We start from the raw sequence: 573,720 nt of genomic DNA on the forward strand, positions 1-573,720 counted from the left end.
TACACAATTCTGGACACCATGGCTCGAAACTTTGCACAATTCTGTCTGTATTCAAATTTCTACCGTTTAGACACAGCTGTTGTTGTTTATGATAGAACCAAGACCCTGCTGATTGACCAAGTGGTCATCCAGGGAATCAAAAGGGAAGTAGAAGCCTTCCTGGAAATGAATGAAGATGGCAATACAGCCCATCACTCACAGGATACAGCGGAAGCTGTGTGAAGAGGGAAGTCTACAGCAATTAGTGACTATGTCAAGAAACTGGAAAGATATCCACTAAATGATCTAAGAAATCATCTACAAGGCCTAGAAAAACAAGAACAACAAATTCAAAATTAGTACAAGGAAAGCAGTAATTTAAATAAAAAAATATGAAAGTGAAACCAACAATAGAGAAAGTTAAGTGAGATTCTGAAGAGCTGTTTTTTGAAAAAATCAACAAAATCAATAAACCACTGGTTCAACTAACCAAAAAAGGGGGCAAGGACAAGACTCAAATTAATAAAAAATCAGAGATGAAAAAGGAGATGTTACATCAGATAACACAGAAATCCAAAGAATCACTAGGTCATACTACAAACAACTCTATGTCAAATAATTTGAAAATCAAAATGCATAGATCTGGATACATACCAGCTACCAACATTGAGTCATCGAGCCACAGGAAACCTCAATAGACCAATAATGAAGTGTATTGTATTATATCAGCCTGTTTGTATCAGCATATCCATCTACCTTTTCAAAATACTCAACTTGATTCAAATTGTGGGAACTAAGGCAAAGTTAACATGTTTAACTCAGTTAAATTTCTTACTGGTATGGGTAAAGTGTGACTATGGTCTTACATTCTGGTCATTCCTCAGATTTTGTGATAAGGAGTGGATTCCCGAGACTTTTATTGGAAAAACTCTGGTGAATTATTGTGAACAATGTGGGAAAATGGAGCGTGTCTGGACATCCAGGAAGCACCATTGGCTGAGGCTTTGGGATCAAGTCCAGACACAGATCTTCCCAGGGTTCCCGCCTGGCTGAGACCAGTGCTGCTCAGACCATGCCCTGCACAGGAGGCCCTGGGATGTTCTCTGTGTGGATTCTGATTCAGGACCAAGGACAGGGCCTTGGAGTCTGCGTTTCTAGAATCTTGCACAGGAGATCCACGTGCATCAGGTAACACAACAACATTCACAGACATTTTGTAACTGGAAAGCAAAATGAATTGGACAAAACCCAAAACAGACGCCCGTGACCGATGTAAGGAAGGGGTTAAGGAGCAATGCAGATTCCATGCATGCAGCCTACAGAGGTGACAGCCACAAGCCTGCTGTGGGCCTCTTTCCAGGAGGCAGAGCCCAGGTGATGCTCACAGGCACCAAAGCTCATCCCGCCCCTGCCTCGCCCTGACTCTACCCACCTTCCACTGCTTCTGCTCCAGGCTCTCCCAATGTGCAGACCAGTGAACCTGTGCCTCCTCGACGACTCTATACCCAGCCTCCTCCCCAGTCCTGAGTCTCCCCCTCCCTCCTCACCTCTGTCTCCTCTATGACCTCTTGGTCACTGCCAAGGTCCTCAGAGTGGCCTGTGACCTTTCATCAGGGTTTGCTAGGAGTCACTGCTCATCCTCCCTGCCCCCATCCTTGGAACTGTCATCCACTCATTCTCAAAGATTCTAAGTTTCTACTCTCACTCCTTTGTTTCAATCTCACTGGGACTGTCCCCTTGTCTATCCTAGGGCTCTCTGCATTTTCCTGTAGTCCGGTGAATCCTACAAGCGAGTGAGTTTCTTCTCCCAAATCCTCCCTACACTACCCCTGTGTGCTGCTCTGCAAGGATTCAGTCGGGGAGAGGGAGCCTTCTGTGGAGCGGGTTCTCAGCTCAACATTCACTGTTCTCCATCTCTTTCACCTTGGCTGATTCCTGTCTCTGCTGGTTGACTGTGTTACAGGGCATGTGTGAGGCCACTGTTTCCTAAGGGACCTAATCCAGTGGGGAGAACCCTGTGTGCTGTGCACCCTGAGGAAGCCCAAACAGAACACGAAAGAGTGAGAGCAGGTGGGAGGCTGCCCTGTGTAGGGGCTCGCAATGACTTTGGGCAGGAGTTGGCTGCAGGGTGGGGGAGGCTGCCAGGACACCTGCCACCTGTCACAGCCACTGTGGATCTGGCCCTGGCCAGCAGGGGTGCTGTGGGCCTGCTGCTGAGGGGTCTGGTGGGCTCTCAGTTGGGCAGCCAGACACCTGCATCCTGGTCTGTGGTCAGTGCTCACTGAAGCAGAAGTGAAGTCTCCTGTGTGCCCAGAGAGCCCCAGGGGCTGTCCTGAGGTCACGGACTGACCTCGCCCAGGCCTTCAACTGAGAAATGACTTACAGATCTTGGGCTCTCTCAAAAGCCTGGGTACTGCGTGGTTGGCCAGAGGAAGTGGGTTGAATTTGCATGAAGTTCCCCCACCCTCCAAGGCTCCATAGAGTGCATAAAACAGCATCCTGGCTGCGGCTCAATAGGTTAATCCTCTGCCTTTTGGCGCCGGCACCCCAGGTTCTAGTCCCAGTTGGGGCGCCGGATGCTGTCCCGGTTGCCCCTCTTCCAGGCCAGCTCTCTGCTGTGGCCTGGGAGTGCAGTAGAGGATGGCCCAAGTCCTTGGGCCCTGCACTCACATGGGAGACCAGGAGAAGCACCTGGCTCCTGGCTTCAGATCAGCGTGGTGCGCCGGCCACAGCGCTCTGCCCACAGCAGCCACTGGGGGGTGACCAACAGAAAATGAAGACTTCTCTCTCTCTCTCTCTCTCTCTCTCTCTCTCTCACTGTCCACTCTGCCTGTCAAAAAAAAAATTTAAAAAAAGGGCATGGCTGTGTGTCAGCCTGAGCAGAGCCCAGGGCAGCAGCACCATGGCCTGGAGCCCGCTCTTCCTCCCCCTCCTCCTCCTCCACTGCACAGGTCAGGATGGTGCTCGGCATCTTACTCCTCATCCGCCTGACACCGCCTCCAACCGTTTTACAAATGTGCCCCCCGTGCTTCCTCCAGGGTAATGGGTGTTTGTGTTTTCAGGGTCCCTGTCCCAGCCTGTGCTGGCTCAGTCGCCCTCTGCGTCTGCCGCCCTGGGAGCCTCGGCCAAACTCACCTGCACTCTGAGCAGTGCCCACAGCACCTACACCATTGACTGGTATCAGCAGAAGCCAGGGACTGCTCCTCGGTACCTGATGCAGCTTAAGAGTGATGGAAGCTACACCAAGGGGACCGGGGTCCCTGATCGCTTCTCGGGCTCCAGCTCTGGGACTGACTGCTATTGATCATCTCCAGCGTCCAGGCTGATGACGAAGCCAAGTACATTTGTGGTACAGACTATAGCAGTGGTGAATCCTATGGTTAAACACAGTGACCCAGATGAATGGGGAAGTGGGACCAAAACCTAGTTCTCTGTTCTGTTACCAAGACTGCCTGTGGCCCTTGAGCATCATCCAGGTTTCCCATCACACTAATATACGGATCCTCTGTAAAGCTTTGCAAGAAGAGAACCAGCGCCTCTCCCTTCCCACGATCTCCCTGGGAGCCACACGGCCAGGCCAGGCTCCTAGAGAGTGCGCACATCTGTAGGATGCTGCAGACCTCACAGAAACCTTGCTGTCCCCTGCTCTCTGGTACGTCCCCCACATCCTGTGGAGAGACCTCATGAGGAACCATGCATGGGTACTCTAGGTTCTGCGTCTGCACCAGAGAACATTCTGTCAGAGAGGGCTGGAGAAGAGCTCAGGTGAGAGGTCAGAGGTCGTGGGTTCCACTCATGACCTTGTTTTTACCTGGACGGCGCAAGGGGAATGCCAGCCGGAAGCATTAGGATCCTGTGTGCCTGCTCCACGCTGTTTATTATAACAGTATGCACGTGAACTAAATGCGAGTTAAAAGCACAAATCCAGTGACATCATAGTAGACGAATGCATTGTCGAGAGTGCAAGATGAGCACAGACAAGGCACGTGTTTCAAATTCCAGCCCAAGAGCAGGTGTGAGGATTGTGCCTCTCCCCCTGACCACAGATGCAAGTGCCAGGCAGTGAGAAACCAAAGTCCTCACACGCAGAGGGCGGGAACCCCATTCTCCAGGTCCAGGAGGGAGAGTCCTAACAGTGTGGACCCTTGTCAGTAAGGGAGACTCACGTGATCAGTGCCTTTGCATATCAGGTTCTGTGCACCCAGGTGGCCAACGGGATGAGCTGGAGCACTGCAGCCTGCAGGGATTAAAGCCTCTAAGATTCCCTATTTTGTTACCTGAGGAAGTGGTGATGTCACACAAACAGAAAAGGAATGGTATTTGAACTTCTTTCACGGAGACAGGAAAACCACTTCCAGTTTAGGAATCAGTGTTCTGTCTGGATTCAGTAGACTGTATCGTGTTTCTCCAAACAACAAAAGAAGGTTCCATCCCCACCTTCCATTCACTTAAGAGAGCTTTGTGCAGAACATGCATGAATGACAGTCACACCTGCAGTTCCTGGGCTGATCTCACAGGTGCCTGAGCACACAGGTCACCACTGGACGCACAACTCTCTCCTCTGGATTCGAAGCACAATTCACAGAATTCCCTGGGGGCCTCTTCCCAGCACCAGCTCTCAGGGGCAGGTCCACAAGTAGGTGAGAAAGAGCTCACACAGCCAAGTGCAGAGGAGCAGGTTTGCAAGAAGAGCCCAGCTCTCCCCAGGAGAGGAAGAAACTCAGGAGAAGTAGGTCTTTCATCCTCCACTAGGGGGCGTCAGGGAGCAGCGCTCACAGGTGCATCCCCACAGCCCCTCCTCCTCTCACCTGCTCCCCACTCTCTTCTCTCCAGAGCTCAGCTGGTGCAGACTCAGAGCTGCTGGAGAGACCTGCACAGCCCAGGGTGTCCCCTGGAGGCAGGTCCCCAACTCATCTCTGCTGGCTCCTACACTGCAGGAGAGTGTGTGTCCACGTGTCCAGGGTGGGATATGAGAACCGCAGGCCTCAGCCTTCAGAGGGGGAAGAATTGCCTCCCAGTGCAACAGGATGGGAGGAGAATGAGGAGTCAGAAGTGGCCCCAAGCCTCTGCGCTCCTCTCTGCCAACACCACCCAGTGTGCACATCACGTGGAGTTGATGCCTGGGATTAAATGTTGATTTTTAAGAGTTTTTCTCTATTTCTATTATTTATCTCTTTTGGCCAAGAAAGAGACCCAAGCATGAGGGTCAGGTCCTGTGGGTCTGTGAGAGGTCCCAGGCTGCCCAGGGAAGATGGGAGACAGAGGGGCTCCTGGAGACCCCCAGGGAGGTGTCGGCTCTGTCTCCCCTCAGCTTCCCACTCTGCTGCACCCAGGGCAGCTCCACCAGGGAGGCCGAGAGCGCAGGTGTGTCCTGTGAGCAGCCTGAGAGCTGGGCAGAAGTCAAGTGTGGGAGGCTGTGTCTGTGTCTGAGACGAAGGTGTGGTGTGGCCTGCACAGCCCAGCGAGAGTGGACAAGGGCATGCACAGGGGACAGGAACCCAGACTGGACTGTGTATGTGACTCAGCCAACAGAGCGCACTCTGGCATTTCACTGATGCATCTCAGCTGGAAACCACCCACTGGCCATAGTCTGCTGCCCCTGCTCAGGCTCCCTGGGGCACAGACACTGTGTCCTCAATGACCCTAGAACCACAGACAGTCAAAAATCCCCAGCTGTGGCACCGGGGACAATATTTGAATGGTGAATGAGTTCAGGGTGTAGACCAGGCTGGGACAGTGAGGAGGAGGGGTCTATTTGCATGAAGGGCCCTGCCCTCAGCTCAAGGTGCTGCAGGGGATAAGAGGGAAGAGAGGAGCCCAGGACCAGCTGAGGGTCCTCAGGACAGAGCTGCAGGAGGGTCTCACCATGGCCTGGGCTCCTCTGCTCATCCTTCTCACTCTCTGCACAGGTGCCTGGTGCGGGGAAAGGAACTGTGGGAGCCTCTGTGTGTCCTCGTGCACTGAGTGCCTCTCTCATCCCGAATCTCTTCTCATGTTCAGGGTCTTGGGCCAAGGCTGCCCTGACTCAGCCAGCTGCTGTGTCGGGGGCTGTGGGGAAGGCGGTCACCATCACCTGCACTGGAGGCACAGGCAACGTGGGGCGTGGACATCCAGACTGGTACCTGCAGCTGCCCGGCAGGCCCCCCACCGTGCTCATCCATGATGGCAGTATGCGGCCCTCAGGGGTGCCGGACAGGTTCACAGTTTCCGTGTCTGGGAACACGGCCTCCCTCACCATCGCTGGGCTGCAGCCTGAGGATGAGGCTGATTACTACTGTGCCGCATGGGACAGCAGCCTGCATGCTGACACAGTGCTGTGGTTCAGGGGGGAAGTGAGACAGAAACCCAGGGGTTCCTGGCCTCCCCAGCACAGGATGACTGCACAGAGCCCTGGTTCACTGCCACACACAAGGACAGGGCTGAGCTGTGAGACTTGTGTGTGCTCTTGAGGATGATTAAAAATAAGGGCCTGGGTTAACATGATGGAGCCTGCGTTACCCCCAACACATATATAGTGGCCACCCCTGGGGACGTGACTGTGACTGCAGAGTCTCTCATCTGGACACACACACTGCTGGCTGGTGCAACTGCTAAGGAAGCCTTCATTTTCCATGTTTTGTTTTCTATTCTGCTGGGACTGGTGGATGCAGAGGGTCCCCACTCTGGCCCTGGGAGGCTGCTCAGCCAGGTCCTCAGAGCCTCACTCTGCCCTCTTCCCCTTTTCTGTCTGCTTTTGGGTTCTGCCCTGCACCTGCCCTGATGTCTCATGATGTGCCACAGGGATTACTGAATCTCTCTGTAGATCCAGGTCCATCAGTCACTGTTTATCGAGTGCAATACTTTCTGTGAATTCGCTGGAGGAACTCACAGGTTTGTAAGACTCATCACAGGGAACCTGCATCTAGAAATTTAGAATCAGAGCAGCTCAGAGTCCTCCTTACTAACATTGTGGCTGAGAGGGCAGATCATTGCTTTGAGGTATTGTTTCCCTCTGGGTTCATATACCTTTGCCATGTGTCACCAAGGAGAGGAGAGTCTATGGCTTCGGTATTTGTTAGATTTATTTATCTATTTAATTGAAAGAGTGTGTGTGTGTGTGTGTGTGTGTGAGTGAGAGAGAGAGAGGGAGAGAGAGAGAGAGAGAGAGAGAGAGAGAGAGAGAGAATATCTTCCATGTGCTGGTTCACTCCCCAAGTGGCCACAACCACTGCAGGAGCCCAGACTCCATCCGTGTCTCCTACATGGGAGGCAAGGCAGGGGCATAAATTGCTGGGACATCTTCTGCCACTTCCCAGGCACATGGGCAGGAAGCTGGATTGGAATTGGTACAGTCAGTACTCGAACCCCCACCCTTTGGAATGTTGTCATCACAGACGGTGGCTTAACCTGCTGTGCTACTCTGGCAGCCCTCACACACAGTGGTTTAACCCTCTGGACCACAATGTAGCCTGCCGTGAGGTTTTTAAAATTTTATTTACTTACTTAAAAGGCAACGTGACAGAGAAGATGACTGAGGGTTTTTCCACCCACTGATTCTTTTCCCAAATGCCCACATTACCAGGGCTGGGCCATGCTGAAGATGGGGACCAGAAACTCCATCTGGAGCTCCTGCATGACTGGCCAGGAACCAAGTGCCCCAGGAGCCATCATCCTCTGCCTTGCTGTGTGCAGGTAGCAGGAAGCTGGAACAGAAGGGGGAGCCAGGACTCTACCCCAGCCAATTCAATGGGTTATGGGCATCCAAGCGGTGTTTAAAACAATGCTCCCTAGCCCTTGTGTTGGACTTTACAATACCTTTTATACAGATGCTGGCATAGTTTCCTCGGTAAATGAATGAAAATTTTCCCATCATACATCAGTTTCAATGACTTTCTGTACCCCATGGGCCATGAAGGCCCCCACGGGCACATTTTCGTTCCTTACCTCATCACAGGCCCACAGGAGGACAGCACATCCCATTGCCAGTGGGCTGCAGAGTTTCCCTTCCATCTACCTCATTCCTGCCACCTCGCTCTCCAGAATAGAAACACCGGCTCTCAGGGCAGAGTTTGTGTAAGATCTCTAGGGGAACAGCAGTGATGTGCAGCAGGTGCACACACCACAGCTTCCAGCCTACATCAACTCCATTTTCCCACATTTGCCAGGAGATCCAATTGTGCACATTCTAATCCCATATTGTTTTCAAGTTCATTGGATTAGAGACTCAACAGTCTTCCACCATGGAACTGAGTACTTTATTTAATCAAAGGGTTTTGACCACATAGATTATCAGGTCCAAGCTTCTACATCAGGCCGTGGGTGGGTGAATGGACACAGTGACTGGAGAGCTGCAGGATTTCTGTGGTCCTCAGGTCTCTGGGTCATGGGGAAGTGTATGCATCACCACCAGCAGGGGGCGCTGTGGGACTGCCGTGTGGACCCTGTGCTCACTGATGGGGATGCAGCCCCTGTGCCCTCTGTGACGTGACAGAGTCCCCTGAGCAAGGACCGTTGTCTTGTCTCAGAGGTGCTTCCTCTCCCCCAAGGCGTCACCAAGGATGATAACAAACTCTCACCCTCCTCAGTCTGCAGTGGGAGCAGAGCCCAGCGCCAGAGCTCAGGCAGGGGCTCTTCCTTCTGTTGGTTCACTCCCCAAATGGCAGTAGTCAGGAGTGGGAACCAGGCTCCCAGGGTGAGCGTGGTCAGGGCTCAGCCAGGAGGACCTGTCTCCAGGACTCTGTTTCCTGAGTGTTTCCCCCGCTGGGCTCCAAGCTCCTTGAGAGCAGGGAGCTTCTCTCCTGTGGTTGTTCCTGCTGCATCCACAGAGCCCAGACACTGCCCGGCTCAGGGGAAAACCAACATCCCAGGTCACTGAATGTGTGAATTCAAATAAATTGGAATCCCAGTTCCCACACAGAACTAAAGCCAGATAGTGATCCCTTCTATTGCACATTGTGAGTCTGGGATTCTGAATGACTGAGGAGCAGATTTTGAATCATAAATCTGTTGCTAGCACTGAGAACAAAAGAGGAGCATGGATTCAGCCAATGGGAAGCAGACCACTAGGCTGTATTAAGCAGGAAGTCAGGAATTTAGCATCTGTGTGTGTGAGATGGACCCGAACAGCAGCATCTATGTGGAATATCCAGAAACCCAGCATCTTGCACTGCAAAATCCTGCTCACACCCCGGTAAGAGTCCAGGTGTTCCCAGTCCTGCCCACAGGGAAAGCTCTTAGGAGAATTCTCTCTTCAGGTCCAAATGGGTTCCCTGACCTGAATACATGGGGTTTTAAAACCTTCACAGACACCCTAAGGGAAACCCATCTACTCTGCCCGGTGCCAGCAAATCTGGGGAGGAATTTGCTAATTTCCACCCAACAAACCCTTCCTCCAGGCCTCTCCATCCTTTGTCCTAGAGGAGAGGGGGAGGTGGGTACACAGACTCCCTTAAAAACCAGGAATTAAACAGACTGTGTGCTCAGCTCTCTGCTCTCTGCTGAGCCACCCGCCTGGCCTGCCCAGGTGAATTCTCTCCATATAACCTCGCTCTCCCCCAGCCTGAGTGACTGGGCGCTCTCTGTCTGTCCCGTCCATTCTGAAATACACCCTATCCCCAATAAAACCTTATCACTTCACTCTCTGTCTCATGGTAGAATTCTTTCTTGCATAAAGACAAGAACCCCATGGTTCCACAGCCTTTTCTCTGGTGACATTTCTGGTGACCACAGAGGTCCCCACGCACAAAGGATCCACCAGGAAATCCAGGAGGAAATTCACAGAGGGGTCAGAAAGGGATTGAAAGAAAAGTCCATCCAGGTCTGTGTACCCACCCTCAGGGATCTCATGGGTTCCTGAGAAAGGAGACAGAAAGTGCAGAACTGCAAAAACCAGCTGGGCTCTAGGGCTTCCTGACCACGGGAAATTTTGTGCCTTTCCGCCACCAGGGGGCGCTGTGGGACAAACTTCGGATTCCTACACAGCTGCTCCTTCCTTCACCACCATTCATGCAAAGGTGCCCTGGCTTGGGGGTTGGGCAACGTTCTCACTGATGGGGCCTCAGCATCTGTGTCCCCCCAGGCCTGGCAGAGTCCCTGGGCAAAGGTCCTTTGTCTTATGTCACAGGTGTTTCCTCTCAAGGCCCCCAGGGAATGAAGGAAATGTTGACTTTACTCTGTCTGCAATAGGAGCAGAGCCAGGCACCAGGGCTCAGGGAGGGGCGGGCAGGCACTGGGTGGGGCCTCATTTGCATGTGCAGCCCCTCCTCTGGCACAGGCTGGGGAAGAAAAGGAGGCCTGGGGCAGCACAGCCCACTGTGGGCGTCAGGGCTGTGACCACCATGGCCTGGGTTCCTCTGCTCCTGCTGCTCCTCTCTCACTGCGCAGGTAGGGACGGCCCTGGGGACCAGGTCCCAGCCTGGCTCAGACCCCTTGCTCAGAGCCCTGAGGGACGTGAGCCTGACCTCTGCCCCCTCCCTGTGTGTCTGTGTCTGCAGGTTCCCTCTCCCAGCCTGTGCTGACTCAGCCGCCCTCCCTGTCTGCGTCTCTGGACACAACAGCCAGACTCACCTGCACCCTCAGCACTGGCTACAGTGTTGGCAGTTATGGAATTGGCTGGTACCAACAGGTGCCAGGGAGGCCTCCCAGGTATCTCCTGACCTACCACACAGAAGAAATTAAACACCAGGGCTCCGGGGTGCACAGCCGCTTCTCTGGATCCAAGGATGACTCGGCCAATGCAGGCGTCCTGAGCATCTCTGGGCTGCAGCCCGAGGACGAGGCCGACTATTACTGTGCTACAGCTCATGGTAGTGGGAGCAGCGTTGGTTTTCACAGTGCTGCAGATGACGAGGAACTGAGACAAAAACCTCCCTCTCAGGACACCACGCGTCCATGGCCCAAGCCCCACTGACTCACCCTGATGTCAGCCCTCAAACCCTCCCTCCTCCCCCCTGCATCTCCACAACTCCTGATCTCCCCCGTGGGGACTCAGGTCACAGCCACCCCCACGCTGTGTTCAGACAGACGGAGCAGCTGTGCTGCAGGCTGCACTCTTCCTGGCCTCCACCTCCAGCCCAGAGACGAGCACGGCAGCCTCCACCCTGCACTGTTGGCCCCTCCCTGCCTGCTCCCCTCCTCCCACCCCTCAGTCTCCAACACGACACAGGAACTGATTCTGCACCACTCACTCAACATACTTGTCTCTCACACATTAGATGTTACAATTGACTTTTCTTCCACATGGGTTGCACATTTGAATGGAAAATCACAGTGGAACTCACAACTCGCCTTTGGAGTCGTCCATGAGCTGTGGGGCATGGACAGGACACTGCCAACAGCAGCCCAGAATGCACAGTGTCCACCCACTCTGCCCCTCCAGAAGACTCCACTGTGCTGAGTACAGGATCATCTTCCATCCCCTGCCCAGCAGAAGCAGGAGGAACCCCCAGTGTCCAGTGGCCTCTGGTCAGTGGGGACCAGTGTGCACCTGAGACCCTTCCTCACCGGGAATCAGCAGGCCTGAGCACAGAGTGCAGTCGGGGACAGTGAGAGCCCCAGTTCCTTCCCCTCGCCTTTCATAGGCTGGGCCCTGTGGGGATCTGAGCTGCACCTCAGCAGTGAGACTGGGTCAGCGGACAAGCTGAGCGAGGCTGCCCTGCAGGAGACTCCAGTGGTGTCTGTGGGGCCCGGGGAGGAGCTGAGCCCGGGTCTGCCCTGGGATAAAGCAGTGCTGGGTGGGGAAGGGGAGGAGAGCAGGCAGTGGTGGACTTGAATTTGGGTGACGAATCCCACAGTGCAGCCTCGCACTCCAATCCTGGGGCTCAGCTTAGGATCCTGATTCCTGCTAATATGCACCACGGAGACACCAACAGCTTATGATTCCTGTACTCGGGGCCTTCCTCCCATGGGGTAGACTGGTGTTGAACTCTGAGTTCCTCGCTTTGGCCATCTCTAGTTTAGAAAAATCAAGCAATGAGAACACTACCAGATGTGGGGGAGTGGACAGAGGAGACACCAACTCATTTGTCCAGTCCACTAACTGCTGCAGGGTGGCACGTTAAGCCACACGGAGAGGTGAATTCCACGTCCACCTCATAGCAGCAAATCCACCCCACGCAGCCCTGGGCTTCTCTCTCCTGATGGCCGTGGAGCCCTGTGGGGAGCGAACCCAACTGCGCCCCCTAGCGCTGCAGTCAGGGAGCATCACTGCTCCAGGCTCCACCACAGAAACCGTTCTGCACCACATAGCACAGCACCACACGATGTCCACACTTCTGCTGCACAACGGAGAGGTCCCCTTAGCTCATCAGGACCTCGGGAAGCTGGGACTGGAATGAGAAATGAAAAATGCAAACCACGGACTCCAATGCTGAGACGATGTTGATGTTCAAGTCGTGACAGTGATCTTCCAACAGCCGTTCTATGTTCTTTTAAAGAAACTTTAAAGTGTTTTTGAAACAAAAGGGAATGATGTTAAATAAGGAAAAATTTTATAAATGGAAACAAGTTGATATTATGAAAGTGTAAATAGTAAAAAGTGACATGAAAAGAAAAGTTCCCGTAGAAACTAAAAACACACTTAATCACTATGTAAAATGCAGACACTGGGGAGATTTAATGGCACATCATGACAGGAAATAAAGGACGTACAGATTCCAAGTAACAACAGCAAAACACAAATACTAATCTGATTGAAGCTGGAGGAGGTGAAATGGAAAAGAAAACTCCATATTTGCTGGAAGGAAAAAGCGCTGCTGGACCTTATGGAGAATTCGGTCATTCCCATTCTGTGGTTCATGTCACCAGGGGGCGCTGTGGACCCATCCAGGAGTGAGCAGTGTCTGAAGCCGATTCAAACTGTTCCTGGTTATAGCGCCGTGGACACAAGTAATATGGGGCATTGGAGGAGCCATAGCAGGTGCTTCCTCCCCAGGGACCCAGGCAGCACTCGCTGATAACTCACAGCTCCCTGGCCGTGGACTCAGAATTGGCTGCTGGTGGGGACGGAGGGGGAGGGGAGGTCTTAGGCAGTGTGACCCTGGCTGCTCCTCTCCCTCTACTCTGACCTCACTGAATCTCCCACTTCCCATGCCTGGGCTGCTCCTCACTTCCCAGTGAATCCAGGGTGCCCCTCCCAGGGTGGATCATTCTCCCAGCGCTCCCCACCCTGTTCCCTTGGGCTAAGCTGTGAGGGGCTCAGGAGGACGAGGGCAGCCTGGCGTCCTCAGCCACCAGCAGGTGTGCTCAGGGCCCACTGGCACGGTGGTCAGCTGTGATCACATCTGCTCCTGTGTGTGTTCACTGTGGGTGCACTGGGTGTCTGAGACCGCGTTCCACAAGGACGCCCTGTCAAGTGGGCAGAGTCACCTGCTGCTCCCACTGAGGAGGCAAAGAGAACATGGAAGTGAGAGTCCAGGTGGGGGCTGCCCCTGAGAAGGAGCCCAGGATGCCCCCAAAGAACCGCCAGATACAGGGGCTGCACACGGGTCACAGCAGGGCCAGGCTGCTCAGAGCAAGAGGAGCAGATTTGCATGAAGGACGTCTCAGGTTCCTCAGGGACCAGGTTGGGGATAAGAGCCCTGCAGAGAGTCAGCCTCGGCTGAGCCCTGGGGAGTCTGCACCATGGCCTGCACCCCGCTCCTCCTCCTCCTCACCCTCCTCCAGAGCACAGGTCAGGAGGGGCCTCACATCAAGACAGCTGGGTCACCTAACTCCCCCACCTCCTGGGAGCAATGCCCCCACCCTGTGCTTCCTCCAGGGTAACGGTGTCTGTGCTTTCAGGGTCCCTGTCCCAGCCTGTGCTGACTCAGTTGCCCTCTGTGTCTGCCGCCCTGGGAGCCTCGGCCAAGCTCACCTGCACTCTGAGCTCTGAGCACAGCGACTACACCATTGACTGGTATCAGCAGCAGCCAGGGAAGGCCCTTCAGTACCTGCAGTATCTTGAGAGTGATGGAAACCATAAACAGGGGACCGGGGTCCCTGATCGCTTCTCAGGCTCCAGCTCTGAGGCTGACCACGACTTGATCATCTCCAACATCCAGGCTGAGGATGAAGCCGACTACATCTGTGGTGTAGTTTCTCTCATTGATGGCTTGCATAGTTAAACACAGTGACCCAGATGAATGGAGAAGTGGGACACAAACTTGTTTCTCTGTTACCAAGACTGCCGAATAGCTCTTGAAAAGTTGTCTCATCCCATCCCTCACTTTCCTTTGTGTACAATCCTCCCAGGAGGGAACCAGATACATTGTACTCCCCATGGTTCTGCCCTGGGATCCCTGGGAACCACATGCTGATCCCAGTTCCTACAGAGTGTACCCATCTGCAGCCATGATGCAAACATAATGAAATCTTCTCACCCCCTTCTCATTGGCTGAGGGATCACTCCATGTAGGTGGAAGAACATGACATAACTGTGCCTCCTCCATGTTTATTTGACTGACCACTCCTGCAAAATACCTGTGGTGGCTTCACCTACTGCTCCCTGGCAGAGTTCTCAGTCATCTCTCTCTTCACTCTGATCGCTCTGGTACTTCTCCCACCACCTGCAATGTAGCTTCAACCAGATCCTCCTGGGACAACACACACTGCTGAGTGCTGGTTGTGCCTGGTTCTACACACACTGCACAACAGCCTGAGTACAGCTGGGGACAGCATTGAAATATTCAAAAGTGGTAATGTAGTGTTCTATGTTTTTACAAATACAAAGCCATGTAATAAAAATAAATGTTTGCCCATCTCAGGGTAGTCAGCATGTGTTTGGTTCTAAGTGGTGATGGACAGTGATGGGGCCGGGAGATCAGAATGATTTAGAGAGGAATGTCCTGACCCTTGGTTCTGTATCCTCCTTGCCTGTAGCATCTGCTTCTGCCTTTGTCCCAGCACAGGAGGGACAGGTAAGGCAGGAACTGGGAACAAACAGTGGTGACCCCAGAAAATCCCCGTGTGAGATACTTGAGTGATTTTTTTCAGTTTGTTAGAGATAGAATTGAAGGGAGATTTCCATGCAAGAAGAATCCTTATCAGATGCAGGTATTTGAACTATCACTCAGAGCCTGGTTTAAGGAGTGAAGGATCATGGGGTTCATGGTAGGCAAATCCCCCAGGAGGCTTCCTAGCCCCGGTGAACTGTGAAGGACACGGGCACCAGGATTAGGTCAGGGGCGGCAGACTGGGGGATGCTTGGACAAAGCTTGGAGAAGTGTGGTGTCTGTGTCTCATGGGAGACGAGCAGCTCCCAGTAGTCAGGAGCGGGAACCAGGCCCCAGGGTGAGCGTGGTCAGGGCTCAGCCACAGGAGGACCTGTCTCCAGGACTCTGTTTCCTAAGTGTTTCCCCCGCTGTGCTCCAAGCTCCTAGAGAGCAGGGAGCTTCTCTTCTGTGGTTGTTCCTGCTGCATCCACAGAGCCCAGACACTGCCCGGCTCAGGGGAAAACCAACAGCCAAGATCACTGAATGTGTGAATTCAAATAAATTGGCATCCCAGTTCCAACAACAGATCTAAGGCCTGTAATTACCCTTTCTATTGGACATTATACTTTGGGATTCTGGATTCACTGATGAGTAGATTTTGAATATAAATCTGTTGCTAAACTGAGAACAATAGAGAAGCAATACATTATATCAGGGATGGGAACCAATAGGCTGGGCTGGATTCATGGGTCCCTGTGAATTGAGACAGAAAGCTGGGAACTTCAGAAACCAGCTGGGCTCTAGGGCTTCCTGACCATGGGGATGATTGTACCCTTCTGCCAGCAGGGGGCACTGTGTGACTAACTTCGGATTCCTCCACAGCTGCTCCTCCAGGACCATTCATGCAAAAGTGCCTGGTTGGGTGTTGGGCTAGGTTTTCACTGATGGGGCCTCTGTGTCTCCTCAGGTCAGGCAGAATCACTTGGCAGAGGTCGTTTGTCTTAAGCCGCAGATGCTTCCTCTCAAGGCTCCAGGGAATGAAGCAAACTTTGAATCTATTCCCCCACTAGGAGCAGAGCCCAGCAACAGAACTCAGTCAGGAGCGGGGCAGGCATTGGGCAGGGTCTTATTTGCAATAAAATGGTCCCCATCGTACATGAGTTTCAATGACTTTAGTACCCCATGGCCATGAAGGCCCCCACGGGCACATTTTAGTTCCTTACCTCATCCCAGGCCCACAGGAGGACAGCACGTCCCATTCCCAGTGGGCTGCAGAGTTTCCCTTCCATCCACCTCATTCCTGCCACCTCGCTCTCCAGAATAGAAACACCGGCTCTCAGGGCAGAGTTTGTGTAAGATTTCTAGGGGGACAGCAGTGATGTGCAGCAGGTGCACACTTGGCAGCTTCCAGCCTACATCAACTCTGTTTTCCCATATTTGCCAGGAGATCCAGTCGTGCACATTGTAATCCCATATTATTTTCAGATTCATTGGATCAGTGCCTCAACAGTCTACCACCATGAAACTGAGTACTTTATTTAATCAATGGGTTTTGACTACATTGACCTTTATTTATACAGTGCCCCCCCACTTCCTCCAGAGCCTGCTGCTCTCTGTGTCTTCTGTTGGTGACGTCTGCTCTCAGCCCAGGCTTCCTCCATGTTCCTGCTGGGCCTCCTTTCCTCTCCAATCTCAGAGAATCTCACCAGGTGCTTCATTCTGCCAAAAAAATAGGTCCCTCATTTCTGTCTCCTTCCAAACAGAGCTCATTCTCTCTGGGATGTTAATTCAATCCAACAACAATAATTGAGACAAAAGGTCTTAACCAGATGAGTGGTGCTTAGCACATTTGATTAGACAGGAAGACTTAAATTCAACGTGAGCATGAGATGGGGAACAGAGACCTCCTGGGCACTGATTAGAGTTCTGACAGGTGCTGGTGGGGGAGGGAGGAGCCCTGATCACCAGCACCTAGGCAGCATGTAAGTGTCTCCTGCATCCACCAGAGGGTGCTGTGGTCCAGGCACCTGCTCAGGGTCCCACAGCTCCTCCGGTGATTTCCTACCAATTGTAGGAGTTTCTGTTCCGTCCACACGGTGGAGCCCTTTCCCCCTTATAGGGTCTTTCCAATTCTCAAGCAGATTGCAGGCTGAAGTTGAGGGAGGGGCTTCGCAGCCTCCAGAGTGAGAAACATTTGCATGGAGACCTCCCACTCTGAGGACTAGAAGAACAGATAAGAAGGGAGGCCGGGCTCAGCCCTCACTGTGGGCTCAGGAAGCAGGGACTTGGGCATCTCAGCCATGGCCTGGGCTCCACTGCTCCTCACAGTCGTGGCTCACTGCACAGGTGGCTGCCTGCAGGGCATTCTGGGAGTGCACCTGGGTGGCACCTTGGATGCTGCCAGCTTCCCCTAACTTGGGGGTCGTGCTGACCTGTCCTCACTAATGTGTGTGTGTCTTCTCTCCTGCAGGGTCCTGGGCCCAGTTTGTGCTGACTCAGCCCCAGTCTGTGTCGGGATCCCTGGGGCAGACAGTCTCCATATCCTGCTAACGCGACAGTGGCAACATCAGGAGTAACCAAGTGCACTGGTACCAGCAGGACCCAGGCAGGGCCCCCACCACGGTCATCTACAGTGATGATCAGAGACCCTCGGGGGTTCCTGATTGGTTCTGTGGCTCCATCAACAGCGCCTCCAACTCTGCCTCCCTGACCATCGCTGGGCTGCTGACTGAGGACGAGGCTGACTACTTCTGTCAGTCTTTTGATAGCAGTGCTATTCCCACAGTGATGCAGACTCATGGGGAAGTGAGACAGAAACTCCCCCAGGGTCCCCGCCCAGCTGTGCCCCAGCCTGTGCCCAGCAGGAGGTTGCTCTTTGCTCTGTGTTCTGCTGGAGGCCTGGGGTTGGAATCCATGCACATGGATCCTCTCCGTTCTTCCCAGCGTGGAGATGTGCTGTTCCCCACACGTTCATGGATGCCTCCTGCTCCCTTCTCAGTCACTCAGGGAACAGCTGTGGTGCACAACATTCTGTAAGGTGGACTCTGAACATCTTTATTCTGATTGTTCATGTTCCAGGATTCACTGTGCATGGCCTTGTCAGCCTATCTAATCCTCTACCACATTCAGAGACAGTTTGGGACACTTGTCTCATTCTGTCAGAAACTCAATGTCTGTATGATTTTCAAATACTGGAAACGTGCTGGTAACGTGAGTTGGTCTCTCAAAGGTCTCATGGGAGTAACTAAGGTATGTTTTTGGACAACAGCGGGTATATACTCATCAGAGGGTAGTTCATGTTGTGAGGAATGGGCACATCCCTGCTTGTGAATGTTTTCACAGGTATTTTGTCCATCAAGGTGAAGACATTGTGGAACCAACTCCCCCAGAGCCAGCTCTGAGGTTGACCAACCGTCTGCACACACCTGCTCTCTCACCCCATCACACAGCTCTCCCTGGAGCCCACTGGGTGCAGCCCGAAGACCCTGGGAGGACACTAAGAACACAGGTAGTGTCTTGTATGAGCAGTGCTATTCTGGTGTCAGCACCCCGACATCACAGAGTTCAGGGGCCCCCACAGGTCCAATGCTGATACGGGAAGCTCTCACATTAGGATTAGGATTTCCGTCTCAGTGAGAATTACATTGAAACTGTCCATTTGTTTTGCAAAACATCGATCATCATCAACTCCACCCAAAGCTTCAGTTGTCTACAGTTATCAGATACTGGCCACGGAGCGGCTCAGCCCTGGACTGTGCAGCCACTTGCATTGTGAACTGGCTAATGCAAGCACTCTCTCTCTCTCTCTCTCATTCTCCCTCTCTCTGGAACTCTGACTTTGAAGTCAATATATAAACCTTTAAAAATGATAGGCACCTGGGATTCCGGCCTCTCTAACCAGGGTGCCTGGGATCAAGTCCAGCTCGGCCTCTGACCTAGCTTCCTGCGCATGGATGGGGGCAGCAGGTGCTGGCCAAAGACATGGGTACCTGTCACTCAGGTTGCAGACCTTGATGCAGTTGTGGGCTCCTGACTTCACCTGGCTTAGCCTTGTTTTGCACATTTAGAGTGAAACAGAGATTGGAGGATCTCTCTCTTTCTCTCTATCGCTCTTGCTCTCGCTCTCTCTCTCCCCCTCCATTGTATCTTTCAAATAAATAATTAAAGAAGTGGTGACAACTCACTGTGTGCCCTATATGTCAGGTCTGCTGCAGCTTTTAGAAATGACAGTAACTGCACAGATTATCAGGATGCCAGCTTCTAAAGTCAGGCCATGGGTGTATCCTTTTAATAAAAAAATGTCAAATGCTTAGAAACAAATGGAAATGTGAAAGTGAAACCATATAAGCTACACATGCAAAGCAGGTGTGAATTATGAAAGTGTATTTTTAAAAGTGACATAAAAAAGAAAAATTCCCATAGAAATAAAAACAGAGTTAATATTTGAAATGAAATTCCGACACTGGGGAGATTCAATGACACAGCAGGGCAGGAAGTGAAGGTCGCACAAATTTGAGATAGCAACAGCGAAACACAAACAATCCTCTGTCTGAGCTGGAGGACGTGCAATGGAAAATAAAATTCCATGTTTGTTCAAAGGGAAAAAGCACTGCTGAACATTCTGGGGAATTCTCCAGGTCATTTCCATTCAGTGGTTCATGTCACCAGGGGGCGCTGTGGATCCATGCAGCAGTGAGCAGGTTTGACTCAGATTCAAACTGGTGCTGCACTCTGATCTCAGAATCAACCCTTAAGGAATTCGTATCGGGCTAATTGGGGAGTGAGCCATCGAATGGAAGACCTCTCTCTCTTTCTCTGCCTCTCTTCTCTCTGTGTAACTCTGACTTTCAAATAAATAAATAAATCTTTAAAAAAACGTGTTGTATAAAAAATTAAAAAAAAAAAACTGTTGCTAGTTATAGCGTTCAGGGCACAAGTTCTATGGTGCAAGGGAGAAGCCATAGCAGGTGCTTCCTCCCCAGGGACCCAGGCAGCACTCACAGCCTCCCCAGCCTCACTGATAACTCACAGTACCCTGGCCGTGGACTCAGAATTGGCTGCTGGTGGGGACGGAGGAGGAGGGGTATCTTAGGGAGTGAGACCCTTGCTGCTCCTCTCCCTCTACTCTGACCTCACTGAATCTCCCCTTTTAGTCCCTATAAAGTGGGTGGAGCCACCTGCTGTCCCACTAAGGAGCAAAGAGAAGGTTGGAGCCTGGATGAGGAGGGGGCTGCCCCTAGGAGGGGTCACTGTGACCTTGGGTTGGGGGGCTGGTGTAGATGTGCAGGGGTTGGACTGGGGGTTCTCAGCCTGGTATTCAGACACTGCTTCCTGGGCCTGATGCAGGATGCTCTGGGGCCAGCAGCTGGGCCTTCCACGGGCCCCTGAGCAGCATTAGTACAGGATCAGCCTCAGCCTTCCTCTTTGCAAAAGCACACCCCGCCATGGTGACTGCACACGGGTCCCAGTGGGGCGTGGTTGATCAGAGCAAGAGGAGAGATTTGCATGAAGGCCTTCTCATGTTCCTCTGGGCCAGGGTGGGGATAAGAGCCTTGCAGAGTGTCAGCCTCGGTTGAGCCCTGGGGAGTCTGCACCATGGCCTGCACCCCGCTCCTCCTCCTCCTCACCCTCCTCCAGTGCACAGGTCAGGAGGGGCCTCACATTGAGACCCCCGGGTCACCTAACTCTCCCACCTCCTGGGAGCAATGCCCCCTCCCCGTGCTTCCTCCAGGGTAACGGTGTCTGTACTTTCAGGGTCCCTGTCCCAGCCTGTGCTGACTCAGTCGCCCTCTGCGTCTGCCGCCCTGGGAGCCTCGGCCAAGCTCACCTGCACTCTGAGCTCTGAGCACAGTGACTACACCATTGACTGGTAGCAGCAGCACCCAAGGAAGGCCCCTCGGTACCTGATGTATCTTGAGAGTGATGGAAACCATGAACGGGGACCGTGGTCCCTGATCGCTTCTCGGGCTCCAGCTCTGAGGCTGACCGCTACTTGATCATCTCCAGCATCCAGGCTGAGGATGAAGCTGACTACATCTGTGGTGTAGTTTCTCTCATTGATGGTTCGCATAGTTAAACACAGTGACCCAGATGAGCGGGGAAGTGGGACACAAACTTGTTTCTCTGTTACTAAGACTGCCGAATGGTTCTTGAAACATTGTCTGGTCTCCTCATCCCTCAAACACTTTGCCTTTGTGCACAATGCTCCCAGGAGTGAACCAGACGCATTGTACTCCCCCATGGTCCTGCTCTGGGATCCCTGGGAACCACATGCTGGGCCCAATTCCCACAGAGGGTACCCATCTGCAGCCATGGTGCAAAAATAACAGAACGCTTCTCGCCCCCTGTAGGTCGGCTGAGGTATCACACCATTGTGGGGGGTGTAAAGGACCTGACCTGACTCTGCCTCCTCCATGTTTATTAGACTGACCACTCCTGCAAAATTCCTGTGGCGGCCTCACCTGCTGCTCCCTGGCAGAGTGCTCAGTCATCTCACTCCTCACTCTGAGAGCTCTGGTGACTTCTCCCACCACCTGCAATGTAGCTTCAACCAGATCCTCCTGGGACAACACACACTGCTGAGTGCTGGTTGTGCCTGGTTCTACACACACTGCACAACAGCCTGAGTACAGCTGGGGACAGCATTGAAATATTCAAAAGTGGTAATGTAGTATTCTATGTTTTTACAACAATAAAAACCAAAGTATAAAAATAAACGTTTGCAATTCTCAGGGTGGTGGTCAGTGGTGTGTGTTTGGTTCTAAGTGGTGATGGACAGTGATGGGGCTGGGAGATCAGAATGACTTAGAGAGGAATGTCCTGTCCCTTAGTTCCGTATCCTCCTTGCCTGTAGCATCTGCTTCTGCCTTTGTCCCAGCACAGGAGGGACAGGTAAGGAAGGAACTGGGATTCCCAGAGAAACCCTGTGTGAGATATTTGAGAGATTTATTTCATCTTGTTGGAGATAGAATTTATTTATTTATTTATTTATTTGACAGGCAGAGTGGACAGTGAGAGAGAGAGACAGAGAGAAAGGTCTTCCTTTTGCCGTTGGTTCACCCTCCAATGGCTGCCGCGGCCGGTGCGCTGTGGCCCTCTCACTGTGCCGATCCGATGGCAGGAGCCAGGTACTTCTCCTGGTCTCCCATGGGGTGCAGGGCCCAAGTACTTGGGCCATCCTCCACTGCACTCCCTGGCCACAGCAGAGAGCTGGCCTCGAAGAGGGGCAACCGGGACAGAATCCGGTGCCCCGACCAGGACTAGAACCCGGTGTGCGGGGGCCACAAGGCAGAGGATTAGCCAAGTGATCTGTGGCGCCGGCCGGAGATAGAATTTAAGGGAGTTTTTCAAGCAGGAAGTATCCTTATCAGATGCATGTATTTGAACTATTACTCAGAGCATGGTTTAAGGAATGAAGGATCATGGGGTTCACAGTAGTAAAATCTCCCCAGGAGGCTTCCTAGCCCTGGTGAACTGTGATGGACACCGGCACCAGGATTAGGTCAGAGGGTGGCCAAGCTGGCGAGGCTCTGGACAGAGCCTGGGGGAGGGTGGTGTCTGGGTCTCATGGGAGACAAGCAGCTCCCAGTAGTCAGGAGTGGGAACCAGGCTCCCAGGGTGAGTGTGGTCAGGGCTCAGCCTGGAGGACCTGTCTCCAGGACTCTGTTTCCTGAGTGTTTCCCCCGCTGTGCTCCAAGCTCCCAGAGAGCAGGGAGCTTCTCTCCTGTGGTTGTTCCTGCTGCATCCACAGAGCCCAGACACTGCCCGGCTCAGGGGAAAAACCAACAGCCCAGGTCACTGAATGTGTGAATTCAAATAAATTGGAATCCCAGTTCCAACAAGATCTAAGGCCTGTAATAACCCTTTCTATTGGACATTATGCTTTGGGATTCTGGATTCACTGAAGAGCAGATTTTGAATCATAAATCTGTTGCTAAACTGAGAACAATAGAGAAGAAATACACTCTGCCAGGGGAAGGGGCCCAGTAGGCTGGGCTGAATTCGTGGGTCCCTGTGAATTGAGACAGAAACCAGGGAGCTGCAGAAACCAGCTGGGCTCTAGGGCTTCCTGACCATGGGGAGGCTTGTGCCCTTCTGCCAGCAGGGGGCGCAGTGTGACAAACTTCGGATTCCTCCACAGCTGCTCATCCGGGACAATTCATGCAAAGGTGCCAGGCTTGGGGGTTGGCAAAGGTTTTCACTGATGGGAACTCAGCATCTGTGTCCCCTCAGGCCCAGCAGAGTGCCTTAGCAAAGGTAATTTGTCTCATGTCGCAGGTGCTTCCTCTCAAGGCCCCAAGGAATGAAGCAAACATTGATTCTACTGTGTCTGCATTAGGAGCAGACCCAGCACCAGGGCTCAGGGACGGCAGGGCAGGTACTGGGCAGGACCTCATTTGCAATAAAATTGTCCCCATCACACACGAGTTTCAATGATTTTAGTACCCCATGTCCATGAAGGCCCCCACGAGCACATTTTAGATCCGTACCTCATTCCATGCCCACAGGAGGACAGCACGTCCCATTCCCAGTGGGATGCAGAGTTTCCCTTCCATCCACCTCATTCCTGCCACCTCGCTCTCCAGAATAGAAACACCGGCTCTCACGGAAGAGTTTATGTAAGATCTCTAGGGGGACAGCAGTGATGTGCAGCAGGTGCACACACCATAGCTTCAGCCTACATCAACTCCATTTTCCCACATTTTCCAGGAGATCCAGTCGTGCACATTCTAATCCCATATTGTTTTCAGATTCACTGGATCAGTGCCTCAACAGTCTACCACCATGAAACTGAGTACTTTATTTAATCAATGGGTGTTGACTATGCAGACCTTTGATTCATACAGTGCCCCCCCCCACTTCCTCCAGAGCATGCTGCTCTCTGTGTCTTCTGTCGGTGACGTCTGCTCTCAGCCCAGGCTTCCTCCGTGTTCCTGCTGGGCCTCCTTTCCACTCCAATCTCAGAGAATCTCACCAGGTGCTTCATCCTGCCAAAAAAATAGGTCCCTCATTTCTGTCTCCTTCCAAACAGAGCTCATTCTCTCTGGGATGTTAATTCAATCCAACAACAATAATTGAGACAAAATGTCTTAACCAGATGAGTGGTGCTTAGCACATTTGATTAGACAGGAAGACTTAAATTCAACGTGAGCATGAAATGGGGAACAGAGACCTCCTGGGCACTGATTAGAGTTCTGACAGGTGCTGGTGGGGGAGGGAGGAGCCCTGATCACCAGCACCTAGGCAGCATGTAAGTGTCTCCTTCATCCACCAGAGGGAGCTGTGGTCCAGGCACCTGCTCAGGGTTCCACAGCTCCTCAGCCGCTTGCATGCCACTTGGAGGAGTTCCTGTCCATCCACACGGCGGAGCCCTTTTTCCCTTATAGGGGCTTCCCAATTCTGAAGCAGAATGCAGGCTGAGGTTGAGGGAGGGGCTTCACAGCCTCCAGAGTGAGAAACATTTGCATGGAGACCTCCCACTCTGAGGGCCAGAAGAGCAGATAAGAAGGGAGGCTGGCTCAGCCCTCACTGTGGGCTCAGGAAGCAGGGACTTGGGCATCTCAGCCATGGCCTGGGCTCCACTGCTCCTCACAGTCCTGGTTCACTGCACAGGTGGCTGCCTGCAGGGCATTCTGGGAGTGCACCTGGGTGGCACCTTGGATGCTGCCAGCTTCCCCTAATTTGGGGGTCGTGCTCACCTGTCCTCGCATTTGTGTGTGTGTCTTCTCTCCTGCAGGGTCCTGGGCCCAGTTTGTGCTGACTCAGCCCCAGTCTGTGTCGGGATCCCTGGGGCAGACAGTCTCCATATCCTGCATACGTGACAGTGGTAACATCGGGAGTGACTATGTGCACTGGTACCAGCAGCACCCAGGCAATGCCCCCACCATGGTCATCTACAGTGATGATCAGAGACCGTCGGGGGTTCCTGATCGGTTCTCTGGCTCCATCGACAGCGCCTCCAACTCTGCCTCCCTGACCATCGCTGGGCTGCAGGCTGAGGACGAGGCTGACTACCACTGTCAGTCTTACAATAGCGATGCTAATCCCACAGTGCTCCAGACTCATGGGGAAGTGAGACAGAAACTCCCCCAGGGTCCCCGCCCAGCTGTGCCCAGCCTGTGCCCTGCAGGAGGTTGCTCTTTGCTCTGTGTTCTGCTGGAGGCCTGGGGTTGGAATCCATGCACATGGATCCTCTCTGTTCTTCTCATCGTGGAGATGTGCTGTTCCCCACCTTCATGGATGCCTCCTGCTCCCTTCTCAATCACTCATAGAACAGCTGTGGTGCACAACTGAGTTTCTGAGCCTGGGAGCTATGGACGTGATGGGCAGGTCCTTCCTTGTGGGGAGGGCCTTCGGTGCAGCGTAGGACATTGGGAGATGCAGTGGGCCCAGCCAGTGCAGAAGCCCATAGCCCTCTAATCACAGTCCAGACAAATGGAATGAACTCCAGGCATTTCAAATATTTCAGGGGCTCTGGAAACCAACTGGCCCCAGTGTGAGTTGGACTGGATTAGAGTCACCTGCTGTGAGCTCCAGGCAAGATTATGGCTTAAATCTCATTTGTGTCCTGCTACTGTCCACAGTTAAGAGGTTTTCTCTCTTTGATGTTGATTCCCTTTGACCACCCAAAGTATTCACAACAGATTTCAAATGATCATATGGGTATGTGATTAATGTCGTAAACCCATGAAGTCTCTCTCTATCTGTTACCCAATAATATGGAGTCTTCCCACAACCAATCTGTTAAGCATGAGTGTTGACCAAACACGTATGCAATTAACATTTCAAAAATGTTCACAATTCCCCTAAGAATAGAAAATGCATTCATCGTGGTGGCTTCTCTAACAGCGTCTACATCAAACATGGCATAAAGAAGGAGTAAGTTGTGTCAAGGTCTTGCAGTCTCTCAGTTTCCACTTCGGGGTGGATGCCATACACCCAGACAGGAGCAGCAACACAGCTGGGTGACAATGCTGTCAGGTCTTCTGCCCTGTGACTGGCTTCACATTGTATTCTCCACTACCTCGGTGCCATCGGAATTGTCCAGTCCAGTGCAGTCCCCATGAACTGTGTGTGAATGCTCATGCTTAAATTTCATTTCTTAAAATTCAGTAAAATTTAGAAATTATAGCAGTCACATTCATGGTGCTTCACCTGCGTAACAAATGCTTTTCCCTGTTTTCCTCACATTTCTACTACTCCCTCCAGAGTGAGCTCATTGCCTCTTCTCTTATCAAGAATCCCAGAAGACTGAGGGGGCGGAGCCAAGATGGCGGAATAGTGAGGGCGCGCACCGATAGTCCGGGAAAATTTAGTTTAATAAAAGTGGAGTTACGGTAGCCTCAGAAAAAGGATCAGGAAAGAATTGCAGAGGAAACTCTTCTGGATCTAGTGGCTGTGACTCGGAGGACCTACTGGGAGAACAAGGTCGCCCACCACGCGGAAGCCGAGCCGCGGGAGCCGCAGGGTCTGTGCGCCAGTGCAGGAAGGGGAGTGGATGTCACACAGACACCAGCGGGGAGAGTTGGGACGCCCAGGGCTCCGAGTCCACACATCGGCGCTGGAAGGGGAGGTGAGCTCAATAACCCGAGACATTAGCGGGGAAACGGTGGTCTTAATCTAGAGGGGAGCGGGAAATTGCACCAGACTGACTACAGGAGAGAAGGAAAAAAGGTGGGGGGGTACTGGTACAGACGAGTTTCTCTCTCCGACAACCTTGAAAAGGTTGCAAGGCTGCAAGGCTTGCAAGAGTTTGCAAGAGACAAAGAGCAGGCCCCCTCTCTGGATTTACATAACAACAGGGGAGAGCTAAGGAACTGAGTCACTACAATTCAGTAGCCTAGGCAACCCAGTGGGAGTCCAGAGGAGAAACAGAGCCTGCACAGACTCTTTGGGTAGAAGCCAGAGATTGGAAGCTAAATACCATCAATTCTGCACAGCCGTGCGGTGCGGTATTACTTACCTCCTGAGTAAAATAAATAAATAAATAAATAGAGAGAGATTTACCACGCATAACCTGAGGGTGTCACCTTTGCACACCCGTAACCCAGAAGAACCAAGCAGAGCTCTCAGGCCACACCCATCTCAAGCCTCCAAGGCTCCTCCAACAGCAGGCAGTCCACTTAACACAGACATAGTATAAAATTAAAAAAAATAAAAAAAAACGCACAGTGACGCAAGAAGAATTAACTATGCCAAGTAACAAACACAGAAATCGAGGGAACAAGATCAACGATGACACTATGATGCCTCCAAATAAACAAAACACCCCAAGCCAAGATTATGAAGATGATGAGATAGAAGAAATGCAAGATACGGATTTCAAAAAATTTATGATAAGAACATTTAGAAGTTTTCAAAAGCAAATCCTTGAACTACAGAAATCCTTATTGGACAGGATTGAAAATCTCTCTCGTGAAAATGAAATTTTAAGGAAGAATCAAAATGAAATGCAGAAACTAGTAGAACAGGAAAGGATGATAGTGAAGAGAAATCAAAATGAAATGAAGAGCTCAATAGATCAAATGACAAACACATTAGAGAGCCTTAAATACAGAATGGGTGAAGTAGAAGAGAGAATATCGGACTTAGAAGATAGAGCACAGGAAAACATACAGAAGAGGAAATTAGAAATCTAAAACATATTGTTGGGAATCTACAGGATACTATTAAAAACCCAACATTCAGGTTCTAGGAGTTCCTGAAGGCATGGAGAGAGAGAAAGGATTAGAAGGCCTTTTTAGTGAGATACTAGCAGAGAACTTTCCAGGTTTGGAGAAGGACAGAGACATCCTAGTACAGGAAGCTCATAGAACCCCCAATAAACATGACCAAAAGAGATCCTCACCATGACACGTGGTAATTAAACTTACCACAGTGAAACATAAAGAAAAGATCCTAAAATGTGCAAGAGAGAAACGTCAGATTACTCTCAGAGGATCTCCAATCAGACTCACAGCAGACTTCTCATCAGAAACACTACAGTCTAGGAGGGAATGGCGAGACATAGCACAGGTGCTAAGAGAGAAAAATTGCCAGCCCAGAATATTATATCCTGCTAAGCTCTCATTTGTGAATGAAGGTGAAATAAAGACCTTTCATGGCAAACAGAAATTGAAAGACTTTGTGGCCACTCGTCCGGCCCTGCAAAAGATGCTTAAAGATGTGCTACACTCAGAAACACAGAAACACGGCCATCAATATGAAAGAAGGGAAAGGAAGAACACCTACCAGTAAAAGAGCATGGGAAGCTCAAAGCATATAGTAGAAAATATTTCCGGGAAAATGGCAGGGCAAAGTCACTATGTATCAATAGTCACATTAAACATTAATGGTCTTAACTTTTCAGTTAAAAGACACCGATTGGCTGATTGGCTCAAGGAACACAACCCAACTATTTGTTGCCTACAAGAAACACATCTCTCTAACAAAGAGGCATGCAGACTGAAAGTGAAAGGTTGGAAAAAGATATTCCATGCCAACAGAAACCAAAAAAAAGCAGGTGTAGCCATATTAATATCAGATAAAATAAACTTTAATACAAAAACTGTTAAGAGAGACAAAGAGGGACACTATATAATGATTAAGGGTTCAATTCAACAGGAAGATGTAACTATTATAAATGTATATGCACCTAATTACAGGGCACCGGGCTATTTAAAAGATATGTTAAGGGACTTAAAGGGAGATTTAGATTCCAATACAATAGTACTGGGGGAAGTTTTAGCCAGAGCCATCAGACAAGAAAAAGAAATTAAAGGAATACAAATTGAGAAGGAAGAAGTCAAACTATCCCTCTTTGCAGATGATATGATTCTTTACTTAGAGGATCCAAAGAACTCTACTAAGAGACTATTGGTACTCATAGAAGTTTGGCAGAGTGGCAGGATATAAAATCAATGCACAAAAATCAACAGCCTTTGTGTACACAAGCAATGCCACGGCTGAGAAAGAACTGCTAAGATCAATCCCATTCACAATAGCTACAAAAACAATCAAATACCTTGGAATAAACTTAACCAAGGACGTTAAAGATCTCTACAATGAGAATTACAAAATCTTAAAGAAAGAAATAGAAGAGGATACCAACAAATGGAAAAATCTTCCATGCTCATGAATTGGAAGAATCAACATCATCAAAATGTCCATTTTCCCAAAAGCAATTTATAGATTCAATGCAATTCCAATCAGGATACCAAAGACATTCTTCGCAGATCTAGAAAAAATGATGCTGAAATTCATATGGAGGCACAGGAGACCTCGAATAGCTAAAGCAATCTTGTACAACAAAAACAAAGCCGGAGGCATCTCAATACCAGACTTCAGGACCTACTACAGGGCAGTTGTAATCAAAACAGCATGGTACTGGTACAGAAACAGATGGATAGACCAATGGAAGAGAATTGAAACACCAGAAATCAACCCAAACATCTACAGCCAACTTATATATATTTTTTTATCTTTTATTTAATGAATATAAATTTCCAAAGTACGACTCATGGGTTACAATGGCTTTCCCCCCCATACCGTCCCTCCCACCACCACCCTCCCCTTTCCCACTCCCTCTCCCCTTCCATTCACATCAAGATTCATTTTCGATTATCTTAATATACAGATCAGCTTAGTATACATTAAGTAAGGATTTCAACAGTTTGTTCCCACACAGAAACATAAAGTGAAAAATAATAGATGATTTTTTTTAAATGATGATGAAATCAGATCAGACCTATTGTCATGTTTAATCCCAGTGAGAGTCAAGTTGGGAATTGATAATTTCTTTTCTTTTTTTTTTTTACAGAAGATCAGTTTAGTGTACATTAAGTAAAGATTTCAATCGTTTGCACCCCCATAGAAACACAAAGTGAAATATACTGTTTGAGTACTCGTTACAGCATTAAGCCTCAGTGTACAGCACATTAAGGACAGAGATCCTACATGAGGAGTAAGTGCACAGTGACTCCTGTTGTTGACTTTACAAATTGACACTCCTGTTTATGGCATCAGTAATCTCCCTATGCACCAGTCATGAGTTTCCAAGGCTATGGAAGCCCCTTGAGTTCTCCGACTCTTATCTTGTTTAGACAAGGTCATAGTCAAAGTGGAGGTTCTCTCCTCCCTTCAGAGAAAGGCACCTCCCTCTTTGAAGACCTGTTCTTTCCACTGGGATCTCACTCACAGAGATCTTTTTGCCGGAGTGTCTTGGCTTTCCATGCCTGAAATACTCTCATGGGCTTTTCAGCCAGATCCGAGTGCCTTTAGGGCTGATTCTGAGGCCAGAGTGCTATTTAGGACATCCGCCATTCTATGAGTCTGCTGAGTATCTCACTTCCCATGTTGGATCACTCTCCCCTTTATTTATTCTATCGGTTAGTGTTAGCAGATACTAGACTTGTTTATGTGCTCCCTTTGACTCTTAGTCCTTTCATTATGATCAATTGTGAACTGAAATTGATCACTTGGAATAGTGAGATGGCATTGGCACATGCCACCTTGATGGGATTGAATTGGAGTCCCCTGGTATGTTTCCAACTCTACCACTTGGGGCAAGTCAGCCCGAGCATGCTCCAAATTATACATCTCTTCCCTCTCTTATTCCCACTCTTATGTTTAACAGGGATCACATTTCAGTTAATTTTCAACACTTAAGAATAACTGTGTGATAATTACAGAATTAAACCAGTCATATTAAGTAGAACAGACAAAAAAAAATACTATGAGGGATAATGTATTAAGTTGTCCATTAGCAGTCAGGGCTATGCTGATCAAGTCACCATTTCTCATAGTGTCCATTTCACTTCAGGAGGTTTCCTTTTTGGTGTTCAGTCAGTTGTCACCGATCAGGGAGAACATATGGTATTTGTCCCTTTGGGACTGGCTTACTTCACTCAGCATGATGTGTTCCAGATTCCTCCATTTTGTTGCAAATGACTGGATTTCGTTGTTTCTTACTGCGGTATAGTATTCTAAAGAATACATATCCCATAATTTCTTTATCCAGTCTACCGTTGATGGGCATTTAGGTTGGTTCCAGGTCTTGGCTATTGTGAATTGTGCTGCAATAAACATTAGGGTGCAGACCGCTTTTTTCTTTATCAATTTAAACTCCTTTGGGTAAATTCCAAGGAGTGGGATGGCTGGGTCGAACGGTAGGGTTATATTCAGGTTTCTGAGGAATCTCCAGACTGATTTCCATAGTGGCTTGACCAGTTTGCATTCCCACCAACAGTGGGTTAGTGTCCCTTTTTCCCCACATCCTCGCCAGCATCTGTTGTTGGTAGATTTCTGTATGTGAGCCATTCTAACCGTTGTGAGGTGAAACCTCATTGTGGTTTTGATTTGCATTTCCCTGATTGCTAGTGACCTTGAACATTTTTTCATGTGCCTGTTGGCCATTTGGATTTCCTCTTTTGAAAAATGTCTATTGAAGTCCTTGGCCCATCTCTTAAGTGGGTTGTTGGTTTTGTTTTTGTGGAGTTTCTTGATCTCTTTGTAGATTCTGGTTATTAACCCTTTATCTGTTGCATAGTTTGCAAATATTTTTTCCCATGCTGTCGGTTGTCTCTTCACTCTCCTGACTGTTTCTTTTGCAGTACAGAAACTTCTCAATTTGATGCAATCCCAATAGTTGATTTTGGCTTTGACTGCCTGTGCCCCCCCCCCGGGTCTTTTCCAGAAACTCTTTGCCTGTGCCAATATCTTGAAGGGTTTCTCCAATGTTCTCTAATAACTTAATGGTGTCAGGACGTAGATTTAGGTCTTTAATCCACGTTGAGTGGATTTTTGTGTAAGATGTAAGGTAGGGGTCTTGCTTCATGCTTCTGCACGTGGAAATCCCGTTTTCCCAGCACCATTTATTGAATAGACTGTCCTTGCTCCAGGAATTAGTTTTAGATCCTTGATCAAATATAAGTTGGCTGTAGATGTTTGGGTTGATTTCTGGTGTTTCAATTCTGTTCCATTGGTCTATCCATCTGTTTCTGTACCAGTACCATGCTGTTTTGATTACAACTGCCCTGTAGTAGGTCCTGAAGTCTGGTATTGTGATGCCTCCGGCTTTGTTTTTGTTGTACAAGATTGCTTTAGCTATTCGAGGTCTCTTGTGTCTCCATATGAATTTCAGCATCATTTTTTCTAGATCTGAGAAGAATCTCTTTGGTATCTTGATTGGGATTGCATTGAATCTATAAATTGCTTTTGGGAGAATGGACATTTTGATGATGTTGATTCTTCCAATCCATGAGCATGGAAGATTTTTCCATTTTTTGGTATCCTCTTCTATTTCTTTCTTTAAGGTTTTGTAATTTTCATCGTAGAGATCTTTAACGTCCTTGGTTAAGTTTATTCCAAGGTATTTGATTGTTTTTGTAGCTATTGTGAATGGGATTGATCTTAGCAGTTCTTTCTCAGTCATTGCATTACTTGTGTATACAAAGGCTGTTGATTTTTGTGCATTGATTTTATATCCTGCCACTTTGCCAAACTCCTCTATGAGTTCCAATAGTCTCTTAGTAGAGTTCTTTGGATCCTCTAAGTAAAGAATCATATCGTCTGCAAAGAGGGATAGTTTGACTTCTTCCTTCTTGATTTGTATTCCTTTAATTTCTTTTTCTTGTCTGATGGCTCTGGCTAAAACTTCCAGAACTATGTTAAATAGCAGTGGTGAGAGTGGGCATCCCTGCCTGGTGCCAGATTTCAGTGGAAATGCTTCCAACTTTTCCCCATTCAATAGGATGCTGGCTGTGGGTTTTTTATAAATTGCTTTGATTATATTGAGGAATGTTCCTTCTATACCCAATTTGCTTAGAGTTTTCATCATGAAAGGGTGTTGCCTTTTATCGAATGCTTTCTCTGCATCAATTGAGATAATCATATGGTTTTTCTTCTGCAGTCTGTTAATGTGGTGAATCACATTGATTGATTTGCGAATGTTGAACCATCCCTGCATACCAGGGATGAATCCCACTTGGTCTGGGTGGATGATTTTCCTGATGTGTTGTTGTATTCTATTGGCCAGAATTTTATTGAGGATTTTTGCTTCTATGTTCATCAGGGATATTGGTCTGTAATTTTCTTTCAGTGCTGCATCTTTCTCTGGCTTAGGGATTAAGGTGATGCTGGCTTCATAGAAAGAATTTGGGAGGATTCCCTCTTCTTCGATTGTTCTGAATAGTTTGAGAAGAAATGGGATTAGTTCTTTAAATGTCTGGTAGAATTCAGCAGTGAATCCATCTGGTCCTGGGCTTTTCTTTGTTGGGAGGGCCTTTATTACTGTTTCAATTTCTGTTTCAGTTATGGGTCTATTTAGGTTTTCGATGTCTTCATGGTTCAATTTTGGTAGATTGCATGTGTCCAGGAATCTATCCATTTCTGATAGGTTTTCCTGTTTGCTGGCATACAGGTCCTTGTAGTAATTTCTGATGATTCTTTTTATTTCTGTGGTGTCTGTTGTTACGTTTCCTTTTTCATCTCTGATTTTATTGATTTGGGTCTTTTCTCTTCTTTTTTTAGTTAGTTGGGCCAATGGGGTGTCAATTTTGTTTATTTTTTCAAAAAACCAGCTTCTCGCTTGGCTGATTTTTTGTAGTGTTTTTTTGGATTCAATCCTGTTAATTTCTTCTCTGGTTTTCATTATTTCTCTTCTCCTACTAGATTTGGGTTTGGTTTGCTGCAGTTTTTCTAGGTCCTTGAGGTGCGCTGAAAGCTCATTTATTTGGTACCTTTCCAATTTCTTGATATAGGCACCTATTGCTATAAATTTGCCTCTCAATACTGCTTTTGCTGTATCCCATAAGTTTTGATATGTTGTGTTGTTGTCTTCATTTACTTCCAGAAAGTTTTTGATTTCTCTTTTGATTTCTTGAATGACCCAGTGTTCATTCAGGAGCATGTTGTTCAGTCTCCATGTGTTTGCATACTTTCTGGGGTTTCCTGAGTTGCTAATTTCCAGCTTCATCCCGCTGTGGTCTGAGAAGCTGCATGGTTTGATTCTAATTCTTTTAAATTTGCTGAGACTTGCTTTATGGCCTAGTATGTGATCAATCCTAGAGAAGGTTCCATGCGCTGCTGAGAAGAATGTGAAGTCTGTAGATGTAGGGTTGAAAGTTCTGTAGATATCTGTTAGATCCATTTGGGCAATAGTGTCAATTAAATCTGCTGTTTCCTTGTTGATCTTCTGTCCGGATGATCTGTCTATTTCTGAGAGTGGAGTATTGAAGTCCCCCAGTACTATTGTATTGGAATCTAAATCTCCCTTTAAATCCCTTAACATATCTTTTAAATAGACCGGTGCCCTGTAATTAGGTGCATATACATTTATAATAGTTACATCTTCCTGTTGAATTGAACTCTTAATCATTATATAGTGTCCCTCTTTGTCTCTCTTAACAGTTTTTGTATTAAAGTTTATTTTGTCTGATATTAATATGGCTACACCTGCTTTTTTTGGTTTCTGTTGGCATGGAATATCTTTTTCCAACCTTTCACTTTCAGTCTGCATGCCTCTTTGTTAGAGAGATGTGTTTCTTGTAGGCAACAAATAGTTGGGTTGTGTTCTGTGAGCCAGCCAGCCAAACGGTGTCTTTTAACTGAAGAATTCAGACCATTAATGTTCAATGTGACAATTGATACGTAGTGACTTTGCCCTGCCATTTTCCCGGAAATATTTTCTACTATATGCTTTGAGCTTCCCATGCTCTTTTACTGGTAGGTGTTCTTCCTTTCCCTTCTTTCATATTGATGGCCGTGTTTCTGTGTTTCTGAGTGTAGCACATCTTTAAGTATCTTTTGCAGGGCCGGATGAGTGGCCACAAAGTCTTTCAATTTCTGTTTGCTATGAAAGGTCTTTATTTCACCTTCATTCACAAATGAGAGCTTGGCAGGATATAATATTCTGGGCTGGCAATTTTTCTCTCTTAGCACCTGTGCTATGTCTCGCCATTCCCTCCTAGCTTGTAGGGTTTCTGATGAGAAGTCAGCTGTGAGTCTGATTGGAGATCCTCTGAGAGTAATCTGACGTTTCTCTCTTGCACATTTTAGGATCTTTTCTTTATGTTTCACTGTGGTAAGTTTAATTACCACGTGTCATGGTGAGGATCTCTTTTGGTCATGTTTATTGGGGGTTCTATGAGCTTCCTGTACTAGGATGTCTCTGTCCTTCTCCAAACCTGGAAAGTTCTCTGCTAGTATCTCACTAAAAAGGCCTTCCAATCCTTTCTCTCTCTCCATGCCTTCAGGAACTCCTAGAACTCGAATGTTGGTTTTTTTAATAGTATCCTGTAGATTCCCAACAATATTTTTTAGGTTTCTAATTTCCTCTTCTTTTCTTTGGTTTGACTGTATGTTTTCCTGTGCTCTATCTTCTAAGTCCGATATTCTCTCTTCTGCTTCACCCATTCTGTTTTTAAGGCTTTCTAATGTGTTTGTCATTTGATCTATTGAGCTCTTCATTTCATTTTGATTTCTCTTGACTATTACACTTTCCTGTTCTACTAGTTTCTGAGTTTCATTTTGACTCTTCCTTAAAATTTCATTTTCACGAGAAAGATTTTCAATCTTGTCCATTAAGGATTTCTGTAGTTCAAGGATTTGCTTTTGAAAACTTCTAAATGTTCTTATCATAAATTTTTTGAAATCCGTATCTTGCATTTCTTCTATCTCATCATCTTCATACTCTTGGCTTGGGGTGTTTTGCTTATTTGGAGGCATCATAGTGTCATCGTTGATCTTGCTCCCTCTATTTCTGTGTTTGTTACTTGGCATAGTTAATTCTTCTTGCGTCACTGTGCGCTTTTTTTTTTCTTTTTTTTTTTTTATACTGTGTCCGTGTTAAGTGGACTGCCTGCTGTTGGAGGAGCCTTGGAGGCTTGAGATGGGTGTGGCCTGAGAGCTCTGCCTGGTTCTTCCTGGTTAAGGGTGTGCAAAGGTGACACCCTCAGGTTATGCGTGGTAAATCTCTCTCTTTTTATTTATTTATTTATTTATTTATTTATTTTATTTATTCAGGGGGTAAGTAACACCGCAGGGCAGGGCTGTGAAGAATTGATGGTATTTAGCTTCCAGTCTTTGGCTCCTCTGGACTCCCACTGGGTTGCCTAGGCTACTGAATTGTAGTGACTCAGTTCCTTAACTCTCACCCATTGATATGTAAATCCAAAGAGGAGGCCTGCTCTTTGTCTCTTGGGAATTCTTCAAGCCTTGCAGCCTTGTAACCTTTGCAAGGTTAGGGGGAAGAGAAACCCCGAAGCTTTTTTTTTCCCTTCTTTCCGGTAGTGAGTTTGCTGCACTTTCCGGCCCCCCTCTAGATTCTGACCCCCGTTTCCCCACCCATGTCTCGGGTTATTGAGCTCACCTCCCCTTCCAGCGCCGATGTGTGGACTCGGAGCCCTGAGCGTCCCAAGTCTCCCTGCTGTTTTCTGTGTGGCATGCACTCCCCTTGGAGCACTGTCGCGCAGACCCTGGGGCTTCTGCGGCTGGGTCCCGCGACTTGGCTTCCGCGTGGTGGGCGACCTTGTTCTCCCAGTAGGTCCTCCGATTCACGCCTGCTCCATCCAGAAGGGTTTCCCCTGCAATTTTTTGTTTGGTTCTATTTTCTGCGGCTACCGTAACTCCCCTTTTACTAAACTAAATTTTCCCGGACTATCGGTGCGCGCACTCACTATTCCGCCATCTTGGCTCCGCCTCAACGTATATTTGATCAAGGATCTAAAACCAAGGACAGTCTATTCAATAAATGGTGCTGGGAAAACTGGATTTCCACGTGCAGAAGCATGAAGCAAGACCCCTACCTTACACCTTACACAAAAATCCACTCAACGTGGATTAAAGACCTAAATCTACGACCTGACACCATCAAGTTATTAGAGAACATTGGAGAAACCCTTCAAGATATTGGCACAGGCAAAGAGTTTCTGGAAAAGACCCGGGGGGGGGGGCACAGGCAGTCAAAGCCAAAATCAACTATTGGGATTGCATCAAATTGAGAAGTTTCTGTACTGCAAAAGAAACAGTCAGGAGAGTGAAGAGACAACCGACAGCATGGGAAAAAATATTTGCAAACTATGCAACAGATAAAGGGTTAATAACCAGAATCTACAAAGAGATCAAGAAACTCCACAAAAACAAAACCAACAACCCACTTAAGAGATGGGCCAAGGACTTCAATAGACATTTTTCAAAAGAGGAAATCCAAATGGCCAACAGGCACATGAAAAAATGTTCAAGGTCACTAGCAATCAGGGAAATGCAAATCAAAACCACAATGAGGTTTCACCTCACAACGGTTAGAATGGCTCACATACAGAAATCTACCAACAACAGATGCTGGCGAGGATGTGGGGAAAAAGGGACACTAACCCACTGTTGGTGGGAATGCAAACTGGTCAAGCCACTATGGAAGTCAGTCTGGAGATTCCTCAGAAACCTGAAGATAACCCTACCGTTCGACCCAGCCATCCCACTCCTTGGAATTTACCCAAAGGAATTTAAATTGGCAAACAAAAAAGCGGTCTGCACCCTAATGTTTATTGCAGTTCAATTCACAATAGCCAAGACCTGGAACCAACCTAAATGCCCATCAACGGTAGACTGGATAAAGAAATTATGGGATATGTATTCTTTAGAATACTATACCGCAGTAAGAAACAACGAAATCCAGTCATTTGCAACAAAATGGAGGAATCTGGAACACATCATGCTGAGTGAAGTAAGCCAGTCCCAAAGGGACAAATACCATATGTTCTCCCTGATCGGTGACAACTGACTGAACACCAAAAAGGAAACCTCCTGAAGTGAAATGGACACTATGAGAAATGGTGACTTGATCAGCATAGCCCTGACTGTTAATGAACAACTTAATACATTATCCCTCTTAGTAGTTTTTTTGTCTGTTCTACTTAATATGACTGGTTTCATTCTGTAATTAATACACAGTTATTCTTAAGTGTTGAAATTTAACTGAAATGTGATCCCTGTTAAACATAAGAGTGGGAATAAGAGAGGGAAGAGATGTACAATTTGGGACATGCTCAAGCTGACTTGCCCCAAATGGTAGAGTTAGAAACATACCAGGGGACTCCAATTCAATCCCATCAAGGTGGCATGTACCAATGCCATCTCACTAGTCCAAGTGATCAATTTCAGTTCACAATTGATCATAATGAAAGGACTAAGAGTCAAAGGGAGCACATAAACAAGTCTAGTACCTGCTAATACTAACCGATAGAATAAATAAAGGGGAGAGTGATCCAACATGGGAAGCGAGATACTCAGCAGACTCATAGAATGGCAGATGTCCTAAACAGCACTCTGGCCTCAGAATCAGCCCTAAAGGCACTCGGATCTGGCTGAAAAGCCCATGAGAGTATTTCAGGCATGGAAAGCCAAGACACTCCGGCAAAAAACAAAACAAAAACAAAAACAAAACAAAAAAAAAACAACCACCACCACCACCACCTCAATGAAAGATCTCTGTGAGTGAGATCCCAGTGGAAAGAACAGATCTTCAAAGAAGGAGGTACCTTTCTCTGAAGGGAGGAGAGAACCTCCACTTTGACTATGACCTTGTCTAAACAAGATAAGAGTCGGAGAACTCAAGGGGCTTCCATAGTCTTGGAAACTCATGACTGGTGCATAGGGAGATTACTGATGCCATAAACAGGAGTGTCAATTTGTAAAGTCAACAACAGGAGTCACTGTGCACTTACTCCTCATGTAGGATCTCTGTCCTTAATGTGCTGTACATTGAGACTTAATGCTATAACAAGTACTCAAACAGTATATTTCACTTTGTGTTTCTATGGGGGTGCAAACTGTTGAAATCTTTACTTAATGTATACTAAACTGATCTTCCAAAAAAAAAAAAAGAAATTATCAATTCCCAACTTGACTCTCACTGGGATTAAACATGATAATAGGTCTGATCTGATTTCATCATCATTTAAAAAATCATCTATTATTTTTCACTTTATGTTTCTGTGTGGGAGCAAACTGTTGAAATCTTTACTTAATGTATACTAAGCTGATCTTCTGTATATTAAGAGAATCGAAAATGACTCTTGATGTGAATGGAAGGGGAGAGGGAGTGGGAACGGGGAGGGTTGCGGGTGGGAGGGACGTTATGGGGGGAAGCCATTGTAATCCATAAGCCGTACTTTGGAAATTTATATTCATTAAATAAAAGTTAAAAAAAAAAGAATTCCAGAAGACTTAGCCAAGAGTCTGAGTCCAGCCTTCAGCCGTCCATGGGACTTGATATAACTCTGGGTGTTTCTGAACACAGGATCCATGCTGTGCCCGTGAAGCAATGCTGTCAGGAAGGAGGACTCTGAACGTTGTTATTCTGAGTGTTCTCATGCCATGTTGCCTGTGGTCAGCCTTGTATTCCTATATATTCCTCTACTGCCTTCTAAGAAAGTATTGGGCACTTGTCTTATTCTAGCAGAAATGGACAATTCCTATATGATTTTTCAATCTTGGAAATGTACTGGTAAAGTTACTTGGTCTCTCAAACAGCTATTGTCAAGTAATTAATGTAGGTTTTGGACAACAGTAGGTATATACTCATCAGACAGTAGGTCATGTTATGAGGAATGGGCACATCACCAGTTGTGAACATTTTCATAGATCTTTTGTCCATGAAGGTCGAGACACTGTTGATCCAAGCCCTCCATAGCCAGCTCTGAGGTTGAGCAGCTGTCTGCACCCACCTGCTCTCTCACTACATCATACAGCTGTCCCTGGAGCCCACTGGGTCCACCCCCAAGAACCTGGTACCCCCAAGACACTAAGTACAAAAGGCAGTGTTTTGTGTGTCTAATGCTATGCCACTGTCAGTACCCAGAAAGCACAGTGGTCAGTGACCCCCATAGGTCCAACACTGATGCTTCATGCTCTCACATGAGGATTTCCGTCTTTTCAAAACATCGACACCTTCAACTCAACCCAAATCTTCAGTTTTCTTCTGTTATCAGATACCGGACATACAGTGGCTCAGCCTTGGCTTTTGCAGTCACTTGCAGAATTAACTGGTGAATGGAAGATCCATCTCTCTCCCCCTTCCTCCCTCCCTCCCTCTTTCTCCCTAACTCAAACTTTCAAATAAATAAATAGATCTTTGAAAATGGTACACATATGGAATTCCAGCATCTCAACCAGGGGGCCTGGGATCAAGTCCTGCTCTGCCCCTGACCCAGCTTCCTGCACATGGCCTGGGGGCCGCAGGTGCTGCCCAAACACTTGGGTTCCTGTCACTCATGTTGAAGCCCTGAGTGTAGCTGTGGGCTCCTGGCTTCAGCCTGGCTCAGCCCTGTTTTGGATATTTGGAGTGAACCACAGATCAGAGGATCTCTCTCTCTCTCTCTCTCTCTCTCTCTCTCTCTCTCTCTCTCTTCTCCCTTGCTCTCCCTCTCACTACTCTCTCTCCCTCCTTCCATTGCACTTTGCAATAAATAATTAAATACCTGCTGACAACTTACTTTGTGCCCTATGTGTAGGTCAGATACAGGGAGTTAGAAGCACAGTAGCTACACAGATTATCAGGTCCCAGCTTCTACAATCAGGCTGTGAGTGTGTGAATGGGCACAGTGACTGGTGAGCTGCAGAGTATCTGTGGTCCTCAGGTCTCTGGGTCATGGGGAAGTGTATGCACTGTCACCAGTAGGGGGCGCTGTGAGACTGTCCTGTGTTACCTTTGCTCACTCCTGGGGATGCAGCAGCTGTTCCCTTGAAACTTGGTAGAGTGTCCTGAGCAAGAACCTTTGTGCTGTCTCACAGGTGCTTCCTCTCCCTCAAGGCATCCCCAGGGAGGGCAACAAACCCTCATCCTCCTCAGTCAGCAGTGGGAGCTGAGCCCCAGCACCAGGGCTCAGGGAGGGGCGGGGCAGGCACTGGGCGGGGCCTCACTTGCATGTGCAGCCCTCCTCTGGCACAGGCTGGGGAAGAAAAGGAGGCCTGGGGCAGCACAGCCCACTGTGGGCATCAGGGGCTGTGACCACCATGGCCTGGGCTCCTCTGCTCCTGCTGCTCCTCTCCTACTGCACAGGTAGGGATGGCCCTGGGGACCAGGTCCCAGCCTGGCTCAGACCCCTTGCTCAGAGCCCTGAGGGACGTGAGCCTGACCTCTGCCCCCTCCCCGTGTGTCTGTGTCTGCAGGTTCCCTCTCCCAGCCTGTGCTGACTCAGCCGCCCTCCCTGTCTGCGTCTCTGGACACAACAGCCAGACTCACCTGCACCCTGAGCACTGGCTACAGTGTTGGCAGCTTTGGTGTACTTTGGCTCCAGCAGGTGCCAGGGAGGCCTCCCAGGTATCTGCTAGCCTACCACACAGATGATATGAAACACCAGGGCTCCGGGGTCCCCAGCCGCTTCTCTGGATCCAAGGACACATCAGAGAATTCGTTTGTCCTGAGCATCTCTGGGCTGCAGCCCGAGGACGAGGCCGACTATTACTGTGCTACAGCTCACAGTAGCGAGGGCAGCGCTACTTCCTCACAGTGCTGCAGACGACGAGGAAGTGAGACAGAAACCCTGCACCACAGACCTCGGCTCTGGGGCTCTTTACAGAGATCAGAGTCTGTGGAGACCCCTGAGGACACACTTCTCTGTAGAGCAGGCTCTGCTCAGGCAGGTGGAAAGGGACACACCCAGGTTATACCTACTGTGAGGCACACAGGGAAAGTCATCACAGTGTGGACCTTTGTCAGGAAAGAGACCCACGTGATCAGTGCATTGGGAATATCAGGTCTCGTGCACCTATGTGGCCAGCAGGGTGCGCTGCAGCATTAAGGCCTGCAGGGAGGAGGGACTCTGATTTCCGAATTGTGAACAGAGGACATGATGACGTCATACAAGCAGAAAGGGAATGTTAGTTGAGCACCTTTCATGAAGAGAAGAGAAAAACTTCTGGTTTACGAATGGATGTTGTCTGGATTAAGTAGGCTGTATCCTGTTTCTCCAAACAACTAAAGAAGGCTCTGTCCCCACCTTACCTTCACTCCAAAAAGCTTTGTGCAGAACATGCGTGGGTGACATCACACCTGCAGTTCCTGGGCTGATCTCACAGGTGCATGAGCACACAGGGCACCACTGGACTCACACCTCCTTCCTGTGGATGACAGTCATAATGGAAATTGAATTTTACAAATATTTTCATACGCAAAGCTGTAGTCCGATAGGTACAGCCTACATAGCACCCACTGAGACCCCTAACTGCAGGTCCCATGGCAGTTGGGTGGACAGAGACATGTGGCAGGACCTCAGCCCTGGAAGAGCATGGGACTTGGCACTGTCCCCTGAGAGTCCAGGGAGGGCCCCATGATGATCCTGGCCAGGGGCTCTGTCCAGGGCTCACTGTCCCAGCTGCTGTCCTCCTAGAGCCCCTGGGCTTGCCCATCACAGGATTCGCTGGGGGCCTCCTCCCAGCACCAGCTCTCAGGGGCAGGTCCACAATTAGGTGAGAAAGAGCTCACACAGCCAAGTGCAGAGGAGCAGGTTTGCAAGAAGGGCCCGGCTCTCCCCAGGAGAGGAGGAAACTCAGGAGAGGTGGGCCTTTGAGCCTCCTCTAGGGGGTGGCAGGGAGCAGCACTCACAGGTGCATCCCCACAGCCCCCTCCTCCTCTCACCTGCTCCCCATTCTCTTCTCTCCAGAGCTCAGCTGGTGCAGACTCAGAGCTGCTGGAGAGACCTGCACAGCCCAGGGCCTCCCTGGAGGCAGTGTCCCCAAACTCATCACTGCTGGCTCCTACACTGCAGGAGAGTGTGTGTCCACGTGTCCAGGGTGGGATATGAGAGCTGCAGGCCTCAAGCTTCAGAAGGGGAAATATCGCCTCCCAGTGCAACAGGAAGGAGGAGAATGAGGAGTCAGAAGTGGCCCCAAGCCTCTGCGCTCCACTCTCCCAACACCACTCTGTGTGCAAATCACTCTGGAATGGATGCCTGGGATTGACAATGTTGATTTTTGAGGGGTTTTTCTCTATTTCCACTATTTCTCTGTTTCTTCCAAGAAAGAGACCCTAGTATGAGGATCAGGTCCTGTGGGTTTGTGAGAGGCCCCAGGCTGTCCTAGGGATATGGGAGAGAGAGGCTCTCCTGGAGACCTTCAGGGAGGTGGCAGCTCTGTCTTCCCCTGGGCTCCCCGGGCCTCCCCAGCACAGGGTGACTGCACAGAGCCCTGTCTCGCTGCTACACACAAGGACAGGGCTGAGCTGTGAGTGAGCACTGTGTGTGCTCTTGAGGATGATTAAAAATAAGGGCCTGGGTTAACATGATGGAGCCTGCGTTACTACCAAACACGTATGTGGTGGCCACCCCTGGGGATGTGGCTGTGACTGCAGAATCTCTCATCTGGGACACACACACTGCTGGCTGGTGTAACTGCTAAGGAAGCCTTCATTTTCCATGTCTTTCATTTTCTATTTCGCTGGGACTGGTGGATGCAGACGGTCCCCGTTCTGGCCCTGGGAGGCTGCTCAGCCAGGTCCTCAGAGCCTCACTCTGCCCTCTTCCCCTTTTCTGTCTGCTTTTGGGTTCTGCCCTGCACCTGCCCTGACGTCTCATGATGTGTCACAGGGATCACTGAATCTCTCTGTAGATCCAGGTCCATCAGTCACTGTTTATCGAGTGCAATACTTTCTGGGAATTTGCTGGAGGAACTCACAGGTTTGTGAGACTCATCACAGGGAACCTGCATCTAGAAATTTAGAATCAGAGCAGCTCAGAGTCCTCCTTACTAACATCATAGCGGAGAGGACAGATCATTGCTTTGAGGTGTTGGTTCCCTCTGGGTTCATATACCTTTGTCATGTGTCACCAAGCAGGGGAGAGTCAATGTCTTTGGTATTTGTTAGATTTATTTATCTATTTAATTGAAAGAGTGAGAGAGAGGGAAATCAGAGAGAGACATAGAATATCTTCCATGTGCTGGTTCAATCCCCAAATGGCCACAACAACTGCAGGAGCCCAGACTCCATCCGTGTCTCCTACATGGGAAGCAAAGCAGGGGCATAAATTGCTGGGACATCTTCTGCCACTTCCCAGGCACATGGGCAGGAAGCTGGATTGGAATTGCTACAGTCAGTACTCGAACCCGCACCCTTTGGAATGTTGTCGTCACAGACGGTGGCTTAACCTGCTGTACTACTCTGGCAGCCCTCACACACAGTGGTTTAACCCTCTGGACCACAATGTAGCCTGCCGTGATGTCTTTTAAAATTTTATTTACTTACTTAAAAGGCAACGTGACAGAGAAGATGACTGAGGGTTTTTCCACCCACTGATTCTTTTCCCAAATGCCCACATTACCAGGGCTGGGCCATGCTGAAGATGGGGACCAGAAACTCCATCTGGAGCTCCTGCATGACTGGCCAGGAACCAAGTGCCCCAGGAGCCATCATCCTCTGCCTTGCTGTGTGCAGAGAGCAGGAAGCTGGAACAGAAGGGGGAGCCAGGACTCTACCCCAGCCAATTCAATGGGTTATGGGCATCCAAGTGGTGTTTAAAACAATGCTCCCTAGCCCTTGTGGAGGACTTTACAATACCTTTTATACAGATGCTGGCATAGTTTCCTCGGTAAATGAATGAAAATTTTCCCATCATACATCAGTTTCAATGACTTTCTGTACCCCATGGGCCATGAAGGCCCGCACGAGCCCATTTTAGTTCTGTACCTCATCCCAGGCCCACAGGAGGACAGCATGTCCCATTGCCAGTGGGCTGCAGAGTTTCCCTTCCATCTACCTCATTCCTGCCACCTCGCTCTCCAGAATAGAAACACCGGCTCTCAGGGCAGAGTTTGTGTAAGATCTCTAGGGGGACAGCAGTGATGTGCAGCAGGTGCACACACCACAGCTTCCAGTCTACATCAACTCCATTTTCCCACATTTGCCAGGGGACCCAGTTGTGTACATTCTCCCCAAATTTGTTTTCAAGTTCATTGGATCAGAGACTCAACAGTCTTCCACCATGGAACTGAGTACTTTATTTAATCAAAGGGTTTTGACCACATGGATTATCAGGTCCCAGCTTCTACATCAGGCCGTGGGTGAGTGAATGGACACAGTGACTGGGGAGCTGCAGAATTTCTGTTGTCCTCAGGTCTCTGGGTCATGGGGAAGTGTATGCATCACCACCAGCAGGGGGCGCTGTGAGTCTGCTGTGTGGACCCTGTGCTCACTGATGGGGATGCAGCCCCTGTGCCCTCTGTGACGTGACAGAGTCCCCTGAGCAAGGACCGTTGTCTTGTCTCACAGGTGCTTCGTCTCCCCCAAGGCGTCACCAAGGATGATAACAAACTCTCATCCCCCTCAGTCTGCAGTGGGAGCAGAGCCCAGCACCAGAGCTCAGGCAGGGGCTCTTCCTTCTGTTGGTTCACTCCCCAAATGGCAGTAGTCAGGAGTGGGAACCAGGCCCCACGGTGAGCGTGGTCAGGGCTCAGCCAGGAGGACCTGTCTCCAGGACTCTGTTTCCTGAGTGTTTCCCCCGCTGTGCTCCAAGCTCCTTGAGAGCAGGGAGCTTCTCTCCTGTGGTTGTTCCTGCTGCATCCACAGAGCCCAGACACTGCCCGGCTCAGGGGAAAACCAACAGCCCAGGTCACTGAACGTGTGAATTCAAATAAATTGGGATCCCAGTTCCCACACAGAACTAAAGCCAGATAGTGATCCCTTCTATTGCACATTGTGAGTCTGGGATTCTGAATGACTGAGGAGCAGATTTTGAATCATAAATCTGTTGCTAGCACTGAGAACAAAAGAGGAGCATGGATTCAGCCAATGGGAAGCAGACCACTAGGCTGTATTAAGCAGGAAGTCAGGAATCTAGCATCTGTGTGTGTGAGATGGACCCGAACAGCAGCATCTATGTGGAATATCCAGAAACCCAGCATCTTGCACTGCAAAATCCTGCTCACACCCCGGTAAGAGTCCAGGTGTTCCCAGTCCTGCCCACAGGGAAAGCTCTTAGGAGAATTCTCTCTTCAGGTCCAAATGGGTTCCCTGACCTGAATACAGGGGGGCAGTAAAACCTTCACGGACACCCTAAGGGAAACCCCTCTACTCTGCCCAGTGCCAGCAAATCTGGGGAGGAATTTGCTAATTTTCACCCAACAAACCCTTCCTCCAGGCCTCTCCATCCTTTGTCCTAGAGAAGGGGAGGTGGGTACACAGACTCCCTTCAAAACCAGGAATTAAACAGACTGTGTGCTCAGCTCTCTGCTCTCTGCTGAGCCACCCGCCTGGCCTGCCCAGGTGAATTCTCTCCATATAACCTCGCTCTCCCCCAGCCTGAGTGACTGGGCGCTCTCTGTCTGTCCCGTCCATTCTGAAATACACCCTATCCCCAATAAAACCTTATCACTTCACTCTCTGTCTCATGGTAGAATTCTTTCTTGCATGAAGACAAGAACCCAACGGTTCCACAGCCTTTTCTCTGGTGACATTTCTGGTGACCACAGAGGTCCCCACGCACAAAGGATCCACCAAGAAATCCAGGAGGAAATTCACAGAGGGGTCAGAAAGGGATTGAAAGAAAACTCCATCCAGGTCAGTATACCCACCCTCAGGGATCTCATGGGTTCCTGAGAATGGAGACAGAAAGTGCAGAGCTGCAAAAACCAGCTGGCTCTAGGACTTCCTGACCATGGGAACTTTTGTGCCTTTCTGCCACCAGGGGGCGCTGTGGGACAAACTTCGGATTCCTACACAGCTGCTCCTTCCTTCACCACCATTCACACAAAGGTGCCCTGATTTGGGGGTTGGGCAACGTCCTCACTGATGGGGCCTCAGCATCTGTGTCCCCTCAGGCCTGGCAGAGTCCCTGGGCAAAGGTCCTTTGTCTTATGTCACAGGTGCTTCCTCTCAAGGCCCCCAGGGAATGAAGGAAATGTTGACTTTACTCTGCCTGCAATAGGAGCAGAGCCAGGCACCAGGCCTCAGGGAGGGGCGGGGCAGGCACTGGGCGGGGCCTCATTTGCATGTGCAGCCCCTCCTCTGGCACAGACTGGGGAAGAAAAGGAGGCCTGGGGCAGAGCAGCCCACTGTGGGCGTCAGGGGCTGTGACCACCATGGCCTGGGCTCCTCTGCTCCTGCTGCTCCTCTCTCACTGCACAGGTAGGGACGGCCCTGGGGACCAGGTCCCAGCCTGGCTCAGACCCCTTGCTCAGAGCCCTGAGGGACGTGAGCCTGACCTCTGCCCCCTCCCCGTGTGTCTGTGTCTGCAGGTTCCCTCTCCCAGCCTGTGCTGACTCAGCCGCCCTCCCTGTCTGCGTCTCTGGACACAACGGCCAGACTCACCTGCACCCTGAGCACTGGCTACAGTGTTGGCAGCTTTGGTGTACTTTGGCTCCAGCAAGTGCCAGGGGGGCCTTCCAGGTATCTCCTGACCTACCGCACAGATGAAGAGAAACACCAGGGCTCTGGGGTCCCCACCCGCTTCTCTGGATCAAAAGACACCTCAGAGAATTCGTTTGTCCTGAGCATCTCTGGGCTGCAGCCCGAGGACGAGGCCGACTATTACTGTGCTACAGCTCATGGTAGTGAGAGCAGCCTCCATGCACACAGTGCTTCAGACGATGAGGAAGTGAGACAAAAACCCCGGTTCCTCAGTCATGGGCTCTGAGCATCTTTAGTGGTGAATATCTGTGGAGACCTTTGAGTGCAAGTTCAGTGCAGCAAGCTGTGCCCAGGACCAGGGGCCAGTGACACACACAGGTGCAGCCTGAACCTGAGCCACCTAGGGCATCTGGGGAAGGCAGAGACAGAGGAGGTCTCAGAGCCCAGGGCACAGCCCTGTGCATTCTGCAATAAGCTGGGACACGGATGAGATATGAAAATGCAAACCTCGGACTCCAGTGCTGAGACGATGTTCATGTTCAAGTTGTGTGACAGAGACCCCCCAAGAGCTGTCACTAAGTCCTTTTAATAGTGAACGTCTAATGCTATAGAAACAAATGGAAAAGATGTGCAAGTACAACATATAAGGCATACATGGAAACCAGGTGTAAATTATGAAAGTGCATTTTTTGAAAGTGACATAAAAAAGAAAAATTCTCATAGAAATAAAAACAAAGTTAATACTTAAAATGAAATTCAGACATGTGGAGATTCAATGACACAGCAGGGCAGGAAGTGAAGGTCGCACAAATTTGAGATAGCAACAGCAAAACACAATCTATCTCTGTCTGAGCTGGAGGAGGTGGAACGGAAAACAAAATTCCATGTTTGTTCAAAGGGAAAAAGAGCTGCTGAACATTCTGGGGGAATTCTCCAGGTCATTCCCATTCTGTGGTTCATTCACCAGGGGGCGCTGTGGATCCATGCAGCAGTGACAGTGTTTGATGCAGATTCAAACTGGTGCTGGATTCTGGCCTTAGAATCAGCCCTTAAGGCATTTGGATCTGGCTAAAAAGCCCATGAGAGCATTTCAGGCATGGGAAGCCAAGACACTGTGGCAAAAATGACCTCAATGAAAGATCTCTGTGAGCCAGATTATGGTAGAAAGAAGGGGCCATCAAAGAAGGAGGTACCTTTCTCTGAGAGGAGGAGAGAACTTCCACTCTGATTATGGCCTTGGCTAAATAAGATCCGAGTTTATGGACTCAAGAGTCTTCCATAGCCTTGGCAGCTCATGACAAGAGCCTCGGGTGATTACTGACGTCATAAATAAGAGTGTCAATTGTTAAATCAACAACAGAAGTCACTGTGCACTTGCTCCCCAAGTAGGACCTCTGTCCTTAATGTGTTGTGCTATGAGAATTAATGGTAAAACTAGTCTTCACATGGTACTTTATACTTTGTGTGTCTGTGTGGGTGCAAAATGTTGAATCTTTATTTAGTATCAGGTTGATCTTCTGTATAGAAAGATAATTAAAAATAAATCTTAATGAAGATTGGGATGGGAGAGGGAGTAGATGGGATGATTTGTGGGTGGGAGGGTGGTTATGGAGGAAAGAACCGCTATAATCCAAAAGTTGTTTTTTGAAATTTAGACTTATTCAATAAAAGTTTTCTTTAAAAAATTAAAAAAAAACTGTTGCTCGTTATAGGGTCCTGGACATAAGCTAAATGACAACAGGGAGAAGCCATAGCAGGTGCTTCCTCCCCAGAGATCCAGGCAGCACTCCCAGCCTCTCCAGCCTCACTGATAACTCACAGCTCCCTGGCTGTGGACTGAGAATTGGCTGCAGGTGGTGACGGAGGGGGAGGGGAGGTCTTAGGCAGTGTGACCCTGGCTGCTCCTCTCCCTCTACTCTGACCTCACTGAATCTCCTACTTCCTGTTCCTGGGTTGCTCCTCACTCCCAGTGAATCCAGGGCGCCCCTCCCAAGGGGGGTCATTCTTCCAGCGCTCCCAACCCTGTTCCCTGTGGGCTCAGCTGTGAGGGGCTTAGGATTACAAGGCAGCCTGGCATCCTCAGCCACCAGCAGGTGTGCTCAGGGCCGACTGGCACAGTGGCTGGCTATGATCATGTCTCCTCCTGTGTGTATTCACTGCGGGTGCGGTGGGTGTCTGAGACTGTGTTCCATGAGGATGCCCTGTCAAGTGGGTGGAGCCACATGCTGCTCCCACTGAGGAGGCAAAGAGAACACGGAGCCAGGGATGAGGTGGGGGCTACCCTGAGTAGTGGCCCGGGACTCCCCCAAAGGACACCCAGCCATGGGGGCTGCACATGGTGTCAAAATGGGGCATGGGTGCTCAGAGCAAGAGGAGCAGATTTGCATGAAGGACGTCTCAGGCTCCTCAGGGCCAGGGCGGGGATAAGAGCCCTGCAGAGCTTTGGCCTTGGCTGAGCCCTGGGGAGTCTGCACCATGGTCTGCACCCTGCTCCTCCTCTTCCTCACTCTCAGTGCACAGGTCAGGAGGGGCCTCACATCAAGACCCCCGGGTCACCTAACTCCCCCACCTCCTGGGAGCAATGCCCCCACCCCGTGCTTCCTCAGGGTAATGGTGTCTGTGCTTTCAGGGTCCCTGTCCCAGCCTGTGCTGACTCAGTCGCCCTCTGCGTCTGCTACCCTGGGAGCCTCGGCCAAGCTCACCTGCACCCTGAACAGTGTCCACAAGACCTACTATATTGAATGGCATCAGCGGCAGTCAGGGGAGTCCCCTCGGTACCTGATGTGGCTTAAGAGTGATGGAAGCGGCCGGCGCCACGGCTCCCTAGGCTAATCCTCCGCCTTGCGGCGCCGGCACACCGGGTTCTACTCCTGGTCGGGGCGCCGGATTCTGTCCCGGTTGCCCCTTTTCCAGGCCAGCTCTCTGCTGTGGCCAGGGAGTGCGGTGGAGGATGGCCCAAGTACTTGGGACCTGCACCCCATGGGAGACCAGGATAAGTACCTGGCTCCTGCCATCGCATCAGCGCTGTGCACTGGCCGCATTGCGCCGGCCGTGGCGGCCATTGGAGGGTGAACCAACAGCAAAGGAAGACCTTTCTCTCTGTCTCTCTCTCTCTCACTGTCCACTCCGCCTGTCAAAAAAAAAAAAGAAAGAAAGAAAAAAAAAAAGAGTGATGGAAGCTACACCAAGGGGACGGGGTCCCTGATCGTTTCTCGGGCTCCTGCTCTGGGGCTGACCACTGCTTGATCATCTCCAGCATCCAGGCTGAGGACGAAGCGGACTACATCTGTGGTGTACCTGTTAGCAATGTGTACACACAGTGACCCAGCTGAACGAGGAAGTGGGACAAAAACCCCCTTCTTTGTTCTCTGATCAAGGCTGTCGCATGGTCTCTGACTGCTGAGGTCCTGAACACTCAGAAATCATCATGTTTTCTTTCTTTCTTTCTTTCTTTCTTTCTTCCTTTCTTTCTTTCTTTCTCTCTTTCTCTCTTTCTCTCTCTCTTTCTCTCTTTCTCTCTTTCTTTCTCTCTCTCTTTCTCTCTCTCTCTCTCTCTCTCTCTTTCTCTCTTTCTCTCTTTCTCTCTCTCTTTCTTTCTTTCTTTGCTATTTGTACATTGCAAGGAGAGTGCAAGAAGGCTCATAATTGCTGTCCAGAGGTTTCTGGGAAGACTCAGAGCCAGACACCCACAGAGGGCACACAGCAGTCATGATAGTGAAGTCATGTAACAGATCCTGGCTCACGTGGGCGACCACACTGTTAGTCCGTGGGCATCAGATGAGTTTTCCAGGTGCTCCCACGTCCAGATGAGGCTCAGGGTGACCTTCACTGCTGCTTCCTCCAGATCCATTTCCATGGCCTCATCTAGAACAGCCTAAGGATGCTCTGACATAAGACACTAGAATACTACCAACAGGGTAGGAAGAACCCCTGCAACAATGGAGACAGAGCTCAGGAACAGGTGTGCTTATGGAGGCAACTCCTTCAAGCCTCTTCTGCTTTCCAAATTCTCACTGTCTTCTGTGCCTGATTTGGGTGCAAGGGGCAATAAGAGAAATTGTTTCCTTGCAGGAGGAACTTTATCCATGCAGGAGAAGATGGAAAATGACATGCAATACATTTTTCAGAAAATGGAAAGTGAAATAGAGGAGTCACCATAAAGTCAGCCCTGCAGTTCGCTTCCTGAAGAGTGGATCTTGTCGCTTCATTCATTCTGACGCTTCGTGTGTTTGTGTAGTGGAATATCACTCTGATTCAGTTTAGCATTGCTCAGATCCATGATGATAAATACATCTCTTTGTTTCACTCAAAACTGATTCTGAACCAGACCTGTTCATCCATCCACTGAATGTCTGCACCGCACGTTAGGGGCTTCTCTCTCTTTGTCATCATCTGAAAATTTCTTTTTTCTTCTTCTCATCCCTCATCTCGCCCAGAGACCCTGCAGCAGGGACACCTGGCAGGGATTCCAAAAGGGGGCGGGGTTTGGGCCAGCTCCACCCCCACAGGTCATGGATTGGATTCAGCCTCAGAATCTCTCTTTGCCAAGAGCTCCCAGGTGGGCCTTCAGCCATGGAATCTATTTTTTTAAACCACAATGCACTCAACAACTTATCTCTCAAACATTAGAGGTTACAGTTGAATTTGCTTCCATAGAGGTTGTACATTTGAATGGAAAAACAAGTGAAACCCACAACTCGCCTTTGGAGTCATTCATGAGCTGAGGGGCATGGACAGGACACTGTCAACAGCAGCCCAGAATGCACAGTGTCCACCTACTCTGCCCCTCCAGAAGACTCTGCTGTGTGGAGTACAGGATCATCTTCCATCCCCTGCCCAGCAGAAGCAGGAGTGGCCCAGTGCCCAGTGGTTTCATGTCAGTGGGGTCCAGTGTACACCTGAGCCCCGTCCTCACCAGGCATCAGCAGCCTGAGCACAGAGTGCAGTCGGGGACAGTGACAGCCCCAATTCCTTCCCCTCGCCTGTCACTGCTGTGCCCCGTGGGGATCTGAGCTGCAGCCTCCAGCCCTCAGCAATGAGGCTGGGTCAGGAGGAGAAGCTGAGCGAGGCTGCCCTGCAGGAGTGTCCATGGTGTCTGTTGGGCCTGGGGAGGAGCTGAGCCCGAGTCTGTCCTGGGATAAAGCAGTGCTGGGTGGGGAAGGGTGGGAGAGCATAGAGTGGTGGACTTGAACTTGGGTGACAATCCCATAGTGCAGCCTTGTACTCCAGTACATGACTCAGCTTAGGATCCTGATTCCTGCTAATATGCACCACGGAGACACCAACAGATTACAATCCCTGTACTCAGGGCCTTCCTCCTATGGGGTAGACTGGTGTTGAGTTCTGGGCTCCTGGCTTTGGCCTTGGCCAGCTCTGAGTGCTGGGGACCTTTGCATAGTGAGGCTGCAAATGGAGATCGTTTTCTGTCACTCTCTCTCTCTCTCTGTGTCTGTCTTTTATCTTTCACACTCTCATTCAGATAAGTAAAGCATTTAATACAGTACCGGTTATGGAGGAGTGGAAAGAGAAGACACCAGTTCATTAGTCCAGTCCCCTACCTGCTGCAGGGCAGCCACATTAACCACACAGGGAGGTGAATTCCACATCTGTTGCTGTGGATTCGTTCTGAGAGGAGAAGCTTGGTGGGGGCAAGAGGCGTGGAGTCAGGACAGAGACCCCAGGAGTGGGTTAAAGCAGGCCAGACGTGAGCAGCCCGCAGACTTATTTATTTCAATTGGTACAGCAGCTTATATAGTCGAGGCAGCCAATCCAGTCAAGGGGTGGTTTATGCCCTAACCAACCACAGCCTGTTGCCAGGGAGTCTCCTTTGCCATGTGGTTTCTATAGTCATCAACCACAGCCTGTTGCCAGGCAGGCTCCTTTGCCAGTGGCCATCTTGGCATGGCCTTCTCATTCCACCACATTTCCCCCTTTTCATTTATTTTTGAGCAATGGGAGGCATGATTCTTGGCCAAACCATTGTTAACTCCATTTCCATGTGGTCTCTGTATACAGCTGTGCCTGTCTTAGGTTGTCCCCCAGGGGATCTTACCCATCGTTGACTAACAAGTGCTCAAAACGGGAGACCACAGGAGTGCTTGCTCAGATGGGGGTAGGAATGAGGAACAATGGTAATCAGGAATGGCGTGACCGCACGCAGGCTGTGGGCCCTTTGGTTGACCAGAGCTAGTGGGGTATAAAACAGTGTCTATGCGGCTATGGGCAGTTCCTCAGGGCAGGATGATAGGGCATCAGCTTAACAATCGGTAGCAGGTGTGTCGAGTAACAAGGTGAACTCTCAGTCTTGTTCAGCTGGTTCCGGTTGGCTGTCAGTTGCACACTTGATGTTTCTGGCTGTACCCAAATGGGCTGTCCCACATTGTCTGGAAAGACACAAGCATATTCTTGGCCCTTGGTTAGCAGAAGCCTTTTATGGGCGTTGGAATCCATGGCCTGAATTTTGCATCCACTTCAAGATTAAAGGCAAACATGAGGGTGGCATGGGGTCTAGCAGCTGCTCTGAGAGCCTGGGGTGCCTGAGGACTGCCGCAAATGTAGGGATCCTCACTGGGTGCAGATGGGATGACCTCGCATGGGTTATTGCCTCAAGGTCGTCGAAGTTCATCCCACGGGTATATGGGGGGTGGCTGACTAGGCATTGCTGTGTTGTCTGCTGTCATGTCACTTTCACTGTCAGAGCTCTCTCTCCCTAAGTCATCAATTGTTGCCTGTGAGGCAGAGGCCTGGAGTGACAGGCTCTTATCACTCACAGATTCATTATTTTTGGTAATCTGTATGGGTTTCTGAGAGGGGGTATCTTTCCCATGTTTAAGCACTTCAGAGTGGCACGCCATGCCAACTCTAGCCAAAGGAAAGACATGCACAGCACTGCTGCCATAACTAAACAGATTCCTAGCACTTTAGTGGCTGATGGCATCATGCAGGGGTTTCCCTATATTAGAGAAACAGACAGTGGTGTATCTGATCGTAAGTATGTCCTGTGCTTAGTGGGGGGCTTCCTTGATTCGTTAGGTCAAGGTCATATGCCCACACGGTGTCTCCGGAGCATCACCTCTTTTGAGTGAGGAAAGATGACTTGGTTCTGAATCCTGGGATGATCAGTCCCTTATGTGGATCTGACAGGCAAACCGAAAGTAAAAGGGGAGCCGAGAAGTGGCGTTACGCTTCTGGGCGGTGTGTGACTAACCTGGGGTCACTTCGACCGAGGACAAGGACAAGGAAAAGGGTGTAGGAGGGGGTTCTGTGCTCACCCTCACAGAACCGAGCAGCACACAAAACACCCAAGAGCCTTCTTGCCGAAATCAAGGGGGAACTTCGCCAAGTCCGACACGCTGTCTCTCTCTCTCAGTCACATTGGGGATCAGATGCTACTGTGGATTCATTCTAAGAGGAGGAGTGTGGTAGGGCAAGAGGCATGGAGTCACCACACAGACCAAGGGAGTGGGGTGAGAGCAGGCCAAAGGGGAGCAGCCTGCAGACTCGTTAATTTCAGTTGGTACAGCAGCTTATACAGCCAAGGTAGGCAATCTGGTCAAGGGGAGGTTATGCCCTAATAAATTACTGCCTAAGCCAGGCAGGCTCCTTTGTCACGTGGTTTCCGAAGCCATCCAATCACAGCCTGTTGCCAGGCAGGCTCCATTGTGAGCGGCCATCTTGGCATGACCTTCTCTTTCCACCATACATATCCACCTCACAGCAGCAAAGCCGCCCCATGCAGCCCTGGGCTTTCTTGCTCCTGATGGCAGTGGAGCCCTGTGGGGAGCAAACCCAACAGTGCCGTCAGTGAGCATCCCTACTCCATGCTCCACCACAGAAACCATTCTGCACACATAGCACAACATCACACGGTGTCCACACTTCTACTGTACGAAGAGAAGTCCCCTGGGCTCATCAAGATGAGGGAAGCTGGTGCATGGACGAGAACTTAGAAAATCCAAACTACGGACTCCAATACTGAGATATGTTCATGTTCAAGTTGTCTGACAGAGATCTACTCTATAGCAGTCACTAAGTCCTTTCAATTAAAAAATTCAAATATTTTTGAAACAATGCGAATGATGTGAAAGTAAAGAAATAAAAGTTAAATATGGAAAGCCTGAAAGTGCAAATATTAAAAATGACATAAAAGGAAAAATGCCTATAGAAATTAAAAACACAGTTGATACTTAAAATGAAATTCAGACCCTAGGGAGATTCAATAGCACAGCACTCCAGGAACTAAAGGACGTAAAAATTCCAAATAACAACAATAAAACACAAACAATCTTCTGCTTCAAGCTCGAGGAGGTGAAACAGAAACAAAATTCCATGTTTGCTGGAAGGAAAAAGAGCTGTTGAACATTCTGGGGAATTCTCCAGGTCATTGCCATTCCGTGGTTCATGTCACCAGGGGGCGCTGTGCATCCATGCAGGAGTGAGCAACGTCTGAAGGAAATTCAAATTGTTCCTGTATATGGCATCCTGGACACAAGATAAATGACAAAAGGGAGAAGCCATAGCAGGTGCTTCCTCCCCAGGGACCCAGGCAGCACTCACAGCCTCCCCAGCCTCATTGGGGAGTGGCCAGAATTGGCTGCTGGTGGGGACAGAGGGGGAGGGGAGGACTCAGCAAGTGTGACCCTGGCTGCTCCTCTCCCTTCTGCTCGGACCTCAGTGAATCTCCAACTTCCCTGCCTGGGCTGCTCCTCACTTCCCAGTGAATCCAGGGCGCCACTCCTGGGGGGAATCATCCTCCCAGTGCTCCCGACCCCACTCCCTGTGGGCTTGACTGTGAGGGGCCCAGGAGGACGAGGGCAGCCTGCTGTCCTCAGCTACCAGCAGGTGTGCTCAGGGCTGACTGGCACGGTGGTCAGCTGTGATCATGTCTGCTCCTGTGTGTGTTCACTGCAGGTGCACTAGGTGTCAGACCCGCGTTCCCAGGAGGACGCCCTGTCAGGTGGGCCGAGCCACCTGCTGCTCCCATTGAGGAGGCAAAGTGAGTACATGAGTCAGGGACAAGATGGGAGCTGCCCCTGAGGAGGGGCCCTGGATGCCGCAAAAGACCCCCAGCTAGGGGGCTGCACACGGGTCGCAGTGGGATGTGGTTTCTAAGAGCAAGAGGAGCAGATTTGCATGAAGGATGTCCCAGTCTCCTCTGGGGCCAGGGCGAGGATAAGAGCCCTGCAGAGCTTTGGCCTCGGCTGAGCCCTGGGGAGTCTGCACCATGGCCTGCACCCCGCTCCTCCTCCTCCTCACCCTCCTCCAGAGCACAGGTCAGGAGGGGCCTCACATGAAGACCCCCGGGTCAGTTAGTTCCCCCACCTCCTGGGAGCAATGCCCCCACCCCGTGCTTCCTCCAGGGTAACGGTGTCTGTGCTTTCAGGGTCCCTGTCCCAGCCTGTGCTGACTCAGTCGCCCTCTGCATCTGCTGCCCTGGGAGCCTCGGCCAAGCTCACCTGCACCCTGAGCAGTGCCCACAGCACCTACTATATTGAATGGTATCAGCAGCAGCAAAGGGAGGCCCCTCGGTACCTGATGAAGCTTAAGAGTGATGGAAGCTACACCAAGGGGACCGGGGTCCCTGATCGCTTCTCGGGCTCCAGCTCTGGGGCTGACTGCTACTTGATCATCTCCAGCGTCCAGGCTGAGGACGAAGCTGACTACATCTGTGGTGTAACTGGTAGTAATGTTTATGCACAGTGGCCCAGCTGAACAAGGAAGTGGGACAAAAACCCTCTTCTTTGTTCTCTGATCGAGGCTCGCATTGTCTCAGACTGCTGAGGTCCTGGACACTCAGAAATCGTGTGGTGGGGGCAAGAGGCATGGAGTCACCACACAGACCAAGGGAGTTGGGTGAGAACAGGCCAAAGCGGTGCAGCTTGCAGACTCGCTAATTTCAGTTGGTACAGCAGCTTATACAGCCGAGGCAGCCAATCTGGTCAAGGGGCAGTTATGCCCTATAAATTACTACCTATTGCCAGGCAGGCTCCATTGTGAGCGGCCATCTTGGCATGACCTTCTCTTTCCACCATACATATCCACCTCACAGCAGCAAAGTCGCCCCATGCAGCCCTGTGCTTTCTTGCTCCTGATGGCAGTGGAGCCCTGTGGGGAGCAAACCCAACAGTGCCGCTTAGCAATGCAGTCAGTGAGCATCCCTACTCCATGCTCCACCACAGAAACCATTCTGCACACATAGCACAACATCACACGGTGTCCACACTTCTACTGTACGAAGAGAAGTCCCCTTGGCTCATCAAGAGCTAGGAAAGACGGGACTTGGATGATAAATGAGAAAATGCAAATATGGACTCCAGTGCTGAGATGGGGTTGATGTTCAATTTGTAACCAAGATCTTCCAACAGCAGTCACTAAATCCTTTTAAAGAAAGCCTTCAGATGTTTTGGAAACAAATGGAAATGTTGTGAAGAAAAGCAATATGCTATAAATGGAAACCTTGGATAGGAAAGGTTAAATATTAGAAAGTGACATGGAAAAGAACAGTTCCCACAGAAATTATAAACAGTTAAGCCCTGTGTAAAATTCAGACACTGGGGCGATTCAATCGCAAAGCAGACCAGGAAATGGAGGACTTACAAATTCCAGATATCAACATAAAAACACAAACAATCATCTGCTGAGAGCTGGAGGAGTTGGAATTTAGACAAAACTCCATGTTGGCTGTCAGAAAAAGCACTGCTGAACGTTCTGGGGAATTCTCCAAGTCATTCCCATTCTGTGGTTCATGCCACCAGGGGGCGCTGTGGACCCATCCAGGAGTGAGCAGTGTCTGAAGCAGATTCAATCTGTTCCTGTTTATAGCTCCCTGGAGAAAAGTGCTATGGTGCAAGGGAGAAGCCATAGCAGGTGCTTCCTCCCCAGGGACCCAGGCAGCACTCGCAGCCTCCCCAGCCTCACTGATAACTCACAGCTCCCTGGCCCTGGACTCAGAATTGGCTGCTGGTGGGGAGGAAGGGGGAGGGGAGGTCTTAGGCAGTGTGACCCTGGCTGCTCCTCTCCCTTCTGCTCTGACCTCAGTGAATCTCCTACTTCCCTCCCTGGGTTGCTCCTCACTTCCCAGTGACTCCAGGGTGCCACTCCCAGAGGGGGATCATTCTCCCAGCGTTCCCCACCCTGCTCCCTGTGGGCTCGGCTGTGAGGGGCCCAGGAGGACGAGGGCAGCCTGCTGTCCTCAGCCACCAGCAGGTGTGCTCAGGGCCCACTGGCACGGTGGTCAGCTGTGATCATGTCTGCTCCTGTGTGTGTTCATTGTGGGTGCACTGGGTGTCTGATACCGCGTTCCACAAGGACGCCCTGTCAAGTGGGCGGAGCCACCTGCTGCTCCCACTGAGGAGACAAAGAGAACACGGAAGTGAGAATCCAGGTGGGGGCTGCCCCTGAGGAGGGGCCCTGGACTCCCCCAAAGGACACCCAGCCATGGGGGCTGCACACGGGTCCCAGAGGTGCATGGGTGCTCAGACCAAGAGGAGCAGATTTGCATGAAGGACGTCTCAGGCTCCTCTGGGGCCAGGGCGGGGATAAGAGCCCTGCAGAGCATCGGCCTCGGCTGAGCCCTGGGGAGTCTGCACCATGGCCTGCACCCCGCTCCTCCTCCTCCTCACCCTCCTTCAGTGCACAGGTCAGGAGGGGCCTCACATCGAGACCCCCAGGTCACCTAACTCCTCCACCCTCTGGGAGCAATGCCCCCACCCCCTGCTTCCTCCTGGGTAATGGTGTCTTTGCTTTCAGGGTCCCTGTCCCAGCCTGTGCTGACTCAGTCGCCCTCTGCATCTGCCACCCTGGGATCCTCGGCCAAGCTCACCTGCACCCTGAGCAGTGCCCACAAGACCTACACCATTGCATGGTATCAGCAGCAGCAAGGGGAGGCCCCTTGGTACCTAATGATGCTTAAGAGTGATGGAAGCTACACCAAGGGGACCGGGGTCCCTGATCGCTTCTCAGGCTCCAGCTCTGGGGCTGACCGCTACTTGATCATCTCCAGCGTCCAGGCTGATGACGAAGCCGACTACTATTGTGGTGCAGATTATAGCGGTAGGTATGCACAGTGACCCAGATGAACGGGGAAGTGGGACAAAAACTTGTTTCTCTCTTACCAAGATTTCCAAATGGCTCTTGAAAGATTGTCTGCTTTCCTGATCCTCAAACACATACGTTTTATGTTCATCCACCCAGGAGTGAACAGGATGCATTGTGCTCCCCATGGTCTCCCCACCCCGATTCCCTGGGAACCACATGCCGGGGCCAGTTCCTACAGAGTGTGTACATCTGCAGATGTGATGCAAACAAAAGTACTCGTCGGGGCCAGCCCCCTGGCTCACTTGGTTAATCCTCCGCCTGCATCCCCAGCATCCCATATGGGCACTGGTTCTAGTCCTGGCTGCTCCTCTTCCAGTCCAGCTCTCTGCTGTGGCCTGGGAAGTTAGTGGAAGATGGCCCAAGGGCATGGACCCTAGCACCCGCATGGGATTCTGGGAGGAGGCATCTGGCTCTTGTCTTCATTGGCGCAGTTCTGTTCATGGTGGCCATTTGGGGAGTGAACCAACAGAAGGAAGACCTTACTATCTGTCTCTCTCTCACTCACTGTCTATAACTCTACCTGTCGAATAAAAAAGTACTCTTGTCGCCCCCTGCTCATCGACTGAGGGATCACTCCATGGAGGGGGGGGTGCAAGAACATGACAAGATTGTGCCTCCTCGACTTCATTGGACTGGCCATACCTGCAAAATACCTGTGGCAGCCTCACCTGCTGCTCCCTGGCAGAGTGCTCAGTCATCTCACTCCTCACTCTGAGTGCTCTGGCGAAATCTCCCACCACCTGCAACATCAGCTTCAACCAGATTCTCCTGTGACAACACACACTGCTGAGTGCTGGTTGTGCCTGGTTCTACACACACTGCACAACAGCCTGAGTACAGCTGGGGACAGCATTTACAGTATTCAAAACTAATGCAGGGCCAGCGCCGCGGCTCACTAGGCTAATCCTGCGCCTTGCGGCGCCGGCACACCGGGTTCTAGTCCCGGTCGGGTGCTGGATTCTGCCCCAGTTGCCCCTCTTCCAGGCCAGTTCTCTGCTGTGTCCCAGGAGTGCAGTGGAGGATGGCCCAAGTCCTTGGGCCCTGCACCCCATGAGAGACCAGGAGAAGCACCTGGCTCCTGCCATCGGATCAGCGCGGTGCCCGAGCCGCAGCACGCCAGCCGCAGTGGCCATTGGAGGGTAAACCAATGGCAAAGGAAGACCTTTCTCTCTGTCTTTCTCTCTCACTGTCCACTCTGCCTGTCAAAAAATAAAAATAAAAATAAATAAATAAATAAATAAAATTGGGTAATGTTTAAAAAAACTGGTAATGTAGTATTCTATGTTTTTACAACACTGAAAAGCAAAGTGATAAAAATATACACTTGCTATTCTCAGGGTGGGCAGTGGTGTGTGTTTGGTTCTAAGCTGTGATGGACAGTGATGGGACTGGGAGATCAGAATGACTTAGAGAGGAATGTCCTGACCCTTGGTTCCGTATCCTCCTGCCTGTAGCATCTGCTTCGGCCTTTGTCCCAGCACAGGAGGGACAGGTAATGCAAGAACTGGGAACAAACAGAGGCTGATCCCAGAGAATCCTTGTGTGAGATACTTGAGAGATTTATTTCATATTGTTGGAGATAGAATTTAAGGGAGATTTTCTTTTTTTTTTTATTTTTTTTATTTTTTTTATTTTTTTTATTTTTTGACAGGCAGAGTGGACAGTGAGAGAGAGAGACAGACAGAAAGGTCTTCCTTTGCCGTTGGTTCACCCTCCAATGGCCGCCGCGGCCGGCGCGCTGCAGCCGGCGCACCGCGCTGATCCGATGGCAGGAGCCAGGAGCCAGGTGCTTTTCCTGGTCTCCCATGGGGTGCAGGGCCCAAGCACCTGGGCCATCCTCCACTGCACTCCCGGGCCACAGCAGAGGGCTGGCCTGGAAGAGGGGCAACCGGGACAGAATCCGGCGCCCCAACCGGGACTAGAACCCGGTGTGCCGGCGCCGCTAGGCGGAGGATTAGCCTATTGAGCCGCGGCGCCGGCCTAAGGGAGATTTTCAAGCAAGAAGTATGTTTATCAGATGCAGGTATTTGAACTATTACTCAGAGCATGGTTTAAGGAATGAAGAATCATGGGATTCACAGTAGGCAAATCCCCCAGGAGGCTTCCTAGCCCTGGTGAACTGTGATGGACACGAGCACCAGGATTAGGTCAGAGGGCGGCAGACTGGGGGAGGCTCTGGACAGAGCTTGGGGGAGGGTGGTGTCTGTGTCTCCTGGGAGATGAGTAGCTCCCAGTAGTCAGGAGTGGGAACCAGGCTCCCAGGGTGAGCGTGGTCAGGGCTCAGCCAGGAGGACCTGTCTCCAGGACTCTGTTTCCTGAGTGTTTCCCCCGCTGTGCTCCAAGCTCCTTGAGAGCAGGGAGCTTCTCTCCTGTGGTTGTTCCTGCTGCATCCACAGAGCCCAGACACTGCCCGGCTCAGGGGAAAAAAACCAGCATCCCAGGTCACTGAATGTGTGAATTCAAATAAATTGGAATCCCAGTTCCAACAACAGATCTAGGGCCAGATAGTGATCCTTTCTATTGGACAATATGAGTGTGGGATTCTGAATTCATTGAAGAGCAGATTTTGAATTAAAAATATGTTGGTAATACAGAGAACACAGATGATAATGGACTTCAGTCGTGGGGATGGGGTCCAGTAGGCTGGGTGGATCTCATGGGTCCCTATGAATGGAGAGAGAAACTGGGGTGCCTCAGAAACCAGCTGGGCTCCAAGGCTTCCTGACCATGGGAGGATTGTGCTCTTTTGCCAGGAGGGGACGCTGTGGGACTAACTTCTTGATTCCTACACAGTTGCTCCTTCACCACCATTCATGCAAAGGTGCCTGGCTTGGGGGTTGAGCAAGGTTCTCACTGATGGGGCCTCAGCATCTGTGTCCCCTCAGGCCTGGCAGAGTCCCTGGGCAAAGGTCATTTTCATATGTTGCATGTGAATCCTCTCAAGGCCCCAGGGAAGGAAGCAAACCTTCATTCTTCTCTGCACTAGGAGCATAGCCCCAGCACCAGGGCTCAGGGAGGGGCGGGGCAGGCATGGGCGGGGCCTCATTTGAATGTGCAGCCCCTTCTCTGGCACAGACTGGGAAGAAAAGGAGGCCTGGGGCAGCGCAGCCCACTGTGGGCGTCAGGGGCTGTGACCACCATGGCCTGGGCTCCTCTGCTCCTGCTGCTCCTCTCTCACTGCACAGGTAGGGACGGCCCTGGGGACCAGGTCCCAGCCTGGCTCAGACCCCTTGCTCAGAGCCCTGAGGGACGTGAGCCTGACCTCTGCCCCCTCCCCGTGTGTCTGTGTCTGCAGGTTCCCTCTCCCAGCCTGTGCTGACTCAGCCGCCCTCCCTGTCTGCGTCTCTGGGCACAACAGCCAGACTCACCTGCACCCTCAGCACTGGCTACAGTGTAGGCAGTTACACCATATACTGCACCAGCAGGTGTCAGGGAGCCCTCCCCAGTTACTCCTGTACTACTACTCAAGTACATCACTGGGACCTGGGGTGACCAGCCGCTTCTCTGGATCCAAGGACACCTCAGCCAATGCAGGCGTCCTGAGCATCTCTGGGCTGCAGCCCGAGGACGAGGCTGACTATTACTGCAAAGTATGGGATAGCAGCTCAAAGAAACACAGAGTTCCTGACTTGTGAGGAAGTGAGAAAAAACTTCCCCTGGGTGCTCCTGACCTAGGGTCGTCCCTGATGCTGCTGCCTCTGACCCCGTCCAGCACAGGAGGTGACCTCAGCCCTCACCTCCTCAGCCATCACCAGATCGTCCTCAACTGCTTGATGTCAGATTACCATCTCCCTCTCTCCACCTCCAGATTGGCAGGGACCATTGCCCACGTGGCCCTCACAATGCTTCTACCCCCGGGGAGCCCCTGGTCAGAGGGCAAATCCCTCCGAGGGGGCTGCAGGGGAACCAGGGCTGGACTGTCATGCACAGCTCTGGTCTGTGAGTGACTCTGGGACACTTCCTGTCTGAGCATCATCAGGGCTCCAGGGCACAGACCCACCTGCTGATGGGAGCTGCCTTCTCCACACCACCAGGCACCCACACGCATGCATAGCCACAACCAATGCCTCTTACAGCAGCTGAAAAATAAAACACAGTTGAGAATAAATGTAACAGAATTTGAGGGTCTGGTTCAGTAAAAGCTATAAAATAAATAAAATATAAATCTGATAAAATGGGCAGATCCAGTAGTGCAGGGTCAAAACCCTCAAGGTGGTCAAGCAATTGGTTCTCTGAAGATTGATCAAGGCTCTGGATGCCACGGCCCTGGCTGAAATGCATTTGCCTTGGGGCGGTGATAGAAGAAATTCAGAATCTATAAACACCCACAGATGGGATTGCAGCCCTGGGAGGATGCATCGCTGGATCCGTATGCACTGGGCTGCACATGGAGACAGGCAATGCAGGCTGTCACTCTGCTGTTAGTTGGGGTAGCCCAATCAGGGGCAGTCAGAGAGCCCAGGGCTCATCAAGGAAGAGACCCCAACTGGCTACAGGAATCACAGTTGGAGGGGGCTGCTGGGCAGAGTGTGGGTGGAACACACCTGGGACCAGACCCCACTGTGCACTGAGACTGTGGGATCCCCAGAGTGTGACACCATGGCCTGGCTCCCCTCTCCCTCACAGCCTGGAGCAGGGTTGTGACCAAAAAAGAAAAATTCCCATAGAAATAAAAACAGAGTTAATATTTAAAATGAAATTCAGACAGTGAGGAGATTTATGGCACAGAAGGCCAGGAAATGAAGAATGTACTAATTCCAAATAACAACAGTATAACACAAAAAATCCTCTTTTGAGCTGGAGGAGGTGACATAGAAAACAAAATTCCATGTTTGTTCAAAGGAAAAAAGCACTGCTGAACATTCTGGGGAATTCTCCAGGTCATTACCATTCCGTGGTTCATGTCACCAGGGGTCGCTGTGCATCCATGCAGCAGTGAGCAGGGTTTGCTGCAGATTCAAACTGGTGCTGCACTCTGGTCTCAGAATCAGCCTTTAAGGCATTCAGATCTGGCTAAAAAGCCCATGAGAACCTTTCAGGCATGGAAAACCAAGACACTGTGGCAAAAATAACCTCAATAAAAGATCTCTGTGAATGAGATCCCGGTGGATAAAAGGAGACATCAAAGAAGGAGGTACCTTTCTCTGAAGGGAGGAGAGAACTTCCGCTTTGATCATGGCCTTGGCTAAATAAAGTCAGAGTTTGTGGACTCAAGAGTCTTCCATAGCCTTGGCAGTTCCTGACAAGAGCCTTGGGTGATTACTGATGTCATAAATAAGAGCGTCAATTGTTAATCAACAAGAGGAGTCACTGTGCACTTGCTCCTCATGTAGGACCTCTGTGCTTAATGTGTTGTACTATGAGAATGAGTGATAAAACTCGTCTTTAAACAGTACTTATACTATGTGTGTCTATATGGGTGTAAACTGTGAAATCGTACTTAGTATAGAGTCGATATTCTATATATAAAGATAATTAAAAAGGAATCTTAATGAACAATGGATGGGAGAGGGAGTAGGTGATAGGATGGTTTGTGGTGGGAGGGTGGTTATGGCTGGAAGAACTGCTATAATGCAAAAGTTGTACTTTTGAAATTTGTATTTATTAGATACATTTTTCTATTAAAAATTTTAAAAAACAACTGTTGCTGGTTATAGGGTCCTGGACACAAGTTATATGGGGCAAGGGAGAAGCCATAGCAGGTGCTTCCTCCCCAGGGACCCAGGCAGCACTCACAGCCTCCCCAGACTCACTGATAACTCACAGCTCCCTGGCCATGGACTCAGGATTGACTGCTGGTGGGGAGGGAGGGGGAGGGGAGGTTTTAGGCAGTGTGACCCTGGCTGCTCCTCTCCCTCTACTCTGACCTCACTGAATCTCCCCCTTTAGTCCCTATAAAGTGGGTGGAGCCACCTGCTGCTCCCACTGAGGAGGAAAGGGAAGGCTCGAGCCTGGACGAGGAGGGGGCTGCCTCTGAGCACGGGTCACTGTGACCTTGGGTTGGGGGAGCAGGCAGTGGTCGGAGCTGTAGGGTGCAGGAGCCTCACTTGGACTTCCTGTCACTGCTCAGACACCAGGCACATGGGCCTGGGCAGGAGGGGCTGCGGTGAGTGCATGGGGCAGGGGGTGGGGCTCTCAGCCTGGTATTCAGACACTGCTTCCTGGGCCTGATGCAGGATGCATGGGGCCAATAGCTGGGTCCACCACAGGCCACTGAGCTGCCTTAGTACAGGCTCAGCCTCTGCCCTCCTCTCCCACAAAGGACCCCTAGCAATATGGGCTGCATCGGGGAAGACTTGGACCTGGAGGAGCCCTGCCCAGCCCCCGGTCTCCCGCTGCAGGCAGAGCCCCCAGCCACATGAGTGCCATGTCTGCAACTTCTGGAGAGTGTGAGTCCCCTGTGCAGGGTGGGGTCCATGGGACACCGTCCTTTGACCCTGGGAAGGTGACAGTGACATCCCAGGGCTGACACAAAGTGAGGAGAAGTAGGAATCAGAAGTGGCCCCAGGCCTCTCCCGCCACACTCTCACCATGGCACTGTGTGTTCACATCACTCTAGAATGCACACTCGGGATGAGCAATGGAGAATTTTAACCACTGTTTCTGCAGCCTAGTCTGGGAGGGAAATGTCCACCCACACAGGGAAAGCCAGGGACCGGGGGACAAGTCCTGGAGTCTGTGCTGGGGCTCTGGGCTGTGATGGGAGGAGGAGGAGAGAGCTGTTCTGATGCCTTCAGAGAGGCGGCTGCTCTGCCTCCCACAGGGATTCCTGCTCTGCTGGGCCCGACAGATGGGGATCCACGGAGTGTCCTACAAGCAGCACAGCTGGCTGTTCAGGTGGGTCCCTTGGGTTGGGGGCTGTGGGCAGATGTAACACTAATGTGTGTTGTGTTTTCAATGCCCAGCTCCCTGTTTCATTGAGCAGTACCATGCACAGGGGACAGGAGAGGATGCCATGGCGCACCTGTGACTCAGGCAGCAGAGGGCACCCTGGGCTGTCCCCGAGGGCTCTGAGCTGAGCTCCCAGCTGGGAACCAGCAGCTGGCCCTGGCCCGTGCCCTGCTCAGCTCCCAGGGGCCGGCTTACAGCACCCTCCTAGGCCCTAGGGAGCTGTAGAAGCATCACCCAGTCTGAGTTCTGGCCCCTCCCCAGATGAAGTGAGAAGAGGAATGAGGTCAGGGTTCCCTTTGAGTTGGGACCGCCCAGGGGAGGGGTCTACTTTGCATGAAAGACCCCACCCACACCTCAGGATGCAGCAGGGGATAAGAGGGAAGAAAGGGCCTGGGACCAGCAGAGGGTCCTCAGGACAGAGCTGCAGGAGGGTCTCACCATGGCCTGGGCTCCTCTGCTTCTCCTTTTTCTCATTCACTGCACAGGTGCCTGGAGGCTGAGCAAGAGGGCAGGAAGGGATGGGGAGCCGTGGGTGTGTGTGCCTGTGAGTGAGCAGATTTCCTTACCAGAGTCTTTTCTGATGTTCAGGGTCCTGGGCCCAGGCTGCACTGACTCAGCCGTCTGCCTTTACCGAGGCTGAGGGGCGGACCATCATCATCCCCTGCACGGGGAGCAGCAGCAACGTGAGGAAGGGGTACACATCCTGGTACCAGCAACTCCCCGGCAGGCCCCCCACCATGCTCCTCTACAGCAGCAGTATTCGACCCTCAGGGGTGCCGGACAGGTTCACAGGTTACACGTCTGGGAACACGGCCTCCCTCACCATCGCTGGGCTGCAGCCCGAGGATGAGGCTGATTACTACTGTGCCACATGGGGCAGCAGCCTGGGTGCTGACACAGTGCTGTGGGCCAGGGGGGAAGTGAGACAGAAACCCAGGGGCTCCCAGCCTCCCCAGCACAGGGGGACTGCACAGAGCCCTGGTTCACAACCATACACAGGGAGAAGGGCTGAGCTGTGAGTGAGCACTGTGTGTGCTCTTAGGATGTTTAAAAATAAGGGCCTGGGTTAACATGATGGAGCCTGCATTACCCCTAAACACGTATGTAGTGGCCACCCCTGGGGATGTGGCTGTGACTGCAGAGTCTCTCCTCTGGGACACACACTCTGCTGGCTGGTGTAACTGCTAAGGAAGCCCTCATTTTCCATGCTTTTGTTTTCTATTTCGCTGGGACCGGTGGATGCAGAGGGTCCCTGCTCTGGCCCTGGGAGGCTGCTCAGCCAGGTCCTCAGAGCCTCACTCTGCCCTCTTCCCCTTTTCTGTCTGCTTTTGGGTTCTGCCCTGCACCTGCCCTGACGTCTCATTAGAGTCCCCTCCCCCTCTGCCTGTGTTACAGAGATCACTGAATCCCTCTGTAGATCCAGGTGCATCTGTCACACTTGCTCGAGTGCAATACTTCTGTGAGTTTGGTGGGGGAGCTCTCAGGTTTATAAGACTCATCACTCATAACCTGCGACTAGAACACTCAGAATCAGAGCAGCTCAGAGTCCTCCTTACTAACATCGTAGCGGAGAGGACAGATCATTGCTTTGAGGTGTTGGTTCCCTCTGGGTTCATATACCTTTGTCATCTGTCACCAAGCAGAGCCGAGTACACAGGGTTTTTTTTTGTAAGATTTATTTACTTATTTACTTGAGAGAGAATCTTCCGTCTGCTGGTCTCTCCCCAAATAGCCACAGCAATTGGTGTTGAGATATCAGGAGCCCAGAATTCCATCATGTCACCCACATGGCTGCAGGGACACAAATTCTTGGGCAATCTTCTGCACCTTCCAGGCACATAAGCAGGGAGCTGGAATGAAGTGGAACAGCCAGTCTCGAAACTGCACCCTTTTGGGTTGCTGGAGTCTCAAGTGGTGGTTTAAAATGCTGTGTCAGAATGCCAACCTCACACACAGTGGTTTAACCCAGTGCACCATAACGTAGACACCCATGATTTTTATTTATTAGCATATTTATTAATTTCAAAGGCAATGTGACAGGGAGAGAGAGAGAGCTGTGTCTCCATCCGTAAGTTTACTTCTAAAATACCTACAATTCCTGGGGCTGGGCCATGCTGAATTCAGGAGTCAGAAATTCCATGTGAGGGTCCCACATGGCTGCTGCTAACCAAGTGCCAAAGGAGCCATCATCCTCTGCCATGCTGGGTGCACCTTAGCAGGAAGTTGGACCAGAAAGGGAGGCAGGACACTATCCCAGTCAATAAAATAGGGAATGTGGGCATTCCCAGGGGTGTTTAAATCCAACATTTTACAACACTCACTATCCCTTGTGGAAGACTTTGAAATACATGTTTCACAAATGCTGGCATAATTACATCAGTAAATAAATGAAAATTGTCCGATCATACATGAGTTTCAATGACTTCTGTTCTCCCATGCACAGTGAAGGCCCCCACGGGCCCATTTTAGTTCCTTACCTCATCCCAGGCCCACAGGAGGACAGCACGTCCCATTGCCAGTGGGCTGCAGAGTTTCCCTTCCATCCACCTCATTCCTGCCACCTCGCTCTCCAGAATAGAAACACCGGCTCTCAGGGCAGAGTTTGTGTAAGATCTCTAGGGGGACAGCAGTGATGTGCAGCAGGTGCACACACCACAGCTTCCAGCCTACATCAACTCTATTTTCCCACATTTGGCAGGAGACCCAATTGTGCACATACTCACCCCATATTGCTTTCAAATTCCCTGAATCAGTGACTCAACAAACTACCTTCCTGGAACTTAGTACTTTATTTAATCAAAGGATTTTGATAGCATTGACCTTTGATTCATACCAGAGCATCTGGTGTCTAAAATGCCTTTACCCTGGTTTTCCCCACATTTCCACTCCTCCCTCCAGACTGGGGCTGAGGGCATCTTCTCTTATCAGAACTCCCAGAGGCCACAGCTGAGACACTCTAAGCCCAGCCTTCTACAGCCCAGGGGATTGAAATAACTCTGGGTGACACTGAACAGGGGACCCATGCAGTGCCCATGCACACAATGCTGTCAGTAAGGAGGACTCTGAACGTCTTTATTCTGAGTGTTCACATTCCAGGTTGCCTGTGGTTGGCCTTGTCAGCCTATCTAATCCTCTACCACATTCAGAGAGAGTATTGGACACCCGTCTCATTCTGTCAGGGATGGAAAATGCCTGTATGATTTTCAAATCCTGGAAATGTACTGGTAAAGGTAGTTGGTCTCTCAAACAGCTCATGAAGTAAGGTAGGTTTGGGACAACAATGGGTATATACTCATCAGAGAGTAGCTGATGTTATGAGGTACGGGCACATCACAGTTGTGAATGTTTTCGTAGGTCTTTTGTCCATTAAGATGGAGACAATGTTGACCCATGTCCCCCAGAGCTGGCTGTGAGGTTGACCAGATGTCTGGACATGCTTGTTCTCTCACCATATCACACAGCTGTTCCTAGAGACCACTGGTCCAACCAAGACCCTGGGATGACACTAAGTACCCAAGCCAGTGTCTTGTATGTCCAGTCCTATGCTGCTGTCAGTACCCACACAGCACAGTGGTCAGGGGCCCCCATAGGTCCAACACTGATGCCCATGCACGCAGATTAGGATCTCCATCTCAGTGGGAATTACATTGAAACTCTCAATTTCTTTTTCAAAACATCAATGATCATCCACTCTACCCAAAGCTCCAGTTGTCTTCTGTTATCAGATACCAGACACGCAGTGGCTCAGCCCTGGCCTTTGCAGTCACTTGCAGAATTAACTGGTGAATGGAAGATCCATCTCTCTCCCTCTCTCTCCTTCTTTCTCTCTAACTCAAACCTTCAAATAAATAAATAAATCTTCACTTGGTTAATCCTCCACCTGCGGTGCCGGCATCCCATATGGGCACTGGGTTCTAGTCCTAGTTGCTCCTCTTCCAATCCAGCTCTCTGCTGTGACCCGGGAAGGCAGTGGAGGATGGCCCAAGTCCTTGGGCTCTGCACCCTCATGGGAGACCAGGAAGAAGCACCTGGCTCCTGGCTTTGAATCGGTGTAGCCCAGGTGGTAGCGGCCATTTGGGAAGTGAACCAATGGAAGGAAGACATTTCTCTCTGTCTCTCTCTCTCACACTGTCTATCTGTCCAATTTAAAAAAAAGTACACATATGGAATTCCAGCATCTCAACCAGGGGGCCTGGGATCAAGTCCTGCTCTGCCCCTAACCCAGCTTCCTGCACATGGCCTGGGGGCCGCAGGTGCTGGCCAAATACTTGGGTTCCTGTCACTCAGGAAGCCCTGAGTGTAGCTGTGGGCTCCTGGCTTCAGCCTGGCTCAGCCCTGTTTTGGACATTTGGAGTGAACCACATCAGAGGATGTTTCTCTCTCTCTCTCTCTCTCATCTCTCTCCCACCCTCCCTCCCTCCCTTCCTCCCTCCCTCCCTCCATTGCACTTTCCAATAAATAAATAACTGCTGACAACTTACTTTGTGCCCTATATGTAGGTCAGATACAGGGAGTTAGAAGCACAGTAGCTACACAGATTATCAGGTCCCAGCTTCTACAATCAGGCTGTGAGTGTGTGAATGGGCACAGTGACTGGTGAGCTGCAGAGTATCTGTGGTCCTCAGGTCTCTGGGTCATGGGGAAGTGTATGCACTGTCACCAGTAGGGGGCGCTGTGAGACTGTCCTGTGTTACCTGTGCTCACTCCTGGGTGCAGCAGCTGTTCCCTTGAAACTTGGTAGTGTCCTGAGCAAGAACCTTTGTGTTGTCTCACAGGTGCTTCCTCTCCCTCAAGGCATCCCCAGGGAGGGCAACAAACCCTCATCCTCCTCAGTCTACAGTGGGAGCTGAGCCCCAGCACCAGGGCTCAGGGAGGGGCGGGGCAGGCACTGGGCAGGGCCTCATTTGCATGAGCAGCCCCTCCTCTGGCACAGGCTGGGGAAGAAAAGGAGGCCTGGGGCAGCGCAGCCCACTGTGGGCGTCAGGGGCTGTGACCACCATGGCCTGGGCTCCTCTGCTCCTGCTGCTCCTCTCTCACTGCACAGGTAGGGACGGCCCTGGGGACCAGGTCCCAGCCTGGCTCAGACCCCTTGCTCAGAGCCCTGAGGGACGTGAGCCTGACCTCTGCCCCCTCCCCGTGTGTCTGTGTCTGCAGGTTCCCTCTCCCAGCCTGTGCTGACTCAGCCGCCCTCCCTCTCTGCGTCTCTGGACACAACGGCCAGACTCACCTGCACCCTGAGCACTGGCTACAGTGTTGGCGAGTACCCTTTAGTGTGGCTCCAGCAGGTGCCAGGGAGGCCTCCCAGGTATCTCCTGACCTACCACACAGAAGAAATTAAACACCAGGGCTCCGGGGTGCACAGCCGCTTCTCTGGATCCAAGGATGACTCGGCCAATGCAGGCGTCCTGAGCATCTCTGGGCTGCAGCCCGAGGACGAGGCCGACTATTACTGTGCTACAGCTCACGGTAGTGGGAGCAGCTTCCATGCGCACAGTGCTTCAGACGATGAGGAAGTGAGACAAAAACCCCGGTTCCTCAGCCATGGGCTCTGAGCATCTTTAGTGGTGAATATCTGTGGAGACCTCTGAGTGCAAGTTCAGTGCAGCAGGCTGTGCCCAGGACCAAGGGCCAGTGACACACACAGGTGCAGCCTGACCCTGAGCCACCCAGGGCATCTGGGAAAGGCAGAGACAGAGGAGGTCTCAGAGCCCAGGGCACAGCCCTGTGCATTCTGCAATAAGCTGGGACACGGATGAGATATGAAAATGCAAACCTCGGACTCCAGTGCTGAGACGATGTTCATGTTCAAGTTGTGTGACAGAGACTCCCAAGAGCTGTCACTAAGTCCTTTTAATAGTGAACGTCTAATGCTTTAGAAACAAATGGAAAAGATGTGGAAGTATAACATATAAGGCATACATGGAAACCAGGTGTAAATTATGAAAGTGTGTTTTTTGAAAGTGACATAAAAAAGAAAAATTTTCATAGAAATAAAAACAAAGTTGGTACTTAAAATGAAATTCAGACATGTGGAGATTCAATAGCACAGCAGGCCAGGAAATGAAAAACCTACAGATTCCAAATAAAAACAGCAAAACACAAAAAAACAATCTGCTTGAGCTGGAGGAGGTGGAATGGAAAACAAAATTCCATGTTTGTTCAAAGGGAAAAAGAGCTGCTGAACATTCTGGGGCATTCTCCAGGTCATTCCCATTCTGTGGTTCCTGTCACCAGGGGGCGCTGTGCATCCATGCAGCAGTGAGCAGTGTTTGATGCAGATTGAAAGTGTTGCTGGACTCTGGCCTCAGAATCAGCCCTTAAGGCATTTGGATCTGGCTAAAAAGCCCATGAGAGCATTTCAGGCATGGGAAGCCAAGACACTGTGGCAAAAGTGACCTCAATGAAAGATCTCTGTGAGCCAGATTATGGTAGAAAGAAGGGGCCATCAAAGAAGGAGGCACCTTTCTCTGAGAGGAGGAGAGAACTTCCACTCTGATTATGGCCTTGGCTAAATAAGATCCGAATTTGTGGACTCAAGAGTCTTCCATAGCCTTGGCAGCTCATGACAAGAGCCTCGGGTGATCACTGACGTCATAAATAAGAGTGTCAATTGTTAAATCAACAACAGGAGTCACTGTGCACTTGCTCCCCAAGTAGGACCTCTGTCCTTAATGTGTTGTGCTATGAGAATTAACGGTAAAACTAGTCTTCACATGGTATTTTATACTTTGTGTGTCTGTGTGGGTGCAAAATGTTGAATCTTTATTTAGTATCAGGTTGATCTTCTGTATAGAAAGATAATTAAAAATAAATCTTAATGAAGATTGGGATGGGAGAGGGAGTAGGAGATGGGATGATTTGTGGGTGGGAGGGTGGTTATGGAGGAAAGAACCGCTATAATCCAAAAGTTGTTTTTTGAAATTTAGACTTATTCAATAAAAGTATTCTATAAAAAATTTAAAAGAAAACTGTTGCTCGTTATAGGGTCCTGGACATAAGCTAAATGGCAACAGGGGGAAGCCATAGCAGGTGCTTCCTCCCCAGAGACCCAGGCAGCACTCCCAGCCTCTCCAGCCTCACTGATAACTCACAGCTCCCTGGCCGTGGACTCAGAATTGGCTGCAGGTGGGGACGGAGGGGGAGGGGAGGTCTTAGGCAGTGTGACCCTGGCTGCTCCTCTCCCTCTACTCTGACCTCACTGAATCTCCCACTTGCTGTTCCTGGGTTGCTCCTCACTCCCAGTGAATCCAGGGCGCCCCTCCCAAGGGGGGTCATTCTTCCAGCGCTCCCAACCCTGTTCCCTGTGGGTTCAGCTGTGAGGGGCTCAGGAGGACGAGGGCAGCCTGCTGTCCTCAGCCACCAGCAGGTGTGCTCAGGGCCGACTGGCACAGTGGCTGGCTATGATCATGTCTCCTCCTGTGTGTATTCACTGCGGGTGCGGTGGGTGTCTGCGGTGGGTGTCCATGAGGATGCCCTGTCAAGTGGGCGGAGCCACATGCTGCTCCCACTGAGGAGGCAAAGAGAACACGGAAGCCAGGGATGAGGTGGGGGCTACCCTGAGTAGTGGCCCGGGACTCCCCCAAAGGACACCCAGCCATGGGGGCCGCACATGGTGTCAAAATGGGGCATGGTTGCTCAGAGCAAGAGGAGCAGATTTGCATGAAGGACGTCTCAGGCTCCTCAGGGCCAGGGCGGGGATAAGAGCCCTGCAGAGCTTTGGCCTTGGCTGAGCCCTGGGGAGTCTGCACCATGGTCTGCACCCTGCACCTCCTCTTCCTCACTCTCAGTGCACAGGTCAGGAGGGGCCTCACATCAAGACCCCCAGGTCACCTAACTCTCCCACCTCCTGGGAGCAATGCCCCCACCCCGTGCTTCCTCAGGGTAATGGTGTCTGTGCTTTCAGGGTCCCTGTCCCAGCCTGTGCTGACTCAGTCGCCCTCTGCATCTGCCACCCTGGGAGCCTCGGCCAAGCTCACCTGCACCCTGAGCAGTGTCCACAAGACCTACTATATTGAATGGTGTCAGCAGCAGTCAGGGGAGTCCCCTCAGTACCTGATGTGGCTTAAGAGTGATGGAAGCGGCCAGCGCCGCGGCTCCCTAGGCTAATCCTCCGCCTTGCGGCGCCGGCACACCGGGTTCTACTCCTGGTCGGGGCGCCGGATTCTGTCCCGGTTGCCCCTTTTCCAGGCCAGCTCTCTACTGTGGCCAGGGAGTGCAGTGGAGGATGGCCCAAGTACTTGGGACCTGCACCCCATGGGAGACCAGGATAAGTACCTGGCTCCTGCCATCGCATCAGCGCTGTGCACTGGCCGCATTGCGCCGGCCGTGGCGGCCATTGGAGGGTAAACCAACGGCAAAGGAAGACCTTTCTCTCTGTCTCTCTCTCTCTCACTGTCCACTCCGCCTGTCAAAAAAAAAAAAAAAAAAAAAAAAGAGTGATGGAAGCTACACAAGGGGACCGGGGTCCCTGATCATTTCTCGGGCTCCTGCTCTGCGGCTGACCGCTGCTTGATCATTCTCAGCATCCAGGCTGAGGACGAAGCAGACTACATCTGTGGTGTACCTGTTAGCAATGTGTACACACAGTGACCCAGCTGAATGAGGAAGTGGGACAAAAACCCCCTTCTTTGTTCTCTGATCAAGGCTGTCGCATGGTCTCTGACTGCTGAGGTCCTGAACACTCAGAAATCATCATGTTTTCTTTTTTCCTTTCTTTCTTTCTTTCTTTCTTTCTTTCTTTCTTTCTTTCTTTCTTTCTTTCTTTCTTTCTTTCTTTCTTTTTCTTTCTTTCTTTCTTTCTCTCTCTCTCTCTTTCTCTCTCTCTCTCTTTCTCTCTCTCTTTCCTTCCTATTTGTACATTGCAAGGAGAGTGCAAGAAGGCTCATGATTGCTGCCCAGAGGTTTCTGGGAAGACTCAGAGCCAGACACCCACAGAGGACACAGCAGTCATGATAGTGAAGTCGTGTTACAGGTCCTGGCTCACGTGGGCGACCACACTGTTAGTCCGTGGGCATCAGATAAGTTTTCCAGGTGCTCCCACGTCCAGATGGGGCTCAGGGTGACCTTCACTGCTGCCTCCTCCAGATCCATTTCCATGGCCTCATCTAGAACAGCCTAAGGATGCTCTGACATAAGACACTAGAATACTACCAACAGGGTAGGAAGAACCCCTGCAACAATGGAGACAGAGCTCAGGAACAGGTGTGCTTATGGAGGCAACTCCTTCAAGCCTCTTCTGCTTTCCAAATTCTCACTGTCTTCTGTGCCTGATTTGGGTGCAAGGGGCAATAAGAGAAATTGTTTCCTTGCAGGAGGAACTTTATCCATGCAGGAGAAGACGGAAAATGACATGCAATACATTTTTAAGAAAATGGATAGTGAAATAGAGGAGTCACCATAAAGTCAGCCCTGCAGTTCGCTTCCTGAAGAGTGGATCTTGTCGCTTCATTCATTCTGACGCTTCGTGTGTTTGTGTAGTGGAATATCACTCTGATTCAGTTTAGCATTGCTCAGATCCATGATGATAAATAGATCTCTTTGTTTCACTCAAAACTGATTCTGAACCAGACCTGTTCATCCATCCACTGAATGTCTGCACCACACGTTAGGGGCTTCTTTCTCTTCTCTTTGTCATCATCTGAATTTTTTTTCTTCTGCATCCCTCATCTCACCCAGAGACCCTGCAGCAGGGACACCTGGCAGGGATTCAAAAAGGGGGCGGGGTTTGGGCCAGCTCCACCCCTACAACTCATGGATTGGATTCAGCCTCAGAATCTCTCTTTGCCAAGAGCTCCCAGGTGGGCCTTCAGCCATGGAATCTATTTTTTTAAACCACAATGCACTCAAAAACTTATCTCTCAAACATTAGAGGTTACAGTTGAATTTGCTTCCATAGAGGTTGTACATTTGAATGGAAAAACAAGTGAAACCCACAACTCGCCTTTGCAGTCATCCATGAGCTGTGGGGCATGGACAGGACACTGTCAACAGCAGCCCAGAATGCACAGTGTCCACCCACTCTGCCCCTCCAGAAGACTCTGCTGTGCGGAGCACAGGATCATCTTCCATCCCCTGCCCAGCAGAAGCAGGAGTGGCCCAGTGCCCAGTGGTTTCATATCAGTGGGGTCCAGTGTACACCTGAGCCCCCATCCTCACCAGGCATCAGCAGGCCTGAGCACAGAGTGCAGTCGGGGACAGTGAGAGCCCCAATTCCTTCCCCTCGCCTGTCACTGCTGTGCCCCGTGGGGATCTGAGCTGCAGCCTCCAGCCCTCAGCAATGAGGCTGGGTCAGGAGGAGAAGCTGAGCGAGGCTGCCCTGCAGGAGTGTCCATGGTGTCTGTTGGGCCTGGGGAGGAGCTGAGCCCGAGTCTGTCCTGGGATAAAGCAGTGCTGGGTGGGGAAGGGTGGGAGAGCATAGAGTGGTGGACTTGAACTTGGGTGACAATCCCATAGTGCAGCCTTGTACTCCAGTACATGACTCAGCTTAGGCTCCTGATTCCTGCTAATATGCACCACGGAGACACCAACAGATTACAATCCCTGTACTCAGGGCCTTCCTCCTATGGGGTAGACTGGTGTTGAGTTCTGGGCTCCTGGCTTTGGCCTGGGCCAGCTCTGAGTGCTGGGGACCTTTGCATAGTGAGGCTGCAAATGGAGATCATTTTCTGTCACTCTCTCTCTGTCTGTCTTTTATCTTTCACACTGTCATTCAGATAAGTAAAGCATTTAATACAGTACCGGTTGTGGAGTTGTGGAAAGAGAAGACACCAGTTCATTAGTCCAGTCTCCTACCTGCTGCAGGGCAGCCACATTAACCACACAGGGAGGTGAATTCCACATCTGTTGCTGTGGATTCGTTCTGAGAGGAGAAGCTTGGTGGGGGCAAGAGGCGTGGAGTCAGGACAGAGACCCCAGGAGTGGGTTAAAGCAGGCCAGACGTGAGCAGCCCGCAGACTTATTTATTTCAATTGGTATAGCAGCTTATATAGTCGAGGCAGCCAATCCAGTCAAGGGGTGGTTTATGCCCTAACCAACCACAGCCTGTTGCCAGGCAGGCTCCTTTGCCATGTGGTTTCTATAGTCATCAACCACAGCCTGTTGCCAGGCAGGCTCCTTGGCCATCTTGGCATGGCCTTCTCATTCCACCACATTTCCCCCTTTTCATTTATTTTTGAGCAATGGGAGGCATGATTCTTGGCCATACCATTGTTGACTCCATTTCCATGTGGTCTCTGTATACAGCTGTGCCTGTCTTAGGTTGTCCCCCAGGGGATCTTACCCATCGTTGACTAACAAGTGCTCAAAACGGGAGACCACAGGAGTGCTTGCTCAGATGGGGGTAGGAATGAGGAACAATGGTAATCAGGAATGGCGTGACCGCACGCAGGCTGTGGGCCCTTTGGTTGACCAGAGCTAGTGGGGTATAAAACAGTGTCTATGCGGCTATGGGCAGTTCCTCAGGGCAGAATGATAGGGCATCAGCTTGACAATCGGTAGCAGGTGTGTCCAGTAACAAGGTGAACTCTCAGTCTTGTTCAGCTGGTTCCGGTTGGCTGTCAGTTGCACACTTGATGTTTCTGGCTGTACCCAAATGGGCTGTCCCACATTTTTTGGAAAGACACAAGCATATTTTTGGCCCTTGGTTAGCAGAAGCCTTTTATGGGCGTTGGAATCCAGGGCTTGAATTCTGCGTCTGCTCCTACATTAATGGCAAACATATGGTGGCATGGGGTCTAGCAGCTGCTCTGAGAGCCTGGGGTGCCTGAGGACTGCCACAAATGTAGGGATCCTCACTGGGTGCAGATGGGATGACCTCGCATGGGTTATTGCCTCGAGGTCGTCTAAGTTCATCCCACGGGTATATGGGGGGTGGCTGACTAGGCATTGCTGCATTGTCTGCTGTCATGTCACTTTCACTGTCAGAGCTCTCTCTCCCTAAGTCATCAGTTGTTGCCTGTGAGGCAGCAGCCTGGAGTGACAGGCTCTTATCACTCACAGATTCATTATTTTTGGTAATCTGTATGGGTTTCTGAGAGGGGGTATCTTTCCCATGTTTGAGCACTTCAGAGTGGCATGCCGTGCCAACTCTAGCCAAAGGAAAGACATACACAGCACTGCTGCCATAACTAAACAGATTCCTAGCACCTCAGTGGCTGATGGCATCATGCAGGGGTTTCCCTATATTAGAGAAACAGACAGTGGTGTATCCGATCGTAAGTATGTCCTGTACTTAGTGGGGGACTTCCTTGATTCGTTAGATCAAGGCCGTATGCCCACACGGTGTCTCCAGAGCATCACCTCTCCCGAGTGAGGAAAGATGACTTGGTTCTGAATCCTGGGATGATCAGTCCCTTATGTGGATCTGACAGGCAAACCGAAAGTAAAAGGGGAGCCGAGAAGTGGCGTTACGCTTCTGGGCGGTGTGTGACTAACCTGGGGTCACTTCGACCGAGGACAAGGACAAGGAAAAGGGTGTAGGAGGGGGTTCTGTGCTCACCCTCACAGAGCCGAGCAGCACACAAAACACCCAAGAGCCTTCTTGCCAAAATCAAGGGGGAACTTCGCCAAGTCCGACACACTGTCTCTCTCTCTCAGTCACATTGGGGATCAGATGCTGCTGTGGATTCATTCTAAGAAGAGGAGTGTGGTGGGGCAAGAGGCATGGAGTCAACACACAGACCAAGGGAGTTGGGTGAGAGCAAGCCAAAGGGGAGCAGCCTGCAGACTCGTTAATTTCAGTTGGTACAGCAGCTTATACAGCCGAGGCAGCCAATCTGGTCAAGGGGTGGTTATGCCCTAATAAATTACTGCCTATTGCCAGGCAGGCTCCTTTGTCATGTGGTTTCCGAAGCCATCCAATCACAGCCTGTTGCCAGGCAGGCTCCATTGTGAGTGGCCGTCTTGGCATGACCTTCTCTTTCCACCATACATATCCACCTCACAGCAGCAAAGCCGCCCCATGCAGCCCTGGGCTTTCTTGCTCCTGATGGCAGTGGAGCCCTGTGGGGAGCAAACCCAACAGTGCCGCTTAGCAATGCAGTCAGTGAGCATCCCTACTCTATGCTCCACCACAGAAACCATTCTGCACACATAGCACAACATCACACGGTGTCCACACTTCTACTGTACGAAGAGAAGTCCCCTGGGCTCATCAAGATGAGGGAAGCTGGTGCATGGACGAGAACTTAGAAAATCCAAACTACGGACTCCAATACTGAGATATGTTCATGTTCAAGTTGTCTGACAGAGATCTACTCTATAGCAGTCACTAAGTCCTTTCAATTAAAAAATTCAAATATTTTTGAAACAATGCAAATGATGTGAAAGTAAAGAAATAAAAGTCAAATATGGAAAGCCTGAAAGTGCAAATATTAAAAATGACATAAAAGGAAAAATACCTGTAGAAATTAAAAACACAGTTGATATTAAAATGAAATTCAGACACTAGGGAGATTCAATAGCACAGCACTCCAGGAACTAAAGGACGTAAAAATTCCAAATAACAACAATAAAACACAAACAATCTTCTGCTTCAAGCTCGAGGAGGTGAAACAGAAACAAAATTCCATGTTTGCTGGAAGGAAAAAGAGCTGTTGAACATTCTGGGGAATTCTCCAGGTCATTGCCATTCCGTGGTTCATGTCACCAGGGGGCGCTGTGGATCCATGCAGGAGTGAGCAACGTCTGAAGGAAATTCAAATCGTTCCTGTATATGGCATCCTGGACACAAGATAAATGACAAAAGGGAGAAGCCGGCCGGCGCCGCGGCTTACTAGGCTAATCCTCTGCCTAGCGGCGCCGGCATACCGGGTTCTAGTCCCGGTCGGGGCGCCGGATTCTGTCCCGGTTGCCCCTCTTCCAGGCCAGCCCTCTGCTGTGGGCAGGGAGTGCAGTGGAGGATGGCCCAGGTGCTTGGGCCCTGCACCCCATGGGAGACCAGGAAAAGCACCTGGCTCCTGGCTCCTGCCATCGGATCAGCGCGGTGCGCTGGCCGCAGTGCGCGGGCCGCGGCGGCCGTTGGAGGGTGAACCAACGGCAAAAGGAAGACCTTTCTCTCTGTCTCTCTCTCTCACTGTCCACTCTGCCTGTCAAAAAAAAAAAAAAAAAAAAAAAAAAAAAAAAAGGAGAAGCCATAGCAGGTGCTTCCTCCCCAGGGACCAGGCAGCACTCACAGCCTCCCCAGCCTCATTGGGGAGTGGCCAGAATTGGCTGCTGGTGGGGACAGAGGGGGAGGGGAGGACTCAGCAAGTGTGACCCTGGCTGCTCCTCTCCCTTCTGCTCTGACCTCAGTGAATCTCCAACTTCCCTGCCTGGGCTGCTCCTCACTTCCCAGTGAATCCAGGGTGCCACTCCCGGGGGGAATCATCCTCCCAGTGCTCCCGACCCCACTCCCTGTGGGCTTGGCTGTGAGGGGCCCAGAAGGACGAGGGCAGCCTGCTGTCCTCAGCTACCAGCAGGTGTGCTCAGGGCCGACTGGCACGGTGGTCAGCTGTGATCACGTCTGCTCCTGTGTGTGTTCACTGCAGGTGCACTAGGTGTCTGAGACCCGCGATCCCACGAGGATGCCCTGTCAGATGGGCCGAGCCACCTGCTGCTCCCATTGAGGAGGCAAAGTGAGTACATGAGCCAGGGACAAGATGGGAGCTGCCCCTGAGGAGGGGCCCTGGATGCCGCAAAAGACCCCCAGCTAGGGGGCTGCACACGGGTCGCAGTGGGATGTGGTTTCTAAGAGCAAGAGGAGCAGATTTGCATGAAGGATGTCCCAGTCTCCTCTGGGGCCAGGGCGAGGATAAGAGCCCTGCAGAGCGTCGGCCTTGGCTGAGCCCTGGGGAGTCTGCACCATGGCCTGCACCCCGCTCCTCCTCCTCCTCACCCTCCTCCAGAGCACAGGTCAGGAGGGGCCTCACATGAAGACCCCCGGGTCAGTTAGTTCCCTCACCTCCTGGGAGCAATGCCCCCCATGCTTCCTCCAGGGTAACGGTGTCTTTGCTTTCAGGGTCCCTGTCTCAGCCTGTGCTGACTCAGTCGCCCTCTGCATCTGCCACCCTGGGAGCCTCGGCCAAGCTCACCTGCACCCTGAGCAGTGCCCACAGCACCTACTATATTGAATGGTATCAGCAGCAGCAAGGGGAGGCCCCTCGGTACCTGATGCAGCTTAAGAGTGATGGAAGCTACACCAAGGGGACCGGGGTCCCTGATCGCTTCTCGGGCTCCAGCTCTGGGGCTGACCGCTACTTGATCATCTCCAGCGTCCAGGCTGAGGACGAAGCTGACTACATCTGTGGTGTAACTGGCAGTAATGTTTATGCACAGTGGCCCAGCTGAACGAGGAAGTGGGACAAAAACCCTCTTCTTTGTTCTCTGATCAAGGCTCGCATTGTCTCAGACTGCTGAGGTCCTGGACACTCAGAAATCATGTGGTTGGGGCAAAAGGCATGGAGTCACCACACAGACCAAGGGAGTGGGGTGAGAGCAGGCCAAAGCGGTGCAGCTTGCAGACTCGCTAATTTCAGTTGGTACAGCAGCTTATAAGCTGAGGCAGCCAATCTGGTCAAGGGGTGGTTATGCCCTAATAAATTACTGCCTATTGCCAGGCAGGCTCCATTGTGAGCGGCCATCTTGGCATGACCTTCTCTTTCCACCATACATATCCACCTCACAGCAGCAAAGCCGCCCCATGCAGCCCTGGGCTTTCTTGCTCCTGATGGCAGTGGAGCCCTGTGGGGAGCAAACCCAACAGTGCCGTCAGTGAGCATCCCTACTCCATGCTCCACCACAGAAACCATTCTGCACACATAGCACAACATCACACGGTGTCCACACTTCTACTGTACGAAGAGAAGTCCCCTTGGCTCATCAAGAGCTAGGAAAGACGGGACTTGGATGATAAGTGAGAAAATGCAAATATGGACTCCAGTGCTGAGATGGGGTTGATGTTCAATTTGTAACCAAGATCTTCCAACAGCAGTCACTAAATCCTTTTAAAGAAAGCCTTCAGATGTTTTGGAAACAAATGGAAATGTTGTGAAGAAAAGCAATATGCTATAAATGGAAACCTTGGATAGGAAAGGTTAAATATTAGAAAGTGACATGGAAAAGAACAGTTCCCACAGAAATTATAAACAGTTAAGCCCTGTGTAAAATTCAGACACTGGGGCGATTCAATCGCAAAGCAGACCAGGAAATGGAGGACTTACAGATTCCAGATATCAACATAAAAACACAAACAATCATCTGCTGAGAGCTGGAGGAGTTGGAATTTAGACAAAACTCCATGTTGGCTGTCAGGAAAAGCACTGCTGAACGTTCTGGGGAATTCTCCAAGTCATTCCCATTCTGTGGTTCATGCCACCAGGGGGCGCTGTGGACCCATCCAGGAGTGAGCAGTGTCTGAAGCAGATTCAATCTGTTCCTGTTTATAGCTCCCTGGAGAAAAGTTCTCTGGGGCAAGGGAGAAGCCATAGCAGGTGCTTCCTCCCCTGGGACCCAGGCAGCACTCGCAGCCTCCCCAGCCTCACTGATAACTCACAGCTCCCTGGCCCTGGACTCAGAATTGGCTGCTGCTGGGGACGGAGGGGGAGGGGAGGTCTTAGGCAGTGTGACCCTGGCTGCTCCTCTCCCTTCTGCTCTGACCTCAGTGAATCTCCTACTTCCCTCCCTGGGTTGCTCCTCACTTCCCAGTGACTCCAGGGTGCCACTCCCAGAGGGGGATCATTCTCCCAGCACTCCCCACCCTGCTCCCTGTGGGCTCGGCTGTGAGGGGCCCAGGAGGACGAGACAGCCTGGTGTCCTCAGCCACCAGCAGGTGTGCTCAGGGCCCACTGGCACTGTGGTCAGCTGTGATCACGTCTGCTCCTGTGTGTGTTCACTGTGGGTGCACTGGGTGTCTGAGACCGCGTTCCACAAGGACGCCCTGTCAAGTGGGCGGAGCCACATGCTGCTCCCACTGAGGAGGCAAAGAGAACACGGAAGTGAGAATCCAGGTGGGGGCTGCCCCTGAGGAGGGGCCCGGGACTCCCCCAAAGGACACCCAGCCATGGGGGCTGCACACGGGTCCCAGCGGTGCATGGGTGCTCAGACCAAGAGGAGCAGATTTGCATGAAGGACGTCTCAGGCTCCTCTGGGGCCAGGGCGGGGATAAGAGCCCTGCAGAGCATCGGCCTCGGCTGAGCCCTGGGGAGTCTGCACCATGGCCTGCACCCCGCTCCTCCTCCTCCTCACCCTCCTCCAGTGCACAGGTCAGGAGGGGCCTCACATCGAGACCCCCAGGTCACCTAACTCCTCCACCCTCTGGGAGCAATGCCCCCATCCCTGTGCTTCCTTCTGGGTAATGGTGTCTGTGCTTTCAGGGTCCCTGTCCCAGCCTGTGCTGGCTCAGTTGCCCTCTGCATCTGCTGCCCTGGGAGCCTCGGCCAAGCTCACCTGCACCCTGAGCAGTGCCCACAGCACCTACACCATTGCATGGTATCAGCAGCAGCAAGGGGAGGCCCCTCGGTACCTAATGAAGCTTAAGAGTGATGGAAGCTACACCAAGGGGACCGGGGTCCCTGATCGCTTCTCAGGCTCCAGCTCTGGGGCTGACCGCTACTTGATCATCTCCAGCGTCCAGGCTGATGACGAAGCCGACTACTATTGTGGTGCAGATTATAGCGGTGGGTATGCACAGTGACCCAGATGAACGGGGAAGTGGGACAAAAACTTGTTTCTCTCTTACCAAGATTTCCAAATGGCTCTTGAAAGATTGTCTGCTTTCCTGATCCTCAAACACATACGTTTTATGTTCATCCACCCAGGAGTGAACAGGATGCATTGTGCTCCCCATGGTCTCCCCACCCCAATTCCCTGGGAACCACATGCCGGGCCCAGTTCCTACAGAGTGTGCACATCTGCAGATGTGATGCAAACAAAAGCACTCATCGGGGCCGGCCCCCTGGCTCACTTGGTTAATCCTCCGCCTGCATCCCCAGCATCCCATATGGGCACTGGTTCTAGTCCTGGCTGCTCCTCTTCCAGTCCAGCTCTCTGCTGTGGCCTGGGAAGTTAGTGGAAGATGGCCCAAGGGCATGGACCCTAGCACCCGCATGGGATTCTGGGAGGAGGCATCTGGCTCTTGTCTTCATTGGCACAGTTCTGTTCATGGTGGCCATTTGGGGAGTGAACCAACAGAAGAAAGACCTTACTATCTGTCTCTCTCTCACTCACTGTCTATAACTCTACCTGTCGAATAAAAAGAAAGTACTCTTGTCGCCCCCTGCTCATCGACTGAGGGATCACTCCATGGGGCGGGGGGGTGCAAGGACATGACAAGATTGTGCCTCCTTGACTTCTTTGGACTGGCCATACCTGCAAAATACCTGTGGCAGCCTCACCTGCTGCTCCCTGGCAGAGTGCTCAGTCATCTCACTCCTCACTCTGAGTGCTCTGGCGAAATCTCCCACCACCTGTAACATCAGCTTCAACCAGATTCTCCTTGGACAACACACACTGCTGAGTGCTGGTTGTGCCTGGTTCTACACACACTGCACAACAGCCTGAGTACAGCTGGGGACAGCATTTACAGTATTCAAAACTGGTAATGTAGGGCCGGCGCCGCGGCTCACTAGGCTAATCCTCCGCCTTGCGGTGCCGGCACACCGGGTTCTAGTCCCGGTCGGGGTGCTGGATTCTGTCCCAGTTGCCCCTCTTCCAGGCCAGCTCTCTGCTGTGGCCCAGGAGTGCAGTGGAGGATGGCCCAAGTGCTTGGGCCCTGCACCCCATGAGAGACCAGGAGAAGTACCTGGCCCCTGCCATCGGATCAGCGCGGTGCCCAGGCCGCAGCATGCCAGCCGCAGCGGCCATTGGAGGGTGAACCAACGGCAAAGGAAGACATTTCTCTCTGTCTTTCTCTCTCACTGTCCACTCTGCCTGTCAAAAAATAAAAATAAATAAATAAATAAAATTGGGCAATGCTTAAAAAAAACTGGTAATGTAGTATTCTATGTTTTTACAACACTGAAAAGCAAAGTGATAAAAATATACACTTGCTATTCTCAGGGTGGGCAGTGGTGTGTGTTGGGTTCTAAGTGGTGATGGACAGTGATGGGACTGGGAGATCAGAATGACTTAGAGAGGAATGTCCTGACCCTTGGTTCCGTATCATCCTGCCTGTAGCATCTGCTTCTGCCTTTGTCCCAGCACAGGAGGGACAGGTAAGGCAGGAACTGGGAACAAACAGTGGTGAACCCAGAAAATCCTTGTGTGAGATACTTGAGAGATTTATTTCATAATGTTGAAGATAGAATTTACGGGAGATTTTCAAGCAAGAAGTATGTTTATCAGATGCAGGTATTTGAACTATCACTCAGAGCATGGTTTAAGGAGTGAAGAATCATGGGATTCACAGTAGGCAAATCCCCCAGGAGGCTTCCTAGCCCTGGTGAACTGTGATGGACACGAGCACCAGGATTAGGTCAGAGGGCGGCAGACTGGGGGAGGCTCTGGACAGAGCTTGGGGGAGGGTGGTGTCTGTGTCTCCTGGGAGATGAGTAGCTCTCAGTAGTCAGGAGTGGGAACCAGGCCCCACGGGGAGCGTGGTCAGGGCAGCTCAGCCACAGGAGGACCTGTCTCCAGGACTCTGTTTCCTGAGTGTTTCCCCCGCTGTGCTCCAAGCTCCTTGAGAGCAGGGAGCTTCTCTCCTGTGGTTCTTCCTGCTGCATCCACAGAGCCCAGACACTGCCCGGCTCAGGGGAAAAACCAACATCCCAGGTCACTGAATGTGTGAATTCAAATAAATTGGAATCCCAGTTCCAACAACAGATCTAGGGCCAGAGTGTGATCCTTTCTATTGGACAATATGAGTGTGGGATTCTGAATTCATTGAAGAGCAGATTTTGAATTAAAAATATGTTGGTAATACAGAGAACAACAGATGATAATGGACTTCAGTCGTGGGGATGGGGTCCAGTAGGCTGGGCTGGATCTCATGGGTCCCTGTGAATGGAGAGAGAAACTGGGGAGCCTCAGAAACCAGCTGGGCTCCAAGGCTTCCTGACCATGGGAGGACTGTGCTCTTCTGCCAGGAGGGGACGCTGTGGGACTAACTTCTTGATTCCTACACAGTTGCTCCTTCACCACCATTCATGCAAAGGTGCCCTGGCTTCTGGGTTGAGCAAGGTTCTCACTGATGGGGCCTCAGCATCTGTGTCCCCTCAGGCCTGGCAGAGTCCCTGGGCAAAGGTCATTTTCATATGTTGCATGTGAATCCTCTCAAGGCCCAGGGAAGGAAGCAAACCTTCATTCTTCTCTGCACTAGGAGCATAGCCCCAGCACCAGGGCTCAGGGAGGGGCGGGGCAGGCACTGGGCGGGGCCTCATTTGCATGAGCAGCCCTCCTCTGGCACAGACTGGGGAAGAAAAGGAGGCCTGGGGCAGCGCAGCCCACTGTGGGCGTCAGGGGCTGTGACCACCATGGCCTGGGCTCCTCTGCTCCTGCTGCTCCTCTCCCACTGCACAGGTAGGGACGGCCCTGGGGACCAGGTCCCAGCCTGGCTCAGACCCCTTGCTCAGAGCCCTGAGGGACGTGAGCCTGACCTCTGCCCCCTCCCCGTGTGTCTGTGTCTGCAGGTTCCCTCTCCCAGCCTGTGCTGACTCAGCCGCCCTCCCTGTCTGCATCTCTGGACACAACAGCCAGACTCACCTGCACCCTCAGCGCTGGCTACAGTGTTGCCAGTTACCAGATATCTTGGTATCAGCTGGTGCCAGGGAGCCATCCCTGGTTCCTGCTGCACTACCACACTGATTCAAGCTCAGGGTTAGGATCTGGGGTCCCCAGCCGCTTCTCTGGATCCAAGGATGACTCGGCCAATGCAGGCGTCCTGAGCATCTCTGGGCTGCAGCCCGAGGACGAGGCCGACTATTACTGTGCTACACCTCACGGTAGTGGGAGCAGCTTCCATGCACACTGTGCCTCAGACAATGAGGAAGTGAGACAAAAACCCCGGTTCCTCAGCCATGGGCTCTGAGCATCTTTAGTGGTGAATATCTGTGGAGACCTCTGAGTGCAAGTTCAGTGCAGCAGGCTGTGCCCAGGACCAGGGGCCAGTGACACACACAGGTGCAGCCTGACCCTGAGCCACCCAGGGCATCTGGGAAAGGCAGAGACAGAGGAGGTCTCAGAGCCCAGGGCACAGCCCTGTGCATTCTGCAATAAGCTGGGACATGGATGAGAAATGAAAATGCAAACCTCAGACTCCAGTGCTGAGACGATGTTGATGTTCAAGTTGTGTGACAGAGATCTCCCCACAGCTGTCACTAAGTCCTTTAAATAAAAAATGTCTAATGCTATAGAAACAAATGGAAATGATGTGAATGCAAAGACATATAAGGTATATATTAAAGCAGGTCTAAATTATGAAAGTGTATTTTTTAAAAAGTGACATAAAAAAGAAAAATTCAAATAGAAATAAAAACAGAGTTAATATTAAAATGAAAGTCAGACACTGGGGTGATTCAATGACACAGCAGGCAAGGAATTGAAGGACGCACAAAACCAGATAACAACAGCAAAACACAAACAATCCTATGTCTGAGCTAAAGGAGGCTGAGCAGAAAACAAAATTTGATGTTTGTTCAAAGGAAAAAGCTGCTGAACATTCTGGGGAATTCTCCAGGTCATTCCCATTCTGTGGTTCCTGTCACCAGGGGGCGCTTGGATCCATGCAGCAGTGAGCAGGGTTTGATGCAGATTCAAACTGGTGCTGCACTCTGGTCTCAGAGTCAGCCCTTAAGGCATTCAGATGCAGCAAAAAACCCATGAGAGCATTTCAGGCATGGAAAACCAAGACACTGTGGCAAAAAATAACCTAAATGAAAGAGCTCTGTGAGATCCCAGTGGAAAGAAGGGGCCATCAAATAAGGAGGTACATTTCTCTGAAGGGAGGAGAGATCTTCCACTTTGATCATGGCCTTGTCTAAATAAGGTCCGAGTCTGTGCACTCAAGAGGCTTCCATTCCCTTGGCAGCTCATGAGAAGAGCCTCAGGTGATCACTTATGCCATAAATAAGAGTGTTAATTGTTAAATCAACAACAGGAGTCACTGGGCACTTGCTCCCCATGTAGGACCTCTGTCCTTAATGTGTCGTATTATGAGAATCAACGGTAAAACAAGTCTTCACACAGTACTTTATTTTTTAACAGATTTTTAAATTATTTATTGGACAGGTAGTGTTACAGACAGTGAGAGAGACAGAGAGAGAGGTAAAGGTCTTCCTTCCATTGGTTCACTCCCAAAAGGTCACAATGGCCGGAACTGCACCAATCCCAAGCCAGGAGGCAAGGAGCTTCCTCTGGGTCTCCCATGTGGGTGCAGGGGCCCAAGCACTTGGGCCATCTTCTACTGCTTTCCCAGGCCACAGCAGAGAGCTGGACTGGAAGTGGAGCAACCAGGACTAGAACCGGTGCCCATATGGGATGCTGGCATTATAATAGGTGGAAGTTTAACCCAGTGCGCTACAGCGCTGGCCCCTCACATAGTACTTTATACTTTGTGTGTCTGTGTGGGTGCAAACTGTTGAAATATTTACTTAGTACAGAGTTGATCTTCTGTACATAAAGATAATTAAAAATGAATCTTAATGAAGAATAGGATGGGAGAGGGAATAGGAGATGGGATGGTTTGTGGGTGGGAGGGTGGGTATAGGTGGGGAAGCATAATAACCCAAAGGTTGTAATTTCAAAATTTATATTTATTAAATAAAAGTTTTCCGAAAAATTTAAAAACAACTGTTGCTGGTTATAGGGTCCTGGACACAAGTTCTCTGGGGCAAGAGCGAAGCCATAGCAGGTGCTTCCGCCCCAGGGACCCAGGCAGCACTCACAGCCTCCCAAGCCTCACTGATAACTCACAGCTCCCTGGCAATGGACTCAGAATTGGCTGCTGGTGAGGACGGAGGGGGTGCAGAGGTCTTAGGAAGTGTGACCCTGGCTGCTCCTCTCCCTTCTGCTCTGACCTCACTGAATCTCCCCCTTTAGTCCCTATAAAGTGGGCGGAGCCACCTGCTGCTCCCACTGAGGAGGAAAGGGAAGGCTGGAGCCTGGACGAGGAGGGGGCTGCCTCTGAGCACGGGTCACTGTGACCTTGGGTTGGGGGGAGCAGGCAGTGGTCGCAGCTGTAGGGTGCAGGAGCCTCACTTGGACTTCCTGTCTCTGCTCAGATACCAGGCACATGGGCCTGGGCAGGAGGGGCTGCGGTGAGTGCATGGGGCGGTGGGTGGGGCTCTCAGCCTGGTGTTCAGACACTGCTTCCTGGGCCTGATGCAGGATGCATGGGGCCAACAGCTGGGTCCACCTGAGCTGCTTAGTACAGGCTCAGTCTCTGCCCTCCTCTCCCCAACAGACACCCTGCTTCTGGGGCTGCACACGGGTCACAGCAGGCCGTGGTTGCTCAGAGCAAGAGGTGAGATTTACATGAGGGACGTCTCAGGCTCCTCTGGGCCAGGGCGGGGATAAGAGCCCTGCAGAGTGTCAGCCTCGGCTGAGCCCTGGGGAGTCTGCACCATGGCCTGCACCCCGCTCCTCCTCCTCCTCACCCTCCTCCAGTGCACAGGTCAGGAGGGGCCTCACATCGAGACCCCCAGGTCACCTAACTCCCCCACCTCCTGGGAGCAATGCCCCCACCCCGTGCTTCCTCCAGGGTAACGGTGTCTGTACTTTCAGGGTCCCTGTCCCAGCCTGTGCTGACTCAGTCGCCCTCTGCCTCTGCCGCCCTGGGAGCCTCGGCCAAGCTCACCTGCACTCTGAGCTCTGAGCACAGCGACTACACCATTGCATGGTATCAGCAGCAGCCAGGGGAGTCCCCTCGGTACCTGATGAAGCTTAAGAGTGATGGAAGCTACACCAAGGGGACCGTGGTCCCTGATCGCTTCTCGGGCTCCAGCTCTGGGGCTGACCGCTACTTGATCATCTCCAGTATCCAGGCTGAGGATGAAGCCGACTACATCTTCTGGGTACCTGTTAGCAATGTGTATACACAGTGACCCAGCTGAACGAGGAAGTGGGACAAAAACCCCCTTCTTTGTTCTCTAATCAGGGCTGTTGCGTGGTCTCAGACAGCTGAGGTCTGAACACTCAGAAACCGTCGCATTTTATTTTTTCTTTTTTTGCTATTTGTACATTTCAAGGAGAACTTGGATGCCTCATGATTGCTGCCCAGGGGTTTCTGGGAAGACTCCAAGCCAGGCAGCTGCAGAGGGCACACAGTAGTCATGATGCTGAAGTCGTGTTACAGGTCCCGGCTCACGTGGGCGACCACACTGTCAGTCCGTGGGCATGGGAAGAGTTTTCCAGGTGCTCCCACGTCCAGATGGGGCTCAGGGTGACCTTCACTGCTGCCTCCTCCAGATCCATTTCCATGGCCTCATCTAGAACAGCCTAAGGATGCTCTGACGTAAGACACTAGAATTCTATCTACAGGGTAGGAAGAACCCCTGCAACAATGGAGACAGAGATGAGGAACATGTGTGCAATGGAAGCAACTCCTTCAACCCTCATCTGCTTTCCAAATTCTCATTGTCTTTCTCTACCTGATTGGGTGCAAGGCCCAGGGAGGAGAAACTGAACCCATGCAGGAGGAACTTTATCCATGCAGGAGAAGATGGAAAATGACATGCAATACATTTTTAAGAAAATGGGGAGTGAAGAAGAGGAGTCACCATAAAGTCACCCCCACAGATCTCGGCCTGAGGAGTGGATCTTGTCGCTCCATTCATTCTGACACATTGTGTGTTTGTGTAGTGGAATATCACTCTGATTCAGTTTAGCATTGTTCAGATTCATGATGATAAATAGTTCCCTTTGTTTAACTCCCAACTACCGTTAAATGAATGGGTGAATTCTATCCCATTAGAATCCAGAGTAAGCACACCTGAGACAAAGACCTTGGTTTTGCTATTTGTGGTGATTATGAGTTGAGAGCTCTGGGTTCCTTGGAGAGCAGGTCTTAAGTGAACCCTTAGCCCTTGGGAAGGAGAGAAGGGGAAGCATGGTGTTCAGCAATGGGAAGGAGACCAGTGGGATGGGTGTGACCCCAGGGCACAGAGACCGTGGGGAAGGACATGAGCAGCTCCAGGTGCTGAGCAAGGAGCCCACAGGAGCAGGTGCACGTGAAGCCAATTCTGAGTCCAGAGTTCAACCTCCACCTGCAAGTGTAGTGCGGAGTCTGAGGTGGGTGTGTGATGGCTCCCATTTGATTCTCATCTTAATTTGAAAGTTTTATTTTATCTGAAAGAGAGACGATAAGAAAGACACATACAGAGAGACAGAAAGAAACATATCTTCCACCACTGGTTTATTTACTAAATCGCTGCAAAGACCAAGCGGAACGAGACAGAAAGCAGAAACCAGGAACTCCACCAACGACTCCCATGTGGGGAGTGGGGCTGAAAGGTTTATCCACAACCTGCTGCCCACCCCCGAGTTCACATGAACAGGAGCTCAGATCTGGAGCGGAGCCAAGAGAGAATTCCGGAAGTGCACTCTGATGTGATAACGCGGGCACCCTCAGCTGCGTCTTTTTAAAGATTTATTTTATTTATTTGAATGGCAGAGTTAAAGAGAGAGGTAGAGACAGAGAGAGAGGTTTTCCATCTGCTGGTTCACTCCCCTATGACCGCAGTGGACAAAACTGTGCTAATCCAAAGCCAGGAGCCAGGTGCTTCTTCCAGGTCTCCCATGTGGGTGCAGGGGCCCAAGGACTTGGGCCATCCTCCACTGCACTCCTGGGCCACAGCAGAGAGCTGGATCAGGAAAGGAGCAGATGAGAGTAGAACCGGCGCTCATGTGGGATGCCGGCACTTCATTCAAGGCTGCAGCCCGCTGTGCCACATCACAGGCCCCAAAGGTGTTTTTTTTTTTTTTTTTTTTTTTTTTTTTTTTAAGTGATGAGGTAAATCCTCTTTCTCCTAAGTCTGCAGTGGAAGCAGATCCCCAGCACCAGGGCTCAGGAAGGGGCGGGGCAGGTTCCTTAGTAGGCGCCTAAGCTCTGTGCTCCCTGGAGCACAGCTGAGTCATCCTCCCAAGTCCCTGGGGATTCTACATCAGAAGGATCACATTGCCCACAAATACAACTCCGAGGTTCAGTGACTGAATTGTGACTTGGCAAAAGACTGAGACAGTCAGAGAAGTGGGAAGTAATTTGATGGAAGGCACCTGCTTCCATCGCAGGGGAATCTTTGGGCATTTCCAAGTCACCAGTGGGAGCTAAGGAAACAGCTCTGGGACAGCTCCTCCTGGCCCAGCCCCACTCATTGTGGCCATTTGTGGAGTGAACCAGCAGATGGAAGACCTCTCTCTCTCCTTCCTCTCTCATTTTTAAATAGATAGATTGATAAGTAAATAAAAAAATAACAACAAAAAAAAAAAACACAAGAATATGGTGATCTGAAAATTTTAATAAAAATTAAGTGAGGCCGGCGCCGCGGCTCACTAGGCTAATCCTCCGCCTTGCACACCGGGTTCTAGTTCCAGTCGGGGCACCGGATTCTGTCCTGGCTGGCTCTCTTCCAGGTCAGCTCTCTGCTGTGGCCAGGGAGTGTAGTGGGGATGGCCCAAGTACTTGAGCCCTGCACCCCATGGGAGATCAGGATAAGTACCTGGCTCCTGCCATCGGATCAGCGTGGTATGCCGGCCGCTGCGCGCCAGCCGCGGCGGCCATTGGAGGGTGAACCAACGGCAAAGGAAGACCTTTCTCTCTGTCTCTCTCTCACTGTCCACTCTGCCTGTCAAAAAAAAAATTAAGTGAGATTCTTACTTTATCACTAAAAATAAAAATCCAGAGATATTAAAATCTTTTTCTAAAAATTAGTTTAAACATTTACTTATTTGAAAGGTGGAGTTACAGACAGAGAAGAGGAAAGAGAGAGAGAGAGAGAGAGAGCGAGAGATTGATCTTCCACTTGCTGGTTTACTCCCCAAATGGCCCAATGGCCATCTCAAAGGATGAGACTCTAAATTTGTTTAAGTAACAACTGTTTGAGTCAATTCAAATTGTGCAAAGTGTATTATGTTGTCAATTGAAGTAAGCCAGTACAGATTGGTTCAGAAAATTGGGTTAATGCAAACACCCTTCCGTTTACTTGGTTTGCTTGTTCAGTTTTACATGTCTTTAATATGCTTTAAACTTGTTTCTTTTACAGATCTGTTTTTGCAAAAACTGTAACGTCTCTTTTTAACAGTGTCTGCTTAATTGGTTACTCTGCCATTTCTAGAGTTAGGTCCTGTCAGCTCTTTTTGACTCTGTTAAACAGTTCTGAGTTATGTGATGATTTTGTGTGCTAACTCTTATGTTCAAGGTTTTTATTTCTGGTTTATTCGACAACAAGAGACCTCAAATTCATGTTCTGCCAAGGTAATCTATTGTGTACTCTACTGTCTCTGTTAAGTTTAGATTGAAAAAAAAATTAAGTCTTAAAAAGCTATGTTAAATATCATTATAATTAAATCTGGTCTAAAAGTGTTAAAATCGCCCTAATTAAATAAATGACTGTCATTTCAAAATGTTAAAAAATTCTATTCTAAACAAATACTCTAAGTTCTCTCGGCACCTTTAACAGACTTTCTAAAAAAATCAAAGTCTAAATTCTCTAAACTTTTGGTATCTCCAGAAGGGCCCCCGGAGATGTCAAAAGATATATCTCTCATCTTGCAGAGATAATAACCAGTCGGAATGTTTAAATTAAATTAAAAGTGCTGCCAAGATGTAAAATAATTCAACACTCTACTAAAATTCCTCACAACCCACAAGGGCAATCATCAAAAACCAAAATACCAACTTATAAAACAAAAAGGGGGAATCACACCCCCACAAGAGCAGCTATGAATGGCCATGCTCACCTTAAATATTTTAAATTTTCCAAAACATCAGCCCTTGTCAGCCTTTTACAAACCTTGGTCCCTCCAAGTACCCTTCCTTTCAGTTACGGTAAAATGGAAAAACCCAGTAAAGGGATGCTGGCAAGGACCAGACCCACTGGTAAGGGCTGGTAGAGGATTTGGATGGGTACCTGTGAGAAACCTTAAATATCCCCCCTTTTGCCAAAGAATGTCACCCAGGAGGACCCCCTCCTGAGGAGTGATTTTTCCTTTCTCTTACAGGGATAAAAAGACCATATTGAACTCTCTGCCTCTTTGTGACTGGATCATCATGGTACATCAGGGGTGCTGCTTTTATGCTAATTGGTCCAGCATCATCCAGGACAAGATCAAGACCCTCCAAGGAGACCTTGAAAAATGTTGTAATGAACCAAGCTCTAGTTACCTGTGGTCGGGCCTTGGGGGATGGCTTCCTTATCTCCTCCCCCTTGTGGGCCCCTTGGTCTTCCTTGTAAATATGTCTAAGATCGCATTGCTGCGGTCCAGTTAATGGTGGTCTGACAACAATATGCCACTGTTTAAGAACTGGGTTATTCTGCTCTTCAAGTGCCAGATTGGAAACCCTGTGCATCCACCCATGGCCACTGCCAAGATGTAGAAGTATAATACATAATACCCTGAGTTGCTGAGGTGGTGGCCAATGATGGGTAAGATCCCCTGGGGCAGCCCTGAACAGCTGGAGTAGTAGTCACAGACGGGTAAGATCCCCAGAAGGGGACAACCTAAGACAGACATGCTCCCTAAAGGGCTGATCCCAGTCAGAGGGACAACCTAAGAGAGGCAGTTCCGCTCAGTTCCTCTTTCTTTTTAATATAAAAAAAGGGGGGAATCTGTGGGGAAATTAGGTACACGAAGCAATTCAAAGATGGCACCCAAAGGAAGGAAGGTGGGCGGTATCCAAAGTAATTTACCACCAAAGCTGATTGGCCACACAGCATCAGGGGAGGTGATGACAACTGATGACGAGTGTACAGACATATGGCTGGTCCTATAAAAAGTCACCCTGTAAAATGACCTTTTAAGTAATTGGTTGGTCCTTATGCCCTGCCCCAGTAATCCTGCAGTCTTGTGCTTTAAAAGGCATTGCTATGCATGCAATAAATGAGTTCTTGCTAACTTGACTTGACTCCCCACTGTGTCTGACTGTCCCCGGGATCGGGGGGCTGGGGAATGGGCGAGTGGCACACTTACCTTTCTTCGGACCCAGTCCATCCTGGTTCGGGTGGACTAAGACCCTGCACTGGCCAGAGCAGCACCCTGCACCCATTGCAGGGCCTCCTCTCTTTCTCCTTCTGACCTGCCAGTACCCAGGGCAGGGAGACCCAGGAACCAACCGAGAACAACATCTCATTTGAATGCAGTGGCAACCACACCTCCATGAAGTTTGGGGGAGATACAAAACAGAGACTTCAGGAAGCTCCATTTTCAAAGGAGAGCTTTTATCGGGAGCACAGGCTGAGCCGGCGCCATAGCCTGGATCCCGCCCCTCCTCCCCGTCTGCACTCACTGTACACGTGAGTGTGGGCCTTACCTTGGAGACAGGAGCTCCAAACCCAGCTCTGCTCCAGGCCCCAGAGGCTGGATCAGTAAAACCTGGCCCTGTTCTCACCCTCCTCTCCACCCCTCTGATAGTCTCTGGGGCCCAGGCAGAGCTGAATCAACCAGCCTCCATGTCCAGGCGCTCAGGAGAGATTGTACCGGAGATGGCAACAATGTTGGCAATGATGGAGCATCTTGGCTTCAGCAGCACCCAGGCTGGACGCCCAGGCTCCTGACCCTCATGAGGGTCCCAGAGAGACTCTGCCACCAGGTCAGGCAGCTCAGCCTCCCTGACCACCTGTGGGCTCCAGCCTGAGGATGAGGCTGGTTATATTGCTCATCACAGGACAGCAGCCTTAGTACTTGCAGAGTGCAGTGGACCAGAGTGGCGGGGAGTGAGACAGAAACCCATGAGGCCTCAGCATCCCCAGCACAGGGGGACTGCACAGAGCCCTGGTTACACTGCCCCACACAAGGACAAGAATGCAAGCCATAGCACTGTGAGCAGGTCAGCATTCTTTTAAAAAAACTAGTGAGGGCCGGCGCCGCAGCTCAATAGGCTAATCCTCCGCCTTGCGGCACCGGCACACCGGGTTCTAGTCCCGGTCAGGGTGCCAGTTTCTGTCCCGGTTGCCCCTCTTCCAGGCCAGCTCTCTGCTGTGGCCAGGGAGTTCAGTGGAGGATGGCCCAAGTGCATGGGCCCTGCACCCCATGGGAGACCAGGATAAGTACCTGGCTCCTGCCATCAGATCAGCGCACCAGCTGCAGCGGCCATTGGAGGGTGAACCAATGGCAAAAGGGAGACCTTTCTCTCTGTCTCTCTCTCTCACTGTCCACTCTGCCTATCAAAAAAAACTTATGGGGTACAGCAAAAGCAGTGTTAAGAGGAAAATTTATAGCAATAGGTGCCTACATCAAGAAATTGGCAAGGCACCAAATAAATGAGCTTTCAATGCATCTCAAGGATCTAGAAAAACTGCAGCAAACCAGACCCAAATCTAGTAGGAGAAGAGAAATAATTAAAATCAGAGAAGAAATCAATAGGATTGAATCCAAAAAAAAATTACAAAAAATCAGCCAAACGAGAAGATGGTTTTTTGAAAAAATAAACAAAATTGACACGCCATTGGCCCAACTAACTAAAAAAAGAAAAGACCCAAATCAATAAAATCAGAGATGAAAAAGGAAACGTAACAACAGACACTACAGAAATAAAAAGAATCATTAGAAATTGCTACAAGAACTTGTATGCTAGCAAAGAGGGAAATCTACCAGAAATGGATAGATTCTTGGACACATACAACCTACCTGAATTGAAGCAGGAAGACAAAGAAAACCTAAACAGACCCACCTGAATTGAAGCAGGAAGACAAAGAAAACCTAAACAGACCCATAACTGAGTCAGAAATTGAAACAGTAATAAAGGCCCTCCCAACAAAGAAAAGCCCAGGACCAGATGGATTCACTGATGAATTCTACCAGATATTTAAAGAAGAACTAACTCCAATTCTTCTCAAACTATTCAGAACAATCGAAAAAGAGGGAATCCTCCCAAACTCTTTCTATGAAGCCACCATCGTCTTAATTCCTAAGCCGGAGAAAGACGCAGCATTGAAGGGAAATTACAGACCAATATCCCTGATGAACATAGATGCAAAAATCCTCAATAGAATTCTGGCCAATAGAATGCAACAACACATCAGAAAGATCATCCACCCAGACCAAGTGGGATTTATCCCTGGTATGCAGGGATGGTTCAATGTTCGCAAATCAATCAATGTGATACACCACATTAACAGACTGCAGAAGAAAAATCCATATGATTATCTCAATAGATGCAGAGAAAGCATTCGATAAACTACAACACCCGTTCATGATGAAAACCCTAAGCAAACTGGGTTTGGAAGGAACATTCCTTAATACAATCAAAGCAATCTATGAAAAACCCACAGCCAACATCCTATTGAATGGGGAAAAGTTAGAAGCATTTCCACTGAGATCTGGTACCAGACAGGGACACCCACTCTCACCACTGCTATTCAATATAGTTCTGGAAATTTTAGCTAGAGCTATTAGGCAAGAAAAAGAAATTAAAGGGATACAAATTGGGAAGGAAGAACTCAAACTATCCCTCTTTGCAGATGATATGATTCTCTACTCAGGGGAAAAACCAACAGCACAGGTCACTGAATGTGTGAATTCAAATAATTGCAATCCCGGTTCCAACAACAGATCTAAGGCCAGTAATGACCCTTTCTATTGGACATTATGCTTTGGGATTCTGGATTCACTGAAGAGCAGATTTTCAATCATAAATCTGTTGCTGGCACTGAGAACAACAGAGAAGAAAAACACTCTGCCAGGGGAAGGGGCCCCGTAGGCTGGGCTGCATCACAGGGGTCCTTGTGAATTAGACAGAAACTAGGAAGCTGCAGGAACCAGCAGGGCTCTAGGGCTTCCTGACCATGGGGAGGCTTGTGCCCTTCTGCCAGCAGGGGGCGCTGTGGATACTTCGGATTCCTACACAGCTGCTCCTCCAGGACCATTCATGCAAAGGGGGTGGCTTGGGGTTGGGCAAGGTTTTCACTGATGGGGACTCAATATCTGTGTCCCCTGAGGCCTGGCAGAGTCTCTTAGCAAAGATCATTTGTCTTATGTCGCAGGTGCTTCCTCTCAAGGCCCCAGGAAATGAAGCAAACATTGATTCTTCTCTGTCTGCTTAGGGGCAGAGCCCAACACCAGGGCTCAGGGAGGGGCGGGGCAGGTACTGGACAGGAACTCATTTGCAATAAAATTGCCCCCATCACACATGAGTTTCAATGACTTTAGTACCCCATGGCCATGAAGGACCCCACGAGCACATTTTAGTTCCTTACCTCATCCCAGGCCCACAGGAGGACAGCACGTCCCATTGCCAGTGGGCTGCAGAGTTTCCCTTCCATCTACCTCATTCCTGCCCCCTCACTCTCCAGAATAGAAACACCGCCTCTCAGGGAAGAGTTTGTGTAAGATCTCTAGGGGGACAGCAGTGATGTGCAGCAGGTGCACACACCACAGCTTCCAGCCTACATCAACTCCATCTTCCCACATTTGCCAGAAGATCCAGTCGTGCACATTCTAATCCCATATTGTTTTCAGATTCATTGGATCTACCACCATGGAACTGAGTACTTTATTTAATCAACGGGTGTTGACTACACTGATCTTTGATTCATACAGTGCCCCCCCCCACTTCCTTCAGAGCCTGCTGCTCTCTGTGTCTTCTGTCGGTGACGTCTGCTCTCAGCCCAGGCTTCCTCCGTGTTCCTGCTGGCCCAATTTCCATTCAAATCTCAGAGAATCTCACCAGGTGCTCCTTCCTGGAAAAAAATAGGTCCCTCATTTCTGTCTCATCCAAACAGAGCTCATTCTCTCTGGGATGGTAATTCAATCCAAAAACCATAATTGAGAAAAAATGTCTTAACCAGATGAGTGCTGCTTAGCACATTTGAATAGACAGGAAGACTTAAATACACCGTGACCATCATATGCTGAGCAGAGACCTCCTGGGCACTGATTAGAGTTCTGACAGGTGCTGGTGGGGGAGGGAGGAGCCCTGATCACCAACAGCTAGGCAGCATGTAAGTGTCTCCTTCATCCACCAGAGGGAGCTGTGGTCCAGGCACCTGCTCAGGGTTCCACAGCTCCTCAGCAGCTTACCTGCCTGTTGGTGGAGTTCCTGTTCCGTCCACACGGTGGAGCCCTTTCCCCCTTATAAGGTCTTTCCAATTCTCAAGCAGAATGCAGGCTGAGGTCAAGGGGGGGGGGGGGCTTGCACAGCCTCCAGAGTGAGAAACATTTGCATGGAGACCTCCCACTCTGAGGGCCAGAAGAGCAGATAAGAAGGGAGGCTGGGCGCAGCCCTCACTGTGGGCTCAGGAAGCAGGGACTTGGACATCTCAGCCATGGCCTGGGCTCCACTGCTCCTCACAGTCCTGGCTCACTGCACAGGTGGCTGCCTGCAGGGCATTCTGGGAGTGCACCTGGGTGGCACCTTGGATGCTGCCATCTTCCCCCTCCTAGGGGGCCGTGCTGACCTGTCCTCACGGATGTGTGTGTGTGTCTTCTCTCCTGCAGGGTCCTGGGCCCAGTTTGTGCTGACTCAGCCCCAGTCTGTGTCGGGATCCCTGGGGCAGACGGTCTCCTTATCCTGCAAACGTGACAGTGGCAACATCGGGAGTGACTATGTGCACTGGTACCAGCAGCACCCAGGCAAGGCCCCCACCATGGTCATCTATAAAGATGATCAGAGACCGTTCGGGGTTCCTGATGGGTTCTCTGGCTCCACCGACAGCACCTCCAACTCTGCCTCCCTGACCATCACTGGGCTGCTGGCTGAGGACGAGGCTGACTACTTCTGTCAGTCTTTTGATAGCGATGCTAATCCCACAGTGATCCAGACTCATGGGGAAGTGAGACAGAAACTCCCCCAGGGTCCCCGCCCAGCTGTGCCCCAGCCTGTGCCCAGCAGGAGGTTGCTCTTTGCCCTGTGTTCTGCTGGAGGCCTGGGGTTGGAATCCATGCACATGGATCCTCTCTGTTCTTCCCAGCGTGGAGATGTGCTGTTGCCCACACGTTTATGGATGGCCTCCTGCTCCCTTCTCAGTCACTCATGGAACAGCTGTGGTGCACAACTGGGTTTTTGAGCCTGGGAGCTGTGCATGTGATGGGCAGGTCCTTCTTTGTGGGGAGGGCTCTTCAGTGCAGAGCAGGACATTGGGAAACTAAGGTAGGTCCAGCCTGGGCAGATGCCTGTAGCCCTCTAATCCCAGTTCAGACAAATGGAATGATCTCCAGGCATCTTCAAACATTTTTGGTGCCATGGGCATGGAATGGTCCCAGTGTGATTTGGACTGGATCAGAGTCCCCTGTTGTGAGCTCCAGGCAAGATTATGGCTGAAATCTCATTTGTGTCCTGCAGCTGTCCACAGGCACAGGGAATTTGTCTCTGTGATGCTGATTCCCTTTGACCATCCAAAATATTCACACAGAGTCAAATGGTTTCACTGGTCCATGATTAGTATTCTAAGCACACGTGGTCAGTCTACTTGTTACCAAATAAGATGGAGTCTTCCCTCAACCAGAATGGTAAGCATGAGTGTTGACCAAACACGTATGCAGTTAATGCTTCCAAAACTAAGAATAGAAAATGCAAACATCATGGTGGCTTCTCTAAAGAGCATCTTCTATAAGCACGGCATAAAGAAGGAATAAGTAGTGTGAAGGTCTGCACTCTCTCTGTTTCCACTTTGGGGTGGACGTCAGACAAGCAGACAGGAGCAGCAACATAGCTGGGTGACAATGCTGTCAGGTCTTTTGCCCTGTGGACTGACTTCACATTATATCCTCCACTACCTCGGTGCTATCATAATTGTCCAGTCCAGTGCATTCCCCATGAACTGTGTGTGAATGCTCATGCTTAAATTTGCATTATTTAAAATTCAATAAAATTACAAGTTATGGCAGTCCCATTCATGGTGCTTCACCTGTGTGTCAAATGACTTTCCCTTGGTTATCCCCACGTTTGTGCCCCTCCCTCCAGACTGGCGCTTAGGGCATCTTCTGTTATCAGGACTCCCAGATGCCACAGCCAGGAGTCTGAGGCCAGCCTTCAGCAGACTATGGGATTTTGAAATCACTCTGGGTGTTGCTGAACAGGGGACCCATGCGGTGCCCATGAAGCAACGCTGTCAGTAAGGAGGACACTGAACATCTTTATTCTGATGGTTCATGTTCCAGGATTCCTGTGCTTGGCCTTATCAGCCCATCTAACCCTCTGCCACATTCAAAGAAAGTATTGGATCTTGTCTCATTCTGTCAGAAACAGCAATGCCTTGTGATTTTCAAATACTGGAAAGTTATTGGCAAAGTGAGTTGGTCTCTCAAACAGCTCATGTAAGTAACTAAGGTATGTTTTTGGACAACAGTGGGTATATACTCATCAGATTATAGTTCATGGTATGAGGAATGGGCCCATCCCTGCTTGTGAATGTTTTCATAGATCTTTTGTCCAGCAAGGTGCAGGCATTTTTGACCTAAGTCTCCCAGAGGCAGCACTGAGGTAAACCAGCTCTTTGCAAACACCTGCTCCCTCACCCCATCACACAGCTCTCCCTGGAGCACACTGGGCTCACCACCAAGACCCTGGGATGACCAGCAGCACACAGGCAGTGTTTTGTGTGTCCTGTCCTATGCTGCTGTCAGTACCCACACAGCACAGTGGTCAGTGCCCCCATAGGTGCAACAGTGATGCTCCATGCTCTCCCATCTCAGTGGGAATTACATTGAAAGTGTCGATTGGCTTTTCAAAACATCATCATCATCAACTCCACCCAAAGCTTCAGTTGTCTACCGTTATCAGACACTGGCCATGGTGTGGCTCAGGAATGGCCTTTGCAGCCCCTTGCAGAGTGAACTTGAAAATGGAGCATCTCTCTCTCTCTCTCTCTCTCTCTCTCTCTCCCCAGTTGAACATTAGAAATGAATAATTAAACTAATAATTGGTAACAACAAAATGTGTGTCCTATATGTCAGGTCTGCTGCAGGGGTTAGAAATGACAGTAACTACACAGGTCATCAGGTCCCAGCTTCTACAATCAGGCCGTGGGTGTGTGAGTGGACACAGTGACTGGGGAGCTGCAGGATTTCTGTGGTCCTCAGGTCTCTGGGTCATGGGAAAGTGTATGCATCACCACCAGCAGGGGGCGCTGTGGGTCTGCCTTGTGGACCCTGTGCTCACTGATGGGGATGGGGCAGCTGTGCCCTCTGAAACGTGAAAGGGTCCCCGGAGCAAGGACCGTTGTCTCGTCTCACAGGTGCTTCCTCTCCCTCAAGGCGTCCCAGGGAGGGTAACAAACCCTCTTCCTCGTCAGTCTGCAGTGGGAGCTGAGCCCCAGCACCAGGGCTCAGGGAGGGGCGGGGCAGGCACTGGGTGGGGCCTCATTTGCATGAGCAGCCCCTCCTCTGGCACAGGCTGGGGAAGAAAAGGAGGCCTGGGGCAGCACAGCCCACTGTGGGCGTCAGGGGCTGTGACCACCATGGCCTGGGCTCCTCTGCTCCTGCTGCTCCTCTCTCACTGCACAGGTAGGGACGGCCCTGGGGACCAGGTCCCAGCCTGGCTCAGACCCCTTGCTCAGAGCCCTGAGGGACGTGAGCCTGACCTCTGCCCCCTCCCCGTGTGTCTGTGTCTGCAGGGTCCCTCTCCCAGCCTGTGCTGACTCAGCCGCCCTCCCTGTCTGCGTCTCTGGACACAATGGCGAGATGAGAGGAAGTGAGACAAAAACCCTGCACCACAGTCCTGGGCTCTGTGGCTCTTTGCAGAGATCAGAGTCTGTAGAGCCCCCTTAGGACACACTTCTCTGCAGCAGGCTCTGCTTATGCAGAAGTGAGGGGAACTCACCCAGGTTACACCAGACCCTGAGCCACACAGGGCATCTGGGGGAGGCACAGACAGATGCAGACACCAGGCCGAGAGCACAGCCCTCAGATCTCGGTTAAGTGGACAGGAAGAAGTCCTGTGCTCAGCCCTGGAAGTGCTGACGTCAGAAACCCAATCATCCTCAGTTTCCCTTCTCACCCCACACAGTGGGCGCTGGGGTGAGCAGTGACCCCCAGCGTGGGCGTATGCATGCTGCCCCTGCACTAGACATGTGTGCTCTCTCTGCACCACGGCACACAGCATGGATGTGGCCTCCACTCACTCTCCCTGCCCACGGCCTCACCCCTCCCTCCTCACTCCCCTCTGCCCTGCACCCCTCAGGCCTCCTGCACCTCCCATGATTTTCTATTCCAGAAGGGACAGGAAGTGCGCTGAGATCTCAGGACCCAGCACAGACACTGATCTTGCAGAAACAGCAGCTCCAGTGAGGGCTGTGCCAGCTAAGACAAAGGGAAGAAACCTCCATGTGTGAACTCTTACAGTGATAGTATCAGGCTGTGTTTCCAGACAGTGCAAATGCTTCCGAGACCATAAAATGGTAAAACAATGTGACTGTTAGTGGGAAGGATTCTTCAAAACACATGTCATCTATTAGTCTTATCTTCCCAAGAAATTCTTTGAAATTTAACTTTCAGTACCTTAGAGTGCGTCGTCCTTGGAACCTAGGATCATTGCTATGAGAATTAGCTGAGCGGATGCCGTCATGGATTCGGTAGCCTTGTGACCCTGCAGAGCTGAGGAGACAGGGAGATACGAGGAGAATCAATGTGAAGAAGCAGAGAGATAGAGAGACCAGGCAGGGGCAGGCCAAGGCACCCCAGTGATTCTCCTGCAACCTCTTATGAAGATGCTGAGGTCGAGAGGATTCCCCCTGGGCTTCAGAGGAAGCATTTCTCTGTTCTGGGGCCAGGAACTTTCATCATTCAGATCTGGGCCTGCACAAGTTCTTGTGTCTGAGCTGCCCATTTTGTGAGTATTCATCATGAGACCTGTAGGAAACTAAAACAGTAAGAAACTAAATCGATGTAAGCATCTCTCAGGATCTACACAATTCTGGACACCATGGCTCAAAAACTTTGCACAATTCTGTCTGTATTCAAATTTCTACCGTTTAGACACAGCTGTTGTTGTTTATGACAGAACCAAGACCCTGCTGATTGACCAAGTGGTCATCCAGGGAATCAAAAGGGAAGTAGAAGCCTTCCTGGAAATGAATGAAGATGCCAGTACAGCCCATCACTCACAGGATACAGCGGAAGCTGTGTGAAGAGGGAAGTCTACAGCAATTAGTGACTATGTCAAGAAACTGGAAATATATCCACTAAATGATCTAAGAAATCATCTATAAGGCCTAGAAAAACAAGAAAAACAAATTCAAAATTAGTACAAGGAAAGCAGTAATTTAAATAAAAAAATATGAAAGTGAAACCAACAATAGAGAAAGTTAAGTGAGATTCTGAAGAGCTGTTTTTTGAAAAAATCAACAAAATCAACAAACCACTGGTTCCACTAACCAAAAAAGGGGGCAAGGACAAGACTCAAATTAATAAAAAATCAGAGATGAAAAAGGAGATGTTACATCAGATAACACAGAAATCCAAAGAATCACTAGGTCATACTACAAACAACTCTATGTCAAATAATTTGAAAATCAAAATGCATAGATCTGGATACATACCAGCTACCAACATTGAGTCATCGAGCCACAGGAAACCTAAATAGACCAATAATGAAGTGTATTGTATTATATCAGCCTGTTTGTATCAGCATATCCATCTACCTTTTCAAAATACTCAACTTGATTCAAATTGTGGGAACTAAGGCAAAGTTAACATGTTAACTCAGTTAAATTTCTTACTGGTATGGGTAAAGTGTGACTATGGTCTTACATTCTGGTCATTCCTCAGATTTTGTGATAAGGAGTGGATTCCCGAGACTTTTATTGGAAAAACTCTGGTGAATTATTGTGAACAATGTGGGAAAATGGAGCGTGTCTGGACATCCAGGAAGCACCATTGGCTGAGGCTTTGGGATCAAGTCCAGACACAGATCTTCCCAGGGTTCCCGCCTGGCTGAGACCAGTGCTGCTCAGACCATGCCCTGCACAGGAGGCCCTGGGATGTTCTCTGTGTGGATTCTGATTCAGGACCAAGGACAGGGCCTTGGAGTCTGCATTTCTAGAATCTTGCACAGGAGATCCACGTGCATCAGGTAACACAACAACATTCACAGACATTTTGTAACTGGAAATCAAAATGTATTGGACAAAACCCAAAACAGATGCCCGTGACCGATGTAAGGAAGGGGTTAAGGAGCAATGCAGATTCCATGCATGCAGCCTACAGAGGTGACAGCCGCAAGCCTGCTGTGGGGCCTCTTTCCAGGAGGCAGAGCGCAGGTGATGCTCACAGGCACCAAAGCTCATCCCGCCCCGGCCTCGCCCTGACTCTACCCACCTTCCACTGCTTCTGCTCCAGGCTTTCCCAATGTGCAGACCACCTGAACCTATGGCTGCTCATCGTCTCTGATCCCCGGCCTCCTCCTCAGTCCTGAGTCTCCCCCTCCCTCCTCACCTCTGTCTTCTCTATGACCTCTTGGTCACTGCCAAGGTCCTCAGAGTCGCCTGTGACCTTTCACCAGGGTTTGCTAGGAGTCACTGCTCATTCCCCACCCCCATCCTTGGAACTGTCATCCACTCATTCTCAAAGATTCTAAGTTTCTCACTCCCACTCCTTTGTTTCAATCTCACTGGGACTGTCCCCTTGTCTGTCCTAGGGCTCTCTGCATTTTCCTGTAGTCCCGTGAATCCTACAAGCGAGTGAGTTTCTTCTCCCAAATCCTCCCTACACTACCCCTGTGTGCTGCTCTGCAAGGATTCAGTCGGGGAGAGGGAGCCTTCTGTGGAGTTGGTTCTCAGCTCAACATTCACTGTTCTCTGTCTCTTTCACTTTGGCTGATTCCTGTCTCTGCTGGTTGACTGTGTTCTAGGGCATGTGTGAGGCCACTGTTTCCTAAGGGACCTAATCCGGTGGGGAGAACCCTGTGTGCTGTGCACCCTGAGGAAGCCCAAACAGAACACGAAAGAGTGAGAGCATGTGGGAGGCTGCTCTGAGTAGGGGCTCGCAATGACTTTGGGCAGGAGTGGGCTGCAGGCTGGGGGAGGCTGCCAGGACACCTGCCACCTGTCACAGCCACTGTGGATCTGGCCCTGGCCAGCAGGGGTGCTGTGGGCCTGCTGCTGAGGGGTCTGGTGGGCTCTCAGTTGGGCAGCCAGACACCTGCATCCTGGTCTGTGGTCAGTGCTCACTGAAGCAGAAGTGAAGTCTCCTGTGTGCCCAGAGAGCCTCAGGGGCTGTCCTGAGGTCACGGACTGACCTCGCCCAGGCCTTCAACTGAGAAATGACTCACAGATCTTGGGCTCTCTCAAAAGCCTGGGTACTGCGTGGTTGGCCAGAGGAAGTGGGTTGAATTTGCATGAAGTTCTCCCACCCTCCTAAGGCTCCATAGAGTGCATAAAAGTGCATGGCTGGCCAGCGCCGCGGCTCAATAGGTTAATCCTCTGCCTTGTGGCGCCGGCACCCCAGGTTCTAGTCCCAGTTGGGGCGCCGGATTGTGTCCTGGTTGCTCCTCTTCCAGTCCAGCTCTCTGCTGTGGCCTGGGAGTGCAGTAGAGGATGGCCCAAGTCCTTGGGCCCTGCACACATATGGGAGACCAGGAGAAGCACCTGGCTCCTGGCTTCAGATCTGTCGCTCCCCGTCTTCGTGGAGGAACGACACAGGACCCTGCGCTGTTCTTTCGTCTGCTCGGCCCTCCCCGGGTTTGCTGCTGGTTCTTCCCGGGTTGGCTACTGTCCCTTCCACCTCCGTGGAAGGGCGGTTCCCCCTGGCCACATTCCCCACTTCCGCAGGGGAGCGGCACTCCGCCGGCCGGCTCTCTGGGGGCTGCACAGGTGTTCCCCTTAGATGTTCCCCTTAGATGTTCCTGGTGCATGCCGTCTCTCTCCTCCTTTATAGTCCTCCTCCGCCAATCCTAACTCGGCTGCCCACACGCCGAGTACGCTGCTCTCCAATCAGGAGCAAGTCCTACAGTTTATTGGTTGAACTGGAGGCAGCTGTGCGGAAGCTGTTTACTTCTCTCGCAGCGCCATATTGTGGGAGAGCAGATGCATAGAATAAGTCTTAATTCCAGTAACTCAGTCCAGTCCGGATTGCTCCCCACAGATCCCCCTTTCTTTTTATTTTTGGCGTTGATACGCGCCTGTCTTCGGTGCCCCGTGGCACACACTCTGCTCTGCTTGCTAGAGTTGCCACAGGTTCTTACAAGTCCTATCAATCAGGCAAACCGAATCCGGGTCCTCTCTTCGCCATGTTGTGAGGAGGTTTTTAGACGCTGATGTGTGCCTGTATTCGGTGCCCTGCAGCGCATGCTCTGCTCTGCCTGCAGGGGCTTACAAGCCCTAACAATCAGGCAAACCGAATCCAAGCCTTCTCATTGCCGTATTGTGGGGGAGACTTATTAGTGTTGGTTCGTGCCTATCTTCGGTGACCTGTAGCTCATACTCTGGTCGAGCTGCTTGCTGGTGCTTACCGCCTTAATCAGGCAGACCGAATCCAAGCCTCCTAATTGCTGTATTGTGGGGAGGCCTTACTGATGTTAATTCGTGCCTGTCTTCGGTGACCTGCGGCGCATAAGCTGCTAGCCGCCCGCAGGTGCTCATCGCCTCACTTAATCAGGCAGACCGAATCCAAGCTTTCTCATTGCCATGTTGAGGGGAGGCCTTTCTATTTCTCTATTTCTCTATCTCCGGGCATTCCTATTTCTCCCATTTTACTTCTATCTTCCAGCATTCCTATTTCTCTCCTTTTACTTCTAAACTTCTGTTTCTCTTATCCCTGCGGCTTCCCGGCGGCGCTCGCCCCGAGGCTGCTTCTCGGCACCTCGCCCTGCGGCAGCTTCACGGCTCTGCGCGGCTTCATCCTCCCTAACATTTTTCTCTACCCGGTATGTTTCCTTAAGTTTTCTTCCAACAATATTCCTCTCATTTCTCCTGGCTACTCCCCACAGTCCGTATCCGAGTCCAAGCCTCCTCCAGGTTTCACTTTCGCTTTCAATCTCCTAGCTTCCCCGCCATAGTCTGCATCTGAGTCTATGAAAGCTTTCACTTTCGCTTTCAATCCTAACTTCTTTCCCACAGTCCATATCCGAGTCTATGCCTAGGCTTTCAATAGCTTCTTCCGGCACCTTTTCCGTCCAGCTTTTCCCTAGGCTGTTTGCTAGTCTCTCTCTCTGGTATTTTCCCATTTCTTTCCTCCTAAGTTTCCTATCCGTCCTAGGTTTCCTATCCGTCCTAGGTTTCCTATCCGAGTCACGGCACCATTATGTCACTCCCCGTCTTCGTGGAGGAACGACACAGGACCCTGCGCTGTTCTTTCGTCTGCTCGGCCCTCCCCGGGTTTGCTGCTGGTTCTTCCCGGGTTGGCTACTGTCCCTTCCACCTCCGTGGAAGGGCGGTTCCCCCTGGCCACATTCCCCACTTCCGCAGGGGAGCGGCACTCCGCCGGCCGGCTCTCTGGGGGCTGCACAGGTGTTCCCCTTAGATGTTCCCCTTAGATGTTCCTGGTGCATGCCGTCTCTCTCCTCCTTTATAGTCCTCCTCCGCCAATCCTAACTCGGCTGCCCACACGCCGAGTACGCTGCTCTCCAATCAGGAGCAAGTCCTACAGTTTATTGGTTGAACTGGAGGCAGCTGTGCGGAAGCTGTTTACTTCTCTCCCAGCGCCATATTGTGGGAGAGCAGATGCATAGAATAAGTCTTAATTCCAGTAACTCAGTCCAGTCCGGATTGCTCCCCACACAGATCAGCGTGGTGCGCCGGCCGCAGCGGCCTCTGGGGGTGAACCAACGGAAAAAGAAGACCTTTCTCTCTCTCTCTCTCTCTCTCTCTCTCACTGTCCACTCTGCCTGTCAAAATTTTTTTTAAAAAAGTGCATGGCTGTGCGTCAGCCTGAGCAGAGCCCAGGGCAGCAGCACCATGGCCTGGAGCCCACTCTTCCTCCCCCTCCCCCTCCTCCACTGCACAGGTCAGGATGGTGCTCGGCATCTTACCCCTCATCCGCCTGACACTGCCTCCAACCTTCTTACAGATGTGCCCCCCGTGCTTCCTCCAGGGTAATGGGTGTTTGTGTTTTCAGGGTCCCTGTCCCAGCCTGTGATGGCTCAGTCGCCCTCTGTGTCTGCCGCCCTGGGAGCCTCGGCCAAACTCACCTGCACTCTGAGCAGTGCCCACAGCACCTACACCATTGACTGGTATCAGCAGAAGCCAGGGACTGCTCCTCAGTACCTGATGTGGCTTAAGAGTGATGGAAGCTACACCAAGGGGACCGGGGTCCCTGATCACTTCTCAGGCTCCAGCTCTGGGACTGACTGCTACTTGATCATCTCCAGCGTCCAGGCTGATGACGAAGCCAAGTACATTTGTGGTACAGACTATAGCAGTGGTGAATCCTATGGTTAAACACAGTGACCCAGATGAATGGGGAAGTGGGACCAAAACCTAGTTCTCTGTTCTGTTACCAAGACTGCCTGTGGCCCTTGAGCATCATCCAGGTTTCCCATCACACTAATATACGGATCCTCTGTAAAGCTTTGCAAGAAGAGAACCAGTGCCTCTCCCTTCCCACGAGCTCCCTGGGAGCCACACGGCCAGGCCAGGCTCCCAGAGAGTGCGCACATCTGTAGGATGCTGCAGACCTCACAGAAACCTTGCTGTCCCCTGCTCTCTGCTACATCCCCACACATCCTGTGGAGAGACCTCATGAGGAACCATGCACGGTTCTCTAGGTTCTGCGTCTGCACCGGAGAACATTCTGTCAGAGAGGGCTGGAAGAAGAGCTCAGGTGAGAGGTCAGAGGTCGTGGGTTCCACTCATGACCTTGTTTTTACCTGGACGGCACAAGGGGAATGCCAGCCGGAAGCATTAGGATCCTGTGTGCCTGCTCCACGCTGTTTATTATAACAGTATGCACGTGAACTAAATGCGAGTTAAAAGCACAAATCCAGTGACATCATAGTAGACGAATGCATTGTCGAGAGTGCAAGATGAGCACAGACAAGGCACGTGTTTCAAATTCCAGCCCAAGAGCAGGTGTGACGATTGTGCCTCTCCCCCTGACCACAGATGCAAGTGCCAGGCAGTGAGAAACCAGTCCTCACACACAGTGGGCGGGAACCCCGGTCTCCAGGTCCAGGAGGGAGAGTCCTAACAGTGTGGTCCCTTGTCAGTAAGGGAGACTCACGTGATCAGTGCCTTTGGATATCAGGTTCTGTGCACCCAGGTGGCCAACGGGATGAGCTGGAGCACTGCAACCTGCAGGGATTAAAGCCTCTAAGATTCCCTATTTTGTTACCTGAGGAAGTGGTGATGTCACACAAACAGAAAAGGAATGGTATTTGAACTTCTTTCACGGAGACAGGAAAACCACTTCCAGTTTAGGAATCAGTGTTGTGTCTGGATTTAGTAGACTGTATCTTTTTTCTCCGAACAATAAAAGAAGGTTCCATCCCCACCTTCCCTTCACTTAAGAGAGCTTTGTGCAGAACATGCATGAATGACAGTCACACCTGCAGTTCCTGGGCTGATCTCACAGGTGCCTGAGCACACAGGTCACCACTGGACGCACAACTCTCTCCTCTGGATTCGAAGCACAATTCACAGGATTCCCTGGGGGCCTCTTCCCAGCACCAGCTCTCAGGGGCAGGTCCACAAGTAGGTGAGAAAGAGCTCACACAGCCAAGTGCAGAGGAGCAGGTTTGCAAGAAGAGCCCAGCTCTCCCCAGGAGAGGAAGAAACTCAGGAGAGGTGGGTCTTTCATCCTCCACTAGGGGGCGTCAGAGAGCAGCACTCACAGGTGCATCCCCACAGCCCCTCCCCCTCTCACCTGCTCCCCATTCTCTTCTCTCCAGAGCTCAGCTGGTGCAGACTCAGAGCTGCTGGAGAGACCTGCACAGCCCAGGGTGTCCCCTGGAGGCAGGTCCCCAACTCATCTCTGCTGGCTCCGACACTGCAGGAGAGTGTGTGTCCACGTGTCCAGGGTGGGATATGAGAGCCACAGGCCTCAGCCTTCAGAAGGGGAAGAATCGCCTCCCAGTGCAACAGGAAGGGAGGAGAATGAGGAGTCAGAAGTGGCCCCAAGCCTCTGCGCTCCTCTCTGCCAGCACCACTCAGTGTGCACATCACGTGGAGTTGATGCCTGGGATTAAATGTTGATTTTTAAGAGTTTTTCTCTATTTCTATTATTTATCTCTTTTGGCCAAGAAAGAGACCCAAGCATGAGGGTCAGGTCCTGTGGGTCTGTGAGAGGTCCCAGGCTGCCCAGGGAAGATGGGAGAGTGAGGGGCTCCTGGAGACCCCCAGGGAGGTGTCGGCTCTGTCTCCCCTCAGCTTCCCACTCTGCTGCACCCAGGGCAGCTCCACCAGGGAGGCCGAGAGCGCAGGTGTGTCCTGTGAGCAGCCTGAGAGCTGGGCAGAAGTCAAGTGTGGGAGGCTGTGTCTGTGTCTGAGACGAAGGTGTGGTGTGGCCTGCACAGCCCAGCGAGAGTGGACAAGGGCATGCACAGGGGACAGGAACCCAGACTGGACTGTGTATGTGACTCAGCCAACAGAGCGCACTCTGGCATTTCACTGATGCATCTCAGCTGGAAACCACCCACTGGCCATAGTCTGCTGCCCCTGCTCAGGCTCCCTGGGGCACAGACACTGTGTCCTCAATGACCCTAGAACCACAGACAGTCAAAAATCCCCAGCTGTGGCACCGGGGACAATATTTGAATGGTGAATGAGTTCAGGGTGTAGACCAGGCTGGGACAGTGAGGAGGAGGGGTCTATTTGCATGAAGGGCCCTGCCCTCAGCTCAAGGTGCTGCAGGGGATAAGAGGGAAGAGAGGAGCCCAGGACCAGCTGAGGGTCCTCAGGACAGAGCTGCAGGAGGGTCTCACCATGGCCTGGGCTCCTCTGCTCATCCTTCTCACTCTCTGCACAGGTGCCTGGTGCGGGGAAAGGAACTGTGGGAGCCTCTGTGTGTCCTCGTGCACTGAGTGCCTCTCTCATCCCGAATCTCTTCTCATGTTCAGGGTCTTGGGCCAAGGCTGCCCTGACTCAGCCAGCTGCTGTGTCGGGGGCTGTGGGGAAGGCGGTCACCATCACCTGCACTGGAGGCACAGGCAACGTGGGGCGTGGACATCCAGACTGGTACCTGCAGCTGCCCGGCAGGCCCCCCACCGTGCTCATCCATGATGGCAGTATGCGGCCCTCAGGGGTGCCGGACAGGTTCACAGTTTCCGTGTCTGGGAACACGGCCTCCCTCACCATCGCTGGGCTGCAGCCTGAGGATGAGGCTGATTACTACTGTGCCGCATGGGACAGCAGCCTGCATGCTGACACAGTGCTGTGGTTCAGGGGGGAAGTGAGACAGAAACCCAGGGGTTCCTGGCCTCCCCAGCACAGGATGACTGCACAGAGCCCTGGTTCACTGCCACACACAAGGACAGGGCTGAGCTGTGAGACTTGTGTGTGCTCTTGAGGATGATTAAAAATAAGGGCCTGGGTTAACATGATGGAGCCTGCGTTACCCCCAACACATATATAGTGGCCACCCCTGGGGACGTGACTGTGACTGCAGAGTCTCTCATCTGGACACACACACTGCTGGCTGGTGCAACTGCTAAGGAAGCCTTCATTTTCCATGTTTTGTTTTCTATTCTGCTGGGACTGGTGGATGCAGAGGGTCCCCACTCTGGCCCTGGGAGGCTGCTCAGCCAGGTCCTCAGAGCCTCACTCTGCCCTCTTCCCCTTTTCTGTCTGCTTTTGGGTTCTGCCCTGCACCTGCCCTGATGTCTCATGATGTGCCACAGGGATTACTGAATCTCTCTGTAGATCCAGGTCCATCAGTCACTGTTTATCGAGTGCAATACTTTCTGTGAATTCGCTGGAGGAACTCACAGGTTTGTAAGACTCATCACAGGGAACCTGCATCTAGAAATTTAGAATCAGAGCAGCTCAGAGTCCTCCTTACTAACATTGTGGCTGAGAGGGCAGATCATTGCTTTGAGGTATTGTTTCCCTCTGGGTTCATATACCTTTGCCATGTGTCACCAAGGAGAGGAGAGTCTATGGCTTCGGTATTTGTTAGATTTATTTATCTATTTAATTGAAAGAGTGTGTGTGTGTGTGTGTGTGTGTGAGTGAGAGAGAGAGAGGGAGAGAGAGAGAGAGAGAGAGAGAGAGAGAGAGAGAGAATATCTTCCATGTGCTGGTTCACTCCCCAAGTGGCCACAACAACTGCAGGAGCCCAGACTCCATCCGTGTCTCCTACATGGGAGGCAAGGCAGGGGCATAAATTGCTGGGACATCTTCTGCCACTTCCCAGGCACATGGGCAGGAAGCTGGATTGGAATTGGTACAGTCAGTACTCGAACCCCCACCCTTTGGAATGTTGTCATCACAGACGGTGGCTTAACCTGCTGTGCTACTCTGGCAGCCCTCACACACAGTGGTTTAACCCTCTGGACCACAATGTAGCCTGCTGTGATGTTTTTAAAATTTTATTTACTTACTTAAAAGGCAACGTGACAGAGAAGATGACTGAGGGTTTTTCCACCCACTGATTCTTTTCCCAAATGCCCACATTACCAGGGCTGGGCCATGCTGAAGATGGGGACCAGAAACTCCATCTGGAGCTCCTGCATGACTGGCCAGGAACCAAGTGCCCCAGGAGCCATCATCCTCTGCCTTGCTGTGTGCAGGTAGCAGGAAGCTGGAACAGAAGGGGGAGCCAGGACTCTACCCCAGCCAATTCAATGGGTTATGGGCATCCAAGCGGTGTTTAAAACAATGCTCCCTAGCCCTTGTGTTGGACTTTACAATACCTTTTATACAGATGCTGGCATAGTTTCCTCGGTAAATGAATGAAAATTTTCCCATCATACATCAGTTTCAATGACTTTCTGTACCCCATGGGCCATGAAGGCCCCCACGGGCACATTTTCGTTCCTTACCTCATCACAGGCCCACAGGAGGACAGCACATCCCATTGCCAGTGGGCTGCAGAGTTTCCCTTCCATCTACCTCATTCCTGCCACCTCGCTCTCCAGAATAGAAACACCGGCTCTCAGGGCAGAGTTTGTGTAAGATCTCTAGGGGAACAGCAGTGATGTGCAGCAGGTGCACACACCACAGCTTCCAGCCTACATCAACTCCATTTTCCCACATTTGCCAGGAGATCCAATTGTGCACATTCTAATCCCATATTGTTTTCAAGTTCATTGGATTAGAGACTCAACAGTCTTCCACCATGGAACTGAGTACTTTATTTAATCAAAGGGTTTTGACCACATAGATTATCAGGTCCAAGCTTCTACATCAGGCCGTGGGTGGGTGAATGGACACAGTGACTGGAGAGCTGCAGGATTTCTGTGGTCCTCAGGTCTCTGGGTCATGGGGAAGTGTATGCATCACCACCAGCAGGGGGCGCTGTGGGACTGCCGTGTGGACCCTGTGCTCACTGATGGGGATGCAGCCCCTGTGCCCTCTGTGACGTGACAGAGTCCCCTGAGCAAGGACCGTTGTCTTGTCTCAGAGGTGCTTCCTCTCCCCCAAGGCGTCACCAAGGATGATAACAAACTCTCACCCTCCTCAGTCTGCAGTGGGAGCAGAGCCCAGCGCCAGAGCTCAGGCAGGGGCTCTTCCTTCTGTTGGTTCACTCCCCAAATGGCAGTAGTCAGGAGTGGGAACCAGGCTCCCAGGGTGAGCGTGGTCAGGGCTCAGCCAGGAGGACCTGTCTCCAGGACTCTGTTTCCTGAGTGTTTCCCCCGCTGGGCTCCAAGCTCCTTGAGAGCAGGGAGCTTCTCTCCTGTGGTTGTTCCTGCTGCATCCACAGAGCCCAGACACTGCCCGGCTCAGGGGAAAACCAACATCCCAGGTCACTGAATGTGTGAATTCAAATAAATTGGAATCCCAGTTCCCACACAGAACTAAAGCCAGATAGTGATCCCTTCTATTGCACATTGTGAGTCTGGGATTCTGAATGACTGAGGAGCAGATTTTGAATCATAAATCTGTTGCTAGCACTGAGAACAAAAGAGGAGCATGGATTCAGCCAATGGGAAGCAGACCACTAGGCTGTATTAAGCAGGAAGTCAGGAATTTAGCATCTGTGTGTGTGAGATGGACCCGAACAGCAGCATCTATGTGGAATATCCAGAAACCCAGCATCTTGCACTGCAAAATCCTGCTCACACCCCGGTAAGAGTCCAGGTGTTCCCAGTCCTGCCCACAGGGAAAGCTCTTAGGAGAATTCTCTCTTCAGGTCCAAATGGGTTCCCTGACCTGAATACATGGGGTTTTAAAACCTTCACAGACACCCTAAGGGAAACCCATCTACTCTGCCCGGTGCCAGCAAATCTGGGGAGGAATTTGCTAATTTCCACCCAACAAACCCTTCCTCCAGGCCTCTCCATCCTTTGTCCTAGAGGAGAGGGGGAGGTGGGTACACAGACTCCCTTAAAAACCAGGAATTAAACAGACTGTGTGCTCAGCTCTCTGCTCTCTGCTGAGCCACCCGCCTGGCCTGCCCAGGTGAATTCTCTCCATATAACCTCGCTCTCCCCCAGCCTGAGTGACTGGGCGCTCTCTGTCTGTCCCGTCCATTCTGAAATACACCCTATCCCCAATAAAACCTTATCACTTCACTCTCTGTCTCATGGTAGAATTCTTTCTTGCATAAAGACAAGAACCCCATGGTTCCACAGCCTTTTCTCTGGTGACATTTCTGGTGACCACAGAGGTCCCCACGCACAAAGGATCCACCAGGAAATCCAGGAGGAAATTCACAGAGGGGTCAGAAAGGGATTGAAAGAAAAGTCCATCCAGGTCTGTGTACCCACCCTCAGGGATCTCATGGGTTCCTGAGAAAGGAGACAGAAAGTGCAGAACTGCAAAAACCAGCTGGGCTCTAGGGCTTCCTGACCACGGGAAATTTTGTGCCTTTCCGCCACCAGGGGGCGCTGTGGGACAAACTTCGGATTCCTACACAGCTGCTCCTTCCTTCACCACCATTCATGCAAAGGTGCCCTGGCTTGGGGGTTGGGCAACGTTCTCACTGATGGGGCCTCAGCATCTGTGTCCCCCCAGGCCTGGCAGAGTCCCTGGGCAAAGGTCCTTTGTCTTATGTCACAGGTGTTTCCTCTCAAGGCCCCCAGGGAATGAAGGAAATGTTGACTTTACTCTGTCTGCAATAGGAGCAGAGCCAGGCACCAGGGCTCAGGGAGGGGCGGGCAGGCACTGGGTGGGGCCTCATTTGCATGTGCAGCCCCTCCTCTGGCACAGGCTGGGGAAGAAAAGGAGGCCTGGGGCAGCACAGCCCACTGTGGGCGTCAGGGCTGTGACCACCATGGCCTGGGTTCCTCTGCTCCTGCTGCTCCTCTCTCACTGCGCAGGTAGGGACGGCCCTGGGGACCAGGTCCCAGCCTGGCTCAGACCCCTTGCTCAGAGCCCTGAGGGACGTGAGCCTGACCTCTGCCCCCTCCCTGTGTGTCTGTGTCTGCAGGTTCCCTCTCCCAGCCTGTGCTGACTCAGCCGCCCTCCCTGTCTGCGTCTCTGGACACAACAGCCAGACTCACCTGCACCCTCAGCACTGGCTACAGTGTTGGCAGTTATGGAATTGGCTGGTACCAACAGGTGCCAGGGAGGCCTCCCAGGTATCTCCTGACCTACCACACAGAAGAAATTAAACACCAGGGCTCCGGGGTGCACAGCCGCTTCTCTGGATCCAAGGATGACTCGGCCAATGCAGGCGTCCTGAGCATCTCTGGGCTGCAGCCCGAGGACGAGGCCGACTATTACTGTGCTACAGCTCATGGTAGTGGGAGCAGCGTTGGTTTTCACAGTGCTGCAGATGACGAGGAACTGAGACAAAAACCTCCCTCTCAGGACACCACGCGTCCATGGCCCAAGCCCCACTGACTCACCCTGATGTCAGCCCTCAAACCCTCCCTCCTCCCCCCTGCATCTCCACAACTCCTGATCTCCCCCGTGGGGACTCAGGTCACAGCCACCCCCACGCTGTGTTCAGACAGACGGAGCAGCTGTGCTGCAGGCTGCACTCTTCCTGGCCTCCACCTCCAGCCCAGAGACGAGCACGGCAGCCTCCACCCTGCACTGTTGGCCCCTCCCTGCCTGCTCCCCTCCTCCCACCCCTCAGTCTCCAACACGACACAGGAACTGATTCTGCACCACTCACTCAACATACTTGTCTCTCACACATTAGATGTTACAATTGACTTTTCTTCCACATGGGTTGCACATTTGAATGGAAAATCACAGTGGAACTCACAACTCGCCTTTGGAGTCGTCCATGAGCTGTGGGGCATGGACAGGACACTGCCAACAGCAGCCCAGAATGCACAGTGTCCACCCACTCTGCCCCTCCAGAAGACTCCACTGTGCTGAGTACAGGATCATCTTCCATCCCCTGCCCAGCAGAAGCAGGAGGAACCCCCAGTGTCCAGTGGCCTCTGGTCAGTGGGGACCAGTGTGCACCTGAGACCCTTCCTCACCGGGAATCAGCAGGCCTGAGCACAGAGTGCAGTCGGGGACAGTGAGAGCCCCAGTTCCTTCCCCTCGCCTTTCATAGGCTGGGCCCTGTGGGGATCTGAGCTGCACCTCAGCAGTGAGACTGGGTCAGCGGACAAGCTGAGCGAGGCTGCCCTGCAGGAGACTCCAGTGGTGTCTGTGGGGCCCGGGGAGGAGCTGAGCCCGGGTCTGCCCTGGGATAAAGCAGTGCTGGGTGGGGAAGGGGAGGAGAGCAGGCAGTGGTGGACTTGAATTTGGGTGACGAATCCCACAGTGCAGCCTCGCACTCCAATCCTGGGGCTCAGCTTAGGATCCTGATTCCTGCTAATATGCACCACGGAGACACCAACAGCTTATGATTCCTGTACTCGGGGCCTTCCTCCCATGGGGTAGACTGGTGTTGAACTCTGAGTTCCTCGCTTTGGCCATCTCTAGTTTAGAAAAATCAAGCAATGAGAACACTACCAGATGTGGGGGAGTGGACAGAGGAGACACCAACTCATTTGTCCAGTCCACTAACTGCTGCAGGGTGGCACGTTAAGCCACACGGAGAGGTGAATTCCACGTCCACCTCATAGCAGCAAATCCACCCCACGCAGCCCTGGGCTTCTCTCTCCTGATGGCCGTGGAGCCCTGTGGGGAGCGAACCCAACTGCGCCCCCTAGCGCTGCAGTCAGGGAGCATCACTGCTCCAGGCTCCACCACAGAAACCGTTCTGCACCACATAGCACAGCACCACACGATGTCCACACTTCTGCTGCACAACGGAGAGGTCCCCTTAGCTCATCAGGACCTCGGGAAGCTGGGACTGGAATGAGAAATGAAAAATGCAAACCACGGACTCCAATGCTGAGACGATGTTGATGTTCAAGTCGTGACAGTGATCTTCCAACAGCCGTTCTATGTTCTTTTAAAGAAACTTTAAAGTGTTTTTGAAACAAAAGGGAATGATGTTAAATAAGGAAAAATTTTATAAATGGAAACAAGTTGATATTATGAAAGTGTAAATAGTAAAAAGTGACATGAAAAGAAAAGTTCCCGTAGAAACTAAAAACACACTTAATCACTATGTAAAATGCAGACACTGGGGAGATTTAATGGCACATCATGACAGGAAATAAAGGACGTACAGATTCCAAGTAACAACAGCAAAACACAAATACTAATCTGATTGAAGCTGGAGGAGGTGAAATGGAAAAGAAAACTCCATATTTGCTGGAAGGAAAAAGCGCTGCTGGACCTTATGGAGAATTCGGTCATTCCCATTCTGTGGTTCATGTCACCAGGGGGCGCTGTGGACCCATCCAGGAGTGAGCAGTGTCTGAAGCCGATTCAAACTGTTCCTGGTTATAGCGCCGTGGACACAAGTAATATGGGGCATTGGAGGAGCCATAGCAGGTGCTTCCTCCCCAGGGACCCAGGCAGCACTCGCTGATAACTCACAGCTCCCTGGCCGTGGACTCAGAATTGGCTGCTGGTGGGGACGGAGGGGGAGGGGAGGTCTTAGGCAGTGTGACCCTGGCTGCTCCTCTCCCTCTACTCTGACCTCACTGAATCTCCCACTTCCCATGCCTGGGCTGCTCCTCACTTCCCAGTGAATCCAGGGTGCCCCTCCCAGGGTGGATCATTCTCCCAGCGCTCCCCACCCTGTTCCCTTGGGCTAAGCTGTGAGGGGCTCAGGAGGACGAGGGCAGCCTGGCGTCCTCAGCCACCAGCAGGTGTGCTCAGGGCCCACTGGCACGGTGGTCAGCTGTGATCACATCTGCTCCTGTGTGTGTTCACTGTGGGTGCACTGGGTGTCTGAGACCGCGTTCCACAAGGACGCCCTGTCAAGTGGGCAGAGTCACCTGCTGCTCCCACTGAGGAGGCAAAGAGAACATGGAAGTGAGAGTCCAGGTGGGGGCTGCCCCTGAGAAGGAGCCCAGGATGCCCCCAAAGAACCGCCAGATACAGGGGCTGCACACGGGTCACAGCAGGGCCAGGCTGCTCAGAGCAAGAGGAGCAGATTTGCATGAAGGACGTCTCAGGTTCCTCAGGGACCAGGTTGGGGATAAGAGCCCTGCAGAGAGTCAGCCTCGGCTGAGCCCTGGGGAGTCTGCACCATGGCCTGCACCCCGCTCCTCCTCCTCCTCACCCTCCTCCAGAGCACAGGTCAGGAGGGGCCTCACATCAAGACAGCTGGGTCACCTAACTCCCCCACCTCCTGGGAGCAATGCCCCCACCCTGTGCTTCCTCCAGGGTAACGGTGTCTGTGCTTTCAGGGTCCCTGTCCCAGCCTGTGCTGACTCAGTTGCCCTCTGTGTCTGCCGCCCTGGGAGCCTCGGCCAAGCTCACCTGCACTCTGAGCTCTGAGCACAGCGACTACACCATTGACTGGTATCAGCAGCAGCCAGGGAAGGCCCTTCAGTACCTGCAGTATCTTGAGAGTGATGGAAACCATAAACAGGGGACCGGGGTCCCTGATCGCTTCTCAGGCTCCAGCTCTGAGGCTGACCACGACTTGATCATCTCCAACATCCAGGCTGAGGATGAAGCCGACTACATCTGTGGTGTAGTTTCTCTCATTGATGGCTTGCATAGTTAAACACAGTGACCCAGATGAATGGAGAAGTGGGACACAAACTTGTTTCTCTGTTACCAAGACTGCCGAATAGCTCTTGAAAAGTTGTCTCATCCCATCCCTCACTTTCCTTTGTGTACAATCCTCCCAGGAGGGAACCAGATACATTGTACTCCCCATGGTTCTGCCCTGGGATCCCTGGGAACCACATGCTGATCCCAGTTCCTACAGAGTGTACCCATCTGCAGCCATGATGCAAACATAATGAAATCTTCTCACCCCCTTCTCATTGGCTGAGGGATCACTCCATGTAGGTGGAAGAACATGACATAACTGTGCCTCCTCCATGTTTATTTGACTGACCACTCCTGCAAAATACCTGTGGTGGCTTCACCTACTGCTCCCTGGCAGAGTTCTCAGTCATCTCTCTCTTCACTCTGATCGCTCTGGTACTTCTCCCACCACCTGCAATGTAGCTTCAACCAGATCCTCCTGGGACAACACACACTGCTGAGTGCTGGTTGTGCCTGGTTCTACACACACTGCACAACAGCCTGAGTACAGCTGGGGACAGCATTGAAATATTCAAAAGTGGTAATGTAGTGTTCTATGTTTTTACAAATACAAAGCCATGTAATAAAAATAAATGTTTGCCCATCTCAGGGTAGTCAGCATGTGTTTGGTTCTAAGTGGTGATGGACAGTGATGGGGCCGGGAGATCAGAATGATTTAGAGAGGAATGTCCTGACCCTTGGTTCTGTATCCTCCTTGCCTGTAGCATCTGCTTCTGCCTTTGTCCCAGCACAGGAGGGACAGGTAAGGCAGGAACTGGGAACAAACAGTGGTGACCCCAGAAAATCCCCGTGTGAGATACTTGAGTGATTTTTTTCAGTTTGTTAGAGATAGAATTGAAGGGAGATTTCCATGCAAGAAGAATCCTTATCAGATGCAGGTATTTGAACTATCACTCAGAGCCTGGTTTAAGGAGTGAAGGATCATGGGGTTCATGGTAGGCAAATCCCCCAGGAGGCTTCCTAGCCCCGGTGAACTGTGAAGGACACGGGCACCAGGATTAGGTCAGGGGCGGCAGACTGGGGGATGCTTGGACAAAGCTTGGAGAAGTGTGGTGTCTGTGTCTCATGGGAGACGAGCAGCTCCCAGTAGTCAGGAGCGGGAACCAGGCCCCAGGGTGAGCGTGGTCAGGGCTCAGCCACAGGAGGACCTGTCTCCAGGACTCTGTTTCCTAAGTGTTTCCCCCGCTGTGCTCCAAGCTCCTAGAGAGCAGGGAGCTTCTCTTCTGTGGTTGTTCCTGCTGCATCCACAGAGCCCAGACACTGCCCGGCTCAGGGGAAAACCAACAGCCAAGATCACTGAATGTGTGAATTCAAATAAATTGGCATCCCAGTTCCAACAACAGATCTAAGGCCTGTAATTACCCTTTCTATTGGACATTATACTTTGGGATTCTGGATTCACTGATGAGTAGATTTTGAATATAAATCTGTTGCTAAACTGAGAACAATAGAGAAGCAATACATTATATCAGGGATGGGAACCAATAGGCTGGGCTGGATTCATGGGTCCCTGTGAATTGAGACAGAAAGCTGGGAACTTCAGAAACCAGCTGGGCTCTAGGGCTTCCTGACCATGGGGATGATTGTACCCTTCTGCCAGCAGGGGGCACTGTGTGACTAACTTCGGATTCCTCCACAGCTGCTCCTCCAGGACCATTCATGCAAAAGTGCCTGGTTGGGTGTTGGGCTAGGTTTTCACTGATGGGGCCTCTGTGTCTCCTCAGGTCAGGCAGAATCACTTGGCAGAGGTCGTTTGTCTTAAGCCGCAGATGCTTCCTCTCAAGGCTCCAGGGAATGAAGCAAACTTTGAATCTATTCCCCCACTAGGAGCAGAGCCCAGCAACAGAACTCAGTCAGGAGCGGGGCAGGCATTGGGCAGGGTCTTATTTGCAATAAAATGGTCCCCATCGTACATGAGTTTCAATGACTTTAGTACCCCATGGCCATGAAGGCCCCCACGGGCACATTTTAGTTCCTTACCTCATCCCAGGCCCACAGGAGGACAGCACGTCCCATTCCCAGTGGGCTGCAGAGTTTCCCTTCCATCCACCTCATTCCTGCCACCTCGCTCTCCAGAATAGAAACACCGGCTCTCAGGGCAGAGTTTGTGTAAGATTTCTAGGGGGACAGCAGTGATGTGCAGCAGGTGCACACTTGGCAGCTTCCAGCCTACATCAACTCTGTTTTCCCATATTTGCCAGGAGATCCAGTCGTGCACATTGTAATCCCATATTATTTTCAGATTCATTGGATCAGTGCCTCAACAGTCTACCACCATGAAACTGAGTACTTTATTTAATCAATGGGTTTTGACTACATTGACCTTTATTTATACAGTGCCCCCCCACTTCCTCCAGAGCCTGCTGCTCTCTGTGTCTTCTGTTGGTGACGTCTGCTCTCAGCCCAGGCTTCCTCCATGTTCCTGCTGGGCCTCCTTTCCTCTCCAATCTCAGAGAATCTCACCAGGTGCTTCATTCTGCCAAAAAAATAGGTCCCTCATTTCTGTCTCCTTCCAAACAGAGCTCATTCTCTCTGGGATGTTAATTCAATCCAACAACAATAATTGAGACAAAAGGTCTTAACCAGATGAGTGGTGCTTAGCACATTTGATTAGACAGGAAGACTTAAATTCAACGTGAGCATGAGATGGGGAACAGAGACCTCCTGGGCACTGATTAGAGTTCTGACAGGTGCTGGTGGGGGAGGGAGGAGCCCTGATCACCAGCACCTAGGCAGCATGTAAGTGTCTCCTGCATCCACCAGAGGGTGCTGTGGTCCAGGCACCTGCTCAGGGTCCCACAGCTCCTCCGGTGATTTCCTACCAATTGTAGGAGTTTCTGTTCCGTCCACACGGTGGAGCCCTTTCCCCCTTATAGGGTCTTTCCAATTCTCAAGCAGATTGCAGGCTGAAGTTGAGGGAGGGGCTTCGCAGCCTCCAGAGTGAGAAACATTTGCATGGAGACCTCCCACTCTGAGGACTAGAAGAACAGATAAGAAGGGAGGCCGGGCTCAGCCCTCACTGTGGGCTCAGGAAGCAGGGACTTGGGCATCTCAGCCATGGCCTGGGCTCCACTGCTCCTCACAGTCGTGGCTCACTGCACAGGTGGCTGCCTGCAGGGCATTCTGGGAGTGCACCTGGGTGGCACCTTGGATGCTGCCAGCTTCCCCTAACTTGGGGGTCGTGCTGACCTGTCCTCACTAATGTGTGTGTGTCTTCTCTCCTGCAGGGTCCTGGGCCCAGTTTGTGCTGACTCAGCCCCAGTCTGTGTCGGGATCCCTGGGGCAGACAGTCTCCATATCCTGCTAACGCGACAGTGGCAACATCAGGAGTAACCAAGTGCACTGGTACCAGCAGGACCCAGGCAGGGCCCCCACCACGGTCATCTACAGTGATGATCAGAGACCCTCGGGGGTTCCTGATTGGTTCTGTGGCTCCATCAACAGCGCCTCCAACTCTGCCTCCCTGACCATCGCTGGGCTGCTGACTGAGGACGAGGCTGACTACTTCTGTCAGTCTTTTGATAGCAGTGCTATTCCCACAGTGATGCAGACTCATGGGGAAGTGAGACAGAAACTCCCCCAGGGTCCCCGCCCAGCTGTGCCCCAGCCTGTGCCCAGCAGGAGGTTGCTCTTTGCTCTGTGTTCTGCTGGAGGCCTGGGGTTGGAATCCATGCACATGGATCCTCTCCGTTCTTCCCAGCGTGGAGATGTGCTGTTCCCCACACGTTCATGGATGCCTCCTGCTCCCTTCTCAGTCACTCAGGGAACAGCTGTGGTGCACAACATTCTGTAAGGTGGACTCTGAACATCTTTATTCTGATTGTTCATGTTCCAGGATTCACTGTGCATGGCCTTGTCAGCCTATCTAATCCTCTACCACATTCAGAGACAGTTTGGGACACTTGTCTCATTCTGTCAGAAACTCAATGTCTGTATGATTTTCAAATACTGGAAACGTGCTGGTAACGTGAGTTGGTCTCTCAAAGGTCTCATGGGAGTAACTAAGGTATGTTTTTGGACAACAGCGGGTATATACTCATCAGAGGGTAGTTCATGTTGTGAGGAATGGGCACATCCCTGCTTGTGAATGTTTTCACAGGTATTTTGTCCATCAAGGTGAAGACATTGTGGAACCAACTCCCCCAGAGCCAGCTCTGAGGTTGACCAACCGTCTGCACACACCTGCTCTCTCACCCCATCACACAGCTCTCCCTGGAGCCCACTGGGTGCAGCCCGAAGACCCTGGGAGGACACTAAGAACACAGGTAGTGTCTTGTATGAGCAGTGCTATTCTGGTGTCAGCACCCCGACATCACAGAGTTCAGGGGCCCCCACAGGTCCAATGCTGATACGGGAAGCTCTCACATTAGGATTAGGATTTCCGTCTCAGTGAGAATTACATTGAAACTGTCCATTTGTTTTGCAAAACATCGATCATCATCAACTCCACCCAAAGCTTCAGTTGTCTACAGTTATCAGATACTGGCCACGGAGCGGCTCAGCCCTGGACTGTGCAGCCACTTGCATTGTGAACTGGCTAATGCAAGCACTCTCTCTCTCTCTCTCTCATTCTCCCTCTCTCTGGAACTCTGACTTTGAAGTCAATATATAAACCTTTAAAAATGATAGGCACCTGGGATTCCGGCCTCTCTAACCAGGGTGCCTGGGATCAAGTCCGGCTCGGCCTCTGACCTAGCTTCCTGCGCATGGATGGGGGCAGCAGGTGCTGGCCAAAGACATGGGTACCTGTCACTCAGGTTGCAGACCTTGATGCAGTTGTGGGCTCCTGACTTCACCTGGCTTAGCCTTGTTTTGCACATTTAGAGTGAAACAGAGATTGGAGGATCTCTCTCTTTCTCTCTATCGCTCTTGCTCTCGCTCTCTCTCTCCCCCTCCATTGTATCTTTCAAATAAATAATTAAAGAAGTGGTGACAACTCACTGTGTGCCCTATATGTCAGGTCTGCTGCAGCTTTTAGAAATGACAGTAACTGCACAGATTATCAGGATGCCAGCTTCTAAAGTCAGGCCATGGGTGTATCCTTTTAATAAAAAAATGTCAAATGCTTAGAAACAAATGGAAATGTGAAAGTGAAACCATATAAGCTATACATGCAAAGCAGGTGTGAATTATGTAAGTGTATTTTTAAAAGTGACATAAAAAAGAAAAATTCCCATAGAAATAAAAACAGAGTTAATATTTGAAATGAAATTCCGACACTGGGGAGATTCAATGACACAGCAGGGCAGGAAGTGAAGGTCGCACAAATTTGAGATAGCAACAGCGAAACACAAACAATCCTCTGTCTGAGCTGGAGGAGGTGCAATGGAAAACAAAATTCCATGTTTGTTCAAAGGGAAAAAGCACTGCTGAACATTCTGGGGAATTCTCCAGGTCATTCCCATTCAGTGGTTCATGTCACCAGGGGGCGCTGTGGATCCATGCAGCAGTGGGCAGGGTTTGACTCAGATTCAAACTGGTGCTGCACTCTGATCTCAGAATCAACCCTTAAGGCATTCGTATCGTGCTAATTGGGGAGTGAGCCATCGAATGGAAGACCTCTCTCTCTTTCTCTGCCTCTCTTCTCTCTGTGTAACTCTGACTTTCAAATAAATAAATAAATCTTTAAAAAAACGTGTTGTATAAAAAATTAAAAAAAAAAAACTGTTGCTAGTTATAGCGTTCAGGGCACAAGTTCTATGGTGCAAGGGAGAAGCCATAGCAGGTGCTTCCTCCCCAGGGACCCAGGCAGCACTCCCAGCCTCCCCAGCCTCACTGATAACTCACAGTACCCTGGCCGTGGACTCAGAATTGGCTGCTGGTGGGGACGGAGGAGGAGGGGTGTCTTAGGGAGTGAGACCCTGGCTGCTCCTCTCCCTCTACTCTGACCTCACTGAATCTCCCCCTTTAGTCCCTATAAAGTGGGTGGAGCCACCTGCTGTCCCACTGAGGAGCAAAGAGAAGGTTGGAGCCTGGATGAGGAGGGGGCTGCCCCTAGGAGGGGTCACTGTGACCTTGGGTTGGGGGGCTGGTGTAGATGTGCAGGGGTTGGACTGGGGGTTCTCAGCCTGGTATTCAGACACTGCTTCCTGGGCCTGATGCAGGATGCTCTGGGGCCAGCAGCTGGGTCTACCACGGGCCCCTGAGCAGCATTAGTACAGGATCAGCCTCAACCTTCCTCTTCGCAAAAGCACACCCCGCCATGGTGACTGCACACGGGTCCCAGTGGGACGAGGTTCATCAGAGCAAGAGCAAAGATTTGCATGAAGGCCTTCTCAGGCTCCTCTGGGCCAGGGCGGGGATAAGAGCCCTGCAGAGCTTTGGCCTTGGCTGAGCCCTGGGGAGTCTGCACCATGGCCTGCACCCCGCTCCTCCTCCTCCTCACCCTCCTCCAGGGCACAGGTCAGGAGGGGCCTCACATCAAGACCCCCGGGTCACCTAACTCTCCCACCTCCTGGGAGCAATGCCCCCACCCCGTGCTTCCTCCAGGGTAACGGTGTCTTTGCTTTCAGGGTCCCTGTCCCAGCCTGTGCTGACTCAGTCGCCCTCTGTGTCTTCCGCCCTGGGAGCCTCGGCCAAGCTCACCTGCACTCTGAGCTCTGAGCATAGCGACTACACCATTGACTGGTATCAGCAGCACCCAGGGAAGGCCCCTCGGTACCTGCTGTATCTTGAGAGTGATGGAAGCTATGAAAAGGGGACCGGGGTCCCTGATCGCTTCTCAGGCTCCAGCTCTGGGGCTGACCACAACTTGATCATCTCCAGCATCCAGGCTGAGAATGAAGCCGACTACATCTGTGGTGTAGTTTCTCTCATTGATGGATTGCATAGTTAAACACAGTGACCCAGATGAGCGGGGAAGTGGGACACAAACTTGTTTCTCTGTTACCAAGTCTTCAGAATGGTTCTTGAAACATTGTCTGGTCTCCTCATCCCTCAAACACTTTGCCTTTGTGCACAATGCTCCCAGGAGTGAACCAGATGCATTGTACTCCCCCATGGTCCCGCTCTGGGATCCCTGGGAACCACATGCTGGGCCCAATTCCCACAGAGGGTTGCCCATCTGCAGCCATGGTGCAAAAATAACAGAACGCTTGTCGCCCCCTGTAGGTCGGCTGAGGTATCACACCATTGTGGGGGGTGTAAAGGACGTGACCTGACTCTGCCTCCTCCATGTTTATTAGACTGACCACTCCTGCAAAATTCCTGTGGCGGCCTCACCTGCTGCTCCCTGGCAGAGTGCTCAGTCATCTCACTCCTCACTCTGACAGCTCTGGTGACTTCTCCCACCACCTGCAATGTAGCTTCAACAAGATCCTCCTGGGACAACACACACTGCTGAGTGCTGGTTGTGCCTGGTTCTACACACACTGCACAACAGCCTGAGTACAGCTGGGGACAGCACTGAAATATTCAAAAGTGGTAATGTAGTATTCTATGTTTTTACAACAATAAAAACCAAATTATAAAAATAAACGTTTGGAATTCTCAGGGTGGTCAGTGGTGTGTGTTGGGTTCTAAGTGGTGATTGACAGTGATGGGGCTGGGAGATCAGAATGACTTAGAGAGGAATGTCCTGTCCCTTAGTTCCGTATCCTCCTTGCCTGTAGCATCTGCTTCTGCCTTTGTCCCAGCACAGGAGGGACAGGTAAGGCAGGAACTGGGATTCCCAGAGAAACCCTGTGTGAGATATTTGAGAGATTTATTTCATCTTGTTGGAGATAGAATTTATTTATTTATTTATTTGACAGGCAGAGTGGACAGTGAGAGAGACAGAGAGAAAGGTCTTCCTTTTGCCGTTGGTTCACCCTCCAATGGCCGCCGCGGCCGGTGCGCTCGGCCCTCTCACTGTGCCGATCCGATGGCAGGAGCCAGGTACTTATCCTGGTCTCCCATGGGGTGCAGGGCCCAAGCACTTGGGCCATCCTCCACTGCACTCCCTGGCCACAAAAGAGAGCTGGCCTGGAAGAGGGGCAACCGGGATAGAATCCAGCACCCTGACCGGGACTAGAACCCGTGTGCGGGCGCCGCAAGGCAGAGGATTAGCCAAGTGAGCTGTGGTGCTGGCCGGAGATAGAATTTGAGGGAGTTTTTCAAGCAGGAAGTATCCTTATCAGATGCATGTATTTGAACTATTACTCAGAGCATGGTTTAAGGAGTGAAGGATCATGGGATTCACGGTAGTAAAATCCCCCCAGGAGGCTTCCTAGCCCTGGTGAACTGTGAAGGACATGGGCACCAGGATTAGGTCAGAGGGTGGCCAAGCTGGCGAGGCTCTGGACAGAGCCTGGGGGAGGGTGGTGTCTGGGTCTCATGGGAGACAAGCAGCTCCCAGGAGTCAGGAGTGGGAACCAGGCTCCCAGGGTGAGCGTGGTCAGGGCTCAGCCAGGAGGACCTGTCTCCAGGACTCTGTTTCCTGAGTGTTTCCCCCGCTGTGCTCCAAGCTCCTAGAGAGCAGGGAGCTTCTCTCCTGTGGTTCTTCCTGCTGCATCCACAGAGCCCAGACACTGCCCGGCTCAGGGGAAAAACCAACAGCCCAGGTCACTGAACGTGTGAATTCAAATAAATTGGAATCCCAGTTCCAACAACAGATCTAAGGCCAGTAATGACCCTTTCTATTGGACATTATGCTTTGGGATTCTGGATTCACTGAAGAGCAGATTTTGAGTCATAAATCTGTTGCTAAACTGAGAACAATAGAGAAGAAATACACTCTGCCAGGGGAAGGGGCCCAGTAGGCTGGGCTGGATTCATGGGTCCCTGTGAATTGAGACAGAAACCAGGGAGCTGCAGAAACCAGCTGGGCTCTAGGGCTTCCTGACCATGGGGAGGCTTGTGCCCTTCTGCCAGCAGGGGGCGCTGTGTGACAAACTTCGGATTCCTCCACAGCTGCTCATCCGGGACAATTCATGCAAAGGTGCCAGGCTTGGGGGTTGGCAAAGGTTTTCACTGATGGGAACTCAGCATCTGTGTCCCCTCAGGCCCGGCAGAGTCCCTTAGCAAAGGTAATTTGTCTCATGTCGCAGGTGCTTCCTCTCAAGGCCCCAAGGAATGAAGCAAACATTGATTCTACTCTGTCTGCATTAGGAGCAGAGCCCAGCACCAGGGCTCAGGGACGGCAGGGCAGGTACTGGGCAGGACCTCATTTGCAATAAAATTGTCCCCATCACACATGAGTTTCAATGATTTTAGTACCCCATGGGCATGAAGGCCTGCACGGGCACATTTTAGATCCGTACCTCATCCCAGGCCCACAGGAGGACAGCATGTTCCATTGAAAGTAGGATGCAGAGTTTCCCTTCCATCCACCTCATTCCTGCCACCTCGCTCTCCAGAATAGAAACACCGGCTCTCAGGGCAGAGTTTGTGTAAGATCTCTAGGGGGACAGTAGTGATGTGCAGCAGGTGCACACACCATAGCTTCCAGCCTACATCAACTCTATTTTCCCACATTTGCCAGGAGATTCAGTCGTGCACATTCTAATCCCATAGTGTTTTCAGATTCACTGGATCAGTGCCTCAACAGTCTACCACCATGGAACTGAGTACTTTATTTAATCAACGAGTGTTGACTACGCAGACCTTTGCTTCATACAGTGCCCCCCCCCCACTTCCTCCAGAGCCTGCTGCTCTCTGTGTCTTCTGTCAGTGACGTCTGCTCTCAGCCCAGGCTTCCTCCGTGTTCCTGCTGGGCCTCCTTTCCTCTCCAATCTCAGAGAATCTCACGAGGTGCTTCTTCCTGGCAAAAAAAATAGGTCCCTCATTTCTGTCTCCTTCCAAACAGAGCTCATTCTCTCTGGCATGTTAATTCAATCCAACAACAATAATTGAGATGAAATGTCTTAACCAGATGAGTGGTACTTAGCACATTTGATTAGACAGGAAGACTTAAATTCAACGTGAGCATGAAATGGGGATCAGAGACCTCCTGGGCACTGATTAGAGTTCTGACAGGTGCTGGTGGGGGAGGGAGGAGCCCTGATCACCAGCACCTAGGCAGCATGTAAGTGTCTCCTGCATCCACCAGAGGGAGCTGTGGTCCAGGCACCTGCTCAGGGTTCCACAGCTCCTCAGCTGCTTTCCTGCCTGTTGGTGGAGTTCCTGTTCCGTCCACATGAAGGAGCCCTTTCCCCCTTATAGGGTCTTCCCAATTCTGAAGCAGAATGCAGGCTGAGGTTGAGAGAGGGGCTTGCACAGCCTCCAGAGTGAGAAACATTTGCATGGAGACCTCCCACTCTGAGGACCAGAAGAGCAGATAAGAAGGGAGGCTGGGCTCAGCCCTCACTGTGGGCTCAGGAAGCAGGGACTTGGGCATCTCAGCCATGGCCTGGGCTCCACTGCTCCTCACAGTCCTGGTTCACTGCACAGGTGGCTGCCTGCAGGGCATTCTGGGAGTGCACCTGGGTGGCACCTTGGATGCTGCCAGCTTCCCCTAACTTGGGGGTCGTTCTGACCTGTCCTCACGGATGTGTGTGTGTCTTCTCTCCTGCAGGGTCCTGGGCCCAGTTTGTGCTGACTCAGCCCCAGTCTGTGTCGGGATCCCTGGGGCAGACGGTCTCCATATCCTGCAATCGCGACAGTGGCAACATTGAGGATTACTATGTGCACTGGTACCAGCAGCACCCAGGCAAGGCCCCCACCACGGTCATCTACAATGATGATCAGAGACCGTCGGGGGTTCCTGATCGGTTCTCTGGCTCCATCGACAGCACCTCCAACTCTGCCTCCCTGACCATCACTGGGCTGCTGGCTGAGGACGAGGCTGACTACTACTGTCTGTCTTCTGATAGCAGTGCTAATCCCACAGTGATCCAGAATCATGGGGAAGTGAGACAGAAACTCCCCAGGGTCCCCGCCCAGCTGTGCCCCAGCCTGTGCCCAGCAGGAGGTCGCTCTTTGCTCTGTGTTCTGCTGGAGACCTGGGGTTGGAATCCATGCACATGGATCCTCTCTGTTCTTCCCAGCGTGGAGATGTGCTGTTCCCCACACGTTCATGGATGGCCCCCTGCTCCCTTCTCAGTCACTTATGGAACAGCTGGGTGCACAAGTGGGTTTCTGAGTCTGGGTGCTGTGGATGTGCTGGGCAGATTCTTCCTTGTGGGGAGGGCTTCACTGCAGAGCAGGACATTGGGAGGTCCAGTAGTCCCTACTAGTCCCGACAAATGAAACAATCTCCAGGCATGTTCAAATATTCCTGGAGGCAATGGGCAAGTAATAGCCCCAGTGTGAGGTGGGCTGGATCAGAATCACCTCTGTCAGCTCCAGGCAAGATTATGGCTTAAATCTCATTTGTGTCCTGCTGCTGTCCACAGGCACAGGGAATTTGTCTCTGTGATGCTGATTCCCTTTGACCATCCAAAATATTCACACAGAGTCAAATGGTTTCATTGGTCCATGATCAGTGTCCCAAGCACATGTAGTCATTCAACCTATTACCCAATAAGATGGAGTCTTGACCCAGCCAATGTGTTAAACATGACTGTTGGCCAGACAAGTATCCAATTAACACTTCAAAAATTTTCACAATTCCCCTAAGAATAGAAAATGTATTTATCATGGTGGCTTCTCTAAGAGCGTCTTCATGAAACATGGCATAAAGAAGGAGTCGGTTTTGTCAAGGTCTTGCAGTCTCTCAGTTTCCACTTTGGGGTGGGGTCAAACAAGCAGACAGGAGCAGAAACATAGCTGGGTGACAATGCTGTCAGGTCTTTTGCCCTGTGGACTGGCTTCACATTATATCCTCCAATACCTCGGTGCCATCAGAATTGTCCAGTCCAGTGCAGTCCCCATGAACTGTGTGTGAATGCTAATGCTTAAATTTGCATTATTTAAAATTCAAGAAAATTACAAATTATGACAGTCACATTCATGGAGCTTCATCTGTAGTTTCCCCCCATCTACTCCTCCCATCAGACTGAGGCTGATGGCCACTTCTCTTATCAGGACTCCCAGATGCCACAGCCAAGAGAGTCTGAGAGCAGCCTCCTGATGCCCATGGGATTTGAAATAACTCTGGGTGATGCTGAACAGGGGACCCATGCTGTGCCCATGAAGCGATGCTGTCAGGAAGGAGGACTCTGAACGTCATTATTCTGAGTGCTCACATTCCAAGATTCCTGTGTTCAGCCTTGTCATTCTCTATTCCTCTACTGCATCCTAAGAAAGTACTGGATGCTTGTCTCATTCTGTCAGCAATGGACAATCCTGTATGATTGTCTAACAGAGAAATGTATGGGTAAAGTTACTTGGTCTCTCTAACACCTCATGTCAAGTTACTAAGGTATGTTTTTGGACAGCAATGGGTATATACTCTTCAGAGAGTAGTTCATGTTTTGAGGAATGGGCACATCACCAGTTGTGAATGTTTTCATAGATCTTTTGTCCATCAAGGTGAAGACACTGTTGACCTAAGTCTCCCAGAGCCAGCTCTGAGGTAGACAAGCTGTCTGCACACACTGCGCGCGCGCTCTCTCTCTCTCTCTCTCCACATCACACAGTTCTCCCTGGAGACCACGGGTCCACTGAAGACCATGGGATGACAGAAAGTACACAGGCAGTGTCTTGTGTGTACAGTGCTATGCTGCTCTCAGTACCCACACAGCACAGTGGTCAGAGCCCCCACTGGTCCAACAGTGAGCCTCCAGCTCTCACACTAGGATTTCCACCTCAGTGGGAATTACACTGAAACTCTCAACTTGCTTTTCAAAGCATCTGTCATCATCAACTCCACCCAAAGCTTCAGTTGTCTGATATCAGATACTGTCCATGGTGTGGCTCATCAGCCCTGGCCTCTGAAGCCACTTGCAGAGTGAGCTTGAAAATGGAGCATTTCTCTCTCTCTCTCTCTCTCTCTCTCTCTCCCGCTCTACCCCATCGCACCTTTGAAATGAATAATTAAATAAATAAGTGGTAACAACTTAATGTGTGTCCCATATGCTAGGTTTGCTGCAGGGGTGAGAAATGAGAGGAACTACACAGATTAATCGGGTGCCAGCATCTACAATCAGGCCGTGGGTGTGTGAGTGGACACAGTGACTGGGGAGCTGCAGAATTTCTGTGGTCCTCAGGTCTCTGGGTCATGGGGAAGTGTATGCATCACCACCAGCAGGGGGCGCTGTGGGACTGCCGTGTGGACCCTGTGCTCACTGATGGGGATGCAGCCCCTGTACCCTCTGCGACTTGACAGAGTCCCCTGAGCAAGGACCTTTGTCTGGTCTCACAGGTGCTTCCCTCCCCCAAGGCATCCCCAGGGAGGGCAACAAACCCTCTTCCTCTTCAGTCTGCGGTGCAAACAGAGCCCCAGCGCCAGGGCTCAGGGAGGGGCAGTGCTGGCACTGGGTGGGGCCTCATTTGCATGAGCAGCCCTCCTCTGGCACAGGCTGGGGAAGAAAAGGAGGCCTGGGGCAGCACAGCGCACTGTGGGCATCAGGGCTGTGACCACCATGGCCTGGGCTCCTCTGCTCCTGCTGCTCCTCTCTCACTGCACAGGTAGGGACGGCCCTGGGGACCAGGTCCCAGCCTGGCTCAGACCCCTTGCTCAGAGCCCTGAGGGACGTGAGCCTGACCTCTGCCCCCTCCCCGTGTGTCTGTGTCTGCAGGTTCCCTCTCCCAGCCTGTGCTGACTCAGCCGCCCTCCCTGTCTGCGTCTCTGGACACAACGGCCAGACTCACCTGCACCCTGAGCACTGGCTACAGTGATGGCAGTTACACCATATACTGCACCAGCAGGTGCCAGGGAGCCCTCCCCGGTTACTCCTGTACTACTACTCAAGTACATCACTGGGACCTGGGGTGACCAGCCGCTTCTATGGATCCAAGGACACCTCAGCCAATGCAGGCGTCCTGAGCATCTCTGGGCTGCAGATCGAGGACGAGGCTGACTATTACTGCAAAGTATGGGATAGCAGCTCAAAGAAACACAGTGTTCCTGACTTGTGAGGAAGTGAGAAAAAACTTCCCCTGGGTGCTCCTGACCTAGGGTCGTCCCTGATGCTGCTGCCTCTGACCCCATCCAGCATAGGAGGTGAACTCAGCCCTCACCTCCTCTGTCATCACCAGATTGTCCTCAGCTGCTTGATGTCAGATTACCATCTCCCTCTCTCCACCTCCAGATTGGCAGGGACCATTGCCCACATGGCCCTCACAATGCTTCTACCCCCGGGGAGCCCCTGGACAGAGGGCAAATCCCTCCGAGGGGGCTGCAGGGGAACCAGGGCTGGAATGTCATGCACAGCTCTGGTCTGTGAGTGACTCTGGGACACTTCCTGTCTGAGCATCATCAGGGCTCCAGGGCACAGACCCACCTGCTGATGGGAGCTGCCTTCTCCACACCACCAGGCACCCACACGCATGCATAGCCACAACCAATGCCTCTTACAGCAGCCGAAAAATAAAACACAGTTGAGAATAAATGTAACAGAATTTGAAGGTCTGGTTCAGTAAAAGCTATAAAATAAAATATAAATCTGATAAAATGGGCAGATCCAGTAGTGCAGGGTCAAAACCCTCAAGGTGGTCAAGCAATTGGTTCACTGAAGATTGAGCAAGGCTCTGGATGCCACGGCCCTGGCTGAAATGCATTTGCCTTGGGGCGGTGATAGAAGAAATTCAGAATCTATGAACACCCACAGATGGGATTCCAGCCCTGGGAGGATGCATCGCTGGATCCGTATGCACTGGGCTTCACATGGAGACAGGCAATGCAGGCTGTCACTCTGCTGTTAGTTGGGGTAGCCCAATCAGGGGCAGTCAGAGAACCCAGGGCTCATCAAGGAAGAGACCCCAACTGGCTACAGGAATCACAGTTGGGGGGGCTGCTGGGCAGAGTGTGGGTGGAACACGCCTGGGACCACACCCCACTGTGCACTGAGACTGTGGGATCCCCAGAGTGTGACACCATGGCCTGGCTCCCCTCTCCCTCACAGCCCGGAGCAGGGTTGTGACCAAACAAGAAAAATTCCCATAGAAATAAAAACAGAGTTAATATTTAAAATGAAATTCAGACAGTGAGGAGATTTATGGCACGGAAGGCCAGGAAATGAAGAACGTACTAATTCCAAATAACAACAGTATAACACAAACAATCCTCTTTTGAGCTGGAGGAGGTGGCATAGAAAACAAAATTCCATGTTTGTTCAAAGGTAAAAAGCACTGCTGAACATTCTGGGGAATTCTCCAGGTCATTTCCATTCTGTGGTTCATGTCACCAGGGGGTGCTGTGGATCCATGCAGCAGTGAGCAGGGTTTGCTGCAGATTCAAACTGGTGCTGCACTCTGGTCTCAGAATCAGCCTTTAAGGCATTCAGATCTGGCTAAAAAGCCCATGAGAACCTTTCAGGCATGGAACACCAAGACACTGTGGCAAAAATGACCTCAATGAAAGATCTCTGTGAATGAGATCCCGGTGGATAAAAGGGGACATCAAAGAAGGAGGTAACTTTCTCTGAAGGGAGGAGAGAACTTCCGCTTTGATCATGGCCTTGTCTAAATAAAGTCAGAGTTTGTAGACTCAAGAGTCTTCCATAGCCTTGGCAGTTCCTGACAAGAGCCTTGGGTGATTACTGACATCATAAATAAGAGTGTCAATTGATAAATCAACAAGAGGAGTCACTGTGCACTTGCTCCTCATGTAGGACCTCTGTGCTTAATGTGTTGTACTATGAGAATGAGTGATAAAACTCGTCTTTAAACAGTACTTATACTATGTGTGTCTATATGGGTGTAAACTGTGAAATCTTAGTATAGAGTCGATATTCTATATATAAAGATAATTAAAGAGGAATCTTAATGAACAATGGATGGGAGAGGGAGTAGGTGATAGGATGGTTTGTGGTGGGAGGGTGGTTATGGCTGGAAGAACTGCTATAATCCAAAAGTTGTACTTTTGAAATTTGTATTTATTAGATACATTTTTCTATTAAAAATTTTAAAAACAACTGTTGCTGGTTATAGGGTCCTGGACACAAGTTCTCTGGGGCAAGGGAGAAGCCATAGCAGGTGCTTCCTCCCCAGGGACCCAGGCAGCACTCACAGCCTTCCCAGCCTCACTGATAACTCACAGCTCCCTGGCCATGGACTCAGAATTGACTGCTGCTGGGTACGGAGTGTGAGGGAGGTCTTAGGCAGTGTGACCCTGGCTGCTCCTCTCCCTCTACTCTGACCTCAGTGAATCTCCCCCTTTAGTCCCTATAAAGTGGGTGGAGCCACCTGCTGCTCCCACTGAGGAGGAAAGGGAAGGCTTGAGCCTGGACGAGGAGGGGACTGCCTCTGAGCACGGGTCACTGTGACCTTGGGTTGGGGGAGCAGGCAGTGGTCGGAGCTGTAGGGTGCAGGAGCCTCACTTGGACTTCCTGTCGCTGCTCAGACACCAGGCACATGGGCCTGGGCAGGAGGGGCTGCGGTGAGTGCATGGGGCGGTGGGTGGGGCTCTCAGCCTGGTATTCAGACACTGCTTCCTGGGCCTGATGCAGGATGCATGGGGCCAACAGCTGGGTCCACCACAGGCCACTGAGCTGCCTTAGTACATACAGGCTCAGCCTCTGCCCTCCTCTCCCACAAAGGACCCCTAGCAATATGGGCTGCATCGGGGAAGACTTGGACCTGGAGGAGCCCTGCCCAGCCCCCGGTCTCCCGCTGCAGGCAGAGCCCCCAGCCACATGAGTGCCATGTCTGCAACTGCTGGAGAGTGTGAGTCCCCTGTGCAGGGTGGGGTCCATGGGACACCGTCCTTTGACCCTGGGAATGTGACAGTGACATCCCAGGGCTGACACAAAGTGAGGAGAAGTAGGAATCAGAAGTGGCCCCAGGCCTCTCCCGCCACATTCTCAACATGGCACTGTGTGTTCATATCACTCTAGAATGCACACTCGGGATGAGCAATGGAGAATTTTAACCACTGTTTCTGCAGCCTAGTCTGGGAGGGAAATGTCCACCCAGACAGGGAAAGCCAGGGACCGGGGGACAAGTCCTGGAGTCTGTGCTGGGGCTCTGGGCTGTGATGGGAGGAGGAGGAGAGAGCTGTTCTGATGCCTTCAGAGAGGCGGCTGCTCTGCCTCCCACAGGGATTCCTGCTCTGCTGGGCCCGACAGATGGGGATCCACGGAGTGTCCTACAAGCAGCACAGCTGGCTGTTCAGGTGGGTCCCTTGGGTTGGGGGCTGTGGGCAGATGTAACACTAATGTGTGTTGTGTTTTCAATGCCCAGCTCCCTGTTTCATTGAGCAGTACCATGTACAGGGGACAGGAGAGGATGCCATGGCGCACCTGTGACTCAGGCAGCAGAGGGCACCCTGGGCTGTCCCCGAGGGCTCTGAGCTGAGCTCCCAGCTGGGAACCAGCAGCTGGCCATGGCCCGTGCCCTGCTCAGCTCCCGGGGGGCCGGCTTAGCGCACCGTCCTAGGCCCTAGGGAGCTGTAGAAGCATCACCCAGTCTGAGCTCTGGCCCCTCCCCAGATGAAGTGAGAAGAGGAATGAGGTCAGGGTTCCCTTTGAGTTGGGACCGCCCAGGGGAGGGGTCTACTTTGCATGAAAGACCCCACCCACACCTCAAGATGCAGCAGGGGATAAGAGGGAAGAAAGGGCCTGGGACGAGCAGAGGGTCCTCAGGACAGAGCTGCAGGAGGGTCTCACCATGGCCTGGGCTCCCCTGCTCCTCCCTTTCCTCATTCACTGCACAGGGGCCTGGAGGCTGAGCAAGAGGGCAGGAAGGGATGGGGAGCCGTGGGTGTGTGTGCCTGTGAGTGAGGAGATTTCTGATGTTCAGGGTCCTGGGCCCAGGCTGCACTGACTCAGCCGTCTGCCTTTACCGAGGCTGAGGGGCGGACCATCATCATCCCCTGCACGGGGAGCAGCAGCAACGTGAGGAAGGGGTACACATCCTGGTACCAGCCACTCCCCGGCAGGCCCCCCACCATGCTCCTCTACAGCAGCAGTATTCGACCCTCAGGGGTGCCAGACAGGTTCACAGGTTACACGTCTGGGAACATGGCCTCCCTCACCATCGCTGGGCTGCAGCCCGAGGATGAGGCTGATTACTACTGTGCCGCATGGGACAGCAGCCTGGGTGCTGACACAGTGCTGTGGGCCAGGGGGGAAGTGAGACAGAAACCCAGGGGCTCCCGGTCTCCCCAGCACAGGGTGACTGCACAGAGCCCTGGTTCACAACCATACACAGGGAGAAGGGCTGAGCTGTGAGTGAGCACTGTGTGTGCTCTTAGGATGCTTAAAAATAAGGGCCTGGGTTAACATGATGGAGCCTGCATTACCCCTAAACACGTATGTAGCGGCCACCCCTGGGGATGTGGCTGTGACTGCAGTCTCTCCTCTGGGACACACACTCTGCTGGCTGGTGTAACTGCTAAGGAAGCCTTCATTTTCCATGGTTTCATTTTCTATTTCGCTGGGACTGTTGGTTGCAGAGGGTCCCCGTTCTTGCCCTGGGAGGCTGCTCAGCCAGGTCCTCAGAGCCTCACTCTGCCCTCTTCCCCTTTTCTGTCTGCTTTTGGGTTCTGCCCTGCACCTGCCCTGACGTCTCATTAGAGTCCCCTCCCCCTCTGCCTGTGTCACAGAGATCACTGAATCCCTCTGTAGATCCAGGTGCATCTGTCACACTTGCTCGAGTGCAATACTTCTGTGAGTTTGGTGGGGGAACTCTCAGGTTTATAAGACTCATCACTCATAACCTGCGACTAGAACACTCAGAATCAGAGCAGCTCAGAGTCCTCCTTACTAACATCGTAGCGGAGAGGACAGATCATTGCTTTGAGGTGTTGTTTCCCTCTGGGTTCATATACCTTTGTCATCTGTCACCAAGCAGAGCCGAGTACACAGGGTTTTTTTTATTTTGTAAGATTTATTTACTTATTTACTTGAGAGAGAATCTTCTGTCTGCTGGTCTCTCCCCAAATAGCCACAGCAATTGGTGTTGGGATATCAGGAGCCCAGAATTCCATCATGTCACCCACATGGCTTCAGGGACACAAATTCTTGGGCAATCTTCTGCACTTTCCAGGCGCATAAGCAGGGAGCTGGAATGAAGTGGAACAGCCAGTCTCGAAACTGCACCCTTTTGGGTTGCTGGAGTCTCAAGTGGTGGTTTAAAATGCTGTGTCAGAATGCCAACTCTCACACACAGTGGTTTAACCCAGTGCACCATAACGTAGACACCCATGATTTTTATTTATTAGCATATTTATTCATTTCAAAGGCAATGTGGTAGGGAGAGGGAGAGAGCTGTGTCTCCATCCATAAGTTTACTTCTAAAATACCTACAATTCCTGGGGCTGGGCCATGCTGAATTCAGGAGTCAGAAATTCCATGTGAGGGTCCCACATGGCTGCTGCTAACCAAGTGCCCAAGGAGCCATCATCCTCTGCCATGCTGGGTGCACCTTAGCAGGAAGCTGGACCAGAAAGGGAGGCAGGACTCTATCCCAGTCAATAAAATAGGGAATGTGGGCATTCCCAGGGGTGTTTAAATCCAACATTTTACAACGCTCACTATCCCTTGTGGAAGACTTTGAAATACATGTTTCACAAATGCTGGCATAATTACATCAGTAAATAAATGAAAATTGTCCCATCATACATGAGTTTCAATGACTTCTGTTCTCCCATGCACAGTGAAGGCCCCCACGGGCACATTTTAGTTCCTTACCTCATCCCAGGCCCACAGGAGGACAGCACGTCCCATTGCCAGTGGGCTGCAGAGTTTCCCTTCCATCTACCTCATACCTGCTACCTCGCTCTCCAGAATAGAAACACCGGCTCTCAGGGTAGAGTTTGTGTAAGATCTCTAGGGGGACAGCAGTGATGTGCAGCAGGTGCACACACCACAGCTTCCAGCCTACATCAACTCTATTTTCGCACATTTGCCAGGAGACCCAATTGTGCACATGCTCACCCCATATTGCTTTCAAATTCCCTGAATCAGTGACTCAACAAACTACCTTCATGGAACTTAGTACTTTATTTAATCAAAGGATTTTGATAGCATTGACCTTTGATTCATACCAGAGCATCTGGTGTCTCAAATGCCTTTACCCTGGTTTTCCCCACGTTTCTACTCCTCCCTCCAGACTGGGGCGGAGGGCATCTTCTCTTATCAGAACTCCCAGAGGCCACAGCTGAGACACTCTAAGCCCAGCCTTCTACAGCCCAGGGGATTGAAATAACTCTGGGTGACACTGAACAGGGGACCCATGCAGTGCCCATGCACACAATGCTGTCAGTAAGGAGGACTCTGAACGTCTTTATTCTGAGTGTTCACATTCCAGGTTGCCTGTGGTTGGCCTTGTCAGCCTATCTAACCCTCAACCACATTCAGAGAGAGTATTGGACACCCGTCTCATTCTGTCAGGGATGGAAAATGCCTGTATGATTTTCAAATCCTGGAAATGTACTGGTAAAGGTAGTTGGTCTCTCAAACAGCTCATGAAGTAAGGCAGGTTTGGGACAACAATGGGTATATACTCATCAGAGAGTAGCTGATGTTATGAGGTATGGGCACATCACAGTTGTGAACGTTTTCGTATGTCTTTTGTCCATTAAGATGGAGACAATGTTGACCCACGTGCCCCAGAGCTGGCTGTGAGGTTGACCAGATGTCTGGACATGCTTGCTCTCTCACCACATCACACAGCTGTCCCTAGAGACCACTGGTCCAACCAAGACCCTGGGATGACACTAAGTACCCAAGCCAGTGTCTTGTATGTCCAGTCCTATGCTGCTGTCAGTACCCAGACAGCACAGTAGTCAGGGGCCCCCACAGGTCCAACACTGATGCCCATGCACGCAGATTAGGATTTCCATCTCAGTGGGAATTACATTGAAACTCTCAATTTTTCTTTTTTCATTTTCGTTTCTCTTTATATACAGAAGATCAGTTTAGCATACATGAAGTAAAGATTTCAACAGTTTGCTCCCACACAGAAACATAAAGTGAAAAATACTGTTTGAGTACTAGTTATAGCATTAAATCTCAATGTACAGCACACTAAGGACAAAGATCCTACATGAGAGGTAAGTGCACAGTGACACCTGTTGTTGACTTAACAAATTGACACTCGTGTTTATGGCCTCAGTAATCACCCTAGGCTCTAGTCATGAGTTGCCAAGGCTATGGAAGCCCCCTGAGTTCACCGACTCTGATCATATTTAGACAAGGCCATGGTCAAAGTGGAAGTTCTTTCCTCCCTTCAGAGAAAGGTACCTCCTTCTTTGATGACCCGTTCTTTCCACTGGGATCTCACTCACAGAGATCTTTCATTTAGTTTTTTTTTTCCAGAGTGTCTTGGCTTTCCATGCCTGAAATACTCTCAGGGTCTTTTCAGCCGGATCCGCATGCCTTAAGGACTGATTCTGAGGCCAGAGTGCTGTTTAGGACATCTGCCATTCTAAGGGTCTGCTGCGTATCTCACTTCCCATGTTGGATCATTCTCTCCCTTTTTCATTCTATCAGCTAGTATTTGCAGACACTATTCTTGTTTATGTGATCCCTTTGGTTCTTAGTCCTATCATTATGATCAATTGTGAACAAAAATTGATCACCAGGACTAGTGAGATGGCATTGGTACACGCCACCTCGATGGGATTGAATTGGAATCCCCTGCTATGTTTCTAACTCTACCGTTTGAGGTAAGTCAGCTTGAGCATGTCCCGAATTGCACATCTCTTCCCTCTCTTATTCCCACTCTTATATTTAACAGTGATCACTTTTCAGTTAAGTTTCAGCACTTAAGAATAATTGTGTATTGATTACAGTTTTCAACCAAAAGTATTAAGTAGAACAAACAAAAAAAATACTAAGAGGGATAACATATCAAGTTGCTCATCAACAGTCAGGGTGAGGGCTGTGATCATCCACTCTACCCAAAGCTCCAGTTGTCTTCTGTTATCAGATACCAGACACGCAGTGGCTCAGCCCTGGCCTTTGCAGTCACTTGCAGAATTAACTGGTGAATGGAAGATCCATCTCTCTCTCCTCTCTCTCTCCTTCTTTCTCTCTAACTCAAACCTTCAAATAAATAAATAAATCTTCACTTGGTTAATCCTCCACCTGAGGCGCTGGCATCCCATATGGGCACTGGGTTCTAGTCCCGGTCACTCCTCTTCCATTCCAGCTCTCTGCTGTGGCCCGGGAAGGCAGTGGAGGATGGCCCAAGTCGTTGGGACCCTGCACCCTCATGGGAGACCAGGAAGAAGCACCTGGCTCCTGGCTTTGAATCGGTGTAGCCCAGGCGGTAGCGGCCATTTGGGGGGTGAACCAATGGAAGGAAAACCTTTCTCTCTGTCTCTCTCACACACACTGTCTATCTGTCCAATTTTTAAAAAAAGGTACACATATGGAATTCCAGCATCTCAACCAGGGGGCCTGGGATCAAGTCCTGCTCTGCCCCTGACCCAGCTTCCTGCACATGGCCTCGGGGCCGCAGGTGCTGCCCAAACACTTGGGTTCCTGTCACTCATGTTGAAGCCCTGAGTGTAGCTGTGGGCTCCTGGCTTCAGCCTGGCTCAGCCCTGTTTTGGACATTTGGAGTGAACCACAGATCAGAGGATATTTTTCTCTCTGTCTCTCTCATCTCTCTCTCCCTCCTTCCATTGCACTTTGCAATAAATAATTAAATAACTGCTGACAACTTACTTTGTGCCCTATGTGTAGGTCAGATACAGGGAGTTAGAAGCACAGTAGCTACACAGATTATCAGGTCCCAGCTTCTACAATCAGGCTGTGAGTGTGTGAATGGGCACAGTGACTGGTGAGCTGCAGAATTTCTGTGAACCTCAGGTCTCTGGGTCATGGGGAAGTGTATGCACTGTCACCAGTAGGGGGCGCTGTGAGACTGTCCTGTGTTACCTGTGCTCACTCCTGGGGATGCAGCAGCTGTTCCCTTGAAACTTGGTAGAGTGTCCTGAGCAAGAACCTTTGTGTTGTCTCACAGGTGCTTCCTCTCCCTCAAGGCATCCCCAGGGAGGGCAACAAACCCTCATCCTCCTCAGTCAGCAGTGGGAGCTGAGCCCCAGCACCAGGGCTCAGGGAGGGGCGGGGCAGGCACTGGGTGGGGCCTCATTTGCATGAGCAGCCCCTCCTCTGGCACAGGCTGGAGAAGAAAAGGAGGCCTGGGGCAGCACAGCCCACTGTGGTCATCAGGGGCTGTGACCACCATGGCCTGGGCTCCTCTGCTCCTGCTGCTCCTCTCTCACTGCACAGGTAGGGACGGCCCTGGGGACCAGGTCCCAGCCTGGCTCAGACCCCTTGCTCAGAGCCCTGAGGGACGTGAGCCTGACCTCTGCCCCCTCCCCGTGTGTCTGTGTCTGCAGGTTCCCTCTCCCAGCCTGTGCTGACTCAGCCGCCCTCCCTGTCTGCGTCTCTGGACACAACAGCCAGACTCACCTGCACCCTGAGCACTGGCTACAGTGTTGGCAGTTATGTAATTGGCTGGTACCAGCAGGTGCCAGGGAGGCCTCCCAGGTATCTCCTGACCTACCACACAGAAGAAATTAAACACCAGGGCTCCGGGGTGCACAGCCGCTTCTCTGGATCCAAGGATGACTCGGCCAATGCAGGCGTCCTGAGCATCTCTGGGCTGCAGCCCGAGGACGAGGCCGACTATTACTGTGCTACAGCTCACGGTAGTGGGAGCAGCTTCCATGCGCACAGTGCTTCAGACGATGAGGAAGTGAGACAAAAACCCCAGTTCCTCAGCCATGGGCTCTGAGCATCTTTAGTGGTGAATATCTGTGGAGACCTCTGAGTGCAAGTTCAGTGCAGCAGGCTGTGCCCAGGACCAGGGGCCAGTGACACACACAGGTGCAGCCTGACCCTGAACCACCCCAGTGCATCTGGGGAAGGCAGAGACAGAGGAGGTCTCAGAGTCCAGGGCACAGCCCTGTGCATTCTGCAATAAGCTGGGACACGGATGAGATATGAAAATGCAAACCTCGGACTCCAGTGCTGAGACAATGTTGATGTTCAAATTTTGTGACATAGATCTCCCCACAGCAGTCACTAAGTCCTTTAAAAAAATGTCTAATGCTTTAGAAACAAATGGAAATGATGTGAATGTAAATACAGATAAGGTATACATGATAACCAGGTGTAAAGTATGAAAGCGTATTTTGTAAAAGTGACACAAAAAAGAAAAATTCAAATAGAAATAAAAACAGACTTAGTATTAAAATGGAAGTCAGACACTGGGGAGATTCAATGGCTCAGCACATCATGAAATAAAGGACTGACAAATTCCGAATAACAACAGCAAAACACAAACAATTCTCTGTCTGAGCTGGAGGAGGTGGAATGGAAAACAAAATTCCATGTTTGTTCAAAGGAAAAAGAGCTGCTGAACATTCTGGGGAATTCTCCAGGTCATTCCCATTCTGTGGTTCATTCACCAGGGGGCGCTGTGGATCCATGCAGCAGTGAGCAGGGTTTGATGCAGATTCAAACTGGTGCTGCACTCTGGCCTCATAACCAGCCCTTAAAGCATTCAGATTTGGCTAAAAAGCCCATGAGAGCATTTCAAGCGTGGAAAGCCAAGACACTGTGGCAGAAAATGACCTATATGAAAGATCTCTGTGAGATCCCAGTGGAAAGAAAGGGCCATCAATGAAGGAGGTACCTTTCTCTGAAGGGAGGAAAGAACTTCCACTTTGATTATGGCCTTGTCTAAATAAGGTCCGAGTTTGTGAACTCAAGAGGCTTCCATACCCTTGGCAGTTCATGACACTCGCTGTGCAAGTGTCTGTGAGGTATATAACATTCCCTTCACTCCCAGGCACGTGCATCCAGGACAAAACCTTGTAGTGAGATCTTCCCCAGTCTCTTATGCAAACTAATCCTATTCTTGGAACCGGTAACAATGATGTAATTCACCTTTCAATCACACTGGGAGGTTTTCATTGTTGTTGTTGTTGTGTTTTGGTGTGAATCCCATTTTCTAATCTCTTCTTCCTCCTCACTTCACTGGCACATTGCAAAAACATGGTGCAAATGGTTATTTCGCTAGATGGCTGAATGAGAATGCCTTAGGTTCCTTTTAGCCCTAGGGATCTGTGATGCTGCTTCCACTACCCTGAGCTTTGTGTAAAAGACCAAGGGTGGGGCTAGCACTGTGGCATAGTGGGTTAAAGCCCTGGCCTGAAGTGCCAGCATCCCATATGGGTGCCAGTTCTAGTCCTGGCTGCTCCTCTTTCTGATCCAGCTCTCTGCTATGGCCTGGGAAAGCAGCAGAAGATGGCTCAACTCCTTAGGCCCCAGCACACACATGGGAGACCCAGAATAAGCTCCTGGCTTCAGATTGGTGCAGTTTCAGCTGTTGCGGCCATCTGGGGAGTGAACCAATGGATAGAAGACCTCTCTCTCTGTTTCTACCTCTCTCTGTAACTCTGTCTTTCAAATAAATAAAATAAATCTTTACAAAACAAAAGGCCAAGGGTCCATCTTTAAAAATGAGCACACATTCATTAGTTGCTACTCACATCTACAGCAGGAACGATCTAGATACCAAGGGAATTCCGAGGATGGACCCAAAAAGGAGAGAGATGGAGAGGACAGACAGTGCACTACACAATCTTCAGACGGTCGCGGGCAGCCACGCAGCTACTACCTCTGCAAGCAAACTCTGGGACCCAAAAAGCACCCTGCATAAGAAAAAAAAATATAAATTTTGGGGTAAAAACCTGAGACGCTCTAGTCATCACCCTGCCTGCTTTCTCGCCTCAGAGAGCAGCAAGCAGCTAACCTCGAGCAGGGAACTGCAGAGCCCGGGGAGCAGCACAGGAGGGTGTGTTCAGTAGTGGGCAGTGGCTCCACATGTCCCACAATGAGCTGCTGACTCTCCAGCTCCAGGAGAATACTACATTCTGTATGTCCCAGCCCAATATGTATGGGCTTCTGTGAGAAAGAGAACTGATTCATAAGTTACAGATAGATTTTTTAATTTTTTAAAAGAATTTATTAACACATTGGGTTCTCAGGGTCATAGCAGATGCATAATTACTACTACACAGTTCTCAAGTTTCATGTTAATGTAATTTTTTCTAGATTTATTTATTTATTTGAAATTCAGAGTTACAGAGAGAGAGAAGGAGAGGCAGAGAGAGGGAGAGAGAAAGGTCTTCCATCCGTTGGTTCATTTTCTAATTGACTGCAACAGCTAGTACTGTGCAGATCCGAAGCCAGGAGCTTCCTTTGGGTCTTCCCATGCAGGTGCAGGGGCCCAAAAACTTGGGCCATCTTCTACTGCTTTCCCAGGCCATAGCAGAGAGCTGGATCAGAAGAGGAGCAGCCAGGACTTGAAACAGTGCCCATATGAGATGCCGGCACTGTAGACGGAGGTTTAACCCACTACTCTACAGCGCCAGCACCATTATTGTGATATTAATACAAAGAGAACAGATTCTATGTAGTCCATAGATATCATTCCAAGCAAATAATAATACTATATGTAGATTTTTAAAGTTACTCAATTTGAAGAATGAGAAGAAATGATTTTTATGAAGATGTGTTTGGGAGGTAGGAGTTTGAGACCAAAATAATAATAATAATAATAATAATAATAATAGCCAATGAGGACACTTGCAACTATGGAACACAAGCATTTCATTTAAATATATGGCCTTGGTGTTTGAAGGCAGAAAGGGACAGTGTGGAACGTCTGCCCAACGTTCTGAAACGCCTTGACCGGTTTCACTAAAACAAAACATAGGGGGCCTCTAAGTCCCGTCAGCATTCACACTTCTCCAGAGGAGCTGAAAAAGAAACCAGGGATTCCTCACCACCCAGCTATTGGGAACTCCCTCTAATGACATTGTGTCTGAGCCTTCTGGATGGGTCCATGGTGAAGATTCATGGCTGTGCCCAGCAGGACCAGCCAGGAGGAAATTAAAATGCTCAGTCTGGTTCCACAGTAGTGAAATCAATTCAACCCCACAGGTGTCTCAGAAGGGCTAGGAAATGACATAGCATCCCCCAAATCTCCATCAGGGACATCACCACCACTCAGCCACAATTCATACAGGCAAAGTTCATCCCGTTCTGCTTCTTCTCCCAATGCCTTAACTCCCTATCTCTACATACCCTTAAATATAATGCGCTCATGGATTCAGGACTCTGAATATATATATTCAGAATATATACCTGCAGGAATCAAGCAGGTATATTAAACTGCGGTGAACAGAATGTCAAATACATCTAACGTCCCTGCCTCCGGCCCTTTGCACAGGTTGTTCTCTCTCCTCCGCCATCCTGGCTTTCTTTCCAAACATAATGGATTTTCTAGTTCATGGAGGATTTACTGCACCTTAAAAACACTTCGCAGGATTCCAACATTAGAACAGGGGTCCTGTGGACAGAATGTGGCTGGCGATCACCGCTGGCATTACCGTGAGGACCAGGTGACAGGTTCTGGTGCCCACATGCGCCACGGGCAACCTGGTGGGAAACATTCCCATGGTTGACAGGCAACCATCAAACAAGCTGTGAGGGAAGTGCAATGTCCTTGTGAGATAACCAGAGGATGGTTTCAAAGCAGTGGAGAGTCTCTTTGCAGTGTTTAATGTGACAGTTAAGAAATGGTGGGGGCTGGCATTGTGGTGTAGCAGGTAAAGCCGCCACCTGCAGTGCTGGCATCCCATATGGACACCAGTTCGAGTTCCGGCTGCTCCACTTCCGATCCAGCTCTCTGCTATGGCCTGGGAAAGCAGTGGAGGATGACCCAAGTCCTTGGGCCCCTGCACCCATGTGGGAGACCCAGAAGCTCCCGGCTCCTGGCTTTGGATCGGCACAGCTCTGGCCACTGCAGCCATTTGGGGAGTGAACCAATGGATGGAAGACCTCTCTCTCTCTCCCTCTCTGCCTCTCCTTCTCTCTGTAACTCTACCTTTCAAATAAATAAATAAATCTTTTTTTTAAAAAAATGAAATGGTGGCATTACCAGCAGGGGTGGAGGGTGAGGGGCAGAATAAAGGTTTGGGAGTAAAACCAGGATGTGAACCCTTGAGTATCCTCTATGAGTATCTGTCCTGCATGACCCTGTGCCTTCTCATCTCTACAGTAGGGTTAGCTCTTTTGAGTCCTAACGGAGAATTACAAGCCAGCCTTTCTCAGGAGCAGTCTTTCCTTCAATATGAAGAATGACGTGTTATCATGAATTCAAATAATGTTAGCATATCAAGAATGCTGACACTGGGGCCAACGCTGTGGCACAGTGGCGTCCCATAAGGCCGCCGGTTATGGCCTCAGAAAGCAGTAGAAGATGCCCAAGCACTTCAGCCCCTGCACATGCGTGGGAGACCCAGAAGAAGCTCCTGGCTCCTGCTTTGGGATCAGCTCAACTCTAGCCATTGTGGCCATTTGGGAAGTGAACAAGTAGATGGAAGATCTTTCTCTCTGTCTCTCACTCTCACTGTCGGTAACTCTACCATTCAAATAAATAAATAAAATTTTAAAAATAAATAGATAATAAATAAAAAGAATGCTGACACTTTAAAAATGATCAGTACTTGCTGGTCTACTGCACTGCATATCCTCCCAGTGATAACTGCAGTTCAAAGTTACAGGTATATGGTTTAGGATTTTTCTATGTGCTCAGACAACCTTCATACGACTTCATCTGTTTTATTTTCTAAAGTGAAATAAAGGGGCCCGCGCTGTGGTGTAGCAGGTAAAGCTGCCACCTGTAGTGCCAGCATCCCATACAGGTGCTGGTTCAAGACCCGGCTGCTCCACTTCCAATCTAGCTCTCTACTGTGGCCTGGGAAAGCAGTAGAAGAAGGCCCAAGTCCTTGGGCTCCTGCACCCAAATGGGAGACCTGGAAGAAGCTCCTGGCTCCTGGCTTCAGATTGGTGCTGCTCTGGCCGTTGCGGCCATCTGGGGAGTGAAACAGCAGATGGAAGATATCTCCCTCTCTCTCCATTTCTCTCTTTCTGCCTATTCTTCTCTCTGCAACTGTGGCTTTCAAGTAAAATAAATAAATCTTTAAAAAAAGTGAAATAAAGGCATATATGTTATTCTGTGGGTTTTTTCCCCCATTTAGTCTGTATCATGGGCATAGTCAAAGTCAAGAACAGAGCTCACTCCTGTTTGGGCACAGATGCCTCATACTCATGGTAGGATTCCTTTGCCTGCTCCCCTGGTGGTAGAACCATGGGCTGACTGCACCATTGTGTTAGAAACCATTCTCAACGGAAAGGTGTCAGTCACACACACTTTCTGCTTTCATACTAGTCCCCTAAAAGTGGTTCGCATTTTCCTCATCGGATCTAAAGCTTGAACAGCCCCAACAAGCTTTAGAGAGTGAGCATTTCCCCACATCCTCCTTAATACTATCATTCACGTTAAATGTCCTTGACTATTAGAAAGGAACTGTTTTTCAGTTTCCCTGGTCCTTAATAGTATGTATTCTTTTAAATTGCTGAGCCAGTGCTCAAGCCCTAGGTGAAACCCTACTGGCCCCCAATGAAACACAGCTCAGATGTTGGCTGTACTGTGCAGTGTTTCTCAGTGTCTCGGGCAGCACTGAGTGTACTCTTCCTGGTCCAATAACAGTGCAGGTTCATACCCAACAAATGACCGTGAAGACCTTATACTATAGTGTCCACTGCCCGACCCCTTCCCTGTCAATGCCCTGGTGCTTTGAAAGTGCTAGAAAGATGGTCTCTTGGAACTTCTTTAAGCTCTGGTGGTGTAGTAAATACATTGCCTGGGATTTGCACATTAGTACAGTGTTAGAAGTGGAAGAGATCTTACAGTAAAATGAACTTCAATCCACTACTCATTAGGTACATGTGTCACAGGAAAGGGTCTACTTACCAGGAAAAACAATCCAAGACAGCTGAGATGGACACAGTGGCAGATCACAGTGAGTGCATCCACACACGACCTCAGCTCAGACCCTCACGGCCACACCACAATGCTGTGTTGTCGGTGAACTCTCATCGTGTGAAGAAGACTGACCACACATCCAGTGAAGCCCTTCCATTCCCTGCAAAAGAAAGAATAGAATTAGAGACTTGACTGAAAATGAGAAGTCCATTCCAGGAAGTATTAACTAGTATCCTCAATGTTTCGTGACAAAGTTTTAAAAATTATGCATGCTGATGAGCACAAAGTTACCAAAGCAGGGAAAGGTACTAATTTCTGTGTTTAAAAATGAGACATTTGTCTCTTTGCTCCTGAATATCATTGCATTGAGGATTTCCATAATCTACATCCCTACTGCCTCTCCAGCTGAAGTTAGATTTTTCGATGACTTTTATTTTATATGTAGATTGTTGATGTGCCTTGGTTTTGTAGAAGAAGCAGAACTGTCACTGATGTCACCATTTGCTGGGCTGGGAGGTTCTATCATGGTTTGAACAAGGAAATCAGTGACCTTCCCTGAGAAGTTGGTGGCTGGTTGGAGAAGCAAAGATCTTCTCCTGCTCGAGGTGTTTAAGGGAAGCAGTGCTGCATAGAAAGTAGCTGTTAGCTCTGAGTGAGGGAAGCCAGGAGCTTGGATCCAACGACCCCCTTCCTAACACAAAGCTGTATGTGTAAAGAACAGAGATACCAAGTGCTTCAAGTCTCTTCCTCATCTGACAATCAGAGTAGTAAGGTTACCAGTCTAGGAACAGTTAATAAATATCTATCAGTTTATAAAAAATAAATCAACCAGACCACTATATAGATAGGCAACTGTCAATATATTTCAAACACTTGTTAGGGTGTTAGCTTTGTCTTTTAAGAACTCTGCCAATTCTCTATTTCATTTAATTCTTTACAACAAATCTCAAGTTAGGTACAATTATGTCTTTGTTTTACAGAGAGTTGAGCAGTTTGCCTACGACCCTAATGCTACTGAGTAGCAGAGACAGGACGGTACCATGCCACTCTGCCCCCAAATCCTGTGTCCTTTAGCAGTCTACCAAGGGCATATAAAATATTTCAAAAGAAATGGAGACCATACTCCGTGTGCCTTCTTCCGTTATATACGTTAGTGAAAAGGGAGAATTGTGGTTAACCACATCAGAAAATAAAGTTGACTATTTATAAATAAGATGAAAAATATGGGTTTTGCTACCCTATTGAAATAAATAATTATTTTATTACTCCAGCAGGGAAAAATTTACCTGCCAAGTGCGTCTCATAGCAGATGGCAGGCCAGAGGACAGCGACAACTGGAGGGCAAAGGGAGCAAGCGCATGACCCCGTGTAACGGAACGGCGGCCCATGTGGTGTGTGTACCAGTGGGACACACATGACGCTGTCAGAGTGAGGAGGGTAAGAAGGGATCTGTGAGGACAACAAAGGGATTTAAGTATTAGACAAATCAATACTGGGATCACCACTGGGCTTGACCTCTGCTTTTTAAGATTTCTTTATTTATTTGAAAGTCAGAGTTACAGAGAGAGAGAGAGAGAGAGAGAGAGAGAGAGAAGCTTCCATTCGCTGGTTCATGTACCCCAAATGACTGCAATGGCAGGGGCTGACCAGGCCAAAGTCAGGAGCCTGAAGCTCCATCTGGGTCTCCCATGTGTGACAGGGGCCCAAGCACTTGGGCCATCTTCTGCTGCTTTCCAGGTGCATTAGCAGGGAGCTGGATCGGAAGTGGAGCAGTGGGGGCTTGAACTGGCAGCACCTCTACAGGATGCCAGCATCACAGGCGGTGGCTTTACCTTCTACGCTACGACTCTGGCCCCCATGACTTAACTTCTTAAACTGATTCCTATGGTCATTCATTGATTTTTCCCAATCAAATTCAGTGTAGTTGTGCTTCCATCCTGGAATCAAACGAGCATTTGTGCCCAAGATCACAAACCTATTACTGTGGCAGTGGCGTCGTGGGCTCCCCTTCAGAAGGACAGATTCCACACGGTTCTCTCACTCCTGTGTCACTTGCCCAGGATCAATTTCTTGGCGAGTTCTGGCCCTGGTATTTTCTACATCAAATTAAATTTACTAAAGAAACTGTTCCTTTACAAAACTGTCACCAACCATTCACTATCTTTTTGATAAGGAGTAGTCTTTCTTGATGTCCCATTTCTCTGAAATACTGGCACAATGGGACTTGCTGGCACTGCTTACCTGTGCTGACTTGAGGGCAACACTTCCCTGGATCCACAGAGGCCTGGGTGCCCAGGTCAACTCACTCAATGAATGAGCCGCGGGAAATGAGAGACGGTAGATCAAGGAGAGGAGCAAGAATTCCGTTTCCATTCTTCCCGGTAGGGAGGCTCAGATGAAAGTTTTAAGTGTTAACCTGTGAGCCCACCTAACACATTTCTTTTACAGAAAACCACATAGGTAGGTAACTGACAAAAATGAAGCCACAAAAGCAGAAATAACACATTCACATTATTACTACTTTAACTCCAGGCAGATTTGATAGCAGCATCAATTCCAGCATTTTTCCATGAACTGTAAGGCAAATCATTTTCTTTTTTTTAATTATTATTATTTTTTTGCCAGGCAGAGTTATACAGTGAGAGAGAAAGAGAGAGAGACAGAGAGACAGAGAGAGAGTTATAGACAGTGAGAGAGAGAGACAGGAGAGAGATCTTCCTTCCATTGGTTCACTCCCCTAATGGTTGCTACAGCCTGTGCCGCGCCGATCCGAGGCCAGGAGCTGGGTACTTCCTCCCAGTCTCCCATGCGGGTGCAGGGAACCAAACACTTGGGCCATTCTCCGCTGCCCTCCCAGGCCACAGCAGAAAGCTGGACTGGAAGAGGACCAACCGGGACAGAATCTGGCACCCCAACCAGGACTAGAACCCAGCACCCCAACCAGGACTAGAACCCGGGTGCCGGCGCCACAGGTGGAGGATTAGCCAAGTGAGCCATGGCGCCGGCCACAAATCATTTTCTTTCACTGTCTCTTCTCACTCTCCCCTCCAAATCAGATGGACAGAGTAACGTGGTGTCATCAAGGAGGCACTGGGAAGGGCTCTCTACCGACTGGAGATTTGTCCAGCAGGAGGCCAGGATCTCCACACCTACCTACCTACCTACCTACCTACCTTTCTTTCTTTCTAGATTTATTTATTTATTTGAAAGGCAGAGTTACACAGAGAGAGAAGGAGAGGCAGAGACAGAGAGAGGTCTTCCATGTGCGGGTTCACTCCCCAATTGGCCGCAACGGCCGGAGCTGCACTGATCTGAAGCCAGGAGCCGGGAGCTTCTTCCAGGTCTCCCACATGGGTGCAGGAGCCCAAGGACTTGGGCCATCTTCTACTGCTTTTCCAGGCCATAGCAGAGAGCTAGTTCAGAAGTGGAGCAGCTGGACTTGAATCGGAGCCCATGCAGGATGCTGGCCCTGCAGGCAGTGCCTTTACCTGCTACGCCACAGCGCTGGTCCCAGAAAAAAAAGTTTTAATTATCTTCAAGTTTGACAGCACCAAGCTGCCTGCTAGGGAGGCCACATGAGTCCCTAATCCTGTGGCCTTAGTTCTGCCACAGTTCCTTGCTCTGTTTATGAGTCTAGTCCATACAAAGTGACGATGTGTATGTCTCGTGGGCTAAGATGCACAGCCCAAATCACAATTATACTGTTTCAGAGCCATTAATAGTTCAGCATACTCACTTCAAAAATGTTTAAAAATAAATCAAAAGAAAAATAATGATTAGTATATTAAACTTTTCATGTGGAAATTATGTTCAGGACTCGAAGAAAATAAGGTCCCACAAAACACTTAGTTTGCTTGGTAGTATATTGAACCTCTTTATGAAAATGCACTACATTGAAATGAACCAACAGTTCTATTGTTGTCTGCTGTTTAGTGTCGAAGTGAAGAGGTTGGGAAATGAAACACTAACTACAATGTTTTAAAAGTCAGATAGACCAGAATTTATTTTGGCAAATGTGTAATTACATACACTGCTAATGAGCATACATTGAGGGGCTGGCACTGTGACACAGCAGGTAAAGCCACCATCTGCAGTGCTGGCATCCCACACGGGCACCAGTTCAAGTCCTGGCTGCTCTACTTCCGATCCAGCTCTCTGCTATGGCCTGAGAAAGCAGTAGAGGATGGCCCAAGTCTTTGCACCTCTATACCTGATTGGGAGATCTGGAAGAAGCTCCTGGCTCCAGGCTCCTGGCTCTTGGCTCCTGGTTTCAGATAACTCAGCTCTGGCCATTGTAGCCATTTGAGGAGTGAACCAGCGGATGGAAGACCTCTCTGCCTCTCTCTGCCTCTGCTCCTCTGTAACTCTGCCTTTCAAATAAGTAAATAAATCTTTAAAAAATAAAAAGAGCATACACTGGTGCAAATTTTGGAAAAATTAATGAAAGTGAAAGATAAACACACTCAAAACCATTCAGTCAACAATAATCATTCTTCATATGATTCAGGAATCGTAGATGAACATTCTCAAGGCAACATCATGTAGTCAAAATCTACACACACAAAAAAATGGATACCCATCCACAGCAGAATGAATAAGGTGCAGTGTTTGACTACAATGCAAATGCTACGCAGTAAGGAAACAGATGAACTACAGTTAAACAGAACATGCAGGTTATTCTATCGATAGTTCAACACTGGAGCAGTCCAGTCTAGAACACATGGAGACTCACAGGGGTCAACACGGAAGGAAGCTGAGAGATGATTCTGAAAGCCAGCAGTTCCTAGTTCTAGACCTGAACTGGTGGTTAACAAGGGTGACCATTTTGGCTGAAATCATTGAGCTGTACATTTATTTTGTATGCTTTCTGCATTTTTGATGTATAATAAGTTTTTAAACATCTTGAAATGTTCTATGGTAAAAGAGAGACTATTTCAAAATTGTTAAGTGGAAACAATGAAACGATGCCATAAATATTACTATGGGTTTTCTCCCTCTGGGCTTTTTGGTCTGATAAGCCCTACACATGGCCTCTTGGGATTCATCTCCTCTGAGCCTAACGTCCAAATTCTTTTTTTTTTTTTTTTGACAGGCAGAGTGGACAGTGAGAGAGACAGAGAGAAAGGTCTTCCTTTGCCGTTGTTTCACCCTCCAATGGCCGCCGCGGCCAGCGCACTGCGGCCGGCGCACCGCGCTGATCCGATGGCAGGAGCCAGGTGCTTATCCTTGTCTCCCATGGGGTGCAGGGCCCAAGCACTTGGACCATCCTCCACTGCACTCCCTGGCCACAGCAGAGGGCTGGCCTGGAAGAGGGACAACCTGGACAGAATCCGGCACCCCGACCGGGACTAGAACCCGGTGTGCCGGTGCCGCAAGGTGGAGGATTAGCCTAGTGAGCCGCGGCACCGGCCAATGTCCAAATTCTTAAGCACAGTGGAGGGTTGTTGCGTGATGAGTGGACAGCCTCATCAAATACCACTTTCACATGATACACATGAAGACCTCAAGACACAACGCACCAGGGCCAGCATTGTGGCACAGTGGACTAAGCCATTGCCTGCAACACCAGCACCCCATATGGGCACCAGTTGAAGTCTCAGCTGCTCCACTTCTGGCCCAGCTCCCTGATAATGCACTTGGGAAAGCAGAGGAAGATGACCCAAGTACTTGGGCCCCTGTACCCACGTGGGAGACCCAGATGAAGGTCCTGGCTCCTTGCTTTGGCCTGGCCCAGCCTTGGCCATTGTGGCCAGTTGGGGAGTAAACCAGAGGAAAAAAGATCTACCTCTCTCTCTCTCTCTCTCTCCTCCTCCTCCTCCTCTTCTCTGTATAACTCTTTCAAATAAATAAATAAATCCTTAAAAAAAAAAGAAAGACACAATTCACCACCCTTTCAGGCCTGTGGAAATTTTGTATCTTGAGGGGGAAAAAAAGACAGAATGTGATGAGGATGTTGTTTGAGGCAGAGAGTCTGCAGGAGATGAAGAAATGAGAGATACTGAAAGACGTTAGTAATTAAAGAAAAAGAGCTGTTTGCTCTAAAGGCAAGACCCCCGATTCTTGTATCCAGAAAGATGAAAAATTGAATTAGTTGTAAGCACAGTCATTCCTTTACTCAAGAACTTTACGACTCACTTTAATGGAACCTTACTGGTGGGCCCTTGGTCCACTTTAATGTCTGCATTTCTGTAGAGAAATTTCTGGAAGAAACCAAGATTCTCTTAACATCCAGATGTAAGTTCTCCCTCGTACTTGCTCCTGGGCCTGAAGAATGTTGGAGACTGGGAGAGAAAGACTTTTGTAATCCGGGGTGCTACAAAGAGAAAAGTGCAGGTGGTTAACACTGACTGAGCCGGGTGCTGTCAGCACACTCTGTCCCGTGGAGTTTCCTGCAAAGCTCCTGGTGACCTGAGAATGATCCCATCCAGAAGTGAAGTTCTACATGGAAATTTAGAGGTCACCTACTTACATCTAATCCTGGGAGATGGGAAGAGTGCAGTATCATGCTTCTTTATAGAGGGAGAAAAGAAGCCTCACCCCAAAGTTTGTGATTGGGGGTGAGCAGTCGAGGATGGCCGTCTGCTCAAGGTCTTGCTTCTCCATCCCCTCCCAGGCAGTCCTGAGTAAATACTCCTTTTGCCATGTACCCTGGTGAGTGTCCTTTAAAATGAACAGCATTGAGGACAGCAACAGGAAGGTGCTGCTAGAAGACCTGGACAATCCAAGGGAGACCAAGGATTTCCCCTCCGAATCCAGGCACACACCAAAATAACTGTCTCCAGTTTCAAGTAAGGGCCTTAGCAGACTCCTTCCATCCCAGCTCAACACCCAGTGCAGGGGCCAGTGCTGTGGCATAGCGGGTTAGAGCCCCCGCCTACAGCACTGGCATCCCATGTGGGCGCTGGTTCGAGTCCCGGCTGCTCCACTTCTGATCCATCTCTCTGTTATGGCTGGGGAAAGCAGCAGAGGATGGTTCAAGCCCTTGGGCCTCTGCACCCATATGGGAGACCTGGAAGAAACTCCTGGCTCCTGGGTTCAGATCAGCTCAGCTCCAGCCATAGTGGTCATTTGGGGAGTGAACCAGCAAAGGGAAGAGTCTCTCTCTCTCTCAAATAAATAAAATAAATCTTTTTTAAAAACAGTGCAAATCTCCTGTGCATAATTCCCAAGGGGTTTTCATAATCAAACCAGAGGCATGGACACAAACACAGCAGGTTCGGTGCTCATAAACACAGAACGCCTTCCTGGTACACCATCCGACCAGGAAAAGAGCAAAACCAACTTGCACACAAATTTCCTTTTTCTTTCTAATTTTATACCCTCTCCTGCTAGCCTCTCGAGCAGCAAGGATAACCCTGACTGTTCCTGGGAACCCACCACCTGGATGCTACCTTGGAAGGCTGATAGCAACCTGGAACGCCATCCTTGTCATCACTAATGCTTTCCAGGACCAAGTCTTCTGGAATGCAAACAAGTAGAAAAACATCAGGAAAGAGCATTTCCCACTTTCAGCTCCCTCTACCAGAGGAGGCCACACAGGCACACACCCAGTCAGCTGGGGCTTTGCTCTGGTTCACACACCTTGCCCACGGCCTCGCTGGCCACAGTTCTAAACTTACTAAATTACCCTCAACCCCAACCTTGCTTCCCAGACAGACTGTGGAATCAGGCTTCTCCAGACTCCAGCAAGTGTGTGATTTCACAGCACCGGCCACTGTGTGTTCCGAATGGGGTTATCTGTGGTTATAGAAAAGAAGGTGTTGTAGAGATCAGACCATGCTGTGTACTTCACACACAGGGCCGTTGTTCCCTTGGTGTTAGGACCAGTTAGGGAGCAGCTGTTGAGTCAAAAGGTCACATATCCCCAAACTACTGCAAGGAGCACTGGTGTAAGGGCAAGATGCTCTCCTGTACAATGCAACTCTCAAGTTCATTGCTGCTGGAGGTACACAATTCTAAATGCAAGGAAGAAGACTGGTGCTAACCATATGGTTTTTAATGCATGCTCTGATTTCAAATGTTCTAGAGGATTAGGTCTCATGTGGTCCTCCCAATGATACCACCCCCACCAAGGACAATGCGTGTGGCAGCTATAATGTGCATCATCTGGTTTTCACATCTACATTTGATCGAGAAGAAAATGACATTTCCATAGAAGACAGAGAACGGTGGACTTGAAGCCACGGAGACAGCCTCATCCACCCAGTCAGACCTGAACTGGTGGACGGTGATTGCGAATCAGTCAGGAATCTTCGGTCAGTGTGGACATGGGGGTAGAGGGCATGGACTGAGCCACTGCTGGTCCATCCCCTTGGGTGGAAGGAGGACAGCAAAGCAGAGGAGTGGGAAATAAATAAGACACAGATGAGTTCAAAATTCATTGAGTTAATGTGTATTACAATGTGTGATGGTAATGGGTTTTGTTTTCTGGAAAGAAAATCTGGAAAAATAATTCTGAAATTTTTGACAACAAAACTGTTTTCATTAAGCATACCCTCACAATCCTAACTCCCACCAGGACCCCGGAATCAGGGGGCTCTTCAAAGAATCCTACAACAGTCTTAGCAAATACTGTCTTTACCTCATCAAATGAATGACTCAAAAATACTTACTATCTCCAGATCTTATGGACACCTCCTGCAATCACAAAAACAAACAGTATGAGTGCATCGCGGGGCTGAGTGTTTTCATACACATTGGATTCTCTCAATGAGGACTGGAAACACAGAAGCAACGTCAGACAGAGCAAAGGGGATCTGGGCAAGCATGGGTTATAGCTTTGGATAAGACATAAGCTTTTCTTTGGGCATGTGTCTCTCAACACTGGTTTTACTGAGGGAGAGAGTATTTAAATCAAGGAGGAGACATTGCTTGGGAGGGAAAGAACCTCTTGCACAAAATTTATAACTTGGTCCTGGAAAATCCCTTGGTTGTAAATATCAGTTGGTCAGCAACTATTATTCCATCAGTGAAGAAGACAGTATCTGAGATCTATGCAGAATGCTTTCCCATTGACTCAGCTGAAAACACAGGAAAGCAAGGAACCAGTATTTCCAGTTCAGGAAAAGAAAGGTGACCTTACCTTTGCCATGCATGATCCCTCTCCTTCCTCTCCAGAGAAGTGTTTCCCAGGATCTATCCACAGCTTAGTGTTTTCCTGAAAGTCTAAGAGGACACAGGGCATGTGTCAGTCATCAGGGATGAGTCACACAGAGCGCTGCTTCCCTGTGGCTTAGACCGCAGTGAAATGCGCGTGGCCAGAGCATCCTGCTCAGTGGAAGCAGAGGCAGAAATGACCGGGAAACAACAAGGACGGGGACGCTGGCACGGTGGTAATGGCAGCACAAGGCCAGACATAACCGTCAGCCTGCAGGTCTCTCTAAACTGCCTACTATGGTTTCTTGACCGAAACAGCTGTCACTAGTAACGTTTGACGCAGAGCTCAGCTCAGTGATACTCTGAAGTCCACGGTGCTGTAGTTCATGCTGAGGGGCATTCAATGCAAGCTTCTCAGGATAATCTGTTATAGATTAGGGTCCCGGATAGAAACAGTTTAAGGAATGATATTAGTGAACACACAGCAGTATACAGACCCACTCCCCCACCAGGGTATCAGGTAGGCCACTCATAATAAAATGACCGAATATATTTAAAAACTTTATATTTTAACAACAGCTTTTCAATACTGCAAGAGGATCTCATTTATGAAAATAGCGGAGTCTCCATAAAACAGCAAACTGTGCGGCATTTTAACTTCTCCTGGCCCCATCTTCCACTCTCCAGTCCTGCCTTTGGCTTGAAAATTAACAGCCATGTTTGCAGTGAAAATGTAAAACCCAGGAGCAGTGGAATATGACCAGGATTCTGCTGGATTTCCTTCAAGTCTTCTTTCTGGGAGAAGTCTCAGTATTTTTAGATGTGTTGTTTTTCTCTCTCTGTGTGTGTTAGTATTTATAATGATTCAGAACTTATCCAGAGCAGGGGAAAAATCATTTTCCCTAGGGATACTTGTTCAAAACAGTTGCAGGCAATGATATATCTTGTGGCTGCCTGAGTTGGTGGACTAGTGCTGTGGGAAATATTAAACAGAAGACAGCAAAAGAGAAGCTGCATGTTGACTGGGTATTCACAAAGGAAGCTTACACAGGCTCAGCATACTTCTGGAAGGCCACATTCGCTTGTGGAAGTCTCCTACTCAAAGGGGCTGGGAACACGGCGGGGAAGGAACTGAGGTGGTTCTAAATTCTCAAGTCCAGTTGACATTAAGAAGCTGATCAAGTGAAGATAAGGTAGAATTCTGATCAGCAGGTTACTAAAAAGGTGATCCCCAACACACACTCAGAACAAACATTTGGGGATTAAATCAGCACATGGAAAACCTCTCTCTCTCTCTCTCTCACTCTCTCTCTCTCTCTCTCTTTCTCCTTTTCTAACAAATATAGTGAATAAAATTTACAAAATTTCAAAATTTGCCCAAATCTGACACCTGAGAATTGGAGCTTGGAAAAGTCGTCACTATCACTAGAACTATCGTGATGTCACACTGTGCCTAAATAGTGTATGTGAGCCACATGGTTTATGCTAAACATCTGCTTTCTGGGAATCTTGGGTTTGGTACACGCTAAGCAGAAGGTGCCTACATGGTCCAAGAAGAAGTTTGGGGCTGGCACCGCGGCTCACTTGGCTAATCCTCCGCCTGCGGCGCTGGCACCCCGGGTTCTAATCTAGGTTCGGGCACCGGACTCTGTCCCAGTTGCTCCTCTTCCAGTCCAGCTCTCTGCTGTGGCCCGGGAAGGCAGTGGAGGATGGCCCAAGTGCTTGGGCCCTGCACCTGCAATGGGAGACCAGGAGGAAGCACCTGGATCCTGGCTTTGGATTGGCGCAGTGCTGGCCATAGCGGCCACTTGGGGGGTGAACCAACGGAAAAAGGAAGACCTTTCTCTCTGTCTCTCTCTCTCTCTCACTGTCTAACTCTGTTTGTCAAAAAAAAAAAAAAAAAGTTTGGGAATTGAGTATCTAATGAGCTTCCCTGGTAGACCAGCTGACATGATGTGGCGTTCTTGCTGGAGAAGGAGTGTCCCTGTGGAATTCTTCGGGGGGGTGGGGGAGCACGGACCACCGGAACCTGGCACAAGGTTTTCTTTGGACATCATCTCATGCACATTTTCTCTTTGATGCTTTTTGTTTTGTACCTTTTTACTATAAGAAGTCATAGACATGCTAATGACTGTGTACTAAACTCTGTGGGTCCTCCCAGAGATCATCAAAGGTAACCTGAGACTGATCTCAAGCAAACTCAGTGAGGGCCATAACCCAGAGAAAGGAAAACTCAATAGAAACTGTGCCTGGGGAAGCCTAGATTTTGCACTAAGACAGAGGATGTAAGTGAGCTACACTAATATATGCAAATAACAGGGCCATATAATATCTACACTAATATATACAAATAATGGAACCATATAACATCTACACTAATATATGCAAATAACAGGGGCCGGCCCTGTGGCATAGCAGGTAAAGCCACTGCCTGCAGTGCCAGCATCCCATATAGGTGCCAGTTCTAGTCCTGGCTGCTCCACTTCCAATCCAGCTCTCTTCTATGCCCTGGGACAGCAGTGGGAGATAGCCTGAGTCCTTGGACCCCTGCAGCTGTGTGGGAGACCCAGAAGAAGCTCCTGGCTCTTGGCTTCGGATCAGCTCAGCTCTGGCCATTGTGGCCAATTGGGGAGTGAGACAGCGGATGGAAGACCTCTCTCTCTGCCTCTCCTTCTCTCTGTGTGTAACTCTGACTTTCAAGTAAATAAATAAATCTTTAAAAATATATATATGTAAATAATAGAGCCATATACTATCTACTCAATAACACACAAAGGCAAAACAAGTCTGTGATGATTTTTACAAATTGGGAATGGCAATGAACTGATAAAAATAAACAGAGACTCATTTACAATTCTGAAATATGAAGTAAAATAGTGAGGTGATAGATCTCACTGGCAGAACAACAGTATGAATATGATTGAGCTGAAAATTATCATCAATTATCAGGATCCACCTTTTATTGCCTATTTTATCCAAAGCAGCAGAATACATGCATTTTTTAAGCTTACACGGAACACTCAAAAAGAGACTATATTCTGGGCATAATATCACTGCTCTCACTTTATATTAATACCAGTTATATGAAAAAAATATGCTCTTAGATTATTGGGGCTTTAAAGAAATAGAAGTTAACCAGAACATCCAAAACTGTTTGTCAATGTAACAAGATAGTTGAAAAGGACATCTAAGTTACAGATGTTTCAACAGAAATTTCTAAATATCTTCAACTAAAAGAAGTAATAATTTAACTAGATAACGTGTGTCTAGTGCAACAAAGGCAGTGTTCGGAGAGAAATCTATACCATTAGATGTAATGTATTGGAAGAGAAGAAGATATAAAATCAATCATCTAAGCCTGCCATTAGGAGATGACTGAAAATGGAGCAACACAATGTGTAGCACATGGAAGAAGTGACGAGACATATTGCGGAAGTCAGGGAAGATGAAGCACAGGAATTTCTCATCAAATCAATGACCCAAAGATTGGCTTCTTGAGAGGATCAATACAATTGATAAAACCCGATTCAGGCTAAACAGGAAACAAGAAGAGCAAACATAAAACAATTAATACAATGAACGGGAGAGGGGCCAGTACTACTGAAAAGGAATTTTATGAACAATTCTAATCCCACAGTTTGAATATCTAAATGAAACGAGCCAGTTTCCTGAAAGACATATATTCCAGAATCCAGATAATGTGGGGGGCGGTGCTGTGGTACAGTGGGTTAAAGCCCCAGCCTGTAGTGCCGGCATCCCATATGGGCCTGGTTCTAGTCCCAGATGCTCCACTTCTGATCCAGCTCTCTGTTATGGCCTGGGAACGCAGTAGAAGATGGCCCAAGTCCTTGGGCCCCTTCGCCCATGTGGGAGACCCAGAAGAAGCTTCTGAATCCTGACTTCAGATCAGAGCAGCTCTGGCCGTTATGGCCAATTGGGGAGTGAACCAGTGAATGGAAGACCTCTCTCTCTCTGTCTCTGTCTCTGTCTCTACCTCTCTCTGTAATTCTTTTAAATAAATAAAAATAAATGCTTTACAAAAAAAAAACAGACAATGTGAGGAATTTTATCTATTAAACATATTGAGTCCAGATTCATAGTGGCCCAAATGAAAAAAAAAAAAAAAAGCCCTAGGTCCAAAGTGGCCCAAATGAAAAAAAAAAGCCCTAGGTCCAATAGCCTTCACTGATAAAATTTACTGAATGTTTATGCATCTGTAATTCATCAACTGTGCTTCTAGATATTCATCCTTGATGTGAAAGTTTATGTCCATAGGAAAATTTGCACAGGGATATTTCCAAAATACTTATCTGTAATTGCCAAAACTAGAAGCAACTGACCATGATGATGTCCCTGGAGAAGTGAATGGAGAGGTAGCTTTTGACTCACGTGTAAAGTGGGATTGTCTATTAATTTAGAAATAATAAGAACCAGTAATAGGTTCAGGGAGAAGATGTATTTCTGCTAATGTTCGACAGCTAACTAAAGTCTAGACACTAGGTCAAAACTGCTACTGCATGTCAACCAAAGGTGACTTTGAAACTTTATTTCATTTGAAAGAAAGGCAAAGTTAGAAATAGAGCTAGACTCTGCTGTGGCCTGGGAAAGCAGTGGAAGATGGCCCAAGTCCTTGGGCCCCTGCACCCATGTGGGAGACCTGGAAGAAGCTCCTGGCTCCTGGCTTCGAATCGGCCCAGCTCCGGCCATTGTGGCCATCTGGGGAGTGAACCTGCAGATGGAAGACCTCTCTATCTGTCTCTCTTTCTCTCTCTGTGTAACTCTTTCAAATAAATAAATAAATATTTAAAAAAAGAAAGAAAGAAAGAAAGAAAGCTAGAAAAGGCAAGAAAAGAAGCGACAGAGTTCCCATCAGTTGGTAAATCCCCAAATGCCCTCAAAGCCTGGGGCCGACCCAATCAAAGCCATGAGCCAGGCGTTCAGTTCAGGTTTCCTATGTGGGTGGCATGGATGGAACTACCTAAGCCATCACCCGCTGTCTTCCAGGGAGCCAATCATCAGGAAGCTGAAATCAAAAGGAAAGACAAGACACAAATCCAGTCCCTAAAATATAGACTATAGGTGTGCCAGCCGGTGTCTTAACTATCCCCAAATTTGCCTTTTAAATGTATTTTTACTTCTGTAAATCATAGCATTGCTGACTGAACAGGAAAATTAAATGTATACAAATTTTAAGAAGATGTCCTACCCTCTTGATAATTTGTACTCACACATTATACACTCAATTGTCTAAAGCTTTCATTCTTTAATCAAATCCTATGCTGAATTTTCACATTAGCTTCACTTAATTTACTTAGAGGTTGCATCTTGGTGTGTATGATCACCAACACTTTGTTGATCCTTCGCCGGGGGCTAGTGGGAAGCTCACAGGGACAGAGACAAACCTTTGAGGAGGTTCCTAGGGAAATACATTCTCGTTAGATGCTGCCGATTTCTTGCTAGCAGAAGAACAGAGGGAAATTGTTAATCGTTTATTCTGAGGTTCTACTTCTGACCTCACCGTTTACTGGCACAGTCACAGGAGGCAGAGGGAGGCTTCGGGCCAATGGTGGGGTTTAGCGAGCTCTTCCCATGTGCACCAGGGAGACTGCGCGGCCCAGGTCTTGATGGGGAAGAGGTCAGTGCAGAAAGGACCCTGAGACTGTGGGTGCTGATGCTCGGCGACTTGGGATTGCATCACCCCAAGAGTTGTGTGAACCAGGGAAGGTGATACAAGCCCTGTGTCCTCGGTTCTCTCCATGGTCCTCTTGCAGTTAAACTGGGCCTACATACTGGTCTTCTATCATGAGTCACAAACTGTCTAAGTGTATATCAGTACCACAAAAGGTGGATGGTGCTGCCAAAGCCCTCCAGAAGTGTTTTACTATGTGTGAGGAGGAATAGGCTAGATCACCCGGAGTTGAACCCAGAGAGGGTGCTTGGACAGTACCACGGCAGCAGAGGATGGAGTTTCCTTTTCACCCAAATCAGAGGTAAGGCGGTTTGGAGACAGAACATCTGTCCTCGTCTCCTCCAATCCCTGTGCTATCAAGCCAGTGGAGTGGGCGGAGGGCAGGATGCAAATCACCTTTTACACTTGAGATGATTAACAGAGATACTAAGTGATCTGCAGAATCAAGATGGCAATCAGTGATCGATGTGGTATTGGACATTAGCTTGGCTCCCTGGGATCAGAGGTCCCTGAACAGCAGAGATCATGTCCTCGACCACCGACCCAAAAGCTCCCCTCATTCTCTTTTTCAGATCTTCCCCAGCTAGGCTTCATGACAGGGAACCTGGGTGCCCTGCAGAGAGAGGCCTGAGATAAGAGCAGCTCACATTCACCTCTACGTTTCAATCTGACCCGAAACAGAACATGTTCTTCCAAAGAGGATCTATGGAGAAAGCTCAGGAAGTGCAGATTTGTGGCCTCTTTCCTTCCTCCATTTCCTGAATGCTGTGGCTGCCTCTGCTGAATGTTTTTGAGCCACCCAGCATCTATCAGTATCCCAGAATGGCTCACACCCCAGCACACCCAATCCAACTGCCATGTGACATTTCTACAGAAAATCAACTCCCCTTCAATGGACAAATTAAATAAGCCGTGAATGTGAAACATCTCCCTTGTGGGTGCCGGTTCGAATCCCAGCTGCTCCACTGCCAATCCAACTCTCTGCTATGGCCTGGAAAAGCAGTAGAGTTGGCCCAAGTCCTTGGGCCCCTGCACCCATGTGGGAGATTCAAAGGAAGCTCCTGGTTTCTGGCTTCGGATCAGCCCAGCTCCAGCCATTGCAATCATTTGGGGAGTGAACCAGCAAATGGAAGACCTCTCATTCTCTCTCTCTCTCTTTCTCTCTCTCTCTTTCTTTCTCGCTCTGTCTCTCTAACTCTGCCTTTCAAATGAATAAATAAACCTTAAAAAAAAAGTCCATTCCCAAAGTTAACAGGCGGTCATTTCAGCTCCCCCACATCCTCACCAACCCTTTGTCATAGTACCTTTGATAACGTGTCTAATTCTACTGGGTGGAGGAGTGAGATGCTACAGTTTTCACAACTTTCTACCAAAAAACATCAGTGCATTTTCAAATACTTGGAATACCTCACTCACTGCTATTTCATTAATTTTTGGTATGCAGTACAGGGGCTGTGGTGTACTATGGATTTTTTTCTCAGTGACACTGCACCCTTTTTGAACTACCACATAACAGAGATAATCAATTATTAAAATCTGTAAATAATTAAATATAATATTATATTTCAACACTGTGTATACAAACTTATGGCTCCTCCTGCTGGGCCTTACCTGTTGCACTGAGATGATCCATGAAGGAAAGAGGCCAGGCCTGTAACCAGAGTTCTACTGAGCGCTGACCACACACGTGGCTCACAGAGCCCATGGTGATAACTATCACCCACTACTTTAAAGCTGCCCCCTAATTCTTGTTGGAATAGGAGTGGCATGGTGAGGAGAGGCTCCGATAAGACATTGATCCACCCAGTGTCTTTCAGTGTTTAGGATCTGGGGTCTGACAAGATGCATGTGTGCTCTTTATGTCCGTGTCCCACTAGCAACTACTGAATATCTGCCGGAACACACACACAGATAGCTACGGGACTGCGTGACCGATGAGTCCATTTTATATGTGCCACGTGGGTTACATCTCTGAAGGCTTGGGGAATTCTGGGAGTATGCATGGATGTGAGAACTCCCTGGTATGGTGGCTAAGGATCCACCTGCTTTTGGGGGTAAGGTGTAGGTTTCAGTTTCAACAACAAAAGTGGGCCCACACTCCTGGCTACATGTCCTGGTTCTTCCACTTAATTATCTAGCGAGCTTGAGTAAGGTTACCTATGTGATTTGGTTTCTCCACCTGTGGAATGGGTATACTAGATTAAGTCCAAAATGTATGTCTGTGATGAGGTCTGAGTAAGTTAGTGTAGGAAAGGATGCAGTTTAATTTTTTTTTAATTGAGAAGAGTGTCATAGAGAGTTGTGCTGGGTGAAACTGACATTTGTCTGGAGGAAACACACACACATCTGCACATTCACAATTTTACACCTAGATGCTGTCTACCCGCCAGCGCACAAATGCATTGCACGCAAAGGGAACACAGCTGATTCTAGGGACCATGGGCACATATCTGGCGTTTGAAAACTGGAAAACTAGCTTCTTTCGCTACACTCCCATCAGCCTCATTTCTGCCATAGGACTGTGATCATGGTGCATCTCCAGACAAAGTCCAGCACGGAAGGACCACGTTACTTATCTAGATTGTGTCACCAGACAGTAAGGGGCTCTAAAATACATACCGACCATTCTTCTCCTTGAGGGCACCTGCAATGCGGAAAAAACACGGTGAGAATCAGAACATGCTGTGCTCTGTTTGCCCTCGTCTTTGTTCTCTTGCTACTCTACGTCACTCTGATGGGATGCGGCCGACAGGTGAAAGGAATCAAGAGTTGGAAGAGAGACACCAATGGAAAGCCCAAAAGATTTCTAGGGGATAGAGCTGTAAGGAAGTTTCAAAATTGTCTGCCTGAAGAGAAAAATGTAAGTAAAAGGCAAGCATACCACATATGACCAGACACTGTTAATTTTGTATGTTCCCTTGAATCAGGTACCGGGGTAAGATTATCCTTCTCCATCTTCCCTCCAGGTAAGCTGTACCAGCCACACATGATGCACATGGACAATTATTCATACCCAATATCCATTCCAAAAGAAAGGAACAGAGAAGGTTGTGGGGAGCAACTCGGACTAGACTAAGTTACTGGAATTAAGACTTATTCTATGCATCTGCTCTCCCACAATATGGCGCTGAGAAGGGAGAAACAGCTTCTACACAGCTGCCTCCAGTTCAACCAATAAACAGCAGGACCTGCTCCTGATTGGAGGAGAGCAGCGTACTCAGCGTGTGGGTAGCAGAGTTGGGATTGGTGAAGAGGACTATAAAGGAGGAGAGAGACAACATGCACCAGGAACATCTAAGGGGAACATCTATCTGAAGGAACACCTGTGCAGCCCCCGAGAGAGCCGGCCGGTGGCGTGCCGCTTCCCTGCGGAAGTGGGGAAAGTGGCCAGGGGGAACCGCCCTTCCACGGAGGTGGAAGGGACGGTAGCCAACCCGGGAAGAACCAGCAGCAAACCCGGGGAGGGCCGAGCAGACGAAAGAACAGCGCAGGGTCCTGTGTCGTTCCTCCACGAAGAGGGGGAGCGACAAAGGTCACGGTTCTGTTTTAGACAAAGAAAGACTGTCTGACCTTGGATATTGTCCAGGTCCTTTTTGCCCATGACTCTGGAATCTCCTGCCTCTGACATTCAGGGGGCGCTAGGGCGACACAGAACAGCTGTCAGTTCATGGTTGGTGTGGCTCACTGACTTCTCAGGAACTTGCTCATCATGGACAGTGGCCTAGAACTGGAAGGCATGGCTGTTTAACAAGCAGGAATTCAGCTACTGCTGGACAATCATCCTTGATGAAAGGGCACAGGCAAAGAGAAGAACAGGAAAGAGGTGAGGAACGAAGCCTTTGGTATTTCCAAGACGGGCTGCCGAAAGGCACATGACGTGATCAGTCTCCAGTTGGAGAGTCATGAGAGTCATGCTAGGATTCAGTAGCACAGCCCTCCCAAATTCCAGGGAACTGACCATTACCCTTTTGATATCTTCCAGGTGTGGATTCAACGTCCATAGATACACATTTGTTGCCCCTGCATTTATAATCTTTTTTAAAAATTTTGACCTTGATGATGAGCCAATTTTCAATATTTCATCGAGGAAGTGTACCCCACAGCATGAACCAAATTGCATTGTATCAATTCAGTAGTACTGTTATTATTATGCATAACTTAAAGAGTCCAAATATTGAAACACTGAGTATGATTCATTCATGTTTCTCCTTCTGTCCCTCCTTGTCTTTGCCTTGTCTTATGCCACTTCCAGGCATCACACTTACAATGCGCTCAGACATCTCTAATGGATCCCCTCACTTCTCAGCAGCCTTGGGGTAGGGGCTGAGGAGTGACCCGGCACTGAGAGAGTTCGCATGGGTGTCTCAGGCAGTGCCTTCCCCTTGTCAGTGTCTGTGAATAGTCCAAACACACGGCAGATCCAGCCATTGCGGCCAGCTGGGGAGTGAACCATCGGATGGAAGACCTCTCTCTCTCTCTCTCTCTCTCTCTCTCTCTCTCTCTCTTTCTCTGTGTAACTCTGACTTTCAAATAAATAAATAAATAAATAAATAAATAAATCTTTTTAAAAAGCCTCTTTCAAATCTAAGGCTCTGAACAAATAAAAATTCCCAGACAGAGAGGTAAGCAAGGTGTAGAGATTTGACCCCACGGGATGTGTATCTTTTACAATTTGATTGATGGCCCTAATGTCTAGGGTTCAAATCTGTTCCCTTAATCTTGTTTGGGGATGTGGAGGGCAAGCTGACATGTGGCAGCACTGGTGAGGCAAGAATTGACTGGGGGTTTTAGCACCAAATCTTTTTTTTTTTTTAAGATTTATTTATTTATTTGAAAGAGTTACAATGAGAGAGAAGGAGAGGCAGAGAGTCTTCCATCTGCTGGTTCACTCCCCAATTGGCCACAATGGCCAGAGCTGCACCAATCTGAAGCCAGGAGCCAGGAGCTTCTTCCAGGTCTCCCACGTGGGTGCAGGGGCCCAAGCACTTGGGCCATCTTCCACTGCTTTCCCAGGCCATGGCAGAGAGCTAGTTCAGAAGTGGAGCAGCCGGGACTCGAACCGGTGCCCACAAGGGATGCGGGCACTGCAGGCGGTGGCTTTACCCACTACGCCACAGTGCCGGCCCAAGCACCGAAGCTTTCTGGTCAACAGATCCCTCACCTGTGAAACAGTTCAGTGCTTGGGTTCCAGCCGTGCCCTGATCTCCTTAGTTCTGGAGGAAACATTGGACATTTAGAGACTTCCTCCTCTGCCCAGTTTCTGTTGACAAGAAGCCAATTCCCTGTGTTAGGCATCTTTGTTAACAATAGGATTCAGGTAGTGCTCTGCCTCCTGCTGTTTCCAGTCCAGTGATTGAGACTCGGTTTCCTGGGTTCTTTTATACAGTTAGAACCAGGCAGAAAGGGTCTGCCTGTGATTACAAGTGGACCTCATGTCTGTCAAATGGGAGACGCTAAGACACCCTGGTTCCCAGGTCTGAGCCACCTTCACCACTAGGGGGAGTCAGCCCAAGAGTGAGCCTGGGTTCCAAGGTGCTCAGGGGCACCTGAACCATCACCGTGGCCACTGCCATTTGTTTCTCAACCAATTTGTTGTGGTTTGGAACCTGGTTTCTGGCCCTGTACCCTCGGGGCATTTGTTCCTGAGGCTCCAGGTGGAACGTTCACAATCATTTCCTCTGTCCATCCTGGTGGTAACTTCAGACCTATTTCTCTTTCTCAGGGTATCCGCAACCCTGGGACTTAGTCGGTCCCCTTCAACGGCAAGCTTGGATTCAGAGTAGAGTGGGGACTTGAGGCTTCAGGGGGCTTTCAGTAGCAGAGTACAGACAGGGTGCCTCGTTTCTAACGCCACGTGCCTGACTGCAAAGTCTGAAATTAAATTACGACATTTTCCCTGAGAGTAACAAAATGAAAATGAATAGAGCAAACCAATGAACCCAACCCATGCACTTTTCAGATCAACTGCTAAATGTCTAGCTTGAGTCTCATAATTCCCCAAACGCATAGGACACAATAAAACGCCACGTGTTGTGTCACAAAGCAGGAACATCAGAACTTGACTTTGTGCCGAGCATCCAGACACCAATGCAGAGATGGCTACGGTGCTGGAATTACGCAGCAGTGATTTTCGGAGCGACAGTCGGAAAACCCCTTGGTGAGCAATTTCAGACGTTCTTGAAACAAACAGGAGAGAACAAGTCTCAGAAAAGAAACAGAAGTCATAAAAACAGACCAAAGGAGAGTAGTTAAAACTGAAAAATACGAGCCGGCGCCGCGGCTCACTAGGCTAATCCTCCGCCTTGTGGCGCAGGCACAGCGGGTTCTAGTCCCGGTCGGGGCACCAGATTCTGTCCCGGTTGCCCCTCTTCCAGGCCAGCTCTCTGCTGTGGCCAGGGAGTGCAGTGGAGGATGGCCCAAGTGCTTGGGCCCTGCACCCCATGGGAGACCAGGATAAGTACCTGGCTCCTGCCATCGGATCAGTGCAGTGCGCCAGCCGCGGCGGCCATTGGAGGGTGAACCAACAGAAAAAGGAAGACCTTTCTCTCTCTGTCTCTCTCTCTCACTGTCCACTCTGCCTGTCAAAAAAAAAAAAAAAAAAAAAAAAAAAAAAAAACCATGAAAAATACAACATGCTAAATTAAACAACAAACCTCTGGAAAGTTTCAAGAACTTAAATTCCAATCGCTGAAGAAGGTATTCAACTCACAAATAATTATCAGAGCACAGCAGAGGGAGCTGTGGGTCTGGCTTAGAAGCCAGGCCTGAAACCACCTTGCATGGTTCATCTGTCATGGATGGGCCCGGAGCTTGAGCTGACCGGGTGGATTCAGACATCACAGCAGGTGCTTCTCCCAGGGCGCACGATGAGCTCACAACCACTCCACTCCCTGATGGAGGAACTGCTCCCTGGGTTAAGGAACCAGAATCGGATGGTATTGGAAAAAGGTTCTTATTTGCATCATGTACACTACCACCCCCAGACACAGGCCTTTTACCCAGGAGCTGGGATAAAAGAGACTTCAGAGGGTTCAGCAGCAGCTGTAGCTCCTGAGAATCCTTGGAAAATCTACACCATGGCCTCTCCTGCCCCTCTTCTCTGTCTTCAGCCTCTGCGCAGGCTCACAGATTTCAGTGTCTGGCCTCTGGAGGGACACCTGTGTCTTTCGTCCTCACTCTTTTTATTTGACAGGTAGAGTTACAGACAGTGAGAGAGAGAGAGACAGAGACAAAGATCTTCCTTCTTTTGGTTCACCCCCCCCCCAAATGGCTGCTACAGCCGGTGCTGCGCTGATCCAAAGCCAGAAGCCAGGTGCTTCTTCCTGGTCTCCCATGCAGGTGCAGGGGCCCAAGTACTTGGGCCGTCCTTCACTGCCCTCCCGGGCCACAGCAGAGAGCTGGACTGGAAGAGGAGCAACCGGGACTAGAACCCGGTGCCCATATGGGATGCCAGCGCTGCAGGTGGAGGATTAACCTAGTGAGCCATGGCGCCGGCCCCCTCGTCCTCACTCTTAACATGTGTGTCTTGGGTCTCAGAGACCATTTCTCAGTCTGTGGTGACTCAGGAGTCCTCTCTGTGTCCCCAGGAGGGACATCTCATCTGTGGCTCTGGCACTGGGACAGTCACCAAGTGCCACTATCCACACTGGTTCCAGCAGAAGTCTGGCTAAGCTCCTGTGGGTATAGGAGACAAGTAACAAACTCCCCTGGAGATCTGCCCAGTTCTCAGGCCACCCGCACCCTCGAAGCCCTGACCCTCTCTGGGACCCAGCCTGAGGACAAAGCTTTGTGCTACTGTCAGCTACAGCATGGTGGTGCTTGGCACTCAGATGAGGATCCAAGATATGAACTTATGCTTGACCACGCCTGGATAAAAACATAATCATGTGTCCTGGGCATCATGTGACAAGAACCCTGGGCTCTCAAGGCAGCCTAATGTGGACCACCCATAGGGAGAAGGGCAGAGGAAAGGCTAGGAATTGACTCTTACTCCTGTTTGAGTCCTATCCTGGCAGGTGTTTGTGAATGATTTGGTCAACAAAAAGCAGAATTCAATTATTTCATGTTCCAAAAGAATAGCAACAGCTGGGCCAGATCTGAAGCCTAAAGCTGAATTCGTTTCCTCCAGAAAAAATCATCTCCAGTAATGTTCTTTTCATCAGTTAAGAGCAAAGAAGAGAAACCAACCTTCTGTTGTGTGTTGCTATTATTTGCTTTTATTATGTTTCATTTTAATACAAATGTATTGCGTGATAATTTTGGATATAAAAAAAGGAAAATTATCAAAAAGGATACTTCTTTCTAATGTTATGTGATAAAATATGTCCCCCTAAGAAGACACGCCACAGTCCCACCACCAGAATATACAACTATCTTAAAAATGGTGTCACGGGGCGAGTATTGTGGCATAGCAGGTGAAGCTGCCATCTGTGAGATCAGTATCCCTTTGGGCGATGGTTTGAGTCCCGGCTGCTCCACTTCCGATCCATCTCCCTGCTAATGGCCTGGAAAAAGCAATGGAAGAGGCCCAAGTGCTTGGGCTCCTGCCACCCATGTGGGAGACCTGAAAGAAGCTCCTGGCTCCTGGCTTCAGCCTGGCCCACTCCTGGCCATGGCAGCCATCTAGGCAGTGAACCATCTGGGGATGGATTATCTCTCTGTCTCTCTCTGTAACTCTGCCTTTCAAATAAATAAATAAATCTTTTCTTAAAATAAAATAAAAATGGTGTCACTGCATATCTAATTAACTATGACTAAGGTGACCCGGTATCTGTCCGAGAAGAAAGCCAGGCAAAGATTCAGACAAAGGCCTTGTGCAGCTGCAGACCAAGGAATGCAGAAAATTGACCACAAAAAGCTGAGAATCAGGAAGGGAACAGGAAACATTCCTAGAAGGAACACTGGAGACATTTCTGTGACTTTGGAAGTACTGAGGGAGATGTCTGCATTTTCTGTGGGAACCCTTGAGCACATTATGCCTGGAGGAATGAGGAAGTTGGCTCACTGGCCGTGTGGTTAGGAACCAGAATTGATGAGGCATGAGAGAGAAAAAAAAAATCAATACCCCAACCCCCAGCCAGGCTCCTCCCTGTGTTGGACCAGTGCTTCTCAGACCTTAACGTGCCTGGGGGTTGTCAGAGGACCTTGTAAAATGTGGATTCTGAATCGTGGGACTGGAGGGGGCCTGGAGTCTGCATTTGTAAGAGGCTCATGCCCTTAAAATCCACATGGTGTAAAATAAGACGTGTAAAATAAGAAGTGATTGTCAGAGAAAAGCAAACACCAGTGTCTTACAGAGAGAAACAGGAGGTTCTGGTTGAAGAGGAATCCGCCAGCCCACACAAGGAGACTGCCAGATACGACAGCTGGGAAGCTGGGAGAGGCTCCAGTTTAGAAACAGAAACAAAACTCTTCTTGACTGAGCTCCCCCTCTAGCTCCTGCCCAGGCCCCACAGCGTCTTCTCCAGGCCTGATTTACAACTCCCCTGCTCCATTCCTGGGTCTCTCTCCCTTTCCCACCACCCTGTGCCTCCTAGGCTTCTGAGCAACTCCGCAATTGCAACTGCAACTAGATGAACTGAAGCAAACCTACCGCACGTGAGTGTAACAGCTGTGTGAGCAGGGCTATAGCTTTTAGCTATCCAATCTAGGTATATGTAACCACATCTGCACTGAAAAACTTAAAGTTGTTTATGCCAAGGTTATGTGTGCCAAGGTTATGTAAGACAACACCTTGCTTTGTTCAGGGCCCAGAATTTTACAGACAAACTCTCCGCTGGGCCTGCCAGCATCAATCCAACCATCAATCAATTGAGCTGTTTTCCTGTTAAAAGCCTCGATGTCCCACCTCTCAATCCAAGTATCCTGTTACACTTTTTTCCTAACACCCTGGTGTCAGTGATTGGCTTGCTATGCATCAGATGAACCCAGGTTTTATTGGGGTTTCATAGCATACTGATGATCACAAAAGGACTCTGGTCCCAAGTGGGCTTCTCACCTGTAGCAAATGGGCCCTGGGCTGAAAGCCACCCTTAGGGGCTGTCCTGTAGCAGCCTCAGGGACACCCCCTAGTGGCTGACTGTTGACCAGGTCTCACTGGCCTGAAGCACATTCTGCGTAGAAGAAATCAGGCTCAAATTTGTTCAAAATCTGGGGAAACATCTTTGGTAGCACAGCCACACCAGTGTCTCTTGTTGGAAGGGAGTTTCCATTTCAGGAGCCAGAGAAAGTTCTGTGTCCTGACAGACTACTTTGTAACGTGACAATTTTTTTTTTTAAAGCTTGATTCTTTGTCAACAGGTCCAGTTGTAAAATTCAGTGAGTAATCAGAGCTCTAGTTTACACTTTGCAAAACTGGGTAGTATTAATTATAAACCCAGGTATTTTACTGTAACACTGCTTGGCCACACTACTACTCCCTGGGATCTGACGAGAAGTAGTCACTTAATGGATATCTGGGTTTTGTCACTATTTTCCAGCTATGCTTGTTTCATGAAAAAGGAAGAATAGGGAGAAATTTCACATATGCAAGATTTTATGCTATTACATCAAATGGAGCCAATACAGAGAAAGTGGGACATACCTAGAACAATGGTTCAGAAGGAATTAAATTAACCCAAATGTTTGTTGGTTCACATGACTTAGGTAAATCTCTGATGAGTAAGCTGCTTTAAACTTGTTATTGAAAAAAAAAAAAGATGTGAACATGTTTTTGGAATTGTTAACATACATTTGTGCCTGGTTTCGTGGCCAGGAAAAGTTATGTATGTTAATATTCAAATCCTCTCATTTTGATGTATGTTATGGATTGGACAGGATTTGGCTGTCCAGATTTCTGCAGACATTGAAACTGCAGTTCTGTGCTAATAGTTAAGGGATGAATGCTAATGTCTGATGGACTGGGGCGGAGGCTTGATCTAATTGAGGTGGCTAGGAGGCAGCCTTGTGGAAGCTGTAAGTCGCCAGGGGCTTGCCTTCCCAAAGGGCTGGTTACTTGGCTGAACCACGTGATCCTTCCTCCATACAGCTCCATGCTTCCAGACAAACAGGGCTGCCCCATCTTGAACAGTGAGCCTCCGAAATGTAAACTGAAATAACCTCTTCCTTCCCAAGAAGCTCCTCTCGGGGTTTTCAGCACAAGTAGCAGAAAGCTGACTAATACCATGTAAAAACAAATAACTCAGATTAAAGGGCAATATAGTGGGGCCAGCGCTGTGGCGTAGCGGGTACAGACGCCACCTGCGGGGCCAGCATCCCATGTGGGCGCCGGTTAAAAACCCAGCTGCTCCAAATCCGATCCAGCTCTCTGCTATGGCCTGGGAAAGCAGTGGAAAATGGCCCCAGTCCTTGGGCCCCTGCACCCATGCAGAGGACCCAGAGGAAACTCCTGGTTCCTGGCTTCAGATTGGCCCAGATCTGACTGTTGCAGCCAACTGGGGAGTGAACCAATGGACGGAGGATCTCTCTACCTCTGCCTCTTTCTCTCTCTTAAGTCTGCCTTTCAAATAAATAAATAAATCTTTAAAAATAAAGTGCAAGATGGTGGCTGTTGCTTCCTGCTTAATGAAAGCATGATTTATTGGTTCAAGTCCCAGCTACACCACTTCCCAACCAGCTTCCTGCCAATGCACCTGGGAGGTGGCAGATACTGGGCCCAAGTATTAGGGTTCCTGCCACCCATATGGGAGACCATCATGGAGTTCCTAGCTCCTAGTTTCAGCCTGGCCCAGTCATGAGAATTATAAGAACGAACCAGTAAATGGAAGATTTCTCTCTCTCTCTCTCTCTCTCTCTCATTCTCTCTCTTCCCCTCCTTCCGTCCCTCCCTCCCTACCCCTTCTGTGTAACTCTGCCTTTCAAATAAATAAATAAATCTTTTTGTTTAGCTATAATAAATTTTAGAGTTTTTCTTTGACAAGAAAATAACTTAAAGTAATAGTCATGCTTATAAAACATCCCTGCTTTCATATGTAAGCATACTTGTTAAAAAATAAAATAGGTAAACAGAAAGGATACTTGTTCCTAAATATAAATGCAAGTAGTCTTGGCTTCTCAAATTCTATGAAGAGAAGGAGGAGGAGGAGGAGAAGTTGGGGCCATCATTGTGGTGCAGCAGGTCAAGCTGCCACTGGCATCCTACACTGGAGTGCGGGTTCAAGTCCTGACTGCTCCACTTCTGACCCAGCCCCTGCTAATGAGCCTGGGAAAGCAGTGGAGGATGGCCCAGGTGCTTGGGTCCTTGACTCCCACAATGGAGTTCCACCCTCCTGGCTTCAGCTGAGACCAACCCAGGCCATTACGCCATTTGCAGAGTGAATCAGCAAATGGAAAATCTCTGTCTCTCCTCTTCTTTCTCTCTTTATCACTCTGTCTTCTAAATAAATTAAATAAATGAATTCCATAAAAAGTTAGGATGTCTGGGACTATTAATAAAAATGGTTTTATAGGATATACGTGACAGTTCAAAATTGCTTACAAGGTTTTCACTAGAAATTAAGGTTACTAATAGTAATTTTTGTCCTAATGTAAACTTACTGATGTTCCACAAGAAGATAAAAGAAAAATACAGGACTAATAATTGAAAGAATATAAAAAAGTTAAGAGGGTTTGTGGAAGAGGAATCTTGAGTGGTCAGGCTGGTAGAAGTGTAAGTGATTTATCATCTACAGGGTTTTCTAAAGACTGAACATTAACACCAAAGGTACACAGACTGACGCAAAACTGGATTCTAGTCTACTGTATTGAACAACACATTTTTCTTAAAATGTTGATCTGTTCTTAGTACAAATGCACAAAAAGGTTTGATCTTCATCCTGAATTTTTTTTTTTTTTGACAGGCAGAGTGGACAGTGAGAGAGACAGAGAGAAAGGTCTTCCTTTTGCCGTTGGTTCACCCTCCAATGGCCGCCGCGGCCGGCGCGCTGCGGCCCGCGCACCGCACTGATCCGATGGCAGGAGCCAGGTGCTTCTCCTGGTCTCCCATGGGGTGCAGGGCCCAAGTACCTGGGCCATCCTCCACTGCACTCCCAGGCCACAGCAGAGAGCTGGCCTGGAAGAAGGGCAACCGTGACAGAATCCGGAGCCCCGACCGGGACTAGAACCTGGTGTGCCGGCGCCACTAGGCAGAGGATTAGCCTATTGAGCCACGGTGCCAGCAATCCTGAATTTTTTTTTTTATCTTTTATTTAATGAATATAAATTTCCAAAGTACGACTCATGGGTTACAATGGCTTCCCCCCCCATACCGTCCCTCCCACCAACAACCCTCCCCTTTCCCACTCCCTCTCCCCTTCCATTTAAAGATTTACTTATTTATTTGAAAGTCAGAGTTACACAGAGAGGAGAGGCAGAGAGAGAGAGAGAGAGGTCTTCCATCCGCTGGTTCATTCCCCAGTTGTCCGAAACAGCTGGAGCTGCGCCAATCAAAGCCAGGAGCCAGGAGCTTCTTCCAGGTCTCCCACATGGGTGAAGGGGCCCAAAGACCTGGGTCATCTTCTACTGCTTTCCCAGGCCATAGCAGAGAGCTGGATTGGAAGTGGAGCAGCTGGGTCTTGAACTGGCACCCCTATGGGATGCTGGCACTTCAGGCCAGGGCGTTAACCCGCTGCACCACCACACCAACCCCCTGAATTTAAAAAAAATTTTTTTGAGGGGTCGGCGCTGTGGCATAGTGGGTAAAGTCTCTACCTGCAGTGCTGGCATCCCATATGGGCGCTGGTTTGAGTCCCGGCTGCTCCACTTCCAATCCAGCTCTCTGCTGTGGCCTGGGAAAGCAGTAGAAGATGGCCTGGTGGTTGGGCCCCTGCACCTACATGGGAAGACCCAGAGGAAGCTCCTGGCTCTTGGCTCCTGGCTTCGGATGAGCACAGATCCGGCCATTGCGGCCAGTTGGGGAGTGAACCAGTGGATGGAATCTCTCTCTCTCTCTCTCTCTCTCTCTCTCTCTCTCTCTGTGAGTGTGTGTGTGTAACTCTTTCAAATAAATAAATAAATCTTTAAAAAATTCTTTGAACTATATTTTGAACTGCAGCTTTTCCTGTCTTTACAGTTTCGATTTGATTAATTGGTGACTCTGCCCCTCAGCTTTAGAGTGAGGTCTTGTACGCTGTCCCTCCCTCCTCCACACCCCCGGGGTTTTGACTTGACTATGATCTCACACTGAAGATGTCTCCAAAGCCTGGGAATAAATAACAGAATAACTTGATTCTTTACTTGGGATTTTTCTTGAAGTACTTAAACCATTATATGTAATTAAACAATTTCAAGTGCTTGTATTGTCTGTAAGAGTCAGGTACCCTTCTCATCAAGGTTTCTTGTTTACACTCTCTTGTTGTATGGTGCATACTCACAACCTTGGACACCCACTCTTCTTATGTCTAATCACATTCAGATACCGACCCATCAGGTCTGACGCTTAGGTCCTCTCATCCAGCTTCCCAGAAGGACAAACAATGCAGGAGAGTTCTGGGGATTTGTTTCGTTTTCCTTTATCTTTCTGGTAACTAACCAAGGATACAACAATTTGGTTTTTTCAAAATAATTTATTGTGTTCTCTTTATTAAGTTCTGACTGCTTGAAAAAAAAATCTTAAAAGAGCTAAAGCATTATTTTGCTAGCTATTCATTTTGAAATATTTAATCACTTTATAATGCTGATTAAATGTAGCTTATCACTCTGGTTAAACCAAACTGATTAAATAAATAACTATTACTTCACAGTGATCTGGGGTCCAATTGTAACCCAGTGTTTTAATTCTTTTTTTTTTTTTTTGGACAGGCAGAGTGGACAGGGAGAGAGAGAGACAGAGAGAAAGGTCTTCCTTTGCCGTTGGTTCACCCTCCAATGGCCACCGCAGCTGGTGCGCTGCGGCCGGTGCACCGTGCTGATCCGAAGGCAGGAGCCAGGTGCTTCTCCTGGTCTCCCATGAAGGTGCAGGGCCCAAGAACTTGATTTGAACCCGGTGTGCCGGCACCGCAGGCAGAGGATTAGCCAAGTGAGCCGCGGCGCCAGCCCCAGTGTTTTAATTCTTTTGACCTCGTTCGCAGGCCTGCTCAAGGTCAAAGTGCTCAATGACATCTCCTGACTGTAAGATTTCCAGCTGGGCCCTTCGAGCTCCTCACAGGGTGTCTCTGTCATCTTGAGGGGGTAATATCTCATTAGGCTTATTTAGATCACATGGAAAGTACTGTCAAATCACAAAATGATGCTAAACTTTAAGTTGTATCAGTAGCTTTTTGATATATATCCTAGAGATCATGAAAATTTAGGGAGCAAACCAGCAGATGGAAGATCTCTATCTGTGTCTCTCCCTCTCTGTCTGTAACCGCCTCTTACACAATCTTTAACACACACACACACACACACACACACACAAGCTTATTTACAAGAGATCAGCTGGAAATCCAATTATTTAACGTGCAAGAGTTGAAAGGCAGACAAGATATGCACATCCTTAACCCTATACCAATGAAAGGATATCACTGAAGTATCTTCTCTGAGGGAGCTAGCACGTCTTCAGTTACGTGCATGTGTGCACATCACAGAGACCAGGACGCCTGCTTTGAGGAAGAAACCACAGTAATCACCACGCTGCATCAGAATCACGGGATTCAATACCAGATCATGAGTGAGTGAATGGAGGCAGTGCCTGGTGAGCTGCAGAAATCAAATGGATTACCCCCTCTCTGGGACATGAGGCTGTGTATGTCCTGCTACCAGCAGGGGGCACTGTGGGACTATCCTGTGGACCCACCCTGAAGCTGTCAGGACCATTCAGAGGAGCACTGGCCTGGGGGCTGGGCCCTGTGCTCACTGCAGGGGAGTAAGCAGCTGTGTGCTCTCAGGCCTGACAGTCCCTTAAGCAAGGACTTTGGTCTCACAGGTGCTTCCTCTCCTCTCAAGGCATCCCCAAGAAGTGCAATAAACCCTCATCCTCCTCAGTCAGCAGTGGGAGCTGAGCCCCAGCACCAGGGCTCAGGGAGGGGCGGGGCAGGCACTGGGCGGGGCCTCATTTGCATGTGCAGCCCCTCCTCTGGCACAGGCTGGGAAGAAAAGGAGGCCTGGGGCAGCACAGCCCACTGTGGGCATCAGGGGCTGTGACCACCATGGCCTGGGCTCCTCTGCTCCTGCTGCTCCTCTCTCACTGCACAGGTAGGGACGGCCCTGGGGACCAGGTCCCAGCCTGGCTCAGACCCCTTGCTCAGAGCCCTGAGGGACGTGAGCCTGACCTCTGCCCCCTCCCCGTGTTCTGTGTCTGCAGGTTCCCTCTCCCAGCCTGTGCTGACTCAGCCGCCCTCCCTGTCTGCGTCTCTGGACACAACAGCCAGACTCACCTGCACCCTGAGCACTGGCTACAGTGTTGGCGAGTACCCTTTAGTGTGGCTCCAGCAGGTGCCAGGGAGGCCTCCCAGGTATCTGCTAGGCTACCACACAGATGATATTAAACACCAGGGCTCCGGGGTCCCCAGCCGCTTCTCTGGATCCAAGGATGACTCGGCTAATGCAGGCGTCCTGAGCATCTCTGGGCTGCAGCCCGAGGACGAGGCCGACTATTACTGTGCAGTGGGAACACAGTGCTTCAGATGATGAGGAAGCAAAACAAAAACCTCTGGGCCCACAGACCTTGGCTCTGAGTGCTTTCAATGATCAACATCTGTGGAGACCCCAGGGCAGACTTCTCTGCAGCAGGCTATGCCCAGCAACAGGGAAAAAAGAAAACACACAGGTGCAGCCTGAACCTGAGCCACATTAGGGCATCTGGGGGAGGCACAGACAGATGAGGTCACAGAGCACAGGGCACAGCTCTGTAGAGTCTGCAATGAATTATCAAAAGGAAACACACTGTCAGCTGCTGGAAATGCTGACCAGCGCAACCACGGTCATCCACCGATCCATTTCCGCAGCTTGGCTCACACAGTGTGATATTAGTGATGCCCCCAGAGCTGATTTATTGGCACCCACTCCAGTGATAGACATGTGTTGCTCCCTCTGAACGCGACCAGATATTCATAGTCACGGACTCCATGGACTCTGTCAACCCCCAAATCCTCCCTCCCCTTCTCTCTGTCCCTGTATCCCTCAAGCCTCCTGCTTGCTCCTGGAGGGATTCAAGCCTTCACCCATCCCCACACTGCATTTGAAGAGAGACTTAAGTAGGCTCTGCTGCTGTTTCCAGTTCTCAGGGGCTGCATCTCCAGTGAGGGCAAGTTCCAGAAATTATAGCAGCATGGACCCCTTCACACGCTCCTGCCTGCTCTCATCCCCTGTCCTGCTTTTCTGCTCCCTACAGTCTCTTGAACGTGACAACATAATTCATGCTTACTTCCTAAAAATCACCTGTTCATTCAGTCATTGAGTATTTGCACGTGAAGTATTATCATGGTGGTTTTTTTAAAAAAATATTTATGTATTTGAAACTCAGAGTTAGAGGGAGAGACAGAGAGAGATCTTCGATCTGCTGGCTCAATCCTCAGATGGCTGCAATGGCCAGCACTGGGCCAGGACAAAGCCAGGGGCCAGGAGCTTCTTCCAGGTCTCCTATGCGGGCCATCCTCCACTGCTTTTCCCAAGCCATTAGCAATCACCTGGATCAGAAGAGGAGCACTTGGGCCACAAACTGGCACCCATACAAGATAACAGTGCTACAGGTGGTGGCTTTACCAGCTATACCACAACACCGGCAACTCATGGTAATTTTAATTCAACATATTTGAAATTGTACAGTTTAATAAGTAGTAGTCAATATATATATGCATACATATATATAATTTACACACATTAACATACTGTTACATATTAATCTTTGTATCACTAATTTATTATACAGTTTTTTAACGATCACACAATAATAATACAGAACATTTCCATCACCCATACGTTTCTCTTGTGGCAGTTTTCAGTGTCTCAGCAACTCTGACCTGAAGACCCCAGGATCAGCTTCATACGTACAGATTATTCCATTCCAAGAGAAACATGTGGTGTGTGCTCTGTTGTATTCACTTTCTAATGCTCCAAATAGGCATTGTGAAACCCATGCACGGAATGTGTGTAGGAGCACTTCATTCTCTGTCACAGTTGTGCAGGCCTCCAATGCAGAAATGTTACACCTTTCTGCTTAGTCACATCCTGGCAAGCGTTTGTGGTGTGTCCACATCGATCCGCTCCAAGTAATCCTGCTGCACGTTTTCATCGGTAAGTCACTCTGTGGTTCCATTTCCCTAGAATGATTCACCAGGAGTAGAAGGATAGGTCACAAGGAAAACTGCTCACTTTACAAGGAAGTACTCGGCTGTTTTCCAAGGTGGCTGTATTCCTACCAGCAAGGCAACCCCGGTCCTCCTGTTTCACACCTCTGCGGTCCTGGCTGCCGTCACGCTGTCCATTCTGAGTCACTGGTCCCTCGCCTGTCCAGAAGCCAGCCCAGGCTGTGGTGACTCAGGAAGAGTCACTGCCCACACATCCTGGAAGGACAGTCACACCGCCCTATGGCTCCAGTGCAGGGGCTGTCACCACTAGTAACTATGGAGCCCCAGAATTCCTTGCTGGACTTTCAGGCTCCCTGCTTGGAGACAAGGCTGCCTTCACCATCACAGAGCCCAGCCTGGAAGGAGGATATAGTGGCCAACATCAGTGTCAGCTGCAGATGAGGAAGTGACACAACACCCCGCCTCAGCCTCACAGTTTGCTCTGCAGCATCTCCTGGTCCTGTGTACAAAGATGAACACCAGTCCTACAAAGTGTGTCTGGCATCTGAGAGCGATATGACTGTCTTCCGAGGCCAGAGAGCAGACTATGGGGACCAGACAGCTTCCAGTAAACTCCGCCTCTACTTATTCGTGCCCATGTGTAACCCTGCCTTTGAGTGAGTGTGAGTGACTGCTGTACTGAGTGTGCGCTTAAAAGGTGACCTAAGTCAGCCAGGATGCTGTCTGTGCTGCAAAGACGCCACATGCCCTCTGGCTGGTTCCCAGGTCACAGGACCTTTCAATGAACCTCAGCTGCAACCAAGGAAACAGCAGCCATAGGCAAGAAAACTTCTTGCATCGGAAGGGGTGAGCTTGAAGGCCATTGTAGGATAAGTGATTACTGACCCCATTGCTTGCCCTCCCTGCCTGACAGATCTCATCCAGTTGTCAATGTGATTCGTAACCATACAGAAATCCGTACTTTGTAAATCTGATTCATGGGACCAGAACGGTGGCGGGTCAGGTTAAGCCACAATCCATGATGCTGGTGTCCCATATTGGAGTGCCCGTTTGAGTCCCAGCTGCTCCATTTCCAACCCAGCTTCCCGCTGATGCACCTGGAAAAGCAGCAGATGACCCAAGTACTTGGGCCCCTGTCACCCATGTGGGAGACCTGGATCAAGTTCCCGGGACCTGCCTTCAGCCTGTTCCAGTTCCAGCTATTGTAGCCATTTGGGTAGTGAACCAGTAGATCGATCTCTCTCTCTTCTCCCCCTTCCCCTGCCTTTCAAATAAATACATCAATCTTCAAAAATAAAATAAACCTGATTTAATCAATATATGCACTCATCCTGTAAGTATAAAATCAGGATAGGTATTATGGTGCAGTGGGTTAAGTCTCCCACTTTAAAATGTCCACATCCCATAGTGCAGGGCCTGATTCAAGTCCCAGTTACTCCATTTCCAATCCAGCTTCCTGCTAATGCATCCTGGGAGATAGCAGGTCCATGGCTCAAGTACTTGGGCCTCTGCTACCCAAGGGGAGACCCAAGTGGAGTTCTAGGATCCCTGCTTTGGCCTGGCCCAGCCCTAGCTATTGCAGACATTTGAGGAGTGAATTAGCAGATGGAAGGATGGAATCTCTCTCGTGTGTGTGTGTGTGTGTGTGTGTGTGTCTATTACCCTGCCTTTCATGTAGATGAAGACAAAAAAAGAAAAAAGAAAGGTATAAAAAAAAGAAGAAAAGGTATAAAACCATATATAAAGTATATATGTAAAACCATATAAAAGGTATAAAACCATGCTGTAATCAAACTCGGGCTTGGAGAACGGCTGGTTCAAGCAACTGATTGGTCGTTTCTGGGTTTGAACCCTCAGTCTTGACACCCTGAACCACGTTTTACTCTGATTTTCCCAACCAGACTCTGATTATTCTAGTCCACGTGAGACTGAGGATGTGGGGGAGATTAAGGAAGAGGAATGACTGGGAGACGGCAGGAGCACACAAGGAGCTGGGTATGGGCTGTACTTGGGCAGACTGTGAAGGGAAGTCTCTCTCAGAAAGAGAACTTCCAGAGACAGCAGCAAGGGCCACCACCAAGAAGAGGAAGTAGGAACAGCCCTCCAAGGAGGCATGGAGTTGGAGAAAGGATTGTGTATCTCGATGCCACTTAGCAGCACGTCCAGGAATCACAAGGTCCGAGAGCTAGGGAGGGCAGCAGCAGTGCGGGAGCATTCACATCTACGACTAGCAGATGCTTAGTGCAGTTTCAGGGGCCATGAAGAGCAGACAGGCTCCGAATGGCTCAAAATATACTCACTGGTCTACATTTAAAGTAATTCGATATGCAAAAAAAAAAAATTCATTTTGACACTGGCAGGTTTGAGTGAATGATCCCAGTCTGCTATGAAGAAGTAAACACAGAAGCCAGTGTACACTGAGGCCATCTTGAACAAGATGTAACAACTGGATTCTAAGTAGAGAACACAGGAGTGGGGCAGGCACTGTGGCGCAGCAGGTTAAGCAGTTCCTGTTTAAGTCCTGCCTCATCTGGTTCCCATCCAGCTCCCTGCTGATGTGCCTGTAAAGGCAGCAGACGCTAGCTCAAGTACTTGAGTTCCTGCCACATATGTGGGAGACCCCAGTGGAGCTCCGGGCTATTGGCTTCAGCCTGGCTCAGCCCCAGCTTGGCCTTTCAGATAACAAAAAAATAGTTCTTTCAGGAAAGAACACTGAGGCGATGGGATGTCACTCCTGAGATCAGGTTATGTGAAGATGCAGTCTCCCTCAGCTTCTCTTGCCCTGAGGCAGGGGCAGCAGTGCAGCTGGATACCCTGTTCTGGGGCAACCCTGTGGAGAAGCACACGTAGTGAGGACCCAAGACCCGTGAGCTGGATTAGAAGTGAATGCTGGGGCCAGCACTGTGGCACAGCAACTAAAGCCGCAGCCTGCAAGGCCCGCATCATATATGGACACCGGTTCATGTACCATCTGGCTTCAATTCTGTCCCAGCTCCCTGCTAATGGCCTGGGAAAAGCAGCAGAAGATGGCCCAAGTGTTTGGGTTCCTGCACCCACATGGGAGACCCAGATGAAGCTCCTGGTTCCTCGGTCTTCACGGCCATCTGGGGAGTGAATCAAAGGTAAAAGATGTCTGTCTCTCTCTCTGTCTCTCCCTTCCTCTCTGTAACTCTTTCAAATAAATAAATAAATCATTAAAAACCAGAACAAGAAGGAGGAGGAGGACCTATTGTGCTAGCCAAACCTTGAGATGAACGCAGCCCCTGCTGACAGTGTTCCTGCCACTAAATGAGATGCCTTGAGCCTGAGGCACTCAGCCAGGCAACCCCTTGCTCCCTATCACTGAGACTATCAGAAAATAAATGCTTTTATGTTTTGGAATCATTTGTTACACAACAACAGATAATTAATAAAGAGACTGAGGTCCACAAAGTTAATCATTGGAGGGAGACTGAGGCACTGTCCCCATACACAGACACACTGGGCTTCGGCTGGAGTGGGCACAAGGGGCAGCATGTGACTAGACTCATGGGGATTTAACCAGCCTTAGGGCACGGTTGCCTTCAGCAGGTGCAGGACTTGGGGAAGATGTCCTCAATGAGGCATGGACAGAGTTGCAGCTTTCCCAGCTCTCCAGCTTAAAAGAAAAGCAAAGGATTCACATTTTTTTTTACCTAAGACCATGGATTTGAGGAAAAATTCAGCCTGTGGATTGTGTGACCTGCCATTGTTATAAAGCTATTAAGATGGGGACATCAGGATGTGAGGGCAATCTGGCTGCGACACCTGTCACCCCATTGATCGCCAGGGTTGATGCGGCTGATCTGTCTGGCTAGGCAGGTGTCCCGTTCCTCCCTCACCGCTCCATGTGCGTCCCTCCCAAAGCTGCACGCTCAGTGAGAGGACGACCTTCCCCGCTAGAGGAGGACCGGTCTGCACTCCCCTGCCACAACCTCCAAGCAAGCACTCATGATGGAGACGTCAGGGAAAAGTCTGGGCTCCTCAGCCCCCAGCCTTCAAAAGCAGGGGTCCGGAAGCCCTTGGTGGGGAGGTAGAATAGAAATACAGTCAACCTTCCATCACTGTGGATGCAAATTTTTTGAGAAAAAAAATACTGAGTCTGAACTAAGCACACACCCACACATTCTCCTTGCCTTATTCCCTAAAACAATACAGTACGACATCTATCTATGTGGCACTTACACGGCATTAGGTATGCTAAGTAACCTAGAGATGTTTTAAACTATGTGACAGGACGTGCAGGGGTTCTGGGCAGATTCTGATGTGAGCTGCTGCAGACTGTGCGCCTTCCAGGCATCCTGGAAGCGATCCTGCACAGGTCCTGAGGAAGACTGTGTGTAGTCTGCGCTCTGCATTGCCACAGCCCCCATCACCCTGCCTCACAGGTGCACACACACAATCTCCTGTTCCAGGATTCACATCTGGCCTGCGGAGCTCTCCTTCCCCACAGTGCTGCCTTTTCTTGGTACTGCTATGTTCCGGTGCTTGAGTCGTGCGGACTTCAAATCACGGATTGAGGAACTTTCCATGTTTTCTTTCCACTCAACACTCTTAGCTTATTTGAGTGATTTCTTCTACCCATGTACATGTGCCTGTGTGTGTGATCTGTTACATGCATGTTTTGGTACAGATTTGGGTTTACAATATGAATGCCTACTTGTGTCTTATTTGCACACTGAGACTGTTTGCATGCTCATTAAATATTCTTCAAACGCAGGGTTTTCAAAGTTGTCTCAAATAGATGCACTATTTAAATATTTCTGTGATGCTGAATATGTAGACAATTTGTGATTTTTCTGTTATGAAAGGAAATAAAAAGCTTTTACTAGGAAGATGAAGGGAAAGGGAGACAGAGGGCAGTTGAATAACAGGCACCAAAACACAAGTAACAGAAGGAACAATTCTGGAGTTCTACAGCACAGTGGGATGACTATATTTCACAACAGCCTACTACATAGTTTATGAATAACTTAGAAGAGAGGCACTCAAAGGCTTTAAACCCAAAAAGGTGATGGAAATGAGAAGGATCCTGATTTGATCAGTACAGAGTATATAAAAATACCGAAAGGTCACACTATACCCTGTAAATATGTGAAATCATGGTAACCAAAAATGTTTTAAAACATGTTTAAAGAGGCCGGCACCGTGGCTCACTAGGCTAATCCTCTGCCTTGCGGCGCCAGCACACCGGGTTCTAGTCCTGGTCGGGGCGCCAGATTCTGTCCCGGTTGCCCCTCTTCCAGGCAACCTCTCTGCTGTGGCCAGGGAGTGCAGTGGAGGATGGCCCAGGTCCTTGGGCCCTGAACCCCATGGGAGACCAGGAAAAGTACCTGGCTCCTGCCATCAGATCAGCGCAGTGCGCCAGATGCAGCGCGCCAGCCGCGGCGGCCATTGGTGGGTGAACCAACGGCAAAAGGAAGACCTTTCTCTCTGTCTCTCTCTCTCACACTGTCCACTCTGCCTGTCAAAAAAATGTTTAAAGAGATGTAAATATTAATATCAAAGCATTATGCTGTTCACCATAAATACACAGAATAAAATAACTTCTAATGAAAAAGATTCTAAGGGCAGGCATTGTGGCACAGCAGGTTACCTGCATAGGATGCCCACGTTCCATATTGGAGGGCCTGGATTCAAGTCCTACCTTTGCCTTGCTACTACACACCCTGGATGGCAGCAGTGATGGTCCAGGTATTCCCTGGGGAGTGGACCCAGTTAAGAGTTCCTGGCTCCTGGCTTCATCCTGGCTTAGACCCAGTTGTGAGAATTTGGGAAGTGAACCAGCAGATGGAAGATCTCTCTCTTTCTCTCACTTTCTCTCTCTGTTACTTGGCCTTTAAAATAAATAAATGAATAGGGGCCAGCTGCTCCACTTCCGGTCCAACTCTCTGCTAAGGCCTGGGAAAGCAGTAGAAGCTGGCCCAAGTCCTTGGGCCCCTACACCTGTGTGGGAGACCTGGAAGAAGTTCCTGGTTCCTGGCTTCAGATGGGCACAGCTCCGGCTGTTGCGGCCAACTGGGGAGTGAACCAGTGGATGGATGATCTCTCTCTCTCCCTCTCTCTCTCTCTCTGCCTCTCCTCTCTGTGTAACTCTTTCAAATAAATAAATAAATCTTGAAAAAAAAAAAAGAAGTCTCTAACAGCCTCTAGTAATGAAAGATGTTTATCATCCTCATTAATTTTACTCATTCAAAAACTATTTAGTAAGAACATAGTTTTTCCAAGAAAATCAGCATAATCAAGACTGGCTACCTGGGACCCATTTGATGCACATGAATGGGGGTTTTTCTATTATTTTTAAAATTTTAGACCAGTTTATTAAAATACATTCTACAAGATCAACATTGCAGCATAGCAGGTAAAGCCACAGCCTGCAACACCTGCATCCCATATGGGCGCTGGTTGGTGTCCTGGCTGCTCCACTTCCAATCCAGCTCCCTGTTAATGGCCGAGGAAAAGCGGCAGAGGATGCTGCTTGGGCCTCTGCTACCCACATAGGAGACCCAGAAGACACTCTTGGCTCCTGGCTTTGGCCTGGCCCAGCCCTGTGGCCACTGTGGACATCTGGGGAGTGGACCAGCAGATAGAAGAATTTTATCTCTCTGTCTCTCCTTCTCTCTCTGTAACTCAAATAATAAATAAATCTTAAAAAATACATTTTACATACATCATTTTATGCTATCAGTTCAGTGAGTCTTAACTATGCTTAACTGTATAACCACCACCACATGAAGATATACAATAGTCTCACCCCCAAAATATGCCCCATGCCTCTGTGCAGTAACTCACTTTCCTAAGCCTTAGCAACCACTGTTACTCTACTTGTACCTTCTCTAGAATGTCATATAAACAGAACCACAGAGCATGAAACTTGTTATATCAGGCGTCTTAACATAACATTTTTGATACACATCCACCTTGTCACACTTGCATTTATATGTTTTTTCCTGAATATAATTCCATGAGATGAATGTGCCATCTGTTTATATGTTCACATTGAGGAATGTTTGTTTCTAGTGTTGGGTTATCATGTGTAAAACTGCTTTTAAAAATGTGTCTTTTTGTGAACATGTTTCTACTATTTTAACATAAATACCTTAGCGTGGGACTGTTGGGTCCTTTCTACACGCTTACCAACAATGTGATGAATGTTCTACTCGCCTCTAGTCCTTGATACAGTCAGTCTTTCAAATTTTAGCCACGACTGTGTTGTATACTGGTATCTCATTCTGGTTTTGACATTTATCAACATTTCAATCTTCCCCCAGGGAAAGCAAGCACTTTAGGAAGCTCTCAATTCTAAGGGGGATGTTCAAAAAGTTTGAGGAGAATGTATATTAATGAAAAATATATACATTAATTTCAAAGATTTTTTGCACCAAAATAAACTTATCTTTTAATTCCATTTTCCACAAACCCTTTGATGTACCCTCACATTTTTATTAAAGATTTATTGCTTAGGAGGGAGGGAGAGGTATCTTCCACCCATTGGTTCACTTTCTGAGTGGCTGCAATGGCCAGGGCTGGGCCAGCCAAAGCTAAGAGCCTAGAGCTTCTTCCAGGTCTCCCATGTGGGTACAGAGGCCCAAGACAGGGAGCTGGATCAGAAATAAAGCAGCTGGGTCTCACACTGGTGTCCGTATGGGATGCTGATGCAGGAGGGGTTACCTTGCTACACCACAATGCCAGCCTACACTCTCGTATTTTTGGTTCCAGTCTACACACCCACTCCCAGAAGCACCCTGACTTCACAGATTTCTTTAAGTCTTGTTAGACATGAACAGATTTTCTAGCCTCGATTTCTTTCTTCCCTCCCTCTCCCCCTTTCTACCTTCCTTAGCTTTTACTTTTTGCCTTTGCTTCTTTATATAATAAATATGTAGGTTCACTCCTTATCCTTAATTGCCATAGCTCTGTACCACTGTCATTTACTGATTCAGTTCAAGCGTATCTCTAATTCCCACTGAGCTAAGGCTACATTCTAAGTGCGTAAGATAGAGACAAATAACCTCATAGAGAATATTTTAACAGAAACAAGTAAGAATGATGTTATATAATATGCTAGACGTTGACAAGTGCTGTGGATAAAAACAGCAGAAAATGGAAGCAAGCAATGACATAAGGGAATGATTTTCAATAATTTGGGGGGCTGGCGCTGTGGCATGGCAGGTAAAGCCACCCACCTGCAGTGCTGGCATCCCATATGGGCACCAGTTCGAGTCCTGGCTGCTCCACTTCTGATCCAGTTCTCTGCTATGGGCTGGGAAAGCAGTAGAAGATGGCCCAAGTCCTTGGGCCCCTGCACTTGCGTGGGATACAGGGAGGAAACTCCTGGCTCCCAGCTTTGGATCGGCGCAGCTCTGGTAGTTGGGGCCAATTGGGGAGTGAATCAGTGGATGGAAGACCTCTCTCTCTCTCTCTCTCTCTGCCTCTCCTTCTCTCTGTGTAACTCTTTCAAGTAAATAAATAAATCTTTTAATAAATAAATAATTTGGTGGGGAGGGGGGCAGTGCTATGGCACAGCAGGTTAACAGCCTGGCCTGAGCGCCAGCATCCCATATGGGCACCGGTTCTAGAGGCCACAGTAAAATATTCCAGTAAAAAGCCTGGAGGAGTTGAGGCAGGAAGCTATGCAAGGCACCAAGAATCATCCTAAGCCTTTTGGTTTTGTTACCAGAGGTAAGGTCTTGTCTTCTTGTCTTCACACAAGAAAGAAGGCTTGATTGGGGACAGGGCATCTGTCAGAACGGAAGGGACAGAGAAAGAGGGCCCAGTCGCTCGGACATGGTTGAGTGGACAGAATACACCTGAGCAGGTCAGGCAAGTGGCTCTGCAGAGAGATTTTCTTGTTTGTTTGTTTTTGTTTTTTTATTTTTTTGACAGGCAGAGTGGACAGTGAGAGAGAGAGAGACAGAGAGAAAGGTCTTCCTTTGCCATTGGTTCACCCTCCAATGGCACCGCACTGATCAGATGGCAGGAGCCAGGTACTTACCCTGGTCTCCCATGGAGTGCAGGGCCCAAGCACCTGGGCCATCCTCCACTGCACTCCCTGGCCACAGAGAGCTTGCCTGGAAGAGGGGCAACCGGGACAGAATCTGGCACCCCGACCGGGACTAGAACCCGGTGTGCTGGCGCCGCAAGGCAGAGGATTAGCCTAGTGAGCCGCGGCGCCGGCCAGCAGAGAGGTCAAGGAAGTCTGTTTACCCCACCTCCTCCTCCAGGACAAAGGATGGAGAGTCCTGGCAGAAGGGTTTGTTGGGTGAAAATTAGCAAATTCTTCCCCAGATTTGCTGACACCTGGGCAGAGTAGGGGGGCTTCCTTAGGGCATCTGAGAAGGTTTTATTGCCCCTGTTATCAGGTAACCCATTTGGTCCTGAGGAGAGAGAGCTCTCCTGGGAACTTTCCTGGGGGGAAGGGCTGGGACCATCTGGGAGGTTATCAGGGTCTGAGCAGGACTTTGAAGTGCAAGATGCTGGGCTTCCACAGTAGGTGCTGGTCTTCAGGCCTTTGTCATACACATAGAAGCTAAATTTCTGACTTCCTACCTAACAGTTTAACTAACTCTTTCTAGTCCTTGCATTTCTATAGACATCTGTTTCCTTTTGTGGCCAGTCACCCAGACATCAGCTACTCAGTTCAGAACAGTACAGGGAACTGGCACTGGGTCCCAAGCCTTGGGCCCCTGGCTCCTGGTGAATGAATTCAAGCAGAAGACGTGCCCAGGAACAAGTCTCAGGGTTAGCGAGTCCAGTCCACCATCCTTGCTTCATCTCACTCCCTCTAACTCCAGGGGGGATCGGATGTATGCAAATCCCACCCCAGGCCACCCCCAACACACACCCCAGTAAACCTAGGGCCTTGGAGTGGGGTAAGAAGAGAAGAACCAGAAACTGGAGCTCTGCCTGCCTGTGGTTTTGTTGACCCCTGATGCTCTATTGTGGTGCTGCAGATTCAATTTAGCCTGAGTTGCTTTGGTGATTTTTTCATTTGTTTGGGCCTCTTTGTTTTGTTTTGTTTGTCCCCCTTAATCCCTCAAAGGCCCACAGACAGAGGATAATGCAGCCAGGCAGCAAGCAGGAGAGAAAACAGACAAACTCTAGAGGCCTCTTGCCAAGGACTGCCCTCAAATGAAAAAATAGGTCATCAAAAGGAGAAAAAATAACTTTAACTAGTGTTAAACAAAAAAATAAGTTTACTAAATATGTTAATCCGTTCTTTTAACATAAGCTTCACCTTTTATTTTAAAGGTTTCCATAGAATTTAGTTATTTTATCTTTCAGCAATATGCTAGTTCTTTGTTTTTTCTCTTGCGTAAAAAGGGAAGCCAATTACAAGTGCAAATAATGTGGTATTCTTTTGTAACTAAAATCTTGGAATGTTCTGTAGTGTTAAGCAAAGTCCTATCTTGCTTGATACTAAATAAACTTTTTTTTTTTTTAAAAAAAAAAAGGAAATCTGGTCCTCTCACTCTATGCTCCCTGACACTCCCCAAAATAAACAGGGTCCACAGCCCTACTCTCTCCTCATTGTATCTTTTTATTTATTTCATTTATATGAAAGAGAGACAACATTAAGTTGTTATCTACTGATTCACTCCCAAATGCCCACAACAGCCAAGGGTGGGACAGGCTGAAGCCAGGAGCCAGGAACTCCATCCAGGTCTCTCACGTGGGTGGTAGAGATTGTAGTTGGGCCATCACCCTCGAGGGTACATGTTAGCAAGAAGCTGGAATCCCCAAAAAAGCAGGGAATCAAACCCAGGCACCCCAAAACAGAATGTGGGTTTCCCAAGTGGCATCCTAAAGTTAGGCCCAAATCCCACCCTGCTCCTCCTTTTACATTATTTCTACATATCCACATCCATGCTTGTCACCTGCACGGATGGCCTGAGGGCTGTGACCCAGCAGGCCATGTTGGTTTGCAGCAGGAGGACTCCTTCCATGAGCTCCTGAGGTGCTCTGGCTACCGTCAGTATCTGACAATTTTACAGGTGCACTTTTCTTTTTGCCTTTTAGCCCTAAGGAGCAACTGGCAGTACTGAAATGTTTCTTCTTGAAAATGGTTTCTGTCAGTTCCATGAAAGCACGTTTCCACCTTTCGCTCCGGACTACTGGCCTCACCTTTCCGTCCTTTCTGCCCAGACCTCTCCAATACATACTTCATAGCAGAGGCAGAGTGTTTTTCTATACTTCCAGTATGCTCTGGGGTCTTTCCCTTCGAAAGTCATCAAAGTCACCCAAAAGATCAAGTCCAAACTGCAGAGATGTTCTCAGCCCTTCTCAGTCCCAGCGCATAGCTGGCCAAATCAAATCACTTCTGCTGTACTAGGAATACACTTTTCTTTCTCTCTCATAGTCCTTTGGGTAGGATAAGCTCTTATCCAGAAAGCTTTCATCTTTCCACATTATCTGCTGGTTTTTCTCAAATGTCACTTAGATCTTCCCTGTACTGGAGAGCGTTCCTGATCTCTCCAGGCAGATTTCCCACCATTTACTCATGTGTTACAATGATGTATTTTCTGTCCCTATATTTTTATACTTTTTTTTTTTTTTTGGCCAGTCTCTTGTCTCAGACTAAATTCCAAGACGGCAGAATCTAATTTAGCTTGTGTCTGATAAGCAGTGATAAGTCTCTTTATAAAGTTGAGTGGGGGCTGATGATGTGGCATAGCAAGTAAAGCCACTGCCTGCAGTGCCGGCATCCCATATGGGCACCGGTTCAAGTCCTGGCTGTTCCACTTCCGATCCAGCTCTCTGCTATGGCCTGGGAAAGCAGAAGATGGCCAAGTGCTTGGGCCCCTGCACCTGCGTGAGGGACCTGGAGGAGGCTCCTGGCTTCTGGCTTTGGATCAGCCCAGCTCCAGACATTGGTGGACATTTGGGGAGTGAACTAGCAGATGGAAGATTCTCTCTCTGTAACTCTGCCTTTCAAATAAATAAATAAATAAAAGTTGAGTGAAAGGATGAATGAATCTTTTATTTGTTTGAAAGAGAGTTACAGAGAGAGGCAGAGCCAGAGAGAGAGAGAGAGAGAGAGAGGTCTTCCATTCCGCGGGTTCACTCCCCAAATGACCACAACGGCCAGAGCTGAGCTGATCTGAAGCCAGGAGCCAAGAGTCTCCTCTGGGTCTCCTACATGGGTTTAGGGACTCAAGGAGTTGGGCCATCTTCTACTGCTTTCCCAGGCCGCAGCAGAGAGCTGGGTTGGAAGAGGAGCACCTGGTACTCAAGCTGGTGCCCACATGGGATGTTGGCACTGCAGGCTGTGGCTTTAGCCTGCTGTGCCACAGCATCAGCCCCTGAATCTTTAACTTCTTTAGGTTCCAAAGGTTCTATTAAGGCATCATCTCTGTGACAATAATCCTTTCTTTTTTGGTGGGGGGAGGGGGTAAGGCAGAGTTACAGAGAGAGATCGATCTCTCATCCACTGGTTCACTCCCCAGATGGCCACAACAGCCGGGGCTGGGCCAGGCTGATGCCAGGAGCTTCATCTGGATCTCCTATATGGGTGCAGGGGCCCAAGCACTTGGACTATCCTCTGCTACGTTCCCAGGCACATTAGCAGGGAGCTGAGTTGGAAGTGGAGCATCCGGGACTAGAAAACTGGCACTTATATGGGATGCCAATGCAGCAGGTGGCAGCTTTACCTGCTATACCACAGCACACAAGGGCCCCAAGGGGCACCTCAGGAAAACCCCAACAATCACAACCTCTCATTTCACAGGTGGTCTGGAAGTGGTTGTACCGCTAGACTGTGAAGTCCCTCACGACAGAAACTGCTACTCTTCTGGTCTCTGACATAGCATCCCCAACAACTAGAATTCCTCCAGGCCATTGAACATGCTAACTCAGGCATGAGAATGCTTCTTTCATGGCAGGTTCCACCCCCATTCTACACCCACAAATTGTTCCATTTTAGTGGAAAATTCCACCCACAAGGGTGAATAAAGAGTCCAGGATCAGGTGTCTGAGTCCTGGGCCTCTGAACACTTCCGTGTCTTCCTTAAAAAACTGCTTACAATAGGTAAATGTTAAAAGGGCTTCATCAGAAGTGACAGTGGTCATGATCTGTGAGATTCCAAAATGAAAAGTTTTTTCCTTAATTTTTAAAAATGTATTTATTTCAGAGGCAGAGAGACTACGGCACTCTTATCTACTGCCAATTCTCCAAATGCCACAACAGCTGGGGCTGGGCCAGGGTCAAAGCCAGCTCCAAAGCCAAGAACAGGAAATGCAATCCAAGTCGCCCACAAGGGCGGCAGGACCCCAAGCATCTAAGCCATCACCACTCCCTCTCCCTGGCACCCACCCTCAGAGATCTGCAGCATTAGGAAGCTGGAATCAGGAGCCAGAGCCAGGATTTAAACCCAGGTGTTACAAGGTGAAATGCAGGCATCTCAAACACTGCTTCCAAAAAATAAAAACATTTTAAAGGCAAAATAACTCAATCACAATATTTGGAAGGAGAAAGTGTTGTACCTGAGGGAGTGCAAACAGAGGAGCACCACACATTGACAAAATTTGATGGTCCTTTATTGCTGGCGGTGGAGAGTGGGCTCATGCCCTATAGAACTGTCGACCCTGAGCCCAAAGCAACAGGGTTTATAAAGGCAAAAACCACAAAATTGGGAGGGGAATTCATGGTTGCTAGGAACAGGGGGGAATACATGGTTACCGGGGTCAAGCTTTCCTAAAACCTATGTGAAACTAGTATCAATTATAATCTTGACAATACCAGTTACGATCTTAACAATTCCAATTATAATCTTAACATTAATCCAGGTATTGGTTTTAATCATATGTAGGACATAGACAAATTACATTTTTATCATTAACCCAGGTGTAGCCCATTCACTTCCAAGCTTGAGTGATCATGCTAGGGGGTTTCTATGCTCTGCCAAGTGTGATGTAGTGCACTGCTATTGTTCAACTGTTTTAGATCACAGTTTCAGACCAGAGGCTCACGGTGTGGGGGGGCACCTTTCCAGAATGGAGTCTCAGGTGCTCCAAAATTGAGTCCCTACTGTCAAGATGTTACTTCAAAAGCACTGTAAGATGGAGTTCAACTGCACTTAGTATTTATCATTCTTTTTCAGAGACACCGCCATATATACCTGTAATCACAAAACACAGATTTGCATGTTGCCTTCTCACTCTGCATTAAATCAAGCCTTCAGGTAACTATACCCTAGCCAACGTCTTAACTACCTCATGAAAGCTGAGAGAGAACCAATCAGCTAAGCTGACTCCAAAGTGCTGGCCCTCAAACCAAGAGAATCTGATCAATGCTTGCTGGTTTGATTTGGTGAGTCCGGGGTAATACATTACACAGCAGTAGATAAGATGGTATCCACCTGGAAGGGGGATCTGCTGCAAGATATATCACAGGAGTAATTTTGCAACTGGGGAGTGGGCAGAAGATAGAAGCTGAGGAGAGTTAATGCAAACCAGAGTAGAAAACTGGAATTTGAAGAGGTTCACCTGGGGTAACTCAAAAGCAGAGAACCTATTATTTAAAATTGGCACAGGGCTACACAGTTACATAGCAGCAGGAAGTTTAGTGACACCATCCGTTGCAGTCATGAGAAGTGGAGAATGCACCTAATTAACTGAGTAACCTAGCTATGATTTCCAGGCAGAGTGCTGCAAGTGCCGCCCGGTTTCTCCTCACGGCTTCCAGTGCAGTACCAGGGGCGAGATCCTCTAGCGCAAGGAATGTTAAGGAAAAGGGAACCAGTACTTGCTGGTATGGAAAAGTCCTGATCTCGCCAGATGGCAAAAGATGCTAAAATCAAGGACTCCAAAGCCAAAATCACAACCAGGACACTGAAGAAATGGGGTCTAACTAAAGGTTGAACATGTGACTGTTAAAATCCTTCATAAAAAAAAAAAAAAAGGCCGGCGCCGCGGCTCACTAGGCTAATCCTCCGCCTTGCGGCGCCGGCACACCGGGTTCTAGTCCCGGTCGGGGCGCCGGATTCTGTCCCGGTTGCCCCTCTTCCAGGCCAGCTCTCTGCTGTGGCCAGGGAGTGCAGTGGAGGATGGCCCAGGTGCTTGGGCCCTGCACCCCATGGGAGACCAGGAAAAGCACCTGGCTCCTGGCTCCTGCCATCGGATCAGCGCAGTGCGCCGGTCGCAGCGCGCCGGCCATTGGAGGGTGAACCAACGGCAAAGGAAGACCTTTCTCTCTGTCTCTCTCTCTCACTGTCCACTCTGCCTGTCAAAAAAAAAAAAAAAAAAAAAAATCCTTCATAAAGGCTCAGAAAGATCCAAGGTGATGATTCTGCGGACCATTCAAAGAAAGACCCTCTAAAGAGATTAAGGGTGGGCCTGAGATCATCTCAAACAATAGAATGAAAATGGTAATAAATTTAAAATCTTAAGAGAGTAAAAGAATCAGAAGTTTAGGAGTATTATTGTTGCAGGAAAACTGGTGAGGTGTCAGGGTTGGTGTCCTGGTGTTGAGGACAATTTACCAGACTGGATGCGACAGTGAGAAGAGAAGAAGCAAAGTTTTATTTGAGTAGGAAACAGAGACACTCCCAGCAAAGGGAGGGGCTGGGAGAGGGAGACCAGGCCCAGGCCGCTGAGGTCCCACAGTCTAAGGGTATTCGTATGTCTTGAACCCATCATCTCCAAACAGCAAATGTAGTGGTTATGTACCAGCTATTGTAAAGGCAGGGGCAGTCTTAATGGAGCCTTTTTAAACTTCTTTTTGTCAAAATCTACATCTTGTTGTCTGTTGGCAAAAATTCATTACAATGGCCTTCCACCCTGTGTTGTCTACTATATAAGTGCTGGAAAGGAGCCATGGAATGGAGTTAGTCTGGACTGCTTCTAGTACTGGGCTCTCTCTTAATTTCTCAGCTGATTCAGCAGAAAACCAAGACAGAGAAAACCTAAACTTGAAGGGCTGGCTGTATCACTGCGGCTTTGGCATCGAGTTCTTTGGATTCAACACAAATAAGACCAACAGTAGACAAAATTTTTAACGATGTGGAGAAACACCACTAGCTTGGACTGCAAGGACCAGAGTACATAATGAAAAGAAATCTTTGGACCTCAACCTTCTACACACGCATTTCAAAAATGCTGTGGCAAAAGTGGAATTTGGGGCTGTTTGATGTAGCAATTAAGAAGTAGCTTGGGATACCTGTAACCCATTTCAGAATGCCTAGGTTTTGAGTCCTGGCTCTGCTTCCAATTCCAGCTTCCTGCTAATGTGTACCCTGGAAGACAGCATTGACAACTCAAGTAGTTGGATCCCTGCCACCCACACAGGACACCCGGACTGAATTCTTGGCTCCAGCTTCAGCCTGGCCCAGCCTCATCTGTTGCTGGCATTTGGGGGAGTAAACCAGGGCCTGGAAGATTCACTCTCTCTCTGCCTCTGTCTCTTAAATGCCTGCAACAGCTGGGGCTAGGCCAAGCTTAAGCCAGGAGCCAGGAATTCAATACAAGTCTCACACATGAGTACCAAGGACCCAATTACTCAAGTCACCACCTACTGCCTCCCAGGGTGCACATTATCAAGAAGCTGGAATCAGAAGCACAGCCAGATCTTGAACCCAAGCACTCAAAAATGGGATATGGGCAACGTAAGCAGCTGTACTTAATAACTCCTCAAAAAAATAGAAACGTGGGGCTTGCACTGTAGCGTAGCAGGTAAAGACCCAGCATGCAACACCTGCATCCCATATGGGCGCCGGTTTGTGTCCCAGCTGCTCCATTTCTGATCCAGCTCTCTGCTGTGGCCAGGGAGTGCAGTGGAGGATGGCCCAAGTCCTTGGGCCCCTGCACCCATGTGGGAAACCCGGAGGAAGCTCCTAGCTCCGGATCGGTACAGCTCTGGCTGTTGCAGCCATCTGGGGAATGAACCAGCGGGTGGAAGGCCTCTCTCTCTGCCTCTCTTTCTCTGTGTAACTTTTTTTTAAAGTTTTTTTTTTTCTTTTCTTTTTTTTTTTTTTTGACAAGCAGAGTGGACAGTGAGAGAGAGAGAGACAGAGAGAAAGGTCTTCCTTTGCCATTGGTTCACCCTCCAATGGCCGCCGCGGCCGGCACGCTGCGGCCGGCGCACCGCGCCGATCTGATGGCAGGAGCCAGGTGCTTTTCCTGGTCTCCCATGCGGGTGCAGGGCCCAAGCACTTGGGCCATCCTCCACTGCACTCCCTGGCCACAGCAGAGAGCTGGCCTGGAAGAGGGGCAACTGGGACAGAATCCGGAGCCCCGACCGGGATTAGAACCCGGTGTGCCGGCACCGCAAGGCGGAGGATTAGCCTAGTGAGCCATGGCGCTGGACAAAGATTTTTATTTGTTTTAGAGATAGTTACAAACAGTGAGAGGAAGAGAGAGAGAGAAAGATCTTACTTCCGTTGGTTCACTCTCCAAATGGCTGCAATGGCTGGAGCTGCCCAAATCTGAAGCCAGGAGCCAGGAGCTTCTTCCCGGTCTCCCATGTGGGTGCAGGGACCCAAGCACTTGGACCATCTTCCACTGCTTTCCCCAGGCCATAGCAGAGAGCTGGACTGGAAGAGGAGCAGCCAGGACTAGAACTGGTGCATATATGGGAAGCCAGGGCCGCAGGCGGAGGATGAACCTACTGTGCCATGGTGCCGGCCCCTTCTATGTAACTCTTTCAAATAAATAAATTTTTAAAAAGAAAAAAATAATAGAAACGTGGCATTGAGGCTTTGATATGTATGTTCTCACACACACATAGCCTTAAGACATTGTTTCTCTCCATTACTTTGGACTCTATCACTGGATAGCATTAGGAACTGCAGCTCACTCTCACTCTATCAACAACAATGCTCTGAAACTTCAAGTTCTTGGCCCAAATGTCATAGTTGCCCAATGCTTGCCCTAAAGCTAAGACAGACTCTCGTGCTTTGTTGCAGCCTTTCCATACCTTGGCTAACTGTTCTCATTCACATCTCATACCTAGAGCAGGTATTGTGGTGGCAACACCAGCATCCCCCGTAGGAGTGCCAGGTCAAGTCCTAGCTACTCTGCTTCCCGATCCAGCTGCCTGCTAATGTGCTGGGAAGCAGCAAATGAGTCCCTGCCACCCACATGGCAGCCTCTGATGAAGTTTCTGGCTCCTGGCTTCAGCCTGGCCCACCCTGGCTGTTTTAGGCAATGAATAAGTAAATGGAAGATGTTCTCTCCTCCCTGTTGCCTTTTCAAATAAATAAATCTTGAAAAAAAAAAAATCTCAGATTCACAAAGGAAAAATTCCACAGAAATGGAATCCACTTTTCTATTTAATAAGATGAAAGCTTTTTCAAAGTAAAATAATTCAATTATATAACATTTCCAAGAATACAATCATCGTAAGATTACATGAGCCTGGGACAGGTGTATACTGCAGTTCAGATCTCTCCTCTGCATCCCATACTGAAGTACCTGGGTTTGAGTCACAGCTGTTTCAGATTTCAACTTTCCTCTAATGTGTATGTACCCTGGAAGGCAGCAATGATGGGTCAAGTAGTTGGGTCCCTGCCACCTTCATGAGAGACCCAGGTTGCGTTCCAAGATCCTGATTTTAGTCTGGCTCAGCCCCAACCATTGCAAGCATTTGGAGAGTGAACTAGAAGATGAAAGAACTTTTTCTCTACCTTTCAAATAAAATGAAAATAAATATTTTAAAATTAAGTAAGCTTAATTGCATTTAGTATCTTTTTCAGATATTATCATGTACAACTGCAAAATACAACTTTACAGTTACTGATTTTGCATTTTAAATAAAATTTTGTACTGCCATAACTTCTGTAGTCATTACTTTGGATAAACTCTTGAAATTGTTTACAGTAGGTGTACATATTTAAAAATTTCTTTGAACTTCAGTTTAGTTTCCAATTTTCCTAACTAGGAATTACTCTCAAATGATTATTTTCATACCTGTGCTTTTTATACTATACTCATTTGGCAGAGATAAAGTTCTATAATTAAAATGTCTTTCCTTTTATTATAGAAACAAATTTTTATGCAAGCTACATAGCAAGGGAATTTATAAAAACAAGACAACATATATATTCACACATACCCTCCAAGTTCTAAGCAAAACTCAATTCTCATTAAAACTATAAAAATGCTTAATCTGCGAAACTCTAAATGTTTGAAATTAACTTAGCCCCCCCAAAAAACTGAGCTTGAAAACTTTAATAAAAACTCAAATATGCATCAAAGTATTTTTGATTTAAGCAAAGCTGTAAACAGAAGTAGGCAGTCTTAAATCTGTTCTTTATTAAAGAAAAAAATTGGGGGCTGGAATCATGGTGCAGTGGGTTAAGCCAGTCTGAAATGCCAGCACCCCTTATGAGCTCCTGTTTTTTGAGTTCTGGTTGCTCCGTTTCTGATCTAGTTCCCTGCTAATGCATCTGGGAAAGCAGTAGCAGATGGCCCAAATGATTCAGTCCCTGACACAAACATGGGAGACCCAGATGTCCAGATGTTGTTTGATTCCTGGTTTCAGCTTAGTCCAGTCCTGGCTATTGAAGTCATTTGGGTAAGGTACCAGCTATTGAAGACTCACTCTTTCTCTCTCTCTCTCAATCTGTGTTTGTGTGTTTATTCCTTCCTCTTTGTAATTCTGCCTTTTAAATAAAATAAAAATAAATCTTAAAAAAATCGGCCGGCGCCACGGCTCACTAGGCTAATCCTCCTGCGGCGCCGGCACACCGGGTTCTAAGTCCCCGTCGGAGCGCCAGATTCTGTCCCGGTCACTCCTCTTCCAGTGCAGCTCTCTACTGTGGCCTGGGAGTGCAGTGGAGGATGGCCCAAGTCCTTGGGTCCTGCACCCACATGGGAGACCAGGAGAAGCACCTGGCTCCTGGCTTTGGATCAGTGCGGTACACCGGCCAGAGCAGCCATTGGGGGGTGAACCAACAGAAGGAAGACCTTTCTCTCTGTCTCTCTCTCTCTCACTGTCCACTCTGCCTGTCAAAAAAAAAGAAAGAAAAGAACAACCCCAAAGAAGACAGAATGGTTACAATGAATAAAGACAAAAATAGAAAAAAAAAAAAATAAATGAAATAAGGGGTTGCCTTTTGGAAAAGTAAATAAGAAACACTGATAAAACTAATAAAAAGAGAAAGGAAATAGACTTTATTAGAAATGAAAAAGGATGCAAGATTCGGAGTAGTTAAAATATTCTGCCTCAATAGAACTACCTTTGATTCAGGAAAGGAAAATTTCTAATAGGAATGTTGTGAGTGCAGCCAAATAAACCCCTAGGTTTGTAAAGTTAATGATTGTCTCAACAGATGTTTTAAGCTATTCCAAAAAATGAAACAATTTTTTAAAAAGCTTAAATTTGTATAATTATTGTGTATTCATTTTTATTTATTTGAAAGAGTAAGAGAGTTCTTCCAATTGCTGGTTTACTACTCAAATGCTCACCAACAGCTAGAGTTGGGGGTTTCCCACACAGGTGACAAGGGGTCACTATCATCTGCTACCCCTGAGGGTATGCCCTGGAAGGCAGCTGTGGGACTGGCGCTGTGGCGCAGTGGGCTAAGTTTCCATCTGCGGCAGCACCATCCCATAGGGCACCTGTTCTAGTCCCAGCTGCTCCTCTTCCAATCCAGCTCTCTGCTATGGACTGAGAAAGCAGCAGCAGATGGCCTAAGAACTTGGCAGACCCAGAAAAAAACCTCTGGCTCCTGGCTTCAGATCTGCCCAGCTCCAGCTATTATGACCATTTGGGGGGCGAACCAGCGCATGGAAGACTTCTCTCTGTCTCTCCTCTCTCTGTGTAACTCTTTTAAATAAATAAATCTTTAAAAAAAACACTAGGTTATTAATAAAAAAGAAGGCAACTGGGATCAGAAGCAGAGCTGGGATGTAGGCGACCAAGCAGCAGCCAAAAGTCTCTGCCTCCAATTTCCTTTAAAGTGTCTAACAACAGAAACAGAAATTCTTTAAGCAACAGTTTAAGTAATATTCATTACCTTTAATGTTAAGTCACTTCTCATTAAAACCAACAAGAAAGCTCATCAAATCCAGCATTACATATCACTGATTAGAAGTTCCAGCCAGTAAAATAAGACTAAAAATCAACAAAACTGGCAAAAATGTATTAAATAAAAATGAAAACATTATGTTATTGGCAGAAAGAGAATGTAACAGGAAATGTTTTTTCACAAAACTTTTTATTATTATAATTGCTATTTAACATTCAATTTTTGGCAACATTAATAAAATAAATTTTATTTGAAAGAAGCAAGCAAAATACACAGGGGGATTCACAAAGAGCAGTAACAAAATAGCAATCTTAACAGATATTCAATATATTTGTAAGCAAAACAAAGTGACATTGCCTTAAAAAAATAGAGCACTATTAATAGAAAAACAGAGAAAGCTCCTGAAAGAACTCAACTCACTCTATCAATTTTCTTTTGGCTGCAGGCACAGAAATCAACTCAAGCTATCTCAACTCTAAGATAGAAGCGAAGTTCCTAAGGACAGTATCTTCTCACCTTTTTGTGAAAATCTAGGAAACTTAACTGGATTAGAGAGGGGGAAAAGAAGAGGGAGAGGTAAAGTGCCTTTAAGGAAGAGGAGAAAATAAGGTTAAGAGGGGGAGGGGAATTTTAGTGTCATTCAAAGAACCTTGGCGAAGCTAAATGAACCAAAGACAAGTGTCAAATAATTAAGTGAGGTAGCGAGCCATGCAGGCCTAGGGGAAGAGCATTCTGGAAGAGAATAGCATGTGCAAAGTCTTTGGATCAGTAAGGAAACTGGTTTGCTAGAGGCATAACAAGGCCAGCGTGTCAAAATAGTGCATCAGTGGGGAAAATGACAGAAAAGCATGGCAGTGAATGGAGGTAGGTAGGGACCACAACACTTGAACCTGTAGTTGGCAATGTCAATCTGCACTCCTTAGGAGCATGCTTTGCAGGGGCAGGGAACCTTTTTTCTGCCAAGGGCCATTTGGAGATTTATAATAGCATCTGCAGGCCATATACAATTACCAACTGAAAAATCAGCCTGCTATAGATTTATTGCATTTCAAGTCCCACCTGCAGCTGCCTTGGCAGGGCCAGACCAAATGAATTCGCAGGCCTGACATTGTCCGCCTCTGCTTTAGACAAAGAACATAACAAAAGAGTTAGGAACACTTAGCAGTCACAAAAATACAGAACTAAAACATTTCTTATTTTTACCACAGAATAAGGGTAGTTAAGCATGTCAAAGTCTGCAGATCTATTTATACATGGTAGAAGTTTCCACATGAGGCCAGAACAAGTGGAACACACACACACACATACACTTTCTATATACCTAGAGAAAGGGCTCAGGCTGAGATTTGAGAAAAGTGCCATGGCCCACACAAACAGGCCTAGTAAAACGTTCAAGAGGCAAATCAATCAACCAACCACACAATGTATCTCTTCACTATCTGCAGTCCTTCCTCCTCAAATTTTAAGAGGGATGCTAAACCCCTGATGTGTCTTTCTCCCCAGCACTTTGTGAAAGCTTAGGAGATTTAACTAGATCAAGGAAAGAAAGGTATAAAGAGACGTAAGGTACCTTTTAGAAGCAGCAAGGAACAAAGGAACAATTTCTCCAGACCTATGTCACATGCAGGACGCTGGAGCCCCTGACTGGTGAACACAGGCTGTCGCACATCTGTGTCAGGAGTGGAGCAAGGGCTGGCACTAGAACAGGCCCGGGGAGACAACCATGGGAGCCAAGGCCTCGGATGTTCAGGAACCAATACTCAGAACAGACTCCACAGTTCTGTGAAAAGCCCCTGGGGAGGGCAAGGGAAAATGTTCTCTGACAGAACAGTGACAGATTGGTTAACAGGATGTATCAGAAAAGGGAGATTTAACTCTTAAGATTTAATACTTTTCAAGTATTAAAGTTAGTAAGTGGTACATCTTTTGCACACTGGAGTGTATCAAGTAAGACCCAAACAGTATTAGTATAATAAACTGGAAAATTACACAAATAAATGAATAACTGTTAGCTGTAGTACACTCAGATCTAAGGCAAGGTTCAAAATTGCAAGCTTATTATGTTCAATTACAGTTAAACACATAAAAAAAACTAAGGAAAAGCCCTATGGGTTTAATTTTAGTCAGTTACCGGGGACTATTTTTGTCCACTATACTTACTATTTTTGGACAAGCAGTCCCCGCTTCCAGCTTAACAGTGGGAGAACTAAATTTAGAAGAGTCCATGAAATGACAGCTGTCATTTCTTTGGCCCTTTTCAGTTAAAACTATGGGTCCACGGCCGGCACTGTGGCATAGCAGGTAAAGCTGCTGCCTGCAGTGCCGGCATCCCATATGGGCGCTGGTTCGAGTCCCGGCTGCTCCATTTCTAATCCAGCTTTCTGCTGTGGCCTGGGAAAGCAGTACAGGATAGCCCAAGTCCTTGGGCCCTTGCACCCATGTGGGAGACCCAGAGGAAGCTCTTGGTTCTTGGCTTCGGATTGGCACAGCTCCGGCCACTGTGGCCAATTGGGGAGTGAACCAGAGGATGGAAGACCTCTCTCTCTCTGCCTCTCCTTCTCTCTCTGTGTAACTCTTTCAAATAAATAAATAAATCTTAAAAAAAAAACAAAAAAACAAAAAAACCCACTATGGGTCCAGAACAGTTCAAACTATTTACGACAGGGCTTCTTTCCCTCGGGAAACTTGACTTGCTTTACTACTGTGGCTGAGATGGATATGGCCAGTTCATTCTCCACTAATGGCTAGCCAGAAGGGAGAGAAAGCAATGAATCCGATTTCCCTTTAGAAAACTAAACAGGCAGGCTGCTGGCACCAGGCTCCACTCTATTACCACTGCTTTGTCATCTGAAACCAATGAGACATAGTGGCTGTCTGATGTCTAGAGGAGCCCCTCACCAAACACAAGACATTTTACTAAGAATGGGTCTGATTATTTGGATGTTCTCCAGTTAGATAAAGATACTCTGAGGCAGTGGTCCTTCTGCCTTGTCTCCAAGACTGTAGTGAATGTGTGTCTTTCAACTGGGACAGGGAACCACGGCTCTCTTCTTGACAAAGCTCTGTCTTCCAGGTCTCTGTTCATGCCATAGTCTCAGCTTCACACCTGGGCTTTCAGAAACAGGTTATTTTATATCAGCACAGCAGAGGCACTTCTGGGAATTCAGTAGCAACTGGGCTAGTTCATGACATACTCATTCCAGTCATAGTGAAATCTTCTAACACAGAGGAAAAAGTTGATAATAAATTAAGTACCTCAAAAACTACACAAATTCTATATTTAGAAGGAAGAACTTTCAAGCTTAGAAGTAACACAAAATATAAAAATAATAAATAGGTTTACACATTTTTCCTCTCACTCAAATATACAGAAACACCTTCCATGTGTTAACCTAGATAGTTAACATAAAAACCAGGTGATGTATTTAAAAAAAAAAAAAAAAAACCTGAAAACTTAGATCAAACAACATTGCATATGTATGCACATAAAATAGAAAACCTCAAGTAATCAGCTAGTTTCGCTACTTTTGGTGCTACTTAATAATGCATTTTTAAAAAACTTTTGTCTTTATGGGCTTTTTTAAAAACTTAGATTGGAATGCTTGCTTTAGATTTACCAAAACTAGAATTAGTGGGAGTTTTTTGAAATTCTGCTTTTAGGCTTGGGGGGTGAGGGTTCAGAGTCAGATGTGCTCACTGTCACAGATGCTGCTTTCACTGATCCTGGCTGAAGAGGTTCCAGTGACACTTGAATAACAACTTTTGTTTCAGGAGGCAACCCTTCCAGTTGCTTAGGCATCTTAAACATTTGATGACACTGGGTCTTGTGCTCCATTTTCTCCTTGAAAGTTAAAAACTGCAGCCGGCACTTAGAACACTGGTGCACAGTCCTTTCCCAGTGCCCCCTATAATGACACATGTATGGTGAGGCAGTTTTGAAAATTTTGAGACAAAATGGACACAGCAAATTCTTAGTGTTTTCGTGGCACGTTCTAAAATGTGTCTCCACGTCCACAAAGGCTGACGATCGGTAACTGCAAACCTGGCACACGTAGGGCATTTCCCCGGGCTTATGGTTGTCCTTCATGTGTTGTAAGAGAACCTGATCTGTTTCAAATGACAATTCACAGATTTTACAGACGGCAGAGGGCTCCTGGGTGGTGTGCACTCTTTCAATGTGACACTGCAGCAGGAAGGGGGTGGAAAACTGCCGGTGGCAGTGCTGGCAGGTGGTGTGGTTCTCCCAGCTGTCGCCCCTCTGCTTCTCAAGTTCCAAATGGTGCTTCATGTGATTCATAAACTTAACGTTTTTTAGAACTTTCAAGCAGCTGAGGCATTTAAAGGTTGTGTGAGTCTTCTGCTCGGACTGTCCATCGCCTTTATGCTGTCCATAGTAGAAGTCACTAAGGAGCATGGTCAGGTTGCCTTTCATGGGATCAAAGGCCTTGTTTTGACTTGCTTCACTCAAACAGTCTGGATTTGCCAATTCATTTTCCTTATCAACATTTCTATTTATAGGCTTGAAATGGACACTGTCCTTTGAAACGGCTGTTGGAAAAGGTACTCCATTCTGGACAGGGTTCAGTAAGGTCTGAGCACTGTCTGAGGGCATACTTTGCTGAGTATCTGAAGAGGACACAGCTGAAGAATACTCCCCTGTGATCCCATCAAGTTTCGGCCTTTTAGGATCTATACCGTTTCCTTCAGAAGTGGACAGCTGCTCTGACACACAAGGATTTGCATTCATATTTCCTACTGAAAGTGCTACTCTTACAGGATTAGGCAACGAACTTGTGAGTGTAACCACAGGAGAACGTAACTTTGAAGAACTATCAGGCACGACTTGTGGTGAATTCTTTTTATAATCATGTTCAGACAAAGGCTCAATGATAATAGGACTATCTGTTGATCTTGATTCAGATTGAGAAGCGGGCAAGACGGTCACTGCTTCTGATGTAGGGGTCCCCTGACTTGCAGGCTGCAGTTTGTGAGCTGTACCTTTTATAATTTGACCATACTTTTTTCTCCTTGAACATGAACCTGGGGTGACCCTATTCAAAATGTTTGAAACAACTGGCTTTGAATTTGAAGTCACTCCAACAAAGATGAGCTCAGCATCTTCATTCACGTGCTCCACCCCAACAAAGATCAGCTCAGCATCTTCATCTTCTACTTGCTTGGTTTCTTTGACACCCTTGCTTGGTTCTTGCTCTTGTTCTTCACACAATATAAATGGTTGTGCCATTTTCTAATTTTTTTATTCAAGGGTGTGGCCACAGTCCAAGTGACTCCTTTAAATAAACTGCCACCTAAATACAAACACACAGTACAGAAAAATGTATTCTGTTATTTAATTCTCCTCCAAAATTCAAAGGTCATTATAAACACCCTTATTTTACAGACGACATTGAGACTCAGAGGATACATGAGAGCTCAAATCCTATGATACCAAGATCAGGACTCTGCGACTAGAAAATTACAGCTTCACAGCTTTGCCCTACACCTCCATCAAAAGAACCTTTAGCAACTAATCATTAGATGAAATCACACAGAAAGAGAAAGGCACCACTAGGCAGTGTTTAGAAACAGGGGCCTGGAAGATGGAGATTAAGCTGGAATCCGCATCTGCCATACACAAGCTCTACCTTCTTCAGCAAGTTTTACTTTTGAATGTGCATCGTACCTTAAAGACAAAGATTCTTATCTGTGAGATTTAAGAGAACAGCTATTTTTTAAAAAGCATGAACTATTCAGTGGTATCATGCTTTGTAGTAAAACTGGAAGAAAATTGTATCTAATGTACATACCTAAACTGATAACTGATTCATACTAATTTCATAAATATAAATACAGGGGGCTGGCGCCGTGGCTCACTTGGCTAATCCTCCACCTGCGGCACCGGCATCCCATATGGGCGCTGGTTCTAGTCCTGGCTGCTCCTCTTCCAGTCCAGTTCTCTGCTGTGGCCCAGGGAGGGCAGTGGAGGATGGCCCAACTGCTTGGGCACCTGCACCCGCATGGGAGACCAGGAAGAAGCACCTGGCTCCTGGCTTCGGATCAGCACAACGCCGGCCGTAGCGGTCAATTGGGGGGGTGAACCAATGGAAGGAAGACCTTTCTCTCTGTCTCTCTCACTGGCTTTAACTCTACCTGTCAAATAATAATTAAAAAAATAAATATAAATACATAAATTTATTCAAATGTATACAGTACCTACACTTGGCCAGCAAATAGTATAGTGCAAACCAGATTCTAGACAGAACAATTAGGAAGGAGCTCTTTCAATGGCCTCATTTCAATTCATGGACTTAATTCTAATCCATTCACTGATGTCTACTAAATTTCTCTTTCTAGTCCTGACTTCCCCAGTGAACATAAAATAATACTTCTTCTCTCAACCCACTTCAGTCTCTTTTCTACCTGGTAGGCAGAGTGATTCTGCTCAATCATGTCAGATCATATCACAGCCCAGTTCAAAACCTACCAAAGGCCTTCTGATTCACTCAGACTAAGTCCTCATCAAGACCATACTTCCCACTTATCACCCTACGGTTTTCTCACACTTCTTTCCTGCACCTACTTTACTGCAGCCACACTAACCTCCTTGACACTGCCTGAACATACTAAATTTTTACCTTGCTCAAGGTGCTTGTATTTGCTATTCCCTCTAATACCTTCATACAAACTCACATGGCTAGCTAGTTCTGTTTCAAGGATCTTTCTCAATGAAGTCTTTAAAAATTCCCATCAGTCAATCTTGCTTCCCTTCTGCTTCATCTTCATGCCCTGTCACCATCTATTTACCTCGATTCTTTTCTAGTGACCATCCAGTTGGAAACTAACTCCAAACAGCAATGATGTGTCTCTTGTTCACTGTTAAGATCTCTAGCACAAAAGAGTGCCTAGCACAGCAAGTGCTCTACAAATGCAGAATTTGTTAAATGAACAAACAGTAAGTTTTATTAATAAGATCTTTTATTTGTAGAGCAAACTGTGCTACTTTAATTCTACATTTCCTATCAATTTATTTTTATTTTCTCTAAAAAAAAAAAGATTTACTTATTTGAAAGGCACAGTTGGAGAGAGAGAAAGGGACAGCAAGAGACAGAGATATCTTCCACCTGTTGGTTCACTCCCCAAATGTCTACAATGGCCAGGACTGGGCCAGACCAGAGCCAGGAGCATCTTCCAAGTTTCCCACACTGGGGCAGGGGCCCAAGCACTTGGGCCATCCTCTGCTACCTTCCCAGGCACATCAGCAGGGGCTAGATCAGAAGTGGAGCAGCCAGGACTCAAACCAGTGCCCACATAGGATGCTAGTGTCAGAGGCAGCAGCTTTATCCACTATGCCACAATGCCTGCTCCTATCAATTTATTTTGAGAACCATGTCCAAGTCAGAAATTCTGTAGACCAATAAATGATTTTTACAAATATTTTCACTATAATCAATTAAAAATTTTGTTTTATATAGAATCTTATCTCACAAGCAAACATGCATGTAAATAATAATTGCCTTTACTATATGGGATGCATTCAAATATTTTCTATTTCATTTTTCTAAAACTGACCATGACCCACAAGATCACTATTGGTGATCTGAAGAACAATGGTCTAAAGTTAGCAAGATATAGGTACTTTAACCATGGTTCAGAATTCACCAATTTCTGAATAGGAGGGCACTTCCAAAAGTTTGTGGGAAAATAGAATAAAAAGATATTTTTATTTTGGTGGAAATTTTTTAAATCTACAGTTTTTTAAGAATATACATTTTCCAAGAATTTTTGAAGACCCTTTGAACCAGCAAAATCTAATCTATAAAATAACTGTCAGGTAAGATATGCCATAAACACTGCATTAATATTAATTACACTATCAATACCCAGTTTTGAAACATACAAATATTTATTCCTGTAAACATGTATATCACTTTGGAAGTGAATTTAAAAATAAGTTAGTCATAATAAAAAGTATTTATTCTTCCCCTCACTTATGTTACCCATTATATACTGTTTGTCCAACACTGGTCAGATACTATGCCAAACACGGTTTGGACAGTAGTAAATAAATGCATGATGCTTATAGCCTGGGGTGTCATGAAGAGTGAGTTACAATCTCAAAACTAAGATCAAATAAATAAATAGTAGATATGCAATGTCAGAAAAACATGAAGCAGATTTGAAAATATTGCCCTTCAGAGTCAACGGTCTATATGTAGCTTCAATCACCTAATTCCAAGATGACACCATCAAGCTCAGTGTTTCACAACCTAAGCACTATGGATGTTCATCAATATTGGACCAGATAATTATTTACTGTGAGAGGTTGTCAGGTGCACTGTACCATGTTTAGCACCATCCCTGACCTCCACCTACTAGATACCAGTAGCAGTGCACCAATTGTGGCAACTGAAAATGGCTCCAGGCATTAACAAATGCCATCCAAATTTAACTTTCTTCTCAGGATCACTTCCACACTGCCTACTTCTTTTTTTTAAGATTATTTATTTGTGCGGCTGCTATCCGATTAGCTCTGAGTAACAGTTATTTTAAAGCAACGTTATTGGAGGGGAGGGGAAAGAGAAAGGTTCCATCAAGGAACTTTCATAATCTCATCTGGATTTAACCTAATTGTTTAGCATCAGCTCTTCCCTGAAGGGGATGTACGTAAGGATTCATAGCAGTAGTGACTGCAGGTAACTCATATGTAATGGCTATGAGGTAACAAATTGCAGTTTTGCAAGCAGTGAATACAGCTGCTGCACTAGAACTGCTCTGCCACACTCACAGTATCTTGCTCTCACTGTAACCAACTAATGCCAAAACAATGATTTTATCATAAAACTGTAGATGTATCTAAAAACAGTAAAAAAAAAATTATTTATTTGAAAGGCAGAGTTACAGGGAAAGAGACAGACACAAGGAAAGAGATACTGCATCCTCTGATTCAGTCCCCAAAAGGCTTTAATGGCCAGGGCTAGGCCAGTACAAAGCCAGGGGCCTGGAATTCCATCCCAGGATCCCACATGGGTATCAGGGACCCAAGTACTTGGTCATCTTCTGCTGCCTTCCCAGGCACAGAAGCAGGGAGCTAGATCGAAGTGGAGCAGCCGGGACGCAAATCTGTGCCCATATAGGATACTGGCACCACGTGTGGCACCTTAACCCACTACATCACAAAGCCGGTCCCACTTCCACATTTCTAGTAACTATCTCCAAGGTAATTCTACACATAAACCCTAACGTCCTATCTAAAGAAAAAAATTCTAAATAAAAATTATTAGTATTCTCCCTGATATCATAAAAACCAGACAGTAATTTGACAACCAATATGGCCATCAGATCTGAGGATAGCTTTTTAAAGCCTGGAAAAGTTTACTAATTACCTGAAGTTATATGCAGGGTTTGTAGACAGAGCTGGCCTAAAACATATTTAGATTGTTAAATTCTAATTTGTCTTCTTTCTGACACAAATCTGACTTAATCCACGCCTATCTCTGATGATGGTACTATTAACTGCTTGGTCTCTAAGAATTAGTGTCTCAAAAGATTCTTTTATTTTTACTTTTCACTTTGTTTCTCTTCAAATCTTTCTATTCAAATCTCCCATCAAATTAGCTTGATTTTAAATAACTTTTAGAGCCTTGTCATTCTAATTACTTTTCATTTCTATTCTACTAATATCCTCCCAGCTCCCAGGCCCCAGCCCCAACATCTAGGTTTAGGTCCATTGGTTACTTCGTGTTTGTATACCTGTCACAAATTCCAAATTGTTCTGTCTGTTTCATTGCCTTTTAAGTTACACTACTACTAGATGGATATTAAAGCCCCACTGTAATCACATCACCCCTCTATTCCAAAATGTTCTATGATTCCTCCAATCTAGAGGATATATTTTAGATTACGCTATGGTCTGAAACATTTCTCCCCAAAATTCACAAATTGAAGCCATAACTTCCAATATGATGGTATTTAAACATGAAGCCCTCTGGAAGTAATCAGGTTAAATTGAGATCTTGAGGTTAGGGACCTCATAATGGGGTTAGTACCCTCACAAAAAGAGACACCACTGACCTTGTTTCCTCTCTCTCTGCCATGTAAAGACACAGACACTGTCATCCACTGTCTCAGTGAGAAACTAAATTGAGCAGCACCTTGAACTTGGGCTTCCCAGTCTCCAAAACTGTAAGAAATAAACTCCTGCTGTTTATACACACACACTCAACTGGGTCCCAATAACACAGCTCGACTTTCAACCAGCTGGTCCTGGTTGGATTTTTGGCTGCTGATTAACTCCCCATCCAACTAATCATTCAAGATAAGCAAAGAAAAAAAGAATTTACAATGAAGCAACAAATCTATATATATATATATATATATATATTTTTTTTTTTTTTTGACAGGCAGAGTGGACAGTGAGAGAGACAGAGAGAAAGGTCTTCCTTTGCCGTTGGTTCACCCTCCAATGGCCACCGCGGCCGGCGCGCTGCGGCCGGCGCACCGCGCTGATCCGATGGCAGGAGCCAGGAGCCAGGTGCTTTTCCTGGTCTCCCATGGGGTGCAGGGCCCAAGCACCCGGGCCATCCTCCACTGCACTCCCTGGCCACAGCAGAGAGCTGGCCTGGAAGAGGGGCAACTGGGACAGAATCCGGCACCCCGACCGGGACTAGAACCCGGTGTGCCGGCACCGCTAGGCGGAGGATTAGCCTAGTGAGCCGCGGCGCCGGCCCCAAATCTATATATTAATAGTCAACTGATTTTCTGTCAGACTATCAATACAATTCAATGGGAAACAGAATAATTTTCTCAACAAATGAAATGAAATGAAATGAAAGCATTCAAATTTGGATCCTTGCTCTTACACTACATACAAAAAATAACTCAAAATGATCATGGATTTAGATGTAATAGCTACACCTACAAAAGTATTAAAAAATAAGAAAAGAATAAACAAACATAACAAAAGTACAAAAGAAAAAACAGAACTTTATCAAAACTAAAAAACTTTTGGTGCTTTAGAAAACACCATCATAAAAGACATCTTACAAGGCCAGCGCCGCGGCTCACTAGGCTAGTCCTCTGCCTTGCAGTGCCGGCATACCGGGTTCTAGTCCCGGTCAGGGCACTGGATTCTGTCCCGGTTGCCCCTCTTCCAGGCCAGCTCTCTGCTGTGGCCAGGGAGTGCAGTGGAGGATGGCCCAAGTGCTTGGGCCCTGCACCCCATGGGCGACCAGGAGAAGTACCTGGCTCCTGCCATCGGATCAGCGCGGTGCACCGGCCGCAGTGCGCTGGCCGCGGCGGCCATTGGAGGGTGAACCAACGGCAAAAGAAGACCTTTCTCTCTGTCTCTCTCACTGTCCACTCTGCCTGTCAAAAAAAAAAAAAAAAAAAAAAAAAAAAAAAGACATCTTACAGATGGGAGAGAATATTTGTAATTCATGTATGTGGTAAGAAACTTGTATACAGAATATACAAAGAACTAAAAGTTTTTTTTTTTTTTTTTTTTTTTTTTTGACAGGCAGAGTGGACAGTGAGAGAGCGAGCGCGCGAGAGAGACAGAGAGAAAGGTCTTCCTTTGCCATTGGTTCACCCTCCAATGGCCACCGTGGCCAGCGCGCTGCGGCTGGCGCACTGCGCTGATCCATAGGCAGGAGCCAGGTGCTTCTCCTGGTCTCCCATGGGGTGCAGGGCCCAAGCACTTGGGCCATCCTCCACTGCACTCCCTGGCCACAGCAGAGAGCTGGCCTGGAAGAGGGGCAACTGGGACAGAATCCAGCGCCCCGACCGGGACTAGAACCCGGTGTGCTGGCGCCGCTAGGCAGGGGATTAGCCTATTGAGCCGCAGCACTGGCTAAAAGTTTTTTTAAAAATCCAATTTTAAAATGAACAAAGGACTTGTACTTTCTCCAAAGATAACATATAAATGGCCAGCACGTATATGAAGATACATTCAACATCACTAATCATCAGAGAAATGCAAATTAAAACTGCACACTGTGGGCTGGCATTGTGGTGTGGCAGTTAAGGCCACCACCTCCTGGCATCCCACATGGGTGCTGGTTCATGTCCCAGCTGCTCCACTTCCAGTCCAGTTTCCTGTTAATAGTCTGAGAAAAGCAGCAGAAGATGGCCTGAGTGCTTGGGCCCCTGCTACCCATATGGGACACCTGAAAAAATCTCCCAGCTCTGGTCTTTGGCTTGCCCCAGCCCTGGTCATTGTGTCCATCTGGGAAGTGAACCAGTGGATCAAAGATCGATCAATCTCTCTCTCTGCCCACCCCTCCCCCCAGCTCTTCAAATATATAAATCTTAAAAAAAAAAATGGCTTAGGACATCCACATCCCACATCTGGGTAACTAGGTTTGAGTGCTGGCTCTGCTCCTGATTCCAGCTTCCTGCTAATTAGCAGATGATGGCTCAAGTAGTTGGGAGACTCAGACTGAATCCATATATTATGAGATTCCAGTTACATAAAATGTCCAGAATAAGGACAGAATTTGGCTAAGTGGTTAAAATGAAAACTAGGACACCTGGGTTAGATTCCTGGCTCTGCTTCTGATTCCAGCTTCTGTTTTGTTTTTTGTTTGTTTGTTTGTTTTTTGACAGGCAGAGTGGACAGTAAGAGAGAGAGACAGACAGAAAGGTCTTCTTTTGCCGTTGGTTCACCCTCCAATGGCTGCCACGGCCGGCACGCCGCGACCAGTGCACCGCGCTGATCCGATGGCAGGAGCCAGGTACTTCTCCTGGTCGCCCATGGGGTGCAGGGCCCAAGCACTTGGGCCATCCTCCACTGCACTCCCTGGCCACAGCAGAGAGCTGGCCTGGAAGAGGGGCAACCAGGACAGAATCCAGCGCCCCGACCGGGACTAGAACCTGGTGTGCTGGCGCTGCAAGGCGGAGGATTAGCCTAGTGAGCCGCGGCGCCGGCCCAGCTTCTGTTAATGCAGATCATGGGAGGCAATATTGAAGGCTCGAGGAGCTGGGTCCCTGTCATTCACCTGTGAGACCTATATTGAATTCGTAACTCCTGGCTTCATCATGGCCCAGTCCTAGCCACTGCAGACATCTGGATAGTAACATAGGAGCTCACTGTCTCTCTAATAAATAATTGTTTTAAATGCCCAGAATGTGGAAATTCAGTGGGGCCAGCGCTGTGGTGTAGCTGGTAAAGCTGTCGCCTGCAGTGCCGGCATCCCACATGGGCACCAGTTCGAGTCCCAGCTGCTGTACTTCCAATCCAGCTCTCTGCTATGGCCTGGGAAAGCAGAAGAAGATGGCCCAAGTCCATGGGAGACTTGCAAGAATCTCCTGGCTCCTGGCTTTGATCAGCACAGCTCCAACCGTTGCGGACAACTGCGGAGTGAACCAGCAGATGGAAGACCTCTCTCTCTCTCTGCATCTCCTCTCTCTGTGTAAACTCTGACTTTCAAGTAAATAAATAGATCTTAAAAAAAGAAAAGAAAAAAGAAACCAGTAGCTGCCATGGGCTGGGATAAAAAAAAATGTGGATCATGGAAGGCTGAAAAACCTGTATGTGTTATCATATTTGAAAAAGGGGTCTTTGCTGACAAGACTAAGTATCTTGAGGGGCCGGTGCCGTGGCGCAGGTTAATCCTCCACCTGCAGTGCCGGCATCACATATAGGTGCCAGTTCTAGACCCAGCTGCTCCTCTTCCAATCCAGGTCTCTGCTGTGGCCTGGGAAAGCAGTAGAAAATGGCCCAAGCGCTTGGGCCCCTGCTCCTGTGTGGGAGACCCAGAAGAAGCTCCTGGCTCCTGGCTCTGGATCAGCTCAGCTCCAGCCATTGCGGCTATTTGGGGAGTGAACCAATGGATGGAAAACCTTTCTCTCTGTCTTTCCCTCTCACTGTCTGTAACTCTACCTCTCAAATAAATAAATAAAAATCTTAAAAAAAAAAAAGGGGGGGGGATCTTGAGACGGAAAAATTATCTAGATCATACATGTGAGCCTTAAATGACATCACAAGAGTCTTTGGAAGCAAAGGGAGACTTCACACATACACTAGGACAATGTGATGGAAAGACAAAAACAAAGATTGGAGCATGAATATGGGAAACCAAGGAAAGTCATGTATACTCTAAGAGGGAAGTAATTTATCTCCCTAAGAATTCCAGGGAAGCACAGTCCTGCCAGTAAATCTGTCCAGTGAAATGGATTTTGGACTTCTAATGGAGAGGTTACTTAGGAGGGGGTGTTGGGACTCAGTGGGTTAAGCTGCCACTTGGGACACCCACATCCCAATATCAGAGTTCCTAGTTCGAGCCCTGGCTACTCTGTGCTTCCAATCCAATTTTCTCCTAATGCATCTAAGAAGGCAGCAAGTGCTGGCCCAAGTATTTGGGTCTCTGCCACCCACATAAGAGACATGGAATGAGTTCTGGGCTCCTGGCTTTGGCCTGACTTAGCCCTGGTTGTTGGGGATATTTGAGGAATGAACCAATGGATAGACGGTCTCTCCCTCCCTGTTACTTTGCCTTTTGTATGTGCCGAATAAATTTATTTATTGTCAAGTAATAAATAAATAAATCTTTAAAAAGACAGCAGCTAGTGGTATAATAGACAAATGTGTCAGATAAACACTTGTGATGACATTCAGAGCTCACATAATCCAGATAATTTTTCCATCCCAAGATCCTTAATCACTTCTGCAAATAGAGAGAAATAAAGATACTAAGAGTCAGAAACTAGATCAAAACCTGGAAGGCCCACAGATTCAGAGTGGATCTGAATGTGAAAGAAAGGAGCATGACACACAAGTGACGATGTTGAGCAGGTAATCTCTGTAGTCAGCATTTAGGCAGCAATCTAAGGTGGGTGTCTAAATTTTGGAGTCTTTAGCACGTAGCATCATTTAAAAAACACAAGACTGGACGAGATCAGGCAGGGAAAATGGTCTGAGATACATGCCCCAGGCATTCCCCTGGCTAGAAGTCACAGAGAAGAGAAAGTAACAGTGAAGATGAGCGAGAACAGTTACTCTCAGCCATTCAGGTGGGAAGTATTTCAGACTCCAAATAAAAAACATCTTTAGAAAGACAAAATGGAGGCCGGTGCTGTGGCTCACTTGGTTAATCCTCCACCTGCAGTGCCGGCATCCCATATGGGCGTCGGGTTCTAGTCCCGGTTGCTCCTCTTCCAGTCCAGTTCTCTGCTGTGGCCCAGGAGAGCAATGGAGGATGGCCCAAGTGTTTGGGCCCCTGCACCCGCATGGGAGACCGAGAAGAAGCACCTGGCTCCTGGCTTTGGATCAGCGTAGCTCCGGCCGTGGCGGCCATTTGGGGGGTGAACCAATGGAAGGAAGACCTTTCTCTCTGTATCTCTCTCTCACTGTCTAACTCTGTCGAACAAAAGACAAAAATGAACAACCCTGATGAATGCTGCTAACACATCAATTAAAATTGACCACTGGACTAAACAACATGGAATTCACTGGTAGAATAGAGTGGGTTTAAGGGAGAATGAGGGAAGAACTGGAGGCAGCAAATATGGTCAACTCTGGAGAAATCTTCCTGTAAGACCAAGCAAATACAAAATACAATAAACAGAAAAGGGCTGCAGCATACAGTCAGTATGTTTGCTATCAGAATGATCCAGAGACAGAAAATGCAATCTAAAGTAAATCAGACTTTGCTAGAATAGTGCTAATTAAATACACAACAGCACAGGAGCCATTTCATCCTTAGCATGGAGCCAAATTCAGCCACAGTGATAGGACAATTGCTGAGATCACAAGAATGAGGGAATACTGGGTAAATGGGTGTGATGGCCTTCAAGACAGTCTCAAATGAAGCTTACCTTCAGACAGACACATGGTTGTGGAGCCCTCCCCCACAATGTAACAGGATTGGCCTGTAGAACCAAGCACACAGACCAGAAGTGATGATACGCCACTTCTGCAATCAGGTTATAAAAAGACTCTCTGTTCATCTTGGGTACAAGCTCTCTGGAGAAAACCCAATATGATGATATGAAAGGTGTGTGGAGTAAGGAACTATGTGTGACCCCTTGCCAACAGCCGAGTAAATGAGCTCCAACTTCAGAGACTGACAATCCAGCCCAAAGCCTTACTGCAATCTCATGAGAGACTCTGAAACAGAAACCATCTGGCTAAGCCCCTCTTGGATTCCAGGCCTTTGGGAAATTATGAGGTAACAAAAATGTGTTATTTTAAATTTCAAAGCTTTAAGATAATTTGTTACTCAGTAATAGATAGCTAACTAATAGAATAGGTCTTATCGAGTTAGAGTCACAAGTTGCTGGGTACAGAATTGACCTATAACATCATTTTCTGGCACGAAATGAATTCGGATGGCCTTCACTGTCCAGTCACGTGCCAACTACCTCATGAAACAAGGTCCCTATCAAAAGGAGGTATAGAAATGAACAAGGAATCAAACACCCATCTAACCTGAATAAACCATTCAATGTATCAGCTGCAATCTTGGGGTATGCACGTCGATCCATATCAGCCTCCCAATGCAATAAAAGCAGTCAGCTTTACTGAACATCAAGATGCTCTTAGCTCTTTTCCCTTTCAAGAGATCAGAAGACAGAATGCTGCCACCAGCATTACCCTCTCCTTTCTTAAGGAAGCAGCGGAGAGAGCCGCATAATTACCTAAATCAGCAACCTGGGGGCCAGAAAGTAGCGCAGCAGGTTAAGTTGCCACCAGCACCCCATGTGGGCAGCTCCACTTCCGATCCAGCTCCCTGCTAGTGCACCTGAGAAGGCAGCAGAAGTCGGCCGGAGTGCCTGTGGGCCCCTGCCACCCACGTGGGAGACCCAATGTTGCTCCTGGCTCCTGGCTCTGGCCTGGCCCTGCCATGGCCTTTGTGGCCATTTGGGGAGTGAACCAACAGATTGAAACATATCTCCTCCCCCGCTCCCCCCCCCCCCCAATTCAGCCTTTCAAAGTCAATCTTTTTTAAAAATAAAAACAAATAAATTGATCACTAACTGGCCTGAATTTGCCGTATACAATCAGATTCCCTCAGGAAACACTAAATAACCATGTTTTACCAGCCAGGGCGGAACAAGGGAGAAAAAGCCAAGGACAAAAGACACCACCTAGGTCCCTGTTCTGGAGCCCTCTCTCCTCTTACCTAGGGATCTGAAACTTGGGCAGAAGCTGGGGTCAGCCAGAGGTGGCCACACCCTGGATGCGGGTTAACTCCTACTGCCTCTGCCTGCCCGACACTGCCATGCGGCTGTCGATCAACCTCTCTCCCGCTGATCCAGCACAGAGCATTTCCCCAAATCTGTTCCCCCCACCTACCCAACCTCCATTAAAAAAAAAAAAAACAAAAAACAAAAAACAAAAAACAAAAAACAAAAAACAAAAAACTCCACGGGCCTCAAAACTCATCCCTGGTCTTGGCTGTCAGGGGGCCTTCCTCGGGGGTCCAAGGCCGGCACTCAGTACCCAAGCAAACCAGAAAACCAAGCACTCTGCTGCGGGGCCCGTAGGGGCGCGAGGCTAATGGAGAATCTGAGAAAGCTTTCAACACCGTAGGGGTGCTGGGGCCGCAGGACCCGGGATGGGGGCGGGGCTGGAGTTTAAAAAAAAAAAAAACCTGGCTGAAGACTTTTAGATTTGTGAAGGCTCTAAGCACCCCCAGGGACCACGGCGGGGTGGCGGGGAGAGAGGGAGGGAGGGTGGGCGGCCAGGGAACCCGAGCGGTGGGGTAGGGGGAGGGGAGCGCGCTGGGAGCCATGACAGGCCCCTTGTCCCGGAGGCCCGGGCTCCCCCAGCCCGGCGGCGCGGGCGGCCGAGGGCAGGCTGCAGAGAGCTGCGCGAGCCGGGGTTAGGGACGGCGCTGCGGTCGTGGGCAGCCGCCGGGGATCGGCCCCGCCGGCCGCTCGCCTCACCCGCGCCGCTGAGGGACCGCAGCGCCCCGGTTTAGGGACCCGCGCGGGAGCCCCTCCCGTCTCGCCGCAGGGGACGCACACGCCCCCCGCCCCGCCCCCCGTCCTTACCGGCCCCGGTGGGCGGCAGTCCCCCCCGGGGCGCCCGGCGACTCGCGGGCACCGGCGGCGCTGCCGGGGCCCAGCCCGCAGTCACGCCGCCTCCCTCAGGCCTCAGGCGCCGCCGACGCCGCCGTCGCCGCCGCACGCGCGCCCAGGGCGACCTGTGATTGGCTTCCAGGTACCGGCGCGAGGTCGGGCGGCCAGGCTCCGGGCGCTGCGAGCTGATTGGTCGCCGGGTCCGGCGTGGGCGCATGCGCCCTGGTGGCGCCCGCTGGGCTCGCTCGGGCTGTGAGGGGCCGGGACTGAGGTGCCCCCGTGAGCCCTACAAGGCCGGATCATGGGCGGCGAAGGTTCTGGAGCCTTCCTCTTACGGGGTCCTTTTACCATGCTAGAAGCACTCGCTGGCTGCCCCCTGCCTGGGGAGCCAGCCTCTCCTCTGGGTTTGCACAGTTTGCTGCAAGCTGAGAACGGATTATGTTATATATTTTCAATGCTTAGGGAAAAAGTAATCAAGAAGGCGATTTATTTTTGTGGCATGTGAAAACTAACTGAAAGTTCAGTGTTCATGTAACGTTTTATCAGAATATGGACACGCCCATTCCCTTCGCCTTTGCTGCTGCAACAGCCAAGTTTTGTTTGTTAGGATTTATTTTATTTGGAGAGAGAGAGCTTCCATCCACCGGTTCATTCCCCAAACAGCAGTAACTTCCAGCCAGCCCCTGTGGAAGCCAGGAACCTGGAACTCCCTGGGGTCTCCATGTGGGTGGCAGGGCCCCTAGCACTTGGGCCACCTTCTGCTGCCTTCCCAGTAGCTGGGAGGGCAGGGCAGGGAGCTGGATCCTAAGTGGGACGGGCAGGACGCCAACCGGGGCCCCTGGGGGAAGCAGGGCGGTGCAGGCAGTGACTTAGTGCCACACCACCAGCCCCTACGTCAGCAGATTTAACGGCCAGAGCCCGCGTACAAAAGCCTGCGATGCTGCTTTGCAGAAAAAGGTTTGCACACTCTGGGTTATTTCCAGATTTAATTTTTTTTGTTTGTTTTAAATTGGCCATTTCTGTCAGAAGTCTGTTTTAGTACTCTTTTAGGAAAAGCAAAACAACTTTTGGTTTGATTAATCTGTATATTACTTTCTTCCCTATTTCATTATTTCTTCCATTCTGTTATTTTCGTCCTTCCTGTCTCTATAGGCTTGCTGGGTTTCTCCCCTTTATAAGCTTTGTAAAATAAATACTTACCTCGTTTGTTGATAAAGTTTTTAGTCTCTTCTAGTTAATGCTATTTAAAAATTGTGTCCCACAATTTTTGCTTGGTAAAGTATTCATTATCCTTTAATCCCAAGGATGTCCTAATTTCCCCCCAGGGATTCTCTTTAACTCGGGTTACAGAGTTATATTTATTTTTAAAATTATGGGATTTTTGAAAGCTATTCCTTAATCAATATCTACTTTGGTTGCCTTATGATTGTTTATGTACAATTGATTTGTTGCATTTGAAGATTTCTGTTCAGTGAATATAGAAAAGATAGTTGCAATACCTAAAATGTTTACATGTGAAATATCTCCTTTCTTCACATTCGTGAAGAAGTTACTGTTAATTAAGCCCTAAGCTTTATGTAAATTTCATTCATTTTTCTAGTAATGTTCTTTTCCCTTTAAGATGTATTTATTTATTTGAAAGTCAGAGTTACAGAGGAAAGGGGAGAGACAGAGATCTTCCACCTGCTGGTTCACTCCCCCAAATGGCCGCAACAGCCAGGACTGGGCCAGGCCAAAGCCAGGAGCCAGGAGCTTCTTCCAGGTCTCCTGTGTAGAGGCAGGGGCCCAAGGACCTGGCCATCCTCCACTGCTTTCCCAGTCATATTAGCAGGGAGCTGGATCAGAAGTGGAGCAGCAGGGGCTCAAACCAGCACCTTTATGGGATGCTGGCTTTGTAGGCTGTGGCTTTACTCGTGACACCACAGTGCCAGCCCTGTAATGTTCTTTTTCTGCCCCGATCCCCATCTAGGATATTTAGGTTTATTTTTTTAAGAATATAGGCACAAATTACTTAGAATAAATAAAATTTAAAATTCTGTACCTCTTTGGCAGTAGCCACATCTCAACAGCTTAGTGGTCACAGGTAATGTATCAGAACCAATGTAGAGGAGCCGGTGTGGCAGAATAACAGATTAAGCTGCCGACTGCAATGGTGCCTGGGAAAGCAACAGAATATGGCCCCAAGTTCTCAGGCCCCTGCTCCCACGTGGGAGACCCAGATGAAGCTCCTGGCTTTGGGCTTTGGCTTGATCCAGCCCTGGCCATTGTAGCCATTTGGGGAGTGAACAAATGGATGGAAGATATCTGTCTCTTGCTAACTCTGCCTTTCAAATCAATAAATCTTAAAAAAAAAATCACCCTAATTTCAACCCTGTTTTGAACTGTAATGGCCTAGTTTCCAACCTTTGAGGGTTTTTTTCCAATGACCTTTTCAGTTACCAATTTGTAGCTTACTTTCCCGGAAGTCAGTAGGTAGCTACAAAAAGTCCTACAGACAACAGCACAGTATGGAGGAACTGAATTTGAGACCAATAATGGGGGGTGAACCAATGAATCCAAGCACTCTCACTGTGTGTGTGTGTGGGGGGGCTGTCTCTGTAACTCTGACTTCCAAATAAATAAATCTTTAAAAGGAGGGCGGGGCACTGCTTAGGACACCCACATCCCAAATCTGAGTAACTAGGTTTGAGTGCTGGCGCTGCTCCTGATTCCAGCTTCCTGCTAATACGCACACTTGGGAGGCAGCGGGTGATGGCTCAGATAATTAGATCCCTGCCACCCATGTGGGAGACTCAGATTGAGTCCCTGGCTACTGGCTTCTAGCAGGCCCAGCCACGGCTGTTGCAGGCATTTGTGCAGTGAACAAGCAGTAGGACATCTCTCTCTGTCCCTCTCTGTGTGTCTCTGCCTTTCAAATAGTTTTTATTGGGAAAAAATTATATAATATCCAACTAGAAAATAGTCATAAAATATTCTCAAGATTACTCATCAGGGAAATGCAAAATTTTTTAAATGTGTGCTAATTAAAATGATTAACTACCAGGTTTTGGTTCTGTAGCAATGAGGTTCTCAACTGATGGCAGGAATGTACTTTGAAAAATACTTGACAGTATCTATCTCCCTTCCCCACCAAAAAGCTAAATATATGCAGTTCTAGCATATCCAAGAGAAATGGGTGCTTATGTCTGCCAAGGTGTGTACAGGCTCACAATAGCTTTAGTCAAAAGCTGAGTAGAAGCCAGTCTTGTGGCATAGCCGGTAAAGCCGCCTGCAATACCAGCATCCCATAAGAGCACCAGTTCGAGTCTCAGCTGGTCTACTTTTGTTCCAGTTCCTTGCTATTGGCCTGGGAAAAGCAGCAGAAGATGGCCCAAGTGCTCGGGCCGCTGCTAACCATTTGGAAGACCTGGAAGATGCTTCAACCCTGTCCATTGCAGTCAACCAGTGGATGAAAGAGCTCTCTCTCTCTCTTTCTCCCCCCTCTCTAATTCGACTTTCAAGTAAAATATTTTAAAAAGCCAAATAATGATCCCCAAAGTCCATCAATTGTAAAATGGTTGTGTAAATCGTAAAATGTATTATAAATTGTAAAATGGATATGCGCTGCTCATTCAGTGGAGTTCACCCAGCCATGAAAAAGAATGTGCTGTCATGACACACAGCAAGAATGCATCTCACAGGGCTGGTATTGTGGCAGGACAGGTTAAGCCTCCACCTGCAGCACCAGCATCCCATATGGGCTCAAATCCCAGTTGCTCCAGTTCCAATCCGGCTCACTGCTGATGTGCCTGGGAAAACAGCGGAAGATGGCCCAAGTCCCTGGGCCCCTGCACTTATGTGGGAGATCTGGATGATGCTCCTGGCTCCAGGCTTCAGCCTGGGCCAACCTTGCCTGTTGCAGCCATTTGGGCAGTGAACCAGCAAATGGAAGATCTCCTCTTTAACTCTGCCTTTAAAATAAATAAATCTTAAAAAAAAAAAAAAAAAAAGAAATGCAGCTCACTTATTTTAACACCAAAGACAAGAATCTATTGTTTTATTCCGTTTATTGAAAGTTCATAAACAAATACAAGAAAAAGAAAAATCTATGGTGGTAGAGGTCTTAATAGTGGTTGCTTTGTGGGGATGAGGGGAGGGGCTTAGTCGTGAAGGAGCAGGATCTTTGAGGTCTGAGAGAGCCCTTCTTGATAATAGGGACCAGCTGAGAGCTGTCATTGTAAAACCCGACATCTGATGGCATTGCCTGTTGTAGCCTAGCCTGTGCTGTGCTGAGTTTCTACAAGTAGGCAGAACATAGTTCCAGCCAGAACTCGTGCTACAAGGGACGCTGGGGTATCGAAGTGTTCACAGCCATCCTCTTTTTACTTTTCACGGGTGACACCCAAGGGCGAGTGTTGCTCACAACAATGGAGGCCACTCCTGATCCTGGTCGGTCTGAAGTTTGAATAATAATCTTCGTTTCAGGAGACAACCCACTGAGGGGCTCTGGCTTTTTAAAAGTTTGGTGATTCTTGGCTTTGTGTTCTATTACTTCCTTCTTAGTCAAAAACTGTAGCCGGCACTTGGAACACGGAAAGCCCTTCTTGCTCTGGTGCTTGCCACAGTGATTCATGTACGGGATTGCGGTTTTAAAAAGCTTGAGACAAAACGGACAGAGCAAATCCCTCGTGTTTTCGTGGCACGTTCTAAAATGTGTCTCCACGTCCACAAAGGCTGACGATCGGTAACTGCAAACCTGGCACACGTAGGGCATTTCCCCGGGCTTATGGTTGTCCTTCATGTGTTGCAGGAGAACCTGATCTGTTTCAAACGACAATTCACAGATTTTACAGACGGCAGAGGGCTCCTGGGTGGTGTGCACACTGTCAATGTGACACTGCAGCAGGAAGGGGGTGGAAAACTGCCGGTGGCAGTGCCGGCAGGTGGTGTGGTTCTCCCAGCTGTCACCCCTCTGCCTCTCAAGTTCTAAATGGTGCTTCATGTGATTCATAAACTTAACGTTTTTTAGAACTTTCAAGCAGCTGAGGCATTTAAAGGTTGTGTGGGTCTTCTGCTCGGACTGTCCATTGCCTTTATGCTGTCCATAGTAGAAGTCACTAAGGAGCATGGTCAGGTTGCCTTTCACGGGATCAAAGGCCTTGTTTTGACTTGCTTCACTCAAACAGTCTGGTCTGGCCAGTACTGCAATGTCATTGGCTCTGTCTGGATCCCTAGGACTGAAATGTGCCTTGTCATTAGCACAAACCCCAGGAGATGCTGTTCTGTCCTGAACCTGGCTGGGTGAGAGGCAGTCGCTTTTTGAGGGTGTACTCGCGTCCTTGGTGGGCGAGATGCTGGAAGGGGTGTCAGCTGCAGAACATGCACTTGGGATTCCATCACTGAGCTTAGACCTTTTGGGATTTCTGCTGTTTATATCCGGTGTGGAAATTTGCTTTGATTCACGAGGACTCGCATCTCGACCTCCTACAGGAAGGACGGCTCCCACAAGAGACGGGGTCCTTGGAGAAAGCAATTCTGAACAACGGCCAGGATCCACTGGGGGTGAGCTCACTTTACAACCGGCTTCGGATGGAGACTCAATACTCATGGAACCATCTCCTGAACTCCATGGAGGCTGAGCAGCTGGCTTTATGGCCACTGTGTTTTTAGGACGGGAGACATGACTTGCAAGCTGGGAAAAATTAGCAGGGTCTTGACTGAGGGGGCCTTTCTTTCTTCTTGCATATGAGCCTGGGGTGACTCTGTTCAAAATGTTTGAAATGACCGGTTTGGAAGGAGAAAGCACCCCGACGAAGACAAGATCAGCATCTTCACTGACACGCTCCACTCCAACAAAGACCAGCTCATCTTCCTCTTCCTCCTCCTTCACCGTGCATTCTCTCTCGTTCTTCTTCAGTTCCTCTGGTTCTTGTTCTCTCACACACAGGGAGCGGCAATGGGCCATGTCAAAAATCACGTATCACTTGAAGCACGCAGTCCCTTCCACAGCCGAAGAGGTCTGTATAAATTACCACCTAAGGGTAACCGTGTGACACCATGATTTCAAAAGACATGCTTTATCTCTCATGTAAAACACTGAGAACTATTAACATCACTGTTTCCTATGTGAGAAAACAGACCTGAGTCCATTAAAGTGACATAGTTCCCAATTTACCTCCCTCTCCTCTCTTGAAAGGGTTTAGGGGACAAGATAGAAGGAGATGCCAGTTGAACATCTCTGAGTTGCCTAGCTGTAATTTTGTGCCTTTGGTGCATCACTGCCCTCCTCCCAGTCCTTCCAGGTATCTTCTGGGTAATAACCAATCCCAACAAAACTTAGCTCTCACAAACCTGCCACTCCCCAGGGCAAGTGTTTAGTGCAATGGTTAAGACACCACTTGGGAAGCCCACATGACATGTTGGAGTTCCTGGGCTTAAGTCCTGACTGTGTCCCAAATTCCAGCTTCCCGCATATGTACAACCTGGGAGACAGTGGTGGTGGTTCAAGTCTTCGGGTCCCTGCCACCCACATGGGAGAACCGGATTGAGTTCCTAATTTTGGCCTGGCCCAGCCTTGCTATTGCAGGCATGTGAGGTATGAACAAGTAGATGGGAAGGCCTCCTTCTGCCTTTCAAAAACCAAAAAACCCTGCTATTCCTATAATATTCCTTTCTCTCAATATAGTCTTCCCTTGGTATTGATTCCAATATCAATGGTTGGTGCCCACGGCACTCAAGTGCCTTATGTAGCATGGTACAGTATTTCCATATATCCTATACATATCCTACATACCTTTAGGTCACCTCTAGATTATTTATAATACCTAATATAAAATAAATGGATCTATTCAGGGAATAATGGCAAGAAAAAAGTCTATTCAGTATAGATGCCATTTTTTTCCAAATGTTTTAAGTGATTGACTGAATCAATGGATGCAAAACACAGATACAGAAGACCCACTGTAAACCCAGTTGCCCAGTCCATAAATTTTGTCATCATCCTTTGCCAGACTTTCCCTCACACCCTAAAACCAATCAGTTAGCAAACCCTGTGTGCTGTCTCCCAGAAGTATCCAGGATCTGTTCACTCCCTTTCTGCTGTCCTCTCCCTGATGGATGGAAGTAATCATTTTTTTTTTCTGGATCATTGTGGAATTTTCCAATCTCAAACATTTGTCATATCTCCTAAGGGTAGCCCCCGAATGGAGAATTAAGGGTATCTTAGAGTCAGTTTAAAGATTTACTTTATTTATTTGAAAGGCACAGTTACAGTGAGAGATCTTCCATTCACTGGTTAGGGCTGGGCCAGACTAAAGCCAGGAGCTTCTTCCAGGTCTGCCTCTCAGGTGCAGGGGCCCAAGGAGTTGGGCCATCTTCTGCTGCTTTCCCAGGCCGTTAGCAGGAAATTGAATTGGAAGTGAAGCAGCCAGGACTCGAACCAGCGCCCATATGGGATGCTGGCATCGCAGACAGCAGTTTTACCTGTAATGCCACAGCTCATAAACACTATTTTTTTGTAGCTGACTGTAACCCAGTAAATTTATTTTACAGCTCACCAATAAGACGCCAGCTACTGGGGCTGATGTTGTGGCACTGTGATGACAGAGTGGTGTATCAGAGAACCAGTTCCAGCCCCAGCTACTCCACTTTCCATCTAACTGCCTGTAACAGGCCAGGGAAGACAGTGGATGATGGCTCAAGTACTTGGGCCCCTGCAACCCATGTAGGAGACCCAGATGGAGTTTGGGCTTCAGCCTGGCCCAGATACAGATTTTTGGCCATTAGGGCAGTGATTCAGTAGATAAAAAAATCTCTCTCTCCTAGCCCCCTCACCTCATGCCAGCACTCCGTCTTTCAAATAAATAAATTTATTATTATTATTTATTTATTTGGAAAGCAGAGTTACAGAGATGCAGAGGCAGAGAGAGAGAGAGACAGAGGTCTTCCATCTGCTGGTTCACTCCCCAGATGGCCGCAATAGCCGGAGCTGCGCTGATCAGAAGTCAGGAGTAAGGAGCTTCTGGGTCTCCCACACACGCATACAGGGGCCCAAGGACTTGGACCGTTTTCCACTGCTTTCTCAGGCCATAGTAGGGAGCCAGATTGGAAGTGGAGCAGCCAGGACTCGAATCGGTGCCATATGGGAGGCTGGCAATGCTGGCAGCGGCTTTACCCACTATGCCACAGTGCTGGCCCCAAATAAATCTTAAAAAAACCGTGGCTCACTAGGCTAATCCTCCGCCTTGCGGCGCCGGCACACCAGGTTCTAGTCTCGGTCGGGGTGCCGGATACTGTCCCAGTTGCCCTTCTTCCAGGCCAGCTCTCTGCTGTGGCCAGGGAGTGCAGTAGAGGATGGCCCAGGTCCTTGGGCCCTGCACCCCATGGGAGACCAGGAGAAGCACCTGGCTCCTGCCATCAGATCAGTGCGGTGCGCCGGCCACAGCGCGCCGGCCGCGGCGGCCATTGGAGGGTGAACCAATGGCAAAAGGAAGACCTTTCTCTCTGTCTCTCTCTCACTGTCTACTCTGCCTGTCAAAAAATAAAAAAAAAAAAAAAAATGTTTTAAGACAGGGACTGACAAATTGACCCTCTGCAATTCTATACAACCAGAAAGTTAAGGATTTTGTTTTTAATATTTAAAAATATCTGTTTTTCATTTTTTACACTTTTTAATTGGGGGGGGGGGACCAGAGAAATTTTCTGTGATGTGAAAAACTATACAGCACTTAAAAACCTCCACGTCGGGGTTGGTGCTGTGGCGCAGTAGGTTAATCCTCCGCCTGCAGCGCCAGCAGCCCATATGGGCGCCAGTTCAAGTCCTGGCTTCTCCTCTTCTGATTCAGCTCTCTGCTATGGCCTGGGAAAGCAGTAGAAGATGGCCCAAGCCCTTGAGTCCCTACACCCACGTGGGAGACCCGGAAGAAGTTCCTGGCTCCTGGCTTCGGATCGGCGCAGCTCCAGCCGTTGCAGCCATCTGAGGAGTGAACCAACAGAAGGAAGACCTTTCTCTCTGTCTCTTCCTTTCACTGTCTGTAACTCTACCCCTCAAATAAATAAATAAAATCATTAAAAAAAAAAAAACCTCCACGTCCACAGTTATTTTGTTGGGACATGGTCCTCAACGCTTGTGTAGTACCGCTGTGCCATGTTCCATGGCTGCCTTTGCTCCAAGACAGAATGGAACAGCTGCTACAGAGACCATGTGCCCCCCAGTGCCAGATTGCAAAAGAGGTAGAAAGAAGCATATCAAATGTCTCAGCTCACCAGTTCCTCGCGTTGGGTGAATCCATGTAGAGCGATGTTTTCCACGCTGGGCCAGGGGCAAGTCTTTCTGTGTTCCTGCCACTCAGCTCTGCTCCTCAAAGTCCTTTTTGTAGCCTGATCAGAAAAATCCCACCCCCTTTAAAAAAAAAAAAAAGCCCATTATAATCCAATCTGTAGCCTCTAACCCAGGATCCAATCACAGGTCTGAGCCAGGTTATTTTGATTGCATTTTCATCGGTTGTTGGGAGTGATCGCCAAAAACTTTCTCCCTCCCCTCTAGGTTAATCAGAGCTCCACCTCGTTCCCTCCCATTTATCTGCCCCCCACCCCCACCCCGGAGCTCTTATGGGTCAGTAGCAGGCGCTGGGGGAGTAGGGAGTGACCCACTGGGCTCTTACACAGGTAAGGAGCTAAAAGGGCCCGAGTCTCCGCAGGTGCAGGGAAGTGCCTGCAACTCACCCCAGCTGCAGAGAGCTACGACCTGCCCTGGGGCCTCACTCAAACAAGGCCCAGGGCGATCTGACCAGAAGACTCAGCATCCACGTGGTTTCCAGGCAGGGCCACCCTGCGGGATTCAGCTGCATTCTCCAGACAGCAGCCCACTCCCTGTTTAATCCATTTGCAAGAGTGAAAGGTCTTACCCCTCACTCCCTCTCCTCCCCCTTCACGAGCCCCTCCCTTGAGAACACTCTTGATGGAATCTCAGGCCTTCCCAGCCACTACCCTAACCGACCTTAACAATACACAACGTAGGGCAAACAGAGGGACAAGAGTCCTCAGTGGGCAAGAAATGTTTTTATTTCTACCATTCCCATGCATTTAGGCACAAAATTAAAACAAAAATCCAATTTGTAAATTAAAATGTTTGAAAGTGCCATAACCTGATATAACTTAAGGAATACCTTGGCTGGTGTGGCAATGTGGTCTAAACTGCCTCCTACAATGCTAGCATCCCCTGGGAACCAAGGTTCAAGTCCCAGTGGCTCCACTTCCCATCCAGCTCCCTGCTAATGTACCCAGGAAGGCAGCAGAAGATGGCCCAAGTTTTTTGGCCCCTGCCACCCACGTGGGAGACCTGGATGGAGTTCCAGGTTCCTAATTTTAGCCTGGCCTGTCCTCAGCCATTGAGGCCTTTTGGGGGAATAAACCAGCAGATGGAAGATTCTCTCTCTCTCTTTCTACTTTTAAAATAAATGAATATTTTTTTAAATGTCTGAAAATTAGATCTCACATAACTATTCAACATAAAGTATCCTGTAATCAATTTTTTTATTAGATTTATTTATTTTTTGAAAGTCAGAGTTACACAGAGAGAGAAGGAGAAGCAGAGAGAGAGGTCTTCCATCTGCTGGTTCACTCCCCAGTTGGCCACAACAGCCAGAGCTGCACCAATCCAATGCCAGGAACCAGGAGCTTCTTCCAGATCTCCCACATGGGTGCAGGGGCCCAAACACTTAGGCCATCTTCTACTGCTTTCCCAGACTACAGCAGGAAGCTGGATCGGAAGTGGATCAGCCAGTACTGGAACGGTTGCCCATATGGGATGCTGGCACTGCAGGCAGCAGCTTTACTTGCTACACCACGGCGCCGGCCCTGTGAGCTATTCTGAATTCTACTTATTTATGTATTTATTTTATTTGAAAGGCAGGAGACACAGAGAGTGTTCTCCATCCACTGATTCACTCCCCAAATGCCTGCAACTACCCTGATTGATCTAGGCAGAAATCAAGAACAAGGAACTCAATCCTGGTCTCCCATGGGAATGGCATGGACCCAGCCACTTAAGCCATCACCAGCCGCCTTCCAGTGTGAGCACGAGAAGAAAGCTAAATAAGGAGCAGGACTGGACCCAAACCCAGGCACTCTGATATGGGAAGTGGGTGTGCTAAGAGGCTTCCTACACATCCATGCTGGCCCACACATCCATCCCCCATTCCCACCAAGCTTTTCTAACGAATTAATTTAGTAAGGTTAACTTCAGATAGTTGGAATATACATTTGCAAAAGAGGTTTCTCTTTTCCAGCAAATGAAATATTTACCTCCTCTTGCAAAATGTAGCCTTTTCTAGCGTTGGCTACTATGCTGACCAAGCTAGGTACAAAGACTCTAAGGCTGCAGAATGTGTGAGACATCCTTATAGCTGATTCTCTAGTAGTCTCCTTGGAGGTACCTCAGCCTCTGGGAAGCTCCGAGTGGGAAATCTTTCAGGCAAGCCCATTTTACAAACATAATTCTAAGGATTTCATTAAAACCCATCACAATTGTCCAAGAGTACTTCAACAAGTTCACTGAAAATAGAATTCAAAGATGAGTTTATTCTAGTGGGGAAAAAATGTGAAATCCATGCATGTAAGAGGTCTTCAAAAAGACCTCAATGAAAAAAAACCTATAGTTGGGGGCTAACGTCATAGCATAGTGGGTTAAGCTACCACCTGAGACACCAGCATTCCACATAGGAACCAGTTCAAGTCCCAGCTGCTCCACTTCTGATCCTGCTCGCTGCTAATGGCCTGGGAAAAACAGGAGAAGATGGCCCAAGGGCTTAGGATCCTGCACCCATGTGGGAGACGCAGATGAAACTCCTGGCTCCTGGCTTTGGCCTGGCCCAGCTCTGGCCATTTAGCCATTTGGGGAGTGAATCAGCAGATGAAAGATCTCTCTCAGTCTCTCCCTCCCTCTCTGTAACTCTGCCTTTCAAATGAATCTTTTAAAAAGTGAAGAGTTTATCAAAATAACCCTACAGTTGGAATTTTAAATGGTTTTGCATCAAAAATAAGCTTATTTTTTTAATCCTATTTTCCTGTAAACTTTTCAAGTGCCTTCTTACTATTATATTTTTTCAAATGATTGCATGACTTGAAACATTTATTCATCCAATACTAAAAATAAATAAAAATTCTTTTTGAACAAAGAATTGACATATTACAGTTCATATGTTAGCTTTCATCAGGTTTTGAAAATCTTCTGCCATTATGGCTTCAAGGCTTTTTCATTGTTGTTATCATCTACTTTGCTTTGAATGTGTCTCCCAAATTTCATGCATTGGAAGCTTTATCTCCAAATTCATCTGTTAATAGTATTTGAGAGGTGGGGCTTTAGGAGGTTACTGAGTTGGGAGGGTTCTGCCTTTAGGAATGAGTTAATCCATTCATGAATTAATGTGTTACCCTGGGAGTGGTTTTGTTATAAAAGCGAGTATTCCTGGCTTTCTTGGTCTGTCTCACCTGTGTTGACTTCTGCCCTGCAATGACTCAGCAGGAAGGCCCTCAGCGCCTCTGCCCTGCAGTGACCCAGAGTGAAGGCCCTCAGTGCTTCTGCCCTGCAGTGACTCAGCAGGAAGGCCCTCAGCGCCTCTGCCCTGCAGTGACTTTGAGGGAAGGCCCTCAGTGCCTCTACCCTGCAGTGACTCAGCAGGAAGGCCCTCAGCACCTCTGCCCTGCAGTGACTTTGAGGGAAGGCCCTCCCAGATCCTGCAGGTGCTGCACCATGCGCTTGGACTGCCCAGATCACAGCACTTTGTCTAGCCTCTGACTTCATGAACGGCCGTTTTCAAATTGCCACCTTCCTTGATCATCCTGGTATGGATGAGAGATTCATTTGTCCTCATTATCAGTAGGTGGATTTTGACAATTAGTATGGCAGCAGGAATTCTTTTTTCTTTTAAGATTTATTTTATTTATTTGAAAGACAGAGTTACAGAGAGAAGTAGAGACACAGAGAGAAAGATCTTCCATCCGCTGGTTCACTCCCCAGATGGCCACAACAACTAGAGCTGTGCTGATCCGAAGCCAGGAGCTTCTTCCGGGTCTCCCACCTGAGTGCAGGGGCCCAAGGACTTAGGCCATCTTCTACTGCTTTCCAAGGCCATAGCAGAGAGCTGAATCGGAAGAGGAGCAGCCAGGACTATAACCGGCGCCTGTATGGGATGCTGGTGCTTCAGGCCAGAGCTTTAACCCGCTGCACCAGAGCACCAACCCCAGGAATTTTTTTAATTTAAAATGTTATGATCAGACAATTTTTTCTTGCTTTAAATATCCTGGAGATGCCCCTTTAACATAGCTCCCATGTCATGTTAACATATTGCAATTTATTTTTTTCCTTGCTTTCTGACACTTGACATCCTCATGTTACAGGAATTTGGAGTCACTTCTTTGTCTCACAGGATGTGGCATTTTTCACAGAAGTAGAAAAAGTGTCCTAAGATTTGTATGGAACCACAGAAGACTCTGACCAGCCAATGCAATATTGAGACAGAACAACGTAGGAAGCATCACATCTCTGACTTAAAAATAAACTACAAAGCTATAATGATGAAAACTGCATGATACTGGCACAAAAACAGACAGACAAACCAATGGAAAAGAATATGGAGCCCAGAAATAAACCCACACATTAATAGCCAAGTGATCTTCAACAAAGTCGCATAAGGGGCAAAAGACAGTTTCTATTCAAAAATGTTGGGGAAACTGGATGTGTCCATACAGAAAAAGGAAATCATGTGCTTAACTCACCTCATACACACACAAAAAATCAACTCTAAATGGATCAACGACTAAAGCATAAGGTCTGAAAATGGAAGGACTGGAAGAAAACATAATGAAAAGCTGCCTGACATTGCGGTTGGGAAACCCTCTTGGATATGATCCTAAAACCACAAGGAAGGAACAAAAGCAAAAATAGACACATGGGACTGCATCAAACAAGATGCACACTGCATCCAGCAAGGCATTCAAGAGGCATGCCTACTGAGACTTATGGGAGAAGTGGCTTATCTACCAAGTCAATTTAACTTGAGAGATTAACACAAAATGTTTGTCTTAGCCATCTGGAGTGACCTTGGGCAATCCTTTGTTCTTTATCTATACATTCCTTATCCATTCCTGGAAATGCCATCTGTAAAATTACCCTTCTTTTTGACAGCTTCCTTTACAAAAGATTTATTTATTTGAATGGCAGATCAATGGAGAGGGAAAGGGCAGATACAGAGAGACTTTCATCTAGTGCTTCACTCCCTAAATGCTCACAACAGCCAGGGCTGGACCAAACTGAAGCCAGGAGCCTGAATCTCCATCTGGATCTGCCACATGGAGGGACCCAAGGACTTGGGCCATCCTGTGGTCCTTTGACAGTCATATTAGTGTTGTACCTGAGCGAGTGCAGAGGAGCACCACACATTGATAAAAGTTGACGGTCCTTTATTGCCGGTGGCCGAGAGTGGACTCCTGCCCCAAAGAACTCTCGACCCTGAAGCCCAAAGCAACAAGGTTTATAAAGGCAAAAACCACAAAATCGGGAGGGGAATACATGGTTGCTAGGATTAGGGGGGAATACATGGTTACCGGGGTCAAGCTGATCTAAAACCTACACGAAACTAGTATCAATTATAATCTTGACAATACCAGTTACAATCTTAACAATTCCAATTATAATCTTGACATTAATTCAGGTATTGGTTTTAACCCTATGTAGGACATAGACAAATTACATTTTTATCATTAACCCAGGTGTAGCCTATCCACTTCCAAGCTTGAGCGATCATGTTAGGGGGTTTCTATGCTCTGCCAAGTGTGATGTAGTGCACTGCTATTGTTCAACTGTTTTAGAACATAGTTTCAGATCAGAGTCTCACGGCGTGTGGGGTGGGGCACCTTTCCAGAGTGGAGTCTCAGGTGCTCCAAAATGGAGTCCCTACTGTCAAGGTGTTACTTCAGTTTATAAAGGCAAAACCCACAAAATCGGGAGGGGAATACATGGTTGCTAGGATCAGGGGGAATACATAGTTACCAAGGTCAAGCTAACCTAAAACCTATGTGAAACTAATATCAATTATAATATTGACAATTCTAGTTATAATCTTAACAGTTTCAATTATAATCTTGACATTAATCCAGGTATTGGCTTAAGTCGTATGTAGGAGATAGACAAATTACATTTTTATCATTAACCCAGGTGCAGCCTATCTATCTACTTCCAAGCTTGAGCGATCATGCTAGAGGGTTTCTATGTTTTGCCAAATGCAATGCAGTAGACTGCTATTGTCTGAGAGTTCTAGATCATAGTTTTAGACCAGTCTCATGGTGGGGTGGGGGTGGGGATGCTTTTTCAAGATGGAGTCTCAGGTGCTCCAAAATGGAGTCCCTACTTCTAAGGTGTTGCTTCATTAGCAGGAAGCTGGGTTGCAAGCTCAGCACTGTGACAGGGGATGTGGGCATCCCAAGGGTGGCTTAACTCACTGTGCCACGTACCCATCCCTTGACAGGCTCTTTTCAGACTTTCCCCGTCTCTAAAGGTGGTTGTAGCCAACAGTGATGTGGACAAATCAGGGAGTCAGGAAGACACAAAGAGTTAAGAAATGCCAACACCCAGTGCACCAACCAAATCCCATTTCCCAGATCCCATCATCCCCCATGTCAACTCAACTCAGCTTTCCTCATGCAGCTGAGCCTCACTTCGTATCATGCTCCAGGTGCCAAGATACTTCCTGGAGACCATCACTGGCGCTGCTGCCCCACCCCAAATCCTGCCTCCTGTGAATCTCCAATCAGGGCCTGCCCTTCCCTATGAAAGGAGGACCCCAGCCTGGGTGGGGGCAATTCTCTCTCTTGAGGTTGCCCATATTCACATCTGAGTGTCTGCTACCCTTTCGCCCTTCAGTAAATCCTGCTCTTCTGTCCACCTCTACCAAAATCTCCCAGTTGTATTCTTACACATGCAAAGATAAGAACCCAGACTGTCCAACTGGGGTGGGGGGGTCTCTCCCAGCCCAGTTAGGACTCTTGATCCCCTAACATAGTTTGGGGATCCCCATCCCTACAACAAAGTCAAAAGGTTGGGCCACTTTTTCTGGCCAAAGTATGCTCACTATGTAATACATAAATTCAGATTAGAATTTAATCACTTTGAAGTGCTTCCCAGAACTCATTGAAAATCACTGGGGTCATATCCAGGCCTAAATCACTCATATTCTGTCCTGAGTAAACCTTTCTCTCTCTTTTTTTTTTTTAAATATTTATTTATTTATTTGAAAGGCAGGATGACAGAGAGAGAGAGAGGGAGAGAGAGAGATCTTCCACCTGCTGGTTCACTCACCAAATGGCTGCAATAGACAGGACTGGGCCAGGCTGAAGCCAGGAATCTGGAACTCTAACAGAATTTCAACCATGTGGAAGGCCTCCTACTTGAGGCCCAGGTATTTGGGCCGTTATCCATTGCTTTCCCAGCACATTAGCAGGGAGCTGGATCAGAAGTGGTGCAGCCATAACACCAGCCCCTGCCCTGAGTAAACTTTACATTAACCCTTTCTTACAGATCCTATGTATTTTTCTCAACTCTACAGTATATATGTTGTGAAAATGAGGTTGGGCGGTGAATAGTAGATGGAGTTTTATGCCTTTGTATCTCAGAACTGCAGAGAGCTGACTCAGGTCTGCAGAGGGGAAGAAGTGGGGCCAGCGCTGCACCATAGCGGATAAAGCCACTGCCTACAGTGCCAGCATCCCATGTGGGTGCCAGTTCAAGTCCTGGATGCTCCACTTCCGATCCAGATTTCTGCTATAACCTGGGAAAAGCAGTAGAAGATGGCCCAAGTCCTTGGGACCTTGTGCCTTCCTGGGAGGCCTGGAAGAAGCTCCTGGCTCCTGGCTTCAGATTGGTGCAGTTCCAGCTGTTGCGGCCATCTGAGGAGTGAACCAGCAGATGGAAGACCTCTCTCTCTCTCTCTCTCTCTCTCTCTCTCTCGGCCTCTCTGTAACTCTGCCTTTCAAATAAATAAATAAACAAACAAACAAAAAAGCAACTCTTAGCCATTGTTGACTTAATAAACAATTAGAGTCTGGTTAAAGAACAAGAGTTAAAATTTATTCAGATAGTGAAATTGAGGATTTAAATCAGGAAACAACAAGTCAGTTGCCTGAGTTGGCTGATAAGCAAGTTTGTGTTTGGTTGCAGATTTTACACTTTTCTTAAAGGATGGGTACATGCACTGAATCAGGTTTAGATAACAAAGATTTGTGTGTGGTTATCAATGACATTGACAATCAAAGACTATCTCGTTGAAAATAGAAGAACACTTGGCAATAGCCAACAGACTCATTATCAATTAAAGCGAGTACATGACTACATTCCCACACTGGATGTTACTTATATGCAGAGAGGCAAACAATTTTTTAAAAAGATTTATTTATTTGGAAGGCATAGTAACAGAAAAAAAAAAGAGAAAGAGAGATCACCACAGGTTCATTCCCCAAATAGTTGTAACAGTTGGGGCTGGGCCAGGCTTAAGCCAAGAACCAGGAACTCCAGCTGTGTCTCCTACTTGAGTGGCAGGAATGCAAGTACTTGAGCTATTATCTGCTTCCCAGGGGCACTGGCAAGGGAGCAAAGTAGCAAAGTAGGCGGGACTCAAACCAGCAGTTATCCCAAGTGCCACAGTACCACCTCAACAATCAAGTTGTTGATCACTCTTACTAACAGCCCTAGGACATAAAGATTGAGCCTCCTTAAGGTACAGTAGCTGTTTCCTTAGTCACAGTTAGTTACCTGGGAGACAGCCACAGGTCGTCTTAACAGCACAGTTGAATGACTCAGGCTGACTTACATCCTCAAGGTCACATCTCCATTCTTAAACTTGTGCAATCCAAAAGGAAGTCAAGAAGGGACCAAGTTCAACTTCCAGGGCCTGTCTGTGCCAGCTCATGTCACAAAAGTGCAGAGAAGCTTTGCTTTGTAGGAAAAGGAATGACCAAAGTGTTGGATGGGAGGACCTTCTCCTTGACTTTTTTTTTTTTTTAAGATTTATGTTATTTATTTGATATAGTTACAGAGAGAGGTAGAGACAGAGAGGTCTTCCATCTGATGGTTCACTCTCCAATTGGCTGCAGTAGCCGGAGCTGCGCCGATCCAAAACCAGGAGCCAGGAGCCAGGAGCCAGGAGCCAGGAGCTTCTTCCGGATCTCCCATGGGGGTACAAAGACCCAAGAGCTTGGCTCATCTTCTACTGCTTTCCCAGGCCATAGCAGAGAGCTGGATCGGAATTGGAACAGCCGGGGCTCGAACTGGCACCCATAGGGATGCCGGCACTGCAGGCGGCCGCTTTACCCGCTATGCCACAGCGCCGGCCCCCATAATCACTTTTTAAGTAGAATTTATGTCATCTTAGGTATCATAAACACTCTTGAGATGAGAGTTTCTGGGGGGCTGGTGTAGGTTCTGTGCAAATACCCCATTCCTTTTATATACAGGCCTGAGCTTCTGCAGGTTTGCACCTCTCTCGCAGGGTGCTGAAACTTTGCTGCTCATCTGAGGTCATTGCGGCGGTACCGGTGGGACTGGGCGCGGGATCGGAGTGTGGCCGGCGGGCGGCCAGGCGGCAGCGGCATTGGTCTCTCCCGGGCGGTGGTCGTGGGTGCAGGCCTTGTCGGTTGACTGCGAGTCCGCTGGACCCTTGAGCGGCTTTCCCTTTCCCTGCCCATCGGAAGCCCGGAGCTGGGCCTGCTCAGCCGGCGTCATCATGACCAGGGCCAGTAGCAAACAAATTGGACGGCAATGAGCCTGACCTGAGCCTCAGCGACCTGAATGAGGTCCCCGTGAAGGAGCTGGCCGCCCTCCCCAAAGGCCATCGCTCTGGATCCGTCCTGAAATAAACTCAGTACGCTGCCGTCGGATTTCTGTGGCCTCACACAGCTGGTAGAGCTGGGCCAGGAACAAACTACAGCAGCTGCCAGCAAGACCTGGCCAGCTGGTCAACCTCCGGCACCTGGCTCCCATCAACAACGGGCTGGTCACCCTGCCTCTCAGCTATGCTCACCTCCAGAATCTGAAGCGGAGGGACCTGAAGCGTAACTCCCTCCCCTTCTTGGATCCTGTCCTGGCCAAAGTGGCAGGGGGTTACTTGGATGAGAAGCAGTGTGCAAACAAGGTGTTACAGCACATGGAGGCCCACGCAGGCAGATCAGGAGTGGGAGAGGCAGCGGCGGCAGGAAGGAGAGCACAGGTAGAGAGGAAAGAGGCAAAGCGACGAGCTAAGGACGCTCGGGAGCTGGGGGTGCAGAAGTGCGAAAAGGCAGAGGAGGAGGAGCGTCGGAGCAAGGAGTAGGATGCCCTCAAAGCAGCCAAGCAGGAGCAGGAGAAACCTAAGCAGCTGGAACGGCGCTGTGGTGTAGCGGGTAAAGCTGCCACCTGCAGTGCCACTATCTCATATGACCACCGGTTCAAGATCCGGCTGCTCCACTTCCGATCCAGCTCTCTGCTATGGCCTGGGAAGGCAGTAGAAGATGGCCCAAGTGCTTGAGCCCCTGCACCTGCGTGGGAATCCCGGAAGAAGCTCCTGGCTTCAGATCTGCCCAGCTCTGGCCATTGCGGTAATCTGGGAAGTGAACCAGTGGATGGAAGACCTCTCTCTCTCTCTCTCTGCCTCTGCCTCTCTGTAATTATGCCTTTCAAATAAATAAATATTAAAAAAAAAAAGAAACCTAAGAAGGAAACAAATCAGGCCCCAAAATCTAAGTCTGGCTTCTGCTCCGCAAGCCACCACCCCGGAAACACACTTGGTTCCTGGGCTGTGTGGCTGCTACTGTGTGTGGCAGGTGGGCTGGTTGCCAGGTGACAGCTGCCATGGCGTTTTGGTTGTCACACTAGCATCCAGTAAGTAGAAGCCAGGGATGCTCCAACACATCCTGCAGTGCCCAGGACAGTCTCCGACCACAGAGAAACATGCAGCCTTCACAGTCCAGTGCTAAATCGAGAAAGTCTGATTCAGAAAAAAGGAAAAGCTGTCCCACTCCTTGTCGGCACGATGTCCTTAGCAGCCACCTTCAAGGAACAGCTCTGCCTTCCTGACAGAGCACGAAGACTCTTACCTGATGAACTTTAATGGGATTAAGATTTTTTTTTTTTGAAAATTACCCATCCCTCTCCCCCAGAGAACTGTCAATGAGGTTATTGAACATTAGCTTTTTCCTTTTTGGATTTCATGTCATTGTGATGACTCCTAAACATTCTATTTTTCTATAAAGATGTCTCCACCAGGAATGAATTTCAATTTGGTTAGCTCTAAGCCTTCCCCTTTGTAGCAAGTTTGAAATAACTTAGACCTAAAACTTAGTCCTAAGTGCTTATAGCTAAATCACCCTGCATTTTTTCTTGTCTTTTTTCCCTGAATTCTTTTCTTTGTTTGCAACATTTAAGATAAAAGTCTTTGTAGTTTACTGCATTACATTTTTTCCTTTTAATAAAATTAAAGAACCAGACAGTGCTACAAGTGTGACCATTACAGGATTCATGAAATTACAGTGAAAAGGTATTGTGAATTCTTGTGCATATTTGGTTTTAAATACTATAAATGACCAGGAGGCTCCCCTGCCTACCAGGGCCATTGGTAGCCACAACCTCTCCACTCCTCCTCTGTGGTTATCCTGACCAAGTTCTCTCTCCAGCCACACTCAGCTTGTGAAAAACTCCTTGCAGGGGCTGACTTTGGTGCAGCAGTAAAGATGCCATTTAGGAGGTCCCCTTGCAGGATCAGGGCCTTGCCTTGTGCAGCCGAAGACCTGGGACAGAGGTGTGTGGACCCACGGGAGAGGAACGTGCCCAGGGTCTCAGCGGGGTTGGCACTGAGGGTCCTTGTGAAGAACTCTTCCTTCAGGGGCACCCACGATCGGCCACCTAGCATGTTCCAGATCTTGATGATGTACTGTGCAGGCACAGACCCACTGAACAGCCACAGAAGTGAAGGGGGGGGGGAGGTAACTGATGCCCCAGAGAAAGCCAAGTGGAGGGATGATAAAAGGTATGAGAGCTTGGGCTGAACCGTTCACTCAGATGTGTAAGCGTCCTGGGTGCTCAGTGCCTTCTTTAATCAGTAACCAGGCCTGCCCAGTGCAAACCAGGGAAGCAGGTTAACGTCTCTGAGAGGACACAGACAGTTAACGTGAAGGTTTCTTTATTTCTGACCATTTCTTTATAAACATCCACACAGGGATAACTCCCACATATACCTCCCAAGCCCAAATCCCCCTCCATTTACAACTAGTAGGTTGCACCTCCCACAGAACAACAACCCCAGTGAGCAACTGCTCTCCTCCCCTCCCCCCCCCACCACTTTGCTTCTTCCTGCTCACACTAAGCAGGGATCTGAAACCGTGGTGCACGTCCCCCCACGATCCTTACACCCTGAGCTTCGGTGTGCACACGCCCAGAATGAGGTGTGGACCCTTAGACAGGCATGTAGCAGGAGCACAGGATGGGTTCTGGGTTGTAGAAGGTCCTGTCGCCACAGTGAGGACAGGGGTTGGCGCTGAACCAGACCATGCTGGGCCGCCCCGACTCCCGCAGCATCCGTTTCAGCTTGGCGTGCAGGTAGGCGAGCCTCCCCGGGTGCAGGGTGCCTCGCACGTCTTCGTAACTCTCCAGCGGGGCCGGGTACAGCACGTGGCTGAGCTTGCTCAGCCCGATGGTGTGGCACAGGAGGTTCTCGAGGACGGCCATGGAGATGGGGTTCCCACAGAAACTGAAGGTGGTGAGCTGGGAGCAGCGGCTCAGAGCAGGCAGGATGGCACTGAACTGGGGGTCCACGACCACAAGTCCACACACACTGGGGGTCCACACACACACAAGTCCAGGTCCTGGAGGGTGGGGAGGTTCGCTCCAGCAGAACCTGCAGGGACCGCATGCTCACACTGGTCAGGTTGACGCCGCTGAGACCCAGGTCTTTCAGCTGACAGATGGTGGGGCTCTGGGATAGATGCTTCAGGTCTAGTTCCGAAAGCAGGCAGTTAGTGATTGAGAGGGTCTCCAAGGGGCTCTTCAGGCACCTGCAGACAGACAGAGCAGTTAGTGCTGGGGAACGGCCATGTGGGTGGAAGGGGGTGATGGCGGTGGGGAGAGGTCAAGACCCCAAGCCTTCCGAATGCTGGTGAACTCGAGGATGCCGTGCTGCAAAGGGCTGTGAGTGAGCCCCAGGCCGGGTGGGGTGCGCCAGCATCCCATGTGGGCACCAGTTCCAATCCCATGTGGGCTCTACTTCCAATCCAGCTCTCTGGTATGGCCTAGGAAAGCAGTAGAAAAGCATAGGAAAACCTGGAGGAAGCTCCTGGCTCCTGGCTTTGGATTGGCGCAGCTCCGGCCATTGTGGCCATCTTGGAAGTAAACCATCAGATGAAAGACCTCTCTCTCTCTCTCTCTCTCTCTCTCTCTCTGCCTCTCATTGACCTGATTAGAAAAGCTTCCAAATCAGCAACACTAGAAAAAAATTAATGTTTTCAACTCGGGCCTCCTTCTAGCCCCAGCCTGGGCTCAGGCCCCTGCATCTCTGTGTCTGATGAGGCCATAAGGAACATACGTGGGCAAGTCGGCAACACCCAAAGGGAGCTGCCTGGCTGCAGGGGCTGCCCTCGTCCGCTGCATTGTCAGCGACTCAGCCATCACTTCCTCCCATTCCTCACACCTGCCCCTTCCTCCCTCATCCCAGAACCATGCATTCGCCATGTATGCCTTCACCTGGAGTTCGAAACCACCCTTTCCAGGCAGGAAGCATGAGGCTGGTTTGGAGGGAAAGGCCCAGGCTGAGAAGGTGGGTGAATGCAAAGCTTGCGATCGGAAACCTCCCCATTTTGGGGGGTGGGGGGTTTCCTCTTCTACAATGCCCTCCTTGTTTTGCTACTTTTGGACTTCTTCACTTAGACATCATTGCCTAAGGAAGAATTCCCAGGGCTAACCCTCGCCAGCCCTCAAAGTCCTGTTTTGTAGTTTGCTGGCAAGGAGCAACTGTTGATGGCAACTATCCTAGCTCATACCTCTGGATGTGGCTTGTTGCCTTTGAAACGTGTGCTGAAACTTAATCCCCATTATGAGACATTAAGAGATGAGACCTCTAAGAGGTGACTGGGGTCCGCCTCACGGACAGACTAATGGGTTCTCTCCAGAGCAGTTCTACTGGAAAAGCCACTTTGGCTGGGTATCTCACACACTCCTAGTCTCTTGGCATATCATGCTAAAGACTGCCTTGGGGCTCTGTCAGCAAGAAAGTCATTACCAGATGTGGCTCAACTTTGGGCCAGAACTGTGAGCCACACAAGCCTTGGGGCTCTGTAACTCACCCAGTGGATCCTGTCCTACCGACCTCTGGCCTTCACCTGGGTAGTTATGGGACACCCGGCTTAGGGGTGCAGCAGTGAACAAGTGCTGACTTCTACAGGCTTTCCTCTCTTGCACTGTTGGCAGCTGGCAACACAAGGAGATGCCTGCTCCCACACTACAACACAGAAGGCCTTGCCCTGGCCGGGGTCCCTCACCTGAGCATGTGGTTCAAGCGGCCTTCCAGGAAGGAAATAGAGTCCAAGTAGAGCTCCTGGAGGTGGTGCAGACTGAGGAACTGAGAGGTGAACTGGCTGACCCACTCCTCCTTCTCCCGGGACGCGCAGGAAGACATGTGGATGTGGGAGACGAGGAGGCGGCGCAGATTCCTCATCTGGCCCAGGTGCAGAGCAAACTTGCCCAGTGTGGACAGCTTCCAGGTGCAGTTCACCTCCAGATCCTGGACAGAGTCCAGCCGCACCATTTTCAGAATCGTCTTAATGTTCTGCATGGGCATCGCGAAGATCCGCAGCTTCCTACAGCACAGGTGCAGCAGCCCCTCCCTCTCCTTGGCTTTCTCAAGGAGACAGCTGAGCATTTCGTCACGGCTGCCTTCCTTGAGGCACAGGTCGACAAGCACCTCCAGGGGGGCCGGCGACTGTCTCACCCCAGCCCTGGACCTGTCCACTTTCTGCTTCTTCCTCAGGGGCTGGGTGGCCTCATTGTCCACCAATGAGCAGGCACCGACCCTGGTTCCAGACCACACGGTCCAGAAGTCCTGATGAGCATTTTTGCGTAAATCCAGAACTTGCAGTTTCCATCTTCTGTGGGGAAAACAGAGAACTCACTCAGCGATAGAGTGCGAGGCTCAGAATCCAGCGAGACCAGACGTCTGGCTGCACTGTGACCCCACGTCCCAGACAGCGGCTGCTCGCTTCCCCTCCCGGGGACCCTGCCTCTCCTCTGAATCCTTCTCCGGGAATATCTCCTCCCCTGGGGTCCCTCCTGGTCCCCGGTTCTTTTACATCTGAGTGCCATCTGGAGGGAGCAGGTGCATCCTCATTAGCCGTCCACATCCAAAGCCCATTCCCCTGATGGCATTGTCTGAAGCTCCCGCCCTGCCTTTGGCTCTCCACACCCCTGGACCCTGGCTGACCTTGCTCAGACTCCCAGGGCTCTGCCCGCCACCCCATCCTACCCCACCCCTCACCTGGGGCGAATGTCCTGGGCAAGCAGCACGTCGAGCCCGTCAAGCATGGCTTGGAAGGTCTCCCGGTGAAACTTCCGCTCCTTCATGAGAGCCCCCAGAGGGAGGCAGGCGAAGGGCCACGCCTGCACCATCGCCTTCAGGGTCTTTCTGCGCCTCCTGCTAAAGGCTGCCATGAACAGCGGCGGGAAGAGCTCCATGGGCAGCTCCTGCAGAGCAGCGCTGCCAAGGACTCATTCCTCAGCAGGTTCTTCCCTGCCACCTCCAGGAGCGTTGGTGGGGCCCAGAGGCTCGTCCTGCTCCGCTGGCTCCAAACGGGATCCTGCGGACACACACGGGGAACAACGAGGCATTCTTCTCAGGACAGGGCAGGCAGCTCCAACTTCCCCCACTCTTCAGTGGGGCCAATGCAGAGCTGGCATCACTGCTCTGGCAACGGGGATGGGGGGTGGGGAGGTCCTCACGGTACCCTGACGGCCACCAAGTCCCAGCTCCACCTCTTGCAACAGCAGGTTGAGCATCAGGCAAAGTGTTGGAGAGGGGCAACACCAGCGCCCCATCCCATATCCAGTCCCTGCTCCACTTCTTTCCAGCCCACCTGGGGAGGGAGCAAAGATGCCTGAAAGATTAACCTTTTGCCCTTTTGGTCACGTAGTCTGGCATAGCCCCCTCGGATCTAATAAGGAACACACACAGAAACTTTCAATCAGAAGCCACGAAAGCAACCCAGCAGTGTTACACAGATGGTGCCCATTTTAACTAGTATCTCTTCTATGAAGGATGGGGCTTCAAAACGCTGATGAAAAACAGAATTTGAAGATAATTTGAGGAGCCACTGCTTGTGGCACTGGCATCTCCTATCCAACTGCCAGTTGGAGGGCCAGCTACTCAGCTAACGTGCCTGGGAAGGCAGTGAGTGACAGCTCAGCTACTTGGAACCCTGCCATCCCTGTGGGAGACCAGAATGGAGCTCCTGGCTTCCTGGCATTGGCCTTGCCCGTTCCTGGCTGTTGTGCTCATCTGGGGAGTGAATCGGCAGATGGAAGATCTCTTTCTCTTCCCTCCTCTCTCTCTGTTGCTCTGCCTTTCAACTAAATAAAAAATTTAACAAAAAGATAACGTGAGGCCAGTACTGTGGCACAGCAGGTAAAGCTGCTGTCTATGGTGCCAATGTCCCCTATGTGTGCCAGTTTGTGTGCTGGCTGCTTCACTTTCCATTCAGAGGGAGAGACAGAGACAGAGACAGGGATGGAGAGAGAGAGGTGGAGGGGGTGGGGGAGGTGGAAAGGGAGAGAGAGAGGGGGAGAGAGAGAATCTTCCATCCACTGGTTCACTCCTCAAATGGCCACAATGGCCAGGAACCTAGAACTCCATCTGGGTCTCCCATGGGGGTGGCAGGGACCCAAGTCCTTGGACCATCTTATTCTGCCTTCCCAGGTGCATTAGTAGGGAGCTGGATCCAAACTGCAGCAGCCAGAACTCTAAACAGCTGCTCACTTGGGATGCCAGCATCGAAGGTGGCAGCTTAACCTGCCGCACCCCAGTGCCAGCCGATCCCTCACATATTAAATTATCACTTTGATATGGAATTCAGGGCGGGGGGAGTACTGTTGTCTGCAAAACACTATTTCTTTAACCAACAAATACTGTACATATTTGCAGTGTACAAGATGATGTTTTGAAATGATTACACCATAGAATGGCTAATGCAAGCTAATAAACACACACACATATGCATTATTTCTCATACTTATTTTCTGTGGTAAGAACACTTAAAATCTACTCTCTTGGCAATTTTTAAGAAGTCCATACATTCTTTAATTTTCCTAAAGTTGTAAGGCAGAGAGACAGAGACATATAGACAGTTCCCATCCACAGGTTCACACCCCAAATGCCTACAAAGGCCGCACTTGGGGCCAAATCTAGGAACTGGGAACTCGGGTCTCTCACCTGGGTAGCAGGAACCCAATTAATTACTTGAGCTACCACTGCTGCCTCCCACGGTCTACATTTAGCAGGAAGCGGGAGTCGGGAGACAGAGCCTGGGATTGAACCCAGGCTATCTGATACGGGCCACAGGTGACACCCTGAGCTAAATGATAATACATTCTTGTTAACTACAGCCACCATGTTATGCTCTAAATCTTTTTAAAATTAAAAAACATTTAATTTTTAAATTTTAATTTATCCTAGATTTCTTGAAGAAATGTTCTTTTAAATAGCCCATGGAATGTGTTTCAGCTTTTGGTGGGAGAAAAATGGCCTAACTTATAATACCACAAAACCATAAATGATACAAACTATAATTATGGGTCACACACTAACTATAAGAAAAAGGCATTAATTAAAATCCCAACTAATTTTATGTCTTTATTTCTAAAAAAAAAATAAAAATAAAAAAAATCTCTAGCTGTTGGAACTGGCATTGTAGCAAAGGCCACCACCTTTGATGCCAGCATCCCATATGGGCACCAGTTGAGTCCTAGTTGCTCCACTTCTGGTCCAGCTCCCTGCTCATGGCCTAGGAAAGCAGTGGAAGATGTCCAAGTGTTTGGGCCTCTGCCACTCACATGGGAAACCTGGATGAAGTACCTGGTTCCTGGCTTTGGCCTGGCCCAGCACTGGCCATTGTGGAATGAACCAGCAAATGGAAGATCTTCAACTCTTTCAAAATAAATAATTCTAAAACAAACAAACAAACAAACAAAAACCACAACTAATATCTGTTTAACAGTAGTGGAAAATGTCCAGCCCATGAAATCACCTGATCTGGACCTGCCATAGCACCTGCAGGTGGGACACGAAATTTAATAAATCTATAGCTGGCTAATTTTTAAGTTGGTGAGTTTGTATGGTCTGGAAATAATGTTATAAATATCCAAGTAGCCCCAAAACCTTATCCTTGGTTTAAGAAATTAAAATGTTTGGAAGTATGCATTTGGCACAGCAGCTAAGCTGTCCTTGGGACACCCTCATCCTTTATCAGGTTGCCTGGGGTATGGGCTCTGGCTCTGCTCCCATTTCCAACTTCCTGACAATGCCCACTTGGGCGGGGGTGGGGTGGGGCGCAGCTGGTTACAGCTTAAGTAGTCGGGTCCTTGCCACCCATATGGGAAACCAGGACTGAGTTCTGGGCTCCTGGCTTCAGCCTGGCCCAGTACTGGCTGTGGGAGGCATTTGGGGAGTGATGTAGAGGGCAGAAGATCCCCGTCTCTCTGCCTTCCAAATAAAATGAAATTAATAAAAGATAAAATGTTTGTGATTAAGACAAAATTGTACTTAGAGGAAAAAAAAATAAAGCTCATTTAGAGGGAGAGGGGAAATCCCCTGGGCATGCAGTGTTAGCTGCTACCTTGGCAGGTGTTGCAGTGCGGCAGGGTAGGCCACTGTTTCTGATGCCTGCTTTCCACCTAAGAGTGCTGGTTCCAGTCCCAGCTGCTCTGCTTCCAATGCAGCTCCCAGTTAATGCACCTGGGCAGCAGCAGGTGATGGCCCTAGTACTTGAGTTTCTGCCACCCGCATGGGCGTCCCAAATGCAGTTCCTGCTTCCTGACATCGGGCTGTGCTGTGCTGTGCTGTGCTGTGATGTCAGGAAGACCTGGATGAGTTGGATGGAGCTCCAGGCTCCTGGCTTTGGCCTGGCCACTGGGGGAGTGAACCAGTGGATGGAAAGTACTCTCTCCCCCTCTCTCTGCTGCTCTGCCTTTCAAACACATAGTCTTTTTAAAAATTGAGGAGTTTTCTCCCATTCTACTGAGCTAGTCTGAAGATCACAGCAAGCCAAAAGGTAAAAGGAAAAATAAAGTCCAGCTCCTTTTAACTAAAGAGGCACCAGAAATGCTGGAAGAGGACCTCTCCTGGTTCCAGAAGAAATCTCTCGTCTTCCCAGAATCATCAAGCTAACCACAGGCTGGAGACCAGACCTGATGCCCATGGCCTCACCCCCCCTTAGCTTGTTTTTTCCTTCTTGTATGTATCTGAGAGAGAGGTAGGTAGGCAGGTAAGTATGGAACCAGCGAGACTCAAGATTCCATCCACTGGTTAATTCTTCAAATGCCCACAACAACTGGGGCTGTACCAGGCCAAAGCCAGCAGCTCACTCCAGGTCTCCCACAGGGGAGGCAGGACCTCAACCACTTGAATCATCACCGCTGCGCACCAGCAGGAAGCTGGACTCAGGAGTCAGAGCTGGGCATCAGACCAAGCTCCAGGACATGGGATGCAGGCTTTTAACTGCTAGGCTAACTGCATCCCTTAAGGGGTGGGGTTAGTGTTTTAAGACCAACTGGTGACATTGTGGGCTTTGATTTGGAGGCTGGGATGTCTTAAGGGCTTGCTCTGTTTGACCTTGATCTAGGGGAGGTGCTGGTGGCTGTGGTGACTATCCCCCCTACCCTCAGCCCATGTGTACAGACTCAGACCAACGGAGTCTGGGGAAAGGGGAGAGGTGACCACAGATCCTGGACGCAGACAAGGGAGGAGATAGGAGGCAAAGGGTGGGACCTGGCCTTATTGTTTGGCCCAGAGAGGAATGTCTTTTTTTTTTTTTTTTTTTTTTTGACAGGCAGAGTGGACAGTGAGAGAGAGAGACAGAGAGAAAGGTCTTCCTTTGCCGTTGGTTCACCCTCCAATGGCCGCCGCGGCCGGCGCGCTGCGGCCGGCGCACCGCACCGATCCGACGGCAGGAGCCAGGAGCCAGGTGCTTTTCCTGGTCTCCCATGGGGTGCAGGGCTCAAGCACCTGGGCCATCCTCCACTGCACTCCCTGGCCACAGCAGAGGGCTGGCCTGGAAGAGGGGCAACCGGGACAGAATCCGGCGCCCCGACCGGGACTAGAACCCGGTGTGCCGGCGCCGCTAGGCAGAGGATTAGCCTAGTGAGCCGCGGCGCCGGCAAGGAATGTCCTTTGATTAGACTTTTGCACTTCATTATCATCATTCACCAGAGCTATCGGTGGACTGTGAAGTCTGTGCTTTTGAAGACAGAGCGAGAGAAAATGGAGCCTGGACGTGTGCTCATCGTCCACTGAACCCCAACTCTCCGAGCCACAGGAACAACTTGGTGGTGCAGAGCAAAGTTGAGCCGAGTGTGCCGAGCTGTGTGGCACCTTCTGCTGGAGCCAAGGAGGGGAGCAATGATCCTCAGGGATGCTAGGGGCACGGCCTCACTTCTGATCGGACAGAAACCCCCATGTCCCATGGGGAGGGCTGGCAGGAGGCCCTGGGGCAAGTCAGTGCTCGAGACAGACTCCCTGGCAGTCTCCGGCACAGATCATCCTCTCCTCTCGGTGCACTCAAGAGCACCTCCTGGGTGCCCCCCTGAGGATGACCAAGAGGAGCACCCAGTGAGAACCTGGGGCCTGGACTTTACACTGTATTCAGTAGACAAACGAGAAACACACAGGCTGGAAAACAAATTAATCCCGGCTGAAGGCCATAAAAGTGCTTGTGCAGCTGAAACCAAGCAAAGCTATCCTATCTGCCTATTCACAGGCAGACTTGTGACTTCTCCTTGTCTATTAGGTCAAAGCATTAAGAACTGTTACTATCTCTCATACATGTATACAGAAATGAAAAATACTATAATTAATATTTATTGAGTATCCTGATTTAAAACATCGAGGATGAAAAAAATTTCAAAAATGCTTATTGAGTACTTTGAATAGTGCTTGCCTCCCTGTCACTGCAAAATCTTTGACAAGAAGGGACCATCCATGCCTTGTTTGGTTTTTATTTGAGATACACAGAGACAGAGAAAGCTCCCATTTGGTGCCTGATTCCCCACATGGTTGCAATGGTTGGGACTGAGGCTGGGGCCAGGGCAGGCTGAAGCCCGGAGCTGATAACTCAATCGTCTTTCTCACAGGTGGCAGGAACTCTGTTAAGCCATCATCTGCTGCCTCCCAGGGTCTGCATTAGCAGGAAGCTGGAATTATTGGAGCAGAAGCCTGGAGTCAAACCCAGGTAATCCAATATGGGATGGGTGTCCTTTTCAAAAATGTTTAATTCGCTTATTCTCATCTACCTGAAAGGCAGAGCAACGGGACACAGAGAGGCAGAGAGATCTTGCATCCCTTGGTTTACTCCCCAGATGTCTTCAATAGTCAGGGTTTGAAGCCAGAAGCCACCCACCCATGTGGTGGTAAGAGATCCAAGCACCTGAGTCATCCTCCACTGCTTCCCAGAATGCACAACACCAAGAAGCTGGATTGGAGGTAGAACAGCCAGGACTTGGACCAGTACTCGGGTGTAGAATACGGGGGTCCCAAACAGCAGCTTAACCCACTGTGCCACGACACCTGTCCTGGGATGTGAATGCCTCCACTGCGGGACCAAACAGCAGTCCCATCCTTGGTGAATTCCCACACGCTTTCTAAGTTTCAATATCAGCTTTCAACGTATTTATTCTTTGTGCTTTCCATGTCGTGACTGTCTTTATGGTCAAAAAAATTTTTTTCCACTGTCATTTCCTCCAAAAACATCTTCATCCTTTTCATCACAACCATTTTCTTTCTTTCTTTCTTTTTTTTTTTTTTTTTTTGACAGGCAGAGTGGACAGTGAGAGAGAGAGAGACAGAGAGAAAGGTCTTCCTTTTTTTTGCCGTTGGTTCACCCTCCAATGGCCGCCATGGCCGGCGCACTGCGGCCGGCGCACCGCGCTGATCCCATGGCAGAAGCCAGGTACTTCTCCTGGTCTCCCATGGGGTGCAGGGCCCAAGCACTTGGGCCATCCTCCACTGCACTCCCTGGCCACAGCAGAGAGCTGGCCTGGAAGAGGGGCAACCGGGACAGAATCCGTTGCCCTGACCGGGACTAGAACCCGGTGTGCTGGTGCCGCAAGGCGGAGGATTAGCCTAGTGAGCCGCGGCGCCAGCTCATCACAACCATTTTCTTCCCTTGTGCTAGGAGTTGGAGAACATGAGCCTGAATCAGAACCAGCTGTATTCGGAATCACGACGATAAGGCAAAAACAGTTCCTGTGTCCAGCACTGCTTCGAGTTTATGCAACCACTTCACTCCCCTAGTGCCATGTGTTGATCCTGCAATGGGCTCACACCGGTCTTCCCTCTCTCAGGGTGCAGGAACTCATGCTCACAGGGATGAGCCACAGGTGGCTGACTCTCCCAAGAGGGTGACATGAGAACACAGCCCGCAACAGTGCACCTGTGCCAATCTGATGTGAGAGTGCCAGGAAAAGTTACAATGGGGACACCTCCCTCTGTTGTGTGTGCTATCCACAGGCAGGATCAGGTACAGGTACAACACAGTCTCTGTTTACACGATGTCCCACACCAGCCCGGGGGTGCAGCAGGTCTGTGGTCTCTGGCCTCTGCCAAGTTTTCCAGACAGATGGAGAAAAGAGGACTTGATACTCCCAATGGAAAACCTCGAGAGGCCTCTGTTCACCGTCTTGAGGCACCACAGTAAGGAGCTCTGTCTCCCTGGTGTGCGAGACTTACAGCAATGCCGCACAGCCAACACTTTCTCACCTGCACTTCCTTGTCATGGACAAGGAGCCAAATTTACTGCTGTGGCCTCACCAGCAGGTTCTAAGCAGCAGATGTGGAGGCTGGGAAACGGATGCAGGAGCTGAGTCTCTGGGTGATTTCCATGACAGCCTGGCCTTGGCTCTGCTCACCGCCTTGGTCTTTGCACAGCCAAGAGAGGCTAAGGAGGGGTCTCCCTGGCAACACAGGGCTGCCTCTACCCATGCCTTCCCAAAACCCCCTGGGGTGATGACCCTGTCTTCTGTCTGCAGGCCATACCTCTCATTCACTACGTTCTGCTTGGAAGGCAACAGCAACACCTGGTATCAAAAACTCTCCCGGTACTGGTTTATCCTTGGGCCTCGGGCCCCAGCTCAGTCCATGGCTTCAAGTCAGACCACATGGGACCGCCCCACGCAGTACAGGAGAAATGAGGCTGTGGGACCTTCGTGCTCACTTTCCAGGAGCAAGCCTTACCCTCAGTGGTCCAAGGCCACAGGTGAAGGGAACCCTCCGGGAACTTGAACTCCTGCACACTCTTCCCTACGTGCCCCGCCCCTTCTGAATGCCCCAGGCAGAGGTTCCAGGGTGAGCACTGCGCTAAGAATCGAGTCCCAGCACACTACAGTTGTTCTTACAAAACAAAGGTAGCAGGACCAGTGAAACACTCTCTTGCGGCAAATGATTGGGTAAAATTAGGAAAGCCTGCTACTTCCACTGGGAGGGGCGTCAGGAAGCAGCCGCCGTCTGCGTCCTCGAGGCCAAGACCTTACACCTGAGACAGCTCAGGGGACGTGTCTTACCTGCTGATACCTTCTGAACACACCGGTCCGGCTCAGACCGGCCTCGGGGCTCGGATCCGTCCGTTTCCAGGGGTCCTGGCGATTCAGCCACCTGCTTCTACCCAAACCTGAGAGCAATAACTAAACCGCTCCAAAAAGCAAGGCGCCAGGGATTTTAACACCCGTGTTTAGGAACCAAGGGCCTCCAAGGAGAACCTCTGCAGAGCCAAATGCTGGCAACTGGATCCTGCACACACACACACCCGCCCCCTGCCTTAGGTGGGACTCGCTTCCCCTAGGCGGAACCCGACGACAATCTACGGGGCAGACCTGGCCCCCCCAGGTCTCCCAGTGACCCGGCCCTCAAGGGCACGGGCCACCGTCCCATGGCCACATTCCCGCCACCTCCTAGCACCTCTAGAGGGGCCAGCCTCCCAGAGCAGCTACCCCATTTCTAAGGCACCCGCAGCCGGCCCCCACGCGCAACCCTAAGCGCGCACGTCTCGGTTCCACGAATTATTACGTCTGAGACGCCCAGCGGAGGCCATCTCCAGGGCGCCGGGCGCGTGCGCGTTCGCCCCGTCTTTCCCTTCCACCCTGCGCCCAGTGACCCCCGATTTCAGAGGCAAAACGGGGGCCCATGGGGGCTGGTGGCGACCAGGGAGGTGCCCCAGGTCACCCCGAGAGACAGTGGGGGGCCAGGGGAAGGGTCTGAACTTACGCTTTCTCCCAGCGCGCACCTCACCACGTGACCGGCCGGCCGGACAGAACTTGACCCCAACTCAGCTAGCGCCCCGACGCCCCCAGCAGGGACAGCGCCTGACCTGACCAATCAGGTGTGGGCTGTGAAATCTCACGCGATCCTGGGGGGGGGCGGGGAGGAAATCTCTTGAGGGGGAGGGGCTATTGCTTGTGGCCACGCCCACTGAGTGTGAGGCGATTTGTGGGGAGGTGGGGCTGGGCGGGGACAAGCCGGCTGGGAGTGAGTGGGTGGAGTAGCCAGAGATGGGGGAGGGTTTGTGAGGAGGGGCATGTGGCGGGGGCAGGAGGTGGAGACAAGAGAATGGGTGTGGGGGTGAGACTGTTGGGATGGAGGGTTAGTGGGATCCGAGGTTTGGAGTGTGAGAGGGCAAGGCCAAGACCCGGACCCACCCTAGGGTGACCCTTTTCCCACAGGGGCCGGCTCTGGGGTGCCTTGAAGGTGGCTCCTCACTCCACCCCCTTTGATCTAGAAAAGACGGGACCCCTCCCTCTGCCGGGCAGGAGAAGAGCAGCCCCTTCCCCACCATGGTTCAGATCCCTGCCCTTCCACCAGAGGGCGCTCTCCTCAGCCCTTCCTCACCACGGTTCAGGTCCCTGCCCTTCCACCAGAGGGCGCTCTCCTCCCTTCCCACAGTTTTCCCAAGCTGTGGAATTCCTGTCCCACTGCGCTGTTCTGCTGAGCCTGCTTTCCACGGAAAACTGCGTTTGCTGGTGCCATCCCCTGGCCCTTCGGAGGACTGCAGCTGCCCCTTGTCCTAAAACCAGGGCCTCTCTTTTCAACCATACCTTTGGCTAGGTGGTCTGGCCAGCGGGCCAAGGATGTGGAGGAGGGGTAAGCAAGCCCTCTGGGAGCCTTGACCACTGTCTGGGGCCCCTCCCCAGAATCCACAGGGATGGTTCAGAGGCCTGTGCTGGGTTTCGGTGCTGGCTACTGCCCTTTGAGGGTGGGGGAGGGAGTGAGGGTTCGGGGAGACTTTCCTGGTGCAGACACGGGGGACTGGTGGCCACACGGGCAGGGGTTGGGGATGGGGAGGGCGTGGGATCTCTGGGTCTTTTTCCTCCAGCTGCTTGAGTCTGGCCTGGAAAGTATCCAGTCTCTACGGGTGATTTACTAGAAAGGGATGTGTGGGGACGTGGGGTCTGGGACTGAGTGCCTGTCAGCCAGGCCACCTCAGATTTGGAGCCACAAAGGCCATGACCATGGTGGTGACTGTTTTTCCTGGATCGGCCCTGCCGTTTCCCAGGCACCCTCAGATTCCAGGCTACACAAATGGAGAGGAAGAAGGAAAGGAAGTGGTAGCTACAAATAGGGTTGGCCATTGCGCTGGCCATCAGTGCACTTGGCATTGTCACCTAGAACTTGGCTTGTGAAAGCCTCCACTAGTTTCACCTTGGAACCACAGAGCCATGCTCCCTTCGGCTCCCTTATCTTACCCAGCAGAAATTCGTCCTTCTGAGCCTCATTTTGGATTTCAGTTTCTCAGAACAATAAGAGAAAAAAATCCGTTATTCCAAACCATTAAATTTGTGGTTAACTTTCATAGCAACAACAGGAATCTAGTATAGTTGGATGCCATGCATTTTTGACATCTTCTCCATGTATTTTACTTTTTTTATTTTTAGATTTATTTATTTGTTTGAAAGTCAGAGTTACATGGAGAAAGGAGAGGCAGCGAGAGAGGTCTTCCATCTGATGGTTCACACCCCAGATGGCCACAACAGCTGGAGATGGGCAAGTCCAAAGCCAGGAGCCAGAAGCTTCCTCCAGGTCTTCCCATGTGGGTGCAGGGGCCCAAGGACTTGGGCCATCTCTACTGCTTTCCCAGACCATAGCAGAGAGCTGGATCGGAAGTGGAGCATCCGGGTCTTGAACTGGTGCCCATATGGGATGCCGGCGTTCAAGCCAGGGCGTTAACCCGCTGCACTAGAGTGCTGGCCCCGTACTTTACTTTTTTAAAAAGTAATTTTTAGAAGTTTAATTTATTTGAAAGGTAGAGTGACACAGAGAGAGGATGAGAGAGAGAGAGAGAGAGAGAGAGAGAAAGAATTGTCCATCTGCTGGTTCTCTTTCTAAATGCCCACAACAGCCAAAGCTGGGTCAGGATGAACTCAGGAGCCCAGAACTTCTTTCTGGTCTCCCATGTGGGTGGCAGGGACTCAGGTACTTGAAGCATCCCCTTCTGCCTCCCAGGTGGAAGCTGGATTGGAGGTGGGATCTAATCTAGGCACTCGGATATGGGATGTGGGGCTCCCAAGTGGCTTCCTATCTTGCTGTATTACAATGCCTACCCCTCGGCCGGCGCCGCGGCTCACTAGGCTAATCCTCTGCCTGCAGCGCCGACACACCGGGTTCTGGTCCCGGTCAGGGCGCCGCATTCTGTCCTGGTTGCTCCTCTTCCAGTCCAGCTCTCTGCTGTGGCCCGGGAGTGCAGTGGAGGATGGCCCAAGTGCTTGGGCCCTGCACCTGCATGGGAGACCAGGAGAAGCACCTGGCTCCTGCCTTTGGATCAGTGTGGTGTGCCGGCCACAGCGGCCATTGGGGGGTGACCCAATGGAAAAGGAAGACCTTTCTCTCTCTCTCTCTCTCTCACTGTCCACTCTGCCTGACAAAAAAAAAAAAAAAAAAAAAAAAAAAAAAAAAAAAAAAAAAAACCCACACACAATGCCTACCCCTATTGAATCCTTTTAATTTGTATTGTGTCCAAGATTCTTTAGGGTTAATGCTGTCTTACTTAGACACCTTCAGTATACAGGAAGTTATTTTGGAACTCTCTTCAGCACATTAATGTTGGTTTTATAGGTGATAAGTTATGTCTCATGCAAATTACCATTATTTTCTAATTTACAGCTAAACTGCTTATGTCTGTTGCATGACAGTGTGGACAGAACTCTCTAGAATTAATTTGAATGATGACTTCTGCATCTGAAAGTGCCTGAAAATCTGGAAATGTTGATCATGTAACCAAGAGTGTGGAATTTCAGCTAAGGGGGCGCAGCAACAGGGCCCGAGAACCTGCCGCAATTGGTCAGAGGTTGGTGTTCAGGAAATGTTCCAGAAAAGCCTCCTGTTGCAACACTGTGCTCAGAGCCAGCCAGACCACTACAGTCAAGGAAGGCTGCAAATTGGAAAGGCAGAGTTACAGAGAGGCAGAGGCAGAGAGAGGTCTTCCATCTGCTGGTTCACTCCCCAAATGACCACAATAGCCGGAGCTGGGCAAGTCCAAAGCCAGGAACCAGGAACTTCTTCCAGGTCTCCCACACAGGTGCAGGGGCCCAAGGACTTGGGCCATCTTCTACTGCTTTCCCAGGCCATAGCAGAGAGCTGGATCGTAAGTGGAGCAGCCAGGTCTCAAGCCGGTGCCCATATGGGATGCAGGCACTGATGGCAGCAGCTTTACCTGCGATGCCACAGTGCCAGCCCCACTGAGTCAGATTTTTGAACATATGATCTCTGAAGATACATATTGAGTAAACAAGAAGGGCCCTCCCACTCGCCTTTTTCCTGCATCCTGCACACTCCTCTAACCCTTGCTATAAAAACTCCTGCAAATTGTTTCTCTGGAATGCAGGGTTTTTTTTTAAGGTCATGAGTAAGTAAAATTTCCCTCTGAGTGACTCTCACTTGAGGCTGATTATTTGGTGACACGCATGTAAAGGCCCCTTGTGTCTCCCACATGCACAGAGCAAACCCCTTCTGTACTTCCCGCAGGCAGAAACCAGCAGCACCTGGTGCCTTGCACTGGCCCGTTCCCTCAAAGAGCTCAGGTGATGGGGATTTGCTCTTTTTTTTTTTTTGACAGGCAGAGTGGACAGTGAGAGAGAGAAACAGAGAGAAAGGTCTTCCTTTGCCGTTGGTTCACCCTCCAATGGCCGCTGCGGCTGGCGCGCTGCAGCTGGCGCACCGCACTGATCCGATGGCAGGAGCCAGGTGCTTCTCATGGTCTCCCATGGGGTGCAGGGCCCAAGTACTTGGGCCATCCTCCACTGCACTCCCTGGCCACAGCAGAGAGCTGGCCTGGAAGAGGGGCAACCGGGACAGAATCCGGCGCCCCGACCGGGACTAGAACCTGGTGTGCCGGCGCCGCAAGGCGGAGGATTAGCCTAGTGAGCCGTGGCGCTGGCCTGGATTTGCTCTTAATCCCATGTACACCCCCTGGTTTGGAAAGCGTCTGGCCTACTTAATTAGTCACAAGTATTTTATGGTTAGATATTCCCAGTGACACACTGATTTCAAAATATTCCTAAAACAAATGATCCTCGAGGCCCTGTCCTCCCAAGTCCTGAGACTGCTCCCCAGTTTAGCAGGACTGCACAAGACCGAAGTTTTACATCTATTATAGTATTATAGTATTACATCTATTACATCTATTATTATATGGGAGATGCTGTATGAATGGGATCTTTGAAAGGTTCACAGTAAAAGCATATTATGAAAAAATTGGGCAAGGGCTTCAAAAATTTCTGTACCACAATTAGTTTAGCTTTTAATTCTATTTTCCATAAGTTTTTTTTTTAAAAAAAGATTTGTTTATTTGCAAGGCAGATTTAGAGAGAGAGAGAGAGAGAGAGAGAGAGAGAGAGAGAGAGGGAGGGAAGGAGGGAGGGAGGGAGGGAGAGACACAGAGAGACAGATCTACCATGTGCTGGCTCACTCCCCAAATGGACACAATGACCAGGGCTGGGCCAAGCTGAAGACAGGAGCTAGCAACTTAATTCAGGTCTCCTGTGTGGGTGGCAGGGACCTGAGTACTTGGGCCATCTTCTACTGTTTTTCCAGTGTTTCATCAGGGAGCTGGATCAGAAGCAGCTCAGCTGAGACTTGAACCAGTGCTCTTATATGGACAGAGTGGCTTAACCTGCTGTGCCTCCACAATGCTGGCCCTATGTTATTATTATTATTATTATTATTATTAAAGATTTATTTATTTAGGTGAAAGGCTATGAGTCTAGCATTTGAGAAATGGAAAAAATAGTACTTTTAAGGATTATGGCACCAATTCCAGTCTCCACTCTTGGAGCTATGTGGTAGCTGTTGGCAACCACAACAGATGATTTGCAGAAGATAAATGTTGGGGTTGGAGCTGGTGTGGTGATGCATCAGGTTAAATCACTGCTTGCAATGCTGGCATCCATGTGAGCACCAGTTCAAGTTTTGGCAGCTCCTGCTAATGCTCCTGGGAAAGCAGAGGAAGATGGTCCAAGTGCCTGGGTCCCTGTCACCCATGTGGGAGACATGGGTGGAGTTTCTGGCTCCTGGCTTTGGCCTGGCCCAGACTCTGCTGTTTGGAGAGTGAGCCAGCAATGGAAGATCTCTCTCTCTCCCTCTCTCCCTCTCTCCCTCTTTCCCTCTCTCCCTCTGTCTCTCCTTCTCTCTCTATAACTCTGCCTTTCCAATAAATAAAATAAATCTTTTTTTTTAAAGATGCTGGAATGGTTCATCAGTGATGGCCAAGTAGGAGTTGTAGGGGTGGGAAATTTCCACCTTCATCCTCTTAGAGTCCCACCTGGGACCAAGACCTAAACTGACATAAAGCAGATGAACAGGTGTGGATGTGTGGTGCTGTGGGTTAAGCCTCCACTTGAGACACCTGCATCCCATATCAGAGTGCTAATCCCATATCTCTTGCCACTCTGTATTACTTCTTCTTTTTTTTTTTGACAGGCAGAGTGGACAGTGAGAGAGAGAGAGAGAGACAGAGACAGAGACAGAGACAGAGAGAAAGGTCTTCCTTTTTCCATTGGGTCACCCTCCAATGGCCGCTGCAGCCGGCACGCTGTGGCCGGCGCACCACGCTGATCTGATGGCAGGAGCCAGGTGCTTCTCCTGGTCTCCCATGGGGTACAGGGCCCAAGCACTTGGGCCATCCTCCACTGCACTCCCGGGCCACAGCAGAGAGCTGGCCTGGAAGAGGGGCAACCGGGACAGAATCCGGTGCCCCGACCCAGACTAGAACCCAGGGTGTCGGTGTCGCAAGTGGAGGATTAGCCTATTGAGCCGCAGCGCCGGCTGCCACTCTGTACTTCCAACCCAGCTTCCTGTTTTGTTTTTTAAAGATCTTATTTATTTATTTGAAGGTCAGAGTTACACAGAGAGAGGAGAGGCTGAGAAAGAGAGAGAGATCTTCCATCCACTGGTTCACTCCCCAACTGGCTGCAATGGCTGGAGCTGTGCTGATCCGAAGCCAGGAGCCAGGAGCCAGGAGCCAGGAGCCAGGAGCCAGGAGCCTTTTCCGGGTCTCCCACATGGGTGCAGGGGCCCAAGGACCCGGACCATCCTCCACTGCTTTCCCAGGCCATAGCAGAGAGCTGGATCAGAAGTGGAGCAGCCAGGACTTGAACCGGTGCCCATATGGGATGCCGGCACTTCAGGTCAGGAAGTTAACCAACTGCGCTACAGCGCCGGCCCCCCAGCTTCCTGTTAATGCACCTGGGAGACAACAGATGATGGCTCAAGTACATGAGCCCCTGCCACTCATGTGGGAGACCTAGATGGAGTTCCAGGCTCCTGGATTCAGACTGGCCCAGCCCTGGCTGCTGCATTTCTTTGGGGGGGGGAATGAACCAGGAAGATGTCTCCCTGTCTCTCCCTTTCTCTCTGTCATTCTGCCTTTCAAATAAATACATGCATAAACAAATCTTGAAAAAATACATAAAAACAGATTTGTCTAGATTGACCAGAGAAAACATGCAAACATATTTTATATAATTTTTATGCAGCATGAGATCCTGCGTGGGGAAATGAAGGCCCCTGAAGAAGCAGCTCACATCAGCTAATCATATACTGGTGAAGAAGAACTAAGTTACACATGGAGGTTTTAAAGGTAAGAATGATTTTCATAAGGTCAAGGTCTCTACCAAATTCTTCTGGCCTCAGCTTCTTGTCTTTGAAGATAAGAGTGTTGCTTTTGTGTTTCTCAAACAGCAGTTTCATTCTCTGCCTTTAGGAGCTCCATCCAGATCTCCCATGTGGATGGAAGGGGCCCAAGGACTTGAGCAATCACCGGCTGCCTCCCAGGGTGCACTAGCAGGAAGGGGGATCTGCGGGCTCTAACTGACATTCAATTATGTGATTCAGGCATCCCAAGCAATGGCTTACCCTGCTGCTTCACCACACCAGCCCCAGAAGCACATTGTTGAGGCTTAACCACCAACACCAGGCGAGTGACAAAGGGCAAAGGGGGAGCTAGGACATCTGACACCCACGGCGATAGAAATTCTCGATAAACATAGCGCAGTACCAACAGACAAGACATATGGGCCACCAGTAAAGGTCTAACATACTAACCAGCATGTTCAGAGGGAAGCAAGAGAGGAGGGTACTGGGACTGGGAGTCGAACTCTTACAGAAAAGCTTCCTAGATAGCCCAACCTATGAAGCCAAGTCCCCCCGAGTCCAGGGGTCCTTTCAAAGTCAATGAAGAATGAAGTTAAAAGCTAAATTTGCCCTGCAAAAATACTTGTAAATCCACATATAGTTTTTTCATAATATGTGTTTTCCTTTAACATTTTGAAGACTTCTATATGCATGGATTTCCCAAGTTGTTTGCACTAAGAGAGACGTATCTTTTAATTCCCTTTTCCATGAACCTTTGTAAGTACTCTTGTATTTGCTTATCATATTTGCTTAGTGTGGCTGTTGTGATAAATCATCAAAGTACAAACTGGGTGGCTAAAAATAAGGACCTGTAAATGATTCCACCTGATATGTTTGGAGCAGGCACTCAGTCCGCCATGCCTTACTTCTAAGTATTGGTAGAAAAACATACAATGATCACACACTACCCATGGGTGGAAGATCTCAGTCCAAGCTGGTGAACTACCCTGAGTTCTGGTTCTGGTAACATGGACACTGATGAAGGCTAAAGGGAGACCCAGCATCTGGTATCCCAAGTGGACTCCAGGTCCCCGGTTCTGGACTCTTGGCTCAATCTTCCTTTGAGCCCTGTCCAGCTGCTGAGAGGGTTCCTGGAATCTTTGCCGTGCAGACTGATCTCTTTCTCTTTCCCCTAGTGAAGTTTTTGACACACCAAAAGGCTTGGTTCTGGTCCCGTTTCCCTCCTGCAGTGCTCCCACCAGGGCTGGCACCGATGTGGATCTAGCATCTCTCTGGCCCTGAACTGAGACCACCTCTCCAGAAGTGATCCACTGGGCTCCAGGGTCGCTGGGGCAGACAGTGGTCCCGGTGGAGGAGTGTCTGAGTCAGCAGGTGCACTGGGTGATACATTCCACTGTGGACCAAGAGGGAGATACACAGTGCTTGCATTAGGAGGAAAAGTGAGGGGAGGAGAAGGAAGCAGGTGTATACAAGAAGCTGACCGCTGATTCCTGGGTCTCCTCCTGAGCTCCATTCTTGAGCTTAGCTCTCCTGTGTAAGCCACTGGGGGGCAGCAAGGGCCTGGATTTGAGAGCTGCAATGGCCCAAATGCACTGCTAAGGTTTATCCTGGCCTGTAGGGGGGCCCAAGTGATTGCAAAACATTCATAAGCATGTGGTCCCCATTGAGTCTCTTCATTGCAGATGCCAGTCAATATCCCTGGGCTTCTGTCTCAGGCCTCTGCCGAGGCTGGGGACAGGGAGATGTGGGAGCATGCGCCCTTGCAGGGGTAGAGAAGGATGAGGAGTTTCCTGCCAGCCCTGCCTTCAGTCCCTGGAAGGAAGCTGTTGGACGCTTCTGAGGCAGGCTCACCCCCCAGGGAAGGGATGAGTGAGTCTTCAGCTTTCTCTGCAAACAGAATCATGTTCTCCAGGAAGGAACAGGTCCTGTGCCTCTCACCTCCTGTATGTTATGGGGTGACTGCAGAGACAGAACAAGAAGAGTACCCCCAGAGCAGAGTGTGGTGTTGGCTGGGCAGGGGTATATGAGGAAACACATACAAATCTATTTCTCACTATATATAATATATGTAGAATATGTAAATACATATTAACAACTATTATATTATAATTATATATAATTTATGTATTATATAAAATAGAATATATGTATTTAACATGCCTCATTGTGGCTAGTAGACTGAGCAAGCTTAACCTCTCCATCTCAGCTTCCTCCTTCTTTTATAAATATTTATTTATTTGAAAGGTAGAGATATAGAGAGATAAGGGTGGGGGAGAGAGGTATCTTCCATCCACTGGTTCACTCCTCAAATGGCTGCAACTGCCAGAGCTGGGCCGATCTGAAGCCAGGATCCAGGAGCCTCTTCCAGGTCTCCCACATGGGTGCAGGGACCCAAGCACCTAGGTCATCTCCTGCTGCTTTCCAGTAGTGTTAGCAGGGAGCTGGATCCTAAACTGAGCAGCCAGGGTTCTAACCAGTCACTCAGATAAAGGCTGGGTCCATCCTAAGAGGCAGCTTTCTCTGCTGTACCACACTACTCTCCCCTATTTTAATATGTTGTATTTTCATTTTCATTCAGGTCAATGCATTTTATAGCTTTCTTTGGGAGATGGCACTTTAACTACGGATTATTAGAAGTATAAATCTCCAAGCATGTTAGTGTACTTGGGCAGCTGCAGCACTATCTCCTGCTTTATAAGCAACAGCAACATTTCAGACTTTACCCTTGTGTCCTAGCACCTTTAAAGCCTGTGAATGGTCCCCAAACACAAGTAATGCATGGGGTCAATTCTCAGCCTTCAAGGACCCTAGATTTCTGTATACGCATGAGAGTTCTTCAAAAAGTTCATGGAAAATAGAATTAAAATATAAATTTAGTTGCGTGCAAAAAATTTTGAAATCCAAGCACACATGGAGTTTTCAGGAAGTTGATGGAAAATGTTATGAAAAAGCTTTGCATACATTTCATAATTTCTTATACCAAAATAAACTTATTTTTAAATTCATCTTCCCACAAACTTTTAAAAAATAGCCTCATGGAAGGACAACCATGCATAAATGTCTGTGCCAGGATCCACTGAGGGAATCTGGGCTTAATTCCCATAGGACCTGGTGGGGTGACCCAACTGTCACTTTCCAGGGTGCAGCCCTGGAGGTCTCACCCACAGTCCAGGTCATGGCAGGTAGACAGATGCTCCCCCTCCCTAACAGTTCAGCCTTTCTCATAGTTGTTCACACATTCCAATATTTTCAACCTCCATTTCCCAACTACCCTTTTTTTGTTAAAGTTTTTTTTTTTATTTGAAAGGGAGGGGGAGAGAGAGAGAGAGAGGTCTTCCATCTGCTGGTTCATTCCCCAAATGGCTATAACAGCCAGAGCTGGGCCAGGTTGAAACCAGCAGCCAGAAGCTTCATCCGGGTCTCCCACATGGGTGGCAGGTGCCCGAGCTCTTCTTCCACTTTTTTTCCCAGGTGCATTAGCAGGGAACTGGATCAGAAGCGGAGCAGCCAGGACTTGAACCATCATCCATATGGGATGCAGCACCTCAGGCGGTGGCTTTACCTGCTATTCCACAGTGCAAGGCTCATTCCCAACCACTTTCTGTCTCTCCTCAAAGTACTCAGTGCCTTCTCGCTTATCTCAGACGGGGACAGCGACACACATTAACCCTTAAGCAGCTGGATCTCAGCCCGGGGGAAAGGGGTCTGCTGTTGGAGACAGAGACTCTTGTCCTGAGTCTGTGGGCCCAGACTCCATCAGGCTGATCAGAGGCTGTGCCTGCCTGCAGGGTGTGTAACCTTGTGGAGGCGACCAGTACGGGGCAGAAGCTCAGGTGGTGGTTTTTATCCTCAGCGTCTGATTCCACACTTGTTCTCCATCACAGCACAACTAGGACTATTTGTGAATGACCTGGATGGGTGCAGGAGGGCAGGCAGTCGCCAGCGCTGCTTCTAGGTTTCTGCTGTTTAATCTTCTTCAAAGGAAGTTGTTGTGTTTGCAGTTGGGTGCATCATGTAGAAAACCAGTAGAAGATGTGAGTAGGGGTGAGCACTCAGGCGTGACAATCCGAGCCACTGCAGCCCATTGCAGCTTGTTGATGTAAAGATTCAGGCTGGGAGAAGAGCCACCTGCATTTTCTTAAATAATGAACCCATAATAAGGCTGACCCTCAGTCTCCCTGGGGGATTGGTTCCAGGAGCCCTCCCCCGCCCCCTGCAACAGATACCCAAATCCATGGATGCTCAAGTCCCTTCTATGGAATGGCCTGGAATTTGCGTACAAGCAGCTTAATGCCATTAAATACTCTAGAGATGAAACTTAAATCACCTCTGCAGTAGTTGCAAAGCCTAAAACAATTTAAAGAGTCATTTAAGGACTAGGGAAAAGGAAAAAAAAAAAAACAGTCTATGTGTATTCAATGCAGACGCAATTTCTTCAAATAATTGTTTGATCCAAAGTTGGTTGAAGCCACAGAGGTGGAACCTGTATGTATGGAGACCTGACTATGTCTGTGTTCTTGTTGATACATATACATGGATTTACACATACATGTCAGGGGTGCAGTGGGTTCAGCCTCTGCTTATGATACAGGCATCCCATCCACAAGTGCAGGTTTGAGTCCCGGCTGTTCACATTCCGGTTTAGTTAATGTGCCTAGAAAAGACAGCGGATGATGCTCCATTAGACTCCTGCCACCCACATCAGAAACCCAGATAGAGTTTCTGGCTCCCAGCTTTGGCATGGTTCAGCTCTGGCTGTTGTGGCCACTTGGGGAGTGAACCAACAGATAGAAGATCTCTCTCTCTCTCTCTCTTTCACTTTATCTCTTCCTCCTCTCCCTCTGTCATTCTGCCCTTCAAATAAAATAAAATTTTTCGTTAAATATTTATTTATTTATTTGAAAGTCAGAGAGAGGAGAGGCAGAGAGAGAGAGAGAGGGAGAGAGGGAGAGAGACAGGGAGAGAGAGAGAGGTCTTCCATCCGATGGTTCACTCCCTAGTTGGCCGCAATGGCTGGAGCTGTGCTGATCCAAAGCCAGGAGCCAGGAGCTTCTTCCATGCCTCCCACATGGGTGCAGGGGCCCAAGGACTTGGGCCATCTTCTACTGCTTTCCCAGGCCACAGCAGAGAGCTTGATTGGAAGTGGAGCATCCGGGTCTCGAACTGGTGCCCATATGGGATGCCGGTACTTCAGGCCAGGGCGTTAATCCACTACGCCACAGCACTGGCCCCAATAAATAAAATTTTTAAAAAGCTCATGGAAAATTAAAGTGAAAGGTGATGCACATTTTTGAAGCATCTCAGACATATACATAGATATATTTTATAATTATTTGATTTATTTGAAAGGCAGAGTTACAGAGAGATAGAGACAGAAAGAGAGATCTTCCATCCACTGGTTCACTCCCCAGATGGCTGCAACGGCCAGAGCAGCCAGAGCTAGGCTGGTCTGAAGCCAGGAGCCATGAGCCCCATCCGGTTCTCCCACGTGGATGCAGGGGTCCAAGTTCTTGGGCCATCCTCTGCTGCTTTCCCAGGCACGTTAGCAGGGATCTGGATCAGAAGTGGACCAGCTGGGACTTGAACTGGCCCTGATTTGGGATGCTGATACTGCAGGCTGTGGCTTAACCTGCTATGCCATAGCTCCAGCCCTGAGGATTTCTGGGTTTGATACCACACTTTTTCCACTACATCATATTTTCTGAATATGTTGCCACAGAAATATTTGTGCTAGGAAACATTGGCTAAATTTTGCCTTTAATTTTGTTTTAATTTTGCCTGATAAGGAGGTAGAACTTGGTCTCTTTATATTTTTAACTTATCTGCTTCAATTTTATTGGGTATTACTTATATTTTGTGCAAGTGGCTTTTCTGGTTGGCAGCATTTGTTGTTCTTGTTTTTTGTTTCATCTCTTATTGGGAATATACATGGATATAGAACTTTTTCATATATTTTTTTTGACAGGCAGAGTGGACAGTGAGAGAGAGAGAGACAGAGAGAAAGGTCTTCCTTTTGCCATTTGTTCACTCTCCAATGGCTGCTACAGCGGGTGTGCTGCGGCTGGCGCACCGCGCTGATCTGAAGCCAGGAGCCAGGTACTTCCTCCTGGTCTCCCATGTGGGTGCAGGGCCCAAGTACTTGGGCCATCCTCCACTGCCCTCCTGGGCCACAGCAGAGAGCTGGACTGGAAGGGGGGCAACCAGGACAGAATCTGACGCCCCGACCAGGACTAGAACCCCGTGTGCCGGTGCCGCAGGCAGAGAATTAGCCTAGTGAGCCGCAGCACCGGCAACTTTTTCATATTTAAATTTTTAAGCAATTCATTTGAAAAGCAAAGACACACTGAGAGAAAGACAGACACAGAGACGTTTCCTTTCACTACTTCATTCCCCAAATGCCCACAACAGGCAGGGTGGGGCTAGATCAAAGCCAGGAGCTATTGTGAATTGAGCGGCAATAAACATTAAGGTGCAGACTGTTTTTTTTTTTTTTTTTTTTGTTTGTTTGCCAATTTAATTTCCTTTGGGTGAATTCCAAGGAGTGGGATGGCTGGGTTGAACGGTAGGGTTATCTTCAGGTTTCTGAGGAATCCCCAGACTGACTTCCATAGTGGCTTGACCAGTTTGCATTCCCACCAACAGTGGGTTAGTGTCCCTTTTTCCCCACATCCTCGCCAGCATCTGTTGTTGGTAGATTTCTGTGTGTGAGCCATTCTCACCGGAGTGAGGTGGAACCTCATTGTGGTTTTGATTTGCATTTCCCTGATTGCTAGTGATCTTGAACATTTTTTCATGTGCTTGTTGGCCATTTGGATTTCCTCTTTTGAAAAATGTCTATTGAGGTCCTTGGCCCATCTCTTAAGTGGGTTGCTTGTTTTGTTGTTGTGGAGTTTCTTGATCTCTTTGTAGATTCTGCTTACTAATCCTTTATCTGTAGCATAGTTTGCAAATATTTTTTCTCATTCTATCGGTTGCCTCTTCACTCTCCTGACTGTTTCTTTTGAAGTACAGAAACTTCTCAATTTGGCTTTGACTGCCTGTGCCTCCAAGGTCTTTTCTAGGTAGTCTTTGCCAGTGCCAATATCTTGCAGAGTTTCTCCAATGTTCTCTAATAATTTGATGGTATCGGATTGTAGATTTAGGTATTTAATCCATGTTGAGTGGATTTTTGTGTAAGGTGTAAAGTAGGGGTCTTGCTTCATGCTTCTGCACGTGGAAATCCAGTTTTCCCAGCACCATTTATTGAATAGACTGTCCTTGCTCCAGGAATTGGTTTGAGATCCTTGATCAAATATAAGTTGGCTGTAGATGTTTGGATTGATTTCTGGTGTTTCAATTCTGTTCCATTGGTCTCTCCATCTGTTTCTGTACCAGTACCATGCTGTTTTGATTACAACTGCCCTGTAGTATGTCCTGAAATCTGGTATTGTGATGCCTCCGGCTTTGTTTTTGTTGTACAAGATTGCTTTAGCTATTCGAGGTCTCTTGTGCCTCCATATGAATTTCAGCATCATTTTTTCTAGATCTGAGAAGAATGTCTTTGGTATCCTGATTGGTATCGCAATGAATCTATAAATTGCTTTTGGGAGAATGGACATTTTGATGATATTGATTCTTCCAATCCATGAGCATGGAAGATTTTTCCATTTTTTGGTATCCTCTTCTATTTCTTTCTTTAGGATTTTGTAATTCTCATCATAGAGATCTTTAACGTCCTTGGTTAAGTTTATTCCAAGGTATTTGATTGTTTTTGTAGCTATTGTGAATGGGATTGATCTCAGAAGTTCTTTCTCAGCCATGGTATTGTCTGTGTATACAAAGGCTGTTGATTTTTGTGCATTGATTTTATATCCTGCTACTTTGCCAAACTCTTGTATGAGTTCCAATAGTCTCTTAGTAGAGTTCTTTGGATCCTCTAAATAAAGAATCATATCGTCTGCAAAGAGGGATAGTTTGACTTCTTCCTTCCCAATTGTATCCCTTTAATTTCTTTTTCTTGCCTGATGGCTCTGGCTAAAACTTCCAGAACTATGTTAAATAGCAGTGGTGAGAGTGGGCATCCCTGTCTGGTGCCAGATTTCAGTGGAAATGCTTCCAACTTTTCCCCATTCAATAGGATGCTGGCCATGGGTTTTTCATAAATTGCTCTGATTATATTGAGGAATGTTCCTTCTTTACCCAGTTTGTTTAGAGTTTTCATCATGAAAGGGTGTTGAATTTTATCGAATGGTTTCTCTGAATCTATTGAGATAATCATATGGTTTTTCTTCTGCAGTTTGTTATTGTGATGTATCACATTGATTAATTTGCAAACATTGAACCATCCCTGCATACCAGGGATGAATCCCACTTGGTCTGGGTGGATGATCTTTCTGATGTGTTGTTGTATTCTATTGGCGAGAATTTTATTGAGGATTTTTGCATCTATGTTCATCAGGGATATTGGTCTGTAATTTTCTTTCAATGCTGCATCTTTCTCTGGCTTAGGGATTAAGATGATGCTGGCTTCATAGAAAGAATTTGGGAGGATTCTATCTTTTTCGATTGCTCTGAATAGTTTGAGAAGAATTGGAATTAGTTATTCTTTAAATGTCTGGTAGAATTCAGCAGTGAATGCATCTGGTCCTGGGCTTTTCTTTGTTGGGAGGGCCTTTATTACTGTTTCAATTTCTGTTTCAGTTATGGGTCTATTTAGGTTTTCTATGTCTTCATGGTTCAATTTAGGTAGATTACATGTGTCCAAGAATCTATCCATTTCTGATAGATCTTCCTGTTTGCTGGCATACAAGTCCTTGTAGCAATTTCTGATGATTCTTTTTATTTCTGTGGTGTCTGTTGTTACGTTTCCTTTTTTAGCTCTGATTTTATTGATTTGGGTTTTTTCTCTTCTTTTTTTAGTTAGTTGGGCCAATGGGGTGTTAATTTTGTTTATTTTTTCAAAAAACCAGTTCTTTGCTTGGCTGATTTTTTGCAATGTTTTTTGGATTCAATCCTGTTGATTTCTTCTCTGATTTTAATTATTTCTCTTCTCCTACTAGATTTGGGTCTGGTTTGCTGCAGTTTTTCTAGATCCTTGAGATGCATTGAAAGCCCATTTATTTGGTGCCTTTCCAATTTCTTGATGTAGCACCTATTGCTATAAACTTTCCTCTCAACAATGCTTTTACCGTATCCCATAAGTTTTGATATGTTGTGTTGTTATCCTTGTGGTTCCCTTGCCTGCAAAGGAACAACACTGCTCCCAGCTGATCAGTCTTCAGTAGACTTTTATTTAAACAGGATAGAAAAAGAAACCCTTGAGCAAGGGGAGCTCCGAAAGGAAGGGGAAGCTCCCGTACCATATCACAAACAGCTTATATAGCATAACATTGCAGAAGCATGTAATGCAAGCTTAGTCCATGCTACAGTCCATGCGGCGGTGTTCCAATCGGGTGCCTGATCATGCACAGTCCATGCGTTCCTTGTCCAACCATAAAGGTGATCATGCGCCTTCATCCAATCAAGCAGGCGACTCGGGTGCTAACAACAAGCTTCCACCTGGTGTTTTCTCAGCCTTGGTCAGTGGGAAAAGAAGTATGGGAAGCCCCAAGGCCATAGTTGTTTTGACTCTAGCCTGGGGTTATGAAACGGTCCCTATATCGCAGCTCAACAGAAACCATAAACATCCACACAGCAGTAACTAATGCCAATGATCAGCAAGCCAAGCCTTAGCATGTGGGCCCATGGCCAGCCATGGGTCCCCACAATCCTCAATTACTTCCAGAAAGTTTTTGATTTCTCTTTTGATTTCTTGAATGACCCAGTGTTCATTCAGGAGTATGTTGTTCAGTCTCCATGTGTTTGCATACTCTCTAGGGATTCCTGAGTTGCTAATTTCCACCTTCATTCCACTGTGGTCTGAGAAGCTGCATGGTATGATTCTAATTCTTTTAAATTTGCTGAGACTTGCTTTATGGCCTAGTATGTGATCAATCCTAGAGAAGGTTTCAATGTAGGATTGAAAGTTCTGTAGATATCTGTTAGATCCATTTGGGCAATAGTGGCGATTAAATCTGCTGTTTCCTTGTTGATCTTCTGTCCGGATGATCTGTCTATTTCTGAGAGTGGAGTATTGAAGTCCCCCAGTACTATTGTATTGGAGTCTAAGTCTCCCTTTAAGTCTCTTAACATACCTTTTAAATAAACTGGTGCCCTGTAATTAGGTGCATATACGTTTATAATAGTTACATCTTCCTGTTGAATTGAACCCTTAATCATTATATAGTGCCCCTCTTTGTCTCTCTTAACAGTTTTTGTGTTAAAGTTTATTTTGTCTGATATTAATATAGCTACACCTGCTTTTTTTTCATTTCTGTTGGCATCGAATATCTTTTTCCAACCTTTCACTTTCAGTCTGTATGCATCTTTGTTGGAAAGATGTGTTTCTTTTAGGCAGCAAATAGATGGGTTTTGTTCCTTAATCCATTCAGCCAGTCTATGCCTTTTAACTGTAGAGTTGAGTCCATTAACATTCAATGTGACTAGGCAGAGGCTGGGGGGCTCAGCTCCTGTTGGTAATTGCCCTGCTGCTTCTACCAGCAGGAAGCTGAACCCAGGCACTCTGATGGGGGATGTGGGAGTCTGCAGCTGCATCTTACCCACTGTGCCAAACGCCTGGCCCAGGATGATCTTAAACAAGAATATCAACTGCTGTAGCATGCAGGGGGTAGGTCTTTATTTATTTATTTGAAGATTTTTAAGGGTTTCTCAGGGGAACTTTCCATGGCCATCCCAAGAGACAAAGGCAAAGTCAATAGTCCCTCATCCAAGCCCTCATACTCAAGCCTTGTGGTTTTCTGAGCTGGCCATTGACCTACTGTCATTTTAGTACTATCTCAGATTACACAAACAACAGTGTTGACACAACAGATATCACGTGCCCCACCCACTTGTTCCTATTCCTCCATGTAATTTGTCCCACCCATGGCTGGGGCATTTCCTTTCTTGTAATCTTTTTTTTTAAAGATTATTTATTTATTTGAGAGAGTTACAGACAGTGAGAGTGAGGAGAGGGAGAGAGAGAGACAGAGAGAGAGGTCTTCCTTCTGCTAGTTCACTCCCTAAATGGGTGCAACAGCCAAAGCTGGGCCAATCTGAAGCCAGGAGCCAGGAGCTTCTTCCAGGTTCCCATGCGAGTGCAGGTCCCAAGGACTTGAGCCATCTTCTACTGCTTTCCCAGGCCATAGCAGAAAGCTGGATTGGAAGAGGAGCAGCCTGGACTAGAACTGGCACCCATATGGGATACTGGCACTGCAGGCAGAGGATTAACCTACTGTGCTAGAGCGCCGGCCCCCTTTTCTTGCAGTCTTAGAAATGCCTCAAGTGTTACACACTGCGATCATTTGCTTACAACCCTTGCCCCAGGCCACAGTCTTCATCACTGCAGAGCTGGGGACAGAGCAGTGGGCATGAACCATGAGACAGGGAAGGTGGAGGGGGGAGTGACTGCTCCTTCCTGCACTTGTTTGTTGGCAGGGCTGAGATGGGGTCTCCACCACAGCCTATGATCTTGTCCTCACCATTGTCACAAAAACTTAAAAGGGACATATTTTTGTTTTTCACACCAGAACCACTGCCATTTGTGTAACAGGAAGGAAAATGCTATCCAAGATTGGTCCCATTTCCTGGATGCTGGCAGGGGCTCATTGTGTCCTGACTGTGAAAATCTGGATTTTCATGCTCTCAGCTGATCCTGCAGTCCAGAGACACAGAAGAGGCTGAGGCCAGGGCAGGTGAGGGTGGGGGGAGCAGAGCAGGTGCAGGAAGCAGATTTGCATGGAAGTCCCGCCCTTTTCTGATGCAGGGCGGGGGAAATATAATGGGTGTGAGGGAACCATGCCCACTACTGGGGCTCAGGAGGCAGCTCTGGGGGCATAGCACCATGGCCTGGGCTCTGCTCCTCCTCACCCTCCTCACTCAGGACACAGGTGACCTCCAGGGGAGGGCCCTGGGGACAGCTGGGCTGATGCTGTGTCTGCTGCTGCCCAGGCTCCCCTGGCCCAGCCCTGACTCACAGAGTGTGCTTCTCCCTCTGCAGGGTCCTGGGCCCAGCCTGCCCTCACTCAGCCGTCCTCAGCGTTTGGAGCTCTGGGCGGCTCGGTCACCATCTCCTGCACTGGGACCAGCGATGATGTGGGATATACTAATGCTGTGTACTGGTACCGGCAGCTCCCAGGAATGAGCCCCACACTCCTGATTTATTATGACAGCAAGCGGCCATCAGGGATCCCTGAGCGCTTCTCTGGCTCCAAGTCGGGCAACACAGCCTCCCTGACCATCTCGTGGCTGCAGCCTGAGGACGAGGCTGCCTATTACTGTAGTTCATATAGAAATCCTAACACTCTCCACAGTGGTACAAGTTCATGGGGAAGTGAGACAAAAACCTGCCCTGAGCTCACAGCTCCCTCCCTGCTCTGAAAATGCTTCCTCACCCTGTGCAGAGGGGGCTGCCGGCACCAGGGCCTGGCCCTGATAATTCAGTGTCCCAATGTCCTCTGCTCTCCCTCATCATTAAATCCAAAGCAGCCATGCCTGTGGGTGATCATCTGTACATAATGACACTTCCTCTGTGTGTGTGGCGTTGTTCTAAATGTGCACGTTTTCCCAGGCCTCCAGGGGCAGACACGAGGGAGACAGAGACCTGGCACAGACCTTCCATAACTCAGCTTTCTGCACCATTGTGGCTCTGGGACAGTCAGTCACCATCTCCTGCACTGGGCTGAGCAGGAGGTACAATGATGTGCATTGGTAGCAAAGGAATCCAGGCGCTCCTCCCAAGGTCCCAGTTTAATCACCCGGCCATGTGGTCATTTGGGGAGTGAAGCAGCAGATGGAAAATCTCTCTCTCACTCATCCTCTCCCTCTCTCCCTCTCCTTCTCCCTCTCTCCTCCTTCTCTCCTTCCTGCCCTCTCTCCCTACCCTCCCCTCTCTCCCTCTTCCTCTTTCTATCACTCTGCCTTTTCAATAAAAGCAATACATATTTTTTAAAAAGATTTATTTTGTTTATTTGAAAGGCAGAGTTAGAGAGAGAGAGAGAGAGAGAGAGAGAGAGAGAGAAGCCTTCCATCCACTGGTTCACTCCTGAAATGACAGCGGCAGCCAGAGCGGAGCTGATCCAAAGCCAGGAGACTCCTCTGGATCACCCATGGGTGCAGGGGCCCAAGGACTTGGGCCATCTTGTACTGCTTTCCCAGGCCATAACAGAGAGCCAGACCGGAAGTGGAACAACTGGGACTCGAACCGGTGCCCATATGGGAAGCCAGCGCTGCAGGCCAGGGCTTTAACCCGCAGCGCCACAGCACCGGCCCCAGCAATACATCTTTTTAATAAATTTCTGAGGCCTGTTCTGTGATGTAGTGGGTGAAGCATCCACCTGGAGCATTGTTATCCCATATGGGCGCTGGTTTGAGACCTGGCTGCTCCACTTCCAAACCAGCTCTCTGTGTATGGTCTGGAAGAACAGTGGAAGATGACCAAGTGTTTGGGCCCTGAACCTACAAGGGAGATCCAGAAGATGCTCCTGGCTTCGGATCAGCCCAGTTCTGGCTGTCACGGCCACTTGGGGACTGAACCAGTGAATGGAACACTTCCCCTCTCTCCTTCTCTCTCCCTCTCTGTAACTCTGACTCTCCAAGAAAAAACAACTTTCAAAAAAAGATCTATTTCATTTTGAATGAAGTTCCTGAAAGAGTCTCCTATTAATGCTATTAATGCCATAATTCTGTGACCACAGGCCGACAGGCCCCTCCTCGTGACGCCCACAGCACCAGCTCTGCCTGGACGCCTCGTCCACAGAGGTCTCTGCTTTACCCTCTGCAGAGAATGAGCCAGGCAGGGACCAGCTGGTCCACACAGCCATGGAGGGAGGTGGGGGTGCAGGTGCAGCTGCCATGTAGGAGGCTTCGTCCCCATTGTCTCAGCGGCCTCTTTGCCTCCTTTACTTCCTTGCTGAGAAGGGGAAGTGGCCGTCTCTGTGGGACTCTCCTCTCCAGGAGCCAGTCTGACCTCACTGTAGAATCCCTGTTGCAATGCATGCCTTGGTGCACAGGCAGGAACAGCTGAGCTGGGATTTGGGGCACAGCAGAGTGAGGCTGGGCTTGATAGGGGCTGGGTACACCTTCTTCCTGGAGGAAGCCAGACACAGAGGGAATCAGCGTTGAATGGTCCCAAAGGGACCAGGGCGGCTCGGGCACTGTCCCGGGTTGAGGCAGTAGGTGGGAGTAGAAGAGAGTGGTATGGTCAGGATTTGCAGGAACCACTGAGGTGCACTCCTGGGTTCAGTGTCCTATAGGTGGCCACCAGGGGGCAGCAAGCGCCTGCACTTGGGGAGTTGTATGCTGGGGTTTACCCTGCTCTGTCTGACACCCCAGAACTGCTTCCTCCTGAGACCCCCACCCTCCCAATGGAGCCATGAATCACATTGGTCCCCATTCACTCTTCCTGGTGCCTCACTCTCTAGAAACAACCACCGATTACTCAGGCTGCATCCAGAGTGCACTGAGGGGCCTGGGACAGGCAGGTGCCCACGAACTGATCTTCACTGAGAGAGATCACAGGGTTTAGTGTGGGTTTCCTACCATGTGTTCTGGCCACAGCACATCAGACAGCTGGATCTTATCAGAAACCCTGGGCCCATTACTGACTGCAGTCCAAGGACACACACGGGGGAAGTGCCGGTCTCCTCTGTGTGCAGCCTGTGTGGCGCCCCCAGCAGGCAGGGAAGGAGCAGCCCACTCCAGGCTCCTGGTGCTGGCACAGCCACGGGTGCAGCCTCCTGTGAGTCAGGAACTGCAGCTGGGCGAGTTCCTGTCCTCAGCTGAGCGCTGAGCAGGGCACAGGAGAACTCAGAGTCCAGGGAGGGGAGTGGAGCCAGCAGAGGAGGGCAGGCTGCTGATTTGCATGGAGGCCCCGCCCACTTCGATGCAGGGGAGGGGATAAAAGTCAGGTGTGAGGGAGCCATGCCAGTGCTGGGGCTCAAGAGGCAGTTCTGGGGGTGTCTGCACCATGGCCTGGGCTCTGCTCCTCCTCACCCTCCTCACTCAGGACACAGGTGACCTCCAGGGGAGGGCCCGGGGACAGCTGGGCTGATGCTGTGTCTGCTGCTGCCCAGGCTCCCCTGGCCCAGCCCTGACTCACAGGGTGTGCTTCTCCCTCTGCAGGGTCCTGGGCCCAGCCTGCCCTCACTCAGCCGTCCTCGGTGTCTGGGGCTCTGGGCGGCTCAGTCACCATCACCTGTGCTGGAAGCAACAGTGACATTGGGTACAACAGCCTCATCTCCTGGTACCAACAGCTCCCAGGTTCAGTCCCCAAACTCCTGATGTTTAGAGTTGATAGGCTTGCCTCAGGGATCCCTGAGCGCTTCTCTGGCTCCAAGTCTGGCACTACGGCCTCCCTGACCATCTCAGGGCTGCAGCCTGAGGACGAGGCTGACTATTACTGTGTCTCTTATACAAGCAGTCGCACTTCCCACAGTGCTGCAATTACATGGGGAAGTGAGACGAAAACCTGCCCTGAGCCGACAGCTCCCTCCTTGCCCTGTAGATTCCTCCCCCGTCCTAGTCATATCCACCCTGCGCTGCTGTGTCCATGTCAGGGTTAACCTGGGGAAGTTCTGCCACACTGAGAAGAGGTGGGGTTTCCCCTGCCATTCCTGGGCCAAATATCAGCTGTTCTAGGAGTGTGAGTGTGTGTGTGTGTGCATGTGTGTGTGTGTGGATTCTTTCATTATCCCTGGATCTGCTCAACACTGGGATCTGCTGTGACAGAAATGAGACACTGGGGATCCCTAAGCGAAGCAGCAGCACCACGTTTCCTCCTGCACAAAGCAGCCGTGGCTGCAGGGCCCATGCTGGTGGGGAGGCAGAGGTCCCTGAGTCCCAGGGCACGGCCGGGGCGGAGCAGACTGGGGAGGGCTGACCAAGGCCGCCTGTTCAGAGAGCAGCCAAGTAAACAGAGAGCATAACAAACATGGAAGAGTCTCCTTTAGGATTTTGTGGGGTGACCAAGAGGGGATAGAAATGATATCAATGTCAAGTTTATGGTCTGGGGGAGCTCACTCCTGCTGCTCAGGTTCTGCCCCCGATGTCCTCACACATCTGCCTACAGCGACGCTCACTGCAGCACAGGGACCCTCAGCACTTTCATGAATCAGTCACCTGGGTGTCAGTGGTGGCACTTGGGGCCTCGGGGAGCTGGGTCCCACTCGGAGGAGGGGTCTCTGCAGATGCACACACAGAGTGTGTGTCTGACTCCCGTGAAGAATAGGCTGCCCTGTAGGATGGCTTCGTCCCCACTGCCCCCAACACTTCTCTTTCCTCTTTGCGTCGATGCTGGATTCACCAGGTTTCTGTCCACAGCAGCGGGATGGGGCTGATTGCTGCCTGATTAGCACGACGGCTGCTGTGATCCATGGAGGTGGGGACAGAGGGGAAGGAAGGCGAGGGGACTCAGTGTCTGGGGCTCTGGGTGGCTCGGTAACCATCACCTAAACTGGAACCAGCAATGACATTGGTGGTTATAATGATGTCTCCTGGCATCAGCAGATCCCAGGAAGCAGCCCTAAGACCATGATCTATGCTGTCAGTACTCGGCCCTCAGGTTTCCCCGAGTGCTTTTCTGGCTCCAAGTCTGGCACCACGGCCTCCCTGACCATCTCGGAGCTGCAGCCTGAGGATGAGGCTGACTATTTCTGCAGCTCATACACGAATACCTACAATCTCCACAGTGGTGAAAGGGCACGGGGAAGTGAGACCAAAGCCTGCCCTGAGCCCACAGCTCCCTCCTTGCTCTGATGCTGCTCCCCCCCCCCCCCAGTGTGCAGAGGGGCTGCAGGCACCCTGACCTTGGCCTCCAATTCTGCTCCAGCTTCTCTCCACATGGTCTCCACAGGAGACTCTTTCATGGTCACTGAGTGTGGAGAGTGACGTCTTCCTGTTTGTCTCCCTGGACCCTGGGCAGGCGGCCGTGCTCTGCCCTCCCCAGGCTGTGAGGGCACTGGCAGGGCTCTGGGACCCAGGTCCTCTGTGTCCTCATCAGCATGGGCCCTGCCCCATGGCTGCTTTGTGCATGAGGGAACACCTGGCGCTTCTGCTCCTTTCTGAGGGAGCCCCAGTGTCTCACACATATCCTAGAAGACCCCACTGTTGAGCAGACATCCAGGTATAAAAATGAGTTCTCTCTCCCTCCCTCCCTCTCTCCATCTCCCCCCCCCCCCCACGCACTCACACACTCACACACTCCTTGAACAGCTGACTTACGGTCCACGAATGACAGAGAAAACCCAGCTCTTCCCAAGGCGCAGATCTTTCGAGTTTAACCCTGACATGGCCACGGTGGCACAGGATGGTTGGGCACCGACTGTTAGATCCCCCTTTCTATCAGATTCTCCAACACACCCTGCCCCGACATTCTCACCAATTCTTTCTGCTGTGAAATTCATTGTCCCACAGGGACAGTCAGTGCTCATGAGTAATCGCCTGGGCGGGAATGGTGGCACCAAACCCTCATAGAGCAGGGAGTCCCGTCCTGAGCTCCCCGGTTCTGTGTGAGGCTGAGCAGGGGCGGGGCTGTCTGTGAGCTGAGAGTCCTTGACTGCTGGCTTTCCCCTCCCAAGTGGCCTTTGCATCTTTTCCACCTGCTGCCTTCCTTGGCCAGGTCCTGCTTGGAGGTGCGCGTAAGACTGTGGTCCCCATGGTCTCAGGTCCACCAGAGCAGCAGGAGAGGGCTGTGTCTGGTGATGGTTCTTAGTTTTCCTATTGGTTCATTTGTGGATTTTGAATGTTGTGGTTCTACCACATCCACAAGCACACACACGGGCACTGTCTTCTCCCCTTTCTCCTTTGGTGTTGCATCAGAATCATGTCTACCTCCACTTTTATTCTCAGTCCCCGTTCTGTGTACTTAACACAAACATTAGGTATAGCTGTGGATTTGTTCTGAGAGGAGGAGTGCAGTGGGGGCAATAGGCGTGGAGTCACCACACAGACCCTGGGAGTAGGGTGACAGCCGGCCAGAGGTGAGCAGCCCACAGACTCGTTTATTTCACGTGGTACAGCAACTCAAATAGCCAAGGCAGCCAATCTGGTCAAGGGGCGGTTTATGACCTAACCAATCACAGCCTGTTGCCAGGCAGTTTCCAAAGCCATCCAATCACAGCCTGTTGCCAGGCAGTCTCTGTTACCAGCAGCTATCTTGGCATGGCCTTCTCATTCCACCACATTAGGTAGCTCTTATGTTAAGGTCTTGAATTTACTTTATTATGGAGCAGTCACATCTAAAGAGCTTAGTGCCAGTGCTATTTGAAAGGAGGACTTAGTGAGAGAGCAAGGAGGACTTAGTGAGAGAGAGCTCTTCCCCACTGGTTCAAGTCCACTTGTCTGTAACAGCCCACAGGGGCAGGACAAGCCACAGATCTCCATCCTGGACTGCAGCAGGTGTGGTAGCGGCCGTCATCTGCCCCCTTCCCAGGCCCAGATCTGCATCAGGAGCAGAGTGGCTGGGAGCTGAGCCAGCGATCATGAATGAGAGGCCAGCAAGCAGACCATGGCTTAGCCTTCCAGGTCTCAGCACCTGACTCTCTGAGCTTGATTCTGGGACTAACAGAACTCACAGGAAAGGAAGGTGGCCCTGCATGAGGCCGAGAGATCTCCCTGCAGGGACGGCCTGGCTGTCTGCTCTGTGCTCAGGGCCTTTCCACAGCCGTCCCAGGGACAACGTCAAAGTCACTGCCCCCATCCAGGCCCCGCACCCAGCGTGGGGGTTTCCTGAGCAGGGCATTGAACTGTGACTGTGTTGGTGTGATCCAAACTCCAGACACTCACCCACACTGATGGCTGAAATAACCCAGCACCTGTGGCATTCCAGCAGTCAGGGACCCACAGCTGCCATTGTCCTACCCCTGTTCCTGCTCCTCTAGCCTCCATGGTCACCATCAGCTTGTCCACCACATTGGCTGGGGCGTCCCTCTTTGTGCTCTTAGAAACGTCTCGTGGGCAGTGGACATGGACACTGCCATCATTTCCTCACGATGTCCACTCCCGTGGAACCCTCAAGCAGAAATGAGCCCCCTCCCTTCCCCACAGCCTCACACACTGCCTCCCCTCCTGCCTTCCTTTGGGTCCTCCTGAGCTGTCTCGCCCCCAGCACCCTCTCTCTCTCAGTGTTGGGAGAGGTCCCACCCCCTCACTTGGCCCCTCCCACATTCAGCCTCCCAGGGAGGTTGGACTTCAGGGTCCTCTGCCAGTTCCTCCTCCATAATCTCAGACTCCCCTCAGGGGCACAGACCTGGGACCCCTGCTTGGAGGGGAGGATCTGGGACCTGGGCAGGCAGCAGCCACCTTCCATCCTGGAGGAGGCCAGAGGACAGAGGGGAGGCTGGGGTGGCTCAGGAAGGAGCAGGGGCCTGTCCTGGGCTGGGAGGAAGGAGGAGGGAAGGAACAGAGCAGGGATTTCCACCCCACTCAGCTGCCCTCCCAGGGGCAGGGGAAACCTCGCTGGGTGACCACCAGGGGGCAGCAGGGGACTTCATGGGGAAGTGGCTCCTGTGGTTCACCTTGCCCTTTAGAGACCAGGAGTTCTCCTGAGCCCTCCAAAGGGTAAGGAGGGAACAGGACCCCCAAATCTCTTCTGTCCCAATAAGTTCCTGCCCTAAGAAAACAAAACCCAGCCAACAGCCACATCTAGGTCAGTGCAGAGGTGGGGACAGAGCAGTGGGTGTGAACCCATCCTGCCTGGGGAGACAGGAAGAGTGGAGGGGGATTGACTGCTCCTTCCTGCATGTGTGTGCTGGCAGAGCTGAGACGGGGCCCCTCCAGCACCTTTGACCCTGTGCGCCTCAACGTCACAAAATACTCAAAGAGAAATCGCTTGTTTTTCTACCAGGATCAAAGCCTTCCCTGGACTAGGAAGGAAAAGGACCCCCCAAGGCTGGACCCACCTCCCCGATGCTGCCAGGGCACATTGTGTCCTGACTCAGGAGCTCCATGTCACAGGGACTCCACGCCCTCAGCTCACCCTGCAGCCAGGGCACAGAAGCATCAAGGGTCAGAGCAGGTGGGAGTGGGAGGGGCAGAGGCAGGAGCAGAAGCAGACTTGCATAGAAGCCCCCCCTCCTTCCAGTGGGGTGGGGCATAAGAGAGCTCTGGGGCAGCAGGCTCAGTGCTGGGGCTCAGGAGGCAGCTCTGGGGGCGTCTGCACCATGGCCTGGGCTCTGCTCCTCCTCACCCTCCTCACTCAGGACACAGGTGACCTCCAGGGAAGGGCCCGGGGACAGCTGGGCTGATGCTGTGTCTGCTGCTGCCCAGGCTCCCCTGGCCCAGCCCTGACTCACAGAGTGTGCTTCTCCCTCTGCAGGGTCCTGGGCCCAGCCTGCCCTCACTTAGCCGCCCTCAGCGTCTGGGGCTCTGGGCAGTTCCCTCACCATCCCCTGCACTGGAACCGTCTTTGACATTGGATATACTAGTGCTGTCTCTTGGTACCAGCAGCTCCCAGGAAAGATCCCCAAACCTCTGATTTATTATGTCAGTACTCGGCCCTCAGGGATCCCCGAGCGCTTCTCTGGCTCCAAGTCTGGCATCACGGCCTTCCTGACCATCTCGGGGCTGCAGCCTGAGGATGAGGCTGCCTATTTCTGCTGCTCATGGACAAGCAGTGGCACTTTCCACAGTGGTGCCAGTGCATGGGGAAATGAGACCAAAACCTGCCCTGAGCTCACAGCTCCCTCCCTGCTGTGTTGATTTCTCCACCCTCCTATGCATTGGTGTTGCAGACATGAGCTTGACATTCAGTTCTATATAGTTCCTGTGGGGAGCAACTGGGAGCAACTCGGACTAGACTAAGTTACTGGAATTAAGACTTATTCTATGCATCTGCTCTCCCACAATATGGCGCTGAGAAGGGAGAAACAGCTTCTACGCAGCTGCCTCCAGTTCAACCAATAAGCAGCAGGACCTGCTCCTGATTGGAGGAGAGCAGCGTACTCGGCGTGTTGGTAGCAGAGTTGGGATTGGTGGAAGAGGACTATAAAGGAGGAGAGAGCCACCATGCACCAGGAACATCTAAGGGAACACCTGTGCAGCCCCTGAGAGAGCCGGCCGGCGGTGTGCCGCTCCCCCGCGGAAGTGGGGAAAGTGGCTAGGGGGAACCGCCCTTCCACGGAGGTGGAAGTGTCGGTAGCCAACCCGGGAAGAACCAGCAGCAAACCCGGGGAGGGCCGAGCAGACAAAAGAACAGCGCAGGGTCCTGTGTTGCTCCTCCACGAAGAGGGGGAGCGACAGTTCCTCCACTCTCACACCATGAACTCCAAACCAGTCTGTTTCCTGTTCATTGTGAGTGGCAGAATGACAGCTTCTGTTTGCTTGGCTGCGCTTTGAACTGGCTGCCATGGTCAGCCCTGCCCGCCCCATGAAGGCACTGACAGGGCACTGGGACAGAGGAGACCTCTGCATCCCCATGCGCATGGGCACTCAGCCTCTCTGCTTCCTGCAGGAGGAAATACCAGCGCTCTGCTCCTTTTCTTATGGATCCCAGCGTCTCACTTATATCATAGCAAATCCCCATGCTGAGTAGAAATCACAGTGTAATGAATGAGTTCACACACACACACACACACACACACACACGTTTCTTGAGCAGCTGATATTTTGCCCACGATTGTCAGGGGAAAACCCAACCCAATTCTTCCCAATGCGCCAGCACTTCCCCAGTTCTAACCCTGACATGGCACAGCGGTCAGGGTGGGTGGGCACTGATGTGAGCTCACTCCTGCTCAGGTTCTGCCCGATGTTCTCACAAATCTCTCTCCTGCAATGTTCATTATCGTAGGGTGACAGTCAGTGCTTTCCTGAATGAATTGCTTGGGTGGGAACAGTGGCACACGTGGCTGTGTAGAGCAGAGAATCCTGTCCTGAGTCCCCCTGCTCTGTGTGAGGCTGGGCAGGGGCTGGGCTGTCTGTGAGCTGTGAGTCCTTGTGACAGCACCTGCGGGAGGGTGCGGGGCTACCGCTCTGCATCCTCCATGGCCTCTGACCCGAGACTCCCTTCCTGACTGCAGGCGCAGCACTGGGGTTTTACAGAGCATCTGCAGGTGCACAGGAGGGCAGGGCACCCTCCTCCTGTCTTCTGGGGGTTTTCCAGCTAAGGTGGCACAAATATCCCTGAGAGAAAAGCGTCATTGCTTTCCCAGAAGGAAGCATTAAGGGAGAATCAGTGGAGAAATGCTGAGAGATCTTGGCCCTAATCGGATACTACTTGAGCTGTTTCCAGCCTTGAGTCTCCTGGGTGTGGAGATGCATTGTGTCTGAAAAGCACCTTGGGCTTCCTCCAAAATGTAAACTACACATATTGTAAAGTTAGGTGTAAATACACGAGAACTGTCCATTTGACAAAGAGAACTGAAATGTTAAAAGTCTCCTTGTTTCTAAACACTGGCAAGGATTTCCCAGGCCAGGCCATCATGGACTCAGCCCTCAGGGAATCCACACTCACTGGGTTCCACCTGCTGCCTGCACGGCCCTGGGTCTGTTGATGGGGAAGAAGGGAGCTGAGGGCCTGACCTCTGCTTCATCAGAGCAGGGGGAGGGGCTGTGTCTGCCCTGGGCCCTGCCCTGGTCTTGTCCACCTGCTGTGTTCATGCTGGGGCGACCTTGCTCTTGCCACAGCAATAAAACCTCAGGGCACAGCAGTCACCCATTAGTTTCATGTTCCTCTTTGAAATTCTCTCAAATTTTGCAGTTATTCTAAGGTCTTGTTTTTCATCATAGAAAAAGAGAAGCGTTCTAGGACTGCTGCCATGTTTCATGTTCTATTTCATGCTGATAAGGACGACCCCCAAAATAAAATTGTAAAATCAACGTATGTCATCCACTCACAGCAACCAATGAATGCCAGCCTGTCCACCCACTCCTACACCTGCTCCAACAGAAGTCAGGGCCATGGCAAAGGCAGGGCTTCCCACTGAGGTCATCGGCCATGGCTGACTGGAGCCAGAGCAGGGCCACGCAGCCAGGGTCTGCTCAGGGACTATTTCTCATATTTTCTGATTCTGCTCTCAGCAAGGTCACCTGCAGTAACTGAGAAACCTTTCCTTGTAGGGAAAAGGGAACTCGGTGATTCTGGGTGACTGGGTGTGGACATAATAGTGCAACAATGAATCTCAAGTTGGAGACAAGAGATCCAGGGGCAGCAGAGCAGAGACAGGAGCCTTGTGCACACCCAGACTTCTCCTCCCAGGAGGACAAGACGCCCACTGCCCCATCATCAGGGCCAGGTCTGGATGGGGATGACCCCTGGAGGGAGGGGTCATGAACTCAGTGTTCTTGTGCCCAGAAGCCCCTCTTCGTGACGCCCACAGCACCAGCTCTGCCTGGACGCCTCGTCCACAGAGGTCTTTGCTTTACCCTCTGCAGAGAATGAGCCAGGCAGGGACCAGCTGGTCCACACAGCCATGGAGGGAGGTGGGTGTGCAGCTGCCCTGTAGGACGGCTTCGTCCCCACTGTCTCAGTGGCCTCTTTGCCTCCTCTACTCACTTGCTGGGACTCCACTGTGTTCCATTCACACCAGCAGGGTGGCCCTGACTTCGTCCACCATGTCTACAACATCAGCTGTGATCTACGGGTGTGGACACAGAGAGGAGACCAGCACAGACCTGTGACCCGAGACACCACACACAGATAGAAAGGACTGAACCAGAAAATGCAGGAGTTGAGGATGAAGCTGATCCACTCAGGAGAGCAGTGGTGGATGTGGAAATCCTCCCTGTGATTCCCTCACTCCTGGGTCCACAGCTGCACCCCAAGCCTCAGGCGTATGACCTCATCTCTGAGTTTGAGAAGAAGCAGGCCCGGCACTAATGCTATAGTTTCCTCCATCCACACGTGTCTCACACAGCTGTCCCACGTCATAAAGTCTCACTCCTCTTCTACCTCTGCCCCAGCCCTGAGACCAGATTCCCCTATGGAGCACAATCTACGCAATACTAGCTTGCATTGAGCACCACGGTCCTCAGGGCAGACTGTGCACCTGGGGAGGCAGAGGAACCTCTTATCCTGGAGGAATCCTGAGATGAGAGAAGGTACCCTGAGAGGAGGAAAAGGGACCTGTGCACCTGTTCTGAGCTGGGAGCTCCCGCAGAGAGCAGGGGAGGGAGCAGAGCAGGGGTTTCCATCCTCTCCACTCCGCTGCCCTCCCTGAGCTTTGGGACCCTTCATGAGTGTCCATCAGGGGGCAGCATTGACCTGGATTTGGGGAAGCTCATTGCTGGGGTTCACCCTGTCCTTGGTGAGAGATCTGACTTCTCCAAGGAGAAGGAAGGAAGCAGGAGTTTCGGCTGCAGGTTTGGCACCACGGCCTCCCTGACCATCTCGGGGCTGCAGCCTGAGGACAAAGCCGACTATTGCTGCAGCTCATACACGAATACTTACACTCTCCACAGTGGTACAAGTGCATAGGGAAGTGAGGCAAAACCTGCCCTGAGCCCACAGCTCCCTCCCTGCTCTACGATGCTTCCCTCCCCTCCCCTGTGTGCAGAGGGGCTGCAGGCACCCTGACCTTGACCTCCAATTCTAGCTTCTCTCCACATGGTCTCCAGAGAGATACTCTTTCATGGTCACTGAGTGTGGATGTCTTCCTGTTTGTCTCATTGGACCCTGAGCAGGTGGCCGTGCTCTGCCCTCCCCAGGCTGTGAGGGCACTGGCAGGTGCCCGGGGTCATGGAAGGAAGAGGTTGTGGGGACCCCCTCTTCTGCAGCAGCAACGCTGCTGACCTCAGCTTGCCCCTGGCCCAGCACTGCCCCATTCAGGCCCCATTGGGAATTCCACAGGGCTCTTAGGTGTCCTTACTGCAGACCTGAGATTGGGCTTTCTCAGCTCAGAGCAGTTGCCGCTGGTCTGTTGGTCCCAATATTGTGCATTTTGTTTACTTTTTCCGGTGTCCCTGCCTGTACTGTGCACTTTGCAAGGTTCTGTACTTCCCTAGTGAGGCTGCGGAATAGCACACTCAGCTGCCTGCTCACAAACTCTCAATGCAAACTACACTCACACACTTGGTGCATTTTCCCTGCAGACTCAAAGGCGGTGAATGAAGACATCACCTGTGCTGCGTGAACAGGATCCCACACCATGGAGCAAGCGTGAGAACTGGCTCTGAGGCTGCGTCTTGCATTTGAGCATCAGGGAAGCAAAAGAGACAAATGCTCAGATCAGATCTCCAGGGAGGAGCTCGTGCTTTGGTGTAGCAGATAGAAGCCATCGCTTGCAATGCCAGCATCACACATGAGCACCAGTTCCAGTCCCAGCTACTCCACTTCTGATCTGGCTCAACGCTACAGCACCTGGGAAAACAGAGGAAGATGGCACAAGTACTTGGGTCTGTGTTCCCACGTGGGAGACCAGAAGAATCTCCTGGAGCTTCGCTTTGAATCAGGCCAGGCTTGGCTTTTGTGGCCATGTGGGGAGTGAACCAGCAGAAGGAAGATCACTCTCTCTCTCTTGCTCTCCTGTTCACTCTTGTTCTGTTTGTAATTCTGTCTTTCAGCTACCAAATAAATGAGCTATCAATGCATCTCAAGGATCTAGAAAAAATATAGCAAACCAAATCCAAAACTAGTAGCAGAAGAGAAATAATTAAAATTAGAGAAGAAATCAACAGAAATGAATAAAAAAAACCATTACAAAAGATCAGCAAAACAAAGAGCTGTTTTTTTGTTTTTTGAAAAAATAAACAAAATTGACATACCATTGACCAAACTTACTAAAAAAAGGAGAGAGAAGACCCAAATCAATAAAATCAGAGATGAAAAAGGGAATTAACAACAGACACCACAGAAATAAAATGAGTCATCAGAAATTACTACAAAGAGATGTATGCCAGCAAACTGGGAAATCTATCAGAAATGGATAGATTCCTGGACACATGCAACCTACCTAAATTGAACCATGAAGACATAGAAAACCTAAACAGACCCATAAACAAATCAGAAAATGAATCAGTAATAAAGGCCCTCCCAAAAGAAAAGCCCAGGACCCGATGGATTCACTGCTGAATTCTACAAGACATTTAAAGAATAACTAACTCCAATTCTTCTCAAACTATTCAAAACTATTGAAAGAGAGGGACTCCTCCAAAATTCTTTCTATGAAGCCAGCATCACCTTAATTCCTAAACCTGAAAAAGATGCAGCATTGAAAGAGAATTAAAGACCAATTTCCCTGATGAACATAGATCCAAAAATCCTCAATAAAATTCTAGCCAATAGAATACAACAACACATCAGAAAGCTCATCTAACTAGACCAAGTGGGATTTATCCCTGGTATGCAGGGATGTTTCAACACTCGCAAATCAATCAATGTGATACACCACATTAACAAACTGCAGAAGAAAAAACCATATGATTATCTCAGTAGATGCAGAGAAAGCATTCGATAAAATACAACATCCTTTCATTATGAAAACTCTAAGCAAATTGGGTGTAGAAGGAATATTCCTCAACATAATCAAGACAATTTATGAAAAACCCACAGCCAGCATCATATTGAATGGGGAAAAGTTGGAAGCATTTCCACTGAGATCTGGTAGCAGACAGGTATGCCCACTCTCACCATGGCTATTCAATATAGTACTGGAAGTTTTAGCCAGAGTCATTAGGCAAGAAAAAGAAATTAAAGGGATAAAAATTGGGAAGGAAGAAGTCAAACTATCCCTCTTTGCAGATGATATGATTCTTTACTTAGAGGATCCAAAGAACTCTACTAAGAGACTATTAGAATTCACAGAAGAGTTTGGCAAAATAGCAGGATACAAAATCAATGCACAAAAATCAACAGTCTTTGTATACACAGGGAATGCCACGGCTGAGAAAGATCTTCTAAGATCAATACCATTCACAATAGCTACAAAAACAATCAAATACCTTGGAATAAACTTAACCAAGGATGTCAAAGATCTCTATGATGAGAATTACAAAATCTTAAAGAAAGAAATAGGAGAGGATACCAAAAATGGAAAAATCTTCCATGCTTGTGGATCGGAAGAATCAATATCATCAAAATGTCCATTCTCCCAAAAGCAATTTATATATTCAATGCGATACCAATCAAAATACCAAAGACATTCTTCTCAGATCTGGAAAAAATGATGCCTAAATTCATATGGAGACACAGGAGACCTCGAATAGCTAAAGCAATATTGTATAACAAAAACAAAGATTTCAAGACTTACTACAGGGCAGTTATAATCAAAACAGCATGGTACTGGTACAGAAACAGATGGAGAGACTAATGGAACAGAATAGAAACACCAGAAATCAATCAAATATCTACAGCCAACTTATATTTGATCAAGGATCTAAAACCAATTCCTGGAGCAAGGACAGTCTATTCAACAAATGGTGCTGGGAAAACTGGATTTCCACATGCAGAAGCATGAAGCAAGACCCCTACCTTACACATTAAGCAAAAATTCACTCAACATGGATTAAAGATCTAAGCCTACAACCCAACACCATCAAATTATTAGAGAACATTGGAGAAACCCTGCAAGATATAGACACAGGCAAAGACTTCTTGGAAAAGACCCCAGAGGAAGGTAGTCAAAGCCAGAATTAACAATTGGGATTACATCAAATTGAGAAGTTTCTGGACTGCAAAAAAAAAAAAAAAAAAATTCAGGAAAGTGAAAAGGCAACCGAAAGAATGGGAGAAAATATTTACAAACTATGCAACTGATAAAGGATTAGTAAGCAGAATCTACAAAGAGATCAAGAAACTCCACCACAACAAAACAAATAATCCACTTAAGAGATGGGCCAAGGTCCTAAATAGACATTTTTCAAAGAGGAAATCCAAATGGCCAATGTACACATGAAAAAATGTTCAGGATCACTAACCATCAGGGAAATGCAAATCAAAACCACTATGAGGTTCCACCTCACCCCAGTTAGAATGGCTTTCATACAGAAATCAACAAGCAACAGATGCTGGCGAGGATGTGGGGAAAAGGCACACTAATCCACTGTTGGTGGGAAGGCATGCTGGTAAAGCCACTATGGAAGTCAGTTTGGAGATTCCTCAGAAACCTGAATATAGCCGTAGCACATGACCCAGCCATTCCACTCTTTGGAATTTACCCAAGGGAGATTAAATTGATAAATAAAAGAGTTGTCTGCCTCTCAATGTTTTTTGCAGCTCAATTCACAATAACTAAGACATGGAATCAACCTAAATGCCCATCAACAGTAGGCTGGATAAAGAAATTATGGGAAATGTACACTATAGAACACTATACAGCAGTAAAAAAAAGTGAAATCTGGTCATTTGCAACAAAATGGAGGAATCTGGAAAACATCATGCTGAGTGAAATAAGCCAGTTGCAAAGGGACAAATGTCATATGTTCTCACTGATCTGTGAAAACTAACTGAGCGCCTAAAAGGAAACTTGTAGAAGTGAAACAGACACTATGATAAACAATAACTTGATCAGCCCTTGTCCTGACTGTCAAGGAACAACTTACTACGTTATTCCTTTTAGTGTTTTTTTGTTCTACTTAATACCATTGGTTGAACTCTTTAACAAACAATTATTCTTAGGTGTTTAAATTTATCTGAAAAGTGATCTCTGTTATATATGAGTGGGAATAGGAGAGGGAGGAGATGTACAGTTTGGCACATGCTCACTCGGAGTTACCCCTAATGGTAGAGCTAGAAACTTGCCAGGGGATTCCAAATCAATCCCATCAAGGTGGCATGTACCAATGCCATATTACTAGTCAAAGTGATCAGTTTCAGTTCATAATTGATCATAATGATAGGATTAAGTATCAAAGGGATCACATAAACAAGACTAGTGTCTGCTAATAATAACTGATAGAATTAAAGAGCAGAGAACGATCCAACATGGGAAGCAGGCCACACAGCAGTCTCATAGAATGGCAGATGTCCAAAACAGGACTCTGGCCTCAGCATCAGCCCTTAAAGCGTTCGGATCTGGCTAAAAAGCCAATGAGAGTTTCTCAGGGATGAAAAGCCAAGACACTCTGGCAAAAAATAATAACCTAGATGAAAGATCTCTGTGAGTGAGATCCCAGCAGTAAGAACGGGCCATCAAAGAAGGAGGTACCTTTCTCTGAAGGGAGGAGATAACTTCCACTTTGATTATGGCCTTGTCTAAATAAGGTCGGAGTTGGCAAACTCAAGAGGCTTCCATAGCCTTGGCGCTCATGACAAGAGACTTGGGTGATTACTGACGTCATAAATAAGAGTGTCAATTGTTAAATCAACAACGGGAGTCACTGTACACTTGCTCCCCATGTAGGATCTCTGTCCTTAATGTGTTGTAGTATGTGAATAAACGGTAAAACTACTACTCAAACAGTACTTTATACTTTGCGTATCTGTGTGGGTGCAAATTGTTGAAATCTTTACTTAGTATATACCAAGTTGATCTTCTGCATAGAAAGATAACTAAAAATGAATCGATGAAGAATGGGATGGGAGAGGGAGTGGGAGATGGGATGGTTGCTGGTGGGAGGGAGGTTATGGGAGGGGAAAGCCACTATAATCCAAAAGTTGTACTTTTAAAATTTATATTTACTAAATAAAAGTTAAAAAAGCAAAGTATATACACAAGAAAATGAAAAAAAAAAGAGCCTGAAAAAAAAAAAGCGAGGCTCCTGGCAAAGTGCTGGAGTTGATTTAGCTTATACTTAGCATCAATTCACCTGTTTCCTTTGCTCATTTTTTTTGTTTTGACGTGATCCTATAGCATCTCGCATGTTATTAAAGCATACAAGAATCTAATAAATTCGTTCAAAATGAGGCCCCATGGATTTCTGTTGAAGGGTCTCTTGGTTGTCTTAAGATTGTTGCTTTTAGTAATAAAGCTGCTATAAACATTGTATAAAGTTAAAAAAAATTCTGCCTTTCAAATAATGAATAACTACTGTTTAACAATCACGGGGCGTGCACATCTGTGGCTGGCAGTGCTCTCTCTGCCTGGTGGTCCCGAGGCGTCACAGAGATCTACAAGGCCTTCCTCTCAGCAACAGCTCTGGGGACCCCAGGATGCACGTGGCTGTGTCGCGCTCACGTCTGACACTCACTGAGTGTCTGATCCTGCGCACTGAGTTTACTGAAGCTACTGCAGCATTGGCTCACTTCTCCCTATGTCTCTTCTACTGAGACCTGATTACAGGTGTCCTGTGCCACTTGACCATCTCACTGGGCCATGGTTATTTTCCTGGTACTTGTTGGAGAATGCATATCTTCTTGCTTTCATCTCTGTGTCTTTTGTATTAGTGTTTATCAGTGGACCTTCGATGTGAGCCCTCCACAATGTCCACTCTTAGGAGGGCACCATCTCCAGGACCCTCACACACATGCTCCTTTACGCATGTATGCTATGTTTTCATGCCTGCAGGGTGGGTTCTTACCTCTGCTGCACCTGTGGAATCTCATCACACATGCGCTGCTGGGGCTGCATCTTTCACATCTGAAAATCAAAATAAAGGAGAGGCAATAATCCTGTCTGGTTTCTCTTCCTTCTCTCGTGAAAAGTTCTCTGAGAAGCTTAGCAGAATAGTAATCCTGACATTCCCAGAGTCTATTCTGGCCACATCTGACTCAGAAAGCATGTTCCAGGCTTTCAAATAAATATGCCAAAAAAATGCACAGACAGAAGGGGGTGGAGACTGGTGAGTGTGTGCAAACCAATTGTTTGCACACAACCTGGGCCACTCACCTGGTTAAAAACTTGAGAAGGCAGGGGCTGTGTCAAGTGCACATGGGATCCCTAGGTTGGAAATCACCCTTGCAGAGTGGATCTGAATCATGGTTTGTTGGCTGAATGTTCTCCAGTGTCTGTCTCGGCTGTAGCAGCTGCTAACCCCCAGTGGGCCCTGTGTGTGCAGACAGGAAGAGCAAAAGCTAGACCCAGCCTCATGGTGCTAAGAAGTCCTGATCCCACCTCCCTGGACTCCACAGCCCAGTGACAGACGGATCCTATCTGCTCGTTCTCCAAAGGGCATGTTCAGATCTTCACAGGTCATTGGATTCCCACAGTGCCTGGGCCCTAAGCAGGTAGGGGCCACACTAAGCAGGGGTCAAGCAGGTGATTAATCAGGAATCATAGACCTGAGCAGCAGGTACTGAATCCCCACCTGGACCTGAGACGCTGCTGAGCCTCCCTCATCCTATGTGGAGCCACCAGGGGGCAGCAAAGACTTAGCAGGCACAGCCACCTGGGCAGGGCTTGCCTTGGGCACCTGGGGGATCCCAGCCTGCAGGGAAGCTCAGGGACCAGGACCTGAGTCCTTGAGGACAAGAGGTCATTGTTCAACAGCATCATCCTTGACACTCTACAACGCAGGTCTCCCTCTTGTAAAGATCGTGCAATTTTAGGATCGGTACAAATACACACATTTCCCATACCACCTGTTCTCCATACCAACTGAGCCAAAAATTTATGACTATCAAATATTTCTCAATCTCCCAATCCACTTCTGCCTCTTGGGCATGCTGGGGATACCAAGGCACACAACATTTCACCTGCTGGTCCCAGGAGACATGGCACATGTTGGGACCTTTAAACACACAATGTGACCTTGGCCATGGAGGGGTTGGTTTCCTTTAGACCCTACAAACCAGGTAGCTTGTTGTGGGGCAGTGACTTGCCTGAGTCTATACCTCTGAGGGTCTCCTGCAGACTGGGGTCAGGAGAGGCAGACTGATCCCCTCTGAGCTCTGCCAGGCAGCCCAGGAGCAAGGCCAGGACGTAGTGTGGGGGACAATGTCGGCCTAGACCAGGCGACAGCAGGGGAAGGAGTGCGCAGGGCTTGGTCAGGGTCCACAGGGCCCTTCTCTCTGCACCTGGGCTGAGCCCTGCTCAGGAAACCACAGGCTCCTAGGCAGCAGCCCAAAGCCCAGCTGATTTGCATTTGGGGCTGCTCTCAGCAGCCAGGGGATAAGAAAGGCCTGGGAGGAGCCCAGCCCAGCCTGAGCCTCAGGAAAGCAGCTCAGGGGCGCCTCTGCCATGGCCTGCACCCTTGTCCTCCTGGGCCTCTTCACTCACTGCACGGATGCTGTCCCAGGGCCTCCACCCTGCCCAGCCCAGGACTCTGATACCTGCTTGGCCTCACTCTGAGCTCAGCAGAGTCCTACTGTGGGGTTGGGGGGCACAGCACTCTAGAATCTGCTGCCTGGGGAGGGAAGGGGTGGAGACACCACATCTCAGTGCCTGTGGACATCTGGGAGTCCAAGGGGCTGCCCCTGCTCATTGCTTCTAAGGCTCCATCCCCTAGCCCAGCCCATGGCTACTGAGGCTGAGAAGGATGGGAGGGGCAGCCTGTGGGACCAAAAATCCGTGGAGTTGACCAGCCCAGGATTACACGGAACTCTCTGGAAGGCCTGTGATCCTAGAGCCCATCTCCCCCTTCCTCTCCCTCGTGCTGACTCAGCCAGCCTCAGTGCAGGTGAACTTGGGACAGACGGTCTCCCTCACATGCACTGCAGATACACTGAGCAGAAGTTATGCTTCCTGGTACCAGCAGAAGCCAGGCCAGGCCCCTGTGCTGCTCATCTACAGGGATACCAGTCGGCCCTCAGGGGTCCCTGACCGCTTCTCTGGCTCCAGCTCAGGGAACACGGCCACCCTGACCATCAGCGGGGCCCAGGCCGGGGACGAGGCTGACTACTACTGTGCTACAGACGATGGCAGTGGCAGCAGCTATCAGTGACTCACAGTGGCACAGATAGATGGGGCCAAGGAACAAGAACCTCCCGGTGCAGGCCTGCCTCTCCCTCTCACCACCCTCTGAGCAATAACTTTGACCTCAGTCTCAGCTCACTCAGATGGGTTCTCACCACAGCCCCAGCAGCAGGAGAAGCAGTTTAGATTCCACTGGAAGCCCGGTTTCCTGGAGAAAGAGTTCATGGTCAACCCTGGCATCTCCTCACTGCAGTCCAGGCCCTGCTCTGCCTGTCTGAGGCCAGGGGCATCGGCTCTGCAGGAGAAGCAGGTGTGAGCGTGGACCAGAACCAAGCTTTTCTCAAAGTGCATGGATTCCATGGAAAATGACTTGGCCTTGGTACCAACTCCTTGAATTTGCCTGGAGGTTCCTGTACGGGGTCCACCATAAACACACTATTTCTGTTCCCATCACAAATGCTTCTATTCTGTTAAGGCTGCAGGATCTCAGGGCGCAAACAGCAGGGAGCTGACACCACTGCCACACACGTGACACAGCCCTTCCCTGCTCCTGATGTTTGCTTTGTGGCAACTTCCCCATGTGTGACCCACACAACTGCAGACTCCATGGAGTCCATGAGGGTCAAAGCCTCCTTGGTGGTGGGGCTGCCGGTACCAACCCGTCCTTTATGCTGACGGGCCTGCCTAGAATGCAGGAAACTACCAACCTCCCCGCTTCTGATTAGGGGAGGACCAGGCACCTGTGTTTGATTCTCCACTCCCTGAGTGCAGGACTCTCTCCTGACCATTCCACAGTGCCTGCCCCATGTGGCATCGGCTCCATGACCACGATGTGACAGACACCTGGGTGTTCCAATGTGCAGGTGGCCCACACCCTCAAGGACCATGTGATGATAAAGAAGGGAGAGTAAGGAGGCCGAGGGATGGAATGGAGATGTCCACTGACACCCACTCCACGGGGGCGCGCTCACTGCCCATGCCCCTCCTCCCTGAAAGGAAGACAGAAGAGCTCACAGGTGCATCCTGCACACCTGCACCCACTTCCCTCTGACTGACAGCTCCCCCTGGGTCACAGACCCTGCAAACGGGACCATGACCTGATGGGATCTGCAGACACCTGCTTCTACCACAGGACCTACTGATGGCCCAGCCACTCATTTCAATGGATGGAAAGTCAGGCACTTACACGTCTCCTTCAGCTCTGTGGCAGTGACTTTGAAGATGAGGGGGGAGGAGGAGGAGGAGGAGGAGGAGGTTTGAGTCTGGCAAATCCACCATGTGATGAGGTTGGTGGAGAAGAACTCTGTCTCTTCTTCCAGCCCTGGGGCACAGAGGGACATGGAGAAGTCCAGGGTGCAATGAATTCAACCAATCACAGGGGGTTACCCGGGCTGGGGACCCTAGTGTCATATCCCACACACATCACAAGGACAAAACTCATCACACACGTGCCCAGGGCCAGAGCACAGAATAAACAGACACTTAACTGCCAATCACAAACAAAGAGGAGTAAGGGGAGGCTGGTGTTGAAAGGCTACATGCTCTCAGGAGAGGAGCAGGAAGCACAGTGTTTATCCAGGGGGCTTGAGGAAGAGGAATGGGAGGGCGGGCATGAGTGACAGATGGTTCCTCCAGAACAGGAAGACTCTCATGGCTGGTGACAGCCTGGTGATGCCACCACACTGTTGGGACAGAGTCAGGGCAGGGAGGAGGCCTGGGTCCTGGCCACAGCCTGCCCTTGTCCTGGCTGATGCAGGCATCTGGGGAAGGAACCAGAAGGCTGAATATCTCAGAAATATCTGCCTCTCTTTCTATATCACTCTGGCTTTCAAATAAACAAACTTTTAAAAAATGATCAAGTTTATGACGGCACTGGAAGGGTTTTAGTGGCTGAAGATGGAATTCTGAGGACTGCTGAGAGAGCTGCAGACATGGGCACTCCTGGCCTCTGGGGCATCCAGCGTCAGGTGTTCAGCCAAGAGGCTGTGTCCTGTAGGAAGCATGGGGTCCCTGAGTCATAGGGAGCAGGAGACGCCCAGTCCCACCAAGGGGTGGGCTTGGCCAGTGCAGAAGTCCTCACACCCAAAACGCTGAGAGGTGTGGGGGAAGCAACAAGACAGGGACAGTGACATTGGCAATGATGACATCAGTGCATGGTGGAGACTAGGGCCACACAGTTCCAGACAGCAATGCTGCCCCATTGGGGTGGGGGGAGCCTCAGTCTGGGGCCTGAGCACACAGGAGCCTGGCCCCCATAGGGTCTCCCACAGCGGCCCCCCTGAGTCTCAGAGCAGAAAGCTAAGGTCGCAGTTGGGTCTCATTTGTTCTCACACAGACACAGCCCTGGGGAGGGCGCAGCACCCCAGGAAGCACTGATGGACACTGCACCTGCTCTGAGCCCTGCACACACGGATGCCACCTCTCTGGGCTGGGCTGGGCTGGGATGGCAGGGGCACAGCTGCTACAGAAGGAGGCTGGACTCCCTGTCCTCCCCTCTCAGGAGACAGGGGCTTTGCTGGGAACCTGGGTGCAGAAAAGCCCTGGCTGAGAATCTCCTCCACCAGCAGGGGGCAGCAGAGCTGCAGGCAGAAGCCCCAGCCAGGCAGGGGGCTGCCCAGGGGGAGCCTGAGAAGGAGGCCAGTCCCCAGACAGCAACAGGTGTCCAAGGTCAGGATTGCGAGTGGAGGTCAGCAACATCCGTCCCATCCCCAGGGCGTGCAAGGACCCTATTCTGAGGTCAGGCTCACACAGGGCCAGCCCAGGACAGGCTCAGCGAGGGCCACACCTGAGAAAAGCACTGAAGGACCTGGTCCCTGGGCACAGTGTGGGCAGGTCCAGCTGAGTGAGGCTCACAGGGATCCCACTCCTTGTCTGGGGCACCAGGAGGGAGCACGGGGCGGGACACCAGGGCTCCCGGGGCCTGGCTCTTTCCCCCCAGGGCAGGGCCTCAGCCTGTTGCCCACTCTCAGGGCCATGAAGCTCACTGGCCAACAGGGGTCCTGGGGCTGATATCTCTGCCTGGACACTCTCAGAGCTGCCCTGACCCTCCTCTCCTTGCCTCTTCTTCCCTGCAGCTCATTTGTATCAGCGTTCAGTCCTTGAGCCCAGGTGCAATCTCAGGTTGGGGAGAGGACAGGTGGAGCTGGTCCCTGGGTACAGCACCCACAGCTCCTGTAGGGGACTCTGCAGAGGGAGGTTGACTCTCCCTGCCTCTGGCCACCGCTCTGACCATACAACTGGCCTGGCTGCAGTGACAGAACCCTCCCTTAGGGACCCCTGACCTCCTACCCTTCAGAGCTCTGCCCCGGGCAAAGACCATGACCTTGATGTTCACACAGAGGGTACAATGCCTGCAGTTGGTTTCCCTGTCAGGACTAGGTCTCTCACCTTTGGAAATATTTAATGTAAAGTCCCTGAGAGAATGGGGATGGAGCTGTGGTGCAGCAGGCTGAGCCACCATCTGCAACACGGCATGCCATGGGGATGCCAGTTCCAGGCCTGGCTGCTCCACTTCTGATCCAGCTCCCTGCCTGTGCACCTGGGGAAGCAGTGGAAGATGGCCCGGCTGCTTGGACCCCATCCACCAATGTGGGAGACCCAGGCGGAGCTCCAGGTTCCTTGCTTTGGCCTGGCCCAGCACCAGCAATTCTGGGCATTTGGGGAGTGAACCAGCTAACAGAAGACTCTGTCTCTCACCTCTCTTATTCTTCTTTTCATAACTCTGCTTTTCAAATAAATAAATATATAAAATGTGAAAATTAAATTAAATGTTCCTGAGAGGAAACCATCACAAATTCCCAGCATCCGTCGCTGGTCTAACATTAATGGGGGTGCAGTCACAGAAGGGGGCAAACCCCACGAGGAAATGAGACTAGAAGCCATGAGAAGACCACAGAAGCAGTGGGGCAGGAATTTGGGGCAGTGGTTAGGATGCCACCTGGGCCACAGGCAATCCATATCTGATAGGCTGAGTCGAGTGCCGATGTCGCTTCTGATCCCAGCTTTCTGCTACTGCACTCGCGGGGCACATCTGGGAGCAGCAGGTGATGACTCAAGTGTGTGGGTCCCTGCCTGTCCTGTAGGAGACAGAGGAATTTGCATAAACCCCACCATCCCTGCCCCACAGCCTGAGAGGGAATAAGAGAGGCCTGGGGAGCCCAGCTGTGCTGTGAGCTCTGGAGGCAGCGCTGGGCGACTCACCATGGCCTGGACCCCTCTCCTGCTCCCCCTCCTCACTCTCTGCACAGGTGCGTCCACCATGGCCCTGCCCCCAGCTTCCAATCCAAGGGACCTGGCCTGTACCTGCTGCAAACCTGACCTCAGCCTCAGAGCAACTCTTTGGGATTGGATCCCTGGTCTTCAAATCCCCACTCTTTCTCTCTCTTGCAGGCTGCGTGGCCTCCTATGAGCTGACACAGCTGCCATCAGTGTCAGTGTCCCTGGGACAGACGGCCAGGATCACCTGTGGGGGAAACAGCATTGGAAGTAAAGCAGTGCATTGGTACCAGCAGAAGCCGGGCCTGGCCCCTGGGCTGCTCATCTATAATGATGACGAGCGGCCCTCAGGAGTCCCTGACCGCTTCTCTGGCTCTAACTCAGGGGACACGGCCACCCTGACCATCAGCGGGGCCCAGGCCGGGGACGAGGCTGACTATTACTGCCAGCTGTGGGACAGCAGTGCTGGAGCTCACAGTGACCCAGGCAGATGGGGAAGTGAGACACAAACCATCACCATTTGGGGCACACTCTCCCTGCAGCCCCAGGAGGATGGGGACAAAGCCATAAGCAGGTCAGGCCCTGCTGGCCCAGGTCTCAGACCCCAGGCAGGCTCTGCAGAGGCTGGGTCAGGCCTAGGGTCTGGGGTGACAGCACCAGGCTGTGCTGCTGTGGTCTGGGTAGAAATTGGGGAAAGAGGCCCTGAGTGGAAGGACACACAGAGGAGACACCCATTGCTGGCTCTGGGGCCTGGGTCTCCATGTGTGTGGGGTCTGCTCCCAGCCCAGGGCCTCCACTCACTCTCAGGGTTCCTGGAAGATGCCCAAGTTGCCCAGGTCATCCCCAGCTCCCATGGCCCCTGGGTTTATAGAGAAGTTCCTGGCAGGGGGTGCTGGAGACCTGCTCTGCAGAGCTGCCCTTCCCACCCTGCTGCTGGAGTCCCTGGGAGCTACAGCACTGCCCACACCTGCGACTGACCTGGGCTGCCGAGCACCCCCCAGCAAGGCCAAGCTCCACTCAGAGTTGGCTCAGGTGCAGGACCTGCCTGAGACCATAGAGCCAATTCCCTGTCTTAGGGGCGGGTGACGAGGAAGGACCTCCCAGCTGCAGCCTCCAGTCCAGCACGTGCAGGGGCCCAGTGTCCTCCCACACTTCCCCCCAGAGAATACATCCCAATGGCCATCTGCATGCAGTCCTCCCTTAGAGTTTTATTCCTGGGACATTCAAAGTGCAAGCTATGTAGAAGGACGGGAAGGGAAATGGGGGAGGGAGTGGTTAGGCAGAGACACGCCTCTGGACCTGTGCCCTTCTCACTGACTGATGAGCAGGGAAGGTGGGAAATAAACCGTGAGGCTGAGAAACAACCCCGAAGATATCTGGGAGCAACTGTGCTGGGGACCCACACAAGCAAACAATCACATACAGGTAAACAGACATGCCAACACTCACACACATGCGCAAACACACCAGCAACATTAACACGTGGAAACACACAAACAGAAATGTATATGTGTGCACATACAAACAGACACAGAACAGAACAAACAGGCGGACACCCACACAATGAAACATATATATGCAGAAATACACACACATAGGCAAATACACATACCTAGATATACACACACAGGAACACACAAAAGCAAATACACATATGCAAACAGACACACACGCAAACACGCAAATGCAAACACAGACACAGAGACATATGGAAACACACACATGCAGACATATGCAAACACTTAAACATAAATGGGAACACATGTGATGTAATCAACACATATGCAAACACACATGCAAAGAATCAGGAACACACATGGAAACAAACACACACATGCAAACTCAGGCTAGCAAAGACACACACGTAAACTCACACACATATGCAAGCACACATACACACGCAACCACACACATAAACAGGGCTAACTGCCCCTGTTCCTACACTCGGAGTGGTGACAGTCTCACAGAAGGCATCAGGGTCACCAGTCAGAGGAGTCTGCTCAGTACTGGGGAAGCTCAGACGCAGACTCAAATCTCTTTGCGTACCCTGCAGTCAAGGGCAAGAGCCCAGGGGGACCAACCTGTCCAAGCAACTTTACTGAACCAACAATGACTGAAAGAAAAACGGGGACAAATAGAAAAACACCATGGGCCCAAAGAGGGCAAGTCCAAACTGCAGATACTCATCAAAACCACTGCAAAACAGCAGCAAACTCTAGCCACAGCAAAGCAGAAAAGATGATCCACACCATGTGGCCCCAAAATGTGCAGACTGCATCATACTAGACCTGGACAGGAAATCAGTGCTTGCACCTGCAGCCCCGGTGATGCTGGGGGAGAGTTGATTCCTCCGATACACGGAAACGGGGAAGAGACAACACTGAACTAGACAGAATTTCTAGCAAGGACCCTGGAGAGCCTGGGACAAGGTACAGTCTATGCAAACTGATGGATCAGAGTCGGAAGTTAAAGAGGCACGACTTTGAAGACACAGCGGGACCAGCAAGCAGAATGAAACTCACAGTATCTACAAAGCAGGAATAGAAAACAGCGAGCTACAGGGCCACTTCATGCAATTTAAGTGGTGCTTTCAGAATCGCTTGATGGGAGAGGTGGGAAAGTGGATAGATTAAGAATTTAAACTGATAAGAACAGATACTATACTTTTTCTTAGCCAAAAGGCTGAGAATCGATAGGAACAAGAATTTTATAATGAAAACAGGTGATACAAATGCAGTGAAAGCCATAAACACAGAGTTCTTGGAGGCAGCAGCTCTGAGAACAACAGCCAGGCAGAGAGCAGCCCCGCCCAGCCCAGGCCCCCTGCTGCAGCAGCCTGCAGAGCCCTGTGGGGGGGCAGCAGAGAGCAAGCCCTGGGACACACCAGGGGCAGATACAAGCAGAAATTGATCCTGGAGAGGTATGAGGGTCTACACACACACAAGTGAAAATACGGGCTCTGGGAAGCCCAGGACACACACAGCACCAGGTGAGGACCCCACAGCCTCAGCCTGCACTGCAAAGCAGCTGCCCCACACAGAGCACAGCACTGGGCAGCGACCATGACCCTGAGATCTCACCACGGCCTTGGAGCCTGCAATGGGTCTCCCAGCCAGGACTGGATTTCTCACTATTAAAAATTATTAATCTTAAAGATTCCTGAGAAAAACCAAAATCACACAACACACACGTCTGTTATGGGATGAGGGTGAAGGGAGCAAACCCCTCATGGGAAGTGAGACAGAGGCTGTGATGAGTCCACAAGGACAAGCAGTTGGGGCAGGCATTTGGCGCTGTGGTTAGGATGCCACTCGGGACACAAGAATCCCACGTCTGACTGCCTGGTTGTGGTGCAGATTCCACTCCTCATTCCAGCTTCCTGCTGAGGTGCACCCGGGGAGCCCACAGGTGCTGGCTCAAGGAGTTGAGTCCCTGCCACTCAAGCTGGGGACCCAGCACGTGGCTACAGACTGGCCCAGCACTGGCTTTTGTGTGCATTTTTGGATTGAACTGGTGGATGGAAGATTATCTTGTCTGTCTCCCTCTCAAATAAAATGAAAATGATTAAAATCTTTTAAAAATTAGGCTGGTGCTGTGTCACAGCAGGGTAAATCAAAGGCCTGAAGCACTGGCATCTGATATGGGTGCTGGTTATAGTCCTGGCTGCTTCTCTTCTGAACCAGCTCTCTGCTATGGCCTGGGATAGCAGTAGAAGATGGCCCAAGTCCCTGGGCCCTTGCACCCACGTAGGAGACCCGGAAGAAGCTCCTAGCTCCTACCTTTGGTTCTGCACAGCTCCGGCCATTGGGGCCATCTGGTGAGTAAACCAGTAGGTGTAAGACCTCTCTCTCTCTTTCCCTCCTCTCTCTGTAACTCTGTCTTTCAAATAAATGAAAATAATTAATAAATAAAATAAAATCTTTCAAATATTAAATACATAGAATATTTATTAAAAAAGCATGTGGATGTTTAAGAAGCATATTATCTTATGTGAAATAAATCTAAATCCTAGAGAAAGGCAATGGAAAGTGCAGTGGGACAGAAGTGCACTGGGGACCAGGGTGCACCTGCTGCTGAGTAAGGGGCTGACCGTGACCTCTCAGAAGCACCCAGCCCAGACCATGGCCAGGCTGATGAAAGAGACACAGCCTGCTGAGGTGGGCCCATGACACAGTAAGGCTGGGGGTGGTGGGAGGCTGTGGTCCATGGTCAGAAGTGCACCTAGCTGTGGTCAGGGGCCTCCGAGGTCAAGGAGAATATCCTGAGCAGAGAGGCAGATCAGAGGAAGCTCCAGGCCCCTCCTTTCTCCTTATGCCCTGTTTTGCCTGCACAGGAGCAGACACTGAGCTCTGCTCTGTGCAGAGTCCCGGGGGAGGGAATTTGCATAAACACTACCATCCTTGCCCCACTGGCCTGAGAGGGAATAAGAGAGGCCTGGGGCAGCCAGCTGTGCTGTGAGCTCTGGAGGCAGCGCTGGGCGACTCCACCATGGCCTGGACCCCTCTCCTGCTCCCCCTCCTCACTCTCTGCACAGGTGCGGCCACCCTGGCCCTGCTGCCAGGCTCAACCACACAGCCCCTAACCTTGTCCCTGCCCTGATCCAGAAGCACAGCCCAAGACAGATTCAGAGACAACACTCTGGAATGGGTCCATCCTCTGATCAGCCCCTCTCTTCCCTCTCTTGCAGGTTCCATGGCCTCCTATGAGCTGACACAGCTGCCATCAGTGTCAGTGTCCCTGGGACAGACGGCCAGGATCACCTGTGGGGGAGATAGCATTGGAAGTTATGCTGTGAGCTGGTACCAGCAGAAGCCAGGACTGGCCCCTGTGCTGCTCATCTACAGGGATAGCAACCGGCCCTCAGGGATCCCTGACCACTTCTCTGGCTCCAACTCGGGGAACACGGCCACCCTGACCATCAGCGGGGCCCAGGCCGGGGACGAGGCTGACTATTAGTGTCAGGTGTGGGATGATAACAATGAAGAGCACAGTGACACCGGCAGACAGGGAAGTAAGACATAAACCCTGTCCCCATCTGGGGCACACTCTCCCTGCAGCCTCAGCAGGACTGGGGACAAAGTCAAGAGCAGGTCAGGCCCAACTCACACAGGTCTGAGACCCCCATGCTGCCCTGTCTACCCAGTCCCAAGGCTGGCTTTGCAGAAGCTGGGTCAGGGCTGGGTCAGGGTTAGAGCACCAGGCTGTGGTGCTGTGGTCAGGTGGGGAGTGGGGAAAGAGGCCCTGAGTGGAAGAACACACAGAGGAGTCACCCATTGCTGGGTGTGGGGCCAGAGTCACTGTGTGTGGGGTCTGCTGCCAATCCAGGGCGTCCAGTCTGGCCTCCAGATCCTGGAGGATGCCCTGAGCTGCCCCAGTGTGGCCCCAGCTCCCAATGCCCATGGGTCCTGAACACAGAAGCTCCGTGCAGGGGACGATGTACATAGGCTCATCAGGCTGCCCCTCCCACCCCTCTGCTGGGAGTCCCTGGGAGCCACAGTGCTGCTCCCACATAGATTGACCTGGGCTGCAGAGCTCCCCTGCCCCAGCAAGGCCAGGCCCCACTCAGAGGGAAGCCCAGGTCCAGGACCTGCCTGAGACCAAGGCGCCAAGTCCCTGTCTCCAGGCCCGGTGACCTGGAGGGGTGTCCCGGGGGAGCCTCTAGTGTAGCCACAGCAGGCACCCGGTGTCCTGCTACACTGCCTTACGGTGGAAACTTCCCCATCGCCTGCAGCATGCAGTGTTTCCTCTGGGACTCTTCTTCCTGGGAAGCCCAGTGTTACAGAGTCTGCACAGAGGGGAGAGAAGTCACCGAGACAGACCTGCAGTCTGCAATCTCCCTGAGATTCATGGGCTTCCTTGTGGGAAAAGAGGCCTGAAGTTGAGAAACGAACCAACCAAAGTCGTGTCATAACACACTGGGAAGGCTCACACACACACACACACACACATACAGACACACGTGTACACACATACAATTACACAAACACACATACACGTACCTTCACATGTGTACACACAATTGCACACACACATACACATACCCACATATGTGTACACTCATACAATTACACAAACACACACATACACATCAACAATCACACACACGAACACATGCACATGCCTACATATGTGTTCACACACAATTACACACATGAACACACACGTGTACACAATTACATACACACACCCACATACATGTACGCACATAAAATTAAACAAACATGAACACACACATACATGTACACACATACATTACACGAACACACACGCATACTCACATATGTGTACACACATACAATTACACATACACATACCCACATACGTGGGCACACATACAATTAAACAAACACACTTATAGATGCACATCTACACGTGTACACTTGTATGTACCCACATGCACACGCAACCATACACAGATACACACATTTGTCACATATACATACACAAATTCATGTACAACCCTCTGCATACACACATAGATAAACATTTACTCACCTGTACCCATCCATATTCACACAGAAACACATGCACAGATACACATAAACACATATACACACACAGAAACATGCACACACACATACGCACACAGAAACAGAAACATGTGCACATACACTCAGGTACATTCGTACATGCACAGATACATATACCCATACAAACACAAGTAAACATACAGGCATACACACATGTGCACATATACACACATGTAACACACAGACACCCATGTGCACACACACAGAGCACAGTGCCTGTCCCTACAGTCTGAGCAGAAAGTGCCCTGTGGATGCTGCTGAGCTCCAGAAAGGCTGAGCCTCAGTGCTGGGGACAAAGAGCTGAGGCCAACTCTGCTCCTGTCCATGCTGGAAATTGTTCAGGTCGTTGAGAAAGGATCAAATGAATTCAAGTCAACTTTACTGATTCTGAGAACAAAGAGAAAAACATAAAATAGGATTTAAAGGGTCGGCGCTGATGCGTAGCAGGTGAAGTCACCTCCTGCAGTGCCAGCATCCTATACGGGTGCCAATTTGAGTCCCGGCTGCTCCACTTCCCGTCCAGTTCTCTGCTATGGCCTGGGAAAGCAGTAGAAGCTGGGCCCCTTCAGCTCTGTGATAATGACAATGTAATGAGGTGGGAGGAGGAGGAAGAGGCATGAGTCTGGCAGATCCCCCACCTGATGAGGTGGTGCCGAAGACTCACATCCCCTGTTCCAGCCCCAGGGCACTGGGGACATGGAGGAGTCCAGAGTGCACATAAGTGAACCAATCCCAGGGGGTTACCCAGGCAGGGACCCTAGTGTCACATCCCATGCACGTCACACACATGCCCAAAGCCAGAGCACAGAATAAAGGGACCACAACTACCATTTACAGCTAAGAAGTAAGGGAGGATGGTGTTAAAAGGCCATGTTGTCTCAGAACAGGAGCAGGAAGCACAGTGTCTATGCAGATGCCTCAAGGAAGAGGAACAGGAGGGAGGGCATGCGTAGCAGATGGCTTTCCAGCACTAGAAGAATCTCATGGTTGGCGACAACCTACTAATGCCACCATGTCCTTGTGACAGATGCGGGGCAGGGGGTGGTGGTGGGAGGCAGGCCTGCATTCTGGCTTCAGCCTGGCCTTGTCCTGCTATTGCAGGCATTTGATGAAAGAACCAAAAGAATGAATCTCACTTATTCTCCGTCTCTCTTTCTATATCACTTTACTGTGGGGAGCAATCCGGACTAGACTAAGTTACTGGAATTAAGACTTATTCTATGCATCTGCTCTCCCACAATATGGCGCTGGGAGAGAAGAAAACAGCTTCTACACAGCTGCCTCCAGTTCAGCCAATAAACTGTAGGACTTGCTCCTGATTGGAGGAGAGCAGCGTACTCGGCGTGTGGGCAGCCGAGTTGGGATTGGCAGAGGAGGACTATAAAGGAGGAGAGAGACGGCATGCACGAGGAACATCTAAGGGGAACATCTAAGGGGAACACCTGTGCAGCCCCCGAGAGAGCCGGCCGGCGGTGTGCCGCTCCCCTGCGGAAGTGGGGAATGTGGCAGGGGGAACCGCCCTTCCACGGAGGTGGAAGGGTCGTTAGCCAACCCGGGAAGGACCAGCAGCAAACCCGGGAAGGATAGTAGCCAACCCGGGAAGAACCAGCAGCAAACCCGGGGAGGGCCGAACAGACGAAAGAACAGCACAGGGTCATGTGTCGTTCCTCCATGAAGAGGGGGAGCGACATAATGGTGCCGTGACTCGGATATGAAGCCTAGGCAGGGTTTGGTGTCGTTCCTCCACGAAGAGGGGGAGCGACACTTTACCTTTCAAATAAATAAATCTTTTAAAAATGATCAAGTTTATGAAGGCACAGAAGGGCTGGGAGAGTGGGGCCTCAGCTGGCACAGAGCCAGGCTGGACTCCCTGTCCAAACCTTTCAGCACACAGGAGCTTGGAGGGAGCTGGTGCAGGCAGCTCCTGCTATGAGCTGTTCCTCCAGCAGGGGGCAGCAGAGCTGCAGGCAGAAGCAGCAGCCTTGGGGCAGCCTGGGGCTGCCCAGGAGAGCCTGAGGAGGCAGCCAGCCCCAGGGAGCAGCAGGTGTCCAAGGTGAGAGTTAGGAGTCCATTCCTGACACTGCATCCCATCCCCAGGGCATGCAAGGGCCCTGTTCTGAGGTCAGGCTCACACAGGGCCAGCAAGGACACTGGCAGGGGCCCGGGCACAGCGAGAGCCTCACAGGAAAACGCATGGGAGAAGCCTGGTCGCAGGGCTCAGTGTGAGCTGCTCCTGCAGAGCTGAGATTCATAGGCAGATCTCTCTGTGGCTGAGGGGCACGAGGAGGGAGCACAGGGTGGGAGGAGAGAGCTCCCAGGGGTGGCTGCTTCCCCCAGATCTGTGTCTCGGCCACCTGCCCACTCTCAAGGCCATGTCCCTACAGTCTCCTGCCAAGGTGCACCCTTTGAGGCATCCAGGTGATGGCTCAAGTGTTTAGGTCCCTGTCCTTCACATAGGAGACCTGGCCCCTGGCAAACACCAGCCCAGGACTAGTTGTGGGCATTTCTGGAGTGAACCAGTGGATAGAAGATCTATCTCTGTGTTCCTCTCTGCCTTTCAAATAGAATGAAAATAATTTTTTTAAGATTTATTTTTATCTCTTTGAAAGAGTTACAGAGAGAGTTAAACAGAGGAGAGGTCTTCTATCCACTCGTACACTTCCCAAATGGCTGCAACGGCTGGAGCTGAGCCAATCTCAAGCCGGGAGATTCTTCTGGGTCCCCACATGGATGCAATGGACCAAGCACATGGGCCACCCTCTGCTGCTTTACCAGGCGCTTTAGTACGGATTGGCTCAGAAGTGGAGCAGGCGGAATCGAACTGGAGCCCATATAGGATTCCAGCGCTGCAGGTCGGGACTTTATCTGCTGCAAAACAGAGCTGGCCCCAAAAATAATTCTTTGAACAAAATATATCACTACAAACAAAAAAAATTCATGTGCCCTTTAATAAAGTTTCACACAAGATATAATTTTTATACCTTCACAGACAGGAAATGGCAACCAGGCTAGGGACGAAGGTGCACTGGGGCCCATGGAGGAGATGGAGGAGGAAGAAGGAACTGAGTACACATTGCACCTGCTGCTGACCAGGTGCTGTCACTGACTTCTCACTGTGTCCCCACCCAGCCCGTGGCCAGGCTGCTGGAAGTTCACAGCCCTGCTGAGCAGTGCCCAGACTGACCCAGGGCATGAAGTTTGCGGTAGAGGTCCTGTTGTTAGACCTGGATAGCTACTGCAGTTGAGGGACTCAGAGCTGTGGCTCCCCACTTCACCAGACCCTGTTCTCCCCCCACAGATGCCAAGACTGAGCCCTGCTCAGTGCGCAGCTCAAGGGAGGAGAGAATTTGCATAAATCCAACCACCCTCTGCCCCACAGGCCTGAGAGGGAATAAGAGAGCCCTGGGGCAGCCAGCTGTGCTGTGAGCTCTTGAGCCAGCACTGGGTGACTCCACCATGGCCTGGACCCCTCTCCTGCTCCCCCTCCTCATTCTCTGCACAGGTGCGGCCACCCTGGCCCTGACCCCAGGCTCAACCTCACAGCCTCTAACCTGGACCTGCCCTGACTCCTGAATTCAGCCCAAGACAGCCTCAGAGGCGGGTCTCCTGGGAATGGGTCCTTGCTTAGCCACTCTCTTCCCTCTCTTGCAGGCTGCATGGCCTCCTATGAGCTGACACAGCTGCCATCAGTGTCAATGTCCCTGGGACAGACGGCCAGGATCACCTGTGGGGGAAACAGCATTGGAAGTTATGCTGTGAGCTGGTACCAGCGGAAGCCTGGCCTGGACCCTGGTTGCTCATCTATAGTAATAGAAACCAGCCCTCAGAGGTCCCTGACCGCTTCTCTGGCTCCAACTTGGGGAACTTGGCCACCCTGACCATCAGCGGGGCCTAGGCGGGGGATGAGGCTGACTACTACTGCCAGGTGTGGGATTATGGCAGTCATCAAGCTCACAGTGACACAGGCAGACGGGGAAGTGAGACACAAACCAAATCTCTCTCTGGGCACGCACACCCAGCAGTCCCAGGAGGACTGGGGACAAAGCCAAGAGCAGGTCAGGCCCAGCTCACCCAGATTTGAGACCACCAGGCTGGCTATGGAGAGGCTGGGTCAGTGCTGGGGTCAGGGCTGGCAGCACCAGGCTGTCCCACTGTGGTCTGGGTGGGAGGTAGGGAAAGAGGCCCTGAGTGGAAGGACACACAGGGAGATAGAAACACCCACTGCTGGTTGTGGGCCTGGGTCTCCTCGTGTGTGGGGTCTGCCCCCAGCCCAGGGCCTCTGTTCACACCACACACACTAGCGAGCACACACTCACACACACACACACACACACACACAGGGCACACTGCACCTTTCCTACCTCAGAGCGATGAGAGCCTCATGGAAGGCATCAGGGTGCCCAGTCGGAGGAGCTGCTCAACAGGGCTCAGACCCAGGATAGGAGCCACAGACTCAAGTCTGTGCATGTCCCCTGCAGCCAAGGGCAACAGTCGGGAGGACGAAACTACATCCAAGCAGCATTGCTGGACCAACAATGACTGAGAGGAACATGGGGACAGGCTGAAGAATGTCACAGCCCCAGGAGGACAAATTCAAGCTGCAGAAATTCATTCAGAATTGCTGCAAAGCAGCGGGAAACTCTGAGCTACTGCAAACAGAACAGGTGATCCTGCACTGTGGCCCCAGAATGCAGACACCAGCACTCTAGACTCGTAGAGAAATCCAGTGCTCACCGGGCAGCCCAGTGATCCTGGACATAGAGCTGATTCATATGTTACATGGAGAAAGGGAAGAGATAGCACTGAACAAATTGAATTTCTAGTAAGGAAGCTTGGGAAGCATGAAATAAAATAGTCTGAACAATTGATAGATTGGAGTCTGAAAACAGAGAGGCACGACCTTGAAGACACAGCAAGTGTTCAGAATACACTCGGGGCCTGTGCGGTGGCTTAGCGATAAAGCCGCCACCTGCAGTGCCAGCATCCCATATGGGAGCCGGTTGGAGTCCCTGCTGCTCCACTTCGATCCAGCTCTCTGCTATGGCCTGGGAAAGCAGTAGAAGATGGCCCAATGCTTGGGCACCTGCACCCGCATAGGAGAACCAGAGGAAGCTCCTGACTCCTGGCTTTGGATCAGCTCAGCTCTGGCTGGCACTACAACTCAGACCAATCTTCCTAAACTCTCCCCATCATGCAGTACAGGGAAAACGTGGCACATTCTGAGGGTCCAGGAACTTCCTAGTAACAACAAACAGCAACACCCCAGAGAGACTGCAGGTCAATCACCTCTGTGAAGACTGTTGTAATGAAAGAAAGCCTCAATAAGCCCCTTGCAGAGGGTGAGCAGAGGGAACCCCATGAGCGTGTGGTGTTGTCCAGGATGTAATGCAGGCTGCCCATCTGGCATCACTAATGCAGAACCCAGGTTCACAGAAGACAGGACACGGCCCGTGGGCCTCTCCTGGGCTCAGCCAGTGTCCCCAGGAGGCACACACAGCACTGGTATGTGCAGTCCTGTGAGAGCGTCAGGATGGAGAGGGGCTGGGAGCAGATAGGCCACAGGGAGCTTCCACAAGGACTCTGCTCACTACACCCAGCCCTGAGGATTCTCATGGACACTGCTGAAGGCTGGGGCTCCCGGGGCTCTGAGTATCCAGGGCACAGAGGCCATGACACTGACATAGAAACTGCATTCAAATCTGAGAGGAGATGAGGACAGATTTGGCAAGAGGGATGGGCAAGGTCACACACTGGAGAGGGGGCAGGCAGAGAGAATTCAACGAGGCTGCAGCACACAGGGGAGTACCTGTGTGTGAGATGTGAGCACAGAGCAGGTGGCCTGGAGCTGAATGAGACATGAGAGATGCAAGAACCCACCACTGATCTCACCTGGGCTTCCCAAGTGGATGACCCCTCCCACACACTCCCACATGGGCGTCGGCATGTCCAATGGAACCACACTTCCTGCACATCCCCACACGCCCTGTCCTCATGTCACACACAGCGTGACCAGGCCAGGGCAGCAAAACATGAGAAATTGGGCTATAAGAGCACAGGAAGGAGGTGAGGGCTGAGGTCAGAAGCAGAGGAAGTGAGGTTCCCACCCCAGCTGGAGCAGAGCTCTGAAGCGTCCCTGAGCACATGCCATGGGGTGCAATGTGGGGTGCAGCTGGCATGCAGGTGCAGACCCAGCTTCTCCATACCTACCACTAAGGCCCCCTGGGGTCTCGGCCCTGATCTCTCCCTACCCACACTTCTCCCTCCCCTGACAGCCCCTCACTCAGCCACCCAGCCTCTGGTCCTGAGGCAGGCGAGGGCCACACAGAGCCAGCAGGGCCTCTCCACAGGCCACAGAACGTGCATCAGGATCACAACGCAGTGTTCACCTGAGCAGCAGGTGCCATGGATGCCCCTGAGCCTCCAGCAGCCAGCGTGGCGCCACCAGGGGGCAGCAGAGACCCAGGCTGGGAAGGGAGAAGCCATCTGGGGGATCCTAACGCAGGGAGGCTCAGGGACCAGGACCAAGACCTCAGGACAAGCTGTTGTTTTCTGTATCAGCATCCCTGACACTTTTCTAAAATGCTGGTTCCTCATCTCTCAGATCTCACTCGTATACAATGTGTCTGTTTTCAGGGACATCCTAGCATACAGAGCCTTTTACTCTCCCTGCCTCTTACTCATCCCGGGTGAACTAAAACACTGCAACTCTCAGGTATTTGTTGAGCGCCAGATCTGACATGGAAGGGTATGACTCGGGCTCTGAAAGGTCAGGAGCGTGCCCTGTGCAGACCTCGAGTTGGTCTCAGCTCCACCTGTGCCCTGCAGACTGGGGTCAGGAGAGGCAGACAGATCCCTGCGGTGCTTGGCCAGGCAGCCTGGGAGTAAGGCCAGGACCCAGTCTGGGTGGCGATGTTGGCCCAGACCAGGCAGCAGCAGGGCAAGGAGCACAGTGGCTGGGGCGGGGCCTGCAGGGCCCTCCCCTGTCTGCACCTAGCTGAGCCCTGCTCTGGAAACCACAGGCTCCTCAGAGGCAGAGTGAGCCCAGCTAATTTGCATCTGGGCCACTTCTCAGCAGCCAGGGCATAAGAGAGGCCTGGGAGGAGCCCTTCCCAGCGCTTGTCTCGGAAACTAGCACAAGGCGCCTCTGCCATGGCCTGGACCCCTGTCCTCCTCATCCTCCTCGTCTTCCTCGCTCACTGCACAGGTGCTGCCCCAAGGCCTCCACCCAGCCCCGCTCAGGACTCCAGGACCAGCCTGGCCTCACTCTGAGCTCAGCAGGGGCCTGCTGTGGGGAGGGGTGGAGAATGGCAGGGGGCAGCTGTCAGGAGCAGGGCAGCGGACACAGACCAAAGCCCTCTCTAGGACCACTGGCTTTAGCGAGCCCGAGAGTGCTCCTCTGGTGTTTGTACCTCTGCTAGGTTCTCTCTGAGCCATGGTTCTGAGGGGGATGGGAGGGGTTGTCCGGGGCTACGGGGGATCCCTGGAGGGTCCTGTGCCTTCATGTCAACTCCACTTTTCTCTCCTTGCAGTCTCAGTGGCCTCCTATGAGCTCACACAGCCTGCCTCCATGTCAGTGTCCTTGGGACAAACAGTCAAGATCACATGCGATGGAGAAAATTTGGGAAATAGATATGCTTCCTGGTACCAGCAGAAGCTGGCCAAGCCCCTGTGCTGCTCATCTACACGGATAGTAACCGGCCCTCAGGGATCCCTGACCGCTTCTCCGGCTCCAACTCAGGGAACACGGCCACCCTGACCATCAGCGGGGCCCAGGCCGGGGACGAGGCTGACTACTACTGTGCTACAGGCGATGGCAGTGGCAGCAGCTATCAGTGACTCACAGTGGCACAGACATGCAGGGACATGGAACAAGAACCTCCCAGCCCAGGCCTGCCTCCCACTCACCACCCTCGGGCAAACCCCGTGACCTCAGTCTCAGCTCACTCAGATGGGTTCTTACCATACCCCAGCAGCAGGAGAAGAAGCTGTTTCCACTGGGCACCTGATTTCCAGGAAAATGTGTTCTCGGCCCATCCTGGCATCTCCTCACTGCAGCCCAGCGTCATGCACAGACAAAGTCTGCAGAGCCAGTGCCTGTATGAGACACCTCTCCTCTTCTCCTTTCCTTTCAAAGCATCACGTGACAGGAGAGGGACCCGTTCTCTGATCTCTGTCCCTGAGATCGTGGACTTGAGAGAGACTAAAGCAGTGAGCCCAGGATGGGATGGGCTGATGCTGGCCCAGCTCTGCCTGTCTGAGGCCAGGGGCATCGACTCTGCAGGAGAAGCAAGAGTGCACGCAGCTCTCAGGTGTGAGCATGGACCAGAACCAAACTACATTCAAAGTGCATGGATTCCATGGAGAATTCTCGGCCTTCGTACCAACTCCTGGAATCTGTCTAAAGATTAGAAAACAGGGTCCATCTACAACACATGATTTCTGCTCCCATCACAAATGCTTCTCTTCTGTTAAGACTGCAGGATCTTAGGACCCAAATAGCAGGGAGCTGACACCACTGCCACACATGTGACACAGCCTTCCCTGTCTGCTGTGGGGCAACCTCCTCACGTGAGACCCTGATAACTCCAGAGTCCATGGGGTCCATGCAGGCTCAGCGCCTCCTTCTTAGTGGACGGGGGACAGGTACACACCTGTCCTTTCTGCAGAGGGGCCCCCCTCAGAATGCAGGCAACAACCACACCCCTGCTGCTGTTCCTGGGGAGGTGCAGCTGCTCTGCAGTGGAGGCTGAGGCTGTGGGGTCCTCATCCCCAGGCCCAAGGAACAGGGGCTTTGGGGGAACCTGGAGGAGGAAAGCTTTGGTCTGAGTGCTCTGCCAGCAGAGGGCAGCAGAACTGCATCAGGAGGGAGGCTGGGGCTGTTCAGATGCCACCTGAGGGAGGAGCCCAGGAGGCTACAGGTGTTTCAGGGTCAGTTCTGTGACCTCAGGCAGAGACTGTCTGACCCATCCCCTTGGCTTCGTTGAGATTAATGGGGCCTCACCTGAGAATACACTGGAGCAGCCTGGTCCCTTGGTCAGTCTGGGCAGGTGCCATTAGCAAGAGACTCACAGGGATGCCACCCCATGGTCAGGGGCGCTCGGAAACAGCACAGTGTGAGACCATGGACAGCAGTGCCTGGGTTCTTCCCCAGGACAGAGCCTGAGCCACCTGCACACTCTCAGGTGTCCTGCAGGGATACCATGACTGAGCTTTTTCCCTGGGAACTTCCAGAGCTACCTTGACCTCTCCTCCTGGGCTGTTCCTTCCCACCTGGGCACAGGTGCAGGCTCAGGTGGAGGAGGTGACAGGTGGGCCTGGACCCCAGGTGCAATGTCTGCAGCTCCTATGGGGGACTTGCAGAGGGAGGAGGACTGTCCCTGCCGCCAGTGACAGCTCTGACCACAGGGCTGGCCTCGCTGCAGTGACAGTATCCTACCTGAGGGTCCTGACCTCCCACCCTCCAGAGCTCAGCCCTGGGCAGGAACCATGACCCTGAGATTCACCGTGGACTAGGAGCCTACAGTTGGTTTCCAAGCCAGGACTAGATTTCTCACTATTGAAAATCATTAACCTTAAAGATTCCCAACAAAAAACAAAATCACAAAACACACGCGTCTGTTATGGGATGAGGGTGAAGGGAGCAAACCCCTCACGGGAAGTGAGACAGAGGCTGTGATGAGTCCACAAGGGCAAGCAGTTGGGGCAGGCATTTTTTGCTGTGGCTAGGACGCCACTCAGGACACAGGAATCCCATGTCTGACTGCCTGTTTGCAGTGCAGACTCCACTTCCCATTCCTACTTCCTGCTGAGGTGCACCCTAGGAGCCCAAAGGTGCTGGCTCAAGGAGTAGATTCCCTGCCACTCAAGCTGCGGACCCAGCACATGGCTACAGACTAGCCCAGACTGCTTTTTTGTATATTTTTTTTTGACAGGCAGAGTGGACAGTGAGAGAGACAGAGAGAAAAGTCTTCCTTTGCCGTTGGTTCACCCTCCAATGGCCGCCACGGCCCGCGCGCTGCGGCCGGCGCACCGCGCTGATCCGATGACAGGAGCCAGGAGCCAGGTGCTTTTCCTGGTCCCCCATGGGGTGCAGGGCCCAAGCACCTGGGCCATCCTCCACTGCACTCCCTGGCCACAGCAGAGGGCTGGCCTGGAAGAGGGGCAACCGTGACAGAATCCGGCGCCCCGACCAGGACTAGAACCCGGTGTGCCGGCGCTGCTAGGCGGAGGATTAGCCTAGTGAGCCGCGGCGCCGGCCTTTTTTGTACATTTTTGAAGTGAATTTGTGGATGGAAAATCTATCTCTGTCACACTCTCAAATAAAATGATAATGATTAAAAATTTTAAAAATTAAACACCTAGAATTTGTATATAAAGAGCATGTGGTTGTTTAAGAAGCATATTATCTGATGTGAAATAAGTCTAAATCCTAGAGAAAGGCTATGGCAAGTGCAGTGGGGCAGAAGTGCACTGGGGACCAGGGTGCACCTGCTGCTGAGTAAGGGGCTGACAATGACCTCTCAGCAGCACCCAGCCCAGTCCATGGCCAGGCTGATGAGAGACACAGCCTGCTGAGGTGGGCCCAGGACACAGTAAGGCCAGGGGTTGGGGAGAGACAGTGGTCCTGTGGTCAGAAGTGCACCTAACTGTGGTCAGGGGCCTCAGAGGTCAAGGAGAATTTCCTGAGCAGAGAGGCAGATCAGAGGAAGCTCCAGGCCCCTCCTTTCTCCTTATGCCCTGTCTGCCAGCACAGGTGCTGACACTGAGCCATGCTCTGCAGAGGCCCAGGGGAGGGGGAAATTTGCATAAACCCCATTCCTCCCTGCCCCACTGGCCTGAGAGGGAATAAGAGAGGCCTGGGGAGCCCAGCTGTGCTGTGAGCTCTGGAGGCAGCGCTGGGTGACTCCACCATGGCCTGGATCCCTCTCCTGCTCCCCCTCCTCACTCTCTGCACAGGTGCGGCCACCATGGCCCTGCCCCCAGGCTCAACCACACAGCTCCCAACCTGGACCTGCCCTGATCTAGCAGCCAAGTCCAAGACAGATTCAGAGACAACACTCTGGAATGGGTCCATCCTCTGATCAGCCCCTCTCTTCCCTCTCTTGCAGGCTCCGTAGCCTCCCATGAGCTGACAAAGCTGCCATCAGTGTCGGTGTCCCTGGGACAGACGGCCAGGATCACCTGTGGGGGAGACAGCATAGAAGAATACAGTGTGCACTGGTACCAGAAGAGGCCAGGCCAGGCCCCTGTGCTGCTCATCTACAGGGATAGCAACCGGCTCTCAGGGATCCCTGACCACTTCTCTGGCTCCAACTCAGGCAACACGGCCACCCTGACCATCAGCGGGGCCCAGGCCGGGGACGAGGCTGACTATTACTGCCAGGTGTGGGATGATAACAATGAAGAGCACAGTGACACTGACAGACAGGGAAGTAAGACATAAACCCTGTCCCCATCTGGGGCACACTCTCCCTGCAGCCTCAGCAGGACAGGGGACAAAGTCAAGAGCAGGTCAGGCCCAACTCACACAGGTCTGAGACCCCCATGCTGCCCTGTCTACCCAGCTCCCAGGCTGGCTTTGCAGAAGCTGGGTCAGGGCTGGGCCAGGGTTAGAGCACCAGGCTGTGCTGTGGTCAGGTGGGGAGTGGGGAAAGAGGCCCTGAGTGGAAGAACACACAGAGGAGTCACCCATTGCTGGGTGTGGGGCCAGAGTCACTGTGTGTGGGGTCTGCTGCCAACCCAGGGCGTCCAGTCTGGCCTCCAGATCCTGGAGGATGCCCTGAGCTGCCCCAGTGCGGCCCCAGCTCCCAATGCCCATGGGTCCTGAACACAGAAGCTCCGTGCAGGGGGCGATGTACATAGGCTCATCAGGCTGCCCCTCCCACCCCTCTGCTGGGAGTCCCTGGGAGCCACAGTGCTGCCCCCACATAGATTGACCTGGGCTGCAGAGCTCCCCTGCCCCAGCAAGGCCAGGCCCCACTCAGAGGGAAGCCCAGGTCCAGGACCTGACTTAGACCAAGGCGCCAAGTCCCTGTCTCCAGGCCCGGTGACCTGGAGGGGTGTCCCGGGGGGGCCTCTAGTGTAGCCACAGCAGGCGCCTGGTGTCCTGCTACACTGCCTTATGGTGGAAACTTCCCCATCGCCTGCAGCATGCAGTGTTTCCTCTGGGACTCTTCTTCCTGGAAGCCCAGTGTTACAGAGTGCACAGAGGGGAGAGAAGTCACCGAGACAGACCTGCAGTCTGCAATCTCCCTGAGATTCATGGGCTTCCTTGTGGGAAAAGAGGCCTGAAGTTGAGAAACGAACCAACCAAAGTCGTGTCATAACACACTGGGAAGGCTCACACACACACACACATACATACCCATATACATGTGTGCACATACAATCATACACACACATGTATAAACATAAAATCACACACATGCCCACATATGTGTACATGCACAATAACACAAACACACCCCCACATGTGTACATACAATTACACTAACACACTACACATATCCACATACGTGTACACATACAATTACACACATACCCACATACATGTATGCACATACAGTATTACATACACACATACCCACAGAAACATACCCACATACAATTACACAAACACACACATACACCTACCCATTTCCGTATACACACATACAATTACAGAAACACACATACACATACCCACATACGTGTACACATACACAATTATACAAACACACATACCCACATATCTGCACACACATACAATTAAACAAACACACACATCAACATACCCACATATGTGTACACACATACCCACGTACATGTACACACATACAATTACACACACACACACCCATAACCACTTACGTATACACACATACAATTACAGAAACACATACACACATACCATACCCATATACATGTACACACATACATTTACACAAACACACAGGAACAAACATACACATTCTCACATACGTGTAGACATATACACTTACACAAACACACACACATACACACATATAATTACACAAACACTAACACACATACACATACCCACATATGTATACACACATATAATTACACACAAATACACATACCCACATATGTGTACACACATACATGTACATACAAATGGATGCACACACAACCACATGCAGATACATATATATGTCACATATACATACACGAATTCATGTACACACCCTTGTGAACATACGCATAGATGCACATTTACACGCCTGTACCCATTCATATTCACACAGAAACACATGCACATACACACATAAGCTCATTTACACACACGGAAAATGCACATACAGACACATGCACACACACATACTCACACAGACACATACATAAACATGTACACATACACACAGTTACAGTCACACATACACACCCATACAAACACAAGTAAGCACACAGGCATACACACATGTGCACATATACACACATGTAACACACAGACACCCATGTGCACGCACACAGAGCACAGTGCCTGTCCCTACAGTCTGAGCAGAAAGTGCCCTGTGGATGCTGCTGAGCTCCAGAAAGGCTGAGCCTCAGTGCTGGGGACAAAGAGCTGAGGCCAACTCTGCTCCTGTCTGTGCTGGAAATTGTTCAGGTCGTTGAGAAAGGATCAAATGAATTCAGGTCAACTTTACTGACTCTGAGAACAAAGAGATAAACATAAAATAGAATTTAAAGGGTCGGCGCTGGTGCGTAGTGGGTAAAGTCACCACCTGCAGTGCAAGCATCCTATATGGGCACCGGTTCTAGTCCCGGCTGCTCCACTTCCAATCAAGCTCTCTGCTATGGCCTGGGAAAGCAGTAGAAGAAGGGCCCCTTGGGTCCCTGAACCCTCGTGGGAGACCTGGAAGAAGCTCCTGGCTCCTGGCTTTGGATAGACTCAACTCCAGCTGTTGTGTCCATTTGGGGAGTGATCCAGCTGATGGAAGACTTTTCTCTCTCTCTGCCTCTACCTCTATTACTCTGCCTTTCAAATAAATAATTTTTTTTTAGAAAGAGGCATTTAAAAATATCATGTAGACCAGAAGAAGGAAAACTCCACAGGGATGCTCTCAGGGACATCCTAGCATACGGATTCTCCTTCTCTCCCAGCTGGTTCTCATTTCAATCGAGCTAAAACACTATGACTCTCAGGTATTTGTCAAGCGCATGATCTGACCCTACCTACAGCAGACACAGGAGAGCTGGGCACCCAGCACCTGGGAGCCACCACAGGCTCTCACATCTGACATGGCTCAGGAACGTTTTTTAAGAGAGAAGGTTTATTGGGGGAACCCAACAGACCGGAGAGAAGGGGCAAAGGAGGGAAAAGAGAGGGAGAGCGTAAGAGAGGGATCACGAGAGAGAGAAGGAGGGAGAGAACAAGGGAGAGAGGGATCAAGACACACACACACACACACACACACACACACACAGAGGACCACGTGTCAGGAACAGGTCCTCTTAACACCTTGATGGGGTAGGTAGGGGAGAAGGAGCAGCGAAAGGGAACTTTGACAACTCCGTGTGCACCTGCTCAGGAAGGGATCTGACTCAGGCTCTGGGAGGTCAGAGGCCTGACCTGTGCTGACCTCGAGTTGCCTAAGCTCAGACTGTGGCCCACAGACTGGGCTCAGGGAGGCAGACAGATCCCCTCTGAGCTCTGCCAGGCCATGAGTGAGGCCAGGACACCGTCAGTGGTGGGTGGTGATGTCGGCCCAGACCATGGCAGCTGCAGGGGAAGGATCAGGCGGGGCTGGGGCGGGGTCTGCAGGGCCCTCCCCCTCACCACTGGGCTGAGCTCTTCTCTGGAAACCCCGGGCTCCTCAGAAGCAGCCTTGAGCCCAGCTGATTTGCATCTGATGCAGCTCTCAGCAGCCTGGGCATGAGAGGCCGAGGAGGAGCCCAGCCCAGCCTGGGCCTCCAGAGCGCCATGGCCAGGACCCCTGTCTTCCTGGGCCCCCACGCTCACTGCACAGGTGCTAATCAGGGCCCCATCCCATTCAGCCCAGAGCTCTGGGACCAGCCTGGCCTCACTCTTGAGCTCAGCAGGGCCCTGTGCTCACCCTATCCGACATAACGCACAGTCTCTACTCCCACCCTCCAGAGATCAGCCCTAGGCTGGGACCAGGACCCTGAGGCTTCACGGAGGCCACAGAATCTGCAATTAGTTTCCCAGTCAGGACTGGATATCTCACATGGAAAATTATTAACTTAAAATGTTCTCAAGTGAAAACAAAATTGCAAAATTCACAGTGTGGATGCCTGATCTAACAAGGGATGGGGGTTTACAGGGCATCCCACAGGGGAAAAGAGACAGAGGCTGGGAGGAGTGCACCAGGATCACAACACAGTGCTCACCTTCCGAGCAGCAGGCGCTGAACCTGCACCTGCACCATAGATGCCGCTGAGCCCCCATCAGCCAGTGTGGAGCCACCAGAGGGCAGCAGAGACCCGGGCTGGGAAGGGAGAAGATTCCAGGGGCATAGAACACTGGCTGGGGGAGGGTGTGGGGTGTGTGTGTGTGGGGCGGGGAGGGCTCAGGGACTAGGACCTCAGACCTACAGGACAAGCTGCTGGTGACTAAATCATTGTCCTTGACACTTTCCTATGAATGTTGCTTTCTCATCACTCAGATCTCACTCCTGTAGAATGTACCTCTTTTTCAGGGCATCTAGAACACAGAGTCCTCTCTCCACGCCACTTACTCATCCCAGGTTAGCTAAAACATTAGAACCCTCAGGTATCTGTCAAGCACAAGAACTGATTCAGGGCACAGCAGACACTGGAGACCTGGCCCAGCCCCTGTGAGCTGCCACTGGCGCTCATAGCAGGAACAACCCTGACCTGGCTCAGGAAATTCAACAACTCCGTGTGCCCCTGCACAGGAAGGGTTTGACTCGGGCTCTGGAAGGTCAGGAGTGTGCCCTGTGCAGACCTCCAGTTGGTCTAAGCTCTGACTGTGCCCTGCAGACTGGGGTCAAGAGAGGCAGACAGATCCCTCTGAGCTCTGCCAGGCAGCCCAGGAGCGAGGACAGGACGCAGTGGTGATGTCAGCACACTCCATGGTAGCAACAGAAGAAGCAGCAGTCAGGGCGAGGGCAAAGGAGACAGGGCCCTCCCCTCTCACCCTGGGCTGAGCCCTGCTCAGGAAACCACAGGCTCCTAGGCAGCAGCCCTGAGCCTGGCTGATTTGCATCTGGGGCAGCTCTCAGCAGCCAGGACATAAGAGGCCGGGGAGGAGCCCAGCCCAGCCTGGCACTCAGGGAACAGCTCAGGGGCGCCTCTGCCATGGCCTGGACCCCTGTCCTCCTGGTCATCCTTGCTCACTGCACAGGTACTGCCCCATGGCCCCGCACCCTGCCTAGCCCGGTGCTCTGGGGCCAGCCTGGCCTCACTCTGAGCTCAGCAGGGCCATGAGGTCGCCCTGTGGGACCAACGACTCCCTGGATGTGTCCAGCCCAGGATGACTGGGGATTCTTCAGAGGGCCCATGATCCTTGAACTCATCTCTCCCTCTCGCTCTCCCTGCAGGCCCTGTGCTCTCCTTCGTGCTGACTCAGCCAGCCTCAGTGCAGGTGAACTTGGGACAGACGGTCTCCCTCACATGCACTGCAGATACACTGAGCAGAAGTTATGCTTCCTGGTACCAGCAGAAGCCAGGCCAGGCCCCTGTGCTGCTCATCTACAGGGATACCAGTCGGCCCTCAGGGGTCCCTGACCGCTTCTCTGGCTCCAGCTCAGGGAACACGGCCACCCTGACCATCAGTGGGGCCCAGGCTGGGGACGAGGCTGACTACTATTGTGCTACAAGCGATGGCAGTGGCAGCAGCTATCAGTGACTCACAGTGGCACAGACAGATGGGGTCAAGGAACAAGAACCTCCCGGTGCAGGCCTGGCTCTCCCTCTCACCACCATTTGAGCAATAACCGTGACCTCAGTCTCAGCTTACTCAGATGGGTTCTCACCACAGCCCCAGCAGCAGGAGAAGCAGTTTAGATTCCACTGGAAGCCCAGCTTCCTGGAGAAAGAGTTCATGGTCAACCCTGGCATCTCCTCACTGCAGTCCAGGCCCTGCTGAGATCCAGGCACAGGGCCAGGGATGGACAAAGTCTGCAGAGAGCCTGGTGCCTGCACGAGACACCTCTCCTCTTCTCCCTTCCTTTCCACACTTCATGTGGCAGGAGAGGCACCCGGTCTCTGATTTCTGTCTCTGAGATCGTGGACTTGAGAGAGACCAAGGCTGTGAGCCCAGGATGGGATGCGCTGATGCTGGCCCAGCTCTGCCTGTCTGAGGCCAGGGACATCGACTCTGCAGGAGAAGCAGGAGTGCACGCAGCTCTCAGGTGTGAGCATGGACCAGAACCTAGCTTTTTTCTTTTTATATTAAGATTTATTTATATATTTGAAAGTCAGAGTCACACAGAGAGAAGAGAGGCAGAAAAAGAGAGGTTTTCCATCCGATGAAGAACCAAGCTTTTTTCAAGGTGCATGGATTCCATTCAAAATGCCAAGGCCTTGATACCCAACTCCTGGAATCTCTCTGGAGATTGGGTAACGGGGTCCACAAGAAACACACGATTTCTGTTCTATCACAGATGCTCTATTCTGTTAAGGCTGCAGGATCCTAGGGCCCAGGCAGCGGGGAGCTGACACCACTGCCACACACATGACATGACTCTTCCTTTGCCCCTCGCTACCTGTGACCCACACAACTCCAGACTCCATGGGGTCCATGCGGGCTTGGAGCCCCCGTCTCCATGGTGGCCGTGCAGGTATCACACCTGTCCTTTATGCTGAAGGGCCCACCTAAGAATGCAGGCAACAACCACACCTCCACGCTGCAGCTCCTGGGGAGGATGAGGCTGTCTAGGAGTGCAGCTGCTCTGCAGTGCAGGCTGAGGCTGTGGGGTCCTCATCCCCTAGCTCAGGGTACCGGGGCTTAGGAGGAACCTGGAGCAGGGAAGTTCCTGGTCTGAGTCTTCTCCACCAGCAGGTAGCAGGAGAGCTGTAGCCTGGAGGGAGGCTGGGCTGTTGTGATGTCATCTGAGGAGGAGGAGCTTGGGAGGCAACAGGTGTCCAAGAATCATCTCTGTGACCTCGGGCAGGGATGCCTGACCCAGCCCCTTGGACTCCCTTGGGATTAATGGGGCCTCTTCTGGGAATGCACTGGAGTGGCCTGTCCCTTGGTGAGCCTGGTCAGGTCCCACTAGGTTGAGACGCACTGGGGACACTGCCCAATGTCAGGGTCTCTAGGAAAGAGCATAGTGTGAGACCATGGACACCAGGGCCTTCCCCATGACAGTGCCTGAGCCACCTGCACACTCTCAGGACCATGTCCCTCTCTGTCCTGCAGGGCTCCCAAGGCTAACCATTTTTCCTGGGTATCTCCAGAGCTCCCCTGACCTCTCCTCCCTGGCTGATTTTTATCACCTGGGCACAGGTGCAGGCTCAGATGGGTGAGAGGACAGGTGGTCCAGGTTCCCAGGTGCAGTGTCTGCAGCTCCTGTAAGGAACTCTGCAGATTTTGGAGGACTCTCCCAGCCGCAGCCGGCCACAGCTCTGACCACGGGGCTGGCCTGGCTGCAGTGACAGAAACATCCCTGAGGGTCCCCTGACCTCCTGCCCATGGCAGGCACCATGACCCTGAGATCTCACCGCGGCCTAGGAGCCTGCAATCGGTCTCCCAGCCAGGACTGGATTTCTCACTATTAAAAATTATTAACCTTAAAGATTCCTGAGAAAAACCAAAATCACAAAACACACGCGTCTGTTATGGGATAAGGGTGAAGGGAGCAAACCCCTCATGGGAAGTGAGACAGAGGCTGTGATGGGTCCACAAGGGCAAGCAGTTGGGGCAGGCATTTTTTGCTGTGGTTAGGATGCCACTCGGGACACAAGAATCCCACGTCTGACTGCCTGTTTGCAGTGCAGACTCCACTCCTCATTCCAGCTTCCTGCTGAGGTGCACCCTGGGAGCCCACAGGTGCTGGCTCAAGGAGTTGAGTCCCTGCCACTCAAGCTGGGGACCCAGCACATGGCTACAGACTGGGCCGGCACTGGTTTTTGTGTGCATTTTTGGATTGAACTAGTGGATGGAAGATTTATCTTGTCTGTCTCCCTCTCAAATAAAATGAAAATTATTAAAATCTTTTAAAAATTAAACACCTAGAATTTTTATTTCAAAAGCATGTGGATGTTTAACAAGCATGTTATCTTATGTGAAAATAAATCTAAATCCTAGAGAAAGGCTATGGCAAGTGCAGTGGGGCAGAAGTGCACTGGGGACCAGGGTGCACCTGCTGCTGAGTAAGGAGCTGACCTTGACCTCTCAGCAGCACCCAGCCCAGCCCATGGCCAGGCTGATGAGAGACATAGCCTGCTGAGGTGGGCCCAGGACACAGTAAGGCCGGGGGTGGTGGGAGGCTGTGGTCCTGTGGTCAGAAGTGCACCTAACTGTGGTCAGGGGCCTCAGAGGTCAAGGAGAATTTCCTGAGCAAAGAGGCAGCTCGGAGGAAGTTCCAGCCCCCTCCTTTCTCTCCATGCCCTGTCTGCCAGCACAGGTGCTTACACTGAGCTGTGCTCTGTGGAGAGTCCCAGGGGAGGGGGAAATTTGCATAAACCCCACCCCTTCCTGCCCCACTGGCCTGAGAGGGAATAAGAGAGGCCTGGGGAGTCCAGCTGTGCTGTGAGCTCTGGAGGCAGCACTGGGTGACTCCACCATGGCCTGGACCCCTCTCCTGCTCCCCCTCCTCACTCTCTGCACAGGTGCAGCCATCATGGCCCTGCAGCCAGGCTCAACCATCAGCCCCTAACCTGGACCTGCCCTGATCCAGGAGCCCAGCCCAAGACTGATCCAGACTGAGCCCCTCTGTGAATGGGTCCTTGCTCTGCTCAGCCCCTCTCTTGGAGGCTGTGTGGCCTCCTATGAGCTGACACAGTTGCCATCAGTGTCAGTGTCCCTGGGACAGATGGCCAGGATCACCTGTGGGGGAGACAGCATAGAAGAATATAGTGTGCAGGGCTGGCACCATGGCTCACTAGGCTAACCCTCCACCTGCGGCGCTGGCACACCGGGTTCTAGTCCCAGTCGGGGTGCCGGATTCTGTCCTGGTTGTTCCTCTTCCAGTCTAGCTCTCTGCTGTGGCCCAGGAGTGCAGTGGAGGATGGCCCAAGTGCTTGGGCCCTGCACCCGCATGGGAGACCAGGAGAAGCCCCTGGCTCCTGCCTTCAGATCAGCGCAGTAGGCCAGCCGCAGCGGCCATTTGGAGGGTGAACCAACGGAGAAAGGAAGACCTTTCTCTCTGTCTCTCTCTCTCTCACTGTCCACTCTGCCTGTCATAAAAAAAATAAAATAAAAAAAGAAGACTACAGTGTGCACTGGTACCAGCAGAAGCCGGGCCTGGCCCTGTGCTGCTCATCTACAGTAATAGAAACCGGCCCTCAGGGGCCCCTGACCACTTCTCTGGCTCCAACTCGGGGAACACGGCCACCCTGACCATCAGTGGGGCCCAGGCCGGGGATGAGGCTGACTACTACTGCCAGGTGTGGGACAGCAGTGCCATTGCTCTCAGTGACCCAGGCAGACGGGGAAGTGAGACACAAACCCCATCCCTGTCAGTGGCATCTCTCCCTGCAGCCCCAGGAGAACTGGGACAAAGCCCTGAGCAGGTCAGGCTCAGCTCTCTCAGGTCTGAGACCCTCAGGCTGTGTCTACAGAGGCTGGGTCAGCTCTTGTAGCACCAGGGTGCTCTGCTATGGAATGGGTAGGAACTGGGGAAAGAGGACTGAGTGGAAGGACACACAGAGGCACTCTCCTGCTGTGGGCTGTAGGGTCTGGGTCTCCATGTGTGCAGGGACAACTTCCAGCCCAGGGCCTCCACTCAACTCCCAGGGCCCTTAGGATGCCCTGAGCTGCACAAGCCCAGCCCCAATTCCCCATAGCCCCTGGGTCCTGAACAGAAAGGTCCCTGCAGGGGGCGCTGTGCATCTGCTCTTCAGGCTGCCCCTCCCACCCCTCTGCTGGGATTCCCTAGGAGCCACAGCGCTGCCTCCACCTGGGATTGGCCTGGGCCACAGAGCTCCCCAACCTGTGTGCTTTGGGGCAACCTCCCCAACTGAGTCCCAGACAACTCCCGAGTCCACGGAGTCCATGAGGCTCAGCGCCTCCTTCTTGGTGGTGGGGGTGCAGGAACCACACCCGTCCTTTATGCTGAGGGGCCCGCCTCAGAATGCAGGAACAACCACTCCTCCACTCCTCCAGGCTGCTGCTCCTGGGCAGGATGAGGCCCCTGTGGTCGATTCTCCACTCCCTGAGTGCAGGACTCTCCCAATCTTCCCCAAGTGGCATCGGCTCCATGACCATGATACCACCTGGGTGTTCCGATGTGCAGGTGGAGCACACCACAGGACCGAGTGATGGCAGGGAGAGGAGATAGGAAGCCAGGGGATGGAATGGAGACGTCCACTGACGTCCCCTCCTCCTGAGGGCTCACTGCCCCCACCCCTACGCTCTGAGAGGAAGACACAGCTCAGGGTCTGAATCAGAGGTGCGTCCTGTGCACCGGCATTCACTGCCTTCTGACCGACAGCTCTCTCCTCCTGGGTCTCAGACACTGCCAATGCGACCCTGAGCCGAGGGACCTGCAGACTCTGGCTTCCACCCCAGGATCTACTGGATGCCCAGCCACTCATTTCAGCGGATGCAAAGGGAGGCACACACTTGACTGCTTCAGCTCAGTGACAGTGCCGTTGAAGATGATGAGTGCAGAGGAGGAGGTTTGGGTTTGGCGGATCCAGCACCTGATGAGGTGGTGGAGAAGAATCACATCTCCTGTTTCTGCTCAAGGGCACAGAGGGACATGCAGAAGTCCAGGCTGCACTGGATTTGACCAAGCACAAGGGAATACCCAGGCTGGGGACCCTAGTGTCACATTACATGCACATCAGAATGGTAAAACACATCACCCAGGGCTGGTGCTGTGGCATAGCAGGTAAAGCTGCTGCCTGCAGAGCTGGCATCCCCTATGGGCACTGGTTTATGTTCCAGCTGCTCCACATCCTATCCAGCTCTGATATGGCCTGAGAAAGCAGTAGAAGATGGTCCAAGTGCTTGGGTCCCTGAACCCATGTGAAAGTCCCAGAAGAAGCTCCTGCCTCTTGTGTTGGCTTTGTTTATTTTTAATATTTATTTTATTTATTTGAAAGACAGAGTTACAGAGAGAGGTAGAGACAAAAAGAAAGGTCTTGTATCCACTGGTTCACTCCCCAGATGGCCACAATGGCTGGAGCTGCGCTGATCCGAAGACAGGAGCTTCTTCTGCATCTCTCATGTAGGTGCTTGGGACTTGGGCCATCTTCTACTGCTATTCCAGGCCATAGCAGAGAGTTGGATTGGAAGAGGAGCAGCCAGGACTAGAACCGGTGCTCATATGGGATGCTGGCACTTCAGGCCAGGGTGTTAACTCGCTGGACCACAGCACTGGCCCCCTGTGTATTGGCTTTGGATCGACACAGCTCCAGCCTTTGCAGGCAACTGGGGAGTGAACCAGCAGATGAAAGACCTCTTCATCTGCCTCTCCTTCTCTTTCTGTGTAACTCTAGCTTTCAAATAAATAAATAAATCTTAAAAAAACACACACACACACATACATCAGACACATGCACAGTGTCAGAACACAAAATAACAAGATGCTATCTGCCAGTCACAACCAAAAGAACGGAAAGGGGATCAAAATGTTGAAAGGCTATTGCTCTCAGAATAGGAGCAGGAAGCATGGTGTTTCTACAGGAGCCTTGAGAAGGAGGAACATGAGTGTATACAAGGTCAGGCATTCAGCCAAGAAGCTGTGTCCTGTAGGAGGCACGGGGTCCCCAGGTCACAGGGAACTGGAGATGTCCAGTCCCAATACAGGCACAGGCTCAGCCAGTGCAGAAGTCCTCGCACCCAAAACTCTGAGAGGTGTGGGAGGAGCAACATGACAGTGACAGCGACATCGGCAATGATGGCTCCAGTGCACGATGGAGCCTAGGGTCAGGCGCGTCCTGTGTGTCCCAAAAAGCAATGCTACCCCACTGGGGTGGGTGGAGCCTCACTCTGGGGCCTGAGCACACAGCAGCCTGTGCTCCTGCAAGGCAGCCCACAGGAGTCCCTGGAGTCAGGGAGCACAGAACTAAGGAAGAGCTAGGTCTTATTCGTTCTCACACAGACAGCCCCCCGGGAAGGGTACAGCACCCCAGGAAGCGCTGATGGACACTGCACCTGCTCTGAGCCCTGCACACCACGGATGCCACCTCTCTGGGCTGGGCTGAGTATGGAGGGGGCACAGCTAGCACAAGCAAGGCTGGACTCCCTGTCCTCACCTCTCAGGGGACAGGGGCTTTGGAGGAACCTGGAGCAGGGAAGCACCTGCTGTGAAGTCAACTGCACCAGCAGGGGGCAGCAGAGCTGCAGGCAGAAGCAGCAGCCATGGGGGAGGATGGGGCTCCCCAGGGGAAGCCTGAGGAGGTGGCCAGTGCCATGGAGCAACAGGTGTCCAAGGTCAGGATTGCGAGTGGAGCTCAGCAATGTCCATCCCATCCCCAGGACATGAAAGGACCCTGTTTCGAGGTCAGGCTCACACAGGAACAGCCCAGGACACGGGCAGGGCAGGAGCCCTGGCACAGCAAGGGCTCCACTGGGAAGTGCACTGGAGGAGCCTGGCACCAGCACTCAGCATGGTCAGGTCCTATGGGTGAGACTCACCTGGGAGCCCCTCCATGGTCCAGGGCACCAGGAGGGAGCACAGAGTGAGACCCCAGGGCTCCCAGGGCCTGCCTCCTTCTCCCAGGATCTATGCCTCAGCCTGCTGCCCACTCTCAGGGCCATGAAGCTCACTGGCCAGCAGGGGTACTGGGCTGATTTCTCTGCCCTGGGCACTTCCAGAGCCACCCTTACCCCCTGCTCCATTGCCTCTCTCTCCACCTGCAGCCCATCTGCCCTGAGGGATGCAGCCCTGGGCACAGGTGCAGTCTCAGGTTGGGGAGAGGACAGGTGGAGCTGGTCCCTGGGTACAGCACCCACAGCTCCTGTAGGGGACTCTGCAGAGGGAGGGAGACTCTATGTGCTTCTGGCCACAACTCTGACCACACAATTGGCCTGGCTGCAGTCACAGGATCATCCCTTAGGGACCCCTGACCTCCTACCCTTCAGAGCTCTGCCCCGGGCAAAGACCATGACCTTGATGTTCACACAGAGGTTATAATCCCTGCAGTTGGTTTCCCTGTCAGGACTAGGTCTCTCACCTTTGGAAATATTTAATGTAAAATCCCCGAGAGAATGGGGATGGAGCTGTGGTGCAGCAGGCTGAGCCACCATCTGCAACACAGCACGCCATGGGGATGCCAGTTCCAGGCCTGGCTGCTCCACTTCTGATCCAGCTCCCTGACTGTGCACCTGGGGAAGCACTGGAAGATGGCCCGGCTGCTTGGACCCCATCCACCAATGTGGGAGACCCAGGCGGAGCTCCAGGTTCCTTGCTTTGGCCTGGCCCAGCACCAGTCATTGCAGGCATTTGGGGTTAAACCAGCTAACAGAAGACTCTGTCTCTCACCTCTCTTATTCTTCTTTTCATAACTCTGCTTTTCAAATAAATACATATTTAAAATGTGAAAATTAAATTAAATGTTCCTGAGAGGAAACCATCACAAATTCCCAGCATCTGTCGCTGGTCTAACATTAATGGGGGTGCAGTCACAGAAGGGGGCAAACCCCACGAGGAAATGAGACTAGAAGCCGTGAGGAGACCACAGAAGCAGTGGGGCAGGAATTTGGGGCAGTGGTTAGGATGCCACCTGGGCCACAGGCAATCCATATCTGATAGGCTGAGTCGAGTGCCGATATCGCTTCTGATCCCAGCTTTCTGCTACTGCACTCGTGGGGCACATCTGGGAGCAGCAGGTGATGACTCAAGTGTGTGGGTCCCTGCCTCTCCTGTAGGAGACAGAGGAATTTGCATAAACGCCACCACCCCCTGCCCCACTGGCCTGAGAGGAAATAAGAGAGGCCTGGGGAGCCCAGCTGTGCTGTGAGCTCTGGAGGCAGCGCTGGGCGACTCCACCATGGCCTGGACCCCTCTCCTGCTCCCCCTCCTCACTCTCTGCACAGGTGCGTCCACCATGGCCCTGCCCCCAGCTTCCAATCAAGGGACCTGGCCTGTACCTGCTGCAAACCTGACTTCAGCCTCAGAGCAACTCTTTGGGATTGGATCCCTGGTCTTCAAATCCCCACTCTTTCTCTCTCTTGCAGGCTGTGTGGCCTCCTATGAGCTGACACAGCTGCCATCAGTGTCAGTGTCCTTGGGACAGACGGCCAGGATCACCTGTGGGGGAGACAGCATTGAAAGTTATGCTGTGAGCTGGTACCAGCAGAAGCCAGGACTGGCCCCTGTGCTGCTCATCTACAGGGATAGCAAGTGGCCCTCAGGGATCCCTGACCGCTTCTCTGGCTCCAACTCGGGGAACACGGCCACCCTGACCATCAGCAGGGCCCAGGCGGGGGACGAGGCTGACTATTACTGCCAGGTGTTTAACAGTGGTTTTGGAGCTCACAGTGACACAAACAGGGAAGTGAGCCACAAACCACATCCCCATCAGGGCTGCACTCTCCTTGCAGCTCTAGGGTGACTGGGGACAAAGACATGAGCAGGTCAGTTCAGGTCACCCATTTCTGAGACCCCCAGGTAGGCTCTGCAGAGACTTGGTCAGCACTGGGGTCAGTGACAGCAGCACCAGGCTTCCTGCTGTGGTCTGAGTGAGAAGTGGGGGGGAAAGGCCCTGAATGGAATGGCACACAGAGGAGACACCCATTGCTGATATGTGGCCTGGGTCTCCATGTGTGTGGGGTCTGCTCCCAGCCCAGGGCCTCCACTCACTCCCAGGGCTCCTACAGGGTGCCCTGAGTTGCCCAGGTGCAGCCCCAGCTTCCATGGCCCCTGGGTCCTGAACACAGAAGTTTCCTGCTGGGGGTGCTGGATATCTACTCTGCAGAGCTGCCCCTCCCATCCTTGTTGCTGGGATTCCTTGCTGGAAGCCACAGTGCTGCCAGCACCTGGGATCGACCTGGGCTGCAGAATCCACCCCACCCAGAGTGAGGCTCAGGTCCAGGACCCACCTGAGACCAAGGTGCCAAGTCCCTGTCTCAGGGGAGAATGACCTAAAAGGGCCTCCCAGCTGTGGCCTCTAGTGTAGCCACATGCAGGCACACAGGTGTCCTCTCTCACTTCTCAGAGATTACCTTCCAATGGGTTTCTGGGCGCAGTGCCTCCCCTTAGATTCTTACTCCTGGGACATTCCAAAATGCAGGCTGCATACAGGGAAAGGAATGGAAATGAGAGGTGGTTGGGCAAAGACAGTTCTCAGGAGCCTGTGTCCTTCTTGTGGACTGATGAACAGGGAAGGCGTGAAATAAACACCCGAGGTTAAGGAATGGACCCCAAAGATAACTGAGAGCAATTATGCATGGGAGCCATACATGCAAACTGTCACATGCAGGTAAATAGACATGCAAACACATACACACAGAGACACACACAAACACAGGCAAACACACACAAAGGAAACAAACACACACTTGTAAATACACACAAACAGAAATGCACATACTTGCAAACACACACTAGCAAACATACACACACACACGCAGACACTCAGACACACATGGAAACACACGAAAACACAGTGAAATGCAAACACACACACAAACACAGGCAAACACACACAAAGGAAAAAACACACACTTGTAAATACACACATAGAAATACACATACATGCCCCACTCAGGTCCAGCGCCCTGCTAAGGGCCTGGGCAAAGCGGAGGAAGGTGGCCCACGTGCTTGGGTCCCTGGACCCACGTGGGAGACCCCGAGGGAGCTCCTGGCTCCCTGCTTCAGCTCGGCCCAGGCCTGTTAGGGCCACTTAGGGAGTGACCAGCAGATAGAAGATGGCTCTGTGTCTAACTCTGCCTTTCGAATAAACACGTCTTAGAAGTGAAGTAGAAATCGAAGCTTCATGACTGTTACGTCTCGCCCCTTCCACTTCTCCAGACACTAGCAAACATACACACACATGCAGACACTCAGACACACATGGAAACACATATGCAAACAATCACAGAAACACACACATGCAAACACACCCAAAAGCAAACACACCCAAAAGCAAACACACACACAAGCAAACACTCAGATACACACATGCAAACACTCACACATGCAAGCATTCAAACACATATGCAAACACTCACACATATACACATACACAAGGCACACTGCACCTGTTCCTATGCTCAGAGTGTTGAGAGCCTCATGGAAGGCATCGGAGTCACCAGTCAGAGGAGCCTGCTCAGTACTGGGGAAACTCAGCCACAGGTTCAAGTCTGCTCACGTCCCCTGCAGTCAAGGGCAAGAGCTCAGAGGGACCAAACTGCATCCAAGCAACTTTGCTGAACCAACAATGAAGAGAAACACAGGGACAAATTGAAAACCGCCACAGGCCCCATGAGGACAAGCTCACACTGCAGACATTCATTCAAAATTGCTACAGAACAGCAGGACACTCTGAGCCACGGCAAAGCAGAACAGGGGATCCACGCACTGCGGCCCCTGAATGTGCAGATTCCACCCTTCTAGACCTGGACAGGAAAACAGTGCCGGCACCCGCAGCCCCAGAGAGCTGATTCCTATGTCACACGGAGAAATGGAAGAGATAACATTGAACTATTAGAATTTCTGCCAAGGACACCTGGAAAGCCTGAGACAAGGTAGTCTACGCAATTGATGCATCAGAGTCTGGTTCCCACCAGCCCAACACTGGCTGCTGTGTGTATCTTTGGAGTAAACCAGTGGATGACAGATCTATCTCTGTCTTTCTGCCTTTCAAATAAAATGAAAATAATTTAAAATTTTCAAAAAATAAAATTCCTATGATCTTTTAAAACCACATGTGGGAGACACCAAGATAGCAGAATAGGGAGAGGGAGGGAGCTTACTGATCTAGTTTAGGGGCGGATAGTTTTAAAAAAAACATGGAGAGTGCAATCTCAGGGAAGAGTTAGGGAGAAAATGGCAGAAGAAACTCCATGCAAATGAGAGGGACACTGTGGATCTACGTAGAAAGTGTGGACATGCACAACTCAGGACCCCAGCAGCTGAGAGCCTCAGCACCAGCTTTGGAGAGTGAGGTGAGACCAGACTGCAGCAGTCCAAGCCACAGGCGATAAAGCTGTGGGAAGAGCCCAGCATGAGTCCTGCTTAGAGCCCTGCAGGGGACAGTATTTCTGTCAACCTAGAAAGGAAAATAAGGGGCTCGTTTCTCTCTCCCTGACCACCTGGCACTGGCATCCTGTAACTAGCCGAGACATTTTGGACATATGTGACTGCTGCACCAGCTTGTGTTCATGCCCAGCAACTAGCAGAGAGAAGACACCAAAGTTTGGTTGGGAGAACTGCCAGGGATCTGGGTACTTGGGACTGTGAAAACACTGGCTGCGTGTGAGGGTACAGGGTGTGGCTGGGTCTTTGGACAGTCGCTCCTCACACTTGGGGCTCCCTGAATCCCTGGTGAGGATCACTGCTGCGCGATCCATGCTCACACTGCTTGGTCCTCTGTGCGGTTCTTGTGGCAGCGCAAATGAATATTATACCCACTGGGGCTGGCAACCAGGCATTGGTCAGCTTGGAGGAGAGGAGGTGAGTGTGAGACTATGCCAAAAGAGCAGATTAAAACTCCCCTCTGATAAAAAATATTAAAATAAGAGGAGATTTACCATGCCCAATTTGAGTGTCACCTTAGACACTCCCCTCACCTTGAGCACTGAATGAGCTCCCTGGCCACACCCAGCACTACCCCTGGGTATTGACTGAAAGAGCAGACACTCCACCGACCCACAGAGGCATAGCATCTCCACAAACGCTTAAAAATAAATGCACCAATTCAGGAAACAAGAAAACATGACACCTCCAAAGGAACACAACAACACTTTGATATTAGTGAAAAAGAAGAGATTGAAGAAATGCTGGAAATAGAGTTCAAAAAATTGACTGTGGGATTACTTCGAAGTAGTCAGAGGGGCTGGCGCTGTGGCATAGCATGTAAAGCCGCTGCCTGCAGTGCTGGCATCCCATATGGATGCCAGTTCCAGTCCTGGCTGCTCCACTTCTGATCCAGCTCTCTGCTATGGTCTAGGAAGAAGGTGGCCAAAGTCCTTGGGCCCCTGCACCTGTGTGGGAGACCGGAAGAAGCTCCTGGCTCCTGGCTTCAGACTGGCTCGGTGCCAGCTGTTGCAGCCACTTGGGGAGTGAACCAGAGAAAGGAAGATTTTTCTTTCTCTCTGCCTCTGCCTCTCTGCAACTCTGCCTTTCAAATAAATAAATAAATAAATAAATATTTTAAAAAAAAAGGGTCTCAGAGGCAAAGGCAGATGTCCAGACCTGAGAAGCAGCTCTGAGGAAGCTGGGATTCTCCTCTTCCCCAGCCCCTGTTCTGCCTGCACAGCTACTGAGACTGAGCCCTGCTCTATGGGGAGCCCCAGGGGAGGAGGGAATTTGCATAAACACCACCATCCCTGCCCCACAGCCTGAGAGGAAATAAGAGAGGCCTGGGGAGCCCAGCTGTGCTGTGAGCTCTGGAGGCAGCGCTGGGTGACTCCACCATGGCCTGGACCCCTCTCCTGCTCCCCCTCCTCACTCTCTGCACAGGTGCGGCCACCCTGGCCCTGCCCCCAGCTTCCAATCCAAGGGACCTGGCCTGTACCTGCTGCAAACCTGACTTCAGCCTCAGAGCAACTCTTTGGGATTGGATCCCTGGTCTTCAAATCCCCACTCTTTCTCTCTCTTGCAGGCTGCGTGGCCTCCTATGAGCTGACACAGCTGCCATCAGTGTCAGTGTCCTTGGGACAGACAGCCAGGATCACCTGTGGGGGAGACAGCATTGAAAGTTATGCTGTGCACTGGTACCAGCAGAAGCCAGGACTGGCCCCTGTGCTGCTCATCTACAGGGATAGCAAGTGGCCCTCAGGGATCCCTGACCGCTTCTCTGGCTCCAACTCGGGGAACACTGCCACCCTGACCATCAGCAGGGCCCAGGCGGGGAACGAGGCTGACTATTACTGCCAGGTGTTTAACAGTGGTTTTGGAGCTCACAGTGACACAGGCAAATGGGGAAGTGAGATACAAACCTGTTCCCATGAAGCACACTCTCCCTGCAGCCCAGAGGGATTGGTGCCAGAGCCATGAGCAGGTCAGGCCCAGCTCACCCATTTCTGAGACCCCCAGGCTGCCCTCTCCTCCCAGCCTGCAGGCTAGCTCTACAGAGGCTTGGTCAGGGCTGGCAGAATATGGTTGTCCAGGTCCAGGTGTGTGCTGGGCTGCAGGGGGAACTCAGTAAAACAGTCTGAGTGGAAGCACAGAGAGCATCATAGAAGTAGCATCCCTAACCTGCAGCTCCTTGGGGATGAGTCCTGAATGTGGCCCCAGGTGTGAGGAGGACCCAGCCCTGGCCTGCGAGCTGACCTCCTCCCCACAAGGAGAGAGCAGAAGTGAAGGGGAAGGGGGTGCAGGGTTTCCAATCTGTTCCCTGAATGCAACAATGAGAGAGACACAGCCAGAGGAAAGATCAGTGAATTTTATGACAAAGCCATGGAAACTATAGAAAAGAGATGAAAGCACTGATTGATAAGAAGACTCAAAGAATGGACGGTGGCAAGATGGCGGAGTAGGGAGGGAGCGTACTGTTCTGACCCAGAAGACAGTTTTTAAAAAGTGGAGCTAGTGTAGTCTCAGGGAAGAGTTAGGGAAAAAACGGCAGAGGAAACTCTTCCGAAATTAGAGGGACACAGTGGATCTACGTGGAGGGCATGGGTGCCCACGGCTCAGGATTTCAACAGCTGAGAGCCTATGCACCAGCGGTGGAATGCAAGGTGAGACAAGACCGCAGTAGCCCAAGCCACTGGCGAAAAAGCGGCAGGAAGAGCCTAGAGGAAACGAGGCTAGAAAGTGCACCAGCCAAACTAGGGGAAAAAAAAGCATGGGATGGACACGTTTCTCTCTCTCCAATCACTTTACAAAGGTGTACTGTGATGAGCCAATAGAGTGGGAGCCATTCTGGACATACGTAACAGCTGTGTCAACATGTGTCTGCACCTGGCAATCAGCCAAGTGGAGACTCCTGACTCTGGTAGGGACAAATAATAGGGGGCTAGGAGCTTGTGACTGTGTGAAGCTTCTGAACTGGGACTGTGAAAAAAAACTGAGGGTGTGTGGGGGAACTCATGGTGTGACTGGGACTTTGAGTAGACTCAGTGGGAGATGCCGCAAGCTCCGGGGTTCCTGGTTACCTGGTGAGAGACATTGCTGGGGAATCTGAACTTACACTGAGGACTGCACAGATCCTTTGTGTGGTCCTTGGGACAGAGCAGATGAATATTATACACACTGGGGTTAGGGCTCAGGCACTGGTCTCCATCAGGAAGAGAAGAGCTCAGCTGAGCTGATTAAAACAAAGAGAGAACATTCACCACAGCTAACCTGTAAGTGTCACCTTATGCATGCCCTTAAACCTGGAGAACTGAACAAGAGCTCTCTGGCCACATCCACTACAAGCCTCTAGAGATTCCCTGAAAGCCAACAGTCCACTTATCTACAGAGTCATAGTACAATGATAAAAGCCACCACAGCTGAAAAAAAAAAAAAGAAACCAACGAATACCTCCACAAATTCCAAACAACAAACGCAACAATCCAAGAAACAAGAATAAGGAAGACAATATGATGCTCCCAAAAGACAACACTTCAATACAAGATTATGAAGGTGATGAGATAGAAGAAATGAAAGAAATGGAACTCAAAAAATTGATCTTAAGATTGCATAGAAATAATCAAAAGCAAACACATGAACTACTGAAATCCATACAGGACATGAAAGAAAATCTTTCCCACAAAATTGAAATCTTAAGGAAGAATCAAAATGAAATGAAGAATTTAATAGAACATGAAACTGAGATATTAAAGAGAAATCAAAATGAAATGAAGAAGTCAATAGAATAAATAGAAAACGCAGTGGAGAGCCTTAAAAACAGAATCAGTGAGGCAGAAGAGAGATATCGGACTTAGAAGACAAAGCACAGGAAAAGATACAGTCAAACCAAAGACAAGAGGAAATTGGAAATCTAAAAAACACTATTGAGAACCTACAGGATACTATAAAAATACCAACAACATTTGGGTTGTATTTCCTGAAGCACAGAACTCCCAAAAGACATGACCAGAAAAGATCCTCACCATGACACATTGTAATCAAACTCATCACAGTGAGACATAAAGAGAAGATTCTAAAATATGCAAGAGAGAAATGCCAGATTACTTTCAGAGGATCTCCAATTAGACTCACAGCAGACTCCTCATCAGAAACCCTGCAGGCTAGGAGAGAATGGCAAGATATAGCCCAAGTCCTAAGACAAAAAACTGTCATCCCAGAATATTATACCCTGCAAAGCTCACATTTGTAAGTGAAGGTGAAAGACCTTTTATAACAAACAGAAATTGAAAGAATTTGTCACCACCCATCCAGCCCTGCAAAAGATGCTTAAAGATGTGTTACACACAGAAACACAGGAACATGGTCATCAATAAGAAAGAAGGTAAAGGAAGAAAATCTCTCAGTAAAAGATCAAAGGACATTCAAAGTATAACTTAGGAATATCTTTGGAAAAATGATAGGGCAAAGTCATTACTTATCAATTGTCACATTGAATGTAAATGGCTTCAACTACCCAGTTAAAAGGCACAGACTGGATGAATGGATTAAAAAACAAAACCCATCTATTTGCTGCTTACAAGAAACACATCTTTCCAAGAAAGGTGCATGTAGACTGAAAGTGAAAGGTTGGAAAAAGAGAAACCAAAAAAGAGCTGGCATAGCCATCTTAATATCAGACAAAATAGACATTAACACAAAAACTGTTAAAAGAAACAAAGAAGGGCACTATATAATGATTAAGGGATCAATTCAACAGGAAGATGTAACTATTATAAATGTATATGCACCTAATTACAGGGCACCGGGATAGTTAAAAGAAATGTTAATGGATTTAAAGGGAGACTTAGACTCCAATACAATATTATTGGGGAACTTCAATACTCCACTTTCAGCAATGGACAGATCAACCAGACAGAAAATCAAAAGAGAAACAGCAAATTTAATCAACACTACAGACCAAATGGACCTAATGATATCTACAGAATTTTTCATCCTACAGTTGAAGAATACACATTCTTCTCAGCAGTGCGTGGAACTTTCTCTAGGGTTGACCACATACTAGGCCATAAAGCAAGTCTTAGCAAATTCAAAAAAATTGAAATCATACCATTTATCTTCTCAGACCACAATGGAATGAAGTTGGAAATCAGCAACTCAGGAATCTCTAGAGCATATGCAAACACATGGAAACTGAATAACATGCTCCTGAATGAACAGTGGGTCATAGAAAAAAATCAAAAGAGAAATCAAAAACTTTCTGGAAGCAAATGAACATAACAACACAACATATCAAAACTTATGAGATACAGCAAAAGCAGTGTTAAGAGGAAAGTTTATAGCAATAGGTGCCTACATCAAGAAATTGGAATGGCACCAAATAAATGAGCTATCAATGCATCTCAAGGATCTAGAAAAACTACAGCAAACCAAATCCAAAACTAGTATCTGAAGAGAAATAATTAAAATTAGAGAATCAACAAAATTGAATCAAAAAAATTTACAAAAGATCAGCAAAGTGAAGAGCTGGTTTTTTGAAAAAATAAACAAAATTGACACACCATTGGCCAAACTAACCAAAAAAGGAAAGAGAAGACCCAAATTAATAAAATCAGAGATGAAAAAGGAAATGTAACAACAGACACCACAGAAATAAAAAGAGTCATCAGAAAGTACTACAAAGAGTTGTATGCCAACAAACTGGGAAATCTATCAGAAATAGATAGATTCCTGGACACATACAACCTAACTAAATTGAACCGTGAAGACACAGAAATCCTAAACAGACCCACAGACCCATAACCAGGACAAAAATTGAATCAGTAATAAAGGCGCTCCCAACAAAGGAAAGCCCAGGACTGGATGGATTCACTGTTGAATTCTACCAGACATTTAAAGAACTAATTCCAATTCTCCTCAAGCTATTCAAAACCTTTGAAAGAGAGAGAATCCTCCCAAATTCTTTCTACAAAGCCAGAATCACCTTAATTCCAACCTGAAAAAGAAGCAGCAGAGAAAGAGAATTACAGACCAATTTCCCTGATGAACATAGATGAAAAAATCCTCAATAAAATTCTAGCCAATAGAATCCAACAACACATCAGAAAGCTCATCTAACCAGACCAAGTGGGATTTATCCCTTGTATGCAGGGATGGTTCAACATTCGCAAATCAATCAATGTGATACAACACATAAACAAACTGCTGAAATCTGGCTATTTGCAACAAAATGGAGGAATCTGGAAAAAATCATGCTGAGTGAAATAAGCCAGTCTCAAAGGGACAAATGTCATATGTTCTCACTGATCTGTGACAACTAACTGAACACCTAAAAGGAAACCTGTAGAAGTGAAACTGACACTATGAGAAGCAATGACTTGATCAGCCCTTGTCCTGTCGAGGAACAGATTATTATTTTATTATTTTCTTTTTCTACTTAATACCATTGGTTGAACTCTTTACTTAAAGCAGAATTATTCTTAGTGTTTAAACCCAATTAAAATTTGATCTTGGTTAAAAATAAGAGTGGGAATAAGAGAGGGAGGAGATATACAGTTTGGCACATGTTCCCTCGGACTTATCCCTAAGGGTAAAGTTAAAAACTTGCCATGGGACTCCAAATCCCATTAAGTTGGCAGGTACCAATGCCATCTTACTAGTTAATGTGATCAGTTTAAGTTCATAACTGATCATAAAGATAAGATTAAGTGTCTGATAGATCACATAAATAAGACCAAGTGTCTGCTAATAATGATAGATAGAATTAAAAAGGAGAGAATGATCCAACATGGGAAGTGAGCCACACAGCAGACTCACAGAATGACAAATGCCCTAAACAGCACTCTGGCCTCATAATCAGCCCTTAAGGCATTTGGATCTGGCTAAAAAGCCCATGAGAGCATTTCAGGCATGGAAAGCCAAGACTCTGTGACAAAAAATGACCTACATGAAAGATCTCTGTGAGTGAGATCCCAGTGGAAAGAAGGGACAATCAAAGAAGGAGGTGCCTTTCTTTGAAGGGAGGCGAGAACTTCCACTCTGATTATGGCCTTGTCTAAATAAGGTCAGAGTTTGTCAACTCAAGAGGCTTCCATAGCCTTGGCAGCTCATGACAAGAGCCTTGGGTGATTACTGACATCATAAATAAGAGTGTTAATTGTTAAATCAACAATGGGAGTCACTGTGCACTTGTTCCCCATGTAGGACCTCTGTCCTTAATGAGTTGAACTATGAGAATTAACAGTAAAACTAGTCTTCAAACAGTACTTTATACTTTGTGTGTCTGTGTGAATACAAACTGTTGAAATATTTACTTAGTATCAAGTTGATCTTCTTATAAAAAGATAATTAAAAATGAATCTTAATGAAGAATGGGATGGGAGAGAGAGTAGGAGGTGGGATGGTTTGGAGGTGAGAGGGCAGGTATGGGAGGAAGAATTGCTATAATCTAAAAGTTGTACTTATGGAATTTATATTTATTAAATAAAAGCTTTCTATTAAAAAAAGAAGACTCAAAGATGACAGAAGCTTCAATGAGGTTTAGGACAACTTCCAGAAAGAGCATCCACAATAAGAATAAACACAGCAAGATCTTACTGTATCAGTGCAAAGAGTGCAGGAGGTGTTTGCAAAGGGATATTCAGCAATACATGTGACAATGTGAGCAGGAAGTCCGGGAGCCTGTATTGTGTGTGGAGCTAGTGACATCACCTGAAGGACAACGTGATGAGGTCCGGCCGTTGCGGCCAACTGGGGGGAGTGAACCAGTGGATGGAAAGCCTCTCTTTCTCTCTCTCTCTCTCTCTCTCTCTCTCTCTCTCTCTGCTTCTGCCTCTCTGTAACTTTGCCTTTCAAATAAATAAATCTTTTAAAAAATGATATGAAAGTTATGTAACCTTTGCATGTTTTAAAAATAAGATAAGTCAATAGGATATCTGTCATGATTTAATTTACAATGTATAATAAAGAGCTAGTATGATTTAGGGTTGGCGCTGTGGCATATTGGGTAAAACTGCTGCCTGCAATGCTGGCATCCCATATGGACGCTGATTCGAGTCCCAGCTGCTCCACTTCTGATCCATCTCCCTGATAATGTGCCTGGGAAAGTAGCGGAGGATGGCAACTCCTTGGGCCCCCGGCTCTTGAATTTGGTCTGGCTTAGCCCTAGCTGTCTCTCTCTCTCTCTCTAATTGTGCCTTTCAAATAAATAAAAACAAATCTTAAAAAAGAACTAATATGATTTACAAATGAATGAAATTTTTAAATAATTAAAATCTAAAAAAATATAGATAGTCAACCTGAACACAGAACAATGATTACTAGGGCTGGGAAAGGCAGGGGGAAGGTAAATGGAGGTAGGAAAATGAGCACCAAAACACAGTCAGTTAGAAGTAACTCATGCTAGTTCCATTCATAATGTATTATGTAGTAGTGGGCATTCAACATAGTAGTTAAGTTGCTGCTTCGCACACACCTGCATCCTACATGAGAGTCCCTGGTTCAAGTCTCAGCTGCTCTGCACATTTTTCTCTTTTCTTAAGATTTATTTATTTATTGGAGAGGCAGAGTTACAGAGAGAGGAAGGGAGAGACAGAAAGTCTTCCATCCTCTGGTTCACTTCCCAAATGGTCACAAAGGCCGGAGCTGAGCTAATTTGAAGCCAGGAGCCAGAGCTTCTTCCAGGTCTTCCACATGGATGCAGGGGCAAAAGCACTTGGGCCATCTTCCACAGCTTTTGGAGACTATTATCGAGGAGCTGGATCAGAAATGGAGCAGCCAAGACTTGAACGGGCACCCATGTGGGATGCCAGCATCACAGGCAGACACTTAACCTACTATGCCACAGCGCCGGCCCCTGCTCTGCATTTCTGATCCAGTTCTCTGCTAATGTGCCTGAGAGGCAGCAGATGAAGTCTCAAGTCCTCGGGCCCCTGCCACCCACAGGGGAGACCCAGATAGAGCTCCAGGCTCCTGGCTTTGGTCTGGCCTAGTTCTGGTTGTTGCAGCCATTTTGAGGAGTGAATCAGCAGATGGAAGATCCATCTCTCTCTCTCTCTCTCTCTCTCTCTCTCTCTCTTTTCTCTCTCTCCTCTCTCTCTCACTTCTCTCTCTCTCTCTCTCACTTCTCTCTCTCTCTTCTCTCTTCTCTCTCTCTTTCTCTCCTCTCTCTCTCACTTCTCTCTCTCTCTCTCTCTCACTTCTCTCTCTCTCTCTCTCTCTCTCTCTCCCTCCCCCTTCTCTGTGTCACTCTGCCTTTCAAATATGTAAGTAATCTTTTTCAAAAAATCAGACTATAGCGAATGAAGAATCTGAACATCCACAGAAAGAACCTGGAGAAGGGCTGCAAGTGTATTGCCACTGAGCTGGACCAGAGCACAGGGGCCATGCCAGGTGGGAGGGCTGGGGGCCTGCTGGTGGAGGGGCTCCTCCCTCTGGTGGTGCCTCCTCAGGCTCCACCGTTGAAGAGGCTGATGAAGCCCAAGGCAAGTGCAGGTGCACCACAGTCCCACGCTGAAGACCCCATGTTGGGAATTCCAAGGCATCTTGAAAGTCTAACTGCTATCATGCATCACTGGACACTCTCAAGCCTTGCATAGGGAACAGTGCACGACGGGGAAAGGAAATGACACTGCAATTTATAACCACTGGAGTCTGAGTGGGAAACACAACGTCTTCAATAAAACTATATTGAAAACTGGCAAAAAAAAAAATCAGAGTTAGAGCCAGGTGCTTAGCCCAGCAGTTGAGATGCCCACATCCCACATTGGAGTGCCTGATTCCAGCTTCCTGCTAATGTGCACCTTGGGAGGCACCCATGTGGGAGACCCAGATGGAGTTCTAACCTCCCAGCTTCACCTTTGACCCCGACCCAGATGTTGTAGGCATTTGGGTCTTTCTTTCATACCTGCCTCTCAAATACAAAAAAAAAAAAAAAAAAATTAAGTTTTAAAAATCTAAATTAATGCTCCCCCAAAGCCAACAATGAACAGAAAATCAGGACCTGACTCACGTCACTTGCCCCCCTCAGCCCCAGCCCCAGGTCCAGGGGTGAGGTGAATGCTGGAGGGATGTATAACCCAAGTCTAGCCCCTGTATCCCTGCCTGCCTCCACCCCAGAGCCCTCCCCTGGGTTTCCAGCCTCCCCTACTGCTGATCTCTGCTGCCCCCTGCTGGACTCTCCTCTGTGGGCAGCATTCGAGGCTGCTGAGCCCACTGGGAGGTGAAAGACCTGAGATTTCCAAAGCCCTGCCCTCCAGTTCCAGGCTGGCTCCACCCCACGTCCCAAGACACTGATGCTCTCAGCTCTCAGCTCAAAACTGGTCAAATCCCAGGCTGCAGTCCTTAGGCCAAGTTGCTGTGTATCTCAGGTAAGAATCCCTCCCTCTCTGTGCCTCCCTCTCCTCATCAGTGGAAGGAGCCAGAGGATCTTGGCCAGGTTGGTGACCCTGACATCTGCAGAGGAAGCAAGAATCTCTCCCCAGTTCCTGGAGAAGACCTGGGCTTCCGGGTGCATCCCTGGGAACCCCAGAGATGCTGGGCTTCTTTGGTGTTCCTGGGGACCCCTCATTGGAGGATCAAAAGCTGCAGAGCAAGGCTCTGACACTGAGGACTCAACAGATCCAGGCCTTCGTCATGACCCCAGGTCTATGCTCTGCCATCCCTGGGCCCCAACAGTGAGAAGTTCCAGATAGGATAAGATGGCTTGAGTTTGGGGCAGGTGAGGGGGCAGAGATCTAGAAACACCTGAATCTGGAAGAGAGGAATCCTTGGCCTCAGGTGGAGTCTATGGACCCCTGTGGGGTGGAGAGTGGGCAGGTGATTGACCCACAGGAGGCCAGGATGAAGGTCTCCTCCAACACCAAGCAGGGTAGAAGCCACTGGACAGGGACACATCTCTGCCCCAAGAGAGAAGAGGCAGGGCCCTGGAGGGCTCTGCAGAGGTGCCAGCAACACTGAGCAAGGGGGTTTTCCAAGTGGGACAGCTGGACTCAAACTCCTCTGCCAGGGCCTAGATCCAGGCCATGGCACAGCTCAGTCAGGAGGGAGAGGGCCTGGGAGGCCAGAGTTGCAGGTGCCCCAGCTGGAGAGGCCCAGCCCAGCCACGCGGAAGAAAGCGGGGAGGGGGCAGTCCCCAGAACCCAGCCAAACCTGGATTTCCGACTGCAGCCACAAGGAAGGATGTGGTCTGTGGTGGCGGCATCCACTCAGACAGAAACCATGACAGGTGTGGGGATCAGGTGGCGGGGCAGGGGTCCAGCCACATGGTGAGTATTAGAGAACAGCTGCAGATGCTATGTTTAGGGACAGCCCCTTCTTCTCCCCCAAGACCTTGGGGCTGTCCCGTGGGGAAAACCACAGCTTCTGGTTGCTGGGCAGTCGGTGGATGTCACACCCACAGTGGGTGCTGGAGGAAAGAACAGCTTGAGGCCCCAAGCCCCAAGATAGCAGGAGCCCAGGGTCAAAGACAGGAATGGGCCAAGCACTCCAAGTCGGGGAAGCTGGAGTGGATTGGGGTCCCCTGGGGACTCCCCTGTGCCCCGCAGGATATCTGTTAGAGCACCCACTCCCCATTACCACTCATCGTCCTCCATCTCCACCAGCAGGGATCAGGGGAGGGGGTGGGTATCTGAATGCATAATGCAGCCCTCAGTCCCAGCTGCTGGAGCAATGTTTGTGGAGATCACAGAAGGCTGATCTGATTCTGCATTAGTGGTGAATGTCAAGCGCTTTGAAAACACTGAGCCTGGCTGTGAAATCCACAATCACTGTTTCTTTGTAACTCGGCTTGGCTGAGAACATGGTTTAATATACTTCAAGCTATTAACTATTTTTAAAAATATCTACTAAATGAAAGTACAACAAAGCTACCTGAGTTGAAATGTGATGGAAGTTAAGATTCTTCTTTTTTTTAAATTTTTTTATTTATTTGAAAGGCAGAGTTACAGAGAGGCACAGGCAGGGAGAGAGGGAGAGAAGGAGAGAAGGAGAGAGGGAGAGAGGGTGAGAGAGAGAGAGAGAGAGAGAGAGAGAGGTCTTCTAACTGCTGGTTCACTCCCCAAATGGCCACAATAGCAGAAGCTGGGCCATCTGAAACCAGGAGCTTCTTCTGGGTCTCCCACGCAGGTGCAGGGGCCCAAAGATTTGGGTCATCCTCTACTGCTTTCCCAGATCATAGCAAAGAGCTGGATGGGAAGTGGAGCAGCTGGGACTCAAACCAACGCCCATATTGGATGCGGCACTGAAGGCAGTGGTTTTACTCGCTATGCCACAGCACTGGCCCCTAAGGGTTTTTTTTTTTTTTTTACTAAAAAAATTAATACTAATTTTATATGTAGATAAAAGTGATTATTTCCATTTACTTAGATATTGCTGCTGTTGTTGGAAATGATAAACATTTAAAGTGTTAACATGCTGTGAATGCAGATTTAAGAAAATAAACATTTTGTAAAAATCATAAAATAAAATAAAAAGGTAATCTACTAGTGAAACCATTAAGGCAAGGTCACCATTCTCTACTTCATCTGTCTTCCTCCTTCTCCTTCTCCTCATTATTGAGGACTGTGAAGGATCTGAGATTTTACTTGGTAACTAAAAGGTACACCTGCCATGGGTTTTTGTGGAGGGTGGCAGAAGACACAAGACTCCTGGATCAGAGACAAAGAACAGTTCATCACTCACAGCAAAAGTACGAGGTTTCAGTTCTTTGTCGCAGCAGTTCCCCAAGACTATATAAAGAAGGTGACATCTGCACACCCAAGCTTGGGGACCCCAAACCTTTTTACCCTGGACAGTAAGCATGCCTGGCCTCTGCTCCCAAGGCAGATACTATTTATACCTTCTATGGTTGTTTAGGATACAAACACCCTTGATAGCAATAAAAGTAATCAATAACTTTCCTCAAAGACATGCAGAAATGTGTAGTTTCAGAGACAGCTATAATCGATTGAAGTGATATAAAGTTCCAGCTTATCTTTGCTACCACATCCCATGAAAACCGTTAGACTGATTTTCACCAAATTTAATAAGAAAGGTAAAGACCATCTGACTCATAACAAGGGCTGAGCAACACTTTTTCAATTCAATAATTTTCTTCTTTTTTATCTGAAAAGCAGAGAGAGAGAGAGAGAGAGAGAGAGAGAGATAGATTTTCCATCTGCTGGTTCAATTCCCAAATGGATGCACCATCTAGGGCTGGGTCAGGCTGAAGTCAGGAGCCTGGAGCTTAACCCAGATCTCCCAGTGGGTGACAGGGACCAAGCACCTGTGCCATCACATGCTGTCTCCCAGGGTGTGCATGAGCAGGAAGCTGGAATTAGCAGTGAGTTGCCACTTCCACCCAGTCACTCTAATACGGGATACAGTCTTCCTGTGACCCTTAACCACTGTGCCAAATGCCTCCTACCCCATGCCACTCTTAAAGGGCCTCCTAGGCAATTCATTTTGAGAGCTAACTGAAACAGAATCAAGAACTCTCAAGGGGGCCTGGCACTGTAGTATAACAGGCAAAGCCCCCACCTGCAGTGCCAGCATCCCAAATGGACACTGGTTCGAGACCTGGCTGCTTCACTTTCAATTCAGCTCTCCGCTATAGCCTGGGAAAACAGTAAAAGATGGCCCAGGTCCCTGGGTCCCTGCACCTGAGTGGAGGACCCAGAAGAAGCTCCTGGCTCCTTGCTTCGGTTCAGCTCAGCTCTGGCCATTGTGGCCAACTGGGAAGTAAACTAGCAGATGGAAGCCCCCCCCCCCCCCCACTGCCTCTCCTCTATCTCTGTGTAACTCTTTCAAATAAATAAATAAATCTTTTAAGAATCACAGTGCTCACAAACATGCAGAAAAAGGTATACATTTCTAGTCATCCTGAAGGAATGTTACAAAATGCCCACTTTTCAAATATAGGGTCAATAATTATGCCAAATTTCTCATACATTTTAATCCACTATCTTCTTTTCTGCTTGTCACTTACAATATTGTGAAAAGCAGGAAACTTCCTATAAGTTGTGACTGAAAACAAACTCTAATTTGTTTAAATTTCAGCCTTTTAGATCCCAGTCACAATCATACACTAATAGCTGCCTTTTAGTAAAACAGTGACATCCAGTGGACAAATGAAATAAAGTATCTCTCAAAATTCCTATCGTTATATTTGACCATAAACAAAGATTGCATCTCTAAATCCAATCATTTTTAATAGTTTATACTCATTTTGACACAGTCCATAGATTCTTATGAATACATTACATCATTATATCTTAAATAAATCCTCTCTTCTTCCTATTGAAAATCAGTTTTTTCAATTGAACTAGTAAGAATGTACAACTCTTGAGGCTAGGAAGATTAAAAGTATTACTTTTTCCTCTTCGTTTCTGCCATTCCAACCACAAACTAACTGGCTCATCTTTAGGAATGGAAGGACCAAAATATAAGAAATTTATTTAAATAAAAATGAATAGCATTAAAAAAATTTGCAAAAGAAGAAATCTGAACCTGTTTGCATTTATAATTTATGATATATTGAATATAAATAGAAAGGGATGTAATTAGTAATGTTAACAATCAAATTACATCCTTTTGCCTTACTGCTCAAATATTATGGAAGAATACATATTTCAGCAATGATTGTTTCAGTGTTTAAAAATTTGTATAAATCAGTATAAATGAATATCCATTATACATTATGTTTAAATTAAAAACTTCCACTGTGCTGAGTTATGATTTACCATTGAATATATATATTATGTGTGTGTTCAAAGTACAAAATGCAGCAGTGATGTTAACACTGACAATTTAATGAACTACTATAGGTGAGACTGTTAAGTTTAATTTCTTGGAAAACTGTAAAAAAATTTTACAGATTAAAAAAAATAGAGTAAGCGAAAAAAGAACTGGAGAACTATTATTTTAAATATGTAGCCAAATGAAGAAAACATTTTTTCCTAAAAAAAGATTAAGAATGTAAAAGTACATTTTAATATTAAAAAAGCATTTTAAAAAATCTATAACAATTTTATGACAAAATCTGCATTTGAAAAAGGCCTGTAAAAACAGCAGGACACAATCGCCCTCATCACCTTTTACTTTTTCTCATCAGAAAAAAGTGTATGCATCTCTGGAACCATAAATAATGTTAAAATAGGCATTTATAAAATGGTAAGAAGGATCTCACGGGAAATTTGTTTGTTTTTACAATCACTGGCATTGCGGCCCTCAGTAGGTCACAAGTAAAACTTCTCTAGCTAAAAAGCAAACTGCATTACAAAGTTTGAACTGTATTAGGTCTGTTGCCTGTGTTTTGCTGATCTCAATTAAAAGATTATTCCAGGTTTCAGTGATTTTTCAGAATAAAAGTCAATCAGCATTGTTATTTATCATTTAGGTATTGAACACTGGATTGCATGGTTGAATGTGTCTTAGTCCACTACAAAATGTGCTTGTTATTGACAGGATCATGTTAAATTGTATATTTTCAAAATTGATGTTTTTAAAATGTTGAGACCAAAGTAGTATGGAAGAATTATGGACTTATTTTAATTTAATTGTAAAATTATTAGTTGTAGAGCTTTATATATTAAAGAGAGGTATTGGTGCATATGAAAACAGTAATATTATTGTTATGCTCGTATTCTGTCGCTCCCCCTCTTCGTGGAGGAACGACACTAGACCCTGCCTAGGCTTCATATCCGAGTCACGGCACCATTATGTCGCTCCCCATCTTTGTGGAGGAACGACACAGGACCCTGCGCTGTTCTTTTGTCTGCTCGGCCCTCCCCGGGTTTGCTGCTGGTTCTTCCCGGGTTGGCTACCGTCCCTTCCACCTCCGTGGAAGGGCGGTTCCCCCTGCCACTTTCCCCACTTCCGCGGGGGAGCGGCACACAGCCGGCCAGCTCTCTCGGGGGCTGCACAGGTGTTCCTTCAGATAGATGTTCCTGGTGCATGTTGTCTCTCTCCTCCTTTATAGTCCTCTTCCACCAATCCCAACTCTGCTACCCACATGCTGAATACGCTGCTCTCCTCCAATCAGGAGCAGGTCCTGCTGCTTATTGGTTGAACTGGAGGCAGCTGTGTAGAAGCTGTTTCCTCCTCGCCCAGCGCCATATTGTGGGAGAGCAGATGCATAAAATAAGTCTTAATTCGAGTAACAGTCTAGTCTGAGTTGCTCCCCATATATTCTTGAATTACAGGGTAAGTAAACCCTGAAGAAACCCTATTTTAGTGTAACTACAGCTGCAGTAGCTTTTAAGAACGTATCAACATTTCATTATAAATTACAGCTTCCTGGTTCAGTGTCTCAGCTGTTTCAGAACTTCCAGCCAAGTTAAATCGTTTTGGTGTTGAAACTTAGTAAGTTGAGTAAGCGTTTTTTCTACAGTAATCCACAATCTGTTCTTTGTGTGGGCTGGCACCTATTTATATTTCTTAAAATAAGGATAGCTTGAAGGAGCCAAATACAGTAGTTTTGCTTGCTCCTGTTGAGCATGAGTAGCAGTAGTTTGTTTTCATCATCAATGCAGTTTTCTAGTGTCTCCCAGAATTTTAAATCTTGACCACAGAGAAATTCAATCCTTCAGTGGCAAAGATGTATAGCAGTGGTCTAGTATAGAAAGGAAATGAAGGGAATTTTCATCTTATAAAAGAATGGTTCATGAATAAAACTAGGCATATAGTAAGTATATAATAGGTGTTTGATTTATAGGTTACAAGTATAAATTATCCACCTGCTCCAGTTTCCACTTATTGTCTTGATATTTCAAAATGGGTTGACTAAAACTTTTGCTGCACATCAGAGCACCCTACAGAACTTGAAGAATATTGGTACCTATTAACTACTAAGTCAGAAGCACTCATTATTTTTCATTTATTTAAATGAATGCTTTTTTTTACTTTTATTTAATGAATATAAATTTCCAAAGTACAGCTTATGGATTACAATGGTTCCCCCCCCCCCCATAACTTCCCTCCCACCCGCAACCCTCCCTTTTCCCGCTCCCTCTCCCCTTCCATTCACATTCAAGATTCATTTTCAATTCTCTTTATATACAGAAGATCAGTTTAGCATATATTAAGTAAAGATTTCAACAGTTGAAGCACTCATTTTTTTAAACCTTTCCTGGTGATTCTAATGGACACCCAGAGCTGAGAACCAATAGTTTTCACCTTTGTAAAATGATCTAATTACACTGGATTCTGTTTGGAAGTATTGGAATGGAATAATTCAATTTGCAGCTATTTAATGATTGATTATATTTCTTAAGCATTAAAGGCAACTTGGCATTCCTTATTTGGAAAGTAATTGCAGTCTACTTTTTTAAAAATAAATTTACCAGTTTATTTTATTTATTTTTTTGACAGGCAGAGTGGACAGTGAGAGAGAGAGACAGAGAGAAAGGTCTTCCTTTGCCGTTGGTTCACCCTCCAATGGCCGCCGCGGCCGGCGCGCTGCGGCCGGCGCACGCACCGCGCTGATCCGGTAGCAGGAGCCAGGAGCCAGGTGCTTTTCCTAGTCTCCCATGGGGTGCAGGGCCCAAGCACTTGGGCCATCCTCCACTGCACTCCCGGGCCACAGCAGAGAGCTGGCCTGGAAGAGGGGCAACCGGGACAGAATCCGGCACCCCGACCGGGACTAGAACCCGGTGTGCCGGCGCCGCTAGGCGGAGGATTAGCCTAGTGAGCTGCGGCGCCGGCCTTTTTACCAGTAGTTTAAAAGTAATCTTTTAGTATATGTCATCTTTATGCCCTATTGCCCTTAAAACTTAGAAAAATAAGTGTTTATTATTTGAAAAAGCATGTTTAAAAATTGCAGGTGAGAAATGTTGTCAATGATAATTACTTGCTGTCTTAATATGGCCACTTTAACCATTTATTGGATTAAAGTGGCCTTGTATTGTAGGGTTTGATGATTCAGATGTGTTCTTTAAAAATATCATTGTCCTTCTCTTCTAAATTTCTAAAAGCTTTCTGGTCAAGAACTTAAGTAGTTTGGCTCAAATACTGTGTTTATAATTAAAATGGATATTACATCATTTAATAGAAGAAATGGTTATGGCTTATCTGAAAAGAACGTCAGCATGGCTTGGTATAGACTTAAAAGAGTACATGTTGTGAAAATTTTATAATGTGGAATGATCATTGAAATATCAAGGACTTTAGTAATTGTATTTCCTGAATAAATGTATGTTTATGAATTTTCTAACTTAAAAATAAATAAATAAATCTTTTTTAAAAAAATAACCCTCCAGGGCTGCAGAACTGAACCTTTGCAGACAATTTTGTGGCAGAGGAGAGTAACTATGATTGACAACAATCATTTTCCAAATAGCTAGTAGAGGGCATTTGGAATGATACCAACACAAAGAAGCAACCAGTGTTTGTGATAAGATTTGCCACTTACACAGATCCGATCATTGCACACTAATCACATATTGAAATTTCACACTATAAAATATATTTTTTTAAAAATGGCTTCTGGCTTCAGATCAGCACAGTGTGTGGGCCGTAGCAGCCATTTAGGGGGTGAACCAACGGACCTTTCTCTCTCTCTCTCTCTCTCTCTCTCTCTAACTCTGCCTGTCAAAAAAAAAAAAAAAGGATTTTGTGGCAGAAAAAGCAACTGGAAATGCAAGGAATGCAAATGCAAGAAGACAGTCATATGAGGTGGCAGGACAGGGTTTGGGGTCCGCCCTTTGTGTGCTATCAGAAAGAATGAGAATGGAGGGAGGTAAAGAGCAGGAATGCCACCAGAGAATGAATGAGGCAGAGAAAAGCTCAGTTCGTGTGTAATAGAACAGCTGCTGTGTGCTGGGCTGCAGGCTGTAATGAGCAGTGTGACACCACCAGGGCCCAGAGAGCAGCAGCATCAACAGAGCAGACTTTGGTGTGTGCAAGGGCCAGGCCTGAGTCCGCGACCATAGTCCCACCACCTCTCAGCCAAGTGGCATCCAGAAAGGGGAGGGGAGGCAGGCATTTGGTGCAGGGCTTCAGACACTGGGTAGGACACAAGCATGCCAATCACTGTGCCTGTCTGCAATTCCTGGCTCTGCTCTCCATTCCGGCTTCCTCCTTATGTGCATGCTGGGAGGCAGCAGGTGGCAGCCCAAGTAGTTGAGTCCCTGCCACCCATGTGGGGGATCCAGATTGAGTTCCTGGATCTTGGCTTTGGCCTGACCCAGATCCTGCCATTGTGGGCATTTGGGGAGTGAACCAGGGGATGAGAATACTCGCTCTCCCCCTCCTTGTCTCCTGTACCTGAGCATCTGTTTCTTCATCTTCAAATAGGTGCCGGGGTTAAGGCATGCAGAACATCAACCAGCATTAAGCAGTATTACTGCTGTCAATACATTATGTGTTGGGGCCAGTGCTGTGGCGTGGCGAGTAAAGCTGCTGCCTGCAGTGCCGGCATCCCATATGGGTGCCAGTTCGAGTCCCGGCTGCTCCACTTCCGATCCGGCTCTCTGCTATGGCCTGGGAAGTCAGTGGAGGATGGCTCAAGTTCTTGGGCCCCTTTACTGGTGTGGGAGACCTGGAAGAGGCTCCTGGCTCCTGGCTTTGGATCAGCGTAGTGCCAGCCATTGCAGCCATCTGGGGAGTGAACCAGTGGATAGAAGATCTCTCTCTCCCTCCCTCCCTCCCTCCCTCTCTCCTCCTCTCCCTCTCTCCCTCCCTCCCTCCCTCCCTCCTTCTCTCTCTCCCTCTGCCTCTCTGTAACTCTGCCTTTCAAACAAATAAATAAATGTTTAAAACATACATTATGTGTTATGCTCTTGGGATTCCAAACAGACTCCACCCCCAAAGCACCTATTCAGCCCTCTCCTCCTCCACCTCTTCCTACCAGAGCTCAAACCCTGGCTCCCTCAGGAGCTGGGCACCAGCCTTGCAGGTAGATGGGGAGCGCAGGAGGAGGCCTGAAAACACAGGGTTTGAGCTCGCTGTTAGATTCTAGTTCTCCCTGCACCCATCCCTGGAGTGATGTCACCTTCCCTGCACCTTAGTTTTCTCACCTGTAAAACAGGTGCACTTGCCCCCAGGACACCCCCAAAATTGCCCTGAGGGCAGAAAGGGAGCCAGCATTCACTTGACAGCCACTGGGTCCTTAGCAAACATGTGGTCTTATTAATCCTTTTTTAAAAAAATATTTATTTATTTGAAAGATGGAGCTACAGAGAGAAGTAGAGAGAGAGAGAGAGAGAGAGAGAGAGAGGTCTTCCATCTGCTGTTTCACTTCCCAGATGGCCACAATGTCCAGAGCTGCGCTGATCTGAAGCTAGGAGCCAGGAGCTTCTTCTGGGTCTCCCACTTGGGTGCAGAAGCCCAAGGACTTGGACCATCTTCTATTGCTATCCCAGGCCATAGCGGAGAGCTGGATCAGAAGAGGAGCAGTCGGGACTAGAACCGGCACCCATGTGGGATGCCAGCACTTCAGGCCAGGGCTTTAACCTGCTGCGCCATAGCGCCAGCCCCCTCATTAATCCTAATCACCTCTCTGCTGCAGAGAACACCTCTTCCCATTATACAGAGGAGGAAACTGAGGCTTGGGGGCAACTAGGACTACATGGACTCAGCATTCGTGATCTCACAGTAACTCCTTGCCTGAGGGATACGGAATCACTCCCTGCAGCGCCCTTGCCTGATGCAGGAGAGGGCAAGGGGGCAGCTGGTCCTGACTTGCCAGAGTGTAGGGTGCAGGGCCCCAGCCTGGGTGCTGATCAGAGAGAAGCCACAGCCCCACCACACCCCACTCCTCCCCCAAACTCCAGCCCTGGGGAGCTTTTGTTCCACTGGGTGAGGCTGTCATGCTCCAAGACCCAGGGTGCCCTTGGGGGATCTGGGAAGGGAGAAAGGGCGGGCCATGTGTGCCCCACACAGGGCTCCAGGGGCAGGGCCAGGCAGGCGGCTGAGCCTCAGATCCCAACCACAGCAGGGCAGTTGGTGGATGCTCCTCTGGGAGTGAGACCTGGGAGTAATGGCCAAAGAGCAGAAACCAGAACTGGCCGAGGGCATGCATGGGGCTGTGCAGATCGCAGTGCAGTGGGACAGCCACCATCAGTTGAAGATCCGCTTCCAGAGACCCCACACTAATGTCCAGCCAGAGATGACTCTGATCTTGAGGGCAGATGAGCACCAACCAGTGCTGAGCCCTGCTGCTGCTGGACCTGGATGTGGGCACCCAGGGCCTGCTGATCCTGCCAGCAGCATCACAGAGGCCCTGGAACCGGGACAGGAAGCAGCGGATTCAGCCTGTGGAACCCATGGGGCAGGTAAGGGGTGAGCGAGTCGTGGGGGACACAGTGGGGTCTCTGCAGCAGGAGCCTGGGTGTGGATGGCTGAATGGGAGAAGGAAGGGCCTGCCCCAGAGGAGGGGCTGGGCAGACACTGGCTTCCTGGGTCATGTCCATGTTTGTCGGTCATGGATTGGTTTGCATTCATTTTTATTTGAAGATTGCCTTGAAGTATTGTTGATCTGGGTTCCTGAGTGTTCCAGCTCCATTTGAATTTTGAGCGTCTCTTGCCTTCCCCTAGTCCTCTGGGTGGAACAGACAGGCAGGGGCAGGAGTCCACAGCAGGAGGTAGCCTCTGTGCCTGCTGGGAGCAGGATGCAGCCACTCCCCATCCCACTGCTGAGCTGTCATCCAGCCTTCACCCTGGGCTCCAGCTGCCATTCAATGGCCCTCAGACAAGGACACTCAGCCCAAGTCAACTTCTGGGACGGGTCCTCTCCCCCAGAAGCCCAAACCCATCCAGATGCAGGTGCTGCCAGGGCAAATGCTCAGAGTAGGGTCTGCGGGGGGCCCGGGTGCATCCTGACCAGCCCCCTCCTCTACAGGCTGTGAAATCATAAGCTTCTGTGACAGCCCATTCATTGTACCCAGTGGGCACTAGAGCTCATGGACAGAACCTCCCTCTGAGCACCTTGCAAGGCCGTTCCCATTGTTCTCGCTGTTTACAGAGCACAGGGGCGCAGACAGTCCCAGGACAGTGAGAGGACCTGTGCGACCCCAGTAGCAGATTCTGTGTTTTAAAACAAGTGGCCCAAGAGAAGAGTCAGGGCTGGCTCAGTCTTCCCCAAGGACGTACTCTCAGACTTGTCCATAAATGCACACTGGGGGATAGGCCAACGTGCAGGCAGGGTGGCCCTGAAACGTGAGGGCTGTCCAGTTACTGGGATGGACCCACAGCCAGTTTTAGGGGAATGGGTGCTCACTCTGTGTGGGGGTGCCCCAGCTGGCTCAGGATCTAGGCAGAGCAGCAGCATGACTTAAGCATGCAAGGAGTTGGACTGGGGGGAGTCGGCAAACAACAGGGGTCTCGTGCACCCCAGCCTTTGTCCTGCACAGGGATTGAAGCTTTTTAAGTGACCTATCATAGACATTTCCAATAGCAGTCCCTGTGCATCTGCCATGTTCTAAGCATTCCGGCACTGTGAGCTAAGAATGGATGGACCAGAATGCATTTATGCGTCCTCTTGTTAGTGGACATTTAGGCTGCGTCTGATAGAACCCATGCGAGTGATGCTGCCATGGAAGTCCTTGTGTCTGTGTGCAGGTGTGCGGGTGTGGACACATCCAACTTAGGCGTGTCCACAGGTGGGTGTCTAACAGTGCAACTGCTGTGTCAGAGAAGAGGTACTTCTGAAACCTTGCAGGCAGTGCCTGGTTATGCATCCAACAGACTGCAGCAGCTTATACTCGCTTGAGTGACAGTGCCCAACACTGTGCTAGTACCCATTGGTTCTCTATTTTGCCTATCTGACAGGCAAACAGTAGATAGTGTTTGTTATTTTATTGTTTATTTGATCATTGGTGAAGTAGATTGTGTTTTCATATTTTAATTGACTGATTTTATTTCTTCTGTGAATTAACTGGTTGGCCATTGCTCAAATCCTCTGGTGTAACTTACGGAAACTCTTCCTACAGTTGGGGTATTAGTTTCTTATTTACTAAATATGTTACAAATGTTTTTCCCTGGTCTTTTTTATGCCTTCTGTTTATGGAATCTTTCGTCATAAAGCAATTAATTTTTATGTGTTGGGTTAGTTTGAACTTTTTAAAATAAAAATATGTTTGTTTATTTGAAAGGCAGAATGCAAGAGAGAGAGGGAGAGACAGAATGAGCTCTTCTCTCCACTGGTTTCATTCCCCAAATGGCTGCAATAGCCAGGTCAGGTCAGGCTGCAGCCAGGATCCAGGAACTCCATCCTATTCCCCGGCACTGGTGGCAGGGGCCCAAGTACTTGGGGCCTCACCCACTGCCTTTCCAGGTGCATTAAATGCAGGAAGCTGGATTGGAAGTGAAGCATCCAGGACTCTAACGGGCACTCCAGCCAGTGTTTCCAGTGTAGTTTAATCCACTGCACCATAATGTTGTCCTCTGAACTTCTCTTTATTATTTCTCTGATCTGCTCCATGTGTAGAAATATTATAAAATTACTTTTCCATTTTATTCTAGTCCTTCCACTATTTTGGTAGGTTGTTGCATTTGTTTTACTTGATCTGGAATTCATTTTTTTACATAGAAATATTACCTATTTATTTTCCAAATGGAAGTCAATCATCACACATTTGTTGACTATAAATGCAACTTTTATCAAATACTGAATGGTTTATGGCGTTCTCTCTGTGGTTCTCTTGTCTGTTAGTTTACTGCTGCATTGCTCTACTCTGTTTTAATCATTTTAGTTCTATAGTATGTGGTGGTATCTGGTAGGGAAAGGACCTGTCATTTAAATAAAGGCTTTCAAAATAATTGTTTTTTATCCACCACCACTCTTAGTGCTGGATTTTAGAATCAGTTTTTTAATTTTTAAAAAGTGTACTTTTTGTGTTGTGTTTGTTTTCCTGTGGATGCTCAGTATCTTCATCCAGGAACATGATCTACTCCTTGGTGACTCATTTTTACATTGTTTACTGGTCAAGTATTTTTCTATTTCATTCAAGTAAATCTTACATACTTGGTGATTTATTTCTTGGGTTTCTGTAATACAATTTTATTGAAGTTGGAAACTTTCCCCCAGTTTCATACCCTGAAAGATTATTGTTTGAGTAGCAAGAAGACCTGCTCTTGTGTTCAGCCACTTTAATTCATATCCTAATTCTAACAGTTCTTCAGCTGATTCTCCTTGGGGTTTCTCTTTAGTATCACAGCATGTGTAAACAATCATTTTCTCTCTTTTTTACTAATATTTAAACCTTTCCCCCTCCCATATCAGCTCATATGCCAGAATCTGTAAAATTCTTCAAAAAGTTTGCAGGAAGTGGAATGAAGGGTAAGTTTATTTTTGGTACAAAAAAGATTCAAATTCATGCATAAAAGGGGTCTAAGAATGTCATGAAAAAATGCATGACATGAAAAAATATGCACAGATTTCATTTTTTTTGCACCAAAATAAACATCCTGTCATTCCATTTTTGTTCCGTGAACTTTTGAAGTGCCCTCATACATTGAACAACAGAAGTGGGAGTGAGCAAACTTGCCTTGTTTCTGACTCCAAAATGTTTTGCCTTTAAGTGTAAAGATTGTTTGGAAAGATACCTTTTGTCAAGTTGAACAGTTTCCTTCAACAATTAATAAGAGGCTGGCTGCTTGCTTTCTTTAAATCAGACGCAAGTGTGAACTCACATCGCCACTCTGAACTTCTGTTTCAAAGATCTTCTGTGTGAAAGTCTTAAACACAATCATGGGGCCGGCGCCGCGGCTCACTAGGCTAATCCTCCGCCTAGAGGCGCCGGCACACCGGGTTCTAGTCCTGGTCGGGGCGCCGGATTCTGTCCCGGTTGCCCCTCTTCCAGGCCAGCTCTCTGCTGTGGCCAAGGAGTGCAGTGGAGGATGGCCCAAGTGCTTGGGCCCTGCACCCCATGGGAGACCAGGAAAAGCACCTGGCTCCTGGTTCCTGCCATCGGATCAGCGCGGTGCGCCGGCCGCAGCGCGCCGGCCGCGGCGGCCATTGGAGGGTGAACCAACGGCAAAGGAAGACCTTTCTCTCTGTCTCTCTCTCTCACTGTCCACTCTGCCTGTCAAAAAACAAACAAACAAACAAACAAACACACAATCATGGTCAAATGGTCCTGCTACTGAGGTGAGCGGTTCCAACAGAAGTGAATTATCTTGGGAGGAAAACTCAGATTTGGCAAAGACTGAGAATTCTTGCCAACAAAACTCTGAGTGTCACAGTCTAAGTTTGGTATTTTTTTCTTTCTCTTTTGAGTACTTGAATGATGTTTGCTATTGAGATAAGATGTCTGGAACTCAGAGAGTGCTTCAATGAGGGGAATGACTCCAGACTTCTGGCTTGGAGAGAACTGCCTGACATGAGGACTGCACAGTGTTGAGTTTGCAGGGAAATGAGGAGTTCAGGTTGAGGCAAGCAGTCATGCAGAGACCAGCTCAGGACGCAGAAAGTATGTAAATTTGCAGTCAAGAGGACAAGTCAGGGCTGGAAACCAGGATCTGAGACCCTGAGCAGTCATGGGAGTACCTAGTGAGGGTCAGGTGCAGAAGAGTGGGGAGAGTCCAGGGAAAGAAGGAGCCAGAGTGATGGTCTGGGGATAGCAACCATATCTGGGCCTGGATGAAAGGGAAGCTGAGGAGAGGAGTGAGTGGTCTCAGACACCAAGAAGTCTCCAGAAAAGTGAGAGCTCTTGCAGAGACATCAAGGGACTAGGGAGGAAATGCAGAGCTGATTGAGATCAGGGCTTTGTTGGCCTTGACCTGAGAGCCAGAGAGGCTTTCCCATGTCCCAGTGTGTGAAACCGTTTCTGGTGCAGGCAGGCTGTTGGTAGCATTGTTAGACTGATGAATGACAGAGGGATCCACAGATGAATAGATGGACAGGTAGATATATGGATGGATGGATGGATGACAGATGGTGATCAGATAAATCAGTGGCTAGATAGATGGACAAACATACACAGTTGGATGGGTACATGGATCTGTAGATTGATGGATGGATCAAGTGATCGATCAACAGCTGGAAAGAGTGGTCTTGCGACATCAGAGAAGGCTTCATGAATCAGGTGGGAATGATCTGCATCTCCATGAGTAGAAATGAAAGAGGAGGAGTCTCTACGTGGGAGTGCCTTGAGTCAGGAATGATCCGGTGTCCTCAGATCCAGGGAGGCCAGCCTGGCTGAACTCTGGCACCTAGTTGGGGAGGAAGACTCAGAGACCCTAAATGAGGCCAGGAGAGGTAGGGCAGGTCTGAACCAGCGCAGGTCTCTCTGCTACATCTCATGGTGACCTGAGAGAATGTGTCTCTCAGGGATCTGCTGAGCTCCTAGTGTGCATTCCATAAGCACTGACAGCCTCAGAGGGGGACGTATATGAGGGTGGCTTCAGGGCTGTGGGCAGCACCCACCTCAGATGAGGGGCAGGCCTCTGAGGGCTGGGGGGAGATGGGTTGTCCACCCATCTGCCCTGTGTCGAGAAAGCAGCCCTGTCTGCTAAGCCTACGCTCGTTACACCCGGCAGATTCCTGCACCAGCCCTGCCCACCACAGGGCCAGCTCCAGGTGCTGCCCCACGGGTTTTGGTCCGAGTCTCAGTCACCGTGGTATGTCTTCGGCAGCAGGACCAAGGTCATTGTCACAGGTAAGTGACTCTCACCACCTCTCCTTCCCATCTCACCTCCTGCTGTCTGTGTTCTCTCCCTAGGGGCTTCACCCCTCTGCGTTCCCCTTTTTCCCATGGGTTCTGGGGGACATGTGTGGTCTCAGGTGGTCTCTAGCCCACAAGAAGGGCCCCAGCAGCAGGAGCCTTCTTATCCCAACAGCAGGACACAGCTAGGTCCAAGGGCCTGGGCCAGGGGTTACTCAGGGACAGAGGCTCCTTTCCTCTTTCAGGGCAGGTCCATGCAGGGGGAAAAGACTGGTTCTGATCAGGGGCTTCAGGAGCCATGAGAGACAGTCCCTGAGTCTCCAAGGTCTGAGTTCTTATTGGGGGTTCCAGCAGGCATTAGAGACAGCCCCTGACTCTCCAGGGTCTGGGTTGAGGGCCTGAGGTCCATCTAGGCTGGGAGAAGCACCCGGGAGGCCCAGGGGCATGGCCGGGGCTGTGACCCCAGCACCCAGAGGCACAGGATCCCTCTGAGGGAGGGCCAGCAGAGGGTGGAAAGGGCTCTGACTCATGCTAGGCTGTGCTATCTGAGCCTCTGCTGGGCCATGAGGACACAGGGACACTGAGGGACAGGGCAGACTGGGTGAGGTGACCAGAGCCCAGGGCTAGTCACAAAGGAGCAGATCTGGAGCCCCTGGGGTCCATGTCTCCCCTGACCATGGCCGGGCCTCCTGCCTTCCCTGAAGGGCACAGTAGACCCAGTGGCCCAGGAGGGGGGAGCAGAGGGCAGCTCAGAGAAGCTCTGGCTGCTGCGTGGAATGAGAGGCTGCTGGGGCAGCCATGGGGGTCACTCTGCTCTGGTTTGGGGAGCATTCCCAGGAGCCAAAGCAAAAGTGAGTCCCTGGGGGGGGCCAAGAGGGAGGGGGGCCTCACTGGGACAGAGCCTGAGGGGGCAGGAGGCTTCAGGGCCCTCCCTCACATGCTGAGCATAGGCTGGGGCCGCCCCACACAGCCCTGACTGTGCTGCTGGGAGAGTGGGACCTTTGTTCAGAGGAGTCTCCAGGCACTGAAAGAATAAAGTGAAGTAGAGGCCTCCACTGGGGCTGGGGTTCAGCAGCTCAGGGCCAGATTCCAATCTCAGCCTCTGAGGACCAGAGAGGAGCAAGGCTGCTCCAATTACAAAGCGGAAGAAGCTGAGGCTGCAGAGGCGAGGGGCTGGGTCAGCTCACCTGGGACAGGAGACATGGAAGGGCTTCAGGAGGGTGCAGGACTGTCTGCTCTGTAGGGGGCTCCATCGGCAAAAGAGAAAGAGGAGGGAGGAGGGTCCCAGGGTAAGGAACAGACGGCCACACTGTGAACAGTCACAGACTTTAGATGGGAAAATGGCAAGGGGGGATTTACCAACACCAGGTTTCACCTCTAGCATATCACCCCTTTCTCTGTCTCACAGGTCAGCCCGCGGTGACCCCCTCAGTCACTCTGTTCCCGCCCTCCTCTGAGGAACTCAAGGACAACAAGGCTACCCTGGTGTGTCTGATCAATGATTTCTACCCCAGCACTGTGAAGGTGAACTGGAAGGCAGATGGCAACTCTGTCACCCAGGGCATGGACACCACCCAGCCCTCCAAACAGAACAACAACAAGTACGCGGCCAGCAGCTTCCTCAGCCTGTCAGCCGATCAGTGGAAATCCTACCAGAGTGTCACCTGCCAGGTCACGCACGAGGGCCACACTGTGGAGAAGAGCCTGGCCCCTGCAGAATGCTCCTAGGGCCCCACCCTCACCCACTCCCAGGGGCCAGGAGCTGCAGAACCTTCCATTCACTCCCCCCTGTCATCCCAGCCCTTCCCCTTGCACCCAATAAACTCTCAATAAATATCCTCACTGTCAATCAGACACCTGCTCGATCTCATTATTTCGTGTCAACAATTCATTCCTGACCTCTCCAGGCTTCTCAGTGAGAGGTGAGGGAATTCCTGGCACCTAGTGGGGAAATGGCTCAAGTAGAGCAGCCCAGGGTCTCCCTGGGGCATTGCGCGGATGAGTTGTCCTCATCCAGATACCCTTTCCCCAGCTGCCCACTGTCTGGAGTCTCCATCCCACAGCCCTGCTCGACAAAGACCCAATCATGCCTCAGCCACATTTCTAAGGCTGCCTTGGGGTCTGCTCACCTCCTGAGCTGAGAGGTCTCCACTCAGACACAGGGGCACTTCCTGGTGCTATCCCATCTTCCATCATTCCCCTCAGCCCAGCAGAGACCCAGGCGAGCTCCCTGCAGCCCAGCCTTGGGATGCCCTCCTTGTCCACCTGGGAAAGGAGAGGAATTCAGTGAGAGAATGGGGGAGAAATGAGCAAGGTCCCAGGAGCTAGGAGCCAGGAGTAGGCTTTGAATCACCGGGGTAGGTGCCCCTGAGCCAAGCTCACAGCCTGAAGGGAAGGAAAAGAGACTGAACTTCTGGTTTCCACACAAGAGACCCAGCCAGGAGAACACTTGTCAGGATGGGAGTTGATGGTTTGTCATCATCACAGAGCCATGGAAAAGCCCGGAAAATAAAACCTAATGAAATACGCATTCCTCAGACTTTCACAGTATTTCCTTAAATAAAGCCACTGGCAAGAGAAACAGTTAAAGTGGTAAAACCCAGTGTTTCCCAAATCACGTTGAGCCACTTCTCCGCCCTGAGAGCCCTGAAAGATGCCAGTGTTTTGTGGAGCTGGTCTGGAGAACATGGGGTACGGAGGTGGCACACCAGGGCTGTGGAGGATGACCCAATGGTGGGGGAGATCAGGGTCAGCCTGCAGGCTCACCACAGCAGGGGTCTGGACCTTGCCTATGAGGAGTCTGGGATACAGATATCAGGCTCCAGGACAGAAGCAGCCCGCATGAAGGAGAGAAGCAGAGGAAAACTGGGCCCAAGAGCAAAGTACCAACAGAGGCATGGAGTGGGAAGCAGGGTCAGACTCTAATTCAGGACTCTAGTTGGAGCTGGATCAGACTAGGTAAGGGCAAGGTGAGTATCCTGAGAGTGACAGACAAAGTCAGGCCTCCAGGGGCTCAGCTCTTCAACACCTCCCATCCATGAGGACCTCCTCCTTCCCTTCTTCAAATGGCTCAGCCCCAACATGCACTTGCAGCCTGATGGCAGAGACAAGGGACCGTGAAAACGAGTAAGGCAGTCTCCCCGAAATGCAGACCCGGCCATCTCTGTCAGGCTTAGAGTCTCAGGTGCTCACAGGCTCCCACCTGTACCTCCAGGGACAGGGCAACAGCCTTCAGCAGAATTCACAGGTGGCCCAGGGCTGGAGCCAAATGGCTGCAATGACTGGTGGAAGCCAGAAGCCAGGAACTCCATCCTGGTATCCTAGGGATGCAGGTGGCAGGGGCCCAGGTACCTGGAACATCCTCCAGTGCTCTTCAGAGGCAAATCAGCAGAGAGCTAGATCAGTAACGGAGCAACCAGGATTCCACCTGGTACTCCAATATGGGATGCCAGCATCCCAGGTGCTGCTTAACCCACTGAGCACAAGAGTCCCATGATACATTTTGATGATAGGGAAGCTTTTTGACACCAAAGCACAGAGACAGAAGACGAGGAATATTAAGGTCTCTCATATTCTCATCACCAGAGCTCAAAATAACCCATTTACAGACTGCTGAAAAACCCACCCACAACAGAATGACTCCTTAGCGAATATTTTAAAGCAAATTCTGGACTTAATATCTTTCATCTGTAAATATCCATTTATAACCTTAAAAGATAGAAACTTAAAAATATTTGCACACCATTATCAAACCTAAACAAAAATTATCAATAATTCTCTGATATCTCAAAGGTGTTAGGGGACAGGCATTTGGCCTAGGGGCTAAGACACCATCAGGGAGACTTGCATTCCATACCAGTGGGCCTGGGTTTGACTCCCTGCCCTACTCCAATTCCAGCCTACTGGAAAGCAGCAGATGAGATGGATCAAGTAGCTGGTTCCCTGTCATCCACGTGGGAGACCTGGATAGATTCCAGACTTCCTGGCTTTACTCTAGCCCCAGCTGTTGCAAACATTTAGGAAGTGAACCAGTACATGGAAGATTTGCCTGAGTTTGTCTTTCTTTGATGGTCTTGCTGCTGCTTAAATAAAATAAAAATAAATAGTTTTTAAGATTTAGTTATTTATTTGAAAGGCAGAGTTACATAGAGGCAGAGGCAGAGAGAGAGAGGGGAGAGAGAGAGAGAGAGAGAAGAGAGAAGAGAGAAGAGAGAAGAGAGAAGAGAGAAGAGAGAAGAGAGAAGAGAGAAGAGAGAAGAGAGAAGAGAGAAGAGAGAGAGGAGAGAGGAGAGAGGAGAGAGGAGAGAGGAGAGAGGAGAGAGGAGAGAGGAGAGAGGAGAGAGGAGAGAGGAGAGAGGAGAGAGAGAGAGAGAGAGATCGGTCTTCCATGAATTGTTCACTCTCCAAATGGATGAAATCACTGGAGCTGTGCCACCTGTCACCTCTTAAAAAATGATGACCTGCAGTCCTTGAGGCTACACAACCTATGGTCACCACTAACGTGGCCTCAGTGCATCTGAAGAGCATGGATGCACGGTCATCGTGTTCACCCAGGACCATGTCATGACTTACCATGATGGAGACTGACCCACCGAGAGCTGCTTCAGGTGGCCGCTTGTGGGGAGCAACCCGGACTAGACTAAGTTACTGGAATTAAGACTTATTCTATGCATCTGCTCTCCCACAATATGGCGCTGGGAGAGGAGAAAACAGCTTCTACACAGCTGCCTCCAGTTCAACCAATAAACAGCAGGACCTGCTCCTGATTGGAGGAGAGCAGCGTACTCGGCGTGTGGGCAGCTGAGTTGGGATTGGTGGAGGAGGACTATAAAGGAGGAGAGAGACAACATGCACCAGGAACATCTAAGGGGAACATCTATCTGAAGGAACACCTGTGCAGCCCCCGAGAGAGCCGGCCAGCGGTGTGCCGCTCCCCCGCGGAAGTGGGGAAAAGTGGCAGGGGGAACCGCCCTTCCACGGAGGTGGAAGGGATGGTAGCCAACCCGGGAAGAACCAGCAGTAAACCCGGGGAGGGCCGAGCAGACAAAAGAACAGCGCAGGGTCCTGTGTCGTTCCTCCACGAAGACGGGGAGCGACAGCCGCTGAGATCTCTGAGACTCTTGGGGACTGCATGGGCACTTAACATCTAGGGTGACACATTTCACCTCCTCATGGGCCCTTTCTGCCCCGTGCAGGGGAGTAGACACGGACCCATGTCCCTTTAGAGACTATAATCCAGACCCTTGCACCATCTCCCTTTGGAGCAAGGCACAAATAGCCTCCACTCCAACAGAATTGCCACATGTGAGACCCTACAGAGGGGACGACAGGGGGTGTTCTCAACACCACCCTGGAGGACCAGACTGATATTTTCCTAGGGGACCAGCCTAGGCCTCCCAAGCCAGGCCTATTCCACTCAGGACGACCTCAGGAAATGTGAGACAGAGATCCTTGGAGTCCTGCATGGGGCCATAGATGGGCACTGAGCAGCCTGCACTCCACAGAAACCAGCATGCCCTGACAGCATGGGGCACCTTCTATCCTCAACCAAGGTCTCACCAATGGGTCAGGGCTGTATCAACTCCCAGAGAACACACACCGTGTCCCTCACAGGGGACCTCACCCCTTAGCAACACAGAAGCAGTCCAGTGAATTTATTCTCATCTTGGCTGAGGGTCGCTGGGGAAATCAAATCAAGGACAACAAGTCCTTTTTAGAGCTGGGCATGTGAGGACATTTGTCCTGTCCCTGAGCTGGGGAGAGCAGGTGGCTGGGTGCCAGATGCTGCCTGGGGAAGTGGCCCTGGCTTCCTCCATCACAGCTGCAGCTGGGGGATGGGGGTGGGTAGGGGTGTCCCAGGGAGGAGTTTTTGCATGAGTCTGTGTCACAGTGTTATGTGTTCGGCGGAGGGACCCAGCTGACCGTCACAGGTGAGTCTCCTCTTCCCCTCCTTCCCTGCCCTTCCCGTGCCTTGGAGAAATTTTCTGCTGCTTTGGTTCATTTTCTGTGTCTTGTCCCCGGGGTGTCAGGGTTCCTCCTTGGATCCAGGTTCTGGGACACTGACCTCTGCCTTCCCTGTTCAAGCCCCACTTGCCCTCCCCTTCTGACCTCAGAGGCAGGGGCTTGGACAGGAGGACCTCCCGAGACTTGTCTGTCTTCCCTCCTGTCCCTGTTCCCAGAGCTCCTGGACTCTTAAATTTCCTCTGCTCTATCTGCCTCCTGGGACCCTCCTGGAAACAGTTTTATCTGTGGGGTCACTTCAGTCCCATCTCATGAGGAAGAGGGCACGGGGGAACTGAGGGAGTGGGAACTGGAAATGGAAAGAGCCAGAACCCTCAAGGCTAAGGTTGAGCAGTCACAACTCACAGGAACAGGACAGGTCCCCTGAGCTGTGAGATTCAGGACTAAGAATGAGGGAGAATGTGCAGGGGTTCCGCGAGCTGCACTGTGAGTGCCAAGGGACAGAGCTGTGCCAGCCTGGGACTCAGGGCACCTGCAGCAAGGTGGAGAAGGCTCTGGGAACAAGGCTTGGTTAGGAGTCATTGAAGGAAAGGGTGGCTGGAGGGTTTGCAGGACCAAGGCATGGGACAGTTCACCTCCATAATGGACAGAAGGACAGAGTGTGCAGCAGCAAAGCTCTTATGAGACAGGGGGACACCACCTATACTTGGTGGGTAAGAGAAACCCAGGACACGCAAACAGATATTGGTGGGTAAGAGAAACCCAGGACACGCAAACAGATATGATCTTCTAAGGCTCTAGCCCAGTAGCCAGGCTCAGATGGAGACTGGGGAGAAACAGACCCCACATTTCAAAGGCCACAGAGTCTCTGCAAGTGGAACGGGCAGATAAGCAATGGCTGATGAAGGAGCCCACAGGAGATTCACAGCTCTGGGGACAGAAAATGTGTCACAGGCTCATAAGTGTCAGCAGAAGGGACAGCACGGAGAAGCTTGACCTGAGCCCTAGGTCAAGGTTCCCAAGACGATGGGGAGATGTTTGAGGGACAGCCTGACACTCCTTTCTCTGCAAGGAACTTCTGACCCACAGTCCCTGAGCAAGAGGAACTGACCACACCCCTCCTTTCACACAGAGGTCAGGGGGCCCAAGTGGACACCAGGCCTCAGACCTGCTGCCCTTCTTCTACTCTGCAGGTCAGCCCGCGGTGACCCCCTCGGTCATTCTGTTCCCGCCCTCCTCTGAGGAACTCAAGGACAACAAGGCTACCCTGGTGTGTCTGATCAATGACTTCTACCCCAGAACCGTGAAGGTAAACTGGAAGGCAGATGGCAACTCTGTCACCCAGGGCGTGGACACCACCCAGCCCTCCAAACAGAGCAACAACAAGTACGCGGCCAGCAGCTTCCTCAGCCTGTCAGCCAATCAATGGAAATCCTACCAGAGTGTCACCTGCCAGGTCACGCACGAGGGCCACACTGTGGAGAAGAGCCTGGCCCCTGCAGAATGCTCCTAGGGCCCCACCCTCACCCACCCCCAGGGGCCAGGAGCTGCAAACCCCAGCAGGTTCTCACCTTGTCCCCTACCCACCATCATCCCACCCTTCCCTTGTACCCAAAAAACTCTCAATAAATATCCTCACTTTTTCAATCAGAAACCTTTGTCCATCTCGTTTTTTTCACATCTCATATTCACTGACACCTCTTGGGATTCTCAGTGTTGGCAGGGGTATCCGGGCATCCATGGGCCTATGGGTACTCCCAGGTCATGTCCAGCCATCACCCAGGAAGAACCATCCTCACCTAGGCCCTTTCCTCCAGTTATCTACTGTCCCCTGAGCACAGCTTGGGCAGTCAGAGGAGGTGGCCTCACTCCCTTCTTCCTGGTCTCCACCTTACTAAGACCTGATCTTAGAAGAGCAGCATTTCCAAGGCACTGTAAGGGTTTGCTCACCTGTGTGTCTGAGGGATCCCTGCACAGGGACAGGGGCACTTCTTGGTGAGATCCCATCCTCTGTGACCCCCACAGTCCACCAGGGAACCAGGCGAACTCCCTCTGTCTGGAGGGACTGAGTCCCGAGCAGGAGCTTGACCCTGCGGAGCAGCCCTCTGTGCCCCCTGGGAGAGGACGGAGCCCTGAAGAACTGATGTGGGATCCAGAGAGGGGAACCAGTGGACAGGAAGGGGGTTCCCAGGAGGGAGGGAGGGAGGGAGGGAAGGACCTGGGGTTGCAGACCCTTCAGCCATGGTCAAGATCCCACAGGAACAGAGGTCGACCTGCCCTGTCCCACAGCAGGGACCACGCAGGGAAGATTTACCAGGTTTGGGCTCCATGGCTGTGCTGTCTCTAGCAAGTGGTGGAAAGGAAAGAAGATAGAGCACAGCAGTGCATTCTTGAACTTTCCCAATACAAGTTATCCAAATAAAGGTACTGACAAGTCCCATGGCAGGGAAACAGTGAATGGAATCTACCAAGTGTGCAATCCTGCTCGGTCAATCAACCATCTGACAAACCCATTAGCACTTGCCTAGAGCAGAATGTTCTTATCGCTACTGCTGGGCACATGGCTGAGGTACACAGGAGGGTTGGTGTGTGCTCAGGTTTGAGTACCTCAGGTTTGCATGAGGCTGGGGTATCAATCTTGAAGAATCAGACCACTGAGGTCAGACTCCAGGATGAAATCGTTGATGGGGGTTGACAGCTGGAGGCTGATGAGGTTCTGCTTTCCTGAAGAGTGAATGTGTGATAAGGACTGAATGGACTTCTGTCGATTGCCATACAAAGGTAGAGTCAAGGTCAAATTTAGGAATGGAGTCAGGGCCAGATCATATTAGGTCACGGAGGAGTGAGTATGCACTGAGAGTGACAGACAAGGTCAGGCTTCCAGGGCACACAGCTCCCCACTCCCCCAACCCACTGACCATGAGGACCCTCTCTCTCCCTTGCTCTCCTGGCTCAGCCCCCAGATGTACCTGCAGCCTGATGGCAGAGACAAGGGGCCCTGAAAACAACTGAAGTAGCCTGTGCATGTGCAGGCCCAGCCACCTCAGGGCTCAGGGGCCCAGGTGCTCTCAGGCCCTGCTCTGTGCCTCCAGCTCCTAGGGACACGGCAGCAGCCTTCAGCAGAGCTCCTGGGTGGCCCAGCCAGCCCACAGCTAGCGACTACACACACAGGGAGCTCTAGAGCCTCAAAGGAACAGAGACAGGGGTCTTTTGGGAGTCTGGGCAGAGCCACTCCTCTCCCAAATCCCAGACTCAGAGTAAGAAGGGAGCTTGGGGGTCCCAGTGGCCCACAGCATCTCTCTGACTCCACTGCAAGAAAAACACAACTGAGGTCTCCAGGGCACATGCATGGTCCTGCTGAGTACAAGGCCTGGATCCAGCCACCCCGGCTGCTGTCCCTGTCATTTGTTATATGCTTTTATCACAAGGAGCTTTCAACATTAGAGTAAGGAGACAGGATATAGAGGAATATTAACCTCTCTCATGTTCCCATCTCCTGACCCCAAAATAATCAATTCACAGATAATGCTGACCCACTCACAACAAAATGACTCCTCCTTTAGCCAGCACTTGAAAGCAAATTCTAGGCTTAATATCTCTTCCCTGGTAAGTACTTACTTGTGTACTAGAAAGATGCAGACTTTAACATATCTGCAAACCGTTATCAAGCCTAAACAGGAATCATCAATAATTCCTGGATATCAAGAAGTGTTGGGTGCTGGCATGAGGTCTAACAGCTAAGATAGCGCTAGGAGTGCCTACATCCCCCACCAGATCACCTGGTTTGAGTCCTTGCTGCACTCCTGATTGGAGACTCCTGCTAATGCTCACCTTGGGGAGCAGCAAGGGAAGAGTTCCAGTCGTTGGCTCCCTGCCACCCACACAGGATGTGTGGATGTGTCTCAGACTTCCTGACTTCAGCCTGGCCGAGTCCCAGCTGGAGCAAACACTGGAGAGTGAAGCTGCAGGTGGAAAGTTTTATCTTTCTACTTCCCTTTCTTGTTTGAATAAAATGAAAATAAATAATTTTTAAAAAGAATATTGAGGTGTTATGTGGGACACTGGAATAACAAGCCACTTTTTGCAGCACCTGTGTGACCTATCAGAGTACCTGAGTTTCAATCTCACCTTGCTTCTAATCTAGCATTCTGCTAATGCATGCTCTGGGAGGCAGCAGCGGATGTCTCAAGTACTGGGGTCACTAACACCTACATGGGAAATGCAGGTGGGGTTCTTGTCCCAGATGTTACAGGCATTTGGGGAGTGAATCACTGCATGCAAGACTTGTCTCTTACCCATCACCTCTCTGCCTCTCAAATACACAAAAAGTAAACTTAAAAAGCCATTTTCAAAAATATCAAAAAACACCTAATCCATCATCAACTTCCTTCCAATGTCAAAAGGGTATTTACTCTGTTACGGCTCTTGACACTGTTGTTATTTTACTGTTTTCCTTTGTTTCAATGAAGTTCAATGAGGTGTGATATTGTGGCTGTGCTTGTGTCTTTACCTGTCTTCTCTTGCAAAATATCACTGTCCAATTCCAAGTTTTCGCCTATTGCTGTCCTTCCTCCTGCAGAGCAGGAGCTATGGGGCTGAAAGCTGGTCTTGGGGCCATGGCAAGGTTGGGACACAGCCCCTGCCTCCCCAGGGAACACTGAGCACTTCCCTTGGTCACCCCAGTCTCCATGACTTGCTACACCATAACAGTTACCAAAGCTACCCTCTTGGTGACATCAAAGTGGCCACAACTGATGGATGCTACTCTGTACTGCACTGGGAAGCGATGCTGCCATAACTGATTCAGTTCTCCTCCTGCTCCATGGCTCAAGAGCCCATGCACCTGGGTCACACAGGAGTGGTTGCACATTCTAGAAAGAGGAGGAAATGCAGCCTCTCCTGTTAGTCTCTTTACATACAGATGGCTGGTTTCCTGGGCACTCGGGGTGGACAATCACACAGCAACCATGGTCTCAATGCATCGGAACAATGTGGATGCACAGTCACAATGCTCCCTATGGATGACATCATGAAGTCCAGTGATGCAAATGACCCACTGGAGCCTCTTCAGGTGGTGTCTGGCATTTCAGATGAGACCCTTTGGGACACACAGAGTCTTCAACTAGAGAGAATAGGTTGGCCCCTCTTACAGGCCCTTCCTGACCCAGGCCTGGGATAGCCATGGATGTATGTCCCATTTGTGGACTCTCACACTGTCTCCCTGGAAATGAGGCAGCAATGGCCTCCAATCCACCAGACCTGATACATGTGACACCTGATAGAGGGTAAGCAGGGTTGCTTTTAAGGCCATCATGGAGGAACAGGTTGATATTGGCATAGGGGACCAGCTCAAGCCTCCCTGGCCAGGCCAATCCCACCCAGGACAACCTCAGGGAAGGTGTGGCTGAGACCCTTGGAGTCCTGCATGAGATGGGCACTGAGCAGCCTGCATTCCATGGCTTCCAGTACATCCTGATGGCATGGGACACGTCCTAGTCTACCCAAGGTCTCACTAAGGGATCAGGGCTGCATTGACTCTTAGAGAACACACACCATGTCCCTCTGGGGCAACCTTACCCTTTAGTGACACAGATGCTCCCAGTGAGTTTATTCCCATCTTGGTTGAGAGTCACAGGGAAAACCAAATCCAGGCCACCAAGTTCCTCTAAGAACTGGGTGTTGGGGGCCACTGATTTGGGAAGAAGGTGGTCCTGTGCCCTCACTGCACTGCAGACATGGCCTGGGGCAGTGGCCCTGGCTTCCTCCATCACAGCTGCAGCTGGGGGATGGGGGTGGGTAGGGGAGTCCCAGGGAGGAGTTTTTGCATGAGTCTGTGTCACTGTGTGTTGTGTTCGGCGGAGGGACCCAGCTGACCGTCACAGGTGAGTCTCCTCTTCCCCTCCTTCCCTGCCCTTCCTGTGCCTTGGAGAAATTTTCTGCTGCTTTGGTTCATTTTCTGTGTCTTGTCCCCGGGGTGTCAGTGTTCTCCCTGGATCCACGTTCTGGGACACTGACCTCTGCCTTCCCTGTTCAAGCCCCACTTGCCTCCGCTGATCACCAACTGCCCTCCCCTTCTGACCTCAGAGACAGGGGCTTGGACAGGAGGACCTCCCGAGACTTGTCTGTCTTCCCTCCTGTCCCTGTTCCCAGAGCTCCTGGACTCTTAAATTTCCTCTGCTCTATCTGCCTCCTGGGACCCTCCTGGAAACAGTTTTATCTGTGGGGTCACTTCAGTCCCATCTCATGAGGAAGAGGGCACGGGGGAACTGAGGGAGTGGGAACTGGAAATGGAAAGAGCCAGACCTTAACGTTGGGCTTGGGCAGCCACACGTCAGAGGCAAATAGAACAGGTCCCCTGAGCTATGTGAACAGGATCCAGGACCAGAAATGAGGTAAGTGGCACACTGTCAGGGACACAGCTCAGCAGACCAGGAACTAACAGCAGCCTGCAGGGCTGTAGAAGGTTCTGGGACAGGACTTGGGTTAGCAGTAACTGAAGGAAACGGTGGCTGGAGGGTCTGCAGGACCCAGGCTAGGTCAGGTAACTTCCAGAATGGACAGAAGGGCCGAGTGTGCAGCAGATTGTGGCATCTCATGAGACAGGGGGATGCCACACACGCTCGATGGGTAAGAGAAACCCAAGGACAGGCAGGCAGATCTGATCTTCCATGACTCTAGCCCAGTAGATAGGCTCAGATGGAGACTGGGGACAAACAGACCCCAGAGGCCACAGAATCACTGCGAATGGAACAGGCAGATCAGAAAGGTTGCCATGGGAGGAGACATCAGGAGACTCACAGCTACGGAGACAGAAAACTTGACACAGGCTCATCAGTGTCAGCAGAAGGGACAGCATGGTGAAGGTCAGATGTCATTCTGGGAGGCCGTGGTCTTGTGGTCTCAGGACTCTACCAGGACAGGGTTCCAGACCAAGGTTCCCAAAGATGATGGGGAGATGTTTGAGCGAGAGCGTGGCACTCCCTTCTCTGCAAGGAACTTCTGACCCACAGTCTCTGAGTAAGAGAAACTGACCACACCCCTCCTTTCACACAGAGGTCAGGGGGCCCAAGTGGACACCAGGCCTCAGACCTGCTGCCCTTCTTCTACTCTGCAGGTCAGCCCGCGGTGACCCCCTCGGTCATTTTGTTCCCGCCCTCCTCTGAGGAACTCAAGGACAACAAGGCCACCTTGGTGTGTCTGATCAATGACTTCTACCCGGGCACCGTGAAGGTGAACTGGAAGGCCGATGGTACTCCCGTCACCCAGGGCGTGGACACCACCCAGCCCTCCAAACAGAGCAACAGCAAGTATGCGGCCAGCAGCTTCCTCAGCCTGTCAGCCAATCAATGGAAATCCTACCAGAGTGTCACCTGCCAGGTCACGCATGAGGGCCACACGGTGGAGAAGAGCCTGGCCCCTGCAGAATGCTCCTAGGGCCCCACCCTCACCCACCCCCAGGGGCCAGGAGCTGCAGACCCCAGAAGACCCCAAGGGTCTCACCTTGTCCCCCACCCATTCATCATCCCACCCTTCCCTTGTACCCAATAAACTCTCAATAAATATCCTCACTTTTTCAATCAGAAACCTTTGTCCATCTCGTTTTTTTCACATCTCATATTCACTGACACCTGGGAGTCTTAGTGTTGGCAGAAGTATCGTGGCATCCATGGGACTATGGGTGCTCCTAGTTCATGTCCAGCCATCACCCAGGACATGCCATTGTCATCCAGACCCTTTCCCCAGCTCCCCAATGTCTTGAGCCCCATCTGGTACATTTGGAGCAGGCAGCCTCACTGCCTCCTTCCCGGTCTCCTCCTTACTAAAGACCTTATCATGAGAGAGTCAGGTTTCCAGTGCACTGTCAGGGTCTTCTTATCTCCAGGGCTGAGGGATCCCTGCACAGGGACAGGGGCACTTCTTGGTGAGATCCCATCCTCTGTGACCCCCACAGTCCACCAGGGAACCAGGTGAGCTCCCTCTGTCTGGAGGGACTGAGTCCCGAGCAGGAGCTTGACCCTGCGGAGCAGCCCTCTGTGCCCCCTGGGAGAGGACGGAGCCCTGAAGAACTGATGTGGGATCCAGAGAGGGGAACCAGTGGACAGGAAGGGGGTTCCCAGGAGGGAGGGAGGGAGGAAAGGACCTGGGGTTGCAGACCCTTCAGCCATGGTCAAGATCCCACAGGAACAGAGGTCGACCTGCCCTGTCCCATAGCAGGGACCACTCAGGGCAAGGTTTACCAGGTTAGGGCTCCATGGCTGTGCTGTCTCTAGTGAGTTGTGGGAAGGATAGAAGATAGAGCACAGCAGTGCATTCCTGAACTTTCCCAATACAAGTTATCCAAATAAAGTTACTGACAAGTCCCACAGCAGCAAAACAGTACACATAATCTAACAAGTGTGCAATCCCGTTCAGTCCCATTAGCAGCTGGGAAGACAAGGGTGTTCTCGTTGCTACTGCCAGGCACATGGCTAAGGTGCAAAGGAGGCTTGTGTAGATGTTCAGGTGGGCATCTGTCAGAGTTAGGTCAAGGTTAACACTAGCATGAGGCTGGGGTCTCAAGGATCACGACAAGGTTAGACTCCAGTATTGAGCTGTCAATACCTGAACAGTGATGAGATTTTTCTTGCATTAGGGATGGACTTGGGAGAACTTGGATAAGAGCATTACGAATTCCACTGATTTGTCTGAGGGAGGTGGAGTGAGATTTAACTTCAGGACTAGAGTCAGAGCCAGGTCAGAGTAGATCAGGGTGGGGTGAGCGTGTCATGAGAGTGACAGATGAGGTCAGGCTTCCAGGGGGACCCAGCTCTTCCACACCCCACAACCCCATGAGGACTGTTCCTTGCTGTCATGGCCGAGTACCCACATGGACCCATAGTCTGTCACGAGTGAGGTGGCCGCCTAGATGTGCAGGCCCAGCTATCTCAGGGCTTGGTTCCCAGGTGCTCACGGGCCCCCGTCTTTGCCTCCATCCCATGGGGGACAGCACAGCAGCCTTCAGTAGAGCTGCTGGACAGCCCAGTCAGCCCAGCATGGAGCCTACACACACAGGGGGCTGCAGGGCCTCAATGGAACAGAGAGGGGTCTCAGTGCTTGAGCAAAGCAACCCCTACCCCAATTTCAGTCTCTAAGTTTGAAGAAACTTGGGGGGTTCCTGCAGCCCTCAGCATCTGTATGGCCTCACTTCGTGGGTCTAAAAGTAGAGATTCCTTCAATGAAGAGGGACACCTTGACCTCTAACTTCTCAACTTTTCTCTGGGCTCAGGGCTGCACCAATAATAAGCCCTCTGTTTACTGTTTTGTAATATTTTGGTTTTTTTTTTGTTTTTTGTTTTATTTTTTTATTTGTATTTTTTTATTTCTCTTTTATCTTCTTTTCTCTTGGACTCTCTCTTATTTTAAACTTTACTTAACGTTTTGGAAAGTCAAAGAAACAGAGAGACAGACATCTCACATGCACTGATTCACTCCCCAGATGCTCTGCCTCACAGACAGAGTGAGGCCAAAGGGAAACCGGGAGCCCAGAACTCAATCCAGATCTCCCACGAGGCTGGCAGGAACCTAACTACTTGAGCTATCACCTGCTGCCTTCCAAGGTGCACATCAGCAGGAGCTGGAATAGGAAATGTGGCTGGGACTTAAACCCAGGACTCAGAACGGGATGTAGGCATCTCAAAACAGCCAACCACTACAATAATTGGCCCATCCTCACTGCTCTTTTTAGGATCTCTGTGGGATCTAACATAGTAATGTTGTTCTAGGAGCCAGTACAGGATGGGGTAATGATCTATGGGACAAAAGCACACATTCAGGAATTTGTAAGAAAAAAAATCACATCTGCCCACATTCCACACCCACACACTCTACAATCATGGCCCCACCAGACTGGACATCAAGTTCTCTCCTGACAGCCTCATCTCAGCCCAAGGTCCAGTTCCACCATGTCAGAGACGCTAAAGTGAAGTTCAATATGAGGAGGGACCAACTCACCTGCCACGAGACAAAAGTGCCCTGTGACTGTGTTGCCCAACCCTGGACCCTGGTGCAGCTGCAGGTCGCCTGGCTCGTGTGCAGCAGGTTTTGTGCATGGGGCTGTGTCACCGTGTTATGTGTTCAGCAGAGGAACCAAGCTGACCGTCCTTGGTGAGTGTCTATTTTCCTTCCTTTCTGGGATCTGAGTTGAAATTTGGAGACATTATACTGTGAATTTGCACTGTCTGTGGTCTATAACATCTTTGCCTTACCTGTCACCCCTCTGAAGCCTGTCCACTCTTCTTAGACACCTGGTCAGGGCAGGAGCCTTTTCTGCACCGTGCTCTGGTTTCATTGTGACCCCAAGTCCTCTCTTCAGAGACATTCCCCTCTGCACTCTGGGATGTCCACTCCCTACTTCAGGGTCTACTGTTTCCAGAACCAGGGAAAAGGGGCTCAGGTTGGGGCTCAGGGGCAATGCGACTGGAGAAAGAGGCTGGGCGTGCTCAGCATCTGGGGCTCTGTCCTCCTGGGGTCTCAGGGATGGGACTGCTCTCAACACAATGATGTGGCCCTTTCTCTGGGGACTTGGAGAGAGGCAGGATGCATGGGAGGGGAACAAGGATCCTCGTTGGAAAAATTTCCTGTGTGGCCCCTGGGAACAGGAAGCCTCCTTCTGTTCCAACATGGGCATAAACCCAGACAAAACAGCTCTCAGAATACTCAGAGTCCCAAAGCTGGACCTGTCCTGAGCCACCATGGACAAGAGACCATGCCCAGGACAAGGACACCTCAAGGGACAGTCACCCACCAGTTACATAATACTCATGGCTGAGATAGCTTTCCCAGGAAAGTCCACCTGGCTGGACACCCTCAGAAAAGCCACTGTCAACAGCTCAGGACAGAAAAAAACAGCTCCGTGAGACGCTGGCAAGGGGTAGCAGTGATGGTACCAGGAAGACAGGGGGCCAGAAAGTCCCTTCTGGTGGAAGAAGAAGCCAGAACACAGGGCAGACATATGCCCTGTTGGAACACAGGTAGGCAGGCAGCTGTCAGATCTCAGAGGCCCCAGAACAGAAACACAGCCCAGGAGAAATGAGCTCCCAGACCCTGTCCCATCCAGTTTTTGGGTAGCACAGTTGAGAGTTGGCAGGTGACAAGGACACATGGTAAGACCAGATCCAAAGAGGGGGACTGTGGATCCCTCACTTGTGGGGCACAAGGAGTGTTCCAGCAGGAAGTGTCCTATCAGTGACCTGACCTCAGGCTAGCAAGGCACTGACCCGAAACCCTGCCCTGAGCCTGGGTCCACCTACAGTTTGAGGCCAAGGTCAGGGGCTCCATGAGGGACATCTGACCTCTGACCTGCTATCCCTCTGCCACCCCACAGGTCAACCCGTAGTCACTCCTTCACTCACTCTGTTCCCGCCCTCCTCTGAGGAACTCAAGGACAACAAGGCCACACTAGTGTGTCTGATCAATGACTTCTACCCGGGCACCGTGACGGTGAACTGGAAGGCAGATGGCACCTCCATCACCCAGGGCATGGACACCACCCAGCCCTCCAAACAGAGCAACAACAAGTACGCGGCCAGCAGCTTCCTCAGCCTGTCAGCCAATCAGTGGAAATCCTACCAGAGAGCCACCTGCCAGGTCACACACGAGGGCCAAGCCATGGAGAGGAGCCTGGTCCCTGCAGAATGCTCCTAGGGCCCCACCCTCACCCACCCCTAAGGGCCAGGAGCTGCAGACCCCAGCACGTTCTCACCTTGTCCTCTACCCACCCATCATCCCACCTTTCCCCTGCACCCAATAAACTCTCAATAAATATCCTTACATCAATCAGAAAAAGTGGTTTCACTTCTTATTTATTCATGTGCTTTCCATCCTGAATTGACCATCCCCAAAGGTCAGCAGTGATTTCTGTGAACTTGGGAGCAAGCAGCCCAGGAAAGAGTCCTGCAGATTCCCTGCGAGATTCTGTCACTGTCACCCTAGCCACAGAGACTTACTGACCCTGGGAGGGGCCTTTGGAGGGTCCCCTGTGGCCCTGTGCTTCCTGCCCCTGAGTGGACTTTCCCCACCCCTGCTCAGCAGCACCACTCCTGTCCCAAAGGCCTCCAGGACAGTGGCTGTGCTTCTTTCACTGGAGTCCTCAGTCCCCACAGCCTGACCACTGTGCTCCACTCAGGATACACTCCAGCCTGACAAGTCCCTGTCTGGCCCTAGGTGGGGGGAATGATCTGTAGAACCAAACACACACTCAAGAATCTGCGAACAGGGGACTGGCACTGTGGTGTAGCGGGAAAAGCTACCACCTGCAGTGCTGGCATCCCATATGGGTACTGATTTAAGTCCCAGCTGCTCCACTTCTGATCCAGCTCTCTGCTATGGCCTGGGATAGCAGTAGAAGATGACCCAGGTCCTTGGGCCCCTGGACTCGTGTGGGAACCCAGAAGAAGTTCCTGGTTCCTGGCTTTGGATCGGCCCAGCTCCAGCTGTTGCAACCATATGGGGAGTGAACCAGTGATGGAAGATCGATCTCTCTCTCTCTCTCTCTGCCTCTACCTCTCTGTAATTCTGCCATCCAAATAAATAAATCTTTAAAAAATTCACAAACAGAAATACACCTGTACACATTACATACTCACATGCTCTTTATGACCATGGCCCCATTGAACTGGGCATCAAGGACCCTCTCGATGTCTTCAGCACAGCCCAGGGCCCAGCTCCACCATGTCTACAGTAAAAGCTGGACTGTAACTAACTCACTGGTTGCTGACATTCCCCAGATGAGCTAAGCCCAGCACAGGATTCCTTCCAGGACCAGCCATTAGCTGGAGAGCCACGACTGTGAGAGGCAGACCTGTTTCTCCTGCTGCCTACCCCAATCTGAGAAGGATGGATCCAGACCTTCACCCTCAATAAGTGGGGTTGAGTGTCAGAAGGGTCTGTTAAGACCAAGATATCAGCAGGACTGTGTTCCTTTTGGAGACTGGGGGATGGGGGGGGGTAGCCCATTTTCTCATTTTTTCCAGCCCTGTGCTCATGGCTCTGCCTCCAACTTCAAAGCCAGCAGCACAACAGCTTCAAATCTTTTCTAAGAAAAAGATTTATTGGGGCCAGCGCTGTGGTATAGCAGATAAAGCCTCCACCTGCAATGCTGGCATCCCACACAGGTGCCGGTTCGTGTCCTGGCTGCTTCACTTCCAAACCAGCTCCCTGGTAATGCACCTGGGAAAAGCAGCAAAGATGATCCAAGGGTTTGGACCCCTGACACCCACTTGGGAGACCTGGATGAAGCTCCTGGCTCCTGGCTTCGGTCTGGCCCAGCCCTGGCCATTGTGGCCATTTGGGGAGTGAACCAGCAGGTGGAAGATCTCTCTCTCCCTTTAAAATAAATAAAATAAATCTAAGTAAATCTTTTTAAAAGATTTATTTATCTGAAAGGCAGAGTTACAGAGAGAAACTCAAGAGATGGAGAAAGATCTATCCTCTGTTTCACTCCCCAAATGATCACAACAGCCAGGACTGGGCCAGGCTGAGGCCAGGAGACAGAACTGCATCCTGGTCTCCCGTGTGGGGGCAGGAACTAAAGCACTTGATCCATCCCCTTCTGCTTACTCACAGAGGCTGTATCAGAAGTGAAGCAGCCAGAACTTGAACACAGGCATTCCGATATGGGATGTGGATGCTGTACCACGATGCTCTCCCCAAACCCCCTGACCCCTCTGCTTCCATCCACACATCTGCTCTCACTCCTGTCTCACTCTTTCCCTTGAAAAGACCCTGACTTGGACCCACCCAGTGCTTCCAGATCATCTCCCACCACATCTCCTCATCACCTCAAAACCCAGATTCCCACACTAGGACACAATTGTCTTTGGGGTCCATATTCCATTGCCACAGCTCTGCTCCCTGTTCCCTGGGAATTCAGAAACTTCTCCCATCCTTTCTCTGTACCCTGGCCTGGGTAGAGGTCAATTAGTACAGTAGCCCTGGGCCATTCCTAGGGACCTTCCTAGGCCAAGCTGAGCCCCTCTCTCTCCCACCTGGGCTTACAGGAAGGAGCTATGACTTCAGCTGCCTCTGAGGCCTCAGCTCGCCGTCACCAAAACACCTGCGGAGAAAGTTTCTATTAGTATCCCTTTAAAAAAAAAGATTTATTTATTAATTTGAAAGTCAGAGTTACACAGAGAGAGGAGAGGCAGAGAGGGAGGGGGAGGGGGAGGGGGGGGGAGAGAGAGAGAGAGAGAGAGAGAGAGAGAGGTCTTCCATCCAATAGTTCACTCCCCAGATGGCCGCAATGGCCGGAGCTGCGCCAATCCGAAGCCAGGAGCCAGGAGCCTTTTCTGGGTCTCCCACGTGGGTTCAAGGGCCCAAGGTCTTGAGCCATCTTCTATTGCTTTCCTGGGCCACAGCAGAGAGCTGGATTGGAAATGGAGCAGCCGGGACTAGAACTGGCGCCCATATGGGATGCTGACGCTTCAGGCCAGGACATTAACCCACTGTGCCACAGTGCCAGCCCCAGTATCCTTGTCCTATGAAGGAGACACCATGACCCAGATATCCCAAGTGACCTGCCCAAGACCATAGCAGGGACTTGAGCTCAGGCCTACCAGGCTCCAGATCTCAGCTGTTGAACCAGCTGCCCAACTGTCCTCAGCATCCCCTGGCCAGGCCTCCCTGCTGGCCCAGCTCCCTCCCTGGAGATGTACAGACTACACTGGACCCAGGTCCCTACCCTAGGACTTCAGGGTGGCAGTCATTGGTGCCCCCACCTCCAGGAGGATCTGTCCCTAGCAGGCAACTCCTCTGGCCCAAATCCCACCCCCTTTTTCTCCCCCCATCTCAACCGCTCTCTCAGGATCCAGGAATTCTCAAAACCATTGTCAGTCTGGGCCTCTCCCAAGGGAACAGCCCATGGGGCTCTGGGTTGGGAGGCAGGGAGAAGGAAATCAGGGTCCTCACAGGGCCTGGCTCCAAGTCCACAGTAGGAGCTGGAAGGAGGCTGTTCAAGGCCATGCGTGAAACTCCCCAGGGATCAGGCCAGGACAGCACCCAGCTGTCCCATGAACAGCAGGCAGGCCCCAGCCTCTCTCTCCTGGACTTTCTTAGTCCACTTTTGACCTGCCCTACTGAGTACCTTCCAGGGTCCCCCAGCATGGCCACCCTGTGAGGAACCCCTGTGTCAAGGGGACAGCAGCAGAAGCATCTGGCAGTGGGAACCTCACTGCTGGCACCCCTAGTTACAAATGTTCTGTGAGAGTGGCTGCCCCAGACATACAGTCCTGGGGCTGTCAGCAACATGGGACCCTACTCCCAAACCTCCTCTGCTTCTAGTCCCTGGAGGAAACTTGTGCCCCACCCCCTGCTCTGCTGTTGTTCCAGCCCTATGTCTATTGACTCCTAGGAGCTGAGGCTGATGCAGGGGGCAATGCTCAACCCACTGGTCACCCCCACCACAGCCGGATCCCAGACCACCAGCCACCATTAGCTGTGGTTTCCCAGGTGCTACTGGGTGTCCAGTCTCTGCTCAGGACCCAACCTAGCCCTGCCCAGCACTCAATGTGGCCTTAGGCATCGGGAGAGCCTGGACTACTGCCCCCTGGCCTCAGTAGCTCAGGGTGAAGAGTCTGTGTCTCTCCCAGTGGTCCTCTTAGGACCCCAAGGAAGACTCTACTGGGAAAAACTAACAGAAGTCAATGAAATTCTGAACATGAGGGCTACTGTCTGTGGCCTGGCAAACTTAAGGATTTCATTTCCCTGACCCAAAAAAGGGGGGCAGGGGGGCTGTGCAAGATCTACCCTTTCAGGCTGCATAGCGAGGCCCCTAACCTTGCACATGGGACACTCGGCCAAGACCTCTGACCTCTGACCTCCTCAGTGATCAGACACCCCTGGTGTCCCCAAGGTACTGCATCTCTCCAGAGTCTGGTTCCCCAGGCTGCCTGACCCAAGGCCCAACCTGTGTTCGGCACATCTGCACCTATCTTTTCCCGGTTACCCTCATCACACCTAGCAGCTCCCTCCCATTGTGACTCTTCCATTCCTGCCCCCACATTGGCTTCCTCTCCCACTCTTCCTCCCACCCCAGACCCTGTCTGGGATGGCCTCCTGCCCTTCACTTCCGATCTCCACAGCTCTGGACACCACATATCCCTTCCTTCCCACCTTTAGCCTGAGTCTCCCACACCACACACTTGCTCTTGCCACAGCACCAGTGCCCTCCAAATGGCTCTGTCCATGGGCCCCTCATGGCTTTCCCCTGCTGACCCTAGAGGGGGCTCGAGCCATGCACATCCTTCTACCCTCTTGTAACTCCTCATCTCCCAAGTCCGCTTTTCCATCATCCCTCATCCCTTTTTTCTGCAACTACCTTGCCAGGGATGCTAGGAGCTGGCACCTTGGGCTACTCTTTCTATCTCTGTCCACCTAAATAATAAACTACCAGGAGGTCAGATAGTTCATGGCTTCTTCACCAGCCCAGTCACTCAATCTTGTTGTGTCCAGGGACTAATGGCCTCCCAGGACACCAGCCTAGCAAGGGCCTGTGGGAGCTTGGCCTCCCCCTTCTTCTTTTTTATTTTTTTTTAAGATTATTTGTTTATTTGAAAGTCGGAATTATAGAGAGGGAGAGGGAGAGAGAGAGAGAGAAAGATCTTCTATCTGCTGGTTCTCTCCCCAAATGGCCACAACGGCCAGGGCTGGGCTGGCCAGACTGGAGATAGGAGCTTCATCCAGGTCTCCTATGAGGGAGGCAGGGGCCCAAGCACTTGGGCTATCCTCCACTGCTTTCCCAGGTGCATTAGCAGAGAGCTAGATCAGAAATGGAGCATCTGGAACTCAAACCAGTGCCCATATGGAATGCTGGCACAGATGGCTGCTTAACCTGCTACACCACAGCGCCAGCCCCGGTCTCCCCCTTCTTTTCCTCGACTGGAAACAAGCACCAGGAGGCCATGGCTGTGCCTCCCCTGGCTCCTCAGAGGTGTCACTGGTTCTGGTCCTGGAGCTACAGGTTCCCAGTCTTTGCAGCCCAGCTGTGGAGTTGCTCCTAACCCTGCTACAGGTGCAATCTCATCTGCTTCCACCTATCACATCATGGTCCCAGCCAAGTGCTGCTTCCAGGCAAGCTCTGAGCTAGTGTCTGGTGAGCTTCATATCCTGTGATCCCAGCCTATTCTTGCCTCATGTAGGAAGAGGCAAGTTCAAGAGCTGAGGCAGCCCTCCTGGGTCCCACACCTGATCAAGGCTGCACAGTGGGCCCTGGGCCCCTTGACCCCAGGCCACCCCTAGGTGAGGTCACCACACCTTTCCTAAGGCCAGCTGAGGAATCTGAGCCCACTCAAGTGCCAGAGATGTTCAGGGCAGCACAGACAATGGGTGCCCAGGCTTCCAGTCCAGGGTCACTCTCTCTCCTGAAGAGGCCATGCCCATGGAGGGACAGAAGGTGCTGAGCATACAAACCCTGCCTTGTAGCCCTGTGGGATGAGGGTACGTGGGTCTTTCAGTCCATACTGACTCGGTTGGGGGGTGGGTAATGGACAGAAGGTGTCCTGGGAAGACCCTCTGATTCCACAAAGCAAAGCAGTTGCAGGTGTTTGTATGCCCATTTCAGAGAGGCGAGAAGTGAGGCTCTGATGGGAGGGGATGAGTTGTGAAGTGACCCACCCCCAGGCTCTCTGCACAGTTCCTCCACCCTGTGTATCACATCATTCATTCATCCACTCAAACATCAACAAACCTTGGAGCACAGCTGTGGATCAAGGGCAGGAGCAAAGAGCAGACCTGCCCTGGAGGAACTCACAAGCTGGGGATGGTGTGGTGGTCACCACTGCCCCCAGCCCAGTCCTCAGGCTCCCAATGTTGGCATCTGATGGCAAGGACAATGCAGTCCAGCATGGCTCCTACACTAAGGATGAGACTGAGCTGACAGGGATGCTGTGGGCTGCTCCAGATGCCATCCTGGACACTTGTGACTCATCACAGTGCGAGTGGCCCTTGTGGTACCTCTGGGGCCTTAGGGTTGCCTTTATCAAATGTCACAGAGGGGATACTGGCCATGAGGGCCATCTGGGGCTACCCAGGCTCCACACAGCCCAAGGACAGCCAAGCTGGGGCTGAGCTCCCTCTGCAGGTCTCACCCAGCCCATCTCAGACTGAAGGTCAGTCCTGCAGGGTACGCCAGGTACACATACGAGTGACAGGGTCAGGGTCCATGAGGGTAGCTTGGCCTGGCCCCAACCTTGTCTCACCATGTGCCCTTGGCTGAGCCCGGTGTCTGCGACAGATGGGGGAAGGGCTGGCTTCTTCTACAAAGAAAGCTAGAGCCCAGAATAGCCACTGGTATGGGTAGAGGAGCCCTGGGGGAGGGACAGGAAGCTGTTTGAGAACCTGAGGCCTCCTGTAAGATGATGAGGTAGCTGCTTGGGCCCTGGGGGAGGGGAGGAGCTGGGAGCTCCTACTGAGCAAGCCCGGGGGAATCTCCCAATTGCCCAGCCTCCTCCAGGGCACTCCCCATCCTTCACCCCCCAGCATTCACTGAGCCTCAGCAGCAGTGGCAAGGGGGACTCTGGCCCCATCCTGTATTTCCAATGTGAAAGGTCTAAAACTGAATTGTTCAGCCATCTAAGAAATGCCCACGTTGGGGACCAGTGCTGTGACGTAGTGGGCTAAGCCTCCACCTGCAGCTCCAGCATCCCATATGGGCGCCAGTTAATTTATCAGCTGCTCCACTTCCATCTCAGCTCTCTGATATGGCCTGGAAAAGCAATAGATGATGGTCCAAGTGCTTGGGCCCCTGTACCCACATAGGAGACCAGGAAGAAGCTCCTGGCTCCTGGCTTCAGATCAACCCAACTCCAGCCATTGCAGCCATTTGGGGAGTGAACCAGTGGATACAAAACCTTTCTCTCTGTCTCTCGCTCTGTCTGTAACTCTACCTCTCTAGTAAATAAATAAATCTTAAAAAAAGAAAAGGAATGCCCACTTTGGGGATATGGATGTCATGGTCACGGCCTGCTGTAGTACCCACCAGCTTAGTGACACAGTGGAATGACAGTCACAGTCATACCACTCAGAGTGGGCTGTCCTTCACTATTCCTTCCCAACACACCAACCTCTTCTCCAAGGTTCATCCCCCTGGGCCCAGTCACACGTTCTTTGCTCCATCTTCAGGGCACAGTCCTTAGTGTCTCACCTGAAACCCAGGCTCTACCCTCAACAACAGAACAGGTTTCCCAAGGCCATAGAGGAGCCACAAGCTATGGCTCCTGAAAGAGATGTGTGTATGAAAAGATTCTAAATTTATTTATTCTTTGTTTTGTCCAAAAGGCAGAGTCAGAGAGACAGACATAAAGACATCTTCCATCTACTTGTTCACTTTCCAAATGCCCACAAAAGCCAGCCTGGGCCAGGCTGAAGCCAGGAGTCTGGAACTCCCTCCAGGTCTACCATGTGGGTAGCAGGAACTCAAGTACTTGAGCCACCTGCTGCCTCCAGAGTGCACATTAGCAGGGAGCAGGAATTGGAAGGGGAGCTGGGCCTATACTCAGACACTCTGTTATGGGATGTGGGCATCCCAAGAGTGTCCTAACCAGGGCCAGCACTCTGACGTAGTAGGCTAAGCCTCCGCCAGCAGCACTGGCATCTCGTGTGGGCACCAGTTCATGTCCCAGCTGTTCCTCTTCTGATCCAGCTCTCTGCTTATGGCCTGGGAGGGCAGCAGAGGATGACCCAAGTGGTTGGGCCCCTGTACCCACATGGGAGACCAGAAGAAGCTCCTGGCTCCTGGCTTTGGATCAGCCCAGCTCTAGCCATTGTGGCTATTTGGGGAGTTAACCAGCAGACGGAAGAACTTTGTCTCTGTCTCTTCCTCTCTCTGTCTATAACTCTGCCTCTCAAATAAATAAATGAAAATCTTTTTATTAAAGTATCATAACCACTGCACTGAAGGCCTGCCCTGAAAAACAGTTCTTAACCTACTCATGTCCCTTTCCCCACACCCAAAATGCAATGATTCCCACACTAGCCTCATGGCTAGCTGGATTGTGTCTTTCCCTAGAATGCTTCATCATGCAAAGTCTCCAGGAAGCACCTGTGCAGGGGTTGGTAGTAAGGCCTGGAGAAAGGATTCCTTCTTTCTGGGATGATCTGCAGGAACCATTCTCCTCCATGGTCATTTTGAAGGACTGTAGCTGGGCCAGATGGACATAAACACAATGACAAGACAGAGGGTGTTGGGGGTCAGTCAGAGTCTGTCTTTGTACTGTTTTTCTTGAAAAGTCATTTGGGATCACAGCTGACCTAACTCTGTTTTCCTGATAGGTCCAAATGGATAGCCTCTTCTAGAAGTGCCTACATCCTAGATTTCCCTCAGCATTCCCAGTTTATGGTCCTGGTATAATAATTAATAACACTTCTGACACCCCAAGAAAGGTCTCAGTTTCAACTATAAATTTTGGTTACCAAGCTCAAAGTAACCATTTGCTGAATGATCAAATAAAGTTCTTATCTTTTAAAATATATTTTCAAGGGCAGGAGTTTGACATAGCAATTGGGATGCTGCTTGGGATGCCTACATCCCTTATCCTATGGATACATCAATACCCAGTCTCATCTGCCTATCCCTTCTCCTCTTTGTCCCAGCCAATGTGATCCAGGTATCTACTGTGTCAGATGTTGTACTGGACACTGGAGTCCCCACAGTTGCTTCCTGTCTGGGCCGTCCCTGCCTGCCCAACACCCAGCCTTCAAAGGGAACTTCTGGGCCTTCTGACCAAGGGAATCACAGAGGACAAAGTGGCCACATAGCCCCAGAAAGAGGCCAAATGGGGCACCTCCTGTCCAGACTCCCAGATACACCATTTTCTGGCCCAACTAAAGAGAGAGGAAAGCAGTGGCCAGGCCACAGTCTGGGATCCCAACAGACGACAGAAGGGCTGTATAGGCCCAGACAGCACAGCAGTTTTTAGGGAAGGGCAGGTTCTGGGCCTGGGGCCCTAGGGCAAGGTGGTCGGAGATAGTGAACCCCCAAATCAGCCACATGAGCCCATGGTCAGGTTAAACTCAGTTCCAGAATGGATCACAGCCCAACATGGATGGGCCCCAGTGTAGACACTGTCCAAAGTCATGAGTTCAGATCTGTTTCCCGAACCAATGCTATATGCTGGGAACATGGTGGTGGGCAGGGCAGGCACAGCCTGAATGGGAGCACTGGTGTGTTGGGAGAGTCGGAAACACACCTAAGAGAGAAGTGAATGGCATCCTGCAGGAGACGGGGGACAGGTGCATGAGGGAGAGAAACAAAGTAGGGGTGTGGAGGATAAAGCATGTCTGGCCAGGAGGCCAGGTTCTAGCCCTGACTGGAGGCCAGACCCTGGGCTAGAGTCGGGGGTGCCCAAGCCCAGCCTTAGCTCCCCTCTGTGCAGCCATTCCCTGGAGGACAGAGAGGCACAAGCACATAGAAGATAAAGGCTTGGTTAACCATTGTTGATGTTGGTATGTTCCAGCCACAGGTAGCCTCAGGTCAGCCACCTAATCTGCACCAGGCTCCCTGCAGGCCCTGGCACCGTCACCCCAGTGCAGCTGGCTGGGTGAAACCAAGAGTCTTTGAGGCCATAAATAGCTGGGGAAGTCCCACCTGGCCCCAGGCCTGGCAGCAGGTGCATTCCTCTCCTTGGGGGATGGGGGGTGGCTTCTAGTTCCTAAAGTTTCCACAAGCTCAGCTGGAGGATGAGTCCATGTCCCAGTACCAAGGCCATCCAAGCCCCTATGCCCAGGCCTGAGCCAAAGTCTCAAGGTCATGATCAGTGGACAGTCAAAAGTGGCATCTTCTGTTCCAGAATCTTTTTGTTGTTCCAGAACCTTCTGTTTATGGCCCTTCCTAAGGGCTCTCCAGGAACTGCTCTAAATGCCATTAATCACTGGGTACTACTGGACATTTGGAGCTTGGAGGAGCCCTGAGTGGGCAGGAAGGGACCCTGTAGGTCACACCCCACTTGCTGACCCTAGACCTTGGACTCTTCTGGGGAAAGGGGAGAAGAAAAGGGGAGAGAAACATGATCCTCATAATCGCTGCCCTGGACGATAACAAAGAGAGCAGATGCACAGGTGTCTTCCAAGAGTCCTCCCCAGTAGACAGTCACCCAACTCATCTGTCCATCCATCCACCCATTCACCTTCCCCAGAACCTGGCCTAGACAGGGCCCTCAACTTCTTGAGTCCCAGGTGAGGCAGGACTGGCCCAGCCAAGGCCAAAGCAAGACTTGGCTCTTGTCTGCTTATTCACTCAGGAAGAAGGGGCTGTGGCCCTGGGACATCACTGTCCCTTACCCCAGGCTGGATCTAAATACTGAGGCCAAAGGGAGGGAGGGAGGAGTACAGGCAGGCTGGCATAGTGAGGTCTGCTGCCCCTGCCCAGTGAGTGACCAGACCTCCCACACACACCCTGTCCTCCACTCAGAAAAAAAGGCCCCAGGATATTCCAGGGCTCCAAGTCCTGATGGTAGTTGGAGAGGCGAACAGGTACCAGACACTGGGCCTAGGTGAATCACTGTAGATGGCAAGCCCCTTCTCCTGGTGAGACTTCACTACCTCACTCTCAGGGATTCAAGCCCATAGCTTCCCCCAGCCATTTCCAGAGGCCCAGCCTAGGGAAACCAGGCCTGCCACGTACAGCTATGGCATAAATTGCCTGACATGTGAGATGGGAAGTATCACATAGACCCCCACCTCCACCTTCCACCCCACAAGCACACACCTGGACTTGCCATGGTCAGTGAGCTCCCTGCTACTACTGTCTCCTCACTTCCCCCTCAACAGCACACACATACTCAGGCCAGGTCAGGTCCTGGGGATAGTGCCAGCTGTGGGAGGCTTGTCCCTGCCTAGTCTAGAGCTCTCACTGCAGGTGGGACCTCTTTGAAGAAGACAAGGGCTTGGGGATCCTGCGGGTTCTGAGTGATCAGCAAGGGTGACCTGGTGTCAGCAGAAAACTCAAACAGGGACAGGAGTTAGACCCCGAGGGCTGGAGGCAGGGGCAGCAAGGCTATTCTTGGGGGATCAGCAAGAGAAAAGGCAGAGAGAGAGGGCTACAGTGACCTTTCTCTCCACAAAGCTGTAGCCAGGGCACTCAGGACCCGATTAATGCAGCTCACTCTGTCTCAAAGACCCCAGACTCCTGTCTCCCACACCACCTGGCCTGCCCTGATTCCCACTCAGAAAGTCCTCAGAGGGGGCAGCGGTTTGGTGCAGTGGTTGAGACACCACTTGGGATACTTGCATCTCGCATCAGAGTGCCTCAGTTTGAGTTCCAGCTCCTAGCTCCCAACTTCAGCTCCCTGCTAATGCACACCCTGTGAGGTAGCAGTAATGGCTCAAGTACATGGGTCCCTGCCACACACATGGGAGACACAGATTGGTTTCCACACTTCCAACTTCAGCCAGACCCAGCCCTGGCTGTTGCAGACATTTGGGGAATGAACCAGTGGATGGAAGATCTACCTATCTCTATTTCTACCTCTCTGCCTCTCAAATATATGTGTATGTATATATGTATGTGTATATATACGCACACACACACCCATATGTATGTATATATATGTATGTATACACACATACATATGTGTGTGTGTATATATATATATATATTATTTATTTTTAACTTTTATTTAATGAATATAAATTTCCAAAGTACAGCTTATGGATTATAATGGCTTCCCCCCCATAACTTCCCTCCCACCCACAACCCTCCCCTTTCCCTCTCCCTCTCCCCTTCCATTCACATCAAGATTCATTTTCAATTCTCTTTATATACAGAAGATCAGTTTAGCATATATTAAGTAAAGATTTCAACAGTTTGCACCCACATAGAAACACAAAGTGAAAAATACTGTTTGAGTACTCGTTATAGCATTAAATCTCAATGTACAGCACATTAAGGACAGAGATCCCACATGAGGAGTGAGTGCACAGTGACTCCTGTTGTTGATTTAACAAATTGACACTCTTGTTTATGGCATCAGTAATCATAATCATGAGTTGCCAAGGCTATGGAAGCCTTTTGAGTTCACCAACTCTGATCATATTTAGACAAGGTCATAGTCAAAGTGGAAGTTCTCTCCTCCCTTCAGAGAAAGGTACCTCCTTCTTTGATGACCTGTTCTTTCCACTGGGATCTCACTCACGGAGATCTTTCATTTAGGTTTTGGTTTTGTATATATACATTTCTAAAAGTCCTTAGACTCTGTGCCTATGCATAGGCCCTGCTCTGAGTCAGGCCTCTGTCAGGGCAGGGGACAATGCAGGGAGGAAGTCTGGGGCCTGCTCTGGGGAAGAAGGAGAACTAGATGAAGGCAGTGACCACTATGCAGAGATGAGGGAAGAGCAAAGGATGCTGGGAGGCAGACCCACAGCAAGGCCCCAGAAGATGCATAGGAGTTCTCCAGGGCAAGAGGATGAACACAGGCTGAGTGAAGCCAGTAAGTCAGAGCGTCCCAAGACCAGGAACCCAGCAAAGGGGTGAGGAGCAAGTTAGGGCCCAGTGGGTGTGAGGCCAGGAATAGAGGCCGAAAAGGCCTCAAATCTGACCAGATCTGAGATTCCAAAAGGCTAATGTGTACTGTGTTGAGACACTACTGAGTGGCTTTATTCTTCTCATATCATTTACCAAACATGGGGACACATGCTATCTGCATGGAACCAATATCGAGATTATTGTCCCATTTCACAGGTAAGAAAACAGAGGCTCAGAGCAGTTAAATCCCAGAGAGAATGACAAACTGAACTCCTGGGTGCCCTGATGTGCATCCCAGAGCCTCCTACCTGAGGAATGGGAGAAACTGAGGCCAGCAGAGGCGAGAACCGACCTGAGCTCACATGAGGGTCACCTATCTCGGAACACAAGCACTCTCTGCCAGTACCGAACAAGTTCATGAGGGGAGACCTCCTTTCATCATTTTACAGCCCTGACCTCATTTCAAGGGTGTAGGAAGAAGCCCCAAGAGCGTATATCAGACATAGGCAGACCTACAGAACTGGGACCATCCCTCCACTGAGCAGCCAGGGGTAGCCACCCAGCAAAGGGCAGGGGTGGGGGCACTCAGAGTGTTGTTCTTCCTGGAGCAGAGTCTGCAGTAGGAGCCCAGACCAGGGTCTGCCAGGGAAGGTCCCCACCCACACTGAGCCTTCACAGGCCATAACACTGGGTGACTTACCTCCCCCTGTGGGCCTCAGTTACTCCTCTGACAGAACCCCCCCCCCAACAGGGTGGGTTTGGGAATTGGTTGAGACGATGTTCAAGGTGTGCCTGGATCATGGGGACCCTCACCATCCCCCCAGCTATTGCTGTCACTTCCTGAGCTCCTGCCCAGCCTGCCTATGACCTGCTTTGTGACCCTGGGCAATGCCCATCCCCCCTCTGTGTCCCAACCTTCCCAACTGCCCAAGAAGAACCTGTATGAGGAGCCCCAGGTGTCCACCATCTGGGAAATCAAAGGATTCCTGGAAGACAGAGTTGGCCAGGGAGGTCTGGAGGGACATCAGGCTTGGGGTAGGGGTAGGGACTGGGGGAAAGAGTGACTGGAGTAAGTCACCTCCCCCAGTTCTGGTGGCCCTGCCTGCACCTGCCCACCCCTGGGAATCCCCAGGCTAAAGTTAACCCCGAGTTGGCTGAAACCAAAACCCGGGGTGACAAAAGTGGAGCATTAAAGGGGAAGAGAAACCAAGTCCACAGCCAATAGGGCATAGGATGGGTGACAAACAGGGCCAGGTGCGACTGGCACACAGGGCAGAGGCAGTTTCAGGGCTGAGACCGGATGTTTGTGCAGCTCACAGATGGGGGCAGCAGGGTCCTCCAGCCCCGCCCTGCATCTCACCCCTTTCCAGCCCCAGCGCCCATGCCTGATGCTGCCCCCTGGCTGCCTCTAACAGGGGTCCCCTCTGGTGTGTGAGACAGGAGATTTGCTTTACATTCTTTATGCTTTCTTGTGTTTCTTCTGATTTTTCAGAGGAGATGTATCAGTTTTAAAAACACAAAACAACAAACTGACTTAAGATACAAGATCTTGGGGAAAGCGTTGTGGTTCAGCAGGATAAGGTGCCACTTGGGACACCTGCATCCTGTATCGGAGTACCTGGGATTGAGTCCCACCTGTGCCTGATTCCAACCCAGCCCCCTGCTCACATGCCAAGGGGGGCAGCAGATGATGATGGCTCAAGTACTGAGTCCCTTCCAACCATGTGGGAGACCAGGATGGAGCTCCTGGCTATTGTGAACATATGGAGAGTGAACCAGAGGATGGAAGTGTAAGATCTCTCTCTTTCTCCATCCTTCAAATATTTTTCAAAAGAGGAAATAAAGATATAAGATCCTCTAAATGTGGGGCTGAGAAGATGGAAATGGCACCTAATAAGGATTGCACAGAATGTTATCCCAAAGAGGTCATAAGCCAAGAAGTGACATGTGGTGTTGCCACTTGGGACACCTGCAGCCCACACTGGAGTGTCTGGTTCAAGTCCCAGCTCCTCTGCTTTTGATCCAGCTTCCTGATAATGCACACCTTGGGAGGTAACAGATGATGGCTCAAGAACCTGGGTTCCTGCCACCCACACAGGAGACCCAGTTTGACTCTTGGGCTCTTGACTTCAACCTGACCAAGGCTTGGCTGCTTCAGGCATTTGGAAAGTGACTAGTAGATGAAAGATCTCTCTCTTTCTCTTTATCCTTCACCCTTTCCTCCCTCCCTCTCTCTCCCTTAATGAGTGGCATGCAGCTCTTTATCCATATCTGTACCTACACACATACTCATATCCATATGGCTACCTGTGGGGTGGCACTAAAGGTAATGCTGTTTAATATTCTGCCCATCTGACTTCTCTGTCTTCGTTTATTGTGTCATGATAAAAAAACAAGAGGTATTTTAAAGGCTACTTCAATAAGCCTACTTATTCCAATTCACTTAACACTGAACAAATATTTAGTGCTTGCTGGCCACATTCATGACCAGCAGAGTGTAGGCTGATGCTGAGGATGAAGCACAACAGAGTCAGAAGGCTGTCTCTCTGGGAGACCACAGGTGAGAACAGGTCATTCCAACTCTAGTATGGGTTCTTTTCCTCTAGGTCTTTGGTTCTACCCAAATCCATGGAACTCTTACACTGCAGCCAGCACCCTGGGTCAGGAAGCCATAACGGAAGAACAAAGCGTTCCAGGGGTGACACGTGCCCAGCAGTAGGCATTTGCCAAGGAAAACTGAGGTAAAGCAACCCCCTTTAAATAGAGTTCAAAACAGAAGCAGCGTCCTGGTGGTGAAGATGCCTGCATTCCATATCAGGGGCCCTGGGTACAATCTCTGTCCCCAGATCCTGACTCCAGCTTCCTGCTAATGCAAACCCTGGGAAGCAACAGGTGATGGCCCAAATACATGGGTCCCTGCAACTCACACGGGAGACCTGGATGGAGTACCCAAATCCTGGCTCCAGCCCAGGCTCATCTCCGGCCATCACAGGCATTTGTCTGTCTCCTCTGCCTCTCAAATAAATTTTTTTAAAAATTTTAAGAGCTTGGATTTTAAAATAATAGAAGCAGGGGTAACTGCAAACCAAAAGTTGAAGCAATTTCTACAAACAGTAATAAAAGCTTTCTTACACATGAAGCAGATTAGCAGAGGACAAGGTTGTAAAGGAAAGAAGCTCTATCTGAAAGAGACCAGAACAGACTTACAGAGTTTTCACCAGTTCCTTGGAAAAGAAGAGATACAGGCAAGTCAGAGCATCTGTGAGGAGACCTGGGCTGACAAATCGGTCACATAGAGGCATCAATTTCCTCAGGCAGGCACCAGCATTGTAGCATAGCTACATATAGGCACCAGTTCATATCCAGGACTGCTCCACTTCTAATCTGGCTCCCTGCTAATGCCCCTGGGAAAGCGTGGAGGACGGCTCAAGTTCTTGGGCCCTGCCACCCATGTAGGAGACCTGGATGAACCTCCTGGCTCCTGGTTTCAGCCTGGTCCAGCCCTGGCAATTGCAGCCATCTGCGGAGTGAACTAGGAGACAGAAGATATCTCCCCCTCTCTCTCTCCTTCTGTGTAACTCTTTCAAATAAACAAATAAATCTTTACCAAAAAGAAAAAAAAATTTACTCTGGCAACTAATCTCTTTTTCTCCTGGGCTGATGTATTTGATTCCACTAATATTAAGAGTAACGTCTCATGTGTGTTAAGAGGAATGCCTGAGAAAACTGCATAATTTCCTTAGCAGACTTCCTGACTCAATGAACAGCAGAAATATGATAGTAATTACTACTGGGAACTCACTCAATATGACCTATTGCTTATAGATTCCATATATGTTCATTATATAGTGACTTGTATTTACAAGGGTAATTAAAAAAGTTTGTTGAAAAATGGAATTAAAAGATAAGTTTATTTTGGTGCAAAAAATGTGAAAATTCACACAAAGGGTCTTCAAAACATTCATGGAGGAGCTGGCACTGTGGTACACCCAGTTAAGCCAGTGTCTGCTGTGTTGGCATCCCATATATGAACCAGTTCTAGTCCTGGCTGCTCCGCTTCTGATCCAGCTCCTTGCTGGTGTGCCTGGGAAAGCAACAGAGGATGAGCCAAGTTCTTGGGCCCCTGCACCCATATGGAGGACCTGGAAGAAGCTTCTGGTCCCTGCATGGCCCAACTCTAGCCGTTGCAGCCATTTGGGGAGTGAACCAGCAGATGGAAGTTCTCTCTGTGTCTCTTTTCTTTCTCTCTCTCTCTCTCTCTCTCTCTCTCTCTCTCTCTCTCTCTCCCTCCCTCCCTCCCTCCCTCCCTCCCCCTTTCTCTCTCTAACTGTGGCTTTCAAATAAATAAATGCATTTAAACATTTTTTGCACTAATATACTTTATCTTTTAATTCCATTTCCATTTCTCTACAAATGTTTGAAGTGTACTGCCAAGGAAGGCTCACCGGGATATCCTACCTCCTCTTCAGGCTCCACAGATGAGCAGCATATACTGGGGTGGGGGCTGAGGGAGGGCGGTGGCTGTTTCCTGGCCCTGCTTGTGATGGGTGGGCACTGGCCAGAGCTTATGGAGGAATATCAAGGTCTGGTTTGAGTTGGGCAGGGGGTCCTGTTGTCCTGCCCTGCTGTGGGGATTGTAATAACCCAAAAGATGCCCTTGGAGGGTGGCTCAGCTTTGGACATTAAGGTCTCAATTTGGTGAGCTGCCAGCAATCCTAACCCCAAGCCCACATAGGTTGTAGAATCCGGAAGCTTGGGCTCAATGCTGGGTTGGTGGAAGTAGAAGGTGGGAATCAAACCCAGCCACTCTCCACGGAGTACAACTCCACCAATGGAGTTGATCTTTAAGTGCAACTGATTTGTAGCCAGAGTGAGCACAGAAACTGCAAGCTAAGGGTAGAAACCACTGGTGTCACCTCTTGAGTGCCTTATGTAAGTTCCTGATTAGGTCTCTGTTCCAGCCTCCTGCTAATGCTACCCCACTCTTACCCTCTCCCCATGCAGGAGGTGGTGCCCCTACCACCCACCACCCACCTGGGATCAAAGATTTACCTCCCACCTCCTGGCTTTGGCCCTTCCTCTGGCCATTATGGGGGCTGCACAAGCAGATGGTCGGGGAGGGGGGTCTCTTAATAAAAGTTTTAAAAGGAAAAAAATGTTTGAAGTGCCCTTGTATTCATCATTTCTTAGGATCATAAAATTTCTTTCAGGACATTCTCCATCTATAGTCACTGCAAGATATCTGTTCTAGAAGCAACATGCAGACAGACATCAGATCTTACTTGTTCACACCCTCTTTCTTCTCCCCAGAAAAACACAATTTTGTAACCCAATTCTGAGTGTCTAATCCTGTGACCTAAAATCTAGATAGGCAGGCACTCACTAGCCACCTCCTCAGCCTGCTTGCGTCCTGCCCCACTTCCCCTTCCTCTTTAACAAAGGTAGAGCTACTGCCTTCGAGAGGTGTGGCCCCTTCCCAGGTCTCTTCCCCAGCAGCCAGCTCAATGCCTGGAACGTCAATGTTCTCAGCAGAAAGTTTGGATAAGGGAAGGGAGGAAGGCAGGAAGAGATGGTTGGGTATGATGTGTAGATGAGAAACAGATAGATGAGTGAGGAGTGAGTGGAAGAACGGGAGGATAGGATGGGTGGTAGATTGGCAGGTGTATGAATGGGTAGACAGAGTACTGCCTGGAAGCTTTATGTATAGAGACTGAACCCAATACTTAGATTCCAATCCCAACTTTGGTCCTAACTCAGGTGTGACACTGAGCTGTATACTTAATGTCCTTATTTCCTTAAAAAAGATTGATTTATTTATCTGAAAGGCAGTGTTACAGAGAGACAGAGGCAGAGAGAGAGAGAGAGAGAGAGGTTTTCCATCAGATGGTTCACTCCCCAGATGGCCACAATGGCTGGAGCTGTACCGATCCAAAGCCAGGAGCCTGGGGCTTCTTCTGGGTCTCTCACACAGATGCAGGGGCCCAAATACTTGGGTCAACTTCCACTGGTTTCCCAAGCCATAGCAGAGAGCTGGATCAGAAGTGGAGCAGCTGGGACTCGAACCAGTGCCCATATGGGATGCCAGCACTGCAGGCAGTGGCTTTACTTGCTACACCACAACACTGGCCCCTACTTAATGTCTTTAAGTCTTGTCCCCTCTCCAGGCAGACTCCCTGCCCTGTCCATCTCACCAGCTGCTGAGAAGGACACTGACATGATATACAAGCATGAAGGTGTTTTAGAAATCCTTTTTTCATAATTTATTTTTCTTTATATTTTGTTTATTGCAAAGGCAGAGAGACAGAGACAGAGCAGACAAAGATACAGATCTTCCATCTACCAGTTCATTCCCCAAATGCCTGCAACAGCTGGGATTTAGCTAGGAGGAAATAAAGAACCAGGAACTCAATCCAGGTCTCCCATGTGGATGGCAGGGACCCAAACATTTGAGTCATCACCTGCTGCCTCCCAGGGTACACATTAGCAGGAGGCTGGAATCAGAAGCAGAGCTGAAACTGTAGCCCAGGCACTCTTGTATGGGATGCAGGCATCCTGTGCAGCATCTTAACAACTTTAGCAAATGTTCTCCCCACCCCAGAGAGATTCTAAGTGCTAGAATTAATTGAGGCCCTGGAACTAACTCCCCCAGGGGTTGAAACTCAGGTTTTGCGTCAGGGGGCAATATAGACAGATGTCCAGCCCAGCAGAGACCTTCCCCATGCAGGAGCAGGGCCTGCCTTGGCATGCCAGATCTGAATAAGGATTACTACCACCTTGGAGCAGTGTGCACTGGCAGGGAGAGGAAAACAGCAGGGGCAACTATTTGGATGGAACAAGAGGATTAGGGGGGAACTTCAACTTAATTTGTACACTTTTCAATGTTGTCGTAAGAGAATTTTATTAACATTGGGAGAGAAATTAGTATCTGGGGGCAAAAACATCGCTGCTCATTCCCCCAGGGGACCTGCACTTCCATAGCTCATGAGCTTGTGCTAACAACAACAACAACAAATACCCCCAAACAAGGGGCCGAAACACACAGGTGTGACATGGAGTCGGCTGCCGATATTCCAGGAAGAGAATAGCCAAGCCTGGGAAAGACTGGTCTCCTGCTTCAGGGCAGTCCTGGTACAGAGTGCTTCCAGGGAACCCACAGTCCAGGCCCAGGGTGGGGCACGGGGGGGGGGGGCAAGGCATAGATGAGATGATGTGGACACAGATGTCAGCTAGGTGTGAGGGAGAATCATCTTGTTAGTTTTGTGACTTCCTCTTAAAATACTGTTTATTGGTCTTGGTCTGTAGTTTCAAAATGCTATCTGCTCACTGTAAACAAAATGAAAAGTACAGAAAAACAAACAAGAGGGAAGCAATTCACCCCTCATCGTTCGCCTGGAGTAGCCACTGCTGATATCCTGATGAATTTCCTCCTTTTCAGTTAAACTGTAGCCACCATAAAATACACAGAACGCATGTTTAATATTTTAAAAATAGGAACATCAGGAGTTATGGTTGCACAACACTGTAAACATACTAAGTGCCACAGAACCACATGCTTTAAAATAGTAAATTTGGTGGGATGTGAATGCCATCCTATTGGATTCCTAGGCTATGGACATGGCCAGGATCTCAGGAGCCCCTAAACGAAGCATTGCTTTCCTCTTCCTTCTAGTTTTACCTTCACTATGTGTGCCCTTAACCCATTTTTCAGGGTAGCCGGACTCTGAACTTCATGTAGATTATGTCAGCCCGTGCGCATTTCCTATGACTTGCTTCTTTCTCTACCCTATGCCTTTCCTAACTGTTCATGTTTCTCACTCTCCCTGCTGGTTACAAGTCCACTGTGTGGAGACGTGACCACCTCACTGTCTGAGCCAAGGGCAGTTCTCTGGGACCCTGGCGCTGTGCCATATATAGGTCCACTTTGTTTTTGCAGCTGTCCCAGGGGTCACAGGGGCAGCTCAGAAAGCATCTTAGTAGGTCCCACCACTCAGCTGCACAGGAGAAACTGAGGCCCAGAGAGGGCAGGATTTGCCCTGGGTCGCACCAGGAATTCAGCCACTGGCCTTGGCTCTACCCACATAGTGCTATCACCTGTCGTGGCCCTTATAGGTCCCCTCTCACATGGGCAGCAGCCCCGTGACATGTACCCCAAGGCTCAGCATTGGTCACTGTGAGCTGAGGGGTCCTCAGGTCTGCAGGTGAGGCCAAGAGCAGGTGCCTCTGACCCTTTGCCTCTTGACTCTGGTCTTCTCTGGCCAGGGCCCAGCCCTGCCTACCTGCCTGCCTGCCTCTCTCTGGGCAGGTTCAGTGTTAAACATCCTGCCTTGATTATTGACCCTGAGAGACCCAGAGTCTGAGACCAGAGTCACCGCCTCCTGCCGCTCCCCCTCCAGCACATCCACATCCCACACTCAGCCCTGGCCCCAGGCCCCAGGCCCCAGACCAAAGGGCCTCAGGACCATGCCTGGGGTGAGGATCTTGGTTCTCTTGAAAGCACAACATTCATTGGAGGGGTGGGGTTCCAGGCACTAGATGTCACCTTGAGCTGGGAGGTCACTGACCTCACCTGGGTCCACGGGCAGCATACACAGAGGTGACCACACTGCATTCCTTACCCACCTAGCCTAAGTCTCCCCGTACAATCTCCTCCCCCTACCCCGTGCACACCCATTCACAGTGCCACATCTATACCCACACACTGTCCCCAAGCCCCGGAGCCAGAGTGCTAGCGCCATCTAGTGGCTGCTGCTGTCCCATCCCTCTGCGGCCTCCATCCCAGTGGCTAATAACCCCCAGGAGAGTTTATGAGCATTCCAAGGCACAGTCTGAGAAGATAATGACCTCCTTTCACCTGGGAGGTGTGACCTGCAGAGACACACAGCATGCCAGGCAAATGGGGGCCCTGGCCTCTGACTTCTGGGTCAGTGTTCCCGCACCCTCCCAATGAATGGCCAAGGCCCTCCATTCCAGCTAATTCCAGCTCCCAAAATCCTGTCAGAGACCAAAGGCTGGGGCCGCCCCAGGAGAGGGGCTAGGGCAGAGGGCCTGGGGGTTCATGCATCCCATCTCCCACATACATAGGATGCATGGCCCCCCAGGAGGGAAAAAGGCACTTGGGGGAAGGTGGCAGGGATTTCCAGTTTACCTGAGATACAGTCTCTCCCCAAAGACTAATTTGCAGCACCGCAAGGCCACAGCCCCATCAGCATCCACACCCCATCTTGAAAGTATGCTCACTCAGTGGTACCATCCCAGCTGGATACAGCCCCTCAGGCATTAAATACAAACTCAGAGAAAGGACACAGGTGTCACTTGGCATTCACTCCACCCTGTTACCCAGATGCCCCCCACCCTGCCCTGGCCTCCTGTGACCCTGGGCTCTGAGCCTGTTTTCTCCCACAGTGTGACTCGAAAGTCCCTCTCAGGGTCCTGGTCCCCTCTCCTCTGTATCTATATAGGCTGGAGCCCCTCTCTGAGTTTCTAGGGGGCAGAGACCCCTGTTGGCAAAGGAGGGTGTGACAGTCCCCAAGATGGGGCTATACTGCCGGAAGACAAGAGCCAGGAAGCGTTGGGAGCAATCCTCCCACCACAGGGCAGAGGCAGTGGGAGCACTGCCCCTCTCCTCCCCCAGTCTACCCACCACTCCCCCAATGCACGCCTATGCAGAAGCAGGGCCTGGATGATGACCATAGCAGAGAGAAGGTGATGTTCCCCTCAACTGGGGACAAAATGGGCCCAGATCCTGGGCTTGGGGAAGGCACATAGGGAATTCATAGAAGATAAGGGAGTGAATCAGGTCTCTGGTCACGACCTTGAAGCTGCCTAGATGACCAGAAGTAGGAAGACATTCCTCTTTGTCATCAAGAGGGTATGCTTAACTAGAATCAGCTCCTCAACTTCACCGCCCACCAAAAAAAAGTACAGGAATTCTGCACATGGAACAAGTTCCCAGGAATTTACTAATCCACTTGGGAAGAACTGACATCTTTACCTTGTTGAGTCAATCCACGATTCCTACTAATAAGTTTTGATTATTCTCTATAAAGGTGTTCTGTTTTCCCTACAAATAACTTGGACATCACTATAGAGTTATCCCTAGTTAACTGATGTTTTTAATAGATTCTATTAATGTCTCTCCACTCTGTGGGATATGCTGCACATGTAAACACATCACCTATGAATAATGACAATTTTGTTGCAATCTGAATTATTTTTAAAAAGGTTTTATTCATTTATTTGACAATCAGAGTTACAGAGAGAGGGACAGACAGAGAGACAGAGATCTTCACTCCCCAGACGGCTGCAACAGCTGGGGCTGGGCCAGACTGAAGTCAGGAGCTTCATGCCAGTCTCCCACTTGGGTGGCAGGGGACGAAATACTTGAGTCAACTTTCACTGATTTTCCTAGGCCATTATCAGGAAGATGAATAGGAAGTGGAGGAGCCAGGACTCGGACCAGCACCTGTATGGGATGCCGGCACTGCAGGCGGTCGCCATACTCAGTATGCCACAACACACCTCAATACTTATCCTTTTCCTTTTATTCCCCGCTTTACACCCACCATGGGTTCTCCAGCACAAGGTGCAGCAGCAGCGGTGGGAAGGACAGGGGCAGCAGAATCTAGTCACAAAGGGATGTTTTTAAACATTTCATTACTTTAAAAATGCCTCTGTAGGTGTTTTTCAACAATCTCTAACTATATTACGGACATAGAAAATTATATATGTTTCTGGGGTCAAGTGATGTTTTGACACATGTATATATTATATAATGTTCAAAATCAGGGTAAACACATCTATCACCTCAAACATTTATCATTTCTTAAAAACTTTATTTGTATTTTTTTTTATTTGAAGGGGGGAGAGAGAGAGAGAGAGAGAGAGAATATCTTCCATCCACTGGTTCACTCCCCAGCCACAACAGCTGGAGCTGCACCGATCCAGGAGCTTCTTCCGGGTTTCCCATGTGGGTACAGAGGCCCAAGCACTTGGACCATCATCTACTGCTTTCCCAGGTCATAACAGAGAGCTTGATGGGAAGTTGAGCAGCTGGGACTCGAATAAGTGCCCATGTGAGATGCCAGCACTGCAGGCGGTGGCTTCACCTGCTATGCCACAGTGCCAGCCCACTCCTTTTAATTTTCTATAAAATTTCTGTGCACATTTAAAAATAGTAAGTTTCTCTTCACATACTACATGAGCTGTATCCCTCAAGATGTTTATGCAATAGTTCCATTTTTGTTGAGTTCAAATTTCCAATCTGAGTTTCTCTAAATCATTGGGAAAGTATTTCTTTATTATCAAGCCTATGAAAAGGTTCTAGTTATATGTGTATCTTTGTTATTGATTTCTCATACTTTCCTTATGGGACATACACTGAATGATTTGAGTCATCTGAAGTAGACTTAGGCTAGCTTACAGCCCAGTACAGGGTTCACATCTTAGGTCATTAAGGCTGCTTGAACAAAATCCCACCAACTGGGTAGATCACAGACAACAGAGATTTCTCTTATTGCTGAGGCTGGGAAGTCCAAGACCAAGGCATCAGCAGATTTGATGTCTGCTGAGGTTCGCAGATGTTTCCGGGTTCGCAGATGGTACCTTCTTGCTGTGTTCTCCCGTGGAAAAAAGGATCAGGCAGATCTCCAGGGTTTGTTTTATATGGCCCTGGTCTCACTCATGAAGGCTCTGACCTTGTAACCCAGTCACCTCCCAAGGGCCCCACTTCCCAACACCATCATGTTCAGTTTCAACATAGGAATCTGGGGGGACACCAACATTCAGACCACAGTAGTCAGTTTGGATGCACATTCCTTTTCTGCCTGAGGACAGGATACATCTATCTACACCCCACACATAGGGCACAGTGTTCTATAAATCTCACTAGGCCAAGCCAATTAATCTTTCAATCTTCTGTTTGTCTTCAAGTTACTTCAAGGTCATAAGGCATTTAAATCTAACACTAATATAACCATACTGGTTCGTTTTCTGGGTAGGAAATTCTGGTGTCTTCTCCCATCCCCTAAATAGCTTTGCCTGGCATTCCTGGCTTAGGGCGCTCTACTACAAGGCTTTCTTCAGACATAACTCACTTGAGAAATGTGCAAGTCAAGTCAGAGCTCCCACCATCTCCAACAGGTTAGCTGCATTTCTGTAATGGGATCTCTTGGCCTTCCTGATCAATATTTGAGACTGGGGCAGAATTACTGGATGCCCCTTGTCCTCCTTATGCTTACAAAGCCTGTGTGCAGATGTCTCATATGGATCATGTCAGAGAGCCATCTTCTGGTCACAGGAAACCCAATTCAAATGCCCTAGACCAGGAGGAAATTATTGGCTCACCTAACAGAAAATCCAGATATGAAGTGCTCAAGGCTACCTGCCCCAAGAGCCCCTGACCCTGTTCCTCTGGGATTCTCCCTGCCCTGCCCTCACTTGCCCCATGGAAACAAAATGTCTCCAGCACAGCAGGGACTCACTCTGCACCGGACACCACCAAAAGGAGAGGTTCTGAGATGTAAATACCAAGGAGATACAAAGAAACCTCAGTTTCAAAAGGGGGACAAACTAGCAGAACCCTGGAGAGATTTGAGGCTTCAGAGTAAAGGTTCAGGGAAACCCAGGGGCTCCACAGCTGTGCTTGGTGTGAAAAGTCCCCCATTGCCAGTGTCAACAGCTCAGCACCAGGACAGGAGGGCTGGGCAAGTCTATCTTGTCCCTCCATAGCAAGGCCCTCTCTCTCTCCTGTCTGGGGAAGATTCTCCCAGAGTCTGCTTTAGACCAGATTTTTCCTGCCTCCGTGCCAAGCACAAGGCACCTCTCTGCCCCATGCCGTGGCCCTGTGAAGGTGTTACCAAGGGCAAAGACAGTGGAAATTGGAGTCATACCTGGGTGCAACTATACGGCCAACTGCTTCCAACCATGGGTACTGGCAGGAAAGGTCATGTCCTTATGGTTATGCCTAACTGAGGCCTAGAATCACCTTCTTTTGTCGTCTTGAGGATTTAATGAAATGTTTAGGTAAATGGCTGGAAACGACTAGACATGTTACAGGGTACAGGATCCGGGTTCAGGGCTAGATCTGCTTCTCTTCCTTAATCACAAACAGCACCTGTCCCCTCTTCCGGAGATTGCAGGCTGACCTCACACATCCTGGGCCATGCACTGCAAGCCACACAGAGACAACACATGCCAGCATCAAGTAAGCTGCATCCAGAACAAGGAGGTCAAAGAAAGGGGAGGGGGGCAGAGCGGCACTGTGGCGTAGTGGGCAAAGCCACCACCTGCAGTGCTAGCATCCCATATGGGCACCAGTTTGAGACCCGGCTGCTCCACTTCCAATCCAGCTCTCTGCTATGGCCTGGGAAAGCAGTAGAAGATTGCCCAAGTCCTTTGGCCCCTGAACCCACATGGGAGACCCAGAAGAAGCTCCTGGCTCCTGGCTCCGGACCAGCACAACTCCAGCCATTGCAGCCAACTTGGGAATGAACCAGCATATGGAAGATTCTCTCTCTCTCTCTCTCTCTCTCTCTCTCTCTCTCTCTGCCTCTCTTTTTGTCTCTGTGTAACTCTTTCAGATAAATAAATAAATATTTAAAAAAAGAAAAAGAAAAAGGGGGGTGGCTATAGGGCCTGAGAATGAGAACAGGACACCCACTGTAGGACCCAACCACAGTTCCTCCACCAAAGTCCCTGGACTGAGTTTTCCTGATCACTAGAGCTCATGGGAGCACCTAGGACAATCACACTGGAACAAGTGTGCAGACTGTGAGTGACAAGCCCCAGCCAAGACATATGAAGCCTGAATGATGTTTTCAGCAGGGTTGTTCCATATCCCTGAGTTCCAAAAGCGTGGGTTCATCTGATCTAAAACTGAAAATACTTGGAAATGAAATTGCACCTGTACCGAACGTGTGCATTTTTCTTCTCATTATTCCCTATACAATACAGTGTGACAACTATTTACATAATATTTACATTGCAGTAGATATTATAAGTCATCTAAGTATAATTTAGAGTATAATGGGGGCCGGTGCTGTGGTGTAGTGGGTAAAGCTGCCACCTGCAGTGCCTGCATCCCATATGGGCACTGGTTTGAGTCCCAACTGCTCCACTTCTGATCCAGCTCTCTGCTACGGCCTGGGAAAGCAGCAGAGGATGACCCAAGTGCTTGGGCCCCTGAACTCACGTGAAGACCCAGAGTAAACTCCTGGCTCCTGGCTTCTGATCGGCCCAGCTCCAGTCACTGCGGCCAATTGGGGAGTGAACCAGCGGATGGAAGACCTCTCCTTCTCTCTCTGTGTACCTCTGACTTTCAAATAAATAAATAAATCTTTTTTAAAAAAAAGAATATAATGGGATGGGCAAGGGGCATTTGGTGCTGCAGTTAATGACACTTGGGAAGCCCAAGTCCCATTATTGGACAGCTTAGGTTTGAGTCCCCATTCCATTCTCCATTTCAGCTTCCTGTTAGTGTCTACAGTGTCTACCTTGTGAGGTAGGAGGTGATGGTTCAAGTACTTGGGTCCTTGCCATACATGTGAGAGATCCAAACTGAGTTCTGGGCTTCTGGCCTCAGCCTGGCTCAGCTTTGGGCACTTGGGGGAGTGACTCAGTGACTCAGATTTCTGTCTGCTTTTTAAATAAAGTGAAAATAAATTTCAAGAAATTTTTCAAAAATTTGAAGTATATTGAAGGATATACATAGGCTAAATGCAGATACTATGGTATCTTATACAAGGGACTTGAGCATCCACAGATTTTAGTATCTTAATGGAGTCCTGAAACCAACCCCCACAGATACCTAGGGATGACTGTGTAACTGTGTCCTATACAACGTCTGGGGCATGTTCATATGTGCTTTGCACTCTCGTCTGGTTGATAAAAAGGAAGACTGTGGGAACTTTGCACATTTTTCTTTGTGTGCTGTGTGTTTCTCTTTATTAACACATTCTCTTTTCTTCTTACTACTTTATTTCCAAATAGTTAGAATATTCAGTGGAACTGTTATTAAATGTGAGAAAAAATGAATAGAGTTTGCTGTGGAGATTGCATCTCCTTATTTTGGGAAGAGTGATATCCTCATTTGCGTAAAGGAGAGCTGCATCTTATTCTACGGAAACAAAGTTTTTATTTTCTCCAATGTTTGAATGCAATATGGAAGGATAAATATGGAAGCTGATTGAAAAAATGGGTGACCTGAGCCAGCTATCAATTTTAAATTTTTTAATTCATTTATTTGAAGGGGAGATAGAGTAATATCTCCTACCCTCTGGTTTCCTTTCCAAATGCCTGCTACAGCTAGGGTTAAGCCAGGCCAAAGCCAGGAGCTGGACCTCAACCCAAGTCTCCCACATGGGTGGCAGAGACCTAAGTACTGGAGCTATTACCTGCTAACTCCTAGAGTAGAGGTGGGACTTGAATCCATGCACTTCAGTATCAGATGCAGGCGTCCCAGTCAGTGTCTTGACCGCTGTACCCAGTGACCACCACCCAAATTGCCAATTTAATGCCTCAGCTCCAAATCCCCTTTGCTTGCCCAACTCAAAGAATGTGGCCTATAAACCTCTCTAGTCACCTGATGCAATGTTAGGCACTGCCAACAGAGGGTGCTAGAGAGAGACAGCAAAGCCACAGTAGCAAGAAGAGGCTTCACTATGTTTTTCCACATTCCCTCCCTTCTTTTTTCATAATATGCATTTTTTATGAACTTTTTGAGTGTCCTTCATTATACTGTGATAGCACAGGGGCCCAAGGTTTGGTTTGGGATGGTCCAGTCTTGCTGCAGTGGCTGAGTGAACAGCTCCCCCTAAGCTCTCAGGTCCTACCCAGCCCACCTGGCAGCCGCTGGCACAGCACCTCCAGCCTCAACCCAAGGCCAATGACTGTCTCCAGCCTCCCTCATGTGCTGGCCGTGCTGAGCCACTTCTATACACCAGCCTTGGTCCCCGCCCTGGCCAGGGGCCAGTGATCTGTCAGGTGATCTGCCTGCCTGGTGTGACCTGGCCTCCTCTTTCAGACTGCATATTTTCTCTTCTAAACCGTTAATTCATTCATTAATGACAACTACAGGCCAGTTGGAAGTCTAATAAATAATATATTCATATGTGTGGAATGGCTGGATTTATGGCAGAGGCACTTCATTGCTCAGCTTTTTCAGCAACTACCAAACTGTCTTCCAAACTGGGTGCACAATTCTACTTTCTCATGAACAGTTTGGAAGCACTCTTTGGAGCTTACATTTATGAGAGGGAAACAGGAAATAATCAAATGTAAATGAATAAAAGATAACAACAGGTAATGATCAGCTGTCGTAAGAATTTTGAATATGGGGTGGGCATTTGGCCTACTGGTTAAGAAACCAGCATCCTACCTAGGTTTGATTTCTTCCTCTGGGTCCTGACTCCAACTTCCTGCTAATGCATACCTTGGGGGGTAGCAGACAACGGCTCAGATGACTGGGTTCCTGTCACCCAGCTCCTGAATTTGACCAGGCCCAGTCCTGGTCACTGTGGGCATTGACAGAATTAACCAGGTGGTGGGAGCTCTACCTGCCTCTCTCCCTTCTTAAATAAAAATTTTACATGGATTTGTTTCCAAGTTTTGAAATTTTCATAACTGGGTTTATGTATAAATACTATTTAGCTACAGCTTTTCACTCAACATGGAGTTTTTTAGATCTAGCTCATCTATCCTAGCTGCTGAATAGTCCATAACCTAAATGTCTCACAGTATAATGAAGAATACTCAAAAAGTTCAAGAAAAATGCATATTATGAAAAAATTTGGCAATGATCTCCAAATACTTTTGCAATAAAATGAATTTGTCTTTTAATGCCATGTCCCATGAATTCTCTGAAGTACCCTCACAGGAGTACATGGTATCTTCTAGGCATTTAGGATGTTACCAACATTTTGTTACTATAAATAATGCAGCCTTTAGCAAATAATGCTACTCCAGGGGGTGGGCCCACTGGCTCAAAAGCAATGCACACTTTGAGTTTCTCTGCCCTCTTATGGGGCCACAGGAATGGACACTCAGATCAGCACTGGGGGATAGGGTGCTTGTTCCCTATGTCTTCACCACACTTCATATTGTCAGACATTTCTATGTCCCCACCCAGCTCTTAATCCCACCCCCTCTCAAATACTGCAGGTGAGCAGCACCTGTGTGTCAGATGCCAGGTGAGTCTCCCTTTCCCACCTAGCAGACCATGGGAACAGGGTCACTCTTGTTTCTCTAATGCAGAGCTTGTCACACACAGAGTGACTTCCCTGTTCTGTGACCAATTCAATAAACTACCTGGGCCCCACTTTCCCATTCAGCATCACTGGATGGTCACTGCCCAGCAGGTAAATGGTTAACAACCAACTTGAAGTTTCTGTTTGGGATGGGAAGCCCTAATTTATAGCATTTTCTAATTCCTTTTTCCTTTCTTAAAATTTATTCGAGAGAAACTGTGAAGCAGGCAGAAAAAGAGCTCCATCTGGTGGTTCACAGCCCAAATGCCATCAACTGTAGAAGCTGGGAGTCAGAAATCAATCCAGGTATCCCATGTGGGTGTGAGAGACGCAACTAATCAAGCCATCACCTGCTGCCTCCCAGGGTCTGCATCGGCAGGAAGCTGGAATCAGGAGCCAGAGCTGGGAGTCAAACCCAGGTGTCCAAACATGGGAAGTGGACATCTGATCAGCTAGGCCAAACACTCACTCCATATTTGACAATTTTCAGTGTACCTCCTCTCCCTATGGCTGATTGCAAACTACCGCGGTGCCCACTAAACAGATCTGGGAGGGATGACTCGGCCTTCAGTTCTCAGGAACTGGCACACGCAGCCCAGCACTGACTGAGCTCTTCCCAGCCACTGTTCCTGCATTCTCCCCTCCTGACAGGCAATCTTGACTTCCTGTGCTCCTGCGCAAGTGACAGCGACACCTGGTGGCAGAGCCAGGCAAATCCCAGACCATGGAGAAAAGGGCTTAGTGTGCAGGAAGGGAGCAGGAATCCCACCTCCACACCTCTCCTCCTCCTTAACCAGCCCTGGGGCCCATCATCTCCAGGAAAGATGCAACGTCCGGGCAGTGTCCACAAGGGTCCTTCACACAGTCTCCCGATGCTGGGGCTGGAGCAGCTCCTGGGGTTGGAGTAACAAGGGACCCCTGTCAGCCTGCAGACCCAGCCTCTGGCTGAGAGTGACCAGCTCTCAGCATAACCAGAAGCATTCCTTCACCAAGAGTCCTTCCTCCTGGGATGTGGTCCTTGGCGCCAGGTCTCAGGGCCTTTCTTCTGACCGCGTACTGCCCTGGCCTTCCCAGCCTCAGTACCCTATATCCCAGCCTAGGTTGGGGAGGTGGGGGAATGAGGGTGCTCCCTGTAACAGCAAAACATTTACACTAAGCCCTTGACACCCAAAGCCCCATGTGGCAGAACAGACTGCCCATCACCAATGATGCCCTCCCCTTCACAGGGTATTTTTAAAGAGGGTGTCTGCTTAGCCCCAGGTATCATATTCCAGGTCCCTAGAGGTATGATGGGATTTTTGAAAGATTTTATTCACCAAACACAAATCCCCTGGCTGCCACTTCTACACACCAGTACTTGCTGCATCCCTCAGGCAGCCATCTCTGCACCCCACGAGCTGCTCCCCCAAACCTGCTGCAGCCACCCACACCTGCAGCACTGACAGTCACTCTGCAGACCGGCTCTGGCCACGCCCTTGGGTTATAAGTGGTCTCTTCCCTGGACAGTACTGGCACATGCTCTGAGACTGCACGTCCCTGCAAAGCCACGCTCTCCAGAAAAGACATGAATCATGGCCATGTGGGGAGCCTCCTCCTGAGCTCTTGGTTCCCTCACTGCCCAGCCTCCCTCAGCAGAGTCGGAAGCTGCTTTCTGAATCTGCTACTAATGATTATCTAGTGGTCTTTTTCATCCTTTTCACAGGTTAACAACTGGTAACAGTGGAAGTTTCCCGCTCAAATTACAGTGTGGTTTGTCTCCTGACTCGATCTGGACTGACAGACACAATAAGACAGCATCAACAAGATGAGCAGGGGAGGGCTGTTGGCACAACAATTTACATGCTACTTGGGACACCTGCATTCCACACTGCAGTGTCTGGGTTCAAATCCCAGCTCCGCTCATTCCAGCCTCCTGCTAATGTGCAACCTGGTAGGCAGCACTTGATGGTTCAAGTACTGGGTCCCTGTCACCCACATGGGAGACCCAGACTGACTTCCAGGCTTGTGGCTTCATCCTGCCCCTGCCCTGGCTGTTGCCGGTATCTGGAGCATGAAACAAGTGATGGAAGATCTCTGCCTGTCTCTCTGCCTTTCAGGTAATTTTGAAAATGACCTGGGGTCATCTATTATTTTTATGTAAAACAGCTTCAGGAAGTGATAATGTCCACAGCCTAACATTCATCAGATGTCTGGTGTTTTCCAGCACTGCATCTCTTCACAGCTCTCCTTGAGAGCTCTCCAGCAAGACCCATCTCCTGGGGTGACGCCACAGCCACATCCTTGAAGGGGACTGACTACTGGAACACTGATAGCCTGCTTGAGCCAGTGCCATTCCTACAAACGTCTATGGGAAGATTGTCAATGTCACAACTCTGAGGAAGGGGCGCTATATGTATGTAGAGCTCAAGACCTGTTTGGGATTCAAGCCCATTGCTTCTGTGTTGACCTGCCGTGAGACATTCACATATGACCACTGGAAACACACTCTGAACACAGTGATTTCATTGTACAGAAGCATCACATGAGATGTGGGATGAAACAACCAGGGTATTTCTCAATAAAAAGGCACATTTCCCTTCCTCATTACTGAATACAATGTTTGAACTTGAGAATACATAACCTCCATGCCTCCATAGCAGTCTGAACTTTATGCAGAGCCTCATCGCATACTCTCTGCCATGCATGATCCCCCTGTGGCCCTGGATAAACTATTCCCCAGTAAGAATTTCAGGTTCCCCCTCTGCAAACTGATTGACCAAGTTGTCACGAGCGATGAGATGCAAGGAGACAATGTGTAAGTAGTCCCATGCAGCAAACAACACATGGAATTGACAGTCCATGGAGGTGACAGAGGATAATGAAGCAACCTGCAGCCTTCTGTGGTGTCAGCTGTCTAACCGCGGAGTGTGGGGTTTAGCAGACACAGTTCTACTCATCTCTACAGAGACCACATGTGCACCACATGGAATGGGACACAGCTCAGAACACAGGATCATACCTGAAACTGCTAGACAAGGAGGGTCCTATCCTGACTCCTCCTGCAGTGAGGGCTCCACTTCAACTCTCCCTGGGGCTTCAGGGGTCAGTTATCACTATTTTTCTTGTATGTTAACCCTAGTGTTATACCAAATGGGTAATGGAACCCAATACATTTGTTTTTTAAAAATTATTTATTCATTAGAAAGGCAACAAGAGAGACAGATTTCCCACCTGTTAGTTCACCCTCCAAATGCCCAGAACAGCTAGAGTTGGGCCAGGCTGAAGCCAACAGCTGGAAACTCAATCTAGGTCTCCCACATGGATGGCAGGGACCAAGAACTTGAGCCATGACTTGCTGCCAACTAGGATGTGCATTAGCAGAAGTTCATTTCAAAGCAGAGTTGGGTCTCAAACCCAGGCAGTCTTATTTGGGGTGCAGGCATCTCCAGCAGCTTCTAATCACTGTACCAAATGCCTACCCCAGAAAACTCTAAATTTAAGGACTTCTCTCTAGTTAGTCCCAGAAAGTCACAAGGCCCTAATTTATACTCCATTGAACTTCCTTCCCAATACACAGCAAAAATTAAGGAAATAATGTTATCATGCATTGCTTGCAGTTTTAAAACTTGAGCAAAGATTATTTATTTACTAAGTGGAACATTGGTTTTCTGGGGACAAAGGACATGAGGAGAGTCTGTCTTAAGAACATACAAAAAATGGCCGGCGCCGCGGCTCACTAGGCTAATCCTCCACCTTGCAGCGCCGGCACACCAGGTTCTAGTCCCGGTCGGGGCGCCGGATTCTGTCCCGGTTGCCCCTTTTCCAGGCCAGCTCTCTGCTGTGGCCAGGTAGTACAGTGGAGGATGGCCCAAGTGCTTGGGCCCTGCACCCCATGGGAGACCAGGATAAGTTCCTGGCTCCTGCCATCGGATCAGCGCGGTACGCCGGCCACAGCGTGCCAGCCACAGTGCGCCGGCCGCGGCAGCCATTGGAGAGTGAACCAACGGCAAAGGAAGACCTTTCTCTCTCTCTCTCTCTCTCTCTCTCTCTCACTGTCCACTCTGCCTGTCAAAAAAAAAAAATGTACAAAAAAGATCCATTAAATTCCAAAAAAACTTCTCTGAGTTTAAACTGGTGAACACAAACGGGATTCTGTGTTGTTTGCTGCATAGGGACTACTTACACATTGTCTCATTGCATCTCTCATTGCTCGTGACAACTTGGTGATTCAGTTTGCAGAGGAGGAACCTGAAGTTCATATCGGGGAATAGTTTATCCAGGGCCACAGGGGTATCATGCATGGCAGAGAGTATGTGCTTTTGTCCAACTCTGTCCCCCACTCAATGCTGCACTCAATGCTCACCCAGCACCTCTCCCGCCAGGATCACTGACCTCCCTCCCTGAGGAAGCGTCTGCCCTCCACTGCACTGTCACTTCGGCTTACTCAGCTCTGTCTCCTGTGTTCCCCACATGTCCAAAACACTGAAGTCACTCACACAGTAATGAAGGAAATTACTCCCCATTGAGATGAGAAAATCATGGCCTTTCGTAAACCTTCTCAACAAGAACATCCTTAATGGAAAGGGAAATGGGTTAGTGTAAATGTTGCAAGGATAATATTGATTATTCCTGCTGTACATACACCAGAGTGTCAGTGAAATAAAACTGGAACTAATACTACCTGGGTGCACAGAGAAGTTCCAGGCCGAAATGAGAAAACTGCCTATTGAATGACAAACGGGATCAATTCATAAGTAAGCAAGTCCTTCCTGACCTGTGTCTGCACTGTCGTGAACTCAGTGGAGAACTATCCGTCTTACTCCCTTCTCACCCCAAAGGAGCCTGATAGACTAGAAGACAAGGCTGGGGATGGAGAAAGGAGATGGGATTCCAATCCTTCCCTGCATACACCACTCATGAATCTCCAAACATTCACCTGCCTTGATCTGTCACTGTCCAAATCCACAGACAGGGTAACCTAAGGCCGACAGGGAGAGCCCTCTCCTTCTCAAGAGGGAAGTGCAAAGAGGCTTATATGCTGCTTCTCCAAAGGAAAATATCAAAATCCGCATTAGTTGTTACCTTAAGAAAAATATACTGCTAAACTTACCACCTTTAGCAACTAAGAGCACCAATCAATAGGGTCAGATACATTTATCTTGCTGTGCAACAGGTATCTGGAATATGTACATCTTACAAACTCTATTGCTACAAATCCTCCTCATGAATGGACCACATACCCACCTTTCTGCACTCTGTCTCTGATTGTGAGTACATTAGATACTCTCTATGAATAGACTCACAGAATTTGTCCTTCTGGGACTGGATTATTTGGTTTAGCACTATGTCCTTGAAGTTCATCCATGTCACTGTCTACAGCACAGAACGTTCTGCTTTTCTATGGCTGCATAGTATTCCACTGTGTGCTTACACCACATTTTCTTTGTGTATATATGTAGAATGAAATTTGCCTTCCTTACAAATTGTGGCCAGAGTGGATGGTGCAATGGTAAATAGTCCTTGTATTTCCTTGATATCCTGCTTTGAATTATTTTAGATACACACCCAGAAGCAGGATAACCAGATCATATGGTAATTCTGTTTTTTGAATTTTATGAAGAACCTACAGTGTTTTCCAAAATGACTATATCATTTTATATTCTCACCATCAGTAATCAAATGTTGATAAAAATTCATATCTTTACCAATCCATGTAACTTTTCGTTCCATCCTAATTGTGTGAGATCTCATTGAGGTTTTGATTTCCATTTTCCTTACGGTTAATGGGATTGCACATATTTTCATATGCTTATGCCCTTATATATTTAGTTTATTTTTAAAGATTTATTTATTTGAAAGGCAGAATGAGTGAGAGAATCTTCCATCTTCTGGTTCACTCCCCCAAATAGGTGCAATGGCTGGGGCTGGGCCAGGCTGAAGCCAGAAGCCTAGAACTCCATCTAGGTCTCTCATGTGGGTGTCAGGGACCCAAATACTTGAGCCATCTTCCACTGCTTTCCCAGGCACATTAGCAGGGAGCTGGATCAGAAGTGGAGTAGCCAGGACTTGAACCAGCATGCATGTAGGATACTGGGGTCACAGGTGGTGGCTTAACCCACTCTGTCATGACACAGGTCCCCAATATCTTTGGGGAACTGTCTAGTCAAGCACTTGGCCCATGCTTTAAATCTGGTAATTTGCCTCAATCCCTGAATTTTTCTGTCCTTTTACTATACACTGTTTTGGGATTCATCTATTTATTCAACTATTCACATTTCTTCTATTAACTCTGAGGCAAAATTTTCCAGGAACCATGACAAGTGTGTTCTAGGCACCTAAAGTACATCAAGTTCCAGAGTGAATCAATAATTCCCAGTCCACCAAACAAATATGACTTCTCTACTCTCACTGGCTACTCATAGCTCTAAGTGACATGAAAGCAGAGTGATTTTCTCATGTATCCGTTCAGATATATTAACCTTGACTCTGCACTTGGCCAAGCTGTGCCAGCTGTGGCTGTGCACTATGGCCGAGGACAGGAGCTGAAACTAGGGCCCAGTCAAGAGGAACATCTCCAGCAGAGTCCAGGGGAGTTGCCAGGTGATGTCAAGGCAGGAGGCCTTCCCTGGACATTACCAGACCATGGTGTGTGGAGACCCCTCTGCACCTGCACTTAACCCAAGTTAAGTTATCCTCGTGGATAGTGTGGTGCAGCTTCCCCTAACCCACAGGTATGGAGTAGAGGACACTGTCAACTAGAACCTTGCCAAGCTCCTGCATGGAAGTCTGCAGCCAGGCCTGGGGGCATGAGAGCCCTGCCTAGCCATTTCCATTGCTGCTTCTGATGCCCATGATGAACTCACTGAAAGAGAAATCAAGAAATCCCACTCATAACAGCCACCAAAAAATCAAATATTTAGGAATAAATTTAGCTGAATAAGTGAAAGATCTCTACAATGAAAATCATCAAACATGGGGCCAGTGCCATGGCTCACTTGGTTAATCCTCCGCCTGCAGCACCAGCATCCCATATGCGCACTGGGTTCTAGTCCCAATTGTTCCTCTTCCAGTCCAGACCTCTGCTGTGGCCCAGGAGGACAGTGGAGGATGGGCCAAGTACTTGGGTCCCTGCACCCGCATGGGAGACCAGGAAGAGGTGCCTGGCTCCTGGCTTCAGATCAGTGCAGCGCCAGCCGTAGTTGCCATTTGGGGGGTGAACCAATGGATGGAAGACCTTTCTTTCTGTCTCTCTCTCTCTCACTAATTCTGCCTGTCAAATACATAAAAAGAAAGAAAGAGAATCAGATTTAAAAAAAATAAAATCATCAAACATTGATGAAGAACTCATCAAGGATACAAAAAAAAAAAAAATGGAAAAGACATTCCTTGCTTCCTTGATAGGAAGAATCAGTATCATTGAAATATCTACACTACCAAAACAATCTACAGGTTCAATGCAATCCCTATCAAAATACCAATGACATTCTTTACAGAATTGGAAAACACAATCCTAAAATTTGCGTGGAATCACAAACAATATAGAATAGCCAAAGCAACCATAAAGAAAAAAATCAAGCTAGAGACATCAAAATACCTGATTTCAAAGCATTCTACAGGGGCCAGCACTATGACATAGCAGGCAAAGCCGCCACCTGCAGTGCCAGCATCCCACATGGGTGCAGCTTCAAGTATCAGCTGCTCCACTTCCAATCAAGTTCTCTGCTTTGCCCTGGGAAAGCAGTGGAAGACAGCCCAAATTCTTGGATGCCTGCACTCATGTAGGAGAATCAGTGGAGGCTCCTGGATCCTGGCTTCAGATCAGCTCAGCTCTAGCCATTGTGGCCATTTGGGGAGTGACCCAGGGGATGGAAGACCTCTTTCTGTCTCTCTTTGCCTCTGCCTCTCTGTAACTCTGCCTTTCAAATAAATAAATAAATAAATAAATAATTTTAAAAAGCGTATTACAGGTGCCAGTGCCGTGGCGCAGTGGGTTAATCCTCCATCTGCGAGGCTGACATCCCATATGGGTGCAGGTTCTAGTCCCGGATGCTCCTCTTCCATTCCAGCTCTCTGCTGATCTGGGAAAGCAGTGGAAGATGGCCAAAGTCCATGTGGGAGACCCAGAGGAGGCTACTGGCTCCTGGCTTCTCGGCTCAGCACTGCTCTGGCCGTTGTGGCCAATTGGGGAGTCAATCAGTGAATGGAAGACCTCTCTCTCTCTCTTGCACTCCTTCTCCCTCTCTCAGTGTAACTCTGACTTTCAAGTAACATCAATAAATCTTTTATTTTAAATAAAGAAAATTTACCTACTTTAACAGGAGTCATTTAAAATAAAAGGAAAGAGACATCATAGAGCATTTGCTATAAACCATAGCAAAAACTGAGATACATGACAGATCCCTCCACACCACCTATTCCTGGAAGAGATTTATACTCCACTGAAGACACGGGATTGTAGGGGGAAAAAGTGTTTTTCTAGACAACTTGCTGACTCCTTGAGACAATGGAATGCACATGGGGAACTGTGACGTTAACTTGATCCTAACACCAAGGACGATGGTGAGAACGGGGGCAGCTCACACACATCACAGCCTCACAGAGACTTTCCCCCTGTCACTCAGCCATGCAACAGGCCCCATGCCATGGGTTAGGCTAACACTATCAACACATTCTCTTTCATTCCAAGAGCTCCATACTCCACAGTTGTAAATGTTTCTAGGAAGAAAGAGAACAAGAAATGCAGGGAGATGCACTGCTTCCAGGCTCCGGTCCCACAGAAGGTCATCCCCTCCAAGCCCATCCCAGAGACATCGCATGATGCACCCAGAGGCAAAGAACTTCTGGGACACAACGGGCTTGAATGACTCATCCAGGGTTGTTCAACTTCCCACCCCTGGGACGCTGACACATTTTCAGTGACCTCCACATCACAGGTCCAGGGCAAGTTCCCTGTGTCACCCACCAAAGTTCTCAGTGCTCTGCCCTAGGGGTGTCCACAGGGCCCCATGGCCACTATGCACATACTTTAAATATGATTATCCATTTTGCCTATGCTTTGTAAATGTACATAAAGAATGGATTTTAAGTTTTCTGTTTATGTTATTTATTTTAAACCAGGGTGATGACAGAGAGATAGGAGACAGACAGAGACAGGGTGAGAGAGAATTCCCACAGTTAAGGGGTATGGAGTGAGAGGGGAGAGAGAGATCTATCTTAAACCCACTGGTTCATTTCCTAGATGGCAACAATGGCCAGGACTGTGCTAGGTTGAAATCGGGATCCAGGAGTTCATCCATGTCCCCGATGTGGGTCGCAGAGGCCCAAGCACTTGGGCCATCTTCCGCTGCTTTTCCCAGGCCATAAGCAGGGAGCTGGATTGGTAGTGGAGCAGCTGGGAGGACATAAACCAACCCCCATACGGGATGCTGGCATTGCAGGTGGTGGCTTTCCCTGCTGTGCCACAAAGCCAGCCCCAGCTTTGCACTATTTTTAAATATGAGATTCCCTTTTGCCTATACTTTAGAAATGTCAACAATGAAACTAAAATAAATTCAAAATTTAAATTATTTGTTTTAAAGGCAGAGTGACAAGAGTGAGAGAGATTTCTCTTCAGCTGGTTCACTCCCTATAAGCTCACCTCAGGAAGAGCTGGGGCAGAGTGGTTCCAGGACCCAGGAACTGAATCCAGGTCTTCCACAAGGGTGTCAGGGACCCTGGTAGTTGCGCCATGACCTGCAGCCTCCCAGCAGTCACAGAAGCTGGAAGCTGGAATCAAAAGCAGAGTCAGGAATCAAATCCAGGCACTCTGATACAGGACGTGGGTGTCCCGAGTGGCAGTGCAACTACTGTCCCAAACACCAGCCCTGAGGAGACTTCACAATGCAGCAAGTGGTGTGCATATTCATGAATCCTGAGACCTTAGAGAATTAGTCATCCCCAAAGACAGCCAATCCTTATTCCTGATGGACACTCTCAGGTGTAAGAGAACTCTGTGCCAAAACGTGCAAGAACAGAGCAACAAGGAATGTTGTGCATGACACACCACACACCAACACTCACACGTCACCCATGGATACACCGATATCTGTGTCTTTTACTATGTCACTCTAAAATATCACTGTGGCACTACACTACTGTATCAACATCTTCCACACTATACTCCACCAGCTACTATATATCACTATCACAATATGTCAGTATAGGGCTATATTGGTCGTATCTGTTTATCACCATATCTCTCACCATACATATGATTTCACTGTATATCACTCTGTCTCTGTGTATCACTGTCACTGTATATCACCATATCTGTCCTTATGTATCACTATATCACTACACATCACTACATCTGCCACTATGCATTACCATATCTACCCTATATATTACTGTATCTGTCACTCTATATCACTATACACCTATATTTGTCACTGTACATCACCATATGTCACTGAATATTGCTTTGACACTGTATACCACTCTACCTGTCTCTGTATGTCACTATTATCTGTCACTGTATATTAACATATCACCAGATATGACTGTATCTCATGGTGTATCTCTGGGTCACTGGCATCACTTGACCACTGCTCCATCACTATGCACCTCTCAGAACACATCACAGTGCACTGCACAAGTGTATTATACAGACATTATAAAACATATCTCAGACACAGTGGATGCTGATCCACATACATGTGGACAACATTCCCCCAGGAGGACACAGGTGATGACATTTTCTAGTCAGGTCACAAAGAACCAAGAGACTCAAGAAAATACTCTTCATCCACACATGATTATTGCATCCTGCAAACTCCCCCTATATCTGCCTGAGTCAGCCCCACTCACAGGATCAGGCGTCTGAGTTGAACCTATCACCATGGAAGTCATTACTGAGAACCTCTGGGTCACCTCCAAAGCAAAGCCACTCTGAAGGAGTCTGCTTGCCGGGCCTTGTGACCAGGCTTTGCCCCAGGCCCCACCTGAGATAGAGGGTGAACCCAGCACACCCACTTGTGAGAGGCTGAACTGAATCCACCCCATGCCATGCTCTCCTTAGTGCCCACTCTGGCCAAGCTGGGTGATGAGCTGGGAGATGCAGGCAAGTATGAGTTAGGGGTGGAGAAAGAGGCCAGGGCCACCCCTCCTCTGACATAGAGCTTCCCCCACCGAGCCCTGGACTCTGCTAATTCCCAGAGGTCAACCCTGTACTGTTGACTCCCCAAGTCATCCTTGATCCCTTCACACCCTCCCAGCATCACCTGCCCTCCTATCACTCTCTCCACATTTCTAGCACACCGTGACAGCCCCAGTCTGAGCCACACCCAGGAACCACCACAACTACACATTGTCTCTTTTGTCCACCATCCTGCACAAGTGAGGAAATAAAGCACACAGGGGCTTTCCCTCGCTTGTCCAAAGTCCCACAGTCCAAGCCTGAAGATCAGTCACCAGAGGTTTCTCTTTGCCACCTTAGACTTATCTTCCATTACCTGTGACATACATGGTCGTAATAATAATATCAACCTCAGAGAGAGTTTGAAATACTTAAATCCATTCGTGTTCCTTAAAAAATACTTCTCAAAACACAGGACTGAGTCAAAAACCATAGGAAAGGGCTGGTGCTGTGGCGTAGCTGGTAAAATGCCACTGCCTGCAGTACCGGCATCCCATATGCATGCTGGTTCAAGTCCTGGCTGCTCCAATTCTGATCCAGCCCTCTGCTATAGCTTGAGAAAGCAGTGGAAGAAGGCCCAAGTTGTTGAGCTTCTGCAACAATGTGGGAGACCCAGAAAAAGCACCAGGATCCTGGCTCATGGTCCTTGCTTTGCATTGGTGTAGCTCCGGCCATGGCAGCCAACTGGGGAGTGAACCAGTGCCTGGAAGACTCTCCCTCTCCCTCTCCCTCTCCCTCTCCCTCTCCCTCCCCCTCTCCCTCTCCCTCTCCCTCTCCCTCTCCCTCTCCCTCTCCCTCTCCCTCTCCCTCTCCCTTTCCCTCTCGCTCTCTCTCCTTCTCTCTCCCTCTCTCAACCTTTCTCTCTCTAACTTTCTCTCACTCTCTCACCCTTTCTCTCTCTCTCCCCCCCTCTCTCCTCTTTCCACCTCTCTCTGTCTCTCCTCCCTCCATGTAACTCTTTCACACAAACAAATACATCTTTTAGAAAAACCAAAGGAAAACACACATGAGGTGTGTGCAGGGAGACAGAGTTGAGGAGAGAGGGAGACAGACCTCAGATGGCTGTCTTCAGCCCAGTGAGAGTGCACCAAATCTGCACTCAGTCATACAAACACTTGCCCACTGTCTGCTGGGATCAACTGCAACCTGTGAGTTCTGAAGCCCATCCTTGGGGAGTGGGACCCCTACAAATGTTTACTTCCTTAGGTGCTCTTCCCGAGCCCTAGGACACCTATTGGAATTCTCTATACAAGAGAGTTACTCTTCTATCGTAACTTAATAACTCTTTGTTACATTGTCCTAATCAAACTATTTTCTGGCTTCCTAGATGGCCCAAACTGAGTGATTATTTTCTCTTCATGCTCATTTCTATTTGTATTTCTTGTACAAAAGTTATTAATAGCTGATAGTACTTTGGCATAAAAAGTAAAGCCTCCACATGGTAGGGTCTGCATCACATATGGTTTGAGTCATGGCTGCTGCACTTCTGATCCAGTTTCCTGTGAATGGCCTGGGAAAAGCAGCAGAAGACAGCTCAGGTACTTGGGCCCCTGCACCCCCATGGCAGACCAGGATGAAGCTCCTGGCTCTGAACTTCAGCCTGGCCAAACCCCAGCCATTGCAGCCATCTAGGAGTGAACTGGAGGATGGAAAGTCTCTTTCCTTCTCTCTCTGTATCTCTGCCTTTCAAATAATTAACATCTGTAAGAAAAGTGTTACTAATATCCACTCTGAAGTAATTCAGGAAATGAATTACCACTTGCTTTACCAAAACGATTTAGAATCATGGTTCCACAAAGTTGGGTAATCAGCAGGCTTACTCAGCAATTACGATGTACCAGGTCTAAAATGAGGGTGAACATGTCCAGCTATCATTTCTCTTTTATGGATCACCTCAATCCTATGGCTGATCAATGATTAGCAAGAATAAGGTTTTTGTTGGCTCAATTGATCCATTATTTAAATGGGAAACAATTCACATGCAACAGTAACATAGTTGAAGCTCCTGTTATTCCCCCCAACCAGCTGACTCCTTTCTTGTTGCCAGCCATCATCTATACACAGTAAGGGCTGCTCCATGTCTGTCCAGTCACAGCTCCTTCCCCTGGATGACTACATATGAACTGTACACTCTCCTGGGACACATCAGGGCTAACTGCAGAGAGAAAAAACTGAGATGCATCCATGGGGAAGGGGAGCCTGCAGGGATCAGCCCAATGCATTCACAGGGGCAAGGAATGACACTGGGACAGGCTCATGCTCAATATCAACTTCTGTGCTGCTTGAGGAGTGTCAGGATTGATCATTTCTATTCTCCATTAAGCACAGTCATCACTAACTCCAGAGATTACAAACCAGTCACAATAGGGAACATGGACATGACTGAAATGTGGACACACTTGGCCCTCCCCTGGGGTTCTCTCCATGGCTGGCAAACTCAGCTGTGCACGGAGAACACAGAGGCCAAAGAACCACGGACCCACCAGGCTGACAGGCCAGCCTGTCATGGAGATAAAGGGAGGGTCTTCCTGACCGGGGCTGCAGTCAACCTGAAACTGATGGGGAATAGGAATGTTATACCCATTTGTTTTGTTCCTCTCCCTTCACTGACAAAGCTGTCCTTTCTCTCCGCAGTAGCGAAGGGAAAACCTTGGAAATTACTCTATTTCTGCTCAAACAAATTAGAAACAATGGCATTCTCCAAAGAAGAGGAGGAAAGTCTCCAGCGATCTTTCCTCAAACAATCTCACCTCACAGGTATTCTTGTCGGTGGATCTGGACCACGGCATGAGTGTAAACACCACTGAGAAGAACATGGAAGAGCGGCACTTGCATAGGTCAGGAGAACTGTGCACATCAGAGAGCTGCAGGGGACAAATAGTCTGCAGATGAATCAGCACAAGATGTGAGATCCCTCTGACTGCACCTACACAGGCCACGCCCCAGAGGAAGAAAGACTGCTGAACTGAGCCCCCACGAAACCAAGCAATTGACTTCCAGGTGACCTCTGAGGGGACAAGGTCTCAGTGGACACAGCTCCATGAAAATGAGTTGAAAACTGCACAAAGGTGCACCACTGTAGGACATGAGCCAAAACACCAAGATCAGTTAGATGTGCGCTATGTGGTTTGCTTCACAGAGCAACGGAGAAGGAAAATGAGCATCCTCCTGAGAGCTTTTAGTCTCCCACACTGTCCAGAATACCACGGAGCAGTACACAACAAAACATAGAGATGACTAGGACAGTCTGATCAGCTCTCAAAGAAAAAGACCACCGATTGGCTCTGAACCTGTCCTCATAGAGGAATGACTAGGGACAGCATCTCCTCTAACCATTTCCAAAGAAGGAAAGGCAAATGCTCTGGAAATTAATGGGAAGAAAATGTTCCGAGCAGACAAAGAATTACATGAAAAACACAAGCTGGAAATGTCAGGCCTGAACGTACAACATTCATATCAAAATGCAATGGATGGAATCAGGACCAGAGTGTAGAAAATGAGGAAGGATCAGATTACATGCCAATCAACAGAAAGGTACAAGTTGAAGAACAAAGAGAAGGGAAGAAGCTGGAAGCTAAATGAATGGAGCCTCAGAGATGTGTGAACCAGAGCAAGAGTCCTAATGTTTGGGAGCCTGAAATGGGGGCGGGGAGAAATGGGAGGGGGGGACAGTGAACAACAAAATCCATAAAGAATCCAATGGCCAGGAAGATCGCCCTTTTAGGAATACAATCCAAGTAGCTCAGAAGCATTACAGGGACATGTGAGCAATGCACAAAAAGGGAGAAATCTTGAAATCAGAGCCAATGACACGCTCCCAATGAGGGAATACCCACATGAGAGGGTTTGACTTCTCATCAGAAAACACAAAGTCCACAGGATACTAGAACCCTGTCCTCCAAGTGCGGAAAGAAAAGACCTCCCCAGGAATCTCCAGGGAACCAAGACACCCTGAAGGATCTCAGCCCCCTATGCAGAAAAAGGAGGGGTGATGGACAAGAAGGAATACTAAGAGCAGTCATCAGAAGACCACTTGCTATCAAAACAGCACCAAGTGGATGGAATTCTTCAGGCTAAAGTGAAATCCTGCCCACAGGAAGTCTGGTACATCAGGAGTAATGAAGAGCAGGAGAAACGTTAAGGATTTAAATCACTGCTGGCTGTGTTTTCGCCCTTAAATTCTCTAAATGACATCTGCAGAACCCAAAACAGAAAGCACAGACTCAGAGGGTGAGGCTCTGTTTGTACAAAGGTCACACCAAGGGGAACAGTCACAACAGAGCAGAAGGTCAAAGAATCGTGCGGCCCTAAGGTTTCATTACTCTGCCGAACAGGAAGAAAAGGGACTCTAATCAGATGGGAAAAGCAACAGGACCCACAGTGCTATGCCCAGAACAACTGAAACATGAAGACACGCTCTAGAAAAGCTGGATGTGGGCCGGCATCATGGTGCAATGTGCGATCCCACACCCTGAGGCACTTGCAGCTCCCTGCTAATGTGCCTGAGAAAGCAGCAGAGGATGGCCCAAGTCCCTGCACCCCTGTACATGTGAGAGACATGGAGGAAGCTCCTGGCTTTCTGCTGACCTGCCCTGACTGTGGTGGAAACATGGGGAGAGAACTGGCAGATGGAGGATCATTCTCTAATTCTGTCATTCAAATAAATTAAAAAAAATTTTTTTTTAAATAAGAGGATGAAGTTGGGTCACCTCAGGATCTAGATCTGGGAATGGAGCAGCAACAGATTGATAAACAGGTCTTTGTGGAAATCCAACTTGGCGTTTCCCCAGAGAACTCGCAGGAATGGAATCTCAGTTATATGGTCAGCATGTCTCTCCCAGCCTACCTGGCCCAAAACTATGCTGCCAGCACCTCAGGCTCTGAGGGGCACATGCATTTCTGCCCTGAGGGCTCTCTCCTCAGTGTTTCCAGGACAAGGGAAGGAGGACCCACACTGGGTGACACCAATGCGGCCATAGCCTACAGGACCTGCTTGCCAAGAGACCGCTCCTAGCACTCACCCACCTGAGGGTCAGGGATCGGGCAATGGGTCCTGCCCAGTGCCCTGAGGGCTCTAGGCCCTGGAAAAGCACTGAGGGGGCCACTGCACTACCAACAGCTCATGATGCTCAATACAGACACCCTCTGCCCTCAGTAGGAGCCTGGAGGGACACAAGAGTCCAGAGGGGATCGGCAGCCTTTGCTGGGGCCACTTCCTCCCATGTCATCTGCACAATGTGCCACTCCTAAGGCCATCTTGGCAAACTCCACCCCTAGCCTGGGTCCTGGACACACCCATCTCCAGGCCCTGCTCTCTATGATGCGCACCCCTAGCAGCAGGTTCTGTGACACGTGCCCATTCTGTGACCACTAAGGTTCTGCAGATGTGGCATTTTGGCCTTAGCCCTTCGGAGCGATAGCAGCCAAAAGTGCTTTGGGAAGTCTTCATAGTATAGAGACTCACCAGCTTCTTTTCAAAAACTTTGGGGAGCAAATTTTGCCCCCCTCACCTGCCCCAGCAATGGGGGCTGACCACCGACCTAAGGGGCCCCCAGGCCCAGGTCGGGGTCACACTCCTGCCTCTGGCCCTGGACCAGTTGGTCCACGGGCAAAATACCATAGGTCTTACAGACCAAAAGTCAGACAACCCAGTCTGATGATAAGAAAACTCAGGGCCATCGTGGCACTGCTGACCACTCTCTGCGGGCTTCAGACTCGACAACGCGTGTGCTCCAACAGAGTGAACATCGGTAAGGCCAGGATGCCACCACCCCCTAGGCTAGGTAACCTGATCATCATGGAAATCTGAAAGCCTTGTAGGGGAGGTGTGGTAGAAGTGCGGGGAGCACGTGTGTGTGCAGTGCTGTGGTGCAGTGGGCTCAGCCACTGCCTGCAACACCAGCATCCCAAAGGAGTGCTGGGTTGAGTCCCAGCTGCTGCACTTCCAACCCAGCTGCCTGCTAATGTACCTGGGAAGGCAGTAGAACATGGCTCAAGTACGTGGCCATTTTGGAAGGCACTGGTGAAGTGCCAGGCCCCTGTCTGGCCAGCTACCTTGCCAGTTGTGGTGGCCATTTCAGGGTCAAGTCAGAAGTTGGAAGCTCTCTTTTGGTTTTCTCATTCCCCAACTCAACCTTTACACATAATACATTTGTAACAGAAAGCAAAAGCACTTTGGGAGGTGATGCTGAGGTCACCCAGGTGCACAGCAGTTCACATCCTTCCTGCCTTTTCCTTTCTAGGACCTGTACTGAGCACGCCTGATCCTACCAGACGAACCGGCAATGGAAGGCGGAGGAAGCAAACCTGCAAAGTACATCATCCAATTATCCAGGATATGGACACTTTACCCCCTGATACTCCTCCACAGGAGGAAGCCATGGACATCTCTCCCCCTATACTCCCCAATGGGGGGTATCAAGGGACACATCACCCCCATATGTTCCCTGAAAGGAGAGAGCTATAAACAACTCATCCCTCTCTGCTCCCCTACAGGAAGAAGCCATGGACACTACTCCTCCATACACTCCACCTCGGGAGGAGGAGCCCATGGACACCACGCCCCCATATGAGCCACCAGAACTGATGGACACCACACCGCCATATGAGCCACCAGAACTGATGGACACCACACCGCCATATGAGCCACCAGAACTGATGGACACCACACCACCATATGAGCCACCAGAACTGATGGACACCACACCGCCATATGAGCCACCAGAACTGATGGACACCACACCGCCATATGAGCCACCAGAACTGATGGACACCACGCCCCCATAAGAAACATCTTGGGCGGGTCCACACCTCCCCATGTTCCACCACGGGAAGAGTCCAGGGATATCACACTCCCAACATTCCACCATGGGAGGAGCCTATTGACCCACACCCTCCTGTGCTCCCCCATGGGAGGAGTCCCTGGACACCACAACCTCCTAAGCTCCACCAAAGGAGGAACCAATGGATACCACAGTGCCATAGGCTCCTCCTCCAGTGTAGTGCCTGGACACCACACCCTCCTACGCTCCACCAAGGGAGGAACCAATGGATACCACAATCCCATAGGCTCCTCCTCCAGAGGAGCCCATGGACACAACACCAACCTATACTCCCCCTCCAGAGGAGGCCATGGACCCTTCACCCCCTAGTTTCCAGCATAGTCCATGGAAAGGTCAACCACGTCTCCTGCCCTCTGTTTTCCTCCTGCTGGTCCCAGGGGCAGTTTTATGCCTGGCCTTCCCATCTTTCCTTGCATCTTCATACCCAGTTTCCCAGCACCTATGGATATAGACCCTCCCGCGTGACCCTTCCTCCCTCCCCTCCAGGACATGGCACAACTCTGCTCCCAGGCAGCTCCTTTCATGGCCTCCAGCTGGCTCCTCACCACACAAGATTCTTATTTAATATTAAACACCATACTCGTTCTGTTTTTTGTGTCTATGCTCTGTAGATCCAGTGTGAGAAATGCTGGCTTGTGTGAGTGCTGACAGGAGGTCAGATCCTATGGGAAAATGTTCCTGTGGTGCAAGAAACAGGGGCTGGAGGGTTGGGGGCTAGGGAGTAGAAGGAGCCAAAGGCCATAATGACTCCTCCTGAGCAGAAAAGCTGTGGCTGATGGGCCGGCACCTGTGCCGGCATAGTGGGTGAAGCTGCGGCCTGCAGTGCTGGCATCCCATATGGGTACTGGTTCAAATCCTGGGAGCTCTACTTCTGATCCACCTCTCTGCTATGGCCTGGGAAAACAGTAGAAGATGGCCCAAGTCCTTGGGCCCCTCTACACACATGGGACACCTGGAAGAAGCCTCTGGCTTCTGGCATTGGATCAGTAGAGCTCCAGCCTTAGGAGCCAACTGGAGAGTGAACCAGTGGATGGAAGAACTCTCTTTCCCTGCCTCTCCTTCTCTCTCTCTGTAACTCAGACTTTTCAATATATGAATAAATCTCTAAACGAAGGAAAAAAAAAAGCTATGGCTGAACTTAAGGGATGGGGCCCAGGATCAATGAACCCAGGAAGGGAGGAGACAGGAAGGGTCATCCTGGCTATGGCAGCCACCACTTCTCACCTCCTCTCTGAGCTGCAATTGGCTGGATCTCCCCTCACACACACCAGCAGTCTACACTCTACACATTCACACCTGGTCCCTTAGGGAAATCTACACTCACAGCTCAGCCAGAAAGCACACATCTGGCATCGAAGCTCACAGGCCACGAAGAACAGAGGAAGAAAACTCATCGCCCCACAATAACCAAGGACAACCGTAACTCTAGGATGTCACTGATTCCCGGGTGATCTGATTGTCAACATGCGGAGATGTCCTCCTTGTTGCTCTTCCATTCAGATTAGGAAAGGGGAAGCAAAGAGACTATTTGCAGGAGAAACAAGCTAAGTTAGAGTCCCATTTTCCAAAAAAGGATTAATTGATTTATATCTTTTAACCCACAAGTACAAAGCATATCAATAGTCACTCCCAGCCATGCCACAAGACAAAAGCTGAACACCTGAAGTCACCAACTCATCTTGTATCCTACAGAAAAGTGAGGTCACTGGCAAAACACACCTTCAGAAATTGCCTTGACTGTCAGATACAGAGAATCCCAGCTTAACTGAGCACAGGCCTCTGCTGGGGCTCAAATGTAGGTAGGGAACACAGACTGTAATAGGTCAACTGCTGGGGGCACAATGTGCACATGCTAGAGAGGAGAAAACTCCAGGGAGGGGGCAATCTTTTCTAAAAGAAGAGCTAACAAAGTTTTAAAAAACTTATTTTCATTTTATTTGTTAGGAGAGCTGCAGAAAGAGATGGAAACAGCCATACTCAGATCTTCCTTCCTATGGCCCACTTCCCACATGCCTGGAATGCTGTCGTCTTCCTTCTTGCTCTCTCTCACACAAATCAAACCCCAAACCATGCTGCATAACCTGGAAATCTCTAGGAAATACCAAGTCCCACATACATGCCAGTGCAGGTGCATCCCATCAATCTGTGGCCTGGACTTCTCAAGACATCAATCTCATCATAATCAAGTCAGGTCTAAGGAGATAGGCATTGCAGTACAATAGATTTGCCATCTGCTTGGGAAGCCCCCATTCCATATTGGATTTCCTGAGATAGAGTCCCACCATTGCTTCTGATCCAGCTTCCTGCACATGTGCACCCTGGGAGGCCCAGGTGATGACCTCAGTGCTTGGGTTCCTGTCATTCATGTGGGAGCACAGGATGGAGTTTCTGGCTTCAGTCAGGCCCAGCCCCACCTTTGTATTTGGGAAGTGAATTAGCAGATAGAAGGTCTTGAGATCTCATTCTCTCTCTCTCTCTCACTCTGTGTGTGTCAGTGTGCATGTGAGTGGGTGTGTCTAACTTTCAAAGTAGTAAATGGATTCTATAAGAAAAACATGAAGAGTCTGAGACTAAATTCTGGATGTAGTGTTGGTACAGAAAACAGACATGTGGGTACAGCTAAGGAATTTGAATAAACTGTGGCCTTTAGTGAATAATAAAGTATCAGTGCAGGTTCACTGATGGCAATAAACACACCACACTAAGGAAAGATGTCCATACGAGCTACTTCCAGCAGTTCCTTTATGAAGGGACTTCAAAAGGTCATGGAAAATGCACATTATGAGTAAACTGACACATGGACTTAAATTCTTTCTGCAACAAGGTAAATTCAGCTTTTCTCTCATTTCCTCCCCAAAGAGTCTGAAGTTATCTCTCCTGGTTTCACATTGTGATCTTTTCCTTGCCACTGGGATGCCCATTCACCAAACCACCTTCAGGGCAAATATCTATCAAGACCAAGGCTGGACCTCTCAGGAGCCACTCCCTGAATTCCTTATCACTGCACATGCATCCCACTCACAGGAATTACTACTGTGCTCAGAGGATTCAACCTTCTCTCTCATACTCCCTATTTTCCAGTCCCTGGAATAAAGATCTAAGGACTGAATGCTTTAACCCTCGGACAACCACACTGAATGATCCTGGGTACAGACATAGGGACATGTCAAAAACAAAGCACCACCCAGAAAAGCAAGGGCCTGGCTTCACCAGCAAGACACAAGGAGGTCTTAGCTCAGCCCTTAGCACTCGATTCTGTCCATCGTCCTGAACAGTTTCACACCTCTGCACATTTGTCCAAACTCATCTCTACCAGGGGACAAACACTGCTCCCCAGAGCACACAGGAAACAACCTGACAGCAGACAACAAGGGCCACACCACAAGGAAGCTGTCATCCCAGAGCAGCTCCTTTGTGTCGAGGCTTTGCCAGCAATACCAACTTCAGTTCCTCCTCCCTCCCACCTCACTGACAGGAGGGTGCAGTTACAAGTTCAGCTGACAGATAAGAGTATGGATTCCAGACCCCCACCATGAGATAGGTACTTGGTGGCTCTGGGCCTCAGTGTCCCACACGTCAACTGGGGCTACTAACAGTCTCTGCAGTACAAACAGCTGCTGCCTGAGCTCTGCTGCTCCCATTGCTATTCCCATCCCATCCCTATTTGAAAGAGGAAGGAAGGAGAGGTCCTAAGATCCTGGCTCATGGCTTCAGATCGGCCCAGCTCTCACCAGTGTGACCATTTGGGAAGGGAACCAATAGATGGAGCATCTCCAGTGGATGGAGTATCTCAGGATCACCCCCCACCCCTTAATATTACTGTGCCTCTCAGACAAATAAATAAAATCTTTAGACAGAGATCAAGATGCATCTCTTTTGCAGGTTCACCCTGCAAATATCCACAGCAGCCCAGTTGTAGCCAAGCCACAGTCAGCAGACATGAAGGCACTCTGGGTCTCTTACCTGAATCACAGTCAACCAACAGCACCCAGTACCACCTGCTGCCTCCCAGGGTACACATCAGAAGAAAATTAATCAGAAGTGGGACAGGAACTCAACCCCAGGCACTCTGACAAGGGATGTGCATGTCCCAAGCAGCATCGGGTGCTGTGCTGAAAACCTGCCTCTTCCAATATCTGTGAAGGTGACCCATTTTTCTTCAGTAAAGAAGTGGAAGAACTGAGCTGGCACTGTGGCATAGTGAGGAAAGCTGCCACATGTGGTGCTGGCATCCCCTAAGGGCACTGGTTCAACATCTGGCTGTTCTATTTCCAATGCAGCTCCCTGCTTTTGCACCTGGGAAGGCAGCAGATGACAGTTCTGGTACTCGGGACCCTGCACCCACATGGGAGACATGGAAGAAGCTCCTGGCTTCAGAAAGGCACAATTCCAGCCATTGTGGCCATTTCAGGAGTGAACCAGTGGATGGGAGACTGGATTCTCTCTCTCATTCTCCAACTCTGCCTTTTAAATAAAGAAATAAATATATCTATCTATCTATCTATCTATCTTTTAAAAAATACAAACTGGAAGACTCCATGGACATGGCCAAATTGCCAAGATCCTTAGTTATTGAGGAAAGTACTAAGTGTTTGTTTTATTACAAAAATGTCTGGAACTTAAACTACCTTCTATTGACAAAGTATATATTTTAGGTGTATCTTTAAATCCCACTGTCCTTGAATTCTAAATTTCCTCATATCACCAGCAGTGGAATTGCTAGGGGACATAACTACTCTATTATTCAGGGGACGATACTACACACATTTATCCACCTGTCTTTGTGCTACTTAGAACTATTCTTGCTGTGTTAATGGTTGTCAATACAAATGTCTCTCCTTCCTCCAGCTACCTTCTTAGTATGCCATTTCCTACATGGATCTTCTTTTTCTAGCACCGTATTACTGAGCTGATGTATTTCATACAGCAACACACACACACACACACACACACACACACACACACACGTGCATGTAAAGCTGGTGAAATCCTGATGAGGCTGAAGGATTTTTAGGGTCAATTTCTACAGAATCACCTGTGTGTTTCTGAAAACAAAGGAGCTGCCAAAGAGAGCAGAACACTCACCAACTCATCTAGCCTATAGAGCTGTCCAAAGCTGATGGAACCTCTGAAGAGAGCAATGAAGACAGAGATCAAAGGCATCTTCACTGGTCGTGGAAGGCACTGGAGAAAGGCAGAATGGGAGAAGCCATGACTCAACCCCATGGGCCAGTGATCCCTGTCCTGCCCCTCCCAGCCCCTTCTCTCCCCCTCCTCCACCTCCTTTGCTCTCCTCAAGATCTTGCACAGGACGTAGCTGCTTAGGTTCTTCACTGTGCCCTCAGCCTCACTGATGCTCTCATCCACTTTAGCCTCTGCACTTCCAAGTTAGGCTGGGACCATGACATCTCAACATGGGACCCATGTCCTCTGTCATTGTCTGAGGGAGTCCACAGCCCTTTAGCAGCTCCACACACACCTAAATATCTTCTTCGCCTGAGCACTCGGGCCCTTCACTCTGAGAGAGAATTTACAGCATATTCTGACAGTCACAAGCTCCCAAGGGTAGTCAGTTATGTGCTATATCCTTACAATTGCCACAAAAAGGAGAAGTAGATGACTGTATAGTAAACAGCAGCTGAAAGCCCTCCAATTCTGCCCTCCAATAAGTCAGTGAGAAACCAGGTAAAAACAGTCACCATTAACATTTTGTAAGTTTTTAATCTTTTGATTCAGTGGGAGAAATGCATAGGAGAGTGAGGGCCCTATCTAAAAAAGACAGAGAAATCTGGATTCATACCGAACACCACTAGCCACCATGTGGAGGAGTATGCAGGCCAGGAAGCATGGAGCAGATGGCCTGAAGACCACATGCCCAAAGGTGCAGGGGCAGCAAGCCCATCCAGCACAAAAGGGAAAAGGGCCAAAAAGCCATTAGCATTTCAAGAATCCTGGAAACTAACCCAACGTCTGCAGCAACCCAGGCAGTACCGAGCACAGAAAAACAAAGCACAGCTGACTCTCAGGAAGAACAGGGGGTTGGTGGCAGTCCGAGTACAACCTGCTGCTCTGCAGTTCCACAGGAACACAGAAAACTGAAGCCCACGTTCATGGTGAAAACCAGCAGTGGGCAGCCACTGCTGGGAGCACAAGCAGTCTGTGGCTTCCCCAAAGCCTTATTCATAGAGAATGAGCACTCTCTGAGGAGTCTGCTGCCTTTGGGAAGAACCCACTTTCTAGGCTGAACTTGACCTGACCTTGAGCTTGTCCAAGGTGATAAGTACAATGGTCCCCAGCAAAACTCTCAAAACTATCACAGCCACTGCTTAACTTTGTGGATACTCTAAGTAGTTGACAACTCCCTTAGATAAAGGACAAACTAACCCAACAATATTGCAGGAGAGCTAAGTCATGAGTGTCTGTAGGGGACTCAGGAAGCTCTGGCACACTCCTGGGAATCTAGAAATGCACAGGTGCACCCTTCTCTGATGAGAGAGCCTCGAGGTGCTGGACTTCTCACATACACAAGGACTAATGCCAAACCTCTTGCTCCTCCTGGGGTACTAGAATCTACCCATGTGCTGGGAAGAAGGCACCAATGAACAGCCTGGGCAATCAGACTCTGGGACCTTGTCTGGCAAATGTCACTCTTGTTGTCACAACTTGTTCTGAGTCCAGGGGGGCCTCCACAGGAAGCACTGACCCTGGGAGTGCTCAGGATCAGGATCTCCCAACACAAGCAAAATCACCAAGAAAAGACTGCAGCCAGCTGACACTACCTCTGAGGAAGTACAGACATGGAACTCACTAGGCCCAGAGCACTCGGCATTCACACTATACTCAAATTAGTGAAGGAATCTATGTGTTAAGCACTACAAACATCAAGAGAAGTGTTTCACAGGATAGGAAATAACAGGAAGGGAATATATCTTATGAGAGGAGTGACTCAAGTTTCTGGAATTCAAAAGAACAACTGAGAACCCCCCTGCAGGGGCCTGCACCAGCTTCCTACAGTCACCATAGCTCCTTACTGCCATCTGCTTGGCTTTAAAGGAAGGTTGCTCACAGTTCTGGAGGGCAAGGCCTGATGTCAGAGGCCTGCTGCTCCCTGCTCTATCTGAAGGCTCCAGCGTAGGGTCCTCCATGGGCTCTTCCTAGTTTCTGGCACTTGCTGCATCTTGGGTTGTTGCTTTGCAGCTGCAACTTCCCAGCCTCTGCCTGTGCCATCAGTCTTCTTCCTTCCACATCCACATTTGCCTGGAATGGAAGGACAACAGCAATGGATCAGGGCCCACTCTGACACAGGATGAGCTCATCATCCCTGACTCTACCTGTGAACACCTTATTTCCACAGAAAGCCTCCCACACAGACATTGAGCGCTAAGGCTTAAACGTTGCAGGACAAACTCCTCATACAATAGGATTTTGAACAGGCAAAAGAAACACCGAACCTGTGGATCAGACCCTGCAGATGACCCAGTCCAATGAATAATAAGCAAACAATAGTTTCAGAAACCTGTGGGACACCATCAAGCATAACACATATTCATAAAGAGTCCAGAGAGACAGGGATATGAGACAGGGACAGCAAGAATATATGAATTGTGTCCCCAAATTGCCTAAACATTTTGAACAAGAATAATCAAAATATGCATGGGTGTTTGGCCAAGTCATAAAGCAAACAGGACATCAATATCCAACAAAGAAATGGTTCAATTTGATTCCCTAGCTCTGTCTCCGGTTTCCAGCTTCCTGCTCCTATGAATATTGGGAGGCAGCAGTGAGGGTCCAAGTCGTTGGGCTCATTCCACACATGGGGAAAACTTGGATTGGGAACCCAGTTCCCAGCTGTGATCTTACAGTTGTAGAAAGTACTTCACAGGAGTCAATCAGCAGCTGGAATATCTCTCATGCCTCTATCGCTGACACATCATAGGATGCAAAAATATACATGGAGTTCAATGAACTGCACTAGTAGAAATTCACATCCTAGTAAGTTGGAAGGCAAAGACAAAGACATGCAAGGGCCTCCAGAATGAATTGTCATGCACAAAGTATCTCTGAGAAGATGAACACTGGTATGGCTGTAATCCGTTTTTAAAAAGTATAGCTAGTAATGTTGTGGAATTTAAACATCACACTTTATTCTGCAAATCCCTCACAAGTTTTTTTTTTAATTTGTTTTATTTATTTGACAGGTAGAGTTACAGAAAGTAAGAGAGAGACAGAGAGAAAGGTCTTCCTTTCATTGGTTCACTCCCCAAATACTGCTACAGCTGGAACTGTGCCTATCCAAAGCCAGGAGCCAGGTGCTTCTTCCTGGTCTCCCACATGGGTGCAGGGGCCCAAGCACTTGAGCCATCCTCCACTGCCTTCCTGGGCCACAGCAGAGAGCTGGACTGGAAGAGGAGCAGCCAGGAATAGAACCGGCGCCCATATGGCATGCCGGCACTGCAGGTGGAAGATTAACCAAGTGAGCCACAGTGCCGGCCCCTCCCTTAAAAGTTTGACTTCCTCAGAAAAGTTCAGAGTGTCAGTATACATAGTAGCCAAATGTGTAAGTGACCCATTTACCCAGCATGTGATAAATGAAAAGCATTAATATGTTTCGTTCACACAGTAGATATTACTCAGCCATAAAAGGATCAGGTGTGGATATATGCTACAATATGGATGAACCTTGGATATATTTTGCTTATTGAAAGCAGACATAAAAGTGACCCTCTATCTCCATGATATGGCCAGAAGTGAAAATAAATCCACAGAGACAGGAGGTAGATAAGGGTTACCAAGGCAAGGCAGGTGGAGAGAATGAGGTTCTCTGACAAGGAGTATGGTGTTTCCCTTTGAGATGATGAGAAAAGTACAGAAATTACAAGACAGGAAAACCTGAATATACCAAGACCCAGTGAACAGTATGCTTTGTTTATTTTTAAAGATTTATATACTTGAAAGGCAGAGTGATGGGGAGTGGGGGATGATAGGGAGATCTATCCACTGGTTCAGTCCCCTCAGATGACTGTAATAGCCAGGACTGGGCCAGCCTGAAACCACAAGCCAGGAGCTTCCTCCATATCTTTCACATGGCTGGCAGGAGACCAAGCGTGTGGGCCATCTCCCACTGTTTCCCCAGAAGCATTGGCATGGAGTTGGATCAGAAGTGGAGCAGCCAAGGGGCTTCCATAGCCTAGACAGCTCATAGCAAGAGTCTCGGGTGATTGCTGATATATACAGAACTTTCAATCCTACAGCTAAAGATTTTACATTCTTCTCAGCAGTACATGGAACCTTCTCTAGGATTGACCACATACTAGGCCATAAAGCAAGTCTCAGCAAATTCAAAAGAATTAGAATCATACCATGCAGCTTCTCAGACCATAAAGGAATGAAGTTGGAAATTAGCAACTCAGGAATCCCTAGAGGATACGCAAACACATGGAGATTGAACAACATGCTCCTGAATGAACAATGGGTCATAGAAGAAATCAAAAGAGAAATCAAGAATTTTCTGGAAGTAAATGAGGATAACAGCACAACATACCAAAACTTATGGGATACAGCAAAAGCAGTGTTAAGAGGAAAGTTTATATCAATAGGTGCCTACATCAAGAAATTGGAAAGGCACCAAATAGATGAGCTTTCAATTCACCTCAAGGATCTAGAAAACCTACAGCAAACCAGACCCAAATCTAGTAGGAGAAGAGAAATAATTAAAATCAGAGAAGAAATCAACAGGATTGAATCAAGAAAAACATTCCAAAAAATCAGCCAAACGAGGAGCTGGTTTTTTGAAAACATAAACAAAATTGACACCCCATTGCCCCAACTAACTAAAAAAAGAAGAGAAAAGACCCAAATCAATAAAATCAGAGATGAAAAAGGAAATGTAACAACAGACACCACGGAAATAAAAAGAATCATCAGAAATTACTACAAGGACTTGTATGCCAGCAAACAGGGAAACCTATCAGAAATGGATAGATTCCTGGACACATGCAACCTACCAAAATTGAACCATGAAGACATAGAAAACCTAAATAGACCCATAACTGAAACAGAAATTGAAACAGTAATAAAGGCCCTCCCAACAAAGAAAAGCCCAGGACCCGATGGATTCACTGCTGAATTCTACCAGACATTTAAAGAAGAACTAACTCCAATTCTTCTCAAACTATTCAGAACAATCGAAGAGGAGGGAATCCTCCCAAATTCTTTCTATGAAGCCAGCATCACCTTAATCCCTAAGCCAGAGAAAGATGCAGCACTGAAAGAGAATTACAGACCAATATCCCTGATGAACATAGATGCAAAAATCCTCAATAAAATTCTCTCTAATAGAATGCAACAACACATCAGAAAGATCATCCACCCAGACCAAGTGGGATTCATCCCTGGTATGCAGGGATGGTTTAATGTGCGCAAGACAATCAATGTGATACACCACATTAACAGACTGCAGAAGAAAAACCATATGATTATCTCAATAGATGCAGAGAAAGCATTCGATAAACTACAACACCCGTTCATGATGAAAACCCTAAGCAAACTGGGTTTGGAAGGAACATTCCTCAATACAATCAAAGCAATCTATGAAAAACCCACAGCCAACATCCTATTGAATGGGGAAAAGTTGGAAGCATTTCCACTGAGATCTGGTACCAGACAGGGATGCCCACTCTCACCACTGCTATTCAATATAGTTCTGGAGGTTCTAGCCAGAGCTATTAGGCAAGAAAAAGAAATTAAAGGGATACAAATTGGGAAGGAAGAACTCAAACTATCCCTCTTTGCAGATGACATGATTCTTTATTTAGGGGACCCAAAGAACTCTACTAAGAGACTATTGGAACACATAGAAGAGTTTGTCAAAGTAGCAGGGTATAAAATCAATGCACAAAAATCAACAGCCTTTGTATACACAAGCAATGCCATGGCTGAGGAAGAACTTCTAAGATCAATCCCATTCACAATAGCTATAAAAACAATCCAATACCTTGCAATAAACTTAACCAAGGATATTAAAGATCTCTACTATGAGAATTACAAAATCTTAAAGAAAGAAATAGAAGAGGATACCAAAAAATGGAAAAATCTTCCATGCTCATGGATTGGAAGAATAAACATCATCAAAATGTCCATTCTCCCAAAAGCAATATATAGATTCAATGCAATCCCAATCAAGATACCGAAGACCTTCTTCTCAGATCTGGAAAAAATGGTGCTGAAATTTATATGGAGGCACAAGAGACCTCGAATAGCTAAAGCAATCTTGTACAACAAAAACAAAGCCAGAGGCATCACAATACCAGATTTCAGGACATACTACAGGGCAGTTGTAATCAAAACAGCATGGTACTGGTACAGAAACAGATGGATAGACCAATGGAACAGAATTGAAACACCAGAAATCAACCCAAACATCTACAGCCAACTTATATTTGATCAAGGATCTAAAACTAATTTCTGGAGCAAGGACAGTCTATTCAATAAATGGTGCTGGGAAAATTGGATTTCCACGTGCAGAAGCATGAAGCAAGACCCCTACCTTACACCTTACACAAAAATCCACTCAACATGGATTAAAGACCTAAATCTATGACCTGACACCATCAAGTTATTAGAGAACATTGGAGAAACCCTTCAAGATATTGGCACAGGCAAAGAATTTCTGGAAAAACACGAGGCACAGGCAGTCGAAGCTAAAATCAACTATTGGGATTGCATCAAATTGAGAAGTTTCTGTACTGCAAAAGAAACAGTCAGGAGAGTGAAGAGACAACCGACAGAATGGGAAAAAATATTTGCAAACTATGCAACAGATAAAGGGTTAATAACCAGAATCTACATAGAGATCAAGAAACTCCACAAAAACAAAACCAACAACCCACTTAACAGATGGGCCAAGGACCTCAACAGACATTTTTCAAAGGAGGAAATCCAAATGGCCAACAGGCACACGAAAAAATGTTCAAGGTCATTAGCAATCAATGAAATGCAAATCAAAACCACAATGAGGTTTCACCTCACCACGGTTAGAATGGCTCACATTCAGAAATCTACCAACAACAGATGCTGGCGAGGATGTGGGGAAAAAGGGACACTAACCCACTGTTGGTGGGAATGCAAACTGGTCAAGCCACTATGGAAGTCAGTCTGGAGATTCCTCAGAAACCTGAAGATAACCCTACCGTTCGACCCAGCCATCCCACTCCTTGGAATTTACCCAAAGGAATTTAAATTGGCAAACAAAAAAGCTGTCTGCACCCTAATGTTTATTGCAGCACAATCCACAATAGCTAAGACCTGGAACCAACCTAAATGCCCATCAACGGTAGACTGGATAAAGAAATTATGGGATATGTACTCTTTAGAATACTATACCGCAGTAAGAAACAATGAAATCCAGTCATTTGCAACAAAATGGAGGAATCTGGAATACATCATGCTGAGTGAAATAAGCCAGTCCCAAAGGGACAAATACCATATGTTCTCCCTGATTGGTGACAACTGACTGAACACCAAAAAGGAAACCTGTTGAAGTGAAATGGACACTATGGGAAACGGTGACTTGATCAGCATAGCCCTGACTGTTAATGAACAACTTAATACATTATCCCTCTTAGTAGTTTTTTTGTCTGTTCTACTTAATATGACTGGTATAATTCTGTAATTAATACACAGTTATTCTTAAGTGTTGAAATTTAACTGAAATGTGATCCCTGTTAAACATAAGAGTAGGAATAAGAGAGGGAAGAGATGTACAATTTGGGACATGCTCAAGCTGACTTGCCCCAAATGGTAGAGGTAGAAACATACCAGGGGACTCCAATTTAATCCCATCAAGGTGGCATGTACCAATGCCATCTCACCAGTCCAAGTGATCAATTTCAGTTCACAATTGATCATAATGAAAGGACTAAGAGTCAAAGGGAGCACATAAACAAGTCTAGTACCTGCTAATACTAACCGATAGAATAAATAAAGGGGAGAGTGATCCAAAATGGGAAGCGAGATACTCAGCAGACTCATAGAATGGCGGATGTCCTAAACAGCACTCTGGCCTCAGAATCAGCCCTAAAGGCATTCCGATCTGGCTGAAAAGCCCATGAGAGTATTTCAGGCATGGAAAGCCAAGACACTCTGGCAAAAAAAAAAAAAAACCCTAAATGAAAGATCTCTGTGAGTGAGATCCCAGTGGAAAGAACAGGTCTTCAAAGAAGGAGGTACCTTTCTCTGAAGGGAGGAGAGAACCTCCACTTTGACTATGACCTTGTCTAAACAAGATAAGAGTCGGAGAACTCAGAGGGCTTCCATAGCCTTGGAAACTCATGACTGGTGCATAGGGAGATTACTGATGCCATAAACAGGAGTGTCAATTGGTAAAGTCAACAACAGGAGTCACTGTGCACTTACTCCTCATGTAGGATCTCTGTCCTTAATGTGCTGTACATTGAGACTTAATGCTATAATGAGTACTCAAACAGTATATTTCGCTTTGTGTTTCTATGGGGGTGCAAACTGTTGAAAGCTTTACTTAATGTATACTAAACTGATCTTCTGTAAAAAAAAAAAAAGAAGAAATTATCAATTCCCAACTTGACTCTCACTGGGATTAAACATGACAATAGGTCTGATCTGATTTCATCATCATTTAAAAAATCATCTATTATTTTTCACTTTATGTTTGTGTGGGAGCAAACTGTTGAAATCTTTACTTAATGTATGTTAAACTGATCTTTTGTATATAAAGAGAATCGAAAATGAATCGTCATGTGAATTGAAGGGGAGAGGGAGTGGGAAAGGGGAGGGATGCGGGTGGGAGAGATGTTATGGGGGGGAAGCCATTGTAATCCATAAGCCGTACTTTGGAAATTTAAATTCGTTAAATAAAAGTTTAAAAAAAATGAAAAAAAAATAAATAAGAGTGCCAATTGTTAAATCAACAATGGAGTCACTGGGTACAGGTTCCCCATGTAGGATCTCTGTCCTTAATGTGTTTTACTATGAAACTTAAAAACAACACTACCAGTCGAACAATGCCCTATACCTTGTGCGGTTGTGTGAGTGCAGCCTGTTGAAATCCTTGCTTAGGGTATACTAAGTTGATCTTCTGTATATGAAGGTAATTGAAAATGAAACTCAATGGAAGGGTGGGATGGGTGAGGGAATGGGAGAGGGGAGGGCCGCGGGAAGGAGGGAGGTTGGGGTGGGGAGCCACAATGATACAAAAGTTGCACTTTGTAAATTCACATTTATTAAATAAAAACAAAAAAAATAAAGAATAACTAATTCCAAAAAAAAAGAAGTGGAGCAGCAGGACTAGAATCAGCACCCATATGGGATGCCTATATTGCAGGTGGTGGCTGAACCTGTTATGCCACAATGCTGGCCTCTAAACTATACACTTTAAATATGTCCATTTATCACATGAGAATTCTATTTTGCTAAAAAGAACATGAATTAAGATGTCTGTACAGTATGCCTCTGAAGATGGTAGACTGAATACAGACCACAGTCATCACTCCTGAGTCACCTTAACAATTCAGTGCTCACAGTGACTTCAGTGGTAAAAGGTCATAGGAGGTGATACTGGAAGCTTAATCCTGGTCTCCTGTCAGAGCCCACTCTGGTGCTGCTCGGTGACTGTGGGGCCAGTGATGAGTTTTCCTCCTCAAAGATCAATCCCCATGTGGATCTTTTAACTCAGTGACCTCCAAAGACATGTGCCCCCACTGGCATATTCAATAACCTTGGAAAACACTCAGAAACAGTTGCATCTATACAGAACATGTAGAGGTCTTTCTTGTCATTATTCCTCAGACTACATATTCCTTTTCAGTGCCTTTACATTGTATTAGGCAGTACAATTTGTAATGATTTATTGGCACAGGGATGACTTAAGTCACATGCAAGATGTGCGTAGTTATTTCCAATCCCATGGGCACTTTATAGAAGGGACTTGAATACCTGTGTGTTTTGGTTACTGCTGGTGCTATGGGTGTGGTCCTGGAACAAATGAACAAAAGGCTGTTGAGGGACAAATGAGTTGTCTTTTTGTTGCTGTTCTTCGTATTCCTGTAGGAAGATGAAAGGAAATGCATTCACTCAAGAATGGTGTTGCCATCTTCTTGGCAAAATAAGAAATGATTTCTTCCCAGGCCCAATCATGGATCTCTTTACTGTGGGCTGCCTGGAGGAGCCACCTGGGTCAGAGTAGGAATGAGTAAGTTCTCGCAGTTGGGTGTGCCGTGAAATACAAGAACGGCGGCTGTATTTCCACGAGATGATGGAGAAAGTCAGCATCATGCACTGAACCAGAGTATGGGGACAGCTGCCTGATGCCTGATGACAATGTTGCGTGTACCTGAGGATGTTCCTCAGCCACTCTGTTGCTCAGTTCCCTGCCTGTGGTGTGGAAATGTTAATGGAACCTGTGTTAGGATGACTGTGAGGTTAAAACTAAGTAAATCCAAATCCTGAAGAAAATAGCTGGTATGTCCTAAGCACCACTGATGTAAGCATTACTTCCCAAGTCTGTGGAAGAGTAAGACCTACTGCCCATATAAACACTCTAATTCCCAAACGGTTCAACCCTGTATTTTTGACTCCCCAAATTCTGTCCTTGACCCCTTCACACCCTCCCACCACTACTAGACAAAGTCTCTTTTGTGCAACATTCTGCACAAGTGAGGAAATACAAAGCACAGGGCCCTTCCATCCTTGTCCAAAGCCCCTTGGTCAAGCCTGAAGATCAGATCACTAGAGGTCTCTCTGCCACCTGATTTATCTTCCTCACTCGTGACATGGTCATAATAATAATATCAACCTCAGAGAGATTATACAATACTTAACTCCATTTGTGGTGGTTGTGACAAAAAAATACTTCTCATGATACAGTATTGAGTCAAAGCCCAACAGAAAACACACATGAGGCATGTGCAGGGAGACAGAGTTGCGAGAGACCTCACTTTTACCCAGGAAGGTGGCTGCCTTCAGCCCAGCGAGTGTGAACCAAACCTGTTTTTGGTCACACATACACCTGTCCACTGTCTACTGGGGTGTAACTGTACTATACCCTGTGAGGGCTGAAGCCCACCCTTGGGGATTGGAAACCCACAGATGTTTTCTCCCTTAGGTGTCCATCCTGAGCCATATGAAATCTATTGGAATTCTCTTCACAACAGAGTAACTCTTCTAGCATAACTTCATAATTCTTTGTTACCTTGTCCTAATTGAAATACTGTATGAGTTCCTGGATGACTTGGCTGAGGGACTTTATTCCTTCATGCCTATCTCTGCTTGTATTTCTTGCACAAGAGTTATTAATAGAGGATGGTGCTGTGGGAGAGAAGGTAAAGCCTCCACCTGGTGGGGTCAGCATCCCATATTTTTCCAGTCTGGGCTGCCTTGCTTCTGATCCAGCTTCCTGCTAATGGCCTGGGAAAAACAGCAGCAGATGGCTCAAGTACTTGGGCCCCTGCATCCACGTGGGGGATCTGGATGAACTCCTGGCTCTGCGCTTTGGCCTGGCCCATCCCTTGCTGTGTGGCCACCTAGGGGTGCACCAGTGGATGACGGTCTCTCTCCTTCTCTCTCTGTATCTCTGCCTTTCAAAAAATAAAACCTGTAAGAAAAGTGTTATTAATAATTCCTCTGAACTAACTCAGAAAATGAATTCCCACTTAGTTTACCTAAGGGTTGAGAATCACCATTCCACAAAGTTGGATATTCAGCAGGTTTGCTTAGAAATTACATTGCATTGGGTCAATCATTTTTTATGAATCACCTTGCTCCTAAGGTTGAGCAATGATTAGAAAGAATAAAGGTTATTGTTGGCTTTTTTATCCATCCTTTAAATGTGAAACAATTCATGTGCAAAAGTAACATAGTTGAAGCTCCTGTTATATCTCCAACCAGCTGACATGTTTCCTGTTCCCAACTACTGTTTCTTCAGTCAGTGCTGCACCATGCCTGTCTCCACCCAGCTGCTCTGTGGGATGACTTATGTATAACTGAACACTCTCCTCGATCACCTCAAGGCTAAAACATTGGAGAAACAAAGTGATGTGTCCATGGGGGTAGGGAGCTTGCAAGGATCAACCCAATAGTTGATTCAAATGGAGAATGAATGACGCTGGGGAAGGCCCATGCTGCAGAGTCAATTCTGTGTTGACTTGAAGTTGTCAGGATTTACTATTTCAATTCTCCATGAAACCCAGTCATCACTAATCCCAGGGATTACAAACCAAACTGTCAGTGTGAGGGAATGTGGAAATGACCGAAATGTGGATGCTCTTGAGCCTCCCTGGGGTTCTCTCCATGGCTGGCACACTCAGCAGTACACAGGGAACACGGCAGAGCAGCCAAAGACTCACATCCATACCTGAGTCTCTTGTTTTGGGGTGCAGAGATTAAAAACAATGAGACTTTTGAGGTCCAATTAGGAATATTTAGTGTCCAGCTGGTGACTGCCCTCTCAGAGCAAGTCTGGAGAAGACAGCAGAGAGTTGCAGGGGCAGAGAGTCTGTAAAGGCAAAACCTACTTTTTATCAGTCATTTAATTACATGTGCAGGATTCTGTAAGCAGGACTCAGACATACAGAAGCGAGAAGCACTTAGCCAATCAGCCAGTTTCTTTGTAACCTTATTGAAAAACGTAAAGATTTAATTATTTGATTGTTCCCAGTCAGGGTCAAACATGGTGCCACTGACCTTGGTGCCACCTGTGTGATCTTGTGGTTGCATCCAGGACAAGACAGGAGAAACCATAGTCTGGTGGCCTTGGCCATTATCAAGCAAGCAGAGGTACAGAAGCCAGAAATGGGAGGAGGGCAAGATGGCAGAATAGGAAGGGAGCACATTGATACTCCGGGAAAAGACAGTTTAATAAAAGTGGAGATACTGCAGGTTCAAGGAAGAGTTAGGGAAGAAACAGCAGAGGAGACTTACGGAACTATTGGTTCATGGTGGACCTACATGGAGGGAGGAATCAAAATGAAGGAGGAATCAAAATGAAATGCAGGAACTAGTAGAGCAGGAAATTGTGATAGTGAAGAGAAAATGAAATGAAATGAAGAATTCAATACATCAAATGACAAACACATTAGAGAGCCTTAAAAACAGAGTCAGTGAAGCAGAAGAGAGAATATCAGACTTAGAAGATAGAGCACAGGAAAGTTTACAGTCAAACCAAAGAAAAGAAGAGGAAATTAGAAATCTAAAAAATATTGTTGGGAATCTACAGGATAGTATTTTAAAAAAAAATAATAACATTTGAGTTCTAGGAGTTCCTGAAGGCATGGAGAGAGAGAGAAAGGATTAGAAGGCCTTTATAGTGAGATGCTAGCAGAGAACTTCCAGGGTTTGGAGGACAGAGAGATCTGGTCCTAGTACAGGAAGCTCATAGAACCCCTAGCAAACATGACCAAAAGAGATCCTCGCCATGACACGTTGCAATCAAACTCACCACAGAGAAACATGAAGAAAAGATCCTAAAATGTGCAAGAGAGAAACATCAGATTACTCTCAGAGGATCTCCAATCAGACTCACAGCTTACTTCTCAGCAGAAACCCTACAGGCTAGGAGGGAATGGCGAGACATAGCCCAAATACTAAGAGAGAAAAACTGCCAGCCCAGAATATTATATCCTGCAAAACTCTCATTTGTGAATGAAGGTGAAATAAAGACCTTTCATAGCAAAAAGAAATTGAAAGAATTGGTCGCCACTCGTCCAGCCCTGCAAAAGATGCTTAAAGATGTGCTACACTCAGAAACACAGAGCCATGGTCATCAATATGAAAGAAGGTCAAGGAAGAAAACCTCACAGTAAAAGATCACACGAAGTTCAAAGCATATATTAGAAAATATCTTTGGGAAAATGGCAGGGCAAAGTTACTACTTATCAATAGTCACATGGAACATCAATGGCCTCAACTCTCCAGTTAGAAGACACAGATTGGCTGAATGGATTAAGGAACAAAACCCATCTATTTGCTGCTTACAAGAAACACATCTTTCCAACAAACATGCATGCAGACTGAAAGTGAAAGGCTGGAAAAAGATATTCCATGCCAACAGAAATGAAAAAAGAGCAGGCAGAGCCATATTAATATAGGACAACATAAACTTTAACACCAAAACTGTTAAGAAAGACAAAGAGGGGTGCTATATAATGATTAAGGGATCAATTCAACAGAAAGATAGAATGATTATAAATGTATATGCACCTAACTACAGGGCACCGGTTTATTTAAAAGATATGTTAAGGGACTTCAAGGGATACTAAGACTCCAATAGAATAGTACGGGGGACTTCAATACTCCACTCTCAGAAACAGACAGGTCAACCGGACAGAAGATCAACAAAGAAACAGTAGATTTAAACAACACTATAGCCCAAATGGATCTAACATATATCTACAGAACTTTTCATCCTACACTTAAAGAATTGACATTCTTCTCAGCAGTACCTGGAACCTACTCTAGGATTGACCACATACTAGGCCATAAAGCAAGTATCAGCAAATTTAAAAGAATTAGAATCATACCATGCAGCTTCTCAGACCACAGTGGAATGAAGTTGGAAATTAGCAACTCAGGAATCCCTAGAGCATATGCAACCACATGGAGATTGAACAACATGCTCCTGAATGAACAATGGGTCATAGAAGAAATCAAAAGAGATATCAAAAGCTTTCTAGCAGTAAATGAGGATAATGGTACAACATATCAAAACTTATGGGATACAGCAAAAGCAGTGTTAAGAGGAAAGTTTATATCAATAGGTGCCTACATCAAGAAATTGGAAAGGCATCAAATAGATGAGCTTTCAATTCACCTCAAGGATCTAGAAAACCTACAGCAAACCAGACCCAAATCTAGTAGGAGAAGAGAAATAATTAAAATCAGAGAAGAAATCAACAGGATTGAATCCAAAAAAACACTACAAAAAATCAGCCAAACGAGGAGCTGGTTTTTTGAAAACATAAACAAAATTGACACCCCATTGCCCCAACTAACTAAAAAAAGAAGAGAAAAGACCCAAATCAATAAAATCAGAGATGAAAAAGGAAATGTAACAACAGACACCACGGAAATAAAAAGAATCATCAGAAATTACTACAAGGACTTGTATGCCAGCAAACAGGAAAACCTATCAGAAATGGATAGATTCCTGGACACATGCAACCTACCTAAATTGAACCAGGAAGACATCGAAAACCTAAACAGACCCATAACTGAAACAGAAATTGAAACTGCAATAAAGGCCCTCCCAACAAAGAAAATCCCAGGAGCGTATGGATTCACTGCTGAATTCTAACAGTCATTTAAAGAAGAACTAGCTCCAGTTCTTCTCAAACTATTCAGAACAATCAAGAGAGGGAATCCTCCCAAATTCTTTCTATGAAGCCAGCATCACCTTAATCCCTAAGCCAGGAAAAGATGCAGTATTGAAAGAAAATTACACCGGCTCCGCTAGGCTAATCCTCCGCCTAGTGGCGCTGGCACATCGGGTTCTAGTCCCGGTCGGGGTGCCGGATTCTGTCCCGGTTACCCCTCTTCCAGGCCAGCTCTCTGCTGTGGCCAGGGAGTGCAGTGGAGGATGGCCCAAGTGCTTGGGCCCTGCACCCCATGGGAGACCAGGAAAAGCACCTGGCTCCTGGCTCCTGCCATTGGATCAGCGCGGTGCGCCAGCCACAGCGCACCGGCCGCGGCAGACATTGGAGGGTGAACCAACGGTAAAGGAAGACCTTTCTCTCTGTCTCTCTCTCTCTCTCACTGTCCACTCTGCCTGTCAAAAAAAAAAGAAAAAGAAAGAAAATTACAGACCAATCTCCCTGATGAACATAGACGCAAAAATCCTCAATATGGTTCAATGTTCACAAATCAATCAAGGTGATACACCACATTAACAGACTGCAGAAGAGAAACCACATGATTATCTCAATAGATGCAGGGAAAGCATTCGATTAAATACAACACCCCTTCATGATGAAAACTCTAAGCAAACTGGCTATAAAAGGAACATTCCTCAATACAAGCAAGGCAATTTATGAAAAAACCCTGGCCAGCATCCTACTGAATGGGGAAGAGTTGGAAGCATTTCCACTGAGACCTGGTACCAGATAGGGATGCCCACTCTCACCACTGCTATTTAACATAGTTCTGGAAGATTTAGTCAGAGCTATTAGGCAAGAAATAGAAATTAAAGGGAAACAAATTGGGAAGGAAGAAGTCAAACTATTCCTCTTTGCAGATGATATGATTCTTTAGGGGATCCAAAGAACTCTACTAAGAGACTATTGCAACTCATACAAGAGTTTTCAAAGTAGCAGGGTATAAAATCAATGTGCAAAGATCCACAACCTTTGTATACACAGGCAATGCCATGGCTGAGAAAGAACTTCTAAAATCAATCCCATTCACAATAGCCACAAAAAAATCCAACACCTTGGACTTAACCAAGGATATTAAAGATCTCTACTATGAGAATTACAAAATCTTAAAGAAAGAAATAGAAGAGGATACCAAGAAATGGAAAAATCTTCCATGCTCATGGATTAGAAGAATCAACATCAGCAAAAGGTCCATTCTCCAAAAGAAATTTATAGATTCAATGTGATACCAATCAAAATGCCAAAGGCATTCTTCTCAGTTCTAGAAAAAATGATGCTTAAATTCATATGGAGACACAGGAAACCTTGAATAGCTAAAGCAATCGTGTACAACAGAAACAGAGCTGGAAGTATCACAATACCAGATTTCAGGACAAACTACAGGGCAGTGGTAATCAAAACAGCATGGTACTGGTACAGAAACAGATGGATAGACCAATGGAACAGAATTGAAACACCAGAAATCAACCCAAACATCTACAGCCAACTTATATTTGATCAGGGATCCAAAACCAATCCCTGGAATAAGGACAGTCTATTCAATAAATGGTGCTGGGAAAACTGGATTTCCATGTGCAGAAGCATGAAGCCAGACCCCTACCTTTCACCTTACACAAAAATCCACTCAACATGGATTAAAGACCTAAATCTACGACCCAACACCATCAAGTTATTAGAGAACATTGGTGAAACCCTGTGAGATATAGGCACAGGCAAAGACCCAAGACTCTTGGAAAAAATCCTGGAGGCACAGGCAGTGAAAGCCAAAATTAACATGTGGGATTGCATCAAATTGAGAAGTTTCTGTACTGCAAAAGAAACAGTCAGGAGAGTGAAGAGGCAACCGACAGAATGGGAAAAAATATTTGCAAACTATGCAACAGATAAAGGGTTAATAACCAGAATCTACAAAGAGATCAAGAAGCTCCACAAAAACAAAAAAAAACAACCCACTCAAGAGATGGGCCAAAGACCTCAATAGACATTTTTCAAAGGAGGAAATCCAAATGGCCAACAGGCACATGAAAAAATGTTCAGGAACACTAGCAATCAGGGAAATGCAAATCAAAACAACAATGAGGTTTCACCTCACCCCGGCTAGAATGGCTCACATACAGAAATCTACCAACAACAGATGCTGGAGAGGATGTCCAGAAAAAGGGACACTAACCCACTGTTGGTGGGAGTGCAAACTGGTTAAGCCACTATGGAAGTCAGTCTGCAGATTCCTCAGAAACCTGAATATAACCTTACCATTCAACCCAGCCATCCCACTCCTTGAAGTTTGCCCAAAGGAAATTAAATTGGCAAACAAAAACGCGGTCTGCACCTCAATGTTTATTGCTGCTCAATTCACAATAGCTAAGACCTGGAATCAACCCAAATGCCTATCAACAGTAGACTGGATAAAGAAATTATGGGACATGTACCCTATAGAATACTATACAGCAGTCAAAAACAATGAAATCCGGATATTTGCAACAAAATGGAGGAATCTGGAACACATCAGGCTGAGTGAAATAAGCAAGACCCAGAGGGACAAATATCATTTGTTCTCCCTGATCAGTGACAACTAACTGAGCACCAAAAAGGAAACCTGTTGAAATGAAATGGGCACTTCGAGAAAGAGTGACATGAGCAGCCCTTGTCCTGACTGTTGATGTACAACTTAATACTTTATCCTTTTTAGTACTTTTTTGGTTCTACTTAATACTATTGATTGAACTCTGTAATCAACACACAATTATTCTTAGGTGTTTAAAGTTAACTGAAACTATACATTGCTTTTAGGAGAATGGACATTTTGATGATGTTGATTCTTCCAATCCATGAGCATGGAAGATTTTTCCATTTTTTGATATCCTCTTCTATTTCTTTCTTTAAGATTTTGTAATTCTGATCGTAGAGATATTTAACATCCTTGGTTAAGTTTATTCCAAGGTATTGGATTGTTTTTGTAGCTATTGTGAATGGGATTGATCTTAGCAGTTCTTTCTCAGCTGTGGCATTGCTTGTGTATACAAAGGATGTTGATTTTTGTGCATTGATTTTATATCCTGCCACTTTGCCAAACTCCTCTATGAGTTCCAATAGTCTCTTAGTAGAGTTCTTTGGATCCTCTAAGTACAGAATCATATCATCTGCAAAGGGGGATAGTTTGACTTCTTCCTTCTCAATTTGTATTCCTTTAATTTCTTTTCCTTGTCTGATGGCTCTGGCTAAAACTTCCAGAACTATATTGAATAGCAGTGGTGAGAGTGGGCATCCCTGTCTGGTGCCAGATCTCAGTGGAAATGCTTCCAACTTTTCCCCATTCAGTAGGATGCGGGCCATGAGTTTTTCATAAATTGATTATATTGAGGAATGTTCCTTCTATACCCAATTTGCTTAGAGATTTCATCATGAAGGGGTGTTGAATTTGATCAAATGCTTTCTCTGCATCTATTGAGATAATCATATGTTTTTCTTCTGCAGTCTGTTAATGTGGTGAATCACATTGATTGATTTGCAAGTGTCGAAACATCCCTGCATACCAGGGTAAATCCCACTTGGTCTAGTTAGATGAGCTTTCTGATGTGTTGTTGGATTCTATTGGCCAGAATTTTATTGAGGATTTTTGCATCTATGTTCATCAGGGATAATGGTCTATAATTTTCTTTCAGTGCTGCATCTTTCTCTGGCTTAGGGATTAAGGTGATGCTGGCTTCATAGAAAGAATTTGGGAGGATTCCCTCTTCTTCGATTGTTCTGAATAGTTTGAGAAGAATTGGAGTTAGTTCTTCTTTAAATGTCTGGTAGAATTCAGCAGTGAATCCATCGGGTCCTGGGCTTTTCTTTGTTGGGAGGGCCTTTATTACTGTTTCAATTTCTGTTTAAGTTATGGGTCTATTTAGGTTTTCTATGTCTTTATGGTTCAATTTTGGTAGATTGCATGTGTCCAGGAATCTATCCATTTCTGATAGGTTTCCCTGTTTGCTGGCATACAAGTCCTTGTAGTAATTTCTGATGATTCTTTTTATTTCTGTGGTGTCTGTTGTTACATTTCCTTTTTCATCTCTGATTTTATTGATTTGGGTCTTTTCTCTTCTTTTTTTAGTTAGTTGGGCCAATGGGGTGTCACTTTTGTTTATGTTTTCAAAAAACCAGCTCCTCGTTTGCGTGATTTTTTGTAAGGTTTTTTTGGATTCAATCCTGTCGCTCCCCCTCTTCATGGAGGAATGACACTAGACCCTGCGCTGTTCTTTTGTCTGCTCGGCCCTCCCCGGGTTTGCTGCTGGTTCTTCCCGGGGTGGCTACCGACCCTTCCACCTCCATGGAAGGGCGGTTCCCCCTGCCACTTTCCCCACTTCCGCAGGGGAGCGGCATACCGCCGGCCGGCTCTCTTGGGGGCTGCTCAGGTGTTCCCTTTAGATGTTCCCCTTAGATGTTCCTGGTGCATGCTGTCTCTCTCCTCCTTTATAGTCCTCTTCCACCAATCCCAACTCTGCTACCCACACGCCGAGTACGCTGCTCTCCTCCAATCAGGAGCAAGATCAGCTCCTGCAGCTCAGTCAATCAAATTGGTGAGAGGCAGCTGTGTAGAAGATGTTTACTCCCTTCTCAGCGCCATATTTTGGGAGAGCAGATGCATAGAATAAGTCTTAATTCGAGTAAATTAGTCTAGTCCGAGTTGCTCCCCACACAATCCTGTTAATTTCTTGTCTGATTTTAATTATTTCTCTTCTCCTACTAGATTTGGGTCTGGTTTGCTGTAGGTTTTCTAGCTCCTTGAGATGCGCTGAAAGCTCATTTATTTGGTACCTTTCCAATTTCTTGATATAGGCACCTATTGCTATAAACTTGCCTCTCAATACTGCTTTTGCCATATCCCATAAGTTTTGATATGTAGTGTTGTTATCCTCATTTACTTCCAGAAAGTTTTTGATTTCTCTTTTGATTTCTTGAATGACCCAGTGTTCATTCAGGAGCATGTTGTTCAGTCTCCATGTGTTTGCATACTTTCTAGGGATTCCTGAGTTGCTAATCACCAGCTTCATTCCACTGTGGTCCGAGAAGCTGCATGGTATGATTCTAATTCTTTTAAATTTGCTGAGACTTGCTTTATGGCCTAGTATGTGATCAATCCTAGAGAAGGTTCCATGCACTGCTGAGAAGAATGTAAAGTCTTTAGATCAGGATTGAAAGTTCTGTAGATATCTGTTAGATCCATTTGGGCAATAGTGTCAATTAAATCTGCTGTTTCCTCGTTGATCTTCTGTCTGGATGATCTGTCTTTTTCTGAGAGTGGAATATTGAAGTCCCCCAGTACTATTGTATTGGAATCTAAGTCTCCCTTGAAGTCCCTTAACATATCTTTTAAATAAACGGGTGCCCTGTAATTAGGTGCATATACATTTATAATAGTTACATCTTCCTGTTGAATTGAACCCTTAATCATTATATAGTGCCCCTCTTTGTCTCTCTTAACAGTTTTTGTATTAAAGTTTATTTTGTCTGATATTAATATGGCTACACCTGCTTTTTTTTTGGTTTCTGTTGGCATGGAATATCTTTTTCCTACCTTTCACTTTCAGTCTACTTGCATCTTTGTTAGAGAGATGTGTTTCCTGTAGGCAACAAATAGTTGGGTTTTGTTCCTTAAGCCAATCAGCCAATCGGTGTCTTTTAACTGAAGAGTTAAGTCCATTAACGTTTAATGTGACTATTGATACATAGTGACTTTGCCCTGCCATTTTCCCGGAGATATTTCTAGTATATGCTTTGAGCTTCCCATGCTCTTTTACTGGTAGGTGTTCTTCCTTTCCCTTCTTTCATATTGATGGCCGTGTTTCTGTGTTTCTGAGTGTAGCACATCTTTAAGCATCTTTTGCAGGGCCGGACGAGTGGCCACAAAGTCTTTTAATTTCTGTTTGCCATGAAAGGTCTTTATTTCACATTCATTCACAAATGAGAGCTTAGCAGGATATAATATTCTGGGCTGGCAATTTTTCTCTCAGCACCTGTGCTATGTCTCGCCATTCCCTCCTAGCCTGTAGTGTTTCTGATGAGAAGTCTGCTGTGAGTCTGATTGGAGATCCTCTGAGAGTAATCTGACATTTCTCTCTTGCACATTTTAGGATCTTTTCTTTATGTTTCACTGTGGTGAGTTTAATTACAACGTGTCGTGGTGAGGATCTTTTTGGTCATGTTTACTGGGGGTTCTATGAGCTTCCTGTACTAGAATGTCTCTGTTGTTGCTTGGCATAGTTAATTCTTCTTCCCTCACTGTGAGTTTTTTTTAATACTATGTCTGTGTTAAGTGGACTGCCTGCTGTTGGAGGAGCCTTGGAGGCTTGAGATGGGTGTGGCCTGAGAGCTCTGCTTGGTTCTTCCAGGTTACAGGTGTGCAAAGGTGACACCCTCAGGTTACGCATGGAAATCTCTCTCTTTTTATTTATTTATTTATTTTATTTTATTTTTTATTCAGGAGGTAAGTAATACCGCACGGCTGAGCAGAATTGATGGTATTTAGTTTCCGATCTCTGGCTTCTACCCAAAGAGTCTGTGCCAGCTCAGTTTCTCCTGCAGACTCGCACTGGGTTGCCTAGGTTACTGAATTGTAGCCTTAGCTCTCCCCTTTTATTATGTAATATCCTGAGTGGGGCCTGCTCTTTGTCTCTTGCTCGCCTTTGCAAGGTTGGCGGAGAGAGAAACTAGTCTATACCAGTACCCCCCCCCACCTTTTTTCTTTTTCCTTCTCTCCTGTAGTCAGTCTGGTGAACTTTCCCGCTTCAAAGCCTGCTTCCCTCTAGATTCTGTCTGCCATTTCCCTGCCAATGTCTCTGGTTACTCAGCTCACCTCCCCTTCCAGCACCGAGGTGTGGACTCGGAGCCCTGGCCACCCTCCTCTCCCTGCTGGTGTCTGTGCCACATCCACTCACCTTCCCGCACTGGCACGCAGACCCTGCGGCTCCCGCGGCTCGGCTTCCGCGTGGTGGGCAACCTTGCTCTCCCAGTAGGTCCTCTGAGTCATAGCTACTAGATCCGGAAGAGTTTCCTCTGCAATTTTTTCCTGATCCTTTTTCTGAGGCTACCATAACTCCACTTTTATTAAACTAAATTTTCCCGGACTATCGGTGCACACCCTCACTATTCCGCCATCTTGGCTCCGCCCCTCAGCATTGGCCATTGCAGCCATCAGGGCAGTGAACCAGCAGATGGAAGTCCTTTCTTTCTGTCTGTTCCTCTCAAATAAATAAATAAAAAGAAAAATCTTTTTTAAAAAGCCCATGGGTATTTCTTTCCATGCCAGCCTCTCCTCTTGGGGCTTACAGCTGTCTCCAAGGGACCATTTTGCCTGCATTCCTGCCTTTCCCTGCACCTCTGGACCAGATTATCTAAGCCCTAGGGATGTGGACCCTCATAGCTGCTGCTGTCCTACCGCCCAGGCAGTGTCTGATGAGGGGCACACAGCCATGGATGCAGGACCCACTTGCCAACCTGCTTCCTGCCTTTTCTGGCCTCCAGACCTGATTCCTTAGTCTCTTCATCTGGAGACCCTCCCGTCTGTCTGATCCTCTCCTCCGCCCTCCAACCTGTGGCACACCTCTTACTCAGGAGAACCCCTCATCTTGTGGCCTCCTGCTGGCTGAACATTGACATTAGATGGCAGTGTTCAATACAAAAGCCTCCTTGTCTCTTGTGCTCATGTGTCTGCTCTGCAGATCCTGTGTCAGAAAGCACTGGCCTGTGTGACAGCTACCAGGGAAGGTCTAATCCTATTGGAAAGTTTCCATCATGTGGGCCAGGGGGCTGTGGAGCCCAACACACTGGTGTTCACAAGGACTGACCCCTGAGCAGGAAGCCTGTGGCTGAACTGAAGGGATGGGAGCCCAGGATTCTCTCCTGGCTGAAAAGAGTGGCTGCTTGTCCTTAACCAATTACAGGATGGGGGCCTCTCAGCTGCCACGCCCTGCCTGTGGTCCTTGTGGGACAGAACAGAGTCTTTCCTCCTGGCCCCACTCTCTGGCCCACCCACTAGAGATGTCTTGCAGGAAGGTTGCAAAGCCCTCACCTGTCTGCACTGCTGGCTGCTTCCTTGAAAGAATGCTGTGGCTCAAATGTCCTCCCAAAATACCTGTGCTGGAAACTTAGCACCCAGTGCAATGGCATTGGAAGGAGGGGCCTTTTATAAAAAAAAGACTTATTTCTCTGAAAGACAGATTACAGATAGAGAGGGCTAGAAACAGAGAGAGAGATTTTCCATCTACTGGTTCATTCACCAAATGATTTCAATGATCATGGTTGGGCCAGGCCAAAGCCTTGAGTTAGGAATTCCAGCTGGGTCTCCCACACATTGGAAATGGGGCAAGCATTTGGGCCAAATTCTGCTGCTTGCCAGGTGCAATAAACATCAGTCTTGCCTAGTACCACCAAAGCCTCACTGTACTCAATCATTTGAGCATGCTTTACTCCACAGTGCCCCCTGCCAGACAGCAGGGACCTAGTAGGTTCAGCCTGTAACATGTCCTTGGCTGGCGGGCTCCCTGTCTTCCCCCACCACTGGGGCAACTCCAGTGTTCTCATTATGCATTTAAAAGATTTTTAAAGTTATTTATTTTGTGGTGACAGCATCATGGCACTATGGTTTAGGCTGTCAACAATGATGCTGGCATCTCATGCTGGAGTAATGATTTGAGTCCTGGCTCCTCCACTGCATATCTGCCTTCTTCCTAATGTGCCTGCTAAGGCCAAAGGCACCCCAAGTACTTGGGTCCCTGTTCCGCATGTGGGAAATCATGATGGAGTTCCACACATGGCTGCTGTGGCATTCTAGGAAGTGAACCACTGGATGGAAGATCTCTCTGTGTCTCCCTCTCTGTCACTCTGCCTTTCAATAATGAACACATCTTCTAAGTCTTTAAATTTTTGGAGAGGCTGAGACACAGATGGTACTCCCATTTTTTGGTTTATTCCCAAAATTCTTGCAACCAAATGGGATAAACCAGGTAGGAACTGAAGCTGGGAGCTGGAAATGCAACCAAGGATTCCCATGTGGCTGTGGCTGGCAGGAATTGACTTACTCAGGCCATCACTGATGCCTTCTAGAGTCTGCATTAGCAGGAAGCTGGAATCAGGAGCTAAAGACAGGAGGAACTGAACCTAGGTCCAATGATGTGGGATTTTTGTAAATATTTATTGTATTTATTTGAACGACAGAGACACAGAGAGAGATAGAGACAGAGAGAGAGGTCTTCCATCCACTGGTTCACTCCCCAGATGGCTGCAATGACCGGAACTGTGCCGATCCAAAGCCAGGGGCCAGGAGCTTCTTCTGGGTCTCCTATGTGGGTGCAGGGGCCCAAGAACTTGGGACATCTTCTACTGCTATCCCAGGCCATAGCAGAGAACTGGATCGAAAGAGGAGCAGCCTGGACTAGAACCGGTACCCATATGGGATGCCGGCGCATCAGGCCAGGGCTTTAACCTGCTGCGCCACAGCACCAGCTCCGATGTGTGGGTCTCTTAATGAGCATCTTAATCACTAGGCTAAATGTGCTTCTAGTGATTCTTACTATATTTTGAGCATCAGCTTTGCCAATAACAAAGTGCACTGGAAACACAGCAAATTTGTTGCCACACAAATTAACAAGATGATTTTATTGTATAATATTCTATCAATGCAGGCAGAAACTAAAAATCATAGGTCCATGTGGCTCTGACAGAACAATATGAGAGAAATAGAAGTTCATGTGGAGGCCAGTCCTGTGGCTTAGTGTATAAGGCTGTTGCCTGCAATGCTGGCATCCATTTGGTGGTCAGTTCATTGCTCAGCTGCTCTACTTCCAATCCAGCTCCCTGCTGATGACCTGCAAAAATTAGAGGAACAGGACCCAAATGTTTGGCCCTGCCACCCACATGGGAGAACTGAATGATGCTCCTGGTGCCTGGCTTCAGCCTGCCCATCAGAGCCATCTCTGGAATGAACCAGCTAATGGAAGAACTCTCTCTCTCTCTCCCTCTCTCTCCTCCACCCTGCAACTCTTTCAAATAAATCAATAAACTTAATACAAAAAAAGAAGAAGTTAGTGTCAGTCGTAGGAGAGTGCAAGGGATGGTCAGGTAGTTAGGTGCCTGACACCCATGTGGGAGATCTGGATTAAGCTCCATGCTACTAACTGGACACAGCTGTCATTCCTGAGCAGCTCCTTTGTGTCGAGGCTTTGCCAGCAACACCGCCTTCAGTTCCTCCTCCCTCCCACCTCACTGACAGGAGGGTGCAGTTACAAGTTCAGCTGACAGCTAAGAGTTTGGATTCCAGACCCCCACCATGAGATAGGTACTTGGTGGCTCTGGGCCTCAGTGTCCCACATGTCAACTGGGGCTACTAGCAGTCCCTGCAATACAAACAGCTGCTGCCTGAGCTCTGCTGCTCCCATTGCTATTCCCATCCCATCCCCATTTGAAAGAGGAAGGAAGGAGAGGTCCTAAGATCCTGGCTCACGGCTTTGGATCAGCCCAGCTCTCACCAGTGTGACCATTTGGGAAGGGAATCAATAGATGGAGCATCTCCAGTAGATGGAGTATCTCAGGATCACTCCCCACCACCACCATCCCTTAATATTACTGTGCCTCTCAGATAAATAAATACAATCTTTAAAAATGAAAGCATACATAATTCAATGGGAAAAACATCAATGTCTCAAAAGAAATGCAGGTTGAACAGAAGCACACAGGTTACCAAAAGGAAATACAAATGGCCTCATGTGCCTAACAAGACAGCCCCTCACTCCCAACAGGAGAATCCACATAAATCCCACAGAGGAAAGGGTGCCCACATGTGGGAAAGAAATGCTGAACTCTATACCTGTGGTCAGACCAAGGGTAGATGGGCCTTGAGCAGGCTGCTGGGGAGCATGCAACCAGGTGCAGCCCTGGGATGACCCAGCAGCTTCACAGCCACCTTTCCTCATAAAGCAATCACCATTCCAGCCCTTGGTTCCATCTGCAGGTGTGCAGAATGGAGCACACACACTCAACTGAGGAGCGGCAGGGTCACTTCTTAACAAACCCACTGAAGTTGACAGCTGAAAACCTGCTAAGGTCTCTCTCTCTCTCTCTCTCTCTCTCTCTCTCTCTCTCACACACACACACACACACACACAGGAGGATTATTCAGCCATAAAAAGAATGAAATTCTACCATTTGCAGGAAAAATGGCTGGAACTGGAGGACATGCTATTGAGTGAAATAATCCAAACACAGAAAGACAAATGGCGCATGTCCTCTCTTATAGGGTGGCAGCCAATATTTAAAGAGAAAAATGCCTGAATATATAGTTTTACTGGAAATAGAGTGTTTTGTCTCATTTTGTGTTAAATATTTATCCAAGAAAATTGACAGGAATTATATTCTGCTAGAGTTTTAATGATTTGGGGACTACTTTAAAATTTACTTTATGTGAGTCAACATGAACATCTTTTCTGTTGGTTATTCTGTGTAGCCCGTGCCTCCTTTCCTACTGAACTATGGTCTTCTCACTTTTTATTTCTGGAACTCTTTATTTAGGGGCACCAATAAGCCTTTGGCTATAATGTAAATTATATGTTACCTCAAAAAATAAATACAAGTTTTTTAAAAAGAACTAGCACACTCTCTGTAGACCAAATCCAAACACTTCAAGATGTGTTGTTGAGAAAAAAATCTGGTAGAAAATCCTCAGCTCAGTGGTTGATTTCAACCCCACAACTTCTGAGGAGATTCCAGGGGGCCGAGACCATGGTAGAGTAGTTTATTTTTTAATTTTACAGAGTTAGACAATGAGAGAGAGAGAGAGAGAGAGAGAGAGAGAGAGAGGTCTTCCTTCCACTGGTCCACCCCCCAAATGGCTGCCACGGCCAGAGCTGCACCGATCCAAAGTCAGGAGCCAGGTGCTTCCCCCTGGTCTCCTATGCATATGCAGGGGCCCAAGCACTTGGGCCATCCTCCACTGCCTTCCTGGGTCACAGCAGAGAGCTGGATTGGAAGAGGAGCAATCGGGACTAGAACTCAGCACCCATATGGGATGCCAGCGATGCAAGCAGAGGTTAACCATGTGAACCATGGCACCAGCCCCAGCACAGGTTAATCTGCCTGTGGCACCGGCATCCCATCTGGGCACTGGTTCTAGTCCTGGCTGCTCCTCAGAAGCAGTGGTTACTGGCTTCTGTCCTAAAACAAAACTATTTCCAGTGCCGTGGCACACTAGGCTAATCCTCCACCTGTGGCACCAGCACCCCGGGTTCTAGTCCCAGTTGGGGCGCTGGATTCTGTCCCCATTGCTCCTCTTCCAGTCCAGCTCTCAGCTGTGGCCCAGGAGTGCAGCGGAGGATGGCCCAAGTGCTTGGACCCTGCATCCGCATGAGAGACCAGGAGGAAGCACCTGGTTCCTAGCTTTACATCGGCGCAGCATGCCAGTCGCAGCACGCCAGCCATAGTGGCCACTTCGGGGGTGAACCAATGGAAAAAGGAAGACCTTTCTCTCTCTCTCTCTCCCTCTCTCTCTCTCTCTCTCTAACTGCCTGTCAAAAAACAACAACAACAACTATCTACAGCCCATCTCCGCCCTCAAGGCAACCATTCCCCTTTCATTCCTATATCAGTAATTATCAAAGCTGTCAACTTAGTTTTTTATTTATTGACATACTAACTATCCATATTTATGAGGTACAATCTAATATTTTGATGAATGAAGACATTTACACAGCCCTGGCCCCATGAAGAGCCAGTATCACAGCAGGCTGCTTGCAATTCCATTTTCTTGGTGAAGCCACATAAGTTTTAACATCTATTTACCCCAAAACAGCCTAAATTGAATTTCATATTCTCCTTATTGCAACAGTCCTAGAATTCACTGTGGTGGCCGGCGCCACGGCTCAATAGGTTAACCCTCCGCCTTGCAGCACTGGCACACTGGGTTCTGGTCCCGGTTAGGGTGCCGAATTCTGTCCCGGTTGCCCCTCTTCTAGGCCAGCCCTCTACTATGGCCCTGGAGTGCAGTGGAGGATGGCCCAAGTCCTTGGGCCCTGCACCCATATGGGAGACCAGGAGAAGCACCTGGCTCCTGGCTTTGGATCAGAGCGATGCGCCGGCTGCAGCGCGCCGGCCGCGGCGGCCATTGGAGGGTGAACCAACGGCAAAAGGAAGACCTTTCTCTCTGTCTCTCTCTCTCACTGTTCACTCTGCCTGTCAAAAAAAAAAAAAAAAAAAGAATTCACTGTGGTTAACTGCCTTGCCCAAGCTGAGGACCTGCAGCTGGGAAGTCAGAGTCAGGATTCTAAGCGAGGTCAGCATGATTCCACAGCTTCTATTTCTAACTACGCTGCAAGAATGCCTGGTAGCTGCATATTTGAGGTGGTTCCAATTAATTGTATATTATTCTGTATTTGAAAAATCGGAACATTTGGGTTTAAAAATGGTTACCATTGGCATTAAGCAGTTACATTGATCACTTCTTTTAAAAATATTTTTCTATTTGAAAGTCGGAGTTAGGGAGAGATAGAGATAGAGATAGATAGATCAATCTGCCATCTGTTAGTTCACTTCCCAGATGGCTGCAATGGCTGGGGCTGAGCCAGGATGAAGCCAGGAAACTGGAGATAAATCTAGATCTTCCAGGTGGGCAGCAGGAGTCCAAATATTTTGGCCATTTTTGGCTGCTTTCTCCAGGCCATTAGCAGAGTGCTAAAGCAGAGGTGGAGCAGCCAGGACACAAACCAGTGCCTGCAGAGATGCCAGCATCACAGGCCATAGCTTTACTGGCTATGCAATAGCATTGACCCCACACATCTATCATGTCTACACACTAGTATACACCCATTCCTCAAAGCTGTATTATGTATGTGCTCCAGATCTGCGACCCATTGCCTCCACAACAGATTGAAACACAGTCGATGTTAGCCCTTACTTATTCCTGGTGGCCTTGAACTGACAGGCATCCCTTTCCTGAAAGGCTTCTACTCTAAAGACTGAGACTTAAAATCCACAAACACATCCCATCCCCTCGTAATGACACTGTCACCTCCCCAAAAGCTGCCCGCGGTACTCACATTAACGTCTTTGCATTCTGAGGACAGCCCTGATTCTCAGCTCTAATGTGGAAACTGACCCATTCCTAATTAAGTCAATCAAATGCCAGTCTGCTGGTGGGGTATCTGCTGGCTCACTCGTGTCCAACAATGTCTCTCCCTGTAACCATTTACCAAATGATGCTTCACACAAAATTATCAGCTTCCATCATAACCGTTTTAGGACTACAGGAATACAATTCCATCAACTAATATACAATCCTAAAACCAGATTTTCCTCGCCTTCAAATTCTCTAATCATCTAGTTTTTCCCAACAATCATGCATTGCCAATCACATTTCTTTTTTTTTTTTTTTTTGACAGGCAGAGTGGACAGTGAGAGAGAGAGACAGAGAGAGAAAGGTCTTCCTTTACCGTTGGTTCTGCGGCTGGTGCGCTGCGGCCAGCACACTGCACTGATTGGAAGCCAGGAGCCAGGTGCCTCTCCTGGTCTCTCATGCGGGTGCAGGGCCCAAGCACTTGGGCCATCCTCCACTGCACTCCCGGGCCACAGCAGAGAGCTTGACTGGAAGAGGAGCAACTGGGACAGAATCCGGTGCCCCGACTGGGACTAGAACCCGGGGTGCCGACGCCACGGGTGGAGGATTAGCCTAGTGAGCCGCGGCGCCGGCCTGCCAATCACATTTCTTGCAAGCCAAATTCAATCATCGCTAATATTGTACAGAATCTGACTGGAAAAAATGAGCCCCAAAATATTTCCCCTCCCAAATAACAGCCTGAACTACAATGTCAAATAGAGAGTCTTAGTTACACTGCATTTCTTCATTCCCTCATTTCACGTTGATTAACCACATCACCAGCCATCTAATCCCCCCAGAAAATGTCAGTCACAAGAAACACAGTAACAATGACCAAGCACCCACAGCCCTCCATAACGACATAATCGCCCACAAAACAGACTCTTCCCCAAGACCTCAAAAATCAATCTTCTGAATTTTTAAAATTAAAAGAAATTTCTACCCCATCATAGTCCACCATTCACATAATTTATTCCATAAACAATCCTAAAATCAATGACTCCCAAATGCCCACACTCGGCCCCAAGTTCCAGGAGACTTCCGTAGCGTTACAGTGACATAACCCAAGAGAACCAAGATACCCCTCAGTCACAAACACTGTTCACCCTGAAAACGACCCCCAAACTGAACCGACAGCACAACCAACGCTCCACGGACAACATCCCAGACCCCACAAGCAGAAGCTGGTGGGAAAGCGACAACACAGCCCACAAACACGTACTCCATAAAATATAAAATAAATCCATCAAGAAAACCAATGCGCAGCTCGGGTCCCAGTTCTGACGGAAGCTCCCCCGGCCGCTGACAGGAGAAACCCTCATTCCAGTTCGCCCCCAGGAGCTTCATGGCCGCGAGCAGCGCCTGCCACAGGGCGCCCAGCGGCGCGGCGACGCCCACAGCACGCGTCCGTCCTCCCGGCACGCACGCCCCGCGCCCTCCACGCCTCTCCGCGGCTCCCACCCTCCCTGAGGAGAGCGCCCGGGCCCGGCCAGGCCCCACGGACGCGCCACAGACGCTGACGCGGCGCTCAGCAGGCCCGCGACGCCGGGGAGCGGGGGACAGCCGTCCACGGGAGAGTTCTCCTCACGCACCCGCAGACCCGCGCTCTCTCCAGTCGGCCCTCTCCGCGGCAGCTCCACGTGCCTGGCTTCAAGCCTGGCCTCCGCATGTGCTGCAGTCCACAGCACACGCCAACGGACCACAACAAATCCAACGAAACATTAAAAAAAAATGGCCGACGCCAACTGCACAGCATGCTTATAGCCTCTGTATTCAAATATGGGCTCCGGAGGGACTCTTTTCTATTGGATAAGACGGGAAGAGCAGCAACCAATCAGTAACTCTGTGCTTGCGCATGCGTAGCCGTTGACCTCCGTCTGGGCCGGTCTGCCACCTCTGGAGACCCCGCCCTGAGCTGTGGGGGGGGGGGGGACGGACAGTGCTTTGCGCCTGCGCAGTGATGCGGCACTGGCGGGAGCGCGGCAGGAAGGCCTGGCTGCCTGAAGAGGGCGCCCCTGCGACCCGGCGCCCGCCAGCTCCACACTCTCCAGTCCCGCATCTCACGGCTGCCCCAGAAGCCGGGCGCTGACAGCTGCGGGGCCTGCACCCCGGGACGAACAGCGCAGCCCTCGCCGCTCCTGGAGGCCCTGCCCGAGAGCGCCCCGAGCGGCCACTGCTGGCATCGCCTCCCTGAACCAGACTCGTTCTGTCCTACCCTCCAAGGGCAGCTCCCCTCAGGGGACCCCCATCAGTCCCCACCGCGCTCCCCGACTGCAGGCGGCCGCAGCCAGCACGGAGGAGCACGGCCACCGCAACCCCGTGACCGGGCTGAGCCCGGGGCGCGCGGGCCCTGGAGGCGGCGCGCTCCACCCGCGCACAAACGCCCGACGCGGGGCCTGCAGGAGCCGGCCCGTGGCCCCTGGGGTCCGTGGGGTGACGGCCGCCGACCCGGACGGGGTCCCCTGCGAGTGGAAGCGGGAGGCACCACGTGACCGCACGGAAGGAGCGGGGTCAGCGGCCACGTCGGTTAAAAACCTGACCCCAGAGGATTCTCGCTCTGGATGGAGCTTGGAAAGCAGCAGGACGCTGGAGAACCCCGAGATCTGCAGCCGGATAGGTCTGGATTCGAATCTGGGCTCCCCCGCTTACTAGGTGCGGGCTCCGAGGAACCTGCCTTCACCTTTCATGGCCTCATGTCCCCACCACTGCTGCAGGCCCACTTCTCACATCTTATCTCTGCATTTACAGGTTTCTTAGACTCAGCTGAAAGGCCGGATCGTGCGCCGTGTGCCCGGTTTCCCGTCCTTTTGTGTCCACTCTATCACGACAGCAGCAGTGACTCATTTTTACGTTAGCGTCGTTTCTCCTGCTGGATGGTGAACTGCACAACGCAGGGCCTTTCTGTCTCGTTCCTGCCTGTCTCCAGGGTGCAGCACAGTGACTGGGAAGCTGTACGTGTTCCGTGCATATGTGAAGAAGGAATGAATGGGTGCCAGAGCGCGGGGAACGGGTGTGCGCAGAGGGACACACGGCGCAAGCTGGAGATGCCGGGCCACAGGGGGCAGCCGCAGGATGGCATCTGGCCTCTGGGGATGAGGGACATCCTTCGGGGAGAGAGGATGATGCGCCTCACAGAAACTGCTTCCCTCCCCGCCCACCTCAAGGCCAGGGCTCTTCGTGGGGGTATGGGATGTTCTTGCAGCAGGTGGCCCAGGGGTCCCTGCCGGTGGGCTGTGGGAAGGGGCAGGGAGCCTTCCTGAAACAACAGAGCTCTTTGGAGTCCCCCAGTATTATCTTCCCGCCTGTGCCTCTGCCAAGCCCCCTTCCCGCTGTGGAACAGCAGTAACAGCAGAGACCTCGTCTGTGTGTGTTCCTCTGATGCAAAGCCCCAGGGAATGGGTGCAAGGGCTACAGAGGGACAAAGCCACCGGGAGGGCTTCTGGGCCCAAATGTGTCCTTAGCTGAAGCGTTGATGTTATTTTGGGGAGAGTAGCATGCAGGCTATGGAAAGCCCTCTTCCCACTCCCGCCCTCCATCCATCCAGCTGCCCCTCTGGGTGTTCCGAGTTCCTGAAGAATCCTTCTGGGAAGTGCGTGCTCCAACAACCAAGTCCCTGCTCTTCCTGCAGCAGGTGAGTTCCACATACACTGTGTCTTGTTCACTGGATGCCACGCCTTGGCTCTCTTTCCATACAAGCTCATGAGAGAGTGGGTGTTTTCCTTTTTGCTGTTGTAGCTCTTGGCTACACAGTATCCCTCGGAGTCAGTGTCCTGGGGAAAGGCCCCTAGTGTCTCAGGAGCCAGGCTCCAGCCCCCCATGCCCAGCTGTGTGCGTGCAGGTGGTGAGGAGTATGGAGGCAGCACACAGAGTTAGAGACTGAGTTAGGGCACAGTTAGAGAACCTGACACCTTGCTGCCCACTGAGGAGCCAGGAGCTAGGTGTGGCTACTGAGCCCTGGAAACACCCGAATGGAGATGTGCTCTTCAAGGAAAACATGCACAGATGATGAGGATTTAGTTCAGAAATGTAAAATATCTTATTTTTATAATGACTACAAGTTGAAACTATCGCATTCTTTTATTGTAGAGCAACGGGAGAAACCACTGCTTGGGGCACTGGCATCCCATCCTAGTTCGAGTCCTGGATGCTCCACTTTTGATCCAGCTGCCTGCTAGTGCTTCAGGGAAGGCAATGGTGTGATGTGTCAATTGCTTGGGTCACTGCCAGCCACCCCCCTGGAAGACCAGGATGGAGTTCTGAGTTCCTGGCTTCAGCCTATCCCAGACTAGTCTGTTGCAGCCATTTGGGGAATAAACCGGCACATCAGAGATCTCTCCCTCTCTCTCTTTCAAATAAATCTTTTTTATACAATGTGACTACTAGGCATGTTTTAATCCTATGTGTGGCATGTGTTTGAGGCCATTTTATTTCTATTTGTGCTTCCCCCAGAGACAGAGCTCAGGGTGGGAGGAGCTAAGCCATGCTGGAAAGAAGCGGAGAAAGGAGGAGACACAGCAGTAGCCGAATGAGACTCCCTGGGCTGGGGTCAGTGCAGTGGGTCCTCACCTGTCTCCCAGGATACTCACTTCTCAGTCTCATTTCCTCATTTCTTTCCTTCGTGTGTGCAAGACGATGAAGGAGGTTAGAGAATGTCTTCGTGCAAGTCTGGGGCTGCTCTCTGTCTTCCAGCTGTGCTATTTCTTCTTCTTTATCTTTTTTTTATTTCTTTTTTTTTAACTTTTATTTAATGAATATAAATTTCCAAAGTACGACTTATGGATTACAATGGCTTCCCCCCATACCGTCCCTCCCACCCACAACCCTCCCCTTTCCCACTCCCTCTCCCCTTCCATTCACATGAGGATTCATTTTCGATTATCTTAATATACAGAAGATCAGCTTAGTATACATTAAGTAAGGATTTCAACAGTTTGCTCCCACACAGAAACATAAAGTGAAAAATAATAGATGGTTTTTTAAATGATGATGAAATCAGATCAGACCTATTGTCATGTTTAATCCCAGTGAGAGTCAAGTTGGGAATTGATAAGTTCTTTTTTTATTTTACAGAAGATCAGTTTAGTATATATTAAGTAAAGCTTTCAACAGTTTGCACCCCCATAGAAACACAAAGTGAAATATACTGTTTGAGTACTCGTTATAGCATTAAGCCTCAATGTACAGCACATTAAGGACAGAGATCCTACATGAGGAGTAAGTGCACAGTGACTCCTGTTGTTGACTTTACCAATTGACACTCCTGTTTATGGCATCAGTAATCTCCCTATGCACCAGTCATGAGTTTCCAAGGCTATGGAAGCCCCTTGAGTTCTCCGACTCTTATCTTGTTTAGACAAGGTCATAGTCAAAGTGGAGGTTCTCTCCTCCCTTCAGAGAAAGGTACCTCCTTCTTTGAAGACCTGTTCTTTCCACTGGGATCTCACTCACAGAGATCTTTTTGCCAGAGTGTCTTGGCTTTCCATGCCTGAAATACTCTCATGGGCTTTTCAGCCAGATCCGAATGCCTTTAGGGCTGATTCTGAGGCCAGAGTGCTATTTAGGACATCCACCATTCTATGAGTCTGCTGAGTATCTCACTTCCCATGTTGGATCACTCTCCCCTTTATTTATTCTATCGGTTAGTGTTAGCAGGTACTAGACTTGTTTATGTGCTCCCTTTGACTCTTAGTCCTTTCATTATGATCAATTGTGAACTGAAATTGATCACTTGGACTGGTGAGATGGCATTGGTACATGCCACCTTGATGGGATTGAATTGGAATCCCCTGGTATGTTTCTAAATCTACCATTTGGGGCAAGTCAGCTTGAGCATGTCCCAAATTATACATCTCTTCCCTCTCTTATTCCCACTCTATTTTTAAAAGGGATCACATTTCAGTTAAATTTCAACACTTAAGAATAACTGTGTGATAATTACAGAATTAAACCAGTCATATTAAGTAGAACAGACAAAAAAACTACTAAGAGGGATAATGTATTAAGTTGTTCATTAACAGTCAGGGCTATGCTGATCAAGTCACCGTTTCTCATAGTGTCCATTTCACTTCAACAGGTTTCCTTTTTGGTGTTCAGTCAGTTGTCACCGATCAGGGAGAACATATGGTATTTGTCCCTTTGGGACTGGCTTACTTCACTCAGCATGATGTGTTCCAGATTCCTCCATTTTGTTGCAAATGACTGGATTTCGTTGTTTCTTACTGCGGTATAGTATTCTAAAGAGTACATATCCCATAATTTCTTTATCCAGTCTACCGTTGATGGGCATTTAGGTTGGTTCCAGGTCTTGGCTATTGTGAATTGTGCTGCAATAAACATTAGGGTGCAGACCGCGTTTTTGTTTGCCAATTTAAACTCCTTTGGGTAAATTCCAAGGAGTGGGATGGCTGGGTCGAACGGTAGGGTTATCTTCAGGTTTCTGAGGAATCTCCAGACTGACTTCCATAGTGGCTTGACCAGTTTGCATTCCCACCAACAGTGGGTTAGTGTCCCTTTTTCCCCACATCCTCGCCAGCATCTGTTGTTGGTAGATTTCTGTATGTGAGCCATTCTAACCGGGGTGAGGTGAAACCTCATTGTGGTTTTGATTTGCATTTCCCTGATTGCTAGTGATCTTGAACATTTTTTCATGTGCCTGTTGGCCATTTGGATTTCCTCTTTTGAAAAATGTCTATTGAGGTCCTTGGCCCATCTCTTAAGTGGGTTGTTGGTTTTGTTTTTGTGGAGTTTCTTGATCTCTTTGTAGATTCTGGTTATTAACCCTTTATCTGTTGCATAGTTTGCAAATATTTTTTCCCATTCTGTCGGTTGTCTCTTCACTCTCCTGACTGTTTCTTTTGCAGTACAGAAACTTCTCAATTTGATGCAATCCCAATAGTTGATTTTGGCTTTGACTGCCTGTGCCTCCCGGGTCTTTTCCAGAAATTCTTTGCCTGTGCCAATATCTTGCAGGGTTTCACCAATGTTCTCTAACTTAATGGAGTCAGGACGTAGATTTAGGTCTTTAATCCATGTTGAGTGGATTTTTGTGCAAGCTGTAAGGTAGGGGTCTTGCTTCATGCTTCTGCACGTGGAAATCCAGTTTTCCCAGCATCATTTATTGAATAGACTGTCCTTGCTCCAGGAATTGGTTTTTAGATCCTTGGGTCAAATATAAGTTGGCTGTAGATGTTTGGGTTGATTTCTGGTGTTTCAATTCTGTTCCATTGGTCTATCCATCTGTTTCTGTACCAGTACCATGCTGTTTTGATTACAACTGCCCTGTAGTATGTCCTGAAACCTGGTATTGTGATGCCTCCGGCTTTGTTTTTGTTGTACAAGATTGCTTTAGCTATTCGAGGTCTCTTGTGCCTCCATATGAATTTCAGCATCATTTTTTCTAGATCTGAGAAGAATGTCTTTGGTATCTTGATTGGGATTGCATTGAATCTATAAATTGCTTTTGGGAGAATGGACATTTTGATGATGTTGATTCTTCCAATCCATGAGCATGGAAGATTTTTCCATTTTTTGGTATCCTCTTCTATTTCTTTCTTTAAGATTTTGTAATTCTCATTGTAGAGATCTTTAACATCCTTGGTTAAGTTTATTCCAAGGTATGTGATTGTTTTTGTAGCTATTGTGAATGGGATTGATCTTAGCAGTTCTTTCTCAGTCATGGCATTGCTTGTGTATACAAAGGCTGTTGATTTTTGTGCATTGATTTTATATCCTGCCACTTTGCCAAATTCCTCTATGAGTTCCAATAGTCTCTTAGTAGAGTTCTTTGGATCCTCTAAGTACAGAATCATATCGTCTGCAAAGAGGGATAGTTTGACTTCTTCCTTCTCGATTTGTATTCCTTTGATTTCTTTTTCTTGTCTGATGGCTCTGGATAAAACTTCCAGAACTATGTTAAATAGCAGTGGTGAGAGTGGGCATCCCTGCCTGGTGCCAGATTTCAGTGGAAATGCTTCCAACTTTTCCCCATTCAATAGGATGCTGGCTGTGGTTTTTTTTATAAATTGCTCTGATTATATTGAGGAATGTTCCTTCTATAGCCAATTTGCTTAGAGTTTTCATCATGAAAGGGTGTTGAATTTTATCAAATGATTTCTCTGCATCAATTGAGATAATCATATGGTTTTTCTTTTGCAGTCTGTTAATGTGGTGAATCACATTGATTGATTTGCGAATGTTGTACCATCCCTGCATACCAGGGATGAATCCCACTTGGTCTGGGTGGATGATTTTCCTGATGTGTTGTTGTACTCTATTTGCCAGAATTTTATTGAGGATTTTTGCATCTATGTTCATCAGGGATATTGGTCTGTAATTTTCTTTCAGTGCTGCATCTTTCTCTGGCTTAGGGATTAAGGTGATGCTGGCTTCATGGAAAGAATTTGGGAGGATTCCCTCTTTTTCGATTGTTCTGAATAGTTTGAGAAGAAATGGGATTAGTTCTTCTTTAAATGTCTGGTAGAATTCAACAGTGAATCCATCTGGTCCTGGGCTTTTTCTTTGTTGGGAGGGCCCTTATTACTGTTTCAATTTCTGTTTCAGTTATGGGTCTATTTAGGTTTTCTATGTCTTCATGGTTCAATTTAGGTAGGTTGCATGTGTCCAGGAATCTATCCATTTCTGATAGGTTTTCCTGTTTACTGGCATACAGGTCCTTTTAGTAATTTCTGATGATTCTTTTTATTTCTGTGGTGTCTGTTGTTAAGTTTCCTTTTTCATCTCTGATTTTATTGATTTGGGTCTTTTCTCTTCTTTTTTTAGTTAGTTGGGACAATGGGGTGTCAATTTTGTTTATTTTTTCAAAAAACCAGCTTCTCGCTTGTCTGATTTTTTGTAGTGTTTTTTTTTTTTATTCAATCCTGTTAATTTCTTCTCTGGTTTTAATTATTTCTCTTCTCCTACTAGATTTGGGTTTGGTTTGCTGTAGTTTTTCTAGGTCCTTGAGATGCGCTGAAAGCTCATTTATTTGGTACCTTTCCAATTTCTTGATATAGGTACCTATTGCTATAAATTTGCCTCTCAATACTGCTTTTGCTGTATCCCATAAGTTTTGATATGTTGTGTTGTTGTCTTCATTTACTTCCAGAAAGTTTTTGATTTCTCTTTTGATTTCTTGAATGACCCAGTGTTCATTCAGGAGCATGTTGTTCAGTCTCCATGTGTTTGCATACTTTCTGGGGTTTCCTGAGTTGCTAATTTCCAGCTTCATTCTGGCTTCTACCCACAGAGTCCGTTTAGGCTCCTCTGGACTCCCACTGGGTTGCCTAGGCTACTGAATTGTAGTGACTCAGTTCCTTAGCTCTCCCCCGTTGATATGTAAATCCAGAGAGGGGGCCTGCTCTTTGTCTCTTGCGAATTCTTCAAGCCTTGCAGCCTTGCAATCTTTGCAAGGTTAGGGGGAAGAAAAACCCTCAAGCTTTTTTTTCCTTCTTTCCGGTAGTGAGTTTGCTGCACTTTCCGGCCCCCTCTAGATTCTGACCCCCGTTTCCCCACCAATGTCTCGGGTTATTGAGCTCACCTCCCCTTCCAGCACCGATGTGTGGACTCGGAGCCCTGGACGTCCCAAGTCTCCCCGCTGTTGTTTGTGTGGCATGCACTCCCCTTCGAGCACTGGCGCGCAGACCCTGCGGCTTCCGCGGCTCGGTCCCGCGGCTCGGCTTCCACGCGGTGGGTGACCTTGTTCTCCCAGTAGGTCCTCCGATTCACAGCCACTCGATCCAGAAGACTTTCCTCTGCAATATTTTCCTGGTTCTTTTTTCTGAGGCTACCGTAACTCCCCTTTTATTAAACTAAATTTTCCCGGACTATCGGTGCGCACCCTCACTATTCCGCCATCTTGGCTCTGCCCCCTATTTCTTCTTCTTTTTCTAAGGACTGATTTATGGGACCGGTGCCGTGGCGTAGCAGGCAAAGGTGCCACCTGCAGTGTCAGCATCCCATATGGGTGCCGGTTCGAGTCCCAGCTGCTCCACTTCTGATCCAGCTCTCTGCTGTGTCCTGAGAAGGCAGTGAAAGATGGCCCAAGGCCTTGGGTCCCTGAACCCACATGGAGACCCAGAAGAAGCTCCTGGTTCCTGGCTTCAAATTAGCACAGCTCCTGCCGTTGCAGCCATTTGGGGAGTGAACCAGCGGATGGAAGACCTCTTTCTCTCTCTGTGTCTCTCACTTTCTTTCTCTCTGCCTCTCTTATTTATTGGAAAGGCAGTCACAGAGAGACACAGCGATCTCTTGTCGGCGGGTTCACTCCACAGAGGTCTGGGCCAGGCCAAAGCCAGGAGCTTCCTCCGGGTCTCCCACGCGGGCGCAGGGGCCCAGGCACTTGGGCCATCTCCCGCCGCTTTCCCGTCAACAGGGAGCAGAGTAGCAGGGCCCACGCGGTGGTCTATGGCATTGCACCCAGGGCTACAGCGCCAGCTCACTGCGCTCCCCCATCCGCCCAGCCAGGAACAGTGCGCGGTCTAACGTCTATGCTGGATTTCTCTTCTTTGTGGAAACGTTGTTGCTCAGACGCCACTCACAGGCACCGTCCGGTGTGCTTGCGTCACCAGCGTGCTGCCGCGTGCGTGTTTACATCGCCAGCGTGCTGTGGCTGCCCACGGAGGCGCGGCCTCGGTGCCGCCCGCCCCTCTTGGGTGTTCCTGGCCTCTGTGCTGTCCATGCCGGCATTCACTGCGGTCTCGTGCCATGCCCTCCTATGCCACCGCTCCCATCCCCCGGCCAACCCCCTGACACTGGGGGCTGTGATAGCGGGGAGGCCCCACTCCCAGCCTCAGCTCCTGGCAGCCCTTCTATGCGCCCTGCGGGGCTTGCTGTCCAGGGGCGTCAAAGGCTGAAGCCTCCGTCGCGCTCCTGTGCCTGGACAGAGAGAGCCCCGGCGTGGCGGCCTTTCCTCGGCTCCCCACCAGGCTCCCCACGCCTGCCGCCGCCCTGCCCTTGCTGTGTCCTCCACCTGTGTGGGAGCCAAGGGTTCTGAGTGTCTCGGATTTAGCTGTCTCAGGTCTGCACCACCCCAGGGCAGACACGGGGTCCGCCAGGCAGTGGGGGATCTTGGGCCTGGGGAGAGACCACCCAGTTACATTCTTGCTCACCGGTTTTGCCCGGCCGCCTCAGGAGCCAGGAAGGAGTTGTGGGGCCCTGGAAGAGAGCAGGCCCCGCTGTGTTCCCCTCGGCCTGGCCAGCGGCCCTGGACCACGGTCCTGGGGTGCCCCTGCTGACGCACCATTGTCAGGGGCCGGCCTGAGGAGCACAGTCCTGTCCTTGGCCACCAGCATGGAGTCCGGGCACAGGTAAGCTACAGGACGTGCACCCAGGGGTGTGGTCAGGGGCCAGCGGGCTTCAGGGTCTGCAGCACGCACAGGTGGATCCTCGGTCCCTGGTATCCCATTCTGCCCCTCCCCCAGGGCCACGATGTGGACACTGCCCTGCCCCCAGGCTCACTGGGTCACCTGGGGGCTCCGTGGGCACCTGCAGGGCACGGAGGCAGGCCAGGCACAGGGCCCACAGCTTGTACTCCCTGAAGGACCGGCCCAATTGCACAGGAGGTCCTGCAGGGACAGGTTCTGTGGGAGCAGAGAAGGGGACTTCCCGGGGGCGTGGCAGGTGACACCCCGCTCCTGCGAGGCCAGGCTGGGGAAGCAGTGAGGTCGGAGTGAGCGTGGGTGAGGCTGGGGGCCTGGCCACTGTGAAGTCAGACGTGGCAGGGCCCCCAGGAGCTGGCACAGCCGCGGGCACAGCAGCCCCAGGGCGGCACACCATGCACTTGTCCCCACTATATGAGGACGCCTTTGGGGACCTGGGCTCAGTGACCTGAGTGGTCACCCGGGTGCAAAGGGCAGGGAGCCAGGGTCAGGGAGCCATGTCCAGGGGGCAGCCTGGGAGGATGAGGAATTTCTGGGAGGAGGTGGTGACGGATGCTGTGCGGGCCACTGAGCAGGCGGTCAGAGCACAAGGCCCACACTCGCTCTGTGTGTCTCCCTGGAGGGCAGGTCCTCCACATAGGCTGACACACAGAAGGCTCCAGAGGCCAGTGTCCTCCCGGAGACCCCTTTCCAAGCCCCCTTGTGTATCAGAGGGGCTGGAGTGTGTGCTGGGGCAGCCCAGATGCCTGGGGGGCTGTGTCCTGTGTGGGGGCTGAGGTCAGGAGTCTCGATGCCAGAACCGTGGCTGGGCATTGTCCTAGGGGAAAGGACAGCCCTGGCCTCTTCAGTCTGCTCATCTGGCCCTGGGACAGACCTTGCTTGAAGTGACCACACCGTCCATGTAGTTGCTCTCCAGTGCTCGCCAGGACTTGAGTGGAAACAAAAGCCCCAGAATCCCTCACCCCTCATCCTGTGGGTCAACCAGCAGTGGCTGTGTGTGTGGCCCCCACCCTGGGGCATTCAGGGGACACAGCTCAGGAGCCGAGCGGGGGCACCGCAGGCCTGGCTCGCCTGTGTCCTAAGCCAGATGCAGGGGCAGGGGCAGGTCAGGCCGGGGCAGACAGGAAGACCCTGGAGAGGCTGGGAGGCGGTGCTGCCGGCAGTGCCATGGCTGTGGCCAGCTCCTCACCCCAGCCGCTGGGAGCCTGTCACCCACCTGCTCCATGGATGCCACTCCGGGAGTCTCCTCATCACCCATGGGCATCTCAGTTTCACCTCCTGCACCTTGAGTGGCCTTGGGACAGGGCAGGGACCTCTGCTCGGCAGGCCCCTGGCTGGAGCATGGGGACTTGGGGCTCCCATCTCCACTGCAGCCTGGGCCTGGTGCCCCCGTGTGCTGGGTCTGCGGCTCCTGCTCCAGCTCCTTGACCCTGGAGAGGCCGTTCCTCCCGCCCAGCATGGTCTTCCTGGGGCCTGCAGGGGAGCTCATAGGCCGGGGCAGCTGGGCTCCAGGGCTGGAGGTAGCGGCCTCGGGGCCCTCGGGAAGGAGCCTGGGGGACGTGTGCCTGCGCCGCAGGTGGCTCCTCTTGAGGAGGTCTCTGTCCAGCTCACCCAGGAGGCTCAGGGGGTCCAGGACAAGGCTGGCCAGCCCCTCCTGGCAGTGGCTGTCCTTGTTCTTCATAGGGGCTGACAGCAGTGGCTTGGGGGACAGGGGTCTGTGGCGCAGGCTGGGCTCCCCAGAGATGGGGGCTGGGGCAGGCCCTCTAGGTCAGTGCCAAGGTCCCCTGGGGGCCTTCTGGGCCCCACGCTTCTCAGTGCAGGCATCACCCTCCAGGTGCTGTCATTCAAATCTGGACACAAAGCAAGAGGCGTTCACAGCAGAGACAGCGATGTGGAGTTGCCAGCATGGCACCCACCCCAGCCTCCACCAGGGCTCCCCCGCCCGCTCCGCACAACACCACACACGTCCCCTGGACACCCAGTTTCTCATCCGAGGGCTGGTCAAAGTCTCAAGTGGTTCCTGAGGGAGAACGAGAACCAGGTGAAACCTTCTCCCAAGTGAGCGCTGTCCCTGAGACGGGACCCTACTGGCCCTTGCTGGCTCTGAGCTCAGACAGGCGGAGTCCCCGTGAGCTGTGGAAACCCCACAGCTTTGAGCGTGCAGAAGGGAATGCACCTGCCAGCACGCAGTGGCGCTGGCAGAGGGGATGAGCTAACTGAGTGGCGCTGTGCCTGTGCCTGCACCTGCACCTGTCCCCAAGGTGCCCAGTGCCGGCCTGGCATGCTTTGAAGTCTCTGCTAGGTTTTTGCAAAAATGCGTTTTCATGAGCTTCTTTATGTACGGATTTCAAAAACCGGTTTTTGCACCAAAATGACATCATCTTCAATGCTGTTTTCCGTGAACTTTTTGAAGTACCCTTCCTATGTGATCTGTTTGAATACCCGTGTGTGAGTGTGAGTCCAGGGGGCGTGGGGGTTTAGTAAGAATGAGTGTGCCTGGGATTGTGTGTAGGTGGCTGTGTGGGCGTGTGGTTGCATGTACGTGCGTGGGCAGATGTGTGTGCGGGGGGGGGGCGCTCTCTCACCCTGAAAGGCGCCAAAGGACTCGATGGAGAGCACGCGGCTGCCGTCGGCGGAGAGGCTCCCGCACACGTGGCAAGAGGACGCGGGCCACGTCTTCTCCCGGCACAGCGCGATGACGCTCTGTGGACTGGAGCGCTCTCAGGAGGCTGCAGAGGGCTCTGCCCGCCGCCCGCCTCGCGCTGCCTGTCCACACTGCATCCCAACAGCTCCCAGCGAGGCGTGCGGCCTGGGCTCCGGAGCGCTCACCTCCAGGCGGGGTCTGTCTGCGGGCTCCTCCGCCTGCATCTGGCTCAGCAGCGTCTCCAGCTCCGTGCTCAGCCTGGGCTCCGGCTCCGGCTCCACCGCGTACTCCAGGGCTGCCTTCAGCGTGGCCGCCAGGGAGTAGATGTGCGCCTGAGGCACCGGGGCCATGAGTGAGGGGCCGGGCTGGGGGAGTGCCCCCTACCCTGCGGGGTTTCCCAAGACCGGGCGTTGGGAGAGTGGACAGCGGTGCCCGACCCAGCCGGGGGCCTGGGTCCAGGCTGCCCCAAAGCACCCACCGGCTCCCGCTGGTGTTCTGCCCACCCCAAAGGACAGACGGGCGTGACGGGTGTGATGCGTGATGTGTGATGCTTGACGCGTGCTGGGCGCAGCCCCTTCGCCGCAGGAAGCTGAGCCCAGCAGGACTCCGACGTGGAAAGCCCCGCGGCGCAGGCACAGCGCGGCTGCGCGGGAGCACGGGGTTCCAGACGGCAGGGCGGGCGGAGGCGGGGGTGGCGCGGTACTGGACCTGTCCTTAATGGATGAAAACGGTGCAAAAGGAGAAATGGTGCCGGCGCCCCAGTGCGCTCAGAGCCCACCTCCCCGCGCCCTGCACGGGGCCCTGCGCGAGGGAGCCGCGTGAGCTGAGAGCGCGGGGTAGGCGCTTTCCTGCGTGTGTCTCCCTGGAGACGCGCGTTCACGAGGCTGCATCGCTCACTGGCCCAGGGAAACCCGCGGAGTGAACGCAGAAATGCAGCGCGGGAGACAGGATGCGGCAGGGCTGTGCGGGGAGGCTCAGGCCTGCAGCGTGCACGCTCACACCGCGAGGGAGCAGAGACGCACGGTGGCCTCCTGGCCTCGGAGGAGACTAAGCTCCAGGCAGAGCAAGGAACGAGAACCGGAGGATTAACCGCGGCTAGCGCTGGACGCGGGGCGCCCCCGGCAGGACTGCAGGAGGAGGGCGCAGGGGAGCCGACTTCGTGAAAGACCGGAAAAGGAAAGGAAGCGAGGGTGCCGCGCCGCAGGCCTTGGCCTAACCCGCAGGGCCACAGCTCCGGCCCCTCCTGGAAGCTTTTACAGCTGGGCTTCAACTCCCAGCCCCCGGGGAGCTACAGCACGAACCGGAGTCACACCGCTGACTAAACCCGTGAGTCACAGCGGGAGGCTCCCGGCGGCAGGTGGCAGAGCTGGGGAACCTCTGGGTGTGGAGGAGGGGTACCCTGGACCCTCCCTTCCACCGCACAGAGGCCGCTCCGGCCGCTCCCTGGCTGGATTCAGACGTGGTTCAGTGTGCCAGGCAAGCACACCTCCCTGGGGAGAGCAAAACTGTGGGGCCCAGGGAGGGGCACAGGTAAGCATCTGTCAGGCCTGGGCACAGCGGTGGAGCGTTAACAACCGCTCCTGAGGCAGGAAACGGGCCGGGAAAGCCATCACCCGTGACGCCGGCATCCCACACAGGCGCCGGTTCAAGTCCTGGCTGCACCTCTTCCGATCCAGCTCCCTGCTGATGGCCTGGGAAAGCAGCAGAGGATGGTGTAAGCGCTTGGGCCCCTGCACCCGCATGGGAGACCCGGATGGAGTCCTGGCCCCTGGCTTCAGCTTGGCCCAGCTCTGGCCGTTTTGGCTATTTGGGGAGTGAACCAGAGGATGGGAGATCTCTCTCTCTCTTTCTTTTTTCTATTTCTGTAATTCTGTCTTTCAAATAAATATTTTAAAAGATCTGAAAGCACAATGATGGAGTGTTGAGAAGCTGGCCGGGAAGCTGTTTCTGTGACAAGCGGAGGTGCTGATGCCTCTCGCTGTGCAGGGACTTCCTGAGGCTGCGTGAGTCCCGGGAGCCTGACAACAGAGGTTTACAAATGCGTGAAGTCGCTCGCCTCACTGGTTGCTTTTGGGAAAAGCGTTTTTCTTTCATAATATCTGTTATGTATGTGAACATGCAATGGGTTCGTTGTTATTTTAAAATGAATTACTGGGTTAGCATTTTCTAAAATGTCAGTTTCTGGTTGCGAGTCTGGCACAGTAGCAGCTGAGTTACTGTTTGGGACGCCAGCTCCCTAGGGAGTGCCTGCTTTGCGTCCTGGCTGCTCCACTCCCATGCAGCTCCCTGCTCACGGGCACCCCGGCAGCTCAAGTGCTCAGGCCCCTGCCACACACGTGGGAGACCCAAATGGAGCTCCAGGCTCCTGGCTTCAGCCTGGTGTCCCCGGATGGTGCAGGCACTTGGGGAGTGCACCAGTGGATGGAGGGTCTCTTTCTGTCTCTCTCCCCTGCCTGTCCAGTAGAATGAAAATGCCGAGCAATAAAACCCACATGGATGAAACCTCTGGGGCTACTCTAACTTTTAGAATCTGAGCTTGCACGGAGGACTGCACAGATCCTTTGTGTGGTCCTTGGAGCACAGCAGACTAATATACCCAGGCACTGATCTCCTTTGAGGAGAGGAGCTCAGCTTAGCAGAATAAACCTCCCTTCTGTTAAAAAAAAATTTACCGTGCCAAACCTGGATGTGTCACCTTAGACATGCCCTTCACCCTGGAGAACTGAACAGAATTATCTGGCCACTCCCACCACATGCTTCTAGATAGCCACTGAAAGTAGACATTGCACCTATGTACAGATGAATAGTACAAAGATAAAAGCCACCACAGAAAAAGAAAGAAAGAAAGAAAGAAAGAAAGAAAGAAAGAAAGAAAGAAAGAAAGAAGAAACCAATGAGTATCTCCACAAATGCCAAATAACAAGCGCACCAATTCAAGAAACAAGAACAAGGAAGACAACATGACACCCCCAAAAGAATACAACACTTCAATACTATATTGTGAAGATGATGAGATTTAAGAAATGCTAAAAATAGGGGCCGGTGCTGTGGCACAGTGGGTTAATGCCCTGGCCTGAAGCGCAGGCATTTCATATGGATGCTGGTTCTAGTCCCAGCTGCTCCAGTTCCCACCCAGCTCTCTGCTCAGGCCTGGAAAAGCAGTGGAAGGTGGGCCCCTGCACCCCCGTGGAAGACCTGGAAGAATCTCCTTGCTCCTGTCTTTGGATAGGCACAGCTCCAGCCATTGCGGCCAATTGGGGAGTGAACCAGTGGATGGAAGACCTCTCTCTCTCTCTCTGTCTCTCTGACTTTCAAATAAATTAATAAAATCTTTTATAAAAAAGAAATAAATGCCAAAAATGAAAAGCAAAATGTTGATCATAGGATTAATTAGAAGTAATCATAAGCAAATGAATGAAATAATGAAATCCATACGTGATATGAAAGAATATTTCTCCCAAAGAGAAATCAAAATGAAATCTTGGAAAGGAGGAATTCAATAAAACAAATTTAAAATGCAGTGTAATGCCTAAACAACAAAATCAGTGAAGCAGAAGAAAGAATATCCAACTTAGAAAACAAAGAAAAGGAGGGGCCAGTGCCATGGCTCACTTGGTTAATCCTCCACCTGCGGTGCCAGCATCCCATATGGGAGCCGGTTCTAGTCCCAGCTGCTCCTCTTCCAGTCCAGTTCTCTGCTGTGTCCCGGGAAGGCAGTGGAGGATGGCCCACGTGCTTGGGCCCCTGCACCCGCATGGGAGACTAGGAGGAAGCACCTGACTCCTGGCTTCGGATCAGCATAGCTCTGGCCATTGTGGCTGCTTGGGGAGTGAACCAATGGACAGAACACCTTTCTCTCTCTCTCTCTCTCTCACTGTAACTCTACTTGTCAAATAAATAAATAAAATCTTTAAAAAACAAAGAAGCAGCAGCACATAGTCATTACCTGAGAATAAAAATGCCACATCCTCACTGGCAGAGAGTCACACTATAAAGAAAAGTTCAAACATGAAATCACCAAAATCCCATCAGAAAGTGATACACAGTATCTTAGTGAACCTGCTGCCAGATGCCTGGCTCCTGGCTTCGGATTGGCGCAGTTCCGGCCATGCTGGCCATTTGGGGGGTGAACCAATAGAAGGAAGACCTTTCTCTCTGTCTCTCTCTCTCGCTGTCTATAACTCTACCTGTCAATTTTTTTAAAAAAGCACAGGAAATTATACAGACAGACCAAACACAAGAAGAAATTAGAAAATTAAAAAATGCTATTGCTAATCTACAGGATACTATCAAATGACCCAACTTATGGGTTCTAGGAGTTCCTGAAGGCTTGGAAAGAGAGAAAGGATTAGAAGACCTTTTGGTGCAATAATAACAAAACATTTCCATAATATAGACAAAAGAAAGGGACATCCAAGTACAGGATGCATATAGAACTCCTAATAGACATGACCAGAAAAGAACTTCTCCACAACATATTGTAATCAAACTCCCCACAGTAAAACATAAAGAAAAGATTCTAAAATGTGCGTGAGAGAAATGCCAGATTAATTTCAGAGGATCTCCAATTAGACTCACAGCAGACTCCTCATCAGAAACCCCACAGATTAGGAGAGACTGGTGAGATATTCAAGTCTTAAGAGAAAAGAACTGTCAACCCAAAATACTATATGTGGGGAGCAACTCGGACTATACTGTTACTGGAATTAAGACTTATTCTATGCATCTGCTCTCCCACTGTGGGGAGCAACTCGGACTATATTGTTACTGGAATTGGGACTTATTCTATGCATCTGCTCTCCCACAATATGGCGCTGGGAGAGAAGAAAGAGGCTTCTACACAGCTGCCTCCAGTTCAACCAAGGAACTGTAGGACCTGCTCCTGGTTGGAGGAGAGCAGCGTGCTCGGCGTGTGGGTAGCAGAGTTGGGATTGGTGGAGGAGGACTATAAAGGAGGAGAGAGACGGCATGCACGAGGAACATCTATGGGGAACATCTAAGGGGAACATCTATCTGAAGGAACACCTGTGCAGCCCCCGAGAAGAGCCGGCCGGCGGTGTGCCGCTCCCCTGCGGAAGTGGGGAATGTGGCCAGGGGGAACTGCCCTTCCACGGAGGTGGAAGGGATAGTAGCCAACCCGGGAAGAACCAGCAGCAAACCCGGGGAGGGCCGAGCAGACGAAAGAACAGCGCAGGGTCCTGTGTCGTTCCTCCACGAAGAGGGGGAGCGACAACTATACCCCACAATGCTCTCATTTATGAATGAAGGTAAAAAAAAGCTCTCATTATGAATGTCATGTTTCCATGACAAACAAAAATTGAAAAACTTTGTCACCACCCATTCAGTCCTGCTGGAGAAGCTACACTCAGAAACACAGTCATCACTATGAAAGAAGAAGGCAAAGGAAGAAAATCTCCCAGTAAAATTATAAAAGAAATCCAAAATAAAAAATAGGAATGTTTATGGAAAAATGGCTGGGCAAAGTCATTACTTACCAATAATCACCTTGAATGTAAATGGCCTCAGCTCTACAGTTAAAAGACACAGACTGGCTGAATGGATTAAAAAGCAAAATCCATCTAGTTGCTGCCTACAAGAAACACATATCACCAACAAAGATGCAGGCAGACTGAAAGTGAAAGAATGGAAAAAGATATTCCGTGCTAAAAGAAACCAAAAAAGAGCCAGTATAGCCATTCTAATATTAGACAAAATAAACATTAACACAAAAACTGTTGAAAGAGACAAAGAAGGGCACTATGTAAGGATTAAGGGATCAATTCAACAGGAAGATGTAACTATTATAAATGTATATGCATCTAATTACAGGGCACCTGGCTATGTAAAATAGATGTTAAGGGATCTAAAGGGAGACATAGACTCAAATACAATAGTAATGGCAGATTTCAAAATCCCACTTTCAGCAATGGACAGATCAAACAGACAGAAAATCAGCATGGAAACAGCAGAATTAATTGACACTATAGACCAATTTTCAGTGTACCTCCTCTCCCATGGCTGATTGCAAACTACCGCGGTGCCCACTAAACAGATCTGGGAGGGATGACTCGGCCTTCAGTTCTCAGGAACTGGCACATACAGCCCAGCACTGACTGAGCTCTTCCCAGCCACTGTTCCTGCATTCTCCCCTCCTGACAGGCAATCTTGACTTCCTGTGCTCCTGTGCAAGTGACAGTGACACCTGGTGGCAGAGCCAGGCGAATCCCAGACCAGGGAGAAAAGGGCTTAGTGTGCAGGAAGGGAGCAGGAATCCCACCTCCACACCTCCCCTCCTCCTTAACCAGCCCTGGGGCCCATCATCTCCAGGAAAGATGCAACGTCCGGGCAGTGTCCACAAGGGTCCTTCACACAGTCTCCCATTGCTGGGGCTGGAGCAGCTCCTGGGGTTGGAGTAACAAGGGACCCCTGTCAGCCTGCAGACCCAGCCTCTGGCTGGGAGTGACCAGCTCTCAGCATAACCAGAAGCATTCCTTCACCAAGAGTCCTTCCTCCTGGGACGTGGTCCTTGGCGCCAGGTCTCAGGGCCTTTCTTCTGACCGCGTACTGCCCTGGCCTTCCCAGCCTCAGTACCCTATATCCCAGCCTAGGTTGGGGAGGTGGGGGAGTGAGGGTGGCCCCTGTAACAGCAAAACATTTACACTAAGCCCTTGACCACCCAAAGCCCCACGTGGCAGAACAGACTGCCCATCACCAACGATGCCCTCCCCTTCACAGGGTATTTTTAAAGAGGGTGTCTGCTTAGCCCCAGGTATCACGTTCCAGGTCCCTAGAGGTACAACAGGATTTTTGAAAGATTTTATTCACCAAACACAAGTCCCCTGGCTGCCACTTCTACAGACCAGCACTTGCTGCATCCCTCAGGCAGCCATCTCTGCACCCCACGAGCTGCTCCCCCAAACCTGCTGCAGCCACCCACACCTGCAGCACTGACAGTCACTCTGCAGACCGGCTCTGGCCACGCCCTTGGGTGATAAGTAGTCTCTTCCCTGGACAGTACTGGCACATGTTCTGAGACTGCACGTCCCTGCAAGCCACGCTCTCCCAGAAAAGACACGAATCACGGCCACGTGGGGAGCCTCCTCCTGAGCTCTTGGTTCCCTCACTGCCCAGCCTCCCTCAGCAGAGTCGGAAGCTGCTTTCTGAATCTGCTACTAATGATTATCTCGTGGTCTTTTTCATCCTTTTCACAGTTAACAACTGGTAATACTGCCTCTGCCTGCAGTACCAGCATCCCATATGGGTGCTGGTTCCCGTTCTGGCTGCTCCACTTCCAAGCCAGTTCCTGCTGGTGGCCTGGGAAAGCAGTGGAAGATGGCCCAAGTTCTTGGGCCCCTGAACCTGCATGGGAGACCCAAAACAAGCTCCTGGCTCCTGGCCTCAGATGAGTCCAGCTCCGGCCATTGTGGTCATTTGGAGAGTGAACCAGCAGATGGAAGACCTCTCTGTCTCTCTCTCTCTGTCTCTCTCTCTCTAACTCTGCCTCTCAAACAAATAAATAAAAAAATTAAAGAACAAAAAGGAAGAGGAAAAGAAGAATTCAGCTCAGGAATCCAAGGTCATGAGCTTCTGGGTACCATGGGCACAACAAGCCTGTCCACCCTTGGGTCGCAGATTCAGGCAATTTGGCCTGGCATCAAATAAATTTCTCAGCTGGGGGAATCTGTGACTGGATCCTATCCCAGTAGATGCTCTCTCTGCGGGAAGAACACTGTCCAGGGGGAATAATTGGATCCATATTTTGTAGGTGATCACTCTGCTCACTGAAAGGAAAGAAAATAAATCTGTTATGGCAGGAAGCCCAACAAAGGAGAGATCTGACTGTCTTTTGTCCTTTTAGGGTATAGTTGTAAAATAACAAAACCCCAATAACAAAACCCCTCTGCTCTTCCCACTGCTGTCCTGCAAACTGGGCAAGGACGATATTGTGACACCCAGCACAATCTGCTGAGATGGGGAACAAGAAGAAAACAATGATGGTAACTGTAGATACTGACCTGGAAGGAATACTACCAAAGGAGGCACACATCTTCAATGCTCACCTTGAACCCCACCCTGACCTAGCACTGGGGAAGTGCTACCCAGCAGCACCTGTGGCCACAGACAGGCAGGTGACTGTTCCTTCAGCTAACCCACTCCAAGTCTGGTTCCTTGTAAAGGACAGTCATACTCATTGGGTCAAAACTCATCTCACCAAAGTGAGATATGGTTTGACTACTACACAGCACCAGGCTGAGATGTTCCATGCTGTTGGGGAGGGTGGGGCACAGGGAGCAGTGGTGCCAGAGAGCACCAAAGACAACCCGGGGCCAAGATGCTCTATGCAGAAACTGCCCACCAGGTGGCGTGCGTGCAGAAAGAGAGCTTAGAAACAGCTTGGGTTTCTCAGGTCCCCAGTTCTCTGTTGAGGTTGAGACCATGAACCTGATCCTAAACCTGGTCACTAGAGACATTTTTGGCCACTTGGGTGGGAGTGTTGTTTACTGCAGAAGGACTAAGGAAATTAAAATTCAAGGTAACCAGGGTTTTGTTCTATGAATTAATGTGTGACTAGTAAAGAAAACGTTCTAATTTTAAAACAAGATGGGGTATGTGTGTGAATATCTGGTATAGTGGTTAAGATGCCACTAGGGATGCCCATATCCCATATCAGAGAATGTTGGTGTGAGTCCTGGATCCACTACCCACTCTAGAGGTGCAGAGGTGTTGCACCTCTAGATGGCTCAAGTGTTGGGTCCCTGCCACCCACGTGGGAGACCCAGATTAAGTTCCTGGCTCCTGGCTCCTAGTTTCAGCCTGGCCAACCCTGGCTGTCCTGGGTATATGGGGAATGGACCAGCAGATGGCAGATCTCTGTGAGTCTTTTTCCTCTATCTCTGTCTCCCTGCCTTTCAAATAAACATAATAAAACACAAGGTGGGAGGTTTGATTCCCTGAAGTTTCTCTCCTTACCTCTCCCTGCAGTGGAGGACAGCGTAAACTGCAGCTGGGCATCCACTTCAGAGTTTTACAACCCATGGGGGGAGGGGGCCGGTGCTTCAGCATGGTGGGTAAAACTGCCACCTGTGGTGCCGGCATCCCATATGGGCACCAGGTCGAGTCCCAGCTGCTCCACTTTCCATCCAGCTCTCTGCTATGGCCAGGGAAAGCAGTGGAAGATGGCCCACATGCTTGGGCCTCTGCATCCAAGTGGAAGACCTGCAAGAAGCTCCTGGCTTCAGATCAGCCCAGCTCCAACCATTGTGGCCAGTAGATGGAAGACAGACTCTCTCTCTCTCTCTCTCTCTCCCTCTCTCCCTCTCTCACTCCCTTCCTCCCTCCCTCCCTCCCTCCCTCCCTCCCTCTCTCCCTCTCTCCCTCCCTCCCTCCCTCCTTCCCTCCACCCCCCACCTCTCTGTAACTCTGCCTTTCAAATAAATAAGTAAATTTTTAAAAAACCTACGGGGGGAGGGGTGGCCAGTGCTATAAAGCTGCCACCTGCAGAGCCAGCATCCCATATGGGCACTGGTTCAAGTCCCAGGTGCTGCACTTCTGATCCAGCTCCCTGCTAATGCACCTGGGAAAGCAGCAACAGCTGCCAATGTTCTTGGGACCCTGCACCCAGGTGGGAGACCTGGAAGAAGCTCCAGGCTCCTGGCTTCAGCCTAATCCAGCTCCAGAGGTTGAGGCCTTTTGGGAGTGAAGCCGCAAACAGAAGACCTCTCTCTCTCTCTTTCTCTCTCTCTCTCCCCCCCTCACTTTCTGTTATTCTGCCTTTCAAATAAAGATACCACTAGGGATGCCCACATCCAATAAATAAATATAATAAATAAAATAAATAAATATAGAAACAAAACCTGCCGGAGACATGTTCCATCTCCAGGACAGCAATAGTGTGTGTATGTGTGTGTGTGTGTGTTAAAGTATTTCAGACATGCTTAAAAGTTCCTCAAAAATAGAATTAAAATATTAGTTTGTTTTGGTGCAAAAAACATTTTAATCCCATGCCTGGTTTTTTCATACTATAGATTTTACATAAACTTTTTGAAGGCCCCTCAAATGCATGGGTTTCAAAACAATTTTTGCACCAAAATCAATATTTTTAGATTTCATTTTTGTGTCCTTTTTGAAGTATTTGTGTGTGTGTGTGTGTGTGTGTATAGTGAAGAGTTAAAATTGTATATGTGTGGGTGTAAAAAGTTAAGCTTAAGCTTACAGGTTTAAACCTTCCTGGTACAGCTGTAAAAATAAGACAGAGTGAAGTAGCACCTTGACAGTAGGGACTCCATTTTGGAGCACTTGAGACTCCATTCTGAGACAGCACCCCCCACCGTGAGACTCTGGTCTGAAACTATGATCTCAAATAGTCGGACAATAGCAGTGCACTACACCACCCTTGGCAACACACAAAAACCCCCTAGCATGATTGCTCAAGCTTAAAAGTAGAAAGGTTGCACCTGGGTTACCTGGGCTAATAATGAAGATGTGATTTGTCTATGTCTTAAGATCATAATTGCTGATTGTAAGACTTTAGCAACCGCTTAACAACCGTGTATTCTCTTCCCCTTCCCGGTTTTGCGGTTTTTGCCTTTATAAACCCTAACCTTTGGTTATTCAGGGCTGCTCTGTTCATGTATGATCAGACAGCCCCAGCATGCTGGATAATCAATAAAGCTTCCCCTTGCTGTTTGCATAAGAGATGTCTCTTGGTGACGTTTTTCGGGCAGTCGACTCTAACAATAGAAATAGTCTTAAGGGCATATAGCAAGTAAACATTTGTATAAAACGATCTGAAATTTGATAACAGGGGATGTCTGTTGCATTTCAGCCATGGCCTGTCCCATCCTCCCCGCTGCTAGCCCGAGGTGGCAGAAACCCCACCCAGGTGTGTGCAGCCAAGAACAGAGCACTGTGTCCATGAGGCTCCACGCCAGGGGCTGTGGCATCCTCCTAGGAGGAGTGACTCAGCATTTCTTTCCCAGCCCAGCTACCTGCCAACAAGGCTGAATTCCCGGTGACTGTGGCAATAGTTGGGGGCACTCTTCTGCCACCCTGCCCCCACTGTGAACAGAGGCTCTGCCTTGGGTGAACACAGGGACATTCAACCCCCCCCCCTTTCTGGCTTCTCTGGAAAGCAGAGGTTCTACACTGGGAGAAGCAAGCACCCAACCATATCCAACTCCTGATGCAGGGCTGTCACTCAGACAAGCTGCCACTGTCCCCACTCCCAGCCCTAGAACCGAAGCTCAGAGGTTTTTCCTAGGGGGAAAGGTAGTACATAAAGTAGAGGACACCAGGGTTGGCTGTCGTGGCACAGTGGCCTGAGCTACCATTGGGATGCCTGTGGCCATATCAGAGAGCACAGACCTGAGTCCGACCTCTGCTTCCAATTCAGTTCCCTCCTGATGCACCCAAGAAAGCAGCAGAAAGTGCCCCAAGTACTTGGGCTCCTGCCACCCATGGTGGAGACCAAGATGAAGTTCCTGGGTCCTAGCTTTGGCCTGACCCCACCCTAGCTGTTGTGGGAATTTGGGGAGTGAATCAGCAAATGGAAGGTGTGTGTGTGTGTGTGTGTGTGTGTGAGAGAGAGAGAGAGAGAGAGACTCTTTCAAATAAATAAATAAAACCCTTAAAAATAGTATGACATGCAGAACTCCAAAGCCCATCCCAAATGAATTGACTTCATTTGTAACAGAGTGTGAGGCAGTTGGCAACCTAAGGGAACTCAGAAAACAAAGAGGCTTGTGATAAAAAGCAATTAGGAGGGGACTGGTAGCTTCAGAGATACAGGCTGAACCACAGACCAGCTCATTTACTGGGCAGAAGCAAGAAAAGACACAGCTAAGGAGACCCCTTCGGGGTCAGAGCAAACCTCAATCTGTACTCCTGTGAACGAGCCTGAATTTAATTGGATGAATGTCTCAATAAAGATGGCAGGGAAGAGACTGATTCTTTCCTGCTTGAAATAATTAAAAGTTGGAGAAAATGTACACACACACACACACACACACACACACAAAGAGGCTCTTAAGTCCCTAGCTGCTAGGCAACAAAGAGTGGTCCCTGAAAGATGGGAAACCAACAAGGTAAGCCCTACAGTGGCGCCAGGTTACTGCACAGAGAATTTCCAGGCCAAGGCCAGGCAGGGAGAGTGTGGTCAGAGCTCGGGAGTCTAGGTTGAAGAAACACAGCTGCCCACGATCCGGGGCAATGGAGAATGCCCAGAGCAGAATGCCTGAGAGAGAGAGCTGAACACAAAGAGCACGGTGCAGGCACACAGATCCGAGTATACGGCTGAGCAGAGGTCAGAGTATGCGTGTGGGGAAATCACTGAGGCCAAGGGAAACTACACAAAAGGATTAGAAAGAGAATCGTCCCCAGAGAAAAATCCAGGGCTGCAAATAACGTCTGCTCTCACCAAGACACATGGAGAACTTGGTAATTCATGGAGGATTGGGTACAGAACTCAACATAGTTTGCCAGTTTGCTGAAGTCTCAAGCAAGCAAATAAAAAATACTTTTTAAAGATTATATTTAATTTATTTGAAAGGCAGAGTTACAGAGACAGAGAGAGAGAGAAAGAAGAGAGATCATCCATCCACTGGTTCACTCCCCAAATGGCTGCAAGGGCCAGAGCTGGACTTGACTTGAGCCAGGAGCCAGGAGCTTCTTCCAGGTCTCCCATGTGGGTACTGGGACCCAAACACCTGGGCCATTCTCTGCTGCCTTCCCAGGAGCTTTATAGGGAGCTGGATTGGACGTGTGGCAGCCAGAACTCAAACCGGCACCCATATGAGATGCCAGTGCTGAGGTGGCAGCTTAAACACTATGCAACAAAGCCAGCCCAAAAATTTAAGAATCTTAGAAGACTGGAATAAATTAAACTGTTCAAGTAATTAAATCATGTACTAGAACAAAATTCAAGCACATCTTTAGGAATACAAATATGTTTACTACCTGATAATATTAACTATGTCCTGTATTCATCCACTCATCACCAAGCATATAAAGAAGTGGGGAAAATAAGACCTATACCTAGGAGACTATCATCCAAACTGACCCCAAATTGACACAGTAATAAACGACTAGACAACAATATTCAAGCAGTTATTATAATGCCAATCTAAACATTGAAGGGCTAGAGGAAAAATCAAACTTGCTTGGTAAACATATGGGAGGTTTTTCTTTTAAAAAAGTTAATTAAACTTTTTTTAAAGATTTATTTATTTGAAAGTCAGAGTTACACAGAGAGAGGAGAGAGAGAGAAAGGGAAAGAGAGAGAGAGGTCTTCCATCTGCTGGTTCACTCCCCAGATGGCTGCAAAGGCCAGAGCTGTGGTGATTCGAAGCCAGGTGCCAGGAGTTTCTTCTGGGTCTCCCACGGGGGTGCAGGGGCGCAAACACTTGGGCCATCTTCTACTGCTTTCCCAGGCCACAGCAGAGAGCTGGACAGGAAGCTCAGCAGCTAGGTCTCGAACCAGCGCCCATATGGGATGCCAGCACTTCAGGTCAGGGTGTTAACCCACTGTGCCACAGTGCTGGCCCCAATAATTAAACTTTGATAACTAGGTGAAAACACACTAGATAGATCAGAAAATGAAGAATTAAAGAGTAGTGAACTTGAAGAAATCATTCAAAATTAACAGAGTTAAAGGGCTAAGAAAAATGAACAGAGCATCAGTGACCTATGGCATACCTTCTAGTGGCCAAACATGCACACTGTTAAAATCTCTGAGAGAGAGGAAGAGGGGATTTGACAAAGATAATAGCCAACAATTTTCTCAATTTGACTCAAAATATCTACCCACAATTTCAGGCAGCTCAACTCACCATAATTACAAAAACATGAAGAAAATCATACCAAGGCATCATATTCAACACTTTTTTAAGTGACCAGAAGAAAAAGGTTCACATTATGTACAACAGAATGAAAATAAGCATGACAGAAGATTTCTCAGAAAAGCAGTGGAGGCTAGAAGAAAGTGGAGCAACATCTTTAAGGTACAGAAAGAAAAAAGTTCATGTTAGAATTCTTTTTTTTTTTTGGGGGGGGGCTGGTGCTGTGGCACAGCGGGTTAACACCCTGGCCTGAAGTGCCGGCAACCCATTTGGGTGCCGGTTCTAGTCCCGGCTGTTCCTCTTCTGACCCAGCTCTCTGCTGTGGCCTGGTAAGGCAGTAGAAAATGGCCCAGGTCCTTGGGGCCCTGCACCCAAGTGAGAGACCTGGAAGAGGCTCCTGGCTCCAGATCGGTGCAGCTCTGGCTGTTGCGGCCATCTGGGGAGTGAGCCAGTGGATGGAGGCCCTCTCTGTCTTACCTCTGTAACTCTGTCTTTCCAAATAAATGAATATATCTTTAAATAAATCAATCTTTAAAAAAAGAATTCTTTTTTTGACAGGCAAAGTTAGACAGTGAGAGAGAGAGACAGAGAGAAAGGTCTTCCTTCCATTGGTTCATCCCCCAAATGGCCGCCATGGCCGATGCCCTGCGCTGACCTGAAGCCAGGAGCCAGGCGCTTCCTCCTGGTCTCCCATGCGGATTCAGGGCCCAAGCTCTTGGGCCATCCTCCACTACCTTACCAGGCCACAGCAGAGAGCTGGACTGGAAGAGGAGCAACCAGGACAGAACAGGTGCTCCAACCAGGACTAGAACCCAGAGTGCTGGCACCGCAGGTGGAGGATTAGCCTAATGAGCCATGGCACCGGCCCATGTTAGAATTCTTTACCTATGAAAGATGCAACTCAGAAAGAGAACTACAGATCAACTTCCCTGAAGAACACAGACACAAAAATCTTCAATAAAATTCTGACCAACTGAATCCAACACATATCAGAAAGATCATTCACCCAGAAACAAGTGGGATTTATCCCTGGTATGCAGGGATGGTTCAACATTCACAAATCAATGTAATATAGCACACTAATAAACTGAAGAACAAAAACCACATGATTATCTCAATAGATGCAGAGAAAGCATTTGATAATATACAACACTCTTTCTTGAAGAAAACTCTAAGCAACTGGGAATAGAAGGAACATTCCTCAACACAATCAAGACCATTTATGACAAACCCATGGCCAGCGTCCTATTGGATCCAATAGGACAATTCCACTGAAATCTGGTACCAGACAAGGATGCCCACTCTCATAACTGCTATTCAATATAGTCCTGGAAGTTTAGCCACAGTCATTAGACAAGAACAAAAAATGAAAGGGATACAAATTGGGAAGGAGGAAGTCCAATTATGCCTATTTGAAAATGACATGTTTTTTTTTGACAGGCAGAGTTAGAGAGAGAGAGAGAGAGAGAGAGAGAGAGAGAGAAAGGTCATCCTTCTGTTGGTTCACATCCCAGATGACATGATTTTATAAAGAGGGGATCCAAAAGACTCCACTAAGAGACTATTAGAACTCACTTCACTTGACTTTTGGTACCTTGTCTGTTATTTGAATTGCTAGTATGTTTTTCCCAAACTGTCATTCGTCTGGATCAGTGTTTCTCAAGTGTCAGTACTAACTGGCATTTGGGGCTAGATATTTAATTCCTTGTAGTGGAGGGTCTGTCAGCGCATTGTAAGATATTTAGAACCTGATCCCTTCCCACTTGTGACTGTCAATGTGGGGAGCAAACCGGACTAGACTGAGTTGCTGGAATTAGGACTTATTCTATGCATCTGCTCTCCCACAATATGGCGCTGGGAGAGAAGTAAACAGCTTCCGCACAGCTGCCTCCAGTTCAACCAATTAACTGTAGGACCTACTCCTGATTGGAGGAGAGCAGCGTACTCGGCGTGTGGGCAGCCGAGTTAGGATTGGTGGAGGAGGACTATAAAGGAGGAGAGAGACGGCATGCACCAGGAACATCTATGGGGAACATCTAGCTGAAGGAACACCTGTGCAGCCCCCGAGTAGAGCCGGCCGGCGGTGTGCCGCTCCCCTGCGGAAGTGGGGAATGTGGCCAGGGGGAACTGCCCTTCCACGGAGGTGGAAGGGATAGTAGCCAACCCGGGAAGAACCAGCAGCAAACCCGGGGAGGGCCGAGCAGACGAAAGAACAGCGCAGGGTCCTGTGTCGTTCCTCCACGAAGACGGGGAGCGACATAATGGTGCCGTGACTCGGATACGAAGCCTAGGCAGGGCTTAGTGTCGTTCCTCCACGAAGAGGGGGAGCGACATAATGGTGCCGTGACTCGGATAGGAAACCTAGGACGGATAGGAAACTTAGGAGGGAAGAAACGGGAAGAAGCAGGAAAATACTGGAGAGAGAGACTAGCGAAGAGCCTAGGGGAAAGCCGGACAAGAAAGGTGCCGGAAGAAGCTATGGAAAGCCTAGGCATAGACTCGGATATGGACTGTGGGAAAGAAGTTAGGATTGAAAGCGAAAGTGAAAGCTTTCATAGACTCGGATGCGGACTATGGCGGGGAAGCTAGGAGATTGAAAGCGAAAGTGAAACCTGGAGGAGGCTTGGACTCGGATACGGACTGTGGGAAAGAAGTTAGGATTTAAAGTGAAAGCAAGAAGAAACTTAGACTCAGATACGGACTGCAGGTTGAAAGTGAAAGTGAAACCTATAAGAAACTTAGACTTGGATACGGACTGTGGGGAGAGGCCAGGAGAAATGAGGGAGGAATATTGTTGGAAGAAAACTTAGGGAAACACACCGGGTAGAGAAAAATGTTAGGGAGGATGAAGCCGCGAGTGCAGGCCAAGCCATCTTGGAATTCTTCAAGTCACCCCGGGGAGCAAGAGGCGAAGATCTGGAACCAGAGGCAGAGACGTGGGCCGCCAGGTTGGAATTCGCCAGGTTAGTCCGGGGAACTTGGACTGAATGCTGGTGGTGGCGGAAACATTCGCGGAAGCCGCCGCGTGCAGAGAGAGCACGGGGCGTGAATAGATAGGGAACGCTGGCGCGAGGCCGTGGTGCGGGCGCGAAGTGCGTGGAGACCGCGGAGCGTGCGCGCAGAGCCGGGAACCCGCCGGCGGGGCGAGGCGCCGGGAAGCCTCGCAGAGCCGTGAAGCTGCCGCGGGGCGAGGTGCAGCCTTGGGGCGAGCGCCGCCGGGAAGCCGCAGGGATAAGAGAAACAGAAGTTTAGAAGTAAAATGAGAGAAATAGGAATGCTGGAAGATATAAGTAAAATGGGAGAAATAGGAATGCCCGGAGATAGAGAAATAGAGAAATAGAAAGGCCTCCCCTCAACATGGCAATGAGAAAGCTTGGATTCGGTCTGCCCGATTAGTGAGGCGATGAGCACCTGCGGCGCTAGCAGCTTATGCACCGCAGGTCACCGAAGACAGGCACGAATTAACATCAGAAAGGCCTCCCCACAATACTGCAATTAGAAAGCTTGGATTCGGTCTGCCTGATTTAAGGCGGTAAGCACCAGCAAGCAGCTCGACCAAAGCATGAGCTGCAGGTCACCGAAGATAGGCACAAACCAACACTAATAAGTCTCCCCCACAATACGGCAATGAGAAGGCTTGGATTCGGTTTGCCTGATAGGTTTTGTAAGTCCCTGCGGGCAGAGCAGAGCATGCGCTGCAGGGCACCGAACACAGGCACGCATCAGCGCCTAAAAACCTCCTCACAATGGCGAAGAGAGGACCCGGATTCGGTTTTCCTGATTGATAGGACTTGTAAGAGCCTGTGGCAACTCTAGCAAGTAGAGCAGAGTGTGTGCCGCGGGACACCGAAGACAGGCGCGTATCAACGCTAAAAAATAAAAAGAAAGGGGGATCTGTGGGGAGCAAACCGGACTAGACTGAGTTGCTGGAATTAGGACTTATTCTATGCATCTGCTCTCCCACAATATGGCGCTGGGAGAGAAGTAAACAGCTTCCGCACAGCTGCCTCCAGTTCAACCAATTAACTGTAGGACCTACTCCTGATTGGAGGAGAGCAGCGTACTCGGCGTGTGGGCAGCTGAGTTAGGATTGGCGGAGGAGGACTATAAAGGAGGAGAGAGACGGCATGCACCAGGAACATCTAAGGGGAACATGTAGCTGAAGGAACACCTGTGCAGCCCCCGAGTAGAGCCGGCCGGCGGTGTGCCGCTCCCCTGCGGAAGTGGGGAATGTGGCCAGGGGGAACTGCCCTTCCACGGAGGTGGAAGGGATAGTAGCCAACCCGGGAAGAACCAGCAGCAAACCCGGGGAGGGCCGAGCAGACGAAAGAACAGCGCAGGGTCCTGTGTCGTTCCTCCACGAAGACGGGGAGCGACAGTCAAAGCTGTCTCCAGATGTTGCCAGATGCTTCCTAAGGGGGTGGGGAAATCACCCCTGGTTGAGAACTACTGATCTTAATAGTGTCTTTTTGTTATTAGAAATTTTATTCATTTTTCAGAAGTCAATTGATTTTCTCCCACTCCAAGATTGCACAAATATTATTCTAAAAATTTTAATAACATTTTTATAGATTTTTAAGTGGTTCAATCTCAGACCCTCTGGAATTTACCTTCATTATATGATAGATGAGAGGTGTTTTAATTTATTTTCTTCCCATTATTAAACAAACCGCCCTCTTCCCACAGACCAGAAGTGCCCATGATTGCACAGTTGGGCCTCCTTTCTGAAAACATTCATAAGCTTCTGACTGCTGAGCCCCACAGGGGCTGGGGAGTCTTACTCTGCCGCTGGTGCCTTGGCTTTGAAAGATATTAACCCAGGGCATGGGGGCCTTACATTTTTTTTGCTTGTTTTCTCTTTAATAGTTTCAGCCCAGAAATCTTAGAGAAAGTTGGATGCATTTTCCGCCACATCAGCCTGGCTGCTGTGGGTGTTGTATTTTTCCAGAAAGAGAGCATGGAGGCTCCAACATCAGAATCAGCTCTTTAAGGCACTTTAGGTTGGCTGGAAAGCCCAGGGGGAACATATCAGACATGGAAAGCCAAGACACTTGGGCAAAAGATGTCCTGCATAATGGACCCCTGTGGGTGAGACCCCAGTGGAAAGAAGGGGCCACCAAAGAAGGATGTACTTTTCTCTGAAGGGAGGAGAGAACTTTGCTGATGGCCTTGTCCAGCTAGTGGATCCAAAAGGCTTCCATAGGGGAGGCAGATCATCTCAAGAGCCTTGGTGATTATTGATATTATGCATGAGAGTCATATTTGTTAAATAAACAACAAGAGTCACTGTGCACTAACTTCCCGCAAAGGACTTCTGTCTCCCAAAGAGTGGTACCATGAAGCTTAATAGTAAAACTTGTTCTCAAGAATCACTTCCTTTTTGTATATTAAAAGGAGGATATTATCATGTCTCATAAGTAATAGTTATGTCTGAGAGTTCCAAAAGATCTATCAGCCCTTGTATAGACTGTTGAGGAACACTTCTCTCAGTTTTCTTTATGCCATTCGCTTTTATTTTTCTTTCTCAGATAAAACATGGGAGGGAGCAGAAAGCAGGGGAGAATGAGTGGGAGGCAGGTACAGTGGGAAGAATTACTATGTACACAGTGTTGTATTTATGAGATACATACAAATGATAAATAAATAAATAAATAAATAGATAGATACCATGAGGGAGACCCAGAAGAAGCTCCTGGCTCTTGGCTTTGGCCAGGCCCAGCCTCAGCGCGTCCTCAGGTGCGGTAGTGTCGCCGCAGCCCCTCACCCCCGCCCCGCCCCGGCCCCTCTGATGGTTCAAGTGCATTGCCCGCGCCCACCCTGTCCGAAACCGAAGACCGCCTGCGTCCTGCGCGTCCTCAGCCCCCGCGGTCTGGGGCCCGACAATGCAGAGCGCGGTTTCCCGGCGGCCGCCCCCTCCCCAGCCCTCTTTTTACGCTGAGATGTAATAAATTGGGTATCACCGTCAAAAAAAAAAAAGCCTAAGGGCCTTTGTTCTTTTTTTTTCAAAGTCAAGAACTTTTTTGTTAAAGAGTTATTTATTTATTCCAAAAGCTGAGTTACAGAGAGAGAGAGAGAATCTTCCGTCCACTGGTTCACTCCCCAAATGGCTGCAACAGCCAGGGCTGGGCCAGGCCAAAGATAGGAGCCAGGAGCTTCTTCCAGGTCTCCCACGCCATTGCAGGGGCCCAAGGACTTCGGCCATCTTCCACTGCTTTCCCAGGCTACAGCAGAGAGCTGGATCAGAAGTGGAGAAGTGGAGCAGCCAGGACACAAACCAGCACCCATATGGGATGCTGGCGCTGTAGGCAGTGACTTACCTGGCTTTAGCACATCATTATCCCCTGAATGGTGACTTTTTAACTGGCATTTTCATTTAATAATATATGGAGACTGTCTTTCCACACCTATATAAACATAGACAGACACAGGTATTTTATACTTATATGCATAGTATTAAATTATGTAGACATTCCACTATTTATGAACTTATTAGGCAATTTAGATCTGATCTATGACAAATATAGCAAGCATTCTTTTTTTATTAATTTATTTTGAGAGTCATAGTTACAGAAAGAAGGGAAAACACAGAGAGAGAAATCTTTCATCTGCTGGTTCATTCCCCAGATGGCTGCAATGCCCAGGGCCTGAAGCCAAGAGCCTGGAGTTTCTTCCAGGTTTCCCATGAGGTCACAGGGGACAAACACTTGGGCCAGCTTCCACTGCTTTCCCAGGTGCATTAACAGGGAGCTTGATGGAAAATGCAGCAGCTGGGACATGAATCGGAACCCATATAGGATGCCAGTGTCACTTTCCCAGGATACCACCACACTGGCTCCTAACAGGCATTCTTAATAGTATAAATAACTACCATTCTTCACTTATTAATATGCCTTCTAAGCTTTTGCTTTGTTTGTTGCCTTATATTTTCTCCCGCTAAGGTGTTTGATATATGCATATTCTGAACTATGTCTAATTTGTTCATTTTACCTTGGATAGTTACTTTTTAAAAAAAATTCCTTTGTTGTGGTCAGTGCTGTGGCATAGCCACTAAAGCTGCCACCTACAGTGCCAGCATCCCATAGGGGCACCAGTTTGAGTCCCAGCTGCTCCACTTCTGATCCAGCTCTCTGCTGTGGCCTGGGAAAGCAGTAGAAGATGGCGCAGGTCCTTGGGCCCCTGCACCAGCATTGGACATCCAGAGGAGGCTCTTAGCTCCTGGCTTCAGATCTGCGCAGTTGTGGCCATTGCAGCCATCTGGGGAGTGAACCAGTGGTTGGAAGACCTCTCTCTCTCTCTGTCTGTCTCTGTCTCTCTCTCTCTCTCTGTCTGTCTCTGTCTCTGCCTCTCTGTAACAATGCCTTTCAAATAAATAAATTAATCTTTTTTAAAAATTATTTTGTTTAATGCTTTTGTTCTTGTATAATACTTTATCTTGTATTAACATTGTCAGTGCTATGTTCTTTTGTTTTCATTCACCTAAAAGGCCTCATTGTTTGAAGCCTTTTTAGAATTTGCATTTTCATTTAAAAGGCAGAGGAACAGAGGGAGAGCTTCCATCCATGGATTCACTCCCCAGGCATCCACAGCAGCTAGGGCTGGGCCAGGCCAGAACCAAAAGCCAGCAACTCAGTCCACATCTCTCACATGGGGGGTAGAGAACCAACGACCTAAACCGTCATCTGCTGCCTCCCAAGGTGTGTGTTACCAGGAATCTGGATTGGAAGTGAAACCCGGGGGCCGGCACTGTGGCATAGTGGGTTAAAGCCCTGGCCTGCAGCACCGGCATCCCATATGGGCGCCGATTCAAGTCCCAGCTGCTTCATTTCCGACCCAGTTCTCTGCTGTGGCCTGGGAGAGTTGAGCCAGGTGCCGGAGGAGGAGGAGCTGGCGCAGCGGCCGAGGCACATCGAGGGCGAGAGGGTGGGTCTCACGCTGGAGCGAGGCTGCCTGATGCGCGAAGTGAACCGGCGGCTGCAGCAGCACCGGCTGGAGATCCGCGGCCTCCAGGATGTGAACCGGCGGCTGCAGGACGACGACCAGGAGCTGCGCCAGCTCTGCTGCTTCCTCGACGACAACCAGCAGAAGGGGCGCACGCCGGCGCCGTGTGGCACGAGGTGGCCCGCCCGCAGCAGAAGCTGCGCGAGCTCGAGGTGCGCCAGGAGGCCCTGCTGCGCGAGAACCTGGAGCGCAAGGAGCTGGTGCGGCTGCTGGGCGAGCAGCGGCGCAGGCTCCCGCAGCTCCATCGACAGCCAGGCCAGCCTAAGCGGGCCGCTGGCGGGCGGCGCGGCGGGCGCGGGGACCCGCGACATGGGCGACGGAGCAGCACCTGTGGTGCTGGCAGCGGCGGCAGCCCGGACCAGCACCGCCACCACCACGTCCCACCCGCGCTGCTGCCTCCCGGGCGCTCAAGGCCGGAGTCACGCGCCGGTCCCTGGACGGTCTCTCGGCGCCGCGTCATCACCGCAGCATCCCCAGTGGCTTGCACGATGATCCATCGTCCACCTACGTCAGGCAGCGGGAGTGCAAGGTGAAGCTGCTGGAGGGTGACAAGCTCCCGGCACCCGCGGGCCCCGGAGAGTTCCGGACACTGCGGAAAGGCTCCCCAGCTCGCCGTCCTGCCGCCGCCCTGCCAGGACACCCTGCCGAATGGCCCGGCCTGCCCTGTGCCTGAGCTGCCCTCGCCTGCCTCCTCCGGCTACAGCTCTGCCGGACAGAAGCCCGAGGCTGTTGTGCATGCGATGAAGATCCTGGAGGTGCACGAGAACCTGGACCGGCAGCTCCAGGACAGCTGCGAGGAGGACATGAGCGAGAAGGAGAAGGCCATCGGCCGCGAGATGTGCAACGTGGTCTGGAGGAAGCTGGGAGACGCTGCCAGCTCCAAGCCCTCCATCCAGCAGCACCTGGCTGGCAACCAGTTCAAGGGGCCCTTGTAGGGCCGCTCCTCCCCGGCCGTGAACTGGCACGCCTGGAGCCCAGACGCAGCCTTCCTACCTGGGGGCGCACTGTGCATAGCATGCGGCATGCCTGGCCTGGCCAGCCTCCATCTCCCACCTCACTCACCAGCAAATCCCAAGACGAGAAGCTGCCGACCTGTCTGTCTGGGCCCCAAGCCCCGGCTACATTAGCAAGAGGCCCGAGGCTGCTGCTGCTGCTGCTGTGACGGCCCCTGGCTCCTGGGCCCCGCCCTCCACAGGGGCCCTCACCAAGCCTCCACCCCGCTGCCCGCACAGAGATGGACCCCACTGGAGCCTGGGTCCTGGCGCGCATGACACCACCTCCACCAAGCCTTCACCTGCCCCGGCTCCCTGAGCACTGGGCTCCCTACGTCCTGGACAAGGAAACTCACCAAGTCCCTGGCTGGCCACAGGCTGCTCTAGGGTTCAGGCCCTTTCTTGGACCCCCTGCTGTGCCCAGCTGCCCTGCTGCTCACCCCCTGCCCCCCAAGACAGCCGCCCTCTCTGTAACGTCCCGTGCCCTGTGCCCAGGGCTCGTCCCTTGCTGTGGTTTACACGATGGGCCCAGAGCCCGGGACAGTCCCATGCAGTCTCTGAGCCGAGCCACGCGTTGTTCTCTCTGGAAAGTAGCACTGGGCCACGGCTGGGCCTGTGGTCAGCTGTGGCCTCCCCCAGGGACCCAGCCACACCCTGGGTCACTGTGAATAGAGCCGTGGGAGTGCAGGTTCTGGCTTTAATTTGCCGAGTGACCAGCAAGTCACTCAGCATCTCTGGGCCCCTGAGGTCTCCATGGTTTCCTTCAGCCTCCTCATGGTTCGACACAGGTCTAGTGGGCTGGGTCGTGTTCACAGCCATGGAGCCGATGGAGAGGCTGCTGGGATGGGTCGGGCCCTAGCTGTGCCCTGCCGCCTGGTGGCCTCGTCGCGGGTGCCATCACCTCCCCTCTGAGCCTCAGGGCTGCCGGCCACTGCCGAGGAGGCTCCATGGGTCAGCTGTGAAAGGAAGGCAGGAACTGACACGTGAGGATGAGGCCCAGAGCGGGTGGTCATGTGGGCAGTGCAATGAGCTCCTGGGTCTTGGAGCCCTAGGATGGGACAGGCCACCTCGCCCACACTGTTTCAGCACCTTCCTCACTCTTCCACAGTACTGAGTGAGGTGCCCAGGGGCTGTGTGTGGCCGGCAGGTCCCATCTGGGCCCCTGTGAGGCCTGGGGATCCAAGGCACGGGGTTGTTCCCACCGTGTGTGCCTGCGGCACCCTTGGGTCCTAACTCAGTGGAAAGGCTCATGGCCCAGGGTGTGCTGAGTGGGCGCTGAACAGGGGACGGGCCGTGTGCAGTTCCAGGGAGCCCTCTGAGCTTTTTCTGGAAGGAGCTTCTATCACCAGGGCTGTGCTCTTGAAGCTGGGTGAACACCTGCTGGTCATGGCACTGGGCGATTCCTGCGCAGGTAGGCAGCTGGGCTGGGAGCGCCAGAGGCACCTTCTGGGTCCTGGAATCCACAGAGCCACAGAGTAGCCCGGGAGTGAGTGGGACTGCAGCTGCCCGGAGCAGAGTGTGTTGTGTGCGCATCAGGCGGCTGGGCCACCACTGAAATAAGCAATAAGTAGACTCCTGGGACCAGTCAGTGCCCTGCAGGTGGGCCTTGAAGCGACCTTCCCTTCCAGAGGGGAGTGACCCTGTCCCTAAAGCTGTGTGGTGTCCAGGGACCCGCGGAGCACATCCTGAAAGCCCTCCTGTCCCTTCCTGCCCCTGCTGGCAGTCCCTGGTTTGGGAGGGTGGAACTGCCCATGGGACACATCTCAAATGGAGCCACGACTGTGTGCCTGGGTACAGCTGGTGGCTGTAGAGCCAGTGGCTGGGGCCTCAGGTGGCCATTTGGCCGTGGCTCAGGGTGATGCCCAGCTCTGCCACTAGCAGGGTGACACGGGGCCAACCCCTCCCTCTGGAGCCTCAGCTCTGAGCCCCTCGTTGGGCTGGGGTGCTGAGACCTCCACCATGAAGGAGGCCACTGGCCCAGCCCCACTCGGGGGCCTGCCACCCTGAAGTCAGAATCTGCTGAGTTTTTAGGCGGGCGTGTTTCTATCCATGAGTTCTTGCTACACACCGGTGTTTAAAGAGAAAAAAGTGACCTTTCATTTTTTTTTCTTGAGACCTGAGAGTGAGCAAACTGCATACTACTGATTTTTTAAAGAGCAGACTGCACGGTTGCGGAGTGGCACAGGTGTCTGTTCACGCTGTGCGGGCGCAGCGCTGGCTTCTGAGGCGGTGCCCGCGGTGAGACCTGCAGCCGCCTGCACGCAGCCATGCGGTGCCCGGCCTGTTTCTACCTTCTGTTGAACCACTTTGATTTGGGGAGAGAAAAGAATAGATATTCGAGAGGCAGAGTTACAGAGAGGCAGAGGCAGAGAGAGAGGTCTTCCATCCGCTGGTTCATTCCCCAGATGGCCGCTATAGCCACAGCTGGGCTGATTCGAAGTCAAGAAACAGGAGCTTCTTCCAGGTCCCCACATGGGTGCAGGGGCCCAAGGACTTGGGCCATCCTCCACTGCTTTCTCAGGCCACAGCAGAGAGCTGGATTGGAAGTTGAGCATCAGGGACTCAAACAGGAACCCTACATGGGATGCCGGTGCTGCAGGTGGTGGCCTTACCAGCTACGCCACCAGCATCATGGAGTAGCAGATAAAGCCATTGCCTGCAGTGCTGGCATCCCTTATGGGCTCCAATTCAAGTCCCAGCTGCTCTACTTCTGATCCAGCTCTCTGCTGTGGCCTGGGAAAACAGCAGAAGATGGCCCAAGTGCTTGGGACCCTGCACCCGCATGGGAGACCCAGAAGAAGCTCCTGGCTCCTGGCTTTGGATCTGCACAACTCCAGCCACTGCAGTCATTTGGGGAGTGAACCAGCAGATGGAGTCTCTCTCTCTCTCTCTCTCTCTCTCTCTGTAACTCTGTCTTTCAAATAAATGAATAAATCTTTAAATAAAAAAAAGTTTTACATCCAGTTATTCTCCTACTGGTACTATATTACGGGCAGGTTTTCTGTGTCACTGAGTAGAGATCTGCTTCATTTTTCTGTTTTTATATTTTAATAAACTTTTTAACTGTAAAGTACACAAATAAGAGTGCAAAGACTAATAAAAGATCGAAGTAAAACCACTCTGGTACCCAGTACCCAGGTCAAGATGTTACACTTTTGTTTCCTTCCTTCCTAGACTAAAATTGCTGTTTAGTGTTGACTAGAAGTGGAGACCACAGGGTAGGTTTGGGGACAGTAGTTTAAATGCCACTTCAGATGCCTGCATCCCATAATGGAGTGTCTGGAGTTGAGTCCACTTCCAGGTCTAGCTTCCTGCTAATCTGTACCCTCCCAGGCTGCGCTGATGGCTCAGGCACTTGGGGCCCTGCCATCCACATGGAAGACTTAGATGGAACTCTGGCTGAAGGCATTTGGGGAATGAACCAAGAGATGAAAGATCTCTCTCTCTCTCTCTCTCTCTCTCTCTCTCTCTCTCATTCTGCCTTTTAAATGAACAAAAAACAAACATTTGTTTAAAACCAAAAGTATGTATTCCTTAATCAAAGTTCATAAAGACTTTCCCATTTTCTTCTAATAACTTAGTAGTTTTATGTTTCACCTTTTTAAAAAATCCATATGGATTTTATTTTTATAAATGCCATGAAATGTCTTTATTAGTTTTTAGTTATTCAGTATCCTGTCATTGACTAGTCGTGGCGCAAATGACCCTAAACCTGTTTCAATTATCAAGGTTATTTCAAAGGAGTATGGTTTAATATGGCAAATAAAATTTGTTTATTTGTTTAGTTGAACAGGCACTCTAGTGCCTTTCAGGAAATTTTTTTTCCTTTAATGATAAAAATTTGTACCACTTAGGATATTGGGGAATAAATACCATAGACTCTTGTGGAAAATTTCAACAATGAAGTTTTGTAAATATCTTGTTGGCATTGCATGAAATTCATTCATGTCATAGTCAAGATTCTTGAACTAAATTGTGGTGGTAGTTCCAACCTAGTGTAGGCAAACACGTACTTCCTTGGTTCACATAGCTGAAAAGGCCAAGAGCACACTACATTCAGGCATAACCAGATCCAGGGTTCTGAATGAGGGGCCGGCGCCATGGCACAGCAGGTCAAAGCCCTGGCCTGAATCACCAGCATCCCATTTGGGCGCCAATTCTAGTCCTGGCTGCTCCTCTTCCAATCCAGCTCTCTGCTGTGGCCTGGGAAAGCAGTGGAAGATGGCCCAAGTCCTTGGGCCCCTGCACCCACATGGGAGACCCAGAGGAATTTCCTGGCTCCTGCATTTGGATCAGCGCAGCTGCGGCCATTGCAGCCATCTGTTGAGTGAACCAGTGGATGGAAGACCTCTCTGTCTCTAACTCTCTCTGTAACTCTGTCTTTCAAAAAAAATTTTTAAAAAACAGAGTTCTGAATGAACCAAGTATATGTAAGAGCTTCAAATTATCATGGTCCCTGAGAGCCTGGTGGAGGGAAGCAGTCATCTCAGTCCCTTCAGCAGAAGAATCCTGGAGCAAATTCTGATTTGCCCAGCCTGGATCTCATGTCCAGTCCTCATATATCTGTTTTTGCCCAGCACACAGGGAATGTGGGCCAGGCCTGAGTCCCCTGCTGGACTGGAATGGGAGGCAGTTTGACTGGATCTGTCCAAACCACCCAGAATGGGATCCAACTGGAAACAGAGATTCTGCGACCAGAAGCAGGCAGAGAGAGGTTGCTGGGCGCACAAACACCAAGGCCTGTTCCTCTTAGTACATAAGGCCTGGACTGTGTCACTCCGATGTACTTTATGAATGAGACACAACCAATCCCAGTGAGTCTGGTTTTGCCATCTCGGTTCTTCAGTCGTATGTGAACACTCTGTTTAAGGAGTTGACGAGTGTGATATTTTTCGGCCTTTGTTGCAGTGGGAGGATACCAGGAGCTGCTGAATAAGTACTTTGATGCTATCCCCAATGTCATCAGTGATGGCAACTGGACTGCCAAGCCAGAGTGCTACCTCCCTCGCCCGGATGCTTTCCACATTTTCCGTGATCCCGTCTCTGGGGACATCCCCTGGCCAGGACTCCTCTTCGGTGTCTCTTCCCTCACCTTCTACTTCTGGAGTGCGGATCAGGTAATTAGAGGCCTTGTCACTAAAACCACTGCTCATGGGGTCTTGGGGGTGTGCCTGACATTCCAGGCCCCAGCACAGTCTGCATCTAGAAGGAATTGTGGACCTGTCCACTCCGTGGTCAGATTTCCCCGACCAATTTGTATTTATTGCCCAAATAGCAGTGTAAGAAGTTCCATGGAAATGCGATTTTCAGGGTGGTTGTTTGACACAGTGGTTCTTGGGATGTCTGCATCCCATATTGGAGTGCCTGGGTTTGAGTGTCGGCTCCACTTCTGATCCCAGCTTCCTGCTCACGTGCAGCCTGGGAAGCAGCAGATGAAGGCGCAAGCAGCTGGGCTCCTGCCAGCCACGTGGGAGACCTGGACTGAGTTCCCAGCTCCTGGCTTCAGCCACTGCAGATAACCTAGGGAGTGAATCAATGGATGGGAGATCTCTCTCTCTCTCTCTCTCTCTCTCTCTCTCTCTGCATTTGTCTCTCTCCCTTTCAAATAAAATGAAAATAAATAAATACAAATTAAACTGTTTCTTCCACAGCCCCATCTACAACATATCAACTCTTGAATTTTTCCTGCCTATTTTGTCTCAAAAAGCACAATTTTGTTGGAAATGAAAAATGGCTATTTTGCTCTGCTTGTAACAGTGATACATTCTTCTAAAATATCATTCTAGTGAAATGTACATCAGAAGAATGATGATGAGGCATCTATGTGACCAGTACCCTAGTTAAGAACCAGCACATAGGGGCTGGCGCCGTGGCGCCGTAGGTTAATCCTCCACCTGAGGCACCAGGATAACATATGAGCACTGGTTCTAGTCCTGGTTGTTCCTCTTCCAGTCCAGCTCTCTGCTGTGGCCTGGGAAGGCAGTGAAGGATGGCACAAGTGCTTGGGCTCCTGCACCTACATGGGAGACAAGGAGGAAGTACCTGGCTCCTGGCTTCAGATCGGCATAGCTCTCGCCATGGCGGCTGTTTGGGGAGTGAACCAATGGACAGAACACCTTTCTCTCTCTCTCTGTCTCTCTCTCTCACTGTCTGTAACTCTACTTGTCAAATAAATAAATAAAATCTTTAAAAAACGAAAAAGCAGCAGCACATAGCCATTACCTGAGAATAAAAATGCCACATCCTCACTGGCAGAGAGTCACACTATAAAGAAAAGTTCCAACATGAAATCACCAAAATCCCATAAAAAGTGATACACAGTATCTTAGTGAACCTGCTGCCAGAAGCCTTTTAGTGCATAAAGCAAATAGGCATGTATGCATTATTTTACATAACTAGAATTATGCTGCTGCTGTTCTCTGACATCTCTTGGTTTTCTTTTAACTCATAAACATGTTTCAAGCATTTTTTCATGTCAGTAAACATCTATAAACATTTTCCTTTTTAGGGATTTTTTTTCTTTTTTTTTTTTTATTTTTTTGACAGGCAGAGTGGACAGTGAGAGAGAGAGACAGAGAGAAAGGTCTTCCTTTGCCGTTGGTTCACCCTCCAATGGCCGCCGCGGCCGGCGCGCTGCGGCCGGCGCACCGCGCTGATCCGATGGCAGGAGCCAGGAGCCAGGTGCTTATCCTGGTCTCCCATGGGGTGCAGGGCCCAAGCACCTGGGCCATCCTCCACTGCACTCCCTGGCCACAGCAGAGGGCTGGCCTGGAAGAGGGGCAACCGGGACAGAATCCGGCGCCCCGACCGGGACTAGAACCCGGTGTGCCGGCGCCGCTAGGCGGAGGATTAGCCTAGTGAGCCGCGGCGCCGGCCTTTTTAGGGATTTTTAAAATTTTTATTGGAGAGGCAGAGACAGACAGATAAAATAAAAAGTGCTCCCATCTATCTGCTGGTTCTCTGCCCATCCCCAGATGCCCACAGATGGCCAGGGCTGGGCCACACAGAACTGGGAGGCAGGAACTCAATCCAGGCCTCCTGCATGGGTGATGGGAACCCACCCACTTGAGCCATCACCTGCTGCTCCCAGAGTGCACATGAGCAGGAGTGGGGCTGGGACTCAAACCCAGGCACTCCACATGGGTGCACGTGTCCTGACAGCACCTACCCAGCAGCCTGAGTGTCCACCTCAAGACCTCATTTCAGGATGGTAGCCCCTCTGCTGTGTATGGCTACCAGAACAAAGTCAGCAGTGAGTTCACGGGTGTGATTTCCAGGGTTCACCATCACAGTCCCTGATACTCCATTCTTGGGTGTGATCTCTGTTCCACCTGTCTGACCCCTAGTGACCTTATATGCTTGGTTCTTCTGATAAGTAATGCTTCTTAAATGTCATGTCCCAATTCTTTATCATTTATGTACAGAAATGCAAATTTTTTAAAGATTTACTTATTTATTTGAAAGTGTTACACAGAGAGAGGAGAGGCAGTGAGAGAGAGAGGTCTTCCTTCTGGTGGTTCACTCCCCAATGGCCGCAATGGATGGAGCTGTGCCAATCCGAAGCTGGGACCCAGGAGCTTCTTCTGGGTCTCCCACACAGGTGCAGGGGCCCAAGGTCTTGGGTCATCTTCTACTGCTTTCCCAGGCCATAGCAGAGCGGGATGGGAAGTGGAGCAGCCGGGTTTTGAACTGGCGCCCATATGGGATGCCAGCCCTTCAGGACAGGTCGTTAACCCGCTGCACCACAGTGCCAGGCGCGCAAATTTATATTTCTTCTTTTTCAGCTACCTAGATACTATCATTAATACTAAAAACTTTAGGCCTGTGCCGCGGCTCAAGGCTTATCCTCTGCCTGCGGCACCAGCACCTGGGTTCTAGTCTCGGTTGGGGCACCGGATTCTGTCCCAGTTGCTCCTCTTCCAGTCCAGCTCTCTGCTGTGGCCCGAGATCGCAGTGCATGGGCCCTGCACCCCATGGGAGACCAGGAGAAGCACCTGGATCCTGGCTTCGGATCAGCGTGGTGCACCGGCTGCAGTGTGCCAGCTTCAGCGGCCATTGTGGGGTGAACCAACGGAAAAGGAAGACCTTTCTCTCTGTTTCTCTCTCTCTCACTGTTCACTCTGCCTTTCAAAAAAAAGAAAAAAATATTAAAAACTTTATATAAATTTTAATTTATGTAGTATATCATCTATGAATAATAAAAAGCTGAATCTTTGTTTCTCTCCTTGAGCCTTTAGCTTCTTTGTCTTTTCTCACAGTGCCAGCTTGGATGTCCACATGTAACAATATTAGCTGTAGTCAGAGATGTCAGTACTCCCTCTGGAAGCAACCATGACAGAAAAGTCAGAGCCCTCCAGAATCCAAGCGGTGCAACTAACAGGCTAGGTTATATGGTGATATCAATTTGTGTATCTTAGTTGTATAAAATTTTCTATACCAAGCAAACGAAATATTAACATTCTTTTCAAGCATATTTACATTTAAAAATTGGCCATAATTAGGTTATAAAAGAGGTTTTAGATTACTAATCAGTGGGTAGATACCAAACACTGTTCAGACTAATGAAAATTAGAAAGTAAAAGCTAAAGAACAGTTTCTAAAATCGCTTGAATCTGAAAATTAAGTAGCATGTTATTAAGTAGCTTGTGGACTGGAAAGTCAAAAAATCACATTTAGAACTGAATGGCAATGAAAACACTGCATGCCAACTTTTTTTTAAAAAAAAGATTTGTTTATTTGAAAGTCAGAGCTACATAAGAGGGGGGGGAGAAAGAGAGAGAGAGAGAGAGAGAGAGAGAGAGAGAGAGGTCGTCCATCCTCTGGTTCACTCTCCAATTGGCCACAGCGGCCAGAGCTGCACTGATCCGAAACCAGGATCCAGGAGCTTTTTCCAGGACTCCCACGCGGGTGCAGGGGCCCAGGAACTTTTGCCATCTTCTACTGCTTTCCCAGGCCACAGCAGAGAACTGGATTTGATGTAGAGCAGCCGGGACTCAAACCAGCACCCATATGGGATGCTGGCACCACAGGCGGCGGCTTTATGGGCTACACCGCAGGACCGGCCCTTTGATACATTTCTAAACCTATCTTCAATGCATAAATTCCTGGGAAATTATGTATTGGCATTTTGGGCAAAAGAAGAAATTTTGTATGCAAAAATAAAGCAATTAATGACTAGAAATAGTAAGCAAAAACATCTCTCCCAAAGCTCTAAGCCAGATAGCTTTGCTAATAACGTCTACTAAATGTCTAATATTTTACAAGGTGTTCCAGAAAATAAATAAAGCAAAAACTGCCCATATCATTTCGTGATTCCGGGGTAATCTTGATTCCAAAGCTGTGAGGAAAATACAAGACACCAAGCCCGGGGGAAACCTCCTGTCGCAGGGGTCTCACAGTCTCTCAGCCTGGGTGCACTGAACAGGGAGTCGCCTGCACCGAGGTAGCCGCAGCCCCGCACGGGCCGTGCAAGCAGAGGCACTGGTGAGCGGACTGCAGACCACTGCTGGGGTCTGGCGAGGGTCCAGTCCAAAAGGCAAGGCCAACTGAGCCTGGGAGGACAGAGGTCAGGTGGGGAGGGTGCCTGCCGAGCCCGGGTGCAGGGAACCTGGGGGAGAGATGGGGATCTGCCTGCCGGGGCTCCCCGGGCAGGCGGGGTCCAGGTCAGGCGGCCTTGCCAGCAGCGGCTCCTCAGGGCGCTCGCGGGCAGGGCCGTCACGGGCGGCGGGGCTGCTCCCTTCTCCCCGGGCGCCGGCTGCAGCACTGCTGCTGTCAGCGCCCGGCTTCTGGGGCAGCCGGGAGGGGCGGGACACTCAGGCTTCCTGGGCCAGCAGCCGCCGGGTCGCAGGAGCGCCCTCTTCAGGCAGGGAGCTGTGGTGCCGTGCTCCCGCTGCCCCGCATCACTGCGCAGGCGCAGAGAACAACCCGCCCCACTTCTGGACGCTCAGCAGCCCTGGAGCCGCTTGGGGACCGCCCCCAGGGCTGGCCGCCTTTGCGCTGTCGCCAGCGTTCCTTTCTGATTGGTTGGTTGGTGCCTTCCACGGTACCCAATGGAAGTGAACCTCTCAGGAGCCCTCATTTGAATAGCGGGGCTATAAAAGCTCTGCCCGGGGCTGCGTCAGCCGTCTTGTTGTGGTTATTTTCTGAGGCGGAGGGTGGTCGCCTGCAGGATGTCCAGCGCGCCAGGCTTGACCTTCAGGACCGGAAGACGCTGTGGAGAGGCCCGAGGGCAGAAAGGGCCGGCACACGGACACGAGGGCTCCAGGTGCCGGGCGGGTCCGCCTCCCGCCTGCAGAACGTCCCGGTCCCCGGTGCCTGGTGCCGCGCGTCGCGTCGCCATCCCCGCGCTGCCCCTGAGGCCCGGTGAGTCCTGTGGTCAGCGTCTGAGGGGGCGTCGCGGGGTGGGGGTCGTGACCGGAGGCCCGAGACGCTCTCCCGGGGGTGGGAGCCGGGAGGAAGCCTCCAGGACCCTGGGAGTGTGCGTGTCGGGGACTCGGTGCTGCTCGGGGGGCGGCTGGTCTGCTGGGTGTCCTGCTGCGGGTGCTGCCGGGCCGGTGAGTTCCTGAAGTTGGAATAGAGGGAGGAGTTTTTTTTTTTTTTTTGTCGTTGGTCATGGTTAAATTCCACGAGAGAATTATGACCAGCGCTGTGTTTTCATTAAGACTGTGTGTGTGTGTGTGTGTGTGTGTGGTGTATTGTGTAAGGTTTCTTGCAACGCTTCTGTTTGTCATGCTTTGGGCTTATCGTTGGGAAGTATTGGATGCGGAATCGTGTTACCTCTTGTGCGATGGTTTTTAGGTGACTAGTATTCATATTTAGGGCGTGTTCTTGCGGTGTTGTTGTGGTGTTGGTTTGTATAACTGCCTTGTCTACTGAAGGGTGTCCTGAAACTTGGGGGTCACATGTTGGGGTTTTGGGTGCCTTCCAGTTGGCCGGGTGTGTAGAATGATGTGAAGAGTGGGTGGTGATAAGGTGGAAATTGTTACTGGGTTTTAGAATGCAGAAGATGGAGTGACTTGAGGTTGAGGAATTGGCCTTTGTGGTTGTCCAGCTGTGGTGTCCTAGTGATGAAAGTTGGTTAATGTGGGTGCTGGCGCGGTTGATTGGTCATCGTTACACTTTTATTTTTTTTACTTGATTTTTTAAAATTTTTACTTGAAAATTTTTTTTTAGTTTATCAATTTTTGTTTGTTTGTTTTTGAGGTAGCATTCTTGGTTCCCATTGTGGTCTCGAAGGCTTAGTGCTGCACCAAGTGAAGAGTTCAACAAGTACAGAGTGAAAAGACTGTAGCTGAGCAGGAGTGTAGGCAAAGGCTGTAAATGGTTATTAGATGAAAAAGTTCTCAAATTCAACCTAAATTTTAAAAGTCACAGAATCATTAAAACTGTAGTAATGTCTAATTCTTCACTGTGACAGAGATTGAAACCAAAGTTTGTGGGGCCAGTGCTGTGGTAAAGCAGTAAAGCTTCTTCCAAGTCTCCCATGGGAGTGCAGGGTCCCAACTCTTGGGCCATCCTCCACTGCCTTCCCAGGCCACAGCAGAGAGCTGATCGGAAGTTCAGAAGCCAGGACTCGAACCGGCACCCATATGGGATGCCGGCACTGAAAGCCACAGCTTTAACCCACTGTGCTAAGGCGCTGGGCCCTCAAACACTTCTCTATCTTGATTTAGGTACATATTGTGTATCCTTTTTATCTAACCCCTGTAGGTGTTTGAGTTTGCTTTTATATTTTCATTAGCCTGCTGCGGTTGAACAGGCATTATTCCGAGACATTTTAAAACACAGATTTCAGATTTAAATTGTTAGACAATATAGAGCTAAAAGGAACAGAGATTGGGCCGGCACCCTGGCTCACTTGGTTAATCCTCTGCCTGCAGCACCAGCATCCCATATGGGTGCTGGGTTCTAGTCCTGGTTACTCCTCTTCCAGTCTAGCTCTCTGCTGTGGCCCGGGAGTGCAGTGGAAGATGGCCCAAGTGCTTGGGCCCCTGCACCCGCATGGAAGACCAGGAAGAAGCACCTAGCTCCTGGCTTTGGATCGGCACAGTGCCGGCCGTGGCGGCCATTTGGGAAGTGAACCAATGGAAGGAAGACCTTTCTGTCTCTCTCTCTGTCTATAACTCTACCTGTCAAAAAATTTTTTTTAAAAAAGGAAGATAGATTAATTTTATGAAGCTGAAGATATTAATGCTAAAACTTAGCAACTATAGCATAGAAAATAATAAAATTAAAGACTAATCTCATTTTTAAATATCAATGCAAAAATGTTAAGGTAGTAGACATGAATCCCAAAATACATTAAAAATGATAGAGCTGGGCATTGTGGTACAGCATGTTCAGTCACTGCTTGGAATGCCCGTGTCCGCTACCAGAGTGCCAAATCGAGTCCCAACTGCTCTGTTTCCAATCCAGCTTCCTGCTAGTGCATCCTGGGTGGCGGCGAATGATGGCTCAAGTGCTTGGGCCACTGCCACCCATGTGGAAGACCCATAGGGAGTTTCTGTCTCCTGGCTTTGATCTGGGCCAACTCTGGCTATTGTAGGCACTTGGGGAATGAACCAGTGGAAGGTTTCTCTCTTTTCTCTTCTCTTCTTCTCGCTCTCTTTCTCTCCCTCCCTCCCAAAGTAGATGAAAATAAATAAGCATGCTAAGAAAACACTGCATGGGCCGACATTGTGGCATAGTGAGTTAAGCAGCCCCCTGTGACACCGGCATCCCATATGGGCACTGGTTTGCATCCTTGCTGCTCTACTTCCAGTGCAGCTCCCTGCTAATGTACTCAGAAAAGCAGCAGAGGAGGGCCCAAGTGCTTTGGGCCCCTGCAGCCATGTCAGAGACCTGGAAGAAGCACCTGGCTCCTGGCTTCAGCCTGGCCCAGCACCAGCTGTTGCAGCCATTTGGGGAGTGAGCCAACAAATGGAAGATTGTGTGTATGTGTGTGTGTGTGTGTGTCCCTCTTCTTCTCTCTCTAAATCTGACTTTCAAATACATAAATAAATCTTTAAAAACAGAGAGATGGGGCCAGTGCTGTGACATAGCAGGTAATGTGTGATGATTCTGACTGCTCACCATCTTCACCAATCTTTTTTTTTTTTAAGATTGATTTGTTTGAGAGGTAGAGTTACAGACAGTGAGAGGGAGATACAGAGAGAAAGGTCTTCCTTCCGGTGGCTCACTCCCCTAATGGCTGCAACGGCTGGAGCCATGCCAATCTAAAGCCAGGAGCCAAGAGCTTCTTCCAGGTCTCCCACGCGGGTTCAGGGGTCCAAGGACATGGGCCATCTGGTACTGCATTCCCAGGCCATAGCAAAGAGCTGGATTGGAAGGGGAGCAGGCAGGTGTCGTGCTGGCACCCATATGGGCTGCAGGAGCTTCAAGTCGAGACATTAACCTGCTGTGCCACAGCGCTGGCCCCTTCACCAATATTTTACCATCTTTGAGCTACATCAGCTGACCACATACTATTTTTGGACTCCATTTTTCTGCAGTAATCTGTCCTAATGCTAGCCCTAAAGTTTCTTGATTGCTGTCCCTTTACAGTAAAAGTGTTAAGTAGGCAGTTTTACAGATTCGATGTGTCTCCTCCAAAATTCAGAGGTTGAAACTTAATGGCCAGTGTGCTGGCTTAAGTAGTAGGCCTTTAAAAGGTGGTGAGGCCATTCAGCTTCTCCTCCCATGAATGGTATTAAGGCCCACAGGAGGGCAGCATTAGGTTAGGTTCTCTCGCCCTGCCACACTCACCAGCCCATACAGAATCCGTAACTTTGGGACATCTCCATTCACTTGGATCTTCTATAATTTCTCTGCTTTCTAGTTTTCACTGTGTATATTGTGCACCTAAATTCATTGCTACGTATTCTATTCTTGTTGGAATTGTTTTCCTTCGTCTCTACTACAACTATAATCTCCCTTGAAGCCCTGCTTTAGCTGCCTCTTGGAAATTTTGATATATTGTGTTTTCATTTATATTCAGTTCAAAATATTTTCTAATTTGCTTGTGTTTTCTTTGATCCATGGGCTACTTGCAAGTGTGCTGTTTGATTTCCAAGTATTTGGGATTTTCCTTACTATCTTGTTATTGGTTTTTCACTTCCTTTCTCTGTGATCTAAACATATCCGCTGTCAGATTTGTCTTGAAATTGATGATACTTCTGTATTCATACTGAATTTTTGTCTCCCTCTTCCAGAGCGTATTTGTGTATTTCTGTGTGTGTACACACACTCAAGTATTCAGTGTCTTCTATATGAAAGAAGGATATTAAAATCTTCCATTACAGGTTGGGTGTTTAGCCTAGCACATCCCATATTGGAGTACCGGAGTCTGATAGCCGGTTTCAACTGAGGACTGCAGCTTCCCGCTGGTGCCTTCCCTGGGAGGCAGCAGTAAGGGCTCAAGAAGCTGGGCTCTTGCACCCTCATGGGAGAGAGACCTGGATGAAGCTCCTGGCTCCAATCTTCATCCTTGGCCCAGCCCTGGCTGTTGTAGGCATTTGGAGAGTGACCCAGTGGATGAAAGCTCTGTTTCTCTTTCTTTCTCCACACCACCCAACAATACATTTTTTAAATTGAACTTTCAGTTATGATTTTGTAGTTGTCCTTCCCTCCTTCCCCATAATACTTTTTGTTGCTTCATAAGTGTTGAAGTTCTGGTATAAGGCACTTACACATTTATGCTTATTATGGCTTCTTGAGGAATTAACCCATCAGTCATTGTGCAGTGTCCGCTTGTGTAAATCTCTGAGTGTGCCCCTTCCCTTGAAGTTTGCATTGTTATTATTTTAGCCCAGACCAGCTTTCTCATTCTTAGAATTTGTCACATCTTTAATCTCTGCATGTATTTGAAATGAATCCCTTGTAGAGCAAATATAGTTGGATCTTGATTTTTTAAATCTAGTCTGACAGTTGCATAGTTTGCAAATATATTTTCCCATTCTGTCGGTTGTCTCTTCACTTTCCTGACTGTTTCTTTTGCAGTACAGAAACTTCTCAATTTGATGCGATCCCAAATGTTAATTTTGGCTTTGACTGCCTGTGCTTCTGGGGTGTTTTCCAAGAAGTCATTGCCGGTACCTATATCTTGCAGGGTTTTTCCAATGCTCTCTAATAATTTGATGGTGTCAGGTCGTAGATTTAAGTCTTTAATCCATGTTGAGTGGATTTTTGTGTAAGGTGAAAGGTAGGGGTCTTGCTTCATGATTCTGCACGTGGAAATCCAATTTTCCCAGCACCATTTATTGAATAGACTGTCCTTACTCCAGGGATTGGTTTTGGATCCTTGATCAAATATGAGTTGGCTGTAGATGTTTGGGTTGATTTCTGGAACAGAATTGTTTGAATTGATTTCTGGTGTTTCAATTCTGTTCCATTGGTCTATCCATCTGTTTCTGTACCAGTACCATGCTGTTTTGATTACAACTGCCCTGTAGTATGTCCTGAAATCTGGTATTGAGATGCCTCTGGCTTTGTTTTTGTTGTACAAGATTGCTTTAGCTATTCGAGGTCTCTTGTGCCTCCATATGAATTTCAGCATCATTTTTTCCAGATCTGAGAAGAATGTCTTTGGTATTTTGATTGGTATCACATTGAATCTATAAATTGCTTTTGGGAGAATGGACATTTTGATGATGTTGATTCTTGCAATCCATGAGCATGGAAGATTTTTCCATTTCCTGGTATCCTCTTCTATTTCTTTCTTTAAGGTTTTGTAATTTCCATCGTAGAGATCTTTAACATCCTTGGTTAAGTTTATTCCAAGGTATTTGGGAAAATATATTTGCAAACTATGCAACTGATAAAGCGTTGATAACCAGAATCTACAAAGAAATCAAGAACCTCCACAAGATCAAAAGAAACAACCCACTTAAGAGATGGGCCAAGGACCTCAATAGACATTTTTCAAAAGAGGAAATCCAAATGGCCAACAGGCACATTAAAAAATGTTCAAGATCACTAGCAATCAGGGAAATGCAAATCAAAACCTCAATGAGGTTTCACCTTACCCCAGTTAGAATGGCTCACATTCAGAAATCTACCAACAACAGAAGCTGGAGAGGATGTGGGGAAAAAGGGACACTAACCGACTGTTGGTGGGAATGCAAACTGGTTAAGCCACTATGGAAGTCAGTCTGGAGATTCCTCAGAAACCTGAATATAATCCTACCGTTCGACGCAGCCATCCCACTCCTTGGAATTTACCCAAAGGAAATTAAATTGGCAAACAAAAAAGCAGTCTGCACATTAATGTTTATTGCAGCTCAATTCACAATAGCTAAGACCTGGAACCAACCCAAATGCCCATCAACAGTAGACTGGATAAAGAAATTATGGGACATGTATTCTATAGAATACTATACAGCAGTCAAAAACAATGAAACCCAGTCATTTGCAACAAGATGGAGGAATTTGGAAAACATCATGCTGAGTGAAGTAAGCCAGTCCCAAAGGGACAAATATCATATGTTCTCCCTGATCGGCGATAACTAACTGAGCACCAAAGGGGAAACTTGTTGAAGTGAAATGGACACTATGGGAAACAGTGACTTGATCAGCTCTTGTCCTGACAGTTGATGTACAATGTAATACTTTATCCATTTTAGTTTTTTTTTTTTGTTGTTGTTCTAGTACCATTGGTTGAACTCTGTAATTAACACACAATTATTCTTAGGTGTTTAAATTTTAACTGAAAAGTGATCCCTGTTAGGAATTTGGAAAACATTATGTTGAGTGAAATAAGCCAATCCCAAAGGGACAAATACCACTTGTTCTCCTTGATAGGTGACAACTAACTGAGCACCAAAAACGAAACCTGTTAAAGTGAAATGAACACTGTGAGAAATGGTGACTTGATCATCCCTCACCCTGACTGTTGATGAGCAGCTTAATATGTTATCCCTCTTAGTATTTTTTTCTTTGTTCTACTTAATACTTTTGGTTGAATACTGTAATCAATACACAATTCTTCTTAAGTGCTGAAACTTAACTGAAAAGTGATAGCTGTTAAATATAAGAGTGGGAATAAGAGAGGGAAGAGATGTGCAATTTGGGACATGCTCAAGCTGACTTACCTCAAACGGTAGAGTTAGAAACATACCAGGGGATTCCAATTCAATCCCATCGAGGTGGCGTGTACCAATGCCATCTCACTAGTCCCAGTGATCAATTTCTGTTCACAATTGATCGTAATGATAGGACTAAGAACCAAAGGGATCACATAAACAAGACTAGCGTCTGCAAATACTAGCTGATAGAATCAAAAAGGGAGAGAATGATCCAACATGGGAAGCGAGATACACAGCAGACCCATACAATGGCGGATGTCCTAACAGCACTCTGGCCTCAGAATCAGCCCTTAAGGCATGCGGATCCGGCTGAAAAGCCCATGAGAGTATTTCAGGCATGGAAAGCCAAGACACTCTGGGGGGAAAAAAAACCTAAATGAAAGATCTCCACGAGTGAGATCCCAGTGGAAAGAATGGGTCATCAAAGAAGGAGGTACCTTTCTCTGAAGGCAGGAGAGAACTTCCACTTTGACCATGGCCTTGTCTAAATATGATCAGAGTCAGTGAACTCAGGGGGCTTCCATGGCCTTGGCAGCTCATGACAAGAGCCTAGGGTGATTACTGATGCCATAAACAAGAGTGTCAATTTGTTAAGTCAACAACAGGAGTCACTGTGCACTTACTCCTCATGTAGGATCTTTGTCCTTAGTGTGCTGTACGTTGAGATTTAATGCTGTAACTAGTACTCAAACAGTATTTTTCACTATGTATCTGTGTGGGAGCAAACTGTTGAAATCTTTACTTAATGTATGCTAAACTGATCTTCTGTATATAAAGAGAATCGAAAATGAATCTTGATGTGAATGGAAGGGGAGAGGGAGTGGATAAGGGGAGGGTTGCGGGTTGGAGGGACGTTATGGGGGGGAACCATTGTAATCCATATTCTGTACTTTGGAAATTTATATTCATTATATAAAAGTTAAAAAAAATCTAGTCTGACAGTTACTGCCTTTTAATTTGAATGCTTAGTTCATTTACATTTTCTAAAGATTTATTTATTTTAAAGGCAGGGAGAGAGAGAGAGAGAGAGAAAGGAGAGAGAGAAATCTTCCATGTACGGGTTCACTCCCCATGACTGGGGCTGTAGCAGGTCCGGGGCCAGGCTGAAGCCAGGAGCCAGGAGCTTTTCTGGGTCTCCCAGATAGATCCGGGGTCAAGCACTTGGGCCATACTCTGTTGCTTTCCCAGGGCATTAGTAAGGAGCTGGAGCAGAAGTACAGCAGCCAGAACTCAAACCGGCGCCCATAAGGATACCAGTGTTGGAAGCAGCAGCTTATCCCACTATGCCACAGCGCCAGCCCCAGGCCATTTACATTTAACAGCATCATCAGTGTGGTTAGAAATAAAATTTAATATTCTATTTTAATTCCTTTTTGTTCTGGAAATTCTTATATTTGTTCTTAACCTATCACAGCCTACTTCCAATTACTTTTGAGCCACTTTATGTAATAAGAAGTCCTTTGACACATTTTCCCCTTACATCACTTTGATTATATTTTTTAAAGATTTTGTTTATTTGAGAGGTAGAATTATATACAATGAGAGACAGAGAGAAAGGTCTTCCTTCCACTGGTTCACTCCCCAAATGGCCACAATGGCCAGAGTTGCACCGATCCAAAGCCAGGACCCTGGAGCTTCTTCCAGGTCCCCCATGTGGGTGCAGGGCCCCAAGCACTTGGGCCATCCTCCACTACTTTCCCAAGCCACAGCAGATGGCTGGATGGGAGGAGGAGCAGCTGGGACTCGAACTGGTGACCACAGCAGAGAGCTGGCCTGGAAGAGGGGCAACTGGGACAGAATCTGGTGTGCCGGTGCCACAAGGCGGAGGATTAGCCTAGTGAGCTGTGGCGCCGGCCAGACCCAGGCATTTTAATACAAGACGTGAGCAGCTTAATTGGTGTCTTATTTGCTAGCCAAATCTCGCCCCTTATTGACTTTTAATGAAATTAAGATATGAGATAGGTGTTTGGCCTAGTAGTTACAATGCTGTTTGGGACACTCATATCACATATCAGAATACCTGGGTTCAGACCCTGGCTCCAATCCTAATTTCAGTTTTCAGCTAATGCACACTCTGGCAGCCAGTAAGTGCTAGCTCAAGTAGTTGGGTCCCTGCCACTCCCATGGGAGACCCAAAGTGAATTCCTGACTCCCAGCTTGGGCCTGGCCCAGCCTCAGCTGTTGCAGGCATGCGGGGTATAAATCAGCAGATGGGAGCTCTCTGTCTCTTTCTCTCTCTAACTCTCTCATTCTCTCTCTCTATCTGTGTGTGTGTGTGTGTGTGTGTATCTGCCTCTCAGACAAATAAAATAGTATTTCCTTAAAAATGAAAAACCAAGTCTGAGCGCCAGTGCGGGAAGGGAAGTCGATGTGACACAGACACCAGCGGGGAGAGGAGGGACGCCCAGGGCTCCGAGTCCACACATCGGCGCTGCAAGCGGAGGTGAGCTCAGTAACCGGAGACATTGGCGGGGAAACGGCAGACAAAATTTTAGAGGGAAGCAGGCTTTGAAGCGGGAAAGTTCAACAGACTACAGGAGAGAAGGGAAAAAATAAAAATAAAAAAAAGGTGAGGGCATACTGGTACAGACAAGTTCCTCTCTCTGCCAACCTTGCAAAGGTGAGCAAGAGACTAAGAGCTGGGATATACATAATAAAAGGGGAGAGTTAAGGCTACAATTCAGTAGCCTAGGCAACACAGTGGGAGTCCGCAGGAGAAACAGAGCCTGCACAGACTCTTTGGGTAGAAGCCAGAGATCCGAAGCTAAATACCATCCATTCTGCTCAGCCTTGCATTATTACTTACCTCCTGAATAAACAAAATAAATAAATAAATGAATAAATGAATAAATAAATAGACATGTACCACGCATAACCTTTGCACACCTGTAACACTGAAGAACCAAGCAGAGCTCTCAGGCCACACCCATCTCAAGCCTCCAAGGCTCCTCCAACAGCAGGCAGTCTACTTAACATAGACATAGTATATAAAAAAAAAACACCTCACAGTGAGGGAAAAAGAATTAACCATGCAAAGCAATAAACACAGAAATCGAGGGAACAAGATCAACGATGACACTATGATGCCTCCAAATAAACAAAACACCCCAAGCCAAGATTATGAAGATGATGAGATAGAAGAAATGCAAGATGCGGATTTCAAAAAATTTATGATAAGAACATTTAGAAGTTTTCAAAAGCAAATCCTTGAACTACAGAAATCCTTATTGGACAGGATTGAAAATCTCTCTCGTGAAAATGAAATTTTAAGGAAGAATCAAAATGAAATGCAGAAACTAGTAGAACAGGAAAGTGTGATAGTGAAGAGAAATCAAAATGAAATGAAGAGCTCAATAGATCAAATGACAAACACATTAGAGAGCCTTAAAAACAGAATGGGTGAAGCAGAAGAGAGAATATCGGACATAGAAGACAGAGAACAGGAAAGGATACAGTCAAACCAAAGAAAAGAAGAGGAAATTAGAAATCTAAAAAATATTGTTGGGAATCTACAGGATACTATTAAAAAAACCAACATTCGGGTTCTAGGAGTTCCTGAAGGCATGGAGAGAGAGAAAGGATTAGAAGGCCTTTTTAGTGAGATACTAGCAGGGAACTTTCCAGGTTTGGAGAAGGACAGAGACATCCTAGTACAGGAAGCTCATAGAACCCCCAGTAAACATGACCAAAAGAGATCCTCACCATGACACGTTGTAATTAAACTCTCCACAGTGAAACATAAAGCAAAGATCCTAAAATTTGCAAGAGAGAAATGTCAGATTACTCTCAGAGGATCTCCAATCAGACTCACAGCAGACTTCTCATCAGAAACACTACAGGCTAGGAGGGAATGGCGAGACATAGCACAGGTGCTAAGAGAGAAAAATTGCCAGCCCAGAATATTATATCCTGCTAAGCTCTCCTTTGTGAATGAAGGGGAAATAAAGACCTTTCAAAGCAAACAGAAATTGAAAGATTTTGCCGCCACTCGTCCAGCCCTGCAAAAGATACTTAAAGATGTGCTACACTCAGAAACACAGAAACACGGCCATCAATATGAAAGAAGGGAAAGGAAGAACACCTACCAGTAAAAGAGCATGGGAAACTCAAAGCATATACTCGAAAATATCTCCAGGAAAATGGCAGGGCAAAGTCACTATGTATCAATAGTCACATTAAACGAGAGTGGCCTGAACTGTCCAGTTAAAAGACACAGACTAGCTGACTGGCTTAAGGAACAACACCCAACTATTTGTTGCCTACAAGAAACACATCTCTCTAACAAAGATGCATGCAGACTGAAAGTGAAAGGTTGGAAAAAGATATTCCATGCCAAAAAAACCAAAAAAAAGCAGGTGTAGCCATATTAATATCAGACAAAATAAACATTAATACAAAAACTGTTAAGAGAGACAAAGAGGGACACTATATAATGATTAAGGGAATGATTCAACAGGAAGATGTAACTATTATAAATGTATATGCACCTAATTACAGGGCACCGGTCTGTTCAAAAGATATGTTAAGGGACTTAAAGGGAGACTTAGATTCCAATACAATAGTACTGGGGGACTTCAATACTCCACTTTCAGAAATAGATAGATCATCCGGACAGAAGATCAACAAGGAAACAGCAGATTTAATCGACACTATTGCCCAAATGGATCTAACAGATATCTACAGAACATTCAATCCTACATCTAAAGACTTCACATTCTTCTCAGCAGTGCATGGAACCTTCTCTAGGATTGATCACATACTAGGTCATAAAGCAAGTCTCAGCAAATTTAAAAGAATTAGAATCATACCATGCAGCTTCTCAGACCACAGCGGAATGAAGCTGGAAATTAGCAACTCAGGAAACCCCAGAAAGTATGCAAACACATGGAGACTGAACAACATGCTCCTGAATAAACACTGGGTCATTCAAGAAATCAAAAGAGAAATCAGAAACTTTCTGGAAGTAAATGAGGATAACAACACAACATATCAAAACTTATGGGATACAGCAAAAGCAGTATTGAGAGGCAAGTTTATAGCAATACATGCCTATATCAAGAAATTGGAAAGGTACCAAATAAATGAGCTTTCAGAACATCTCAAGGACCTAGAAAAACTGCAGCAAACCAGACCCAAATCAAGTAGGAGAAGAGAAATAATTAAAATCAGAGAAGAAATTAACAGGATTGAATCCAAAAAATCATTACAAAAAATCATCCAAGCGAAGAGCTGGTTTTTTGAAAAAATAAACAAAATTGACACCACATTGGCCCAACTAACTAAAAAAAGAAGAGAAAAGACCCAAATCAATGAAATCAGAGATGAAAAAGGAAACGTAACAACAGACACCACAGAAATAAAAAGAATTATCAGAAATTACTACAACGACTTGTATGCCAGCAAACAAGAAAATCTATCAGAAATGGAAAGATTCCTGGACACATGCAATCTACCTAAATTGAACCATGAAGAAATAGAAAACCTAAATAGATCCATAACTGAAACAGAAATTGAAACAGTAATTAAGGCCCTCCCAACAAAGAAAAGTCCGGGACCAGATGGATTCACTGCTGAATTCTACCAGACATTTAAAGAAGAACTAATCCCATTTCTTCTCAAACTATTCAGAACAATCGAAAAAGATGGAATCCTCCCAAATTCTTTCTATGAAGCCAGCATCACCTTAATCCCTAAGCCAGAGAAAGATGCAGCACTGAAAGAGAATTACAGACCAATATCCCTGATGAACATAGACGCAAAAATCCTCAATAAAATTCTCGCCAATAGAATACAACAACACATCAGAAAAATCATCCACCAAGACCAAGTGGGATTTATCCCTGGTATGGAGGGATGGTTCAACATTCGCAAATCAATCAATGTGATTCACCACATTAACAGACTGCAGAAGAAAAACCATATGATTATCTCAATAGATGCAGAGAAAGCATTCGATAAAATTCAACACCCTTTCATGATGAAAACTCTAAGCAAATTGGCTATAGAAGGAACATTCCTCAATATAAGCAAGCAATTTATGAAAAACACACGGCCAGCATCCTATTGAATGGAGAAAAGTTGGAAGCATTTCCACTGAGATCTGGCACCAGACAGGGATGCCCACTCTCACCACTGCTATTTAACATAGTTCTGGAAGTTTTAGCCAGAGCCATCAGACAAGAAAAAGAAATTAAAGGAATACAAATTGAGAAGGAAGAAGCCAAACTATCCCTCTTTGCAGATGATATGATTCTTTACCTAGAGGATCCAAAGAACTCTACTAAGAGACTATTAGAACTCATAGAGGAGTTTGGCAAAGTGGCAGGATATAAAATCAATGCACAAAAATCAACAGTCTTTGTATACACAATCAATGCCATGGCTGAGAAAGAACTGCTAAGATCAATCCCATTCACAATAGCTACAAAAACAATCACATACCTTGGAATAAACTTAACCAAGGATGTTAAAGATCTCTACTATGAGAATTACAAAATCCTAAAGAAAGAAATAGAAGAGGATACCAAAAAATGGAAAAATCTTCCATGCTCATGGATTGGAAGAATCAACATCATCAAAATGTCCATTCTCCCAAAAGCAATTTATAGATTCAATGCGATACCAATCAAGATACCAAAGACATTCTTCGCAGATCTAGAAAAAATGATGCTGAAATTCATATGGAGGCACAAGAGACCTCGAATAGCTAAAGCAATCTTGTGCAACAAAAACAAAGCCGGAGGCATCACAATACCAGATTTCAGGACATACTACAGGGCAGTTGTAATCAAAACAGCATGGTACTGGTACAGAAACAAATGGATACACCAATGGAACAGAATTGAAACAATTCTGTTCCAGAAATCAACCCAAACATCTACAGCCAACTTATATTTGATCATGGGCTTCTGGGGCAGCCGGGAGGGGCGGGACACTCGGGCTTCCTGGGCCAGCAGCCGCCGGGTCGCAGGAGCGCCCTCTTCAGGCAGGGAGCTGTGGTGCCGTGTTCCCGCTGTCCCGCATCACTGCTCAGGCGCAGAGAACTCCCCGCGCCACCTCAGGATGCTCAGCAGCCCCTGAGCAGCTTGGGGACCACCCCGAGGGCTGGCCGCCTTTGCACAGTCGCCAGCGTTCCTTTCTGATTGGTTGGTTGGTGCCTTCCACGGTACCCAATGGAGGTGAGCCTCTCAGGAGACCTCATTTGAATAGCAGGACTGGGGCTGCTGTGTTGTTCCTGTGGTTATGTTCTGATGCGGAGGGCTGTCACCTGCAGGGTGTCCAGCGCACCAGGCTTGACCTTCAGGACAAGAAGATGCCTTGGAGAGGGCGGGCGCCGCGGCTCACCAGGCTAATCCTCCACCTTGCGGCGCCGGCACACCAGGTTCTAGTCCCGGTCGGGGTGCCGGATTCTGTCCCGGTTGCCCCTCTTCCAGGCCAGCTCTCTGCTATGGCCTGGGCGTGCAGTGGAGGATGGCCCAAGTGCTTGGGCCCCTGCACCCCATGGGAGACCAGGAGAAGCACCTGGCTCCTGCCTTCAGATCAGCGCGGTGCACCGGCCACAGCACGCCAGCTGTGGTGGCCATTGGAGGGTGAACCAACGGCAAAGGAAGACCTTTGTCTCTGTCTCTCTTTCTCACTGTCCACTCTACCTGTAAAAAAAAAAAAAAAAAGATGCTGTGGAGAGGCCCGAGGGAAGAAAGGGCCGGCACACGGACACGAGGGCTCCAGGTGCCGGGCGGGTCCGCCTCCCGCCTGGAGAACGTCCCTGGTCCCCGGTGCCCGGTGCCGCGCGTCGCGTCGCCATCCCCGCGCTGCCCCTGAGGCCCGGTGAGTCCTGTGGTCAGCGTCTGTGGGGGCGTCGCGGGGTGGGGGTCGTGACCGGAGGCCCGGGACGCTCTCCCGGGGGTGGGAGCCGGGAGGAAGCCTCCAGGACGCTGGGAGTGTGCGTGTCGGGGACTCGGTGCTGCTCGGGGGGCGGCTGGTCTGCTGGGTGTCCTGCTGCAGGTGCTGCCGGGGCGGTAAGTTCCTGAAGTTGGAATAGAGGGAGGATTTTTTTTAAATCTTCGGTCATGGTTAAATTCCACGTGAGAACTGCCATTAAGATTGTGAGTGTGTGTGTGTGTGTGTGTGTGTGGTGTATTGTGTAAGGTTTCCTTGCAAAGTGCGGAATCGTGTTACGTCTTGGGCGATGGTTTTTAGGGTGAATAGTATTCATATTTAGGGCGTGTTCTTGCGGTGTTGTTGCGGTGTTGGTTTGTATAACTGCCTTGTCTACTGAAGGGTGTCCTGTAACTTGGGGGTCACGTGTTGGGGTTTTGGGTGCCTTCCAGTTGGCCGGGTGTGTAGAATGATGTGAAGAGTGGGTGGTGATAAGGTGGAAATTGTTACTGGGTTTTAGAATGCAGAAGATGGAGTGACTTGAGGTTGAGGAATTGGCCTTTGTGGTTGTCCAGCTGTGGTGTCCTAGTGATGAAAGTTGGTTAATGTGGGTGCTGGCGCGGTTGATTGGTCATCGTTACACTTTTATTTTTTTTACTTGATTTTTTAAAATTTTTACTTGAAAATTTTTTTTTAGTTTATCAATTTTTTTTTGTTTTTGAGGTAGCATTCTTGGTTCCCATTGTGGTCAAAGGCTTAGTGCTGCACCAAGTGAAGAGTTCAACAAGTACAGAGTGAAAAGACTGTAGCTGAGCAGGAGTAGGCAAGGGCTGTAAATGGTCATCAGATGAAAAGGTTCTCAAATTCACTCCTCAATTTTAAAAGTCACGGAATCATTAAAACTATAGTAGTGTCTAATTCTTAACTATGACAGAGGTTGTACCAGAGTTTGTGGGGCCAGTACTATGGTAAACAGTAAAGCAGGTAAAGCTGTCACCTGCAGTGCCAGGATTCCATTTGGGCAGTGGTTTGAGTCCTGACTGCTGCACATCCAATTTTTGTTCTAAAGTTTAGCACCTGCATGTAGGAGAGAACATGCAGTATTTTTCTGTGTTCAGCTTATTTCACTCAACATGATGTCCTCCCCTTGCAGCCTTTTTAAAAAAAAATTATTCATTTGAAATACAGAGTTGGGGCTGGGAGAGAGAGGCAGACAGACAGACAGACACAGATCTATCTTCTGGTTCACTACCCAATGGCCACAATGCCCAGGACTGGGCCAGTCCAAAATCAGGACCAGGCCCTTCACCCGACTCTCCATGTGGGTTTAAGATCCCAAGCACCTGGGCCATCCTCTGCTGCTTTCCTAGGTGCATTAGCAGGTTGTGGACTGAAAGTGGAGCAACTGGGATCTGAACTGGTACTCATATGGTGTGCTGATGTTGCAGACAGCAACTGCACTGCTCCACTATGCTACAACATTGGTCCAGCTACTCTTTCTTTATGCATTTGTCTGATGATGGACACCTTGGGCGACTGGGTATTTTGGCTATTGTGAACACTGTTATAAACATGGTGGGCACGTCTTTGACACAGTGTGCTCATATCTGTTGGGTATGTACCCAGTTGTGCTATTGCTGGATCATATGGCAGATCTATTTCTGGTTTTTTAAATAAATATGTATAGTGTTTTCTACAGTGGCTGCTGTAATTTACATTCACACTTAACAGTGTGTAGGAGTTTTCCTTTCTTCATGTCTTTGCCAGCATTTGTTGCTCTTTTGGATAATAGCCATCTGACAAGAGTGAGGTGAAATCTTATCATAGTTGATTTTTTTTTGGAAAGATTTATTTATTTATTTGAAAGAGTTACAGAGAGGCAGAGAGAGAGAGGTCTTCTATCCAATGATTCACTCTCCAGATGGCGATAAAGGTCAGAACTGCGCTGATCTAAAGCCAGGTGCTTCTTCCCGAACTTCCATGTGGGTGCAGGTGCCCAAGGACTTGGACCTTTTGCTGCTGCTTTCCCAGGCCATAGCAGAAAGCTTGATGAAGTGGAACATCTGGGAGTTGAACCGGCGTCCATATGGGATGCCGGCACCATAGGTGGCGGCTTTAGCAGCTATGGCACAGAGCCGGCCCCTTATCATAGTTTTGGTTTGTTCTCCTGCGAGGCCCGCAGTGCTGGGATGATGGAGTGACAGCATTCTTCAAGAAGCACTGGAGACAAGTTTTGATGAACTTGTCTGTTTATTAACAATCAATCTCAAGCTTTTAAAGGGCAGGCAGAGGTGTCGTAGCTAATTCAGGGCAACACTAATTCTGTAGGGTAAAGCTGATGTGATATAAGGTAAAGCTGTGCTTCTCCAATCAGCTTGAAAGTCATGTAGCCTTTGTAGACTCCCAGGTGGTCCTGATGGGCCTGGGCCACACCAGGGAGCTGCTTACCTGATTGGCAATTACAAGGCCCTTGAACAGAAAGTGTGGGGTGGGGGAATGTGCCTGGGGCTCCTGCCACCTGCCAGCAGTCAGGTCATAGGGTCCTTCCTGGGAGGCATGGTGTGCCATGCCCTCTTAACCTCCTGCATGGGCTAGGCAGGCAGTCTCCCAGCCAGGCACAGGGCCACACTCCTAATGATATTGAGCATTGTTTTCATATATTTTTGGCTATTTGTATTTCTTCTTTTTAAGAACTGTCTATCCAGGTCCTCTGCTCATTCCTTAACTGAAATGGTTATTTTTCTGTTCTTCAGTCTTTTATTGTTATTATCTTTATTGTTACTGAAATTAATGAGGAATTAGATAGATTAGATAGCTACTTATGTGGTTAACAGGGGAAATTAGGAAAGAGGAAATATTGTTCACCAAAGATTTTTTTTAGAATCTTTATTTGGAAGTGGGAAATATTTGGGAGTCACTTTCTTCAGTTATATTATATACAATAAAAGTGATTTTTTGGCTTGTTGAAATACTGAAATGTGATAGGTAGTGCATAATTGTCGGGAAGAACTGCACATAATTAGAGAACATGAATGCGTGAGAGTAATATTTGATTTCGGGAATGTTGGTTCGTTGTATTGCTGTGGTCCTAAAATGCTTATGATGGGAGCTGATAGTTTTGTGTAAAATGTTAAGTTATTTGGTAGATGGCTACAGGAGTGATATTGTGGGAGATGAGGAAGCCTGCAGAAAACCCTCCCAATTGCAAGGCATCTGACTGAGTTAATTAGGAACGGGTCATTATAAATAAATTGGATCTGAGAATCAGGGATGTGTCAACAATGCATAGAAAGTGCTGTGAGTGCTGTGGACAGATGGTCAGGAGGGGGCAATGCATGTGATTAAGAAGCTTCAGGTGGTGGTTTAGGATGTGTTTGTGGGTTGAATGATTGAGTCTTTAGAGTAGAAGCCATTCAGGAGAGGAATGCCTATTAGTGCAAGGCTATCAATAATAAGAGATGAATTATTTCTGTGTTTCAGATATTCTGTCATTGTTAAGGTTGTGGGTCTTATCTCTGGAGCTTATAAATAATACAGCTTCGAGGAATGGGTGTGTACAGATCTGTAGAAATGATAGGCATGACTGGTTAATGCCAGTGGTAACCATTTTTTAAACTGAGGGGTTTCAGTTTTATTCACCTACCACATATATTAACGATTAACTGGAACCACCTGGAAATATGTAGTTACAGGGTGTTCTTGCAGAGTAGTTAGAAATAGAAGCTGTGAAAGCAAGCTGATCTGCGTTAGAATCCTAACTTTCATTTTTCAGCCTCAGGTCTTAAGCTTGGGCGAGGCAGTTAACCACAGAGAATTCTAGAACTGTTAAAGGAGCATGACTCCTAAATGTAATTATAGCTGATGTGGGGCTAATGAATGTTAAGACTAGTGTGGCTAAACCAAGAAGGTGTAACAAGAAGTGGCCCACTGTAATATTGACTGTTAATTAGATGGCTAAGACTGTGTGTTGAATAAATAGAGTAGTAATACAGGAGTAAGTGGGACTGGTGTGCCCTGAGGGAATTAATGGGCTGTTGATGCTTTTGTTTTATTGCAGAAACAAGTAATTTCTGCTCCAGCTTATGGTGGTATAGCTATTTCTAAATTTATTGATAATTAGGTTGTGGGTGTAAATGATGGAGGTAACAGTGTTGGTAGACTTGTTGAAGCAATGAATATAGTGAGTGAGTAGTATTAGAGGTCCGATTCATCTTTAATGTTGTGTATCGTCTTTAAGAATGAGTTGCGTTAGTTATTGTTGAATGGAGACTGATTGCTCTATAGGAGGTTGGGGGAGGGGAATAAAATATTAGGGAATAAGATATTGAGAATTACAAGGGCTAATATTGTTGGAGCAATGAAAGGAGCAAATAAGGTTTTGCTTGTTCTAATGGAATTTCATTTTGTGATGATGCAATCACTTTTGGTGTAGACTTAATAGTGTAGGTATATTTGGAGAACTTCAGTTGGAAGAAAATGAATAGTGCTGCCTACAATCTTTGGGATAATAGGGAGAGATCATTTTGATATATCTAATTGTGGCATTTCATTTTGGGGATTGTTCTCAGTCTTTAAAAAAGTTAATGCTAATTAGCTACATAATGATGATATGACAAAGGTATTGATCAGTTTTTTTTTTTTTTGGACAGGCAGAGTGGACAGTGAGAGAGAGAGACAGAGAGAGAAAGGTCTTCCTTTTGCCGTTGGTTCACCCTCCAATGGCCGCCATGGCCGGTGCGCTGCGGCCAGCGCAACGCACTGATCCGTAGGCAGGAGCCAGGTGCTTCTCCTGGTCTCCTATGGGGTGCAGGGCCCAAGCACTTGGGCCATCCTCCATTGCACTTCCTAGCCACAGCAGAGAGCTGGCCTGGAAGAGGGGCAACCGGGACAGAATCTGGCACCCCGAACGGACTAGAACCCGGTGTGCTGGTGCCCCAAGGCAGAGGATTAGCCTATTGAGCCACGGCGCCGGCCATATTGATCAGTTTTCAAAGTGCTTTTATGGTACTGAAGTACAATAGGCATGATGTTGTGGTTGGACCCACAAATTAGGGGATGCTGGCCCTAAAGTAGACTGGGTGTAGTGAATGGGAGGGTTCCTTGATTGAAATATACTGGAATGGCATCTGTTTTTAAGTCTAATAATGGGATGGCTGATGAGTGTAAAACATCCTTGGTTGAAATTAGTATACAGATTGGCATTTCTGTACATAGAACTACTCAGTTAGGGAGGAGTTGTTAATTTTATCTGTTATGCATAGAGCTCATGAGGATGGAAGTGCAAATTAAGATTAGTGTAATAACTGGTGAAATGTTCTTGGCTGTTTCTACTTCTTGGGCATTTATAGTACTTGCGTTGTTTACTTTAGTTGCTAATATATGTGACGTAAACTAAAGAATCAACAACCAATGGAGAATCTTAGTGTGTGAATATGAAATAGAGTAGTTGTTCTGCGATGATTGATGTAGCACCTTAAAGTCCTAGTTGGAATTGGTGTGTCATAAAGAGAAAAATGAATTCAAGCTGGGTTAACCTTGGCAAATTTGTATAACATTTTTACTAGCAGGTTTATTGAGAAAGTCACAGTGATATATGGCTGGCTTCCAATCAGTTGTAGGGGGTTTGGTTCCTTCCTTAATTTAGGATTCTACAAAAATAGCTCTTCAAATACATGATGTGGTGTTGGGCACCATGTGAAGTCATTCAGGGTTCGTGGTTGAGATCAGGTATGGACGCTTCTCATTTTGAGGCAAAACATTCTTAGGTAACAAAAATTAAGACTACCATGGCTATTAATAAAATAAAGGAGCCCATTTTTGATATGGTATTTCATTTTGTGTATGCATCAAGATTGTCTTATGCCTATAATCCCAGAAAATGTTTTACAAATATAATTGCAAAGTGAATTTTAGCTCAGGTAGAATTGAGTGTATATTCTGAAAATGATAGGAATCTGAGTGAATCCTCCTTTGATTGCAAATAGAGCTTCTATTGGAAAGATGCAATAAAGCTGTGCTCCAGCACAGTGTCATGAAGAACAGTACTTAATAGTTGGCTAGCACAATTCCTGTGAACACCTCTGACTGTAAGTAGGAAGATGAAATCCAGGGTTCATAATGTGGTTGGGCTGTTTTGATACCGCCTCCATATATGGTTGCTAGTGAGATAAATGCTTTTACTTCAGTGGGAGTAGCGATAATTATGGTACTTGTGTGAAATATGCTCTGGTGTTAATGTCTGTTCCTGCTGTAAGTATATGGTGAGCTCGGACAGTCTTTAAAAACCAATATTGGCCAGCGCCACGGCTCAATAGGCTAATCCTCCACCTGCAGCACTGGCACACCGGGTTCAGGTCCCAGTCGGGGTGCCGGATTCTGTCCTGGTTGCTTCTCTTCCAGTCCAGCTCTCTGCTGTGGCCCGGCAGTGCAGTGGAGGATGGCCCAAGTGCTTGGGCCCTGCACCCCATGGGAGACCAGGAGGAAGCACATGGCTCCTGGCTTTGGATCGGCACAGCGCGCTGGCCGCAGCAGCCACTGGGGGGTGATCCAACGGAAAAAGGAAGACCTTTCTCTGTCTCTCCCTCTCACTGTCCACTCTGCCTATCAAAAAAAAGAAAAGAAAAGAAAAAGAAAAAACAATATTGGGCCGGTGCTGTGGTGCAATAGGTTAATCCTCCGCCTGCAGTGCTGGCATCACACATGGGCAACGATTCTAGTCCCGGCTGCTCCTCTTCCAATCCATCTCTTTGATATGGCCTGGAAAAGCAGTAGAACATGGCCCAAGTGCTTGGGCCCTTGCACCCACAAGGGAAACCTGGAAGAAGCTCCTGGTTTAGATCAGTGCAGCTCCAGCCATTGTGGCCATTTGGGGAGTGAACCAGCAGAAGGAAGACCTTTCTCTCTGTCAATCCCTCTCACTGTCTGTAACTCGACCTCTTAAATAAATAAATAAAATCTTAAAAAAAAAAACTATGTTCATGCAAGCTCATACTGCTACTAAGTATCTAGGTGGTTCTTATTCCTTCAGAACAACTGATTCCAGAGAGTGAAATTATTCCAGAAACAGGTAGGATCAGCGTATATACTTTGGGGTGGCCAAAGAATCAGAATATGTGTGGTTAAACTTGGGTATGTCCTCTAGCCATGTCAAAGAATGTGATGTCGGCTCAGCGCTGTGGCTCACTTGGTTAATCCTCTGCCTGCGGCACCGGTGTCCCATATGGGTGCCGGGTTCTAGTCCCGGTTGTTCCTCTTCCAGTCCAGCTCTCTGCTGTGGCCTGGGAGGGCAGTGGAGGATGACCCAAGTGCTTGGGCCCCTGCACCCACATGGGAGACCAGGAGGAGGCACCTGGCTCCTGGCTTTGATCGGCATAGCGCCTGCCATTTCAACCACTTAGGGAGTGAACCAACGGAAGGAAAGCCTCTCTCTCGCATTCACTCACTCATTCATCTATAACTCTACCTTAAAAAAAAAAAACAAAAGAATGTCTAGGTTGTAATTACCACTACTCATATAGGAAGAATAGTAGGAGATTGCTGTAATTGATACTGGTCATACAAAGAGTGGTGTTTGATATTGGGCTAGCACAGGTGGTTACATATTAATAATTGTGATGATGCAGTTAATGGTTTCAGGAATTGATACGACACCTGCCAGCTGAAGTGAAAAGATGGTTCAGTCTATGGGAGCACCCGCATGTTCAGGATTACAGGCCAGGGGTGGGCAACTGTCATTCCTGCTCCCAACCCAGCTTCTGCTATAGGGGAATTGAGTAGTAAAAATGTGTTGTGTGTAATAATCAAAATCTCATGTTATTTATTCAATGGAGCATTATATTTTGTACAATATCTACTGGAAAGAAAAGGTTGGTGACTGCATTCCCTAAGGGCTGAGAAGGGGGCTTTGTGTGCCTTCTCCAGGACAGTTCTTAGAAATAGCACAGAGGCCTTCGTTTTCTGGAATGTTCTCTTGTGTGTTTTTCTTGACTTTCTCACTTAAAGCTTTAGGAAATTTTACAAAACTTCTCCTCATGGAGGTAAATAATAGGTAGACATCGATGAGGCTGTTAAGCTTTTGGAGATTCAGGATTGTCTGGGGGAGCAATCTTGACACAGAGGGACAGACACACGCAGTGGGAAGAATATGCAGAGAGTGTCGGGATCTTGGCAGTCCTGCATTGGAGCAGGCCAGTGCTCTTGGGACCCAGCCGCAGTGTGAGCTGCTGCAACCCTGCCTTCTTTCATTGAAGTTGTTCATTTCCCCTACAGTGTTGAGATAGCTACAGACATCTTTCCAAGCAGGTGTCTTAAAACTCACAACATTATTTGAAATTTGCACTACCAGTATGAACAGTGGGTTTTAAACTTTTGACATTGCTGGAATTAGAGAAGGTGAGCTCTTTAAAAGTAGTGCAAGTCATTAGGATGACTCTCCCATGTGCCTCCTTTTCACGAGGGACAATGACTATGTGTCACTGATCCTCTTGGCTACAAGAATCAGGCTTCCTGTCCTCAAAGGAGGGCAACTTTGATGAGGGTAGAGTGAATTCAGAAACCACGTGGTTTCCAGAGGCTCCTGAACTCACTCACTACAGCAAAACCTGCAGACTCTTGAATCCTCCCAGTGTCTGCTTCCTTGATACTTCATACTGTGTATGATAGGAAATATCATAGGTCATTGATGCTGCACACCTCTTACTGTATGGAGCTGTACCAGGACTCTCAGCCTCAGAGCCAACTATAGTTCAAACCCATTTAACAACAATACCTTCAAAATTATGTGATGTAGTTACTCTAACAGGACAAAATTCAAAGTGGGGAGGCTGGGAAAAGTCCTGGTGGTTGCTGTTAGAGGTTTTTGGGCATGTGACACAGGATGAGGAGCACTGTGATTTCTTTGAGTGATTCAGAAAATTAGAGGGAAAAGTTTGCTAAAGATCTCATAACTAGATTGTCTTGATTGGCTTCAAGTTAGCCCGGGTCTGTCCCTTGTACTGTAGACTTATGTGGTCATGAACTTCATAATGAAGGAATTCATATACTTGTTATTCTGGAGAGAAAGTGAAGGTCTGAGCTCATGAGTGTGTTGACTGCAAAATCATTAGAGAACCAGCCACAGAAGTTTTTCATCTGCTTTGGTTCTTTTGATTACTGGAGGAAAATTTCTCCGGCAAGATTCAAGTTCCTTTAATTTGTGATTTCCTTTCAAATCTGCAGATGATTATTGAATCTTAATGCCACCGCAGGTAGCAGGCTATTCAGAAGACAATGGGTTGTTGTTGTGCACATTGGCTTTCTGTGGATTTATAATTTCCATGACCATTCGAAGGGGAACTTATCTCATGGGTCTGGAGATAACTGTGTTGCAGGTATTCCATTGGAATATGAGCAAGAGAAAAATAAGCAAACAAGTCAATAAATGCTTTGTGAAATATCAAGACTGAAAGGTTCCAATAAAGACAAGAGGGAAAGGATGTGAGTCTTAGACTGGCAGCAGTTTGAGGAAGGGGTCTCTGAGGGATTGACACTGAACCAGAGACTCCAGCATAGTATATTTGGGGTGGGAGTAGGTTTGTGGTCATCAGGGTGGAAGTGAATCACAATGTTAGTTCTCAGTATGGAGAAAACACCCTTGATTGTGTTATGGTCTCAGGGTCTCAGGTCTCAGGTCTCATGTCACTCAGGAATTCCTGGATGTCTGGTGGAGCAGCTATGAAGGAATGGGCGACTGGGGGACACATTTGTATTTGGGAGAGAAAGTGATGTCTTGGTTTTGTGCTGTAGGAGAATACCTCAAAAATTTTGTAAAAGGAATAGATATTGGATACAGTGGTTAAAATGCCAGTTGGGACTCCCTCACACATCGCAATGCCTAGATTTGATTCCTGGATCTGCTCCAGATTCTAACTTCATGCTAATAACACCCTGGGAGGCAGCAGGTAGCTGATGGCTGAAGAAATTGAGTTTCTGCCTCTCAGATGAGAGAACTGAATTGAGTTCCTGATCCTGGCTTTAGCCTGGCCCAGCCCCAGCTATTGCAAGTTTTGGGGACCTCCCAGCACATGGGAGGTCTCTCCTTTTCTATGTTTCTGTGTCTCTGCCTGTCAAAAAAACCCCAATAATTTAAAAAATACACGTTGAATAAATCTAATTGTAGGGTGGTAACTGTTCTTATGATAATAGAGTTAAGCCATTTTAAGGGGGAAATCACTTTAGATCCTTTTAAGTCCAAACTCAAGGGGAATGTAACTTTTCAGTTTCATTATGAAGGGAAAGACATAGATTCCAGTACTGGAGCCTTGGAAATTATTTACTGAGGAGATTTTCTTTCTAGCTAAAGTGAGTTAAAGTGATGAGAGGATGCCTGCTGATGTGATGGGGAAGTTGGTTGTCATTGGTATCAGAAATTGTGAAAAATTTAAAGAGAAATGGACAAATTATTTCTAAAACTCTAGAAAGGAGTTACTTAGGATAGATGTGACCTTTCAGATACAATGAGTGAAAATTGCAAGTTTATGGAAGACTATTTGAAAATATGGCATGACTTAGAGGTATTTTGTCAAATTACACATTTCACCCGTGTAGCAAAAAATGAGTGGCAGCATTAAAATGGATGGAATTTAGAATGCGTGAGAGATTTGAAACAGTCATGGATCTTAAAAATGATGTGCCAGTTATAGTAACATTTCCAGACATATATGAAGTTATCTAATTAAACCAGCATCAATAACCTAATCATACCCCTGGAAACGTCAAAGGATCTATGTCTCTCAACTTGTAGAGATACCAACTAATCAGGCTATTTGGATTATATTACAGGTACTCTCAAGATATGAAGTGGAGCTGATTTTAAGTTATGATAATGTAAAATGCTATTGATACAAATGTCTTAAAAGTTAACACAAGATCATTAGAATTTTTATCACATGATGGTTATCTTAATGAGAAAGACCCAGAGGCCTATAAGGTATAAATAGTTTTAATATCCTACTATAGACTTCTAGTTTAGAACATCAAAGATTAGAAGATGGGACTTGAGCACCCCCTTGACTTGCATCCTCTGGTCTACTTTAACAAAAACCAGGAGGGAAAGAAACTAGGCATCAGAAGCAATGTAAAGATAGGTGGCAGGCCTGTCAAAGGCTGCTCTGTTCAGTGATCTGCCATCAAGAGGACCCAACAGGCCAGTCCTGCATTGGTTTATATGGAAAGCCAGGGCTTCAGCAGAAGTCAGCTTATGAAGAGCCCTGGCAACTCTGCCAGCCAAGAGTTGGGTCACTGGAAATGGAACTGCCCTGGAGTCGAAGGGCATGGCCGAGTAGGGTCAGCAACATCGCAGGCAGAACTGTAAAATTCCTGTTGGAGATGCCACCTGCCTTTACCTGAGCAGCTCTCCTCCCAGGCCAGCTAGGTGATGGAAGTCAGTAGGATGCCTTGCCAAGGAGGTTCCCACCTCCCTTATGATGTATCCCACATGAAGGAATAGACAGGTCTGGGCCTCATAACTGGCAAGGCATTGGAGCCCACCTGATTATTGTCAAGCCCTTTTTGTCAGTTTCTGTTTGCCTCTCAATCAGAAAGCTTATCTGTGGTTTAGACAGCACCTTTCTTACATCCTCTAATAATGACTGTTCTTTATTTTAGACCCTGTCTAGCCCATTTGGGGCCTCATTCCTTTGTAATCATAGCCTCTACTCCTACATCAATGGCTCTGCTCCCCACCTGTGTGGATTCATGGTCCTCTCTCCCCAATTAACATATGATTGCTCAGAATTTTTCTACAGACAAACCGCTCTACCCACAAGAGACGAGCATCCCTTCTCCCAGTCTTGGTTGGAATCCGCTTTGCAACCTCCCCCTCCTCAGTGGTGATCTCAGGAACAGCTTTGGGCTACAACGTTTTCTCGACCAACTGACTCAAAACAACTCCACTGGTTACAAGAGGTCACTAGGTCCACTGAGACCCCAGTTGATGCCACCCAAGGTCCCCAAAGCCAAATCACCTCACTAGCAGTTTTACAGGAGGTGATAGTGGAACAAGCCAAAGCCTTCACCAACTAGGTGGTCGTTGGCCTGGCCTACATCTGGCCTTTGTGGCCATTTGTGGGGAGTAAACCAGCAGAGGGAACATTCTCTTTCTCTCTCTCTTTCTCACTGTGCCTTTCTAATAAGTAAACAAATCTTTTTTTAAAAAAAATGTGAGTTTTATATTACAACTATGTCCAGTTACCCCTAATATTTTGTAAAAACCTGGTGTGTGTTCTGGTTGCCAAAAGTAAAAGGGGCCATTAGACTGAAGAAAGGGCCAGACAAACCCAGGATTACACAGAGCGTAATTTATTGGGTATATTCACAGACAGAAGTAGTCTTGCAGACCTGCGCCTCAGGGCAGTAGAAAAGGATTTACATGCTAAGCTAGACAGAAGTGGTCTGTGGCCAGCCAGAGTGTACCCAGAATTTTTCAGGCAGTATTAAAAGGTCAGACTTCAGGTAAAGGGCATTTCAGGCATCAGTCCCTGGCAAAGGATGCTTTGTAGACTTTCTTAATGACTTTGTGTATTCTGTAGGCTACAGATGAGTGCCAGTGTCACCGAGTGGTCAAGCGGGTAGTTTCGACCAAGATGACTACAGGCATGTCAATGTGGATCTCCACAGGGGATGTGGACAATTCAGGATAAGCACAGTCATTACCGTGGGCAAAGGGATGTGTCTCAGACTCAACAATGTCATTATCATCAAAGAAAGTGAAAAGTAAAGCAATAGAAGTAGAGGAGAGCCTAAATACCAGTCTTGGGTACTCCAGTGTCTAGAAAGATAATGTCCAGAATGAGGAAGGGCAGCCAAGAAGTGAGTGAACAAATGAATGATGGATACTTTTGCGCTTTCTGCCTCCCATTTTTTTAAAGATTTATTTATTTATTTATTTGAAAGAGTTACACAGGGAGAGAGGGAGAGGCAGAGAGGGAAAGGGAGAGGGAGAGAGGGAGGAAGGGAGGGAGGGAGAGAGAGAGAGAGAGAAAGAAAGAAAGAGAGAGAGAGGTCTTCCATCTGTTTGTTCACTCCCCAGATGGCTGCAATGGCCGGAGCTGTGCTGATCTGAAGCCAGGAACCAGGAGCTTCTTCCAGGTCTCCTATGCAGGTGCAGGGGCCCAAGGACTTGGGCCATCTTCTACTGCTTTCCCAGGACACAGTAGAGAGAGTTGGATTGGAAGTGGAGCAGCCAGGACTTGAACTGGCACCCATATGGGATGCTAGCAGTGCAGGTGGCAGCTTTACCTGCTATGCCACAGTGCTGGCCCCTCCCATATCTTTTTAAACTCACTTCCTCTCTGAAAAGATGATAGGTTTTAGTAGAATAGAGAGAGAATGGAATCTTTGAGAATGAAAGAGAAAAATGTTTCAAGGGTGAGGAAATCATTCGTCAAGCAAGATGAGATTTAACCTTGATCTTTGAATTTAGCAACACAGAAGTCATTTGTGGTTACTTAAAGAAGCTCTGATGAAGTTGGTCAAGAAAATGGAAGACAAGTAGTGGCAGTCAGAATAGACAGTTTCATGCATTTTGAAGGTCCCTTTTTATGTTCATGGTTCCACGTCTTTCTGGTGAATTTGTGCTTTTATAATTTAAAAATGTGTCTCTGTATCTCTGATTCTGCTCTTTGTTTTCAATTCTTCTTTATTTTTTCCCCTTGTCTCAGGTTTATTTGTACAAACAGCACAAGAAAACACTCGCCCCATGTAGACAGCATCCCAGGGGTCACACCAGGCCTTCTGCCCCTGCACTGGCAGGCAAAGGCTGTTACTAGGGAGCCTTTGCAGAGAGCTGGACACCTTTGGGAGGAGCCTGAGCTGGAACTGGGGCTACAGGTGTGGCTTGGGCTGGGCTTTGGTTTGGGCCTGAGCCTTGGGCTTATTTTGGGCCTGGGCTTTATGCTTGGTTTTGGCCTGGGCCTTGGTCTTGCTTTCAGCCTGAGACTTGACCTTGCCCTTGATTTGAGCCTGAGGCTGGGCCTTTATTTGAGGCTCAGTCTTAGCCTTTGCCTTAGTCTTTGGCCGTGACAGCCTAAGACCCTTGGCAGTAGGGGCTCTAGCATGCTTCCCAAGCTTGGGAAAGGCAATGTAGGCAAGTCAGTTGAGCTTGTGGCTGACACCCTTTGAGATTGTGGGCTTAGCTTCGTTAGGCTTGACAAGGGCCTTGATAGCTTCAGCATGTGCACGCTCAGCCTTGGGCTTGGTGGCCTGCATCTTCTCCAGGCCCTTCTTGTTGTGCTGCTTAACAAAATGCGTGTTCCTCAGGAACTTGGGGTCTACCCCGTTAAGAGATTCATATCTTTGTGGTTGGGGTTTCTTGATGCCGTTTTTGTGCCATCGGGACTGGTTGTGTGTGGTGTGGTTCTTGGACTTGCCCACATGTCTGCACTGTAGCCTGTGGCTACAGAAGTGCCTAGGCCAGAAAAAGAAGTGAATCCCTTCCTTATTTGATATTGATATAGCCACTTGGGTATCCATTTGGTTTAGTGTTTTACTTTCCAGCTTTCATTTCATTTGTCAATTAGGATTTTAAGTTAGATGTATTACACAGGCATGTGGATTTGGTTTAATGCTGTGCATCCCAGTTTTCTTGTTCATTTCATCATTTGCATTAGATAGCTGATGGACTCAGAAACAACGATCAAAGGTCCAGTCTGTAGATAATCCCTCTGAAGAATCCAATCTACTATGTTATCTACACACTGAAGATGGCACAAAGTGAAAATCTTATTTGCTACACCCATTTTTGTCAGAAACAGCTTTGAGGATCAGGAAATACTCAGCGGATAACGTGGAGAAAGCAGTTCAGAAATTCTTGCCAAGTTCAACAGAGTAATGCCTTGGTGTAGTTGTCATAATTACTACTATGATATGTAGATTTGTATATGCGTATTTGTATCTTGAGGGGAAATGCAGAGAATGTACTTTACTTTGAAGTTTGGTTGGTTTGGATGATAGTTTACCTTATTTCTTTTGATAGCCCAGATCAGACCAGCAGTCACGTTCCTGCATGATGACTGTGCCCATCCCTTAATGAGGCTCATGTTGCTAGTTACAGTGGAATAATTAAGTTCTACTGTTGGGTCTGGGCTGCTTCCACAATGCTAATTGTTTCGCTGCAAATCTGAATGTTGACTGTCTACTGATGTCCATTTTATTCTTTAGCCAAATCACAGAGAACAGGCACTTTATCTTCCAGTGTCTCTTTCCTATCAACACCCCTCTGATATATCTTGGTGTAGTGTGGAGATTGAAGGGATACTTTGATTCATTTTGATCTAATCTATCAGAGTATCAGAGAAAGAAATATTTTGGAAAAATAAATAGGATATAACTTTTAAAGGGAAAAATAGCCTTTAAAACTTGCAGTTTTCTTTGGCAGAAGAGTATTAACATCTGGTTACCAAACTGTGGAATCCTTAAGAGAACTGGAGTTGATTCAGTTTCCAATGAAATATTGGATTATGTGACTTTACTTGAGTTTGCATTATTTTTAAGTACATTTTCAGTTCTGCTCTCCCTGTAATTTGCAGTTTGCATTTACTTGTAAGAAGAGATTTTAGTTTACATGATGACTCATTCTCTGCACCGACATTTGTAAGATACCACAGAAAAACATCATCAGAATGAAAATGCCAGGTTACTAAAATGCAGCAGACAGGGAGGCACCATCTGCTAATGAGGCAGCTCCAGCCTGGAATCCTTTTGTCGGAAGGGAGGAAATTGATGCTGTTGGGCACTGATCATGTACCAGGGGCTCTGCGTGTTTTATCTCTTTTAGACTTACAGGATGCCTCTAAGGTAGGCTCATTCATTCTTTAGAACAATCTACTGTATCAAGAAGGGCAAATAATAGTGTCTGTTGGGCCAATTGGGAATCTTAGGTGGAGTTTGTGAATTACCTGAGATCAGAAAGCCAATCAGTGATGGAGCTGAGACCAGACCCCAAATTCCTCATTTCTAGTCTAATCATTACACTGGAATTTCTGATACTTTTTTTCTTGTTTGTATGTAAGAATGTGATGGTATCGCCATAAGAAACTTCACTGGTTTATTTTTCTAGTTCAGTCTTCTTACCCACCATTCTCTTTCTGAACAGCTGCAAATGTAGTGCGTATACTTGTATGTGTATAATACCAAGGCAAAGTCTGTCCCATTTTGTAGGAGTTGGTAGTAAGTGAGGTAAAGCTGGAGTGAAGCCAGTGCTTGGAGTAGCATTTTATAGGTGTTGACTTCCTAGGCCCCAGAGAACGTATGACTCACATATAAGCTTTCCCAGTGACACGGTGGAAGAGCAGGAATATAGCACTCATTTGTAAAAATGAGGATAATAGGACATTCCCATGAATAAAGTATTTAGAACAGTATTTAGAACCTGGTACAAGGTAGCTAGTAAATATTAGTTTCAGCTTCATTTTCTTTTCTGTTCTATAAAACAGTCTCTTCAGATTGAAGTGGGTAAAAAGGTTGAGAATAAATATTTGCATCCCATGGAGAGAAACAGTAGAGGAAGAAACATACTTTTACTTTTTGGAAATTTATCTAGAAAATTATTACTCCTTAGCAAAATGAATGATTATAAGTCACTGGGCCGGCGCTGTGGCTCAGTAGGCTAATCCTCCGCCTTGCGGCGCCGGCACACCAGGTACTAGTCCCGGTCGGGGCACTGGATTCTGTCCCGGTTGCCCCTCTTCCAGGCCAGCTCTCTGCTGTGGCCCGGGATCACAGTGCTTGGGCCCTGCACCCCATGGGAGACCAGGAGAAGCACCTGGCTCCTGCCTTTGGATCAGCGCGGTGCGCCAGCTGCAGTGCACCAGCACGGCGGCCATTGGAGGGTGAACCAGCGGCAAAGGAAGACCTTTCTCTCTCTCTGTCTCTCTCACTGTCCACTCTGCCTGTCAGAAAAAAAAAAATAAGTCACTGGATTTTGTATGCAGGATATCACTGTTTTATTGGCCTGTTCCCTGTTAATTTCTCCTACATTTCTTTTTTTTTTTTTTTTTTTTTTGACAGGCAGAGTGGACAGTGAGAGAGAGAGACAGAGAGAAAGGTCTTCCTTTGCCGTTGGTTCACCCTCCAATGGCCGCCGCGGCCGGCGCGCTGCGGCCGGCGCGCTGCAGCCGGCGCACCGCGCTGATCCGATGGCAGGAACCAGGAGCCAGGTGCTTTTCCTGGTCTCCCATGGGGTACAGGGCCCAAGCACCTGGGCCATCCTCCACTGCACTCCCGGGCCACAGCAGAGGGCTGGCCTGGAAGAGGGGCAACCGGGACAGAATCCGGCGCCCCAACCGGGACTAGAACCCGGTGTGCCGGCGCCGCTAGGCGGAGGATTAGCCTAGTGAGCCGCGGCGCCGGCCCTACATTTCTTATATTTCTAAATTTGTACATTTGTTGGAGTAGTCTTAGGATTTCTTTTATTGTCATGTGCATCACAATTTTGGGATAGAGGCATTTTTATAATATGGAGAGTTTTGTGCTCTTCCATCAGTATTTGTTAATATTATTAGCCCATATACTCTTGCTTAATTAAGCAAACAAAACCTAACTGATTCTCCTAAGAGACCTAAAGTGTGCTCATAGCATCTATTCACCTTTATTAATAGTGGCACTTTAAGCTCTTGTAGGAAGTGTGTGCTAGCTATTCTTGATTCTTCTTTTTGTTAAAGTTTTTTTTTATTTTAAAGGCAGAGTTACAGAGAGAGACAGAGACAGAGACAGAGAGAGAAGTCCACTCCCCAGATGGCTACAACAGTCAGAGCTCCTCAGCATTTTTTAACAAGTCTTTTTTAAAATGTATTTTGAATTATGGTAAATGCATGCAAAATAAAATTTGCTCTGTTAATAATTTTGAAGTACACAGTAATGTTAAGTGCATTCACGATGTACAACTGATCTCCATTATGCTTCATCTTGCAAGCTTGAAATTTAATACCCATTATAGAACAACCCCTATTCTCCATTCCCCTCAACTCCTGGCAACTGCCATTGTGCTTTTTGTCTGTGACTCTGACTGCTATAAGTACCTCCTATAAGTGAAATCATACAATATGTGTCCTTTAGCAACTGGGTTATTACACTTAGCATAGTGTAATAGATAACAAATATATATTGTATCATATATATTATATATTCTATATTTATATATTATATATTATAATGTATTATACATTTTATATATACACATTATATTTTATATATTATGTATAAATATTTATAACATGATTATTATAATAATATGATTATTATAATAATATGATTTATTATATAATTAAATATATATTAATAGTAATATATTATATTTACATAATATAATTTTATATATAATTTATATAATTATAATTAGAATTTTATATGATTTTATTATATTTATATTACAATAATATATAATTATTCCATTCTATTATATTATATTAAATATACTATTATATATTATTATATTATCTATAATAATAAAATATATAGTATCTTATATATAATTATTGCATATAATTATATATAATATATTATTGATATCAATATATTACAATTATTATGTTATTATAATTATACTATATTATAAAATTTACATATAATAAAATATATAATAAAATAAATTATCTATAAAACATATAAATTGTTAATTTTATATATTATGATAATGATATTGATATATGTATTAATATATAAATTAATAATTTAATACTTAAATAATTAATATGAATTATATTAATGTTATATATATTATAACATTATATGATAATGATATATTGATATATTAATATTAATACGTAAAATAATTATTTAGTAATTATATAATAATATATAATATATAAATAATATGTAATATATAATAATAACAATGATATAATATAATATGTAATAATGGTATAATATAATATTTATAAATAATTAATATTATAAATAATGAATAAAAATAAAAAAAATTTTTGAAAGGCAGTTACACAGAGATAGGGAGACACAGAGAGCCTAGCTGAAGCCAGGAACCAGGAGTTTTTTCCAAGTCTCCCACATGGGTTCAGGGGCCCAGGCATTTGGGCCATCTTCTGCTGCTTTCCCAGGTGCATCAGCAGGGAGCTGGATGGTAAGTAGAGCAGCTGGGACTCGAACCTGTGCCTGTATGGGATGCTGGTGCCACAGGCAGATGCTTAACTTGCTATGCCACAGTGCCAGGCCCCAGCTTAGTGGCTTCAAGGCTCATCTATCATGTTATAGCATGTGTCATATTTTTCTTAGTAAATAATAATACTCTGTGTGTGTGCCACTTTTTTTTTTTTTTATCCATCAACCCATGAATAGGAACTTGAGTGCTTCTTCCTTTGTTATTGTGAATAGTGCTGCTATGAACACAGTTGTTTTGAAGTTTGTGCAAACCTCTGCTTTCAGTTCTTTTTTGTTTTTAAGATTTATTTTATTAATTTAAAAGCAGAGTTAGAGAAAGATTGTCCATCCGCTTATCCACTCCCCAAATGGCTGCAGTGGTCGGGGCTGGACCAGGCTGAAGCCAGGAGCCAGGAATTCCATCCGGGTCTCCCACGTGGGTGCAGGGGCCCAAGTACCACTGCTTTCCCAGGCGCATTAGCAGAGAGCTGGATTGCAGGGGAGCAGCTGGGACTCGGAACTGATGCCCACATGGGATGTCGGCACTGCGTGTGGTGGTTTACCTGCTGCAACACTGGCCTCATGCTTTCAGTTCTCTGAGTAAATACCCATCAGTGGAATTTCTAGATGATATGGTACTTAGATTTTTCATTTTTGAAGAGCCATCAGTTGATGTATTCTGAAATGTTACTTTTTTCTTTGATGTTTGAAAGATACTGGGTTTAGAGATTTTCTTCAGAAAATTTTTTTAAAAGATTTATTTGTTTACTTGAAAGTCAGAGTTACACAGAGAGAAGAGAGGCAGAGAGAGAGAGACAGAGGTCTTCCATCCGCTGGTTCACTCCCCAGATGGCTGCAATGGCCAGAGCTGCACCGATCCGAAGCCAGGAACCAGGAGCTTCTTCCAGGTCTCCCCACGTGGGTGAAGGGGCCCAAGAGTATGTGCCTTCTTCTACTGTTTTCCCAGGCCATAGCAGAGAGCTGGATCGGAAGTGGAGCAGCCAGGTCTCAAACCCGCATCCATATGGGATGCTGGTGCTTCAGGCCAGAGCGTTAACCCACTGCGCCATAGCACTGGCCCCCAGAAATTTAAAAATGTTCTTTCACTTACCTCTTTTGTATTGTTTCTAGTGAGAAGTCTGCTGTGACTCTTAGCCTTGTTTTCTCTGTAAAATTATTATTTTTTTCTTGCTGCTTTTAAGATTTTATTAATGTGTTTAAGGATATTGATCATGCTGTGTACCTTGGTACAGTTTTTGTTAATTAGTTTTTGTTTTAAAAATGATCATTTTTTATTAAGTTTGGAAAACTTCCAATTGTTATTTTCTCTTACATGTTTTCCTGAGGCCAGCGCTGTGGCCTAGCTGGTTAACTGCCACCTGGGATGCCAGCATCCGATATGGGTGCCAGTTAGTGTCCTGGATGTTCCACTTCTGGTCCAGCTCCTGCTGATGGCCTGGCAAAAGCAACGGAACATGGATCAAGTGCTTTGGCCCCTGTCACCCGCATGGGAGACAAAGGTGGAAATCCTGGCTCCTGTTTTCTGCCTGGCCCAGCCTGGCCATTGCAGCCATCTGGGGAGTGAACCAGCAGATGGAAGATTCTCTCTCTCTCTCTCTCTCTCTCTCTCTCTCCCTCTCTCCCTCTCTCCCTCTCTCCCCTCCCTCTGTCTATCTTCATCCCTTTCTGTAGCTCTGACTTTCAAATAAGTAAATTAATAAATCTTAAAATAAAAACTTTTTTTCTGACTTTCTCTTATTTGGTGACTGGTTACATGTGTATTAGGGTGCTTGAAGTTGTTCACAACTCAATGGTTCTCTGTTAAAATAGCTTCATTTTAATTGTTTCAATTGGTATATCTTTAAATTTACTAATGTTCAGGTTCTGATTTGCCATTAATCTTATTCTCTGCATTTATTATGTGAGGCATTGTAGTTTTATCTCTAGATTTTTGATTTGTGTCTTTTAAAAATATGTTTCAATCCCTCCTTAGCATTCTTATTTTCTTGAATATATATATTTTATAGTAGACAATATCCTTGTATATTAATCTATGTCATTTCACTTGGTTTTCATTGGTTTCTTCTTGTCCTCATTACAGGTTGTGTTTTCCTGCTTATTTGCATGCCTGACATTATGAATTTCACTTTGTTGGGTGCTAGGTTTCTTATATTTATGAAATATTTTTACCTTTGTTGTAGAGCTTTTTTGCTGTTAAGTTCCTCAGAAATGGTTTGGTCCTTTGAAGATTTGTTTTCAGTGTATGTTGGGTGGGACCAGAGCAGCAGCAGTCTAGGCTAATTCTAGGCTAATTCCCTGTGTTGATGTGTATTTGGACTATGTGATGTCTCATATATTATGAGGGCTTTCTCACTCTGATTTATTAGGATAATATTCCTAGTCCTATGTAAGCTCTGGAGAGTGTTCTCCCTGCTTCTTTCTGGTAGTTCTTTTCCAAGTCTTGGAGAGTTTGCCAACACAAATGTGCTAACTGAGTCTCTGCTAAGACTTGGGGTGGGAGGGCTCTTGTAGGTCTCTGCAGTTTCTCTCAGTGCACCTGTCTCCTTTTCATATTTTGTTTTATGAACTTTAGCCACTTTGGTCTCTCATGCCAAATCTGTCTTCTCAACAAGGAGAGATTGCTGGACTCATTGGATTTCTCCTTCCCAGAGATGGAGACGAAAACTCTACAGAGTGTACTTGACCAAATATAGGGCTTAGCTGTTTCTTTCTCCCCTCTCAGGAATTATTAACATTTGCTGCCTCCTATTCAGTGCCTGAAATCTATTCATTCTTATGTATTTTCCCTGCATTTTTTAGCTGTTTAAGTCATTAGGTAGATTAATCTCTTCCTTGTTATTCTGTCTTGGCTGGAAGCAGAATTTGAGCCAGTTGTTTAATATCATGTTCTAATTTATTCATTTATAAAATGAAGATAATTCTATAAGTTGTGAGGGGGAAAAGGATAGTACATCTACATCATGTAGTGCAGTTACTGACACAGCGTAGATGCTGAGTAAATGTTAGTTGCTGTTATTTCTGGCTCATGAGAGGAAGCATGCGTTATGCCAGTGTGGGAAAGTAGGATCATGAGCAAATCCATTTTATTTTGACTCCTTTCTCTCATGTGCAGAATTAAAAAGCAAGTAGTGGCAGTGTTTCTCACCCTTCCTCCCCTATTGACTTATTTCAAAGAGGGCTAAAATATCATTATTAAGAATCTACATAACATAAATGTAGTAAGCCATTTTGTTGTAGTTAAGTCAGAAGAGTGTAGCAATTAGGAATGTAGTCCATAGGGTCAGTCCTGGACTGAAGTCCTTGCTTTCCTTTTTATCAATCCAGAGTAAGGTTGTTCTGCCTGCCTCATGCTCCGTGATACACACGAGGCAGCACCACCTCCTTCACTGGGTTGTTGGGGAATTAAATACATTAATGCTGATGCAGCCCTTTAGCACAATGATATCACATAGACAGGGCTTAATAAGTAATAGCTACTTTAGCTTTACTAGTAGTAAAGTTCACACTGAGATCTTCAACTGGAATGACCATATTGAGCTCCAGATTGCTAGGGCATGCTTTACTTTTTATGGATTTTCCCTTTTTAATATATCTTAGTAGTATTTGTATATGTCTTTACGTGTCACAGAATATATTTATATACATTATCTTATTTTTTTACGTGGATCCTTGACTCTTTTTTTCCCTTGAAGAAATTGAGGCTCAGAGAAGATAAGCAATTAACTTAAGGCCAAAGAGTAAATGAGAGAACTACAACTAAATCACTGATCGGAGAACTTAAGATATGGTGTCCATGCTACTTCCGAGTGAAACATTTCACTTGTGTGAAGATGTATGTACTGTTAACCAACAATGGCTTTTATACTCTTGCAGGCAAAGAGCATGAGGACTCTCACTCCTTTTATTGCACTTAGTGACCAGCACCCAGTATACTGATGTTATCTGCATGTTATCTATGAGAAGAAAAACACAACTGTTGTCTTACTTCCAAAAATTGAGGTTGACTATTGAGTAATTAGCACCTGTTTAAGACACTGGACCATAGTAATTCTTTCTTCATCACAGATGTTATGACTCTTGATTTTTAGCTTTGAAAACAAATATCTTCTCAGTATATAAATTTACTACATTTTCTCTTCAGGGTAAAGCTTTTCTAGAATCATATAGCAAGTGGAACTGTTACTTGACAATTTCATGGATTTTATAGTAATTCCTTTAGTAGATTCCATTTATAGATCAAATGTCTGTGACTAAATGTAATTACTTACAGCTAAATCTGATCAAAGCAATAAAGCTCAAAATAACTTGCATGGACTTTAAAGCACAAAAGGAGGCAGGATGTTTTATGATGGACAGTCCCAATTGTTTCTTTTGAAAAATAGCCCTTAATTTGAAACATGGCTGTGTTCCTCCATGTTTGCTTTCAGGAAAAACAAAAATAAAACCAAACCCTAAAAAAGCAATCGTTATTTCATGTTTTTTCCTACACTATAACATCCTGATAGGCAAATGGTTTTCTTTGGCCAGTTAATTGTCATGGTCTCTTCATGCTCATTGAATAATTCTCTTTTTTCTTTATTTACCTTGTATTAGAATAGTTACATTCTCTTAAGGAGCTTATTTTGACAGTTTTGTTATTTTATCTGTCTTGCTTATGGATTTAGGCAGAAGATTGCTATCATTTTCAGGAATTAGTTTTGGTTAAATCACCCTGCTAGCTTAATACTGTTATTTGGTACTATTCTTATTTATTCCCTTAGATACTGGTTATGTTTTTTCATAATTACCTTTTTTAATTTTTAAAAGATTTTATTTATTTATTTGAGAGTTGAGTCACAGACAGTGAGAGGGAGAGACAGAGAGAAAGGTCTTCCATCCGCTGGTTCACTCCCCAGATGGCCACAATGGCCAGAGCTGCACCGATCCAATCCAAAGCCAGGAGCCAGGAGCTTCTTCTGGTGTCCCACGCAGTTGCAGGAGCCCAAGGACTTGAGCCACCTTCTACTGCTTTCCCAGGCCATAGCAGAGAGCTGGATTGGAAGAGGAGCAGCTGGGACTAGAGCCGGTGCCCATATGGGATGCTGGCACCACAGGCAGAGGATTAACCTACTGTGCCACAGCGCCGGCCCCCATAATTACCTTTTAAAAAAGCCTGTTTGTAAAACCCATTACTCTAGATGATAAATCTATGTTCTATGGTACTTGTACTTATTAGTGCAGATGTTGATCGGTGGTATTTTTAAAAATTTGATTTCTGTGAGTAGGCAAGGGGAGAATGACAGACAGACAGAGACAGAGCTCCCATCATGACTTATTACCCAAATGTCCTCAGTGGCCAGGGCTGGACCATGCCGAAGCCAGGAATCAGAAACCCAGTCCCTGTCTCTCTCATGAATGGCAGGGAATCAGCCGCTTGAGCCGTCACCTGCTGCCTGCACAATAGCAGGAAGCTGGATTTGGGAGCAGAGCTGACTTGACCCAGGCACTTGCATAAGGGATGCAGGCATGGCAAGCAGTGTCTTAATCTCTAGGCCGAACCCCTAGCCCAACAGTGGTGTTTTTGGAGATGGGATTGGAATCTCCAGACTGTGATATTCTTCGCCCTCTCTTTTTTAGTAGAAGAATCCTGTTAACTGCTCCACAGTGTCTGAGGACCTTGATTCTGTGTAAGCAAGGCAGCTCTTGATTTGCTTATCTCTTATACGACATCGGATATGTATAAGAAATCAAACCTTTGTGTCCTATATGAACCAACTTGTTTTTTACATGGGACCTCAAAATGTTGGGCAATTAACCAGGTGCCTTTGTGTGAGCAGGGGGTTTTTGAGCTTGGCTCACACCTTTGCTGTTATCTGTCTACTTCTGGAAGCAAGCTTCAGGAGGTGCCTGCAGATGTTTCCAAGAAACCACCTTGCATATAATTTTTCACACTGATTTTAGGGGCCAGGAGCCCATCTGTGTACCTAACGATAGCCCCTTCTCTCTCCTCTCTTAGTACCTGGCACAAAGTAGATGCCTGCAAGATGCAAGCCGAGGGGCTGATGTTTGGCACAGTGGATTGGGCTGCTGATTGGGACACCCATATCACATATCAGTGTGCATAGGATGGAGTCCCACCTCTGCTTCTGATTCAGCTTCTGGCTGTACACCTGGGAGGCAGCAGATCATGGCTGAAGTACCTGGGTTCCTGCCACCCACATGGAACACTCTGATGCAGTTAGTTCCTGGCTTCTGGTTTCAGCCAAAAGAGCCAGGCTCTTGCGGACTTTTGGAGAATGAGAGGGTGGATGGAGGTTCTCCCTCCCTCTCTCGTCCTTTTTTCTCTCTCTCTCTCACCTTCTCATTATGTTGCTGTGCCTTTCAGATAAGTACAAAATAAACAAAGAAGAGATATAGGTTGGACATCCATTATCCAAAAATCTGAAATACCCTGAAATCTGCAACACTTCCAGTCTCAGACATTTCAGATAAGGGATATTGAAGCTGGATTTATTATTTGAACAGATGAAGGATACAATAAATAGTGTGACAGTACTCTGGTGGTGAGGCCATCATATCTAACATTGTTTGTACTTGCTCTTTGTGTTCTTCTGTGGCCCCTTGCTATATATTACAAGAAAGGAGGGGGTCAATTAACTACAAGCTTCAACTGGAAACACAGACTGTGCTACAGGGGATTTAGCTAACAAATTTCACTAGTGGAGGCTTTCCTAGGTTTGGAAATGACTTATCCAAGGTCAATTGATCAATCAGTGTGAGGTTTACAGGCACGCTCTGCTGATTCCAGCACAAATCAGGTTACTCTTCCCCACTTCAGATGGTTGTTAGCTGGCCCATGTTGGCAGGAGTCGTGGCCACTGAGATTGACTGAGAGGAAGAAGACAAGGAGAAAGCTGGTCATCAGCATCCAGGAGTGGCCGGGTCTGGGCCTTCAGTTAGGAACATTGTTACCCAGTGTGGAACAAAGAGGATAAAGTGGGGGAAAGTACACATCAGTGTCTTACACTTCTTCTTTTTTTTTACAATTGATTAAAAAAGATGAATAGGACAGACTGAATAATAGGGAGGTGGGAGAGAAAGTGGTAGCTGGGGAGGGCTCAGGGCACATGACTGGGACTTCAGAGAAAGAAAAACATTGCCATGTGGGTGAGCAAAATGCTGAAGTTTCAAAGCAACAGTAATTTTACACTGAAAATCCTGTAATTACGTGCTTGGCTGTTTAATAAAAACGTCCTGTAGTGAAATTACTATATATTTACTTTGTATCTGAAATGCAGAGTATCTTAAATACATGTCTCACTGTGGGATGAGTGCTACATCTTACAGTTTTTGAAAAAGGAAATTAGCTGCTCAGAAATTTCCCAACTATAGATAATCAATTCAGAGTTACCTGATTAAATCTATCATTTGTCAGTCATGGAGTGTTCCTCTTTGCTGAACTCTGGAACTAAAATTTCTGTAGGAAAACAAATGGTTGTATTCTTAACACATTACATACGAACTCACTGCGAGAAAGTTGGTAACGAGAATGATCAAGTTGCATCTTTACAGAAATGGAGGCTGTCTGGCCTGAGGTTGAAGTGCAGCCTGCACTTCTAAGGGCTGGAATCTCGTGCCCTCACAAACATCCAGCAGTCTCACTGTTTTGCACCCTGAGAGGCAGCAGATCATGAGCCACCTAGTTGGATCCCTGTTACCACATGGGAGACCCTGATTGAGATTTGGGCTCCTGGCTTTGGCTTGGCCCAGCCCTGGCTGATATGGGCTTTTGGGGGATTGAACCAGCAGATACCAAATTTCTGTCTTTCAAACAAAATAAAACAAAAAACAAACAACAACAACAACAAAAAACCTCACTACTTTAATGACAGTTAAAATGACGTTTAGTAAGTAGTGTTAAATTCCCAAGCTTTAAAATGCACCTGAGTCACTTGGGTATATCCTTAAAGTCGTAGCTTTATTCACTAGATTTGGGCAAGTCGTGAGATCTTGCCTGCTAACAGACTCATGGAGGGCTGTTGCTGGTAGGCCTGGCATGACATCAAATAGTGAACTTTCATGACATTGCCTCTCTAGCTCACGCTCCCTGGTCTCTCTGTGGGTCTGCCTTTGCATTTCTTGATCCACGTGCATTTCCACCTCTGACTCCTTGCTCGTGCCTCTCACTGTCCCCCTTTCCTTCTGTCTCTCTCTGCCTTCCTCTTTCTCTGCTTCCCTCTCCTTCCTTCCTTTCTGCTTTCCCCTTCTCTGTCTCTTCTCTCTGCCAACCGACCTCCCTCTTACCTCCTTTTGTAGCCTGCCCCTTCTTCCCTGAGTAGGTATCCAACTGAGGGACAGGAAACGTACCTTTACAGGAATGAAGTCCAGGAGTCTTCACTCACTTGTGAATTTTTTGAGGGCTGGAGCTCATGAGGCCCAGAAGGGAGGGCTTGAACTCTACTCCCTGCCTACTACATGAGGTTGGCTAGATTTTTACTAATGACCATGAAAGTAGTTCTGAGACCTCCTATAGATAACAGAGTGGGGAACCTAGGAAAAAATGAGTGATACCTCGTCCTGGGGAGTAGCTAATGGGAGAGGCAAGGGTACTAGTGTTAGATCTTGACCCGTAATGGCTAGATGAGGGGTTAGAGAGGAGGGCGTCTGGACAAACTTGCTCTTTCTAAAAATTTTGAGAACTCTAATATTCTTTACATCCCATGAAGGTTTTATATACTTTCCATTAGCATATACTAATTGTACATATTTATGGGGCACCGTGTGGTATCAGGATACTTATACAGCATGCACTGGTCTCATCACAGTGATTAGCCTTTCCATCGCCTATGAGCTCCTCTCTCCCAGTTCTTCATAAAATGCATAGCCGACTATCACGAACTGCAGTCACCCCCGAGCTTGCTTTTGGTTCTGCTCTGCCCTCTGCTGGCTCATGGCCTCCTCTGCTCCTGCAGATTGAAGAGCACAGGATATGTGTCTGCGTTAGGAAACGCCCGCTTGCTGAGTAAACAAGGTAGGGAAGCAGTTGTCAGAAAGATGCTGTCACGTGAGTCCCTCTGCGTCCAGCAAGCACCTCCTAAAATTCTCTTTCTGCAGAATTGGCCAAGAAGGGAATTGATGTGATTTCCATTCCTAGCAAGTGTCTTGTCTTGGTACACGAACCCAGATTAAAAGTGGACTTAACAAAGTATCTGGAGAACCAAGCATTCTGCTTTGACTTTGCAGTTGATGAAACAGTTTAAATGAAGTTGTCTACAGGTTGGTCTTTTTTTTTCCTCCTTGTGTCCTCCTTCGCTGATGCTTTCCACTTTTAAATGCAGGATACTTTGGTAACACTACGCACAGACACCCTGGAGTTGAAACCCCTTGCTGGCCTCTCATGTTTTCTGGGGTCAGTGCTGGAAGCCAGGACAGCCCCATTTTGTACTTGTCACATCCCTTTCTGCAGCTTTAGTGAATGGATCACGAGTGAGGTATCATCCAGTACACTTTGAGGCTGGGCTGCACAGGCTCCAAGGGTCCTCTTGGTGTCTAAATCAGCTACTCCTATTCCCATTGGACTTAATAGGCTCAGGGAACCTCAGCTCTGCTCACACACACACTAGACTCATATGACTATTTAAATCAATCTAAATAAAACTTAAATTCAAATTCCAGTGCCTTATTTATACTGCCCATATTTCAGTTGATCAGTTGCCACATGTGGCAGTGGCTACTATTGGACAGCACAGTGGCTACTGTCCAATCATCACAGAAAGTTCTGGAGCAGAGTTTGACACACTAGGCGTAGGCCACATCTGGCTCATGGTAGCCAGGCTGAAGCCAGGAGCTAGGAACTCCATCTGGGTCTATCACATGGGTGATAGGGACTCAAGTACTTGGGCCATCTTCCTCTGCCTTCCCAGGTACATTAGCAGAAAGCTGGACTGGAAGCAGAGGAGCTGGAACTAGAACTGGCACTCCAGTGTAGGATGCCTGTCTCACAAGTGCTGGTTTAACCTGCACCACAACACTGGCCCCTGTATCGATAAGTTCTGGATCCATGACTGCAACCAAACATGGGTCAAAAAGATTCAGGAGAAAATGTATCTGTATTCAACATGCACAGGTTTTCCCCCTTTGTCATTTCTTCCTAAGCTATACAGTGTGACAACTCCTTATATAAAGTTTACATTGTGTTAGGTATTATGAAATATAGAGGAGCTGAAGAATAGGAGAGGATATGCATAGGTTATATGTAAATACTATGGCATTTTATACAAGAATTTGAGTAACTGTGGATTGTGGCATCGGGTTGTGGGGTAGGGGTCCTGAAATCAATCCCGTGCAGATACTGAGGGATGGCTCCACAAATACTCTTACCCTCCTCGGCATCCTTTCTCTCAGATTCACAGCAAGGCCACTGGTACAGACAATTTTTGAAGGGGGGAAAGCAACTTGCTTTGCATATGGCCAGACAGGAAGTGGCAAGACACGTGTGAGTATTCAGGGCTGGATGGGGAGAGCCTTCCTGTGGTGCAGCACTGGGCCTGGAGGACAGGGAGCTGCTTCCAGAAATTCAGTGCAGATGCTCCATATGCTCTCACCACAGCAGATGCGGGGTGGGCTGAGGTCGATCTAAATCCAGCCTCCTCCTGGCTTGTAACAGTGTGTCTCACTGTTGCAGTGGAACCAGTAGAATTCTGGCCTGAACCAAGGGCCTTGTGTGTGTGTGTGTGACAAAGGCAGAGAGAGACTTCCATTTGCTGGTTTATTCACCAAATGCCCAGAACAGCCAAGAGCTAGGAACTTATTTATTTATTTATTTATTTATTTGAAAGAGTTACACAGAGAGGGGGAGAGACAGAGATCAGAGAGATCTTCCATCCACTGGTTCACTCCCCAGATGACTGCAATGGCCAGAGCTAGGCCAATCTGGAGCCAGGAGCTTCTTCTGGGTCTCCCACATGGGTGGCAGGGACCCAAACACTTGGGCCATCTTTTGTTCATTTTTCCAGGCCATTAGCAGGGAGCTGGATTGGAAGCAGAGCAGGCAGGACTCAAACTGGCACCCTTATGGGATGCTGGCATCAAAGGCGGCACCTTAACCTGCTATGCCACGATGTTGGCCCCGAGAGCTAGGAACTTAAACTTGCTCTCTCAAGTGGGTGGCAGGTGCCCAAGCCCTTAGGCCATGATCTGCTGCCACCAAGGTTGTGTATTAGCAGGAAGCTAGAACCTCCCAGGACTTGAACCTGCTTACTCTGATAATGGAATGTTGGTATCCCAGTCAGCATATTAACTGCTGCACCGAGTGCCTGTTCCTTCAAGGGTCTTCTCCCCCTTCCTTTTGCAGACTATGGGTGGAGACCTAGCTGGTAAAGCCCAGAATGCATCGAAAGGCCTGTAGGTATTGCATTCTGTCGCATTGGGGTTGGGCACGGAAAGGCAGGTTGTTTACTTATCCAGGCTCACTCTCTCTCAGCCCGAGATGTCTTCCTCCTGAAGAATCAGCCTTGCTACCGAAACCTGGGCCTGGAAGTCTATGTGACATTCTTTGAGATCTACAATGGAAAGGTGGCTGGCAAGGAGCTCCTTGTTTATGCTGTTGGGGTTTCTGACTTTCTAAAACCTTGAATTCTGCTAGCAATTGATAGCAGCCCAACAACCTGTTAGCTGTCAAACTTCTGATGGACCACCTGCCCTGCACGAGTACAGGATTTTATCTGATGGTTTCATCAACAGGAATAGTAGGACGACTCCTCAGGTCTCCATCTCAGATGGGGGTTTGCCTGGGTGCACCATCATCCCTTGGCCCACCTTCTCCGTCACCTGCTTCCCTGATTGTATTCGTTCATTCTCCTAATTGCCCCTTCCTCTCCTATACCTCTCTCTGCTTCCTAACAGTGTGTCGGTTTTTGCGGAGTTGTCTTCCCTAGGGCAAGATTTGAGTACTAAAAGTAGCTAATATTTATCACATTCGGGTACCGTATACTAAGCACTATCTGAAGCACTTTGTGGTTTCAACTTCATGGATGAGAAACAAGGCTGGAGTGGTTAAATAACTTGCCGAAGCTGGCACAGCTGATAGTGTAGCAGAGTTGCTTCAAACCAAGGCAGCTTGGTTCAGATCCCAAGTATAATGCCCTCTGCTGACCTGGGGTCTGTCAGCCTGGGTTCTCTGTCCTTGTCCAGCTGCCATGGGGGCTCTGTAGCAGGGAGGAGTTGGGTAGGGTGACTATGGTCTCAGCCTCCTGCTTCCTGTCTGGCACAGCTGTTCGACTTGCTCAACAAGAAGGCCAAACTGCGTGTGCTGGAAGATGGCAAGCAACATGCACAGGTGGTGGGGCTGCAGGGGCACCTGGTCAACTCCGCTGATGATGTCATCAGGATGATCGACATGGGCAGCACCTGCAGGTCAGAGCACTGGAAGAGGACAGGCCAGATAACGCATGGTTCAGGTGGCAGGGTAGCCCTGAGCCCATTTCTGCTTCTAGAGTGTGGCTTCCCCCCAGCTTGGTAAAGGCTACAAAGTCCAGAGCTCATCAGAACTGAGAATGCTTTCATCTTACCAAAGAAGGCTTTGTTTGCAGGCTATTATTACCTTGGAGGCATGTTTCCTGACATCTCTGGGTTTTTCCTTGTTCTCTCATCCCTTTGTGGTGGAAGTTAGGAGCTCTAGGTCTGTTCCTGGCTGGAAGCAATGGAGCTGTAACTCCTCTGTGAGAAGTAGGGAACACTGCCATCAAGGCCTTAGGCATGGCCCACTGTGGTGCTGAGCAGCTGCGGAGGCCCTGGAGGAGTGCTGTCCCCTGCAGGGCCGTCAGCTTTACTAGATGGTTCATTACAGCCCCCGCCCTTCCCTGCGTGTCCTCTGTGTGACACAGGACACTGCTTTCCTTCTGCAAGTTCACATGAGCCCCCAGGTCTAGCCAAGGCCCTCACACTGAATCCATTCTGGCTGTCAAGAAAATGTGTTAGGCCAGATTAGTCTGGAGGGAGGGAGAGCTGCTGCCCAAGCAGAGCAGCATGAAGTCTGGGACAGGAACTTAGGACTTCTTAGTGTCCTGCCAGGTCCCTCCCTCACCAGAGACTGAGGTGGCCTGGACTCTGGGGTGCCGGGGGCCTGGTGACCCCAAAAGCTCATAGCCTTTTTTTTTTTTTTGACAGGCCGAATGGACAGTGAGAGACAGACAGAGAGGAAGGTCTTCCTTTTGCCGTTGGTTCACCCTCCAGTGGCCGCCACGGCCAGCGCACCGTGCTGATCTGAAGGCAGGAGCCAGGTGCTTCTCCTGGTCTCCCATGGGGTGCAGGGCCCAAGCACTTGGGCCATCCTCCACTGCACTCCCGGGCCATAGCAGAGAGCTGGCTTGGAAGAGGGGCAACCGGGACAGAATCCGGTGCCCCGACCGGGACTAGAACCCTGTATGCCAGCGCCGCAAGGCGGAGGATTAGCCTACTGAGCCACGGCACCGGCCAATAGCCTTTCTTTGTCCTCTTGCTATAGCACCTCTGGGCAGACATTTGCCATCTCCAACTCCTCCCGGTCCCATGCCTGCTTCCAGATTCTTCTTCGAGCCAAAGGGAGAATGCATGGCAAATTCTCTTTGGTGGATCTGGCAGGGAATGAGCAAGGTGCTGCCACTTCTAGCGCTGACCGGCAGACCCGCATGGAGAGTGCAGAAATTAACAAGAGTCTCCTGGCCCTGAAGGCAGTGGGATGAGTGTGGAGGGGCTACCTTGGAGTTCTGCTGGAAGGGAGGGAGCGGTTACACAGGAGGAAAGAAGGGACCTCACTTGTTGCTGCTCTTGCTCCACAGGAGTGCATAGGGCCCTGGGACAGAACGAGGCTCATACCCCGTTCTGTGAGAGCAAGCTGACACAGGTGCTCAGGGACTCCTTTATCAGGGAAAACTCAAGGACTTGCATGGTGAGTGCAGTAGCTTTGGAGGGGATGGTGCAGGAGGAAACAGTTGCTTTCCAAAGAGACATTCCGTTCTGTCCGTGGGCAGGAGGCTCAGCACCTGGCTGCCTGGGGAGTCCAGGCTCTAACCTGACTTCAGCACCCACCTCGTTGCCCACCCACGTGGGAAGGAAAGGATCTACCTCCTTTACTGAGTGTAGGTGCAGCTCTTGGTGGTGGTGGAGTGGGGGGGGGTCATTCCTCTCTTACCTAGTGAGAAGGGAGTTTCAGCATTCAGAAGCCTCTGAGTAAGCAGGAGAGCCAAGCCCTGTCTTGCACGGCTTCCCTCAGGCTCACTGGGTTTCAGCCTAGAAAACGGACCAAAGCATGAGGTTCCAGCTTTGAATGATTTTTCATCCTCCACCCATTTTATCCCCAAACCCTTCAAGGTGAGGTCTACCCTCCCTTCCCTCCAGGGAACAGCCTCTCCCTACCAGCTGGGTATGCACAGCCTGGGTGCTATTGAGTGCTCTCATCTAACTGTGGGTCTTGGCAGCTACTCTGGGAGCAGGGTGTCTAGTGCCCTCACCCTGTGATCTTCAGCCTCGAACCATCCTTTCCCTTGTTAGGGTCGAGAAACATCCGCCACCCAAGGAACAACTCCAAGAGACACTTGCAATCAGCAAGGGGTTTATTGAAACCAGCATGCTGGTGCTCTCTGAACACGCAGGAACAGAGCAGCCCCGAGACGTCAAGGGTCAGGGTTTTTATAGGGTTTTCAGAGACATTCCACCATTTAGCGAATCATCTCACCCGCGGGAAACTCATTATCGAATCAACCCACACCTCTGGAAACTCATTATCGAATCAACCCACACCTCTGGAAACTCATTAGCAAATCAACCCACACCGAAGGAAACTCATTAGCATGTGCGGGGAGTTCAAAGGACATCTGGCTAGAAGGATGGGTGAGGCAAGGGTTACACAGCTTTGGCCCCTCATCCTCACACAGGTGCAGCTGTAAATATAAGGAACCGGAACTATACAACCCCTGCCCCACCGGGTTTCAGCTTTGGGGAAGGAGGTTTAGGCCTGCAGTTTTAATTCTTCACCCTCTTTGGCAGATTGCCATGATCTCACCAGGGGTAAGTTCCTGTGAAAATACTTTAAACCCACTCCGCTATGCAGACAGGTACTAGTACCTATAGCCAGGTAGGATGTGGGCTGGCATCGGGGAAGGAAATGGCAATGCTGGAAGGGGAAGGCTTGGGGACCTCAGTGTCGGCTATGTCCTGTGACTCAGAAATCTGAGGCTTGGGATTTCAGCCATGATGCCAGGTCTGTCCCTTCCTCTCTGGGCCTTGGTGAATCAGCCGTGTCTGTTTGTTAACCAGGCCAGCTTCATCTGTACACCGCTTCTCCTTGGCTGAAGGCAAAGGTGCTCCTCCACCCCTTGTATCCTGGGTGGGGCTGCCTTCCTGCGGTGGGTACCAGGGAGCTGCTGTGGGATCCCAGAGCTTGTTGTTTCCTCAGAGTCAAGGAACTGAATCCCCACAGAGGGCCCAGTGGAGAGAAGCTAACTCAGATGGAAACAGAAGAGATGGAAGCCAGCTCTAAGGGGGCCCGGAGTGCAAGCAACGTAAGGGGCAGGGTGGGGACAGGCAAGACAGAAATGGGGCCTGCAGAGGTGGGGACTGGGCCACACTGTCTTTCTCTTGGCTCCCTTAGTTCTCCAACGAAGAGGATGAACTGTCTTCCCAGGTGTCCAGCTTTAATGAAGCCACGACCCAGATCAGGGAGCTGGAAGAGAGGGCCAAGGAAGAGCTCAAGGAAATTGTGCAGGTGGGAGGTGGCCCTCTTGGGGGAGGGGCTGGGGATCTACCCTGGCACAGCCCTCGGAGGGTCAGCGCTGTGGAAAGGGCAGCAGGGCCCTAAAGCTGGAGTCTTGTACGTAGTTTATGCCAAGTGCCCAGACTTCATTACTGAGAGAGGAGAAGCCATTGGAAGCAGTTTGGCAGAGTGGTGACATGGTTGTGTCAGAGCTTTGGATGCATTCCTGTGGCCACGGTGTGGATCCTGGTCTGGGGACTAGAAAGGAAGAGCAAAGGTGGAAGAAGTAAGGAAATAGTTGGGAAGAATCCCAGAGAAATGTTGGTGCCTAGACCATGTGTGCTTGGCCATGGGATAAGACCCAAGCACTATTTAGGGAATGGAATTGGCAGGTTTTGATATCCAGCAAGGTGAAAGAATAGAGCTGCCACTCAGATTTCAGGCTTGGGCATGAAGAACAGTGATGTCATTCATTCAACACAGGGGTTAGAGACAAGTTGAGTAGGAAGAATATGGATCATGCTGAGGATTTCCCAGGAGAGAGGGGGAGGGGGCAGGATATGGGCTGTGGACAGAGGAGTGGCGTCTTTTTTTTAAGATTGATTAATTCATTTGAAAGATCTTCCACCTGCTGGTTCACTCCCCAAATGTCCACAACAGCTGAAGCTAGGAGCTTCTTCGGGTCTTCCATGTGGGTTCAGGGGCCCAAGTACTTGCACCATCCTCTGGCTACTTTGCCAGGCTCATCAGCAGGGTGCTGGGTCAAAAGTGGAGCTTCTTTATCCGCTATGCCACAACGCTGACCCTTGAGGGGTGGCATCTTGTGCAGGCATCTGTGTTGCATGTACAGCCCCAAGAATGATGTGCAGAAGTCGCTTGGTTGTGTCTGAGTTGATAGGGTCTTTCCTGTGTTGTTACAGCAAGGACCAGGCTGGCTTGAGCTCTCCATGATGACTGAGCAGCCAGATTATGACCTGGAGACTTTTGTGAACAAAGCGGAATCTGCCCTGGCCCAGCAAGCCAAGCACTTCTCGGCTCTGCGAGGTGGGTGCGGCTGGATGGGTGCCAGCGGACTGTGGTGGCCTCTGTGGCTCCCAGGCAAAGTGGCAGAGGCAGCTCTGCTCTGAGTGAAGGGGGGCCTCTGGGACTCCGCTAACCCCATGTATCTCACTGCCCCTTCCTTCCAGATGTCATCAAGGCTTTGCGTGTGGCCATGCAGCTGGAAGAGCAGGCCAGCAGACAGATAAGCAGCAAGAAACGGCCCCAGTGACAACTGCAAAGGAAAGATCTGTTTCACACCCTCCTCTGCAAACTTTGGGCACCTGTGGGTTGGCCAGGGTCTGAGCTGGGATGGGTGTCAGTAAATGCCAAGTATGGGGGCATGGGTCCCAGGGCAGCTGGGGAGGGGTCAGAGGGACACTGGATGCTACTTTCTGTTTCCTCAGTTGCCCCCCTAAGGGGGGCAAGCAAGGAGGACATCCTAGTTACTTGCTGTGTATTGCTTGCTGGGGGAGGGCTCCCTGGGGACAGAAGAAGCTGGGGTTCAGCTCTGCTGACGCTGACCTGCTTTCCACACTCTTGGTCCAGGCTCTTATGTCTTCTAACTGAAAAAAGAGTTTCTGGGATTTCCTCCTTCCTTGCTATTTTTAAAGCCCGAGAGGATCCCTGCTGTTTTATGTGTTTATTCATGTGTCTCACAATAAAGCAAGAAAAAAAATTAGCCTTTTGAGTGGTGTAGGGGGAGGGTCTAGGATGTGTCTGAGCCTTCTGGGACACAGGACAGGACCACAGCATGACCTCTGGGCAGTGCTGGCTCAGTACTACCCCTGCAGTTTCTGTGACAGGCTGAAGCCTCCACTCTGACACATTGCTCTGTTTGATTAGGCACTCAGGAGGCTCTGGGCCCTTTCCTAGAGAAAGGAACTATAAAAAGGAGATGGCCTTCTGCCTATTAGAGTCTATTCAAGAGAGGTTGAAGATTCTGTGGGAACACTAACAAGAAAGTGCTTGACTTGCTGGACAAGCAAAGGATCTGAAGGACCACACCAATTTGATCTCAGAAAATGAGAAGTTTGCCGAGTTGTCTGAGCCAAACACAGGGCAGGGGCAGTTTACAAACTGGAAGACTCCACATTCCAAGTACAGAGTATGAAGTACTGAATGGTAATGAGGTCATTAGTTTCAAGGCTAGGAGCCATGGAATCAAGTGCCTGGTCAGGAGGCTTCAGTCAGGGATATGAGCAGGGGCGCTACCGCTGAAACTCCAGGGAACACGGGGGTCAGCGCACCAGGTTCTGGCCCTCAGCCTGATGCTTCCTTTGTGAAACAAGGACAGTCTACCTCCTGGTGAGAGAATTACTAGTTTCAGGAACCATAACATTTGAATTTCTGGATTGAGAAATTTGGCCTGGTCAAAAGCTTGACAAATGACACCATCTCTGTGACCTTAAAAAACCTTCCAGAAAGATGGCCCAAGTCCTTGGGCACTTGTACCCAAATGGGAGACCCAGAAGAAGCTCTTGGCTCCTGGCTTTGGCCTGGCCTAGTCCTGGCCATTTTGGCCATTTGGGGAGTGAACCAGTGGATGAAAGATTCTTTCTCCTCTCTATATATTTCTGCCTTTCAAATAAATGAATAAACCTTAAATTAAAAAAAAAATAGCAGCCGGCGCCGTGGCTCAAAAGGCTAATCCCCCACCTTGCAGCGCCAGCACACCGGATTCTAGTCCAGGTCGGGGCGCCAGATTCTGTCCCGGTTGCCCCTCTTCCAGGCCAGCTCTCTGCTGTGGCCAGGGAATGCAGTGGAGGACAGCCCAAGTGCTTGGGCCTTGCACCCCATGGGAGACCAGGAGAAGCACCTGGCTCCTGCCTTCGGATCAACGCGGTGCACCGGCTGCAGCACGCTGACCGTGGCGGCCATTGGAAGGTGAACCAACGGCAAAGGAAGACCTTTCTCTCTGTCTCTCTCACTGTCCACTCTGCCTGTCAAAAAAAAAAAAAAAAAAAAAAAAGCTTCCAAAACCGAATCCGGCCCCTTCTGTAAAATGAAGCTATCAAACCACAGTTAGAAGGATTTTTTTTAACTTTATTTAATGAATATAGATTTCCAAAGTACAGCTTATGGACTACATTGGCTCCCCCCACCCATGACTTCCCTCCCATTGCAACCCTTCGCTTTCTCGCTCTCTCTCCCCTTCCATTCCTATCAAGATTCATTTTCAGTTTTCTATATATACAGAAGATCAGTTTAGTATACATTCAGTAAAGATTTCAACAGTTTGCACCCCCATAGAAACACAAAGTGAAAAATACTGTTTGAGTACTCGTTATAGCATTAAATCTCAATGCACAGCACATTAAGGACAGAGATCCTACATGAGGAGTAAGTGCACAGTGACTCCTGTTGTTGACTCTACAAATTGACACTCCTGTTTATGTCATCAGTAATCTCCCTATGCTCCAGTCATGAGTTTCCAAGGCTATGGAAGCCTTTTGAGTTCTCCGACTCTTATTTAGACAAGGTCATAGTCAAAGTGGAGGTTCTCTCCTCCCTTCAGAGAAAGGTACCTCCTTCTTTGATGACCTGTTCTTTCCACTGGGACCTCACTCACAGAGATCTTTCATTTAGGTCTTTTTTTTTTTTTTTCGCCAGAGTGTCTTGGCTTTCCATGCCTGAAATACTCTCATGGGCTTTTCAGCTGGATCCAAATGCCTTTAGGGCTGATTCTGAGGCCAGAGTGCTGTTTAGGACATCTGCCATTCTATGAGTCTGCTGTGTATCTCGCTTCCCATGTTAGATCGCTCTCCCCCTTGTGTATTCTATCGGTTAGTATTAGCAGGTACTAGACTTGTTTATGTGCTCCCTTTGACTCTTAGTCCTTTCTTTATGATCAATTGTGAACAGAAATTGATCACTTGGACTAGGGAGATGGCATTGGTACATGCCACCTTGATGGGATTGAATTGGAGTCCCCTGGTATGTTTCTAACTCTACCATTTGGGGCAAGTCAGCTTGAGCATGTCCCAAATTGTACATCACCTCCCTCTCTTATTCCCACTCTTATGTTTAACAGGGATCACATTTCAGTTAAATTTCAACACTTAAGAATAACTGTGTGATAATTACAGAACTAAACCAGTCATATTAAGTAGAACAGACAAAAAAATACTAAGAGGGATAATGAATTAAGTTGTTCATTAATAGTCAGGGCTATGCTGATCAAGTCACCGTTTCTCATAGTGTCCATTTCACTTCAGGAGGTTTCCTTTTTGGTGTTCAGTCAGTTGTCACCGATCAGGGAGAACATATGATATTTGTCCCTTTGGGACTGGCTTATTTCACTCAGCATGATGTGTTCCAGATTCCTCCATTTTGTTGCAAATGACTGGATTTCATTGTTTCTTACTGCGGTATAGTATTCTAAAGAGTACATATCCCATAATTTCTTTATCCAGTCTACTGTTGATGGGCATTTAGGTTGGTTCCAGTTCTTGGCTATTGTGAATTGTGCTGCAATAAACATTAGGGTGCAGACCGCTTTTTTGTTTTCCAATTTAAATTCCTTTGGGTAAATCCCAAGGAGTGGGATGGCTGGGTTGAATGGTAGGGTTATCTTCAGGTTTCTGAGGAATCTCCAGACTGACTTCCATAGTAGCTTGACCAGTTTGCATTCCCACCAACAGTGGGTTAGTGTCCCTTTTTCCCCCACATCCTCGCCAGCATCTGTTGTTGGTAGATTTCTGTAGGTGAGCCATTCTAACCAGGGTGAGGTGAAACCTCATTGTGGTTTTGATTTGCATTTCCCTGATTGCTAGTGACCTTGAACATTTTTTCATGTGCCTGTTGGCCATTTGGATTTCCTCTTTTGATAAATATCTATTGAGGTCTTTGGCCCATCTCTTAAGTGGGTTGTTTGTTTTGTTTTTGTGGAGTTTCTTGATCTCTTTGTAGATTCTGGTTATTAACCCTTTATCTGTTGCATAGTTTGCAAATAATCAATCCAGGGGCAGAAGTTCAGTTAACACATCAGTTAGGATGCCTGCATCCCATATCTAAGTCTCTGGGTTCAAGTCCCAGCTCCATCCTCTGTTCCAGGTACTCTTTTTTTTTAATTTTAAAAGGGATTTATTAATACATTAGATTCGCAGGGTCACAGCAAATACATTACAATTATTATAACATAATTCTCATCAATTTTCATTAATGTGATATTAATACAAAGAGAATAGATTCAATGTAGTTCATAAATACAATTCTAAAAACAAAATGATGTTTCCTTTCCTTCTCCACTCCTTCCTTTTTTATTTTTTGAAATAACATATCTTTAATATACATTATAGTCAGAGGCTTACTGTTCCACTAATGAAGAGTTCAACATGTAAAAAGTCAAAGACCAAAGTTCCAATTCCTTCTACTGCACAATCTGGGAACAACAGGTGGTAGCTTGAGCTGGTCCCTGTCACCCATGGGAGAGACCAGGATTGAATTTTTTGGCTCATGGCTTTGGACTGGCCCAGCCAGAGCCTTTGGAGGCATACGGGAAAGGAAGCAGTAGACGAGAGTTCTTTTTGATGTTTGTCAGTCTAAATGTGTCTCTATTTCACTGTCTATTTTGCTTCTTACATATATAAACAACATGCAGACAATATTTTAGAGGTAAATTCAAATAGTGGTTAAAAATTTTTAAATTAAATTTTAATTCAATTAATTTAGATTAAATTTTAAGTTGAAACAATTAACATATGACTTTTCTCTAACCTATCAAATTGACTTTTTAATTCAATTAATGTTCAGTTTTGGCCAATATACAGAATTAGAACACTGACAATGTTGGTAGGACTGCAACAGATGCAGCGATTCTGGGAGCAATGAACAATAAGTCTTAATGTGTTACAAGCAAGCTCATTAGCAGTAATTTAACAAAAGTAGAAAAACATTCCTGGTAGGAAACCAACTTTTAGAACCCCAATCAATGTTCCACTTGTCCCAAAAGTTTAATTCTATACCAGTCTCTCTCCTCTGGAATTCAGAATCTTGGCAGTGATTAAGAGAGTCTTCATTATTGCTCATAAAACATACCATTTTTGTGTATCAACATTTTGCCTCAAAAAGCATGTAAGCTACTCAAGTGGAGTAACCCTGCTCTGAGCCCTAAACAGTATTAGATGTTGCAGAAGTAGCCATCACACTTAACTGAGTCAAACCACGGAGGGCTGGACAACTAAAACTTTGAACCTATATAAAACACATATCACTGCAATAGTTCCCTTTAGTCAGTTGTATATTTCTTTAAGTTATGAGCTAATATTAACCAAGTCTTATCAACTAGTGGCTAGTTTCAGGGAAAGAGGGATAAGTATTTCCAGTTAGTCACAGGCAAGTAAGCAGCAGCTCTCGAAAACAATGTTAAAAAGGAAGAGAGATGCCCATGTTCATCACAGCATCATTCAGAATAGCCAAGTTCTGAAACAACTGAGGTGTGCATCAGCAGATAAATAGAGAAATTATTATGATATACCTACTTTTTAAATTAATTAATTAATTAATTTTTGACAGGCAGAGTTAGACAATGAGAGAGAGAGAGACAGAGAGAAAGGTCTTCCTTCTGTTGGTTCACCCCCCAAATGGCTGCTACAGCTGGTGCGCTGCACCAATCTGAAGCCAAGAGCCAGGAGCTTCCTCCTTGTCTCCCATGCGGGTGCAGGGCCCAAGCACTTGGGCCATCCTCCACTGCACTCCTGGGCCACAGCAGAGAGCTAGACTGGAAGAGGAGAAACTGGGACAGAATCTGGCGCCCCAGCCAGGACTAGAACCAGGGTGCTGGTGCCACAGGTGGAGGATTGGCCTAGTGAGCTACAGCACCAGCCAATATACCTACTTATACATACACAGGTGCACGTAAAATGGTAAGGTATGAGATGGTGGAATAGTGAGGATGCACACTGATAGTCTGGAAAAAGATAGTTTAATAAAAGTGCAGTTACTGTAGTTTCAGGGAAAGGCTCAGGGAAAAAATTGCAGAGGAAACTCTTCTGGACCTAGTGGATGTAACACGGACGACCTACAGGGAGAGCAAGGACGCCAACGGCTCCGGAGCCCAACCACAGAGTCTACAAATCTGCGCTGGAAGGGGAGGTGAGGCAAACCATCAGTAACCCGAGACATTGGCCAGGAAACGGCAGATAGAACCTAGAGGAAATGAGGCTTGAAGCCCCGCTGGGGAAAGTTCACCAGGCTAACTAGAGGAAAGGGGAAAAAAAAAAGGGACAGGTATGGACGAGTTTCTATCTCTCCACCCACCCCACCAAGGCGAGCAAGACAAGGAGCAGGCACCATTTTGGACATACGTAAAAGCTGCGTGACCTCAGAGCTGCACGTGACCTCAGAGCTGCGCTTGCCCTCAGTCAAACAGAAAAGACCTGACTCTGGAGGGGAGGGGTGAAATAACAGGAGGTTAGGACCTAGTGAATGTGTGGAGCTAATGAAATGAGATGGTGAAAAAAGAGACGGTGGGTGAGAAAAGTCATGGGGTTCACGAGAGTACTCTCCAGAGACACTACAATTCAGTAACCTTGGCAACCCAGTGGGAGACTGCAGGAGAATCTGAGCCCACACTGAGTGAAGCACAGATTCTTTGTGTGATCCTTGGGAAAGAGCAGATGAATGATATACCCACAGGAGCCAGAGATTGAAAGCTGACTACCTTAAATTCAGCTAAGCTGTGTGGTATTACTTCCCTTCTGAATCAAGAGAGAGAGAGAGAAAGAGAGAGAGAGAGAGAGAGAGAGAGAGAGAGAGAGAGAGAGAGATTTACCACGCCTAACCTGAGTGTGTCACCTTTGGCACACCCTTAACTCTGAAGAACCAGAAACTCTGGCCACACTGATCTCAAGCCTCTAAGGCTCCTCCAAAAGCAGCCAGTCCACTTGATACACTCATAGTATAACGAGAAGAAAACACCACAGTGAGGGAAGAAGAATTCAAAAACTATCTCCACAATGCCAAGCAACAAACACAGAAACTGAGGGAACAAGAAAAAGGAAGACATTATGATACCCCCAAATGAACAAGACATCCTAAAAGCCAAGATTATGAAGATGATGAGATAAAAGAAATGCAAGATACGGATTATAAAAAATTTATCATTTAGAAGTTTTCAAAAACAAATTCTTGAACTACAGAAATCCTTACTGCACAGGATAGAAAATCTCTCTCGTGAAAAGGAAATTTTAAGGAAGAATCAAAATGAACTGCAGAAACTAGTAGAACAGGAAAGTGTGACAGTGAAGAGAAATCAAAATGAAATGAGGAACTCAATAGATCAAATGACAAACACATTAGAGAGCCTTAAAAACAGAGTCAGTGAAGCAGAAGAGAGAATATCAGACTTAGAAGACAGAGCACAGGAAAGTATACAGTCAAACCAAAGAAAAGAAGAGGAAATTAGAAATCTAAAAAAGATTGTTGGGAGTCTACAGAACACTATTAAAAAACCCAACATTCGGGTTCTAGAGTTCCTGAAGGCATGGAGAGGGAGAATGGAATAGAAGGCCTTTTTAGTGAGATACTAGCAGAGAACTTTCCAGGTTTGGAGAAGGACAGAGACATCCTAGTACAGGAAGCTCATAGAACCCCCAATAAACATGACCAAAAGAGATCCTCACCACGACACACTGCAATCAGACTCATCACAGTGAAACATAAATAAAAGATTCTAAAATGTGCAAGAGAGAACGGGCAGATTACTCTCAGAGGATCTCCAATCAGACCACCGCAGACTTCTCAGCAGAAACCCTACAGGCTAGGAGGGAATGGCAAGACATAGCCCAAGTACTAAGAGAGAAAAACTGCCAGCCCAGAATATTATATCCTGCAAAACTCTCATTTGAGAATGAAGGTGAAATAAAGACCTTTCATGGCAAACAGAAATTGAAAGAATTGGTCACCACTCATCTGGCCCTGCAAAAGATGCTTAAAGATGTGTTACACACAGAAACACAGAACCACGGACATCAATATGAAAGAAGGTAAAGGAAGAACACCTACCAGTAAAAGAGCATGGGAAGCTCAAAGCATATACTCGAAAATATCTCTGGGAAAATGGCAGGGCAAAGTCACTATATATCAATAGTCACATTAAACGTTAATGGACTTAATTCTTCAGTTAAAAGACACTGATTGGCTGATTGGCTTAAGGAACAAAACCCAACTATTTGTTGCCTACAAGAAACACATCTCTCTAACAAAGAGACATGCAGACTGAAAGTGAAAGGTAGGAAAAAGATATTCCATGCCAACAGAAACCAAAAAAAAGCAGGTGTAGCCATATTAATATCAGACAAAATAAACTTTAACACAAAAACTGTTAAGAGAGACAAATAGGGACACTATATAATGATTAAGGGTTCAATTCAATGGGAAGATGAAACTATTATAAATGTATATGCACCTAATTACAGGGCACCGGTCTATTTAAAAGATATGTTAAGGGAATTCAAGGGAGACTTAGATTCCAATACAGTAGTACTGGGGGACTTCAATACTCCACTCTCAGAAATAGACAGATCATCCGGACAGAAGATCAACAAGGAAACAGCAGATTTAATCAACACTATTGCCCAAATGGATCTAACAGATATCTACAGAACTTTTAATACTACATCTACAGACTTCACATTCTTCTCAGCAGTGCATGGAACCTTCTCTAGGATTGATCACATACTAGGCCATAAAGCAAGTCTCAGCAAATTTAAAAGAATTAGAATCATACCATGCAGCTTCTCAGACCACAGAAGAATGAAGCTGGAAATTAGCAACTCAGGAAACCCTAGAAAATATGCAAACACATGGAGACTGAACAACATGCTCCTGAATGAACACTGGGTCATTCAAGAAATCAAAAGAGAAATCAGAAACTTTCTGGAAGTAAATGAGGATTACAACACAACATATCAAAACTTATAGAATACAGTAAAAGCAGTATTGAGAGGCAAGTTTATATCAAGAAATTGGAAAGGTACCAAATAAATGAGCTTTCAGCGCATCTCAAGGACCTAGAAAAACTGCAGCAAACCAGACCCAAATCTAGTAGGAGAAGAGAAATAATTAAAATCAGAGAAGAAATTAATAGGATAGAATAAAAAAACATTACAAAAAATCATCCAAGCGAAGAGCTGGTTTTTTGAAAAAATAAACAAAATTGACACCACATTGGCCCAACTAACTAAAAAAAACAAGAGAAAAGACCCAAATCAATAAAATCAGAGATGAAAAAGGAAACGTAACAACAGACACCATAGAAATAAGAAGAATCATCAGAAATTACTGCAAGAACATGTATGCCAGCAAACAGGAAAATCTATCAGAAATGGATAGATTCCTGGACACATGCAATCTACCAAAATTGAACCATGAAGACATAGAAAACCTAAATAGACCCATAACTGAAACAGAAATTGAAACAGTAATAAAGGCCCTCCCAACAAAGATAAGCCCAGGACCAGATGGATTCACTGCTGAATTCTACCAGACATTTAAAGAAGAACTAATTCCATTTCTTCTCAAACTATTCAGAACAATCAAAAAAGAGGGAATCCTCCCAAACTCTTTCTATGAAGCCAGCATCACCTTAATCCCTAAGCCAGAGAAAGATGCAGCACTGAAAGAAAATTACAGACCAATATCCCTGATGAACATAGACGCAAAAATCCTCAATAAAATTCTCGCCAATAGAATACAACAACACATCAGAAAGATCATCCACCCAGACCAAGTGGGATTCATCCCTGGTATGCAGGGATCAACATCCGCAAATCAATCAATGTGATTCACCACATTAACAGACTGCAGAAGAAAAACCATATGATTATCTCAATAGATGCAGAGAAAGCATTTGATAAAATTCAACACCACTTCATGATGACAACTCTAAGCAAATTGGGTATAGAAGGAACATTCCTCAATATAATCAAAGCAATCTATGAAAAACCCACGGCCAGCATCCTATTGAATGGGGAAAAGTTGGAAGCATTTCCGCTGAGATCTGTTACCAGACAGGGATGCCCACACTCACCACTGCTATTTAACATAGTTCTGGAAGTTTTAGCCAGAGCCATCAGACAAGAAAAAGAAATTAAATGAATACAAATTGAGAAGGAAGAAGTCAAACTATCCCTCTTTGCAGACGATATGATTCTTTACTTAGAGGATCCAAAGAACTCTACTAAGAGACTATGGGAACTCATAGAGGAGTTTGGCAAAGTGGCAGGATATAAAATCAATGCACAAAAATCAACAGCCTTTGTATACACAAGCAATGCCACGGCTGAGAATGAACTGCTAAGATCAATCCCATTCACAATAGCTACAAAAACAATCCAATACCTTGGAATAAACTTAACCAAGGACGTTAAAGATCTCTACTATGAGAATTACAAAATCTTAAAGAATGAAATAGAAGAGGATACCAAAAAATGGGAAAAATCTTCCATGCTCATGGATTGGAAGAATCAACATCATCAAAATGTCCATTCTCCCAAAAGCAATTTATAGATTCAATGCGATACCAATCAAGATACCAAAGACATTCTTCTCAGATCTAGAAAAAATGATGCTGAAATTCATATGGAGGCACAAGAGACCTCGAATAGCTAAAGCAATCTTGTGCAACAAAAACAAAGCCGGAGGCATCACAATACCAGATTTCAGGACATACTACAGGGCAGTTGTAATCAAAACAGCATGGTACTGGTACAGAAACAGATGGATACACCAATGGAACAGAATAGAAACACCAGAAATCAACCCAAACATCTACAGCCAACTTATATTTGATCAAGGATCTAAAACCAATTCCTGGAGCAAGGACAGTCTATTCAATAAATGGTGCTGGGAAAACTGGATTTCCACGTGCAGAAGCATGAAGCAAGACCCCTACCTTACACCTTCCACAAAAATCCACTCAACATGAATTAAAGACCTAAATCTACGACCTGACACCATCAAGTTATTAGAGAACATTGGAGAAACCCTTCAATATTTGGCACAGGCAAAGAATTTGTGGAAAAGACCTGGGAGGCACAGGCAGTCAAAGCCAAAATCAACTATTGGGATTGCATCAAATTGAGAAGTTTCTGTACTGCAAAAGAACCAGTCAGGATAGTGAAGAGACAACCGACAGAATGGGAAAAAATATTTTAAAGATTTATCTATTTGACAGGCAGAGTTACATAGAGAGAGAGAGAGACAGAAAGAGAGAGAATGAGAGCGAAAACTTTGAACTGCTGGTTCACCCCCCAAATGGCCACAACAGCCAGAGCTCCTCCAAACCAAAGCCAGGAGCTTCTTGTGGGTCTCCCACGTAGGTGCAGGGGATCAAGTATTTGGGCCATCTTCAGCTGCTTTCTCAGGAACATTAGCAGGGAGCTGGATCAGAAGTGGAGCAGCCAGGAGATGAACAAATGCCCAAATGGATGCCGGTATCACAGGCAGGGGTTTTACCTGCTATACCACAGCACTGGCCCTTACATGGATTTGATTCTGTTTTAACCCATTTTTTTCCTACAGTGCTTTAGATTTTCTATTGGTCTGATTCTGGCCATTGCTGTAGCCTCCTACTGAGCTGTGAATCAATTTGTGTTCTAATAACACACAATTTTAACTCTTATTGACTTCTAACACATGTATATTTGCTGCAAGTCCTATACAATTATTATTTTTAAAAATGTCTAAGATTTTAGACATTCTAAAATGTCTAAGGGGCAGCATAGTACCACAGTGGGTTAAGCTCTGCTTGTGACACTGGCATCCTGTATTGGAGTGCCAGTTTAAGTCCCAGCTACTACACTTCTGAGCCAGCTCCCTGGCAAAGTGCCTCAGAAAGCAGCAAAAGATGGCCCAAGTACTGGGGCCCTTGCCACCCATATGGGAGAGCAGGATGGAGTTCTTGCTCCTGGCTTGAACCTTGCTTAGCCCTGGCTGTTGTTAGGGGCATTTGGGGAGTGAACTAGTGAATGGAAGATCTATTTCTCTCTTTCTCCCACTGCCACCCCCCCGCCTTGATCTGTCATTTTGCCTTTCAAATAAATAATGAATCTTTTTCAAAAGAGTTATTTTATTGGGGCCAGCACTGTGGCACAGCAAGTTGAAGCCCTGGCCTGAAATGTCGGCATCCCATATGGGCGCCAGTTCTAGTCCCAGCTGCTCCTCTTCTGATCCAGCTCTCTGCTATGGCCTGGGATATCAGTTGCAGATGGCCCAAGACCTTGGGCCCCTGTACCTGTGTGGGAGACTTCAAGAGGCTCCTGGCTCCTAGCTTCTGCCTTCAGATCGGTGAAGCTCCAGCTGTCGTGGCCATCTGGGAAGTGAACCAGCAGATGGAAGACCTCTCTGTCTCTACCTCTCTGTAACTCTGTCTTTCAAATAAATAAAATAAAATCTTTTTAAAAAAGAGGTCTTCCATTCCTCTGGTTCACTCTCCAAATGACCACAATGCCAGAGCTGAGGTGATCCAAAGCCAGGAGCCAGGAGTTTCTTCCAGGTCTCCCACATGGGTGTAAGGGCCCAAGGCCTTGGGCCATCTTCTACTGCCTTCCCAGGCCATAGCAGAGAGCTGGATCAGAAGTGGACTCAAACTGGCACCCATATGGGATGCTAGCACTGCAGGCTGGAGCCTTAACCCACTGCACCACAGTGCTGGCCCCAATAATAAATCTTTAAAAAAATATCTAGGATAATCTTGCCTCCTCACTCCTCTTCTACCACCCATCCTGTTACCAGTGAATTTTAAAATCCTTATATTAAGTTGGAATACTGGGATTTCTATTGGAGTGGTATTCGATTTACATGTTTACTGTGACTAAGTACATGTCTTGTCAGCATTCTTCTGTTCAGGTGCCTGGTGTATTCCTCCATTTATTGCTTCTTGCCTCTTCACTGACCTACACTTTTGGGGGAATTTGTTCCTCTGTATTCAGTGTATCTCATTGAAAGCCCATTGTGTTTTTGAAAACTAGTGATTGGTGGTGTGTAGGCAAGGAGTTTATCTTGTTTAGTTGAATCATCTCTGCCTCACTGAAGACCTCTTTTATTTTTTTTTAAGATTTGTTTTATTTTTTTGAAAGTCAGAGTTCCACACAGGAAGGAGAGGGAGAGGGAGAGAAAGAGAGATCTTTCATCCTCTGATTCACTTCCCAGTTGACCATGATGGCTGGAGCTGCACTGATCTGAAGCCAGGAGCCAGGAGCTTCCTTTGAGGAAGACCTCTTTCCAATTCCCATCTTTTCTTCTCATCCCAAATGTTGGTGAAATCTAAATCATCAATCCTGTTAATTGTTATGATACATTTCATATCCTGTTTAAGAAAATGTTTCTATATTCCAAAGACATGAAGACATTCTCTGAGTCTTTGTCTTTTTACCATTTGTGTTTAGGTCTGTAGCCACTTGGAATTGAATTTTCTGTTTGGTTTGGGGTAGAGATCAAAGTTCAGGGCATTTTCCCATTTGAATATCCAGTTGACCCAGCCAGTACTCTATATCCTCAGGACAGCACTGTGTGCTACTTTTGTCATAGTGAGTTATAAGGTTTGTAAGGATTCTATATTCTGTGCTGCTGGTCTTTGTGTCTAGCTTTATGCCAATAGTGTATAGCCTAATTACAATGGCTCTTTAATGAATCCAGATGTCTGATAATGTAGTTTTTAAGCTTTGTGCTACTTCAAGTTTGCTTTGGCTATTCCAGGTTCTTTACAAATGCAAATATATTATAGAATTCGATTACCAATTTCCCTTTCCTCTGCCCTAACATCTATTTGGAATTTTGATTTGGGTAGCATTGAATCTATAAGTATATTTGAATATTATATACCATAAACATGTGCTGTTCTTCATTTACTAAATGTTTTGTAAAATTTCTTCTAGCAATGTTTAAAACTTTTCGATGTAGAACTATTGAGTATCTTTCTTTGGCTTTATACTTAGGTTGTAGATATGTGTGTGTGTGTGTGTGTGAGAGAGAGAGAGAGAGAGAGAGAGTATGAGTATGTACATGCATTATTTAATTTATTTGACAGAGTTACAGACAGTGAGAGAGAGAGATAGAAAGGTCTTCCTTCCGTTGGTTCACTCCTCAAATGGTCGCTACAGCCGGCACTGCACCGATCCGAAGCCAGGAGCCAGGTGTTTCCTCCTGGTCTCCCATGTGGGTGCAGGGGCCCAAGCACTTGGTCCATCCTCCACTGCCTTCCCAGGCCACATCACAGATCTGGACTGGAAGAGGAGCAACTGGGACTAGAACCGGCGCCCATATGGGATGCCGGAGCCACAGGCGGAGGTTTAACCTAGTGCGCCACAGCACCAGTCCCTGTACATGCATTATTATAAATTATATTGTCTTTTTCTTTTAAGACTTATTTATTTATATGAAAGACACAGTTACAGAGAGAAAGGGAGAGAGAGTGAATCATCCACTGGTTCACTCCCCAAATGGCTGCAGTGTCTGGGGCTGGGCCAGGCTGAAACCAGGAACCAAGAACTCCATCTGAGTCTCCCACATGGGTGGCAGGGGTCCAAGCACTTCAGCCATCATCCATTGCTTTCCCTGACACATTAACAAGGAGATGGACCAGAAGCGGAACAGCCGAAACTCCAACCAGCACTTGAAGAAAGCCTGTGTCTTAGATGGTGGCTTGGCTCACTGCACCACAATGCAGGCCCCTAAAAGTTATTTCAGTTTTATTTTTCTCTGGTATCTCTCCTAGATCCAGAAGGTCAACAGCCCTTTGAATAGGGTTATTTTCTCAGCAATTTGTAGGGTTCCCATACTCCTTTATTGTTTATTGTTAGAATTTTATCATTACATAAGCAATGATTTTTAGTTATCAATGTAAAAGATTAAACCTGGTCTTTTCCAAAAGTACTAGTGTTACCGGCTTGAAGTGGATCTTTTGAATGTGATACTGTCCAATAATGGTAACCATTACCATGTGTGGTTATC

At 48.9% G+C, this 573,720-nt stretch overlaps 8 protein-coding genes, 2 long non-coding RNA genes, 3 pseudogenes and 4 gene segments (V, D, J or C); 12 read left to right on the plus strand and 5 right to left on the minus strand.

Annotated features, from left to right (window-relative positions):
- Positions 1 to 13,578: 13,578 nt before the first annotated feature.
- LOC127484704 (immunoglobulin lambda variable 4-69-like) lies at positions 13,579 to 14,060 on the plus strand. The segment is given in 2 exon segments: positions 13,579 to 13,627; positions 13,738 to 14,060. Coding segments are annotated over 2 exon segments (372 nt in total).
- A 6,388-nt stretch (positions 14,061 to 20,448) lies between these two features.
- Positions 20,449 to 374,429, plus strand: LOC108178662 (immunoglobulin lambda-1 light chain). 16 transcript variants are annotated; one of them, XM_070065859.1, is made up of 4 exons: positions 20,449 to 20,511; positions 56,564 to 56,870; positions 366,777 to 366,814; positions 368,039 to 368,499. In XM_070065859.1, the coding sequence occupies exons 1-4, from the start codon at positions 20,463 to 20,465 to the stop codon at positions 368,356 to 368,358; spliced, it is 714 nt and encodes a 237-aa protein (XP_069921960.1). In that variant the 5' UTR covers positions 20,449 to 20,462; the 3' UTR covers positions 368,359 to 368,499. The 16 variants fall into 16 exon arrangements, with proteins under 16 accessions (XP_069921960.1, XP_069921956.1, XP_069921959.1 ...); XM_070065855.1 differs by lacking the exons at positions 20,449 to 20,511; positions 56,564 to 56,870 and adding exons at positions 46,892 to 46,959; positions 47,070 to 47,400; XM_070065858.1 differs by lacking the exon at positions 20,449 to 20,511 and adding an exon at positions 56,383 to 56,453.
- Positions 40,826 to 42,714, plus strand: LOC108178652 (probable non-functional immunoglobulin lambda variable 5-48). The gene is made up of 3 exons (XM_070066287.1): positions 40,826 to 40,902; positions 41,013 to 41,372; positions 42,506 to 42,714. The coding sequence occupies exons 1-3, from the start codon at positions 40,857 to 40,859 to the stop codon at positions 42,712 to 42,714; spliced, it is 615 nt and encodes a 204-aa protein (XP_069922388.1). The 5' UTR covers positions 40,826 to 40,856.
- LOC138847458 (immunoglobulin lambda variable 4-69-like) lies at positions 89,678 to 90,259 on the plus strand. The segment is given in 3 exon segments: positions 89,678 to 89,749; positions 89,860 to 90,149; positions 90,233 to 90,259. Coding segments are annotated over 3 exon segments (366 nt in total).
- LOC138847364 (probable non-functional immunoglobulin lambda variable 5-48) lies at positions 102,647 to 117,119 on the plus strand. The segment is given in 2 exon segments: positions 102,647 to 102,732; positions 116,689 to 117,119. Coding segments are annotated over 2 exon segments (462 nt in total).
- Positions 126,682 to 127,208, plus strand: LOC138847387 (immunoglobulin lambda variable 4-69-like). The segment is given in 2 exon segments: positions 126,682 to 126,749; positions 126,860 to 127,208. Coding segments are annotated over 2 exon segments (372 nt in total).
- LOC103351719 (uncharacterized) lies at positions 143,991 to 158,755 on the minus strand. The gene is made up of 4 exons (XR_011385164.1): positions 156,303 to 158,755; positions 151,454 to 151,616; positions 150,156 to 150,327; positions 143,991 to 145,983 (listed from the first exon to the last, which is right to left on the minus strand). It is a non-coding gene; the product is annotated as an uncharacterized lncRNA (long non-coding RNA).
- Positions 204,109 to 222,280, minus strand: ZNF280B (zinc finger protein 280B). Of its 5 annotated transcripts, none has more exons than XM_051826711.2 (3): positions 222,134 to 222,278; positions 214,211 to 214,319; positions 204,109 to 209,448 (listed from the first exon to the last, which is right to left on the minus strand). In XM_051826711.2, exon 3 carries the CDS (start codon positions 209,382 to 209,384, stop codon positions 207,768 to 207,770), a length of 1,617 nt encoding a protein of 538 aa, XP_051682671.1. In that variant the 5' UTR covers positions 209,385 to 209,448; positions 214,211 to 214,319; positions 222,134 to 222,278; the 3' UTR covers positions 204,109 to 207,767. The 5 variants fall into 5 exon arrangements, with proteins under 5 accessions (XP_051682671.1, XP_008270389.1, XP_008270388.1 ...); XM_008272167.4 differs by lacking the exon at positions 214,211 to 214,319 and adding an exon at positions 219,953 to 220,006; XM_008272166.4 differs by lacking the exon at positions 214,211 to 214,319 and having other exon boundaries at positions 222,134 to 222,280.
- ZNF280A (zinc finger protein 280A) lies at positions 226,112 to 228,138 on the minus strand. The gene has a single exon (XM_070065851.1). The coding sequence runs from the start codon at positions 228,102 to 228,104 to the stop codon at positions 226,476 to 226,478; it is 1,629 nt and encodes a 542-aa protein (XP_069921952.1). The 5' UTR covers positions 228,105 to 228,138; the 3' UTR covers positions 226,112 to 226,475.
- LOC103351722 (leucine-rich repeat-containing protein 59 pseudogene) lies at positions 236,942 to 242,274 on the plus strand (annotated as a pseudogene).
- LOC100341560 (melanoma antigen preferentially expressed in tumors) lies at positions 243,326 to 255,815 on the minus strand. Its single transcript, XM_070065852.1, is given in 6 exon segments — positions 243,326 to 243,977; positions 243,980 to 244,035; positions 244,038 to 244,213; positions 245,693 to 246,298; positions 246,685 to 247,003; positions 254,970 to 255,815. Coding segments are annotated over 5 exon segments (1,398 nt in total). The 5' UTR covers positions 246,882 to 247,003; positions 254,970 to 255,815; the 3' UTR covers positions 243,326 to 243,614.
- Positions 255,487 to 278,915, plus strand: LOC103351717 (uncharacterized). The gene is made up of 7 exons (XR_011385163.1): positions 255,487 to 255,784; positions 256,345 to 256,542; positions 258,559 to 258,742; positions 262,428 to 262,531; positions 274,152 to 274,316; positions 274,622 to 277,634; positions 277,744 to 278,915. It is a non-coding gene; the product is annotated as an uncharacterized lncRNA (long non-coding RNA).
- LOC127484779 (U2 spliceosomal RNA) lies at positions 302,103 to 302,189 on the minus strand (annotated as a pseudogene).
- On the plus strand, positions 355,259 to 362,738 carry LOC127484727 (immunoglobulin lambda-like polypeptide 5). The gene is made up of 3 exons (XM_070066288.1): positions 355,259 to 355,553; positions 360,672 to 360,878; positions 362,293 to 362,738. Exons 1-3 carry the CDS (start codon positions 355,259 to 355,261, stop codon positions 362,610 to 362,612), a joined length of 822 nt encoding a protein of 273 aa, XP_069922389.1. The 3' UTR covers positions 362,613 to 362,738.
- Positions 374,430 to 425,105: 50,676 nt separating the features above from the next.
- On the plus strand, positions 425,106 to 427,160 carry LOC138847386 (amyloid beta A4 precursor protein-binding family B member 1-interacting protein-like). Its single transcript, XM_070065868.1, has 3 exons — positions 425,106 to 425,477; positions 425,970 to 426,040; positions 426,223 to 427,160. The coding sequence occupies exons 1-3, from the start codon at positions 425,249 to 425,251 to the stop codon at positions 426,511 to 426,513; spliced, it is 591 nt and encodes a 196-aa protein (XP_069921969.1). The 5' UTR covers positions 425,106 to 425,248; the 3' UTR covers positions 426,514 to 427,160.
- A 69,572-nt stretch (positions 427,161 to 496,732) lies between these two features.
- LOC100352114 (coiled-coil domain-containing protein 85C-like) lies at positions 496,733 to 497,874 on the plus strand (annotated as a pseudogene).
- A 47,181-nt stretch (positions 497,875 to 545,055) lies between these two features.
- LOC103345648 (kinesin-like protein KIF2C) lies at positions 545,056 to 560,714 on the plus strand. The gene is given in 13 exon segments (XM_070066289.1): positions 545,056 to 545,078; positions 550,970 to 551,028; positions 551,112 to 551,202; positions 553,379 to 553,571; positions 554,269 to 554,411; positions 555,502 to 555,706; positions 555,815 to 555,818; positions 555,821 to 555,924; positions 557,022 to 557,089; positions 557,431 to 557,536; positions 557,626 to 557,739; positions 558,648 to 558,771; positions 558,915 to 560,714. Coding segments are annotated over 13 exon segments (1,317 nt in total). The 3' UTR covers positions 558,998 to 560,714.
- Positions 560,715 to 573,720: the final 13,006 nt, after the last annotated feature.

Source organism: Oryctolagus cuniculus, chromosome 21 (genome assembly GCF_964237555.1).
Source record: "Oryctolagus cuniculus chromosome 21, mOryCun1.1, whole genome shotgun sequence".
NCBI classification, from domain to species: domain Eukaryota; kingdom Metazoa; phylum Chordata; class Mammalia; order Lagomorpha; family Leporidae; genus Oryctolagus; species Oryctolagus cuniculus.

Excerpts from the sequence above, each read along its gene's own strand:
- LOC108178652 (XM_070066287.1), top strand. The coding sequence starts at position 40,857 with ATGGCCTGGGCTCCTCTGCTCCTGCTGCTCCTCTCCTACTGCACAG. Across the intron at positions 40,903-41,012 it reads GCTCCTCTCCTACTGCACAG|GTTCCCTCTCCCAGCCTGTG; the intron begins GTAGGGATGGCC and ends CTGTGTCTGCAG. Across the intron at positions 41,373-42,505 it reads GTGCTGCAGACGACGAGGAA|AGCTCAGCTGGTGCAGACTC; the intron begins GTGAGACAGAAA and ends TCTTCTCTCCAG.
- LOC108178662 (XM_070065855.1), top strand. The coding sequence starts at position 46,914 with ATGGCCTGGGCTCCTCTGCTCCTGCTGCTCCTCTCTCACTGCACAG. Across the intron at positions 46,960-47,069 it reads GCTCCTCTCTCACTGCACAG|GTTCCCTCTCCCAGCCTGTG; the intron begins GTAGGGACGGCC and ends CTGTGTCTGCAG. Across the intron at positions 366,815-368,038 it reads GACCCAGCTGACCGTCACAG|GTCAGCCCGCGGTGACCCCC; the intron begins GTGAGTCTCCTC and ends TCTACTCTGCAG.
- ZNF280B (XM_008272166.4), bottom strand. The coding sequence starts at position 209,384 with ATGGCACAACCATTTATATTGTGTGAAGAACAAGAGCAAGAACCAAGC.
- ZNF280A (XM_070065851.1), bottom strand. The coding sequence starts at position 228,104 with ATGGCCCATTGCCGCTCCCTGTGTGTGAGAGAACAAGAACCAGAGGAA.
- LOC127484727 (XM_070066288.1), top strand. The coding sequence starts at position 355,259 with ATGGCCAAAGAGCAGAAACCAGAACTGGCCGAGGGCATGCATGGGGCT. Across the intron at positions 355,554-360,671 it reads CTGTGGAACCCATGGGGCAG|GGCTGGGGGGAGATGGGTTG; the intron begins GTAAGGGGTGAG and ends CAGGCCTCTGAG. Across the intron at positions 360,879-362,292 it reads GACCAAGGTCATTGTCACAG|GTCAGCCCGCGGTGACCCCC; the intron begins GTAAGTGACTCT and ends TCTGTCTCACAG.
- LOC138847386 (XM_070065868.1), top strand. The coding sequence starts at position 425,249 with ATGGGGGCTGACCACCGACCTAAGGGGCCCCCAGGCCCAGGTCGGGGT. Across the intron at positions 425,478-425,969 it reads CTCCAACAGAGTGAACATCG|GACCTGTACTGAGCACGCCT; the intron begins GTAAGGCCAGGA and ends TTTCCTTTCTAG. Across the intron at positions 426,041-426,222 it reads GGAGGAAGCAAACCTGCAAA|GAAGAAGCCATGGACACTAC; the intron begins GTACATCATCCA and ends GCTCCCCTACAG.